General features: G+C 46.4%; 3 protein-coding genes, 2 long non-coding RNA genes and 1 other non-coding gene across 13 annotated transcripts; 3 read left to right on the top strand and 3 right to left on the bottom strand.

Moving 5' to 3' along the window:
• Positions 1-17,905: 17,905 nt before the first annotated feature.
• LOC128058118 (U6 spliceosomal RNA) lies at positions 17,906-18,008 on the top strand. Its single transcript, XR_008200403.1, has one exon. It is a non-coding gene; the product is annotated as a U6 spliceosomal RNA (small nuclear RNA).
• Positions 18,009-23,288: 5,280 nt separating this feature from the next.
• RIPPLY3 (ripply transcriptional repressor 3) lies at positions 23,289-30,686 on the bottom strand. Its single transcript, XM_052649721.1, has 4 exons — positions 30,583-30,686; positions 29,628-29,694; positions 25,443-25,510; positions 23,289-23,589 (listed from the first exon to the last, which is right to left on the bottom strand). The coding sequence occupies exons 1-4, from the start codon at positions 30,684-30,686 to the stop codon at positions 23,289-23,291; spliced, it is 540 nt and encodes a 179-aa protein (XP_052505681.1).
• A 36,942-nt stretch (positions 30,687-67,628) lies between these two features.
• Positions 67,629-260,450, top strand: HLCS (holocarboxylase synthetase). 3 transcript variants are annotated; one of them, XM_052648914.1, is made up of 11 exons: positions 67,629-67,823; positions 71,881-72,018; positions 87,648-87,810; positions 88,712-89,649; positions 99,138-99,320; positions 130,068-130,339; positions 249,586-249,653; positions 251,122-251,282; positions 252,864-252,978; positions 255,140-255,353; positions 257,133-260,450. In XM_052648914.1, the coding sequence occupies exons 1-11, from the start codon at positions 67,629-67,631 to the stop codon at positions 257,302-257,304; spliced, it is 2,619 nt and encodes an 872-aa protein (XP_052504874.1). In that variant the 3' UTR covers positions 257,305-260,450. The 3 variants fall into 3 exon arrangements, with proteins under 3 accessions (XP_052504874.1, XP_052504884.1, XP_052504890.1); XM_052648924.1 differs by lacking the exon at positions 67,629-67,823 and having other exon boundaries at positions 71,928-71,980; XM_052648930.1 differs by lacking the exons at positions 67,629-67,823; positions 71,881-72,018 and adding an exon at positions 88,122-88,229 and having other exon boundaries at positions 87,732-87,810.
• Positions 228,626-231,101, bottom strand: LOC128056272 (uncharacterized). The gene is made up of 2 exons (XR_008200162.1): positions 230,740-231,101; positions 228,626-229,122 (listed from the first exon to the last, which is right to left on the bottom strand). It is a non-coding gene; the product is annotated as an uncharacterized LOC128056272 (long non-coding RNA).
• On the bottom strand, positions 249,181-313,366 carry SIM2 (SIM bHLH transcription factor 2). Of its 3 annotated transcripts, none has more exons than XM_052648952.1 (11): positions 313,143-313,366; positions 304,706-304,788; positions 301,614-301,703; positions 294,297-294,405; positions 290,891-290,976; positions 287,401-287,600; positions 280,427-280,533; positions 269,259-269,406; positions 267,699-267,867; positions 266,728-267,136; positions 249,181-249,791 (listed from the first exon to the last, which is right to left on the bottom strand). In XM_052648952.1, exons 1-11 carry the CDS (start codon positions 313,315-313,317, stop codon positions 249,694-249,696), a joined length of 1,674 nt encoding a protein of 557 aa, XP_052504912.1. In that variant the 5' UTR covers positions 313,318-313,366; the 3' UTR covers positions 249,181-249,693. The 3 variants fall into 3 exon arrangements, with proteins under 3 accessions (XP_052504912.1, XP_052504921.1, XP_052504902.1); XM_052648961.1 differs by having other exon boundaries at positions 266,728-267,133; XM_052648942.1 differs by lacking the exon at positions 249,181-249,791 and adding an exon at positions 263,804-264,246.
• LOC128056255 (uncharacterized) lies at positions 313,166-337,582 on the top strand. Of its 4 annotated transcripts, none has more exons than XR_008200159.1 (5): positions 314,077-314,204; positions 321,510-321,609; positions 330,560-330,732; positions 334,045-334,172; positions 336,476-337,582. It is a non-coding gene; the product is annotated as an uncharacterized LOC128056255 (long non-coding RNA). The 4 variants fall into 4 exon arrangements; XR_008200160.1 differs by lacking the exon at positions 314,077-314,204 and adding an exon at positions 320,203-320,418; XR_008200161.1 differs by lacking the exons at positions 314,077-314,204; positions 321,510-321,609 and adding an exon at positions 313,166-313,180.
• The last annotated feature ends 128,115 nt before the right edge of the window (positions 337,583-465,697 follow it).

Raw genomic sequence — 465,697 nt, 5'->3', positions numbered from 1 at the left:
CTGTGGCATGGACAGACCTGCTTCTGGATAATCCTGAGGGTTGAATCGGGCGGGAGAGGGGAAGCCCCTGGGATTTGCGGGCCCTGCTCCACGGTGCTCCCTGCTGCTCCCCAGCTACCCCCAGACCTGCTTCCCTCCCTCTCGGGATGTCCTCTGGGCTAGACACACTGGGCCAAACACATACTTTGCTCTCTCTATTTTCCTCCAAGGGGACTTGTCTGATTCACCTTGGGTCCTCAGTTCCTAGCACAGAAGAGCGAAGTATAGAGCTGATAAATGTAAAAGAAAAAGTTCAGAGGTTCCTATCTGAAATCATCAGAAGTGTCCTCCGTAAAATTGTTTTGAAAGTGCAATGAAAGCTCCTTTTCTTCTTTCAAGGAGCCAAATCATTTGAGAACCTAAATATTTAGGATTATCAACACAGGGACTTCCCTGGTGGGCCAGTGATTAAGATTCCATACTTCTAATGAAGGAGATGCAGGTTTGAGTCCTAGTCAGGGAACTAGGATCCCACACGCTTCTCTGTGTGGCCCCCCAATTTTGTTTTCAGTTAGAATGATCAATCCAAAGATCTTGTAGCAACCTTAAATCACTAGAAAGCCACTGCTATTTGTTTTCTACTTTTGAATTTTGATGAGCCCTTAAAACATTTTTTTTGAAGCTACTGAAGTTTATGGACATAGTTCAGTAGCTGCTTCAGATCAAATTCCCAGTCATCACTGAATGTGAAGATTAAATTTAATGTGTATGAGAAATAGATGAAAGGGTGAAAGGCAATTAGAAATAATGGCCTCTGGCCATGAAGGCACAGATTAAAGAACTGTCAACCCACCTCAGAGATTCTATCAGTGATGAATCTGTCGGTTCACCTGACTACAGATCTAGTACAATTATGGGAAAACTAACAAAATGACCTGAGTGAACAGACAGACTGGGGCCATTTGCTTAAGTGAAACTTCCAGGCACCCAACTCCAGCCTTTACTTCTCCATCACCACTGAGTGGCAGTTGGCAGAGAGAGGTGACCTTTACTTAACCTTGAGAATAACTCTACCCCTCCCTGGCCAAAATGAGGAATGTGTAATATGTCAATGCCTATTGACAATCCATTTGCAGAAGTTATTGAGTGTTTGGTCTAAGTTGATGATATCTTTGCCTTTTTGAACTTTATTTTACAAAATAAATATTTTTCATACGTCATCTTAGAAGTCTGAGAGGGCCACACACCAGGCACAGATGATGACCAATTTAAAAGGAAACTTTTACGCTTTGTTTTGGTTTGAGGGTTTTTTGTTTTTTTTTTTTTTGCTCAAACATTCATCTGAATGAATATAGAGAAGTAACCAACTTTCGCCTGCCAGTTTCTTACTAGAAAGCAATCTACTTTCATTCCTCTAGGTATTTAGAAAATGTTTATTGTTCTCAACAGCCCAGTAGATAAGTGATTCCAAAACAAATCCTAAATCAAGCAGTGCTTAACTCCTTCCCTCCCTAACACCCCTGGGTAATGATTTGTTCAAAGATCTGAAGTAAACGAAATCAGATCAGATATCCAATCCCTCAAAGAAAATGGTTTCAGTGAAGTTAAATCCCAAACTTGCCCTCATCTTCACCTCTCCAACCCAACCTTATCAGGACTTTCTTGTCACCACTAAGATTAGTGGTAGTTAGTGCATTGGGCTAAATCAGATTTTTCGTGTTGGATTAATCGTGAAAATGCTATGAACAAATAACTTACATGATTGAAGGGTACTGAAGACCCCATTAACCACACATTCTATGAATCAACATACTACGTTAGAAATACCCTTGATTAAAAGTCTATAATATTTTGACTAAGGTTATTTCATTATTACAGAATTTTTAATCCACATAAGTAATAGATATGAATTGATATCTAAAGACTGATGACTTAAATATTTTCATTGTTATTTTTAATAAGTATCACTTATTTTTAAAAAATACATATTCATTGTAGAGAATTTTAAAACTATAGAAAACAGGGAAGTCCCTGGCGGTCCAGTGGTTAGAACTCTACGCTTTCACTGCCAAGGGCACAGGTTCAATCCCTAATTGAGGAACTATGATCTTACTAGCTGTGCTAGATGGCCAAAAAAAAAAAAAAAGAAAGAAAGAAAGAAAAAGATCCAAACTACAAAACTTCTAATATAAGTCTTATGGGAAAATAGTAATGACTTTGGATTTAGCAAAGATTTCTTAAATACAACCCAAAAATACAAACTAGAAAAAAAAAAAAAAACATATAAATTGGACTTCATTGAAATGAATAGTTTTTGAAGAAATTGTAGAAAACAACAAAAAAATTACATTACCCATAATCCATCACTCCAGAATAATTACTTTAAACAGTTTCTATAAGCTCTTCTAAGGTGGCTCAGAGGTTAAAGCATCTGCCCACAATGAGGGAGACCTGGGTTCAATCCCTGGGTCAGGAAGATCCCCTGGAGAAGGAAATGGCAACCCACTCCAGTATTCTTGCCTGGAGAATCCCATGGACAGAGGAGCCTGGTGGGCTACAGTCCACAGGGTCGAAAAGAGTCGGACACAACTGAGCAACTTAACTTTCAACTTTCTATTCAAGGATACATGTATTGTGGGTTTAACAAATAAGGATCATGGTGTAAAAATAATTTTGCTTCCTTTTTCAAATAGCACATGAGCATTTAACAACTGCACAATATTGTGTCATATGGATGCACCATAATTTATACTGTAAATTCTCTATTACTGACTTTTAGGATGATTCTAAGTTTTCATTTTTTGGTAAATATTATTATTATAGAAAATGTTGTTATTGTTCAGTCGCTGAGTTGTGTCCAACTCTTCACAATCCCATGGACTATAGCACCAGGCTTTCCTGTCCCTCACCATCTCCTGAAGCTTGCCCAAGTTCATGTCCATTGAATCAGTGATGCCATCCAACCATCGCATCCTCTGTTGCCCTCTTCTTTTATCTGTATATAAACATATTTGTCCTTATTTCTGATTCTGTCTCAAGGAGATACTTATAAAAGGGTAAGGGATATAAATTTTCTTAAAAGCTCCTATTCCCCATGTATTGCCAAATTGCTGGGGAGGAAGCTGAGATTTTACACTCTCGCCAGCAAAGCGAGCGGCTTCCCTGGTAGCTCAGTGGTAAAGAACTCTCTTGCCAATGCAGGAGACACAGGCTTGATCTCAGGTCTGGGAAGGTATCCAGTAACAACAACAGCTAATCACGACTGTTTACTTGTCAACATAATGTACTGGCAGCCTGTTCATTCATTTAATATGCATTTTAAGCTCTAAGTATTTTAAAAAGTGATAATGGGTCTTCCATGATCATTTTTAGAATAATGAAATAAATTCAAAGAAATTACAAAGTGTGGCTTGGATAGTTGACAGGAATTTACTGAGACTTATTTAATAAGCAAACTTCTATGAAGAGAATAGACTTGTGGTAGCCAGGGCGGGTTGGTAGGAGGTGAGGAAGGGATGGATAGGGTGTCTGGTATTAGCAGATATAAACTGTTGTCTCGGCTTCCCTGGTGTCTCAGTGGTGGAGAATCCACCTGCCAATGCGGGAGACATGGATTTGATCCCTGGGTCGGGAAGATCCCCTGGAGAAGGGAATGGCAACCCACCCAGTATTCTTGCCTGGAGAATCCCATGGACGGAGGAGCCTGGTGGGCTACAGCCATCAGGTTGCAGAGTTAGACAGGACTTAGTGACTCAACAACAATAAACTGCTATGTATATAATGGATAAACAACAAGGTCCTACTGTATAGCATAGGAAACTATATTCGGTAACCTGTGATAAATCATAATAGAAAAGAACATGAGAAAGAATATATATATGTATATATATAACTGGATCACTTTTCTGTACAGCAGAATTTAACACAACATCGTAAATCAACTATACTAAACAATAAAATAAGCTTTTTTAAAAAAGAGGAAAAGGTCAAGAAAAAAAGAATACATAAAGCAAACGTAGTCGGGGAAAAAAAACAGGAAGAAACCGTCTATGAAGAGCTTTGTGGCAGGCCCAGGGCAAAGAAATCACTTATTTGTAAGGCATGACTCAAATTTTCAAACTTATTTTGAAAATTCCCTTCAGGAAATTCCCTGGCAGACCCAAGACAAATAAGTCGCTTATTTGTAAGGCATGACTTGAATTTTCAAAGCTATTTTGAAAATTCCCTTCAGGAAATTCCCTGGAGTCCAGTGGTTAAGACTCCACACTTTCACTGCGTGGACCCGGGCTCCATGCCTGCTCTAAGGAGCTAAGATGATTCAGGGTCTAAGGAACCCTGGTCCACGCCTGGGAACTAGGGTGCCGCAGCCTCGATGACAATGGCCTGGCAAACTTCTCTGCTGACGCAGCAGAGTGCAGGGAGAAGAAATACCGCCACCCGATTCCAGATATATGCAAATTACTGAAGGCTTACAGACCATCCTGTTAAAAGGGTCTCAATTACAGCCTACATTTTATAAAAATGAATGCAGACATCACAATTCTGGAAATTGTGGTTAGGACTCAATGCTTGCACTGCAGGGGGCCTGGGTTCCATGCATGATTGGGAAATATTAAGATCCCACAAGACTCAGAGCCAAAAAAATATTCACAGTTCATAAAGTCATGCTAAAATCATTAAATTTTCCTTTTAGTGATTTACACGGAGAAGGCAATGGCACCCCACTCCAGTACTCTTGCCTGGAAAATCCCGTGGACAGAGGAGCCTGGAAGGCTGCAGTCCATGGGGTCGCTGAAGGTCGGACACGACTGCACGACTTCACTTTCACGCGTTCGAGAAGGAAATGGCAACCCACTCCAGTGTTCTAGCCAGGAGAATCCCAGGGACAGGGGAGCCTGGTGGGCTGCCGTCTATGGGGTCGTACAGAGTCGGACACGACTGAAGCGACTTAGCAGTAGCAGCAGTGATTTACAAGATACTTCAGAAGTTTATAGCATCTTCACATCATTGTTCAGGGCACCTATTATCACCCAGTTGTGGAAACACAAACATCAAGGGATAGAAAGGCACTCAGCCAACTTTTCTATCACCCAGTCTCTCCTCTGATGTTTCAGAAAAATTCTGAATTTGAATTAAGTCCTTTCTCCATTCTTCAGCTTGTTTTCTTAGTTGAAAAATAGAGTATCTTTGAGGAAAGCCTTCTTTAAATCAGATTTCACCTTGGCAGCATCTTGTCTCAATCAATAAGTGCCCAAGGCACAAGAAGGTTCTTTTAAAAGGGTTTGGGGAAGTTCCCTGGCAGTCCAGTGGTTAAGACTCCACTGCAGCGAGCAAGGATTAGATCCCTGGTCAGGGAACTAAGATCCTGCATGCCATGGCAAGGCCAAAAAAAACTGGGCTTTGGGGAATTCCAGGTGTTCTAGTGGTTAAGACTCAGCATGTTCACTGCCAAGGGCACAGGTTCAATTCCTAGTCAGGGAATTGATCCTGCAAACCTCACAGTGCAACCAAAAAAAAAAAATTTTTTTTTTTAAATAAAAGGGTTTGCATGCTCCAAGAAGCTGATCTGAAAACCCCTGTCTCCAGATTGGATTTCAGCTGAGATATTGGTGTCACAGCGACTTTCTGGGTCTGATGTGTGTTACCTGTGAGGGGCAGGTAGGAAGTGCAGATGCCTCGTGTGTTCACCCCAAGTCTGCACAGGAACAAGCCCTCCTGGAACCCTGTGAACACTGACCCCCAGGTGCAGTTGCTGACTGAACTCTTCACCTCCCAGCTGGCTTCCTCGGCCTCTCCCACTGCGTTCAACCCACTGCTCCAGAACAGCAGAGGGTGACTTTCCTCATAAGCCAGACATGTCACTCTTTTCCCTAAGACACTGTGGTGTCTTCTCGGGGCCTCTTGAGGGCACCCAAGTGATCAGGCCCCACCTCCCACCATCTCCCCTTGCTCCTTCTGCTCCAGCTCTGCTGACTTCCATCCTATGTCAGGCCTCCTGATTCTCTCACCCCAGGGCCTTTGCACAGGCTGTCCCCTTGCCTGGAAAGCTTCCTCTGCTCTTTGCCTGGTTGGTTCCTCCTCACCCTTCAGGTCCTATCAGATCCCACCTTCCTTAAACCAGGTTTCCTTGTTATTCTCCTTCATGCTCTTCATGGCAGGAATTGCAATTTATGGTTTAGAGAAATGCTTCTCAAATTTTCTCGAATGGGGGATGACTTTTTCTAAATTTCTAGCCCATTGCACATCTGTACATTGGAAGGACTGATGTTGAAGCTGAAACTCCAATACTTTATCCATCTGATTCGAAGAGCTGGCTCATTGGAAAAGACCCTGATGCTGGGAAAGATTGAAGGCGGGAGGAGAAGGGGACGACAGAGGATGAGATGGTTGGATGGCATCACCGACTCAATGGACATGAGTTTGGGAAAACTCCAGGAGTTGGTGATGGACAGGGAGGCCTGGCGTGCTGTGGTCCGTGGGGTCGCAGAGTCAGACACAACTGAACTGAGCGACTGAACTGAACTGAACTGAACTTGTAAAACATAAAAATGCTTACTAGAAAAACAAAATGGAAAAAAGATAAACAAGAGGCTGTTATTTTTTTTTAAAAAACTAAACAAATATAAAATTACTCAGTCAAAGAGCTAGAGAAGTTCCTAAAAACGTCTGTTGAGTTCAGTACTACCTTGTCTGAGACCAGTAACATGAACGTTCTGGCCTGGCCCTGTGTCCATAGACCCCACTAAGAGAATCACTGGTTTTCCCCCCTTGACTGTGAGCTCCCAGGCAGGCAAGGGCCTCATCTGTCTATTCACCACATGTCCCTAAGACGTAGAATGATACCTGGCACACAGTAGGTGTTCAGTCCATTTTTAGTAAATGATTTGAGTGGTTGAATAAGCAGTCACTAACAATAAAGGGGTGCACGCTAAGTCACATCAGTCGTGTCTGACTCTGGTCGACGCCGTGGACGGCAGCCCACCAGGCTCCTCTGTCCATGGGATTCTCCAGGCAAGAATACTGGACTGGGTTGCCATTTCCTTCTCCAGGGGATCTTCCTGACCCAGGGATCCAACCTGCATCTCTTACATCTCCTGCACTGGCAGGCTAGTTCTTTACCGCTAGCGCCACTTGGGAAGCCCCATAATAAAGCAGGGTCTGGAGCAAAGAGGGATCCCCTGGGTGGTGTTGAGAGAGGGTTGGTCACTGTTGGCCGAGGGGCTGAGTGCAGGTGGTGAAGTCTGCAAGCATCATGGGGGCCAACGGGGCCCGGGAGTGACTCAGCAGTGCTCTCACTCCCCAGGCGGGTGCAGGGCAGGCAGTGGCCTTTGCCCAGGCGACAGCCAAGCTTCTCTTGGCCCATCCTGCTCCCGCTGCTCGGCCTGCTGGCCCCTCTGATGGCTGACTAGACTCCTTTTGAGGACCCCAGGTGGAAACTCCACGCAAGGGCCATTGACCGGAGACTTCCACAGCAGGCCGGTGGCTAAGACGATGCCTTCCAATGCAAGGGATGTGGCTTCAATCTCTGGTCAGAGAACTAAGGTTCTACATGCTGTTGGGAGAGGCCCCACGTTTTCATAAAGGGGAGGGCATTGACCTGGGTGAGGGAGGGGGGTTACCTGCGGGGAGACTCAGAGAGCCTGGGGCTCTGGTTTAGGAGGGATAAGGCTGGCAGTCATTGGCCCTCTGTGAGTGAGTTGGTACCTAAGTGACATGTACCCTAGACCCAGGGGGCCCCAGGGGGTGCCTGGCAGGGACTCAAACCGGAAGCAGAGACAGAACCTGAAGGGCTGGGGGCAGGGGGGAGACTGGGGCGGCGGAGTCCAGTCTAGTCAGGCTTCCAGAGGTTGGCCCCTGCTGCTCAGGGGCAGGTGACTTCAAGAGAGACCAGGCCCAGATATAAACCCACAGCGCAGATAAAGCAACAGAACTCTCTAAGGACTGGGAGAACTGTTGTGGGCAAAACACACAGGACAGAGAGAAATGGGCAGAGAGGAGAGGGCTGGACCCAGGGGCCTCAGGACAGGAGGAGGAGGTGATGGCAAGGTCAGCCAGGAGGCACGCTTTCTCCCAGGGTGGCGGGAGGAGCCAGAGCAGGACCACCAGGCAGCTGTAGGATGCAAGTGCAGGGGGCAGGAGGGAGAAGGGGGCAAGCGGAGGCAGGAGGGTGCAGGCGCGGAAGGCACCGGGAGCTCTCCAAGGATGGATCTGGCCCTGGCTACCATTTGAGTGTCACTGAAGGGCAAAAAATTGATGCTTTTGAACTGTGGTGTTGGAGAAGACTCTTGAGAGTCCCTTGGACTGCAAGGAGATCCAACCAGTCCATCCTAAAGGAAATCAGTCCTGAATATTCATTGGAAGGACTGACGCTGAAGCTGAAACTCCAATATTTTGGCCACCTGATGCGAAGAACTGACTCATCGGAAAAGACCCTGATGCTGGGCAAGATTAAAGATGGGAGGAGAAGGGGATGACAAGATAAGATGGTTGGATGACATCACTGACTCAATGGACATAAGTTTGAGTAAACTTTGGGAGTTGTGCTGCAGTCCATGGGGTCACAAAGAGTCAGACACAACTGAGCGACTGAACTGAACTGAACCATTTGAGCAGAGCTGTCTGGTCCAACATCCCCTTATAGTGTGTGGAAACCTTGGGAAACATCCTCAAAACTCACTGCAGCAAACGGCCCCGGGAAAGGCAGAAGTTTAGAACATGGTAGAATTGGAGAGCATGGCCACAGTTTATCAGAACAAGAAGGGACCTCCCTGGCAGTCCAGGGGTTAAGGCTGCACTTTCACTGCATCAGCTGTGGGTTCCAGCCCTGATCAGGGATCCCGCATGCCTTGGGGCAACAAAAAAGAGGGAAAAAACTACAAGAAGTGTGACCGCATCCAGGAAGCCCATCTGAGCTTGGAGAACACAACCTCTAGAAAATGAGAAAGTAAAAAATTGTGGCAATTTTTAATAAATTTATTTATTATTTTTGGCTGCATTGGGTCTTCGTTGCTTTGCAAGGACTTTCTCTAGTTGCTACGAGTGAGAGCAACACTTCACTGCGGGGCACGGGTTTCTCACTTACTGCAGTGGTGTCTTTTGTTGCAGGGTACAGGCTCTAGGCACTGAGGCTTCAGTAGTTATGGAGTGTGGGCTATGTTGCCACACAGCGTGTGGGATCTTCCTGGACCAGGGATCGAACCTCTGACTCCTGAACTGGCAGGCGGATTCTCATCCACTGCACCACCAAAAAAAGAAAAGGCAAGCGGAAAGTCAAGCACATATGATAACTTCTCTTGACGATGAACTCTAGAGCTACAGCCGCTCTCTTGGGGACAAGAAAAAGGTCTGGTGGAAAATAAAAAATGTAGTCACCACTTGCCATCTGAATGCAAAGACAATGGACACTCTTCAGGAAGCCGCTCCTCTGTGTTCTAACAAAGTACCTCTCAGACTCAGAAAGATGAAACAACAACAGAAAGAATCCAAATAAAAAGAGAAGATGAAAGAAAACAAAACTGAGACATCTCTATCATCCAGTCCATTAGGGTGTAAAGAAAACCTCAAGGTGGGGGAATTCCGGTGAATCCCTCAACTTCCCGAGGGCAGGTGGGAAGCCAGAGGATCCCTTCCATTCATCGGAAGTTTTCTCCCAGCCCAGGTGGAACACCCAGTCCAAAGACCAGGAGGTGAACCTGATGTGGATGCTCCCTTGGACGTTCCGTTCCCTGCGGGCAGAACCTCTGGATTTCTAAGACTCACCTGGGTTGTGTAGCATCGTGTAGTGAATCAGGGTTCCCTAGCTTGACCTCAACTGTCAAGGTGGGCAGTCAGGGGCGGGCTATCACATGGGCCAGTTTATGAGCCCACAGCTACCCCAGAAGTGGCCATGGGAAAGAGCCTAGAACCCTCCTCAGAAACAGCCACGGAGCTCCAGAAAAATAGCCAAGTGCCCCCTAAGAACTGGAAGACTCAGCCCGCCTTCTTGTGGTAATAATTACTTTGGAGGGGACTTCCAAGGAAATGGCAACCCTCTCCAGTATTCTCTCCTGGAGAATCCCATGGACAGAGGAGCCTGGCTGGCTACAGTCCATGGGGTCGCAAGAGTCGGATCTGACTTAGCGACTAAACCACCACCACCACTTCCAATGTAGGGGGTGTAGGTTCAATCCCAGGTCAGGGAACTAAGATCCCACATGCCTCACAGTGCAGCCAAAATAATAATAATTGTTGATGATGTTCAGTCCCTTAGTCAGGTCCGACTCTTTGCAACCCCATGGACTGCAGCATGCCAGGCCTCCCTGTCCATCACCAACTCCCAGAGCTTGCTCAAACTCATGTCCATCGAGTCAGTGATGCCATCCAACCATCTCATCCTCTGTCGTCCCCTTCTCCTCCTGCCTTCATACTTTCCCAGCATCAGGGTCTTTTCAAATGAGTCAGCTCTTTGCTTTAGGTGGTGAAAGAGGAAAGTGGAAAAAGTTGGGTTAAAACTCAACATTCAAAAAACTAAGATCATGGCATCCAGTCCCATCACTTCATGGCAAATGGATGGGGAAAAAATTGAAAATAATAATAATTGCCCTGAACTTTTTTAAAACCTCTCAAAATAAATTGGTTTTCAGGCCACAGGAGGAAATTGAACAAACACTGCTTTCTTGCAGATCAAAGCTATAGCAAGATGGAAACTTCGTTCCTCCAGATCGCACCTGGGAGCTTGCAGGAATGCCAGGAAGTTCAGGGTGGCCTTGTTCCCCGAGGGTTGAAACCCACAGGAGACACATCCTGAGAAGTTATGTTTGTGCGAGATCACAGTCCAGTAACTTCGTGACTGATTCTCAATTGTCCCACCTATGAGACTGTTTGCTCAGGTCAAGTCTGAAGAAGAATGAATGTGTGTTTATATTTAGGAAATTTCTGCATTTAGGAGTGTTTACTCTGAAATCACTTCAAGTGGCTTTCTAGATTTTAACAAATCCAGTGATTTATACTCAGACTAACTATACACATACCCTGTGACCCAGTGACCATTCCCAAATATCGACTCTCAGAGATGTACACACTTGTGAGCGAAAGGCACATGCAAAAATGCTCACAGCTGCTTTGTTCATATTGGCCCCCAAACTGGAATCAATTCAGAAGTCCATCAACAATAGAAGGGATAAATAAGTAGTGATATGTTCCTGCAATAGAAGAGAACAGTCGGTGACTCACGTGGGGTAAAAGAAACTAGAGGCAAATGAGCATACACTGTATGATTCAATTTATATAAAGTTCAAAATTGGGCAAAAAGGGGGACTTCCCAGGTGATCCAGAAGTCAAGATTCCATGCTCCCAACGCAGAGGGCACAAGTTGATGCCTGGTTGGGGAACTAAGATCCCACATGCCGCACAGCCAAAACAAAAAGCTGGGTGGGCGTGCAAAACAAATCTATGGTATTTGAAATCCAAACAGTGATTATTTTTGAGGAAAAGAGTGAATGTGGTAGCTGGGAAGGATCACCAGAGGGGGCTTCTGGGGTGGTGAAAATCTTCTTTTTCTTAAATTGGCTAGAGTTTCGAAAGGTGTGTTGTTTTTTAAAATTCCTCACATGCTTATAATTTGCTCACTTTTCTGAATCTGTTGTATGTTGATAAGAAATGTACTTCCAAGGAAACATTTAAAAATATCTTTTAATGATCCACATGGTAGCAGTAACTATTGCTAGGGATCAGGAGCATCTTGTAGAAAACTATGTAAACTTCTGAATTTGCAGCTGTACTGTTCGAGGTACCTGGAGAGACCCCAAGTTATGACAATTGGGGACCATTATTCGTTCATATTGTTGATAACTGAAGTCTTACACTTCACTTAAATCTGGGTATTGGCCAGAGTATGTTGTTCAATAACATCATCTTGAGTTTAAATAATTTAAGAGACTCAGAAGTATCTAGCCTGATGATGACCTGGATCTCAGCAACTGGTCTTCCTGTCATATCTTACTTTGAAATTGAAGTCCTCATCCTGAAAGCACACCTGGGACTTCTTTACGTTTACGTGATGGATGGTTCAGAGGTCACTGCAAGTGTGCAAAAGACAGGAACCTTGATAAACCAAGGAGAGTCAAAAACTAAGAGTGCCCAAGAGGAAACCAAAGGGTTTCTTTAGAGCTTTTTTTCTTTACGTCACTTTTCAAAGTGAATTTTGTTATGCCAAAAAGAGATTGTATAATTCCTTTAGTGGTTCAGTGGGTAAAGAAGACACAAATATGGTTATAGTAGAAGAGCTTAAGCTTTTTAAAACAACTTTATTGGGGGTGTAATTTAAATACTATAGAGTCACTCGTTGACACTAAACGATTCAATGATTTTAGTAAATTGATAGAAATGTTCAACAATCACCATCATCCAACTTTAGAACATTTCTCTCACTGCTAAAAGCTTCCTTGTGCCCATTTACAGTTAATCCCTGTTCCTACTGTGAGCACGAAGCAACCAGTTCTGCTTTTTGTTATTATAAATTTGCATTTTCTTATATAAATGGAATCACACACTGTAATCTGTTGTATCTTGTTGCTTTCACTTAGCATGACGTTTTCAAGATCCATTCATGTTGTAGCCTGTGTTAAAACTTCATTGCATCCCTTCGATTGCTCGATAACGTCCCATTACATGGTTGTCTCATATTTTATTTATCCATGCACCAGTTGATATATCTATCAATTTGGACTGTTTCCAGTTTGGAGTTATGAAGAATAAACCTGCTATGAACATTCGTGTACAAGTCTTTGAGTGGACAAATGCTTTCATTTCTCCTGGATAGGGTCCAAGGAATGGAACGGTTAGACTGTATGTTAAAGTTCTGTTAAACTTTTCACTGAAGGGCTTTCCTTGTGGCTCAGCTGGTAAAGAATCTGCCTGCAATGTGGGAGACCTGGGTTCTATCTATCCCTGGGTTGGGAAGATTCCCTGGAGAAGGGAAAGGCTACCCACTGCAGTATTCTGGCCTGGAGAATTCTGTGGACTGTATAGTCCATGGGGTCTCAAAGAGTCAGACATGACTGAGTGACTTTCACTTTCACTTTTTAATGACATTGCCAAACTGTTTCCCAAATTGTTAGCTAATTTACATTCCCACCGGTGATGTATGAGGTTTCCAGTTTCTCCACATTACTGACAACACTTGTCGTTATCTTACAGAAATAGTAACCATTCTGTGGCCATCATCAAAAAGTCTACAAATAACACAAGCTGGGGAGGGTGGAGAAAAGGAAACTCTCCTACACTGTTGTGGAGAAGAGTATGGAAATTCCTTAAAAAATGAAAAACAGAGTTACCATGTGATCCAGCAATCCCACTCCTGGGCATATATCCAGAGAAAACTCTAATTTAAAACAATGCATTCCTCAGTGTTCACAGTGGCTATTTACTATAGCCAAGATGTGGAAGCAACCTAAGTGTCTCTCTACAGATAAATGAAGATGTGGTGCATATACGCAGTGGAATAATAGTCAAAGAAACGGATGACATTTTGCCATTTGCAGCAACATGGCTGGACCTAGAGGTGATCACACTAAGTGAAGTAAATCAGACAGAGAGAGACACATTTTATATGGTATCACATATATGTGGAATCTGAAAAATAATAGAAATGAATTTATTTAAAAAGCAGAAACAGATCCACAGACATAGAAAACAAACTTATGTTTATCAAAGTGGAAGGGGGGAAGGGATAAGTTAGGAGTGTGGGATTAACATATACACTCCTATATATAAAATAGATAACCAGCAAGGACTTACTGTACAGCACAAAGAGTTATATCCCTTACCTTGTAATAATGTATAATGGAAAACAATCTGAAAAGAATATAAATATAAAACTGAATCACTCTGCTGTACACCTGAAGCTAGCACAATATTGTAACTCAAATACAGTTCAATTTCTAAAAAAAAATGTGATAGGTTTTTATCACAATTTAATTTATTAGAATTTTATCACAATTTAATTCATTAGAATTAAAAACTCTAATGACAGTATCTCATTGTGGTTTTAATTTGCATTTCTGTAAGGAAAGGGGTCCGTCTAGTCAAGGCTATGGTTTTTCCTGTGGTCATATATGGATGTGAGAGTTGGACTGTGAAGATAGCTGAGCCCTGAAGAATTGATGCTTTTGAACTGTGGTGTTGGAGAAGACTCTTGAGAGTCCCGTGGATTGCAAGGAGATCCAACCAGTCCATCCTAAAGGAGACCAGTCCTGGGATTTCTTTGGAAGGACTGAAGCTAAAGCTGAAACTCCAGTGCTTTGGCCACCTCATGCGAAGAGTTGAATCATTGGAAAAGACTCTGATGCTGAGAGGGATTGGGGGCAGGAGGAGAAGGGGACGACAGAGGATGAGATGGTTGGATGGCATCACCAACTCGATGGATGTGAGTTTGAGTGAACTCCGGGAGTTGGTGATGGACAGGGAGGCCTGGCGTGCTGCGATTCATGGGGTTGCAGAGAGTCGAACACGACTGAGCAACTGAACTGAAACTGAAGGGATAATGACATGGAGCATCTTTTTTGAAATATCTAAAACTATAAAATAAAATTGGCTTGTAAGTGTTACCGTTTAGGGACATAATGAAATATTAAAATAATACTGTATTTTAGACTTGCCCAGCAACCTCAAAGGAAATTTTTATAAGCATCCATCATTTTCATGATCATCATAAAAAATCACCTATTCATGCATTGGTCTTTCACCAGTAATTCTACAAAAGTGAATCAGTGACTCATGCCCTTCAGGAAAGTAGAAAATTCTCCCTCTGATATTTCTTTTTTTAAAATATTTATTTATTTTTAATTGATTGATGATTGCTTTATAATATTGGTTTGATCTCTCATTCCCAGGAGCTCAGCTTGCCCCTCTGGAGGCCTGGGGTCTTCTGCTGTAGGGGCTGTTGCAGTATCTTGATGAGCTTCTGATGTATTTGTGGGGAGGCTGGTGATCTCCCCATCTTCCTCCTCTACCATCTTCTTCCACCTCCTCCCTGTGATATTTCTGTATAGCGCACTTCTTCTCATATTCAGAGGTATCATCTTCCTGCCACCAAAAAAAAAAAAAAAAGTGATTAAAATAAACTGCTAGAACAAATACCTCTGAGTTGAGTTGCTTGTTCAAGGGTCCAAAATAAAATGACGGAAGAATCTTAGTAGAGTCTGTATAATTCACACAGCAAGGTGTGTGCTACAGAAACAGATAAGAGTAGGGACCTATGGCCTGCGGTTTGTGTAATTAATTCCAAATCAGGGAAGCTGCCCAGAGACCAAGGCAGGGAGGTGGGGAAGGGGCCCGGCTCACTGCTGGAAAGAGAGTGTTTTTTGGGTTGTGGGTTCTGTTCTCAGATTTGACTCTTTCTATAGTTGGATTTTCTCTGTATGTAAAGGGATGAAATGAGTTCAAGAGCTTTGTTGAAAGCTTAATAAGTTTCTGAAAACTTTTCAGAATCTGCAGAAAAGAGTTCTTAAATTTTCTTCTCTTTCAATTTGTTGAAGGAATTGAAAGTCCCAGGTTTCCCCTCACATTTCCATTGCATGTCCCATTCTCTAACGAAATAAACTCCTAAATCACATTACAGAATTCCAACTCAGGAAAAACGAAGATCCCACTGATTATGGTCACTTGCTGGCCCCAACAGTGCCTCTGAGTTCCAGCCCATCTTTAAAAATCTCAAAGAAAAAAAAAGAAAAGCCTTGTTGTCATCTCATTCTTTTTCTTTAGAACTTCTTGGTCTCTGCCTCCCTTTCCCCAGTTCTTAAACTATTTTCTGGCTGGAGGAGACCAGACACACGCAGGGTGGACTCATAAATAAATAAGTGTTCTCTTGCTTTCATGTCTATACACACAGTGGAAATGGGACTTTCCTTTTACCAATTGCCATATACACGAATGGTCGAAAGTGTTATTCCTAATAGCTCCAAACTGGAAACTGAGCCAGGACTCATCAGCAGGAGAAGGGATGAGGAAATAGTGGTTTATTCACACAACGAGGGTCTTATTCAGCACTGAGAAGTAGCCATCTACAACTGCAACATTCTGAATGAAGTCAAAATGCAATGCTAACGTGAGAAGCCAGATAAGAAAGAGCCCATGTGTGAGTCCACTGATTGCAAGTTCAGAACCAGGCAAGTGGAATCCATAAGTGCTGGAGGTCGTGGGGACCAGGAGCGATTACAAGGGCTGTCCTGAGTTTCTGTTACTTTTTTATTGGGATGCTGTTTTCATGAGCATATTAACTTTCCAAAAATGTATCAAGTTTATGTTATTAGAAGTTCTTCAGTTCAGTACAGTTCAGTCACTCAGTCGTGTCTGACTCTTTGTTACCGCATGAATCGCAGCATGCCAGGCATCCCTGTCCATCACCAACTCCTGGAGTTCACCCAAATCCATGTCCATTGAGTTGGTGATACCATCCAGCCATCTCATCCTCTGTCATCCCCTTCTCCTCCTGCCCTCAATTTTTCCCAACATCAGGGTCTTTTCAAATCAGTCAGCTCTTCACATCAAGTGGCCAAAATATTGGAGTTTCAGCTTCAGCATCAGTCCTTCCAATGAACATCCAGGACTGATCTGTAGGATGGACTGGCTGGATCTCCTTGCAGTCCAAGGGATTCTCAAGAGTCTTCTCCAACACCACAGTTCAAAAGCATCAATTCTTTGGCACTCAGCTTTCTTTATAGTCCAACTCACATCCATACATGACCACTGGGAAAGCCATAGCCTTGACCAGACGGACCTTTGTTGACAAAGTAACGTCTCTGCTTTTTAATATGCTTTCTAGGTTCGTCATAACTTTCCTTCCAAGCAGGATTATTTTCAATAGGAAGTTTACACTGGGACTTCCCTGGTGATTTCAACTTCATGTTTCTACTGCAGCGGATTCGGGTTTGATCCCTGTTCTAGGAACTAAGATCCTGCATGCCCACTTGGCAAAAAAAAATAATAATTACATTAAAAAGTTAGCTTGATTTTTTTTTATCAAGGGAAGGGAAGGAATTCCCTGGCATCCCAGTTGTTAGGACACTGTGCTTTCATCAAGGTGGCTGGGGATATCGTTGGGGAACTAAGATCCCATGAGCCATGTAGCATAGCCAAAAAACAAAAAAGAGTGGGGTAAGGAAGAAGGGATGCTTTTACTTATTAATATAATACTTATAATAAAATTGCTATGAAATTTCCTCTAAAATATTGTGCTCATCAAATAGACCTCTGGAATGTAAAGAGAAATGAAATATTTTATATAATTTCAGAAAGCAGTTTTATGCCTCTATTTAAAATCTACCTAAAATAAAGTCTTCAATTTTTTTGTATGAAGCCCACTAGAATTTAATACCAAGTCCTGAAAAGTAAATCCCCTGGGCCTATGGGCTTTGCTAGTACATAGTTTAGTTCTTCGTAGCTTTCCGTGATAACAAATATTCGGTTCTCCCTGCATGAAGACAGTTCTACTGAAAATATGCACCGTGAGTCACGTGATGTGAGTCAGGTATTGAAAAGGGGAGGGGGCAGTTGGCATGGGGGGAGCTTGGCCAACTGCAGAAATTTGCAAAAAAGGTTTTGCTTATTTCCTTATTCAGAATGCTTTTTCCCTGAGCCAAGGTAGCTGGATTAAAGTCCAGTAGAGTATAACCAAGGTGAGGGGTTTGTACATGGATACATACAGACCAGGGGAGGATGCCAAGGGATCCGTGGGAAATAATGCAACAAAAAAATGTCCATCAACTGATGACCAGGTCAATAAAATGTGGTCTATCCATACAATGAAATATTATTCGGCCAAATAGTGACACACGCTACAACATGATGACTCTTATAAACGTTAAATGAAAGAAGCCAGCCACAAAAGGTCACATGTGTATGGTTCCATTTACATCAAATATTTAGAAAAAAAAAATCCAGAGAGCGCTTGCTTCAGTAGCATATATACTAAAACCAGAATGATACAGCAAAGATTAGCATGGCCCCTGGGCAAGGAGGACATGCAAATCTGTGAAGCATTCCACATTCTAAAGAGCATGTGGTGCACATGTGCAATGGAATATTACTCAGCCATGCAAAAGAATAAGATGCTGCTATTTGTAGTAGCAAGGATGGACCTGGAGATTGTCATGCTGAGTTAAGTAGGTCAGGCAGAAAAAGACAAACATGTGATGTCACTTATATGTGAATCTTTAAAAATGGTACAAATGAACGTATTTACAGGACAGAGTTAGAGTCACAGATGTAGAAAGCAAATCTGTGGTTGCCAGAGGGAGAGGAGAAAAAGGATGGATTGGGAGATTGGGATTGACATACACACACTGCTGCTGCTGCAAAATCACTCAGTCACTCTTTGCAACACTATGGACGGCAGCCCACCAGGCTCCTCTGTCCATGGGATTCTCCAAGCAAGAATACTAGAGTGGGTTGTCATACCTTCCTGCAAGGAATCTTCCTGACCTAGGAATCAAACCTGCATCTCTTATGTCTCCTGCACTGGCAGATGGGTTCTTTACCACTAGCAACACCTGGGAAGCCTTATATATGTGTGTGCGTGTATATATATATATACTGCTGCTGCTGCTGCTAAGTTGCTTCAGTCATGTCCGACTCTGCGCGACCCCATAGACGGCAGCCCACCAGGCTTCCCGGTCCCTGGGATTCTCCAGGAAAGAACACTGGAGAGGGTTGCCATTTCCTTCTCCAATGCAGGAAAGTGAAAAGTGAAAGTGAAGTCGCTCAGTCGTGTCCAACTCTTCTCGACCCCACGGACTGCAGTCCACCAGGCTCCTCCATCCATGGGATTTTCCAGGTAAGAGTACTGGAGCGGGGTGCCATCGCCTTCTCCGATATATACACACTACTATGTGTAAGACAGATGACTAGTAAGGACCTACTGTGCAGCACAGGGAACTCTGCTCAGTGCTCCATAATGACCTATGTGGGAAAAGAATCTAAGAGTGGATTTATGTACATGCGTGACTGACTCACTTTGCTCCACAGCAGAAACTAACACAACACTGTAAATCAATTAGACTCCAGTTAAAAAAAACAACCCAATAACAACAAAAAGAAATTGAGAGAGACAGAAAGTAGGTGTCAGGGACTGGAAGGGTTGGGGGAATGAGACTGACTGACAATGGAAACGGTATTCTTTTGGGAATAATGAAAATATTCTGGAATTAAAGGAGATGGTTGTGGAACTTTGTAAATATACTAAAAGCGAGATGTATACTTTAAAAGGGTAAATTTTAGAATATGTGAGTTATAACACACCCACAAAAACAATTTCTGCCCCAGAAACTGGATTGAAAATAGTACAGAAAATGCAAGTACAAGCAAACCACAAGATAATAGCAAGGCTGAAAAACACCTTCATCATAACCTCATCTTCTACATTATCAAGGTAGTAAGATCAGATGAAAAGATGGCAAAACAATGGAAATTTTCAAGAAAAATAATTGATTATGGTGTACGCCCAAACTAACATAGCATCTGCTGCTGCTGCTAAGTCGCTTCAGTCGTGTCCGACTCTGTGCGACCCCATAGACGGCAGCCCACCAGGCTCCCCCATCCCTGGGATTCTCCAGGCAAGAACACTGGAGTGGGTTGCCATTTCCTTCTCCAATGCAGGAAAGTGAGTGAAAAGTGAAAGTGAAGTCGCTCAGTCATGTCTGACTCCTAGCGACCCCATGGACTATAGCCTACCAGGCTCCTCCATCCATGGGATTTTCCAGGCAAGAGTACTGGAGTGGGCTGCCATTGCCTTCTATAGCATCAATTATACTCAATTAAAAAATAATTGAATTAACATTCTCAGTGGACCTCAAACAAAGTATATTTTATACCTTAGATATAATGACCATATGTTTAAGACTATGGGATTCTCAATCTAGTATTTTACAACATTTCATCAAACTTAATGATAAATGTTTTGTGATCTCTTGTTTAAGAGATCTTGGGCTTCCTTGATGGCTCAGATGGTAAAGAATCTGCCGGCAATGCGGGAGACCTGGGTTTGAGCCCTGGGTTGGGAAGATTCCCTGGAGGAGGGCATGACAACCCACTCCAGTACTCTTGCCTGGAGAATCCCCATGGACAGAGGAGCCTGGCGGGCTACCGTCCACGGGGTCGCAGAGAGTCGCACATGACAGAGCGACTAAGTACAGATTGTTTGACACAGAAGTGCAAAAAGAAACACACCACTGGGGTAATAATGTTTCTTCCTATTTAAAACTGGCTAACATAGTAAACAGAAAACAATACAGCACCAAAATGAAATGCATTCTTTTGTTAGCAGATGGGTTGGAAGACTCAATGAAAATGTGGTAGAAATTTGGAGAAACACATTACAACAAACTATTCAGTGTGGGAGGTTTGCAGTACAGCTGGGTGAAAGTTCAAAAATGTTTCTAGCATGTTTCAGCTTGTGGTATTTGCAAGATTCGTTCGGAGCTGCTTTTGTGAGCCATCAAAAGAGAGATGTGTCAGGGTAGTTGGCCTCAAGCATGAATTACTTATTCAAAATAAGAACACTTTATGGAAACCTGGCAAGTGTAACCATTGCTGGGGTGGGTACTTTGATTAGTAAGATTCCAGAGGAAAGGTAGAAAGATGGTCATTTACAAACTGCATCATTATTAGGCAAGCTATTGCAGGAAATAAACTGAAGGGGAAACGCAGATTTTAGAAAATACCATCAATTGGATTTTTTTTTTTTTTTGTAAATAAAGGGAAATTGAGATTGTCGGTAATAGGCCTGGAAATCCCATGGACACAGGAGCCTGGTGGGCCAGTCCATGGGGTCCCAAAGAGTCAGACACGACTGAGCATAGTGTGTATAGGTTAATTCCAAACTCCTAATTTATCTCCCCCTCCCCTCAGCTGCTTTTTCAATGCTAGGGATACACGATCAAAAGTGGGGAACTTGCTCAGGTTTGAGGCTTTGTGTAGCCAAACCACAGTCACCAGCAAGAACACAGGAGCCCCAAGGCCACCATCTCCTGAGTCACAAATGCCCTCATGCACTCACAGAACCTGTGACACTGTTACCGCCATGGCTACAGGGTCTTTATTTTCCACGTTTGCACTCGGCTGGCCGTGTGCTAAGTAATTTAAGGAAAGTTGACCATGCAGCACATTTAAAATTCTGGTGCCACGAGGGCTAGGTTCGGTTTCTTCAAGGTGAACAGGTGGCTGGGCCAGATTTTTTCCTCAGTAAAATGGATTTATTAGAAAAGCAAGACAAAGCTAAATGTGATGACTTAAGCTGCATCCCAAGCATCACAGGAAGGGAAAATAAGTGTAAGACTTCTAGTTAACTAGATAAAAAGGAAGTCATCTTAAATTCTTTCCAAAATAAGCTCCATGTGTGTCTGAGAGAGCATTGCTCAGTTGTGTCCAACTCCTTGTGACCTAATGGACTGTAGCCCGCCAGGGATTTTCCAGCAAGAGTTCCAGAATTGGTTGCCACTTACTCCTCGAGGGGATCTTCCCAAACCAGGAACCGAACCCGGGTCTCTCACACTGCGGGCAGAGTTCACTGTCTGAGCCACCAGGGAAGCGCAAATAATCCCCACAGGAATTGTTAAGATTGGAAAAAGGTTATTTAGACAGTAAGTTAAGGTTATTAGACAGTAAAATAAAAATATTAAAAAATATATTTTTGAAGAAAAATTTAAAGGAAAAAAATGTTTAAGTATTTCTTTCAAGAGAAAGAGCAATAAAAAAAAAACAGATGTTGGCTACCTTTGGAAAGAGAAAGAGGAAGATAGGAGAAGGTTGACTTTTACTTTACGACATACAATTTTCAGTACTGTTTGGATTGTTAGAATATTTGCATGTGTCTCCTACTGTTTAATATTAATGACTTGTTTGAGCATTGAGGTTATAGGCCATTTTACTTTCATTTTTATACTTCTTCTGCATTCCTAAAAAACAAATATAATTTGAAGAGTTAAACACAGAAAAATCCTGACAAATTTTTAAAAACTTTAAAGCAGGCACTGATTCAATGTAAAACATCAAAGAGAAGGTGATTATCAAATGATTTTGTCTTTCAAAATATTTATTTCAGGTAGAAACTAGGAAGACAATCACAAGTAAAATAGTTCTGTAAAAAACTCTGACAAATACACTCATCTGGTCATCAAAAAATAAAACCCTGAAAATAATATTACACTAAGTACTTCGATTGAAAACAGTGTTTTGTTATTTAAGTAAAAAGCCCAAAGCAGTCTCCAACGAAGAGCTAGTAAGCTCTTCTGTTCATACACACAGCCCTTAGACAAGAATCATAGACATTTTTATCCAGAATGGTCTTCCATCCCCAAATTCTGATCTTTTATTTTTGTTACTCTTATGGAAATTATTCAATGTGTTTACGTGCTTTTCATAACCTTCTTTCCGGAATGCCTAAACAACCACATCAACCTTGAACAATAAATCATTTTTATAAAAGTTGTTGTTGTTCAGTCGCTCGGTCATGTCTGACTCTTTGCATGACCCTGGACTGTAGCCCCCTAGGCTTCCCTGTCCTTTGCTATCTCCCAGAGTTTGCCCAAACTCACGTCCATTGAGTCAGTGATACCATCCAACCATCTCATCCTCTGTTGTCCCCTTCTCCTCCTGCCCTCAATCTTTTCCCAGCATCAGGGTCTTTCCTATTGAGTCAGTTCTTTGCATCAGGTGGCCAAAGTACTGGAGTTTCAGCTTCAGCATCAGTCCTTCCAGTGAATATTCAAGACTGATCTCCTTTAGGATGGACTGGTTGCATCTCCTTGCAGTCCAAGGGACTCCCAAAAGTCTTCTCCAGCACCAGAGTTCAAAAGCATCAGTTCTTCGGCTCTCAATTTTCTTCACAGTCTAATTCTCACATCTGTACATGACTACCAGAGAAACCATAGCTTTGACTGCTGGGACCTTTGTTTAAAACATGGATGTAGCCAAATGAGGGGGTCTCAGGTTAAGTGAGAGGCAAGGGTGGGGTACTAATCGATATGGAATGATCTGTCATTTAATCGGCACAGTGACACTGCTGGGTATGCTTTGAAGGCGGGCCCTACCGGGTAACAGCCTGCGTTAATGCAAACATCTGGGATCTAGAATCCTCTCTCGAAGCTACGAATGGGACACAAAGAATCACTCAGATGAGGATGAGTAAAAGCCAGGTCCTGGGGGCCGGTGGGGTGCTGCCCAAAGACAGCCGAGTCCTTGTACGCCCAGTGGACACGTGAAGAGTCCTGGAGAGGCTGTCCCGCAGGGCTGTCCCCGGGGCACGTGCGAGGCGGGCTGGTGCAGGAGAGACAGACTTACACGCTTGAGAGGCAAGCAGCAGCCTCGGGGGAGTCAGGGTCGGGGGGTGGACCCCTCCCATCGAGGCCCCCGGGCTGCCACACCGGGTTTGCCGACCGGTCTCTGGCCTTCCCCTCTGAGCCGTCTGCCACCTCCTCGCGCTGCAGGGCGGAGAGCTGGGTGTCTTCCTCCAGCTCCTCCTCTGACTCAGACTCGTCGTTGTAGAAGTGGATGGTGGCTTGCACGGGGAAACTGGCCAGCACCTTCTCCCCGGAGCTCTGCAGATACTCTTGACGCTTAGAAATGGGCAAGTAGAGTCTGAGATGAAAGAAACAAGTACACCGTTAGTCAGCCTGAAGACAGTCTTCAACGGCATCGAGAGGCGCCTTTTCTTTAGAAGCAGCTAATGCCCAATCTTCCTCTCTCATTTTGCCTTCAGTGTGCACGGTGGGTTTTTTTTATTATTATTATTATTCTGTGCACAGAACACAAAACTGAGCAGGTGGGGGCACCTTGTGATGAACCCCGTTCTAGGTCAGAAATGAGCTACCAAGAGCTCCCTGGGAGAGCCAGTGGTTAAGGCTGCGCTTCCACTGCAGGGGGGCGCTGATTGGATCCCTGGTAGGGGAACTAAGATCTCACATGCTGCAGGACCCTGAACAAACAAAAATCCCAAAACCTGCTCTTTTCAGGCTTCTCCAGTAGCTCGGACAGTAAAGAATATGCCTGCAATGTGAGAGGCCTGGGTTCGATCCCTGAGTTGGGAAGATCCCCTGGAGAAGGGAAGGGCAACCCACTCCAGTATTCCTCCCTGGGAAATCTCATGGAGAGAGAAGCCTGGCGGGCTAAAGTCCAGGGGGTCACAGAGAGTCAGACATGACTGAGCTTTTCTCCAGAATCCCCAGGCGAATCACCCCACATTAGTATTTTTAAAGCTTCCTCAGTGATTCTGGGGCTTCCCTGATAGTTCAGTTGGTAAAGAATCTGCCTGGCTCAGCTGGTAGAGAATCTGCCTGCAATGCGGGAGACCTGGGTTCCATCCTTGGGTTGGGAAGATGCCCCTGGAGAAGGGAGAGGCTATCCACTCCAGTATTCTGGCCTGGAGAATTCCATGGACTGTATAGTCCATGGGATCACAAAGAGTCGGACACGACTGAGCGACCTGCACGGCACTTGCAGTGGTTCTATGAGAATTGAAGACCATGGGTGGAACACTAGGAGAACGTCCTTTATCCCCAAATCACTCTTTGATCAGTCTGCGGGGCTCAGAATTTTATCTCCAGCAGATAGTATCTTTGGGTTTTATTAAAGCCTCTAGTCTTCCAGACTAACCAGGGTAACAATACTCTGCCGAGAGGTAATAGCACAGGGTAGGTTTATTTTGATGAAGGAAATGACAGCTGGAGAGAGAGGGGCTGAGAGAAATAGAGAGAGGCACACAGAGGAAAAGACACGCTGAGAACGAACCACTTGCCTAAAATGAAACGTAAAAGGATTAGAGCAGTGAGGGTCCTGATCACTGTCAGCAGAACCACTGAGATGGCAGAGGTTCCAACCACAGTACAGCATCCATCCAGCCCCTCATTTGCTCCACACCCACAGTCAGGAGGTCTATTTTGCACTAGGCAATATATTAACTTATATGCTGGGAGAAAATAGAAAGGAACCTAAATATCTAAGTGAATAAGCAGATATATACATATACAAGTCACATGCAATTAAATGCATGGCAAAATGTATAATGAGAGATATAAACAAAAAGTATCAACACAGGGGATTTTCCTAGCTAAGATCCCCAGCTCCCAAAGCAGGGGGACCCGGGTCGATCCCTGGGCAGGTGACTAAATCCCACAAGCTGCAACTAAAGATTCCACATGCTGCAACTAAGATCCAGCACAGCCGATAAATAAATAATTTTTTAAAGTATAGATATAAAAAAAAAAGAGGCCAATTTCAACTTGCACCTGAAACACTGAATAAATAAATGAATAAATTCCAGATATCCAACGGAATATTCTTGAAGTTCCTTAGGGTAATCATAACCAAATAATGTTGGTAAATACACTGAATTTTTTGCAATTTTTGAAAATGTATACACTTGAAGACACTAAAGTGTGCTGAAGCTTATAGTAAAAGGAATGATATATTTCTATGGTGAAGTTAGATATTACCTGACAGGATGCTGAAACCCAAAGGCCCCCTTCGATCCAAAGGTTTCTTGATCACCCCCAGGCTCAAGCTGCAAGGACAGACACATACAAACACAGACACAGTCAAGAATCCTTTGAAAGTAGCATCCCGAAGCCTTTAAAAATAAAATATAAGTAGCCTGCACTTGGGCCTTCCCAGGTGGTGCAGTGGTAAAGAACCTGCCTGCCAACTCATGAGATGCAAGAGATGAGGTTTTGATCTCTGGCTCAGGAAGATCCCCGGTGTAGGAAACGGCAACCCACTCCAGTATGATTGCCTGGGAAATCCCACCGAGCCTAGTGGGAACTCCCGTGGGAGCCTAGTCCACAGGGTTGCAGAGAGTCAGACACGACTGAGCACACACGTGTGCACAGCCTGCACTTGTTAGGATCAGTTCCAATTTTAGAGACAATTTAAACAATAGAATATCGATGAGCTCCCCTTCCTTTGACAGTTGTCACAATGTCCCAGCACTGTAAGGGGTCCCAAGACGGAAAGATGAGTTGGACACAGGCCCCCATTTCACACATTTTAAAATCTAATGGGGAAAGACACACATGGAGGTAAATAACCACACTATAAAAGCATCAAGCAGAAAGATGCTAACTATTCTAAGCAAGGAGGGGGATCAGGAAAGGATTCATGGGGAGCCTGGCAGAGACATCAACAGCACTTGGGTATTCAGTTCTGGGCCCATCCATGGTGGAGCAGAGCATCCGATTCCAAGGGCCAGGAAAATAGACAGCATAGGTAGGGAAAGGTAGAGCCCAGTGTGAAATGAATGAGAAACTGCACTAGCACAAGGGCTCAACAGGATGTTGAACCCAGATACCGAACACCTTGAAAACACATGACTGAGTCTAGGTTTCATTCTGCAGACAGAATTCAAGACCATTAATGATTTCTAAGTTAGGTGTTCAACAATGAGCTCTGTATTTTAAGGATCATGGTGGCTGCTGGAAGTAGCGAATAGCATAGATTGGTGAGGTAAGGGCTTGGAGGTTTCTGGCAAGAGGTGACAGAGATTTGAACTCAAGTAACACAAACCAGGGGGCTTTCCAGGTGGTATTAGTGGTAAAGAACCCACCTGTCAATGCATGAGACATAAGAGTTATGGGCTTGATCCCTGCGTGGGCAAGATCCCCTGGAGGAAGGCACGACAACCCACTCCAGTATTCTTGCCTGGAGAATCCCTCGAACAGAGGACCCTGGTGGACTCCAGTCCACAGGATCATACACAGTCAAGACACAAATGAAGCAACTTAGCATGCATGCAACACCAACCGGAAGGGAAGAGGAAGACAGGTTCCCAAGGACATGCATAGCATTTGAAAGGTAGGACACCGCTCGCTGCAGGCTCTGAACAGCCAAAGCAATCTTAAGAAAGGATGACAAGCTCGAGACATCACGTTTCTTGGTTTCAAACTATTAGTATATTACAAAGCTATAGTGAGCAAAGCAGTAGTTGATCAAAATCAAAAACAGTAATCAAAACAGTATCAAACAGCTATTGGCTTAAATACAGACACATAGATCAACGGGACAGATTAGAGAGCCCAGAAATAAATTCATGCATATATCATCAATTAATTCATAACAAGGGGCCCAAAAATATATAATGGGTAAAGGACAGTCTTTTCAATAAACGGTGTTGAGAAAACTGAATAACCACGTGCAAACTGGGCCCTTATCTTACACCACACAGAACACATAACTCAGACTGAGTTAAAAACTTAAACGTGGTTATTCCCTGGGTAGGTTAGGACTCCATGCTTTCGCGGCCACGGGCTCAGGTTAAATCCCTGGTCGAGTAACAAAGATCCCTTCAAACCACGCAGCTAAAACAAAACAAACAAAAACCAGGAAACAAAACAAAAATCTTAACAGGAAGACCCGAAATCATAAGCCTCCTTGACATTTTATCAGCCTTATTTTAATAACCTGCTATGTTGAGCTAAGGGAAATAATGAGGGTCTTTGGAACAAACCTGTTCCATATTGAAGTTCACTCTTTGAGCGGGAGCGGGGGGCGGGGGGGGGGTGGTGCGGGGCGGGGGGTGGTGCGGGGAGGGGTGGTTCCAGGAAGTCACGTCTGCGCTAAGCTCTTTTGTAATTATTGCTGTTGTTCAGTGGGTCAGTAATGTCCAAGCCGTGAAAGGGAAATCAAATCGGGGAGGGTGACCCCCGCTGCTCAGGGGTTTGAGACTTTCCCTTGACTTTAGATTGTATTCTAATTTTGGTCTGCTGACCTGCAGTTCAGGTCACTAGACAGTAGCCCCCTCCACCCCGACCCCTACCGTCCCGGGCCAATGACATTTCTCAAGAAATACAAACAGGGCTTCCAGTGGTTAAGAATACGCTTTGCAAGACAGGGGGCATCGTTCAGTCCCTGGTCCGGGAGTATCCCATATGCTGCAGAACAGCTAAGCCCTTATGCCAAAACTACCCTGCTCTAGAGCCTACGAACTGCATGCCACTAACCGAGCCCACGTGCCTACGACTGGGCTCTGCCACGAAAGGAGTCACCGCAGTGAGAAGGCCCGTGCACCACAGCAAAGAGCAGTCCCCGCTACCCTCAACTAGAGAAAGGCTGCGCAAAGCAACGAAGACCCAGAGCAGCCAATAAATAAATAAATAAAAAGGCAGTTTTAAAAAAAGAAACATTCAGCATAGCTCAGGAGCCGAACAATTCTTTGTCGGGAGGGGGCGCTGCTGAGCAGGAAGCCGGCCCTCGCCTCTCCTGGTTGCGCTCACCTGGCCGGGGCTCCGGGAACCCACAGCGGTACGGGGGTCGTTCGCCACTGACCTCTCTGTCCGGCCAATCGGACCCTGCAAAGAGCTGGCCAGTGGGGAGCCGGGCAGCTGAGCGCTACAGCTCGCGCGAACACCCACTCTCCACCCCACCCAACTCTCCCGCAAAAAAATCCATGGACACTTCTTCCATTGTGCCTTGCGGATGACCCATAGAAAGCTGTTATAGCTTAACATTTTTCTGCAAGTAATCATTTCTTCTCACCAATGGCCTTCTCATCATAATAGAAAACAGGACTACCTTACACTAGGAAAGTGTGCTGTATTTTTTATTTTTGCGAACAACTGGTAGACTACACATACTTTTCATTTAAAAGAAAACTGGATAATTTTTCTTCCAAGCACTTTTTAAAATCTTATGCTTATGAACTTAAGTTTGGATGCAAGAGAAGGAATTACTTCCCATTATCTAGTTACTGCAGGTAAGAATAATATAAGAAAAAATTATATTCCTCATTCATTTAATATAGATTTGATTTGCTGCACTCTTTAAATAGTAACTGAATTAAAACTCCCCTTATTCAGACTAATTTAATAAAGGAGTCTAAATATCAAAATGCCAGAGAAGTCTGAATCTGAGTTTCTCATCAGACTAGAAATAACTGTGCACTCTGCCATAAGTGTTACCTAATGGTCCTTCCTAGCCTGATTACCTCTGGCACTTTAAAAGTCATTAATTTATACTTAAAAATATAACAAAGGACAGGTGAATTCTATGAAGGCAAGTCATTACTCCGGTAAGTATAAAGCACTTCAGTTACTAATGCAGGAGACGAAAGAATAGTGGTGGCGATTAATCTTGCCCTCCAAAGCCCTCAGCTGGAGTGTGTTTGCTCAGAAAGCATGACTTAGCAGTGCTTGCAGACAGGGCCCAGAGTTTCAGAAAGAGTCAGATGGCAGGTGGAGACTTTTCACTGCACCTTCTGGGCCCTCCAGATAGAGCTCTGCCCATATTTGCACTATGGCACCAGCCTAGTGCTAATCTTTTGAGCCTATGCTCATCTTTTCTCTAATTTGAGGGGAACCAAGGCCTTCTCTCCCCCCACCTGCTGTGTTACCAGGGGGAAGAAAAAACGCAACGGGGAAGAAACCTTTTATGATGTCCTTGAAACAGTTCTACCATCGTGGCTTTGCTTTTCAAGAAACAGAAGCAAGCCAGAGCCAATCTGTGTCTGAGTCAGATCTCATCAACACCTGAGCGGCCAGGGGCCCACTCCCAGACCCAAGCCAATTCTGTGTTAGATGACCGAGGGAGGGACTGGCTGAGGAGGCCTTTCCTGGTCCCTTCATTGTAGAGATGGTGCCGCTTCCTGGCCGAACCGGTTGGTATCTACAAGGCCCACACACTAACCTTACCTCACTTCCAGTTCTGGTGGGCTCAGCTTCCTGAGGGGTCAAGGTCCAAGGTCTCCAGGGAGTTTGGCTGGAAGGACAGGGACCAAGAGTGAACCACAGCATTTTCTGCTTTTAAAGTTGGATCATAAGAGTTATCACTCTAATCATTTCTAACGTCTGCCTAAACATCACTGGACACACCAGAATGTTCTTTCAAGTTCTCAGTCTGTGTGTTAAGCCTGTGCTATTTGTGTGTGCGTGTGTGTGTGTGTGTCTGTGTTTCTCCCGCCACATTTCCAGTTCTCTGCCTTCACCGGGCTTTGAGAACTCCCAAATCTGAGACACATTAGTTGAGAAATTGCTCTCACAGCCTGGCTGGATTCTTCAGTTCATTCTCCCCACTGTAGCTGGCTACTTGGTCGCTCATTCATTTCAACCTCATTTCCCTGACTACTGAAAGATCAGGACTCCAGAGACCAGTCTGCAGAGTTTTACCAGGCAAAAAAAGCGGGACTGAGTTTCTCCTCTCTGACCGTCTGGCCACCCAGCCCCTTCCCCACCTCGATTTTAACTTGACTACCTTAAAAGGGGCTGGTAACCCCCACCCCCACCCCCCGCACCGCCGGGACAGTGAACGCTGAACCCCAAGCACGGGACAAACAAAGAACATCACCAAGGATGTGACGGTCAAGAGGTAAGAATAATTTGGGCCCCCGCGGGGCTCGCTCAGCGGCCAGCCCGGTGGGTTCCAGACCTAGAAACGGAAGCTTTGGTCCACTGCCGGCCACCTCTGGGGCCTCCCCACTTGGGAACGGAGCTCAGGAGCCGAGAAGATTCTGCGTCCCTGTCTCACGCCTAGGAACTTGCGGGGCGTCGCCGTCGGGCTCCAGGGTTCCGCCTGGTCACCCCGCGATCAGCGCGGCCGGAGCATCCTGCCCGCTTTGCCCGCACCCACGCGCCGCGGGGACGCCCTCACCTCTCGGGCCGGCGCGGCGCCGGTGGTCCCCGGGCACCGTCCCCGACGCAATGACAGACGCGTCCCCGCGCCTCCGGGGCTCCGGCCGCCGCCTCGGGTCTCATGGTGCCCTCGGAAGACGCGGCGCCCGCGGTCGGCCGCGCCTTTAACCGCTCCGGCGAGGGCGCTCCCCCACCCGCGCGCTCGGCGCCAGGTTTAAAAACGGGGGCGGGGCGGGGAGGGGACACGGAGACCCGGGAGAGGGTGGGGTGCGCACGGAGAAACTCCGGGAGGGGACGAGCGAAGGTCCTGGGAGGCTAGGGGACCAGGCCAAGGAGCGGACTCGGGACGCCCGGGGGGCAAGGGCGTGGGGGCGGGGGACAAAGGAAACCCCGGCAAGGTCGCCAGGGGCAGGGGCGAGGAAGCTGGGGAGGGGACGGCGGGAAGTGACCCGGGACACCAGAAGAGGGGGGCACGTGGTGGGCACCGGGGGCGGGGGGCTTCGCCCAGTGGTCTCCCCCTCCCGGTCCTGGAAACGCGGGATCCCTGGCTTCTCGCCCTTCTGGCGTCTCCGCGGCCCTCGGGTTTTGGTTCCTGCCCCAGTATCTTGGTCTCCAGATTGGTGGAAAAAAACCCCTAACGTCCGCGGCTGTTAAAGCGGCCGCGGGGTTCGTGGCTGGGTCTGGGGGAGCGGTTACGGAAGCCTGTGGACCCGCCCTGCCTTCGGGCCTGGACCGCGGGCGCCGGGGACGCACCGACTAGGATGCGGAAACTGGCGATGGGGCTGCAGCTTCGCTTCCAGGCGGCGGAAGGCGGCCGACAGACCCCTCGCACCCTTCTCGCCGATGGGGGCCTTGGGACGGGAGGTGGCTTTTTCTGGGAGTGGGTGCTATTTACCAGCGGAGCCACAAGGGAAGCCTAATGGAAATCCGTCCTCAATATTCATTGAAAGGAGACTGATGCTGAAGCTGAAACTCCAATACTTTGGCCACCGGATGCGAAGAGCTGACTCATTTGAAAAGACCCTGATGCTAGGAGAGATTGAAGGCTGAAGGAGAGGGAGACTACAGAGGATGAGATGTTGGATGGCATCATGGACTCAATGGACATGAGTTTGGGTAAACTCTGGGAGTGGTGATGGACAGGGAGGCCTGGCGTGCTGCAGTCCATGGGGTCGCAAAGAGTCGGACACGACTGAGCGACTGAACTGAACGGAACTGCGTGCGATTTTCCTCGGGATAGCCCCAGGCCCGGCACAGAAAGCGCCTCGAGGAGCCGGGAAGGTGCGCGAGCCCTGGAAACACCTGGCCGGGCTGCAGGGCTCCCGCGGGGCGTGGCTGTCGCGGTCCCCAGCGCTGGGGCAGGAGTGCTGTTTCAAGAGCAGGGCCCCGCGGAAGAACCTGAAGGCGGCCAGCCTGGACTCAGGCCCCTCGCTTACAGACGCCCCATCCCCGCCGCCTCTGAGAACGCCAGCCTCCATTCTGTGGCTTACAGTGAAAGTGAAAAAAGCGAAAGTTAGTCGCTTAAACCTGTCCGACTCTTTGCGATCCCATGGACTCTAGCCCACCAGACTCCTCTATCCATGGAATTCTCCAGGCAAGAATACTGGAGTGGGTTTCCTTTTCCTTCTCCAGGGGATGTTCCTGACCCAGGGATGGAACCCAGGTCTCCTTCATTGAAGTCAGATTCTTGACCATTTGAGCCACCAGGGAAGCCCCCTGACTTACAGTAATGGTGTTTTTTTTTTTTTTTTTAAATCAAAGAGCTTCAGAGATTAAAATGTTTCTGAAGCGGAGCAGGGTTGTATGGTCCTTGCCTCCTCACCATGTCCTCTGCCTGCGTTTTGCCTGTGGAAGACTTTAGTCAAAGAATAAGTTTAATCAAAGAAGTGAGAAAATGCTGAAACCAAGGAAAACAGAGACCAAATGATAATAATGTAGTCATTAAGCACAGTCAAGGACCTTTAGTTCTTTCTCAAGGACTATAGATAATATTCTGAGCCGTATCCTGTGAGCTGTCATATATATACTGAAACACCGGGTGGAGAAGTTAACTCCATGATGACCAGCCGGTACCCAGGAGACGAGTTGCCACGATTCTGATCACAAAGAAATGGGAACAAATGGACCCTGGAAGTGAAGAGTAACTGAACCTAAAACAAGATGATGACCAAACCACTGAAGACCAATTTGAAGATGACACACATACCTTTCAGTAACATTTGCAAATACCTTTCAGTAACATTTGCACATGTTCTTTTCTCAAGAGCAACCGGTTATGACAATAATGAAACCTAATTAAAGAAGGGGGCAGACAACCTACCAACACAGAAAGATTTCATAGAGGGAAGATACAAATGACAGAGTAGATGTGGCCACTGAGTACTGACATTACTACGAATTTTAAACTTTTTAAATGTTTTCTAAATTTTCCATCATGAGACTATATTACTTCTGTGTATGTGGTAAATAAAATATGTTGTTGTTTAGTCGTTAAGTCAGGTCCAACGCTTTGTGACCCCTTGGACTGCAGCTCACCAGGCTTCCCTGTCCTTCACTATCTCCCAGAGTTTGCTCAAATTTATGACCATTGAGTCAGTGATGCCATCCAACCACCTCATCCTCTGTTATCCCCTTCTCTAGCCTTCAATCTTTCCCAGCATCAGGGTCTTTTCTAATGAGTTGGATCTTTGAATCAGATGGTTAAGTTATTGGACCTTCAGCTTCAGGATCAGTCCTTCCAATGAATATTCAGGACTGACTTCCTTTAGGATTGACTGGTTTGATCTCCCTGTAGTCCAAGGAACTCTCAAGAGTCCTCTCCAACACCACAGTTCAAAAGCATCAATTCTTTGGTGCTCAGCCTTCTTTATGATCCAGCTCTCATATCCATACATGACTACTGGAAAAACCATAGCTTTGAATCTAAGCTAAACTATACGTAACATAAAATTTACCAGTTTAAGCATTTTCAAATATAATTCGGTGGCACTAGATAGACACACACTGCTGTGCAGCCATCACCAGCCTCCATCCCCAGAATGTTTTCACTGTTGTGAACAGAAACTCTGTACTCATAAAACACTAACTTCCCATTCCTCCTTCCTCCCAGCTGTGGTAACCACCATTCTTTCTCCATGGATGTGATTATTCCCAGCTTGTATAATGGGAACTGTTTGTCCTTTAGTGGAACACGTATTAATTTTATCAGTTATACATTTAATCTTCACCCCAACCCTGCAAACAGGCATGATTCCCATTTTACAGATTAAGAAACTAAAGTTGAGAGAGATTAGATAAGTTGAGAGAAATTAGATTAGACGGTGTAAAGTCACCGTCTGATAAGAGACTAGCCAAATGCCAAAAAAATTAATTTAAAGGGCAAAAGGCAGTACCTGCACACACTAGATACTCAGTTTTGTTTTGTTTTTTTAATTGGATTATAGTTGATTTACAATGTTGTGTTAGTTTCAAATGTACAGCAATGTGATTTAGTTATACATCTAATATACATTATTTTTCAGATTCTTTTCCCTCCCACATTATTACAAAATATTGACTATATTTCCCTGTGCTATACAGTAGGTCTTTGTTGCTTATCTACTGTATATATAGTAGTGTGTATCTGTTCATCTCAAACTCTGAATTTATCCTCACCCCTACTAAGTTTTGTCTCTTTTGTTTTGTTTTTCTTTCTGCCCAGCACCTGCAAGAGCACAGTGGCCAAGGCTGGAACAATTTGAACAACCAAATAAAGCAGTATTAGGTTATAAGCCAAAATATACAATAAATAACATCTGTTTGTATTGATATCAATAAATATTGAATGAATGAATACATGGGCACTAATAGGCAAGCATAATTTTATTTTATATATTTATTTATTTTGGGGTGTTCTGGCTGTTTGTTGCTGTGAGGCCTTTTCTCTAGCTGTGGTCTGTGGGGTTCTCATTTTGGGGGCTTCTCATTTCGGTAACTTCTCTCGTTGTGGAGCCAGGGCTCTAGGGGTGGGTGCAGAGGCTTTGGTAGTTGCAGTGCGTGGGCTCAGCAGTTGGGATTCCTGGGCTCCAGAGCTCAGGCTCGATAGTGGTGGTCACGGGCTTGGTTGCTCTGTGGCATGTGAGCTCTTGTTGGGCCAGAGATGAACCTATGTCCTCTGCACTGGCAAGCGGCTTCTTACCACTGAGCCACCAGGGAAGCCCTAGGCTCGTATTCTTTTCACAAGAGTTCCAAGAAGTTTATTTAGACTAGAGAAAGCCATAATTCGAAAAGATGCACGCACCCCAATGTTCATTGCAGGTGTATTTGTAATAGCCAAGACATGGAAGCAACCTGAATGTCCACTGACAGACACATGGATAAAAGAGAAGTGGTACACATACACAATGGACCATTACTCGGCTATCAAAAAGAACAAAAGAACGCCATTTGCAGCGGCGCGGATGGACCTAGAGATGATCATACTAAATGAAGTAAGCCAAAGATAGATATCATACGCTATCACTCATAATTGGAATCTAAAACAAATGATACAAATAAAGTTATATACAAAACAGAAATAGAACCACAGACACAGAAAACAAACGGATGGTTACCAAGGGAAAGGGGAGGGGAGAGAGAAATTAGGAGGCTGGGATTAACATAAACACATTACTGTATATAAAATAAATAACCAGCGAGGGCTTATTGTACAGCACAGGAAACTATAAAAAGTATATAAATGAAAAAGAATATATCTATGTAAAACTGAATCACTTTGCTGTGACTCTTTTGCGACCCCAAGGTCTCCTGTGTCCACTGGATTTTCCAGGCAAGAGTACTGGGGTGGTTGCCATTTCCTTCTCCAGGGGATCTTCCTGACCCAACCCAGGGATCAAAACTGAGTCTCCTGTGTCTCCTGCTTTGCACGTGGGTTCTTTCCTGCTTGAGCCACTGGGGAAACCCCTAAATCAACTACACTTCATTTTAAAAATTAAACAAAAAAAAACGTCTATGCAGATACTCAGCCCTCAATGAGATGGAGTGTATACAGACCATACAAACCATAGTTTGAAAATTATGCATGCTTTTGATGAAAATAATGTAACGAAAAGTAAATTGATTGGAAATACAGAAAAAAAGTTTTAATTTTTTTACTTTTTTCAGGTAAAGGAATTAAAATACTGGGAAAGAAATACAGTGCTGGTGAGATAATTGGGAATTTAAAGGGCTTTTGTGTTACTAAGTATATTATACTATCTCTTGAACTTTTATTGGATCCAAGAAAGATCTTTATGAGTGAGGAAGCATTTGATGAAAGATATAGAAATCTTAGACATAATTAGGCCCAAGGTTTGTAAACTGGGAAAATTTGTGTAAATTCAAGTATGCAAATTCCTGCCTGAGAGGTAGTGTGGGAACTAAATAAAATTGAGATTCTGTTTCTTTGTTCTGCTCTCTTCAATTAGAATTTCTTTTTCGAATGCTGACTTTCAGCTGTTCCTTGAAAACAAAGGGTAAAGATGTTAACCCTCAGGGTTTCCGGCTTGCCTAGGAGGAGGATACCAAAAGTCAAAACATCTAAGAGGGCAGAATATTTTTACATAAACAGTGTTGAAGACAAGTAGGGAAGTGACCATTTCCTTTCCTTCTGTTTAGGCAGAATCTATTTCCTGTTACCCACTCCACAGAGTGCTCTGTTCCTCTGAAATGCGATTTCGGAATTACAAGATGCTGTTAGTGCTGTTGATGAAGTTTTCTGAAAGATTTTTTGGGGACAAAAAATATACATATTTGTATCTTCAGGAACAATTTGTTTCATGGGAAACAAATGTGTGTGTATATATATATATATATATATATAACAATAATTAATTTTTATTTTTTGAAATCATGGCAAGACTAACTAAATTATACCCTTTTTTTTTTTTAAATTTTGGCTGCTCCCATGGGATCTTACTTCCCCAGCCAGGGATCGAACCAATACACCTGCACTGGGAGTGTGGAGTCTTAACAACTGAGCTGCCGGGGAAGTCCCTAAAAATTACCATCTTAACCATTTTTAAGTATACACTTCAGTGGTATTAAATACATTCACATTTTTATGCACCCATCACCATCATCCAACTCCAGAACTTCTTCATCATTCCAAACAAACTCTGCACCCATTAAATAATAACTCCATTTCTCCCTTTCTGTTCTAAGAGTTGACAATTCTATGTACTTCATGTGAGTGGGTCATGTATTTGTCCTTTAGTGACTGTCTTATTTCACTTAGCATAATACCCTGTTATAGTAGTCATTCAGTTGTGTCTGACTCTTTGCAACCCCATGGACTGTAGCCTGCCAGGTTCCTCTGTCCGTGGGATTCTCCAGGAATGAATACTGGAGTGGGTGGCCATTTCCCCCTCCAGGGGATCTTCCCAACCCAGGGATTGAACCCCGGTCTCCCACAATGCAGGCAGATTCTTTACCATCTGAGCCACGAGACAGCAAGGGCTTCCCTGATGGTCCAGTGGTTGAGATTTCACCTTCCAGTGCCAGGGATTAGTGGGTGGGGTGCCAGGGTGTGGGTTCCATCCCTAGTGAGGGAGCTAGGATCCCACAGTAACTCAAGGCCAGAAAACCAAAACAGAAAAGAGAAGCAAAGACTTCCCTGGTGGAGCAGTGAAGAATCTGTCTGCCAATGCAGGGGACACAGGTTCAATCCCCGGTCCAGGAAGATTCCACATGCCACGGAACAACTAAGCAGGGGCACCGCAAGTACTGTGCCCATGCGCCCCAACTACTGAAGTCGGAGCACCTGGGCCTGTACTCTACAATAAGAGAAGCCGCTGCAGTGAGAAGCCCATGCTCTGAAACAGAGTGGCTCCCATTCGCCCCAACTGGAGAAAGCCCTCAGAAAGCCATGACCCAGCGAAGTGGAAGTCTCTCAGTCATGTCCAACTCTTTGCGGCTCCATGGACTATCCATGGAATTCTCCAGTCCAGAATCCTGGAGTGGGTAGCCTTTCCCTTCTCCAGGGGGTCTTCCCAACCCAGGGATCAAACCCAGGTCTCCCCCATTGCAGGCAGATTCTTTATCAGCTGAGCCACCAGGGAAGCCCAAGAATACTGCAGTAAGTAGCCTATACCTTCACCAGCAGATCTTCCTGACCCAGGAATTGAACCGGGGTCTCCTGCATTGCAGGTGGATTCTTTACTAACAGCTATGAGGGAAGCCTAATGAAGACCCAGGGCAGCCAAAATAAATAAATAAACTTTACAAAAAAACAAACAAACAACAGAAGCAATATTGTAACACAGTCAACAACGATATCAAAAATGCTCCAACCAAAAAAAGAAAAAAATCTTAAAAAAATAACACAAGAGACCCCATATAGAGTCACTTCTGCTAAGCCGCGTGTTGCCAAACTAAGACAATTAGAGTCTGGCCTCCTCCAGAAATGAAATCTTTTAAACCAGTCAATCAGGAGTCACCTGCTCAGCGCTAGTGAGGTCACCTGCCTCACAGATCTGCCATCCCCTGAAGGAAGGGGACCTGCCACAAGCAGTCTGCTTGGTGCCCCATTAACTTCCTTGTTCCTGCTCCCTTCTGCCTGTAAAAGCCTTTCATTGTGTACAGCTCCTCTGAGCTCTTTTTTAATCTGCTAGGTTGGATGCTGATTCATAAATCCCTGAATAAAATCAAGAAGATCTTTCAAGTGTACTCAAATTTTGTTTCTTTAACAGTCTTCCAGGTTCATGCTACGTTGTAGCAAGTGTCAGAATATCCTTCCTTTTCAAAGCCATGTAATATTCCATTGAATATTAATCTTTTACCCATTCATCTGTCAGTGAACGCTTGGGTTGCTTCTGTCTTTCGGCTACTGTGAATGCTACTGCTATGAACAGCATTCACAAGTCCCCGCTTTTAATTATTTCAGGTATATACTCAGAAGTGAGATTGCTAGATGAAATATATTTGGTTTGAATTCTTATTTTAAGCCTGGAGTTTGCTTTCTTTTTTGAAATTTATTTTTATTGTTATTTTTTAATTTGTGGCTGAACCTTATGTGGGATCTTAGTCCCCTGCTGCTGCTGCTGCTGCTAAGTCGCTTCAGTCGTGTCCGACTCTGTGCGACCCCATAGATGGCAGGCCACCAGGGTTCAAACTCGTGCCCCTGTATTGGAAACTCAGAAACTTACCACTGGACCACAGGGAAATCCTTGAGTTTGCTTTTGAAAAACAAAAATTACCATGAAATTTGTGTTCAAGGTGGGAATGGGGGAAACATTTAGTAACCAAGCTTCCCTCCCTGACTGTGGACATCCGTGGCTCAAGCGCGTGATAACTGATGTCTGGACACTGGAACCATCCCCAGATACTCCCTGCATTAAATCCAGACCAGATCAATGGCCACAAGACACTGATTGGCCTCCCCCCACACCCTTTACCTCTCAGATCTCATCTACTGCTCAATCTGCCATCCCTCCCTCTAAAGCCCCTGGCCTCTGGACTATTCGTAAGACCAGGAACATCCCAGACACACTCACCTCCTGTGTGAACCTGCCTCTTATCTTCTTCAAGACTTTACTCAAGTGTCCCCTGAGGGTGATGCTTTCTCTGGACATGTGTTTAAATCATCTCTCTCTTTCTTTCTCACACACACACACTCTTCAGCATTGTCTATCCTCTTTCTTTACCTGCTTTATTTTTGTCCATAGTAAGTGCCACATTTAGTATACTATTATTAGCTTCTTTTTAAAAAATCCTATAGTGCTTTAAGATTTTCAAAAGTTTCACACACATGATTTCATGTAATCCCATAATAACCCTTTTATTCCCCCTCTGCACCATTTTTCCCCATCCTGTTCCCTTCCCCCCGCTGGTAACTACTATTTTTATACATACATATATATATATATATATGTATACATATTCACACACACACACACATATATATACGTGTGTGTGTGTGTGTGAATCTACTTCTTTTTTGTTTTATTCACTAGTTTGTTGTATTTTTTTTAAGATTCCACATATAACTGGTATCACACAGTATCTGTCCTCCATCTGACTTATTTCACTTAGCATCAGTCAGTTCAGTTCAGTCACTCAGTCGTGTCCAATTCTTAGCGACCCCATGAATTGCAGCACACCAGGCCTCCCTGTCCATCACCAACTCCTGGAGTTCACCCAAACTCATGTCCATCGAGTCAGTGATGCCATCCAGCCATCTCATCCTCTGTCGTCCCCTTCTCCTCCTGCCCCCAAGCCCTCCCAGCATCAGGGTCTTTTCCAAAGAGTCAACTCTTCGCATGAGGTGGCCAAAGTACTGGAGTTTCAGCCTCAGTATCAGTCCTTCCAGTGAACACCCAGGACTGGTCTCCTTTAGGATGGACTGGTTGGATCTCCTTGCAGTCCAAAGGGACTCACAAGAGTCTTCTCCATAATGCCCTCCAATTCCATTCACATTGTTGCAAATGGCAACTTTTCATTTTTCGCGGCTGAGTAATCTTCCACCCGTGGCTTCCCAGGCAGCTCAATGGTAAAAAATCTGCCTGCAGTGCAGAAGTCATAAGTTCGATCCTTGGGTCAGGTAGATCTCCTGGAGAAGGAAATGGCTCCTCATTCCAGTATTCTTGCTGGGAAAATCCCATGGACAGAGGAGCCTGGTGGACTACAGTCTGTGGGGTGGCAATGAGTCAGACACAACTTAGGGAGCATGCACACACACCACTTTATCCATTCATCTATTCATGGACACTTAGCTTGTTTCCATACCTTGGCAATTATAAATTATGCAGCTGTGAACACTGGGGTGTATGGATCCTCTAGAATACATATTATATTTTTACATTAATATACTATTTTTAAAATCTTTTATTTATTATCTGCCTCTCCCAGTAGGATGTCAGCTCCATGAAGGCCAGAATTCTGTCTATCTGTGTTCACTACTATATCCTGGTGTTTACAACAACAATATAGAAGGTGCTGGAGAGTGTGTGGCTTCTGCAGGAAATGAAGGAAAAACTTAGCAATGGTCTAATTTACTTATCTATGCTGACCTAACATTCAAAGCGAGAGAATACGGAAAGCAATGTTTTAGCCACATGTGGCAGGTGATAAAAAATAGGATCTCACTTCAGGCTGTCCCTAAAGAAAACAGGATGGTATTCCACTTAAAGAGGATCAAAAGTAGCACCAAAAGATATGTCCAAGTTCTTACCCCAGCATCTGTGAATGTGGCCTTACTTAGAACAGGGTCTTTGCAGACGTAATTAGATTTACAGTGAACACTAAATCCAGCAACGGGTTTCCTTGTAAGAGAAAGGCAGAGGGAGACCTGAAGCAGAGACACGGGGAGAAGATGTGGAGACAGAGGCAGATTCTGGAATAGCACATCGAGGCAAGGAATGCCCAGGACTGTGCAGCCACCCCAATCCAGGAGAGCCTCCAGGATGAACAGACCTGCAGATACCCTGATTTCAGCCGTCTCACCACCCGGGCTGTGAGAGGATAAACTTCTGTTATTTTAGGCCACGCAGTTGATGTTAATTTGTTATGGCAGCCCCAGGAAACGAATGCATCCTCGATGGAGCCTATTTTTTTGGAAGTTGGGGGCTCACCCCATGGCTTGCAGGATCTTAGTTCTCTGATCAAGTGCCCCCCGCAGAGGAAGCACTGAGTCCTAACCATTCAACCACCAGGGAAGTCCCAAATACGTCCTCCAGAGTTGTATCTAAGGTTCACTTATTTTTTTTAAAAAGACTTATTCATTCGTTTATTTATTTTGAGCTGCGCTGGGTCGTCGTTGCTGCTTGGGATGTTCTCTAGGTGCAGCGAGCTGGGGCTGCTCTTTCTAGTTGCGGTGCTCGGGCTCCTTTCTCACTTCAGTGGCTTCTCTGCTGGCAGAGCACGGGCTCTAGGCACACAGGCTTCAGCAGCTGAGGCTCCTGAGCTCTGTCTAGAGCGGAGGCTCGCTAGTTGCCGTGAAATTTAGTAAAAAAAAAAAATACAAGTTTAAATATTTTCCTCAAGGTCACCCAGAAAATCAGGAGTTAGACATGAACTCACAAGGGCTCTCTCTAGAGTTTAGCACATTAAAAAACCCAACCAAGTCAATAGATTTAATTAGCTTAATTACACGTTTCACTAAGTATGCTGTGCCTTGTCTGGAAGCTAGAAGGGTGGGACTCCATAGAATTGTACAAAATGGAGGGTTTTTATTAGAAGAAAGGTGGGACAAGGGAGCTATGAGCAAAAGAAAAGAAAGGATTATTTTCAGTTGAGGACGTTTTGGGGGGAAAACAGAAAGGCAAGTGTTTATTTTTTTTGGTGGCACTTCATGGCAACTTAGTTCCATGACCCAGGAGCGAACTGGTGTCCCGTGAGTCTTAACTTCTGTATCACCAGGGAAGTGTCTAGGCAACGGTTTTATCATGCCGATCCCAGCTTCTGCCTCAGGGGGAGCAAGGCGAGCCCGCAAGTCTGATGAACTCATTGGTGCTGACCAGAAAATTCCAAACTGGTTGGCTAGGATCACATTTCCGAGGAAAGTCAAAACTACAATTAGGCCAGGTATGAAAGCTGGGTTTGGTATCGTGGGCTTTTAGCACCAGCAACATCATTTTGGGTCCGTGGTTTTCTTTTTAAAGAGGCTTAGCAAGCATGCCACACGGAAGATAGGCACCGCTCTCCACCGCACCCCACCCCGTCACCTGTTGGATCTGATCTGAGAGTCCAGGGGCAGCCACAGTTTGTCCTGTATGAAGGGATAAATTGTGCTGGGTGCTGGTGGCAGCAAGACCCAGAGTTCATTCTGATTGTCCTCAAGTGACTCCATCCAGGCTCCCGGTCATGTTGAAATTCTGCTTCTACTCTAAGTTGAAATTCAGGCCTCCCTTGTTTCCTCTGACCCTCCGGGTTATTTGGTGCTGAAAGCTGAGAACACTGACCGGGGACTGAACCCGAGGTTACGGCAGGGAAAGTGCCGGATCCTGACCCCGGGCCATCAGCGAACTCCCCATAAAGGGTGAACGTTTCAATGGACGCAGACTTCAAAGGAGTTAAGACAGGAGCAAGGAGAGCATCAGGAGAAAAGAGAAGACAACCCTTGGAATCTATGGCCCCTGGAAATGCAGTGTTTTCCAAAACTTTAAAATAAAGATGAGTACATTTGCCCAGCTCACTGCCCATTCCCTGTGATGAAGAGTAGGAGGCATCTGTGAGATTGGGTGTCACCTTTTAAACTAAGAGTTTGCAACCTTCTCAGTGGTCTCCACTGGTCAGCTCACATAGGTGGGTCAGGCTCTTGGGTCAATTCCTCGGCACTCAGCCTTCTTTATGGTCCGACTCTCAAAAGCTGGGAGCACTATGAGCGGCAGCTCTATCATCATTGTCGTTCAGTCACTCTGTCGTGTCTGACTCTTTGAGACCCTATGGACCGCAGCAACATCCACTGGATCATCGAAAAAGGACGAGAGTTCCAGAAAAACATCTACTTTATTGACTATGCCAAAACCTTTGACTGTTGTGGATCACAACAAACTATGGAAAATTCTTAAGGACTTGGAAATACCCGAACACCTGATCTGTCTCCTGAGAAATCTGTATGCAGGTCAAGAAGCAACAGTTAAAACTGGACATGGAGCAACAGATTGGTTCCAAATTGGGAAAAGAGTACGTCAAGGTTGTATATTGTCACCCTGCTTATTTAACTTATGTGCAGAGAACATCATGTGAAATGCAGGACTGGAGGAAGCACAAGCTGGAATCAAGATTGCCAGAGGAAATATCAATAACCTCAGATATGCAGATGACACCATCCTTATGGCAGAAAGTGAAGAGGAACTAAAGAGGCTGTTGATGAAAGTGAAAGAGGAGAGTGAAAAAGTTGGCTTAAAGCTCAATATTCAGAAAACTAAGATCATGGCATCCAGTCCCATCACTTAATGGCAAATAGATGGGAAAACAGTGTAAACAGTGGCAGACTTTATTTTTTGGGGGCTCCAAAATCACTGCAGATGGTGACTGCAGCCATGAAATTAAAGATGCTTGTTCCTTGGAAGAAAAGCTATCATCAACCTAGACAGTATATTAAAAAGCGGCGATCTTACTTTGCCAACAAAGGTCCATCTAGTCAAGGCTATGGTCTTTCCAGTAGTCATGTATGGATGTGAGAGTTGGACCATAAAGAAAGCTGAGTGCAGAAGAACTGATGCTTTTGAACTGTGGTGTTGGAGAAGACTCTTGAGAGTCCCTGGGACTGCAAGTAGATCCAACCAGCCTATCCTAAAGGAAATCAGTCCTGAATATTCACTGGAAAGACTGATGCTGAAGCTGATACTTTGGCCACCTGATGTGAAGAACTGACTCTTTTGAAAAGCCCCTGATGCTGGGAAAGATTGAAGGCAGGAAGAGAAGGGGACGACAGAGGATGAGGTGGTCGGATGGCATCACCGATTCGATAGACTTGAGTTTAAGAAAGCTCCAGGAGTTGGTGATGGACAGGGAAGCCTGCCGTGCTGCAGTCCATGGGGTTGTGAAGAGTTGGACATGACTGAGTGATTGAACTGAACTGGACTGCAGCACGCCCAGTCCAGGGGAAGAGCCCCTGGAGAAAGAAATGGCATCTCACTCAAGTATTCTGGCCTGGAGAATCCCATGGACAGAGGTGTCTAGCAGGCTACAGTCCATGAGGTCACAAGAGTTGGACATGACTTAGACTAAACCACCACTACATACATCATTAGTTCCTACTTCAAATTAGGCAGGACCCTAATTTGTGCGACCCTATGTGTGGATCACAATAAACTGTGGAAAATTCTTAAAGAAATGGGAATACCAGACCACCTGACCTGCCTCTTGAGAAACCTATACGCAGGTCAGGGAGCAACAGTTAGAACTGGACATGGAACAACAGACTGGTTCCAAATAGGAAAAGGAGTGCGTCAAGGCTGCATATTGTCACCCTGCTTATTTTACTTCTATGCAGAGTAGATCATGAGAAACGCTGGGCTGGAAGAAGCACAGGCTGGCATCAAGATTGCCGGGAGAAATATCAATCACCTCAGATACGCAGATGACACCACCCTTATGGCAGAAAGTGAAGAGGAGCTAAAAAGCATCTTGACGAAGGTGAAAGAGGAGAGTGAAAAAGTTGGCTTAAAGCTCAACATTCAGAAAACGAAGATCATGGCATCTGGTCCCATCACTTCATGGGAAATAGATGGGGAAACAGTGGAAACAGTGTCAGACTTTATTTTTGGGGGGCTCCAAAATCACTGCAGATGTTGACTGCAGCCATGAAATTAAAAGACGCTTACTCCTTGGAAGAAAAGTTATGACCAACCTAGATAGTGTTAGGTAGGTAGAATAGGGAAAAGGAGTCCAAAATGGCGGTGGCTAAAAGACAAGGAAGGGAAAAGCCCTCGAAAATAGAACAAAAGAAGGTCCGAGGACCAGAGTGAAGACTTCAGGTAGAACAAACAGCACTCCCGGCTAAGCCCGATTTGCAGAGGGCAGGCCCAGGGGGAGGGAAACATATAAAAGGAGGCGCCAAAGCGCCTTCTCTCTCTCTCTCTCTCTCTCCCCCTCTCCCATGCCGTCTTCCACTCTCTTCCTTTCAAATCTTTGGGTTGGCATGCCCTCACGCTTCGAGGATGGATTCCCCTGCTATCTTCTAAATAAAATAGAGCTGTAACACTGATTTGCCTAAGAGCTATAACACGGTTTGTCCAAGACCCGAGAACTGTGACGTGCCAAGGGCTTTAATGTCCGTTGCTCCAAATCTTTGTTGTGACGAGACAAAGAATCGAGACACATACACTCGTGTGCCAATAGCATGTTGAAAAGCAGAGACATTACTTTGCCAAAAAAGGTCCGTCTAGTCAAGGCTATGGTTTTTCCTGTGGTCATGTATGGATGTGAGAGTTGGACTGTGAAGAAAGCTGAGCCCCAAAGAAGTGATGCTTTTGAACTGTGGTGTTCCAGAAGACTCTTGAGAGTCCCTTGGGCTGCAAGGAGATCCAACCAGTCCATTCTGAAGGAGATCAACCCTGGGATTTCTCTGGAAGGAATGATGCTAAGGCTGAAATTCCAGTACTTTGGCCACCTCATGCAAAGAGTTGACTCATTGGAAGACTCTGATGCTGGGAGGGATTGTGGGCAGGAGGAGAAGGGGACGACAGAGGATGAGATGGGCTGGATGGCATCACGGACTCGATGGATGTGAGTCTGAGTGAACTGCGGGAGATGGTGACGGACAGGGAGGCCTGGCGTGCTGCGATTCATGGGGTCGCAAAGAGTCCGACTCGACTGAGCGACTGAAATGAACTGAACCGATGAGGTCAAACTAGGATTATCATACTAGTAGAAGGGTGGTGACATTTCTTCCATCTAATGGCCTGGAGCCTATCTTGTGGTTTTGTTTATGGTTTTATAATTAAACAAGCCTACTTTCCAATAGATTTCTTAAGCGTCATTAACTTACAGTGAGTCCCCAGAGTTTCCTAGGCTTCTTTCTCTATCTTCAGGGAGGGAACCCAGGTCTCCTGCATTGTAAGTGGAATCTTTACCAACAGAGCTAGGAGGGAAGCCCAGTAGTTTGAACATTCTTTAAATGGTATAATCCCTACTTTATTCAGATCTCCTGTTTTCCCTGATGTCCTTTCTTCATCCAAGATTCCATTTAGATACCACATTACATTTAACCATTTCCTTAAGATCCTCTTGCCTGTGAAATTCCCCAATTCTTCCAATGGCTGACCTTGACAGAATTTGTCTAACGTTTTTCTCATGATTTATTTGGGTTAAGGATTTGAGGTATAATAACAATTAAAAAAAAAAATTGGCCTTTGTCTCTGATTCCTGTCACTGATCTCCTAAAATCCTTGGAATTTCCCTCTATGATAAGAGAGTCTCTGTTATTCATAATGAGCCCCTTTCAAGCCTATCAAAGTTTATGCTAATGAGGTGATAATTGGCGAACTTCTAAATGGCTTAGGATGGGGGCTGGGGGTCCAGAGGAGCTAACCAAAGAGGTTTGGCACTTTCTCCTGACCTGCTTCAAGAAACCTCTATAAAAATCCTTGGGAAGTGCTGCCGAGAGGGCAACCCTGAGAAGGCTTGGACCGACTGCCTCCTCCACCTCCTGCTTCTGAGCATCTCTCACCGGAAACAGTAAGTACAGCGCTTGGCTGCCTTCTGTGTTCTAGTAAATTATCAAACCGGGAGCTGGATGGTGGGAAACTGTGGGCCTTTTCGTCTGGCCGGAATGCCCCGTAGCCTGGGTACCCGGAATCGCGGCTGGTGTCTGATATGGGGGCCAGAAAATCGAAGAACCGGTTGTTGATGTTAGCAAAGACCCCACGTATCCATATTCGGTGTTAGTCCGGGGTGAGACCAGAGGAGGCAAGCGGAAGGCCTCTTATTTTTGCTCAACATCTTTCCAGGAGGGTTTATACGGCTGGATGGAGTAAGGGGGTGAGACAGGGTGGCTGAGGGAAAGAGAGTTAAAGAGCTAAAAGGCCCAGACGTCTCCTGGATGAGAAGCATCCGCGGGTTTTTTTTTTCGGTCTCTCCTGAATCTGGTCCGCTGTTGCGAAAAAGGGACTCATTGGAAAAGACCCTGATGCTGGGAAAGATTTAAGGCGGGAGGAGAAGGGGACGACAGAGGATGAGATGGTTGGACGGCATCACCGACTCGATAGACATGAGTTTGAGTAAACTCCGGGAGTTGGTGATGGACCGGGAAGCCTGGCGTGCTGCAGTCCAGGGAGTGGCAGCGAGTCGGACACGGCTGAGCTGAGCTGAGCGGCACTGAGCGCGGTCCAGCTCTCGCGCCGCGGGCGCCCCGGGACCCCGCGGAAGCCCGGGTGGTCCGCAAGCCCAGCCTGCACAGCGGCTGCCTGGCCACGAGGGGGCGCAGCGCGCGGCGGCGGGTCAGGCGGGCGACCCTCGGGCGGAGAAGCCGGCCGGCCTGCCCCCTTCAGAAGTATCCAGGGTGCCGCATCCGTCAGGGAGGGTGTCGGGTGGGATAGGCTGGTGGCCACCCCTCCGAGGGCCTCGTTCGTCTTTGGTCGGGGTCGCGGGGGCGCACTGGGATTGAGCCGGCTGAGCCGCGTCAGCCAGCGAGAGGGGTGGCGTCTCCGCCGAGGCCGGGCAGGGGCCCCGCGGCACTCGCGCGCCTCCCGCTGCGGAGCCCCGGCTGGCACGGCCCCCTCGCCAGTGCGCACGCGCGGCCCGAAGCGCCAGTGCGCCGGCCCCGCCCCCGTGCTCGCCGCGGGGGCTCCTGGCCCGGGCTCAGACGCGGGGATTAGGGGCAGCAACTGAACCGGCCCAGCCGCAGGCAGCAAGCGGGGACGAGTTTTTCTGGAAACTGCGTATGGGCAGAAGCTTTCTAATGACCCAGGATCCAGATGCAAGCGTAAAAAAGCCCAACACATCGCTACTGTTCAGTTCAGTTGCTAGGTCATGCGACCCCATGGACTGCAGCACACGAGGCTTCCCTGTCCATCACCAACTCCCGGAGTTTACTCAGACTCCTGTCCATTGAGTCGGTGATGCCATCCAGCCATCTGATCCTTTGTCGTCCCCTTTTCCTGCCTTCAGTCTTTCCCAGCATCAGGGTCTTTTCAAATAAGTCAGTTTTTCGCATCAGGTGGCCAAAATATTGGAGTTTCAGCTTCAGCCTCAGTCCTTCCAATGAATATTCAGGATTGATTTCTTTTAGGATGTACTGGTTGGATCTCCTTGCAGTACAAGGGACTCTCAAGAGTCTTCTCCAACACTACAGTTCAAAAGCATCAATTCTTTGGTGCTGAGCTTTCTTTATAGTCCAACTCTCACATCCATACACGACTACTTGAAAGACCATAGCTTTGACTAGACGGATCTTTGTTAATCCCTGGTTGAGGAGGGGACTGGAACTCATTGTCATTTCATGGAAACCGAAGAATTGGTGATGGACAGGGAGGCCTGGCGTGCTGCAGTCCATGGGGTCGCAAAGAGTCGGACATGACTGAGGGACTGAACTGACTGACTGCTCTGGTGTCGGGACTTACTGAATCTCTTAGGTTCTTTTGTCTCCTTGCGGAAAGATTTCAGCATGAGGCAAAGAGATGAACACAGTTTGTTAGCATAGGACGCTTGTGTGAGATACTGGTGGGCAGGCAAGGGCTCACAGCCCCAAGAACAAAAAGGGCTACATTTGTATAATCAAAGCAAAAGTTGTGGGGGAGGCTATGCATGGAGAGGGGGAAGGCTGTATGAACAATTTTTGTACCTTCTCAATTTTTCTGTGAACGTGAAACTGCTCCCAAAAAGCCTTTAAAAAATAAAGTTAATGTTGTTTGCAAAAAATAAAGTGGGGAGAAGACCGTCTTTTTCCTCACTTTTGGGTAGACATCAAGGCTTATATCATTAGTTATTTGACCCTAGATGGTCTAACTGGGTGATTGTCATATGGTGGTGACATACACTAAAATGGGAACTTTCCTAGTGACTCAAACAGCAAAGAATCTGCCTGCAATGCAGGAGATCCCGTTAGATCCCTCGGTGGGGAAGAGCCCCTGGAGAAGGTCATGGCAACTCACTCCAGTATTGTTGCCTGAAAAATTCCATGGACAGAGGAGACTGGCAGGCTTCAGTCCATGGGGTTGCAAAGCCAGACAGAACTGAGCAAGTGACACTTCCACTTTCACTTTATACTAAAATATGATGATTCATCTCAGGCTTCAGCATAATGTCCCCTTTCACCAAGTTTCTTTTGCCTTGCACCTTTATTCCTGTCTTGGCTACATGCATAAATGCTCTTCTTCAAGGACCATTAACTCCCTGACTTCATGTAACAAGATTTGGACTCCATAGGTATTATCTTGTGTTTTAACTATTAGGACTTCTGGCTTGAGTGGTGAACATGCCTGGTCTTCCTTCAAGGCAGTATAGACTGAACCTGTGTCCTCTGCATTACATGGCAATGCTTAAACACTGGACCACCAGGAAAGTCCTATTTATCACATTTTATATATACTAGTGTGTATAAGTGGAGGAGGAAATGGCAACCCACTCCAGTATTCTTGCCTGGAGAATCCCATGGACAGAGGAGCCTGGCAGGCTATAGTCCATGGGGTCGAGAGAGTCGGATATGACTTACCTACTAAAGAGAGAGAGAGAATGTGTTTATGTTAATTCCAAACTCCCAGTTTTTCCTCCTTCGCCTTCCCCTTTGGTAACCATAAGTTTGTGTTTTTTGTCTGTGTTGAACAAAACTCTTTGACTATATGCTTTCTGTGTGTAAACAAGCAAACAAAAGACAAAGAAAATTTGAACTTCACTTAGTTAGTAGTGGCCTTTCCGGCAATTCTGAAAGTATTTTCTGTGTATTTTGGGATTAAGCAAATTAGGCACTATCGTGGCATTGCTGGGGGCGAGGAGTCTCACCGTGGGAGAAAGTGGTACAAGTCTGGAGGAAGGAAGGCCAGGGAGAGCTCTGTGGACTGGACTCCAGTTCCCAGATCTGCCTGCTGAAAGAACTTTGGGACCAGGGCCGCCCCAATGGCCCTAAGCATTCCTAGTGTTCATATTTTGGTTCTAAACCCCATTCTCCAAAGTTCCTTGGAGAAGAAGCTCACTCAGTGAAAGTGAAAGTGTTAGTCAGTCCTCTGACTCTTTGTGATTCCATGGACTGTAACCTGTCAGTCTCCAGTATAAAAAAATACATATTACACAATCTCAAAGGATCACTCTACAAAGTATTTAATAATTACAAAGGGAAAAAAGGAAGCTTTATAGTGGGAAAACTTGTCGAATACCACCTTAACCATGTGATCAAAATCAGCACCAGAGAAGGACGTAAAAAGAAGTGCCAAGTATGCATAACTTGAATCGGATCGTGGGGTGTGTGTGTTAGCTGCTCAGTCATGTCCGACTCTTTGGGACCCCATGGTCTGCAGCCCGCCAGGCTGCTCTGTCCGTGGGATTCTCCAGGCAGGAATACTGAAGTGGGTTGCCATTTTCTTCTCCGGGGGATCTTTCTGACCCAAGAATTGAACCCGGGTCTCCTGCATTGCAGGCGGATGCTTTACCATCTGAGCTACTAGGGAGGAATCCTGGGGTAACATCAGACAAACTAAAATTGAAGGACAGACTACAAAATAATGGGCCTGATTCTTTTTTTAAGAGTAATCACTAGACTTTATTTGAACAACTGGGAAAATATTTCCTTAAACTGTTTATAAGTGGGAAGGGATGCATGGTATTGGAAGCACACGAAGGAAAGAGGCGGGGCAGGGGGCGGCAAGAAAGTTGGAAAGCAAAGAAGCAAAAAGGCCAGGAAAGAAATACCGCATTGAATTAACCACAGACCAGAGTACCTTTCATCTTACGTACCCTTAATACATTCATGAAACTTCCAGAGATATTTCCAATAGTTAAATGGGAAACTTCTACAAAGTTGTGTCTGACGCTTGGGACTCTATGGACTGTAGCCTCCAGGCTCCTCTATCCATGGGATTTTCCAGGCTAGAATACTGGAGTGGGTTGCCATTTCCTTCTCCATGGGCCTGACTTTTAAAAACATGTTTACGCTGTGGGACTTCCCGGTTGGTCCAATGGTTAAGACTCCATGCTCCCAGTGAGGGGGGTTGGGTTTGATCCTTGGTCAGGGAACTAGATCCCACATACTGCAATTAAGACCTGGCTTAGTCCAAAAAATAAAGAGTCTAAATCATGAAAGACAAAGATTAGGGAACTGTTCCAGAGTAAAGAGGAATAAAGAGACATGACAACTCCAGTGAAAAGGTGTAACTTTGAAGTGGGAAAAATATTGCATAAAGGATGTTATTGGAACAATTGGCAAAATGTGAATATGGGCTTGGTCATAGATGTTAGCATTGGATCCATGTTAATTTTCTGAACTTGATCATTGTAGGGTGGTTACCTAAGAGAGCCTTCTCGTTCTTAGGAAATAATCCCTAAAGTGTTTGTGGGTGAAGAGTCAAGATTTCTGCAACTTAATCTCAAATGGTTCAGGGAAGAAAAAAAAGTCTCTGCTTTGCTTTGTACCACTGAATTGGATATGCCACAGTTTACACTCTATGTTCCCTATTGTTGAACATTAAATTTTCCAATTTAAAAAATCATTCTTACAAACAATGATGCTATCAACATCTTTACGAATAGAAATTCTTTCTTTTGTCACCATTTTTAGTATAAATGCCCAGAATTAGGAATACCAAATCAAAGAGCACCAGTGTTTTTAAAGCCTTTAAGAAGAGAGTAGTAATTCAAGATGCTAAGAGTGGTTGATTTAAATAGAAGGTTGTAAGTAACCATGGGAGGTGAGAGCACAGAGCTACAAATAGCAGGAGATTTTGAAAGCAGCTGCTCATGCAAAGGACTCTCCCAGTACTGGAAAACTCCCTGCACTATGGCAGGGGGGTTGGTAACCTAAAACTGCTGCTGTAAGCATAGCGTGGGGAGTTTTCCAGCAGACTTTTTCGGTTAGCAACTTCCCTACCCTTGTCCTAGGACTCATGGGTCTAATCCAAACCACCATGACCTAAATCTAGCCTTTGGACAATAAGGGATTTGTGCCTCCGGAGGATTCTTCTGGCTAAGAACCACAATGTGATGCTTTGTGTTCAAGAACCTCATGACTCTCCAAGATAGCTGTGAACATTAGTGGAAATCTAAAATAAAAAAGAAAGAGTATTTGCCCTAAAAGATACTGAGTTGAAATAAAAACTGCTAGTAACGGGAGTGTAAATTGCTATAACTACTTTGGAAAATCACTTAGTGTTATGTTTTTAACACTCAACATTAACTTGATCCAGTAACTCCTATCCTAAGTAGGTGTGTTCCCAGAGAAATGCTTGAACATGGATTCCAGAGAGACAAGTAAGGGAATGTTCACAGCAGCATTACTTGTCAGAGGTCAGAGCAAATGAACTGGAAATAACCCAGTGTCCATCAACAGGATAATGGCTAAGCAATCTATGGTAGAACAGAATATTACATAGCAGTGAAAATGAATAAAGTCCAGCTATGCAAAATTATGGGGCTTCCCAGGTGGCTCAGAGGGTAAAGAATCTTTCTGCAATGCAGGAGACACAGGAGACAAGGGTTCGATCCCTGGGTTGGGAAGATCCCCTGGAGAGGGAAATGGCAACCTGCTCCTGTATTCTTGCCTGGAAAATCCCATGGACAGAGGAGCCTGGTGGGCTACAGTTCATAGGGTCACAGAGTCGGATATGGCTGAAACGGCTTAGTGCACACACACAGTTATATGTGTGAAGCTTAGGAACAATTAGTGACAAGGCTTAGAAGTTTACTTTTTGAATAATATTTTTGAAAGCTAAAAAACTTGAGCTTTTAGGGATGTATTTATTTGTATTAAGATCTTCTTTTATTAAACTTATGGATTTACTCATTTATTATTGGCTGCCCTGGGTCTTCCTTACTGTCTGTGGGCTTGCTCTAGTTTCGGCAAGCGTGGGCTACTCTGTGTTATGGTTTGAGCCTTCTCATTGCGGGGGCTCCTCTTGTTGCAGAGCTCGGCTCCAGGCCCATCAGCTTCGGTAGTTGTGGCTCACAAGCTCTACAGTGGGGGCTCAGAAGTTGTGGCGCACGGGTTTAGTTGCTCCATGGCACGTAGAATCTTCCCAGACTAGGGGTTGAACCTGTGTTTTCTGAAACGGCAGGCGAATTGTTAACCACTGGGCCACCAGGGAAGTCCTTATAGTAAGATTGTTAAAAACAAGGTAAATAAAAATATAAAATTGAGGGACTCCCCTGGTGGTCCAGTGGCTAAGACTCTCATCTGTCAGTGCTGGGGCCCTGGGTTTGATCCCTGGGTTGGGGATCCCACATGCCACAGCTAAGACCCTGTGCAGCCAAATAAATAAAGTTAAAAAAAAAAAATATATATATATATAAAATTGAGGATAGGCAGGGAGATAGGGTAGGTAAGAAGTATAGCATTGTTGGCAATAATCTTTTTCTTTTTTCTTTTAATGTGCAGTGTAATATTTTTAAGAGGGATAGCCAGGATGGAGTGTTTACCAAACTGTTTATCACTTCATTTTATTTGATTTTCAAGCTTCTCCAGGGGAGATGCTGCATTTCATGGGTGACATAAACTTGGAGGGTAGTTAATAGTTAGGATGGCAGGTCCTAGTTGGCTAAATCCAAGGGGTGCAGTCAATAGGATACAATTTAACAGGAGTAAACATGTTGACATTGGTTTCTCGTGGCAGCAGCAAAGGTATAGCTAGAATTAGGACCAGTGACTTTTTTTGTTTCTTTTGTCTTGGCCACGTGCATGACATGTGGGATCTTACTTCCCTGGATGGTGGATCAAACTTCCGCCTCCTGCGGTGGAAGCACAGACTCGTAACCACTGGACTGCCAGGGAAGTCTAGGATTAGTGGTTTTTTAAAAAAGAAACAGTCTAGGATTTTATATGAATGCAGTTTCAATAAGTTATTGAGCTCATTTGGCAATAATCTAGTTCTTAAATTGAGGGGTAGGTACATAATGTTCATTTTATTACTAATTTTGTACCTTACATATGTTACTGGAAATTCTTTTGAATGTGTTGCAATTGAAAACATCACTGGTGTCTACTGTTTTTGCATGTTAAATTTGAAAATAGCAATGTAGATAAAAATCAGGAAACCATACAATTTTATAATTGGAAGAGGCCTTCAAGATGATGGCTAATCTGAAAGGTAACCATTTAAAAATTAAAACTACTAGGGAATATTTATAGTTTGGGAAATTGGGGATGATTCTAAACATAAAAGCAATGGTAAACATCATGAAAAAAATTGAGGTTTTATTTAGTTAAAATGTAAAATTGATACATCAAAAATCATCTTAAAATTAAAAGGCAAATGTTAAACTGATTAAAAATATGCCATAAGCAGGGACTACCCTGGTGGCTCATTGGTAAAGTCGGCCTTGTAGTGCAGGGGACTTGGGTTCAATCCCTAGTTGGGGAACAAAGATTCCTCATGCAGCTGAGCCCAGAGCAGTGCAGCTCCTGAAGCCTGCATGCTCTGGAGCCTTCACCACAACTGGAGAGACTGTGCTGCAACTAAGAACCCATACAGCTAAATTAAAAAGAAAAAAAAAGCCACAACTATATACCAGCCTAGCGTTGATGCCCTTAGTATAACATTATGACAGCTTACGGAAAAACCCAAATGAACTTTTTGGGCAACCCAATATAAAGACCCCCATAAAATCAGTAGGAAATAGAGTAATACCAAAGTTGAAAAATGGCAGTGGATGTTAGCACGATGAAGGAAACTATCAACAAAAGGAGAAAATAGCCTACGGAATGGAGAAGATATTTGCAAACAATATGTCTGTAAGGAGTTAATATCTAAAATACAGAATTCAACATTAAAAAAAAAGTGTTTAAAAAATGGGCACAGGACTTTAGAAATAGACGTTTTTCCAAAGAGGATATACAGATGACCAATAGACTTATGCAAAAATGTTCTATATCACTAATCTTCAGGGAATTCTAAATCAAAACCACAATGAGGGGCTTCCCCGGTGGTCCAGTGGTAAGACTCTGCACACCCATTGCAGAGGGCACGGATTCAATTCCTGGCTGGGGAAGGAAGATGCTACATGCTGGGCAGTAAGGCAAAAAGAAAAAAACAACAACCCCTGAACAAATAATTCCCTGGTGGCTCAGATGGTAAACAGTCTGTCTACAATGCGGGAGACCCGTTTGATCCCTGGGTCGGGAAGATCCCCTGGAGAAGGAAATGGCAACCCACTCCAGCATTCTTGCCTGGAGAATCCCATGGACAGTGGAGCCCGGTGGGCTACATACCACAGGGTCGCAAAGAGTCGGACACACTGAATGATTTTACTTACTAAACAAACAAACAAACAGTGACCCATGATAATATATCACCTCACACCTGTCAGAAAGGCTATCATAAAAAAACAAGTATTAGTAAATATTAGTGAGGATGTGGAGAAAACTTTTGTACAGGAAGTGACTTCAGTGTGCACATTCGACAGTAGTCCCTGGGAGCTCCCTGGCAGTCCAGTGGTTAGAACTCAGCGCTTTCACTGCCTAGGCCCTGTTTCAATCACTGGTGGGGAACTAAGATCCCAAGCCCCTCGATTGGTGTGACAAAAAAACAGAGGAATGGCTAAACAGATCATGGATACTCAAACATGGACTATTTTGTAGCTGTCAAAATGTATTGGGTGTGATGGAGGTCTCAGTTTGAGGTTTTCTCTGACCTGGAGTTTGTTCCTTGGACCATCCCTAAGCACTTCCCTGGAGGTCAGAGACAACTGCTTTCCCCTTTGTGGGTATCTAATTGATCCCAGGTGTCAGTCCACTTCCCCCCATGCCCCCCAATAATGAATTCCCTATTTCCCCAAAGAGGAGGAAACCTCCAGTCCTTGTTTGAAAATGCTGTGTTGGAAGGGTTCAGATGGCAGAATTAAGATTCCTTCATCCCTAGGGTGGGCTTCCCAGGTGATGTAAAGAACCCACCTGCCAATGCAGGAACTGTAAGAGAGGAGGGTTCGATCCCTAGGTCTGGAAGATCCCCTGGAGAAGGAAATGGCAATCCACTCCAGTATTCTTGCCTGGAGAATCCCATGGAAGAGGAGCCTGGTGTCAGAAAGAGCTGGACACGACTGAAGAGACCTACCATGAAGGGACCATACCCTAGGGTAGCAATGGGAATCTCCTGTTACTCTTAGTAAAGGAAGACTTAGTTAATACATCCAGCTCTCCGTTGTAAAAGGAGGAGTAACACCAGGGAGGAAAAGGAATCCACTGAGTAAACAAGTTCAGCTCCCTACTGTCCACCTCCTTCAGCCAACATCCTATCGAGGGGATCCCTTTGCGGCTCCTCTCCTCTCTCATTTGGTAAAAGCTTCAGCCACCTTCACTGTGTCCCTAAGGCTTCCACACGTCTCCAGGGGAGGCAGACATCCTGGACCTGCAGCAAGGGCAAGGTGGGCGAGCAGAGTTGCAGGGCAGCTGGAAAGCAGCCTGTGCCACCCCCGGAGGTGACACAGTGACACTGAGAGTGAAAGTCGCTCAGTCGTGTCGGGCTCTGCAATTCCGTGGACTGTCCATGGAACTCTGCAGGTCGGAATTCTGGAGTGGGTAGCCTTGCCCTTCTCCAGGGGATCTTCCCAATCCAGGGATCGAATCCAGGTCTCCTGCATTGCAGGCGGATTCTTTACCAGCAGAGCCACCAGGGAAGCCCAGTGATACTGAAGGCCTGAGCTAATGTTTCAGGGTTTCAGGTAGGAGGATGCTGGGGCTGGCCAGGCATTGATCGATGCCTGCCGAAAGGGGGAGGGAGGAGGGCAGCGGGAACGGTGCTCCGGAGCAGCCAGAAGCCCCGGCCAATGTCAGCGGAGGCTGGAGCAGTGGGCAGGATTTGGGGTTGTGCCGGGCAGCGGGGCCCCCACCAAGGGGGATCTCCACCCAGCCTTTCCCACGGCCTGCTTCCCACTCCCCCGCAGCCACCTGCTCTGTCCTTGGGGGGACGCTTCTGCCCGCCCCCCACCCCCCTCCCAAATCAGGCGCACTGGCCGCGGGGTCCCGGGGCTTGGCCCACAGGTACCTGTTACTGGGGGCTCCCTCTTAACCAGGTAAAGGGCTGGGGCGCCCGGCGTGGGTTGGCAAGCAAGGGCTCGGATTTCCTACCTTTGACTTTGCTGTTTGATCCCCTCCTAGAGAGACTTATTTATAGAAACCAATGGTTCCATCGCGGCCTGCTCTTCGGCTTTTGCTGTTTTCAAGATGCCTGATGGGTGGCTGGTTGCAGGCCGCCTTCCAGCCTACAGTCTTGCTCCCCGCACGCTGAGTCCCAAGTTTTTCCCAAGTTCCAATTCAGCGGCAGCCGCAGCCCTTGGCTTCTCCGGGAGATGGCTCTTTTCTCCCTTCAGGGCCCTGTGGTTCCTGACATGCTTCTTGCTTTTCTACACTCTGAATTTCTCTTTTTTCCCCCCACCAGATTTACTGTTATTTTCTTATAGACTTTTAGCTCTGGGGAGAAGCAGGGTTTGCATAGAGGCCTTTTAAAAATCCAAGGTTGATTGCAAAGCAAGGGAGATTAACAAGAGGACACTGCAGCCTTGCCTCTGAGGAGCCTGGACAGTGGTACCTCTACGGGAACCAAATTCAGTGAAAACCGGGAAGCAAAGTCCTGGCTGGGGATGTGAGGGGCTGTATGACAGCTCCTGGCTTCCCCATCCACTCTTTCCATGGAACTTCCCTTTCAGACTCATGAAATTTTCAGTAGCAACGCTTTATAACAGGTATATGACTTTTACCCCCTCCCTTTTAAGGAGGGTTTGGCTTTCTCTAATCACTAAGTTGCAGTTCCCAGGGGAAAATGTTCAGGTTGGCTGAGAGAAAAGAGGAAAATTATGATGTGATTCATCGGCCTCTTTTTGTGGCACTTTCAGCCACAAGGTGAGGACCTGACTGTCCTGGGTGTTACTGCAGTGTCTGCCATTTCAGGCTGAAGTCTGCTTTGTTTTGGGGGAAGATCCATGAAACTTGCGACTGGTACAAGCATGACTCTTGAATTTTCATATAATTGCAGTGCTGCGTGATATGCATAACTGGATATGCATAACCAAGATATGTCTTGGTTTTAAGATCTTTATACATTCTATACACTTGGAGATTCTCTTTTTTAATAACATTTTTTGATGTGGACCATTTTAAAGTCTTTATTGAATTTGGTACAATATTGCTTTTGTTTTGATTTTTTTGGCCTTGAGGCATGTGGATCTCAGTTCCCTAGCCAGGGATTGAACCTGAACCCCCTGCCCTGGAAAGTGAAGTTTTAAGCACTAGCCTGCCTGGGAAGTGACTAATTTTTTAAAAATATTCTTTTCCATTATGGTTTATCATAGGATAATGAATATAGTTCTCTGCTATACAGTAAGACCGTGTTTATCCATTTCTGTAGGTATGTATACGTGAGTCTGCTTTTTAAGTCATCTTCACCTGTGTTTTGCTGGATGGCATGCATATTCCCAGAGCTCTCTGGCTTAGGGCCCTTTCAGCTTCTGACCCTTCAGTCCCTTGACTTTTCCAGTTGTCCCTTGATGCCCGTCTGCCTGTCCCTTGGTTCTTTCTTGCCCCTTTCTCATTGCTGATATGCCCTGGATGGGCCCTGGGCTGGGTGGGGAGATGTGCTGCCAATGATCTTTCTCATTTCATTAAAAAAAATTTTTTTTTTTTTTTGGCCTGGCTGTGTCGCTTGCAGGATCTTAGTTTCCTGATTGAACCCGAATTCTGGCAGTGAAAGCCCAGAGCCCTAACCATTGGACCACCAGGGAATTCCTTTTCTTATTTAAAGTGTAATGGTTTTAGTCCGTTTCCCCATTCATTCGTTTGACCCCAATAACTTGTCCTCTAAAAGTGAGATCTTTTTTCAGAAAATGGGACAGAATTGCTCAGAAGACAAACTCGGTGCTTGGAGGGAGCGAGGGGCAGCTCATCTCCTTGTAGTCTCTGATCCACCGAGGAGGTTTAGACTTTTGAGGCTGCTAAGGGCTTTCTGAAGGAGCATGGCATTGTCAATTCTGGAAACTTATGGTACTGACCAGCCCAGCTGCTGGTCCTGGTCCTGTCTCATGGGCAGGTGACTCTTCACAGATGGTGACTCCCTTCCCCAACCAGGAAAACTTTTATTATGCGCCTGGGATATAAAGGACCATTCTCCTCTGCTGGATGAAGACAAGTTTGCTTTCTATGGAGAAAATTTTGTGAGTACTTCGCTCTCTAGTGGCCAACTGGGTGAAAGAGGTAACAGTTTTACTTCACTTTACAAATAGAAGTTAGGAGCCAGTTTAGTGTCAGAAAACTTTGTGGACCATCTACTGTGCTGTCACAGGGCTAAACCCCAGGGATATGGAGGTAAATGAGGTCACTGCTAGTCAAATCCTTGCAAGTTGAATCATGGTGCAAATGTATTAGGATTTTTTTGAGAATTTTAGAGCTTGAAGGGGAAGTTAGAGATGATCTGGTTTGTCTCCCGTCTGCTTTTTTTATAACAGTTGAAAAACCAGGGTCCAGAGAGATGAAATGATGTCCTTAAGATGACATGGCTAGTTAGGGAAAGGGGGGAAAAATGCTAGTGAAATTCAGCAGACAGTCATCCTTTGATTTTTCATAACTTATTCTGAAATACTTCTGGACTTACCACAAAGTTGCAAAAATAGTACAGAGTTCATTTGCTCAGCTTCCTCCAGTGTTAATATCTTGTACAACCATGGATTTATCAAAACGCATACATTAACATTACCACAATACTATTAACTATAGACTTCAGATTTCACCAGTTTTTCCACCTCAGTTCTTTTGCTGTTTCAGATCCAGTTCACGATATCACATAGCACTTCTTTACTTACTTACCACACTGCATTTGGACTCTAGTTTTTAACTTTAGATTTTCATTACTGTTCCTTGAAACAGTAATGAACTAGTGAGATTCTGCTGCCATACAGACACTGTGTCACAAGCCCCCTTTGTCTATGGGAGTAGGCTTGGTGTGTTTCCAGAGCCGGCTGTTTGCCCTGGAGATCTTGATGCCATCCTGCGGCAGCTCTGTGGGTGTGCTTGAACTCTGGACAGCCCTAGCTTATCTCATCTGGGTGCAAATGGCTGTCCTCGGAGCTCAAAGTGGCACACCCTGCACTGTCTGCCACCATTCCCTCTTAAATTTATTTTTCAAATATTTATTTTTCTTTATTTGGCTGCGCTGGTCATTGCGGCATGCAGGATCTTCAGTCTTCATGGCGGCAGGCAGGTTCTTTGGTTGCGGCTCGTGAACTCTAAGTTGTAGCAGATCAGATCTGGTTTCTTGACCAGGGATTGAATCTGGGCCCCTTGCACTGAGAGCACAGAGTCTTAGCTACTTGACCACCAGGGGAGTCCTGAGCACCTTTTATTTGCCAAATGGCTTTTTTGAAGAGCTTATTCAAGTCTTTAGCACAACCCCCGCCCCCGACACGCCCCCCCTCCCCCCCCGCTCCCCCCCCCGCCCCCCCCCCCCCCGCCGCCTCTTTTTCCCCCTGACTTTTTCTTACTGATTTGGAATTTTGTTCTTTTGGCCACACCAGGCAGGATGCGGGATTCTAGTTCTCTCACCAGCAATTGAACCTGTGCCCCCTGCAGTGAAAGGGCGGAGTCTTAACCACTGGACCGCTAGGGAAGTCCCTGGAATTCTTTATTATAGGCTAGGTCCATGGGGTCTGGAAGAGTCGGACAAGACTGAGCGACTTCACTTTCATGCATTGGAGAAGGAAATGGCAACCCACTCCAGAATTCTTGCCTGGAGAATCCCAGGGACGGGGGAGCCTGGTGGGCTGCCGTCTCTGGGGTCGCACAGAGTCGGACACGACTGAAGCGACTTAGCAGCAGCAGCAGCAGCAGCAGGGAGTGAATCTTTACTGCGTATCTGTGTTCTGCAAATACCTTTTCCATTCTAGAACTTGTCTTTGTTATAGTGTCTTAATGTGCACGTGAGCTCCGTTGTGTTATAGTGTCTTAATGTGCACGTGAGCTCCGTTGTGTCCCCCTGGACTCTTTGTGACCCCATGGACTGTAGCCTGCCAGGCTCCTCTGTCCATGGGATTTCCCAGGCAAGAATCCTGGGATGGGTTGCCATTTCCTCCTCCAGGGTACCTTTCTGACCTAGAGACTGAACCCAAGTCTTTTGCTTGGCTTCCCTTGTGGCTCAGATGGTAAAGAATCCGCCTGCAATGAGGGAGACCTGGGTTCGACCCCTGGGTTGGGAAGATCCCCTGGAGAAAGGAAAGGCTACCCACTCCAGTATTCTGGCCTGGAGAATTCCACGGACTGTATAGTCCATGGGATCGCAAAGAGTTGGACAGGACTGAGCGACTTGCACTTTCACTCCTGCTTGGTATGAGCCACCTGGAAAGCCACAGTGTCTTAATAGACGTTTTTAATTTTGATGTATCAATCTTTTCTTCTTTAACTTCTGGTTCTGGTATCTTGATTGGCTAGTCCTTCCCTATCTGAGGTCACAAAGATATTCTTTATTCTGAAAACCTTATAGTTCTTCACTCTTGATTCTCGTATGCCCCATCTCCATCCATCCATCCATCTTCCTCCTAAAGTACATCCTCTAGTGAGACTCTGTATGTGGTCAGCTGAAGTCTGAGGTCACATTTCGGAAAACATCTTTTTTTTTTTGGTGCTCTACTTGAGTGATCGTTTGGGGAGGTCAACAGTTTTAGGCTGAGCTAGTTCCCTCAGTGTTTCGAATGTGTTATTCTATTGTTTTCTATCTCATTGCTCTGACTTTGGAAGCAACCTTGTCTTCTTTCCCATCCCCTTTGGAGAGTGTCTCTTTGCTCGATAATCTTTAGTGACACTGCTGAATTCTGGTTTCAATTTGTATTGATAGCTCAGTTGGTAAAGAATCCACCTGCAATGCAGGTAAGACTCTGGTTTGATTCCTGGTTTGGGAAGATCCCCTGGAGAAGGGATACCCACTCCAGGATTCTGGCCTGGAGAATTCCATGGACTGTGTAGTCCGTGAGGTCTCAAAGAGTCGGACACGCCTGAGCCACTTGCACAACTTTATCTTAAAACTGATTTTTTCTTTAAAAAATACAGTAACATTTTCTTGGCAATTTAATATATGTTTCATATTGTTCCAAGATTTATAGTGAATAAATTCACTTGATTCTCCTAGTTCATGTTATCTTGACCTATAATAGTCACGGTTTATTTTTACTTAGAAAGATCAGGTAGTTAGCTGTAATCTTGGTATTTCCTGTTGTTTAGTGTCTGACTTTGACTCTTTGCCACCCCATGGCCTGTAGGCCGCCAGGCTCCTCTGTCCATGGGATTTCTCAGGCAAGAATACTGGAGTGGGTTGCTATTTCCATCTCCAGAGAATCTTCCTAACCCAAGGATCAAACCCATGGCTCCTGCATTGCTGGTGGATTCTTTACCACTGTGCCACAGGTAGCTATTAATTCTATAATTAAGATATAATGACGCATTACATGTGTCATCATTATAGGTTTATGTGAAAACTTCCTTTAATTCTTGGGTCACAGTTCACATCTTGTCTTTACTGTCATCTATATTTTTAATTACAGACAACTCTGGTGTAGAGTCCTTTTGATAAATATAAAACTTTAGAAGCATTAATAACAGAAAAATAACCAAAGTTTACCAAAAACAAACAAACAAACAAACAAAACACTTCCCTGGTGGCTCAGACAGTAAAGCATCTGCGTACAATGCAGGAGACCCGGGTTCAATCCCTGGGTTGGCAAGATCTCCTGGAGAAGGAAATGGCAACCCACTCCAGTATTCTTGCCTGGAAAATCCCATGGACGGTGGAACCTGGTAGGCTACAGTCCATGGGGATGCAAAGAGTCAGGCACGACTGAGCAACTTCACTTTTACTTTTATGAAAATAAAATGTCATTAATATAATAAATTTCTCAGCTTCATTGTATAATAAATCATTTAGGGAAATTCAAAAGGCATCTAACATAAATTTTTCCTATTTGGAATAAACCTTTTCAAATACTGGGATTCAAATTAACAAACAGTTTTGTTTCTAAGTGCATGTCTGTTTCTGTTTTGTAAATAACTTTGTATCTTTTTTGTATAAATGATATCTTAGGATATTTGTCTTCCGCTTCCTTCACTTAGTATGATAATGTCTAGGTCCGCCTATGTTGTTGCAAAAGGCATTTAGTGGCTGAGTACCTTTCCGTTGTATACATGTACCATATCTTTATCCATTCATCTGTCATGGACATTCAGGTTGCTTCCAAGTCTTGGCTATTGTAAATAGTGCTTTGGTGAATACTGGGTTGCATGTATCTTTTTGAATTATATTCTCCTAGGAGTGGGACTGCTGGATCATACGGTACAAAATTAACTTTTGAGCAAGGGTAGTGGTGGTGGTTGGTTTGGGCCTGGGCATTTGCTAATCAGCAAGATTTAAATAACAACTTTGTCTAGAACAACCCAGATGCAGGGAACGACAGGGGTGACTTTAGCACTGCTTCTTGAACTCTGTGACTCACCTGGGGATTTTCTTCACGTGCAGATGCTGATTCAGTGGTTCTGGGGTGGGGCTCGGGATTCTGCATTTACAGCACGGCCCCTGTGATCCTGATACAGCCAAGGACCACATTTTGAGTGGTGAGGGGCTACACGACATGAATCACGTATACCCAGTACGATCCCTGATGTCTTAGTTTTGCATCCTTCCCCTTTGCTGTCTGGGGATGATGAGCTAAGCTCCTTTCTGAGCCTTTTCCATCATTTCACATGGGATCATAAATGGGGCTTACTGTGTGACTTCTCTTATTCCTCTTCTCTACCTGCCTTACTGAGTTCCTTCCTGGGTGTGAATGGTATCACTGCTCAATTCAATGGTTCAGAGGGACCTTACCCTCTTCTCAGTTCATCCTGTCCCCTATGGTCTCCATGCTTTGTAACCCAGAACTGGCTGATCCTGTTTTCCCACATTGCTTTAAAAAAATTTTTTTTTTCTTGGCTGCACTGGGTCTTTGTTGGGACATAAGGGCTCAGCTGGCCTGCAGCACGTGGGATCTTAGTTCCCCAACCAGGGATGGAACTCTTGTCCCTTGCATTGGAAGGTGGATTCTTAACCACCGGACCACCAGAGAAGTCCCTCTTAAGATGTTTTCTGAGACCCTGACATCCCGAAGCATCTAAGCACAAACCTCTGAAGCTCTCATCTGGCCAGATAGAGTTATGGTGTCTGTGGGAAGCAGAGGGCAGAGAGTTCTTGAGGAACTTGAAAAAACTCGGGCTACTTGTGACCTTCAGGTAGATGAGGTGACCTCTGCATTTCTAGCTGAGCCATAATTTAGCAAACTCCAAGAAGGCTATCTGACGAGCTCTTCTAATAAAGCATTAGGGTTAGTCACTTGGTTTAATGATACTAATTGTTAATGAATTAATTTTGTCTGCACTGGGTCTTTGTTGCTGTGCACAGGCTTTCTTCAGTTGCAGCAAGTGGGGGCTACTTGTTATTGCAACGTGAAGGCTTCTCATTGTGGTGGCTTCTCTCGCTGGGCACAGGCTCTAGGCACACAGGCTTCAGTAGATGGTGGCTCCCTATTGGGCTTAGTTGCCCTGGTGGTAGGTGGAATCTTATCAGACCAGGGGTCCAACCCAGGTCCCCTGCATTGGCAGGCGAATTCTTATCCACTGTACCACGAGGGAAATCCCTATACTGCTGTTTAAATTTATTTCTTTGACTTCGTTGGGTCTTAGTGGCGGCATGAGGGATCCAGTTCCCTGACCAGGGATTGAACCTGGGTCCCCTGCATTGGAAGTGCAGAGTCTTAGCCACTGATCACCAGTAGGCCCCTATGCTGCTATTTTAAAGCAGATGAATGTTCAGGTATGTTAAAAATCAGCCCCTGGATTAAGACAGACTTGGGAGTGGCCTCCCTGCAATCTGCCCTCCATTTACAGCAAAGGAGGGGGCAGGAAGTAATGCAGAGAAAACCACTGCTCTACTTGAGTTGAGGACACTGTTCTTCACATACTGCCTTTAAAAAAAGATGAGGTTCCAGGGGAGAAACCTGTCAGGTTCAGGGACCACCATGACTCTCTGAGGGAACGGAAACATTGAATCCTGCTTCCCTTTCTCTCTTGGTCATAGGATGCTCATAGTCAAGCTGGTGACCCACATATTCAAGAACAGGAGGCCACCCTAGAGTGCTCTTCTGTCTTCCACTTGTTTCCTGTCCTTATTTTAAAAGAGTCCAGAAATACATATTATTGCATTGTGTGAATTTATGTCTTTTATCTTAAAATTCCTTTTGCTTGAAAGCGTAGTTCAGTCTAGTCACTCAGCTGTCTCCCACTCTGTGATCCCATGGACTGCAGCACGGCAGGCTTCCCTGTCCATCACCAACTCCCAGAGCTTGCTTAAACTCATGTCCATCGAGTTGGTGATGCCATCCAACCATGTCATCCTCTGCTATCCCCTTCTCCTCCTGCCCTCAATCTTTCCCAGCATCAGGGTCTCCCAATGGGTCAGTTCTTCACATCAGAAGACCACAGTTCAAAAGTATCAATTCTTCGGCCCTCAGCTTTCTTTATAGTCCATCTCTCACATCCATACATGATGACTGGTCAAACCATAGCTTTGAGTAGATGAACCTTTGTTGGCAAGGTAATGATGTCTCCGCTTTTTAATGGGCTGTCTAATCTTGCCTGGAAAATCCCATGGGCGGAGAAGCCTGGTAGGGTGCAGTCCATGGGGTCTCGAAGAGTCAGACAGGCCAGGACTGAGTGACTTCACTTTCACTTTCATGGATTGGAGAAGGAAATGGCAACCCACTCCAGTGTTCTTGCCTGGAGAATCCCAGGGACGGGGGAGCCTGGTGGGTTGCCGTCTATGGGGTCGCACAGAGTCAGACACGACTGACGCGACTTAGCAGCAGCAGCAGCAGCAGGTTGATCATAGCTTTTCTTCCAGGGAGCAAGCGTCTTTTAATTTCACGGCTGCAGTCACCATCGGCAGTGATTTTGGAGCCCAAGAAAATAGTCTGTCACTGTTTCCATTATTTCCCTATCTATTTGCCATGAAGTGATGGGACTGGATGCCATGATCTTAGTTTTTGGAATGTGAGTTTTAAGTCAACTTTTTCACTCTCCTTTTTCATCAAAAGGCTCTTTAGTTCTGGTGTCATCTGCGTATATGAGGTTATTGATATTTCTTCCATCTTGATTTCAGCTAGTGCTTGTACTCCTTTCCCAATTTTGAACCAGTTTTTTGTTCCATGCCCAGTTCTAACTGTTGCTTCTTGACCTGCATACAGATTTCTCAGGAGGCAGGTAAGGTGGTCTGGTATTCCCATCTCTTGAAGAATTTTCCAGTTTGTTGTGATCCACACAAAGGCTTTGGCATAGTCAATAAAGCAGAAGTAGATGTTTTTCTGGCACTCTCTTGCTTTTTTGATGATCCAATGGATGTTGGCAATTTGATCTCTGGTTCCTCTGCCTTTTCTAAACCCAGCTTGAATATCTATCTGGAAGTTCTGGAAGTTCCTGTAGAAGCCTGTCTTGGAGAATTTTGAGCATTACTTTGCTAGTGTGTGAGTTGAAGGCGTCGTATAATCTAATAAAAAGTCTCGTCTTTTCCCACTTGGACTGGATGGCTGGTGTGTGTGTATCAACCCACTTTGGGCCCTGATAATGTTCAGTTGCTAAGTCATGTTGGACTCTTTCGCGACCCCGTGGATGCAGCACGCAAGGCTTTCCTGTTTTTGTATGGCGCTGGTTAATCAACCCCTTCCTCAATCTGCGTCCCACCCCTCAAGGATGGACGGCTGGACTCCGGCTTAACCTGGCCAGGCAGCCACTGGGCTTCCCCTCGGGTCCCCAGCCTACCGCGCCATCTGCCTTCTTCTTCCTTCTTCTTCCTCCTTTACGTTGCCCCCCAGCCTCCCCCCAGAGTGGCCTCCCCCGGTCCCCTCCCACTCACCTCTCCTGGCACTGCCTGTCTTCTCCCTCCATCACCGCCCTCCCCACAGGCCTCCCTGCCTCTGGTTCCAGCCGCCCTTCTCCCTCCATCAACAAGTACTCAAGTCACCCTCCCCAACTACCCCGCGGGCTCTTCCGGCGACGCGGCCTCTTCCGGTCGGCGGGAGAGCGGGGCCGGCGTGAGGGCGGGGCCGGCGTGAGGGCGTGGCCAGGCGGGCAGGCGTGGCCAGGCGGGCAGGCGTGGCCGACGAGAGGGCGGGGCCGGGTGCTGAGGGAAGAGGGCGGGGCCGGCGGGAGGGGTCGGGCGAGAGGGCGGGAGGTGGGGCCGCCTTGAGGGCGGGGCCGGGCGCTCCGGTGCTCGGGCGGGGCCGATGGGAGGGCGGGGTCGGGCTCTCTGGTGGGGCGGGGGCGCCGGGGCGGGCCGCTCGGTGGGGGCGGGCCGCTCGGTGGGGGCGGGCCGCTCGGTGGGGGCGGGGCGGGCCGGGAGGGCGGGGTCGTGAGGGCCGGCCGGTGGTGCGAGCGTCCGGGGCCCGCGCTCCGCCGCCGCCGGCCGGCCGGCCATGCTCATCACGCTGTGCTACCTGTACCTGTGGGCGCGCTGGGGGCGCGGGCCGGCCGCGCTCGTGCGCGCCACGGTGCAGCGGCTGCGCGCCTCGCGCTGCTCCTTCACCTTCTGCAGCGCGGCCGCACCGCCCCGGGGCTCCCGCGTGTGCCTGAGCCGCGGCGGCCGGGTCTTCTGTGTCGGCGAGAGCCAGGTGGGCGGGCGCGGGGTGCGCGGCCGGTGGTGGGGGGTCGGGGGCAGGCTCGGACGGGGGCACGCGGCCGCGGGGCTGGCAGGGAGCCGGGAGCGCCCTCCAGCCCGGACCCCGTCATCGGCCCTGGTGTGTGCGGCCAGCGGGCCCCCTCCGCTTCGCTTGGAGGCCGCTAGAGGCCGTGGGGTCCCGGAAGGACCAGCCTCGGGGCCTGCCCTGCACGCGATGCCCTCGGGAGCCCGGAGTATCGGGCCAGAGACCGATCAGATCACCTGTCCACGCAGTGCCCGCGCGAGGGTCCGGACGCCTGGGTCTTGGCGGTGCCTAAGCGGCGTGTACCCCTGTACCTGTGCAGAGTCGATTAGCCCCTGAGCAGCGCCCACCTCGAGTCCCTCCATCGTCTCTCGCCTGCCCTGGGCCGGAGATGGGGTGAACCCGACTCCAGAGACGCACAGCAAAATCCTCAGTTTTCTGTCGCCTGTTTCCGTGGTGACAAAAAGTGCCCTGCCCCCAGCTCCTGTCAGTTGCGTCATGTACCAATCCGGGCACCTGCTCTCTCATCTTTGCATCTTTTTGCTTTCGGTTTGCACGCAGTCCGGTCGCCTTGGCCGAATACTTGGCCTGATGTACAAGTTCAGCCGGCCCTGTCACCCACAGGATGACTTGGGGCGGCCGTTCCTTTAATCTCTGCAGAACAATAGTTCTTTCCACTCAGCTGTTGGAAGTGAGCTTGCGAGGGCAGTGCTGTGCAGATTGCCATGGACATCACCCACAATGCTGTCATTAACATTTAAAAGTGTTTAGCTTTTAGTGGTCTCTTGCTCTTTGCTTTTTCTTGTGAAAAGTTGAATCACTCTTGGCATTAAAATGAGTTTTTCTTTGTGTGTGTGAAAGCGTGCAGAAATTAAACTCTTATCCCAGGTTTGAATATTTTGTTGGGGTTATGCTTAGGTAGGCCATTGTACTTTGCTGCTACAAATCAAAAATACCCATTCTTGTTGATATACTATATAACAGAATATGAGTGATTTTCGTCAGTTCTGAGAGAGCGGTGTCTAATATCGCCTAGATGTTCATTCATTACATTCAGTAGATTCGTGAGGGAAGGACGGCTTAATTCTTTTAAGGAATCCTGATTGAGATAGATGATAATGAAAAATGCAAGGGTGGATTTTTCTATAATTTGTTGTTGTTAAGTTGCTAAGTCGTGTTTGACTCTTTGCCAGCCCTTAGACTGCAGGCTCCTCTTGTCCATGGGCTTCTCCAGGCAAGAATACTGGAGTGGGTTGCCATCTTCTTGACCCAGGTATCAAACCCGGGTCTCCTGCATTGCAGGCAGATACTTTACTGCTGAGCCACCTGGGAAACCCTTCTTTTATAGTAGTGATTTCCAAACTGGATTCATTTACTTAAAAATTTAGAAATTTTGAACATCCAAAAATAATGAGAAATGAGATGCAAATGTCTTTAGTTTTCTTGGGAGACAGTTTTACTTTTGCACATCTCCATGAGTTTATTGGGCTTCTGTTAACTTTGATAACTGTTAACTAAAGCTTTTCAGCCCTTGCTTACTGCTCTAGCTGGGTTTAGGGGTACCTGGGCTAAACCGATTTTGGGCTTTTGGGTTTTTGTAACTTGCTGTCCTTCTTAGAGCTTTGCCCAGAAATCACTATTTCACAGAGATGTCCCCTAGTCCACACTAGGTGTGACCAGTTAGCTCTGTATCCTCATAGACTTTCAGTCACCTTTCAAATATGAAATTCAAATTCAAATATGAAATGCCAGTTTTTATCTTTTTCTTCATTGTGAGGTTTTTTTTTTCATTAAAAAATTATTTATTTTGGCTGCGCTGGGTCTTAGCTGAAATACACGGGATCTTTGATCTTTTTGGTGGCATGTGGGATCCTTCCTTTTGGCATGTGGGATCTAGTTCCTATACCAGGGATGGAACCTGGGCCGCCTGCGCTGGGAATGGAGAGTCTTAGCCACTCGACTACAGGGCAAGTCCTCATTTTTTTTTCCATTTTTTAAAATTGAAGTATAGTTGATATACAGTGTTAATTTCTGCTGTACAGCAAAGTGATTCAGAATATATATTTTAAAAATTATTTTCCATTATGTCCAGTTTTTATCTTTTTCTCCCTAGAAATTGGGTCTGTTTGGCTTAGCAGCTTGACCTGTAATAGTTACTCAGTGTTTCACTGAATAAAGTAGTGGTTGCTGGGCTTCATTAAGCTCTGTTTGAAGCCTGCAATTGGGAACTTTGGTTATTTGTGATTAGCTACTGTTATTTTAAGACTGAAAATACCGTGGGGCTGATGATTTGGTTCAATGGATACCTTATTGTCAATCTCCCTGGGCCGAAGTAACTTTACAGAACTGAATCTTATGCCTTTGCGGTCTCCATATTTTATATACTTAAAATCAGATGCATAAGTACCATATGTGTATGTTTATGTAATTAAAGGTCCTGCAAGAATTAAGTATCACCAAAGATAGTTTATACAAACGGGAACTTTGAAGCTTTTTGTTTAATGTACATATTTTCTGTGGGTAACGTGGACAATCTTTTAAATTATTTTGCTCTTTTAAAAAATTTTACTTAGTTTTGGCTGCACTGAGTCTTCATTGCTGTTCGGGCTTTCTATAGTTGCAGGCGAGCGGGGGCTACTCCTCAGTTTCAGTGAGTAGGGGCTGCTCTCGGTGTGGCGGCTTCTCTTGCTGCACAGCACAGGCTCTAAGGTGTGTGGGCTTTGGTGGTTGAGGTTCCTCGGGCTTTGTTGCCTCCAGGCATGTGGGATCTTCCTGGACCAGGGTTCAAGCGCTTGTCCTCTGCATTGGCAGGTGGATTCCTAACCACTGGACCACCAGGCAAGTTCCTACAGCCTGGTTTTTGTTTTTAACTATCATCAAATAATTATGTTTACCCACAGGAGTTATTCTCTCTCATTTTCATTCACTGATTGGTTCAACAGATATTTATTAAGCTTCTGCTTTGTGCCAGGTTACTAGGCCCCATGAAAATAACTTTCTGATCTTCCCAGCAAGGGCAGGTTTGAACTGACAAGCAACCCTATGGAACTTGACCCAAATACCCTTTTTGGGGGTGGGTGATGATGAGAAGGCTCCCCACTTGCAACTTTAGCTTTCAGCTTTTTCTGCTCTGGATGTGCCTTGTCTTAAAGCCTTTTAAAATTAATGTACAGTCTTTCTAGAGAGATTTCAGGGGGCAAGCAGAAGTCAATGATCATAGCCAATCTGCTAACCGATCTTGACACTGTCACGGCTGGAGGAGATGGAAGAACAGCTCTTTGGGCAACTGTCAGTAACAAGCTTCTGCTGATGGGCATGTGCTTCTAAGCCACCTCACCTTTAAATGTACTTCCAAATAGTAATTTGGAAAACTCCTACATGTGCTCTGCAGTAAGAAATGGTGGGAATAAGCTTCAGAATTAATTGCTTGGATGAATGCTGGTCTCCTGCATTGCAGCCAGATTCTTTACCTACTGAGCTACCAGGGAAGCCCTAACAAGTAACGAAAGAAGTGAAAGCTGTCGTGGGTCATTGAAGGATGTTGTTCTTGGTGGTTTAGACGCTAAGTCGTGTCCAACTCTTTTGCGACCCCTTGGACTGTAGCCCGCCAGGCTTCTCTGTCCATGGGATTTTGCAGCTATTTATGTAGTCACAGCTCAACAACTGGGCTTCAGTTGGTAAAGAATCAACCTGCAATGCAGGAGACCTTGGTTCGATACCTGGGTCGGGAAGATCCCCTGGAGAAGGGAAAGGCTACCCACTCCAGTATTCTGGCCTGGAGAATCCCATGGACTGTGTAGTCCTTGGGGTCGCAAGGAGTCGGACACAACTGAGCAACTTTCAGTTTCAGCTCAACAGCAAAAAAATGTGAGTTAATGCAGTGTATAGGAGAGCATCGGATGGCGTTAATGTAGATGCCACCTGGAATTACAGAGGCGAGGACGTCCTAGACGTTAATATAAGGGACAGTTGTTTTTGAAGTCACATTGAATCCTCTATTGAATTGTGTTTCTTTCCCTCCATCCAGTCCATTGATGACTTAAACAAATGGGCCCTGTTCCTGGTTTCTCCTTTTATACTTGAAGCAGAGCACATCGCCTTTGTGACAGAGAGCATTTGGGTGCAAGGTGAGAATTTACAGAGACCAGCATCCTCTTCGGAAACTGTGAGTACCGTGTTTGTCATTTGTCAACCATTATCAAAACTGAATTTGTTATTTTACATGAGTGCTCTTTCTTGGCTTGCCTGGTTTGCTTTCTTTTTGGATATTTTGGGTTGAAAGTGAAAGTGTTAAGTCGCTCAGTCTGGTCTGACTCTTTGTGACCCCATGGGCTGTAGCCCACCGGGCTCCTCTGTCCCTGGAATTCTCCAGGCAAGAATACTGGAGTGGGTTGCCATTTCCTTCTCCAGGGGATCTTCCCAACCCAGGGATTGAACCCAGATCTCCATTGCAGGCAGATTCTTTACCAACTGAGCTATCAGGGAAGCCCTATTTTGGGTTAGATAAAAATATATTAGTAGGGACACTGGCAGTCCAGTGGTTTGGAGCCAGTGCTTTTACTGCTGGGGCCCAGGTTGGATCCCTGGTTAAGGAACTAAGATTCTGTGCAGCCAAATACATATATATCCAAATACATACATACATATATCTATATATCTATTTATATATCTGTGTTTTGGGACTTCCCTGGTGGTTCAGTGGTTAAGACTCCATGCTTCCACTGTAGGGGGCACTTAGGTCCCTAGTTGGGGAACTAAGATCGTACATGCTGCATGATACAGCAAAAAAAAAAAAAAAAAGCGCTGCCTGTGTTTAAGTTGTGTTTCCGCTCAGGTCTCTCCCTAGGTCATCTAGGCCAGCCACACAGCTTCTTGCTACCAAAATCAGTTCATTTCTATTACTGTGTACTCCTGGATGTCTCACCCTGAGTATTCTGAAGGCACTTCAAACTCAGTAACGTGCCCCAAACTGGTGTATTTCCCAAACTTTGTATTTCTTTCCTGGATGAAAAAAAAGAAAATCTCGGATGAGCACTCCAGCCTGCGGGTCCTGTCCCCTCCTCCTGCCTCCTTCCTGCCAGTCAATGACTAGTTCTGCTAAGTCCTTTCTGCTAAATCCACTGCCCGCGCGTCCCAGATTTTACTCCTTCCCTGCCCTTCCTCCTCATCGCATCCTCCTCTTCATTATCTTTTTGTTGAGTCTGAAAATGGCATCATCATGTCTTGGGTCTCCTTTGCGGGTTTTCCTTGGGACGGCCTGTCATCTTTCTGGACACACACCCTCTGGTGTAAGCTCTCGATGGGTGCCTTCTCCTGGGGGCTGTCACCTATCAGGCTCATGGACACCTAACCCTAACTCCTTCCCAGCCCCCCCACCCCTTATAGGCTGCTTCTGCTGGCATCTGGGGTGAGTTCTTTCTGCCCTCACTCACCCACTGTATGTTTCCTGCCTGTGGCGTGACCGATCCAGGAGGCATTTTGCTGAAGGCACCCGTGGCCACTGGACCTCCATCTTACAACACTATCTTGAAGACACTGTGTTGGGATGAATGAAAAGGAAGAGAGAAATAAGACTGGAAATAATTGACTAGAACTCAAGGTGGATGGAAATAAGAGTTAGCAGGTAGGAAAAAGTAAAGGAGAGCAGGAACCTCTCCTCTGTTTGGAGCTCAGGAGGGATTTAGAGTTTTGCAGGTGGTGGTCTGACAGTAACCTAGTGTGCTAGGACATGACATTTTTGTCCTGCCAGTTCCTAGTGTTTATTAAGCTCTATACATACTTAGGATAATAATCATACCATTTATTGAGCCCCTGCTTGGTGTTTTATTACCTCTAGTGCTTACAGTTTTATAAGATATTATGGTCATTTTTAAAGAGAAGAAAATCAAAGTTATATGATTAAAGGTTGAAGGTTTTTTTTTTTTTGACATCAGCCATTTTTAGCATCTTTATTGAATGTGTTGTAATATTGCTTCTGTTTCATGTTTTTGTCTCTTGGCCACAAGGGATATGGGATCTTAGTCCTTGACCAGGGATAGAACCTGGCCCCCCTGCATTGCAAGGCGAAGTCTTACCTGCTGGACCGCCAGGGAAATCCCTGAAGTTTCCTTATGTAGTCTAATGTTGTATATATTTAGTAAGATTTCAGCTTAAAATCTGTGCCAAAATTTCTAAAATATTGCAACTATTTAAAATGTCAAATATGCACAGATTCCTTTTTTAACACAAAAGTATGACCTGCTGTGCTCTTAATTTTCCTGGATCATTGTTGCCTAATGTGTATCTCTATACACATAGCATCTTAAGGAACACCGTTACTGTATTAGGTAAGGTACAGGCTGTTGTGAAAGTCGCTCAGTTGTGTCCGACTCTTTGCGACCCCAGGGACTGTAGCCCACCAGACTCCTCCGTCCGTGGGATTCTCCAGGCAGGAATACTGGAGTGGGTTGCCGTGCCCTCCCCGGGGGATCTTCCCGACCCAGGGATAGAACCTAGGTCTCCCACATTGCAGGTAGAGTCTTTACTGTCTGAGCTATCGGGGAAGCCCAAGGTCCAAGTTAAGCTGTTGTAACAAGTGATGCCCAGCCCGTAGCGCTTCAGACAAGGTAGAATTGAACTTGTCTCTGAGGGGAAAGGTCCTGCTCTGGAAGCCCCCCAGGGACCCAGCCCCTTTCTGCCCTGTTGCTAGGCTGCCTCCCCTCTGCCGTGATCTGGTTCTCTCTCTTGGTGGAGGCTGGGCTCCTGCTACCCCACCCCGACCCCCACCCCCTAACCTGATCTGCATTCCAGCTCTCAGAATAGGGAAAGACAGGGAAGGTGGGGACCAACGCGCTTCCTCTTTGAGGTTGTGATCCAGAAGCTTCACATCACATGTCTTTCAGCTGCAGGGAGGTGGAGAAATGCAGTCCGTAGCTGGGCAGCCATGGATTCCGTGAAGACCCGGAGTTCTGTTACTACAAGGGAGAAAGAAAGACTAGATGTTGGGAGATGATTAACATTTCTGCCCCAAGGGCGATTTAAGATCTCTCCTCATGGCTGTTACTTAATTCTTTTTCTTTTTTTAAATCACCTGTGCTGTGTTTAGTCGCTCAGTCGTTCTGACTCTTTGCAACCCCATGGACTGTACCCACCAGGCTCCTCAGTCCATAGGGATTCTCCAGGCAAGAGTACTGGAGTGGGTTGTCATGCCCTCCTCCTTAAATCACCTAAGAGCTTTTAAGATTTTCAAATAAATTATATACTTTTGGCTGTGCTTGAGCTTTTCTCTGGTCGTGGCGAGTGGGGGCTACTTTCTAGCTGTGGGGGGTGAGAGCTTCTCTTTGAGGTGGCTTCTCTTGTTGTGGAGCGTGGGTTCCAGGGTGCTTGGGTCGGTAGTTGTGGGGTGCATGGGCTTAGTTGCCCTGCAACATGTGGAATCTTAGCTCCCAGACCAAGAGTCAAGCTTGTGCCCTCTGGATTGGCAGGCAGATTCTTAACCACTGGACCACCAAGACTGGAAGGACTTTCAGGGAGGGGGCAACAGCTGAGGTTTCAAGGAAAAATGAGAATTAGGTGAAGGAGGAGGAAAGGGCTTCCTAGGCAGGTGCAGAAGCACACAGAGCGTTTGTACCTGGGGACAATTGGAGTCTAATTAAACAATTTTTTTAAAATTTGTTTTTGGCTGTACTGGCTCTTCATTGCAGTGCGTAGGCTTAGTTGCTTCATGGCACAAAGTGAAGTGAAAGTCGCTCAGTCATGTCTGACTCTTTGAGACCCCATGGACTATTTCCTGCCAGGCTCCTTTGTCCATGGAATTCTCCAGGCAAGAATACTGCTGTAGGTGGCCGTTCCCTTCGCCAGGGGATCTTCCCTTTGCCAGGGGATCTTCCCAACCCAGGAAGTGAACCCAGGTCTCCTTCATTGCAGGCCGATTCTTTACCATCTGGGCCACGTGGGTAGCCCAAGAATGCTGGAGTGGTTAGTCTGTCCTTTCTCCAGGGGATTGTCTTGACCCAAGGATCAAACCAGGGTCTTCTGCATTGCAGGTGGGTTCGTTATCAGCCGAGCCACCGGGGAAGCTCTCGTGGCACAAGGGATCTTATTAATAGTTTCCCGACAACAGATTGAGCCCAGGTCCCCTGCTTTGGAAGGCAGTCTTAAAGCCCTGAACCAGAAGGGAAGTCCCAATTGGAGTCTAATTAACATGAGTTGGCGAAGTGGTTCAGGGGAAGGCCAGAGGGGAAAGATGTGGCTGGAGTATTATTATTGTAGTTTAGTTACTAAGTCATGTCCAACTCGTTTTGTGACCCTGTGATGCATTAAATTACGTTGGTGCAGTGATAGCTTTCCAGAACATTACCAAACATTACCAACTTTACCAAATGGTCACATTACCCAATGGTCACTGGGTAATGTAATAATTACCCAGTGATCACAGAATAGAGAGGCTCTCAGACCAAGTTCAGTCAGTTCAGTTCAGTCACTCAGTCGTGTCCGACTCTTTATGACCCCATGAATTGCAGCATGCCAGGCCTCCCTGTCCATCACCAACTCCCGGAGTTCACTCAGACTCACGTCCACTGAGTCAGTGATGCCATCCAGCCATCTCATCCTCTGTCGTCCCCTTCTCCTCCTGCCCCCAATCCCTCCCAGCATCAGAGTCTTTTCCAATGAGTCAACTCTTCCCATGAGGTGGCCAAAGTACTGGAGTTTCAGCTTTAGCATCATTCCTTCCAAAGAAATCCCAGGGTTGATCTCCTTCAGAATGGACTGGTTGGATCTCCTTTTCAGTCCAAGGGACTCTCAAGAGTCTTCTGGAACACCACAGTTCAAAAGCATCAGTTCTTAGGCGCTCAGCCTTCTTCACAGTCCAGCTGTCACATCCATACATGACTACTGGAAAAACCATAGCTTTGACTAGGCGGACCTTTGTTGGCAAAGTAATGTCTCTGCTTTTCAATATGCTATCTAGGTTGGTCATAACTTTTCTTCCAAGGAGTAAGTGTCTTTTAATTTCATGGCTGCAATCACCATCTGCAGTGATTTTTGAGCCCCCCAAAATAAAGTCTGACCAAGTTAAGATGCTCAAATTGCACAGTCTATTAAATTAATTCAAAATATAAGCACGAAGCAGTTCTGGGTTCTGTTAACACTTGGAATGGGGCTCCTGAGGGGTGGAAGGACTGCACGCCTGAATCCTGAGCTAGGCAGGGTTCACACATCCTGCCTCTGTCTGCTACATCGGCTGCCCGCCGAGGATACGGTCACAGGGACTCCATGGGTGGAGGCTGCCTGTGGCCAGCACACGCTTGCTCTGTTGGGGAAATTCAGGACGTCAGGGTGTCTGGAAGAGCTTCGGCTTACCAGTGACCTGCAGAGAAGCTGTGTGTTTTACCTGTTTCTAGGCAGAATATGCATGGAACCCTAATGGGTGGCTGATTTAGGGATGACATAACTGTCAATTGGGGCTTCCCTGGTGGCTTAGATGGTAAAGAATATTGCTGCAATGCAGGAGACCCAGGTTTGATCCTTGGGTTGGGAAGATCCCCTGGAGGATGGCATGGCAACCCACTCCAGCATTCTTGCCTGGAGAATCCCATGGACAGAGGAGCCTGGCGGACTGCAGTCCATGGGGTCGTGAAGAGTCGGTCATGACTAAAGTGACTTAGCCACAACTGAGTGACTTTCACTTTCGCTTTTTAACTGGGAGGTGGCAGATCCGTGTCTTCCTATTATCTAGGATTTACTTGGTCCATCCTTGATTTTCTGCCTGGGAGCAATACTGTCTTCTGTTTCGTTCTTATTATCAGTGTTTAGCACACATACGTTCCTTTTGTCTTGCTTGTCTTTAGCACATCTTAAAAGTGACTGACAACATATCCATGAAATTCGTGCCATTTGTTTTTCTGGTTTTCTATGTACCAGAATTAAATGTTCTTTAATAGCATGGCAAATATATAGGGTACACGGATTATAAAGGTTTATATACACTAATTGGGAATTTGGACTTTATCCTGTGGACAGCGGGCTAAAACATTTCTTTTTCTTTTTTAAAGCAGAATGAGCAGGTTCGTATGTTAAAGATCATAATGCAGGCAGATTGGAGACCGGATCTGGGGGAGGCAAACCTGGAATGGATTGTACCCTGTGAGGGAAGAGAGATGAACCTTGCAGAGTATTGGTAGCAGGGAGGAGAGGTGTGGAGACAGAGAGAGTTAGGAGCTTTTTTAGGAGATGATGATGGACTTTTGGGTGGATGGGGGATCATTCCTGGAGATGGGGAATATGGCAGGAGGGGCTGGTAGAGGGGCCCCTATTTTAAAGAATGCAGTTTTGTACATTGTTGCAGTCAACTTCGCTGGAATGAACAGGTGACCTCAGAATTTCGTTGGCTTCTAACAGCAAATCTTTGTTTCTTGCTCCTGTCACACATGAGGCTGAGCAGGTCTCTGGTTGCTGTTTCAAGCTGGGTCCGCTCCACGCTTCTTTCTCGTGCAGGGACCAGGCAGAGAGAGCACGGCTGTCTCAGGACGTGCCATTTCCACACGGGGCGGAGGAGTGAGAGAGCTGGCTGAAACCCGTGCTGTAGATTTGGCTTAAGGTGGCTGCAGATTCCTTCCTCTTAATGGACAAGTGGAATTTTATATTCCTCCCTTGAATCTGGGCTCACCTTAGTGATTTGTTTGCCTCATGGGACATGGTGGAACAGACATTCTGGGGATGTCTGTTTAAAACTTCTGTTCTTTGTTGGCTTATCAACATGGGGGGTGGACAGGGATATAAAGTGAAAAACTGTGGTTGCTAATATAGTATCCTGTAGATGCTGGCCCTCACATGCTTATCAGGCTTCTAAATATCAATACATAATAGAAAACGGTTATGACAGGGACCTCCCTGGTGGTCCAGTGGTTAAGACTCAAACCTTCCACTGTAGGGGGTGTAGGTTTGATCCCTGATGAGGGGGCTGAGATCCTGCATGCTCTGTGGTGTGGCCAAAAAAAAAAAGTTATAGCAACAAGGGTATTTCTGTTATTTTCTGATTAGCTCTCAGTTATTCAGCGAATTAGAACACCTAGACCACCCTTTGCACTGAGTTTTCTGGTCGGTTATGGTTTTGCAGATCCATGTTAAGTCTCATCAGGGTCACTTTATCATTTCAACTGTAGCTTGTTGTGGGTGGACTCATCATATCCCTGATACTGTTGACTTGGTTTTCCAATCCCCTTCTTTTGAAAGCACCACACATCATAGTACCTTGCTAAATAGAGAGTGAAAACGACTTCTGTAGTCCTGCTGTATTCTTTTTGTTCCCAAACCCAAAAGGCACGGAGAGTGACTGAAAGTAGGAAATAACCTCTTCCCCTGGCTGCCCTGGTTTCAGATCTTCACATCTATGTGTGTCTAGCCCTCTTTCAATCCGTTCATTACTAGATGTTTAAAAAACCTAACATGTAATTCGGAGAAGGCACTGGCACCCCACTGCAGTACTCTTGCCTGGAAAATCCCATGGACGGAGGAGCCTGGTAGGCTGCGGTCCATGGGGTCGCTAAGAGTCGGACATGACTGAGTGACTTCACTTTCACTTTTCACTTTCATGCACTGGAGAAGGAAATAGCAACCCACTCCAGTATTCATGGGCTGCCGTCTATGGGGTCGCACAGAGTCGGACACGACTGAAGCGACTTGGCAGCAACGTGTAATTACACTGATTTGGGGGAAGAGAAACGAGAGCCAAAAAATGAGCAGTGTTGAAGCAGTGACATTGATGTTACCCAGGCTCACTAATGGTAACCAGTATTTATCCGGGTTCTCTTGTGAAACAGAATAGGGTGTGTGTGTGTGTGTGTGTGTGTGTGTGTGTGTGTGCATACATTATACACACACACACATATATAGGGATGGAGGGAGACAGAGAAGTAGTGGAGGAAAGGAGAGAAAGACAGACAGAAAGAGGTTTATTTTAAGGAACTGGCTTCCGTGATTGTGGAGTCTGTGCTTATGTATCGGCTCCATGGACTGTAGCCAGGCTCCTCTGTCCTTGGGATTTTTTTCCAGGCAAGAATACTGGAGTGGATTGCCATTTCCTTCCCCAGGGGATCTTCCCCACCCAGGGATCAAACCCACGTCTCCTGCATTACAGGTGAATTCTTTACCACTGAGCCCCTGGGGAAGCCCAACTGTGGACTCTGGGGAGTCCCAGGTCTGCAGGGCCGGCCAGCGGCTGGAAACTCCTAGAGAACAGATGTTGCACCTCGAGTCTGAAGGCAGTCTAGAGGCAGAATTCCCTCTTCCTCCGGGAACCGCAGTCTTTTTCTTGTAGGGCCTTCAGCTGATTAGACAAGGCTCACCTGTGTTACAGGAAGATGATATACTTTACTCGAAGTGAAATCATTTAAAATGTTGACCACGTCTGAAAAATATCTTCAGTCACCTCTGAAATGATGTTTGGCCAAATATCCAGAGACTGTGGGCCAGCCCAGTTGGCACATGAGATTAACTGTCACCTGACTAGTTGTTAAGATTCCCATCCTCGCATTAGCTGCAGAGCTTCGGCTCAGCACCCGCTGCAGGCAGCCTTGGGAAGGGCAGTTCACTGAAGAGGGTTTAACCCAGCGTCCTTGGCCACAGGATCCCGTTCCGTGTGCACGCTTGTGTTGAGGTGAGTGGAGCAGAGACATGACTTTGCCACCAAAGGTCCATCTATCAAAGCTATGGTTTTTCCAGTAGTCATGTATGGATGTGAGAGTTGGACTATAAAGCTGAGAGCCGAAGAACTGATGCTTTTCAACTGTGGTGTTGGAGAAGACTCTTGAGAGTCCCTTAGACTGCAAGGAGATCCAACCAGTCTATCCTAAAGGAGATCAATCCTGAATATTCATTGGAAGGACTGATGCTGAAGCTGAAACTCCAATCCTTTGGCCACCTGATGCGAAGAACTGACTCACTGGAAAAGACCCTGATGCTGGGAAAGACTTAAGGCGGGAGGAGAAGGGGACGACAGAGGATGATATGGTTGGATGGCATCACTGATTCAATGGACATGAGTTTGAGTAAACTCCGGGAGTTGGTGATGGATGGAGAAGCCTAGCGTGCTGCAGTCCATGGGGTCACAAAGAGTTGGACACAACTGAGCGACTGAACTGAACTGAGGAGAAGACACATCACTGCCATTGCTGTGATCATCGTAGCCGCAAGTTGCGAGCTTGGGTTTCAGAAGGGCTTTCTGCATGGGTGAGGAAATCCCTTTGTTTTGGGCTGACTGGGGCTTCCTTGGCTTTGATCTTTGGGAGTAAGCCTTTGGCTTGCCTTCCCTTTCTTTCTCTGCCTCTTTGTCTCCATCTCAAAGTGCCAAAGGGAAGCGGACTGTTTGCATTTAGTGACTGTGTGGCTTTGCTTTGATGGGGCCACGGTGCTGCTGGGGGAGTTTGCATGGTCTGTGGCTCACGGACCAGGTTCCTAGAAAAAGGAAACGCATTTAGGTGACGAAACAGCTGGCTGGGTTTAGAAACTTGATCAGGGATGAGTGTGTATATTGTTCTCTGGCCATTTCCTGTCCTTCCCCTTGCTTTGTTTACCTCCTGTGGCTTTCCTCCCGGGCGTGAGGATTTGATTGTTGGCTCCTTTTACACCAAGTGCCTACTTTGAGCTCCAGCTCCATGCTGGTGCTCTGGTAGCAGGCTGCTACATCAACATCTGAACAACTAAATCCTGGGCTGGGTCTCCAGTGGCTGAACATCTCCCATCATTCTCGGCCGACATAATGCTGAGAACAAAGATGCTTTTAGTCTCCTGCAGGGGGGTTGCATTGCTCCTTTTCCTGTTTCCCATTCACCCTCATCAGAAAAGTCAGCTCTCACCGAGGTGGTCGTTTATCTTCTCATTCTCCAGAGCTGACATCCTTCCTGCATTCTCAGAGCTGGAAATCAGCTAGATCTTTGTCTGGATTGTAGACTTCAACTCTTCATCCGGGATCAAAGGTATTGTATTTGAAATGCAGAATTCTACTGAGGCCTGCAGGGGTCAGACCCACCCTCCAGGCGAACCTGCGCAGAGGTGGCAGTCAGTCGAGTGTGTGTGCTCAGTTGCTCAGTAGTGTCTGAGTCTTTGCAACCCCACGGACTGTAGCCTGCCAGGCCCCTCTGTCCATGAGATTTCCCAGGGAAGAAAACTGGAGTGGATTACCATTTCCTTTTCCAGGGGATCTTCCCCACCCAGGGGTGGAACTGGCGACTGCTGCAGTTGTGAGGGAAGCCGACATGTAGAGCTAAAAGAGAATTCTGAGGTTCCTCTTTGTGCAGGTACTCTAGGCTGAGTAGTGGGTTTCAGCCTGTTGATCATAAAGATCTGTGTTTATTCTTTTTACCTCTAAGACAGTGTTTCTCAGCTTTTAGAATGATTCTTTGCCTTAGGAGCAAAGTTTAATCTGAATTCTCTTTTAAGGAGAGAAGTGAAATAGTAAGGAATAAAGATTTTGTGGAGTAGGATTAGACCCTAGAGGAGTCCAGACTTTTTTTTTTTTTTGAGATATAATTCACATAGCGCTGTCACGCGACTGTATGTTCCTCGGTTCTTTGTCCCGTCACCACAAAGATTTGGAGTGACAGACATTAAAGCCCCCCCGGCGTGTCACAGCTCTCAGGTCTTGGATAGACCGTGTTATAGCTCTCAGGTCTCCAATGGACCGTGTTATAGCTCTTAGACAAATCAGTGTTACAGCTCAGTGTTACAGCTCTATTTTACTTAGAAGATCGCAGGAAAATCCATCTTTCAGGCGTGAGGGCACGTCGATCTAAAGAGATGAGGAGAAGAGCGCCCCAGCGCGCGGGGGAGAGAGAGAGAGAGCAGGCTCCGGCTCCTCTATTTGTATGTTTCTCTCCCCCTGGACCTGTCCTATGGAAATTGGGCCAGCCAGGAGTGTTGTTTGTTTTACCTGAGGTCCTCACTCCGGTCCTCGGACCTTCTTTGGTTACATTTTTGCGGGCTTTTCCCTTCCTTGTCTGTGGCCACCGCCATTTTGGACTCCTTTTCCCTGTTCTACCTACCTAACAGCGTGAACTTCATACTTTTAAAGTGTTTGTTTACAGTCTAGTAGCTGTACAGTCATCACTAATTCCGGAACATTTTCATACCCCAAGAGAAATTACATACCCATCAGCATTCCTCTGTGACTCCCATCAGTCACTCCCCAGCATTCTGTCCCTGCCAACCACTAATCTACTTGTGAACTCTGTAGATCTTTCCATTTTGATTTTTTATATGAACAGAATCATTCAATATGTGACCTTATAGTAACTGGCTTCCTAGACTTAGCACAATATAGGTGGACACTTGGGGTGTTTCCACACTTTGAGTGTGATGAATGATACTGCTATGAACTTTTGTGGACAGATTTTGTGTGCAGACGTATGTTTTTAGTTCTCTTAAGTATATTCCTAGGAGTGGAATTTCTGGGTCGTTAGGAAGCTCTGTGTTTGGCTTTTCGAGGAGTTGATGGACTCTTTTCTAAGGGGGGCCTGCTGTTTCGCAGTTCTACCAGCAGGGTATTAGGGTTTGATTGCTCAATGTCCTCAATATTTGTTGCCGTCTATCTTTTCAATTGTAGTCATCCTGGTAGAGGATGAAGTACCTCATTGTGGTTTTAAAAAAAAAATAATTTTATTTATTTTTGTTTTTTGCCTGTGCTGGATCTTTTTCGCTGTGAGAGTTGCAGTGAGTGGGAGGGCTGGGTACTCACTGTGGCGTTTGGGTTTTCACTGCAGTGGCTTCTTTTGTTGCAGACCACACACTCGAGAGGTCAGGCTTGATAGTCGTGACAGGGGCTTAATTGCTCTGTGGCATGCAGTATCTTCCCGGGTCAGGGATTGAACCCGAGCCTCCTGAATTGGCAGAAAGATTCTTTACCACGGAGCCATCAGGCAGGCTCCTCATTGTGGTGTGGATTTATGTCTCCCTTATACGCAGAGTGCATCATGAGAAATGCTGGGCTGGAAGAAGCACGAGCTGAAATCAAGATTGCCGGGAGAAATATCAATGACCTCAGATATGCAGATGACACCACCCTTATGGCAGAAAGTGAAGAGGAACTAAAAAGCCTCTTGAATCGAAAGTGAAAGAGGAGAGTGAAAAAGTTGGCTTAAAGCTCAACATTCAGAAAACTAAGATCATGGCATCTGGTCCCATCACTTCATGGGAAATAGATGGGGAAACAGTATCAGAATTTATTTTTTTGGGCTCCAAAATCACTGCAGATGGTGACTGCAGCCATGAAATTAAAAGATGTTTACTCCTTGAAAGGAAAGTTATGACCAACCTAGATAGCATATTCAAAAGCAGAGACATTACTTTGCCAACAAAGGTCCGTCTAGTCAAGGCTATGGTTTTTCCAGTGGTCATGTATGGATGTGAGAGTTGGACTGTGAAGAAAGGCGAACGCCGAAGAATTGATGCTTTTGAACTGTGGTGTTGGAAAAGACTCTTGAGAGTCCCTTGGACTGCAAGGAGATCCAACCAGTCCATTCTGAAGGAGATCAGTCCTGGGTGTTCATTGGAAGGACTGATGCTGAGGCTGAAACTCCAATCCTTTGGCCACCTCATGGGAAGAGTTGACTCATTGGAAAAGACCCTGATGCTGGGAGGGCTTGGGGGCAGGAGGAGAAGGGGACGACAGAGGATGAGATGGCTGGATGGTATCACCGACTTGATGGACATGAGTTTGAGTGAACTCCGGGAGTTGGTGATGGACACGGAGGCCTGGCGTGCTGCAGTTCATGGGGTCGCAGAGTTGACATGACTGAGCAACTGAACTGAACTGAACGACAAATGATTTTGAGAATCTTTTCAAGTGCTGTTCCCACTTGTATATTTTCTTTGGAGAAATGCTTATTACGATTATTTGCCCATTTAAAAAATTAGATGTTTGTCTTTTTATTGTTGAGTTGTGGTAATTCTTTATATATTGTGGATACAGATCTCTTACCAATTGATTACATGATTTGCAAATATTTTCTCCCATTTTGTCAATGTCCTTTCACGAAGTGTTCTTTGAAGCATAAACATTTTGATGAAATCCAGTTTATATATATTTTTTCTTTTCTTGCTTGTACTTTTGGTGTCTTACCTGAGAAACCAGTGCCTGATTCAATATCATGATGATTTACATCTATGTTTTCTTTTAGGAATTTTGTAGTTTTAGCTCTTATTAAGGATTTGATTCCTTGTGGATTATTTTTTATACCTGGTGATACATGGTCTGGCATAGGGGTCCATCTTCATTCTTTGCATGTGGATGTCCAGTTCTACCAACACCATTTGTTCAAAAGACTATTCTTTCCCCTTGAGTTGTCTGGCAACCTTGTCCAAAATCAATTGTCTTCAAATATATACATCTATTTCTATGGTCTTGGTTCTATTCCATTGATCTATATGTCTATCTTGATGCCTGTTGGACCCTGACTTTTAAACCCTAAGTTTCCTGGTTGGGCAAGTATACTTAGGGCAGAAGTGACTTGTGGGAATTCCTTTTATCTCTGTAGGTTTAGGATTTATCCTGGCATTTGGCTCAGAAGTTCATTATCTCAGCAATTCTCTAGTGCTTTTAAGATAATTTTTAAAGTTATTTATCTATATAGCATTAAAAAAAAATGTTTTCAGGAAGAGGGGGCAGTATATTCCTGAGAAGATTTGGGGAAGTAGGGAAATTATTCATGGTATCTTAGAGAAGGACCGTTGTATTCAGTGGGTCTTCCCAGGTGGCTCAGTGTTATAGAATTCACCTGCCAATGCAGGAAACACAGGAGATGCAGGTTCGATCCCTGAATCAGGAGATCCCCTGGAAGAGGAAATGGCAGTGCACTCCAGTGTTCTTGCTTGGAGAATCGCATGGACCGAGGAGCCTGCTGGGCTACAGTCTGTAGGGTGGCAAAGAGTCAGACGTGATTAAGCAGGCACACACGAGAAATCAAATACTCAGTATTGCTTTTAAAGTCAAATTCATAACATCTAGTAATAGCAGCTGCCGTTTATTGAGCACTTTTTCTGTTCCCTGGTGGTTCAGATGGCAAAGAATCTGCCTGCAGTGCAGGAAGATCCCCCCTGGAGAAGGGGATGGCATCCCACTCTAGTATTCTTGCCTGGAGAATCCCATGGACAGAGGAGCCTGGCGGGCTACAGTCCATGGGGTCGCAAAGAGTCAGACACGACTGAGCGACTAACACACACATTTTCTGTCCCAAGCTTTCAACTGGGGGCATGACATTAACTTTTAATCTCATTAGCATAATGAACCTGTAACGCGATGGGTACCCCCATTATTCCTGTTTTATAAACGAATAAGCAGAGGCTTCAGAGGTTCTGAGACTTAACCTAAGGACAGACAGTGGCGATTAGCTGCGTTTAACCAGACCCAGACCTTGGACTCCTTAGCCAGGCTCCCGGCCCCAAGGGAACTCCCCTGCTGCCTGTTCCAGTTTCCAGTTCTATGAACGCTGGAAAGCCTTAAGGCCTGAGCTTCGTCTCCCTTTCCTGTCTCTCCTTTTCCCTGGCCCCCTTGTGGTGGAAGTGTGTACTGCGACAGGCGGGCGCTCTGGAGAGTAGGTCACAGCTGCTCTCACTTCCTGGGTACATACACTTCCGGCTCAGACAGAGAGCGGTGCCCAGGAGCATGAGTTTTCACATGTTCCCAGGGGACTTCTGTTGCCTTGGGTCTTGGACCTGACTTTAAGAAAATCTGTAGTATGATTTGTATGTATGTATCATGATGTGACTTCCCTGGTGGCTCAGGAGGTAAAGCGTCTGTCTACAACGCGGGAGACCTGGGTTCAATCCCCGGGTCGGGAAGATTCCCTGGAGAAGGAAGTGGCAACCCACTCCAGTACTCTTGCCTGGAAAATCCCATGGATGGAGGAGCTTGGTGCAGGCTACTGTCTATGGGGTCGCAAAGAGTTGGGCACGACTTCACTTCATCATGATGTGAACATGATCTGTTTACATCATGGATACTGTGGACTTACCGTGTTCTTCTATTTCCTATTACTGAAGAGAGGGTTTTCCCAGTGTCTGGGGAGTGACCCTTTCCCCTTTAGTCCCTTGAAAAGCAGCATATGACTTCAATTACTGTAACTATTATTGGCTGTGCTTGAAGGATGTGGAATCCTAGTTGCCCATCCAGGGATCAAGCCCACTCCGCATTGGAAGCACAGAGTCTTAACCACTGAACCACCAGGGAAGTCCAATACTTGAATTACTTTTTTTTTTTTTTTTTTTCTTAAATTTCGTTTACTTAGTTTTGCCTGCATTGGGCCTTTGTTGCTGTGTGGGCTTTTCTTGAGCTGTAGCAAGTGGGGGCTGCTCTTCAGCGGCAGGGCTGCGCTTCAGCGGCAGGGGCTGTGTTTCAGCTGCAGCGTGTGGGTTTCTCATTGCAGTGGCTTCTCTCATTGCAGAGCAGAGGCTCAAGGGCCCTTGGACTTCAGTAGTTGTGGTGCACGGGCTTAGTTGCTCCTCGGCATGTGGGATATTTTTGGACCAGGGATTGAAGCCGTTTGTCCTTCATTGGCAGGTGGTTTCCCTACCAGTGAGCCACCAGGGAAGCCCTCAATGATACTTTGAAATGAGAGCGTTGTGTCTAGTGCTTTGTAAGCCCTGTTGTCAGGGAGAGATGAGAATGTTCCAGTCAGGACAACTTTGATGTTTAAATGTAACATGCAGTAACTTTTTGGGTTTGACAGTGGTGGGAGCTGAGGGGAAAAGTAAAGTAACTGGTTATTTTAAGGAAGAAAAATCTCACCCTTTCTTCACCTTCCTTCGCCCACTCTATCTCAGATTGTGAAGTGGTCTGACTGCTGTTTGCCGTTAGCTTGCCGACCTGGGGATCCTTATCAATTAATCGCCAAAGCAAGTGTGGATGACTTCAGCAAGCTAGGGGTGGCATTCCTGGAAGATAGACTCCAGATGGCTAATGGACTGATACCTCAGAAGATCGTGTGTAAGTAACTTGGGGAAATGTTCATCATAGCAGGATGCCATCGTTAACAAGCTTAAGGATGATTGAGCACTCTTGTTTGGTATGACTTAAGGGTTCCCTGGTGGCTCAGAGGGTAAAGCGTCTGCCTGCAATGCAGAAGACCTGGGTTCGATCCCTGGGCCAGGAAGATCCCCTGGAGAAGGAAATGGCAATCTACTCCAGTACTCTTGCCTGGAAAATCCCACGGACAGAGAAGCCTAGTAGACTACAGTCCATGGGATCGCAAAGAGTCGGACACGACTGAGCGACTTCACTTTCTTTCTTTCTTTAAGGGCAACTCTGGTGGAATAGTCGCTAAGTCACGTCCGACTCTGCGGCCCATGGGCTGCAGCCCGCCAAGACTCTTCTGTCCATGGGATTCTCCAGGCAACAAAACTGTGGTGGGTTACCATTTCCTTCTCCAGGGGATCGTCCCGATCCAGGGATCGAACCCAAGTCTCCTGCATTGGCAGGTGGATTCCTTACTGCTGAGCCACCAGGGAGGCCCTGCACCTTGTTTCTGAGTATCAGTATCGCATAAAAGATTGACACCCATGCAGCTGAATCTCTAAGCGAGTGGACACAGTCACCTCTCTGAAACTCCACCTGTTCACCAATCAACACGAGGGTCTGAAGTTTTCTGATCTGTATGGGAAAGATGTGGAAATTCTGCAGTTTCACTGGGGACTGTCAGGGGTACCCTTCTAACTGGGGAGTGGGGGGTGGGGAGCGGTTATGTGGGTCCCACGGAGGCCGTGGAGTTGAAGGGTGATGTGAGTTACATGGAATGGAGGTCTTACAGTACAGAGAAGGCCCCGAGGTTTTGCGCTGAGATGTGAGACAAGGCAGAGGGTTGATGGGCTGTCTTTTCTCTTCCCTTTAGCTGTCCACTTGCAGGACTCTGCCCTAAAGGAACTTAAGGGTCAGGCCTCAGACCCCCCAGCCCAGCTCCTGCAGCCCGACCCCGAATCTTGTATTCAGAGGAACCCTCCTGAGCCCGACACTATGGAGGACCCCCAGTCTCCGGGTTCTGCATCCACTCGGGGGCCAGGTGGGGCCCCTAGGGGCGGTGAGCCAGCCGTGGACGGTGACAGAGGCGTGGGCTCTGTCGAGCACTGTCCCCTCCATCTGTCCAGCTGCCACGAGTGTTTGGAGCTTGAGAACAGCACCATTGAATCCGTCAGGTTTGCCTCTGCAGAGAACATTCCAGATCTCCCGTACGACTACAGCGGGGGTTTGGAGGGCCTCGCTGACGACCTCCCCCCCGAGAGGGACGGGAGGAGGGTCAACGTCACGGGCAAGGCCCCCAACGTCCTCCTGTATGTGGGCTCTGACTCCCGGGATGGCCAGCACAGGCTCCAGGAGGTCCGATCGGCGCTGGCTGACTGTGTGGACACGGACTGTTACACTCTGTACCACCTGCCTCCGGAAAGCGCTCGCAGGGACCCGTGGCCGGACAGCTGTCTGCTGCTGGTCATCGCCACCGGGGAGCCCGTCCCCGAGGACCTGTCCCGGAGGTTCACGGCCTATCTTTCTCAGGGAGGGAAGGTGCTGGCCCTGGCTTCGTCCTTCACGCTGCCTGGCTTCCGGGTGACCAGCAAGGCCCCACTGCAGGACACAGTCCAGAGCTTGGTTTTCTGCAAGGCGGATGGGAGCCTGGTGAGGCTCAGCGTCCTGAGCAGCGGCTACATTTACGAGGAGGGGCCTGGGGAGCCGCTCGGCCCCGGCAAGCTCCACGGCCACCTGGACAGTGAGGATGGGGACAGGCTGGTGGTGCAAGTGCCTTTCGGGACTCATGGAGGAGAAGCTGTTCTCTGCCAGGTACGGAGGTTGGCAGCTGGGTCTCTGGGTCTCTTGATGGGACATGCTCCTGAAGGTTCCTGAAGGGGTGACTAAAGGGTCTGTGTGCTGTGTGGGGAGGGTACTTCTGTCCTTGTCCAGGGAATTTTTGCCACTGGTGAGCTGCAGGTTGAGATGCGGGCTGTCTTGTATCCTGTTTCACCGAAAGGCTTGTGATGGAGGAGAGCGTGAAAGTGAAAGTCGTTCAGCCATGTCTGACTCTTTGTGACCCCGTGGACTGTACGGTCCATGATATTCTCCAGGCCAGAATCCTGGAGTGGGTAACCTTTCCCTTCTCCAGGGGATCTTCCCAATCCAGGGATCGAACGCAGGTCTCCTGCATAGTGGGCAGATTCTTTACCAGCTAAGGCTAATTAAAGACTGCTGGTTAACCAAGGGTTAGCCAAAGCTACTTGCTTGTTTTAAACTGTATACTGGTTATATTGTTCAGTCACTCAGTCGTGTCCGACTCTTTGCGACCCCCTGGACTGCAGCCACGCCAGGCTTCCCTGTTCTTCACCATCTCCTAGAGTTCGTTCACAGTCATGTCCGGTTGAGTTGGTGATGCCATCCAGCCATCTCATCCTCTGCTGCCTGCTTCTCCTCTGGTTGGTTATACTCTTTCTAAAATCCGTCAGTTCACTCTCTTGCCTCAAAACACTCTTTAGTTTATAAACTCAAACTGTTATTTAATGAAGGGAATTGAGCACCTTGGGGTGGTGATTTGATCTCTGGTTCCTCTGCCTTTTCTAAAACCAGCTTGAACATCAGGAAGTTCACAGTTCACGTGTTGCTGAAGCCTGGCTTGGAGAATGTTGAGCATTACTTTACTAGCATGTGAGATGAGTGCAATTGTGCGGTGGTTTGAGCATTCTTTGGTATTGCCTTTCTTTGGGATTGGAATGAAAACTGACCTTTTCCAGTCCTGTGGCCACTGCTGAGTTTTCCAGATTTGCTGGCATATTGAGTGCAGCACTTTCACAGCATCATCTTTCAGGATTTGAAACAGCTCCACTGGAATTCCATCACCTCCACTAGCTTTGTTCGTAGTGATGCTTTCTAAGGCCCACTTGACTTCACATTCCAAGATGTCTGGCTCTAGATTAGTGATCACATCATCATGATTATCTGGGTCGTGAAGATCTTTTTCGTATAGTTCTTCCATGTATTCTTGCCACCTCTTCTTAATATCTTCTGCTTCTGTTAGGTCCAGACCATTTCTGTCCTTTATCGAGCCCATCTTTGCATGAAATGTTCCCTTGGTATCTCTAATTTTCTTGAAGAGATCTCTAGTCTTTCCCATTCTGTTGTTTTCCTCTATTTCTTTGCATTGATCGCTGAAGAAGGCTTTCTTATCTCTTCTTGCTAGTCTTTGGAACTCTGCATTCAGATGCCTATATCTTTCCTTTTCTCCTTTGCTTTTCTCCTCTCTTCTTTTTGCAGCTATTTGTAAGGCCTCCCCAGACAGCCATTTTGCTTTTTTGCATTTCTTCTCCATGGGCATGGTGTTGATCCCTGTGTCCTGTACAATGTCACGAACCTCATTCCATAGTTCATCAGGCACTCTATCTATCAGATCTAGGCCCTTAAATCTATTTCTCACTTCCACTGTATAATCATAAGGGATTTGATTTAGGTCATACCTGAATGGTCTAGCGGTTTTCCCTACTTTCTTCAATTTAAGTCTGAATTTGGCAATAAGGAGTTCATGATCTGAGCCACAGTTAGCTCCTGGTCTTATTTTTGTTGACTGTGTAGAACTTCTCCATCTTTGGCTGCAAAGAATATAATCAATCTGATTTCGGTGTTGACCATCTGGTGATGTCCATGTGTAGAGTCTTCTCTTGTGTTGTTGGAAGAGGGTGTTTGCTATGACCAGTGCATTTTCTTGGCAAAACTCTATTAGTCCTTGCCCTGCTTCATTCCGCATTCCAAGGCCAAATTTGCCTTGTACTCCAGGTGTTTCTTGACTTCCTACTTTTGCATTCCAATCCCCTACAATGAAAAGGACATCTTTTTGGGTGTTAGTTCTAAAAGGTCTTGTAGGTCTTCATAGAACCATTCAACTTCAGCTTCTTCAGTGTTACTGGTTGGGGCATAGACTTGGATAACTGTGATATTGAATGGTTTGCCTTGGAGATGAACAAAGATCATTCTGTCGTTTTTGAAATTGCATCCAAGTACTGCATTTCGGACTCTTTTGTTGACCATGATGGCTACTCCATTTCTTCTGAGGGATTCCTGCCCGCAGTAGTAGATATAATGGTCATCTGAGTTAAATTCACCCATTCCAGTCCATTTTAGTTCGCTGATTCCTAGCATGTCGACGTTCACCCTTGCCATCTCTTGTTTGACCACTTCCAATTTGCGTTGATTCATGGACCTGACATTCCAGGTTCCTATGCAATATTGCTCTTTACAGCATCGGATCTTGCTTCTATCACCAGTCACATCCACAACTGGGTATTGTTTTTGCTTTGGCTCCATCCCTTCCTTCTTTCTGGAGTTATTTCTCCACTGATCTCCAATAGCATATTGGGCACCTAATGACCTGGGGAGTTCCTCTTGTGGTATCCTATCATTTTGCTTTTTCATACTGTTCATGGGGTTCTCAAGGCAAGAATACTGAAGTGGCTTGCCATTCCCTTCTCCAGTGGACCACATTCTGTCAGACCTCTCTACATGACCCGCCCGTCTTGGGTTGCCTTGCAGGCATGGCTTGGTTTCACTGAGTGAGACAAGGCTGTGGTCCTAGTGTGATTAGATTGACTAGTTTTCTGTGAGTATGGTATCAGTGTGTCTGCCCTCTGATGCCCTCTTACAACACCTACCATCTTACTACCAGACCACCTAATCTGCCTCTTGAGAAATCTGTATGCAGGTCAGGAAGCAACAGTTAGAACTGGACATGGAACAACAGAGTGGTTCCAAATAGGAAAAGGAGTACATCAAGGCTGTATATTGTCACCCTGCTTATTTAACTTCTATGCAGAGTACGTCATGAGAAACGCTGGACTGGAAGAAACACAAGCTGGAATCAAGATTGCTGGGAGAAATATCAATAACCTCAGATATGCAGATGACACCACCCTTATGGCAGAAAGTGAAGAGGAACTAAAAAGCCTCTTGATGAAAGTGAAAGAGGAAAGCGAAAAAGTTGGCTTAAAGCTCAACATTCAGAAAACGAAGATCATGGCATCGGGTCCCATCACTTCATGGGAAATAGATGGGGAAACAGTGGAAACAGTGTCAGATTTTATTTTTTGGGGGGCTCCAAAATCACTGCAGGTGGTGACTGCAGCCATGAAATTAAAAGACGCTTACTCCTTGGAACAAAAGTTATGACCAACCTAGATAGTATATTCAAAAGCAGGGACATTACTTTGCCGACTAAGGTCTGTCTAGTCAAGGCTATGGTTTTTCCAGTGGTCATGTATGGATGTGAGAGTTGGACTGTGAAGAAGGCTGAGCGCCAAAGAATTGATGCTTTTGAACTGTGGTGTTGGAGAAGACTCTTGAGAGTCCCTTGGACTGCAAGGAGACCCAACCAGTCCATTCTGAAGGAGATCAACCCTGGGATTTCTTTGGAAGGAATGATGCTAAAGCTGAAACTCCAGTACTTTGGCCACCTAGTGCGAAGAGTAGACTCATTGGAAAAGACTCTGATGCTGGGAGGGATTGGGGGCCGGAGGAGAAGGGGACGACCGAGGATGAGATGGCTGGATGGCATCACGGACTCGATGAATATGAGTCTGAGTGAACTCCGGGAGATGGTGATGGACAGGGAGGCCTGGCGTGCTGCGATTCATAGGGTCACAAAGAGTCGGACACGACTGAGCGACTGAACTGAACTGAACTGGGGTGGTGATTCCCGACAGCAGTGTCTGTCATGTTAATATGTTGTAGTTGATGTCAGGGATGTGCCTGGACACTCACCAACTGCTGGGATACTCCATTGAAAACACCTTCAAATCCTTAGTTCCTTTATGATTTGTCACTCTGAAAATCTAAGTGCTGAGCACAAGTTCAAATAAGTGAAATGATCTTGAAGTGATTTCTGGCAAATTATTACATAGGTGGTGGTGCTAGTGGTAAAGAACCCACCTGCCAATGCAGGAGACATGAGACCCGGGTTTGATCCCTGAGTAGGGGAGGTCCCCCTGGAGAAGGAAATGGCAACCTATTTCAGTATTCTTGCTTGGGAAATCCCACAGACAGAGGCGGCTGGTGGGCTACAGTTTGTGGGGTTGCAAAGAGTCGGACACGACCGAAGGGACTTAACACACGCACATACAAATACAAAAGTAAAAAGAAAACGGAAACAGAGGTAAAAGGAAAATGCTACTTCCCTTCCCATCCTTAGGGGGTGCTTTTGGCTCCAGAGCTGTCTTTTTCCCCCCATGTTCCCCTTTTAGCTTTTTGTTTGTTTAAACAAACAAAGGTAGCAGGATAGACTGCTTCAGAATTCCTGATCATTTACTATGGATCTATTAATACCTTTGGACGGAAGTTTTTGTTACAGTTTAGGTGAACTCTTATCCTTAAGGATTTGTGATCTAATGAGAAAACTAAGTAGATGTGGCTCTTTTGCCCAGCATGGTTCCCAGGATGAGTATAACAGATTTTAATCTGTTTTATTATACAGATCTTTTTTTGAGTTAGAGAATTGTTGCCTTCTATTTTGGTGTGGCTTCTTTTCATTTCATATGCTGTGTCTCTCTCCAGCCCTCCTACAAATTAAGTCTCTTGGGTTTTCTGATCAAACATTCTTCAAGGGGACAGATACTTGTTTCTTTACTATTCTAACGTTCACTCACTTGTTCTTAAGATAATACTTCTTGAATTGTATATAGATGTATATAATGTATATAATGAAGATTATAGATGCGTATAATGAAGAAATCTGACCATCAGGCCAGATAAGCATGTACAACCCAAGCTGATTTCATGTGGGCTGCAATCCCATGAATTCATTTTTGGAGGCCTAATAAATGCTTCTCTTTTTTTCTCTGCAAATATGGTAACTATAGTAACTGCGCATTCTCAGAAAATCCACTTAAAAACCTGACTTCCTAGAGCTGTATTTCAGCCTTGAGTAGTGAATTTTACCACCCCGGTGCCCAGACTTGTACTGGAAAATTGATTCGGCACTGTGGCGATCCATTGCTCTGAGTTACATAGCAAATCTGCCTGCTGCACCATTCAAACTGACCCCATCACTGTCATAAAATTTGATCCTGCGTGCATTGCCCTAGGAAAAAAAGGCAATATGATGCAGCTTCAAAAATGAGATTCAGGGATTAGAATGTCATTTTTGATTTTAAATGACTTCCACTCTCTGTGTGCCAGAGTCACTGTTTTCTCCTCAGGCCTGTGTCACTACCATACCGCCGAGATCAACCAATAAATACGAGCTCAGGCTGGTTAGTTTCCTCTTTCCCTGTTCAATTTCATAGTCTTCATCTTTGTAGTAAATGGAGCATTGATGTAACCCAGTAAGAGGAGGGCTTCAAGGGCAGACCACAGCTGCACAGTAGGTGGTGGTCTCACGGCCAGGGAACTAGTTAATGCCTTGGGCATTCATCGTCATACAGAAAAAGGAAATCTTGGTGTACCGCTCTACTGACCAGACATGCAGGAAAAATTTTAAGGCTCTGGATTAAGGCAGGCACTTGATTATCAAATGAACCAGGACGTTGGCATGAAGGTGTCCAAGTAGAGCTTGTGAAATGGATTTGCAGTATTCTGTGTCCTTATTGAGCTGAGCACACGGCAGAAGTGGTTGTACTTTCATAGCAGAGTTTCTCGACCATGGCATTGCTGACATTTTGGATGGGTTCCTTCTCTGTGGTGGGGTTGTTAGCAGCACCGCCTCCTTGATGCTGGTGGCGCCCCCTCTCCATGTTTGTGACCGGAGACATTGTTAATTTTGGCTCTTTGCTGTTGTTTAGTTGCTTAGTTGTGTCAGACTCTTTGCGACCCCATGGACTGCAGCACGCCAGGCTTCCGTGTCCTTTACTGTCTCTCAGAGTTTGCTCAAAGTCACGTCCATCGAGTTGATGATGCCATCCAACCATCCTATCCTCTGTTGTCCCCTTCTCCTCCCACCTTCAATCTTTCCCAGCATCAGGGTCTTTTCCAGTGAGTCAGCTCTTCGCATCAGGTGGCCAAAGTGTTGGACCTTCGGCTTCAGCATCAGTCTCCTTCCAGTGAAGATTCAGGGCTGATTTCTTTTAGGATGGACTGGTTGGATCTCCTTGCTGTCCAAGGGACTCTCAAGAGTCTTCTCCAACACCACAGTACGAAAGCATCAATTCTTTGGCGCTCAGCTTTCTTTATGGTTCAACTCTCATATCCATACATGACTATTGTAGAAACCATAGCTTTGACTAAAGCTTTGAGTCTGGTCTAAATGTCTTAATTTTAGACAAAGCCAAGTTACTGAAATGGGCCCATTGCTGTGGTAACATCATTACAGCCAGAGGGTAAGACATTGGTCGCAAACCGCAGAGGACCATGAGGGTGAGTGTGGCTAGCATTCGCCCCGAGGCCCTTTTACAGAGCGAGGTACAGAGGCAGACGTGGCCTCTCTCCTTGTCTCCACCGTGTGTGCGTGTTAGTCGCTAAGTCGTGTGTAACTCTTTGCGACCCCATGGACTGCAGCCCTCCAGGCTCCTCTGTCCATGGGGATTCTCCAGGCAAGACTACTGGAGTGAACTGCCATTCCCTCCTTCAGGGGAGTCTTCCCGACCCCAGGGATCAAACCCAGGTCTCCCACACTGTGGGCAGATTCTTTACCCTCTGAGCCACCAGGGGAGACCCGTCTCCATTGTAGAAACACCTCATCTTGAAACTGACACTAGCCCTCCACAAGCAATGTCCTTGCTTTCCTTCACCTCCTGGAATCCTGAGGCCTGCTCCTAGGGGGAGCTCTCCTCTTCCGTCTCCACATCTCCCACCTGTGACATTGACTTCAGTAACAGCCCCCCAGAGTACTTGCTTAGTGCAGGGGGCACATGTACCATTAACACTCGCCCCCCTGCCCTGGCCCCAGGTGAGGACAGAGCTTGCTCATTTGATATCTGCCGCTTGCAAGAGGTAATCTCCGGACAGTCACACGGTCACCTGGATGAAACGTGACCCATCGCCTTGCTGACCGTCCGTCCTGGCACTGGCCTTGTCCCCTGGAGAGCAGAGGCACACCCTTGGTTAACAACACAGAGGACATGCAGTGGGATTCAGATACCTTACAGGATGTCATCTTCTGCCTTCTCCCTCCTCCAGGATGGTTTAAGGCAGGGGTCCCCAGCCCCCAGGATCTAATGCCTGATGATCTGAGGTGGAGCTGATGGAATCAGAATAGAATAAATGCAGTGTGCTTGAATCATCCCGGACCTGCCCTGCTTCCCCCACACCCCGTGGAAAAATTGTCTTCCATGAAGATGATCCCTGGTGCCAAAAAAGGTTGGGGACCGCTGGTAGTGGGGACCAGGCTCTTGGGTGAAGCGGGCCGCCCTCAGCTGACCCGATGGAATGTGGGAACTGGACAGTTCTGTGAGCCTTTTTAGATTGGCTTGAACTTTCCACAAGTGCATTGTTTTGGTCAGGGTATTTGGGCAGTATTTTTGTTCTGGTTAAGGCTTGAGTGGGGATTGAGAGATTTTAAGTTGCCTGAAGGCTGGCACTAAGCTTTTTATCATGTTCTTATAACATCAGGCTGGGAGTTCTGCTGGTAACAGAAACCCACAGCTGTTCCTGGCAAAAGCAAATGAAAATAACATGCTCAGGTTGCTCTTCTGGTACTCAATATTCTGGTGTCGTCGAGGTGCTAATGCTCAGTTAAAATCAGATTTCAAGAGAGTTAGACGTTCTAGTACATTCCTTCATATCAGGACACAGACCACTGATATGAAAGTTCTAGTTCAAGGGAGCCAGAAATTCCAGTATGTTCCTTCACACCAAGACACAGACTACTAATGGGTGGAACTCCTCTAATTTTCACTTTACAACAAAGCCTGAACTAAATACACACATGAAGCCCCAAGTCTTTGAGAGTCCCTTGGACTGCAAGGAGATCCAACCAGTCCATCCTAAAGGAGATCAACCCTGGGTGTTCATTGGAATGACTGATGTTGAAGCTGAAACTCCAATCCTTTGGCCACCTGATGTGAAGAACTGACTCCTTGGAAAAGACCCTGATGCTGGGAAAGACTGAGGGCAGGAAGAGAAGGAGATGATAGGGGATGAGATGGTTGGATGGCATCACTGAGTCAATGGACATGAGTTTGGGTAAACTCTGGGTGTTGGTGATGGACAGGGAGGCCTGGCGTGCTGTGGTTCATGGGCTCTCAAAGAGTCGGACACGACTGAGCGACTGAACTGAACTGAACACACACATTCCCTCCCTCTTGAACCCCCCTCTCACCTCCCACCCCATCACCAACACTCTTCAAGAGGTGAATTAGGCCACTTGCCATCCCTGGCGCTTAGGCGGCAGGACCAGTAGGTAGGACGGGAGCTTCAAGCGTGACTCCCTGCGCCCTTCTAAGTTCAGCAGCAGCTATATTTGGGTTCTCAGCATATCCATTTTCCCAAATGCTCGGTCCTACAACCATGTTAAGTGACTTGTCCGAGGTCCTGTGACTGACTAGTGATCAAATTCGGGACCTGGAAAATTACTGTCCATGGTCATTTAGTGCAGATCTTTTTAGCCTTCACAGCCACAGTTTTTTTTTCCCCATCAGTAAGAATTTATTAGGTTAAATATCTCTAAGGCAAAGTTTCATAGTGCTTTTAAAAAAATTTACTTATTTTTAACCGAAGGATAATTGCCTTACAATATTGTGTTGGTTTCTGCCATATAGCAACATGAATCAGCCATGGGTGTACATACGTCCCCCCCTCTTGAACCTCCCTACCTCTCTCACCCCATTCCACCCCGCTAGGTTGTCACAGAGCCCCAGTTTGGGCTCCCTGAGTTATTACAGCAAATTCCCACCGGCTCTACATTTTACACATGGTGAAGTGAAGTGAAGTGGTAGTCGCACAGTCGTGTCCAACTCTTTGCGACCCCGTGGACTGTAGCCTGCCAGGCGCCTCCGTCCACGGGATTTCCCAGGCAAGAATACTGGAGGGGGTTGCCATTTCCTTCTCCAGGGGATCTTCCCGACCCAGGGATTGAACCCGGGTCTTGCGCATTGCAGGCAGATTCGTCACTATCTGAGCCACCAGGGAAGGCAGATGGTAGTGTATATTTCTCTCTCCGTTCGTCCACAGCCGTGATTTTAATGGGCTCCCTTGAATCTTTTCACCACTTGTTGTTCTTTTCCAAATGCCCAGGTTCCAGGTTTGTATGGTGTTGATAATGAGAAGAACGCATGTTCCAGTTTCCAGAAAAGCTAGCGGAGACCCTGCTTGTCCTTCTGCCCCCGGCGCCTCTGATGCACGAAGTGGTGTCTTTTCCCTCTCAGGTGCACTTGGAACTACCTCCCAGCTCTCCAGCGGTGCAGACGCAAGAGGATTTTAACCTGCTCAAATCAAGCAACGTTAGAAGATACGAAGTCCTTACGGAGGTCCTGACGACACTGGGCCTAAGCTGCGACAGAAAGCAAGCTCCTGCCGTAACGCCTCTTTACCTGCTGTCGGCCACGGAGGTGAGTGCGTGTGTGGTGGGGAGGGACCCCCTCAAATGCCCGTCTTCAGAACGGTGGCCCTTCCCCCAGCTGTTGTGTGGCTGGGGGTTTCAGTTTTGATTTCTTTTTTGAAATATTTATTCATTTATTTTTGGCTGTGCTGGGTCTTGAGTTGCAGCGAGCGGGGGTTACTCTTCAGTTGCCGGTGTGGGCTGCTCATCGCCGGAGCTTCTCTTGTTGCCGCGCAAGGGCCTAGTAGTTGCCCCATAGGCATGCGGGATCTTCCCAGACCAGGAATCAAACCCGTGTCCCCTGCACTGGCAGGCAGGTTCTTAGTCACCGGGCCACCAAGGACATCCTTGATTTCTGTTTTCATTTTCTATGTCTCTTTTGACTTTGGGTTTGGAAATCACGTTAAAATTGTCCAAGTATAACTGATTTGTTTTTGGTGTTTCTATAAAGAAGAGGGAGAACACTGGAGTTTAGAGGGTGTGAAGTCTCTTAAGTTATCGCCCTTTCCACTCGAGGGGGGAAAGGTCACTGTTTTATGTGTCAGGAGTGTATTTGGAAAGCACAGTGTATTCAGTTGGGATTAAAAGCCTTTGTTTTCATTTCGGCCTTTCTCAGGGAATCTTTGGATGGGAAAACCACAACTTGTTTCTCTTGTGCTGATGTCTGCCATCTTGTGGCAAAGGGGGGGTCTGGGTTTCAGTTTTCGTCTTTTAGTTTGGTCTAAAAGGAAAATGCCGTAGAGTTGGGAATGTATTCAGAATTTTTCTTGGCCTTTTGTCTTCGTTTGTGCCTGAGGTTGTTACCAGGTTGGGCCGGTTGCCAGGTTCTTCAGGTGTGTCTTTTCGATAATCTCTTGGCTTTGTGAAGCTGTTAATTTCTTATTACTTGCGGCATATTATTTTGTGGGTCTGTCTCTTCCTCAGTAGGTAAGCTTGTGAGTTTAGTGACGTAGCTGTGTAATTTCAGCAAATACCTGATAGTCTAGCTTACTCTAAACTTACCTGCTTTCCCTTGAAAAGAGCAAATTATATACCCTCTACACCAACATTTCTAAAGGAGGGAAAATTCTCCGTTTTCTCTTGGGTGTTTTTTTGTTCGTTTGTTGTCTTGTTTAAGCCACGGGTACAGCCTGTGGGGTCTTAGTTCCATGACCAAGGATTTGAACCCAGGCCCTTGGCAGTGGAAGCTCGGAGTCCTAACTGTTGGAAATTCCCTGAGGAATTCTCTTTGGGGTTGTCCTCTGTCCCTTGGCCAACTTACTTTTTGGCAGAGACTAGAGCTGTGAGTTTTCTGGGTGGGAATGCCACAGAAAATCTGACAGCGTTTAGGACTCGGATACCTTGTGGGATTATTTGAGGACTACATGAAATCATACCTATGAAAGTTTTGTGTAAATTGTATTATTTAAACTTTAGTGCAGTTATTATTGTTACTGTTATGTTATTATTGTTGTTGTTGGGAGATTGAATGAGTTAAGAGTGTGTAATGTGCCTAGTCAGTTCCTGGTGCCTAGGATAAATGGACTAAGTGATGTTTTTAATAAAAAAATAAATTAAAACTATAGCAATGGATGATTCTTTTTTTAAATTTAAGACACATTCATTGCATTTTCTTACTTTTTTTTCCTTTTATTTTTGGCTGTGCTGCACGGCATGGAGGATCTTAGTTCCCTGACCAAGGACCGAACCTGCACTTCCTTTAGTAGAAGTTTGGAGTCGTAACCACTGGATAGCCAGGGAATTCCGCCCCCCCTAAAAAATTAAAACTGTATCAATGTGTTTTTTTTCTTCCACTTAAAGAAACATTCACTGCATTTTCATTACACAGATTTTAGGTAGTCAGCTCTCTCCTTAATGGGAACTCTTGGGGATTAATGTTAGGATTTTTGTTTGCACTTTCATCTTAGACCTCAAAGCTCCACATCATTTATCTCTGTTTTATGTGTTAACGGAAGGCAAAGCATCAGCTCCATCTTGTGACTTTAAGTGTCAAAATAAAGCCGGTCCTCTGAGCTTCAACTCTTACAGATACAACTATAGAAAGCTATGACAAACCTAGACAGCGTATTAAAAAGCAGAGACATCACTCTGCTGACAAAGGTCCATATAGTCAAAGCTATGGTTTTTCCAGTAGTCATCCAGTATGGATGTGAGAGTTGGACCATAAATAAGGCTGAGTATCAAAAAATTGATGCTTTGGAATTGTGGTGTTGGAGAAGACTCTTGAGAGTCCCTTGGACTGCAAGGAGATCAAACCAGTCAATCTGAAGGGAAATCAACCCTGGATATTCATTAGAAGGAATGATGCTGATGCTGAAGTTGAAGCTTCAATGCTTTGGTCACCTGATGTGAAGAGCCAGCTCATTGGAAAAGACCCTGATGCTGGGAAGGATTGAGGGCAGGATGGGAAGGGGGCGACAGAGGATGAGATGGTTGGATGGCATCACCGATTCAACGGACATGAATTTGGGCAAACTCTGGGAGATTGTGAAGAACAGGGAAGCCTGGGGTGCTCCAGTCCAGGGGGTCGCAGTGAGTTGGACATGACCGAGCTTGAAAGAAAAGTTATGACCAACCTAGATAGCATATTGAAAAGCAGAGACATTACTTTGCCAACAAAGGTCCATCCAGTCAAGGCTATGGTTTTTCCAGTAGTCATGTATGGATGTGAGAGTTGGACTGTGAAGAAAGCTGAGCGCTGAAGAAATGATGCTTTTTGAGAAGACTCTTGAGAGTCCCTTGGACTGCAAGGAGATCCAACCAGTCCATTCTGAAGGAGATCAGCCCTGGGTGTTCTTTGGAAGGAATGATGCTAAAGCTGAAACTCCAGTACTTTGGCCACCTCGTGCGAAGAGTTGACTCATTGGAAAAGACTCTGATGCTGGAAGGGATTGGGGGCCGGAGGAGAAGGGGACGACAGAGGATGAGATGGCTGGATGGCATCACTGACTCAATGAACGTGAATCTGAGTGAACTCCGGGAGATGGTGATGAACAGGGAGGCCTGGCGTGCTGAGATTCATGGGGTCACAAAGAGTCGGACACGACTGAGCGACTGAACTGAACTGAACTGAGCGACAGAACAACAGGAAAGCCCCCACTTTGGAGGGAAGGGGCAGAGCCTTGGGGTGAGGGTTTCTCATCCTCTGGAATGTGGCTGTCACCCTTCTAGATCTCTCCCTCTCCTTTGCTGAGCATGGAGGGCTGAGGCTGGACTCGTGAGGGGTGCCTGCCTGCTCCAAGGTCAGGGAGGGAGACAGACCCAGGCTGGCCCTGGTAGTGCCCTCTGACCTTTCCTGTGAGTTCTGACTGTGCCAATCTTGGGACTTGAGTCTCTTGACTCTTGGATGTAGCAGTGGAAAGAGTCATCTGCTCTTGTCTTAATCCCCTCTGAGCCGAGGTTTGGAAGTCTAGCTTTTCCCGTGTCTTCTTTAGGATGGGCACAACCTTAGGTTTTGCATATTTGTCTGTGTATGAGCTGAAACTCCAATACTTTGGCCACCTGATGTGAAGAGCTGACTCATTTGAAAAGACCCTGATGCTGGGAGATTGAAGGCGGGAGGAGAAGGTACGGCAGAGGATGAGATGGTTGGATGGCATCACCAACTTGATGGACATGAGTCTGAGTAAACTCCGGGAGTTGGTGCTGGACAGGGAGGCCTGGCGTGCTGCAGTCCATGGAGTCACAAAGAGTCAGACACTACTGAGCGACTGAACTGAACTGAACTGTGTATATTACAATACGCAGAAGATGCTTCGTATTTTTGTTCTCCTGGTTCTTTTAACTGCCTGGGGGTGGGAGTTCCATTTTCTCCTATTGATTGGTAACCCCCACTGATGACAGGGAAGCCTTCCTTGTGGCAGTTCATGGGGTTCATAGAGAGTCGGACATGACTTAGCAGCTGAACAATGACAACAAGAACTCAACAAACCATGGGAATGCAAAGGTTGGACAATGTGAAAACAAATGTAAAAGTGAAAGTGTTAATTGCTCAGTTGTGTCCAACTCTTTGTGACCCCCATGGACTACTGTAGCCTTCCAGGCTCTTCTGTCCATGAAATTCTCCAGACAAGAGTACTGGAGTGGGTTGCCATTCCCTTTTCCACGGGATCTTCCTGACCCAGGGATCAAACCCGGGTCTCCTGTATTGCAGGCAGATTCTTTACCATCTGAGCCACCAGGGAAGCAGATATTTGATTTATATACACATACACAAACATTCTGCACGGACCCCATGCCAACCTTTACTATATATCTTTGGGAAAGAGTAGTTCTGAGAAATGTTCATTTCTCATTTTGAATCTTGCGCTTGGTCTGATGGGTCCTGGGTGTCTGTCCTGGGTACTACTTTCCCTTCCTGCGTTCTTCTCTCTGGATTCTGCTTTCCTTTGGGAGTGCGAGGAACTGGGTACATGAGTGATCACGTGACTGTCGTGTGACTCCTCATTTCTTCAGTTCAGTTCACTTCAGTTCAGTCGCTCAGTCGTGTCCGACTCTTTGCGACCCCATGAATCGCAGCACGCCAGGCCTCCCTGTCCATCACCAACTCCCAGAGTTCACTAAGACTCACATCCATCGAGTCAGTGATGCCATCCAGCCATCTCATCCTCTGTCGTCCCCTTCTCCTCCTGCCTCAGTCCCTTCCAGCATCAGGGTCTTTTCCAATGAGTCAACTCTTCACATGAGTTGGCCAAAGTACCGGAGTTTCAGCCTTATAGCATCATTCCTTCCAAAGAACACCCAGGGCTGATCTCCTTTAGAATGGACTGGTTGGATCTCCTTGCAGTCCAAGGGACTCTCAGGAGTATTCTCCAACACCACAGTTCAAAAGCATCAGTTCTTCGGCGCTCAGCTTTCTTCACAGTCCAACTCTCACATCCATACATGACCACTGGAAAAACCATAGCCTTGATTAGACGGACCTTTGTTGGCAAAGTAATATCTCTGCTTTTGAATATGCTATCTAGGTTGGTCATAACTTTCCTTCCAAGGAGTAAGCGTCTTTTTTAATTTCATGGCTGCAGCCACCATCTGCATTGATTTTGGAGCCTCCCCAAAATAAAGTCTGACACTGTTTCCACTGTTTCCCCATCTATTTCCCATGAAGTGATGGGACCAGATGCCATGATCTTCGTTTTCTGAATGTTGAGCTTTAAGCCAACTTTTTCACTCTCCTCTTTCACTTTCAATTCAAGAGGCTGTTTAGTTCCTCTTCACTTTCTGCCGTAAAGGTGGTATCATCTGCATATCTGAGGTTATTGATATTTCTCCCGGCAATCTTGATTGCAGCTTGTGGTTCTTTCAGCCCAGCGTTTCTCATGATGTACTCTGCACAGAAGTTAAATAAGCAGGGTGACAATATATAGCCTTGATGTACTCCTTTTCCTATTTGGAACCAGTCTGTTGTTCCATGTTCAGTTCTAACTGTTGCTTCCTGACCTGCATATAGGTTTCTCAAGAGGCAGGTCAGGTGGTCTGGTATTCTCATCTCTTTCAGAATTTTCCTCATTGCTTAGTGGTCATTAATTTCTCTTAGAAGCCCTTAAGTCAGCTGTAGAAGGAAACGCAGGAATTCAGGGTTTTAGCGTATGTTTTCCTGCAATACAAGTTCTCTGAAGGATTATTGTGCAAATGAATGTGAAGGTGGCTGTGATGGTCCTTCTGGGCGAGTCCCCCGGCTCCTCTTCTGATGCTGAACTGGAGTCATCTTGGAACACCTCGGTCATTGTGCTAGTGCTTCGTGGTAAAAGATACGGATGACAGACTGGGAACAGAATTGGACTGTACTCTCTATTTGGTTTTCCTTCTTAATAGATCTCATTGCTCGGCATGGAAATAAGTTACAAGGGGAGGATCCTGGTATCCATCATCTGTTACACATGACTCATCCTTAGGTTTTCTCACCTGCCTTTGGGATTAGATGCCCGAAGACCCTGCTTCCCTCTTCCTGTAAAATACTCTGTGCTGTTGGCAATCTGAGATCTCTGACCACACGGTGTCGCTGCTGAGCCAGGCTTCCTGGTGAGCAGGCCGAGATTTGATTTTTTTTTTTTTCCCCCCTCTCTCTCGACATCAGTTTTGCATAGTGTAATTTAGTCGTTTCGGTGGCACTTTTCTTTTGGGCCCATAGAAATTATTTCAGAGTCACAGTTAATAATATTCACCTTTCACTGAACATTTACTGTGTACTAGGTGGGACCGTAGGATGGCCTATGAAAGAACAAAATAAACACACTGGCTATCTAAATAGTTTTACTGCATACCAGCTGTGTTTATACAGTTTGGTGCCTGGACACTCACTCTTTGTAGCAAATAGCACAGAAGATTTATGAGGTACCTATGTGTTTCCATGTTGCACTGATATAAATGGAAAAAAATAACACATGACCCAAGTAGGAAAAAACACTCACCCAAGGTACAGCCGACCCTTGGCATTTGCTGGAAGTGTGTTTCTGAGACCTTCGTTGACACCCAGACACCATAGTAGCATGTGATTTCCGCTGTAAAATCTGGTCACGTATGACTTCATGGGTGTCACCATGCATGACACCACGCAGAGGAGAGGCACCGCAGAGGTGCAGACTCTGGGTGGCCCAGCTGAACTTATCTGCCCGAGGTCTTCCCATTTAAGCAGATTCACTGGGGGCAGGACTGAAATTCAGTTCTCTGCAGAATTGTGACGTGACATCTTGTATGAGCACCTGTATACCACATGCATATGTCCACAGGGAAAAAAAAGACTGGAAAGAATATATATAGGGGGTATCTTTCTGGGATTGGGACTTAATGGTGATTTTATTAAATGTTAAAAAAAATCTTTTTATTTTCCACATTCTGTTCAGTTCAGTTGCTCAGACATGTCCAACTCTTTGCGACCCCATGGACTACAGAATGCCAGGCCTCCCTGTCCATCACCAACTCCCAGGGTTTACCCAAACTCGTGTCCATTGAGTCGGTGATACCATCCAACCATCTCATCCTCTGTTGTCCCCTTCTCCTCCTGCCTTCAATCTTTCCCAGCATCAGCGTCTTTTCAAACGAGTCAGATCTTCGCATGAGGTGGCCAAAGTATTGGAGTTTCAGCTTCAACATCAGTTCTTCCAATGAACACTCAGGATTGATCTCTTTTAGTATGTATTGGTTGGATCTCCTTGGAGTCCAAGGGACTCTCAAGAGTCTTCTCCAATACCGCAGTTCAAAAGCATCAGTTCTTTGGTGTTCAGCTTTCTTTATAGTCCAACTCTCACATCCACACATGACCACTGGAGAAACCATAGCCTTGACGAGACGAACCTTTGTTGGCAAAGTAATATCTCTGCTTTTTAATATAATAAGCTGTCTAGGTTGGTCATCACTTTCCTTCCAAGGAGCAAGTGCCTTTTAATTTCATAGCTACAGTCACCATCTGCAGTGATTTTGGAGCCCCCCAAAATAAAATCTGACACTGTTTCCACTGTTCCCCAGCTATTTGCCATGAAGTGATGGGACTGGATGCCATGATCTTAGTTTTCTGAATGTTGAGCTTTAAGCCAACTTTTTCACTCTCCTGTTTCACTTTCATCAAGAGGCTGTTTAGTTCTTCACTTTGTGTCATAAGGCTGGTGTCATCTACATATCTGAGGTTATTGATATTTCTCCCAGCAATCTTGATTCCAGCTTGTGCTTCATCCAGCCCAGCATTTCTCATGATGTACTCTGCATAGAAGTTAAATAAGCACGGTGACAATATACAGCCTTGACATATTCCTTTCCCTGTTTGGAACCAGTCTGTTGTTCCATGTCCAGTTCTAACTGTTGCTTCCTGACCTGCATACAGTTTTCTCAAGAGGCAGGTCAGGTCGTCTGGGATTCTATTACAGACATGTATTATTTTTATAATGAGCAAAACCAGTTATTAAAGGTTTAAAAAAACCAAATCACTGTATGTCATTGGACTTTGAAGGCATCCCATAAGAGGTCAAAACTTGAATGTTAAAAGGCAAGGACTCGGGGCTTTCCTGGTGGTTCAGTGGTAAAGAATCAGCCTGCCAATGCAGGAGACTCAGTTCGGTTCCTGATCCAGGAAGATCCCACATGCTGCAGAGCAACTGAGCCCGGGCCCCACAGCTATGGAACCTGTGGTCTGGAGCCCAGGAGCCGCAAGTACGGAGCCCCTGGGCCACACCTGCTGAAGTCTGAGCTCTAGAGCCCGTGCTCCACCACAAGAGGTGGCACCACAATGAGAAGCCCTAGCAGCGCAAGTAGAGCGCGGCGCGCCTGACCGTCACAGCTCGAGAGAAGCCCCCACAGCGACAAAGACGCAGCACAGACAGAATTAAATAAAATGCAGTTATTAAAAGTGCTGTTACAATATCATTAATCAGTTCAGTTCAGCTCAGTCGCTCAGTCGTGTCTGACTCTCTGTGACCCCATGGACTGCAGCATGCCAGGCCTCCCTGTCCATCAGCAACTCCTGGAGTTCACCCAAACTCACGTCCATCAAGTCGTGGATGCCATCCAGCCATCTCATCCTCTGTCGTCCCCTTCTCCTCCCGCCTTCAATTTTCCCCAGCAGTAATGACTAATATTTTTAATAAGAAAGGGTGAGTACTCTTGTGTAGGAGTTGATCGTTTGTTTGATATATGACACTCACGTTAGTTATTCCGAAGGGATCTGACTTTGTTGGTAAATGCCTCTACTCTGGCTGCTGACTGTTGGTTTAACTTTAAGCCCCCAGCTCAGCACGTGTGCGTCTCTGGGCCTCAGCGGTCCTCTCGCTCAGTGACTGGAAGATGCTCCTGGTGGTCGTTCCTCATTCTGGCGCCGCCCCCCAACCCCTGCCTGGACGTAGCAGTTTCTTGACTGTCTTGAACCATTAGTCAAAGGAGACCACATGTGTGCGGACATCTATGTAGTGAATGCTTGCAAACAGATCACTTCCTCTCCGGAATTATGGCTACAGCCCAAGGGTCAAGCACCACTGGGGCGCCCCAGGGTCCGAGGCCACCACAGCCTCCCACCACTGGTGGTGACCAGGAGTTAGCCAGGATACACCTTTCCTGCACGGGGTCTGGGGGAGAGGGGCACTAGTGTGTTTGTGAGCAATGCAGACTTTACAGAAAAACCACAGTGCTTTCCCTGGCAGGACCTAAAGTCCAGTTGGTCCAGAAGTTCACCCTCTTGTTTCCATTTCTCTGGGCTCTGCTGCTGTTTTCAATCTCTGCCAAGGAAACAGCAGAAAGAAGGCATACTCCCCGACTGTGTGCCGTGGAGTCACAGGGGTTAGTGTCGAGAGGGGCAGCTGGTTGACTTGGACAGGATGGGACAGAACCACCCCCTGCCTGCCATGCCCCCCACTGCCTCCCTGGAGCAATTGAGGAGTCTTGGGACTGTGCACTGCTCTCCGCAGAGGGCAGGAGCCTGGGAGGACCTGACCTGCTCTCTCATCCTGGGACATCGCTGCTTAGGGCTGGGGAGCGTGGGGTTCTTTCTGAGACAAGCAAGCTGGGGTTACTTCTGGGCCTTCCTTACGGCTCAGAGCTAGTGTTGTGATGGCACCCGAGCGTGGGAAGCAGGCTGGGCCTCGGCAGGAATCCTGCCAGAGGGTGTGGGGCTCCTTCTCCTCGGGGGCTCAAGATGTAACCATAACCAGAAATGACAACTGGGTTTCTTATTAGAGAAACCAGGCAGAAACATCACTGTGATGTCGGTGTGTGCAGCTTGTGTGGAGTTGTAGGGAGGATCATGTGTGCTTAAAAACTAGTGTAACGTTCCATTTTGATTTTAACCCTAGATTATTTGTGGTTGACACATTTCCCCGTCCCCCCTCACCACAAACAGGGATTTTTTTAAAAAATTAATTTGTTATTTTGACTGTGATGGGTCTTCCTTGTAGCACTAGGGCATCTCTTTAAATGCAGAGATCAGGCTTAGTTGCCCACCCCCTCCCCAGCCCCCGCATGTGGAATTTTAGTTCCCTGACTGGGGTTCGAACCCACATCCCCTGCAGTGGAAGGCAGATTCTTAACCACTGGACCACCAGGGAAGTCCCAGGTATTGTTGATAAAGATAGTGTCAATACTTGTGAAATGTGGCAAAAAGCTGTATTGCCCTTCCACCTGGGGCATTCCGTTTTCGACTCTGGGTGCTTTATGAAGAAACCTGGACTAAATCAGGTCACGTGGTGTTACCCCCCTCCTCTCGCAGACCGCTTCATTCAGCAAACACCCGAGCGCTTCCGAGTCCTTGCTCTGCAAGTTCCTGAAAAACAAGAAGATGGTTTCTCATCTGGCTCGCGTGCTTTGTAGTTAACCACGGGGCTTTCCAGGTGTCCGGATCTCATCGGAGTCTCACGTGGCCCTGCCAGTGGGGGTAGGGCAGAGGGGGTTCTTGCCCCTCTGAGGAGCAAACTGGCTTGTGGAGCAGTGAAGGGTCTTGTAGTTTTTTTGAGTTAATGAGAATTCTCCAATTAAAAGAAAAAAAAACACAACTTTGGTTTTAGCGTAGTTGTTTGTCACGGAATCTTCCCTCCCTGCACCTTTAATCCTAGTTCTGAATCAAATGTACACACAGGAGAGGGAAACGTCTAGTGCTCCTCTATAATACAGCTTAAAAAATAATTTTGAGAGGTCCACATTCGAGAGGAGCTCGGAATTCCAGGTGCGCCCTGAATAGCTTTTGACATGTGGTTGACGCGGTGTTGCGGCGGCCGTTTTACAATATGGCAACAGCCAAAGAGCAGCTGGCAGATTAAAGCCAACCTTTAAAAGCTTTTATAGCTGGGATGGTTTTTAAGGGTCTTTCATAGACCCCTTTCTCTCCTTTCTTTCTTCCTTTGCCCTTCACCTCCAACTGGAAAAATTTTTTTGTTAGTTTTAACCGACTTCCTGTTATCAAACATAATACCTACGGCAAAGGCGACATGACGAGTCTGACATCGAAATGCAAAAGGAATAATACGTGGATGTTTTCCTGAGCTGCCTTCGTTTTTTTTGGCGGTGGGGAGAGGCTTTGCAGCTACTTGATGTGCTGTAGTTTTACATGAATCTTGTGTCCACAAGCCAGTTTCCAAGTGACTCCGGGGCGCATTCTTCTGCTCACAGTCAAGACAGAGACTTGATAACATGCTGGGGGAAATGCAGATGGGCCCAGTGTGGTTGCTCTCCACTTTGAGCTGGTGTGGTCTCCGCGTTTGCTCTGTGGTGTGGCTCTGGCTGCCTTACTGGGGGGGCAAGGGTGACAGGTTGGAGGGGGCACCTTCTCCGCAGTGTCCTAGTGGGGACGGGACCCTATTGAGAGAGGGAGAGAGGGGGTGGTTTTATTTCCTCAAGACTATTTATATCCAGCGCTCGTGCAGTCGGGCAGATTTGTGGATGGGAAACAGGCTCTCGTGGAAGAAAAAGTCCTCCTGGACCAAATGCTTTCTGCCTTCTGCAGCAGCTCCCTAATAGCTGCCATGTGTGAGCGGGTATGGGGGACGGCCTTCCCCTCCTGGGGAAGTCGATTGAAGCTGTCTCTCGGAAGGCTTGCAACGTTCTGCAAAGAACAGATTTCTGTCTCCTGAGTCTGGAAAAATAACGTCCCAGGGCATGAGTACCATCTCCCACACGGCTCCCGGGTTGGGGGGGCGGGCGGGGCACGATCAAAGGGCCCCCCTGGTGGTCAGACGGGGGTCTGGAGGCCAGGACTGAGGTGGGCACTGTGGTCGCAGCAGCGCCGTCGGAGCCTGGCTCTCCCGGCTGCTGAAGCTGCCAGGCGATGCAGGAATGCAGGACTCAGGGGCCCGAATCCCGTTTTTGATGAATGTTCTAGTTCAGTTTTCCGGGATGTGAATTATGGCTGGGGAATGGCATTTTGTTTTCCATTCACGCTGATAATCTGGGAATGTTGCTTGGAGGATTGTGCCTTCTGGAGAAAATGTTTCTAAGTGTTTCCGAAGTTTCAAGGCCGCCAGGCAGTTTGTGGACCCGGATGGCCCTTTGGAGCCTCTGTTTCCACTTTGTTCACGGGAAGGGCTGTGATAGCCCGGGTTCTGGGTGATGGTGTTCCCGGGGCGCGTCTCAGCGGGGGAGGCTGGGTCAGTCCTGGGTGCCTTTTCTCGGGCTTCTTCATCAAAGCCAGCCAGGTTGGCAACAGGAAAGTTTGGCCAAGGGTCAGTCTGTCTGTCCATCAGTCTCTTCCTCTTGGAGATGAGAAGAGAATGCCGTTCTCTTTCTTGATGGCGTTCCCGTTTCTGCCCCTCAGTGGTTGCCTATGAGTAAAATGCATCTTGTCCAGGCACCGCTGGGCTACCTACAGCCTTCCGGGTCCTGTATGTTCCTCAGACGTTCGGTTCCGCATGGTCTCTCTGCTTGCTTTGTGAGTATGTTTCTTAAAATGTTTTCAGGCTTTGTTTGGATAATGATATATTTAATGATATAAGCAATGGGAGAAATACCAGTGTGTAGATTATAATTTTGTTCTTAATTGTTGGAGATACTATCCCTTATAGAGAATTCTAGGGAACAGACCCCTCACACATGGCCGCTATGAACTTGGTTTTAAATGGCAGTAATTCTGAGCCTTTATACTACTTGTTTTACTTGATGTTTTTGAGGGGCATTTGAGTCTTTCAGTTTTAGCGTATGAATTGCTTTCACTAAAACTTTAAAAGAAAATGCTGCTGAATTAGGATCTTCCTTGGTGGAGAGGTCTTTTTTCCCACGTATTCCTGAGGATGAGTGAAGACTTAGGTTATAATACATAACATTTATGCTATGTTTATAATGCTGCTAAAAATGAGATGGGCTTTCCCACTGATACATGAAGCTTCACAACATTATTTTGGGCTGTCTCCTCTGTGTGTGTGTTGAAGTATGGAGAGAGAGGGGTGATTGGCAAAGAGAAGGACTGCGTTAGTCAGCTCCTGCACCTCCAAGATAAGTTCCCCAATAAGATCTCTTTCAAAGTGAAATGCCACCATCACCAGGATTGCCCAGTATGGAACTGGCAACACCTCGCTGGGCCATTAGTCAGTGTCACTAACCACGAGTCTTTTCTGAACCCTGAACTGTAAAAGCTGTTCGTTTAAACCGACTTGGCTTCCAGTAGCAAAACAAAAGTTTAAAAAATTAAAAATGAAATTTCTTTTAAGAATACTTGTAAAGGTTTGCTTTTCTTTGCTGTAGGAAAGTATTTGACAAATTGTTTTCTTGCCTGAGGAAAAATGAATCCCACATATAGCAGTTATTAGGGAGTAACTGAGTGATGGTCCCAGTCATCCCCCTTCCTGTTGTTAATCTCAGTAAATAAGGAAATACATCTTTTAAAAGAAAACATCAAATTGTGGTTTCATAAATTTAAAAATGATGGTTGATTTTTTCTGTGGGTGGGGGAGTGGGGAACGTCCAGGCTCTCTCTGCCTAGAATGGCCTAGATTATTACTCTAGATTTTGGGCTTCCATAGGCAACTTGAAATACGTGAGTTTTTCTGTGACTTTTCAGCCCATAAAATGCTGTAATGGTCAAAGTTCTGTACTTTTGAAGATTCTCCTCTCTGCATGTATTTTCCCTTCATGGTGGTGGAATTAGTTTTGTGTCTCAAGATTGGCCTAGTGAGTTTGTCACAGAAGATGGATGTTTTTTTTTTTTTAGATGACTTTTAACTCCTTATTACCAAACCCTCTCTCTGCTATCTGGGGAGGGTAGATGAAATGACTTTTCACATCCTTTCCAGGGCTCTATAGTATTTATGCTGGGCCCAGCAAAGCAACTGGATGAGAAAAATTAAAAAATTTTTTTTTAACTTTTAAAACAGTTCCTTTGAAAGCTTTCTTTGGTAAGAATTTGTGATTATTCACAAAGTTTGTTTAAAAAAAAGAATTTGTGATTATTACCATTTCATCTTTATACTGGAGCAGTTTGAAGTCATTGATGGATACTTTTCAGTTACTTTAAGCATAATGAAAGCGTATTTTGCTCTCTGCTTTATTTCCTCTCAGGCTCTTTCTCTAATTACTTTTCCTGTTAGTTTAAGAATTAACAGTGCAGTATATACAAGCCTCAGGTTTACAAACAAGTTGTGTTTTCAAAGTCTGTGTGCCAAACTGCCTGTTTTCAAACCAACGTGGCCCCTGTCATTTCTGTCGGTTGGGTTTTCTCCCAGTTCCTATTTGTCCTCCTAGTCCGTGGCACAGGTAAACCATGGATGCCGTCTTGTGGTATCGTTTCTGTCAGATTCCGGCTTGGTGGGTCATGAACGCAGTGGGGACGTACTCAACGTCTCGTTCTACTTCTCCGCTGTTTGACTCAGAATTTAACAGCTTTGTATCAGATACTGCTTGAAAACAGCCATGTTGGACACTTAATAACACTGTGGTGTATATATATCCTTTTTTGTTGCTGTTCAGTTGCTCAGTCCTTTCCTACTCTTTGAGACCCCATGGACTGCAGCACGCCAAGCTTCCCTGTTCTTCACCATCTTCACCATGTATGTCCTTCTCTATACATATCCTTATGGTGAATTAATGAATTTGCACTGGTAGGTTAATACTTCTCTTATATTTAAGAAAACATTTTTCCTTTTGTAACGACTGTTGAACCGTGCACACAAGTAAAATAAACATTTCATAGAAAATTTCAAATATACAAAAGTAAACAAAATAATGTAATGATGCCCGTAAGTATTCAGCCCTCTGTTTCACAGTTTTCCATTCTGGCCAATCTCATTTTATCCTACCCACTCCTCCTCCTGTATGTGTAGTTTTGACCCAGATCCCTGAGCAGATCTCTCATCTGTAAATATTTAGTGTGTATCTTTAAAAGATAAGAACTCTGTTTAAAAATATAAGCAGTGGAATTTCACTCCCACCTAAAATAATAAATTCCTTCACATAATTTCTTATACCAGTCAGTAATCCAATTACTAAACAGGCTTTTTAAAAGATGGGTTATATTATCTATGTGTTGTGTTTAAGCTGGAGAAGGCAATGGCACCCCACTCCAGTACTCTTGCCTGGCAAATCCCATGGACGGACGAGCCTGGTAGGCTGCAGTCCATGGGATCGTTAAGGGTCAGACACAACTGAGGGACTTCACTTTCACTTTTCACTTTCATGCATTGGAGAAGGAAATGGCAACCCACTCCAGCATTCTTGCCTGGAGAATCCCAGGGATGGGGGAGCCTGGTGGGCTGCCGTCTATGGGGTTGCACAGAGTCAGACACAACTGAAGTGACTTAGCAGCAGCAGCATTGTGTTTAAGCATGTTGGTCCTTTTATAAAACAAATGCAAGATGGAAACAACTAGATATAAGCTGTTGTAACTTTTTTGGGGAAGTCATCTGTAAAATTGATTTCTGTATGTTTTAAGTGCCATATTTGAGCTCCTGTTCTGAAGATAGCAAGTAACCATTTGTAATATCATGCAGAACAGCCCTGCACATTGAGATACGTGAGTGCCATCCTTTCAGAACTAAACATGAGTTTCTTGCTCCCTCTTTTCTGCGAAGTCCTGGGTTTCCTTTAGCACGGGCACTATTGATTTTTGCTTGTATGCTTTCGGTTCGGGTTGATGTTTAGCCTTTGACCCAGCCACTTTCTTACAATAAACAGTTTGTTGATGAGAGCAGCTGCCCAGCAGATTGTTTCCAGATTGTTCTCTCATGGCTGAGGATGCAGTGCGTGCACCTTACGAAGAAGTCGGCTTGAAGCTTGTGGCTTCTACTTCCTATGGCTGTCTGCCTTTGAAGCCAACTGTCAGCCTCTGAACATTTTTCTGTTTATATCCAGTGACGGGCTGTGAGTCTGTGGCACTGGAGATCAGACTTCACTTATTACTACCTTGATTATTATTCCCTGAATGAATGATAGCAGCATCTTCTAGAAATTTCTGCCATATGAGTGATTCCCGATAGATAGTACAGTAGGAATTCATTGGCATGTGTGGAAATTAAGAGCACTGGGTGTAGGGAAGAGTCCCACTGTGTAGGGAAGTAGACAGGGCATGTTTTATTTTGTGTAGGAGTCCACACGCCTTGGATATTTAAAGGTTTTCTACATAATTAAGGAATGAGGTAGCTTTCAAACCAAGGTAAGTATTATCTGCTTCATGTTATCTTGCCCTTTAAAAATAAATTTTCATATTCATCTTATTTTCAAAGGACAATATTCCTTTTTTCGTTGTTGTTGTTAATGCAAGTGACAGGTACCCTAGTGATGTGGATGCGTTTATGTGACTCAAAGGCACACCTTAGTTTGGATTTTTGCTGCTTCCCTAATCACTGCCCAGCTGTCACCTAGAATGGCCCGTCTGCTTGTAGCAACCTTCATTAAGGCAAGGTCAGAACTTTCGGCATTGGAGCCAATACTTTTTACTAAACTGGCCACCAGGGGCTGCTGTCAGAATGGTGCGGCTGAGCTCACCTCCCTAGAGGCAAGTTTACTTTTTTCTACAACCAGTAAATTTTGCTAAGCTACCAATCCTGGTTTCAAAACTCAGGTCTCACTACACAGCCTCCAGTCACCAAGCAGTGCTTACGGCTGTATCCCTTCCAGCCAGCTATTACGTAGAACCTGGACCCAATTCAAGACCTAAGATTAAGACTTGTGTGTTTTTCATTTGGTGCCAATAAGCTGTTATTAATACACTGATTCCACGTATACTGAAAGGCTTCATGAAATGCACTGGGGTTTGTGCTCAGGAAAGAACGTCCTTCGCTTGGACTGCTCAAGCTCCAGGCCTCTGGAGGCACAGCCTATGACAGTCAAAATCGGGTTTTTCAGGGAGGTGTTTTTGCCTGAAGTGACCTTAGCAAACTAGCCCTCGTGCAGACTGCGTGAAGGGTTGTGCTGATCCAACTAAGATGTGGGTGCTAGAAGGTATTCTTGATGGTTGTTTGATTTTTTTCTCTTTTTCAACAAAGGCTGCGTCTTTGATGATTCCAAGATTAACAGCAGAACAAAAATATCCAGTGAATGTTGGAACTGGCAGAGGGCTTAGAGAGCTTTTGGAGCAAATCCCTTTGTTTCTCCTCAACTTTTTGTTTAAAAAAATAAGTAAAGAAAGGGTGAAAAATAGTACACAAATCTCATGTAACTTTTACCTAGTAGATTCACCCACTGGTTAACGTTTTACCACAATTTATTAATAAAGAGAGTTTGTGTTTTTCAAAAGATGTGTGTCTTCAAGTAAAACACAAAGCATAGAACTTGTTACTTATGACAGTATGAGCTACCACATTTTTGTTTACAGAAGTTGGTAAGAGAGTGCCACTAATTTCCACTTGGACCTGGGCTTATTTTCTTTATTTGAAGTAAAACCAGTAGCCTACTGGTTTGTAATGGTTCTGTATAGCTGGTCATTGCCGTACTGGGCTATGGGCACATCCGATCCTCACAATGGGCCAGCAAGTAGAAAATTTTTAGAATATATCTTTAAAAAGTCCTAAATTATGGAACATAAAGCATCTTAGAGCCACATGCTTTGAGGACAACTAGTTGATCTTTTATGCTCAGCATAGGACTTCTCAACCCTGATCTAGGAAAATTCTAGTGATAACCATGTTATGTATACAGGATTTACAATTTTTCTTTCAGTTTTTCATCCGAATGTTGTGACTTGGAACCTTACATCTGACTGCTTACTTTTATATGAAGGTTAAAAAAATTTTGGGGGGGTAGTGCACAAATTGGAGAAGGCAATGGCAACTCACTCCAGTACTCTTGCCTAGAAAATCCCATGGATGGAGGAGCCTGGTAGGCTGCAGTCCATGGGGTCGCTAAGAGTTGGGCACGACTGAGCGACTTCACTTTCACTTTTCACTTTCATGCGTTGGAGAAGGAAATGGCAACCCACTCCAGTGTTCGTGCCCGGAGAATCCCAGAGACAGTGGAGCCTGGTGGGCTGCCGTCTATGGGGTCGCACAGAGTCGGACACGACTGAAGCAACTTAGCAGCAGCAGCAGCAGCAGTGCACAAATGCTGTTGTAGTCTATGAATATCTGTCTACCCTATTAAACTGTAATACAAGATCATTTGAAGGCAAGGACCATATGTTGTTAATCTTTGTATCCCTTTTCCAGTATTTTGCCTGTAGTAGGCATTTAATTAAGTGTGTTTTGTTTGAAAACTTAAAAAATGTTTTGGCGTTTCCCACTAAAGTATGGTGAAACACATCTTCCATTCCTGTGTCTGGGAGAGCCGACAAGCCTTCGGGGACAGGCCAACAGTAAACAGCCCACCAGGCTCAGACTGGCTGCCCGGTTCAATCTAGCTGTCACCCTTTATCCAGGTGTGATGGGGGCTTCATAAACATCACATTAAACAGTTTAAAAGAATCAGCTGTTGATATACCAGAGCAAGACTGACAAAATGGAGCTTCAGAAAAAAGTTGCAGTAGTTTTATCTGTTATTAAAGTGCTTTCCAGTTTAGAAACTATAACTAAGTACACACTGACTCATCAGCTAGCTGCTCTTTCCCATCAACTAGTCAAGCTTCCTAAAACGCAGATTTTATACCCTCTCCTTGGAATGCTTGCTTGCGGATCTGTCCTCTCCTTGTAGGGCAGAAGGGAATGCCTTCACTGCCCCTTTTTTCCCCTTCCAATGTAGTATCCTCTGGGACTCTGAATTTTCCAGTGTCATGTACAAAAACAGTTGACCAAATGAGGTTTTGCTAAAATAAGTGGACTGGAGTAGAAAACTCTCTCTGCCTTCTCTGAATCGTCCTCATACTGGCCACCTCTCTCTTTGCAGGCAACATGTATATTTTAATTTTGGAATCCTAGAGAGGATGTTCCAGTTTTAACTTGAGCATTTAGCATTTGGGACAAAGCACTCACCCTTGAATGTTAAAGGTGAAAGGGGAGCTGGGGTTTTTCTCGTTGTAAAACGAAAGCCTCCCAGCTAGTCCGGAGCAGAGCTGTGGACGGTTCTGTGCTGGTTATCTCCTGCTCCCACACACAGTGCTCCAGAGAGGTCAAAGCCAGGCAGCGAATGACAGGCAGGTAGTTTGGGATGAGTTGCTGGGGCGGAGGGGGAGCCTTCTGATGATTCAAAAGAGCCTAGCGCTCTAGACCCGCTGCTCGCCCCAACATGGCTGAGGTGGGGAACGGTCACATCCGTATGTGCGCCTGCGCGCGTGTACGTGCCTGCGCGTGTGTACGTGCCTGCATGCGTGTGCGCCAGTCAGAACGTGCCCCTCAGGGTGAGGCGCGACGGGCAGCCCCACTCGCGTTCCAGCTCGCGGCCTGGGCTCCCACCCGGACCTTTCTTGGCTTCCCAGCCAACACTCGTAGCTCCGTTAGGAGCCTGTTTGTGTTGGCCTCGGACAAATGGCGGGCATTTTACACCGGCAAGGCTTAATGAAGGCTCTGGAGATTTCTACGGATGTTGAACCCCAAACCCACGGGCCCCGTCAGTGGAAGTTAGCGCCTCTGGAGTAGAAGCGGTGGTTGAGCTCCGACCCAGAACGCCTCCCTTTTCTTTTAGTGCCGCCCACGGCTCGCTCGCTCTCTCTTTATTTTTTTGGTCTCCGCACTTGCAGAATAGATTTCACCTCTAAAATGAGCCCATTTGGCCCAGCGGAGGTGTGATGCCTATAAAACCAGCCTTGTTAGAAATGACTTATTCATTACCTCTGTTTTATGGGTCCACCCCAGCCTTTTGTGGTCTTCGCTAGTTGGCAGGTAACAAAAAAAGCAGTAAACCCGTGGCCTTTCAGAGCCTGAGCCTGAGAGAAACTTTTACATAATAAAGGGAATACAGGTTTTAACAGACATTTATTGAGTGCCTACTGTGTCCCAGGCCTTGGGGACCGGAAATGACCGTGACAAGTTCGACTCGGGAGCAGCCCCCCATGCCTGGGATTTGGATCTCAGATGCCCTTCGTCATAAATCCCTTGGTGCTGTGGAGTTACCATTCGAAGTTGGATCTGATGAAAGTGGTTGTGTCCACTCTCAGCACCTGTGTTGGCCACTGTCCAGTTTACATTGTCCACTTGTTCTCTGGGTGCCTTCCCAGGCCCTGGTTGTACTGGCAGTGGGTGAGAGAGGTGAGGGGTTCCTCTCCACCCTCTCTGCTCACAGCCCCTGTGGGTGCCCTCTCCTCTTGCTCCTCCTCTGTGCCTGTAGCTGGTCCACGTGTTCCCCAGCCCTGCTGCTTTGATTCTCTTAGCTCTGCCCACAGTTCCTTAAGTAGCCCTTCCCTTGAACTCTAGAATATGCCATCTCTTTCTGGCTGAAACCAGAGAGCAATGAACAGGTAATTCACTTAAATGATAAAAATTTTGTTTCTTTGTGAAAATGTCCTCATCTGGGCCTGAGTAGCCATGAAATTAAAAGACACTTACTCCTGGAAAGAAAAGCTATGACCAACCCAGACAGCATATTAAAAAGCAGAGACATTACTTTGTTGCAAAGGTCCGTCTAGTCAAAGCTATGGTTTTTCCAGTATATGCATGTGAGAGTTGGACCATAAAGCTGAGTGCTGAAGAATTGATGTTTTTGAATTGTGATGTCAAAGGTCCGTCTAGTCAAAGCTATGGTTTTTCCAGTAGTTCTGTATGGATGTGTGAATTGGGTAATAAAGAAAGCTGAGTGCCGAAAACTTTGATGCTTTTGAACTGTGCTGTTGGAGAACACTGTTGAGAGTCCCTTGGACTGCGAGGAGATCAAACCAGTCCGTCCTAAAGGAAATCAACCCTGAATATTCATTGGAAGGACTGATGCTGAAGCTGATGCTCCGATACTTTGGCCACCTGATGCAAAGAACTGACTCATTAGAAAAGACCCTGATGCTGGGAAAGATTGAAGGCAGGAGAGAAGGGGATGACAGAAGATGAGATGGTTGGATGGCATCACTGACTTGATGGACATGAGTTTGAGCAAGCTCCGAGGGAGTTGGTGATGGACAGGGAAGCCTGGCGTGTTGCAGTCCATGGGGTTGCAAAGAGTCGGACATGACTGAGCGACTGAACTGAACTGAAGGAGGCACAGTTGACCCAAACTTTTTCAGATTCAGGTTTCTGTTACCAAACATTCTAACTTTGCCCACCACCCAGTCTCCCTCCCATGCCACCTCAGCTCCAAGCCACATCTGTTTTATCACTGCTTCATAGTTGCATATTATATTGAGTTTATATCTTTCTTTGTGATGCCTTAGGTATTTTGATTACAGTAAACAGGCTTCTTCTATGTTGCTTCATTTTGGGTTAGCTCTTCTTACTGAGGATGGTGGGATAGAAATTAGAGCAATGAATTAGGAGCCAGATTTGGTTTTGTGGTTTCAAATTCCAGCTCTGTGACTTACTGACTGTGTGGTTTGGAAAATCTAAGGTTCCATTTCTTCTTCTGTAGATGGTGATAATAGTGCTGTGGCATTGCTAGTGAGGGTTGGGATCCTTGTCTAAAGCCCCAGTGCTCTGCATGGAGTGAGTGAGCACGTCTATACGGTGTATGTAGCCTAGTACCTGATGAAGACAACCTAAAATCATTCCACGAGGGACATTGCCAATCATTTGTCTGCCTAGGTGAATAGTTACTCGGGAAAAGACTTGTAAGAAGTCACTCTAGTGGCTTCCCTGGTGATTTGTGGGTAAGGCAAGGAGGAACCCTGGGAAAACCCTTGTCAGGGCTCCATCCATCTACCAACCCCGTAGTTACGGGGCTGCCTCTCCACTTCATCTTATGCAGTGCAAATCGGCAGGGGGCAGTGGCCTGGCTGCAGAGAAGACCGGAAGCTTCTGGGGAGAATACAGCTTGAGATCTTGATCCCCTTCTCTTTTAAAAATTTTTGGTAAACTTTAATGTCAAGTTTCATGGCAAATAGATGGGGAAACAGTGGAAACAGTGGCAGACTTTATTTTTTGGGGATCCAAAATCAGTGCAGATGGTGACTGCAGCCATGAAATTAAAAGACGCTTACTCCTTGGCAGGAAAGTTATGACCAACCTAGATAGCATATTAAAAAGCAGAGACATTACTTTGCCGACAAAGGTCCATATAGTCAAAAGCTATGCTTTCTCCAGTGGTCATGTATGGATGTAAGAGTAGGACCATAAAGATGGCTGAGCACCAAAGAATTGATGTTTTTGAACTGTGGTGTTGGAGAAGACTCCTGAGAGTCCCTTGGACTGCAAGGAGATCCAAGCAGTCCATTCTAAAGGAGATCAGTCCTGAGTGTTCATTGGAAGGAACAAAACTCTAATACTTTAGCCACATGATGCAAAGGGCTGACTCATTTGAAATGGCCCTGATGCTGGGAAAGACTGAAGGCGGGAGAAGAAGGGGATGACAGAGGATGAGATGGTTGGATGGCATCACCGACTCAATGGACATGAGTTTGGGTAAACTCTGGGAGTTGGTGAAGGAAAGGGAAGCCTGGTGTGCTGCAGCCCATGGGGTCGCAAATAGTTGGACACAACTGAGCGACTGAACTGAACTGAACTGAACTGAACGTCAAATTTGTTATTTTAACCATTTTCAGCTGTACTGTTCCATGGCATTAATTACACTCACGGTGCAACCACTCCACTATTTTGAAACTTTCTCATCACCCCAAACAGAAACTCTATACCCGTTAATCAGTAACTTCTCATTTTCTCTCCACTCAGCTCCTGGTAACCTCTATTCTACTTTCTGTTTCTATGAATTTACTTTTTCTAGATATTTCACAAAAGTGGAATCATACAATATTTGTACTTTTGTGTCTGGCCTCTTTCACTCAGCATAATATTTTCAAGGTTCATTTATGTCATAGTGTCTATCAGAACTTGATTTCTTTTTATGCTTGAATAATACATGTACATGCACTGGGGTATTTTTTATATACATATGTATGTGTGTGTATATATATGTGTGTATTATATATATATACACATACTGGAATATATATATGCACACGCACACTGGAGTATTTTATTTATACATGTACACATGTACACACTGAAGTATTTTTTATATATACACACACTGGAATATTTATATATGTTTTATGTATATATATACACACACACAGTGGAATATTTATATATATGTATTTTATGTATATATACATACACTGGCATATTTATATGTGTGTATGCATATGTGCAGTGGAGTATTTTATGTATATATGTACACATGCACACACTGGAGTATTTATATATATATATATATATACACTGAAATATATATATTCACACATGCAGTGGAGTATTTTATGTATATATGTACACACGCACACACTGGAGTATTTATATATATGTATGCATGTATGCCGTGGAGTGTTTTATGTATATATGTACATACACCACATTTTGTTTAACCATTCATCTGTCCATCTTTTGACTGATGTGGGTTGTTTCTACCTTTTGGCTATCGTGAACAGTGTTGCTCTGAACATTGGTGTTGCTGAGGTATGTGTTTGACGAAGCTTCTGCTTCCCACTCTTTTGAGTATATACTTGGAAATGGCTGGGTTATATGTTGATACTCTAACACTTTGAGGAACTGCCAAACTGGACCCCTTCTATTTTGAGAATCAGCATTGCCAGAAGCACTCTGATGAATTATTACTTGGGGACCTAACTGGAAAGAAGCATCATCAGGGGCCCCACAGGAAATCTTGCTGGCTTGGTTCCAGATTTTATGCCGGGGCTGAGGTGGATGGTCTCAGTCCCAGATGCTTAGGAGTAGAAGAGGCAGCGGCCAAGAGTCCAGCTGGAGGGTGTGTCCCCACATAATGAGGGTAGTGCTCCTGGGCCAGGAGCACGTGTGGGATAGTGTGTCCATTTCTTTCAGAGATGTTTCGTGTATCTGGGATCATTTTGGCCCTTGGGTGTCTGTGGGTGACAGTTGCTTGTGGGGACAGACTGCTTTCAGCAGCGAGTCACTGAAGCTCATTCTGGGGGTGACAGTGTTGGAATCAGTGACTGAGCATATTTGGGGGTGCAGGAAGGTGGGGGCCTTGGGCATCCAAGCAGGGGAGCAGTGCCATCCAAGGAGGAATCCGACTGCCATCAGACTGCAGTGGGTCGGTTGGAGTGGAGACAGCAGAAGGGTCTTCACGGGGGACCAGTCACCTAAGGAGGAACTCACTCATCTCAGACCCTGCCTGAGACTTGGTTCTGGTGGTCAGAATAAAAGTTTACCCTGAAGGCTGCCACATGAACAATCCTTGCTTTAAATGAGATCAGGACCAAAAACAGTCTTGCTTTTTCAAGAGTGTCATCTTTTTTTTTTTTGGCCATGCTTTGAGGCTTGTGGGATCTTAGTTCCCTGACCAGGGGTCGAATTCATGCCCCCTGCAGTGGAAGAACGGAGCCCTAAGCACTGGACCACCACGGAATTTCCAGGAGTGTCGTCTTTTGATTGTAAAAATCTTCTATGCTGTGTGCCTTCATTACTTGTGTGAAGACACTGAGTGAATGTGAAATTGTCTGGGAATATTTTGTTTCTAAAATACCAGTAGCAAGAATTTTTAAAAATAAATTCTTCTACTCCTGTGTACTCTGATGTTTGAGAATGGAAACATCCATTAAAAAAACCTGTACTCTGTGTCTTTGTAGATTCATTTTTTTCTGATTTACCCACTCATAAGGTTATAATGTTGCCTAGCAACTTACAATGTTATGGCTGAAGCGCAACTAATCTGATTATTTACAGTGGGACATATGTGTCTCCGAGATTGAAAACCTTTAAAGGTTAAGATCAATTATTTAGTGTTTCTTGGGAAAAGGAGCACAGAACGCAGAGGTGGTAATAAGTATTTTGAATCCAATGCTGAGTTAGAGGGATGGCTATGTTTCACCCATGGAGTCTTGCTAGGTGGATAAAATTTAGCAGCTAAGACAAGGGAGGGGGTGGAATGGCTCTAACATACCTGGACATAGTATACTGGACACCTCTGATCTTAGTTGTACCCCATGTATCAGATGTTACGATATGTTAACTAACTATGGAATAGTCACTTGTGTGTATTTTCACTAAATGTGAATTTAAGCATTTATTTCTTCAGAACTAGGGACAATGGTGTTCTTTTTGGACATTAATGGATACAGAGTCTTGTGGATTTTAGTTGCTGTTTAGTGTTGCCTAAGATTGTTGCTGGGTGTGGCTGATATTCAAGGAAATGTACTTATTTATGGGTAGGATTTGATATACGTACATGCTGGAGTAACTGTCATTAAAGACGAACATTTCCAGAATCCCACAGAATTCTCTTGTGCTGTTCCTCATTCAGTTCTCATCTACTCTCCCACCCCCATGCTCATACTTGGGCAATCACTGATCTGCTTTCTATCATTATCAATTAGATTGGTCCTTTCCAGTACTTCATGTAAGTTGAATCACACAATACATACTCTTTTGTCTTTTTAAATTTTAATTTTAATCAGACTTATGTTTTTGAGATTCATCCATTTTGTTGCCTTCTGAGTAGGTCATTTTTATTGCTGAGTAGTGTTCTAATGTATAGATCTGCCGTGACTTATTTATCTGTTTTCCTATTAGTGGACATTGGGTTGTTTGCATTTTCTTTTTTTTTTTTTACTATTATGAGTAAACTTTCTATGGCCATTCATATACAAGTCTTTGTGTTGATGTGTGTTTTCATTTCTTTTGGTTAATTTCCTAGGAATTGAATTTCTGGATCATATGGCATGTGTATGTTTGGTTTGATAAGAAACTGCCAAATTGCTTTTCAAAATTGTTGTACCATTTTATTTTCCCATTGGTAATGTATGCGTTTCAGTTACTTCACATCTTTGCCAACACTAGATACTGTCAGAACTAAGAAATTTAACCATTCTAATGGGTGTGTAGAGGTATCCTGTGGTTTTATTTTGTATTTCCCTGGTGCTAAACGATGCCGAGCACTTTTAATGTGCTCTTTGGCCATCTGATATTTTCTTTTTCAAATCTTTTTGCTGCTGTTCTAAGTTGAATTGTTTTCTTATAATTATGTTTAAGAGGGTTTTTTGGAGGGCTTTCCTGGTGTCTCAGTGGTAAAGAATCTACCTGCCAATGCAGGAGATGCAGGTTCGATCCCTGATCTGGGAAGATCCCACATGCTGAGGAACAGGTACGCCCATGTACCTCTACTACTACTCCTGTGCTCTAGAGCCTGGGAGCTGCAACTACTGAGCCCACATGCCCCCTAGCCCGTGCTCCACAACAAGAGAAGCCGCCACAATGAGAGGCTGAGCAGCGCAACTAGGGTAACCCCCACTCAACACAGCCAAAAATAAATAAAATCTTTTTTTTAAGTGTTTTTTGTTGTTGTTGTTGTTTTTGTTTTGCATTCTGGATACAAGTCCTTTGTCAGATATGTGTATTAAGAATAGTTACTCTCACTTTATTGTCTTTTCATTTTTCTTAACATTAATCCTTGAATGGCAGCAGTTCTTAGGGTTCTTAATTTTTATAAAGTCTAGTTCTTTTTTTCTTTGAGAGTTCACACTCCTTTCAGAGAAAAGATTTATTAATGCCTATCCTAAGATCAGAAAATTTTCCTCCTCTATTTTATTAGTTTTACAGCATTACATTTGGACCTGCTTACATATAGGTCTATGTTTCATTTCAAGTTAATTTTAGTATACCTGTAAGGGTTAAATTTTGGTGGTTTTCTTTCTTTTTTTTTTTTTTTTGCGTATGTCCCCTTGTTTTAGCACCATGTATTGAAAAGATGATTCTTTTTCAGGTGAATAAACTTGTTGAAAATCAATTGAACATACATGTGTGGCCCTATTTCTGGACTTTATTCTGTTTTTAGTAATGTATGTCTATCTGTAAGCCAATACAGTGGGCTTCCCTGGTGACTCGGTGGTAAAGAAGCCACCTATGATCCCTGGTCGGGAATTCTCCCTGGAGAAGGAAATGGCAACCCATTCCAGTGTTCTTGCCTGGCAAATCTCATGGATAGAAGAGCCTGACAGGCTATGGCCCATGGGGTCGCAAGAGTTGGACATGACCTAGTGACTAAACCACCACTACCACCACCAAGTCAATACCATACTGTTTTGATTACTATAGCTTTATAATGTCTTGAAGTCAGATAATGGAAATCTTTTAACTTTTTTCTTCCCCGAATTGTTTTGGTCATTCTAGGCCTATTCTATTTCTGTTTAAGTTTTAGAAATAGCTTATCAACATCTACAAAAGAAAGCTTGCTAGGACTTTGATGGGAATTGCATCAAATCTGTAGATCAAATTGGAGAAGAATTGATGTCTTAATAATATTGAGTGTTCTAATCCATGAACATAGTATATCTCTTCAGTTATTTAGGACTTATTTAAGTTTTCAGTGTTTTCATAGTTTGTGGTATACAGGTCTGGCACATATTTTAATTTCTACCTAAATGTTTCACATCTGTTGATGCCATTGAAAATGATGTTTAAATAAAATTTAGGCTTCAGATATTCATGGCTAGAAATAAACCCAGTTTTTATACTGACCTTATATTTTGCAACCTTGCTGGAAACTAAGTTACTAATTCTAGTAGTTTTTTTTGGGTGGATTCCTTGGGGTTTTCATATCATGTGTGACATGTCCCAATAGGAAACAAAGGCACATTCACCTTCCTTGAGAATAGCTAGTGTTTCCCTAGTGCTGTGGTGAATTCAAAGGGGCCAGCATTTATGTGACTATAAAACGTTGTTTTTGGTTCCACTTAAATTGTATTTAATTAGCCTGAAATCTTAGAGAAAAGTAAATACTAAATTCTTAAAGTTCGAATGTTATAAAAATAACATTAATTAGAAGGTTTTTATGAATTTCATTGGGGTGGAATTTGATAGCAGTTGTTTTATTTTCAACAGAACTGATTTAACAATTTCACATTTCTTTTTGATGCATATTATATCCATTTCAAGGCCATCTCTTATCATTGCCTTTTCTGGGTTTTCCCTCTTTGATGTACCTATTTATGTCTGTTACTTGTGGGACTTTATTTTGGTATGGAATTTAATGTGCATTTATACAATGAATGCTTATTAAGCATGCAATATCCACTTGGTACCAGGTGCCATGGATACAGTTGGGAGCAAGACAGAAACACACATTTGTTGTCTTTATGGAGCTTATGTTCTATTCTAGAAAAACAGTGGGACATTGAGTAAATAGTTGTACGAACTATGGAATTACAGTTTGAAAAGTGCTATAAAGTCATTAAGTTTATGAAGGATAGTCCTAACCTAGACAGGCTGTGGGTCAGAGAAGTCTTCCTGAAAGCGGTGACATTTTTGCACTCTCTGGTAGTTGTGTTTAAAGATTTAGGTAGATTTGGGGGGTAGAGGATTGTTAATACTACTTATGTCTACCCATTTGCCTTGATATATATGATCCAAACTTTTTTCTTCAATAGCATTTTTATACTCTCTTAGTGGTCATTGGTAGAGTTAAGCCAAGATTCATTCATTCATTCCTTTTCCTTATATGTGTTAGCAGCTACTTCTGAAGCTCTTAAGTCATCATTGTAACTTATGTCCTTTTATGGCATATACCAGGTGGAATTCCTTCAAACAGGTAGTAATTTTGATATTTCTTGGGACCAGAATTTTATCTCTTGTCCAGGGACAATAGGGGTGGAGGGGAGCCTAAATACTACCCTTGTGTACTTAGTTTTACTCGATGGCTACAAGTTGCATTTGACTATAGTGAGTATAAATATTTAGGGGAATTATAGATGGTATATAGTTATATTTTTTAAGAGGTTCTTCACCTCATTTTGTATCATTTTAGGTTCTCCTTTTTTTCTGAGTAACTTACTTTGCCCTGATTAAGTCCTGAAAGATTACATGAAAGAAGTATAAGATTAAAAATAAAAACCTCCTGTACCTTGCCTACTCCAGTTTTAATTTCTTTTGCATATTTGTACATCTCTATGTGTTTCTTTCAAAAACAGTTTATTAGATGAATGATGTGTAGATGGCCAATCGGATAATTTGCTCCAGAGGTGGTTCCCTGCTTTCTTCCTGTTCCGAAAGTTCTACCTGGTGCTGGCTGTTTCTTTTTGGTTTCATCTTGACTTTCATTGACTTTGAATAGAGAGGAATCACATTACCTACACCTGTTGAATAACTGTTTACCTCCCTGCTTGAGTTAATGAAAACCAAGTTAGTTAAGAAGTGTTTATTTTTCAGATTATTTTACATTTCTCTCTCTCTCTCTGTGCGTGATTTAACCTATCCACTGATGTGTCTTTAGCTTGTGCGGTGCCCTTATAACATCCAGCTGTTCAATGTGTTGAAGGAAATTCAGATTTGTTTTCACACACACACACTTGAAGATTCTTGTGCTATAAAATGTCTCACCCTCTGGATTTCTTCTGATCACTGCCTTCTGAAACCATTTAACTTGTTCCTCTAGCCTCTGTGTTTTCTGCAAAGGGGAACTGAGTTTTAAAGGTTCATCAAGTGAATTTAGTTAAATGAAATTTCATCATTGAAGCTGCTTCTCTTAGGCATGCAGAGCTTTGGGACAGACCCTGGATGCTAACAGAAGGCCTCGTCTCCTCTTTGGAAGTGCCTGGCATTTGTGTGAAGAGGGCCCAGGAGTTCAGATCAGTGCTTCCTGTAACAGATTTTAATATGTTTTGTGCCGGCCCCTTGGGATGCTGACTTCCCCACCTGAATCCCCTGATGCTCCACCCCAGGGGGAGGCCCCGGGTCTCCCAGGGTCCAAGAGGAAGTTGCAGCTTCTTGGGAGGTAGGATAGAGAGTTCTGTACTAGGTTAGGTTGTAAGTACTGGACTTCTGCCTTCCCCTCCACGGACTGCATTTGGGGTAAAGCGAAAGCATCTTGGGTACTCCATTCCTTTCCCTGTTGGTGACCTGTCAGTGGCTGGTGGTGGTCAGCTTGTCTACGAGACAAAGTGGAGGTCCTGCAGAGGCTGAGAGGGAATGCTCTAGTATCTTAGTACTTTGTCTCCTGTGACTTTTTACCTAGATAATGAGTTTCTTTGAGAGCTGGATGTATAAGGTTAAAAACTTTCTGTAAAATGTATAGAGGCCTAGAGGATCACTAATGAACTCTAGAACTGGAAAGGAGGGACTTTTGAGAATTTAGGATCTAGTGTAGGATAGAAATGTGCCTATTTCCCTGGATCTTGCTTTCTGAACCAGCTCGTATTTTTATAATATAGGTACACTTAGTGTTGTTGTTGGAGAAGGCAATGGCACCCCACTCCAGTACTCTTGCCTGGAAAATCCCATGGACGGAGGAGCCTGGTGGGCTGCAGTCCATGGGCTCACTAAGAGTCTGACACGACTGAGTGACTTCACTTTCACTTTCATGCATTGGAGAAGGAAATGGCAACCCACTCCAGTGTTCTTGCCTGGAGAATCCCAGGGACCGGGGAGCCTGGTGGGCTGCCGTCTATGGGGTCGTGCAGAGCCGGACACAACTGAAGCGACTTAGCAGCAGTGTTGTTGTTGTTTAGTTGCTAAGTCATGTCTGACTCTTTTGTGACCCCATGGACTGTAGCCCGCCAGGCTCCTCTCTCTATCCATGGAATTCTCCAGGCAAGACTACTGGAGTGGGTTGGCATTTCCTTCTCCAGGGCATCTTCCCCACCCCGGGATTGAACCCAAATCTTTTGCACTGGCAGGCGGATTCTTTCCCACTGAGCCACCAGGAAGCCCATACTTAGTGTACTCATTGTCTATTGTATGGTAGTTTTTATGTTCAGAATATGTTAACCTAGCTTTTATTGGTCATGAATTAGGAAGTACTTCTCTTACCAAAGTGGCATTTTAAGGGAAAGCTACCATCATCTAATGTAACGCCAAATTATGACCTTCCCACTTCTTTCTTTATGGCACAGGAAATCCGGGATCCTCTTATGCAGTGGCTGCGGAAACATGTGGATCCTGAAGGAGTAATAAGATCCAGCAAGCTCTCCCTGAAATTCATTTCATCCTACACATCTGAAATAGAAATCACCCCATCCGCCATACCCGTGGTGACTGACACGGAGTCCTTCTCATCAGAAAACTTTGACTTCGAGATCTACCGACAAAACCTGAAGACAAGGAAACTTGGAAAAGTCATTCTGTTTGCCGAAGTGACGCCCACCACAATGAGTCTTCTGGACGGGTAAGTCCTGGCCAGGCTGGTTTCTGTATTTGCTTGGAGGACCCCAGATATCTTGATGGTTCTCTCCAACCAGTGCTCAGGGAGAGGGAGGAAGATTTAGAGCAATAACTTAATGCTATGCTTAAAGCAATAGCTTATTCATAACTTAATCATGAAGATTAGAGCGATAACTCTTTAATATACCACTAGCAATACACCTGTCTGTAGATGGAGAAATTAAAGTTCTTGGGTCAGAGATCTGTGTTTTAAAGAATGAGGGACTTCTGTGCCTTGTGTCTGTCTTCCTTTAATCTGACCTTTCACAATGTCTTTGGGAAAAAGAATATTATGAAAAAAAGGTGTTTGACAGGTGGCGCTATTGTTCACGTTGCCATTTTACTCTGTTGTAACTAGCGTTGAGATGTTATAACCAGTTTAAGATGTTTGCAGAGTATTAGCATAGCAAATTTGAACCATGTAAGCTGTGTTCAGTTGAAATAAACAGGAGCTTTGTACGTACCTATTTTGGTATGTTGCTATCCAATGCATTTTTAAAGCACTCTGTAATCCCACTGGGATGTTGGAAATTCAGTTTTATTTCAAGTTTTCCTTCTTATTTCTTCTGTTTCATGGACTTTGATTAAAGGTTAAACAATGGGAAACAGATGAAAGGTTAATTTTAAACTCCAGTTAGTCTCTATTAATTAATACTTTTATGTTGAGATAGATAGTTTAAAAAGTAGGCTTATAGAGGGCATGAATCTTCCTTCAACATGGGACTAAAATTTGAGGAACGTTAAGACTGCAAAATCCCCCACCCCCTTCATGGTTTCTGGGCACTTTCACCTGTGGAACCGCATAATTAGGCAGATACATAATTCAGCATGTGGAACGTATGGAAATATTTTGGCTTTTCTTCTGAACAATAATTTCTGGAATTTGCTAGTATGTTGATATAAGGTGATGAGATAATTTTAGGATTTCGTGACTCCCATGCTCAGTCATGGAAACAGCAATTTTAGTGTATGTACAGGATGTAGAAACAGGGTTACTATAGGGGAATTAGCAGTGAGGAGACAAAGTGGAAAGGGGAATATGAGCAATGGCAATGAATAGGTCTTGTCTCCCGAGTTGTTTTGTGTTGGTTTTTTTTAATTTCAATGTTGCCATTGTCTCCTGCCTCCACTCCCCAATCCTTGGTGTTCCCATAGAGAAGAAAAAGCCTGTATTTGTACGGAGCAATTATTGCTTGCATGTACAAACTCTATGATAATCTTTTGCTACTCCAGTGCACACTATTATATCAAAAAGGTGACCCATTCTAATCATATCTGCCAATAAAAAATCAGACAGAATATTTAACAAAAAATTTTGGGGAGGCGAAATTCAGATGGAAAAACATTGGCACTTCCAGATCATTTTTGTGGACAACAGTGAAGAATATTTTGTATTGGGGCAATCTTGAAACATTGAGATTATGGTTGCTGGGTTTGGGCAGTGGGCAGTGAGTTACCAAGAGGGCTTGTGGGTACCTTGCTAGGGTAGGTGCCAAGAGGTAACCCAAGCTTTTATATTCTCTCTCATTTTACCTGGTGAGCAAAGGAGAGTGTAAATTGGGGCGTGTCCACATATGGGCTCTTTCAGAGGTTGCTCATGATGTTTTTGTTCATCTCCCAGGGCTAAACATGACCATATTTACCTCCAAGGATGACTAGGAAATAAACGCCATCTTTGTACTCGGCATCGATGAATCTACTGAAAATTAGGTTTCTGTTAACCAGGAGGAGAGGAGGGCAGATATTAGAGGGCAGTTAGAAGTCTTTCTAACTTCTGTTTGTACTTTCTGTTTGTCAGGCTGCTAAAAAATTAGCAGGAGGCCTTTAAGTAGTATATAATACATCATGATGGTCCCATTGCTTGCAAAAATTAAAATCATAGTTGGAAAGTTATTTTCAGGTAACTCTGGTTTTATTTCGCTGCTTATTCAGTGTCATTAGAGGTAACTTTCTTATGTTATTACGAATCCAGGAGGATTTGGACCTTTTTCTTTGGACAAATTGTTGGAGGCTGTGTGTGCTTCTTTGACCACAAGCCAAGCTTCAGCTACTGTGACACTGAGGTAGCACCGAAAGCTTTCATTTGATCTCCTGTCAGGGGAGCAGGCTGGTTTTGAAGCCGTGAACCACCACCACCGTCACCTCCTGCCCCAGTTAAAGCTTGGCCAGTGGCTCTGTAGAGGGGAAGGAGCTCTGAGGATGAGGAAGAGCAGAGGGAAATGAGGGAGTGGCTTGCTGATAACATCAAGGTGTTTGATGGCCCTGAGGACTCGCCCTCCAGTAATAAAGAGCAAAAACCACGTGAGCGAGTGCTGTTTCCCGGATAGTCTGACATGGCAAGCCACCCAACCAAGTCTGGTTGGAAGAGTTTAATTTCACCCTGAATCCCCCACCCCAGGCTTTTTTTTTTTTAACATGTATTTCTAACCACGAAATGCATTTTCTACCTGATGGTCAGGGTAACACAAGGTAAATTCTGATTTCGGTTCACTTAGACAATCTTTTTTTTCCCCCTGAGTTATTTCCTGATAGCTTTTCTTGTGACCAGTTAGCTCAGCTGGTTGGGAAGAGTCCCACCAGGGCTATGGGTTTAGTCTTGTGTCTGGACCAGGGAACCTTCACTGTGTTCTGTGCTAAGTCCTGTGGCTGCAGACCTGGGAAGCCATTTGAAGATGTGAGCTGCCGCTGGTGGTGGGGTCCCAGACAAGGGGGTGTGGATTGGCCAGTGCTCAGCCCTCCTCACTACTGGACAGGTGCCTCCAGGTGCTGACTCTGACCTGGTTTGGTCCAGAGCGCTGCACATTTAGTAGAATCTCGTGATAAGCATTGATTGACCGTCAGTGCTTAGGGAAGGCAGAAAGGGGAAAACTAGACCTCGGAGCGCAGGCTTAGGGTAACTGAGCCATTATGGTAATTGTGCGGTTGTCTTTTATTTGAGCCATAGTTCAATGATAAGAGATTGAAACAACTTAGGTGTGAAGCCACAGTGTGTGGTGAGCCAGATAAACTCATTCATACTGATTCTCTTTGCATACATCCTGGATGAACTGGCCACACATGGGCTGGTTTTGTTTTGTTTTAATTTGTAAAGAATAATTTAGATTTCTTTGTTAAGTAGGTTTATTTTCTTACCATTGTTGAAGTCCCTTGATTTTTCACGCTTAAGTTTGCCTTCATCCTATAGTGGAGTAAGCATTTATGGAGTGCTTGCTGTATGCCAGGCCCTGTGTAGGCACTGGGGAGAGAAAGCGGGGAGTGTACTGCCCTAACCTCACAGTGCCCTGGAGGAAGTGATTCCCAGGGCACACTCGGTTCATGCACACACGTCTGTACACCTCTTCTTGGTCTGAGCCTGGGAGTTTGGGCAGACAGAGAGAAGTGGTCACAGCACATAACATGGCGCTGGGTGAGGAGCAGACTGATCAGTGAAGTTTTTGGAGCAGTTTCGGTGTCACGCGTAAAGCTCACTGTCTAATAGAGAGAAACACTGGACCTAAAGATTTCATCACCAGCTAGCTCTGTGACCTTGGCATTCTCACCCTCTTGGGCCTTGCTCGCCTCAGGTGTATGATCTGGGCATCAGAAACACTTGAGCTCCTCTGAATGGAGTGATCCTGGAGTCAGAATCCTATACCCTGCCCACCTTCCTGGCTCTCAGTAACTTCCAAGGCGTTTAGAGGGCCGAAGTGGTTCTGTGAACTAGCTTCAGTGAGCGTCCTTTGAGGAAACCTTGTATGGGAAACGGTGGACTTTCTCCAAGCGGAGAGAAAGACAAGGAGAAACAATCCACTCAAGTCACTAAAACGTATTTAGGGGAAATCGCACAGGGGAGAAGAGCCAGCATCGTTTAAGAATGATGCTGTTATTTTGTGTCACAGTCTGGGGCCAGCCCCAGGTTCTCACCTCTCTGCATACGTGTCCCACAGCCCCTAACATCTTACGCCTTTTGCATATGTGTCCCGTCAGTCCCTAATACCTCCTTCCGCCTTTGGCACACGTGTCCCGTCAGCCCCTAATATCTCCTTCCACCCTTCGCATACGTGTCCAGTCAGCCCCAGCATCTCCTTGCGCCTTTCGCATACGTGTGCCGTCAACCCTTAACATCTCCTTCCGCCCTTCGCATACGTGTGCAGTCAGCCCCTAACATCTCTTTCCGGCTTTCTTCTCTTCTGACTCTGCTCCCCTAACTCGCTCTACTGCGCACCCTCCTCCCAAGTGGAGGCCTGAGAGGACAGAAACTGGGCTGGAACTAATTTAATGGCTGAGTGACCTCACAGTAGAGAAACAGCCGGATCCTAATAGGGGTCTTTGTCTACATTTCCACCCTGGCTGGTAGCATGCCAGTCAAGAGTCAAGCTAGAGACACAGGTGGAAGCGATTAGACCTGTCATAAAGTTTGAAAAATTGATTCTGGAGGCGAAGTGAATAGATTGAACTTGACAGTGTTGTCCTAAAGATTCTAAGGGAAAATTCTGTAGTTTAATTTGAAATCCCTTGATTATTCATTAGCGTTCCAGATGGCTTTTGTTGATGTTTTACATATTAATGCCTGTATTGTGTTATCGGTGTACTCTTAATGTGCACATAGGTAATGAGCAAGGGATAAATACGTTGGTAAGTGTCCCAAATTAATGGGATGTTAGCCTAATTGTGAAATAAAGGGTTTTTAAGAAGTTGATTGCTTTGAAATAAATTAGCGTGAGCTTTTTTATGGGCCAACTTTGTACTTTTAAAGTGAGACTTATTGGAGAATTTAAAGAGACCTTTATTTTAATGTTTACTTCTAAATTAAGGTTTATAGTATAACTCCAGCCTTTGACTCCGCTGGTCACGCCTGAAGAGTTACTCCAGCCAGTTCTCTATCAAATGCTTTTGTTTTCTTGGTCTCAACTCGACACCTGAATAAGTTAACCTTTCACACGCAAACCTTCTGAAATCAAATGTTAAAATGGTCTATTGTTTTCCAGAAATGTTTCCATATTAATTGTTAGTGTTTTGGGATGTTTAGTTTACATTTTTTAACTGATCTTATGTTTTTTCAGTAGGGCAAAATTATTATGATGCTTGCCATTCTGTGGTAATGCCAGCGTGTTCTATTTAGATAGCATTTTCATTAGAACTGGACCTTCTTTCTGCCTCTCCATGCTGAACAACGTTTAACAACCTGAAAGGTCCCCACATTTTACTGTATAGGAAAGAGAGACTGAACTTGACCATCAAGCCGATACCTTGTGGTGATGAAGCCCTTCAGGGACATGTCGGACAGTCTGCTGTGCTTGGAAGCTCTTCCCCTGGACCCTCCTCCAAACTCAAAGCACAGTCTTTTGCGTGTTCTCAGTGGTGGGTGGCAGTCTTAATCTTTGAGGGTATACCAGACTTTTTGGTAAACCTAGATCCTATGGTGAGCTTCCCTTGGTGGTTCAGATGGGTTAAGAGTCCACCTGCAATGTGGGAGACCAGGATTCGATCCCTGGGTTGGGAAGATTCCCCCGGAGCAGGGCGCAGCAACCCACTCCAGTGTTCTTGCCTGGAGAATCCCCATGGACAGAGGAGCCTGGCTGTTTGCAGTCCACGGGGTCACAAAGAGTTGGACTAAAGCGCAGCGCAGCGCAGCACAGACCCTATTTCCAGAAACTGCCTAGTTTCCTGTGCTCGCTCATTTCCCATGACTGAGGATCGAATATCTTGGTTGACCTAGGGGCTTAGAGCTTAATGTGGAATATTGCTGCCCTGGGTTGGAATTGCAGGTCCATCATTTGGCCGCATGAGTAACCTCAGGCAAATCAGTAACCTTTCAAGCTTCCATTTCCTTGTCTATGTGAAGTAGCTGGTAATAGTCTCAGCTCTTTAACTTCTCTTTTCTTTCCCAGTTCAATCCCTCAGCTAATTTCTCTTCAGCACCAGCTGTGTGCAGGACTCCGCACTAGGCTCTGGGACCCAGTGGGGAATAGGGTAGATGTGGGACTTTCCTTCCAGGAGCCCCTGTTCAGCTCCAGGATAGGGTGAGGATGTATGTAAAATGTCTGCTAAGCTCTTAGTGCATAGCTCATGTTGTTGAATTCTCGTTATTCCTTAGATTTTAGATATGATTCCTTTTTTGACCGATGCATTCTTCCGGTGGCGGTGCTGTGAGCATCAGTGAAGCAAATCATTGTCAGCTTGACTTGGGTTCTTGATGTGCGTTTCCTTGGGGTGGAGTTTTTATTGAAGATTTTGACAATTTTTTCTCATTGTACCAGAGGCACAATGGCTCCTCAGTGGTTATTGTTTTGCGAAAAATGTGTTGTTTGAGTTGAGCTTTTCTGGAAAGAGGAGAAAACATAGTTGTGGTTCCCTTACAACGTGTGTAGCCAGTTCACTCTCTCTTTTTTAAATCAAACTTTCTCTTTATTTAAATCTTAATCCTTAAAATTATTTGACTTAATTGACTCTTGTGACATATGAAAATGATAGTCAATTCAAAAAAGCCCAAAATTCAACAGCCTGAAGGTATTTATTAGTCCCATGGGTTTGCCTTGTGTATTATCTGTATCTTCCTCCAGGTCTTTTGCGTGGATTTGATACTGTTTCAGTCTCTTGATTTTCCTCAAACATCTCAGATATCTGTTACTCTGCAGAATTGCTTGATTTTATACTATATTTGATTTAGTATGAATGTCTCTTATTGGTTATATTCAAACCAGTAATAAAGGACCACAAAAGATGACGCAAGGTAAAGCAAGGTTTGGGGCTCGAAAAGGCAATAAATGTGACAAAAGTTTTCTTTTTTTAATCTCAGTCCAGATTTGTTTTTTTTTTTCCGCTTATAAACTATTTGCTTTGTATTGGGGTATAGCCGGCTAACAATATGTTGATGTATGGCAGAAACCAACACTATATTGTAAATTGATTATCCCCCAATTAAAAATAAAGAAACTAATTTTTTTTAAAGAAAGCAAACTCCAATGAAATATCACCTCACGCCAGTCAGAATGGCCCTCATCCAAAAATCCAGAAACAGTAAATGCTGTAGAGGGTGTGGAGACAAGGTTGGTGGGAATGTAAATTGGTACAGCCAGTATGGAGAACCATATGGAGGTCCGTTAAAAATCTCAGTCCAGTTTTACCTTAGGGAGAAAGCCAAGATTTCTGACTGAAATTTAGAAGGGAGTAGAGTCTTATGACACGTGGGATGTTTCCTGCTATCGTTGTAAAGTGCAGAGGAGTTATTTGTTAGCAACAGGGCCATTTAGATGATGTTAGGGCATCCAGAGTGAGCTTGTACCCTGGGCCAGGAAGGGATACGGATGGCAGAACAGGCAGTGGAGTTTCACTGGCTACTGGTCTGGGGCAAATTTCATGACTTCTCATTGTAAAAAAAATGGCTAAACTGTAGTGATGCCCATTCAGGAGAGCCAGTCATGTCTCACAGGGCAAAGGGAAGCATAAACAGCCTGTGGGACAGCTTCTGACATGGAACAGGTTGGCCAGCAAGTGCTGGTTTAAAACTCCTCTCTGCATGCCAACTAAGATGGGCGCTTTTCTCATATGGAGACAGCTGATGGCCACCTCTCTGGAAATAGCAAAAATGAAGATTGAGGATATGATCCGAGGTTCTAATGCAACAAGAAATGTATGACAAGAAAACAGCATTTTAAAGACTTGATTATATAGCAGTATGGCTAGACCTTGGGGACATTATGCCAAGTGAGGTCAGGCAGACAGAGGAAGACAAGTACTGTCTGATATCACTTGTATGTGGAATCTTAAAAAAAGCCAGACTCACAAACACAGTAAAGAAGTGGTTATCAGGAGCTGGAGGGTGGGGGTTTGTTTCTTAAGAATACAGATTTGCACTGAGTAGAGATCTTATATACAGTATAGTGGCTGTAGACAACAATATTGTATTATAATCATCAGACTTGCGAGAGACCAGAATCTAATTATTCCGGTCACTAAAAAGAAGTGATAATTAGGTCACATGATTGAACTGCTAATTATTGCTGCAGTGGCAAGGATATTACAGTATATAAATGTGGTGCATTAACATGTGTACCTTAATTTTACATCGTGTTATACCTCAAATATGTGATTAATTTAAAAACCTCTCTAAGCACAGAAAACCCACAAAATTCAGTTTATGAATTAACATTAACTCCTATGTGGAAAAGATTTTAAATATCATTAGAATTTAGTGTTCATGGTAATTGCAGTGTGACCACTTACCTGTATGTATGTGATGAGAAAATGAAGGCTGAGCTCCGGGTTAAAAAACTTATGTTGGTAAAAATCAGTGAATGTGTTGGATAATCAAGCAGATATTTTTCTTTTCCCCATTTTAGCATCCCTCTCCCCTTCTACTGTTTCTCCCCTGACTTGGCTCTGTGATTTACTTAGAAAAACTTCTGTTTTTCTTTCAAATAAAACACTTACCTGTTCTGGAGGTGAGGGTTGATTTGCTTTCATCTGGCCCTTTAAAGTCTTCTGCACACTTACCATTTGGCCAGACGCCCTTGGAGCTCTGAAATACTCTCGTTTCTGCATCTTTGTTTTGGACAGAAGCGTGTTCTGTTTCTGCATGAGGGGTATTCCATCACGTCGAGATCCCAAACACCACATTTTTTCTGCGTTGCACAAGGAGTCATTCATCATTTTCATTTTTTGTTTGGCTCTCCCACAAGAGTATTCAAATTAGCGAGAAGGAGAGTGATGAAGTCATTGCTTGGCAGGGAGGTATTTCCTTGAGATGTGAGAAGGGTAGAGAAGACAACAGAAGGGGAAGGAGTTACGGTAAGGTCTGCACTCACCTCTTTTTCTGGAGGTCACCTGGATGCCAGTGGGGTTTTCACCGTTAAAATTAGATCATGTGAGTACAGAGAATTTACTTCAGAATGTAAGAAACGGTGAACGGTGTTGAACGGTGTTCAACAACCCTGGAAACTTAGCCTGAAACTTTGTGCCGTTTTGACGTACTATCTGTGTGACTTTGGGTAAAGCACTCAACCTCTCTGGGCCTCTGTAAAAGGATAAGGTTGTACTAGATCTACAGCTTCATTTTCTTTCCTTTTCAAAGCCAAAACCGCCTTTAAATGAAATATCTTGCTGTGCAAATGGGACTGGGAAGTCTTCTTGGAGTCTAGGTCCCTCAGTGCATGAGTGTCAAGTGTGCACAGTTTCTCAGTCACGTCCGTGACCACATGCACCGTAGCCCAGCAGGCTCCTCTGTCCCTGGGATTTCCCAGGCAAGAAAACTGGGGTCGGTAGCCATTGCCTTCTCCAGGGGACCTTCTAAACCAAGGATGTCTCCTGTATTGGCAGGTGGATTCTGCCACCTGGGAAGCTCCCCGGGTGCCAAGACCACTGGCCAAAACCTTTACAATGATCACTCAGGCCCTGCTGACTGGGGAGTAACTCTCCTGTATCTTATATCTTAATGGCAGGCTGACTGGTTGGTCTATTTATACCCAGCCTCATTCCAAAAGGACTTAAGGCAATGGAGACTTAAGTTTTTCTCTTTTGAGGTAAGTTCTTTAAGCCTTCTGCAGGAGATTGGACTGTGTAATCAAAGTGGATTACGCCATGTTTCTTTGGTTGTTTAGATATCATGTCAAAACCTACGTGTATTTTTCATAACACTCAGCATCATTCAGTGTTTCCTGACTTCTCCAGACTAGTAATCGTGGTAACTGAGTAACTGTGGCTCCCTTCTGGAACCCAGAGAAACCTGGGCAGGTTTGGTGCCCTTGTTAAAATTAAGCAGCTTTTGTCCCTGGGGCTGATTATCCAGGTGGTTATTCAGATGTCTCCAATTAGTTGTTGTTCAGTCACTCAGCCGTGTCCAGCTCTTTGTGATCCCATGGACTTCAGCACCGTCGGCTTCCCTGTCCTTTACTGTCTCCTGGAGTTTGCTCAGAGTCATGTCCATTGAGTCAGTGATGCCATCCAACCATCTCACCCTCTGCTGCTCCCTTCTCCTCTTGCCCTCAGTCTTTCCCAGCATCAGGGTCTTTTCCAGTGAGTCTGCTCCAAAGTATTGGAGTTTCAGCTTTAGCATCAGTCCTTCCAATGAATATTCAAGGTTGATTTCCTTTAGGATTGACTGGTTTGATCTCCTTGCTGTCTGAGGGACTCTCAGCAGTCTTCTCCATTGCCACGATTCAAAAGCATCAATCCTTCAGTTCTCAGCCTTCTTTATGGTCCAACTCTCACATCCGTACATGACTACTGGAAAAACCATAGCTTTGACTATATGTACTTTTGTTGGCAAAGTGTTGAATGGTATTTGAGAGGAAAAATCTCTGCTGGAATTGCTTCCATTTCAAACACCCAGACTCTAAGAGGGAATAATACCATGGAGTAGAGAGCTGTGGTGGGTGTTCCTCCGTTCACAGAAGCCTTAGGAGTGGGCAGAGAGGCGCAGTGGCTGGGAGGCAGTGGTGGAAATGGCAGAGGAGGAGCTTGGCAGGTTTGCAGTTGTCCCAGGTGAGGTCTTGTCTAACATTTCAGATTTTGAGATTTCATTAAAGCTTGTTTGAATCACTAATATGGTGTAGAAACTGCCCTGAATAGGAGTGTGGGTCACGTTTGCTTGAACAATGGTGGGGAGTTTGAACTGGAGGATTTATGCAAGTTGTCGCTTCCTCCCTTCTTTCCTGGAGTTTCAAATTTGTAATCTTTAGTTTCCATCCTACTTCTGAAAAGATGCTGTGGCACCTTCTCTTTTAAAAATTTAAACCAAAGGAAATGTCACTTGATTTTTGACATGCTTTGTTACCTGCGGAGTTGTTATGAGAAAGTTGGTTGCTGCCAACCAGGGTTGTAAATCTAGAATGCGGAGCTAGTCTCACTGGAAATCGGTTTTGGTTTAGAAGGTCATTTAAAATGCTTCCTGTAGGTCTTGGTTTAGGTTTGGTTCCCTTCTGTTCCCTTGCCTTGCCTTCTTATCTCTTCTTTTTGGTGCTGTGTATAAGTGCTTCCCAAGTGTTCAGGGTCCTTAGAGGTCTTCTTGGAGAACTCCCTCTAGGTGGGTAGAGACAAATCATCCTTATAAGATTATAAGATGATAGGCAGTTTCACTTTTTTCTGGCACTTGGAAAACTGCCATGAAACAGACCAACACTTTTCAGCATGGAGTTTTCATAGTTGGGATAGGATGAAGATTTGACATCCCTGGTGGCTCAGCTGGTAAAGAATCCACCTGCAATGCGGGAGACCCGGGTTCCATCCCTGGGTTGGGAAGATCCCCTGGAGAAAGGAACAGCTACCCTCTCCAGTATTCTGGCCTGGAGAACTCCATGGGCTATTCCATGGGGTCACAAAGAGTCGGACATGACTGAGCAACTTTCACTTTCATGCCTGAAATCAGATCAAGAGTGTGTCACAGAACTCTTTGATCTGAGAGATGTCTGAATTCTCCAGGCCAGAGTACTGGAGTAGGTAGCCATTCCTTTCTCCAGGGATCTTTCCAACCCAGGGATCGAACTTCGGTCTCCTGCATTGGCAGGTGGATTCTCTACCAGCTGAGCCACAAGGGAATCCTCAGAATACTGGAGTGGGTAGCTTATCCCTTCTCCAGAGGATTTTCTCAAACCAGGAGTCAAACCAGAGTTTCCTGCAGTGCAGGCAGGTTCTTTACCAACTGCGCTATCAGGGAGGCCCCCGCTCCTCAGTGCCCGAACAACCTTTGCACTGTTTTGGGTGTGTCAGAGCACCTGATGGTGACCAGACTCCTCCCATTTGTTCAGTTAATGGATATGTGTTGGCTTCTTGTAACTCGGGGTGGTTCATCCCAGTCATCTTAGCATAGTGCTCTCTTCCGGGATGGGTCTTTTTAAACCCATCTCATTTCAAAAAGGAAATCTGGCCATGGACCCAATTTCTCCCAAATGAGAGTTAGTGAAAGTGAAAGTGAAGTTGCTCAGTTGTGTCCGACTCTTTGCGACCCCGTGGACTGTAGCCCACCAGGCTCCTCTGTCCATGGGATTCTCCAGGCAAGAATACTGGAGTGGGTTGCCATTTCCTTCTCCAGGGGATCTTCCCGACCCAGGGATCGAACCCAGATCTCCCGCATTGGAGGCAGATGCTTTAACCTCTGAGCCACCAGGGAAGCCCCTAAAAATGAGAGTTAAGATATTTGTTAATGAGGTAAGATAGTTTAAGATATTTAAAGATAGTTAGTATGGCCTTTTAAAATCCCCATGCTGTCTTTTCTCTAAGCATCTTCCTTAATAAATATTTCTTTATATCTCCATTGTTGTTGTTCAGTCATTCAGCTGTGTCTGACTCTTTGTGACCTTATGGACTGCAGGACACCAGGCTTCCCTGTCCTTCACTATCTCCCGGAGCTTGCTCAAGCTCATGTCCATTGAGTCGGTGATGCCATCCAACCATCTGTTGTCCCCTTCTCCTCCCACCTTCAATCTTTCCCAGCATCAGGGTCTTTTCAAATGAGGCAGTTCTCCACATCAGGTGGCCATAGTACTGGAGTTCAGCTTCAGCATCAGTCCCTCCAATAAATATTCATATCTGATTTCCTTTAGGATGGACTGGTTGGATCTCCTTGCTGTCCAAGGACTTAGCCATCTTTGGTGCTCAGCCTTGTTGGAGATCAAAGCTTTGGGTCTGAAGGACCAGAAACCTTGATAGAAAGCCAGTCATAGTGCATAAAATTACTCTATTTTATTTTTATCAAAATATTTTTCAACTATAAGAATTCTTGTTCATTATAGAGAACTTGGAAATTCAGTAATTTATAATGAGATGAAAATCATCTATAACCTCACCACTTATAAAAAAGATCACATTAACCTTTTGATGTATCCGCTTCATACATACTAGTCTTTTATCTTCCTACACACACTTGTAAAATTGTGGTTATATTGTATATGAAACAAACATTTCTTACTTAATCAAATGGTCTAAAAATATGTCTTTCATGGGGTACATATAGATTAATCATAATTTATTTGCATAGTCTCCTATGAATGCATTGTTGTTATTTCTCATGTTTTCCTGTTATAAATGATAAGCATACTTTTTGAGCCAACAGATTTATACAAAACTGTTAGTGACCCCATTGCAGTATTTTTTTCCTAGAGGATAATTGGAAAATTATAAAACAAAAGCAGACATAGATAGAAGTTGAACAGGATGAGGCAAGTAATATTTCTTATTATTCATAGTATTTTATCACTGTCATATAATCATTTTACATTATTTTATCTTTTGTCCACAGAGATGTTATGCTTTAGCAGTAATAATAGCTGACGTTAATACGGTATTTACTCCCTGGCAGGTAGTGTGGGTTTTTCCTATTCAGTCTTTACTGAGACCCTATGAAATATAGGTACTCTTATACTTTCCATTTTAAGAGATGAGGGCACTATTGATTCTCTTGTGGCTCAGCTGGTAAAGAATCCACCTGCAATGTGGGAGACTTGGGTTTGATCCCTGGGTTGGGAAGATTCCCTTGGAGAAGGGAAAGGCTACCCACTCTAGGATTCTGGCCTGGAGAATTCCATGGACTGTATAGTCCATGGGGTCGCAAAGAGTTGGACACAACTGAGCGACTTTCACTTGCCTAGAGAATTTAAATGGTTTGATCAGCGCCACATAAAGATTTAAGTGGAGGAAGCAGCACTTATAAGATTTGTCTCAAGCCTTAATTCTTAGCCCCTGGATACTGTATTAGACCTCTAACAGATGTTTTGCTGAAATCCTAATATACTGTGTCCCCCACACTTCTAATATGTACTTATATGCTAATTTTGTTACAGAAAGAAATCAGACTTGCTGTCATGTCTAATTTCTTAGTGGTTTTCTTAAAAAACAACTTGAATCAGCCATTATTATACATACATCTTCTACCTCCCTCGCTTCCTTCCTCTCTCCCCATCCAATCCCTCCAGCTCATCCCAGAGTATAGACGGGGCTCCCTGTATTACACCGCAACTTCCCACCAGCTGTCCCTCTTACATCTGATAATGTATGTATGTTGATGCTACGTTCTCTATTCGCCCCTATTGTAATCTTTAGGGTAACCACTAAAAGCATGACAAAGAGTTATCTCCAATAGGCCAATAGATAAAATATCCAAATAATCTAAAAGAAGGCAGCAAAAAAGAATACAAAAGATAAGAAAGGAATAGTAAAACAAAATAAAAAACTGGAAGGGAAAACAAATGAACAAAATGGTAATAAACCATCATTAAAGGATAATGAACTAAGTCAGAATGGACTTTTAAAGAACTAAGCAAGACCTGAGCATATATTGCAGAGAAGGCGATGGCACCCCACTCCAGTACTCTCGCCTGGAAAATCCCATAGATGGAGGAGCCTGGAAGGCTGCAGTCCATGGGGTCGCTGAGGGTCGGACACAACTGAGCGACTTCACTTTGACTTTTCACTTTCATGCATTGGAGAAGGAAATGGCAACCCACTCCAGTGTTCTTGCCTGGAGAATCCCAGGGACAGGGGAGCCTGGTGGGCTGCCATCTATGAGGTCACACAGAGTCGGACACAACTGAAATGACCTAGCAGTAGCAGAGCATATATTGTCTTCAAGAAATACTTTAATTATAGAGACAGATAGGTTGAAAGTAAAAGGATAAGAAAAGATATACCTTTCTTATAAAAGGATAAGAAAAGATAAGACTTTGTTAACATCCAATAAAGTAGACTTTGAGAAAAAGAATTAGGAAAGCCTAAAGAGGGATATTTCAGAATGAGAAAATGTCAATTCATTGACCAGATATAAAAATGTGTGTTCACCTAATAAGAGAGCTTCAAAACACATGTTGCAAAAATCAAAAGAATTAAAGAGAAAAATACACAAGTCCACAATCATAGTTGAAGAATTTTACACCACTCTTTTAATAGCTGATGAAACAGCTAAACAAAAATCATGAAAGACAGAGGATCTGAGTAGCACTATCCACCACTTGCACGTAATGGGTGTTTATAGATCGCTCCCCCCAGCTGACTGAAGGTTCTGTTTGGGTGCACTTGGTATATTCACAAGGGAGACAAAACAAGTCTCCATGAAAATGAAATGAAATCACATAGAGCATACTCTGTCTACAATGGAAGTAAATTAGAAGTTAGCGACAAAAATGTATCTAGGAAGATCAAAAGTATTTCAAAATTAAGTAACACATCTAAATAATCTATGGATCAAGAAAGAGATCCCAAGAAAAATTAGAAAATATTTTGAGATTAAGGAAGATCTCAATAAATAAAGATACCGTGATCATGTATCATAGACCTTCACACAAAAGCTAAACTTTTAAAGCTTGTAAAGGAAAATAAAAATCTTCATGACCTGAGAGTGGTCAAAGGTTTCAAAAACTGGTTAGAGGAAGCAATAATCATTAAAGAAAAAAAAAATGATAAACTAGACTTCCCCAAAATGAAAATATTCTGCTCATCAAAAGATACTAATAAAAGATGAATACTCAAGTCACACTGGGAGGTAATATTTTCAAAACGTATATGTTATAAAAGCTGATATCGCCAAAATTATAAAGAACTTCTACAGCTCAGTAACAAAATGACAAACAGCCCAATTAAAATATTGGAACAGTACTTCGCACAAATAAGAATGCCAGCAGCCAAATAAGCACATAAACATCTCTCAACATTTTCTGTCTTCAGAAAAATGCAAATTAAAACCATGAGATATGCATACCCACCAGAATAGCAAAAAACCTCAATAACTGTTGGCAAGGTTATGGAACAACTCACAGTTCCCAAACATCACATCATTGGTGGGAGTGTAGAATTCTACGACCACCTTGACAAAATGGCCTGGCTGTTTGTTTTTTAAGAGTAAACATACATTTTCCTTCTGACCCAGCAGTCTGACTGCTGGTTCTTTATCCAAGACAAATGAAAGTATGTGTCTGCGCAAAATCTTGTATGGCCTAATTCGTAGCAGTTTTATTTGTAAATAGTCAATATCTTGAAACAACCCAGAAGTCCATCAACAGAAGAATGGATAGGATACAGTGTCGCATATTCATACAATTGAATATTACTCGGCAATAAAAAAAACAGACTAAGAACAGACTACTGACCCATGCATCAACTTGTGCCAGTTTTGAAAATTTTATGCACAGTCAAGGAAGCCTTCACAAAATAGTACCTGCTGTATGCCTTCGTTTTACAAAGTTCTAGAACCGGCAAGTCTAATCTGTGGTGGGAGGAGCTCAGAAGATTGATTGTCTCTGGGGGATGGGGTGGACATCAGCTGGGAAAAACCCAGAGGAACCCCCTGACTAATGGTAATGTTTTTGTTTTTTGTCTTTTTAACAAAACAGGTAAAACAAGTGTATATATTTTCCAAACCCCAGCAGATCTAATAATAAAAATCATTCCACATAAATTTTATATAAAAACTAAAATATTGAGCTCTAGTGAAGTGCTGGCTTAATTATCAAGGAGGGAATATCTGTAGTTCATGCTGGAATGCATAAAGTAATAAGTGGGTGGATAGAATATTAATGGTAGACTCTCTCTGGTCCTAAAACTTCATACTTGCTGTAACATATCATATCAATATTTTTTAATTAATTTTTTATTGCCATGTAGTTGATTTACAAAGTTGTTAGTTTCTACTGTACAGCAAAGTGAATCAGCTGTACATTTACATATATCCACTCTCATCTAGATTCCATTCCCACATAGATCATTACAGAGCATCGAGTTATCTTTTATATATGGTAGTGTATGTATGTCAATCCCAATCTCCCAGTTTATCCCCCACTCCTTTCCCCCTTGTTACCATAAATTTGTTTTCTAAACCTGTGACTCAATTTCTGTTTCGTAAGTAGGTTCATTTGTACTGTTATTTTAGATTCTGCATATAAGTGATATCCTGTGATATTTGTCCTCCTCTGTCTGGCTTCATTCAGATGACAGTCTCCAGGACCATCCATGTTGCTGCAGATGGCATTGTTTAATTCTTTTTAGTGGCCTGAGGACTATTCCGTTGTGTATACGTACCACAACTTGACCCATCTCTCTGTTGATGGACTTTTAGGTTGCTTCCATGTCCTGGCTGTTGTCAATAGTGCTTCAGTGAACAAGGAGCTGCATGTAACCTTTAGAATTACGGTTTTCTCTGGCTGTATGCCCCGTGGGATTGCTGGATCCTATGGTAGCTCTAGTATTTTAAGGGATCTCCTTACTGTTCTCCATAGCGGCTGTACCACTTTACTTCCCACCAACGATGTAGGGGGATCCCCTTTTCCCTACACTGTCTCCAGCATTTATTGTTTGTAGGTTTTGTTTGATGATGGGCATCCTGACTGCTGTGAGGTGATAGCTCATTATAGTTTTGATTGCATTTCTCTAGCAATTTGTGATGTAGAGCATCTTTTTACGTGTATGTCTTCTTTGGAGAAATGTCTGTTTGGACTTTCTGCCCACTTGTTGGATTGAGTTGTTTGGGATTTTGATATTAAGCTGCATGAGCTGTTACCAGTATTTTTATAACAAGTAAATTACTGTGGAAGATTTTAAAAAATATCCATGATAGTATATTTTAAATGATTTTAAATGGATGAAAACTGGATCTGTGTAACCTCTCGGTATCCCTGGGTGTCTGTCAAAGCCACCTCATAAAAGGAAATATATGCGTTCATACATTTTTCGTCTTTCTTTTACTTGAATCCACACCATTTTCTCCCTTGAACAGAATGGCTTTGAGGTATATGAAAAGTATGCAGTTAAGACTCAAGTGTTACTTTTTGTGACTAGCTGAATTATTTACTCCTTTGGTATTGGGTATTCTCAGTACTAAAATTTAAAATAAAAATCACAGTCTGTATTCTCATTTTCTGAAATCCCAGTGGTCTAATTTCTTTCTATTTATGCCCCTAGTGATAATATTTAAAAAATCCAAATTTGTCTGCACATAAAGTTTTCATTTCTCACACCTCATATCATCCCGCCTGCTGTCTTGGCCTTAACAAGTGTGTGCGGAATAGGAGGCTCCCTGCTGGGCACCCCGAAAGTCTCAGGGTTGCAGTAAAGTCTTTGACCTCCTGTTAAAATGGGAAGATGTAATTAGCAGTGTTCTCATTATTTAAAATATTCTCATTACTGTATATTCTGATGTAATTTTACTCCATAATTGCTCAAAAGAACCTCTCCAAGGCTCTAGCCAGAGGTGGAAGGTAGGTGCCAATTTCTCTCCCTAAGATGCTATTTTCCAGACCCTTCTGCCTCGGTCCCTTAAAACTGTCAGAGTGAACCCACGAAGAGTTAGCTTTCTTTTCTTAGTGTTTGGATTTTCGTCTTCTGTATCTCCGGCTCATACTTTTACTGAAAAGTCTTCTTGTCATTCAGTCCTCAAGATGTTTTCCCTAATGTCATATTTTGTTCTGAGGCCCCTCTTTAAGCTAAAAAATAGGGGTACTTAATAATGATCTGGGTAGGTATTTTAAGAAATAAGAAGGAAAAGTTTGCTCATAGGATAATATCTTAAAAAAAAAAAAGAGCTACTGTCAGTAGCTACCAGCCACGAGAGAGTGACAGTTGCATTTGCTAACACTGTGTATGGTGCCCATTGGTAAGAACTTCTTGTATATTCTCTTCTACTGGTCTGCACGCCCCTCTGTGGTAATAAGGAGCCTCCTGTGCACGTGCACGCGTGCTGTGTCCCTCAGTTGTGTCCGACTCTTTGCGGCCTCATGGACTGTAGCCCACCAGGCTCCTCTGTCCGTGGGATTCTCCAGGCAGGAATACTGGAGTGGCTTCCCATGCCCTCCTCCAGGGGATCTTCCCACATCTCTTATGTTCCCTGCATTGGCAGGCGGGTTCTTCACCACTAGTGCTGCCTGGGAAGCCCGGTGTGCATCTAAGGAGCCTCACAGATCCAGGTGCTAGCTTCTTGAAGGGGCCATGGGGTTTGAATGCAGGCCCATGGTGGCCAGAGGCTGTGCCCCTTCCTGCAGCCCTGGGGAGAAAAACAAAAGCCGCCGGATCTTGCCAGTGACAGTTCTTCAGTATCAGTTTCTGGAGTCTCTTAAATGAAAAAACACACATGCTTCAGTGTGGAATTAATTTTAAAACCATGGTGAACAACTTTTTCTGTTCAGATTCTCTGCAATTTGAACCTGTCATGTATACGGTTCACAGGTTTTATTTTAAAGGTGGGTTCTCTACCGTTCTTACTCCTGCTCCACTTGTAAAAGATTCCAAAGCAGCAATCTAGGTTTTCCCCAGAAAACCCTTGTTCATAAAATGATCCTAGCTCCCTCCTTTTAAAAAAAAAAAAAAGTAAGAGTGTTGGATTTGATCCCCGAGGTACTGCTGAAGTTCTGAGAGCTGTGGTTTTAACTCAGCTGATATAAACACAAGATTAAGGATGTCAGCAAGTTTGAAGTGAAGTATTCACAAAATAAGGATTCAGTGTATCAGAGAGCAACTTTCTCATGGGGTGGATAATGTCGTAAGACTAAGTGTATCTGGTATAGATGAGAATTACTGAAGGTAGAATTTTTTCCCTCTGAGTTTTTTGAAACTTCTTAAATGTGTCTTGTGTTCTCATATTGCTTTTTGAAAAGCAAAGGACGTTTTGAAAACACAAAATGCAGTGAGCATGGGTAATCCTTAGGAAAGAAATAAGATTGGAAAGTGAAAATTTCTTTCTGGTACATCATGAGATGGCCGAAGGACACTCATGTAAAATATCTTTCCATTAATAAATTGACTCAGGTCATTGGAAAAAAAAAAAGTCATCGTTTTCCCCATAGAACATTCCAGCTGAGGCTTGAATTCTAGGTATAGAGCTCAGCTACAACCTATATAGTCTCTTGATTTTCCACGGGAAGAAACTGCAGCCCAGAGAGAGGGAGGGATGCTGCAAACCTCCCCACTCTCAGGAGGCAGAGGGGCGCACCCTTGGTTCTTCACCCCAGCTTCACAGTGCTCAAGACACTTGCATTAGCCTACCATTGGGCAGAATCATCTAATACAAAGACCATTTTATAATGAAGCACTGAAGATCTCGTATAATTTATGGAATACTACGTGTGTGTGGGTATCTGTGTGTACCCAGTCTTATCCAGCTTTTTTGTGGCCCCGTGGACTGTAGCCCTCCAGGCTCCTCTGTCCATGGGATTCTCCAGGCAAGAATCCTGGAGCGGGTTGCCGTTTCCCCCTCCAGGGGATCTGTCTGACCCATGGGTGGAAACTGTGTCTCTTGCATTGTGGGCAGCTTCCACTGGGGAAGCCCATGGAATATTACGCAGAGGTGAAAAAGGGAATGGTTGTCTGGATACAGATTGGTTCTCAGTGCCTCGGTTGTTTGCGCTCGTGATCATGTAGGTGACTGGGAGCTGTGGTTCGCTGCTCCTTCCCAGTATACAGAAGAGTGTTGTACTGCACGTTGCTGGCTCAGGAAAGGCTAAGAGTTCAGAATCTGAAGCATCGTTTCTGCTGAGTGCATATTGCTTTGGCACTATTGTAAAGTCAAAAAATTGTAAGTTGAGCCATCATTAGTCAGGGACCATCTGTAGATTGTTACCAGCTTCCAGTTATACAAGCAACACGTGAATATGTTTGCTTTTCATAAAACTAAAAATTACAACTAATATTAACAACCGCCCTAGTCTTGTTTGTCTCTTCTCCCCACCCTCCCATTCCTTATTCCGACTTCACTGTTGGGAGGTCTATTTGTCTTTCTTTAGGACTTTTAAATACAGTATTATTTAAAGATCATTAAAACCCTTACTGTGTCTTTAAAACCCTTACCATATCTTTTTATCTGCACTGGGGTAAAAGACTAAGTTGCTAGATACCTAGAGACCCAACAAGAATTTGGTTTTAGAAGAAAAGCCTTCAGCTCCTCCTTAGGCGGTAGTCCGGGATACCTAGTCCAGGACTTTGGGCTGCAGTCTTCCACGTGGCCACGCAGGGTCCCAGGCCAACAGGGGCTTGTCATCTTTCACGTGTAGCCTCTTAGGTCAGTCTGGTCACTGCCATTTCAGCCGGCAAGAAGGGCAACAGGGTGGAGAAAGAGGGCCAGAATTTTCTCCGAAGCACACGTGGCTGCAGTGGCCCACTCTCACCTCCCGCTGCCGGGAGCCTTGGTCCTAGCCAGCCTGCCTGAGAGGAGGAGGGCGAGGGGAGGCGGAGCACAGCCTGGAGGGGAGACCGGATCCGGGCGGGCTGTTCTCTGTTTGTGCTACCTCACCCTTGTGTGGTCCACCTCTGCACGTCGGAGCCTTCCTGTTACCGTATGTCCACATATATATCCATATGTATAGCGCGTTCCTTAAATGACTGTAGGCTCCTCCGCACCGAGAGCCTGCCCCTCTGTTTAGCAATTATCTTCTCAGTGGATAGCCAGCTGGTCTCCGCCTTTTGCTCCCCGAATCAGTATCACAGTGGCTGTGTGGCACGCTGCTCACTCTGACTTGTGCAGGGTCTGTCTCCTGTGGGAATTGGGTCATCACCCTTGTGTCTTTAGTTTGGATGGCCTTTGTTAAACTGCTTGCCAACCTAGTGGATATACCATTTCGTTTTCCCTTGGGCTTGGAGAGACCCGGTTTCCCTACAAAGGCTGGTGGGGCCATTTTTGCATCTTACTAGGGGATAGTAACCACTCCTACCCCCCAAAAAAGAAAACAGAAAAATGAAACACTCGGATGAAAGTTCTTTAGAGAAATGTTTATTATTGAGTAAATTCATTAGAGCAGAACACTTAAAAAAATAAATAACTACTCAAGTTCTTGGCTTTGTTTTATAGCCAGCATCTAATACTGGGTTACCCAATTTAGTAACAATTTAAAAATCTGTGGTTGAAGATGATGGTTAAAGATGAAACTGGATTATTTAAAGGAAATGAAAGTTACCTTTTGATTTAGAACCAGCTGCCTTAGAGCAAGATTGCTTTCGAGGAGTTTATGATCGAAGGAATGGGATCCCTGTATTTCCGCTATGGATTTGCTCAAATCATGAAAATAGTTATGTAGATTAGAGGGAGTCCACCTTTCACGGGCAGAAGGGGAGACCTAGTGCTATGCATTAACTTGCACTTAGTCTGATACAGGAATACATCTTGAACTTGCAGAAATCTATACCATTTTTGTCAACACACTTTTACACCAAGGTCATATGAAGTATAATATGGTTGAAATGGTTATTTCTTTAATTATAAGATGATGTTTATAATCATCAGCGTTTGTTAGTATATTTATTTCTGAGTGTATTTCCTTTTAAATCTTATATTTCGTTTTTGAAAAAAGACTAATTTCTCCAAGTCAAGGGTTATTGATTTAACTGTAAGCATTTCTGCCCCTTCCTCTACCATTCCCTTCCCCCAGCCATTATCCAGAAACTTCAATGTATTATTACTTTGCACTACTAACCAAACTAATTTTGTCCAGATTGAAAGGTTATAAAATTTCTACAATTCAGGCTCACAAAAGTAAGACAGCACATGTGAATTCAAGAAGCTGTTAGTTATGAAGCACTTTTCCTTTCTGAAAGGAAAGTAGTTTTAAGCTTCATTGAACGGATCTATGAAAAAGGTTGAGTATTATTTTACAATAATTTTAGACTTTCATGGCTGGAAATTAAATACAGCAGTTTTAGAGGTATATTTTACTTGAACTTTTACAAGCTTAGGCCATATTTTTATTAAAAAGTCGGACTCAGCACCTTATATGGAGTACAATACCAGATGTGAGATACAGGAGAGAATGCTAGGGCCACCTGCTTACTGTGTATTAAAAACCTGTGTGGCAGCTGATGCCATCTAAAGTGACAGGGAATAATTGTGAATTATTAGACTGTATCAGAAGAGTAAGGCTCAGTAGTGATGGAAGATTCCGGGATTTCCATCACATCTTACTGTGTGTTTGGAAAAAGCTTGGGTTGAAATGATATCCCTTTGCTTTGAAAACAACAGCAACAACAAAGAAACGAAACAAGTGCGAAAAGCAGCAGAGGCTCTGTGGGCGCTTCCACGGGGAAGCGGGAACTGGGAAGGGGCTAGTGAAAAGGCGCACTTAATTTGATGGACTCGGTGTGGCAGGCACGTGGCAGGGTTCTGATTTGCAGGTCTTTCCTCTGTTGAACATTTTTCTTCTTGTTCTTTCCCGTTTCCTAACATTTCCCATCTTCTTTTACCTTTGCTTCATTCCTGCTTCCCTATGGTTTTTTTTTTTTTTTCTTTCCTTTTTGTTTTTTCTAATTATTCATTTATTTTCTCATTGGCTGTGCTGGGTCTTCATTGCTGTGCAGGCTTTTCTCTAGTTGCAAAGAGCGGGGGTACTCTTGAGTTGCGGTGTGCGGACTTACCGCAGTGGCTTTCCTTGTCGCAGGGCACAGGCTCTAGGGCACCCCGTCTTCAGTAGTTGCAGCGCGTGGGCTCCATAGTTGCGGCTCCCGGGCTACAGAGCACAGCCTCTGTAGTCGTGGTGCACGGGCTTAGTTGCTCTGGGGCATGTGGGATCTGCCCAGATCAGGGATCGAGCCCGTGTCTCCAGCACTGGCAGGCAGATTCTTTCCCGCTGAGCCACTAAGGAAGCCCTCCCTATCCTTTCTCTTGCTTTTAATGGGAACAAAGCTTCCAGTTCAAGGTTTGAACAGAGTGGAAGACCCAGGAATCTGCAGGTGCAGGCATGCGCCTGGAGCAGTGGTCTTTAATCTGGGGGTTGCATTTTGGGGTGTATGTGGTGGACAGTTTAGTTTTTAGACCCTCAACTTTCATCGGGGCACTTCCCTGAAATTGTTCGCCTGAGCAAATGCCTATGGTTGGGGATCAGGCCTGTTTTATTCTCCCGGCCTTCCCTTCATAACTGCCCTTTTCATCCATTCAAAATCTGACGATGGATGAGCCTTGTCTGAGATGGAGCAACCTCTGGGGTGGCAAACAAAGGGATGGTGTGAAATATTGGTCTCAGAAAGCAAGCAACACGCTGGGTAGCCATTCCTGTTGTATGTCAGCTGGTTTCCAATTCTTTAGAGTAAACTGAAGGCAGGACTAACTAATCTGTCAGCTGAAAGATCATTAAAAATACCTTTCGGTGATAGATAAGGGTGTGATTTTTGACACATATGTTGGAAGGAATTTAAAGAATTGAGTGACACTGCTATAATAAAACTCCTTCTGTTGCCTTGTACTAATGTATGTGAATAAGGTTTCTTAGGGTTTACCCCTGAAAAATGGAAAGTAGGAGTAGAATTGATTTTGATCCCTGTCTCATTCTAAGAGTAAGTAATATTCATTCACAGATCCAATTAAAAAAAAGAAGACACATTCATCTCTGAATGAGTTGTTTTTTCAACGGATTTGAAATTTATATGTGTAATATTTCTATGAACATTTGAAGTAGTTGTATTTTGGTCAGTTATTTACTATCGATAATGGTACCTAGAAATCAATCCACAATAAAAACATTTTAGTTCTTAGAGCTTATGGTTGTGGAAAATAAAATAATTAAAATGTTTGTGTTTACATAGTTTTAAAATCTGTAAACATGTAAATCAGGGAGGTTAAGACTCTCAAACATAAAATGATTGTTAAGGTGAAATTTTGAGGGTAAAGTAAAATTTTGTTGAAGGAGAAAATGAATGAAAACTTCTGACTAAAAAGTTTATTTCTGTACTTTTAAAACTGATAATAATGGGTAACTCATTGCTATCGTACTTCAATTCCTTTGAATACATTTTAAAAAGAGCCATGTAATAGTTTTATTTAAAATGTCAGTGTCTACTCAATCAGAAATTCCATCTGTTGGAACTACCCAAATTTATATGTCAAGTTAAAAATATGCAAAGCTTTCATAGTTGGTTTTTTTTTTCCTCTCTCAGTTCATTTGACGGCATGCAAGCCCTAGGTTCAAAGATCACTGCTTTAGGGTGCAAAGAATTCCATGTGACATGGTTAGCATTTTTTTTTACCACATCATATTGGGTTCAGATGGGCTGCTGGGTCTTGAGCAGCAAAAAGTTCTCCTAGGAGAAATAATAAAAAGAGAATCGTGAGCAAGTCTCGGTGCTGTTTTATGGTAATTTTCAATTTTCATAACTTTGCTGGAGAAAAATATATCTGTATGGCGTTCAGGGATACTGTCACTTGAGTGAGCCTTTTAAGGGCCAATCTGCCCACGTTCCCTTTTCCTCAAAAACTCACAGGCTTTACATTCCCCAAATCTTGAAAGTCCCAACCCTTAGCACACCAGAGAGGATAGCCACTTGGCTCTTACCTTTTCCCCACTTGTGCCATGCCACGTCGGATATGGGAGAGCACACGTATCCATGCCACGCCGGAAACGGCAGAGCACGCGTATGCATGCCACGTCGGATACGGGAGAGCATGCAGTATCCATGCCACATCGGATATGGGAGAGCACGCATATCCATGCCATGCCGGATATGGGAGAGCACGCGTATCCATGCCACGTCAGATATGGGAGAGCACGCGTATCCATGCCACGGCGGATACGGCAGAGCACGTGTATCCATGCCACGCCGGATATGGCAGAGCATGCGTATCCATGCCACACTGGATACGGGAGAGTTAACGAGCCTTTGCATTGTACAGTTTTGGCTCATGGGATTTGGGGATTTTTGTGGCAATGAAGAAATGGCAAGTGTTGATATTAGTGGCGTGGCATAGCTTGGTGGAAAGAACAGTACAGAGACCCTGGGGCTCCATTTTAGCCATCCTTGAATTGCTTTCACTTTGGTAAGGCCCCAGACCTTTTCCCTTTTTCCTTCCCTGGTCTGTCAAACTTACAAGTACTTGATTAGCGCTTCTTTCATCCCCCTCTTGTCGGGAAGCTGAGTTACAGGCTCTGTAGGGCTTGGTAGTCAGTTGTGAGTGGGACAGTCACCCAGGCTTTGACTGTGAGGCAGGCAAGCTCACTGCAGGGAGCAAGAGGGTGAGAGATGCACCTGCCAAGCGTTTCTGAACCAGGGAGGCAAAACATGAAATTTGAAAGAGTACGTAAATTCTTAGAAGGTTTTGTGAGGGAAGACAGATCTGCTTGTAAAGCACATGCAAAGATGTCATTGACCACCAGGGAAATGGAAGTCACAGCCGCAGCAAGTTACCATGGCTATTCTGGAAAAGACAAACAGTAATAAGTGTTGTTGAAGATGTGGAGAAATTGGAACCTTCTTATACTGCTGTCAGGAATGTAAAATGGTTGCAACATCTTGGTAAAGTCTGGAGGTTCCTCAAAAGATTAAGCATAGAGTTCCCATATGACCCTGCAGTATATATATATATGAGCTTCCCTGGTGGCTCAGATGGTAAAGAATCTGCCTGCGATATGGGAGAGTTGGGTTCGATCCCTGGGTTCTGAAGATCCTCTGGGGGAGAGAATGGCAACCCACTCCAGTATTCTGGCCTGGAGAATCCCATGGACAGAGGAACCTGGTGGGCTTACAGTCCATGGGGTCAGAAAGAGTCGGACACGACTGAGCAACTAACGTTTTATCATTTGACCCAGCATTTCTACTTCTAGGTATCAACCCAAGATATATATATATGTCCACATAAGAACTTGTATGTGGATATTTGTAGCAGCATTATTCATAATAGCCAATGAGAAAGCAACCCTGCAGATGAATGGATAAACAAAATGTGGTCTGTCCATACAATGGACTTCCCTGGGGTCTCAGATGGTAAAGAATCCTCCTGCAGTGCAGGAGACCTGGATTCAATCCCTTTGTATGAAGATCCCCTGGAGGAGGGCAGAATAGTATTTAGCCATGGAAAGAAATGAGGTACTGATATGTAATATAGCATGGATGAACCTCGGAAACATCATGCTAAGTGAAAGAAGTCTGTCACAAAAAATTGCATATTGTATGATTCCATTTATGTGAAATGCCCAGAGTAGGCCAATCTATAGAGACAGAAAGTAAAATTAGTAGTTGCCAGGGGTTGGCAGTTTGGGGAAATAGGAATTGATTGATAATGGGTATAGGGTTATTTTGGGAGGAGCTGGTGGTGGTCATGGTTGTGGTTTAGTCGCTTAGTCGTGTCTGACTCTTTGCAACCCCATGGACCGTAGCCCTTCAGGTTTCTCTGTCCATGGGATTCTCCAGGCAAGAATACTGGAGTAAGTTGCCATGCCCTTCTCCAGGGAATCTTCCTGACCCGGGAATCGAACCCAGGTCTCCTGCATTGCAGGCAGATTCTTTGCCAACTGAGCTGCGAGGCAAACCCAATAAAAACGCTCAACTTTGAGAATATACTAAAACCCGCTAAATTGTATGTTATTTTCAAAATGCTTGAATGCGTTTCTTGGTTCCAGTTTTCCTTTCCGACAACCTTCTTCTAGGCCTGTGCACCAACTGTTTGGAAGTGTCCCCTTAGCCACCATCCTGAGACATTACTGTCTCTTCTGTTATGTCCCCTCTTCACAGATGCCATGAATGCTAAGTTGCTTCAGTGGTGTCCAACCCTTTACGACCGGATGGACTGTAGCCCTCCAGGGCAGGCAAATTCTCTACCACTAGTGCCACCTGGAAGCCCACACAGTGACAGCCTCCTGTTTGGCTTACTCCCTGGTTTTGCTTCCCTGGTGGCTCAGATGGTAAAGAATCTGCCTGCAGTGCAGGAGACAAGGGTTCAATTCCTGGGTCGGGAAGATCCCCTGGAGAAGGGAATGGCTACCCTCTCCAGTATTCTTGCCTGGAGAATTCCCCCTGTTCTGGGGTCACTCAGTCACATTTACTTTATCAGGTCTTTGAAGTCTCCTGAAACCTGGAGGATTACCCCAGCCTGCCTTCGCCATAGGCGGCACTGACATTTTGAGGAATCCTGGATTTGATTCGGACAGTTTGGGGCGGGAACACAGCACATGTGATGACATGTCCTCAGAACAGCTCACCAGGAGGCACAGGCCAGGCGTCCTGTACTTGCAAGATAGACTTCATCCCTTGGTGAGCGTGGTGTACACAGAGTGCCATTTTCCTTTTGTATCAAATAAGTAATGGATGGGGAGATGCTTTGAGGCTGGTATCAAACTTTCACCTAATTGTTTGCTTATGACTCTTGTACGCATCAGGTGGCAAAACAGCAAACTTGTAACTCATTCCTTTGACATTTATTTGTTGACATTCAATGTAGGAAATAACCTTCTCTCTCGTTCTTTATCCGTTTATTTATTTGTGTCATTACACACGTGTGGATTTCTGTTTGATTCAGTGGTTTATAATGTACTGCATGTCATTACTTACTTTGGTGCTCAGAGTGCCCCAGATTTGCCCAGTGGTACCCCATTCAGGGTAACTCTCCGACTCCTTTTGACAGACCACACTACATTTCTTGAACTGTTTGCTTTTTTTTCTGGCACAACAAGAATCAACTCCTGTTTAAAACCATGTTGTCTGTCTTTATGTTCCTGCCTATCCCAGGATGCTGTAGCTTCTGTATGAGCTCTGTTGCTTTACCCTTCATTTTGCCGTCATTCATTTCAGGAAATCATATTTATTTTTTAAAGGGCTGTATTATTATTTGCAGCTGAAGTGTGATGAATAAAATGGGTGAGCCCCATCAAGGTGACGTGCCTTTCCTAAAACCTGCTTCCCCACGATCATTCCTGTGGTCTTACCCTAAACTATTTCTCCCTGACCTTCTGGGGAAAGTGACTGGTGGGTGAGGAATCTATGAGGGAGGAGAGGTTTTTTGTTGTTGTTAAAATTTATTGATTTTTAATTGAAGGATAATTGCTTTACAATATTTTGTTGGTTTCTACCATACAGCAACATGAATCAGCCATAGGGGAAACCATTCACATGTGTCCCCTCCCTCTCGAGCCTCCCTCCCTCCTCCCACCCCATCCCACCCCTCTAGGTTGTCACAGAGCCCCAGTTGGAACTCCGTGAGTCACACAGCAAATCCCCCCTGGCTCTCTATGGTACATATGGCAATGAGTATGTTTCCATGCCACGCTCTCCACTCCTCCCACCCTCTCCTTCCCCCACTGTGTGCACGTGTCTGTTCTCTCTGCGTGTCTCATTTGCAGTCCTGCAAGTGGGTTCATCAGTACCCTCTTTCTAGAGTCCATACATATGCGTTACTGTGCGATATTTGGTTTTCTCTTTCTGACTTACTTCACTCTGTATAACAGGCTCTTGGTATATCCACCTCATTAGAGAGTGTTGCTAGTTTTATAACGGACTTTTTCTTGGGAAGGGGGTGAGCCTTCTGAATTTTATTTTTATTCTTTATGCTTCTCTGTCTTTTCCAAATTTTGTGCCATAGGTGTGCATTACTTGTGGGGTAAGAAAGAGTACTTGACCTTTTGAAACAATTGTTTGCTGAGATACTTACGGGTTATGCAAAAATAGAATTCCCATAAGATTCTCACCCAGATTCCCCTTATGTTAAGATCTGAAACAGTCATAGTACATTTATCAAAAGCAAGAAGTTAACTTTGGTGCAGTTATTGTACCTGGGGCTTCCAAGACCACCCCCAGAGTCACTGGTTCCCCAGGAGGACACACAGGACATGCAGACATACTCATGGCTGTGATTTATTGCAACAGAAGGACCCAAAACAAAATCAGCACAGGGAAGGGGCACGGGGGGAGCCTGGAGGAAGCCAGGCACAAACTTCCAGGAGTTTCTCCCCAGGAGTTCACACAGTGGGCATGTGCGCTCAGTTGTATCCGACTCTTTGTGACCCCAGGGACTGTAGCCTGACCGGCTCCTCGGTCCATGGGATTTCTCCAGGCAAGAATGCTGAAGTGGGTTGCCATTGTTTCCTCCACAGTTCACACAGGACACACTTACTTCCCCCAGCAATGAGCAGTGGCAACGGATCCAAAATCCTGTCTACCACTCACTAGATACCCGGAGTTTTTATTGGGGGCTGATCATGTAGACACCCTCTGCCTGAAAGGGGAAGTTACTCAGTCGTGTCCGACTCTTTGTGACCCCATGAAGTAGTCCATGGAATTCTCTAGGCCAGAATACTGGAGTGGGTAGCCTTTCCCTTCTCCAGGGGATCTTCCCAACCCAGGGATTGAACCCAGGTCTCCTGCATTGCAGGCAGACTCCTTACTAGCTGAACCAGGAGGGAAGCCCTATGCCAAAATTTTAGATTCCCAGAATGAATGGATTAAATAAAATGTGGTCTGTTTATACAATGGAATATTATTAAGGCATAAAAACGAATGAGGTGCTGATAGGTGATAAAGCATGGATGAACCATGAAAACATTATGCTACGTGGAAGAAGCCAGACACCAAAGACCATGTATCGTATGGTTTCTTTTATGTGAAATGCTCAGAACAGACGAATCCATAGAGATCCAGAGTAAATGAGTGGTTGCCAGGCGATAGGTTGCCGAATTGGGTCGTGCTTACTAACGGGTAAGTGGTTTCTTTTGGGGGTTGAAATGAAACATTTGGGGGATGAAAATGTTCTGGAATTAATGGTGATGTTTGTCTAACTCTGACTGTACTAAGACCACTGAATCTCACACTTTAAAAGGGTGAATGTGTGGCATTTCAATTATATCTCAATAAAGCTGTTATATCTAACAAAAAGATAGGTGGTACAGAAATTCAGAACTGTATGTCAGAAATGATTTACCAGGCATGTACTCTTTAAAAATACAATATAATAAGCAAACATCTCTCGATGAAAAGTTATTTCCACATCTGGAAGCAGCAGAGAGAGCAGCTTGACAGACCACGTAGAATAGGGGCTCTAACCAAACACAAAGAGTCAGACAGGGCTGAAGAGCAGCAGCAGCCACGCACAGGTAAATCAGCTGTGCAGAGCGCAGGGGTTTGGGGTTGGGGGCAGAAAGAGGGAGCTGTTGGGGTGTGCAGCCCAGAATTTTCCTCTCTGTGCCCTTATTTGAGCTGTAGAGACACAGCCTGTGTTACAAGGTAGGTTGCCTACACTCCTTAATGACATGGGACCACATTTCATTCCTCTTTGTCATATCCTGTCTCTGAGCCCTCAGCACAGAACCTGGTCAGCATTCCATAAATGTCTGTTGAAATAAAATGAAGTAATTTTTCTGTCAACATATCCACCATGGGGAGAGGTGAAAAATTGAGAAAATGAATAGAATGTGTTTAACTTATTTTCACACTCATTTTATTGAAGCTCTCTGTAAAAATAAACCCATGTGGACGGTAATTGATTGAGTGATAATTTCTAAGTAGCAGAGTGTTAAAGTAGGTAAGTGCTTCCTACTGCGGAGAAATTGCCTGGCTAGAATCTGAACCGCTGAGGTGTTTATTTTAACACTGGGAAACATTTATTACTCTAAATTTGTTTCCATTCATACACAGCATCTATCATGCCAGATGTGGCATGTCTAAACTAGACATGGTTTGAAAAATGCAATAATCCCCGTATCAGGTGAATTTCTAAGAGAAATAGTTTTTCCTTTTTATTTATTGCCTGTCCCTTCAGCTTCTTTTCCTTGTAAAATAAAGCTGAAGTTATGATTTGACTTAGTGTATTTGAGCTTGAAAAAGAGCTTATGATTAAAATTTGAATATCTCCAAGTGAAACTTGAACTTGGGTGTGTAGTTAACAATGAGACCTGAGCAGCTTTCCCCCAGCGCATGGGGCTGACTCACCCTCCCCACTTCATGAATTCAAACTTTGTCTTAGGTGGCCCACTGGGGGAGGAACTTAGCTTTCCAAGAGGGCATGGTTTTGGAGTTGGATGAGCCTGGCTTGAGTCCTGCTCCACCACTGACTGCCTGAGTGACTGTGGGGAAGTCACATGACTTCTCTGTGCTCAGTTTCCTCATCTAAAAAACCAGGAAGAATTATGCCTACTCAGAATAAGATGAAATCAAAAACTAAATTTGATCCCAGGTGCTCCATGGAAGTTTACCCCTCCCCCGACAATTAGTGAGCATCCCAGGTGGCGCAGTGGAAAAGAATCCACTTGCCAATGCAGGAGACGCAAGACGTAGGTTTGATCCCTGGGTCTCGAAGATCCCCTGGAGGAGTCAATGGCAACCCACTCCAGTATTCTTGCCTGGAAAATCCCATGGACATAGGAGGCTGCCGGGCTACAGTCCATGGGGTTGCAGGAGAGTCTGTAGGAGAGTCAGACACGACTTGAGCAACTGAGCACACACACACACGCTACAGATATTACATAGAAGGCACACGTGTGCGCAAATGACCGATGCTCACACATTCTTGTCCTGCTCATTCTGACCTGAAACCTGCCATACAGAGGCAATAAGAGTCGAGCCACCAGCCCCACGGGAAGTCCATTCCAGCGGACTTCAGCCTTCTCTGGGAATTCTCAGCCAGAGAAGGCGGCTGGCGAGCAGGGCTCCTGAGCAGGGTCGCTGGAGAAGTGGGTGTGTTATAGACCTTTGGCGCACACCTGGCCCCCTCACTGGAAGGCCAGCCGCACGCGGGCAGGGCCTGCCCTCTGTCTCCCCGTGGGCCTCTGCTCGGATGTACCCCCCCACCCCACCATGTGGTTTCCTGACACCGCCTCGCCCCAGGCACCCTCCTTGGCTCACGCTTCTTCCTGGTCTCCAGATTTTGTTTACTGTTCCCTCTAAAAACGCAAACTTAAGATCAGGGGCTTGTTGACTCTCACACCCGGCACGGCAGGGGCCCAGGAGATATTTGCTGAGCGAGTGCGTGCATCCACAGATGCATTTTGGGCTGTTTTGATTGTTTCCCTCCATCCTCGTGTGTTTTTATTCGAGGTGGATGTTTCCAACCTCACTTTTGCCGGTCCCCGTGGTTAGGGAAAGCGTCCCAACTTTATATTTCAAGGAAGGCTTCTTAGCCAGTAGCTATGTTTGGAATTTCTTGTCATTTGGAGATGTATCAAAAGTTCCGCATGGATTAAATAATTAAAAACATGAAAAAGGAGAAGACAGGATGTGGAGAGTTAGCCATGCTTTTGGTACGAATTCTTAAGTTTAAGGGTATTGAGTGAGACTTTTATAGAAAGTTTAATGAAAATGTGGAAAATACAGTAATACATTAAATATGTGTGTGTGCACGTGTGTTAGTCGCTTAGTTGTGTCTGACTCTTTGCGACCCTGTGGACTGTAGCCCACCAGGCTCCTCTGTCTGTGCTATTCTCCAGGCAAGAATACCGGAGTGGGTTGCCATTCCTTTCTCCAAATAAATAATAATTAAAAAAAAAACAACACCCAGGACCCCAAAGTAATTAACAGCCAGCTACCAACTTGGATTTTCAGGAAAAAATAAGACAAAACAGGGCCATTCTGATATACAATGGAATATCACCCGGTCATTATAAAGAATGAAATAATGCCATTTGTAGGAACATGGATGCATCGTACTAAGTGAATTAAGTCAGAAAGAGAAAGACAAATACCATATGATATCAGTTATAGATGGGATCTGACGTATGGCACACTTGAACAGAAACAGACTCGCAGATATAGGGGGCAGACCTGTGGTCCCCAAGGCGAGGAGAGGAGGGGAGGGAAGGACTGGGAGTTCGGGGCTAGCAGATGTGAACTGTTTTGTGTAGGATGGATGAACACCAAGGTCCTCCTGTACACAGGGAACTAAGTATCCTGTGATAAGCTATAATGGAAAAGAATATTTAAAAAGGAATGTCTGTATGTAACAGGACTTCCCTGTAGCTCAAACATTAAAGAATCTGCCTGCAATGCAGGAGACCAGGGTTCAGTCCCTGGGTTGGGAAGTTCCCCTGGAGAAGGGCATGGCAACCCACTCCAGTATTCTTGCCTGGAGAATCCCCTGGACAGAGGAGCCTGGCGTGCTACAGTCTGTGGGGTTGCAAAGAGTCGGACACGACTGAGCGACCAACAGACGCACATGTAACTGAGTCACTTTGCTGTACAGCAGAGATTGGCACAACACTGTAGAACAACTGTGCTTTAGTTAAAAAGAATTAAAAAGTGAAACAGGGCCACTCTGCTTTGACTCGGGGAACTTGTATGATGCGGCAGACACGTGGGCCCCCGAGAAGCCAGCGTAGGGCAGAAGGCAGAGAGCCCCAGGAGGTTCAGGGTGGGCAAGCAAAGCAGGATGGATGCTGGGGCCTTGGCACTACAGCTCACAGTTTCCCCCAGGCCCTGCCCAGCCTGGCTGATCTCACCCAGGACCTGGCTGGCCTCCCTCAAGTACACGCAGATAAAGGCACAGATAACGTGCATTATCACAGCGGTCTGAGGGACAGGGCTAGTGTGACGCGAGGGCATAGCAGGGAGACGGAGGTTCTCTATGTTTCTCCCACCCCACCTCTGCCCTCTCTCTTCACATCTCCACCTTTGGGATGGGGTGGGAGGGGAAGAATCGTTAAAGAAAGGGAAGGAGAAAATGTCCATAGGGTTATCGTCCATTGTCCTGTTCTGGAGGATCGCTGAAGCAACCGTGTAAAACTGGAATACCTCGTGTGCCTGGGTATGAGAGGGCAGTTTGGAACAAGAAGTAGGCCATCTTGGACAAGGTTTTCAGTGAATTCCTGTATCAGTGTGAAGACTTTTAAAAACCTTGTTTGGCCTGTTTTCAGTACAGGCTCCCTTGCTTTGCATGGCACCGTGATGATTGGAATGGGTGCACGTCAGAACAGTGACCTCACTTAGCCTGGTTGGTGGGGACACAATTCCTACATGGATGAGCTTCCGTTTGCTTGAGTACCATGCAAAGTAGAGGGACTTCCCTGGTGGCTCAGACAGTAAAGAATCTGCCTGCAATGTGGGAGACCCAGGTTCTATCCCTGGGTTGGGAAGATCCCCTGGAGGAGGGCATGGCAACCCACTCCAGGATTCTTGCCTGGAGAATCCCCATGGACAGAGGAACCTGGTGGGCTACAGTCCACGGGGTCACAAAGAGTCATACACGACTTTGCAATTACACACGCACACATGCAAAGTGCAAATGGCCTATATTAATAAGTGAATATATTTAAGGGAATCAAAGTATGATACCCTGTGGGAAAAGTGTATGGGTTGTATCTGTGTGTGTGCGTGTGTGTCTGTGTGTGTGGTTTCACGTCCTGGTAAATCTGAGTTCCTTTGCTCTGGTTTTCTGATTGCAAAATGCATTAGCCATTTCGTGCTCTGGCTCATACCCACCTCATAACTGGAGGTGAGGGAACATGATGCCTAGATGTGGTTTTCTCTTAACTAGGTGATTATTGGTGGCGCTATTTGGGCATTGCTGTATTTTTTTTTTCGTTTTATTTTTCTTTTTGTTGCTGTGGGGACTGTGTTATGTTGCCTGATGATATACTTCCTAGAGCGGGTTATGTTCTAATGCTTTTTCAGTGTGTTAATTGGGTCTGGAGGGTTTCAAAAAACTACTATGAGTATGGGAAATGTTATTTATGTCTCTCTGACCCATAGAAGCTGTAGTATTCACTTGTAATCTGAGACAGATTCTATTTTAGAAAGTCTCACCTACGATTATTGCCATTTGTCTGTCTTTTAAAACTGAAGCTGTCCCCAGTCTAAATCCCAGCAGTGCTTGGTCACCTCACAGGTCCGTGTGACGCTGTAGGAGTCCCACCAGGGTGTCCTGGCCTGCCTGGTCTTCCATGTCAGTGACCCAGAGAGTAGTGGTTTCCAACTCCTATCAGACCCATACTTCTCTCTCTTTTTTTCATAAAGCAGATTTTTTTTGGAGATACAATTTACAATTCAACACTGAAAGTATACAGTTAATTCAGTGGGTTTCAGGATATTTGCATGTGTGCAAACATCACTACAACCAAGTTTCCGTTTTTAACCCCCCACCCCAGAGAGAAAGAAACCCTGCACCCACTGACAGTCACTTCCCGTCCCACCCTGTCTCTGCCCCAATTCCAGCCCTCGGCAACCTCTCTTTACTTTTTGCCTCTTTCTGTGTGTTAGTCGCTCAGTCATGTCCGACTCTTTGCGACCTCAAGGATTGTAGCCCGCCGGGCTCCTCTGTCCATGAAATTTTTCCAGGTAAGAATACTGGAGTGGTTTGCATTTCCTTCTTCAGGGGATCTTCCTGGCCCAGGGATCGAACCCCCATGCCCTGCATCGTAGGCAGACTCTTTATCGTCTGAACCACCAGGGATTTGCCTAATCTGGATATTTCACAAAATCATAACATGTGACCTTCTTTCATTTAGCTTCTGTTTTTTTTTTTTTAATTATTTATTTTTAAATTGAAGGATAGTTGCTTTACAGAATTGTGTTGTCTTTGGCTTCTTTTGCTTAGCATAAGTGAAAGGTTCATTTATGTTGTACCATGTCCATACCTCAGTTTTTTTACAGATATTCTATAATGCCATGTTTAACCTCTTGAAGTTAAATTCATAGACCATATAACCAACCTACAGACATAGTTTTAAAAAGTCAGTGTAATGTTCTAAGCATAATAAAAAGAGAAGAAAAGAAGCAAATAGTTAAGGTAAAGTATTATGCATCTTAATATATATTCATATCTGACTGTTGAAGAAAACATACGAAGTAGTTAGACACTATGCAAATATGTTGACTGCTATTTAGACACATAAATATGTGTTGCATCAAATAATTCAGACACCATGAGTGGTATTGCCTTGGATGACAAGATTTTTCATGAGGGCAACAACCCTGTACTTTGGATTTTATCTTTCCTCCACTGATTTATATGGTGGTGACATCCTTGGAAAATTAAGACCATAATAAAACTGTATAGAAAGTACTTTTTGTTTTTATATAAAAATGCAATCATTTTCTAATGTCAGATAATTGTGAGCAGGTTTTGCATCTACCCTTGTGGCTCAACTGGTAAAGAATCCACCTGCAATGCAGGAGACCTGGGTTCGATCCCTGGGTTGGGAAGATCCCCTGGAGGAGGGAAAGGCTACCCACTCCAGTATTCTGGTCTGGAGAATTCCATGGACTGCATAGCCATGGAGTCGCAAAGAGTCGGACATGACTGAGCGACTTTTACTTTACATGCATGTGAGTAACCAGAGGGACATTAGACCCTTGTTTCAGTGGGTGCAAGAGTGGTAGCTCGCTGCAGGACAGTGTGAGGCCCTGGGCCCTCTGAGCACTAGATTCTAGTCATTGTGACCAGCAAAAATAAAGTCCTGAAATGTCCCCTGGGGGCCGTCCTGCACCCATGGAGGACCTCTTCTATAGGGGTCTACCTTGTGACACTGGCTTCATCCATGCGGTATCTCTTATTAAGCTTTCTTTCCCCTCGTTGAACTGTTCAAATTATTCGCCATGCTTTCACAGTCAGGAGGGAAGCTGGCACCTTCCTCTCGAGGGGTGGGAAGGGACGACTCTCTGTCTGATTCTCCCTGCCACCCACCCCGAGTCCCTTATGCCCTAGGGTGCCGCTGGAATTCCACTTCTGTTCCGAAATGTTGCTTGTCAGTGCAGTCCCAAGAGGCCACGCCTTCTGCAGCGCTCTGAGGATCCAGACAGTCTGCGTCTCCTTCTGATGCTCACCGCAGCTGTTGCTTTGACCAGGGCACCTTCCTAAGTGTCCCTCGCTAGGCCTGGTATGTGCCTGCCTCGGGTGGGGACCCAGGAAGCATCTGTCTCCACGGTAGAGAAGTGGGACGCTGTTACTGCAGCAGTGCTTAGCTTTCTCACTTGCGTACCCCTAAAATAATTTTGGAAATCTAGAAATCCTTAGCGGAGCGCTCAACAGCTTTCACCAAAAGTTTAAGTGATTGCAGAGAATATGATAAATGTTGATATTCAAAAGAGTAGCATCTCTTTCTAAAATTTCTCTAGTGAATTTATGTATAGGCCTACCTCACCCATTAACAAGTATTAATATATGAAACTCTCCTTTGATAGTCTTAATTTTATATTGTGGTTTTATCTCCTAGAGCTCATTTCCATTCCAGTTCCCTCAAAGAATTTATTTTTCTTTTTAAGAAAGAGACTGTTGGGCCTTGACTGTGCCTTATTTTATTTTTCTAAGTTATTAGTTGTTTTTGTCTGTGCTGGGTCTTTGTTGCTGCTCACTGGCTTTCTCCAGGTGCGGTGAGCAGAGGCTCCTGTCTAGTTGCCGTGCACAGGCTTCTCATTGTGGTGGCCTCTCTTGTTGTGAAGCACAGGCTTTAGGCCTGCAGATTTCAGCAGTTGTGGCTCGTGGGCTCAGCAGTTTGCCATGGTCTTAGTTGCCCTGAGTCACGTGGGATCTTCCCGGACAAGGAATCAAACCCATGACCCTTGCATTGAAAGGTGGATTCTTAGTCACTGGACCACCAGGGAAGCCTGCCCTCAAAGAATTTTATGCTCATCTAAAGCCAACATTACTTTGCCAACTAAGGTCCGTCTAGTCAAGGCTATGGTTTTTCCTGTGTTCATGTATGGATGTGAAAGTTGGACTGTGAAGAAGGCTGAGCGCCGAAGAATTGATGCTTTTGAACTGTGGTGTTGGAGAAGACTCTTGAGAGTCCCTTGGACTGCAAGGAGATCCAACCAGTCCATTCTAAAGGAGATCAGCCCTGGGATTTCTTTGGAAGGAATGATGCTAAAGCTGAAGCTCCAGTACTTTGGCCACCTCATGTGAAGAGTTGACTCATTGGAAAAGACTGTGATGCTGGGAGGGATTGGGGGCAGGAGGAGAAGGGGACGACCAAGGATGAGATGGCTGGATGGCATCATGGACTCGATGGACGTGAGTCTGAGTGAACTCTGGGAGTTGGTGATGGACAGGGAGGCCTGGTGTGCTGCGATTCATGGGGTCACAAAGAGTCGGGCACGACGGAGCGACTAAACTGAACTGAAAGCATTTTTATGCTTGAAAGTCTTATTGGTCACACTAGTCTCTTTCTCTGCAACAAAAACATGTAATTGTCTGTGAACATAAAGCTCTAAGAATAAATAAATTCTGGATTGAGTTCTCTTTGCAATTGTCAATGGTATACAATATATCAGAAACAAATACATTGTAAATTTTGACAAATGCTTATTAAGTATAACTAAATTTTTACTGGAAATCTATCCCTGAATGGAATGGATGGGATAATTTCATTCAGTTAGTTCATCTCTGGATGAACATGACTTACTGATAGAATAAGAGAGTTTAGCATTAAAATCTTTTTTTTTTCAAATGAGAAAATTTCTTGTACTTTTTTTATGTGAAAGTGGATGGGAATGGAAGGTTTTTTTTTTTTTTTTTTCTTATATAGCACTGTCACTCATTTTTTAAGAAATATTTTCAAGTTATATGCTGAAAATTACATTCCTCTCTCATCAGTAATTATTTTTGCTGACTTGTCAGTTAATAACTGAGGTCTTCCTTCAGTTTTGTTGAATACAAAGAACTGGAAACCACGTGATTTATGAAAAGATTTTTACTAGTCATTAGAATCATTCACTCTATTAACATCTGATCGTGCCTATGAGACTTCATTATGACTTATCAAATTGTTATTATTATACCTATTAATGGGTTTCTTAGATATACCTACTTTAATTTACTTGAGAATAGTTGAGAAAATTGAAATAGTTAATTTTCACACATCCTCATAATATTACACCCCTTGTAAACGAAATAATTTTCTTTTTTCCTATATTTTAAATGTACTTTCATAAGACACTTGAGGTGCAGATTTACCTCTTCCAATTTATGAGGTGTGTGTTAATTGCTCAGTCATGTCCGACTCCAGGAGTCATGTATGGATGTGAGAGTTGGACTATAAAGAAAGCTGAGTGCCGAAGAATTGATCCTTTTGAACTGTGGTGTTGGAGAAGACTCTTGAGAGTCCCTTGGACTGCAAGGAGGTCCAACCAGTCCACTCTAAAGGAGATCAGTCCTGAGTGTTCATTGGAAGGACTGATGTTGAAGCTGAAACTCTAATACTTTGGCCACCTGATATGGAGAGCTGACTCATTTGAAAAGACCCTGATGCAGGGAAAGACTTAAGGCGGGAGAACGGGATGACATAGGATGAGACGGTTGGATGGCATCACCGACTCAATGGACATGAGTTGGGTAAACTCTGGGAGTTGGTGATGGACAGGGAGGCCTTGCGTGCTGCAGTCCATGGGGTCACAAAGAGTCGGACAGGACTGAAGGACTAAACTGAACTGAAACAAATGAGAAATGCATTTTGTCCCATGAATGAAACAATGTACCCCCATCTTAAGTAGTTCGCTCGTATTTCTGTAGAAGTAAAGTGTTCTTGGATATCAGCTGGGTCATGGAAGAGGCAAGATTGATAAGTGAAGTTGTTTGCATTCCCTTTGCCAGTCTCTGGAATAAACCTGGCACAGGAACGGTGTAGCACGGATCAAAATGCATCATTTCTAAATGCTACAGTTTGCAAAATGTGTCTAAGATGGGGAACAATCTCTTGTGTATGGGATTTGGCTGAAAGCTCCCTTTTACTGACATCAGTTTGCATTACCCCTTCGCTATCCCTATGGTTGGTTTTTACATCCTGGCCTTTGCTACAGTTAGACCCAGGGAGGGTGAGAGGCAGCTCAGCTGGTAAAGAATCTGCCTGCAATGCTGGAGACCCTGGTTCAATTCCTGAGTCAGGAAGATCCCCTGAAGAAGGGATAGGCTACCCACTGCGGTGTTCATGGATTACTTCCTGGTGGCTCAGACGGCAAAGAATCCGCCTGCAACTCAGGAGAGCTGGGTTTGATCCCGGTTTGGGAAGATCCCCTGCAGAAGGAAATGTCAACCCACTCCAGTACCTTGCCTGGAGAATCCTGTGGACAGAGGAGCCGGACGAGCTACAGTCCACGGGGTTACAGAGAGTCGTACACAACTGAGTCACCAAGCACAGACAACACAGAGTGAGAGGTATTCCTTTTCTTGTCATGTGGAGGGAGACAGTAGTTTCAGTGGAAGTTTATATGCCCAGACTCCAAGTCCATTCTGAAACAGACTTGCTTTAGGAAAGAACGCAGATGGAAAGTTGAAGCTCTGGGGGATTTTCCTCTTAGAACTGTTCGTGCTTACATGCCCTCTTGGAAAGATGTTTGGCCCCAGTTAGAAGATTTTAGGACATTTTCAATCCTCATTAATCATGAGACTTTTGCAGCCATGGTGTGCGGTGTGTTCTAGAAACGCTTCAGAACATGTAAGACCGTTACGCTCGTTTGGAAGTTAGAGGATTTGTGCTCTTCCTGTCTCTTCCCCTCCCTTTCTTCTGCCCTTCTCTGTCCTAGAAGTTACTTAGACAATTGACAAGTGTGCTAAAATCGATCAGATCCTGAATTAAAATTGGAAGGGGCAAGAGGAGAAGCAGTGGTAGAGATACAACGGTCGGGGGAAAATACTGAAAGCATGGTGGGAATGAATAATGAGGCATAAAGGGCTTCCCTGGTGCTCGGTGGTAAAGAATCCACCAGCCATCGCAGGAGACTCAGGTTCAGTCCCCGATCAGGAAGATCCCACATGCCGTGGAGCAACTCAGCCCATGAGCCACAGCTACTGAGCCTGTGCTCTAGAGCCCCGGAGCCCCAACTATGGAGCCCCCTCACCCTAGAAGCCACTGTCGTGAGAAGTCTGCACGCTGCAACTAGAGAGTAGCCCCCACTCCCCACAACTAGAGAAAAAGCTCACGCAGCAACGAAGACCCAGCACAGCCAAAAAAAAAAAAAAAATCAATAAAACTATGTTTTAAAAGATGCACAAGATGAGGACTTAGATGTTCGTGCCTGAGGCTGGTCCCTTTGCAGAAGGCACTTGTTGTGTGCCAGGACTTGGTGAGGGTCCCTAGGCCACTGGGGATAACACAGAAGGAAACTTACTAGCTAGTGTTCCAGGCCCCCCATCCTCTGGTACTTGTGGGAGAGGTGACCTGGCACCGTGCTGGCAGGAAGTGAGTACATGTCCTAGGGAAGGACTCTGATTACCTCTTGCTCTGACTTCCTAAAGACAAGTGAGAGCCCTCTTGTTAGTGGGCAGCAGATGGCCTGGCCCTGAGCAATAGGATCAGGGTTATGGCTATTTATTGGAGAAGGCAGTGGCACCCCTCTCCAGTACTCTTGCCTGGAAAATCCCATGGGCAGAGGAGCCTGGTGGGCTTCAGTCCATGGGGTCGCTGAGGGTCGGACATGACTGAGCGACTTCACTTTCACTTTTTACTTTCATGCATTGGAGAAGGAAATGGCAACCCACTCCAGTGTTCTTGCCTGGAGAATCCCAGGGACGTGGGAGCCTGCTGGGCTGCCGTCTCTGGGGTCGCACAGAGTCGGACACGACTGAAGTGACTTAGCAGCAGCAGCATGGCTATTTATAGATGTTACCGTGAGCTCTCAGGAAGCAGAGGGGTGGCCCTTTCTGCTAGGACAGGAGACTTCTAGTTTCAGAGGGAGCTGGAGGAAGGGATGAACCTCCAGTCTCAGGTGGCTGGTAACCAGGATAGTCCAGAAGAGCTCATGGGTAGTTTTCTGATAACCCCACTTATGGCTTCTCTGGTGGCTTAGGCGGTAAAGAATCCTCCTGCCATGCTGGAGACCTAGGTTCTATCCCTGGGTTGGGAAGATCCCCTGGAGATGGGAATGGCTACTCAGCCTAGTATTCTTACCGTGGAGAATTCCATGGACAGACGAACCTGGCGGGCTGCAGTCCATGGAGTCCCAAAGAGTTGGATATGACTGAGGGAAACACACCATTTATTATGGTTAAAGTTTTTCCTTAAAATGACAAGCAGCAAATGGTAAAATCTGCTCTGTTAAACTAATTGCAGATTAAAAATGGAAGCACTTAAAGAAAAGAGAATTATTCTTCTGATCTTCATAAAAGAATGCTGTATGAGGGCGAATTGCACCCCCAGAAGCATTTTTACTCTATGAGTGTCATTGGTTGGCACTGTAGTGTATAACGTTAACTTTTTTAAAACTTAGAAAAAATTACCTATACCAAAAAATGCGGCATGTTTGGGTTTTTCCTGACTTTTACTTTTTAAAATGCATGTTTCTGAAATGTAGAAGGCTGTTCTCGCCTCTACTTTGCCTCATCATCTCTCCCATTAGATACCTATTTTAGGGAGTGGTGTTGACCATGAAGAGAAGTGAGAGGAACGAAATGAAGTGTAAAACCCTGTGAATGTCCTGGGAAAGAAAGAGCCCGCCTAAGGTTGCTCTTTAACAGGGTAAGCACACTTCAGGGCTAGGGACATTTGGCATCTTGGGTTTTAATTTTTACTTTGTATCAGAAACTGTGGAGTGTTTTAGATGTTAAGACTTGGGTAAACTTGAGCAGAGAAGAAACTTATCTGCTAAGGAGCAAGTTGGAGGGTAGAGCTCAGAGAGTCGAAATCAAATTCAGGTATGTCCCTGGTGGTCCAGTGGCTGAGGCTTTGGGCTCCCATTGCATGGAAGCTGGGTTCGAACCTTGGCCAGGGAACTAAATTCTACATGCTGAAGCTAAGAGTTTGCATGCTGCAATGAAGATAAAGATCTTGCTTGCCACATTAAGACCTGGTGTTAGCCAAGAAAAAAAAAATTTATTTTTTTAAGGAAAGAACGTGAAGGCAGACAGAACCAGTAGAGTCTGGGGAGAAAGCTCTGGGAATCTCTTGCTCTGCCCTCCCCACCCCCACCCCTAAGAGATTGTAGTTTCTTGGTCTGGGCAAGTCTCTGGCTTCCTCCCACCCAGACGTTCCCACAGGTTCCATCTCCTCCCACAGGAGGGAGGTGCAGGGGCTTGGCCAAAAAGCTGCCAAACTCATTCTTTTCTGTTGGACCCTGATGGGATTATGATACTGTTTAAGGACTAGAAAAATGAACCGAATTTTATAGATTTTTAAAAGTTTTTGAAATAAGTAAAATTTAGAGGTACATGCACTTGTGTTTATGTATGATCTCGTCATAAACAATGTACAAGTTAGCCTCTTGGTGCATAATTATTGATTAATTGATTGCAGACAGAAAGGCCTTTTCCAGGTATGCTACTGAGACCCTGTGCTTCTCCAAGTGGGTATGGTCCTCCTAAACTGGGCATGTAGCAAACTCCTTCAGGTCCAACATTTTCTGGGTCATTGTTAGAATAACACAGCTTAAATGGAATTTATTCACAGTGCTGTTATATCAATATATTCTTTATTATTTTAGGATTAGATTTCGGTGTATAACAAGAATGTTGTTATTGTCTTCAGAAGGGATTTTATTATTACCATTTGAGAATGGAGCTTTTATTCCTTCACCATCTCCATTTTCTCCTTCATTAACTAAGAGGCAAATTAGACTTGCATTTAGCTGATGTCTGCCAAATGTTATTTTTAGAAGCCTTCTCACCTCTTTCTCACTCCCTTGGGATTGCTTCTTTCTTTCCTTAGCTGTGTTTTGCCCTCTCAATCATGGCAATCAAAATCATTGCCCTCCCAATATTAGTTCAGTATGTAAAACCTCCTGTTTATTTGCTTTTGGCATAGGAAAGTCCTTGCTCGGTCCCCAAATCCAAGGAAAAATGTTAAAAGGAAAAGGATTCTGTATAGTAATAAATTTCTGTATGCGTAGCAACACTGTGAAATGGGTGGCCAATGGAGAAAAACATTTGGCACAATAGATACTAGTGAAAGTATTAATATTTTCAATAAACAAAAAGTTTTCCAGTTAAAAAGTGGATAAAGGGAGTGAATTCCCAATGGAAGCAGGTGGTCAGTCAAAATATGGGAAAACATCTGAATTTCATTATTAATAAATGTGGGGAAAGACATAATATCTTGCAGCCCAAATTGTAAAGATTAAAAAATTATTTGAGCAAAGGTGTGGGTGAAAAGGTATTCTCTTACTGTGGGCACAGAATTAATATAAACTTTCTGGTACATCTTGTGTAACACATGCCTTAAAGTGTACATATATTCTGATAATTCAGTTTGTAGGAATTTAAACCAAGAAGGCGCAGTGGGCACAGAGATTTAAATATATGTCTGCATGTTCATTTTTCCATTATGTATAATACAGAAAAACAGAGGAAGCCTCAGTGACTATAAATAATAGGTTAAATTTTATATGCATTTGATTAACTGTATAGTTTGTTAGAACTACATATAGAGCTGTTAAGAACAAGGAAACCCATAAGAACAGATCAGAAAAACAATACCCAGGGTATGACCCAATTTTTGTTTCAAAAAAGTAAAGAAATATGGTTTGTGCATAAATTGAAAGAAGGTGAGAAAAGTTTACCTGAATATATTAATATTAAAGACAGGTTTCTGTGGGGAATGGAATTATGGGAGGACCCTCTCCACTCCTTGTGATTTTTTTTTTTTTTTTTTTTTTGGATGTTAAAAAAATTCTTCTGTGAGTATGTATTGCTGCTGTCAACAGGAAGAAATCCAGCTGAAAGAATTAAGTGTTTTAGGCATATGGAATATTAAAGGATTTTCTTTATGCTTTATACCTTTCTAGCTCAGTAATACTACAATTATTTGGAGTTTCAACCTGAGGGTTATTTTAGTTTTACAATTTACCATATGAAGTATTTTAAATAAAAATTACTTCAGGGTTATTAAAAAATTGAAGTACTTTAGATATCAATTACTTAGCTTAACGTGCAACTTTAGTGAATTAAGACCAATTAGATAATAAATAAGATACTATTTATATCTACTATAATAAAGTATAAAACATAAATATATTTGTATTTACTATTTATGCTTACTGTAAATTTCTGTGCTGATGCTGTTAGCACTGAGATTCCTTTAAATGCTTCATAGAGATGGGTTTATACTAGATTTGTGCTTCTATGAATACCAGCTGTAATTTATTAATTGGTCACTTTTTGTATGATGTCTTGTGCTAAACACTTGATTTTTTTTATAAAAAGAAAATTTTGCCCTCGCAACTTTGATGTTGAAAAGATTTCTGGCATCTGGTGCTGTTTGTAGATTCTGAACCCCAGGTAGTATTTCTTAAGGTTTCTGCCTGACGTTTTCCACTGCTAAAACAATGATTATTTGTTGCAAAAGAGAAAACTGCAATCATTTTATATTGAGGGAGTGATGGTGTTCCCAGTGTCACTATTTGCAAAAGGGAAATTTTAAAATCAGTTTGAGCTGGAGAGCTGAAACAGTGAGCCAAATGAATTCGATTTTTGTGTTTTTGAAAAGGCTGCAGAAATTGCGAGAGCTGTTGTTAGAATGGCCTTTTGAAAATCCCCTTGCATGCTGGACAGAGGATGAGCGGGTGCCTCTGAATCTGGCATTGTTGGACCAATCGAGCAAAGACGGGTTTATTGACAGGAATGCTGCTGAAGAACCACAAGAGTTGAGCTGTTTGCTTTCAGATTTAGCAGCTGTTTAGACAAGCAGAACTCTTTATTCTTGCTCAGACCTGAGTGAGCTGAGCCTCAAGGTTGAAAAGTAAAAAGGGAACAGAAGAGAAAGTTCTTTCTCAAGTTAGATTTCTCTGTTATTGACTTCCCTTCAGAATTTTCTTTGTCCTTATTGGTATTTCTTCCCATCCTGTTCCCTAAAGGATTCTTCTTTAGAACTTAACTGCATACTTTCGTTATCCAGTGCAGTCTCTATTTTGTTTTTAACCTTGTCTGTTTTTTGTTTTTTCTTTTCTCTGAGATCTTCCCAGATCAGGGATTGAACCGACGTCTCCTGCATTGGCAGGCGGATGCTTTACCACTGAGCCATCAGGGAAGCCCCTCCACTCTCTTTTTTGTTTTCCCCAAAACAAAGCTACAACAGCATCAGAAACACAAAAACTGAATAGACCTTCCCCCGAATAAACTCTAGAGAATTGTCCTCCATCCCACTTCTTAGGAACATAGGCCCAGGCTCCTAGAAGTATTTTTGGAGTACAGGGCTCAGAAGGAGGGCAGAAACCCAACATTGGTTGAGCGCCTACTATGTGTCAACATTTAAAGCTCTGGCCTGTGTTCTGTCGATGTTGCTCTGATGCGTCTGTGCAGAGAGATGCACTCCACGTCTGCCTCCTTCTCCGCCATCTTGAATGGTACCCAATCCTGCCATTTAAAGCTTTAGGAGGTGGCAGTGTTGCCATTTCGTAGATGGGGAAACACACCTTGAGGTCCCTCAGCTAGAAAGTACAGGATTTGAAGCTGAATCTAGGTCTGCTTAAGCTTGTCTTTCTCCCTCTCTTTATAAACAGAATGGTATGGGCCACCAAAAATTCTTGTTCCAAGGCAAAAAGGAAGTCAGGTTTGTTTCTTCTTGCCGTCAGAGCGGGCCTTTCTGTCTCCCGGGCTCTTCGGACATGTCTGTCTACTTTGCTGTAGCTGTTGTTCAGTCTGTCAGTTGTGTGCAGCTCTTTGCGACCCCGTGGGCTGTACCTGCCTGGCTCCTCTGTCTATGGAATTTCCCAGGCAAAATAACTGGAGTGGGTTGCCATTTCCTTCTCCAGGGGATCTTCCTGACCCAGGGATCGAACCCTCAGCTGGCAGGCGGATTCTTCACCCCTGAGCCACCAGGGAAGCCCCTTATATCTACTGAGTGACCCTAAAAATCAAACTATTAAACTTTCAGCTTTAAGAAAAATTACCTCTTTAACATTTCGGATGGGAACCTTGCCTGTTCACTGACCTTTCACCTCCCCCTGGGTCTTACTGCGCCCCAGGCCAGCCTTTGAGGAGAGAAGACGTGTTGGTCTTTGGAACACTGCCTAGAATTGCCTGCAAAATCTTTTCCTCGTATTATTTACGACTGGTGTGATCTTTTCATACTGAGGGACAAGTTTAGGTTTTGCATACTTAGAGTAGGGAGAGAAAGATTTGCCAGTGTTTTACTAGTGGCCTGATTTTCATGATTTTTCTAATTAAGGGTGGTGGAGATGCCTGTGATAGAAATAGCAAATTGCTGCAGGTGGCAATGTCAGCGAAGCTAAGAGCCCTGTTAAATTGCATGTCATGGTACAGACTCTTCTGGACGGGACACTTGCCCTTGTTCCTTCTGGTTATTCGTCACCTCCCCAGGACCCCCTTTGCAGGGAGCTGAGCAGCAAGGGGTGAGGGTGGAGGGGAAGGAGAGGAGACCTAAAGAGTCCTCATGAAAGAAGAGTGTGCAGTTAATGCCTTGAACAGAAAGTTTGTAGCTGGTTTTTTTTTTTTGAAATCACAAAATGGAGAAAAGTTGTTATTAAACCCATTTCCTGTGTTTAAAAAGAAAAAAATTGTGGTTGAAGAAAATAGAAGCATAGAAAATCAAGTCCATGTAAGCTTGAAAAGAAACCTGCAGTGGTGGATTTGCACATCAGCCTTAATTGGCCCAATTGACCTTCTCTGCTGTATTTACAATTGCCTTCAAATTGTAAGCAGATGTTTGAAACCCCTCCTTTAATAGGCCTGCAACATCTGTTTCACCACCGCTGCCGCCGCCCACCAAAGCAGTCGTAATTAGGGAGCACCTTACGCATACATCTTTCCTTATGGACCCAATCGATCGGATTTCTCCCTGAGGTATTGAAGTCAACCCTCATTCTCGCTTTTATTTGAATACACTTTGTTTTATATTTTCTTACATACAAGAGCAGTATGCCAGCCCAGTTGGGAAAAAAAAAAACACACACACACACACATACAAAAAACCAAACCCAGGTAATTAGGCTCCATAATAAATTTTTAAAATTGTGTCTCTATAGTGACTGATAACAGGTGAAAACTGTGTGTGTGTGACGGTAAACCCGCGAAGATGTCTGAGCGCTTTTGTCCTTTCTTGCTGCCACTGTGTTTTCAATGGAGTGTTTCCTGTAAAGTCAGCAAAGAGAAATGTGGAGATGTTAAAAGCTGGGAGAAGCATTCTTTTATCCTGTTTTGTATTTTAACCAACAGCCTTCTTTTCTGGGAGCTGTTTTAGGTTTAGAGTGAAATTTAACGGAGGTGCAGAGTTCCCCCTAACACTGCCTCTCCTCCCCTCCCCTGTTCGAGTTCTCTCCTTATTAGCATCTCAGGGTGGTACATCTGTACTGACTGATACATTATCGTAATTATAAGTACATCACTTATATTAGGGCTCTCTCTTCGTGTTATCCATTCTGTGGGTTTGGACAAATCTGTAATGACATGTTTCCACCATTATAGTATCGTCCAGAGCAGTTTCACTACTCTAAAAATCCCCTCTATGGGAGGGAGCATTATGGATGGAAATATTCTTTTATGATGATATGTTTACTTTAAAAAGGAATTATTTCTGATGCATGGTGGTCCAAAGAAGTAGTCATTTTGATGTTTCACAATTGAATGTACAAAATTTCATAGAACAATCTTTTATGTGCTTCATATTTTAAAATAACATTTCATATATACTTTATAAATTTTACTTAGATTGATATGGCATGATGTATGCCTAATAATTAGAAATTTCTGTAAATTGCTAGCATTCACTTTAGTTGTATATAAATAATTCTTTTAAGGATCAAACTTAAGATTGTATCTTTTTTGTGGATAAAAAAGATGTTATTTTTTATTATCTATTTTATTTTTTATTTTTTCATAATATATATATTTTATTGAAGTATAGTGAAAGTTGCTCAGTCATGTCCAACTCTTTGCAACCCCATGGACTACACAGTCCATGGAATTTTCTAGGCCAGAAGACTGGAGTGGGTAGCCTTTCTCTTCTCCAGACTGGAGAGTGAACCCAGGTCTCCTGCACTGCAGGTGGATTCTTTACCAGCTGAGCCACCAGGAAAGCCCTTACTGAAGTATAGCTGACTTATAAAGTTTCAGTTGCACAGCAAGGTGATTCAGTTACACATGTATTATTTTTCAGATTATTGACCATTGTAGGTTATTATAAGATATTGACTATAGTTCCCTGTGCTGTATAGTAAATCTTTATTGCTTGTTGCACATCTATTTTTTTTTAAATTAGAATCTAGCATTCTGTTCATACTAAATCAAACAAGTGGAGTCAAAATGTTATGAATTTTTTTAGTTAGGCAAAAATTCCCAAGTTTTCTAGATATATATGATGCATACTATTTATGCGAAAGCTTGTGGACACTTATTTTAAATGAGTTGCATCAGGTAAGATGTGTTTAGTGGAAGGAGTTTGCTGTCCGCTCTTTTGTCCCAAGGTGTGTCTTTCATCTGAAGATTCCTTCCGTAGAGATGATAGCCAAAGTCTAGAAGAGGAGAATTATGCCAGGGAAAAGCACCCGGTTTCAAACAGGTGAAAAACGACAGAGTGATGCCAGGCTTAGAACTGCATGGGAGAGGCCTGCACCCGCTCCTGACATGTGGTTAGGCTGATATAGGTCTGTGGCATTCAGGGCCGGGGATTAGAGTGGTTGGACTGTCCTGGGTACACGCCCTTGAACAGGGTGCAGACTTCGTGTTTTTGTCAGCATTAGAGGTAGATGTTGTTAAAGAGCTTTAGCGAAATATAGGGCTTCTATGGAGAAGGCGATGGCACCCACTCCAGTGCTCTTGCCTGGAAAATCCCAGGGACGGAGGAGCCTGATGGGCTGCAGTCCATGGACCACTAAGAGTCGCACACGACTGAGTGACTTCACTTTCACTTTGCACTTTCATGCTTTGGAGAAGGAAATGGCAACCCACTCCAGTGTTCTTGCCTGGAGAATCCCAGGGACGGGGGAGCCTGGTGGGCTGCCGTCTATGGGGTCGCACAGAGTCGGATACGACTGAAGTGACTTAGCAGTAGCAGCAGCGTGGTGGCTCAGATGATAAAGAATCTACCTTGCAATGTGGAAGACCCAGCTTCGATCCCTGGGTCAGGAAGATCCCCTGGAGAAGGAAATGGCAACCCACTCCAGTATTTTTGCCTGGAGAATCCCATGGGCAGAGGAGCCTGGTGGGCTACAGTCCATGGGATAGCAAAGAGTCAGGCAAGACTGAGTATCTTAGTACCTTGTGAAGTATATTAGGTACACAGAAAAGGATGCATATCCTAAAGGGTAGCATTTGAATTTTTACAGATTAAACTAGTACATGCAACCAGATCAAGGAATAGCGCCATCTAGCCCCCCAGAGGCACCTGTCGTGGTCCCCTGGGGTCACTGTTCTCTGCTGACTTACAGCACCGTCATAGTTTTGCCTGGTTTTGTCCTGGTCCATCTGTCACTGCGTGGCTCAGTTTGTTGATCCTTATTGCTGTTAATGGGCTTCCCTGGTGGTTCAGTGGTAAAGAACCCGCCTGCCGATCCAGGAGATGCGAGTTCAATCCCTGGGTCAGGATGATCCCCTGGAGAAGGAAACGGCAACCCACTCCAGTATTCTTGTCTGGAGAATTCCGGGGGCAGGGAGCCTGGAGGGCTATATTCCATGGAGTTGCAAAAGAGTTGGAGACGACTAAACCACAAAAAATTGCTGTTAATACTCCATCTGGTGAATGCCCCACAAGTTGCTTATCTGTTCCACTGTTGACAAGCATTCAGGTTGTCTCTGGTTTGGGGTTTTTATGAATAGTGCTGTTACGAACAGTCTGGTTCTTTTGGCGAACATATGTAATCATTTCTGTTGGGTAAATACCTAAGAGTGGAACTGCTGTATGTAAGGTATGCATATGTCAACCTGAATGGTTTTCTACTCAGTCTGACAAACCGATTTCCAATCAGCCATGTATGAGAGTTCAGGATCAGCAGACTTTCGAGATTGGTACTCGCATTCTTACTTGATGACCTTGTGTTACCAGTGACAGCATTTCTGGGGTGCCATGCCTAACCTCAACTGCGGAACAGAGCCAAGCCAGCTAAGGGCACAGCTAACGTTTGTATTCACCCACCACGGACCAGGCCTTCTGCCTCGTGCTTTCATTATACCTTTTTACAGATGAAAAGACTGCAACTAAGGTGATGTAATTTGTCCACGGTCCTAAAGGCAGTAGTGTTGTGTCTACCAAAGACAGGGAAAGGACTAAGGGCAGGAGGAGAAGGGGGCGACTGAGGATGAGATGGTTGGATGGCATCACCGACTCAATGGACAGGAGTTTGAGCAAGCTGCAGGAGATGGTGAAGGGCAGGGAAGCCTGGTGTGCTGCAGTCCATGGGGTTGTAGAGAGTCAGACACGACTTAGCAACTGAACAACAACCGAAGACAGATCCCAAAGCAGAAGCCTGTGTTGTTAGCTGCGGTATTGTATAGCCCTTGCCTTTGTGTTTAAGCGCTGGTTAAATCCTCTTGCCTTCCAAAGAAATTGCATTATATAACTTGTAGAAAACATGGGGATGGAGGACATTAACTTGATCCTCCTACATAACGTCTTACTATTACTGTAAATAACTGTAATAATAAATCGTGTACTGATGGTTTGGGGCTATGAACTGTAGATCTTTACACACATTATAAATTGTTCCTAATATTTGTACAGTGGCTTATTTTTTTGTTTGCTGATGAAAGAATAACATCAGAAAGCCAACAGAATACTCTTTGTTGACACATTCTATCCATTAAAATTTAAGTATAAGCTAACTGAGTTTAAATATTTTTGGCAAATTGAGGGACACGTTTGATTTATAGTTTAATGTTTTTTCTGTTTATGAGCTATGTAAGATCCATCCAACCTTTTACAGAAATGGAGTCTTATTGAAGATGTAAGTTTGTTTATATGTTGAAGCTCTCTCCCACCCCACCCCCACCGCCCACGGAAAGCACTTCTAAAGTCATGCTAGCAAGTTATATGTGGACCATTTATAAGCTAAATAAAACTTGTCTTATTCAGTAGTCTTGGCATTCAGTGACATAAATGTTACCATTACAATTTATCATTCGAGTCAGTAGGCGTTTTGAGTCCTCTTTGTGTACATGTAGCTGGCTTGGAAAACACACTTATGACATTGTTATAGGCCAGTAACTGGGTATGAGGTGTCTTGCTGTCCAGTCACTAAGTCGTGTCCACCTCTTTGCGACTCTGAACTGCCGCACGCCAGGCTTCCCTGTCCTTCACCATCTCCCTATCACTGTGAGGTGTCTATTGTATCTTAACACAGTGTGAAAAATTCAAAACATGTGTGTAAAATATTAATAGTGAGCTGGACCATCTTCCCATGAACTTTCGAGTTAGGTCTTCTGTGTGACGTGTCTGCTAGTTTCCTTTGCCCACCCCTCGAACGTCGTCTTCAGAGATCTTCTCCCTTGTTAGGGAGGTCTTGTCCCCTTAGGTGTTACCTGGTCCTCTGCTGCTGTCTCTCTTCTCGTGGTTCTTTCTTCCGTGAGCTGTCTCCTCCACCCATCCCCCTTTTAAAAAGTTGAAGTAAAGTTGATTTATAATGTTAGTTTCAGGTTGGAGCGTACTGACTCAGCATTTGTGCAGATGGTACTCCATTAAAAATTATTCCGAGATAATGGCTGTGATTTCCCTGTGCTCTACATCTTCGTTGCTTTTCTGATTTATACACAGTAGTCTGTATATCTTAAACTCATACCCTTAATTTCCTTCTCCCCTTCCTCTCTCCCCTTTGGTAACTAACCACTAGTTTGTTTTCTCTATCTGTAAGTCTAATTTTTCTTTGAACTCCTTTTGAGAATTATACTCTAGAATAAAGCAGAAGTACGTTTTGTGTTTCTGTATAGGAAGGAAAGCAAATTCTCACAAAATAATGAGTCATCTCTAAATATGTTTGAGTAATGAATTATCACTGTACACCAGTCAGAATGGCCATCATCAAAAAAATCTCTATATAATAAATGTTGACTCTTACTCTGTTGGTGGGAATGTAAATTGATAAAGCTACTGTGGAGAATAGTATGGAGGTGCCTTAAAAAACTAAAAGTAGAATTAACATATGATCCTACTCCTGGGCGTATACTCAGAGAAAACCATAATTCCAAAAGACACATGTACCACAGTGTTCATTGCAGCACTGTTTACAGTAGCTTGGACTGGGGAGCAGCATAAAGGTGCCTCAACAGAGGAATAGATGGGAAGGTTGTGCTGCATGAATACAATGGAATATTACTCAGCCATAGAAAGGAACAAAATAATGCCATTTGCAGAGATGTAGATGGACCTAGAGGCTGTCATACAGAGTGAAGTAAGTCAGAAAGAGAGAAGCAAATATTATAAAGTAATGCATATATGTGGAATCTAGAAAAATGGTATAGATGATCTTATCTGCAAAGCAGAAATGAAGACACAGATGGAAAGAACAAATGTATGGAGACCAAGGGGCAAAGGGGAGGCGTGGAGTGAATTGGGAGACACACGATTGATACTATGTATAAAACATATAATAAATAAGAACCTACTGGGAACTCTGTTCAGCACTCTGTGGTGACCACGTTGTGAGGGAATCCAAAAAAGAGGGGACATGTGTAAACATAGAGTTGATTCACTTTGTTGTACAGCGGAAAGTAGCACAGCATTGGAAGGCAACTATGCTCCAGTGAAAAATTAATTAAAAAAAAGAGATGTGTGTGAGTGAGACCTTAGAGTCAGGCATCTTCCTAACCTGCTTTCTGAGATGTGATTCTAAAGAAGATGGTCAGCTCTTGCAGGTTTATTTCTGAAAGACCCATCCGCCTTTGACTGAAACAAGCCTTCTCCCTTTCAATCCATATTTACTAAAGCCATACTGAAAAACGGGTCTATTTTTCCCCCCCTTGAAGTGAACATGCTAATTCTGTCCATCGACCTCTTGTGTCTTTTCAACTATTCGTTTTTGTGCAGCTTTGAATATGTGAAGCAATGTCTATGTCCAGTCTCATTTAATTTAACTGTAGAGACCAAATGCTTCAGTTGGGAAGTTGGTCCCTGTTCCTGTTTCATATTCTTTGCTGCTTAGAAATAAGAAGAGTTTACCTATGTATCCAGACTATATTCGTTTCTTGTGGCTGCTGCAACTGTGACCACAAACTGGGTGGCTTCAACAACAGAAAGCTGCTCTCTCCCAGTCCTGGAGGCCAGAAGGCCCTCAGCAGTGTGTGTGCAGGGGCGCGCGTCCTCCGAGGTCCTAGGGGGCAGGATTTTGCATCTTCCAGCCTCCGGTAGTTCCTGGTGTTCTGTGGCTGGCAGACTCATCATTCCAGTCTCTGACTTCATTTTCACGTGACCTTCTCCTCTGTGTCTGTCTCCTCCTCTGGGTCTGTCTCCTTCTCCTCTGGCTCAAAAGGACATATGTCATTGGATCTAGAGCCCACCCTGGGAATCTCACCTCAAGATCCTTAATTACATCTCCCAAGACCCTTATTCACACAGTCTGGGTATCGGGACATGGACTTACATTTGGGGGGAGGGTGGGCCGTGATTAACCCACACCAGTGAAGGAAGAACAGCTTGCATTACTAAGAAGCTGAGAGCAGGAAGGGAGATGGAACATCCCTGGCCAGTGTCCTGGGAGGGTGCAGGCTGGCTTGCATCCTGTCGCTCATGCGGGGAGCACTCACACACGTCCTCCTCTGCAGCTTTGAAATGAAAACTGCAGCCTCGGTTATACTCATCAACTAAAAATGGGATGAAATGACCTAAAAATAGTCCTAAGTAATCTCTGGCTTTAAAATTGGCCCAGATTCCCATGTTACTTAGAAAGTGTGGAAAGAAAAACTTGGAAAACTATCAACTGCCTAAATGGTCATTACCTAAGGATTATTTCAGATTTTGGCTTTGTTTCAGGAAACATATTCATTTTGTTTTCAATTTATATTTTGTTGCTCTTCCCTTACCCCGACCCCACACCCCTCAGTGTGAGAACTTGGTTAGCTGAGCCTCATATCAGGGTTTCGACGAGGGCTGAGCCCATGAAGACAAAAGTGGCTTTCATTATTGAGCTTGACACAAGGTTTGTGATTGCAGCTGACTTGCACATTTCTTTAAAATTATACTTTTATGAAAAACCAACTCTTCCAACGTGTAAAAATTGCCCCTCATTTCTTCCCATGTGACTGCTGGGAATCTTATATGTTCTTCTATGAACTAACATTACTGGGAAAGAATTTTAAAAAAAACAAAAACAAGTATCATTCCATTTCTGCTGATAATTTTGGGTGTTTGAGGTTACGGAGTTGTGATACTGGCAGCCAGGAGGTAAATTAAACGTTAATACTCTCTTGATTAATAGATTTTTTTTTAAACTGGGATTTATAATTCACCCTTAGCCTCTTTTATTCTGTTTGGGCTATTCCTGACATGGACTTGGCCAAGATGCTGTCTTTTGCATTGTATTTTTAAATGTCTATAATTTATATTGGAGTTATTTTGAGTTGTGTACTAAAGGTTTCCATTTAAAAGGATCATAAGATTATAAAAATTTGTAAAACATAGTGCATAGTTTTTGTAATGCTTCACAGAACCTTTATAAATAACTTTTTGAACAATAAGCAGATCAAACTCCAGTGCTGAGAACATCAAGGTCTATTCAGTTTGTGTACATTTATCCCTATTCAGCAAACATTTTTGATATAGTTCCTGACTGGTACTTAAGAAAAAAGTGATGAGCACTTTCCTTAAACTTACTGCCTTTTTTTTTTTTAAGCACTAGGATTTTCACTGAGCTAGTAAGCAAGATAGTATTCCTATCTTAGCCTTAGGGTAAATGTATCTCGTGATCCTGTTTTGCAAGAGGAGCTGCAGATTAATTTGCCTGGATAATAGGCTTGCCTTGTGGAGGCTTGCTCTCTGAGTGTGGAGCAGGGCCTTGTTCCAGAAAAGTCTTGTGACAGTGGCTCAGAGGAGTGGTGGATTGACTTGGGGGTGTTTTGGAAACTGCGTCACTAAATCAAGCAAAGCATAGTCAGGATGAGAAGGCAGACGGTGGCGTGGGGGTTAGGCATTGGCAAGAGGTCGTGGGCATGTTTGCATGGCCTTATTGAGTAAGAAGGCAACTTAGCGGTGGGCATGGAGGGCTAGGGGATGAATATAAGACAGGTGACTCCTGCTTGGATTTTTTTTAACAAATTGGGAATCAGTTCTTTGTAACCATGACTGAAGTAGGGGAGGCCCACAGAAGCACCAGCTCTTACATGCCCGAGGAGATATTTTAATGTCTAAAAATGACCTGGTACTGATTACCGCTGGCAGAACATGACATCTGTATGGTAGCTAATTAGCCCCTTCAGCGGCCTGTCTGCCCAGGAACAGCTGACGCAGGGCGGGCAGGAACACTGGACTCCTGTGACAGCTGATCCCGCCGCTGGGTTGGGAGATGCCCATGTCCATAAACAACGTGGGAGCAGGGTGCCCTGGCGTGGCCCTGCTGGGGGAGTGAGGCTCTGGAGAAAGGAGCATCCCCTCCCCGCTCCCAGGGTCTTGCCCTGAGCAGGATAGCACCCTGTAGTCCAGTGAGGCCATCTGAACTGTGTTTTGGGTTTATGGGCTTGGGAGGGGCCGAGTTACAAACTGACTACTTCCAACTGTAATCTGGAGAAACTGCAAATTTACAGCTTTGACACATGCTCTGGATTTAATCTGACTGCTAATAAAATACGTTTGCGCCATCAGTTGTTTTTAATCAAAATTTTGACCCAAAAGGTGATAGCTCTGATTTCTGCTTTTGCTGTTGGATTTCTGTGGGATTCATATAGGAGTCTTCAGTGCTGGAAAGCTTCTTGGCTCCAGAAGACTCTTGACATAATATGAAATTAAAGTCTTTGTCACAATATTTAGGAAAGACAAAACCATAAGTTGCGTTACTGATATCTGAGTCAGACGCCTTGAAATCCCCTGGCTTTAAATCTTGGAAGCGGTTGGCTGCTCTGTTGGAAGTGGTTCCTCCCCAATCCTTGGGTTCCCCATGGGGTTTCATAAGGCCAGGACCCTGAGGATGGGTAAGACGAGGCTGAAGGCTTTCATCCGGGCATGAAAGATAGTGGTCTCTCTGAGAGGCTTTCCACTGGGCAAGTAGGTGCTCCACGGGTCCTTGATCCCAGGCAGTTGTGCTTGGATAATTACTCTTTTCCTTTAAGAAGGTACTCTTGTTTCTCAACCTGAAAATTGGGTGTTGAACCCAGAATATGAAGCCATAGAAGTATTTGCTGAAAGAGTCTCTTCATAAGTGGCCACAATCTGCTGGGCCACCCAAAGGCCCAGGGCATACTGGGTCGGGTTTGTGGTTAGTCTCGCTCGCGGTGTTCTCGCTGTAGGTCACACTTGCCCTCGTGTATTCTCACGCTCTTGTGACGGGTCATGCTCGCACTCGGCTGCTGTCACACCCAGTCACGTTTGCAGTGGGTCACTCTCTGGCTGTTGGTGTCTCCCACACTTGGGCACACCCATGCTCAGTTCAGTTCAGTTGCTCAGTCGTGTCCTGCTCCTTGCGACCCCATGGACTGCAGTTCGCCAGGCTTCCCTGTCCATCACCAACTCCCGGAGCTTGCTCAAACTCACGCGCTTACGACTAGAGAAGCAAATTCACTGCCACATTTGGAATCAGATAACTTGTCAATGTGAAGAAGCTGTGTGACTACCAAGTATACATGAAGCGCCAACATGTGTGTAATGATAAATAGCCAAATACCAGCAAATTCTCTCCATTCTGGACAGATATGTGAGGGACAATCTTTTCTTCTCAGAACTTAAGTCCACAGTTTGTGGGCTAATTTTGATCACTGGAAATATTAATCAAGATGCAATCATTTCAGTTATTTAAAGCTGTAGTAATTTGCTGTGGGAGTCTTTGGATGCTTTACCACTTTCTTTCTTATTTTGGAATCATTCCCTTTGTTTTTATGCTCCTTGCTTGGCTAATGTCCCATCCTCTTCTTTTTACTGTAGATGTTTCCATATTATGTTCTTCGTTTCAGTCAGCCAGTCAGTTCAGCCGCTCAGTCAGGACCCCAGGAATCCTTGTCTAGGCTGCAGGTGAGGTTGGGGGGCTGTAGCGTCACTTATTTTACTGGTTCATATTTAACCAGCTCTTCAAACATTAACCGAGTCACGTGTGCTCTGCACTAGGCTCTTCGTCAGGGTTCTCTGGTGTGACACTCTGCCTGCTGGGAGTCCAGTCGCGTAGACAGTAAGGTCAGTCCTCATGTCCTCTTCCTTCCTGCCTCTTTCTCCTCATCAGGTATTTCTTGCTCTTTCATTAGGTCGTAGCTGTGATCACATTAAAGCCAGAAGGCCACTTGCCAAACAGTAGACAGATCACAGATGAGCGGTGCCCATGCATGTATGGCAGCAGTGACCTGTCTGCCTGGGACTTCTTGCTTGAGCCCAAATGCCCACGTGTGTGCAAGAACACAGCTCTCAGCGAATTGAGAGGAGTCTTCCCCCTTCCGCTGTAGTGGTAGAAAGGTGGAAAATCGGAACTGTAAAAGCATGGTTGTGTCGTGTATCTCAGGCTGCTTGTCTTAACGTCTAATCGATTATCTTGACGCTATTAGGAGAGGTCAAGTCACTGGGAAGCATTCCTAGTGAGCGTTCTGAGAGCTGACGCTTCAGAGACCAGTTCCGCAACAGAATGTAAGCAGAGGTATTTTTCTAAAGTTTGAAATACATTCCCTTCCGTCTGCTAAGAAGCCTAAATCCAGAAAACTCAATACCTAAATATAGTATTTTTCAGTTTCCAATAGTTCTTTTGCTAAAAGAACTCCATCTCTGTATTCTTTCCTGCCATTAGATTGTCCTCAAAGATTGCTATTTCTTCAATTTTCCTTAAAGATATTCAGTAGCATTTGAAAAGCAGCTTTGAAAAATAATTTTAATAATACTTATTTATGTCCTTCCGGTGGTATTGCGTCCTTGTTGCCGCTCGTGGGCTTTCTCCAGCTGTGCTGAGCAGGGGCTACTTTCTAGCTGCGGTGCGCCGGCTTCTCATCAAGGTGGCTTCCCTTATCGTGGAGCTTGGGGTCTAGAGCTGTGGCACAGGTCAGCAGTTGTGGTGAACGGGCTTAACTGCCCCACCACCTGTGAGGTCTTCCCAGACCGGGGATCGAAGCCATGTCCCCTGCTTTGACAGGCGGATTCTCAGCCCCTGCACCATCAGTTCAGCTCAGTTTCGTTGCTCAGTCATGAATGACTACTAGACTCTGCTGCCTCCATTTCTCACCTTTCTCCGTTTAGAATACTTTGTCTGATCTTCACGGTGTAAACTTCTCTCGGGAGGCAGTAGAGCAGAATGGGATCCCAGTTGTATTGCTAACTGTATAAACTTGGACAAGCCCCCTCACTTGTTAAACGGCAGTAATGAGAAGGATTTCATTCTCGGTGTTGTGAAAGTTCACTAACAGTATGGCACAGCATACAGCTTGACACAGATGTCCTGGACATGCCACACCTTAGAACATTACTGGATTACTAAGAGCTGGAGATGAAGGAGGATGCACTGCAGGCATGATAGTCAGGATCTGATTCCAGGTCTTTGGAGCAGAAACGGATCCACATCAGTTCAGTCGCTCAGTCGTGTCCAACTCTTTGTGACCCCATGGACTGCAGCACGCCAGGCTTCCCTGAATCACCAACTCCTGGAGCTTTCTCAAACTCATGTCCATCAAGTCGGTGATGCCATCCAACCATCTCATCCTCTGTCAACCCCTTCTCCTCTCACCTTCAATCTTTCCTAACATCAGGGTACCATCAGGGAAGTCATAACTGTTCATTTAACTATTTGAGAATGTAAATTATAGTTAAGATAACTCTGGGTCTCTTAATAACAGGAAAGAAGATTCAAGAAAAACTATCAGCACTTCTAGTTGAGGATGGCAGTCTGCACACGTGTTCATCATATCTCCTTCTTGAGCCCCCACTGAAATAACTGTATGAGAGTAAAAGTTAAATGTCTATAACATTAAAGAAAATGAGTGATGGTTATCAGCAGATGAGCGTTAAACCATTTTCTAGAAGATGGAAAGCAGATGGAGGGATCATGGCTGGTGCAGCCTAGGGTACCCATGGAGCTCTGCCTCTGTGGAGGGAGTCCCCATCAGAGTCCTCATAAGCTCTGGACTTGGGATGTGTCTGTTGTGGAAGCATAGGCTTCAGTTATATGCCCGCTTGTCAGTATGCCCTCTCCTGTACCCCCAGTGCAGAAATGGCATGTAGTTTTGCCCAGAATAAAATATTAATTTTTATAAAGAAATTGAATGACTAGGTGATAACTGGCTTCCCAGGTGGCACCGTGGTAGGGAATCCACCTCCCAGTGCAGGAGGCACAAGAGATGAAGGTTTGATCTCTGGGTTGGGAAGATCCCCTGGAGAAGGAAATGGCAACCCACTCCAGTAATCTTTTGCCTGGAGAATCCCAAGGACAGAGGAGCCTGGAAGGTAGAGCCCATGAGGTCACAACGAGTCAGACAAAACTGAGCATGCACACACACAGGTGATAACTAGGGCAGTCAGTATGGTATTGGTACCTCAAAGAAGCATCTATCTATTTAAAGACATAAATATACTTTGATAAGGGCTTCCCAGGTGGCTCAGTGGTAAAGAATCTGCCTGCCAGTGCAGGAGCTGCAGGAGACACGGGTTTGATCCCTGCATCCATAAGATCTTCTGGAGGAAGAAATGGCAACCCACTCCAGTATTCTGGCCTGGAAAACCCTTGGACAGAGGAGCCTGACCGGCTACAGTCCATGGGGTGGCAGAGAGTCGCATGTGACTGAGCATGCACACATTTCTTTGACAAGAAACATGAAGTTTCTGGATCAGAGAAGAGACCTTGTGTTACGAAGCTTCGTAGTGCTCAAGGCCCATGGCTGATGCAGGAAGACGATGATGTTACCCTGTGAATTAATTCGCCAGGGCTTCCATTCTGAAGTATTCCTGGCTGTGTGTGTGCTAAATCACTTCAGTTGTGTCCGACTCTTTGTGACCCCATGGACTGTAGCCCACCAGGCTCCTCTGCGGGATTCTTCAGGCAAGAATGCTGGAGTGGATTGCCATGCCCTCCTCCAGGGGATCTTCCCGACTCAAGGACTGAGCCCATATCTTAATGTCTCCTGCATTGGCCGGCCAGTTCTTTACCACTAGAGCCACCTGGGAAGCCCCTTCCTGGCTGAGCGGCTTAAACTGCGGAAGTTTATTTTCTGACAGTTTCACAGGCCAGAAGTCCGAGATCAGGGTGTGGGCGGGCCTGGTTCCTTCTGAGAGCCAGGGGGGTGGTCTTCTGTCCTTGGCTTGCGGGTCCCATCTGCTTCTGTGTCTTCCCCTTGCCCTCCCTCTGTGTGTCCAGGTTTAATCTTATAAGGATGTCAGTCTTACTAGATAAAGGGCCTCATCACACCTGTAAAGACCTTGTCTCCAAGCTGCCTTCTAAGATACTGGCGGTTAGGATTTCAACATTAGGAATTTGGCAGGGAGGGGGCCACACTCTTAACAGTCTGCACGTGCAGCTGGGAGGTACCACAGGAGAGGAATTCCTGCATTGGGAGACTGGGGACTCCTGTAGGGCGGCTGGCACACCTGTCCCTCCTTCCCTGGGAGGGAGGGGAGATACTTTACTGGAATATAAGCAAACCCTCCCCTGCGGAAGGGGAGGGAAGGGGGCAGCAGGAGGAATGGGAAGGAAGCCACTAGGGTTTCACTAACCTGAAATGTAAACAAACGGTCCAGGGAGATAGACCTGCATCCCTCTGGAGCAATGTACTTACTACCACTACCTTCCAAGGCATATTTTCTTTTTACCTTTCTACTTTATTATTATTTTTTTTCCTGAGGTGTAGCTGCTGTGCACCAAGACATTTATTTTATCCAGTCATTCTTGAATCAAATCGGCCCGTTCTCTTCGCTGTGAATACCTGGATTGTGCAAAAATATGAAAATGTTCCTGGAGAATTGTGTGCGAACATGTGTCGATCTTTTTATTACCTCAAGTTTGAATATGAATGGAAAACCAAGGATTACCAAGAAATGTTATTAAAGCTTACAATGAAAAAGGCCAAGATAAACAGGAAAACTGACTACTGAGGAAAAATAGCTAATTCAAGGAAATGAATAGAATTTGAAAACATCTAATTAGGATGTGAATCTGCAGTCATTTCATCCTTGAAACAAGAATCAGATTCTATTAAAGAGTTACAGGGAATTCCCTGGTGGTTCAGTGGTTAGAATTTCGGTGCTTGTGCTGCTGGGCCCCGTGTTTGATTCCTGGTCAGGGAACTAAGATCCCCCAAAAGCCAGGGGGAATAAAAAGAGCTACAATATTGGAAATGTATCATGACTGCCAAAGTTTTGAAGTATTAATAAAGAGGCTAGATGAAGATATAGTCAGGAAAATGTTTTAGATAAAGACTGAAAATATGAAAGTATAGGGAATATGGGAGCAGATAGGAGACATGTAGAAGATAAGCCCTAAAGGTGTAACTGACCTGAGTAGCTGTATGCACCTTAAATTTCAGTTAATAAACACTAAATTAAAAAATCAGTTCCTAGGTGACACTAGTCTCATTTCAGTTGCTCAGTGGCCATATGTATATAACAGCTATCGGGCAGTGCAGATTTATAGGAAACTTCCGTCATCACAGAATGTTCTATTGCGATAGCCCTGGAGACCCATACGGGAGACCAGAGAAAAGGGGGCGAAGGAGGGGAGGGACTTTCCAGATAAATCACACGTGAGCACACGACTCTTGATGTTGAAAGACACCACGTACAGCCAGGCGGAGTGGAATTTAGTGGACCTAAAATACATACCCAAAATACATGCACGGTCAGGATACTGTGGCCGTTTAACGTGTGTATGTAGATACATCTAGCTATGAAATACCATTGTGAAATCCTTAGGGAACCACGGATAAAGGGAGTAGGATAAAAATTTTAAATGAGGGATAAATATAGATAACTATAAGTGAATGAGAATTAGTAGTGCTAGTTTTGAGGAAAGTTCTGAGGGAAGGTGATTTTTAAAAAAAAATATTTATTATTTGGCCACACCAAGTCTTAGCTGTGGAATGTGACATGTTTTTCAGCTGTAGCATGAGGGAATTCTCATCGCAACATGTGGGATCTAGTTCCTTGACCAGGGGTTGAACTGTGGCTCCCTGCATTGGGAGTGAAGAGTCTTAGCCACCTGACCACCAAGGAAGTCCGGGAAGATGATTTCAAGTCTACAGTCATTTCCACCCAAGTGATCAATTAAATTTAAAGACAGGTGAAGAGATTTGGGATACTACGCTGAGAGTCTCAGAAAGCCAGTGTGATGAATATCTTTTCTCAGGAAGTTACTTGAGGATACTTTTTTTTCTGCATTGGTCACATTTATTTTATACTCATCTTTTAAACATTTCAGTTGCATTTTCAGTTGCATTTATATATATAACTTGAACAGACACATAGTTTTATAGGTTATTTGCAAAAACTGAGCTTATGTCCATACCCTTTCTTAGAGATCAAAAAAAAAAAAAAAAAGGCACATAAGGAATGAACATGAGATGAAGAGCTGCCTCCAGTGCTTTGGAAAAAAAAAGAAAGGAAGCCAAGAAGGATGGAATCATGATATCCAGGAAATAGCAGGTCCCATTTATAAAATCAGCAAAGGAGTTCCTGAGAAGACAATGAAAAAGCAGGCCTAGGTTCACCCATTCCGAGTCCTGAAGAATGAGACAGAGCTCTCCAGGAGGAAAACCTCTGGAAGAGAAAGGAAGTGGCCAATGTATGTACTGTGATGAAGAGCTTAGTAAAACGTGGACATATGTATTAGTTTCTTACAGCTGTTGCAACAAACTGCCACATACTGGGGGGCTTACACCAATAGAAATTTATTCATTCACAGTTCCTGAGACTAGAAGTCTAAAATCAAAGTGCTGTCAAGACCATGTTCCTTCCAGAGGCTGCAGGGCAGAACACAGCACCCTTCAGCTTCATTAAGTGAAAGTTGGTATTCATCAGCTTTTAGAATGAGTCTATAGACAAGAGACTATAGACTCTAGACTACTGGTTTTTCCAGTGGTCATGTATGGATGTGAGAGCTGGACTATAGAGAAAGCTGATTGCCAAAGAATTCGTGCTTTTGAACTGTGGGGTTGGAGAAGACTCTTGAGAGTCCCTTGGACTGCAAGGAGATCCAACCAGTCCATCCTGAAGGAGATCAGCCCTGAATGTTCATTGGAAGGACTGATGTTGAAGCTGAAACTCCAATACGTTTGCTACTTGATGCAAAGAACTGACTCATTTGAAAAGACCCTGATGTTGGGAAAGATTGAAGGCAGGAGAAGAAGGGGACGACAGAGGATGAGATGGTTGGACGGCATCACCGACTCAATGGACATGAGTAAACTCTGGGAGTTGGTGATGGACAGGGAGGCCTTGCGTGCTGCAGTCCATGGGGTCACAGAGTCGGACACGACTGAGCAACTGAACTGAACTGATAGACAAGAGAAGACACAGCAGTTGCTGCTGAACTGAGTGGAGATGTCCTCAGGTCGGTTGATGTAATAGGTGGCAGAGGTGGAAGGAGAAGCTGAGGAGAAATGGAATGGAGAGTTGAACACCGACATGCTTCTTGAGCAAACTAACCAACAAGATCCACTTTCTGGAACATAAAACAGTCAGTGGGATTGTTGGTGTGTTGTTTGAAGTTTCACAGGCGTTCGTAGAACTGGCAACAGATGCATAGCTAAGAAATGGATGATGGGCAAGTTAGCTAAATCCTCCTAGCGGGAAGCCAGAGGACAACATATAAAGTTGCCAAACCATAAACCAGCCAGGGGCTGCTGGAACCAGTTAAATAAGGCACGCTGCATTTTTGAGAGCATTTTTTTAATACTAGTTTCGGAGCTTGGCTAGACCCAAGGGACTTTTTAATGACACATTTTCCGTGATTAGCAGCATGGTCCGATAATCGCACGTTTGTCTTCCACAAATGTTTCAAAATTTCTAAATAGGCCATATTGTCTTTTTCTGGAAACGAAGCTCCATAGTTAATAATTTTATTGCATTTTCTTTTTCAGTAGGTGAGATCAAAGGAGTGATCCTGAAAATTATGCTTATGGCAGACTTAAGTAAAAGGATTTATGCAATCAAATTTACAGATTGTTTTTTATTGATCACAACTTTTATGCTAGGGATCAATTTTAATCTACTTGACCCCATTAATTGCTTATCCACTTAAAAAATTTAACTCTAGTGGATGGAAGAAGCCCTACTAATGTGAATTGGTTTTGCTGATAGTAAAAATATAGTATTATGTTATATGTTGTAATTAGAAAGCAAGAAAAAAAATTGCTGAGTAGACCATTGTTGTTGTTGTTTAGTTGCTAACTTGTGTCTGACTCTTTGTGACTCAGGGGCTGCAGCACGCTAGGCTTCCCTGTCCTTCACTATTTCCCGGAGTTTGCTCAAACCCATGTCCATTGAGTCAGTGACGCTATCCAACCATCTCGTCCTCTGTCACCCCCTTCTCCTGCCTTCTGTCTTTCCCAGCATCAGGGTCTTTTCCAGTGAGACAGTTCTTTGCATCAAGTGGCCAAAGCATTGGAACTTCAGCTTCAGCATCAGTCCTTTCAGTGAGTATTCTGGGTTAATTTCCTTTAGAGTTGACTGGTTTGATCTCCTTGCAGTCCAAGTGACTCTCAAGAATCTTCTCCAACACCACAGTTCAAAATCATCAATTCTTTGGTGCTCAGCCTTCTTGATGGTCCAACTGTGAACACAGTTCCACCCATAACCACCCGCTTAGCAACAGTCAGCATTAGCCCAGACTTGGGATAAGTGGCTCCCTCCTCCCTTTCTGGGATGCTCTGCATTTCCTCTGTGCACGTCCATCTGCAACAAGCTGAACAGTCTCCACTCCGACGTCAGATGGGTTCCTGTTGGTGTTTGATAGCAAGGCTTCACAAGCCCCAGTGTCCTTTTAGATAGGGAACCTCTTAGATTGTCCTACCACCCACCAATTCAGGAGACATAAGAGATGCGGGTTCAATCCCTGGGTTGGGAAGATCCTCTCTATGGAGGAGAAAACGGCAACCCACTCCAGTATTGTTGCTTGGGAAATCCATGGACAGAGGAGCCTGGCGGGCTATACAGTACATGGGGTCACAAAGAGTCGGACATAATTGAGCATCTGAGCACAGGAGCCCCCTGCATGAGATAGCCGAGGTGGCATCAGACTTGGCCTTAACCGTACTACATGGCATCTGATAGCTTGGCAGGGAAACTTGGTGAGGAGGGCAGAGGGTCAGCAGTCTGTGGGCCATTTGCTGAGATGCCTCTGACGGCTCGTTAGTAGGCTTTCATGAAGAACTCACAGTTCTCCAGGTTAAACCATAAGAAGATTTCTCTCTCCACTGCAGGGAGCCTGCAGTTTTAGTTGCCCGTCAATGAATTTTTGACAACCAGACATTGTCCCTGTTGTTTATGTTGAGAAGTGATGGTATTTTATTATCTACTGTATTCATTGTCCTGAATCCTTCTTGTTGACTTTCCAGCAAGCATGGTGTCTGTGCTGTCTTTCATTTCTCTTGATGGCATAGTGTTAGATACACAGACAACAAATTGAGTTTTGTCCTCTTTGGACGAGAGGGAGAAATAGCTAAACAGCCCTGGTCTATGTAGTTCCAGTGCATTTATTTAGATGATGCAAAGACAGCCCCGCTGGGTATAATTTACGCTGACTCTGTCGATCCGGGAGTAGGAGATGTAGAAAGTCTTGCCGTGAAGCCCGTTTGTGGGTACTCGCTCAGCTGCTGTCTCCCTGCCCCACGCAGAAACAGAGACAGGCAGATGTAGGGAGAGAGCACCAGGACCTCCTGTGCATCTGAGGCTGGTAAATGGACCCTTGTCAGTCTTAACCATAGACCTAGTTCACAGCTACACATATTTTCAAGTCCACAGTACATGAAGTGATTTCCAACGTCCTCTTGAATCCTTGAAGGAAGCTAAATGAGTATTTCTAGTTGACATGGAAATGATCACGTACAGTGAAGCGGTACCCGTTATCAGTGAGCTGATTTTTCTTCACGACAAGGAGATGGTAGAGGGTGATGGTATGGACAGGTGCTGAGGGGAAAGAAGACAGTTTGTCAGCAGGCTGCAAGCAATTTCCTATTTACAGATGAATATTGCCTCCCAGACCATCCATCGATTCAGTAAATGTTTGCCTAGTTCTTACTCTCTGCCTGGCATCATTATCCGAATAAATAGGAAATGTAGTTTTGGTTGGCTTGGGCTTAACTTGATTACTGTTTCACCACTTCTAAAACACACATTTTAACCCTTCTGAAATTGGCATGTGTACTGCGATCAGTGGAGTCTTAGATCAGATTAAAAAGCTATTAGTCATGATTGTGTTTGGCAGTCCTTTTAAAAAAAAAAAAATGGCAGAGGAATCCTGGCTCATAGTTCAAGAAAACCTGTGTGGCTGTGTCTTGATCTATAGAACAAGTGATCTAGGAAGTGATATATTAACTTTACTTGGGTGTTTTCATGTCATTTAAACTTGTTCTGGATTAAGTGCTATTTTTATTGGTACTTTCAAAAAAGTTACTTAAAAAATATTATCGTGCTATGAGTAAACATAAACAACTAGATTTTCTTCCATTTTCTGGTTGTTTTCTAGGTATGGATAATTGCCCTAGTTAGCCATATTTTTGTAATACTGCAAGAGAAAATTCATAGTAATGTCTAGATATTGTATCTACATACAAGCCTTTATCTATATATCCCCAAACAAGTTGTTAATTTGATTGGAGAGGGCCTGTGTATAAGGACTGGTGCACTAAACTCAGCACAAAGAAAACCCCTGTGGTTGCCATATCTTAAAAAAACAATGTAAATGTAAAATTATTCCAAAATGAAAAATTTATTAAAAAAAAAAAAACCCTATCAGGTCAGATAGGCCTTATGTGGCCTGTGCTTCATCCATTAAATGAGGATTGAACAGTGAACTTGCCCTTTCTGAGCTTCAGGTGTCTTATCTGTAAAACAAGGATGCCACCTACCTGAAGGATTGTGAGGATTAGAGATAATTTTTGTAAAACAGGTGCTTATTTGAAGGTCTCCATAAATGGTACTATCAGTATCATAACCATGATTGTTATTATGTTCATATGCAATATACTTTGGAATGAGAAATGGTTTATTGTAGGATTGAATTACGAAGAAGTGATACATGCTTATGCAAAAATGAAAGGTCAGAGGGAGTGACTATTAATCTCAAATTTTTCAGTATAATATTTAATGTAAACAAAAGAATAAATGCAGCACTTACTGTGTAGGTGGGCTTCCCTAGTGGCTCAGCTGGTAAAGAATCTGCCGGCAACTCGAGAGACCTGGGTGTGATCCCTGGGTTGGGAAGATCCCCGGGAGAAGGGACCAGCTACCCACTCCAGTATTCTGGCCTGGAGAATTCCGTGGACTGTATAGTCCATGGGGTCGCAAAGAGTCAGACATGACTGAGGGACTTTCACTACTAGTACATAGATTCCAAAGCTCTGAAGCAAAGTGGACGTGATCATATCTCCATCTCTACTACTATGTAGATTCCAAAGCTCTGAAACAAAGTGGACGTGATCATACTTCTATCTCTGCTTTTCTTCCATCTGCTTAGGTGTCCCGGCCTCTGCTGAACCTTGTGTTCACATCAAGGAAGGATTTTTGCAAAACATGAACCAATTGTATTGCTATAAATGCCCTGAGCCTAATTGCCAAAGAATTAATGCTTTTGAACTGTGGTGTTGGAGAAGATTCTTGAGAGTCCCTTGGACTGCAAGGAGATCCAACCAGTCCATCCTAAAGGAAATCAGTCCTGAGTGTTCATTGGAAGGACTGATGTTGACGCTGAGACTCTAATACTTTGGCCACCTGATGTGAAGAGCTGACTCATTTGAGAAGACCCTGATGCTGGGAAAGATTGAAGGTGGGAGGATAAGGGGACAGCAGAGGATGAGATGGTTAGATAGCATCACTGAATCAATGGACGTGAGTTTGAGTAAACTCCAGGAATTGGTGATGGACAGGAAGGCCCGGCGTGCTGCTGTCCATGGGGTCGCAGAGTCGGACACGAATGAGCGACTGAACTGAACTGAACTGAGCCTAACTACAGAGTTCGACTCCATTCATTCAGTCTTGTAACAAATACTTTGCATGGAATCCCTCCCGTTTCTAGGTGTGCTTCCCTCCTGTTTTGTTTTTTGAAATGGTAATTGCTTTATAATGTCTCCTCTGAAGCTTCCCTGGTGGCTCTGTGGTAAAGAATCCGCCTGTCAATGCAGGAGACACGGTTTGATCTTTGGGTTGGGAAGATCCCCTGGAGGAGGAAACAGCAACCCACTCCAGTATTCTTGCCTGGAGAGTCCCACAGAGGGAGAAGCCCGGTGGGCCACACAGCCCTTGAGGTTGCAAGGAGTCAGATGCGACTGAGCCTGCACTCACGCACCCCTCCTCTGTGTTGTCTTTCAGAACCTCCTCACCTGCTGCTTCTGCTCAGGTGTTAGCATCTCACGCGTTTCATTCTCGGCATTTCTGGTGTTAGGCTTTGCTTTGTGATTTGTTTCAGTCATTCTAGAGGGTAGTGCAGCCTTTTCCTATATATGTTGACAGGGACTAAAAACCAGGTCATCCAGATGCAATTTCTTCTAGTCCTGTAGGGAAAGCTTTACTCAGTGCCTGTATAAATGCTCAGCCTGGACTATATCGTGATAAATGGCTTAATTATCTCTTAATTGAGTACAAGCAAAACACAATGGGAGAAAAAGAGAAGTGTTCAAACACTGCAGCTTCTTCAAGGCAAATTGAATAAGTGCTCTTTCATGTCTGATTTTTTAAAAGTGGGTTTAATGACACCGTTGTGTGGCTAATGCCATGGAAACACGCATCCTTCCTGAGTGTAGGCACATAATCACGGCATTTAAGCCAGCCCGTGGAAAAGGGCCTTCCCTTGCCGTTTCATGTGGTTCTCATGTGATTGCTCGGACAACCTAATGTAAAAATATTTTGGCTGCAGGTGTCACAAGTGACACACTGGTCCCCCTCTCCCTAGTGTGTTGGGACAAAAGCGGGTTCTTTGAGACCAGCACTTTTAATGAACCGTCTTATTGTAGACACTCAGAATCTAATAGTGTGCCTTTTGGTGAAGTTGTTGAGAATTTTAATGCATTTTAGTTCTCATTCATCACTGCCTGTGTGCTCCTAGCGGGAGGGTCTTTAGAAATAGGATTAGCTTCTAGAGGAATGCATTAGCCTTGCCCCAGAAGTAGATAGATTGCTCCAACCTTCAAATCCTTTCGGCCCCCCTCCCCCCCGCCCCATCCGACTTTTTTCCCTTTATTGACAGCTTCTCATTGAATGGCTGGAAGCATTAGTGTATTTAGGAGTTAGATGTTTTGTATGATCCTAGGCTGATCTCATATTCCCTTTCTGAAATTAATTCGACACTGCTTTACATGTTAATCCGCAAAGGATTGATTTGGAGAAGGTCAGAGCAGTGCAGCCTCAGAAAATGGAAGAAAAGCTCCACTTAGAACAGCTCATTTCAGTTCCCAGACCTAAGCCTAGCTGCCTTTTCATTGTGGCACTTAGACAGCTGGAGGCGGCTCGGACACCTCGCAGAATACATCAAACAGTGGGGTTTGATGTGGGCCGGAGGATCGTTGGACTAATTAAGTTTAGCTTGGTTAACCAATTGCAGTTTGCAAATTGAACAATTGCACTTTGAAAGCTTCTGACACAATAGAACACAGAATCTTCTTTTGAGGCATAAACATTCCCCATAATGGAGAAGTACTTTTTCAAAGAAGCTTATACCAAATCCACACAATTTGGACGTCTCCATGTAAAGTTCGTTTCGCTGGTAACAAAACTCCAATCTCCTTTATTCAGGGGATTGTATGCTGTCAAAGACAAGAAGCCCCAGGGAGGTGGGTGGGGACGGAGGTGGAGGGGGTTGAGGGAGAGAAAGACCCTGTGGGTGCAGAATAGGTGAGCATTTGAGAATGAAGAGATTTGAATTCTTCTTCTTTTTTAATCTTGAGCCACAGTCAGACAAAGTTGGAAAACTGATCACGACCACGGCACAAGCAATGGCTTCTAGAAGATGAAAATACCATAAACCCAAAAGATCAAATTAAAGCAAATGCAGGGTCATTGGGAGAAAAGATTCAGTTCTTATAGGGAAGGCCATAGAAACCACAGTGAAGTCAGACTCAGCAAAGATACAAACACCAAGTCCAGAGTAATTTCAAATGCTAGGAAAATAAGATGTTTATAATCTACCTTTATTTCCAAGGACTCCAAGTCCTTTTCATTTTGGAGATTATCCGGTATGTGCTGTGTCCTTGCATGTAATGCTTACTCTTTGATTTTAATCTAATCTTTATCTGTATCAAAAGCTAACTCTTCACTCTGGAAAGTTCCTACCACAGCCATGGCATAGAGCAGCCAAACAAGGTTGCCCTGAATGATTGCCAGGAAGGAGGAAAGCCAGCTATAATTTTCGCTAATGGAAGTCTTACTGAGATCTGAGCAGTGGCAACAGCTGACTTCTCTGATCCTTTGCTTGGGTAATCAGTGTAACCCTCTGACTTTTTGAGAAAGGTTACTAATCATGGAAAAGGAAACATTTTCTCTCACACCTATTTCTCTCACACCTGTGGGTATAAAGCAAAAAGCAGGGGCGTGGGGGGTGCTTAGATGATGGGCAGCTGTGGCCTTCTTGCGGTTGGCAACGTCCTTGTGATACGTGAGACTGCAGGCGTGTTCTGACCCTCCTCTGGGGTCAGCTCGGGTCCCGCTGCCTTGCTCGAATGCCAGGCCATCCCTCACACCAGTATAGTGTCTGGGGAAAGGAAGTTTGCTATCCTTACTTGTGGTTGTGGCTATTGATAAAGCAAGTTGAATCATGCCTCTCACCTTCTTCCTCAGGCATAATCTGTTACGTGCTTGTAACCCGGACATTGTCACCTCTGTTTCTGAAATTTGTCAGGTGGAGCATCGGCTAGTTCTGAAACATTGAACTCTAATATGGAAAAACGGATTCTCTTTTATTAAATAAATGTGTTTGTATGCATTCAGGATTTAGTGGATCGAGACTCTGTGTTTACCAATCAGAGCTGTGTATTCATATCTCCATGCGTGTGTGCTAAGTTGCTTTAGCTGTGCCTGACTCCGCGACCCCATGGACTGTAGCCTGACAGGCTTCTCTGTCGGTGGGATTCTCTAGGCCCTCATTCAAGGGATCTTCCTGACCTAGGGATCGAACCAGCCTCTCTTATGTCTCCTGCATTGGCAGGCAGATTCTTTTCCACTATTGCCATCTGGGAAGCTTTAATTGCTCCATTTCCAAAATAAATATTGGAGATAGATCATTATCTCTGTCTATCAACACATTCTGCTGGCCATATCAACTCACGTGTAAAACTGTACATCCTTGGGTCCAGCTAGAGCCTTGGCTTTATCTCTAGATAGGCTAAATGGGAGGAGGTAATGTAATCTAAGTGACTCGTCTGTGGTTTCGGGGTGGTATCGAACAATTCAAAACTTCATGCAAAGTAGCAAAACAACAGTGACTACCACAGTAGTAATGAAAACATATTAACATGGAGGTTATCAAATGCTTCCTAAATACTGTGCTGAGTACTGACACAGTTTCTTCAGTAATGCCTCACAGCAAGTCAATGACAGAGTCAGTGTTATTTGCTCCTTTTTACAGATGTGGAAACAGGCTACAAGTAGTTATGTGACCTGGGGTACCAGCCATGAGTGCTGGAGCCAGGGTTTCACACAGCAGGTGAATTCTGATAGTCCTGACCATCGCATATTTGAGCTCCCCGAGTTAAGGAAAAACAATTTGCCCAAAACTTAAAACCCTACACAAGTGTCCTGAATTGAACAGACAACTAATAGAGACATCCTATGCATGATCATCCATGGATTGAGTAGTTTCAATTTGGAACATGCTTTACTAATAACTTACCTTTCACTTATCTGAAATTCACATTTAACTAGACATTCTCTGTTCTTAGTATATGTCTTGCCACAGTGAGCATGGACATTCTGTATTTTCACTTGGAAAACCTGGCAACCCTAGTTGGAAGAAAATGAAAGTATAACCCTTTTGGAGAGAAAGTGTTAGCATACATCTAGGCTTCCCTGGTGGCTCAGATGGTAAAGAATCTGCCTGTAATGCAGGAAACCTGGGTTCGATCCCTGGGTTGGGAAGATTCCCTGGAGAAGGGAATGGCTTCCCACTCCAGTATTCTTGCCTGGAGAATTCCATGGACAGAGTAGCCTAGCGGGCTACAGCCATGGGGTCACAAAGAGTCAGACACAACTGAGCGACTACCCCTTTGCCTTTCAAACAATTGATTTTAGAGTAGAGGGGGAGCCTGGTAAGTCATCCATTCATGTTCCTACCTGTGCCTGAGCTGGTACTTCCGATGGGATGGAATTTGGGATTTTGAGTGAGCTATCAGTGGCATCTTTTTCCTGACCTAGGTTGTGGGTGTGAGGTGTGCTGGGGGGTGGGGCAGATGGGGAAGGGGGACATCAAAGAAAACTTTATTCTTTCTGGGCCTCCAAAGATTATCAAAATAAGCCATACTCTGGAGAAACTCAAGCCAACCTAGAATAGGGGGCACATTTTTCTACCAGGTGGCTTTAAGTGAGGGAGCTGGCAGAGCTGAACAGCAAAATCTGGAAGAGGAGACCCTCTCCATGTGAGTATTTTCATTTATTCAGGGTCTCAACTTGGGCTTATTATTAACTTTAATATATTATTATATTATTAAACCTGTTAAGTTTTCTTATTTGATGAGAAACATGAAGCTGTTGTTTATTCACCTCATTAGGTAAAGGTTTGCAGGTGTTTCTAAAACAGCTCATGACCTAATATTCGTATTGTTAGCCACTTCCAGATGATGGAGTTTGACTCAAATGCCCTAAAGCAATGATTCGCAGATTTAAGGTTTCAACATTTGCTGTGACTCTTTGCTTTTTATGCCACTTAATGTGTTGTGCATACATATTCTAAGGGAAATTATGAGCTGCCTCATTCATTACACATTTTTCCAACTTGTAATTGTGTTGGCATCAAATGTTGGCGATATTTGAAAGAAATTGGCATATTACTCGATCTCCCAATGCTTTTAACTAAAAATCGCGTTACAACCATTTTCTTTAAAATTTGCTTTTTTACATTATCCCTGTGTGGTAGAATACTTTCTACCACAAAGCAGTGATGGTAGAATGCTTTCAGGACTCATTCTAAAAGCCCAGTCTTTGAAGAATACATGTTCCTGCTAATGGCATACTGACCTGAAGATCATAAATAAGAATGTCTTTGGACCTCAGGCATGAGAGAGATTATTACAGGAAATTATGTTGTGGAAAAAATGGAAGTTAGAATATTAAAACATCAGTTGTTTGGCAGTGTGTTTGCGTTGCTTAGTATCATAAAGTAGGTTGTACCCTGGAATTCTGACTAAATTTATAATCCAGTAAAGAAATATTCTTAGCTGCAGCAAAATCACCCATCAAGTTTATGTATTTGCAAATATATTTGAGTTTTGCCTGAAAATGGAAATTCAAGACTCTTTGTGTATATGATTTGTTTTGATTTGTTTTCCTTTTTGAGAGAAAGAAAAGTCAGAAATGAACACTTGAATAATTCTCTTTATCTTTTTAAAATAATTTTTTTCCCATCTTTTCTGGTCTTTTGCTTGCTCTTTCGTATATAATTTCTCATTTTCAACTCACTTATTTGAAAAATAGTATTTGTTTGTTGAGAAAATAATTTTCTTAACAATTTAAGCAAGCAATTGAAGTTAAAATAATGAGAGTTACATGCATTTGGGAGCTTATGAACCCTCACATCAAAATTTTAAAACTTACTTTAAAATTTAAAGTGATAAGGTAACTTTGTAGATTTCAGTATTATGCAGTCTTACTATATAACTAATAATTGATAAAAGTCAAAGGATAAAATATAGCATGAATAAAACAAGGGATAATTAAGTGTAAAATGTTGTTGGCATACGTTATAAAAATTGTAAATAATACCATAGAAGGTAGATCGTTTCTTCCCTCTGTATGAAATACATTATGAGCAGAGTCTAAAAGGTTAGAGGGAGGAAACATCTAATAAATAGATTTTAGGTCCAGTTGATTGTATAAGACTGAGTTTTCACCTTGACCTGACTATACAGGCCCCTTGTCCTTTGTCGAGGGACATCTGTCCCTGTGTGCATGAGGCTAGCTTGTATGTCTTGCAGCTACCCACTTACTCTGCAGAGTGACCATAGTAGGGTGGAAGGACCTGTCCAATGCTCTTGGCACCCCAGCCATTTCTAGACCAGTGAAAAAAATCAGAGAAAGAAGGGACCTCCGCAAACTCTTCCTCAGCCCTCTGGTTTTACAGGTTAAGAAACCAAGACTCCAGGGTGTGTAGTCATCTCTTTCTAGCCATCTGGTGAGTGGCCAATCCACCACACTAGCTGCTGTGGCTTCCAAGTCCTGGTGCTCGGCCTTTTCTGCCCCTCAGCCCTTGAAGAGATGACAGGGAGAGATGGAGACATGAGTAGACTCCTTCTGGGTGAATGTAGGGGATGGTTGCCCTCTCTACCTTCTCTGCTTGGGTCCTTGGGGTTTGCTTACTCTTGGCATCCATGAATTCCATCCCATCAGAGGGAATTGTGTGTGTGTACGTGCTAAATCACTTTAGTCATGTCTGACTCTTTGTGACCCCCGCGGACTGCAACTCGCTGGACTCCTCTGTCCATGGGATTCTCCAGGCAAGAATACTAGAGTGGGGTGCCATGCCCTCCTCCAGGGAGTGTTCCTGACCCAGGGATCAAACTCCTGCAGTTCCTGAATTGCAGACAGACTCTTTATTGCTGAGCCACCAGGGAAGCCAGAGTTAGTTGTATGTGTCTTTAGCTCCCTGCTAGATTGGGAATTTGAATTTAATGACCATGTTTGGTTAACTCTGTCTTCCCTGCAGCGCCTAAGATAACATGTAGTCATTTCTATAAATGAATGAATGAATATCACTGGGTTTAGTTAAGGAGACTTTTGTCAGTTTTGCTCTTATGCTGGAAGACAAGGTACATTCATTTCCAAAGCCTTCTTTGACTGGGTGAGGAGAGTCCATGATTTGTTACCAAACTCTACGTAACAAATGCCACACTTAGTGACTATTGATGTGTATGTGTATACTCTGGTTTGAGGTAAATATACCTTTTCAGTTCCTAGGTAGCCTAAAATAAGAGACTGTGGCTAGGACAGATCCTCCTTTGGCTAGGTGGGGTTTGTAGCTCTCCTCCGGTGTGGGTGGGCTCTGACTGCTTGGGCCAATAGAATCTGGTACAAGAAACACAGTACTGATTTCTGGGCCCAGGCTTCAGAAGATTGGTGACTTCCACTTCTTATCTCTCAGAATACTTGCTCTTGAACCCAGTCATCATGCTGTGAGAAAGCCCACATCACTCTCTGGAGAGCCAAGTTCCTGGTTCAGCTTCAGCTGAATTCTCAGCAAGCACCAACCAGCCAGTTGTGTGCGTGCACCATCTTGCACGTTCCTCCTGTACGTCCACTGTGGCCTCCCCAGATGACACTACTGTTCACGTCTTCCCAGACCACAGATCTGTGAGCAAATTGATTGATGGGGTTGTTTAAGCCCTTATCTGTTGGGATGGTTTGTTGTCTAATATTAGATAATCAGAACTGAGACCTAGGTGAGCATCACAGTTACCTAAAGTACTGATGGGGACCAGGAACAGCATGGGTGATGGAGATTTATTATTATTATTATTACTTTTACTAAACTCTAGCTGTTTAACTAATATGTGGGCCTGGAACTGCACTGTATCCTGGGAGGGGCAGGAGGTTGTCAGTCAGCTGGATTTTCTTGTCGATCTGAGTGGTAACTCCCCTATCACAGTGCTGCTGCTTCTTTTTCCCCCCCTTTCCTCTTCCTCCTCTTAGTTTTGCTCTCCAGTTAACTTGGTTGTTCAGTTGCTCAGTCGTGTCTGACTCATTGCAACTGCAGCACACCAGGCTTCCCTATCTTTCAGTTAGTAAAGCTGTAAACGGTTGAAGTATCTATTTGACTTTTTAAAGATAATACGTTTTTAGGTTATTGGCTTTTAGAGATAACACATTTTGTATGTTACTGCTTACAAATAATTTTGGTCAGCGATACACACAGGCACAACAGTTTTACTACTGTGGTTCTTCTGTTATCTTCTGGATTTGACATTTAAAGCTACCCATCATCAGCCTGCCTTTCTGGAATGCTGTCAAAGAAGTAAGCTCTAGATCATTTTCCCTTAGCCGTGTTTGGTGTATAGTATAACAGGAGGAGCACTTATTTCAGTTAGAGGCAAAGTGGGAATGTGGACTGCCCAATAGTAGAACCATCACGCCTCCCCTGGGTGCGCCCCAGAAGCAGAGGCTCCACCTGTCCTCCTGCTGAAAGATGTCTGGGGTCAGCTGCTCTGATAGCGTTCCATATCTCCTAGCATCCCAATCACTCATAGGTTTTTATCTAATCTTCCCCATTTCCAACCTCATACAGAGCAGCATCTACTCTACTGCCAAATCACTTAACTGCTCACGGGTAGGGCATCCTGTGGACTCAGCTTTCTAGTAGAGTTCAGTTCAGTTCAGTCACTTAGTCGTGTCCCACTCTTTGCAACCCCATGGACTGTAGCACGCCAGGCTTCCCTGTCCATCATCAACTCCTGGAGTTTGCTCAAACTCATGGCCACTGAGTCAATGATGCCATCCAACCATCTCATCCTCTGTTGTCCCCTTCTCTTGCCCTCAGTCTTTCCCAGCATCAGGATCTTTTCCAATGAGTCGGCCCTTCAAATCAGGTAGCTAAAATATTGGAGCTTCAGCTTTAGCATCAATCCTTCCAATGAATATTCAGGGTTGATTTCCTTTAGGAACGACTGGCTTGATCTCCTTGCTGTCCAAGGGACTCTCGAGAGTCTTCTCCAGAACCACAGTTCAAAAGCATCAGTTCTTCTGCTCTCAGCCTTCATTGTGGTCTAACTCTCATATCTGTACATGACTACTAGAAAAACCATAGCTTTGATTCTATGGACGTTTGTTGGCAAAGTAATGTCTCTGGTTTTTAATATGCTGTCTAGATTTGTCATAGCTTTTCTTCCAAGGAGGAAGTGTCTTTTAATTTCATGGCTAATCATCCTGTTTATTCCACTACTTGTCGTGGCCTCTTTTCTTCTCTCTCTGATGACACTGTAGTTCCTTGAGGGCTGGAATTTATCCTCAGTGCTTAACCCAACATCTGACATATTACAGGCCAATTCGTGAATAAGTGAATTAATAGCATTGAAACCTCACTGTCATCCAGTGATCCTAGTCAGCCTTATTCTCAAATGTACCGTGTTTTATTTTCCCAGTGTGTTGGGTCAACACATTGTTGAGAATATTGAGGGACAAGAATTACCTACTGTTAATATTTTCTAAGTCACTTTCAGAGTGGACAGTACCGGTGGCTTGTCACCTAGATATCGTTACAAGAGTGACCGCAAAAATCACTTTCGTCTGAATTTAATCCCAAGTTTAAAGTCACACCATGTGAAAGAGTGAACTAGAATTTTTTCCTGCAGATTTTCATTATGAACAAATTTACATACACTGGAAGGTTGAAGAACATAGTACAATGTTACCGGTATATCCAACACCTAGTTTCTGTTTCGTCCTTTTTTCTCATTTATTGTGTTTCTTTTTCAAAAGATAGTTATTTATTTACTAAATCTTGGCCGTCCTGGGTCTTCACTGCTGCCCGAGTGGGCTTCTTTTTAACTGTGTAGAGCAGGGCTGCTCTTTATTGCTGTTCCCAGGCTTCTCTGGCTGCGGAGCTCGGGCCCTAGTGGGCGTGGGCTCAGGAGTTGCACCTCCCGGGTTCTGGAGCACAGGCTCAATAACTGTGGTACGCCAGTTTAGTTGCTGCACAGCATGTGGGATCTTCCTGGGCCAGAGACCAAACCCTTGTCTCCTGGATTTACAGGCAGATTCTTTACCACTGAGCCACTAGAGAAGCCCTCTTTATTTGTTGGTTTGCATAGAACATTTGAAAGTCCTTAAAACATCTTTACATGCCATCTCTAGACTTTGACACGCATCTCTTACCAATAAAGTTTTTCTCCTACATCAGCACAATGCCGTTATTTCTTATATAAACATTAATTCAATCATTGCCAATCAAAACAAACAGCACTCATCAAAGAAAGGTAACAAAATCCCGAATCTATACAATTTAACATTCATCGTGTCTAGGACATGAAGATAAAATACTCAACATCTGACAGACCAGGAAAGTAGAGCACTCTCTCAGAAGAAAGGAAAATCCACTGAGTCCAACCCCAGGATGAATAACTGAACTAAATGACGTAAAACAGTACGTGCTCACAGTGAAGGAACAGATAAGGTATCCCATTAGTGACACAGAAGTGACCCCAAAAAAAGAAATGGTAGAGCTGAAAATACAATCTCTGAAGTTCGAAATATACTGGGTGGACTTCACTGACAAAAGGACATGACAGAGGAGAGTGAAGATGGAACAGGAAACAATCTTAGAAGTAATGAAAGCGAAACTTTCTCAAAAGTCTATGCAGAATAGGAGTTTACATATACAAGGTGGTGAAGGAACATCAGGTAAATAGAAAAAGCCCATGCTGACTCTTTCCACCTCTTGAAAACCAAAGGTAAAGCACAAAGCTTGAAAGCAGCAAAAGGGAAGCAACACCGGGGAACCCCAGGCCGATCAGTGGCTGACTTCAAAAGACATGCAAGCCAGAAGAGCACCTTTCAAGCTCTGAAAGAAAGCTGTTTTATCCAGTAAAAGGATTCTTCCAGAATGAAGAGACTGGGATGATAGCATTCAGAGGTGGGAGGTACTGATTGTTGTACAAGAATGTACTTAATGCCACTGAATTATACCTTTAAAAATGGATTAAGTGGTAAATTCTTTGTCATATGTATTTTACCACAATACAAAATTTTTAAAGAAGAATGAAGGGAAAATAAGGACCTTTTCATGTAAAGAAAATGATGACAGTTTATCACCAACAGAGCTGTACTTCCCGATGTACAAAGGAACATGACACCAGGTAGAAACTCAGATCCTTCCAGAAAAATTAAAAGCATTGGATATCGTGAATATTGAGGTAAACACGAAATACTGGCTTTTTGTTTGTGCTTTTCCACCTCAATTTCTTTATTAACCATTTAACTATTTAAAGCAAAAATTATAAGTATGTTGTGGGGCTTATAACATTTGTAGATATGGTGCATATAACAACCATAAAAGTAGATATGGACCTATTATTACAAGTTTTCTATATTTTACAGAAAATGGTACAATATTGACTGTAAGTGGACTATGAAAAATTATAGCATATATTATCATCCTTGGGGAAGCCACTTCAAAAAGTAAAAGAATATAGCTGAAAAGTCAGTAGAAAAATTAAAAATGGATATTCAAATAATTTTTTTAAAGGCAGGAAATGAGAAACAGAGGACCGTAGTTCTGGCGGTTTTGACCCATTAAAGGAGTAAAGGAAATCGTTTTTAAAAATTAGAATAATATGATGGTAGCCATTTAAAACTGAATTTTTTGGGGAAAATAATTAATATAGGAAAAACACTCCCAATGTTGTATTAAATGGAAAAAGTGGTATATTCAGCCACTATAGTACAACAATTTTTAAAAGATATGATGTATTCACACTCTCATACAATATAGAAAAAAGGCTAAAAGGTATGTTCCAAAATGCCTTTTGGTGGTAGAATCACAAGTGACTTCATGTCTTAGTCTTACTTTCTTACATTTCCTATATTTTCTACAATGGGTTATCATAAAATCTGTTTGTTTGTTTTTTTAGTTACTGGTGGTACATAGTCATACAGGAACACTTAGTTTCTCTGTATTCTAATTTCATATAATACTTGACTAAGTTTGGGCTTCCCTGGTGCTCAGATAGTAAAGAATCCGCCTGCGATGTGGGAGACCTGGGTTTGATCCCTGGGTCAGGAAGATCCCCTGGAGAAGGAATGGCAGCCCACTCCAGTTTTCTGACCTGGAGAATTCCGTGGACAGAGCAGCCTGGCAGGCCCCAGTCCATGGGGTTGCAAAGAGTCAGACACAACTGAGCGACTTTCACTTCACTTACTAAGTTTAATTTTATTCTAGTAGTTTTTCACTGATTTTTAAAAGTATATGGTCGTGTGATATGCACATAATATAGTCATTCAGTTTCTTCTTGTCTGTCTACCTTAATGCAGTAGGTAATTAATTGCCCAGGACCTACTCAGCACTAATTACACGAATTGATGGGTTCCTAACAATGGGAAATTCTCCTGCTCGTCATCTCACTTTCTCATCTATAGAGGCCATTGTAAGGATGAATGGTGATGATGGATGTAAAGTCTTGACTCAGTACTTGGCCATAATGCACTCTCAGCAAAAGTTAGTGGTTGTTATTGTGAGGGTGTATCTCTTGTACAGACTCTTCTTCTGGAAGGGCACAGAGCTGAGCCCTCAGTGGGCACTGTAGTCCGTGGGTAGATCACACGAAAGGAAGAGCCTCTGACAGCACTCTGGACAGCCAGTTTTGGGAAGCTGTGTGTTTAAACAGCAACATCAGTCTGGTATGTGTATTCCATTTTCCTTAAATTTAAAACTCCACACCTTCACTGAAGATGTTCTTGCGGTGTGAAAATAAATGATGAATGTGAAGATGATAATGCTGATTAGTTCAATTCAGTTCAGTTGCTCAGTTGTGTCCGACTCTTTGTGACCCCATGAACTGCAGCACACCAGGCCTCCCTGTCCATCACCAACTCCTGGAGTCCACCCAAACCCATGTCCATTAAGTCGGTGATGCCATCCAGCCATCTCATCCTCTGTCATCCCCTTCTCCTCCTGCCCTCAATCTGTCCCAGCATCAGGGTCTTTTCCAAGGAGTCAGTTCTTTGCATCAGGTGGGCAAGGTATTGGAGTTTCAGCTTCAGCATCAGTCCTTCCAGTGAATATTCAGGACTGATTTCCTTTAGGATGGACTGGTTGGATTTCCTTGTAGTCCAAGGGACTCTCAAGAGTCTTCTCCAACACCACAGTTCAAAAGCATCAGTTCTTCAGTGCTCAGCTTTCTTTATAGTCCAACTCTCACATCCATACATGACTACTGGAAAAACCATAGCCTTGACTAGACGGACCTTTGTTGGCAAAGTAATGTCTTTGCTTTTTAATATGCTGTCTAGGTTGATCATAGCTTTTCTTCCGAATAGTAAGTGTCTTTTAATTTCATGGCTGCAGTCACCATCTGCAGTCATTTTGGAGCCCCCCAAAATAAAATCTGTCACTGTTTCCATTGTTTGCCCATCTATTTGCCATGAAATGATGGGACCAGATGCCATAATCTTAGTTTTCTGAATGTTGAGTTTTAAGCCAACATTTTCACTTTCCTCTTTGACTTTTATCAAGAGGTTCTTTAGTTCTTCTTCGCTTTCTGCCATAAGTGTGGTGTCATCTGCATATCTGAGGTTATTGATATTTCTCCTGCATGGCCTAATCATATAGTCTGGAGAGTGCTGCAATCCATGGGGTCAAAAAGAGTTGGACACAGCAGAGTGACTGAACTGTAGAGGCTTACTGTGAAGAGTGCATCTCTAGGTTTATCCAAGCAGTACGGAATCTCTTTGGTAAGCTGCCTTTGGGAGGATCCCAGTGATCTACCTTCGGGTCTTCATGCTCTTCTGTAAGCCCCACTACTTAAGTGTGGGCTGGACCTCATGGCTCGCATTTAACAAATAGAATATGACAAAGTAATGGAATGTCACTTCTGAGGTTAGGTTACGAAAAAGACCGTGACTTCTGTCCTGCTAGCTTTTTCTCACCCCCTCTGTCTTTTGGAGTTGTCACTAAGGGAGGAGCAAGCTGATGGGCAGTGACTAGTCCGATGGTGAGGCCCACATGGCAGAAAAAGATTGTTCACTTTCATGGGAAGCTGAGACCTCGGGGCGCCCACGGAAGTGAGCTTGGAAGGGAACCTTCCTCAGTCAAGCCTTGCGATGACCATTCCCTAGCTGACACCTGGGGCTATTGAGCTAAAAGTAGTCAACTGAGTCACTCCCAGACTCTTGACTCCCAGAAACTAGGAAACGATTGCTGTGTGTAGTCTTAAGCTGCTCGTGTGTGCTAGTCAGTTCAGTTGTGTCTGACTGGCTCTTTGCAACCCCATGAACTGTAGCCCACCAGGCCCCTCTGTCCATGGCAAGAATACTGAAGTGGGTTGCCATGCCTTTCTCCAGGGGATCTTCCCGACCCAGGGATCGAACCCGCAGCTCTTGTCTCCTGCATTGGCAGACCGGTTCTTTACCACTAGCGCCTCCTGAGAAGCCCATAAGCTGCTCAGTTTGGGGTTACTTTGCTATGCACCAGTAGGAAACCACGACACTCTCTCAAGCAATTGAGTACCTTTCCTGTCTCCTCCCACCTTACCCCACCTCCACCTTTAGTCCTTTGGGAGTTATTACAGTTTCTCCCCAACACCTTTTTAGTTTTTAAAAATGTTTTATCAGGGCATCAAATGCCTTTCCTGCCCATTTCTTCATCTTTCCCTTTGCTTCCAGCCCAGTCGCCACTTTTCGGATGTGTTTAGCAAAAGATGACTCTTGCCGTCATTTCATCCTTTTCTTTGGAGGCCTCCTCTGCGCCTTTTGGAAGTCGTAGAGAGACGCATCTTCCCTGTGGTCTGGAGCCATGGTCTGCAGCCTGCCTTTCTCATCCCTTCTCAAGGAGTATGTCACATGCAGGAGCCACCCGTGGAGTGGTTCTCCAGGGGCCAGTGCAGTGAGGCTGCGACCCTGCTCGCTGTCCAGTCTCCTGGCCCCATGCCCTCCCCATCATCACCTGCTACACGTTGACTTTCTGAAATAAAGTGGCGGCGTACGCTCAGACCAGAGTGTCCAAAACCGAGGTGCGAGACTCCTGGATTCTAGTCTCCCGCCCTGAGCTGCAGCTTTGCTGTGTGAGCCAGAATGTATCTCTCTATCTAGTTTCTGTGTCTGGAAGGCCCAGGTAGTAATAACCACTATCTTCCTCTTTTAACAGAACTTAGGGGCAAGCATTCCTCCACAAGTGCTAGAAAAATGAGTGTTCAATGTTTTAAACCTGAGTGAAATGATTCTACAATTTGCAAACTGTAACAAGCCACCATTGTCCCCAGACCTGTGAAGAGTCATGAAGAAAATAGCACCTCTCTCCTAGAGAAAGTATCTGCCAATTGAAAATTAGATTCTCCTGCACTGCCTCTTTATTCCTTTAGCTTATACTTAATAAAGTGGACATTCGAGGATGGACTTCCCAGTGCCCTCCCTGTGGCCGCAGGCCTATTCACACCATTCCTGACTGCATTAAGTGTCTCTAGTGCAGAGAATTAAGTCACGCTGAAAGTAGACTCTGGGTTTCTCCAAGAGGTCACGGAGAGCCCCTCTTCTCTTGGCAGTCAGCAGCATCCTGATTACATTTCATTTATCTGCTTGGCAGGACTTGGAGGACCAGCTGGGCCCCTGTCTGCACTCATCAAGAGTTAATTTCTGAGTGAGGTGCTGTGGTCATGAACAAGTGCAGAAGGTACCCCGGCGGTCCTGCCAGATGACAGGGGCCCTTAATTAGCAGCGACATTCAATCAGGCTGCTTAACCTGCCCCAGGGCCTAGGTGGTCATGTCCTCACCCGCCTCCCATAAACATAGAACCCGCAGTCGGGCCCAGATGTCTGCACGGCCTGAGATGAGACCAGACACAGGCCCGGGCCTGACACAGGTCCGGGGGATCCCCGGGTGTTGCTTTTATTGATGATGGAGTCGTGAAGGTTCATCAAGATTGGATTTTTTTTTTTCCCCTTTAAAATTTGGAAGCATCTTTTTGTCTTTCCCAACTTCATATTTCCCCAAGTGGCCATCACATTGACTTTCTTTGGTATTAAAAGCAGTCTCTTGTTGCCCCATTCGCGGCATGGCTGAGGACTGCCGATGGCCATTATACAGCAACATGTGGCCAAAGTTAGAATTTTTCACTGGCTTTGAGGTCTGTCTATGTCTATCCTCACTGCAAGTTGTTCCACTGCAAAATGGAGGTGATTGCAGCCCCACCTACCCGACCAAGCTATATTTCTAATATAGAAACAGTTTGCAAAGTGTCAAGTATTGTTCACATCTGAGGTGATATTATTGAACATCAGGATTGGGTTGCTTTTAGTTGACTCATTTGTTATGGCCAAGATGGTATTTATTTTAATGATCACATTTGTGCTTGTGATCTTAGTGCCCAGTTGCCCAGTCGTGTCTGACTCTTTGCAACCCCATGGACTATAGCCCACCAGGCTCCTCTGTCCCTGGTATTTTCCAAGCAAGAATACTGGAGTGGGCTGCCATTTCCTGTTCCTGGGGATCTTCCCAACCCGTGTCTCTAAAGTCTCTTGCATCAGCAGGCGGATTCTTTACCATTGTGCCACCTGCAAAGGCCAATGGGCCCCATACTAAAGCCTGGTGTGGTTGGTGGATATTTTATATTGGGCAAGCCAGTATTTTCCTAGAAATGCGATCTAATATTACAGCATTTAATAAGTAGAAAATATAAGTACTGTTTTTAAATTCTGGCCAGGAGACTCTAATGCACATTAAGGACCACAGCGGGTCAGTGCAGGAGGAGCTTAGCTCAGTGTGACTTCTCATTTAGTCATGAGACCTTCCAGGCCCCATTTCATTGGAGGAACTGACGGTGGGCTGTTTCATCATTTCTGTGGTTCAGGGCCAGTAATTTCAGAAGGAAGGTCCACTGTGAAGTCCTCAAGCTGTCTTGATTACTTCTGGGTGAGTGAGTCTTGCCTCTGATGGCTTATGACAAACCTAGCATCTTTACTGACTCCAATGAGTAAACTAGATTTACTTATCTCAAGTGGCTTGAAATTCTTTCTGGTGATCAGCAAAAGTGGAGGCAGCTCCCCACGCCCTTGTTGGCGATGCAGCATCACACTAAAGTGTTAGTAGCTCAGTTGCGTCTGACTCTTTGTGACCCCACGGACTGTAGCCTGCCAGGCTCCTGTGTCCGTGGAATTCTCCAGGTAAGAATACTGGAATAGGTTGTCATTCACTTCTTCAGGGGATCTTCCTGACCCAGGGGTTGAACCTGGGTCTCCTGTGGATTCTTTACTATCTGAGCCACCAGGGAAGCCCCAAAATGTCACATGTGGGTGAGTTGACAGTTACAGCACCTGCTGGGAGCATTGCACTGAGCTGGGGGACTGCCCAGGAAGAACTCGTGGGCCTTGTGGAGCCTCGCCATGGGAAGAGCTTGGTAGAGCGCATGCTCATTTAAGGCAGAAATGCTCAGCATTTTAAATGTTACCATACATTTTAAGCTTCCTTCTTCACTTACCTGGCAGATTGCAGCGTGCTGTGTCTTGGTGTAATGAAGCATCATGTTGGTATAGCAAAAAGGAAACTGCCCTCTTGACAGGAATTCGGTGTCAGCGGAAGCCCATGGTCCGGTGCGGGGCATCGCCTGGGAGTGGACGTGTGTGTTTGTGTGGGTGTGCAGCCTTCTTTCTGACGGGAAGTCAAGACCAAACTGCCCATTACATCGCTTAATTCCACCTGATGGTTTCCTGAAATGACTGTTGGAGAGCAAATCCTTCTCTGTTTGCAGGCTCTTTTATTTTTTAACTTGTGGTTTCTCCCCCCCCAACTTTTGCTTTGGAAACATGGAAATGATTTGTGCAGAATTATTTTGATGAAGAGTAAAGAACTGAAAGGGTGGAGTAAATCAGTCACCAGATCGTTACTGCAGCCAAAACCCACTGGAGCCAAAAGCTGTTGGCTCATCCGGAACTTTGCTCTGGGCCTGGTGGGCATAAACTGGAACCTTGGCAATAAACTTCTGGACACTAGGTCACCCCATGCCAGGGTCTCTGGAATCCAGATTTAGCACTACACATGCTTCCTTGTTCTGAAAGGAGAAAGCATGACATTAAATGCTAGGAAAATCTGTTCCATCCTCAACGTGGAAATATTGATGCTAGATACAGAATATGGAGAAGGAGGCTGTGGGCCGTTTATCTGCCTGGCTCCTGGCCAACCAGCATGCACCTCATTCTCTATGGTGGTGCTTTGAACTTTTACATCGAGAAGATCGTCTTGTCATTAGCGACTGGTGTGCAGGATAGCTACTCCTATGGCAAGTTCTGGGTACCTTGGCCTTTGAATTCCTAGCAGTGTGTCTAGGCCTGCTCACTGTAGCCATGACAACCAGTGTTAGGTGTGGGATTCACTTTTCGTTCAATGTCTAAGGGCTTCCCTTGTGCCTCAGCTGGTAAAGAATCCACCTGCAATGTGGGAGACCTGGGTTCGATCCCTGGGTTGGGTAGATTCCCCTGGATTGGGTAGATTCCCCTGGAGAAGGGAAAGTCTACCCGCTACAGTGTTCTGGCCTGGAGAATTCCGTGCACTGTATAGCCCGTAAAGTCGTAAAGAATCAGACACGACTGAGTGACCTTCACTGTTGCTTTCAGCTTCATAAGGTTAGGAACTTGAATCTGCACAAAGTTCTTTTCTCACATCATTCATTTTCAATTTAATCATACTTACCCATGCCTGTACTTATGTCTGCATCTCGAAAATGAGATTTAGAGGTCATATTTTGGGTTTATTGCCATATTCCTGTTTTATTTTCCAAACACTCCCTGAAATAACTAATATTCAGTTCAGTTCAGTCGCTCAGTGGTGTTTGACTCTTTACGAAGTCGTGAACTGCAGCACGCCAGGCCTCCCTGTCCATCACCAACTCCTGGAGTTCACTCAAACTCATGTCCATCGAGTCAGTGATGCCATCCAACTACCTCATCCTCTGTCGTCCCCTTCTCCTCCTGCCCTCAATCTGTCCCAGCATCAGGGTATTTTCCAATGAGTCAGCTCTTCGCATCAGGTGGCCAGAGTATTTGAGTTTCAGCTTCAACATCAGTCCTTCCAGTGAACACTCAGGACTGATCTCCTTTAGGATGGATTGGTTGGATCTCCTTGCCGTCCAAGGGACTCTCAAGAGTCTTCTCCAACACCACAGTTCAAAAGCATCAGTTCTTCAGTGCTCGGCTTTCTTTATAGTCCAATTCTCACATCCATACATGACTACTGGAAAAACCATAGCCTTGACTAGATGGATCTTTGTTGGCAAAGTAATGTATCTGCTTTTTAATATGCTGTCTAGGTTGATCATAGCTTTTCTTCCAAAGAGCAAGTATCTTTTAATTTCACGGCTGCAGTCACCATCTGCAGTGATTTTGGAGCCCCCCTTCCCCCCCAAAAAAATCTGTCACTGTTTCCATTGTTTGCCCATCTATTTGCCATGAAGTGATGGGACTGGATGCCATGATCTTAGTTTTCTGAATGTTGAGTTTTAAGCAGCCTTTTCCCTTTCCTCTTTCACTGTCATCAAGAGGCTCTTTAGTTCTTCTTCGCTTTTTACCATAAGCATGGTGGCATCTGCATATCTGAGGTTATGAATATTTCTCCTGGCAATCTTGGTTCCAGCTGGTGCTTCATCCAGCCCAGCGTTTCTCATGATGTGCTCTGCATAGAAGTTAAATAAGCAGGGTGACAGTATACAGCCTTGACGGACTCCTTCCTTTCTGGATTTGGAACCAGTCTGTTGTTCCAGGTCCAGTTCTAACTGTTGCTTCTTGACCTGCCCACAGATTTCTCAGGAGGCAGGTCAGGTAGTCTGGTATTCCATCTCTTGAAGAATGTTTCAGTTTGTTGTGATCCACACAGTCAAATGCTTTGGTGTAGTCAATAAAGCAGAAATAGATGTGTTTCTGGAACTCTCTTGCTTTTTCCATGATCCAGCGGATGTTGGCAATTTGATCTCTGGTTCCTCTGCCTTTTCTAAAACCAGCTTGAATGTCTGGAGGTTCACAGTTCACATTGCTGAAGCTTGGCTTGGAGAATTTTGAGCATTACTTTACTAGCGTGTGAGATGACTGCAGTTGTGTGGAAGTTTGAGCATTCTTTGGCATTGCCTTTCTTTGGGATTGGAATGAAAACTGACCTTTTCCAGTCCTGTGCCCACTGCTGAGTTTTCCAGATTTGGTGGCATATTGAGTGCAGCACTTTCACAGCAGCATCTTTAAGATTTGAAATCGTTCAACTGGAATTCCATCAGCTCCACTAGCTTTGTTCGTAGTGATGCTTCCTAAGGCCCACTTTACTTCACATTTCAGGATGTCTGGCTCTAGGTGAGTGATCACACCATCGTGATTATCTTGGTCGTAAAGATCTTTTTTGTACAGTTCTTCCGTGTATTCTTGCCACCTCTTCTTAATATCTTCTGCTTCTGTTCAGTCCATACCATTTCTGTCCTTTATTGTGCTCATCTTTGCATGAAATGTTCCCTTGGTATCTCTAAGTTTCTTAAAGAGGTCTCTAGTCTTTCCCATTCTATTGTTTTCCTCTATTTCTTTGCACTGATCACTGAGGAAGGCTTTCTTATCTTTCCTTGCTATTCTTTGGAACTCTGCATTCAATTGGGTATATCTTTCCTTCTGTCCTTTGCCTTTCACGTCTCTTCTTTTCTCAGCTATTTGTAAGGCCTCCTCAGAGAAGCATTTTGCCTTTTTGTGTTTCTTTTTCCTTGGAATGGTCTTGATCACTGACTCCTGTACAATGTCACAAACCTCCATCCACAGTTCTTCAGGCCCTCTGTCTATCAGATCTAATCCCTTGAATCTATTTCTCACTTCTACTGTATAGTCGTAACGGATTTGATTTAGGTCATACCTGAATGGTTTGGTGGTTTTCCCTACTTTCTTCAATTTAAGTCTGAATTTGGCAATAAGGAGTTCATGATCTGAGCCACAGTCAGCTCCTGGTCTTGGTTTTGCTGACTGTATAGAGGTTCTCCATCTTTGGCTGCAAAGAACATAATCAATCTGATTTCAGTATTGACCATCTGGTGGTGGCCATGTGTAGAGTCATCTCTTGTGTTGTTGGAAGAAGGTGTTTGCCATGACCAGTACGTTCTCTTGGCAAAACTCTGTTAGCCTTTGACCGGCTTCATTTTGTACTACAAAAAGCTACTTTTTTAATAAATCAAAACACAACATTCAAAAAACTAAGATCATTGCATCTGGTCTCATCACTTCATGGCAAATAGATGGGGAAACAATGGAAACACTGACAGGCTTTATTTTCTTGGGCTCCAAAATCACTGTAGATGACTGCAGCCATGAAAATTAAAAGATACTTGCTCCTTGGAAGAAAAGCTGTGACAGACCTGTCAGTTCAGTTCAGTTCAATTGCTCAGTCATGTTCAACTCTTTGTGACCCCATGGACTACAGCACACCAGGCTTCCCTGTCCATCACCAACTTCCAGAGCTTGCTCAAACTCATGTCCATCAGGTTGGTGATGCCATCCAAGTATCTCATCCTCTGTCGTCCCCTTCTTCTCCTGCCTTCAATCTTTCCCAGCATCCGGGTCTTTTCCAATGACTCAGGTCTTCGCATCACATGGCCAAAGTATTGGAGTTTCAGCTTCAGCACCAGCCTTTCCAATGAATATTCAGGACTTATTTCCTTTAGGATGGACTGATTGGATCTCCTTGCAGTCCAAGGGACTTTCAAGAGTCTTCTCCAACACCACAGTTCAAAGGCATCAATTCTTTGGCGCTCCGTTTTCTTTATGGTCCGGAAAAACGATAGCCTTTACTAGATGGACCTTTGTTGACAAAGTAATGTCTCTGCTTTTTAACATGCTGTCTAAGTTGGTGGTGAGAACCCCATGAACAGTAGTCTAGCCCCAGGCAACCACTAACACTAAATGACTTCTATAAGCCTCTGTTTCTTTATCTGTAAGATGGTAATAACAGCGGCCATCAGCTTTTTCTAGTCATGAGTAAATAAGGCATCATTCAAAAGTTGCAGGTAAACATGAGTGAAATCCAAGGCAAATGTCAATTGTATATGTAGAGAATATTTGTGGCAGAGGAAATATTCCATGACTCCTAACCGTGTTTCGTTTCCCTCCTGGGCACACACACCTCCTTTCAGCCGGGTTGGTGTTGTGTGGGTATCCAGGGTTCGGGATGGATGTGAATTGTGTATGTTCCAGGCCTGGCCCAGAGGAGTCTCCCACTCTCCCTTGGGATCTTGGAGGTCCTGTGGGAAGATGGTGGTGTCACAAGTTGGGAAGGGCTTGCCCTGAGTCACCACTTGGAGGACAGCCACCTGACTAGCCTTGGACTTGTGCATTGCACTTGGAATTGTTGGAGCTAACTTTAGCATACCCTGATGAATCACAATTTTTGGAAGAGAATATTATTTGTTACCATTAATGTATAATTTTACTTTTATGTATTTTGCATTATACCTATTATAAATATAACATACTGTTGTTGAAGGTCATTTATACCCTATATATGACATTACTGTAAAAAGTACAAGTGAAAATCAATGTACTTGCAATTTTTAATATAGGAAACAATTATTCACAATGAAGCAAGTCCATATGTTAAATTTTACTAAATTTTTGTGCATATCTTGACCAACAGGAGAAATTATAGACTCAGTGAGGGGTGAATTCCTGCTGGAAACATTAACAATAATAAAATAATATTAAGTGCCATTGATTAAGCACTTTTACCACATGGCAGGCGTATAGTGCTAAGAACTTTGCAGATGTGATAGGAATGTGCCTTGAAATGAGACTTTTCTTCTTGTCTTTCAAATTCCTTTCATTTTTAAGATTGAATTGGCTTTTTCTTTTTCTGCACTATCATACCCCCTCCCCATTGTTAGAATAGAATGTGACTCAGATGATTGCCCTGGGACCTAATTATGTACGAGAATCTGATTTCTGAGATGTCACAGGGCAGCAACTACTGAAATCAATTTCTCGTAGGTTGTTGCAGGTTGAAAAATGACGTGTCTCTGTTGTGAACTGGGTGTGTTTGGGCTGGCGTGCATCACATGAATGATTATTCAGGCTTTCATGGTTTAACAGTGACTTACCAGTCTGTTCTTTAATTCTCCTGTGTGAGTATGTCCAGCCAAATACCATTTTCTGTCAGCTTCATCCATCTGAATTAACTATCCATGTACTACAGCCACAGTAGAAATTTCCACCGAGGCTAATGCTCCCACTGATGATATGGCCACAGCAGCTACAAGTGCTTCACAAAGAACTGACTTCAAGGTTTGAATCCAGACTCTTTCCTTCAACATTGTTCTCTCCTTGCAAAAGTGGTGGACAGAATCCACACCCCAAAGTAAAGGAATTGTAGCCACCACTGAACTTACCATTCTACTGTAATTAGTTGCACAACCCTGTGATTTGGGCTAATTACTGTGTTGCCATCTTCTCACATTTGAGAACTGAGATTTTGAAACTGGAGTGACTTCCTGGGCTGAATCTGGGACTCTGATTCATAAAGTCCAGTTTTTTTGTCCTTAGAAAGCTGGCAGATCCAAACAAGAGTTGTATTGAACCCTGTGGGCACCACTAGGGATAGGAACCCAAATTCTTTCAGATCAGAGATGTTGGGGAGACTACTTTTTTAGCTCAAGCTGACCACAGGATGGTAAGGGGCATGAGCGGTGCGATGTGTACCCTGGTCCCCCACTTTAAATATCAACTCTAAACTGATGGCTTTCAACTTTACATCACCTGATGTTTGGATTCTCACAGTTCTGAAAACATTCTGGAAATATCTTATGAAGTTAAATATACACTCACCATATGACCCAGCAACATTACTCCTGGGGGTTCACCCCAGACAAGGGAAAACAGTCCACACAAAGACTTGTACATGGTTGTTCATAGCAGCTTCATTCATAATAGCTCCAAACAGGAAAGCCAAATATTTGTTAAGTTGTAATTGATAGACAAGTTGCTGGGATACTTCTCAGCAAGTAAAAGGTGCAGAATATTAGTACATGCAACAACATGCATGGAGCTCAGAAATACTGTGCTCAGTGAAAATCCATGGTTCTTAACCTGCTCAGAAGTTTTACATCCCTTTCTCCTAGACACATATATGCACACATAGGTGTGAGGCCTCAGAAATGGCAAGCACACTCCCTACCTCAGGTCCTCCCCTGCCTAGACCATTCCACTCCCAAATACCTTGCCTGCTCATGTTTCCTTCAGATCTCTGTTCACACATCACCTTACGAGAGAGGCCTTTCCTGTCCATCCTTTATAGAACAGAAGACGGCATCCTCTACTCTTTCTCTTACCTCCTTACCTAATATGTAATGTATTTATTTGTATGTTTGTTTAATATCTGCCTCCTTCCAGAATTATGCCTGTTCTGTTTACTGTTGTATTTCTTGTCCCCTGGAAACTAGTGTTATCTTTATACATTCTCAGTAAATAATTGCTAAGTAAAGAATATGAAGGAACACAAGTCAGAATGTTGGCAGACAGATAGGATGAGATTTTGTGTGACCTGTCAAGATATATGCCATTGAGCTGTGTTAGCAGCTTTCCCCTTGTTTGCCTTTTCATTCATTCATATGCTGGACAGGCTCTGACTCTGTTTAGGTTTGAGAAACTGATGACATGCACACCAGGAAGGAGTGCAGATGCCTTTAATACCTCATTTCATGTTAAAATGGGAAATCCTTTCATTTTTGCAACGGTATTAAGATCGAGCTTTTTACACAAACAATTCATTAAATGATGTGTAGCATACTGATCTGGGGCTTCCCAGGTGGCTCAGTTGTACAGAGTCCGCCTGCCAGTGCAGGAGATGATGGTTCGATCTCTGGGTCCGGATGATCCCCAGGAGAAGGAAATGGCAACTTATTCCAGTATTCTTGCCTGGAAAATTCCGTGAACAGAGGAGCCTGGCAGGCTACAGTTCACAGGGTTGCAGAATCAGACACGACTGAGCGACTGAGAAGCAGCGTGCTAACTTTTAGTATGCTTCCTTATCCCCTGCGCCATTTATAAAAATATACATATATAAGCCAAAACTAGGAGAAAACAGTTTTCATAATATTTACAAAACTTTGGTCTTTACAATGCTATTAAAAGAACTGTGGACATGGAAGCAACCCTGTTTTCTGACATTATCCCCCCATTCTGTTGCAGAAAATTTATTTTACACCAGATTAGAAGATTTTAGACGTAGCACAAAATACTGTCTTTGAGTGTCACAGCCTTAATTTACATAGGCTTAGTGTTAAGAGAGATTGTCATCAAATTGCTGTCATATCTTAATAGTAAAAAGAAACATGCTTTTCCCAGAAAACTTTGTAAATTCAGGAAATTGATCATCTGACTAATAGGTCATTTGGAGAACTGACCTAGACCTATTGACATTTATTACGTCTTTTCTGTATCTACTGAGAATGTCTCATGATTTTCCTCATTATGATGGATTACACTGATGCATTTTTTTCTGACATTAAACCATCCTTGCATTTCTAGGATGAACACTACGATTACAATGTATTATACATAAGATGCACCATTGAATTCGGTTGGCCAGCATCTCATTTAGAATTTTCACATCAATGTTTGTAAGTGAGGAGGGCCTCTTTTTTTTTTTTCCCTTGCTTACTTACTTAGAACTGAGATTATACTAGAATCATGAAGCAAATCAGGCAGTTTTCCCCCTTTTGCTAATTTGTGGAACATAATGGAATGTTTTCCCAGTTACTAATTGCAGCTGTTTTGAACCCCAGTTGTGCTCGGTTTACTTAAGCCACCAAAATATTTTTTAAAACTTTGTCCTTAATTAACCTTTTAAATTAAAAAGATACTTTTCTAGTCTCCCTGTTTTTCTTTTTTCCAGTGAGTGACCTAAATTAACTGTCGAGTTAATTTTTAATGAATATTTATCCACTCGTTCATTAGACATGCGTTTAGATTTATTAGGTATTTGCTCTGCACAGGGCATTATCCCAGGCACTGGGGGAGAGATGAATGGCAAGAACCATGCCCTCATTTGTTCCAGGGTTCGCTCACCAGTTATTACTACCCAAGGCAGCATGTCTCATTCTGTGAAAGAAAGGGCTTGAACCAGGTGGGACTTTCAGACGTTTGTGTCTCATGAAATAATAATTTTGTCTGTTTATTGAGCCATAAAGGAATCACGTCCCAAATTTCCTAGCTTCAGTTAGAAACATATACATAGTCATTCATCAGATGTATGTGAAGTATGTACTATATGCTTGGCAGTGTGTGTGGCACAGAAACTGTGAAGTCGATTTCAGCGCGTGTGCACTTATTTTTGTCCGACTCTTTGCAACGCCGTGGACTATAGCCTGCCAGGCTTCTCTGTCCATGGGATTTCATGCGCAAGAAATACTGGAGTGGGTTGTCATTTCCTCCTCCAAGGGAATCTTCCTGATCCAGGGATCCAGCTTGTGTCTCCTGCATCGGCAGGCAGATTCTTGACCACTGAGCCACCAGGGAAGCTGTCGATTTCAGTAATTTGTGTCAGAGATTGTTAGTACTTTGGCATCTGCATACTGTCATCATTTGCTCCCATTTCGAATATATTAAAATGTGTTTGAGGGCATGAGCTGCTCCGGAGGAGACTCCTGTGTCTCCACGTTCTTCCAGCCCTGCTGTGCTCACGAGCTCACAGATGCTTGTCACTGAGCACCATCCACATCTCTTAAGCATAACAGGAGATGCAGTTCTACCCTTTTTTCCGTGTTTGCACCCCAGGTGTGATGACGTCCCACTGTTACCACGCTCTGTGGTTTTCAAAAAGAAATCAGGGGTTTCTAAAGTCTTAGCCTGGTGCCTCCGGAAAAGGCGGTGGCACCCCACTCCAGTACTCTTGCCTGGAAAATACCATGGATGGAGGAGCCTGGTGGGCTGTAGTCCATGGGGTTGCTAAGAGTCGGACACGACTGAGCGACTTCACTTTCCCTTTTTACTTTCATGCATTGGAGAAGGAAATGGCAACCCACTCCAGTGTTCTTGCCTGGAGAATCCCAGGGACGGGGGAGCTTGGTGGGCTGCCGTCTATGGGGTTGCACAGAGTCGGACATGACTGAAGTGACTTAGCAGCAGCAGCCTGGTGCCTCAGCCAGAGAAGCAAAGTCAGACGTCTTCCTTTCCCTGGACTTACTCACCCCCCTGCTGACCTTCCGTGGTCTGGTCTCAGGGCTGTAAGTGCCATCTCCATGATAATGGTTCCCAAATGAGTGTGTGCATGCTAAGTCACGCTAAGTCGCTTCAGTCATGCCCGACTCTTTGAGACCCCAAAGACCGTAGCCCACCAGGCTATCCATGAGGTTCTCCAGGCAAGAACACTACAGTGGGAGGGAGGTGGGAGGGGGGTTCAGGATGGGGGACACATGTACATACATGGCTGATTCATGTCAGTGTATGAAGGCCTCAGAATTGCTGCTTCTTTTATTCAGTATAAAAATCCAGAATCCAGATCTACAAAGCCCTAACCCTGCTTTCTCCATGCCCCCCACATGCACCCACCAGCTCACATGCCTTCCCCCCTCCCCTGCAAAATGCACTTAGCACCTTGGTAACTTTGTTCTTCCTCTGACTATTCTGCGCCTTTGGCCTTCCTGTCCCCACTGCTTGGAGCTCTCCTCTTTCAGACACCTTCTCGGTGAACTCTCTCACTGCCCTTCTGCTCTCTGATCAAAGGTCTGATCAGCAGGGTCTTCCTTGACCTTTCAACACAAAAACAACACCCCATCCCTGTCCCTTTCTTTCCCCGTCACTCTTCTATTTTAACCACGTTGACAATCTGTGTATTTACCTGTTAATTTGCATACCACCCCCTCACTGCCGTGCCCCCCCCCCCCAACAGGAGTGCTTCGTCGGGAGCAAGGACAAAGCATTTTCACTGTAACAACCCATCTAGAGCCTGGATGAGGGTCTGCCACATAGTCTGCATTCGCTGAACTAGACGTATCCAGGCCAATGTGACCCAAGGAGCTTAAGGAGCTTGCCCCTTGGGAAAAGTCGTTCCAGGAAGTCCACAATGGGCGGCCCCATTTGCATCTCCAGCTGGTCTTTAGCCTAAGCTCAGACTCTAGGGTGAGCCGTAAAACACATTCTATTGAAAAGCAAGCTGCTTTTTACATAGCCATGTTATGGGCTTCAGCTATCTGTCCGCGTAGCTCCTAACTTAGCGGACTGTCATAGCAACCCTATGAATGAGGCAGCAGTTACCCCCATTTGATAGCTGACGAGCCTGAGGCTCAGAGAGGTTATGTAGTTGCCCAAGATTCTTGGCTGGAAATATCGGAGACAAGAGAAGCCGACCATTTGTTCTAATAGTATCTTTTCTCACTGCAGGCATATTTCTTTGGAGTCTGATTTATGTTCAACATTTTCGCAAATTTTCCATGATTTCTACTCCGTAATTCTGGTGTGCATTTGTTTCAATATAAAAATACTATCTTAACCTATCTCTTGGCTTACTCAGTATTTTTGCTTCTTGGAGTAACTCGAATGCACCCTAGTGAGGAGGTACCGTTATTCTGTGTTTTTGTGAATCCTCTGATGGACACGCGCGTCGGGGTGTTCTTAACAGATTGTGAGAAGCAGGGGCCCTACAGAAAGTAATTATTCTGTCGACTTAAAAAATAGTCATAACCTAGAGATGGAGAGTTATGTTTTATTTGGTGAGAATTTTTAGGTCTTCAAATCCAGGAAACAGCATCTCAAAGTGGCCTGAGAGAACTGTTCCGAGGAAGCAAAGGGGGGAGAAATCAGATTATACAGAAATCTGCAACAAGGGTCAGGTAGTCTGAACATCAAAAGATAATTGTTAGTTAAGGAAAACCAGATATCTCGAGTTAAGGAATTTAGGGCTTTTCTGTGCATGGGAAGATGCGTGCATCTGGGCTCACTGAGATCATTCCTTTCATACGCATCTCAGCTATCTGGGCCCAGCGTCCTGCAGTTTGATTTCTCACATCCTTAGTTCTGCTCACCGGAGGGACTGGTGGCAGCCTGATGGCTACTGGTTCACAGGTGGTGTTTTTCCCGGGCGCCCTCCAGGCTCAGAAATTCACATATCGAAGGCCGAAATCACTGATGACTGTGGCATCCTTGTTTATTCCTATGGCAGGAAATACTCCATTTCTCACTTCTAAGGTAATGTCCAGAAATGAATGAAATATTAGAAAAGTTTATTTTAAAAAATCTTCAAATTGAGGTTCAGTTGATGCTGAGTTGTATGAGCTGTTATATATAAACAGCTTGGCTAATACCCCTTTATCAGTCATTCCACTTGCAAATATTTTCCCGCATTTAGTAAGGCTGTCTTTTTGGCTTTGTCAGTAGTTTTCCTTTGCTGTGTTCAAAAAGCTTTTTATTAGGGCAAAGTGAAGTTAAAGTCATTCAGTCGTGTCTGACTCTTTGCAACCCCATGGACTATATAGTCCATGGAATTCTCCAGGCTAGAATACTAGAGTGGGTAGCCTCTCGCTTCTCCAGGGGATCTTCCCAACCCAGGGGTTGAACCCAGGTCTCCCACATTGTGGGCGGATTCTTTACCAGCTGATCCACAAGGAAGCCCGAGAACACTGGGGTGGGTAGCCTATCCCTTCTCCAGCGGATCTTCCCAACCCAGGAATCGAATCAGGGTCTCCTGCATTACAGGCAGATTCTTTAGCAACTGAGCTATCAGGGAAGCCCTGATATTAGGTCAGAAGGGTAATTTAAAGACTCAACCAGGAGGATCCCCTGGAGGAGGAAATGGCAACCCACTCCAGTATTCTTGCTGGAGAATCCCACAGACAGAGTAGCCTGGTGGGCTATGGTCCATGGGTCCCAAAGAGTTGGACACAGCATACATAAGTGACTTAGCATACGTAATGATCTCAAGAACTTTAACTTTTTATTTTTCTAAATAAAGTAAAAGTGTCTCCTTTTTGTAGAAATCATCTGAGCCTGTGAACAGATCATTTAATTAGAGATAAAGGCACATTAGGGATTCAAGTTTGTAAACATTTCTACGAAGATAGGAAAGTGCTTGCAAATCTCAATAACAGTGGGATGAAGAGGAATTACTACACATTTCCCTCCATATCCAGTACTGGTCAGCGGACCCAGGTTCTGGATAATCTTAGATCCAGTTACCACAAGGTCGTTTAGCAGGTGACTTCATAGGAAATTACCAGTATAGTGAGGATGTAGATAGCATTTTCCATCCAAGGCATTGTGAGAAGGCTTCTCTTCCCAGAGGCTTTCCGCCATCTTCCTTTTCCCTCCCTTGGCTGTAGTTCCAAGAAGCACCACGTGTCTTAATAGCGCCATGGTTCTGAGATAAGACGATAGCTGTAGGTTTCATTATTTGAGAGCACTTATTTGATGTGGGTACCAGGCTTCCCCAGGTGGCGCTAAGTGGTAAAGAACCCATCTGCCAATGCAGGAGACTTAAGAGACCTGGGTTTGGTCCCTGGGTCTAGAAGATCCCGTGGAGGAGGGCATGTTATCCCACTCCAGTATTCATGCCTGGAGAGTCCCATGGACAGAGGAGCCTGGCAGGCTTCGGTCCATAGGGTCACAAAGAATCAGACAGGACTGAAGCGACCTGGCACTCACATAACAGGCATGCCTCTTGCTAGCTCTGTGACTCTGAATGAGTAACTTCACCTTCTCCATCTGCAAGTGGGGTTGCATTAAGATCAATACTGTTCCCCAACGTGGAGCCCTGTCCTGAGGATTGAATGAGGATTGAATGAGATCACCAGCAGGGGCTCACCTGGGCTGATGGAATGAAACCAGTTGCAGACGAGGCTCCTCCTCTGCAGGAATCCCAGGAAAGTGTCACTGGTGCAGGTCTGTTGAAACCAGAGGAATGGCAGTGATTTTCTGTGGCTCCACCCAGCCCTTCTGCCCTATAACAACCCGCTGCTTGTCACCAGGTGGCAGCTGCTCCCAGAGCAAGCTTGTCTTCCTGCCGTGTGACCAAGAAAAAAAAAAAAAGGCTGCCAGCCCCCAGGGATTAGCGCTGGGCGCCGGTGGAGTGGCCGCCCGGTGATTTAACCAGGGTCCTTTTGCAGGTTTCACTCTTGGCACCTGGCTAATGGGATGGGGATTTAGGGACCCGACAGCGAGACTGCCTTTTCCTGCTCTGCGCAGCACAGTCCTGCGTGCCTTGGCCACAGGCAGCCTGGGTGTCAAGGCGCACGCTCCTCCCCTTCCAAGGCTGCGCCGTGCCTTCCTGGACACGGCTCTTACTTTGCCGCTTTTCCTCGGGGGGGGGGGGGGGGGTCACTGCAGAAACCTGCTCCATCCATTCCAAGTGGCCCTTTCTAAGTGATGTGAGAACACCCATTCTAACCTGGCCTTTTTTTTTTTTTTCAACCCTTTCCCCCTCTTTCCTTTTTTCTCTTCCCTTTGCAAAGATGTTTTTTTCTTCTGGGGGTGGCTCCCCACAAGGTTTCTGAAGCCACGGAAACTGAATCCTTGTGCTTCTCGCAGACAGGCCCCTGTGACGCAGCCGCACTCCACATGGCCCCGTAGCCCCTGCCCATGTGGCCCCGTAGCCCCGTAGTCCCCCCCACCTCCGTCACGTGCTCCGAGAGGGCCCACCTTCCAGGGTGCCCCGGTGGTGCTGCTCTGTGCCCCAGCCTGCCCGTTGGCGGTTTCCCCATCACTCTCTATTTCTCTCATACAGTGCAAACCCACCTACAATAGGTTACATTTAATGGGGTGAGAAAAATCCACACTGGAAGAGAAAAGTCACAGGTGAGGTCAGACTGCTTCCTCCTGGGAGGGCAAACGATAGTCTCCCTTCTGGCTCCCACACCGAAAATTCTCCTACAAAAGAGCTCTTTTTATGTTTGATGTATTGCTTTTAAAAAACAAATCCTTCATGTTTTTTTCATTTTTGGTTCATACCTCTTGGCCGACCCAGCAGGAATTTGGCAGCTGAAGGCAATGCTTCTCGCAAACTCTCAAAGCTGCCTCCCTGAGAGTCACCGGCTGCTGAGGGGGACTGGGTGCCTGGCCGGGAGGCAGGCTGGGGAGGGCTGGGTGTGCCATTCCAGTCTGCAAGAGTTAAAGGGCTTACAGTGTTGACACTGATAGTGTGGCGGGGGAGCTCCTTACACAGGTTTTGCTAGTTGCTGTATGTCTGAAATTTATTTATAATCGAGTGTTTTTTAAGAGTTACCCAAGGCACAGCACAGTATGTATGGATTTTGTTTTGGACGAGCCCATATCTTGGTATTTTTTCCCAGTGTGAAATCTCTTCTACTATGATTCATGTTCCAGAAGATCTCCAAGAAGTTATATTTAACCCACTGTAAATATAAGCAAGCTCAAACAAAGGCACACCTTAATTTATTACTTCATTTTATTCTATTTACAAAGCACACTGTCCAACACCTGAATTTGTTGCTTTAAAAAAAAAACCAGAAGCCACGCCAGTGCCACTTCAACAGTTCTGCTGACTCCATAATTGTTTTTAAATGGAGAGAACACCAGAATTACCATCTTGTGCTTCTGGAAACTCAAGCGTTCTGCAGGAGGCTGAGGAATTGACGGCTTGCCAGAAGGGTTATACAGCATCGCCTGACCCTCGTTCCAGTGCAGACAGCCCCCCTTGCTTGTCTGAGTCTTGACAGACCAGATTGGAACATTCCTGCTGCCTTCTGGATCTTTCTTTGTGGATGAGTAGAAACATAAGACTCAGAGAAAAGCAGCCAAACACGGACTATGTCATTACGATTATTTTTGTCTTTACTCTGAATATAGGAGCCAAGATGACATCATAGGGCCCTACTTCACAATTCATTGAGCTTCATTTTTCACCCACTAAATTAGCCACCAAAAAAACAAAGCAAAACAAAACACAGAACCCAAACAAAAACCCATGTTTTTCAGTGTTATCCAAGATGGGCAAAGATATAATAAAACAAGTATGGATACTCTTAAATCTTGTTTTAAATCTTGGTGGACTTGTAAATTGGAAAATCCTTTCGAAAAGCAATTTGGAAGTAGGCATCAGGAATCAAAGATCATATTCTTTGACCCAATAATCTACTTCTGCTGCTGCTGCTACTGCTAGAATCCTACTTCTAGTAATCTAGAAATAGTCAGATATATGTGAAAATCCATACTCTGGAAGATTTATAATCAGATATGAATAGTACACAATCAGTAATTTAATTTATAATTAAATAAATAGTACACAATCACTGGGAATGTTATCCATCAACAGAAAGACTAACAATATAGAGAAATGGCCAGAGCAGTTAAAATAAATTATAGTTAGAAGATTAAAACCTTTAAAACGTACATGCGTGAAAGGACTAGAAAATATGGGAAAGTAATAATAGTTGTTAGGGTAAATAATTAAAGCTTTCATTTCTGTTTTCCAAACTACCTATATAGTATGATTAGTTTCATAAATTAAAAATCTTGCATACCTCTAACCATTGTTAAGGGAAAATATTAATTTAACTGCCATGAATTTAGAATTTATGATTACTATCTGGACAGAGGTTAAATTGGAATTTCCTCTATTGATGGGCACAGACAAAATTATAGGCAAAATATTTAAATTACTTTCGTAGTTTAAGTCCAGTCATTTTTTTTAAGCATACTTTAGTTAACTGAATGCATTTGTAAGAAGTAGAACTGTATTAGAAGACTTTTTTCCCACCACACCAGACTACTGTTGTCTGACTCAACGGTTTCATTCTCTTTTTGACAATTACTGGAGGAGGTGGTGTGTAAGTGTTTAAGAAGAAAAAGCAGGTCATGTCAGGTGGCGAGCATGGCTGTAGGAAATGGACTGTTTTGTTGCCCTTTTCTAATAGGACAATCGATGCATTCATTTGCTAACTGGAGGGACTCTCTCATACCCACTAGAACTTTCTTTGTCAAAGAATATATTCCTCACACCACCCTGCAAAAACAACAAAATCCATTGCCAGCAAGAACTGCATACGGCTGCACCCCAGTTTATAGGAAAGGGGGTGACTGCAGTCAGAGCTCCCGCCCCTGCTCCAGAGTATCATGACTTCATCTTTACCAAAGACTTCATTCATCCTCGCTAAAAATCCTCTGAGTTTTTATAACTTCAGGATTCTTTTAATAACACACTCCTTTTCTATAATGCCCTCTGACTGTAACCCAGTCCATAAACCTCTCTCCCAGACCCCGCCCTGAAGGCCTCCTCAGCCCCCCATTACAGACGGGGTCTGCGGGGGGAACTTTCATCTTCCTCGTTGCCTTTTAATGCTTATCGTAAAAAGTGGTCTGAGAAGTTACAGGCAGCTTCATTACATGGAGGCACACCAGTAATCTCCATTTCATTAGGATGCTAAGTTCAGCCCCACCGCTCTTGGCTCACCGAGGGTCATTCGCTGGAGCAGCGTGAGCAGCAGGTCCAAGGTCCTGTTGATACCCACGATCCGCAGAAGAACCAACTCTGGTCCCGCATGCTCCGCTGCTTTGCTCTGCGTGTGTGCGTCCCAGCAGCACGTGGACCCAGGTCACGGTGTGGTGGGTCATCGTCCGAGGTACCCTGCAGATTGGCCGGCTGCATGTGTTCCTCGAGGTGCGTTGTGCAGGCCTTTAGGAGGGTTACGGAGGGGCATGTGCACAGTGCCGCCTCAGGAGGACCAAGTGCCATCCCTAGGAGATGCCCTGGTCTTATGGGGGTGGTCACCAAACGGCTCACTAGACGGAGTTGAGTGCATGCAACAGAATGGAAACAGAAAAACCTGTGACCCAACTCCAGGCAAGCCGAGCTATAACAGCCAAAGAAATATACACGGGGCCACTGGGATCCACCAGGAACCCTGACAACCCTCATAGTCAATGGACACCATTAACTAGATAACTCTTGAGAGTCCCTTGGACAGCAAGGAGATCCAACCAGTCCATCCTAAAGGAAATCAGTCCTGAATATTCATTGGAAGGACTGATGCTGAAGCTGAAACTCCAGTACTTTGGCCACCTGATGGGAAGGACTGACTCATTTGAAAAGACCCTGATGCTGGGACAGATTGAAGGCAGGAGGAGAAGGGGATGACAGAGGATGAGATGGTTGGATGGCATCACCGACTCGATAGACATGAATTTGAGTAAGCTCCGGGAGTTGGTGATGGACAGGGAAGCCTGGTGTGCTGCAATCCTTGGGGTCGCAAAGAGTCGGACACGACTGAATGACTGAACTGCACTAACTAGATAACAGCAGAAATGGTTTCTGGTCTTGTCTTCAGCACAGGCGGTCTTGGCCTTGATCGGCCTGGGGATGATGAGCACCAGCGTCAGGCAGCCCTGGATGACTTTATCAGGTGTTTCCAGGGTCTTTTCTCTTAATCTTCTTTACAATCAGGGATGTAAGAAGGAGACATCAGATGATTCCTCTTTTTCCAGAATGTCCTTATGAGAGAGCACCTTGGGTGGAGAATGCCTTTATTAATCCAGAGCACTCAAGTTGCCAGCCCTCCTTGAGGGCTCACTGTGGGGGGGTGGTCCATCTCTTATCCCAGTGGGTTAACTAAAGACTGCAGTGTGCTCGGTACTCTGCTCAGGGTGCCCATGCAGGGCGACCCGTTCCTTCCTCCCAGGGCCCTGTAAAGAGATAAAACCTAGTTTTATGCACAGGGACAGGGACTTGGCATAGAGAGGTGACCCCAGAGATGCACCCCCCCCCAAGCAAAAGCACCTCCGTTGGGTTTTCTGTGACCCCCACTGTGGTAGAGGATCCCTGCTCCAGAAGCCCCTCAGCCTGATCGAACCAAGTGCCCCCTGAACGGTGGTTGTGCTGGAGCTAGAATGGCCTGGCACTCTCTCAAAGGCAGACACTCCATTGCCAATTTTCCGCTAAGATGAAAATGGTATTGGCTGAAACTCCGATGCTTTGGCCACCTGATGCAAAGAACTGACTTGTTGGAGAAGACCCTGATGCTGGGAAAGACTGAGGACAGGAGGAGAAGGGGACGACAGAGGACGAGATGGTTGGATGGCATCACTGACTCAATAGACATGAGTGTGAGTAAAGTCCAGGAGTTGGTAATGGACAGGGAGGCGTGGCGTGCTGCAGTCCATGGGGTCGCAAAGAGTTGGATATGACTGAGTGACTGAACTCACTGACAATGGTGCCCCATCCCACCTGGTCCTGGGAGACACCCTTAGAAGAGCATCCCAAGTTACATCAGGGCTTGCAGCGGAAGTGACAGTGCCCTGGTGCTCACCAACCAAGGTCAGCTTAGTTTCCACACGTGTTCACATCTTTAAATGCAATTCATGTGCCTTGTCCTCTCTCCCCCGACTCTACCCTTTAGGAAGTGAGCCATCTCCCCCTTACCCTTGATGCCTCTTATTATCCCTAGGACTTAGATGGCCTGCATGGTCTTGTGTTGCTGACTGTCCTTGCTGCCGAGGTCTTTTTCTCCCTGGTTTGATTAAACATTCAGTGAGAATGCACCATTATGTAACGTTTCTTCGCATATATCTTCCATATATCTAACATGGCATTTTAATTAATAGGAATCCAGTAACCATCTTTATTATTAAAAACTCCACCCGGTTGGACGTACTCTGTTATTGTTTCAGATGGTTCAGGATGCCTTTAAAAAAAGTTTTTTTTAAAGGAAAAGGAAACAAAGAAAATGCATGGGAAAGATTTATGTATTTAGCTGGGGGAGGGGGAAATTAAACTCCTCATAATAGTTTTTAAATTAAATTTCATACTCGTCCAAATCCTTTCCTTCTCCACCCCTTCCTCTGATATTCCCTCACTCATTAAAGCATAGGATTTTGATGGTATTCGCAGGGAAGCTGATTTACTGGAATAAAGAAGTTCTTTAAGTTTTAAATTTTGGAACTCTCCCAGTGTGTCTGAACCCGGGTTTCAGATTTTACTGGCATTTTGTTGGCAGAGCAGTCTTTGGAGCCCGTCCTTATTTGAGCATGTTTCCTAACACCTTCGGCGGTATGGTACTATGTTTTTTAGATTTAAAAAAAAAAAAAAAGTTTAAATAGAAAAGCATATATAAACATATACAGAAGATTGATTCTGAAATAGCCAGCAAAATAAAAGGACAGTGAAACTCAAAAGTTATCAAATGAGAAGCACTTTATTTTTAAAGCAAGGAAATTCTTTTTTTCTTTTTTTAATATTTAGTTTTAGTTGCACTGGGTCTTACTTGCTGGATGTGGGCTTTCTCCGGCTACAATGAGCAGTAGCTCCTCTCGAGTTGCGGTGCGCAGCCTTCTCACTGCGGTGGTCTCTTGTTGTGGAGCATGGCTTCAGTAGCCGCTGCCCGTGGCCTCAGCAGCCGTGGCCCACGGGCTCAGTTGCCCCACGGCAGGCAGGATCCTCCCGAACCAGGGATTGAACTGCTGTCCTCTGCATTGCAAGGCAGCTTGCTAACCACGGGACCACCAGGGAAGCCCGAGAAAGCGCTTCCTTTTTAAGAGGTAGGGGATGAAGACAAGGATACCAGAAGAGGAGTGTTTTCGGGACAAACCCTAGGAAGGCTGACGTTTCATCTGCGTGCCTTCTCCTCTCCACGCACAAGTGTCCTGATGACTTAGGGCTGAGCATACTGAACCTCCACTGCCCTGGGCACATGGTGGGGACGGCAGTCACCAGGACCACAGACAGAGTCCACTGAGGCGATGGGAAAGCTTGTGGAGGTGAGGGGGGTGATGGGCTTTAAGCGTGGAGGGTCTCCAGAGATGCCACAAAGGGAATCCCTTGTCACCCCTGGGCCTGAAGGGGCAAGGGATGAAATAGTATCTCCCAGAACACCCTGGAGAATCTGTGCGAGCAGAGACTGAGTCCCAGCACTGGGAAAGAGGAAGTGAGATGCTCTGAGACCCAAAGCTAGTGTCCTACTCAGTGAGACAGGAACAAGGGCACTTCTGGTCAACAACCTGCACTTCTGTTTAACATCATCCTAGAAATGTTGGCCAATTCAGACGGACAAGAGTAGTCAATTAGAAGCATACAAACTGAGAAAGGGTTTCTCTGGTGGCTCAGTGGTAAAGAGTCTGCCTGCCAAAGCAGGAGCTGCTGGTTCAATCCCTAGGTCGGGAAGATCCCCTGGAGGAGGAGATGGCAAACCACTCTAGTATTCTTGCCTGGGAAATCCCATGGACAGAGGAGCCTGGCAGGCTACAGTCCAGGGGTCGTAAAAGAGCCCAATATGGCTTTATGAGAAAATAACAGCCACCAAAATGGAGAGAGAAGTAAAACTATCTCTCCTTGCACCTGATAGGATAGCATACCTGGGAAACCTTAGAGAATCAATGATAAAACTAAGAATTCAGTAAGGGAGCAGGCTATAAAACGTTCTAGCAAGGAGCCCAAGCAGAAACCAATCCCAAGGGTCAACAGAGTTGGCTAGAAAATGGGATTGGGGAGGCAGGGGGCTGGAAAATGATCATTTGAAGGAAAATCTGTTCTAGAATTGGACTCTGCACCAGGTTTGGTTCATGGGGGCTATATACCCAGCATATCATGGAGCAAAGCCCTGCATTAAAGAAAGAGGCCCCTCGTCCCATTGAGTGAAGCGTTAAGCTGGTGCTAAGCTTCCTGGTCGAGCAAGCTCTGGCATGCTGCTTGCTCTCTGCAGGGTGGGGTGCACAAGAGGCTCCAGAGAGAGGTCTGAGCATGAGAGGGAAGAAGGGTGACATCTAGGGCAGCAGGGTGGTGAAAGGATCAGTGGTTTGGGGGCCAGCTGGCAAGGGCAGAGATTTCTTCCTTGTAATTACCCTTGAAATGGCAACCATCTTGGGGTGGAAAAACCAGTGCCCAGGAAGGGCGTTTAAGTGGCAGGGTGGAGCCTCCCTTTCTAGAGGAAGAAATTCATTACCTTCACGTTGCTTTGTCTGCCCAGATGTTTCAGCAGCCACTTGGCTCTGCAGGCAAGGAAACTGCTTATTACAGTGTTTTATGTAAATGTAGTTAGGAAAGAATAGAATGTTTGAGACTGAACGTGTATAGAGCAGGCAAGAATACCTCTGCAGACATGCGCCGCAGACGTAATGGACTTTGGAGCAAGCGTGGTGGTGTTCGGTTTTTAAACATTTAGGACGACACTATTTCCATTCTTAAAAAAGGACCCCATTTTGATTTTACTCGGGTATAAATTTTCATAACTTTTCAGAAAAAGTATACCTATGAACAGATATAAGCCATTCCTTGCTCCTAGACAGGACAACTTAACACCCCAAAGATGTCAATTCTGTCCAAGGGCACAGGTTCAGTCCCTGGTCAGGGAACTAAAATCGGATTCCACATGGCCGAACAAAACGAAATAATCACTGACCAAATGGTGACTTTCTGTAAGGAAGCACGAGAAAGAAAAATATGCAATTATCTGTTCCTGTGTTCAGAAAGAATCGCAAGAACAATAAACCAGTAACTAAGACGAGTCGAATTGTTAATTGTAGAAAGAAGTTTGATGGGAAGACTTCAATAGAAGGAATAAGTGGGAGGAAAGTGACACTTCTCAGAGTTTACTTTTCTGTACAGTTTTAACTCTTGGAATCAAGTTAAAGAATAAAGAAACAAGAATGGCAGGGTGATTCTGTAATGGAACACAAAAGTACAGTTCAACCTCACCTTATTTCTGAAGACTTAACATAGCTGCACTCAAGTAAAAGAGAAAACGAACAAACCCTAAGAACTTTAAAGCACAGTAGCTGACTATATACCCTCAGGCTAAAGACAAGAAGAACTGGAGAACCCTAGTTAGTACGTTTGTTTTTCACAGTAGCACAGGTCAGCAATTCTGAAATCACTTTCTGTGTGTCAGAGTGTTGAGCAAATAAGTAAATATATTGGAGATAATGGGAGCCAGATTTCTCATTATTTGAGAAGGAAGTTACAGATACAGAAAGGGGGAGAAGAGGAACTTCCCTGGAGGCCCAGCGGTTAAGACTCCATGCTTTCAATGCAGGGGCTGCAGTTTCCATCCCTGGTTGGGGAACTAAGATCCTACCTGCTGCTCAGCATCGCAAAACGAAATGAAATAAAATAATAAAATAAAGGAGAGTAAAATGGGCCTAGTGCTGTTGGTTTGGAACTGGGAATTTTCAATTAATTCATGGTGTTGGTTTTTTTTTAATTCATGGGTTTTAAGATGGCTGGACTGATGCACTTTTTTGTTCTTTCCTAACACCCAGATTTGTTTTTTAAACACCATTCTCCTCTAAAAGGAACCAGAGCTCCTTGGAGAAAAGGCCAGGTCCAGGGCTGGTCCTGGGAAAGTTCAGGATGGGCGTGGAACCTCTTCTTCTTGCCAAAAAGTAAGGAAGTGCTGAAAGATGACAGGGCCTTGTCAGCAGGAGACAGACATCAGCTTGAAGAAGCTTCTACTTGCCAAATCTGGGATAATAGGGGCATCAAAATAAACAATGATAGGAAAAATCTACAGAATAAAGAAGACTCCACAAGTTCACTCTGCTAGAAAGAAAGGAAGAAAAGAAAAGCATGTGCGAGAAGAAGAAAAAGCTCTTCCTTATAGTAGCGTTGCAACAAGTACACCTGGAGGAAATGATGGAGTCAGAGAAACCACTCTTTAGCAGCATCAAATAAATAACTGATGTGAGTAAAATCATCATCTACGGATGCTAAGACTAGTAGATTAAATTTCATGGGAAATGGGATATTCATCTCCCCACATGTACTTAATTAACTACAGTGGGAAACTGGCACCTTGGCAGTGGAAAACCCCTAGCACACCCCACCTTACCCAAGTGGGCCAACCGTAATGCACCAGTACCAGGACCGGCAACACCAGGTGCTTCCTGACACGGGGCATTGAGAAGGTTGTTGATTAGTTGCTAAGATCCTGGTGCTGGAAGAGACTGAGGGCGAAAGGAGAAGGGGGCGACAGAGGACGAGATGGCATCATCGACCCAAGACGTGAATTTGAGCAAACTCCAGGAGATAGTGAGGGACAGGGGAGCCTGAAGTGCTGCAGTCCATGTGGTCGCAAAGAGTCGGACGTGCCTGAGTGACTGGACAACAACCACAATGATCGTAGATGTACCACGCTGATACAAGATGTTAATTACAGGGAAACCAGTTGGGGTGAGGTTGAGGGAGTATATGGAACCCTGTGCATTCTGCTCAGTCTTTCTTTCATTCTTTAGGGTCTCGTTGTTGTTTTGGTCACACTGCGTGGTGTGCAGGATCTTAGTTCCCCAACCAGGGATTCAACCAGTGTCCCCTGCAGTGGGAGCTCGGAGTCCTCACTGCTGGACCACCAGGGAAGTCCCTGATTTTTTTTTTTTTAAATAAACCTAAAGCCACTCAAAAAATAAAGTCTATTAATTAAAATAAATTCTAGATTGTGACATAAGCATTATATGAAATTCAGATTTCTGTGTCAGTATAATTTCTTTGAAATACAGCCAGGTGTATTTACATGTTGTGTATAGTTGCTTTTGTGCTTAGACAGAAGGATTGAATAGTTGCCATGGAAACCATACAGCTCACAAAAGACTATAATATTTACTCTCTAGTCTTTACAGAAAAAAGTTTGCTGATCCCCAGGTTCGATAACAGTGTTGTATCATTGTTAAGTTCTTGATTTTGATCATTGTATGTTGATGAATGTTAAATCATACCCTTACTTTTTCAGAAAGATACACCGAAGAATATAGGGATAAAGAGACATTATGGCTGCAACTTACTCTCACATAGTTCAGAAAAAAGAATTATGGACAGACTATGGAGTATCCTACGTGGTAAAAAAAAGTCAACATTTGGGAAGTCTTGGTGCTGGGTGAAGTTCAGTTCAGTTCAGTCACTCAGTCATATCTGACTCTCTGTGACCCCATGGACCGCAGCACGCCAGGCTTCCCTGTCCATCACCAACTCCCGGAGTTTACTCAAACTCATGTCCATTGAGTCGGTGATGCTGGGTGAAGGGCAGGTAGGAGTTCTTCATACCGTATCCTCACAAGTTTTCTGGAAGTCTGGTTTTATTTCAAAGTAAAAGGTTGAAAGCAAAATGAACAAAAGATCATGGGCCTTAGAACCAACCAGAACTTGAATCCCTGATTTGCTGGCTCTGGGGCCTCAGAGAAGTGGTTTTCCCTTTCCAAGACTGTGTCCTCATCTGACTTGCAAAGCGTAGATGAGATAATGCCTGTAGAGGGTGACTTGTAGTACAGAAAATCAGCACTGATTCCAGGTGGCCAAGCTGAAAGGTCTACAGTGCCTTTAGGAAGATGATTCCCAGAGGTCTGCTTCCTTATGGTCAGGATGAGTCAGTCCATCTTCTGAAATGGCAGCCACGTTTCCAAACAAAAGGCCCTCTGTTGGGGTAAGTGAGCCATGATGACGGCTCCAGTTGAAGATGATGGACTCTGATCAGCCTGAGAGGAGCGTTGCGGAGATGCTTGCTGTGATCTGGGGACTCCTAGTGGAGGGGTTAGGACATGGTCTGAGTTCCCACGTGTGGTGGCAGTTTTATGCTGAGGATCTAGGATCAGGACTGCCTTGGAAGCTTGGCCTGAGAGGTTGTTGTTGTTTAGTTACGAAGTCATGTTCAACTCTTTTTGTGACCCCATGGACTATAGCCTGTTAGGCTCCTCTGTCCATGGAATCTTCCAGGCAAGAATACTGGAGTGCATTGCCATTTCTTCCTCCAGGGGATCTCCAACCAGGGATCAAACCCGCATCTCCTGCATTGCAGGCAGATTCTTTACCACTGAGCCATCAGGGCTGCCCCCTGTGAATTCTATAACAGCATTGGTCTAAGGTTGCAGGTGAAATTGTTATTGTTGTTGCTGTTTAGTCACTAAATCATGTCTCTCTCTTTGACCCCATGGACTGTAGCCTGCCAGGCTCCTCTGTCCATGGAGGTGATGCTCAGACATCTGATATTTATGGCACAATATCAGGGGTAAGAAACAATGGTTTGAGTTTATCTTGAGTAATACAGACCAAAACAATAAATGTTTGATGGACTGGAAGGTGCCTCAGTCTGAAAGCTGAGTCCACAGGACGCCCTCCCCGTGAGCAGTTAAGTGATTTGGCAGTAGAGTAGATGCTGCTCTGTATGAGGTTGGAAATGGGGAAGATTAGATAAAAACCTATGAGTGATTGGGATGCTAGGAGATATGGAACGCTATCAGAGCAGCTGACCCCAGACATCCTTCAACAGGAGGACAGGTGGGGCCTCTGCTTCTGGGGCGCACCCAGGGGAGGCATGACGGTTCTACTCTTGGGCAGTCCACACTCCCACTTTGCCTCTAACTGAAATAAGTGCTCCTCCTGTTAGATCATACACCAAACACGCCTAAGGGAAAATGATCTAGAGCTTACTTCTTTGACAGCATTCCAGAAAGGCAGGCTGATGATGGGTAGCTTTAAATGTCAAATCCAGACGCTAACAGAAGAACCACAGTAGTAAAACTTGTGCCTGTGTGTATCGCTGACCAAAGTTATTTGTAAGCAGTAACATACAAAATGTGTTATCTCTAAAAGCAATAACCTAAAAACGTATCATCTTTAAAAAGTCAAATAGATACTTCAACCAACTGTTTATACCTTTCCTAAGTGAGTTTGGAGACCCTCAAACTGGAAATGAAGATTTTTTTGCAACCCAGCTGTAAGTGTTACTGTAAACGCTTTTTAGCCCAGCTTCAGATCAGGTTAGTATGTGTGTGTAAGAGAGATGGGAGAGGGGGCCAGAGGTTCGGGGAAGAGACATTACCTCTAGACTTTGTGAACGGTCCAAAACCAGACGTGTGCTACCCCTTCTTCTCCTCTCCTTCTCCTTGACCACCCTCCTTACCCCACGAGGAGGAAATGCGAGGCCTTCCTCTGTGCTGGAAGTAAGGAGTCCTGGGATCTACAACCAAGAGAAAGTGATGCTTTAAGCACCGATGCTGTGATGGAGCATCTTGTGTATCCCTTCACGCTTCGTTCTTAGGGAGCCTGAGACCACACCAGGTGTTCTGTGTCCTCGGTGACTGAGAGATGGAGAGAGGAGGAGCCCGTCACTCAATGTTAGTTCATGTCAACACTGGGGTTCAAATCCAGACCTGTCCCATTTCCTGAGTCACCTCTGCCGTGACATTTCTCAAGTTCCCCGGGAACCTTTCGTTTCCCGCCAGGAGCAGTAACCCCCTGGTCCCTGGAGAACACCGTGCTTTTCTGGGACTATTGGTCTCTGCTTGGCCCCCAAATGCCTAGCTCTCTATTCTGAAGTCGGTGGTCCAGGGTCCAGCATCTTTCACCCTAGACCATCTCCCTGTGCATGTCAGAGCCCTACCACCCTCCTTGCTCCAGTATATGCATTCTTGGGAGCAGAAAACACGATTCATTTTCTTTCCAAAAGCGATACTGTGCATTCTTGAATAGAAGGCAACTTTAAAAAAAATTGATTGTACTTTTAGAGTGAAACGTTTTTTAAAAATCCTTAAATTTTAGGTTTTGAACTTTGTTTAAAAAAACAGTGATGCTCAGATATAATGGTTGGTGTTCCCAATGTACTACATTTGAAACCGCCCCCCTTTTTTTTTCCTGATGATGAATGCACTCCAAGTATAGAAACAGTGGAAAATTCAGACAAAATATAATGAAACTAAAAACCACTTGGAATCTTAACTCCCAGAGATTGCACAGGAGAGCACAATGAAGAAACTAAAGCCATGATATAATTCTACATCCTCCTTCTGGATGTAGCCACTGTTAATAGGTGTCCTGTATTTGTCTAAGAATGCACATCGGAATACATAGCCTACGTAGGTGGGCTCATACCATGATGTTGTTTTTAAGCCTTTTTTTTTTTTTATTGCCAACAAAATAAAAATGTCCATAACTAAATGTCTACTTCATTTTAAGAGTTCAGGGACTTCCCTAGTGGTCCACTGGTGAAGACTCTGCTTTCACTGCACGGGGCCTGAGTTCCCTGGTTGGCGCAGCCAAAAATAAATAAGCAAGAATGAGCAGTCCTTCCAATCATTAGAAGATATTTTGTATAATAGATTGTGTGTGTGTCGTAGTTTTTAAGAGGAAAAGTATAGAAAAATATACATTTCTAAGAAGGACTTCTTTGGATGACTTTTCTGCTTTGTACTTTCCTGTGTTTTTCCAGTAACTACGCTCATAACTTAAAGTAACCACAGCTAATATTTTGGTATATTTCCTAATAATTTTTAAAAGTATATTTTAAAGCACCTGTGGAATCATGCTGCATATAGGAGTTTCCACACTCTCTAAATCTTCTAATGGTGTTCAGCGGGCATTTGTCGGTATCACTGATGGCTTTATAATATTTTTTCATGTTGGGGATACTATGATTTTTCTTTCCTCTATTGTGGACTGTTTGTACTGTTTATGATTTTTTTCACTGTGCAATGCTGTGATGAAATAGCTGTGTCCCTTAATTATTGTTTCCCTGTCTGAATATTCCTTAGAACTCAATCTTAGGGATATAGTCACTGGGTGAGAAGGTATAAAAATTTTAAGGCTCCCATTGCATATGAACAGACTGGTTTTAAGAATTTCTGCTCTTTAGTTACAAATTAAATAAGGTCTTGTTCATTGGTTATAATAAAATGGATGCTACAGGTGACTGTTATTATCTTATTTTTAAAGCAGGTCTTTTAGTCCTATTCTTTGACATATTTACAAATATTATGAATGTGTGCTAAGTCACTTCAGTTGTGTCTCACTCTTTGAGACCCAGTGGACAGTAGCCCTCCAGGCTCCTTTGTTCATGGGATTCTGTGGGTTCCCAACAAATATTATATCTAAACATAAAAACCATGCTTCTTTCCCCCAAATTTTTCAAAAATAATTTTCAAATTAAATGCAAGCAGTCATCAATGGATAAAGTTGTGGTGTGTGTATATATATATAATGGAATGTCACTCAGCCATAAAAAGGAATGAATTTGAGTCAGTTCTAGTGAGGTGGAATGAGAAAAACAAATGTTGTAACACATATATGGAATCTGGAAAAATGGTACTGATGAACCTATCTGCAGGGCAGGAATACAATGGGGAAAGGAGGGGGTGGGATGAACTGAGAAAATAGTATTAATACATTACCATATGTAAAACAGATAGCTAATGGGAAGTTGCGTGTAATGCAGGAAGCTCGACCTGGTGCCCGGTGACAACCTAGAGGGGTTGGGATGGGGTGGGAGGAGGGAGGGAGGTTCAAGAGGGAGGGGACAGGTGTGTACTGGTGGCTGATTCACCAGTTGTATGGCAGAAACCAGCACAAACTGTAAAGCAATTATCCTCCAATTAAAAATAAAATAATTTTTTAAAAAAACAGGTAAGCAGTCACCTTAAAGAAAGTTTAAAAAAATAAAATCATCCTAATATAGCCACAGTTATTCTTTTGTCGACTCTCCCTCCCTTGCTTTTCTGTGAATTTTACATAGTTGGGGTAAAAGTGTATGTAGGTTTCATATCCTGTTTTTTAAAATTGAAAATTCTATTGCAAGCATTTTTCTGTGTTGTTATGTAATCTTCATAATTATCATTTCCCTAGTGAACTCTTATGTTTTTTCCAAATTCTCACTTTTATAGCACTGTGGTGAGTGTGGACTATTTCTTTAGGTTTGAATCCTCAAAGTGGATTGCTTTGACTCTGAATATAAACTTCTGCTCACTCAAAACTTTCACTCGCTTATACTGGTCTGTCTGGTTAGTTTCAGTGTCTTTGGTGTTCTAGAAGCCACTGTCTTCTAGGTTAGTGGCTTTTCCCACAGCCACGTGGAAGTCAGGGTGTTCTGGTTGGCCAGAGCATGCAGTGGGAACTGCGATGTCCTTAGCAACAAGGTGTTCCTGGCCCTGTCCTGTTTGCCAGGTGAGCCTTGGGGCTCTGTGTATTTCAGCCCGAAGCTATTGTTTAGTTGCTAAGTCGTGTCTGACTCTCTAATGACCCGGTGGAGGATAACCCACCGGGCTCCTCTGCCCATGGGACCTCCTAGGCAAGCATACTGGAGTAGATTGACATTTCCTTCTCCCAGGGATCTTCCCACCCCGGGGATCAAACCTTCGTCTTCTGAATTGGCAGGCGGATTCTTTACCGCTGGGCTAGAAGGGAAGTGTACCAAACAGAGCCGTCTCTTCCTGTGTCCCGGGGGTACCCAGTGCCTGCCCCAGCTGCTGATCTCAGGAACCGTTTACTAAACAGCCTTTTCCAACAAAGAAAAAAACCACAGAGGTGGGGAGGTGTCATTATGTAACCAGCTCCCCGCTTCCCCCCCGACCTTTTCTATTTCCTTTTGTCAGAACGACATCAGCTCGGGTTAGAAACGCATTTAGGGTGTCTCCTTTCCACTAAAGCAACCTAGCAACTCTACCTTCGGAGATGCAAATTTTCCATTTTGCCAAAGTTCATAAATGCTTCTTTGTGGACCGTGAGCCGTGTGGTTCTGCCCCCAGAGCTATCTCAGATCGCACAAATAAACCTAGCCGTTTTCACCTGGCTCAAACTAAGCATTACCCATTCCCCCGCCCCTCCCCCCCATTCATTGTTTCCCTCCTCACAGAATTTCCTCTTGGCCTTCAGCGTCACAAGCTCAGTCTTCTCATCAATATGCCCTGTTCACTGCTGCCAAGCCTCCAGCAGTTTAGTGCGTACGTTCCCTTCATCATTTTTCTTTGTTCTGGAGGCTTCTGGAAGCCTGTGTTTGGTTTCTGAACCTTCCCACCTCCCCACGCCTAACTCCACCATCACCGTGGCTGGCTCTAGCCATGACTGTCTACCATTTACCTGTTGATTTACAGAACATCCGAGATGGAAAAGAGCCTTTGCAATCTACTCACACGTGCAAAATCACCACCCCCCCCCAATCCCCTTTGCATAGAAAACTTCATTAGGTCTCCCTACCCCCTCGCCCCAGAGCCCAGCAGCCTTCGGAGCCCAGGTAAAGGTGGCTGGGTCTCTGCTGAGCCAGAGAAGACAATCTTATCTCCCCGCGTGGACAAAGCTTCCTTCTTTGGATTTTCCACGCAAGAAAAGGACGCTTTATTCTTGGAGCCCAGCAGCGTATAAGCAGAGCCGATCTCAATGGGTTATTCATGGTGTCCAAGAGAAATACCTCTGGAGCTGTATTTCATGTGAGATGGAAGTGGGCTTGGCACCCAGACAAGGGGGCTGCCTGCTTGCTGGCATGTCCTGTGCCTGTCGGCCCGGCCCAGCCCTTGCCCCGGGTGGCTGGGCTCTTCTTAGCCAGCCAAGGGCTCCCCCTCACCATGCCTGGGCACCACGAGGCTCTGCCCACCAGGGTCACAGAAAGGCGCTCTGAGTGTTTTGGCCTTTAAGTGTTCTCCTCTCACTGTGTCTAATGCTCCACTCCATTCCCCGAGCCAGACAGTGGAGGAAGCGCTTTCTGAGCGTGGTCCCTCTTCTCAGCGCAGGGATGCTCTGGAACCCGCCCTCAGAACAGAGTACCACCTCGCTGTCACCTCTGCCCTTGTTACTCCCCTCACCCCCAGAAAGTATTTCAGAGACATCCTGGCGGCTGCACTGACAGGTCTGATTTTTTACTTTGTTCAGTAAGTCCTACTGAGAGCTAGGAGGCGTCCCAGGTGGCACTAGTGGAAAAGAACCCACCTGCCAGTGCAAGAGATGACAGGTTCGATCCCTGGGTTGGGAAGATCCCCTAGAGAAGGGCGTGGCAACCCACTCCAAGATTCTTGCCTGGAGAATCCCAGGGACAGAGGAGCCTGGCAGGCTACAGTCCATGGGGTTGGGCTACAGTCCCCTGGGATCGCAAAGAGGCAGACACGACTGAAGCAACTTAGCGCGCACCGAGAGCTATGCCTGCTCATTTCCTGGGAATGCAGAGGAAAACCTTCCCAGTGTGAGTTAAATACGTAGAATGGAGCTGGGAGGAAATTCTGAGTGAGGGTTTTCCGCGCCGCACCGCCCCCCCTCATCCCGTTTCCTTTTCTTGGGGGAAAAAAAAAGTTTATGTTGTCTCTTTTGCTGGAGATACAGTGCACATTTCTACCCTTCCCCCAAAGGGAAGTTTGTATCCTTTTAAATAAAAACCATTTTAAAAGCAGAACTCAAGCCTAAAAGGATCCAAGGTTCTCCTGAGTTCTCAGAAGGTGTAGATTTATTTACTATAGTTAAAACATAATTAGTTCTCGGGGGATAGTGTGTCTTTTAAACAGCTTTATTGCCACCATATTAGTTTTCTGAATAATCAGAAACTTCTGTTATGATTATGTTCCAGTGTGCAGACAGAAACGCGCCTAAGTAGAAACAAATGTCAGGAATTGCTAGTTGTCACTCGCGGAAGGGGACACCACCTCAGCGGGGGAAGGAGGAATTTGATAGGATATTCCGAAGAAATATAACCTAACAATATCTTGGGTAAACTGAATGATAGCTTGGGCAGGTACTCGTGCCCCACCCCCCAGTCCACCTTTTTTTCCTTATTAAATGGTGTTTCCTGCATCCCTTTTCCATCATTCTCACTCCAGAAGCTGGGAATGGGCTCAGTATCCCTTGAAACCCAGAAGACGGCCCTTCCTTACTAACACTTTCGCAAATGGAAGCAAACAGCGTCCCCCACCTTGAGCCGTAGGCTCCCATGTCCTGTCCCAGTTCTGGCTCACCAGTCTTTCCCATCGTTTGCAGGTTGATGTTTGAGATGCCGCAGGAAATGGGTTTAATAGCCATCGCAGTCCGCCAGACGCAGGGCAAAGGTCAGTCATCTTTTGTTACCGTTTCTGTTGTTTTTGTTTTCTAAAATCTGTGACTCTCTCGTGGCCAGAGAGCCAACTGATTGCATGTGCTTATCATCGAGATGACTCCAGTTAGAAGTTGTTTGTTTTCACATTGCCCTAAAATGGAGGAAGAGGAAGGGAAATTGATTAGGAGGCTGAACTTCAGTAGAATTCAAGTGTTCCTCAAACCAAGATGTTTATTAAATCACTTGACATCCACCTGTGATTGTTTTAACGTTCTTTTACCTACATCTTGTAAATTCCTCTTCCCGACACATTCTAGGCGTTACTGTTTGTGAATAATAACTATGGTAGAGAGACATTTGTTTTCCGGAAGGTTCTCTGGGAGGTGCCTTCCGCGTCTAGACTGAGTGTCACCTGTCTCTCATCTGCCAGCCCCCACCCTGGCTGGCACTGGCGTTTGCATGGAGTGGGCCCTCGATCAGTGGGCAGTGCCTGTTCACAGAGTGCCCACCAAGGAGCAGAGGGCTGTCCAGAGCTTCCACCCCCTACTGACCTTCAGAGGCAGGAGCCCACATCCTCCCAGAATCCACTTGGGTTCCAGCTGCAAGCAGATTATTCCTGCTCAGGGGTCATACGTGGGCCACTGTCCCCTGCCCCTCCCCACCCCCAGCAGGTATCAGGCAGACCCCCAACTTTTAACTCTCAGAGGCTCTTATGCCCTTCCCAGAAGAAGCAATGAAATGAGAAATCCACTGTTTCCACTTCTTTCTCCTGAGCATGTCTTTTGAACATAACTCAAACAAAGAAAAAAGAATTATTCAAGGCTGTGGTGCTCAATACAGTAGTTTAAAAAAAAAAAAAAAGAGCCAGGGAAGAAATTATGTTATACCTCTCTTTTGAGAGAGGTATACTCTCTTTTATTTCCTCAACTTCTTTTTTAAGAAAAATAACTCGAGTTCATATCAGGAATCATTTTTCAAATTCAGCTTCCTTTAAAAAATAAATAAATACCATCCAGTCCCCCCACTTAAAAGTGTACAGTTCTATGGTTTTGTAAAACCATCACAATTGGGATCAGTTCTGAAAAACATGGCTTCCAGGACCTCTCCTGGATCAGTGTAGGTTCGGTCCAGTTTCCCCACTGTCTCCATTTCTGCCTGCATTGCCATATGGTGAGAATTAAACCGAGAGTGAGGTTCAGACACTGTGTAAGACTTTGAATCCTCAAAGCATGGATGATATGAGGCAGAACATTATGCTAATAATCGGAAACTTGTTCAGCCACAGAGCAGATTTTAAACAGCTTCTCTGTTGTTGAGTTAACCCCAGAATCTCCAGGCATTTTCATCAGTCTGGGTTTGTTCCAGCGGCACACATCTTCCGTTTGCGTTTCTGAGCCCTCCACGTATTTTCTGGCATCATGTGCACCTCAGTCTGCTCACAGTTCAGGCTGGCCATTTTCCTGACGGGGCTTGTGTTCCAGGGCGGGGAAAGAATGCTTGGCTGAGCCCCTTGGGATGCGCCCTTTCCACCCTGCTGGTCTGCATCCCGCTGAGATCCCCGCTGGGACAGAGGATTCCGTTTGTCCAGCATCTGATGTCCCTGGCCGTCGTAGAGGCAGTAAGATCCATCCCCGGGTACCAGGTATGTGCAGTTCATCACTGATACATCCCTGCCATGCACGCACATCTCCGTTTAGGTATGTTTGTAGCATGTGTGTGTCTGAAAGGCTGCTGTGTGTGGAGCCTCAGCCTGCTTTTTGTAAAGCTGGCTGCAGAGAGCTCCTGGAGTTTTAAAAGTGCCGTCAGGTTGATAGCTGCTTCGGGCTTGCTGGAATGTGTTCGTTTCCCAGAATTTCCCTTCTGTGCTGCTGAGAGATGTGTCCAATGTCCGAGTAAAGGCAGGCCTTTCTTTTCCTTTTCTTTCTTTTTGATTGAAGCACATTGGACTGGATGAGTCTATTTATCCATGGTGTTTTCTGGTGAAAAGACTTTTTATAGGCCTAAACAAACCTCGGGCAGCCAGTCTGTGTGCCTCAACTTCACAGTCAAGGCAGGAGGTGGGGTTCCAGGTGGCCCAGTTCAAGGCAGTGTCTACTCTCGGGCCATTCCCTGGAGGGCACAGGCAGCCTTGCCCAGGCCACGCCCTCAGGATGGAGAGGCAGCAGGCCACTGGACCGCTCTGTTTCTGTTACCCAGGTTGACCGCTGGCGCTTCATGGAGACTAATAAACTCAGTATCCTCTAATCAGTCAGTTCAGTTCAGTCGCTCAATCGTGTCCAACTCTTTGTGACTCCATGGATCGCAGCGCACCAGGCCTCCCTGTCCATCACGAACTCCTGGAGTTTACCCAAACTCATGCCCACTGAGTCGGTGATGTCATCTAGGCATCTCATCCTCTGTCGTCCCCTTCTCCTCCTGCTCTCAATCTTTCCCAGCATCAGGATCTTTTCCAATGAGTCAACTCTTCACATCAGGTGGCCAAAGTATTGGAGCTTCAGCTTCAACATCAGTCCTTCCAATGAACACCCAGGACTGATCTCCTTTAGGATGGACTGGTTGGATCTCCTTGCAGTCCAAGGGACTCTCAAGAGTCTTCTCCAACACCACAGTTCAAAAGCATCATTTCTTCAGCGCTCAGCTTTCTTTATAGTCCAACTCTCACATCCATACATGATGTGATATGACTCAGTAAAATGAGTTGCTCCTGGGTATCTCCATAGCGTTCTACTCAAGACATTTCTGCCTGATTCTGGCTAGTTCAAGGCCATCCTTCACTCTGGAGCAAGAGCTCCTTAAGGAAAAAGAGCCCCCAAGAGTATTGTTCCCTGCCTTCAGCCCCACCCCACTGCCCCGCCCTCCTCCCTAGCACATGATGGTCCCCTTTCCTGTGGTTATTGATCTTGGGATAATCGATTTAATTCCCAAGCCGGGCGTCTTCAGTGTTTCTGATGGCGGTGCACAGTGAAGAGGGAGAGGAGACTGAGATTCCTGTGCTCTTTGTTTAGGTCTCCTTCCTCTGGCCCCGCGGGGCACTTTACTACTCCAGGTATTGCTCCAAAGAGGTGATCAGCTCTCTGAAAAAGAAGAGAGCCCGAGACTCCCTATTCTGTCCATTTCTAGAATATTCTGCTCATCTTTGTGTTTCCTTTTTTAAGTTGGGCGACCTCTCCTGGTCCCTTTGTGTCTTGAGACTGCTTGATTAATATGCAGATTTTCCTTTCAGGATATCAATTTGCGAGTGAAGTGGCCCAATGATATTTATTACAGTGACCTCATGAAGCTTGGTGGAGTTTTGGTGAACTCCACACTTATGGGAGAAACATTTTATATACTTATTGGTAAGTTTTTAAAGCCCTTCCCCCTAGAATTTTTAGATTAATAGAAATAAAATGGCTCACACATGGCTCCATTGAGGGGAGTGGATTATCATCTGGGATTTCTTTTTCTTTGAGCTTTGACTTAGAGAACACAATATGTATGCAGAACAGGCCAGGTGGGTAGAAAGCCTTTCAGAGAGTTTAGCGTTTGTACCTCTGGCAGTGGAAACCACCACATGGGTATCTCATCAAACAGGCTTTTTCTTGCACCTCTCTACACTCCCGCTTCTTGTTGAATTAGACATGATGACGATATCCACTTCGTTGCCTGGTAATAAGAAAAGTTAATTTCAAGGATGGGTGTCCTTGCGTTCTTAATCTGACCTTCCCAGGCCATGGAAAAGTTGCCTTCTTTTTGACCTTCAGAAGACCCTCCAGGCTGGTCAGGGTGAGGTAAAGATTCCCCGTTTCACCTCAGCACATCCTCATCAGGCAAGGAGATGGATTCAGAAGCAGTTCGAGAAGTTCCTAGGTGTCCCTGGTCATCCAAGCATCACCTTCTCCCTAATGCCCAGAGGAACTGGAGTGGGGTTCAGAAATCAGCAGTGGACAGAAAACGTGTGGTGGTGTGTGGGGAGTGCCAGCCAGAGAACACACGGCGTGTGTTTCCAGCGCTGCTGCCAACTGGCAGTGTTATTCGAGGGAGGTTATTTCCTCCCCTCCAAGCTCCGTCTCCCATGTGTAAATGAGTAACTGGGCTGGATACAGAGGTTCTGAATAGGGACAAAGGATGGCTTCAGGGAGCTGAGGAATTCTCTGTCAGTGAGGGGGGAACGAAACTTCCTTCTGAGAGAATTCATAGCTTTTATTGACGTCATAAGGCCATGGGAGGTAAGCAGGGGGCACAGAGGGCATCTTTGGGGAAAGATTCAAAAAGTCACCATCAGTGGCACCTGCTGGTCCTTAGAAAGACACAGCCTAAGTTGGCAGCGGTCCACGTGGCTCTTTCCCCAGGACCGTGCATTTTCCGAGTGCAGGGGAGCTTCTTCAGTGCTGCGTACGCTTAGCTGAGTGCCTTACACCGGCACAGGACCTTCCATTCTTGTGTATGTTGTTGATGAAAGCACAAACGAACAACTGCGAATTCTTCCCTGCTTTTGTAGTTGTTTGTTTTTTCCCAGGTGTCATTTACATTGGTTTGTATTTTAGTAGCCAGTATATTAAAAATAATAATAATAATTTGGGGCCAGCCAAGCTTTCCCTTCATACCGAAAACAGCTCAGCACATTTATCAAAAAGTACTGTTATTATGAGTGTTATTATTCTAAGACAAGTATTTGGGAACTTCTCTTCTCAGAGGCCCTGGAAAAATGGTCAGCTCGCTTGCCTAGTTCTTGCAGTATTTCACTTCTTATTGAAGCCCTCTTTGAGGTTGATTCAGGGCCCTGCTGAAAACTAAATCTCAGCTTTTCTGAAGAATCCCCTCACCCCGACCCAGCAGAGAACAGCGGTGTTAAGTAACGACAGAGATAAGCTGGTAACTCTCTCCTGAAGCCTTGGTTTAGGGGCCTGTGAAAGAGCCACTGAACGTGGGTTGGCCCTGTGCCAACAACGTAACTCTAGCACCAAAGACTTCCAAGGATAAAGCATTAAAGGATGTGTTTGGGCCTATGCCATGATCGAGGTTGGAAGTCTTTGAATCCAGAGTTTACTCCTTAAGACCTGAATAAACTTCTTTATTTTCAAGCATGTGTTCTGTTATTCAAGTAGAAAAAGAAACAAGAGATTTTATTTTACATCGGGTTCAGCGCCGAGCTCCAATTCTTGGCTAGACCACAGGAGGTATCATTTAAGAAGCAACTCTGTTCATCCCTTTCTGCTTAACTGAATCTAATGTGACTTGCTCCCCGCCCCCCCCGCCCCCCACCAACTAATGTGTAATATGTTTGGAATGGCTCTGGTTTGATGAGGATAGTAAGGGAAGGATGAAAAAGGAAGATGGACTCCGAGATATAAGTCCTTCTCTAACTGGCCAGAGACAAAAAAAAAACCCTCAAAATGCGGACAAGGAAGCAGCAAGTTGAGCGTAAAAGCTGTAACTTTTTCCAGGCGGTCGGGAGAGACGTGTGATGTCGTCAGTAGGTAGAGCTGCTCACCTTGTCCATCGTTTCTCTCCGTTCAGGCTGTGGATTTAATGTGACGAACAGCAACCCCACCATATGCATCAATGATCTCATCACAGAATACAATAAGGAACACGGGGCAGAGCTACAGCCCTTGAGAGCTGACTGTCTCATCGCCCGAACGGCGACTGTGCTGGAGAAGCTGATCGACACGTTTCAGGACCAGGGGCCCAACGGCGTTCTTCCGCTCTACTATAAATACTGGGTACACAGGTCAGTGCTGGCCTGTCTGCATCCTCTTAAAATCCCTTTACTAAACACAGGTCTGGGTGATCCTCTTTGACTGATGGATAAACCTGGGGGATACCACCTTGAGCGAGTGAGCATCACTGGGAATGGGGACAAACGGGCAATCCCGTGCCTCCAGGTGGGACTCACTGGGAGAGACACCACATCACTGAAGACTTTCCTGCCCCAGTGTGTGTTTAAACCAAATCTGATTGTGAGGCAACAGGCAAATCTTAAATTGTGGAACATTCTCTCGGTAACTATCATTTTCAAACGGAGACCTCCCAGCCTCAGCCTTAGCTGGGAACTTTGTTAGAAACACAAATTCTTTTTTTTTTTTTTTCTGTGTTCAAATTTTATTTTTCTCATTTGCTGACTTCTGTTTATTAAAAATTTTTTATTTGGAGGATAATTGCTTTGCAATGCTGTGCTGTTTCCTCCCATACAACATTCATGTTGTAGGCATACCTGTGTATCCCACAGGTATCCATACATCCCCTCCCGCTTGACCCTCCCGCCCACCCCCCACCCTCTAGGTTGTCACCGAGCACCACGTTGAGCCCCGTTAACTGCAGTTTCCCACTAGCTGTCTATTTTACATATGGTAATGTACATGTAGAAATGCAAATTCTTAACTCCTCCCCTGAGGCTGGGGCCCGGCACTCCTGTTTTAACAAGGGCTCCAGCAAGCTTTCAGGCACCTTAGTTTGGAAAAGTACTGATGTTGACCAATAGGGGCCTCTACCTTTTAGCAATGTCAAGGTTTTAGAAACAAAGAGAAGGGAGATTTTTGAGATTAAAAAGACTCACGAGGCATGTCAGCTGAATGCAATATGAGATTCACAATTAGATCCTGGAAGGGAGAGAGCACCCACAGAAGATATTAATGGGATGAATTAATATCAGGGGACTTTTGCACAGGGACAGATATTCAAGAATGTATCAAGATCACATTTCTTGAGAGTGATAATGATATTCTGGATTTAAGATTATTCTTATTCTTATACTTGCTGAAATATTTAAAGTGTCATGATGCCTACAACTTATTTTTAAATATCAGGAACTCCCTTCCACTCCCCATAAAACAGTGTGTGCGCACGAACACTGAGGAAAAACCGCAAATATGGAAAACGTTAGCAGTTAGTGTAAGTGAAGAGGGCATATGAGGTTCGTTGTACTATGTTCCCCCTTTTCTGTCGGTCTGAAATTCTTCAAAATAAAAATGGGGGAGGTGCAGCTTCTGTACGTTTAAAACTGTTAAGAAGGCTATAACTCAGGAGGTGCATTTGGAAAAATACTGAAAACAGATCGAATTAGCATGCGTTTAACTTATAATCAATGCACCCCAACTCGATAAAAGTCTTCTTTTCAGAACAGCTAGAAAGAGGCCAATCTTATCTCAGCCAAAAGCCTGGAGGGTTGCAGTGTTTCTTTAAAGTGCTAGAGGGTGAAGGAAGTGGCGCAAAAAAATCCTTCCGGATGAAAATCCTTCCGGATGTTCAGAATTAGGAGTGACAGTGTTTGCAAGAGAAGCAATTCCTAACTCCCTATTGGACTTGATTATATTCTGGTAGTCACCAAGACAGTTCAGGCGGGACCAGTGAAAGGCAGAGCTCGGGCCCAGATGCATTTTAACTGTACCAGCCCAGCCTCCTCTCTCCCACCAGCCCTGAATCCTTTCCCATAACGGAGGATTGCTTATCGTCTCAAGCCTCCGCTGCCTCTCACATGTCCCAGTGACCAAGGTCTGTTCTTCCTTTTCAGTGCTCAGCAAGTCCACCTGGGAAGCGCTGAGGGACCAAAGGTGTGGATAGTTGGCCTGGATGACTCTGGGTTCCTTCTGGTCCACCAGGAAAACGGCGATGTGGTCACGGTGCATCCTGACGGCAACTCCTTCGACATGCTGAGAAACCTCATTGTCCCCAAACAGCGGTAGTCCCCGCTGGGGACTGACAGACAGACTGAAGGGCAGAACTGAGGCGGGAGGCTTCCCCTTGGATTTCTGCCGCCTTTCCTAGCCCGTGGAGCGGAAAAACTATATCAGAGTTGTTGACAATTTTTTTTTTTCTCCCTCCAATTAACCTGTTCATTCTTAAATTTTGTTCGAGGTAGAGGGTCGATCGCTAGAAAGATTTAGTTCAGGTAAAGACCTGCCATAGATGTGAGATTTGTTCTCCCTTCTTGAAATTGGATGTGTGTTAATTGGCCAAAAAAAATAGTTTTAACATGGAAACAGCAATGGACTAATTCACATTTTCCCAGTAGTGGAGATCTTTGTGCGTACTCAGTCATGTCCGACTCTTTGCAACCCCATGGACTGTAGCTCACCAGGCTCCTCTGTCCGTGGGATTCTCCAGGCAAGGATACTGGAGTGGGTTGCCGTGCCCTCCTCCAGGGGATCTTCCTGGCCCAGGGATTGCCTCCCTTGCATCTCCTGCAGTGGCAGGTCGATTCTTTACCACTAGCCACCTGGGAAGCCCAGTGAAGATCTTTATCCCTAGACTATTAAAAACATTTTTTAAAAAAGCTTTCAGGCCCTGGTCATTGGTGAGTTAGGAGTATGGTAACACTGTTTACAAGAATCCAGGGAGGTGTTTTCCTATAGGAACATACACTGGTACTTAGTCATCATTTTTTGTTTGTTGTTTGTTCAGTGAAGAAAAGAGAAGGAAGATTTCTAAGCCTTATTCTCAGCCTGGTGGTTTGTGGTCCAATAGCAATGTCTACATGCTACAGAGGCACCCCTAGCTACTTTGGCTTTAATGACCTTGTAGAAGGAATCAGTTAATTACTTTGACATTAATTAATGAGCTTTCCTCAGTTTAAATTGACTGAATATTCTGCCGTGATGGGATCAAGTTCAAGATCCTTAAAGCATTGATTAGGTAATGGCTTGGATGTGAGGGTGGGTGATTTGGCTCCAACAGCTGGAGATGAAGTCTCCCTCTCATACCACACGCAAAGGAGGATTTGGAGCTTTAAGCTAGCTTCGGGCTTGCTTTGAAATATAGAGCATTCCTGCAGGACTATATAGACACACACAGTATAGATGTACATGGCATTTTATTGCTAAGTCACAGTTTTTTGCCCCCTTTTCACATTGCCAAAAAGAGTTATTGCTATTGCATGCTATCAGTTAAGAGCGTGTGTGTGTGTGTGTGTGTGTGTGTGTGAGTGAAGTCTTAAAAGATGTTCAAAATCTGATGCCCTATGAGTCTCCATGAAAGAACAAAAGAAAGGAAGCCTTTTGATATGCATTTGCTCTTTCCAGATGTATTCCATGCTTTTTCCATGTAAGTCCTATCTCCACTGAACTTGAGACTCATAACACATTACTTTTCAGCCTGAAGAGGCCACTTTTTGTCCGCTTTTCTCTCTTCCTGCCAATCCCAACTGGAGTTAGTGAAAAGAAAAGTTGATGAGGCTCTCAGCTTTGAACAGAACCCCCTTATTGTGGCCCAGCACTGTCTTTCTCCAGCTTTAACTGGCCAAGCTAACTCCAGAAAGCTGTGGTTTTCGGTATAAAAATCTGTCTACCTTTAGCCAGGCACAGGCAACCCCATAGAAGGAAAAAAATAACATGTTTAGTCAAGTACACTAACCCAATATGTATGTTTTGGAAATGTAACTTGAAAAGATTTCAGAAGTCATACTTTGCAAATAAGGCTTCAACTAGAATTATTTTTCTTAACAAAACAAAACAAAACACTCTCTCCTAAAATGCCCAAGTCTAAATAAAAGTTTGAAGTCCACAGCACCCCAAATTTACCAAATGGACTCACCCTGGAGAGGGCATCTGCAAAATATCATTAAGAATAAAGTTCTCAGGCTGATGTTGCAAGTTTGACTTCTCAAACTCTGTAATATGAGGCACACCATGTCTCAGAGCTGCCATCGTTAACTTTTTGCATTTCTTTGGGGGGTTATTTAATGAAAAACATGTTCTGATTTGTTTTAAGCTGAAGTCCTACTCTAGACAGTCTGCTTTAGGGAAAAAATAATGTTATCATTTAATTTCCTTTTGGTAAATTAAAACTAATGAAGTGTGGCCACGTCACAGCAGATGGAGATGCTCTGGGCGTATCACTTTGCGCCTGTGCTTTCGAGGCTCTTCTTATTTCTTACTTGTGCCCGACACCCAGTTGTCTTGAGGGAGGCAAAATAGACTTGGAACAGATGCTGCATTTTGCATAAACCTGACTTTGCCTCAGATGAACCAAAGACTTTTGAAATTCTGCTTCCTATAGAACAGCTGAATAAAGGCATTTTGCTTACAGCTGTTAGCATTAGGAAAACTTGCTACGCTGCACTTGTCAATTTGGGTGCAGTTTATGCACCCAGCGATCTAGGATCTCAAGGAGCTTTAAAGTCTTAACGAGAACTTCACGTTTTTCTCTTAATCTTTAAAACACAGCACCTACACTCAGGGTTGGCATGTGCTTTTGGGACATTTGAATTGTGCCCTAGTGTGGAGGCTGCACATTGTTACATGAAAGGCAGGAAGGACGGCAACCCCTCGCTGGTAGCAAATTTCAGAGGAACTCTAAAACAGGACCCAGCAATAGCTGGGCTTTCCGTGCTGCCGCCCCCGCCCCCCCCACCCCTGCAGCATTCCTTGGCACTGTCATCCTGGCAGCATGTACAGTGCTGGGGCACAGTCGGAAGGATCTGTCCCCCCCAGGGGCTCTCTGCTACAGCATAGTAGACTGCCCGATGTGGGAGCAAGTGGTCCACGGGGGGGTGGGTCCACAGGCCCAGGCCTGGGGTATCATGCACCTCCAACCCTACCCCAAACTCCCACCACCTACACACACGGGGAGGACTACGTGGGCACCCCTCACCCTCGAGTCTGGGAATCAGGAGAGAAGCCAGCCTCAGCCAGCCGTTTCAGAATCCATAAAGGAGATGTTTTAGGCTTACGTTCTGTAGGTCTGTTTGGTCTTAATGGGCAAAGAATGGAGAAATCGGTATTCCTAACTACTATGCATTATTTGAAATAAGCGTTAAACCTCTGCATTTTTAGTTTTTCAAAGACTCATCTCTGAAACATAATTACTTTAAACTGATGCCTATAAAAAGCAAGTCTACCAAAATAAATTTTGAGACCTTCTCCGTAGTTTGGGCTTATTTTTTATTTTTACCATGTTTCATTTGTCAAAATAAGCAGTTCCTTTCGGTTACAATATTTTTTTAATTCATATTTAAACATTTAAAAAAATAAATACTTTTACATCATAAGGAATAGGTATATGTAAATATTAAGAAGCTGGTTGCTTTCTTAAAAATGTAGTTGTGAAAAATGTGTTATGTATCATACAAAGGAGAAGTCATATTACTTCAAAGAATGAAAGTCAGAAAATCCCAAAAGTTCAAAAATATTTAACTAAAGTGAGAAATACATTTAATAACGTAAATTTTTTAAAGTTTTTAACAACACATTTAATGTAAGAACACGTTCTGTTCTTGTCCAGTTGTTCTTCCTCTTCTCTGAGAACTACTTGACTTTTGTCTCCAGTTCTTCCCCAAGATTTCACCCTTATTTACATACTTAAGTTTAGGAATAGCTTGAATAATGCATCTTTGATAACTCAAGGGCTGCAATTCACTAAAATTTCCACAGTAATTTTATGGAATTTATTTGAAATTTTTCTTTTATCTGTAGCAGCCCCCACAGTCTATCTAACCATCTTGAAAGTGTTAGTTGCTCACTTGTGTCCAACTCTTTGCGACCCCATTAACTGTAGCCGCCAGGCTCCTCTGCCCATGGAGTTCTGCAGGCAGGAAGACTGGAGTGGGTAGCCATTCCTTTCTCCAGGGAATCTTCCCAACCCAGGGATCAAACCCAGGTCCCCTGCATTATAGAAAGGTTCTTTACTGGCTGAGCCATCATAAACTACAGTAGACTTTATACAGGATTCATTGATGGAGTAAACCCCTCCCATCCTTAGGATCCAAGGGAGGAAGGCATGGCCATTGGACTTAATATGATCAAAGGGGTGGGGATGAGGGAGCAGAAAATACAGGCTCTTACAGATTTTCTCAGAGCAGCACTTCACACCCTGTTCACTTCTCTGCAAAGGTATGAATGGAATGGCTTTCTAGAAAGGGCTTCCAAGAACATAAAGGAATTCCTTTCCCTTGGAGGCCCAGTGGAAGGAGGGACAAACCAGTCTTGAACTGGGTTTATTTTTGAAATCCATTTAATCTGGCATTTTTTTGTCAACATGTTAGGAACCACTATTTTTCTTTTTTTGTGAAAGACATGCGTATTTATTAACACGCTTTCTCTTCCAGCGCCTCACAGAAGTTGAGAAACAATATCCCCAAGCTTAAATGTGCAGACTAAAAGATGGAGGTAACAATGTCAGGTTGCCGTAGTAACTGCCCTGCCAACTTTGCACAGAGCTGCTGTCCGCCTGGAAGCCAGCTTGCATGGGAATCTTCCTTTATGTTCTAGGTTATGAAAACTGCAATGTTTGTTTAGGCAAAGAAGTTTTTCCTAGTACACATTTTATTTTTCAAGTACACATACCCTCATCATTAAGCCTATTTATGTTAAGGTTTATAAATCTGTAACGATTTTCTTAGCTAACAGTAACATCTGGTCTTAAATTGCTCCAGAAGTCCTCACAGTTGTATTTATTTATACAGCCCCCAATGATTAATAACAAGATAGACACAAACGTATTTTCTGGTACTTTATTGAAAAATGTCAAGCGAATCTCCTGCTCATCCAACCTGCACCTTCCAGGAATCACAGGTTTAATTATGGGTCTCGACAGCATAAAAACATTACCCCAGGCTTATTTTCTGTGTGTCTACACTCAGAGCAAGCCGCTCATGAAGTATGGCTAAGCAGTGTCGAGGTGTGCGCACTGGATTCTTCTGACCTTGCCTCTTCACCGCAAAACACGTGTTCCTAAATTTGCAAACTGTACCATAAGGCAACTGAACCACCCCAGGGAAGCAGGCAGGTCTTCAGAGAGGCGCTGGCTGGACGGCAGGTCCTTTCACATTTCAATAACAGCACATGTAGGTGCTCTCGGATTCAAAGAACAGTGAGTTGGAGACACTGGTGAACAAACTTTCCACACTGAAAGGTGGACATAGTTTCCTAAAAGTAAACCATCTGAAAAAGCAGCAAAAAGAGGGAGTGTTTATAGTGAGGAGCAGATTGAAAAAGTGTGGTTCAATGCACTGATCCACTTCGGAGCCATGACAGGATTTTTAAACAGTGAAATCTTGAAGCAAAGTATAAAAATAAAAATTAATGGGAGTTTATCTTAAAAACACTGCTGGTGCTTTATAAAAGATTCCTGTTTACCTGTTACACACATGACATTCATATGGGGTTTTCTTACTCTGTAGAAAATGCTGAAGACGTGTATATCATTTTCGTTACATCCCTTTAGCATGTTTTTTCCCCGCGAGGCGCAGTCCATTGACAAGTTTCCATATTGCACATGCAATTTAACTAACTTTATTAGCACTACTTATATCAAACACGAGCCTAGGGAATTACAGGTCTGTGTGGGCCAGAGGGACTTTGCTTGTCATCAGATTTGACGGGTAGCCAATCCACTGGGCACGAAAATCATCCACCTGTCACTCTCATAAAATATCTGGCTATATATATATATTTTTGCATTTAATGCCTATTCAATATATTCTGAAGGTGCTATTCTCAAGAGTTCACGGGGTTGGGAGGGAATAAAAACTTTGTGAATGCACTTGAGAAGCACACCCACAGTCACCCCCTTGGTCTCGGCTTGTCGATGTTCTGTCACCCCCTTGGTCTCGGCTTGTCGATGTTTGTATTCAAGGGTTAAATGAAAACGTCTCATGAGACTCATGAATGACTTGAAAACTGCGGAGTTGTCGTCCATTCAGGGAACTTAAATCATCACATTCTGCCGTTGACTTAAGAACCTAAAAAGGGCAATGAACACAGGAGGCTTCCCAGGCTGGCCCATCTATCTGACCATCTTCGGGTGGGGTGACCTTCGCAAAGTGGAGTGTCAGGAGATATTACAACTGCTACCGCCCACCCCCCACACCCGCCAAAAGCGGGTCTGTTACTGAGCATCGGGGGCACACAGGCCTGATTTCAAGGCGAGGAAACCAAGTCCCCCCCAAGGACGGAGTAGTTGGGGCCACCCCTGGGCGGTCGCCTTTTCAGAAAACCCGGCTCTTGGAGAACAAAACGTCGGGCGGTCAGGGTGTCCCCGACGTCGCCGCTTCTGTCCTCTACACGGGCGTTTATGGCATCTACGGTTTAAAAAAAAAATCTAGGAGTCGGCGGCGGAGTTTAGTAAAATAGTCGTCTCTGTATAAATTAATTTAAACCGTGCATACACAGCTCGGCCCGTGGACTCGGTGAGGCGGGGAGCCCAGGAGGCCTGCCTATGGCTTCTCCGCGCGGGCGGCCGGGCGGGTCACCTGCCGTTGGTGATGATGACCGAGGCGCCCAGGTAGTGTGGCCGCGGCGCGCCGGGCGGCGGGGCGGCGGCGGGGCCGACGGGGCCGGGGGCCCGGGCTCGCAGCGCGCCGCCCGCCGCCTCGGGCGCGCCGGGGCCGCAGGCCAGGCCGGGGGCGCCGGGCGCCGCGCCCCCCAGCGGCCCGCGCCGCGCCAGCACGCGGTGGTAGTTGAGCAGCACCAGCGGCAGCTGCGCGGGCGCGCCCGGGGGCGCGGGGGCCGGCGGCGCGCAGCACTCGGGGGGCGCGCGGCCCAGCGCCAGCCGCGCCCCGTCGCGGGCGGCCTGCCGGGCGGCCTTGGCCGGGCCCGGCGCCGGCTCCTCGCGGTAGTGGCCGCAGCTCGGGAAGCTCGGCGGCGGCGGCTGCGCGGTGTCCTCGCCGAACCTGCGCGCGGCGGCGGGCGCTGCGGGGACAGGCGACACGTTAGACGCCCGCGCGGGGGAGGAGGGGGCCCGCTCCAAGCCACACTCCCCCGGGGGGCCTGGGGCCGCCTCCGCCCGGAGCCGCCCGCACCCCGCCAAGTCCAATCGCAAGATGGAAGTGGCCTGTTCTAGGAGCCGCAGGAAGCAGTGAAGAGAAACAGGTGGACTTAATGTTAGCAAGAGCCTTGATTTAATGCCGTAGAGCCGGAAGATTAGTTCAGTGTGTGAGCAGTGTAAAAAGCAGGTAAGGTCTTCGTTTCTGCCTTCCAAATGCGGGGCAGACGCTCGGAACCACCTCTCACCGCACTGGCCACCCGGGGCTGGTGGCCATCATGCTGGAGAGCGTTGGTCTACAGGCTTCCTTCCCCAGGCCTTACTCTTAGGTGGCCCCAGTCGGCCACTATCTGTTTTGTTTTGTTTTGTTTTGCTTTTTCCTCAGTGGGGAGTGGAGAAGGCAATGGCACCCCACTCCAGTGCTCTTGCCTGGAAAATCCCATGGACGGAGGAGCCTGGTGGGCTGCAGTCCATGGGATCGCTAACAGTCGGACAGGACTGAGCGGCTTCACTTTCACTTTTCACTTTCACACATTGGAGAAGGAAATGGCAACCCACTCCAGTGTTCTTGCCTGGAGAATCCCAGGGCTGGGGGAGCCTGGTGGGCTGCCATCTATGGGATCGCACGGAGTCGGACACAACTGAAGCGACTTAGCAGCAGCAGCAGCAGTGGGGAGGGCGGAGTGGTAATCCCCCTGCTCCTAATTAATGTTATAACCAGCATCACCAATTAGATGGTCTGGAATCAGTTAGCTCCCCTCCCCCCTTTTAAACCTTCAGACATCCTTTGTCTTCAATATCAAAAAGACTAGGAAATCGATTACCAATTGCCCCCAGTTAGCACCTTTGGTCCAGTTTTTACCAAGTATCTGGCAAATGAAGTGCTTATTAACCTCTTTCACTTCCAAAATAGCAATGAAAAAAAAAATCAAATGCTGTTTTTATCTCACTGGTCAACACCCCTACACAAAGAAAAGTAATTCTTTCAAGTCCCGTCTCCAGTGGGTAATAGTTGCAGCTGTTAGGACAATCCCCTTGCTTTTTCTTTCCCCGGGCTGTGCCAAGGAAATCCCTGCTGCGGTTCTTTGGGGGACCCGGTGCACTGATGGTTATTAGGAACGCAAATCCCAGGCCTGCACTGCTCTGGTTGCTGGCATACTGTTTTCTGAACTGGTTACTTTTGAAAAACACGTCCTGGTCATCTCCGAGAATGTCACATTGCTCCCGGATCTAGCCCTCTTCTTCTGTATCTCAAAGGCCTGTGAAGACTGTGGCGCAGCACAGAGCAAGAAGTTTGCTCAGCAGCCGCAGGAGCAGCAGAGCCCGACCTGCCTCCCAAGAGCGAAGGAGAGGAGGGGATGCCAGGCATGTCACTCTTCTGGGGGCTCGCAGCGTCCTCCCAGCCTTCAGTGGTCCCGCAGGGCTCCTGCACAAACCTGGTCTACTGTCTCAGCAGAGGTTAGGTCTGGGTGGCAGCTAACCCTTGACCCCCTCCTCCTACCCTCTGCCTGGGGTTGTCCCGGGGAGGAAGCAGGGGTCTGTCTGAGCCTGGGGGCAGCTGGTGAAACCTCCACAGAGGACCTCTGCTTGGCTGCTCACTGGATGGCCAATCCTGTCTGCCTACCAAGCCCTGTGGTAGGTATGATCCACGTGGTTCATGCTCCCATCTTACAGATGAAGAAACTGAGTCCTGGAGAACCTGTGCTATTCGCCTTAGGGTGGGGGCATTGGCATTTCTGTCCCCGAGCCCGTGATTTTCCACCACTGCTTCCCATGCTTTGAAAACTGGCATGAGAAGAAAACCAACAGTGTCTCGTGTTCACTTTGGGGTGGAGTAGAAAGGAATCGTAAAATAAATACAGTTGGGGGTCCCTGGGGTACATGCGCTGGGCTCAACTGCTCAGTCGTGTCGACCCTCTGCGGCCCCAGGGACCACAGCCCGCCAGGCTCCTCTGTCCATGAGATTTCCCCGGAGCGAGAATACCGGAGCGGGTTGCCATTTCCTTCTCCAGGGGAATCTTCCCAACCCAGGGATCGAAACTGCATCTCTTGTGTCTCCTGCATTGGCAGGCAGATTTTTTTTTTTTTTTTTTAACCACTAGCACCACCTGGGAAGCCATATAGGAAAATCACATTGCCTCCCTTTTAGGGAGCAAAGGGGGTCCTGGACTTTTATGGAGGGTGGCCCAACACCCCATCTCCACCATCCCTGGTGCCCACGAGGCACACAGGCGCAGTCGCAGCCTCGGGAAGCGCTCGCAGTGAGGGCGGGAAGGCACGGCCACTCCCGCTCAGAGGCAGAAGGAAAGGCGTGTTTGCCCAGAGCCTGGGCATCCTTTCTCCATCTGCCACCCACCGCCACCGCCATCCACCGTCCTGCCCGCGCCCCTCGTGTAAACAGGACCCACCTTCGTAGTTTGGCATCAGGCTGTGCCGAGCAGGGTTCACTGGCGGCTCGGAAAGGCTCTTAGCTGGAGACGGGCTGCCCGGCACTAGGGGGCTGGCATAGCGCCACTGGCACTCGCTGCCGGCTGGCAGGGCGCTCAGCAGGAAGCGCGCCACCTCGCACGGGGGTCCCTGGGGCTGCCCGAACTTGGCCGGCAGCACAGGCTTCTTGCTGCTGAAGACGTGAGAGTCCAGAGGGAAGGGTCCGTAGTGGTAGGAGAAGGGCAGGCCGTAGGACGGGGCGTACAGAAGGTCACCGCCTTCTGAATGGAGCTGCTGTTCTGGGGGAGCCGGGCCGTGGGCAGGGGGGCTGGCCCTCCAGCTTCCGAGCTGGCTGCACTCCAGTTTGTCCATTTGGAAGGAGCCGTACTGCTGCCGAACAAAGCAGACAGATGAAGGGCCTGCCGGGGATGGGCAGCCGGCGGCAAGCTGCCTGCTCACCCCGCGGTGCCTGCCCGTGTCCCGGGGCCACCGGCGCGGTCCCACCCGGGATGGGAGGCCAGCCGACAGCCCTCCGGGGACCCGCCCCCTCCCCTCCCCTGCCCTGCGTGGAAAGAGATCGCCTCACCCCCAAGTGACAACACAAGCCACTTGCACCTTCGGAGAGCTTGCAAAAGACTTTTTTTTAAAAAGAGAAGGGTTCCCATTCCAGACAAAAATGCTCTGGAAACACAGGGCCCCAGAGTCCTGAGCCCTGACTACACAGACTCTGATCAGCCTCCCCGAGGGAGTCTTCTGTCTCCAAGATCTGACTCACCCACCTGGCCGTCAGCTTGGCCTGTCTCCCCCAGGCTGAGTCTCTATCCTGGGGGCAGGATGGCCAGAGGGACTTTGCCTCCCTCAGAGAAACTCCCGGGTAGGGAGACCCCTGAATGCGGCTGGGGCCTCATGCTTCATTCAGGTGCCCCGAGCCCCAGTGGGTGGCGGCTGTTACCTGTGTGGGGTAAGGGTTTGCTCTCAGCTTCGTCTTCATCTTCGTGTTTTTGGGCTTAGCTAACTTCCTAGTTTCTTGTGAGGTAGGCAAGGTGGTCCTCCAGGAGTCCTGGGACTTGGACGTGGACACCTGGTCCAGGGACAGCTGCAGTTCCTTGTACTCGATGTCCCTGAGAAGCCAGACGGGACAGGTCATGTCCATGAGCCACGAGGAGGGACGCCCTCCCAGGCCTGTTCCTGGGGCGAGTTCATTTGAGAAGCTCCTCCGTGTCACTGTACTAAGCGGATGTGCTGGGCTTTGAGGGGTGGCCCCCTCCCCCTGTTGTAATAAGCCACCTGCAGCCTCGGGCTTGGAGACCCCAGGAGATGCTGAGCAAGCCCGCTGTTCCGCGGCAGGAAGACGGAGTGTGGAGTAGCTCTCTCCCACCTAACGGGGCCCCCGGGCACGTTTCCTGGGGACACCACGCACCCCAAGGCAGGATGTCAGGGCAACAAGGAAAAGGCAGAAACCGCTCGCGATCAACTGAGTGTCTGTGGCCCGGCTGCTTCCCTATTTAGCACCAGGGAGGCTAAATAGGGGTCCCTTGAGGGTCCCGGAGCCTGGTTTCCAGCCTTATCCACTTCCACACTTGGGACCCATTTCTGCCCTGAAGAGCCAGCCGGGCACTGGCACACTCATGGGAGGGGAAGTTGCCCCAAGGACCAGCCCCAGCCCGTGCAAGTTGGCTCAGGAAGAATCATTGCGGGACCAAAATGCTTTCTCCCCTACAGTTCTGCTAAAATCACTCTGCCTTGGAAAAACAAAAAAACCAAACACCCACCTCCCAACACTCCCCTCACCCAAATTCCAAGCAACCTGACAATCATTCTGTGAAGGAACAGAGAGCCCCAAACCTCACTGCGTTAGACAGAAAGGCAGGAGAGGAGCCCGTGCAGGGTGTGTCTGGGGGAACTGCAAGGACATGGAGCTCAAGGTCAGAGCTGGGTACAAAGTGATATAGCACCTAACAGCATGGTGGGCAGGGAGTAATATTTGGTTCCAGGTAGACTTGTGTCCGGTGGCTTCTAACGGTCTTAACTGCCACTGAACTTAACTTCTGAGGACTTAAAGGCAGTAAATATTCATTATCATTTACGACAGGCTGTATAGGCAGACATGGATAAAGTGGGAGGAGTGAGCAGGGTGGCCCCATTGTTAGTGGGCCCAGACAGTGCTATCTTTGTATTCTTGGTCTGGGACGTGCACCCCCCTTCTGTCGTGTTCAAGGTCGGGGGGCATCGCCTGCTCGCCCTCTGCTACCCACATCCCCGCACCCGGGGCCGCTGTGCCCGGGGCAGGAGCACGTTCCCACCACTGCCCTCCATGCTGACACAGAAATCGTTCAGAACCTCCCAGACAACCAGACTGTCCAACAGAACAGAACAGGAGACAAATGAGCAGTTCCAGAAAGAGACAGGGAGTGAGAGATGGAGCTTAGGAGACCGAACGGATGCGGGATGGGGTGGCAGGGCGGGGGCGGGGAGGAGAGAGCAAGGAGAGAAACAAATACGTCTGACTTACGTGAGGACATAATTGACACTCACGATGCAGTGCGGCCTGGACGAGCGGCTGTTGTGCACGACGGTGGCGTAGCTCTGCACCCACACCCAGCCGCCCAGCTTGGACAGCAGCCGGTAGTACTTGGTGGTGACCTGGCCCTTCACCAGCACTGCAAACACAAGGGGACAGGAGTCCCGAGGGATGGTTAGCCCGACCCACCCGTGCAGAGGCCGCCCCCGCGGACGACCTAGAGCTCCGGTTCTGGGCCTTTCTGGGGCGGAGGACACCTTTGAGAACTTGACAAAGGGTATGAGATTTCTCTGAAGGAGGATGCATGCGCGTGTGCGTGCACTCACACACGCACATGCACACACGCAGGGTTTTCGCTTCCAATTCTATGAGGCCCACAGAGCAGCCTCTCCCCTCCCGTGTGAAGAACTCTAATTTAACTGCTTTCACCAGGAGAACCATCAGTCCCCAGACAACACTGTCACCTAGCAGAGGGAGAAAACTGGTTTTGCTTTTTAGTTTCCAAAATGCCATAATTATGCTAAAATCCCTGGCACTCTTAATAGGGATAATGAATGGGGAGTGATGTAGTTATTTAAACACAGCAGTAAGTTAAGTGGGTTCAAGAAAGTTCTCCTCAGGGCCTTCAGGAGTGCAGGGAGCGGAGGGCTGTGGGGTCAGGGGGGAGGGGAATCAGTGAGGTTCCTGTGGCCAAGACTCAAGGTAGTCCTGCTTAGATTTCAGCAGAAAAGGGAGGGAGCGGTAACTCTCTGATAACAGGGAGGAGGATAAATTGTGGAGTACCAAGCAGCCATTAAAATGATGATTGAGGGAACTTCCCTGGTGGTTCAGTGGTTAACAATCTGCCTTCCAATGCAGTGGATTATGGGTTCAATCCGTGGTCGCGGGACTAAGACCCTACATGCCCTGGGGCAACTAAGCCCGTGTACCACAACAGGAGACCCAATGACGCAGCCAAATGATGATGGATAAGAATTTATCATGTGATGGGGAGTATGTATGACATAATGTTAAATAAAGAAAAGACAAGACTCAGAACTGCATACAGTATAATTCTAATTATGAAACAGCATGTGCACGCAGTCACAAACAGCTAACTGTATGATCTTGAACAAGTTACTAACTCCCTGAGTTACCCCAGTAGTAACAGGAGGACAGTCATAGTTTCTATCCCATTGGGTGCTGTGAAGGTTAGAGCATCTACGTGAAGATTTAGAACCACGGCAGACGTGCGTGAAAGGCTCCGTACATACCAGCTCACACTTATCAGACTGACACAATTACAGGCAGTTTTCATTTTCTCTTCCTGATTCTCTAAATTTCCAATAAGCAGGGGGTGTTAAGTTTTAAAAACAGATGGAAAATTTATTTTTCACGTAGGCAAACAGTCTGTGTGGGAGTGGGAAGTGAAAATACAAGGTCTATGAATACCCCCACTCCTTAGGGATGAAGCCAGGGACAAACGAGGAACCACCGTCCGGCCCAGAGGCCGAGGCCGAGCTCTGGAACAGCACAGAGACCAACTCTTTCCTTCCCGGGCTTAATGTCTGCACCTCAGTGGGCTCACTGGGCAGGAACAAGATCCCACGCTGAAGAGTATAGCCCAAGGTAGTAGGTAAGAAGAGAGTCTTTCCAGCGCTTCTTTCTGAGGATCGCTTTTTTATGTTTTTATTTTGGGGCTGTGCACAGGGAATCTTAGTTCCCGGACCAGGGACCGAACCTATGCCCCCTGCAGTGGAAGTGTGGAGTCTTAACCACTGGACTTCCAGGTAAGTCCAAAGGGTTGCTATTTGAAGAACAAAACACAAGGTTTCTAGTTCCAGCTCATTTTCGCATGCACTGCTTCATTTATCCCCCTACACCCATGGCAGGTGGGCATCACCAGGAAACGGGGGCTAACACACTTGAGGGCACAGCTGGGGCCCAAGCCAGGTGCTCTGACTCTCGTTTCTCCCGGCCTGCTGAGGCAGGATGGGGCAGCAGCCTTTCGAAGGTTCTGCAAAGCTACTTACAGGGGTGGGTGTGAGCCAATGCACAGGGGAAACTCAGTTAACAATTTGCTCATGGCCCCCCAAAGAGAGGCCACAAGGTCAAACTGAGGCCCTGTCTGTGGATTTCATGAGATGTCATTCTTTCTTTAACTGAAACGCTCGTTAATCTCTTTGGCTTTGAAATCTTTTCCTTGCAGTATTTATAAAGCCCCTGGGACTATGGTAGTATACTTTTCCTTTTTCTTATCTTATACTTTAGGCTTCCCCTTAATCCTTACAATGTTCCTAAAAATCTCCTCATAATCACCTTAAGCTAGATACAATGAATATTAGAATATTTATCCCAACTGTTTTAGATGAGGATTCAAATGGCAGAATTTGCAGCTGTTTTATTAGCTCTGACCCTTCCCGATTCTGCTAAGATTAAACTTAGGTACAGAGACCAAACAAACAGGTGTATGTTTAAAAAAAATTTTTTTTTTCTTCTCTGTGACTCATGCTGATAATCAGCATGTTGGTATAAGTTGAAATCCTAGATACTTAGTTACAACGTTCTTGGTTTGTTGGAGCTCCTCATCCAGTCTGTCCAACTGAATCAGCTGTCTGACAGGATCCCAGGTGTGGGCTATGACGCAAGGCCCTGCTAACTGTGGTGGTTCGTGGGGGTCGGGGGAGATGTCCCTGAAGCCTTCAGCTGCCCCTCCATCTGGACTGCAGGGTCTTCCACATCAGGGGACGCATGCCCAGATGAGAGCCAATGGTCTTGGTTTTCCGAGGCCACTTAGGAATAGAACTTTTGGTTCTACAAATGCACTATCCAGAAAGATAGATAGCCTTCCTGGTTCCTCCAGAATTCCTCCTGCTTCCAGAATTTTTCCTGGAGGCAGAGCCAGCTCAATGAGCTGGCCTCTGGAAGGAAAGTAAACTTTGGCCACAAGCCTAAGTTCCATTTCTGTTTTGAATTTTAAGAGCTAAAAGGATACCAATGACACCTGTCAGCTTCCCTGGTACCTCAGCTGGTGAAGAATCTGCCTGCAATGCAGGAGGCCCCAGTTCAATTCCTGGGTTGGGAAGATCTGCTGGAGAAGGGAACAGCTACCCACTCTGGTATTCTGGCCTGGAGACTTCCAAGTACAGAGGAGCCTGGTGGACTACAGTCCACGGGGTCGAGAAGAGTCAGACACGACTGAGTGGGACTTTCACTTCACCACCTGTCATGGGTTGAATAGCGTCCCCTTAAAAGATATATTCTACATTCTAAATGCAAGAACCTGTGAATGTGACTCATACCTAGGAAAAGGATCTTTGTAGATGTAATTAAGGATCTTAAGGATGTTATCATTCTGGATTAGGGAGGGCAGTAAATTTAATAACGTGTCCCTGTAGGAGACAGAAAGGAGAAGACACAGACCCACAGAGGGAGACAAAGGCAGAGAACGGAGTAGGAGGCCACAAGCCAGGGATGCCAGCAGCCACCAAAACCTGGAGGAGGCAGGAAGGCTCTGACCCCAGAAGCTCCAGAGGAAACCCGGCCCTGCTGACGCAGTGATGGTTCTGGCCTCCAGGACCGTGAGACAAGACGTTCTGTTATTTCATGCCGCTCGGTTTAGGGGTTTGGTTACGGCCACAATGCGATAGACTCGGTTTCAATCCCTGGGTGGGGAGATCCCTTGGGGAAAGGAATGGCAATCCACCCCGGTATTCTTGCCTGTGAAATCCCACGGACAGAGGAGCCTGGCGGGCCCCAGTCCATGGGGTCACAAAGAGTTGGACACGACTGAGTCACTACCACTTTCACTTTTTACGGCTGCCACAGAAGACTAAACCACCCCCGTGGGGAAGATGTAAGTGCGGTCCCCATGTTCCTCCGGACTCTCATCTCAGTCTCTGCTGCCAGTGGGGCCCCAGGGAGAGTGCAGTTGGCAAGACTGAAGACAAGCCATGCGGTCCTTAGGGGAGCGGGTCTTGGTGTGCCTGCATGCCCCGCCAACACCCCACTGCTCTACACCTGCTGCTGGAGGCAGTCTGGTTAGTAAGAAGATCTGGAAAGTCCAGGGGGCGGGGGGGTTGGGGGGGGTGGGGCAGGACAGAAGAACTTCCAGAAGGCCACACCGTGCAACATCTGCAGAGTGACACAGCACAGAGGACAGGTTCCGCAGACCCATCGGGTCACACCTGTAAACGCCCGAAACTGCTCCCGGGGAGCAGGGCGGCGTGTAGACAGCACTGTGCTTTCTAGATTACTTCCTGTTTCCTGGCTCATGGCTCCCAGTTAAGGCATGGGCTCCCCACACTTTCGTCAGCAAGGCAGAGCTGCTTCAACCTCCAGACTCTGCTTGGAGGGCAGCATATGGAAGGGATCTGGGTGTGAGTTAGGCTCCCTTGTCCCTTTCAGTCCAGAGGCCAGAGAAGCCAGCAGCAGAAGCCAATCTCCCTGGAACGTCAATCAAAAGTCCTCACTGGAAACTGGAGAACTCCTTTAAAGTGTATCTTTTTTAAAAAACCATTTCTGTGTATGTATTTTTTGGCTGCGCCGGACCTTTGTGGCAGTGTGGGCTCTTCTCCAGGTGTGGCACGTGGGGGCCACCCTCCGGCTGTGGCGTGCAGGCTTCTCCTGCATGGGCTCGAGGGCTTCCAAGCTCCAGAGGGCAGGTGCACAAGCTGTGGCACGAAGGCTTCACTGCTCCACAGCAATTAAGGGATCTTCCCAGATCAGGGATCGAACCTGTGGCTCCTGCACTGGCAGACGGGATTCTTTACCACTGAGACCAGGGAAGCCCTCAAGTGTATCTTCTATCTGAAGACCAGCTGACATTCCATGGACACGTGTCCACAGACATGCTATGTTGGTGGCGTAGAGTTGCCGTTACCACCAGAACACCCCTGGATGGGTCATGTGTTCTCCAGTTGACCATAAGCTCCACCATTCTCTTGCCCTGAGTCTGTTCATACATTCATGTTACATGCTTGGCCCCGTAAGCATTTGAGTCTATGACTCTTGTGTGTCCTTTAGAGTGTGTTCTCCATGGGTCTACACCAGTTGCCCTATTTCAGTTCAATCGCTCAGTCGTGTCCAACCCATTGCAACCCCATGGACTGCAGTATGCCAGGCTTCCCTGTCCATCACCAACCCCCCACAGCTTGCTCATAGTGATGCCATCCAACCATCTCATCCTCTGTCGTCCCCTTCTCCTCCTGCCTTCAATCTTCCCCAGCATCAGGGTCTTTTTCAATCAGTCAGTTCTTCGCACCAGGTGGCCAAAATATTGGAGTTTCAGCTTCAGCATCAGTCCTTCCAATGAATATTCAGGACTGATTTCCTTTGGTATTGACTAGTTGGATCGCCTTGCAGTCCAAGGGACTCTCAAGAGTCTTCTCCAACACCACAGTTCAAAAGCATCAATTCTTCGGTGCTCAGCTTTCTTTACAGTCCAATTCTCACATCCATACATGACTACTGGAAAAACCATAGCCTTGGCTAGATGGACCTTTGTTGGTAAAGTAATGTCTCTGCTTTTTAATATGCTGTCTAGGTTGGCCATAGCTTTTGTTCCAAAGAGCAAGCATATTTTAATTTCATGGCTTCAGTCACCATCTGCAATGATTTTGGATCCCCCCCAAAATAAAGTCTGTCACTGTTTCCATTGTTTGCCCATCTATTTGCCATGAAGTGATGTGACCAGATGCCATGATCTTAGTTTTCTGAATGTTGAGCTTTAAGCCAACTTTTTCAGTCTCCTCTTTCACCTCCATCAAGAGGCTCTTTAGTTCTTCGCTTTCTGCAGATGACACCACCATAAGGGTGGTGTCATCTGCAATCTGAAGTTATGATATTTCTCCTGGTAATTTTGATTCCAGCTTGTGCTTCATCCAGCCTAGCGTTTCTCATGATGTACTCTGAATATAAGTGAAATAAGCAGGGTGACAATATACAGCCTTGACGTACTCCTTTCCCGATTTGGAACCCGTCTGTTGTTCCTTGTCCAGTTCTAACTGTAGCTTCTTGACCTGCATACTGATGTCTCAGGAGGCAGGTCAGGTGGTCTGGTATTCCCATCTCTTGAAGAATTTTCCACAGTTTGTTGTGATCCACACAGTCAAAGGTTTTATAATTTTGTTATGACAGCTGTTGCTTGAAATATGTTCCACGTGTTCAGGCTTCGAAGCCTTTCTGGAACACTGAAATGTTTTGATAGTTGGAACACAGCCTGTGTTCTCTTTGGCATTGGGGCTTGGCCCACTCTGGACAGGGGCCTCCCTAAAGAGCTAGGTGAGATTCTCCACTACTTTGGATGAACAGCCACGCAAACATTAGGTTCTTCCTAAACACTGTGTCCACAAGAAATCTGCTCAGTGTCCCTTGACACACACCTTCGGGTTTACCAGTATTGATCCCTGCCCCACCTGTGCACCAGGCTGCCCCCTGCCCACCTCCACGACCTGCAGGTCAAGCCCCCCACATACAAGAAAGAGTCCCCAAATGCTTTATGAAGGCAGCAAGGGGGCAGGCTCCAGCTGGGGAGCCTGTCCCCAAGGCCGTGTAATGGGGCTGCAGGACTGCCCCTCAGCCACCAGGAGGCAGTGAGGGGAACAAGTTGGAAGGGCCCAAGATATTTCCCAGAGAAGCCCCTGGAACAGCGGTCTCCAACCTTTGGGCATCAGGGACCGGTTTTGGGGAAGACAGTTTTTCCACAAACTGGGGCAGAGTGGGGGGATGATTTCGTGATAATTCAAGTATATTACATTTATCATGCACTTTATTTCTATTATTATTACATCAGCTCCACCTCAGATCATCGGGCATTAGATCACAGAGGTTGGGGACCCCCTGCCCTAGAGGAACCCCTTACAGAATGTTCTGGGGGGAGCCCTGGCACAGCACAGTCCCGCTTGGAACGCTCAGCTGGGAATGCCCAGGACCCCACTGACCACAGGCCGAGGTGCTGTGAGGTGCTGGGGCCATCCCTGCCCCCTTGTCTCGTGGCCTCTGGGAGCCCGAGCTCCCCAGGACCACACTGGCCAGCCCTGCTACTCCTCACAAGGCTGTGTTTCTGGAAGGCGTTGATTCTGTCTTCAGGGGCTGTGCTTTCTTCAGACTCTGTGGACTCCTGCTCCCGGTTAAGATAATATTTTGAAGAATGTGTGAAAACCGTATGGCCGACCACGGTCCTCCAGAGCCTCCGTTCATGACGTCCAATCAGGCCTCTAGCAGAGCCCTGTGCCTGGCTCCTCGGTTTCAGATCGCGGTATGGAGGAGACAGCTTGGCCTGGGAGAACCAGACAGTGACCTCCCTTGGTCCTGGGTGTCCACAGCTGTTAATTTTCTTCCCAAGCTGAGTTACCTCATGAACCACAAAAGACAGAAGGTCAGTGCGTCTCACAGAAGTGGCTCCCCCAGGGGCCTTGGAGGCCTGAGGGGCCCAGCGAGAGGGTCACCGTGGCTGCGTTCAGCTGCGGCAGGTGGGGGAGAAGCAGCCAAGGCCGAGAGGCCGCCCAGGTCCCAGGCAGCCCCCAGGGCAGCTCTGGCTGTGGCTGGACCGAAGGACCCGAAGCTCCGTCCCCAGAGGCCATCATGGGGACTCGTGGGGACCCTGCAGGGTGGGAGGCTCGGCTGGGCCCCTGAGCCACCAGAGCGGCCGGAGACACGACCAAAACATCACCTGGTGAAGGGACACGTCCCACCTCCTCCATCTCCTCACCTGTCCTCCCCAAGCCAGGGTGTCCAGCGGGAACGGGACTGTGCCCACCCCCGGGCGAGGACACAGAGACACTGAAAAGAAGCCCTTTGCACGGGCTGAACTGTGTCCCCCCACTGACAAGTTCACATGCTGACGTCCCAACCCCAGCATCACACATGACTACGCCTGCAGACGGGGACTTTAAAGAGGTGATTGGTAACACGAAGTCACGTGGGTGAGCCTGACCCCGTGTGACCAGAGAGAGGAGAAAGCGACCCAGGCACAGGAGGAGGACACAGGGAGAAGACGGCCGGGCGTCCACATGCAAAGGAGAGAGGAGAGAACCCGGCCAGTGACCCTCGACCTTGTCCCCCCTACACTCCAGATCCCCCCTCCCCCCCCAGACCCCCCCGCCAGGCCCTTCTCAGGCTGAGCGCGTGCTGACAGAGAACAGAGAAGCAGGCAGACTCGACATCCCAAGGGTGCCTTGGCCGATGCCTGCTGGGGTGTAAGTACCTGCATCCCCTCTCCCCTCAGCACCCACCAGGGGTCCTACCCGGCTCCCAGGGTTCCCAGGGCATGGAAGGCCGTCAGCAGTGTCGGCTGACACGCTCCCTCTCTCAGGGGCTCCCTCCCTTCCGCAGGTCCTTCCCACTCACTATCCTGCTTTGGCTCCTTCCCACTCACTACCCTGCTTCGGCGACCGTCCAGATAACCTGCTGCCCTTGGACCTGACTCAGCTTCTGGAGTTTAAGGAAGGTAAGGTGATGCCAAGCCTCCCTGGGGGTAAAGAGGTGGGAACAGGAAGCCCAGGAAAGAGAGCGAGGCCTTGGGGACCACATGTTCAGCATCACCCAAGCTCCACGCTGCGAAGACCTGCCTCCAAACACCTGCCCCGGTTGAGGACCATTGTTGCTTTCCTCATCCAAAGCTCCAGCTCTGAGGGTCAGAGACTTTCAGGGTGGTGTCTTGGATGCTCCGAGGGGGCATCTGGAGGGGGGCGGGTCCCAAGGCTGGAGCCAAGGCTGAGACCCACCTCTGCCCAGTGTGTGGGTAGGGGCCTGGGCTGCCACTTTGCTGACACACTGATACGGGGCATGGGGAAGCTGGTGGAAGGGAGCCGGGTTGGATCTGAGGCTACACCTGTCCACCTGGGGCCTCCTGCCTCTGCAGAGGCTTGTCAATACCGCTGTTCTCCGTCTTCTTTGATTGACCAATTCTACAGCTCATTTGGCAAAGAAAGCTATTTTCCCTCTGGTATGTAAACCCTCCACCTTTTCTGCATGTCTCTGAGAAGCCGGGGTACACCTTTCCTCTCAGGGTCCCTTTGATAACTGCAAGGTCTGGAAATCCCCATTCGAAATGAAGGAAGGTGAAGTGATCATGTGAATCGCAGGAGACCTCACAAACACACCCTCTTCTGCTTCTGGGAAGTCACATGACCTGGGGAAGACCAGGGGATCCTGGTGGACACGCTGGAGACCCATTGAGTGGTCAGAACCACTGAAGACCACAGTGCCCAACAGGCCCGGGGGGCCAGTCCCACCCACAGGCCTCTCCACCTCCTGGCCCACCTGGCCCAGTGGCCCTCAGGTTCGATAGGTGAAAAGCATTCGGTCCACGCCAGGGAAACTGGGAACCTGGGAACCTACCACTGGCCACCACCATGGCCAGTTTCCAAAGCCCGAGTTGAATTTATTCTGCCTGAAAAATCCCCTGCTCCCCTCTGTTAGCTAGGCAGTGTAAGAGATATTAAAACATGGTATTTAAAACAAAGACTTCTAATTCCATTAGCTTCCTTTCTCTGCATTTCCAGGTCAGATTTCCCAAGCTGCTTCCACTCTTTGGGGAACAACTCTCCCTCCGTGTAATTCAAGGAGTTACTGTTAACTCCTGCGCTGCAGAGAGAGGCTCCCAAGCCCTCCTGTCTCAGAGGGATGGGGCTGGGAACCCCAGGGCTGGGGCTTCCCCTCGGATATCCTGACAGTGGGGGGGGGGGGTGTGTGGAGGTGTGAATGCTCCCATTTGGTCCCCTGCCCCCAGCCTGTCCTCCCTTCTAGATTGTTCCATAGTGCACACCGTTTTCCATGTCCTAGTCCGCTCTCCTTACTCCAGAGCACGTGCTCCCCCACTGCTCCCCTCTACCGCCTGCCTGGTCAGGCCCTCAAAAATCTCATTCTGTAATGGACACTTCCCACCCTGTTTGCACAGGGAAGCCATCTGGCTCCTGAATCAGTGACTCCGACCTAAAAACCCATCCCAACATTAGGCAGCCGCTTCCTACCAAGCCGGGCTTTAAGAAGGTCAGCGGTGTTTATATGAGAGCATGATTGGCCATTTGTACTAAAAGAAAGAAAAGGCTGCTCACAGTTCCGTGTCTCTGAGCAGGGAGAGTTCTTTCCACGTGACTTACAAGGAACAGGAAGAAGCGACGGGTCTGCCCAGCCAATGTCCGGGTCTCTGCCCTGAGTGACTCAGAACAAAAGAACAGCAACACCCTAGTAACTGCCAGGCTGACCAGATCCCAGTTGTCACCAAATGGCCAGGCAGCCCCTAGACCCACCGTCTGCCTCCAACCAACCCCAGCAACCTGTCCTCTGACGCCTCTCAGTCCTCCTCACACAGCAAGAAGCAGGACGTGCCATCGGGGCTGTGTCACAGCAGCTCTGGCCTCCCCAACTCTCTGCACCCCACGAACAAGCACCCCTGAACCGGCCATCAGCGTGGCAGGGCTAGACGCTGGGAGGATGAGGCATTCTGCTCCATCCCAGTTATCTGCTGCCTCAATTTGGATTCTAGAAAAGAAAGCGATACTTGTCTAGACATTTCAGTGACTAGCACCCCCACCCTTCCATTGTATGGTCCCCAAACTGCCTCCATTTGCAGATGGAGTACTGTTTACCTTCTGTTTCCATGTGGACTTCTCCCATCCTAGAAACCTGCGGTCTCCCTGAGCTTCCCAGCCATTGGTGACCAAATTCGCTGGATTCAGCACCCAGCTCTGCCCCCTCCTTGCTGTGTGACCATGGGCAAGGAGCTTAACCTCTCTGAACCTTGGTGTTCTCAGCAGTAAAAGGAGGATCACGCGCATAAGAACCTCCCTCACTGGCTTGGTAACGTATTTAATCCCTTAAACTAGAGCTGGATGGTAGTAAGTTCCCTGTAAGTGATCAGTTCTTCTGCTTTGGTTGTTACCCATAACTGGCATCCAGATGGCCATCCAGAACAATTGAGGTTCCACATCCATAATCTAGACTCCAGCAACCATCCCACACCTTCCAGGGTTTCCTTAGATGTTTGAGAACTGACAAGGGGCTGTGCTGAAATCCAGGGCCTCAGATCCGTGCCTACCGTATGGGGAGTCACTGCGGCAAACCAGGGCACCGTCCGGACTCTGTGGCGCCCCCTCCTGGCTGCCCGGGTGCCGTCCCCACTCTGTGGCGCCCCTCCCCGCTGCCAGGGCTCCCGGGCAGGGTGACGTGGTACTCACGGAGGTGGTGCGCGTAGCGGAGGTGGAAGACGTCACAGCCGTGCACGTGATGGTACAGGGTCTTCTCGATCAGGTCCTGCGGCTCGTACCCGGTCAGCTCCGTCACCCTACGGGAGGACGGCAGCTCCCGGTAAGTTATACAGCCCTGAGATTGCCTTTCATTTACACTAACGTCGGTTTTGCCAACCAATCAGATGAGAAACGGCTTGGTGGAGTAGTTTTTTACAAGAAGGAAGTCTATGAACCCCAGCCTGCTGCAGGCGCCACACCCTTCATGAGCAGGAATGTCCTTCTGAAACTATTAGTTAGAAGAAGGTTTGGGGGCTTCGCTGGTGGCTCAGTGGATAGGAATCTACCTACCAAGGTAGGAGACATGGGTTCAATCCCTGGTCCCATGTGGGAAGATCCCACATGTCTTGGAGCAACTAAGCCTGTGCGCCCCAACTGTTGAGCCTGCGCACTAGAGTCTGAGAGCCGCAACGACTGAAGCCTGCATGCCTGGAGCCCAAGCTCCACACCAAGAGAAGCCCACTCAGTGCGAAGCCTGCGCACTGCAATGAAGACCAGCTCCCATTCGCCACAACGAGACAAAAGCCCATGCAGCAGCAAAGACCCAGAGCAGACGAAAATAAAAATAAATAAAACTATAACAGGAGTTATTTTCTGAAATCTGTGGGATATTTAAGAGTTTCAATAATAGTCTTAAGCAAGCAACTGCAGGAGGTGCTAAAAAAAAAAAAAGATTTGAAATGACTTAAAACTGTATCAAAACTCAGCAGTGGCCACAGGACTGGAAAAGGTCAGTTTTCATTCCAACCCCAAAGAAAGGCAATGCCAAAGAATGCTCAAACTACCCCACAATTGCACTCATCTCACACGCTAGGAAAGTAATGCTCAAAATTCTCCAAGCCAGGCTTCAGCAATTCGTGAACCTTGAACTTCCAGATGTTCAAGCTGGTTTTAGAAAAGGCAGAGGAGCCAGAGATCAAACTGCCAACATCCGCAGGGTCATGGAAAAAGCAAGAGAGTTCCAGAAAAACATCTATTTCTGCTTTCTTGACTATGCCAAAGCCTTGTGTGGATCACAATAAACTGTGGAAAATTCTTCAAGAGATGGTAATACCAGACCACCTAACCTGCCTCTTGAGAAACCTATATGCGGGTCAGGAAGCAACAGTTAGAACTGGACTTGGAACAACAGACTGATTCCAAATAGGAAAAGGAGTACGTCAAGGCTGCATATTGTCACCCTGCTTATTTAGCTTCTATGCAGAGTACATCATGAGAAACGCTGGGCTGGAAGAAGCACAAGCTGGGATCAAGATTGCCGGAAGAAATATCAATAACCTCAGATATGCAGATGACACCACTCTTATGACAGAAAGTGAAGAGGAACTAAAACTCCTCTTGATGAAAGTGAAAGAGGAGAGTGACAAAGTTGGCTTAAAGCTCAACATTCAGAAAACTAAGATCATGGCATCCGGTCCCATCACTTCATGGCATAGATGGGGAAACAGTGGAAACAGTGGGAGACCTTATTTTGGGGGGCTCCAAAATCACTTCAGATGGTGACTGCAGCCATGAAATTAAAAGACACTTACTCCTTGGAAGGAAAGTTATAGCCAACCTAGACAGCATATTAAAAAGCAGTGACATTACTCTGCCAACAAAGGTCCATCTAGTCAAGGCTATGGTTTTTCCTGTAGTCATGTATGGATGTGAGAGTTGGACTATGAAGAAAGCTGAGTGCCAAAGAATTGATGCTTTTGAACTGTGGTGTTGGAGAAGACTCTTGAGAGTCCCTTGGACTGCAAGGAGATCCAACCAGTCCATTCTGAAGGAGATCAGCCCTGGGATTTCTTTGGAAGGAATGATGCTAAAGCTGAAACTCCAGTACTTTGGCCACCTCATGCGAAGAGTTGACTCACTGGAAAGACTCTGATGCTGGGAGGGATTGAGGGCAGGAGGAGAAGGGGATGACAGAGGATGAGATGGCTGGATGGCATTACCGACTCAATGGACATGAGTTTGAGTGAACTCCGGGAGTTGGTGATGGATAGGGAGCCCTGGCGTGCTGCAGTTCATGGGGTCGCAAAGAGTCAGACACGACTGAGCGACTGAACTGAACTGAACTGAAGACTATCCCTTTTCAAGGTGAAGCTTATCAGAGGACGTTTAACAGTGAACTTGTTGGGACTTCCCTCATAGTCCAGTGGCTAAAGACTCTGCACTCCCAATGCAGGGGGCCTGGGTTCCATCTGTGGTCAGGGAACTAGATCCCACATGCCACAACTAAGACGTGGTGCAGCCAAATGGATAAATACATTAATAAATAAATATATATGTATTTTTCTTTTGAAGAGTGAACTTGTTACTAATATCAGGAGAAGCTGCCAAGGTGACTAAGAGTCCACTCGCTGGGGCTTTTGGGAAGGAAAACCTTTTAAAAATTACTGTGAATCTTTTAAAAATCCTTGTAGTTAAAATATGCACAACATAAAATTTACCTTTTTAACCATATTAAAGGGTACAATTCACGATGACCACCACTACTTGGCACTTCCAGCACTTTTCATCACCCAGAACAGAAACTGTATCCATTAAACAATGATTCCCCACTTCCCCTCCCCAAGTCCCTGGCAATTTCTCTTCTACTTTCTATCTCTGTGAATTTGTCTACTCTAGAAATTTCATCTAAGAAGAGGGATATAATATTTGACCTTTTGCTTCTGGCTTCTCTTTCACTTAACATGCTTTCACGGTTCATTCCTGCCGTAGCATCTATCAGAATGTCATTCCTTTTTATGGTTGCATAACATTCTATTTTATGTAGACACTACATTTTGTTTATCCTTTCACCTAATGATGGACACTTGGGTTGATTTCACATCTCACATATTGCATGTGCAAACCTGTAACCCTCCCGTCCACACTGCACCCTGTTAACTGGCACAGCTGGTCTCAGGGGGATGATGCTATGATGGGGTGATTCCTATGGATGAAATATAGGGAATAATGGAGACACTGAAGCCTCTTTATCAATGGAGGACTGTCTTAGAGCCCCCAGAAATAGTAAAACAATATCCCAAACTGTTGTGACTGAAAGCAAGCCTTAAGCTCACTGTGGACGTGGAAACACTCTCCTGGTGCTTATACGCTCCTGCCTCGTTCTTATTTTCATCAAGCCTCAGGCATACCGATTCTGACTTCAGCTCTTTGAAGAAGAGTAGTTCCCAGCACCCACGATGGCAACATCACTAGCACACGGATCACTCCACCCACAGGTAAGAACTGCATGTGGCCGTGATACTGACTCCCAGGCCTTGGGCAACTGTGTTGGGAACCACGTCCCTAGAGGAGGTGGCCCCAACATCTTGGTGACATATATTCAAGAACAGATGAAAGAAGGGGATGAGAGGAGATTCCAAGGGCGGTGAGGCCACGGTGAGAAGTAAGTGGGGACTGAGGGTGGCATGGACTGGGGGCCCTGCTCGCCCAGATCTGAAACGCTAGCTGTAAGTTAAATGGGGAAATTTGACCTCACTTTCATTCCCTAACCCGCTCCTTTTCTGTTGAGCTCTGCATGGGCTTCGGGTCGTAAATCTCTGTGAGCCTCATATTTCCCTGGAATCATTCACTATTTGGTGTACACATTTCCATGGTGTTCCTCCAGGGCAGGAAGGAGATGGGGCTCGAGGTGGGTAGAAAGGGAATTTGCACAGGCCAGAGCCTCTCAGGGCCCGGGGGACCTGTCCGAGGGCCACCTAGAACCTCAGGCCCCACCGGAGTCTGCCTCTGTGTGGCAGGAAAATTGAGACGTCTGGCTCTCCCCCACCCAAGAAGAAAACCAAGCATCTCTACCGTGTGGGGATGAAAGAGGCTTCCCAGACCCATTAGACGTAAAGTTTCAGTACAACGGCCCCGAATGTGTAAATGAATCAGAAACACATGTATTAAGTTTCTCATCAAAGTACACACTGGCTTTAAAAATTAAAGGGAAGGGAAGGCTTTGGCAGCATGCCTTCTTGGTTTTTTCCAACCCTCTAGTGTCTGAAGACCTGTCAGAGGGATTTGCCAAACCCAAACATCGTCGGGTTCACCCACCCTTAGCAAAAGCACCAGCTACAGTTTCAAAGTGAAATACCACAAAACCCCTATGAACCGAATTTCAGGTTATGTCGAGTTCAGTTTTGTCTGGGATTATGCTGGGTGGGTGTGTAGGGGCCGGCTGGGCCCCCTCCACCAGGCCCACCACCCTGGCCCTTGTGACTTTGGAGCTGCTGGGCTTCAGGCCAACCTCTCTCTGTGGCTTCTGGGGTTTGGATGTAGGAACTGACGTCACTCCACCAGGCCATTCTGCTGCCCACCCAGCACTGGGCCAGCTCCTCTGTCCCCCGGCCCAGTGGCCTTTCAACTGCTACAACTGCCTGACGGCCAGAGTGTGAAGAATTTCCCAGCAAATTTCAGACCATCTTAAGGACCTCTTGGGTGGCTGGGGTTCAGAAGCACCTCAAGGCTTTGCTAGAAGCTTCCTTGTACTTGGCAAGAAGAGCTTCCTGGGCTCCTGCAGAGACAGGAAGTCTTCCTCAGCATGACCACCTTGCTTTCAACCCACTCAGGGGCCTGGACCTCACACCCCGAAGCAGAGGAAAACTCGCATCTGAGGTCCCTTCAGGAGGAAGCTGGCCTCTGAGCTAAGGTCGTACACCCTCTTCCATAAAGCCTTCCCTTTGTCTCTTCTGTGTCAGAGCTGTGTGGATAGAACAGCTCAAGAAGACCCGAACTCTCTCCTCTGGGGAAACACCCCTCTTTCCTCTTCTAGAGACTTCACTGAGCTTCAGAGGCTGAAGAAAAAGTGGGAGACAAAACAAAGGAGAAACCCGTCGTATTCTCCCAAATTTCTAAAATAATAAACACGGCCAGTGGATTTTCTTGCAGTCCACTTTTTTTTGGTCTCTTTGGCTATGTTTTGCAGCATGCGGAGATATTAGTTCTCTAACCAGGAATCGAATCCATGCCCCCTGCATTGGGAGCATGGAATCTTAATCACCGGACCGTCAGAGAAGGAAGTCCCTTTTAGAAGTGGTTCCTAAGTCTGGAGAGAGCTGCTCTGTCACTGTGGGCCGTGCTGTCTACCCCATGCCTGGCTCCTCCCCTGCAGGTGCTCCCATCTTTACTGCAGGAAAACATCCCTGGGCAGCGTCGGGGCCGGCATCCTTCCCCCAAGGAGTTATGTTTCCTCTTTGGCTTAGAGTTTCTGGGAGCATGATGACGACTTTGCAAGGCCATGCCTTGCCATGTCTCTACCTCCGAATGGTTCTGAGATGCATTTACAATGAACTAAACTAATTAATGTTTTCATCTCCCATCCTTAACCAAGTAAGTTTACTTTCATTCCATGAATGGGTAAAATTATCAAGTTTATGTTATGTATATTTTACTGTAGTGTTTTAAAAGTGGAAAAAAGACTTCCCTGGTGGTCCAATGGTTAAGAATCTGCCTGCCAATGCAGGGGACATGGGTTCGATCCCTGGTTTGGGAAGATCCCACATGTCTCAGGGCTACTAAGCCTGTGCACTACAACTACTGTAAATTTTAACAAATCTTTAAAAAAAAGAAGTGGGGAAAAAATCAATAAATCCTAGCTTCAAGACATACAGGAAAAATCTGCTATACATATGTGTATTTATATACACATACATATATGTGCACGCCTGTTTGCTAAGTCACTTCAGTTGGGTCTGACTCTGCAACCCTATGGACTGTCACCTGCCAGGCTCCTCTGTCCATGGGATTCTCCAGATAAGAATACTGGAGTGGGTTGCCATGCCCTCCTCCAGGGGATCTTCTTGACCCAGGGATCGAACCCACATCTCTTATGTCTCCTGCATTGGCAGGGGGGTTCTTCACCTCTATTACCATATGTGCGCATATATATATATATATTATATATATATATATATATTTTATATATATATATATACACACATACATACATACACAGACACACACTAGTGATATATATAAATTTTTCTCCAAGAAAGCTCAGCTACACACACCAAAAGTCAGGAGAGGGGTCTCTGACCACTTGTTCCTGTCTGTACAGCTGAGGTATCTAAAAGGCCAGGAAGAAAGATGACTTACCTTGCAGGTGTATCAGGTTTTTTCCTTTTACAAACACCTTCCATCTACCGTCTAGTTTCATCTTTCCTAACAGCCATGTGGGCAGCCGAGTGAATGAAGAAAACGCAAGCCCAGGGAGTGGCTCCCTCAGGCCTCCCCCTGCCAGCGGGCTCCCCCAGGCCAAGCAAAACAACAGGTCAGTGCCTCTCCCCCGTCTGCCTTCCCTCCTCTCTCTGAGAAGAGATTCTCAAATTGCAGGGCTCTGCCCAGTGGCAAACAGTCTGGGGGCTGCAGCGCCCCTCCCCATCCACTGAAGGCGGCCTCCCAGCCCAGGCCCGAAAGCTGCCTGTGGGGCTGAGCCCACAGCTCTCCCCCGGTGAAGGCCACCTCTCTGCCTGCTGCCCCGTCCTGTGGTGACCGTCAGAGCCTGGCTTCCCGCCAGCTGGAGCTGGAAGGCCTCCCGCAACACACACCACTCAGAATGGAAACTTTCTGTTTGTTTTAACATCCTACCAACTTGACGGAGATATGAGGCAGAATCCTGACATCATGGGCCTGCAAAAAAGGCTGTTGCCTACAATATGTACTTCCAGTTCAAACTCCAGTGAGATAATGAACATATAAACAAATAAAACAAGTACCTATAAGCTGGAGAAGCCAGTCACTCCTGAATATTAAGGTGGATACTAATTCTTTCAATTCTTGACTTCATTCCACTAAATCTCTTTCTAATTCGCATTCTTAGTACGGCTTACTGCTTGTTACATTTTGGTTTAATAGTGTAGCTTCCAGGGTCTGGTTTCCACCATCAGAATCTTCCGGAACTCTGCTACAGCAGGTGCCAGACTCACCTGGAATCCAAGAATATCAGCTTCAGGTCGAGGCTGGCCCTGAACATGAACATGTTGCTGTGCAGCTTGATCTCAGTGATGGCGCTGGGCGGCAGCGACTGGCCCACAGCCACCAGCCCCACGATCTGGTAGCACGAGTCGTACAGGGACATGTCCAGCATATACTGCCTGATCTTCAAGTAGCCGCTGCAATGGATGACCTGGGAAAGAGAGGCAGGGTCAGCCTCATACCCACTCTTCCTGACTCTGGGCCTGCTTGCTTTCTGGAACGAGCTGGAATATCCCCAAGCCCACCCTCTACTGAGCTCCGCGGCCAACATGCTGACAGATGCCCAATTCACTGCGTGGAAGGAATGAACTCTGCTTCTTTCTTAGGAGGTAATATCTCCTAAGAGATAATAATTAAATATAAGGGCTGTCTTATGCAATTGACTATGCTTAGGTAACTCCACAAGAGGGGACTCTAACGCACTGCAAAATGGATTTAGGCAAATTAACAGGTTTCCCTCATGGCTCAGATGGTAAAGAATCCACCTGCAATGCAGAAGACCCGGGTTTGATCCCTGGGTCAGGAAGATCTCCTGTAAAAGGAAATGGCAACTCACTCCAGTATTCTCACCTGGAGAAGTTCATGAACAGAGGAGCCTGGCAGATTACAGTCCATGGAGTTGCAGAGTCAGACATGACTGAGTGTCTAGCACTTTCATTTCAACTCAGGGCCAAGTTGCAATTAGATGGCACACAAAGACATTTTGGGAAGCTATGGTTTCTCCAGTAGTTATGTATGGATGTGAGAGCTGGACTATAAAGAAAGTTGAGCGCCGAAGAACTGATGCTTTTGAACTGTGGTATTGGAGAAGACTCTTGGGAGTCTCTTGGACTGCAAGGAGATCCAACTAGTCCATCCTAAAGGAAACCAGTCCTGAATATTATTGGAAGGATTGATGCTGAAGCTGAAGTTCCAATACTTTGACCACCTGATGAGAACTGACTCATTGGAAAAGGTCCTGATTCTGGGAAAGATTGAAGGTGGGAGGAGAAGGAGATGACAGACAATGAGATGGTTGGATGGCATCACTGACTTGATGGACATGAGTCTGAGCAAGCTCTGGGAGCTGGTGATGGAGAGGGAAGCCTGGTGTGCTGTAGTCCATGGGGTTGCAAAGAGTTGGACATGACTTAGTGATAACTGAACCTTTTGTTCCATAATGTTTACTTCAGTAATGATTCTTATGCTTATCACCCCCTGATGAGGATGAACTTGACAACTGTTAACTTGACAGTGATATCATTTGACAAACTGTATCACTCAAGTAAATGAAGAATTCTTTCAGGGTAAAAAGTCCTCATTTTAAATTTTACCTCATTTATTTTTTGGAAATATTTATTTATTTGGCTGTGTTGGGTCTTAGTTGTGGCATGTTGGTTTAGTTGCCCCACAGCATGTGAGATCTTAGTTTCCTGACCAGGAATCAAACCTGCATCCCCTGTACTGGAAGATGGATTCTTAACTACTGGACCATCAAGGAAGTCCCTATTTACTTTATTTATAATTTAAGATTTTATCTACTGGTAGTAAGCAAAAAAAGATGGTTGTTTCTTGGAAGAAAAGCTATGATAAACCTAGACAGCATATTAAAAACCAGAGACACCACTTTGCTGACAAAGGTCCATACAGTCAAAGCTATAGTTTTTCCAGTAGTCATGTAGGGATGTGAGAGTTGGATCATAAAGAAGGTTGCATGCCAAAGAATTGCTGCTTTAGAACTGTGGTGCTGGAGAAGACTCTTGAGAGTCCCTTGGACAGCAAAATCAAACCAGTCAGTCCTAAAGGAAATCAACACCAAATATTCATTGGAAGGACTGATACTGAAGCTGAAGTTCCAATACTTTGGGCACCTGATGCGAAGAGCCAACTCACTGGAAAAGACCCTGATGCTGGGAAAGATAGAGGGCAGGAGGAGAAGGGTGCGACAGAGGAAGACGGTCGGATGGCATCACCAACTCAATGGACGTGAGTTTAAGCAAACTCTGGGAGATAATGAAGGACAGGGAAGCCTGGCGTGCTGTAGTCCATGGGGTCACAGAGAGTCAGACATGACTGAGCGACTGCACAACAACAATAAGCAAAAATTCAGAGTGGCTATATATATATAGAAACCTTTCTATTAACAACCGTTCTAGCCAAGAAGAGTATACAAGAAAGTGTTTATAGAGTTGCAGATGTCAAACAGAAACATGCACAGCTTTAAACCTCAATATTGGAAGCATTTACATAAGTTACAGTCAGTAAAATCTTGAAAGGCTCAAGATCATCCTAACAGTACTGATGAGCAGCTAAAATATTCTCTTTTCAAAAACTTTCCTCCAGTATTCCCAAATGCACTCAATCTTTGGAGCTGGAACAAACCTTACCCATGAAACCTATTCTCCCATTTTACTGATGAGGAAATTGAGGACAAGGTGGGTGATGGGTTTTACTTAAGATGAGCCAGTCGGATGGGTAATAAGAGTCAGAAACAACTCAGGACCCAAGTCTCCAGAAGAATAGCTACTGTGTGTAGGGCAGTGCTGGAGGCTCCCATCTCTGAGGCTGGGGTTCTGGAATAGCAGATATGAAACTCACTTCCCAGATTATGAAATAAGCATGAGGTGAAGGTCAAAGGGAGGAGCTAGGAGTGAGGCTCAAAGGAGGGGGCTGAGGAGAGGCTGGGGAAAGGCAGACCCTGGGATGGAGAGGAGGGGAGAAGGGTATTCCAGAGAGAGAGGACAAAGGCACAAAACCATCCCCTCTCTTTTCACTTCACCCCTCCCTCCTTTTATACAAATTCTCCTGCAAAAAGGCTCCTTTCTGAAGGGACAGTTAGGGAGTTTGGGATGACATGTACACACTGCCATATTTAAAATGGATAATCAATAAGGTCCTACTGTACAACACAGAGAATTCTGCTCAATGTCATGTGGCAGCCTAGATGGGAGGGGAATCTAGGGGAGAAGGGATACATGTATATAAATGGCTGAGTCACTTTGCTGGTTCACCTGAAACTATCTTAATATTGTTAACTGACGACACCTCAATACAAAGTGAAAAGCCTGAAAAAAGAAAAAGGCTCCTGTCCACCTTTCGGTCCAGAGTGACGGGCTTAGGATCCTTTTCTCTGCGGCAGGACAAGTCTAGGTGTGGCTACTCTAGAGGGACTGCCCTGTGTGCAGAGTAGAACCTGCAGGTGCCAAAGTCAAATATCACCCTTAGCCCCATGTATTCCTGGTCTCAGACAACGCAATCCAGCCTGTCTGGGACATCCTTGTAAAACACCAGCTTTTGCTATGAGTGGTGTCCCTAGAAAGTTCTACATTGGGTGGTACAGAAAGAACGCTTGGGTCCCCCCACCTTCCCGTCTGCAGATATTCCTGAATGTGAGGCAAACACAGAGCACAGCGAAGACCCGCCACCGACCCCTCTCCACCTGTGAGCCCCAGGGCTGGGTACCTTGTATCCACTGCATGTCAAGCCAGCGTTTCTTTTCGCCAAGACACACTTCATTCGAAGAAAGAATGACCTCTCGATCTCATACTCTGAAAGCAGGCAGGAGGTTAGATTGGCAAACTGTCCCACAATGCTTTCCCTGACTTCATCTCCAGGCTCTCAGTAAACCCTCAGGGCCGGATCCTGCAGCTAGAGTCCTCGGCTCAGGGCTGCCCAGACCCCCAGCCAGAGCATTTTTGCTGGTGACCTGGCCCTGGGTGGTGGCTCAGAAGGTAAAGAATCCACCTGCAATGCGGGAGAACCAGGTTTGATCCCCGGGTTGGGAGGATCCCTTGGAGAAGGGATCCTGCCTGGAGAATTCCATGGACAGAAGAGCCTGCCAGGTTACACAGTCCATGGGGTCGCAAACATTCGGACATGACTGAGAGACTAACACTTTCACTTTCAGGCCTCCAGTGGGTTGAAGAGACTAGCCTGGCCCCGTGTGGCTTCCATGTGCTCCGGAAACATGGCCATACCAAGAACCTGGGAAACACCAGCCTGGGGCCAAGGTGAGAATCTCTGTGTAGGGACCCTGCCCAGCTCAACCTGCCCGTGGTCCCCTGTGGCAGCTATGTAGAGGCCTGGCACCTGGAGAATTGCCTTGGCCAGCCCCCCGGCAGGTGCTGTGCCTGCCTGGTAGCTTAGAAGCACCTGACTTCCCCCATCTAACTCAGGACTCAGAAGTGCAGGCCTTTCTCTGGCAGAGGGAGCCAGCCCCAGGGTGCCTCCCACCAGTGTGCCCATGGCCATGGGCACCAGGACTACCCAGCCACATGGGACTGGGCACAGGGCCCAGTGGACCCACGGGGCCTGATCAAAGCGTTCACCCTGAGTTACAGCACTGGGTGGATCCCGCTCCCCACCCACTCCTTCTCTCGCTGGCCAAGCCTTTCCTTCATTCCCTTCCAAGCTCTCACACACAAATCTCCACCTCACTATTGCAAATGCAGACATCCCCCAAGAAAACGGCCTTTCCATGTGGCTCAGTGGCAAAGAATCTATCTGCCAACACAGGAGACGTGGGTTTGATCCCTGCGTTGGGAAGATCTCCTGGAGAAGGAAATGGCTACCCACTCCAGGATTCTTGCCAGGGAAATCCCATGGATGGAGGAGTCTGGCGGGCTACAGTCCATGGGGTCGCAAACAGTCGGAGACGACTGAGGTGACTAAACAACCTGAGAAAACACCCTCCGCCTAACTGAGCGGACATCAGCTCTCTGGGCACGGACGGTACAGCGTCCTCGCCTCAGGTGAGAGCGAGATCATTCCACTCTAAATAAACAGCCATTTGGTGGTGGTTAATAAATTAATTTTTAAAGAAAGGTTACCACAAGGAATGGAATGCCTTGTGCCCCTCCCAGTCGCCTCAGAGGCCCCGACTCCCCCAGTGGGCGGGGCTTTCACGTTTACCCATAATTCCCCCGCCCAGGCTGGGGCCGGGGAGCTTCCCTTTAACATGGCGGCCAGTCTGTCACATTTCCACGCACAGGTATAAAAACCATCACCCCCAGGAATTACACAGTTTTGGAAAGAGCCCCACGTCTCACACAATTACCATAAAACAATGAGGCCAGTTCAGATGCAAAAAAATAACTCCGAAGATGAGAAATCGGGGAGAAAACTAACCGCTTGTGAACCTCAAAGCCTGAACACTCGGCTGGCTGTGGAAATGAGTCCCACACAGACCCCACCTCTCCCAGAACCATTCCTACTGTGTTGTTGGCTCACCTCAGATGTGAACCCCACGGGGAAACTGGATGTGTCTCGCCATAATCCCAACTCTCATTTGCTGTCTTTGTTCAAACACTTTTTAAAAGCATGGAAGGTAAAATGAAACCAGAGCTAATGGCAGAAAGCCCACTCCCCTGCAATCAACTCACTGTAATTTTTAAAACAACACATCCAGTATCTTGTAAAAGCCTGTAGTGAAAAAGAATCTGACAATATATATAAAACCATATCACTTTGCTGTCACCTGAAACTAACACAACACTGTGAGCCAGCTATACTTCAATTAAAACAAACACACAAACACAACATAACATTCTGAGGGATTCTCTTAAGATCCCAGCGGTCATTGTCCAACTTTAAACAACTGCACAGTGAAAGCACTAGATTCAGCAGCAACGTGCTCTTCTAGCTCTCATTTTGTTAGACATTACTTCTTTAGAGTCGTATTCCTGTTCATTTATGCAGCCAGACCATTTCCAAGGACTTAAGCACCAGAGGTCACAGCTACAATCAAGGCTCCATCTCATCTCAGAAACCAGCTTACCAGTGTCCATCCTTGGTAGACTCATGGTGACTATTTCTGGGGCTAAAACAGGAGGGCCACAGAGCTGGATCTGCACGCGGTTTTAAAACTGAGAGTGCTAGTCTGTGTTCTCTCCTCCTAGCCTTAGACGGATCCATCCCAGGAGGAAGCAATAAGAATGGAATCCATTTTTTCCCCACTGTGGCTGGCTACCTCATTCTCATCACATGTGACACTTCTTCTTTGGTATTTTATCTCACTGCGGAATTTTGGCTGAGTTGGAATTCCATAGCCCAAAGCAGACAAGTGACATATTGGTCAGCATACTGGCTGGTCTCATTGGACCATGGGAAAGAATTACAAGGCCAGGGCCCTTGGATTAAGTCTTTTTGTGTCTTCCTAGCATGTGTAGCAGTTGTAAATTAAGGAGTCTTTTGTGTGAAGACTGGTTCCACATTGTCCACGGAACAGCCATGCCACATCTATTCTAAGGTGCTTATCACAGTGGGCTATAAATGTGCTACTTTATTAACACATAAAATAACAAGATCCTGCAACAGAATCACAACTCCTGAAATTTCAAAGCAGTGGTGAGCATAACCAATATGTATAAATACCTGCAACAACTATAACATGAAGTGAAAATACCTGTGTTTCTGTTGTAGTCAGAGCCACAGGTACTAGTGATAGTAAGATAGCTTGCTGTCTACAGTCTACAAGCAAAGGAAATGCTAGATCTCAACTAAATAGGGAATAGATGTAATTATCTCATGCAATTTCATGGTCTCCCCGGGTTTTATCCTTGGACCCTGTGGTTAAGAAGCCCAGATCTAGACCTGGGTTGTTGGCATTCTAAACCAGGAGCACCTTAGGAGGCAAGGTTTGGACCACTTTTCTCTGTCTCCTGCTCTGCACCTCTCACAGTCTCCGGCACATGAAAGGAGATCAGCAGTACTGCTTTAAAGGACAGAGGCATAAAAGCAACCCCCTACTCGGTGGACGCTGCATGTTTGCTGGAGGGACCCTGGATGGGCAGCGTGGGAAACAAAGCCCTTAGGTCATGACAAAGAGCATCATCTGGCACTCATTCTGGTTTCTGTCTGAAGGAAATACCTTGGAGCAAGTGATGGTGAAGAGGCTGGTGGGCTGCCAGGACAGCTGTCATCTCATCATGGTCCGAAGGATGGATATACTCATAAATGCTGTTGCCCGTGAGCTCCACCTGCCATGGAAAGGAATGGGGGAAGGGTCAGGAATCTTCTCTAGGACTTTGGGGAGGTGGGGAGGGAGGAGGTGAAGTTGTATCACAGGTGTGCATCCTCCAGGGAGAAGCAGGACCTTGATCTCTGCTTACAACCCCCGCCCCCCCCAACAGAAACGTTTGCCCTTTTTCAATCAGCTCTCCCAACAGGGCCAGGATAGTCCTGAGCAGGAGGAAGTGGAATGAAGGATGGAAAAGGTGCGCCATGGATCAGGGGACCCTCCCAGCCTGGGCAGCATCCTTCACACGGGAGGTGCCTTAAATTAGACTGAAGGGGCTTCCCTGGTGATCCAGAGGTTAAGAAACTGTTTGCCAACACAGGGGACACAGGTTTGATCCCTGGTCTGGGAAGATCCCACATGCCTCAGAGCAACTAAGCCCACGACTACTGAGCGGGTGCTCTAGAGACTGTTCTCCACATCAAGAGAAGATACTGCAGCAAGAAGCCTGCACCCAGCAATGAGTCCCAGCACGGCCAGAAACAAAATAAATAAATAAGTCTTGAAAATAGAAAGAGAAAAATCAGACTGGAGCCAGGCCCATCCTTGACCTGCTGCCCTCGGGAATGGGTGGCCAGGAGACGTCCAGAGCAGACAGCTCCTGCTCTCAGGGGCTGAGAGGGGAAACTTGGGGGCTCCCTTTGATTAAGGACGACTCTCCCCAACAAGGTCCTTCCCCTGGGACCACTGCCAGGCCTCTTTTACATGGTCAGAAACGCGTCTGGTCCAGGGTCACTGTGTTAACCCCATAGCTCCCACTTGTGAGTGTGGCTGGCTGGCTGAGTGACCGCTGGGAGCAGGTGGACCACTCCAGTGAGCCACGTGACCTGAGGGCTGCTCCCCTGATATTCACACACCACCCACTTCCAGACACACCCCACAGAGGAGCCCACGCAGGCCTGGAGGCCATGTCCCTGCTGGACCAGACTCGGCTTTTTGCATTTAGGCATGGGCCTCCCTAGGAAAGTACCACAGTCACCGTCTCTCCACAGAGGTCCCTGGAGATGACTCACAGATCCTAACCTTGAGAACTTCTGGATTGTTCTCCCAAACACAAGTGTCACGATAGGGGATGACAGAGATCCTCAGGACCTGGGCCCGCTCTCCCATCGGAAGATGGGCCGTAGTGTAGAATGTTCCAAAAGCTACCACCAACAGTGCAGCCTTTCGAGCAGTTGTGGTGGATTCTCTTTCAGAGATCGACAGTGCAGGCCAGGTTAGCGAATCAACGCGCCTGGTATCGGTCAGGGCCCCTGGGGCGGTGGTGGTACTTCTACTACAGCCAGTGGGAGCCCCACAGCCCAGTGAGGGAAGACGTGGAGAGGTGAGGAACTGCCTTTGGGTGGCACAGAACCTTAGGTGGGTCTGAGAAACCTTCTCAGCCCTGCCCCCAGGGGAGAGGGTACCATCTGAGAGCAAAGGCAGGCTTGTCCCAACCACCCCTTCGTGGCTGTTCTTAATCAGAGCAGAGACCTTCTTAAAAAGGGGAGCCCCGACAGTGCCCCCTTGTGCAGCCCCAGCAAGTGGTTTAAAGGAGAGGTTCTCCGAGGAGCTACCGTTCCAAACCAGGGTCAAGGCCATCATCAGGCTAGGGGGCCACAGAGAGGTGAAGGGGTTCATCCCACTCTTCCCACCCACTTTCTCCAATGTGTTGAGATGTTTAAGAGTTGCCTGTTTATTCAGAACAAATTATGTTTCTGGTCCGATAAGTAATCTTGGGTTCCTGGCCCATTAAGTATTCTTGGTCCCTAAAAAAACGGTTTTCTCAGTTCTACTTTCTGTACTATTCATGGAATGTTTTCCCCAATATTATACAGACCAATAGAGAGAATCTGCTTACAGAAACCCTCCCTCTCTACCTCCCCAACCTGGCACTTTCCTGATGACCCAAATGGATATCTGCCTATGTAGAAAGTTACTCTGTCAGGGCCTTCTCTGGTGGTCCAGTGGCTAAGACTCCAAGCTCCCAGTGCAGGGGGCCTGGATTCGATTTCCTGATGGGGAGCTAGATCCCACATGCTTCAACTAAAGATCCTGCATGCCGCAACTAAGAGCCAGCACAGCCACAGATATTAAAAAAAAAGACAAGAACCTACTCTGTGCCAAGTTTTATTTTTTAAAAGTTAGTACATGATTTCATTAAAAATAAAAGTAAAAATGAAATATCCTTTTAAGTCAGTCCTGTTAATCTTTAAAAAAGTTTAAACAAACCAGCAACACTCAAGTCAGCTGTTTCCTGAGGGCAGCCCTAGAGATTCTGTCAGGTGGAGAATAATGGAGGCTAATCAATAAGAAAGCTATTTTTTTTCTTTAATGGACTCACAATTCCAGTGGCTTATTTTTAAAAATGAAAAAATAAATAGCATGTGTATGTGTTAGCCTATCATTTCTCCCTTAACCCGGGTTTTTAGAGAAAAATGACAATTCTGGTTTGCTTGGAGTTTGTTTTCAGAAAAAAGTAACTGATGTCTTTGTAGAGAAACATCTTCATACATTTGCAAAAAGACTTGCATCTGGGTTCATAGGGATTTGATTTGTGTTTTAATCTCTGAAGTAGCTTCATCTGTTCCCAAAGAGCCTGTTCTCATCACTTGCCTTTGGAGAATGAGAAGAGTGCAGTCCATGAATGAAAAAGCTTGGTTTTCTGTACACTCAGGTTCGTGATAAACCTCTAAGGCTGTCTAGGAAGTAAAACAGTCTTCAAATCACGGAAATGTTTTTAAAGAACAAATTTGGAAATGATAAAACAGTGCTGACCTTGACTCAAAATTATGGTTGACATGGTGTTTCCTGTATTGAGATATCTATTCGTGCTTTTGAATGTTGAAAGAAATGTGACTACCTCACCAGAAAAAAAAAAAAAATTATGGTTGTCTCTATAAAACTCCCAGCTCTCATACATCAACCTTATTAAAACAGACCCTCAATGTGATATTTTAGTATTTGTAAAACCCAGCTAACTACAAAATGAATTGCTTTCCTACTAAGAGCTTTTTTATGTTTTGCTGAATAGCTTTTCTTCCTGCCAAGAGAACTACATATGATAAATACAGCACTAAATGGATATATTCTGGGTCGGAGGGGAAACTCACCCAGTACTCTGGAAATACACATTGCTCTGCTTTGGGTGTTTTGCTGACTATGGTAAATTAAGCATTTTAAAATAAAATGGTTTGGGTTTCAGAGTTCAAGTTATGTCAACAAACATTAAACGCTGTTCTTTCTCTTTATTTCAAAAGTGAAAGGATTAAGTCTTATGGCTCCAAACAACACCATGGTTATTTTTACAGTTGTGCTTCCGGCCACACTCTCAAATATTACAGTTTCCTTTATGTAGCTCGTGAACGGCTATTTCATAAGTATCTATGTTATGTGAGAATGCATGTTAGTTACCTAGATGTTATATACCATATGCAACTTTGGTTAAGGAAATTTAAACCACAAGGATACTTTAAAATGTTTGAAGAAATACACAGCAGGTATGCAAGGCTTTTTTCCTGCTTCAAATGTAAGTTAATTAATAAAAAACCATGAAACTAAATCATTTAATAAACTTGGTGGATAAAGAGTGCTTCCTCAACTCTACCTCTTCCGAGCAAATGTAAGTTTGTCTTCACGAATTATTTTGGATTATGAGTGTGGCATATACCAAATAGAATTTACAAGTCGAAGCCTGACTTTTTCCCTCCAACGCTTGAATTATGGGCTGAGGAGATAATTTGAATTTTGGGGTTCTTTCTGCCATTTTTTTGGTACCAAAGTCTGATAGCAAGGATGGCCACACTTACTAATTCAAAAGCAAAAATAAATGAATAAACGCTGCCAAATGAAGTACACTTACTCCAATACGTGCTTTTAAAAAAGTTCAATAAAAGGCTTTGAACTGGGATGGGTTTATTAACACATAAAGAGTCATTTTTATACTCTCAGATAATTCAGAGTTATTTAGATAGTGTAGATTAAAAAAAACCCACTTTGCTATGAATTATCACACAATTATGGCAAACCTAGGAGTTTATGTTTCCTAGAAGCTGCTAACATAGACTTTAACCCCCAAATTAAGGTGAAAGAGTCATTACTTAAAGAGATATTATTTTTGAGAGTAACTGAAACTTCTGGGAACACAGAGGGCCTAGTGTAAATATAAGCTATTATCACCCTTATTCATCAGAAAACCTTTTTAAAAGGTTACTCTTGACTGGTGGGTAAAATTTTATCAACACTTTTATCTCTGGTGATTTAAAAAATCTTGAGGCCTATTTTAATTTAAATTTTCATGTTTGATATATTTGTCTGACTTGTTACCACTAATAAAAATAATCCAAAAGGTGCAAACATTTTTTTAAAGAGAAGTTGGGTGTTTGACATTCTTTTCAATACCTTATTTTACTATTTAAGAAGACATAAAAAAATACACTTTGTGATTCGGCCTAGATTTCCTTCTGCACAGTTAATCGTGAACAGGAGGTAGATTTGAGGGGAAAGTTTGTTGTTGCTTATTTAAACAGTTCACCATGAAACACTCCCCAGACGTCGCCGGGAAAGTGTTTTTGTAGCTGGAGGCTGACACTGGGATAGTCCCGCCAGGAGATCAGAAAAAAATCAGCCAGACTCAGAGATGGTCAGTTTGACTTACTTGAAAAGGACACTTCTCTGGGCAACGTACAGACAAAAGGCATCTCTACAGCTTTCTTGGAAAATGGTAGTGTGTAACTCCCTCCCCTTTCAAAATTATGATATACAAACTTTTACGTCTGCATTAGGACTGAGAGGAAATATAGTTTAGATTGTGATTCTGATTAGATATCCATTTGTGGTGTTTATCATGAACACGAGCTGTATATGTTACCTAGCCAGTATTTTGGTCATTTTTAATTATCATGTTCAAAAGCAATCATTTTTATTTCCCACATGAAAAGAGAAAAATGACAGAAGGATATAAGATGCCAGACAGAACAGCCTGATGGAAAGAATTGGAGTGCCCTGGTATGTACACAGAGCCTTATGATGTGTCAGGACATTTCCCATGACTAAGTATCCCTAATACGTGCCCACCAAAGGATGCTAATTGAAGCGCAGTTCTAGCTGTGATACTGCTTGGCTTCTGTGTAGCTCCCTATAGTTTATAAATCACACAAGATGAGCCTTTGGTATGATTTTCACCTTGATTCTAAAGAAGCAGCACAGTAGGCATTACTTTCTTATTTAAGTTATGGTTCAGAGAGATCAACTGCCAACCCTTATCACACAATGAAAACCATAAAACTAAATGCATTTCCTTTTTTGCTTTGGCTGCTAGGGAGCTCAGATCTGAATTTAATGTTCAGTTAAAGTGATTCCACCCACTTTAAAGTATATTTGGCCAGTCATTTTTAAAGTATGCGAAATGGGTGGGGGTGGGAGGGAGGTTCAAGGGGGAGGTGACATGTATACTTATGGCTGATTCACATTATACGAAAAAATCAGCACAACACGGTAAAGCAATTATTCTCCAATTAAAAGTAAATTTTAAAAAAGTATGCGAAACGTTTTGTCTTGTTTGTGACATTATTACAAGGCTAATCAAAAGTTATTATAAGTTACATTTAAAAAGTTAAGAAATCTGATCAAGGGCACTCAGCCACAGATCAAGTCAGGAGTAGAAAGTAGGCTGGGTCCAACTAAAGGGTCTTAAATAATTCTAACCATTCAGAGATTAATAAGGTGAAAATTCAGAGAATAACAACCCTGGAAAAGTTAAAAAGATAAAACTTCGTATTTCCGATAGTGTTTCCCATTCTGCTGCTGCTGCTGCTGCTGCGTCGCTTCAGTCGTTTCCCATTCTACCAGAACACTAATCCCATGAGTCACATAGGTGAAAGAGTCAAGCCTTATTAAATCTTATCTGGGAGGCCTGGCATCATAAAAGAAGAGAAGAGGAAGAGAACAGAAAATACTGGACAATTTTAATATGTGATTCATTTTAGAAGACTCTGCAGATGAAATACATAGGCACAGAAACCCCCTTGGACCTGGGTAAGAATGTACATCCACTGGGAAAGAAGGTTATAAACAAATGGAAAGTTTAAGAAACATCTTGGCAGAAGAGAAAAAAAGAATATACCAGATGCAGGTTTCCAAATTGGTAATTCTGTTTTTCAATGAGAAAACTCAAGCCACTTTAATTGGCATGTTTTACTTTGGCTTAACTACAGGAGAGTGGTGCAACACAGATTATTCATCTGCCTCCTGGGAGCCTATTTCCTGTATCTAATTAATTCTGGTGTGTCTTCAGTTGTAATGAAAAAAAGCACTCCGATCACTCACAATGTAAAGAAACATTTAGCCCCTACATGTATTAAACAGTGTGACTCTTAGAACCATGATCCAGGCTTGTTAAATCAGAAATGTGAATGGGCAACCATCAGTAGACTCCCCTGCCATCCAGACTGGCCACAGCCCAGACAGCAGCCAAAATCCTCCACCAAACCCTTGGCTTGACGGGATAGATAAAAACCGAGTGCCCCTCTCTCCTCTAGGGAATGACCTCCTTTTTAGAAGAGGGCTCCAGGAAAATCGGTAATATTCAAATGTTCTAAAGAAACCAGGACCTTGCTGTGCAAAAAAACAGTAGTAAACTGAGTTTTATGAGTTTCTATCACAAGCATATAAAATGCTTTACTGAAACGACCACTGAACTGGAAAAACTCAGGAAAAATTACCCTGAATTCCATGTGAACACTCATAAATCTACCCCCCTTTTCTCTCTCCCCAAAGCACATTCTGCATAAAATCCATGTTCTACATCAGCTTGCCTCTCTCTTTCATAGCAACTCACAATACCACATGTAGACCATCAAGCGTGCCCTGAAAAATCTCCCTTTGTGAAGTTCTTGTTAGTGGCAGAGAGCTTTACAGTATAAGCAGAGTCCAGGCTAACAGACAAAGCTGACTGTTGCAAAGATATTACTAGGCATTAGCCCCAAAGGAAAAAGAAAGTGGAAAAGTGAAATGTAACACGGAGAAGAAAAACCTAGCCTGTCGGCGGGAAAAAAAAAGAACGATTTTGCAATTTTGGATTAGGTTCATACACAAAAGCAGACTCTTGGACAGACTCATTTTCAAGGCTGTCAAGATCCGCCAACGCTTAATTTATTATTTTAATTGTACATAAAATTAGATGATACCCACCTGGGACAAGCCTAAATGTACAGAAGCTGTTTCCGAAATATACATGATTTTGCCATCAGACGCTACCACAAAAACAAATCCATCCAAAGTCTGTAAAAGAAAAAGCATCAGGGTAAGAGTTAAAGCTGGTCATCATACAGTCACTGGGATGGAGCAATGTATAAAATATTATAATCAATGTATATGGTTAAATGTAAAAACGGAGTCCTGGAGCCGTGAGACAGACGTTAGGTTTCGTTCCCCAGCCAGGCTCTCAAATACTTTTAAAGGACTTTAAAAACAGTCTTACATCTACATCAGAAAAATCATGCAAAACATTTGAGAATTCCTATCAAGCTCAGTTTAAACGTAGTAGCTTTATTGTTGGGGTTATTTTAGCACTTAGCACAAATCCGGAGTTGTATGGTACTTAGGGGAAAATCTACCACTGTATAGACCATTTTATGTCATAATTGGCAGCCGTTTAAACCACTAGAACATATGCTTTATTTGCCACAATTTTCTAGTTATCCCTAAGTACCATTTGAATAATAAATTCTGAACACTCCCACTCCTCAGAAAAGAAAAGAAAATACCCGGTTATTTTTAACAGACTATGTCTACAGAATTAATTATTTAGAATTTGTAAGAGATCAAACGACCTTTGCAAAATTCAGGGAGAAGAAGGATCAATTTCTGAACAATTAAAACCACCCAAAGGATATTCTGATTTTTGCCAAAGTTGGCTAGCCCTCAAAAAAATAAAGTAAAATTATAAGACGTAATTAAGTCAAATGAAAGGTAATGATTGCATTTATGTGTGGCAAGGATAAAGGGACTAAATTATTTTTGAAAAAGGAAACTGCATTTTATTTACCCATTCATATTTTAGATCCAGAACCAAAGAAAAGCAATAAAGTTGGTGAAAGACCCATAGAACCCACAACATCGCCCCCATAAAAAATATTCCAAATTAATTTCTGGCCACAAATTCTATTTTTACAGCATGTAATTGAAACCAGATTACCTTTGGTTTTTCTAAATCCGCCCCCTCTTTGGAGGGGGGGTGCCTAAAAAAGAATGTAGAAGTGAAACTTGAAAGATATCCTTACATTCTGCTGTCTCAAATACAATTTTGCTGCAAAAACGACTTTGCCAACTGAACTATCATAGCTTTCCTTGTGTTGAGGTTGAAATCAACACCTTGATCAGGAGCCCGATTTTCATGTTTCTAAATCAGGTACGAAATATTTTACCAACTAAACTCCTTTTCAAAGATATGAACTTGCAATTTCTAAAGTCATCACCATGTTGGCCCATTTTGCATGCTTAACTCCAAAATCATGAAAGAGATACATGAAATGAAATAATAGCGGCTGTATGTGGAAAAGAAAAAAAGTTGTATCATAATTAAATTCTGAACGTTGCCAGTAGTAGCTTAAAAAATAATACTCTTAATGGAAAATGTTGGTTCTGCCTTCAGAGCTGCAAATGACCTAATGCGTTTGCATGTATATTAACTGCAAAGCCGCCCATCCGCAGACACACTCCGGAATTAAATAAATGTACAGTGGAGAAACTTGGGGGCTTTGACTTTGCCGCCAGGTTTTCAGTGGCGCTCCTTGGCACTTAGTCGTCCCTGATATTAGTGTCACTTGTAATACGAAGGAGCATCAAGCACGCAAAATACCCCGCGCGGCGCCGGACGTGAGCTTGGGGGCAGCGCGCAGGGCGCGGGAAGGGCTCCAACGCGCCATTCCCGGGCGGGCTCGCGCACCGCTGGCTCTCTGTTGGAAAAGCCTCGGGTTTCAAACATATCCCGGAGCTTCATATCCTGGAGCTTCCCCAGCGCGTGCATTAAAAAAAAAAAAAGAAATCACACTAGGGCATCTGGGGGCAAAAGAGTTTTGAACAGATCTGCTTTTTCGAAGCGCGGACCCAAGTCCCCGAGTTTCGAAGCCAACTTTTTTTTTTTTTTTTTTTAAAGAAAACAGAAAATAGAAGGAGGAAATGCAAAATAGCTCTCGGTAGGCATTTTTCGGTGGCAGAGACAAATGACGGGAGGGGGGAATGAATCGGGTCGTTGATGAGGCTCTGTAAAGGGCATTTGAAAGACTCCGAGACACCAGGACTTGCTGTCCCCACCTAGCGCCAGCCCCGGACTTGGAAGTGGCCGGTCGTGCGCCCGGTTACTCCGCCGCGGCCCCAGACACCGCGGGGGGAAACCCGAGGTCAGGGCGGTTTAACAGCCGCCGGCTGAATGGCTGCGGGCTGGGGCGATAAGCGGCGGACCACAGACCAAGTCAGGGCTTCCTCGGTGAGCCAGGGGCGCCGCACCATGTCCTGAGCTGCCCCCACTTAAGAGCTGGACCACTCGGGTGGAACAAGGCTCCGCCCGGTGTGGTGTGACCTCAGGCCTGCGGCTTAACCTTTCTGTGCCTCGACTTCTTCCTCTGAAAAAAATGCAGTTAAAAATAGAACACACTTCTAAGCGAAGAGATGATATAGTAGATTTAGAATAGAATCTGGGCCCAGCAGTGAACCGGCCCTTCGCCATCAACTGCTGAGATTCAGTTATGGATGCTGTCTCCACTGCAACTTCAAACACACACCCAAGCATCAAGCACTTCATTGCTCCCTCTCTCTGGCTTGGACTGTCCTTGGGCCTTGCTTCTCTGGCTCCAGCGCCTGGCTCGGTGTCAGGCACAGAGCAAGTGCTCCGAAACAGTGTGCTGAGGAAAGTCAGGATGTAGAGGACTTCACCCTTCCCCTAGGTCTCAAGGGCTACAGAGTCCTGGGGACAGGAGTTGAAAGCAGGCTAGGTGTGGGGTTCGCGGGGGCCAACCTGAGGTTGCAGTGGCTGTGCAGAATCCAATGGGGCCCCGGCGTCCCCCTCCCCAGAAGAGGAGTTATGGGGAGTCTATTGGCCCAAAGTCTGATCGTTGTTGACCTCTTCAGCCTAGGGGTTGGTCAATGGGCCCTCCAGAGGTTCCGTGAGAAGGGGACTCCCCCCAAGACTGGCAAGGCAGTCGGAAGGGAGGCCCCATGGGGTGCAGGGCCTTGGGTGGCACAGCGCTTCTCCTCCCCCTCCCCTTGCGTGGCGACCCCACTACCTGCAGCAAGTGCGATCCCAGCTCCTTGGCGACACTGTCCAGGGGCCCCGGGCGGCTGGGCTGTCCCCACGCGTCTCCTAAACCTGGACGGGAACCAAAGCAAACCGGTAAACGGCAGCACCCAGCCAGTGACCTCCGCCCCCAGTCACCCCTTCCTTGGCCTTCGATCAAAAAGAAAAAAGGGCAGAGGAGAAATTCCCACAGAGGCCTCCAGGTCCAAGGCCGCCTGGCCCGTAGGCAGCTCCTCTGGGTCGCCCGCAGGCTCACTGCTCTGAAATTGCCGTTTTATTTAACATGCCACAAGGTAATCTAATCTGCTTTGAAATCGGCCATCCTCGTATCCAAAGAGGGATATGGATTCGACCAGTAACTATTACCCCCCAAAGGTACCCCCTCTCTCCCTCCCCTGCGAAGCTGGCACCTATGTATTTTCCCAAAGACAGAGCGGCCCACACTTAGAGCCCTGGCCGTCTCAGAGGTGGCTTTTCTGTTCTTTTTTTTTTTTTTAATCTTTTTCAATCTCCTGGAATCCTCCCAACTCCCTGACTTTTTAGCACCCCCCTCACAGGCCCCAGAAGCACTGACCTTCTTCCAATCCAGGAGCCCCAACCTGGAAAGGGGTTCCCTGAGGGCTTCCCCAAGGTGAACTCCTAACTCACCAGCAGCTGGGGGGCGGGGGATGGACCGAGGGCCAGGAGGGCGGTGTATATACTAGACAGTAACTGGGAGGTGTTTGTCACACAATCGGGGTCTCACAGCCCCTCCGCTTCTTAACTGTCCCCCAAAGCCTCCGGTGGCTCCCCACCACCTCCAGGAAGGCCACTGGTGTTGCAGAAAGTGCACCAGGGGAAAGGCAGCCCTGCTCAGCAGAATATCCCTCTCGAGTGCCCTTGGCTCAGCCGCTGCGATCCCGGGGGCTCCCAGGCTTTCTCTGCAGGAAGCAGGAAAGCCCAGTGAGATCGCAGCGCTAAGTGCCAGCTCAGAGGGACCCACAAGCCGCTCCCTGGAGCCTTTCCTGCCGGCGGCCTGGCCCGAAACCCTCCAGCGATCCCTGAGGCTGGTGCTGGTGCCGGTGCTACGTGGCGAAAGCCGGTCACCGCTGTCCTAGCACCTCGCTCCCTCCCACCCGGGCTACGACCCTACACAGTGAGCTGGGGTCTTGCCTCCGGGTCAGAGGGCGTCCCCTTCCTCCAGGGCAGATCGGCCCCCTGGCTGCAGCTCCCGGGAGTGTGGGGCCCAACTTGGGGCCAGAGCAAACCCGAGGACCACTCCCAGGACAGTCCCCCCCCCGCCCCCCCTCCGAGTGGCAGTGGCGAGCAGGCACCTGGGTCTCCCCACTGTCCCTGCGGGGCACCGGGAGCACTGCAGCTTCTGGAACTTTCAATCCCAGCGGGCAGAAAACGCGCCCCCCGCCCAGTGCCTGGGTGCCACACTTGGGAGGTTTATCCTGGTCTCCCTATAAGGAATTGGTTCATTTCCACATCTCCCAAATACCATCACCACTCCCACCCCACTCCCCAGACCCCACCTCAGAGTGGAATGGAGGTGTCTCTTTAACCTCAGGAAACCACTGTCCACCCGACCCCCAAGGGTGACCGCGCGGTGACCACAGTACAGGGCCATCAGTAGGGCCTTCCTCCCCAACACCCGAGAGCCTGCTGGAAACCAGAAATGGAAAGAACTAAAATTTGAAGTCCCCGGAGGCCTGAATGAAGAAAAAAGTGTAATGAGGGTCCAGGAATTCTGATGTCCGCCAGTCGGCAAACGCAGCTGCTAAACTGTCCTTTAGCCCACTCCTGGTCCCGTCCCCCAGTCTGGGCCAGGCCACCTCTGCCTGGCTCTCTGTGGACAGTGGGCATAGTCCGTGACCCTCACTCCTCAGAAGGCCTGGGTCTGAGAGACCTGGGGAAATCTGCATCTTTGGGAATGACACCCCACACCAGACTCCCTGGGTCTCCCCAAAGCCTTCCAGCCTCACACACCAAAGTGCACTGGCTACACAGGCCAACTTTCTGTGTAATTCAAATAGCTGGATACATCAGGAGAGCCTGTCCTCTTATTATAACGTTTCCTACGACTTCTCGATTTCTCCACACCTCTGCTTTGCAAAAGGAGATTTGGACCTGGCATGAGTGGGGTAGGCGGTGGGAGGCTCTCCTCGAACTTCCCTGCCCCCAGGCCACCTCACAGGGTGATGGGGCTGCCAGCTCTTCCATTAGAAACCGCTGTGCGCGAGGCCTTTTCCCTGGGCCCATAAAAATCTACTTTGGGCTGGATGCAGAGACTAAAGAAGGTAGGGTTTGTAACCAAAAAAAGAAATCATCTTGTTACCATAAAGCCATATATACTCCTGAAAAAGTGAGCTGCTGGATACATGGTCCTTATTTGGACCTGACAGAAAGCTTCGTTTGTTAGAAAAATGAGGGAAGAGTGTAAGAAAAGGCTGGGCTGAGCTCCTCCCCCCCAACCCCGCCCCGGGTTTATGTCGGCGGTCTGTCTTGCCTGACTCTGGGAAATCCCTGCAACCATACTAATGACTGGAGCAAATGGGGTTCCCAACCTGGCCTGTGGTTTCCAGCCAGGGTTTGGGGTCCTACATGTGTGCCCTACATGTGTTGGCAGCGGGGGGCACTGTCTGATGCTGGGAATCTAGATGGCTAGGCCATTTGGGGGAGAGATCAGCCACGAGATCACAGGAAAAGGGAGACAGGTATCCCCTTTCTCCCTCTGCCTCCAAAGGTCTGTGGGTGACCTTGTACCCGCACTCAGCGGGCTATTTGGTTTCAACCCTGCCAGGCCCAGCCCGCCAGTGTTAGTCATTAGTCGCTCAGCCTTGTGTGACTCTTTGTGGCCCCATGGACTGCAGCCCGCCAGGCTCCTCTGTCCATGGGATTTCCCAGGCAAGAGTACTAAAGTGGGTTGCCATTTCCTTCTCCAGGGGATCTTCCCCAACCAGGGATCGAACCCGGGTCTCCTGCATCTCAGGCAGATTTTTTTTTTTTTTTTTTTTACCATCTGAGCCACTTGGGAAGCCCACCACAGAAGCTACCTAAAAATGGTCTCTTCTCTCTGGGTGCTCAGGTAGTCAGTCAACATACAGTTTTTGAAAGAGCACAGGCTGTGCCTGGGTGCAGGTCACAGGCCATAAACATCAGATTACATAAATAAGTCGATTCCTTGCTGAGGCGGGAGACTGGAGGGGTTCCCTCGCTGAGGGATCGGGTCTCATCCTCTCAGATGAAGGGACACACATGTGGAGACCCAAAGGAGGCAGCTGGGTCTGCTCCTCTGGACCCAGGAGGAGAACCCACTGTATCCAGTGACGAATGGGTCCAGACTTGGATAAGAACTTCCTGACCGATGGTGATTCTCACAGTTCCCCCACCGCAACCTTGGGTACCGAAAATGGGGGTGATTCAGTTCTTTCCCAGCCTTGGAATGGTTCGTTGTCACGGGGCTCCCTGAAAATCCAGGCGCTAGAACTCTCTTCCAAACCAACAGCTGCACAGTGGAGGAGAGTGAGTATTGAGGGGAGCAGTTGGTAGAGATGTCCCAACGGAGCCTGGCTCTGGGTTGGGATAGGGGAAGGGGAAGTTCCAGCCTGTCCTACTTAGCCAAGAGTCAGCGTTGCACCTCGTTCAGACCACCGACAACTGGAAGAGACCAGCGACCTTGGACCTTGTCGTCTGACGCTTACACCTTGAAGGATGGGGTGGGTGAGGCCTCGTGGCCAGCGCATGCCCCGCAAGGCTTCTGGGTGCGCACCCTGGAGCACCCCCAGCCAGTCTAGAGCGCTGGTCAACCCCCCAGAGGTGAATCTGAGCGCCCCCAACTACCAGGGCCCTGCATCTCTGGGTTCCCATCACCACTGCCGGACTCTCCTGCTCTGTGAGCCTCCTCTCCCAGACCTGGTGCAGAGCCTGGCAGACTTCCAAGTAGGGATCGAGAGAGAGGGTTGTAAAAACCCACTTTCATCTAAAAAAATGTCTACTTAAAAAATAAAACACCCTACATTATTTCGGGCTGCGGTAGAGAAAGGCCTTGGATCTGTGACCCCAGGTCGGTTTAGGGCGTGTTTCTCCTCACCGAAGCCTCTAAATCAAAGTGTTTCCATCCCCATCAACTGTTTCTAGGATGGCCCCCACCCCAACCCTCCCCTTGGCACTCAGGTGTGTTGGGGCGGGGCGGGCAAGAAAGGTTCTGCCTCAACCCAAACCCAGACAAATCCAGCCACTGGAATAACACAGGCCTCCAACCCCACTTAACTGTGCGTGTGACAAGCTCGCTTCTCTGGAGTAAAAGGTTGTCACCTGTGCTGTGGTCCCTGCCTCTCTCGCGTGCCCACACCTGTCTGGGGTCTTGGCGGGGCTAGCAGTGGGAGGAGGGGCTCTGTTCTCTCCCCATAACCAGCCTGTTCCCAGCTCCGCTCCTCAACTGGGGACGTGAAGCCAGCCTCTTCTGCAAGAGCTTTCTGGACAAGTGTCCAGAAGGAGGCCACCCTCTGGGAACCCCAGCTCCCAGGAAGGGGGCCTAACCCTGGTGACTGGCCACCCCCCGAGCTTTCCCAGCTCTGACCCCAGCCTCCCCAGGCCCAGCACGGAACACCAGATGGCGGAATAATTTTGTGTTACAGCCTGGCGTGGTCACACGCCGTGATGGCCCACCCAAGGTGCTTCTGTGTTTCCAAAGCCGCCCCCCTTCCCCTGAAGGGAAGGGCACAGTGACAACAGGCCAGGTAGACCCTGTGCCCTGGGAGCACCCAGCCTTCCCACCCACGTTAACCCACTAAGCTTTCCATTCTGAGTCCCTGCCAAAGCCAGCTTAGCTCCCTTGCCCTCTTGCCTGCCCATCTACCTCACCACTTCTCAGCTTGCAGTTAAAGGGGAAGAACTGGTGGGGACCCCGAAAACCACTCCTCTTCCAACTCCAGGCGGTGGGTCTCAGAAGTCTGCCCAGTAGGTCCGACAGCATTCAAGCAGCACCTGGCTGGGGTCGGGGGAAGGCAGCGAGCTCATGGGAAGGACGCAGACTGGAGGAGGAACACCATCAATATCCACCTGCTCCAGCCTGCCTCCTCACACCCCATCCCAGGAAACTTGTTCAGCCATGGAGTTGCTGATGGGCCCATTTTACAGACAAGACGACCAAGGCCCAGCGGGGCCACCCGACAGCGCCAAGCTTGTGCCGGCTGTCTGGGCTGCCAGCACCGTCCAGCTTGCAACCTGGCCTCCCCCGGGGGTGTCCACCTGGCTCCAGTCGCCTCTCCCTGTCCCCATGCTGGGGCGTCTCTTTCTCTCCTTTCACCCGGCAGTCTCAGGATGAACAGAGCTGATGCCCGGCAGCCTCTCCAGCACTGGCCTCCCTGCCCTCGGCGGGCACCGCCTACCTGGTCCTCGCCAGGTGAAACGGGATCTGGGGAAAGGCCCGTCCCGCTCTAGCCTCAATTTCCTCAAATGCAAAGCGTTAGTCTGAGGATCCCCGTGGTTCCTTCAGCCTGTGCTATTCATGTGCTAACTCTCTTAGTCCTAATGTAGTCTCTAGGTTCCTCTTCACCCGGGATCCCGCCTGCTCCCAGGCCACCCAACAGCGAGGGTGTTTCCGTATCTTTCCATTTGCCCTGAGACCCGGAGCAGATCCTGGAGCTCCCACCTCGTCACAGGACTGGGGTGGTCCTGAAACCTCACTGAAGCCCGCCTCGAGACCCCTCCCGGTTCCACCAGCCTCTATCCCAACCCCGTACCACCTCCCGGCGGTCCCTCCCGAACAGGTTAAATCAATTTCGGGTGCTACTTCCGAACTCCCAGCCCTTCTGAGCTACCAGAGAGGGGAACCAGTCATTTTGCACAATTGAGGTCTTTCTAAACTCATCCTTTTCTCTGCCCTAGGCACCTCTCCAGTCCCAGACTCACTTGGGGTTGGGAGGGGGGTATTGTTGCCCCCAGAACAGCAGGGCCCAGGTCTCTGAGCCCAGGGAGGAGTCCCCCAGGCTGCTGCCCACCAGACAGGCCAGGACCCCCAGCATCATCCCTGCAGGAGCGCTGGGGCAGACCACCTTCTGCTCCCCGTTTTGGATGGACTGGGACACCCCCATAGATCCAGTACTATTTACCAAACTCTAGGACCAAACTGCAATCCCCGACCCCTCCTGGAGTTCCAATCTGGATGGTCCCCGCCCCCACCTCCAGGAGACGCACAGATCACTAGGAACAAAACACTGGGGCCTGTGCTCAGGGGCCAGACCGCAGCCCACCCAGACCTGCAGCCAGCTCTGTGCTCAGTCGTCTCAGTCCTGTCCAACTCTTCTGTGACCCCATAGACTGCAGCCCGCCAGGCTCCTCTGTCCATAGGATCTTCCCCTGGCAAGAATGCTGGAGTGGGTTGCCATGCCCTCCTCCAGGGGATCTTCCCAACCTGAGGGATCAAACCCCGGTCTCCCGCATTGGCAGGTGCATTCTTTATCTCGTTCAGCCTCAGGGCCAAGAAATTCTGGGCCCCAAGGCCTGGAGACTTGCTTCCCAGAGCTGAAACCTGCAGCCTCAGTTGAAGTACTTGCAGCAGCAGTCCACCCACCAGTTCCCAATTTGTAAGCTGCTTTCCTGGAAATTGCCAAACAACGAATGGCCTGCAAGTTAGCCTTTCTCCGGACCTCTAACTCAGTTCTGAGTTGCTTAAAAATCATTTAATCTTGGGACAGGAGAGGAGGCTTCCGTCCTGTCTGGACTCCGCACCTGCTTTGTAGCATGCGGATTACTGACCGGCTCACTGTGGCAAACCAGTTGCCATCCCTCCTCTCTGGGTTGGAAAGAGACTCGGCTTTTCAAAACCTAATTCTCCTCTAACTTTCACTGAAACTTCAGCAGGAGAGCAATCATCTCTACTTCGGTGGAAGATCGACAAGATGAGCGATCACTACCCACCGGCCACTGAAGCTCCCAAAGGGAGGAGTCGAGTTGAGTTGGGGGCCTCTGGGGGGCGGGTGGAGTTGGTGGGAAAGGAAAAGAACTTCCCTTCTAGGAGCTTGGGGTTCTGGCGGTCAGGTAACGGGCTCCTGATCCTGGGAGAAACACGCCAGTCGGCTGCCCGGTGCAGCTGGAAGGCACAGGGTGCCCGCCAGCCGGGACAGGCCACCGCTTCCAGTCCTCTGGGCTCTGCGTCCTGCGTGGTGCTGGGCTCCAAGCCACCCACTGCGGAGCCGGAGGACAGGCCCGCCGCACTCCACCCAGAAGGCGGTGTGAAAGGCAGCTTAAGACCCAGAGACGATGCCAAACAACAGGCTCAGGGGCACCCACCATACAAAGATCGGGTTTACCCACTTCAGGTCGATCACCTGGCCTGGAACCGCCTTAACGGAGGTGCTCTTTGCTGGAGGGACACCTGTCGGGACGCTGCTGCGATTCTTCCCTGTGCCCTGTGGCCGAAGGCGTCTCCCTAGTCCCGGCGGAGCTCTTGGGACACCGAGGCCTGCAGGTCTCCGTGGGGGTTGTGCCCCTCAGGCCCCAGAGCAGAGCGTCTCAGACAAGGGTCCTAATCCCTTCTGCCAGGCCGCAGCCCCTGTGGCTGGGCACAGAGACTCCGGAAAGGCATCGGTTCGGAGTTACAGGGACACCAAAAGGGCCGCTGCGGTGATCAGGCCTCTTCCAGACCAGAGGTGCCCACGATGCACCCACAGGCCCAGTCGGGCAGGGAGTGCCCTGCCCAGTGGGCCACCATGTCTGATCACGGAGAGCCTGCCAGGACCGGAGGGTCCTGGTGACCCCTGACCACCAGGGCACCTGCCCCTCCCGGGCTTGTAATTCCCATCTAGAAAAGAAGATTGCTCAGGCCCGCCTGCCACTTCCAAACGAACCACCTCCCTCTGTCTCTCCTGCCTCATCTGGGTTCACCTCCTTGAGCGGGGTCTCTCCCACCCTGACCTCTGGAATCCCAGCCTCGAGAAAGCTCAGCAGAGAACAGACAACCGGGGAGGCCTCATTCTGAGGCCCAGGCTCCCCAAGTGCTCTGCTGGGAGCTCGGCCTGCAGGGCCTCCCGGTATGTACTCCAGTCTCTCCCAGCTGCGACCGGCAAACACCCTTCAGTTCCTGCCGAGGTACACTGCCCTTTCTCCTTCATGCAAAGAGAAGTAAGAAGGAAAGAATAAAAGAGGAGTTAAAGAAACGAAGAAAAGAAAGAGGAAACGAAAGAAGATCAGGCTGGACTCGCACAGTCATGCAGCGATTCCTGGTTCGTCCCTCTCCAGTCTTGGGCCAGAGGATGGTCTGGTAGTCTGGGGACCAGGCCCCTGGCCCCTCAACTCCAGGAGGAGCCGAAGTTCCCCGCGGCGACCTCCGCCAGATGTTCCGGCAGCGGCCCGGGAGACTCAAGCCGCCCCTCTGGGAGAGCTCCGGCTCCGGTTTGGGCCTCCTAGCGCTCCCGGCCGCCCACCTGCGGGCCTCTCACCTTCGGGAAAGACGGCGCGCATCTTCAGGTAGCTCGTGGTGAGTCGGATGATGGACGCCTTGTCCAACTGCGAGGTGATGGCCGATGGTAGCGGGAGCAACTTGGCCAGCTCGTAAAACTCGCCATTTTCCTTCTCCCTCCTGGTCTTGGCCGCATTCTTGGACTTCTCCTTCATCGCGCCTCTGCTCCGGGCATATTAGACCCGGCGGTGCTCCAGGCCCGCGGAGCTGCGCTCCGGCTGCAGCGGCGGCGATGGGAAAGGGGGCGCGGGATACCTGGCGGTGGGGGTCGGGGGGTGTGGGGCGCCGGCCGCGCGAGCAGGTGCGCGGGGCCGACCCGGGGGACACCGGGGCGCCTCTCTGCAGCCGCGCGGGCCGGGAGGTCGGCGCAATCCGGCGGCGCCGCCCCGCGCTCCGCCCGCCGCCGCCGCCCCGGGGCGCAGCCTCCTCCGGGCCGAACTGTCCCGCGGCGAACCGGAGCCCTGGCTCCCCGCTCGCTTCGACCGCACTCTGCCTTCCTTCCCTCTCGTCTCTCCGGGCCGCGGGCTTTCCTTCCAGGGCTGGAGAGTGGCAGGCGAGGAGGCGGCGGTGCTGTGTTTTTTAGTCCTTGGCCGAGTGTTCGTACCCGCTGCCGCGAGGCCCCTCCGAACTGGAGGGCGGCACGGGCGGCGGCGGCCGAGGAGCCATGGGGCGGAGGGGGAGCGGAGGCGGCTGGGCCCGGCCCGGGAGCGCTCGCCTGCTCTCCCTGGCGGTGCCCTGTGCCCGCAGCTGCGGCGCCCGGAGCCCGCGATCTGCCGCCAGGCGCAGAAGTTCCGCGGTCCACGTGCGGCCGAGACGCGTTTGTTTATGGCGGACCCGCCTTCGGGCGGAGCGCTCGGGCGCCGCGGCCCGGGGAAGTGGGGAGGGGGGGCGGAAAGAGGGGGGGAGGAGGGACCGCGGCGGGGGCGGGGGCGGCCAACCTCGCCTCCAGACCCCGCCGCGGCCCCGGAGTCACAGGCGCACCTCCGCCTCCAGGGACTCTCCCGGGAGAGACCCGCGCACTCCGGGCCTCGAGGAAGTGGCGGTGAGTGCCCGGGGCGCGCGACGGGGACGGGCTCGGGCGAGCGGGTCGCGGGACCTGGACACCGGGGCGGGGGATGGGGGGCGCTGGAGGACGAAGGAGGGGGGAAGGGGTGCCGGGACCTTCTCGGCGGCTCCCGGGCAGCTACAGGGCGGCGCGGCCCGAGTGCCCCGCGGTGGAGGATGAATCCCCGAGCCCGCGCGGGGACCCCGCTTCTCCCCAGTTCGCAGGGAGAGCCGAAAGTGTGGCGGGGAGGCCAGAGGGGGAAGAAAAGCGCCCCCCTAGTGCCCCCCATCTCAGGAAACGGCGCGAATGAGGCTCGGAAGTGACCCTTCTTCCCTTTCTCTCCTCCAAACGCGAGAGCCAAAGATTAGCGCCTGCCCTGGAGGGGTCGGAGGCCGCGGAGATGCGCGGATCGCACGGAAAGAGGGGCCGGGGGGTGGGTGGGGAGCCGAACCTACCGCTGAGGCCTTGCCCTGGGAGGCGGAGAGAACGGGGTTCACCGGTACCCGCTCCCGAAGCCCGATCCAGGGCAGCAGGAATTTCAGGGAAGTGCATGCAGCTGGAGCGGGTGCTGCGGGGCGACAGGCACCGAGGGAGGCGCATCGGACGAGCGTTGCTGGGGCCGAGGTGATGCGGACAGAAGGCAGGCGGAGTAGGGAGGCGCCCTTGGAGACGCGGCCGGCCGCGGGACGTAGGACTCCAGGGCGCTTTCCCTCAGGGCCAGCTTGGACTTCCTCTCGTATCCCCTCCCATCCCAACCCCCTGCCTGCAACCCCGGGCGTCCTCCTAAGTACCCCCGTCGCGAAGGTCGCACACACCCCCATCCCTTCCAGAAGGCTGAACCATTCTGAACGCGGTGTGGACGCAGGCACTAGGAGGACTCTTCCTGGCGCGCGGGGTCAGAGGGCAGCCGCAGTGGACGCAGGGCAACGAAGCCTAGGGTTCCTCGGCCACGTGCTGAGGCTGTGGGCTTGGGGCTGTAAGGGGCCCCCGATCTAGAGGTCAGCTCGGGAGGGGAGACTCCGGAGCCGCGGGGCCAGGCTCTAGGATCTCCGTCCTTGGTGGCTTTTCTCCCCTGGCCCGGGAGGAGCCTGCTACTCAGCGCGCCCACTGCAGTACAGGGACCTGGAACTTGCCTCCCTTCCCGGCGTCTGGAGGGCAGGCCCTTCGGCCACCTCGTCGGCTGCAGGCGCCCCTGACCTTTTCCAGGGACCCCCTTTGAAGGTCAGAAGTTCGATGGCGTTGGAGGCGCCGTAGCTCCCTCGGTGGGCGGGACAGGGTGCGCAGACCCCGTCTTGGCCCCCGCCTGCCCCAGCGTCCCGCGGAACCCACAGCCGTGGTCTTACTCGAAACCATCCAGCCCAGGGAGCTTCGGAGTTGGTGGCCCCCTACCAAACAAATGCCCGGCGCACGAAGGAACTAGCCCTTTTCTTTGGGGTCTCGGATCCAGGAGCGCTTTCCTGTTTCCAGCCGTGCGCGCAGAGGGTCGGGCGGGCGCGCGAGCCGCGCGGGTAGGCAGTGCCGAAAGGCAAGGCACCACCCGGCCCGCTTCTGGGCCGGGAATCCCGCACCCGGTTGCGCGGACAGCGGTGGTCCTCCGCTTTCCGGGAGAAGGGGCTCCAGGAGGGGACGAACTGCCCGCTGGGCCCCGCCGCCCTCGCACAGGCCGCGCCCCGAGTGCGCTCAGGCACCTTCCTGGCTTCAGGGGGAATTTAAGGCTTCCCATCACCCCCACGATTTCCGATCCTCAATTATGGACCCGGGAGAATTCCTTCTGAGCTTGAAAGGGATTATCCGGATCGCAGAAACATGGCTAAGTGGAAGTGGGAGAAAGTCGACAAGTTAACAGGAACAGAAAGGTTCCTGAAACCAAAGTTCCCGGATTTTACAGGAAACGGTCCTGGAGATGTCGATACCCGGTCTGCACAGTGGGCGCTGGTGAGACAGGTTCGCATCGTGTCGTGTGAGATGTAGCATACCGGGGCGTTTGAAGATTCGCACATGGGGGATTGTGGGGTCCTGTCTGGGACCACAGTCTGCCCCAGCAAACGTCCAAGCGGGCATTGTATCACCCCCACCCACAATATATTCATTCAAAACGCGCACACACGCATCGCGCGGTGACGGGCCTGGACTCTCACACAGCAGCCCCGAAATAAAGTACTTGGGCGCAGACCTCGGGGTTTCCCCAGGGGGGAAGCCTAGAGCTGTCTGCGTGGGATGGGGAAGGAGGGACCCCTGAGCCTAGCTAAGGTGGTCCCAGGGCACTCCCCACCGAAGGGAAAATCCTGGGGCCCAGGAGACACTTGGGACGGCACCCACAGGATAGAAGGTCTCTGTAAACTGGGAAAAGCACTAACCCCGCGCTAACTGCAATGTCAGCCAGCGGCCGCCGGCGGGAACACCCAGTGCGTATTCCTTGCTCAACGGCTCCTGGGGGGCAGGGAGTCCCTTCTCATCTATGTTTTGAGAGCCGAGCGCGTCGCCCAGAGCACAGAGACGGGCTCGCATGGGCAACGAAAGACCCCACCGTCGCGGGCATCACCCAGAAACAGTCCTCCTGGCCCGGAAGGAGTGGGCAGAGTCTGGAATGCGTGGAGGCTGGGGGCCCGGAAGAGGGCAGGTGGGACACATCGAGTCCAAGAAACTTCTGCAGGGCTTGCCGGGGGCCTGCTTGTGCGGCGCCACCAGTCCCCACCCGTCCTGCTTCCAGAGCTTAGGCGCACTCCGAGGGGCACGAGCACGCCTCTGCACGCCGGCCGCCCCCCCGCCCCCCACAACACCTCTTAGAAATTTTCCATTAGGAAACTGATCTGGAAGAAATTGAGGCCTGGAGAGGAAGGGGGAGGGGCCCCGCCGACCCACATCTGCTTGGATTTTCCGCTTCAGATGCTCCGCAACTGTTTCTCCTCCAGGCCGCGCCCGGCCCCTACCTGCGGCCCATCCCCCGCGGAAACCGACTTTCGCGTGAGATCAAGGCGGAAACGCGCAGACGTTCCACCAGGGATGGGCTGCTGCGAGGGCAGAAGGGGATCAAAGACTTTGTCCTTAAGGAGGCGGGGAGGAGAGGACTCCTTGCAGGCCTCGCACTCGATTTGGAGGAGGGAGTTGAAATCTCTGAAGCGGTGTTTAGGGAGAACGCCAACCGCCCGACAAGCTTAGCCAGCAGAAAACGCTGGACGACCGAGGTGTGAACCTCTTCGGTTTATAAAGCCTTTGTCTACCCAGGCGATTAGCACGATGCTGTTACTCCAGAAAATCCAGCTCGGGTTCGTCCTCACATATATAACTATTTCATGGCTGCCAGGTGTTTTTGGTCTGAGCTATCCAAGAAACGCACTTCGATTTTTCACTCCTTTCCCTGTGGAAGACCAGTGGAGATGTCAGCAACTTTTCCTGGGCTCATTGCTCCTCCCAGAGAGGGTCGGACAACAATTACAATGTTACTCCCCGTCGTATAAAAGTAATTCCAGGTATCCAGAGCAATTTCATGATGTTATTCATTCTTCCAGAAGCCCAGTCAGTAACTCACGCTGCTCACTCATTCCCAAGCAGTGAAAAGAGAGAAGTTTCCTTTTGTTTTGTTTTGCTTTTAATACGTTATTTCACTGGTAGCTACCCCGTAGGAGAAAAGTGTTTGCTTTGGAGTTGGTCGGCTTCTTTCTGATTATCTGATTATGTCTCAGTAACTAGGACAGATCCGCCCTCCTGCACGGGGTCCTGGGGTCACTTGGTGCTGAGTGTTTGGTCCTCCGCAGGGTGTCTGTCCTAAGTGGCTCTCCAGGGTGGGAGGGGGGAGGGAAGGAGGCACCACCCAGCGAGGGGATTATTCCCATCTCCCAGTCGCCTATCCCCGCCTGCTCAAGGCTGATTCTGCCTCCTGGAAATCTGAAGAGCGCGGTCCTTCTTGGACTTGGTTCTTGGATTGCGTGCTAGAGGGGACCTCCTATTCAAGGAAAAGAGTAGCTGCTGCCTGCTTCTCTCCTTCCCTCCAGGCGAAGGCATTTAGAGATCAAAATCGGTGCCACTAGTAATTATAGTGATTAGCACAGTCCCTAGCGAGGGCCGCGGAGAGCCACTGAAGGCGCGGTCAGGCTTGGAGACACGGCCACACGCTTCTTCTGATTTTACCCGGGTTGGGGGTGGGATGGTGAGGGGGCAGCCCTTGCCTCTGCATTCCTTCCCTGTCTCCCAGACCTAGCCCCGATTTCTCCCTCGTCCCTGAGAAGGTGCCCGGCGCTTTGGCACCTCCGCGGTGCAGACAGACATCCCGTGTCCTGGGGAGAGCGCGAGGGCCCTGTGGGAGCGCACGGCGCTCAGCGACCCAAGAATCCCGGCCGAAGGAGAGGGGCGCTGAGTGTCCAGCCCTGGCCTCCCACCCTTCCACGGCCTAGCGGCACGAAGCCTCCGAAACAAACTCCCAGCGTGCTCTCACCCCGGCTTAACAGAAACGTCGCCTCAAAATCCTGGTTCGAGGAGAGGCGGCCTATCGACTCCCGGGCAAAACCTCGCTTTTCGCCTCCAGCGAGCCCGCGATCGCGTCTGGAAACCCTTATGCTGGTTTTACCAGTCCGGTGTAAGCTGAAATTCCTCAGTGGCTATACCAGTTACAGACCGCCTTGAAATCCGAAAACCAATTAGTTCATTAACGACAGCGCTGAAACCTCCTTTCAAAAACATCAACCAAAACTTTTCCTTAAAAAAAAAAAAAACCCGAATCTCCCCACCAGAGACCATTTTTGCACATCAAAGAAAGCACAGTTTTTTTCCCCTAGCACGTAGTAATAGTAATCGCCAACCTTTAAGGTAAGCCTGACTATAAGAATCTTAAAATACTTTGAGGACACAAAGTCGTTTTATTAATATTTAATTAACATAAGGGACTATTTGCACAGCGAAGCGAACATGGAGGGAAACCGCCCTGATCTAAACAAATCTGTAGGAAGAGGTACGCTCGTTCATTCGTGGTTTAGTAAAGTTACACAAGGCCAGCGGGTGGGCGGGCAGGCAGAACCCGCTCCCTCTAGCCTGGCCTGAGCGCGCGCGGCCGCCCCACCCGGGGCGTGATGGTCTTCCTGCTTTTTTATTTTTATTCTTTTTTCTTTCGTTTTAAGGGCTAGCATGGAAGGCGAGTTTCCTGAGAGGTGTGTGTGTCCGGGAACACACTCTTCCATCCCAGGAGAAGGTGGTGACGCCCAAAGCAGAGAGCTATCTCGCGTCTGAGGTTTCGGACGCTAAAGCCGGACTTCAGAAAGGCTGGGGGGTGGGCACCCGGTAGGGGACCGCGCCCTATCTCGCAGGGCACGCAGGCGGTGGCGGGGGCCCCCTGGCCGGCCTTCTCTTTCCTGGGAGGAAATCTGGTTTGGGAAGTTGCTGTTCCCCTCAGAGCCACAGGCCGAGCTTCAGGCATGCCTGTCGCCAGAGGTCATCTGAATTCCGCAGAAGGGACTCGGGATTCCTACTCTGGGTGCGGGCCCGGAAAGAGATCCTTGCGGCCGGACTTTGCGATGGGGTTCCCGCCCTTTGCGGGCTCAGAGCCTCGGGACCGCCCGCGTGGTTAGAAACCCGGGCGTGGGCAGGTTGGCAGAAGGGGGCGCAATGCGCACGGCCGCAGGAGAGGCTGAGTCAACGCGGAGGGGACAGGGCTCTGGAAACAGTGGCAGGCCCGCGCGCACGGGGAGGTGGTGTCAGTACACTTGGGCAGGGGGGGTGGGGGCGCAAAGCACGAGGAAGACCTGGAGCAAACGTGAGCGCGGCGCTCACCGCGGGGGCGCAGGCTACAACCGGGCAGGGCCCGCGTTTGCAAGAAGGGAAGCCTGTGCGGAGCTGGAGCGCCTGAGGCTGTGCGCGCTGGGAGGTGTGCGGGCCGCTCACAGGCGTTGCGTGAGGGATGCGGGCGTTGTCTCGCGCGTGCCCGCCTGTCATCCTCCCCGCACTCTGTCTGACCTTATCCCGAGGTCCTTTCGTCGTGGAAAGGAGGGACCTGGGGTCCGCGTGAGGTCTGGGGAGAGAGTGAGAGCCGGCGCGTGTTGATGGATGGAAGTCTCGTGGAAACGGAGAGGCCAGTACTTTTCATCTCGGCTTCGCCAAAGATCCCTGAGCCGTCCCCGTGTCGCGCGCTCGTCCGCAGCCAGGATCCGGAGTCGGGTTCTCAGGCTGGCGGTTCCGCCATCTGGGAGGGAGATCCGGCGTGGTACCCTGATGGAGGAGGGAGGTGCGACTCCCCTGCGCCGTCCCTCGCCCCTTCTTAACTGCCCCAAGACAGAATTCCTTTTAGTCGCCAGAACAAATACCCAGGAGGAGGAGCACGTTTTCGCATAAATGGGGACTTTTTCACGTAACACTTTTTCTCAGTTCAGGAGTATTTTCCCTGGCAAAAGTATCGGTTAGCTGATAAACTACAGGGTGAATTCAAACTGCGGTTTAGGACTTTTTTTGGCCCCAACTCCAGCGCTGTGTTCGTTTTATAGAGGGCAGAAACAAACAAAAAATCTTGGTTATAGCACCAATGTTCTTTTCGACCAAAGGGTGCAGACAAAGACATTATTTAATCTGACTACGGAATTCTCAGTTTTTATCTCCGAGAAGCTTTTGAACCAGGCGAGCCCTCGGGCACCCGGCGGCTTTTCAAGTTCAAGGGCACTTTGTTGTCGCTTTTCCCCCTGACAGCGGGGGCGTTAGGGTGTGAGTGTGCGCAGTGGCTGCGTGGAGTTGTGCAAATGCTACTCCACTCCAAAGATCGAAGCTAATTACACTTTTCTTCCAGTGGTGTGAGACTTAGTTTCAATCTTGCATTTCATTTTGGAGAGTTCCCACCGATTGCTAAGCCGTGAGCTGGCATGAGGGGGCGAGGAGAGTTTATTGCGAAATCTAACTTTTGAATAAATACAAGCAGGCGGGGGGAGAGAAACGCGCGGTGGTGAACGCAGTCGTTGGAGCGTGGTCTGGCGACCTGGCGAAACAACAGGCGCCAGGTTACACGTCTTTCGGGGGCTCTCAGCACGTTCTAGACCAAAAGTGATAGCCGAAAACACTTGTTGAACGCCTTAAATATCCGCAGTGAGCACTGCAAAGCTCCTATATGAATCTGCTTTACTTCCTGGAGAGTTGAGGACCAGGGAGGGAAAAAGCCCAGCGCCCTGACTCCCGGTGCACAAATAATTTTAGTGTTTATTGATGTCTACTTAAAGTAATTGACCAGAAAATACCTCCCTGTCTAAGCCACATAAAGAGTGCTCCATTGAAAGCTAATTGACCTATTTATGTTTCAGTTCAGTTTGATGTCTCCATCGTTCTTTTTTGCAGAAGCTGTCAACTCTGACGAAGGAAAGTGGAAGCCAGGGAAGCTGCACCTGCAGAAAGTGCTGGAATTCCCAGGCCAACCCCACCCCACTGTCCTTTACCTGTACTTGGATCTTTCTTACTTTGTCGTTTGAGATTCAGCAGTTACTTGGATTTTCCTAAGTAAAATCCAGAAAGGGAAATTTGTGCTCATTAACATGCACAAACATTTAAATTTCTGAGTGGCTTGGATTGAGTCAAGAGGAAAGGATTCTTCCTGCCATGGCCGCAGGAAGTTGTCAGTAAAAACTGACAACTTTCAGCAGAAGATAGAAAGGCAATAATTTAGACACACAGAGAAAATCCCTCACTAGAAAAAAAGAAAAAAATGCTCCAAGTAAAAGTTAGGAAATTTATTTTTGTACAAAAATCCTTTGAACCTTGTTTGACAGTAAATGTATTTTGTTAGTTATGTGGGTAGATCTGAATTTCTCCGAGACCCTTTGCACTTGTGAATCTGAGATTCATTCTCAGCAAAGATGAGTAATGGATCTTTGAGGAATCTACGCTTTAAAGTTGATGTTCCCTGTTGGTCGTGGAAGCAGCTTCACTTTCGATACTTTATGAGATTGGTTGTCAAGGGAACCTTGGGTAAAATTTCTCAGGAGTGTCTCTGAAAACATTATTCATAATTAAAAAGTGATGCATAGAAATCACCAGAAAAATTATGGCAAGTTATGTTCGAACATGTTTTTTGACCATGTGGAATAAATAAAATCATTAAGGTCTGGTTGGGTAAGACTGTCTCCCTGACTTCCTTTGACTGTGCCAGGAGGATCTGATAGAGCATCATGGATGTGAGAGCAACCTGTGGAGTATGAGCTGAAGGGGACCTCCATTTTCTCTAGATATTTCCTGTATTGAAATACAAATTATAATTCCATCCTTTTAAAGACTCCTACAAAGTGTAGTCCAAGAGGTGTGTAAAGTAGCACTAAAGGGGTATCCTTTTGTTTTTAGACTGGCGATTCGTTTCTTACATGATAGTATACATGTTTCCATGCCATTCTCCCAAATCATCCCACCCTCTCCCTCTCCCACAGAGTCCAAAAGTCCATTCTATACATCTGTGTCTCTTTTGCTGTCTCGCATACAGGGTTATCATTACCATCTTTCTAAATTCCATATATATGTGTTAGTATACTGTATTGGTGTTTTTCTTTCTGGCTTACTTCACTCTGTAAATAGGCTCCAGTTTCATCGACCTCATTAGAACTGATTCAAATGTATTCTTTTTAATGGCTGAGTAATACTCCATTGTGTATATGTACCACAGCTTTCTTATCCATTCATCTGCTGATGGCCATCTAGGTTGTTTCCATGTCCTGGCTATTATAAACAGTCCTGGCTGCGATGAACATTGGGGTACACGTGTCTCTTTCAATTCTGGTTTCCTCGGTGTGTATGCCCAGCAGTGGGATTGCTGGGTCATAAGGCAGATCTATTTGCAATTTTTTAAGGAATCTCCACACTGTTCTCCGTAGTGGCTGTACTAGTTTACATTCCCACCAACAGTGTAAGAGGGTTCCCTTTTCTCCATACCCTCTCCAGCATTTTTGCTTGTAGACTTTTGGATCACTGCCATTCTGACTGGTGTGAAATGGTACCTCATTGTGGTTTTGATTTGCATTTCTCTGATAATGAGTGATGTTGAGCATCTTTTCATGTGTTTGTTAGCCATCCGTATGTCTTCTTTGGAGAAATGTCTATTTAGTTCTTTGGCCCATTTTTTGATTGGGTCGTTTATTTTTCTGGAATTGAGCTGCATAAGTTGCTTGTATATTTTTGAGATTAGTTGTTTGTCAGTTGCTTCATTTGCTATTATTTTCTCCCATTCCGAAGGCTGTCTTTTCACCTTGCTTATAGTTTCCTTTGTTGTGCAGAAGCTTTTAATTTTAATTAGATTCCATTTGTTTATTTTTGCTTTCATTTCCAGTATTCTGGGAGGTGGATCATAAAGGATCCTGCTGTGATTTATGTCGGAGAGTGTTTTGCCTATGTTCTCCTCTAGGAGTTTTATAGTTTCTGGTCTTACGTTTAGATCTTTAATCCATTTTGAGTTTATTTTTGTGTAGGTGTTAGAAAGTGATCTAGTTTCATTCTTTTACAAGTGGTTGACCAGTAAAGGGGCATCTTTAATACCTGTAGGTTTTGGGCTTTTTAAAATTTTTTCTTTCTTTAAAGGGGAATAAACACGGTGAAAAATCCCATGTGATAGAGTCTGAAAGATTGAATGAACCCATTGGAACATAGACGCACAGTCAGATGATGTCCCACGGGTTGGTATCTTAGTGGTGAAATTCTCAAGACAGACTCTGTTGCTACCAAACTTGGCTCTGCAGGAAAAAGCAGTTCATTGAGGTCCAAAGGTTTGTAGGGCAGGGCTTGTCAAGGCTGTGTGGTAGCCTGTACTGCTAATGTAGCTTCTGAAGGCATCGGGTTTACAGTCTGACTTATCTTGGGCTCTAGTGGACTGTGACAGTATGTCAGCTGCTAATATTTATGTGGAGAATCAGCATTTACTAGGGCAGTGGACTTATGAAATAATCCAGACAGAAGCCCTTGCACTCACTAAAAACTGCTCCCACTGAACTACTCACTAAAAGAATAGGTGCCGTTTCTAAGCCCATTCGTGTTCACCCAGATGCACCATGGCATACTTTATTAGGTCATTTTTTACCTCTTTGCAGTCAGCTAAACCAGGAGCCTGTTGATGAGTCATCTGGCATGTGAAGGTGGCTACAACAGATAGTTTGGCTGAATATTCCAGGCACTGGCTATTCATAAGTAGTCTAGAGCTGGCCTCACTTAGAAGTAGCTTGTACATTACGTTTCAGAAAGAATGTCGTTCTTTGAATTGGGGAGGCCTCCCTCTCTCCTGCTTGCAAACAGGCTGTTACTCATTCAGGAGACATTCCTGGGGGGCCACAGTGTGCCAGGCACCCAGCCACGCATTCACTTGATAAGAGGCCCTGCCGTGGAGTCAGTCCATTCTGCCTACCTGTGAGAATCTGGCCTACTAATGTGTACCAAGGACCTTAGAAATGTTCACAGCTTTTAAGCTAGTATTTCTGTTTCTCGTCATTTGTCGTATGGAAATGATTTCTAATATGACAAAAAGCTTTTTTTTTAAGTTTTTCTTTAGATGAGTTCTTGCATATGGTTAAGAATCCAAGCTTTGGTGTCACGTCTAGTTTGGTTTCTCTCTAAGCCTTGGTTTTGTGATCTGTACGATGGGGATAATAGCTGCTTCTAAGAGGGTTATGATTTTTAACTAAAATCAGGAACCATATAATTCAAACCAGTCAACCCTAAAGGAAAAAGAAAGTGAACATGTAGTCATTCAGTCGTGTCCGGTTCTTTGCGACCCCCTGGACTGTAGCCTGCCAGGCTCTTCTGCCCATGGGATTCTCCAGGCAAGTATACTGGAGTGGGTTGCCATTTCCTTCTCTGGGGGATCTTCCCAACCCAGGGATTGAACCTAGGTCTCCTGCATTACAGGCAGATTCTTTTCCATCTGAGCCACCAGGGAAGCCCGTCTCAACCTTGAATTGAAAGGACTGGAGCTTCAGCTGAAGCTCCAATCCTTTGGCCACCTGATGGGAAAAGCCAACTCATTGGAAAAGACCCTGATGCTGGGAAAGATTGAAGGCAAAAGGAGAAGGGGGTAACAGGATGAGATGGTTAGTTAGCATCACCAACTCAATGGACATGAATTTGAGCAAACTCTGAGAGATAGTGGAGGGCAGAGGAGACCAGTGTGCTGCAGTCCTTGGAGTTACAAAGCACTGGACATGACTTAGCGACTGAACAACAGCAAAACCATATGATTCACCCATTTGAAGTGTACAGTTCAGTGGTTTTTAGTATATATCCTCATATATGTGCAATCCTCCTCACAAATAAGTTTTAGAACACTTTTATCACCTCCAAAAGAAACCCCACTAGCTATTAACTCCCAATCTTCCCACCCCTACCAGTAGCCCAAAGCAACCACTAACCTACTTTCTTTCTCTGCATTTCCCTATTCTCGACTCTCATGTGACTAGAATCCTACAGTATGTGGTCTTATGTGTCCAGCTTCTTCCAGTTAGCATGATGTTTTCACAGTTCATCGATGTTGTAGCATGTATCAGGACTCCATTCCTTTTTTATGGTCAAATAATATTCCACTGTATGGATATACCACATTTTCTTTTTAAAAAATATTTTAATTATTTGACTCTACCAGGTCTTTATTTTTGGCATTTGGAATCTTCAGTCATTGCTGCAGCATGTGGGGTCTGTAGTTGCGGCTTCCAGAATCTATTAGTTGCAGCATCCAAACTCTCAGTTGGAGCACATGGGATCTAGTTCCCTGACCAGGGATCAAACTCAGGCCCCCTGCATGGGAGCATGGAGTCTTAGCCACTGGACTGCCCGGAGAGTCCACATTTTCTTTATCTGCTTGTTGATGATCGTGTGTTTTGTTTCCACCTTTTGGCTTTGATGAATAATGTTCCTCCAACTTTTATTTTGTTCTTGTAAAAATTTTGAAAGTGAAAGTTGCTCAGTTGTGTCCGACTCTTTCTGACCCCGTGGACTATATAGTCCGTGGAATTCTCCAGGCCAGAATACTGGAGTGGGTAGCTTTCCCTTCTCCAGGGGATCTTCCCAACCCATGGACTGAACCCAGGCCTCCTGCATTGCAGGTGGATTCTTTACCAACTGAGCCACCAGGGAAGCCCAAGAATACTGGGGTGGGTAGCCTGTCCCTTCTCCAGCAGATCTTCTTGATCCAGGAATCGAACCGGGGTCTTCTCCATTGCAGGTGAATTCTTTACCAACTGAGCTGTGAGGGAAGCAATATTTTGTGAATTTTATAGCAAGGATAATCTGGCCTGGGTAACTAGTACATTTGAGTCTGGTGTTAAGGATAGGGCAAGATTATGGATTTCATCCTGGTATTGGTCAGTTAGCTCAGTACACATTCAAACTGTTCCAAGCCACATTTACAGGTTTCATCTGTACCCTTATGTCCAGCAGACTAGTTTATAATGAATGGGCTTGTTCACCAGAAAGATAAGACTCTAAGCTCATCTCTGCTCTTGCCTGGGAAATCCCATGGTCAGGCTACAGTGCATGGGACTGCCAAAAAATTGGACATGGCTGAGTGGCTAAACAACAACTAGTCAGAAAACAGCCCTGTGGTTGGTAGCACTGATTGTGGTGACTTCACAGAGGTCCTGAGATTTGACTTTTGGCATTTTCCCTTTAGAAATTGTATCTCCTGAATGTTGGGAATATTCTGGGTCTTGATCTGGGTGATGGTTACATGAGATTCATGTGAAAAATTCACCAAGCTGCATACTTAAACTTGTATATAATATTTAATTGTACAAAAATTACTCTCTAATTAAAGAAAATAAGTATAACCCGGCAGAAATAATAATCAGATCACCCTTTTAACTCGACCATCCCAACTACTTCTGCCTTTCTGGCTGTTTCTAAATGACCACAGAGACAGGCCACACAGCTGGTAAGGGACAGAGCTGGGGTTTAATCCAGCTCTTACTCACTCGGTGTGTAGTGTGACTTTCACTGGGAACTCTTCCAGTGCCTAGGATCTGCCTGAACCATGTGGCGAATGAGTCCTGGGGCTGGTCTAGGGGCTCAGGTCTCCTGGACCTGGGGTGCATGCTCTGTCCATCCTGTACCCCTCTTTACCCCTCGCTCCCAGCATTGTACTGGTCGTGTAGTAGATGGCCAGTACATATGTGTTGAGTCAGTGTTACCAGAGCAGAGCTCTTGCCAAAGGCCAAGCAGACTGCCCACTTGGCAGTTGCTGGAAAAACCAAGGCAGGAAACTCAATTCTTATTTTTTCCCCATGGCAACACCAGTGGCTGTTGGTCTGTCACAAGCGCACGGAAAGTTCCCACTGGAGATATCAGAGCTCTCTGGCAGGACCCGTAGGTGTTAATTTTAGCTTTCAATGACTGATGCCCTTGTATAATTTAATGGGTCAGGAGGAGCATGAGCGAAAGCCAGGCTTACTCACTCAGAGAGCTTTTCCTTTCCTGTCGAGTACTTGCTGAGTTATTCAGTTTGTAAAGGACTTGCCACTTATTCATTTATTTGGAGAGAGTTTCCGCTCTTTTGAGTCTAGCCTGATAACTATAAATGATTCCTTAAATCTATTAGCAATCTATCCTATCAATCAGATTTTCTTTCTGAGTTTATGCATTAAACATGAGTTCAACTCGCAGCGTCAAATGCTAAAAGGCTGTAGATATAATCATAAAATAAAATGCTCACATGTCCCTACATACCCTGAGTTGAAATATACATAGGTTGAATGTCAATTACTTGGAACGAGGAAGTGAATATCCACAGGGGTTTCTGTGTCTACCCCATTTTACTACTTGAGTCCTGGTAGGAAATGAGGACTTGCATATTGAGGAAAGAGGCTTGTGCTTCTGGAGAAATAATATCTCAGCTGCCAATTGCAGCTGCCCTGGGGTCACTGGGGATAGGACTGTCTAGCTGAGCACAGAATCATGCATTTGACTTTGAGCATCGTCTACTCCCACACTGTATGTAACCCATCTCCCCGGGCCTCAGGTGCATCAGCTGTTGGAGGAGCTTTCAGAGCTTTTGCCTGGTGGTGGTCCCTGCTGGTCCACAGAACAGCTTCAGTGGACTGTGTTCTTCACTTGTTCAGTGGGCTTTGTCGAATTCTTTGAATATTTTATTGATCCCTTCCTAATTAATTTTGGAAAGTCGGTAGAAAATGGTGAAAGAGGATCATAGACTTCATGAATGCAATGTAATAGAAATAGAAAGGAATTATTAGATGCTGTGAAAGTGTGGGTCTTTAAATTCAACCGAAAGAAATAAAACTGCCCAACTGTGGACCCAATCATGAAGGACAAGAATGATAATAGAGAACATGGATAAGGTGTTAAAATACAATAGTATAAATACATCTGAGGTAAGCAAACAGGTTAACAGGGGGAAAGCTCTCTCTGTGTAAAAGTATTTGACTATACTGTCTATAAAAGAAAGCAGGATAGAATTAGGATACGTCATGTTGTAAACCTCTGATGAAATTATGGATTTCATCAAAGGCCACCTCATCATCAATGGCCAATAGAAGGCATTGTCTTTGGTTTTCATTAGTTTTACTGATTCGCCTAGAAATACGTTTTTTTGTTGTTGTTATTCATCATGCTCGACTCTGTGCTTTGATGTCTCTTGTCATTTTAGAAAATTCTCAGTAGTCTGTCTTCAAATATCACTTCTCTTTATCCCCTCCATCATCTTGTCCCCACTCCAGTAATACCTATGTTAGATCTTTACAGTGAGCTCCACATGTTTCATATGCATGTTTTTGCATTGTTCATGCTTGCAATTTGGGCCAGTGTTCAGACTAAATCTGATTTCCCTTTCTCTCAGAGTATAGACCTGAGGTCTCAATTGAAAGCTTTTTATCAATCCTGAGCCTTAGAAAGCCTCAAGGCTCCTCCTCTCTGGCAGGCCTGGGGTTCTAATTTTTTGCATCTCTAGCAGCATGGCTTGCATTAGTTTCCTAGCATTGCTGTAATAAATACCGCAAACTTGGTGGCTTAAAAACAATAGAAATTTATTCCCCTGCAGTTCTGGAGATCAGGAATCGAGGTGTCATGAGGGCCATGCTCCCTCTGAAAGCTCTCAGGAAGGTTCCTTCCATGCCTCCTCCATCTTCTGGTGCCCCCAAGCCTCCCTGCATTGGTAGCTGGAGCACTCTGATCTCTGGCTCCATTCTCACAGGGTCTCTTGCCGTGTGTCTCTGTGTTCTCCTCTCTTCCTGTAAGGAGGCCAGTCATGAATCAGAATGGGCTTCTCTAGTGGCTCAGGAAGTAAAGAATCTGCCTGCAGTGCCGGAGACCCGGGTTCGATCCTTGGGTCAGGAAGATCCCCTGGAGAAGGGAATGGCTACCCACTCCAGTATTCTTGCCTGGGGAATCCCATGGACAGAGGAGCCTGGTGGTCTGTAGTCCATGGGATCACAAAGAGTCGGACACAACTGAGCTACTAACACTACACTGAATCAGGAAAATTTCATCTCAAGATAAACTAACTACTTACCTGTCCAGGTAAGGTTACTCACTGAAATTCTTGGAATTTGGGAGTACACTGCTTACTGCTCTGATTCTGCTGCTCACATATATCTCTTTTTTCCCCTGTTGATTTTTTTTCTACCTATCATGTTAGAGGCCACGTCATGTTAGAATGCTAGGGGAAAAAAAAAAAAAAAGCCGGTAACGTGATGTTAGAGGACAGTGTCAATGATAACATAAGAATGGAACATAGAACAAAACCAGAAAGCAGAGCAAACAAAGAAAAGGAAGAGATCTTGGCCAGATCAGAGAGTGGGTCTGACTGACAGTTCTGAGCTGTCTGGAAGGACATGCGGGCAGCTGGGCTTCCATGTGGGGTGGTTGAGAAGCTATTCAGTTTTTTCTCTGGGGGCCCGGCTGTGAGTATCTATAATCGTTTCGCGTGTGTGTGTATTAGTCGCTCAGCTGAGTTTGACTCTTTGTGACTCCATAGGCTGTAGCCCACCAAGCTCCTCTGTCCGTGGGATTCTCCGGGCAAGAACTGGAGTGGGTTGCCATTCCCTCCTCCGGGGGATCTTTCCAACCCAGGGATTGAACCCCAGGTCCCCCATACTGTGGGCAGGTTCTTTACCAGCTGAGCTACCAGGGAAGCCCAAGAATACTGGAGTGGGTAGCCTAACCCTTCTCCTGGGGATCTTCCCAACTCAGGAATCAACCCGGGGTGTCCTGCATTGCAGGTGGATCCTTTACCAGGTGAGCTACCAGGGAAGGCCCATAATTGTTTTAACTGGGGCCATTTAGTTTCTTTTTGGTCAAATCCTCCCATTTCTTGTCTGGGGAAATTGCACCTCATTCCAGTTTTCTGGGAACTTAAGTGGGAGAGACAGCTGTTCAACATATAAGATGTTCACTTAATTCTTCTATTTTCCATCCAGGTTTCTGCTCCCACCTTCTGCTCTGCCTGCTTTGCCTGAGCTTTGGAACTCCACAAATAGAAGATTTGGAGACAAAAGTATTTAGAAAAGAAGTGTACTCAAAAAAGATCTGTTAAGAATCTCCACGGGCTAAAAGAATTAGATCATCAAAAAATACATACATGTATCTAAAGGTAAAAAAAATTCTCAAAATTACCAAGGTTACTGAGATTACAGTTGGTCTGTGCATGGCAGAAAAATAGCAAATTTATCACGATTGTCATATCCACAAAGGTCCTGACAGATCTCCAAGCAGCAGCATTGCAGAAGTCTGGGAGAAAGTTGTTTTTGCCTGGGAGCCAGTAACTTACAGGAAAGGCTCAAGATTCCTTTTATTTGCCTGGCCCTGTTTTGTTTGTTTCTCTCGGGTACAGTGGGCTTTTTCCTTTCTGACTATGAGATGAGGTGTGTATGATTACCCAAAGTGAGATGCCATCTCACTTCTACAGTTCCACCTGGTGGTCGGGTTTCTGGTCCTGAGGCACATATTTAACCATGTGAGTTTGTTTCACTAATTTTTTAGACTCAGTATTTATCCATTTGATGTTTCATGTAGTTCAGTTGCTCAGTTGTGTCCGACTCTTTGCAACCCCATGGACTGCAGCGTGCCAGGCCTCCCTGTCCATCACTAACTCCCAGAGTTTACTCAAACTCATGTCCATTGAGTCAGTGATGCCGTCCAACCATCTCATCCTCTGTCATCCCCTCTCCTCCCACCTTCAATCTTTCCCAGCATCAGGGTCTTTTCCAGTGAGTCAGTTCTTCGCATCACGTGGCCAAAGTATTGGAGTTTCAGCTTCAGCATCAGTCCTTCCAATGAATATGCAGGACTGATCTTTAGGATTAACTGGTTGGATCTCCTTGCTGTCCAAGGGACTCTCAAGAGTCTTCTCCAACACCACAGTTCAAAAGCATCAATTCTTTGGCGCTCAGCTTTCTCTATAGTCCAACTCTCACATCCATACAGGACTAGTAGTAGAAAAACCGTAGCTTTGACTAGACGAACCTTTGTAAGCAATGTCTCTGCTTTTTAATATACTGTCTGGGTTGGTTTAATTTTATTTGATTAGTAGTTTTATCTACATAGGTACCAAAGAGGTGAATGATAATAATAATAATACACTCCTTGTATATGGTTAACAAAACTAGAGTCATATGATACTAAGACCCAAGAGTTAACTTTGCCTGTACATTTCCTACTCATACATGTCTAAGAGTTTATTATTATAAGTTCATCTACTGAGAATAGGAATGAAGAACCAGCCATTCATCTCTGCTTTGTTTTGCTTGCAGTTCCTGTATCTGTAGGGACATCTTTTTCAAGTTAGTCAATGCCTCATCTGCTTGTGATTCTGTGAAGTGACTGGGATCAGCTGGGTGGTTTTTCTGCTCTCTAGGACTGCAGTCCTTTTGGGGCTCAGCTGGGCTGGGACAACTGAGATGGCTCACTCAGCTGTGATAGGACCTTCTGGGCATGACTTTCTCTGGGGAAGTTCCTTGGGGTTGAGAAGGCATGAGAGGCTCTCATTTTGAGAACCAGGCTTGTGGCAGGGGACAGGAGGGAGGCAAAGCAAGAAGCCAGCTCCAAAGTGTTGGGTGGCAGGAACGTCTAGACAGCTGGGCTGGCTGGAATGCTGGAGAGCAGAGCCTTTCTTTCTTTCTTTCTCCATTAAGGCCCAGGGCCCCCTTCTCTTTCCTCTGGCTTCTTCATGGGCTCTTTTCAGCAGGTGGCTGTACTTCTATGAGGCAGCTCAAGGCTCCCAGAAGCATAAAAGCAAAATCTGCCAGGGTTTCTGAAGTCTCCTGCCATATTCTATTGGTTAAGACAGTCACAGGCCAACACACAGATTCAAGAAGAGGGGAGATAAATATCTCTTGGTATGGAGAATGCCAAACAACTTGGAGTCATCTTTATTCTTCCACACTAAACAAAATCTGTGTTAGTTGCCACGGACTGCAATAACAAATGACCAGAAACTTGGTGGCTTGAAAGAACAAAAATTTACTTTCTCATAGTTCTGAAGGACAGAATCCAAAATCAAGGTGTGGGCAGAGCTGCATTCCCTCCACAGGCTCTAGAGAGGGCTCTTTGCTTGCTCTGTCCAGCTTCAGATGGCTCCAGGCATCCCTTGGCTTGTGGCTGAATCATTCTAGGCTCTGCCTCTGTCTTCACACAGCCTTCCTGGCATCTGTATCACTGCTTGTGTGTGTGTGTGCGCGTGTGCATGTGCTCAGCTAGGTCTGACTCGTTGTGATCCCACAGACTGTAGCCCATCAGGCTCCTCTGTCCATGGGATTTTCCAGGCATGCATACTGGAGTGGGTTGCCATTTCCTCCCCCAGGGGATCTCCTCTACCCAGGGATCAAACTTGCATCCCCTGCATCTCCTGTATTTCAGATAGACTCTGTACCACTGAGCCACCTGGTACCCTTCCCTTGCCTCTCTTTCTCCTTTTTCCTTGTAAGGACACTTAGCAATTGAATTTAGCACCCATCTCAAGTTCAGGATATCATTCAAGATTCTTAACTTGACTGCATTTGCAGAGACCCTGTTTCCAAATAAGGTCACGTTCACAGGTATTGAGGTTGAGGGCTTGAATGAATCTTTGAGGGACACAGTTCAATCCATTCTGCAAACATGAGTCTTTTTAATTATCCTACTTGGAATATATTGTACTTTCTGGTGATGTGGCTACATGTTTTAAACAGTTCTGGAAAATGTAGTCATTATATTTTAAAATATTATATTTTCCTCCTGGGTTCCCAATCATGTATGTACTAGTCCAGGGGCACTTTTTTTTTTTCTGTAAAAGGCCACTGAGTAAATATTTTAGGCTTTGGAGGCCATATGATCTTTGTCTCCAATATATAGCTCCATTGTATTGTGTAAAAAGCCATAGGCAGCACACAATCAAATTTGTGTGGTGGTGCCATTAAAACTTTATTAAAAGCAGATGGCCCACTGGATTTGACACACGGGCCGTAGTGTGCCAAGCTCTGTGTGAGATCTTGTTCTTTTTCTATCTCTTTTATACTTTTTCATATCTTTATCCCTCTCTCTCTGCTGTATTCTAGAAAGGTCATTCAGATGTATTTTCCATTTCATGAATTCTCTCTTTAACACTGTGATCTACTGTTTAACACACCCACTGAGTTTAGTTTTTTATCCAACAGTTATGTTATTAATTTGAAAAGTTCTGTGTGTTTTTATCCGATTTTACCAACTGATATCTAATGTTTTTCTGTTGTTTATTCATAAATTATAACTGTATCCTTTCTTTAGATGTTTTATTTTTCACAATTCTGCATGCTGTTGCTACAATGGAAACATCTATGGTTCTTGGTGACCTACAGCTGTTGTTTCTTGTTTCTGTTAGCTTTTGTTCATAGTGACTTGCCTTCGCAAATATTTGTTGATTTTGTTTGTGCTGAATTTTAATTTGTAGGATTCCTGCAAACTAACCTGAGAAGCCTTCCTGCCAAAGAGGATCTACGCCTGCTTTTACCAAACAGATGGGGAAGTTCCCTCTTGTCCATACAGTTCACCTTGGAATTATTCAAAGCTTTTTTTGGGGTGAGAATCTCAGATTTGGGTCCCTCTCTGGGACTTCCCAGGTGATTCAGTGGTAACAAATCTGCCTGCCAATGCAGGAGATGCTGGTTTGATCTTTGGGTTGGGAAGATCCCCTGGAGAAGGAGATGGCAACCTCCTTCAGTATTCTTGTCTGGAAGATCCCATGGACAGAGGAGCCTGGCGGGCTACCGTTCATGGGGTCGCAAAGAGCGGGACCTGACCGAGTACACACACACACCCACACACACACATCCACACACACACATCCACACACACACACACACTCACACACACACACACAGCCTACCTCAGGACAGCTCCACCCAGTCCCTGTTGCCGTGGTTCAGGCCAGTTTCTACCACTCAGATTCCTGGTTACGCTAGCCCTGTCTCCCTCCTGGCCTTCCTGCCAGCTCCTGCCAGCTCCTGCCCATTCCTGTCCTCGCTCTTGGTGACTCCTGCCCAGCTTCTGGTCACGGAAAACTGGAGACCCCCAGTCCCTTCTCTTCTCCCCGGCCCCCTCTTAGATTCGGCATTCCTTTGTGTGTCCGTCTCTGTCTATTTTGTGAGTAGATCTCGTGAAGCAGGTCAGCCCCAAAGCACCTACTTGCTCAGGGTGTGGAGATTGCTCTTTTGTGGAACTTACCTTAACAAGGAATATACGCCTTGGTAACGTGTTGGGTGTCACCTTAGGTGGGAAAGCATGGACTTACACCCCAGGCTGCTCATAAATGGAAGCGCCTCGGTCCCTACCCCACAGGTGGCCCTGAGGGTGGAACAGCTCCCTGGACACAAGGTAGGCACTTCATACATTCAAGTGTGAAATTCGAGTCACAGGGACCTCCTCCAGGATTCAGCCTTGCATTTGATTCTTCACCTTCCCCTCAATCTTGGCTCCCTGTCCACCCAGTGGATAATCTTGCACGGCCACCATAACCCTTGCTCTGAGAAAATGCTAGGATAAATGTGTACGTGAACCCTGCTTAATAGTCCCCACTGGGGGACTCCCCTGGAGGTCCAGTGGCTAAGATTCTCAGCTCCCAATGCAGGGAGCCTAAGTTCAGTCCCTGGTCAGGGAACTAGATCCCACATGCTGCAACTAAGACCTAGTATAGCCAAATAAAAAAACCGTATGGCCCTTCTTAGCGATACCAGTGTGGCTTTTGGTTCTTTTAATTTGTTCAGGCCACGTGGCATGTGGGGTCTTAGTTTCCCAACCATGGATCAAACCTGCAGCCACTACGTTGGAAGGGCAGAATCTTAACCACTGGACCGTCAGGGAAGTTCCATGGCATCAGTTTTGACCAGGGGCAGTCCAAAGAAAAGTGAAAGTGAAAGTCACTCAGTTGTGTCCAATTCTTTGCGACTCCACGGACTCTGCAGTCCATGGAATTCTCCAGGCCGGAATACTGGAGTTACTGGGTAGTCTTTCCCTTCTCCAGGTGATGTTCCCAACCCAGGGATCGAACCCAGGTCTCCCGCATTGCAGGCAGATTCATTATCAGTTGAGCCACAAGGGAAGCCCAAAGGAAGGAAGCTCTAATTGTAGAATTTGGGACATTGACAGAGTTGTTTTGCAAGGTCAGAGGGGAGAGTTATTGGGGGACCTTTTTGGCTCCCCTGAAATCACATTAAGTATTCAGTGGCCACTTGCTTAATTGACAGTAGGGATGGCTGCATGTGGAGACAGGCCTGTCATTATTCCTGGCTCTATTAACATGAACAGCTGAAAGAATATGATGCAAAAATTCCCTTACATAGAACCCCCCACTGAAAAAACAACCAACTTACTATGTGCTCATATTTATTTAAATCTCTGAACAGAGCTGTTCTCTGCTGAGTTATAATGAGGAGTGAGTTTTCCGAGGGTGTGATTTATGAGCCTCTCACAGATGGGTTTTAAATGGGGGGACTGACAGTTCCACTCCAGCTATGGCAGGGCTGGGGTCTTTCAGGCCCAGAGGAGCTGAAATGAGCTGGTGGGAGGCAAGGGAGGGGTGGTGCGTGGGCGGATCCCATCGCCAAGGGCCAGGGGTGGGCAGCCAGCCCTGGCTCTTGCGCTTGTGAGCTCTTCTACCCGGCGATGCTGGATTATTCCATTTTGTTTCTCTCGAGGAAGAAATAACACATGTTGACATGAAGATTGAAAGTGGGGTCTCTCCTGTGCCCCAGATGGCCCCAGAAATGGAAACATTCACACTTCTTTTCTGCTCACGCTTCTTTTCCCTAGAACTGTTTGGTGATAAGGTTAGCATTTCATTGGATTTTTAAAATTTCTTTCTCTTTATTGTGTATTCCAACCAGAAGCAGGAGGATGCTGATTCCCTTTAGGATGGACTGGTTGGATCTCCTTGCAGTCCAAGGGACTCTCAAGAATCTTCTCCAACACCACAGTTCAAAAGCATCAATTCTTTGGGCGATTGGAAAATGCCACCCTCCTCAAGATATGTTGACATCTTAGTCCCTTGAACCTGTGAGTGAGACTTTGTTTGATAAAAGGACTTTGCGGGTGTAAGCTGAGCATCTTGAGAGGAGACCGTCATCCTGGATCATCCAGTTCAGTTCAGTTCAGTTGCTCAGTTGTGTCCGACTCTTTGCGACCCCATGGACTGCAGCATGCCAGGCCCCCGTGTCCATCACCAACTCCCAGAGTTTACCCAAACTCATGTCCATCAAGTCGGTGATGCCATCCAACCACCTCATCCTCTGTCGTCCCTTCTCCTCCCGCCTTCAATCTTTCCCAGCATCAGGGTCTTTTCCAAGGAGTCAGTTCTTCACATCAGGTGGCCAAAATATTGAGTTTTAGCTTTAACATCAGTCCTTCCAATGAATATTCAGGACTGATCTCCTTTAGGATTGACTGGTTTGATCTCCTTGCTGTCCAAGGGACTCTCAAGAGTCTTCTCCAACACCACAGTTCAAAAGCATCAATTCTGCGGCACTCAGCTTTCTTTACAGTCTAACTTACATCCATACATGACTACTAGAAAAACCATAGCCTTGACTAGACAGACCTTTGCTGGCAAAGTAATGTCTCTGCTTTTTAATATGCTGTCTAGGTTAGTCATAACTTTCCTTCCAAGGAGTAAGCGTCTTTTCATTTCATGGCTGCAGTCATCATCTGCAGTGATCATCCAGGTGGGCCCTAAATGCCATCACGAGGGTCCTTAAGGGACAGAGGCAGAGGAGGCAGGCAGATGCACAGAGGGAGCAACGATAGGAAGATGGGGGCAGAGACGGAAGGATGCGTCCACAAGCCAAGGAGGCCAAGGAGGGCCAGTCCACCCCAGAGGCTCGAAGAGGAGAGGAGAGCTTCTCCCCCGGGATCCTGGGAGGGAGCACAGCCCTGCCAGGGCCTTGACCTCTGACCTCTGTCCTCCAGAACTATGCGTGAATAAATTTTGCTTGTTTGAAGCCATTCAGTGTGTGGTCCTTTGTTACATCCTAGGAAATGGGTATAGATGACTTTGCCTCAAACACCCAGTTCCAGGAAACGGACGAGATCGGGATATAAACAAACACCTACCCAGCTTTTTCCAAGTTGTTTTCATTGTTGTTTAGTCACTAAGTCGTGTCCCACTCTTTTTGACCCCGTGGACTGTAGCCCGCCAGGCTCCTCTGTCCATGGGGATTTTCCAGGCAAGAGAACTGGAGTGGGTTGCCATTTCCTCCTCTGGGGATCTTCCCCAGCCAGGGATCAAACCCAGGTCAAACTGGGTAGGTGTAGTTTATATCCCAGGGTACAGCTCCTCACTGCTGTGCTGAGGGGTGCCGATTTGCTGGGGCAAGGCTTGTCCAGGTGCCCCAGAAAACACAGCCTGCAGCAAAACTTGTGTGTGAATACTCTTCTAGGGGGTGGGGATGGTAGTACAATCCCAGGGAAGCCAGAGTGAGGGAGAAGGGGAGTGAGGCCAAAGGGAGAGGAGGAAACAGGTGGGTCATTACCCCGCTGGCCACAGCTTGAGGTTGTGTTTAACCACTGCTCCTTGGAACGAGGGCTTCCCTGGTGGCTCAGATGGTAAAGAATCCGCCTGCCAATGCAGGCGACCCAGGTTCGATCCCTGGGTGGGGAAGATCTCCTGGAAAGGGAATGGTAACCCACTCCAGTTCTCTTGCCTGGAGAATCCCCATAGACAGAGGAGCCTGGCAGGCTACGGTCCATGGGGTCACAAAGGGTTGGACGTGACTTAGCAACTAAACAACAAGGAAACGACTTGGAACAAACAGGGTAGGTGGGGGTGGGGCAGTGGGAGGGGCCAGGAAGGGCAAGCCATTTATCTTCTGGTTCCTTCCACTGCCTCTGCATGCTTCTAGACTGCAGTTCTCAGCAATCGCTAGCAACTTCGTGGGATGGGTCAGGCCAGACCTGGGTGCCACAGCTGCTGCAGCTCCTCCCTGGGAAGGCACAGTGGAGGCTGTGCTAGGGTCTCATCCCTGGTGGGGGGCTGGCGGCACGGCTAAGAGGACTTGATGATGGTTGGAGTGGTGCGAGACCCCAGACAGGGCCGTTCCAGCTGGCACTGCGGTCCAGAGGCTGGCAGGGCTGGGCAGATCAGGGTCCACATAAACTGAGTCAGGCCTCACAGAGGTTCTGGGCTGGTAGCCAGTGTCAGAGTCCTCCTGCTTTATGGATTTCCAGATATGGGGGGGGGGGGGGGTGGCTGTTAAATATCCTGAATATTCATTGGAAGGACTGATGTTGAAGCTGAAACTCCAATACTTTGGCCACCCGATGGGGAGAACTGACTCATTTGAAAGGACCCTGATGCTGGGAAAGATTGAAGGCAGGAGGAGAAGGGGACAACAGAGGATGAGATGGTTGGATGGCATCACCGACTCAATGGACATGAGCTTGAGTAAACTCTGGGAGTTGGCAATGGACAGGGATGCCTGGCATGCTGCAGTCCATGGGGTCGCAGAGTCAGACATCACTGAGGGACTGAACTGAAAGGCTTATATGCACCCTGACAGGTCCCTGCTGCTGCAGCTCGGGTGCCAGAGATGCTACTTAGATGGCACTCACATCCCTCTCACGTCATTCTTGCTTCCACTCCTCGGCTTGTCACCCCTGAGTGCTCATCCTTTTCTGTTTTCCTCTTGTCCCTTTGTCTGCATGGATGGTCTCCCCCATCCTGTTTCATTGCGTATCCAACCCTGCTCTCCGGCGGGTTCACGATTTCTCTATTTCTGCATTTGATTAGACATCATAAAGAGAAATTCCCTTTGGGTTTACAGTGCACGAATGGAGAGTTGGGAAGGAGGAAAAGATTCTTTAACAGACAAAACAGGCACCGGGGGATGCTGCTCTCTTTGGACGTGACCAGCGGAAGAAAAGACTCATTAGAGAGAAGAGACCTTGGGCTGTTGTCAAATCAAATTTTGCTGGAAGAGGAATGGATCGAGGTCATGCGTGTGTGGAACCCACATGTGTAGTCAAGCAGTGGGGCCCCTCCTGGCGTCTCGCATTTGGTCCACAACCCAGACAGGGGAGAATGGCTTCTTTGTGTAGACAAAACACCGAAGCCTGTAGCCTGTGGGGGGGTGCGAAGAGGGAAAGTGGCCGTGCAGCAGCCCTGGATGGAGCCCTAGATGTCCCCTCTTGCAGCCCTACGGGGAATGGGTGAGGGGTGAATATTTCTGTGTCTGTTGGAGCAGGGTTGTTCAGTGCTAGGCACCGGGTCCCTGAGGGGAGGGGGCTGTATAGATATAGGTCACGGGATTGGGAACCAGACTGGATGGAATAGGGGTGGAATCATTGCTAGGGCATCACCAACACCAGGAAAAGGAGCAACCAGAGTGGGAAGACAGGGAGCAGAAGCCCCCAGGATCATCTAAGACTTAAGTGTGGCACTGTCCTGAGAACCAACCCTGAGTTATCTGAAGAGATTCTTCAAAGTGACTGTATTTTTTAAAAATTTATTTATTTTTGACTGCACTGGGTCTGCACTGCAGTGAATGGGCTTTCTCCAGTTGCGGCGAGCAGGGGCTACTCTCTCGTTGTGCTGTGCCGGCTTCTCACTGTGGGGGCTTCTCTTGTTGCAGAGACCAGGCTCTAGGGCACACGATCTCAGTAGTTGTGCTGCACAGGCTTAGATGCTCCACAGCATGTGAGATCTTCCTGGACCAGAAATCGAACCCATGTCCCCTGCCTTGGCAGGAGGATTCTTACCAACTGAATCACCAAGAAGATCCATGACTGTGTTTTAAACGGTGACTACCTCAGTGGTGTCTGAAACTTTTGCAACCCCATGGACTAGCCCACCAGGCTCCTCTGTCCATGGGATTCTCCAGACAAGAATACTAGAGTGGGTAGCCATTCACTTCTCCAGGGGATCTTCCCAACCCAGGGATTGAACCTGCTCCTGCATTGCAGGCAGATTCTTTACCGTCTGAGTCCCCATGGAAGCCCCAATCATCATTTGGGGAACCCATTTAATTCAGACTTTGATAATACCAAAATGTGACTTTCTCGTCTAGTGATCAAGCCATCAAGATGCCTCCCTCCCCAGCTCCCTGGCCCTCGCAGCTCTGGCTTAGAGGAGGGCAGCTGGCTCATTTCATAATAGAAAGAGCGCTAGGAGCTGATACATTGACTACTGGGGGCCTGAGACCCCCCAGGAGGCCCTGAGATTTCACGAATGATGTTTCTCCCAAGCACATTATTACCGCTGCCTTTCCAATGTCGCCGATGTGATGGACTTAAGTACACATTTATTTCAAGATCCTCTGGGAATCCAGAGTTTATTTTTTTGTCACGGTAATTCTTTTCCCAGGTGGCACAGTAGTAAAGAATCCGCTTGTCAATGCAGGAGATGCAGGTTCAATCCCTGGGTTGGGAAGATCCTCTGGAGTGGGAAATGGCAACCCACTCCAGTAGTTTTGCCTAGAAAATTCCATGGATGGAGAAGACTTGGAGACTACAGTCCAGGGGGTCACAAAGAGTCAAACACAATTGAGTGCGTGCACACATGCACACACACACACACAAATTCTCTTCGGGCACTATCAGCGTGACTTGTATCATATGAGAGTGTGACAGGTGTTGTCAGGGACTCGTCTTTGTCCCTCTGCGTGCTCTGTCTGACTTCCTTCCGCCTGAGGGCTCACCGGCCCCGCTAGCCTTCAGGCCAGAAGTGCCAGGACATTGCACCTGTCCCTGGTTGCCCTTAAGTTCTGACTCCATGGAGTAGGTGTATAAATACCCCAGCTCCCTCCCCACTTAGGTGGGATAATTCTGTGTGTGTTCTGCAAGTTTCCCCAAGTTTCCTTGAGGAGTTAAGCCCAATGACCAACCATGAGAGCTGCTTCCACAGTTCACCTTGTATCATTCCTGTCACTCCATTACTTGCTACCGGCGCTGAAATGATTCTAAGAGCCAATTATAGAGTGTCAGGGAGGTAGTTTCCTCACCACCAAGCAATCCTTTGCTACCCCAGCTGGGTGTCCTACACCTACTATCTGCCTGTGCTTTCTGCTCAGTCGTGTCTGACTCTGCGACCCCATGGACTGTAGCCCACCAGGCTCCTCTGTCCATGGGATTCTCCAGGCAAGAGTACTGGAGTGGGTTGCCATTTCCTCCTCCAACTATCTGCCTAGATAACATCAGATTTCACAGGCTAAGGGCTCAGTGCCACGAGACTGCTCCTATGCTACATCAGAGGCCAGTTGTAAGTGGTGGGACCCCAGGTTACCTACAACTGTTGTCTGATTTGGCCACAGATCAGAGGTACCCGTGACACCCCCTGCCTGTCTGATTAATCTTCTAGAGAGGCTCACAGAACTCAGGGAAACACTAACTTACATTTACCAGTGTGTTAAAGGACATGATGAAGGATACAGATGAAGAGCCAGATGAAGAGATACGCAGGCTTGAGGCAAGTGGGAAGGGGCAGAGTTTTCACATCATATGTTCATCAACCCAGAAGCTCTCCAAACCCTGTACTTTTGGAATTTGGGGATTTTTATGGAGGCTTCATCATATGGGTATGGTCCATCTTTAACTCCATTTATAGCCCTTCTCCCTTCTCAAGAAACTCGGGGGTCAGGGCTGAAAATCCCCAGCTTCTAACCACGATTTGTTCTTTCTATAACCAGCCCTCATCCAGAAGCCCACCCACTTAGAACAAAAGACACTCCCATCACCCAGGAAAATACAAGGGTTTCAGGAGCTCTGGGCCAGGAATGAAGGGGAGAGACCAATATACATATTTTCTACTATCTTACAACTGTTCTTTTACCTCTGAAATAATAAACCACATGCTTCCAGTCTCAGTCTCAGGATCTGCCTCCAGAAGAACCCAAACCAGACAGGAGATGTCTGAGCAATCTCCCCTCCATTTTTTATTGAGGTTTAAATTACATAAAGTACACCAATGTTAAGCAAACAACTTGACAACGATCTCTATTTGCATATCTCTCTGTAAACACCACTGAGATCAAGCTATAGAGCATATCTAACTCCCCAGCAGGCTCACTCACCACAAACCATCCTGAAAAGTAACTACTCTCCTCACTGTAGACCCGCTTTGCCTGTTCTTGAATTTCACATAGATGGAGTCTCACACTGTGTACTCTTTAGGGTATGACTTCTTTTGTTCAACATTATGCTTGTGAGATGTTTTTGCCTTTAGAAATAGTTTGCTAGTTTTTGTTATTCGGTTGCTAAGTCGGGTCTGACTCTTTATGACCCCATGGACTGCAGCATGCCAGGCTTCCCTGTCCTTCCCTATCTTCTGGAGTTTGCTCAAATTCATGTCCAATGAGTCAGTAATGATATCTAACCATCTCATCCCCTGCTGCCCTTTTCACCTTTTGCCTTCAATTTCCCCCAGCATTCTGTTGTATACATATCAGATCATTTAAAAATTCATTTCAACTCTTAGTGGGCATTTGGGTTCTTTGCTACCTTGGGCTATTGTGAATACAGCTGCTATGAACCTTTTTGTGCATGTTTCGTGCACCCAAGTACCTGCATCCTTGGGCGTATGTCCAAGAGCGGATCTGCTGGGACAGAGAGCTGGTGGGTTTAGTTTAGTAAATACTGCCACACATTTTCCAGCATGGTTGTAACATTTTACATCTCCCACTAGGAATATGAGAGTTCTAGTTGCTCCAATCTTTGGCAACACTCGATACTGTCAGTCCTTTACATTTTAGCCAGTCTGGTAATTCTGTGTAAAAAATTTGGCCGTGGACTTCCCTGGTGCCTCAGTGGTAAAGAGTGCCTGCAAATGCAGGAGACGTGGCTTCCATCCATGGTCCAGGAAGATCCTACACGCCTCAGGGCAACTGAGCTCATCCGCCACAACCACTGCGCCTGTGATCTCGAGCCTGGGAACCACAGCTGAAGCCCGAGTGCCCTAGCGCCTGTGCCCTGCAACAAGAGAAGCCTCCACAATGAGAAGCCTGTGCTTAGTTGCCTTGAACTACGTGGTGTCTTCCTAGGTCAGGGATTGAACCTATGTTCCCTGACTTGGCAGGTGTATTCTTAACAACTAGAACACTAGGGAAGCCCCACAATGGGTCTTTGAAGGCACATCGCCCGGGCTGGGTCTCAACACCACTCTCCACTGACACGCACATCAGCTCAGAAGACAGGGAGAGGTTGTTTTCAGCTGGTTCCTCCTCTTTTCTCGCCCTCCTCATGTTCTTTTCTCCTGCAAGCCCCTGCACAAAACTCCTCCGCTCTCAGAGGCTAGAAAGTTCTCTTGCATGCTAACACGTGGGGATCCAGGTGAAAGAGCGGTCAGCTCAGCAGGGTTTATTTTTTTTTGGCTGCAGCCCGTGACATGTGGGATCTTAGTTCCTGATCAGGGATGGAACACTGCGCCCTCTTCAGCAGAAGCTCAGAATGTTAATACCTGCATTTCCAGGGAAGTCCCAGCTCACCAGCTGTGAAAGGGGCAAACTATGAATGTCACCCTGCCAATTCAGAAGGCCATCCCCTCCAAGGCTACCCCACACCTTGCAATGCCATTAGATGGGGTGAGTGTGCTAGGCCTCCACTGAGTCTGGTGCTCTGAGTCTCTGGTTCAACCAGTCACTGAGGAAATTTCTAGTATCCTAAAGGGATGGGCAGAGAGCAGATGTTCCAAGACAAGGTGGGTAGCAGGCCATTCGAGTGCAGAACCACAAACATGCACCGGAGGAGCGGGCCTGCAGGCCCCACCACTCCGGCACAGTCTTTCAACCACTCCTCCGGATTCTAACGTGGCACGGCACCCTCACCTTCAGAAGTAACTGCCTGCCCCAAGTCCTGAGCCTTTCCACAGCTCTGCAGGGATCATTTTGTCTCTTACGACGACCTTCGCACCACCTCCCTCCAGCAGGTAGGGGCCATCTTTCTCCCTCTTGCTAAGTCAGGTACCATTTGTCCAGTCAATATTCACCTCACGAATTCTTCTCTTCTGATGCTTCTTCTCCTGACCTTTTTGTCCTTGGGAGACACTGAATTTTCTGCCTTTTCTGCCACTTTGGAGGAATGTCAGAAGGGTGTAGACAACCCAGATAATCACGATGGTGTGATCACTCACCTAGAGCCAGACATCCTGGAATATGAAGTCAAGTGGGCCTTAGAAAGCATCACTACGAACTAAGCTAGTGAAGGTGATGGAATTCCAGTGGAACTGTTTCAAATCCTGAAAGATGATGCTGTGAAAGTGCTGCACTCAATATGCCAGCAAATTTGGAAAACTCAGCAGTGGCCACAGGACTGGAAAAGGTCAGTTTTCATTCCAATCCCAAAGAAAGATAATGCCAAAGAATGCTCAAACTACTGCACAATTGCACTCATCTCACACGCTAGTAAAGTAATGCTCAAAATTCTCCAAGCCAGGCTTCAGAAATATGTGAACCGTGAACTTCCAGATGTTCAAGCTGGTTTTAGAAAAGGCAGAGGAACCAGAGATCAAATTGCCAACATCCGCTGGGTCATGGAAAAAGCAGGAGAGTTCCAGAAAAACATCTATTTCTGCTTTATTGACTATGCCAAAGCCTTTGACTGTGTGGATCACAATAAACTGTGGAAAATTCTTCAAGAGATGGAAATACCAGACCACCTGACCTGCTTCTTGAGAAACCTATATGCAGGTCAGGAAGCAACAGTTAAAACTGGACATGGAACAACAGACTGGTTCCAAATAGGGAAAGGAGTACATCAAGGCTGTATATTGTCACCCTGCTTATTTAACTTCTATGCAGAGTACATCATGAGAAATGCTGGGCTGGAAGAAGCACAGGCTGGCATCAAGATTGCTGGGAGAAATATCAATAACCTCAGATATGTAGATGATACCACCCTTTTGGCAGAAAGTGAAGAGGAACTAAAAAGCCTCTTGATGAAAATGAAAGAGGAGAGTGAAAAATTTGGCTTAAAGCTCAACATTCAGAAAATGAAGACCATGGCATCTGGTCCCATCACTTCATGGGAAATAGATGGGGAAACAGTGGAAACAGTGTCAGACTTTATTTTTTTGGGCTCCAAAATCACTGCAGATGGTGATTGCAGCCATGGAATTAAAAGACGCTTACTCCTTGGAACAAAAGTTATGACCAACCTAGATAGCATATTCAAAAGCAGAGACATTACTTTGCCGACTAAGGTCTGTCTAGTCAAGGCTATGGTTTTTCCTGTGGTCATGTATGGATGTGAGAGTTGGACTGTGCAGAAAGCTGAAAGCCGAAGAATTGATGCTTTTGAACTGTGGTGTTGGAGAAGACTCTTGAGAGTCCCTTGGACTGCAAGGAGATCCAACCAGTCCATTCTGAAGGAGATCAGCCCTGGGATTTCTTTGGAAGGAATGATGCTAAAGCTGAAACTCCAGTACTTTGGCCACCTCATGCGAAGAGCTGACTCATTGGAAAAGACTCTGATGCTGGGAGGGATTGGGGGCAGGAGGAGAAGGGGACGACCGAGGATGAGATGGCTGGATGGCATCACTGACTCGATGGACGTGAGTCTGAGTGAACTCCAGGAGTTGGTGATGGACAGGGGAGGCTTGGCGTGCTGCGATTCATGGGGTCGCAAAGAGTCGGACACGACTGAGTGACTGAATTGAACTGAACTGAACTGAGGAGGGTGTAGAGATAAACACGTCTGCACTCCAGCCCAGAGGTTCACCCATAAGCATGCCTACACGACCTCCATGTCTAGGGACACCCAGGCTGGCTCCCAGATGGAGGCCTTCCTCCTCAGGTGACTTAAGGGTCAGGAGTTGGTCAGAGAGCGAGCGGGGGTTCCTGGAGGCCTGTTCTTCTTGGAGGTCAACCAGCACACTAACGTGCACACTTATCTGGGTTACACCCTTGTTGTGTCACAGGGGAGCCCAAGGCCAGAAACGAAGCAGTCCTTGCCAGTCAGCAAAATGACAGGCCTGTGTATTTGTTGGGAAAGAAGAAAGCATGGGCGTGGCCAGGGCCCTCGAGGACTGGATGTGGTCAGAGTGACAGCTCCCTTGGGCGCGGCGACAGTCAGTAAGGACAGGGTGTGGTCAGAGTGACAGCTGCCTGGGCGTGGTCACAGCCAATGAGGACCGGGCGTGGTCAGAGTGACAGCTGCCTGGGCGTGGCCACAGCCTAGAAAGAGTAGATTGTGGTCAGGGAAACTCAGTTGGCGCCTTCTGAAGAACAGGGCTGCCGTCCAGCTTTGGTGTTATTTCCACTCTTCCAGAAATCGCTGCAATTAATTAAATTAAATTAATTAATGTAAATTAAATGAAATTTAGCAAACACAATGCAATATACTTTTCTTTTAAGGATATATCAAAATTGTAGTCTTGCCCTCTCTTTGAGTTCTAATGTTAGTGCTCCCCCCACTGTGTGTGTGTGTGTATTTAAGAAAGAGAAAGGCTATTTGGCTCTGGAAAAAGTGTAACTAGACTCTGACACTGAAGCCCAAACTCTCGTCTTCCAAAAGACTAGGAGGTGGCAGCTCTCTCCTGGGTCCTCCCTCTCTCGTTCTTCCAGCAAAGACCCCCACCCCCTGCCTCAGCTTGGCCCCTTCTTTGTCACCTGTGCTTCATAAGTTGCTCAGTCTTGTCCAACTCTTTGTAACCCTGTGGACTGTAGCCCACCAGGCTCCTCTCTGTACATGGGGATTCTCCAGGCAAGAAAACTGGAGTGGGTAGCCATGGCCTCCTCCAGGGGATCTGCGTGTCTCCTGCATTGGCAGGTGGGTTCTTTACCACTAGCACCACCTGGGAAGCCACCCCAGGTTATTTCAGTTTCTCTCTGGCCTCCTGTGTCTACACACGTGAGGTTTTGCCCCGAAAAACTCTTCTCTCCCTTCCCCCTTCCCTGGTGAACTCCAACTCCTCCGTGAGCTCAGGTGTTGCTTCCTCCCGGAGCACCCCCAGGCCTGCAGGCAGGGGGCCACTCGCTCCAACTGCCTCTCCTCTGCCTCCCGGCCCTGGGGCCCCACGTAACTGCTCTGACTCACCCCAAGGCCCTGGGTTGAGGCAGAGACCCCTCTGCACAAATCCCGGCAGGGTCCCTGGACTGTCATAAGCGCTGTGCGAATACTCAGGGAAGGAGCCAAAGAAAGAAGGGGTGGAATTCATCATGCTAATTCTGCATTTCCTCAGCTCCTGCCTTTCAAATCATATTCAATCTCTCATCTGTTTCTTTATTAAAAAGTGTTATCACGGAAATTTATTCGGGCCATTATCATTTCCTTTCCGTTGACTTGGTACGTTGGCCCCAAAATAACTCTTTGAGTGAGTGATGAGCAAAGCCATTAGGTAAAATTAATTGGAGTAATTAAAAGCAAATTGTTTTCCTGGGAAAACCAGGTTTTAAGAGCTGGGGCTGGGCAGCTCAGCTGGGGAGTGGCCCTGCTCTCGGCTTTGTGCCCTGGCTGCTGGTGGTTCTCACTGGTAGCCGCTATTAGTGGCGGTGACACATTAATTGAACCTCACTACTTCCAGGTGTGTGGCACACTCCGGGGTCACCAGTGCAGTGGGGGCAGGGGGTGGCTCATGTGTATTCAATTACAGCTGCAAGATGAAGGAACGCAACATGTCATATGCTAAAGTGTCGATTACCACCCCTTACGGGGCTGCCCGCAAACTAAACCAATCAGCCCCCTTCCCTGTGGAGTGTGTTCTGTTTGGGCTGGAAGCCCTATAAACCATGTGCAGCGTCGGGGAGAAACAGGGGGACCCAGAAAGCTGAGAGGGGAGAACCTAAAGGGTTGGAAAATTCATCTTGAAAATTCAGGTGTTGTTCCCATTTGTTTTGAGATTGCACTATGGGATGTTGGAGTATGTACGATCGGAAGCCACGGTTACATGAAGAAATCCGTTAAAGATAATGCATGGCTGGTTCACCAGGCTGTACAGCAGAAAATAACACAGCATTGTAAAGCAACTATAGTCCAATAAAAACGGAAAGAAAAAAGAAAAAGAATACAGCCATCCACGAGAGGCCCGGGGGGCTGATGAAATACGCACCACAACGTATAGTTGAGGGGCTTCTTGGGTGGTGTAGTGCCAAAGAATCTGCCTGCAATGCAGAAGATGCAGTTTCAATCCCTAAGTCAGGAAGATCCCCGGGAGTAGGACATGGCAACCCACTCCAGTATTTTGCCTGGAAAATTCCATGGACAAGAGGAGCCTGGCAGGCTACAGTGCATGGGGTCACAAAGAGCCAGACGCAACTGAGCAACCGAACACACACACATACTCATGTATAGCTGAGCTATTGCAGGAGGCGAATTTATGAAATTTACATTTTGACTGTCTTTTCTTTAGCATTTATGAAGATGTGTGCTTATGAACAAGTAATTAATTGCAATTAATATAATCTGATATATTAATCTAAAATTGTGCATTTCACCAAAACGTGAAATGCATTTATGGAAGGAGAATTTTTTAGAAGAATATTTTCCACCTTCTCTGACTGTTGTGAACTGTAACCAAGCCTTTTACCCTTGAGATTTATTCTGAAGAGCGTAAGGCCGTGACACCCTATGACTTCCCCATGAGACCCTCTTTGTGTGGAATTTTTCTTTCCTTCCTTCCTTTTTGAAAAGGAGGCATTTTTCTTACAAGCCAGGAATGGTTATTATAATTAGTATTTATTACACCGTCTTCCTTCCCCGAACTCAAAGTGATCAATCATGTTTACCCCTTCAGCACTGCCCTGTATGGAATAAGTATTATCCCCCTTTCTCACAGCAACAAGAAGAGGGTTAACAGTCTCATTGAAGGTCACCTGACAAATTATTCTGCATTAGAAACCACGATTGCTTAAGCCTCACCATCGCTTAGACAAACAAGCCATGTTTTTACTCTCAACCCTTTCATTTTGGGGTGCCGGTAGCCCTCTTCCCGATGTTGACCTTCGTGTCCATTCATCAGTCACCAAGTACTTGTTAAATACCCACTTTAAAACGTGTTAATTGTAGGAATAAGATTATTTGGTTGAGGGAATACAGATTAAATTTCAAACCTCAAAACCACACTGAACTCTTATTACTAAGAAAAGAGGTCATTGTTGGTACCGTTTAATTTAATGCCCATTTCTCTTCCTTTTCTGCATCTCTTTTTCTAGCCCTGACCTTCTCTTACAGAATTTTGACGTTGGCTGTCAAATACACAGAATTTTGACGTTGGCTGTCAATACATTGTTCAGTGTATTTGAAACATATTCAACCATTTTTTAATTACAAAACTGGTCATATGGTTCAACTCAATACAAAACTGCTACATAGGTTTGTGGCTTCTGTAGTTACAGTCAAACTGAACAATACCTGAAAAAGAATTTTGGAAAGGTGTGGTGCTATATCTAAGGTATGTGCTACTGTTTTTATTGTTAAAGGAATGGTCTACTGGCTTCTGGATTTAATTGCTAGTTTACTTATTGTGTTCAGATGCTCAGTTGTGTCCGTCTCTGTACCCCATGGAGCCCTCCAGGCTCCTCTGTCCATGGGATTTCCTAGGCAAGAATACTGGAATGGGTTGCCATTTCCTTTTCTAGGAGATCTTCCTGACCCAGGGATCAACCCCCCGTCTCCTGCATTACAGGCAGATTCTTTACCACTAGGGCTACTTGGGAAGCCCAAGTTTACTTATGAGAGGCCTCAATTGGCATCTTTTAAAAGGAGCCGTGCTCTTCCCTCTTTCTGTGGGATGGTGAATGGGGCCTGGCCAAGAAGGAGCACAGCTGAGCTTATGATCTTGTGAATTCTTCCAGGGACAAAATTAAGATGAAATCCCTGTTGTGGATCAGCCTACTTCAGAGAAAAAAGAGAGTGAGAGAGAGTAGGTGTGTCCAAAGGGCAGGCCGTCTGCCTGTCCACCCGACTCATCGACCTTGATCCGATTATATTTTCATCACAGCATGAAAGTAAAACTCTTTGCTTGTGACCACATCTGTATTAATTATTTAAAAATAGTACAAGGCATAGCCCAGGGAGCTCAGCTTGGTGCTCTGTGATGACCTAGATGGGTGGGGAGGGAGGCAGGGAGGCTTTAGAGGGAGGGGATATGTGTATGCAAATAGCTGATTCACTTCATTGTACAGCAGAAAGTAACATAGCATTGTAAAGCAATTATACTCCAATAAAAAAGTAAATAAAAATAACGCAAGGCTAAGAAGAGAAAATGTCAGCTGCTTTGCCCTTGGTTGGGTTTTTTGGCTGAGCTTGAGCAGCTAAAGAAGATTCAGCTTCAGACAAAGGGGCTGGGAACAGGGTTTCCTGGACCATCCCTCTGGTGCCATCCAGAGCCCAGCAAGGTGAACTGGCACGTGGGGCCCACAGCCTGATGCCCCTGCTTCTCAGAGGACATGGACTTCAAGGGGTAACTGGTGTGACTGCATGTCTTAGTCAGCTTGGGCTCCCAGGCTTCAACAGCAGAAATTTACTTCTCATAGTTCTGGAGGCCAAAAGCGCTGGGCAGCTGGGTTCCTGGTGAGAGCCCACTTCCCGGGGCTGGAGAAGGCTCCCTTCTTGCTGTGTCCTCAAGAGGCAGAAAGAGAGCGAAAGCGAGCTCTTCTGTGAATGCATCTGTTTGTTTGCTGCATCGGTTCTCAGCTGCATCATGAGAGATCTTTCATTTGCGGTGCAGATACTAGCGGTGGCTCTCTGGCTGAGCAGTTACGATGCAAGGGCTTAGTTGCTCCAAGCCATGTGGGATCTTAGCTTTCTGACCAGGGATCGAACCCACACCCCCTGCATTCCAAGGCAGATTCTTAACCACTGGACCACCAGGGAAGTCCCTGTGACTCTTCTTAAAAGGGCACTGATCCTATTCATGACGGCTCCACCCTCATGACCTAATTACCTCCTTGAAGTCCTCCTTCCCAATACCTCCACACTGGAGACTGAGCTTTCAGCAGATGAGTTTGGGGGCGGCAGGGGGACAAATACAGACATTCAGTCCATCGTACCATGTGAACCAGGTGGTTTAATGAAATCAACTGAGTGGACTCATGAACAGTCTCAACCTCTGTCTCCTTCACAGTCTCCATTTAGGAGCCCTTCCCCCTGCTCTTCTGCTTATGCCTTTTTAAAATAACCTGTCTTGGTCCAGTTTCCCTAAGAAATTGAGCCTAATCCAAGATTCAGTATTAATGCTTTTTTATGGAGCGGAGGTGCAGTCTCAGGGCAGTGAGTGAGGGAAGGGGGAGTGGAGGCGAGGAGGGTGGGAAGCAAGGTGTCGATGTGAAGACAGAGCCATGGTTAAGTCTCCTGCATACAAATAAGTTCTGTTCCAAGAGCACGTTTGTTTAAGTCCAACAAAGTTAGCCTAGGTACCCAACTAATACAGTCGTTAGCTATATAGTACTTCTCTCTACAAATAATACATAAAAACAGTTCAGTTCAGTTCAGTTCAGTCGCTCAGTCGTGTCTGACTCTTTGCGACCCCATGGACTGCAGCATGCCAGGCCTCCCTGTCTGTCGCCAACTCCCGGAGCTTACTCAAACTCATGTCCATCGAGCCGGTGATGCCAACCAACCATCTCATCCTCTGTTGCCCCCTTTTCCTCTCGCCTTCAATCTTTCCCAGCATCAGGGTCTTTTCCAATAAGTCAGCTCTTTGCATCAGGTGGCCAAAGTATTGGAATTTCAGCTGCAACATCAGTCCTTCCAATGAACATTCCACAAAAAAAATGAAGAAAACATTTAAATCTTACAGTACAGTACCTTGGAAAGTACACTGGTACAGTACAACAGCTGGCACACAGGGGCTGGCGTTGAGCGAAGGGGCAAGAAGAGTGACTGACTGGAGGAGGCGGGGGAGGCGAGAGATGGCAGAGCTGAAGGATGACCAGCTGACCAGCTGAGAGCTGAGAGCTGACCAGCTCTCAGAGACGGAGGGCGAGCTGCAATGTCACTCATGCCTGATGCTGATAGAATGCACATTCGCGTCTGTGAAAGTTCACAACTTGAAAGGCTCATATGTAGGGGACTTACTGTAGTGGGTCAGCCCACGTGCTTTTTAGCTCTGTGGGATGTCACTGTCTCTCAGTGCAGTCCCCTGGATGGAGAGAGAGAAGCCGCTCACCATCTCTCTGCCTCTCATCTTCTGCTTCCCCTCGGCCTATGTCTACCCCTTGGGAAGCTAACTCCCCTCTACACTCAGTTGCCACATGCAACTCCTTCCCTGTCAGAGAGGAGTCAGCCTCTTGGCCCTGCGGTGTGCATTTCATCTCTCTCTCTCCCTCTTTTTTTTTTTTTTTTTTTCCTGAGTCCATAAAGCTGAAGCTCCAATACTTTGGCCACCTGATGCAAAGAGCTGACTCTTTGGAAGAGATGTTGATGCTGGGAAAGATTGAGGGCAGGAAGAGAAGGGGGTGACAGAGGATGAGATGGTTGGATGGCATCACTGACTCAATGGACATGAGTTTGAGGCAGCTCTGAAAGATGGTGAAGGACAGGGAAGCCTGGCGTGCTGCAGTCCATGGGGCCGCAAAGAGTTGGACACGACTGATTGAGCAACACCAGCTTTATGAGTTAAGGCTTAGCTGCTGGAGCTCTCAAAGTGTTATTGAATCTGATTTTAAGTAACAGAAATAAAGGCATTTCTAGATTTGACTTCCTCCCTCAGTGATCTCTTCAACGTTTTATTGAGAACTGAGAACTTACTATGGCCTGGCTCCATACTGGGTGCTTTCTTTTCTTTTTTAAACGGGCCACCCTGCTTGTGGGATCTTAGTTCCGCAACCAGGGATCAAACCTGTGCTTGCTGCATCAGAAAAGCAGAATCTTAACCACTGGACCGCTAGGGAAGTCCCTCTGGGCGCTTTCTTAAGTTGTCTTATTCAGAACTCACCATGATCCTGTGGAATAAGTTTATAACCTCTGTTTCATACAGGTTAGGTAATGTGCCTACGGTCAGGGTCACGCAGCTTTTAGGCAGCAGAGTTGGGATTTTCCCCCCAGGTTTCTGACTTCAAGCCCGTTGCTGTTTTCCTGGCTGTACAGCTTAAGGAAGAGAGCACGGGTAGGGTGAATACCTGCTGGGCAGTCACGCCATTTGTGAGGGTGTGTTAAGACATCTGTTACTTAAGCCTCATGAAGAGTGAGCCTCCGTCTCACAGAGGTGATCCAAAGAACAGATGATTTTAAATCTAATCTGGTGCCTGCGTTTGACTTTTTAAAAAAGTATTGATAGATTACTGCTCTTCTTAGGTTTTGCTCAGTTGGGGTTAAGTGGGACTGTTGTGTTGGGATTTGGCAGCCCAGGTTTGCTTGATGGAGGTGAGTGTGGGTAGAGGGTAGTGTGGGGATAGGGAAGCTTCCTGAATCCATAGAGCTGGACAGGGGAAACCTGGAGGTGATCAGGCAGAATGAACTTGGAGCTGTCATCCTGAGGTCTGTTCTGAGACCTGGGAGGCCACCTGGGGATGGAGAGCAGGGGTGGGCAAAGAGGATTCCTGAGACCCCAATGGGACATCACAGGGAAAAAAGGCACCCGCAGCACCCAGGCAAAACCAAGACCCCAACTGGAGTTGAGTAGAGATGAGCAGGTGTTCAGGGGATTTAGACACACTTTGAAGACCTCCTTGCAAGACGGTGTCTGTTCCTAGATCCTGCTTCAAGAGTTAGGAGATGAATCTGAACAGGGATCAAAATGCACACAGCAGGAAGCCCTTCTGGGGGAAATGGAGAGACATCAGATTTGCAGAAGGGTCTTCAGTTCGCAGTGGTTTGTGAACCAGCCCAGCACAGGAGGTCAAAGCATTTGCACCATGCACTCCACCTCCCTCCTCCCTCGGTTTGTTTTTTCTAAAAACAGGTATTTCTGTCGGCCAGTCCTCATTAGAGCCAATGCATGTTTTGACCTAGCCAGGGGCGAAAGGGTTCTCATATCAACCAAGGAGTTGCATCCCAGTCCATCTGAGTGTGTTTGGAATGTCGTGTCTGAGTCATCAGAATCTCCCAGGGGCTTGGGGACAGAGCCGGGGACAGAATCGGGAGAGAAACTCATTAGGCCACTTTATCCCTTCCCCAGGGAATAACCTGCGTCCAGGGCCCTGGATTTTATGTGCGACTGGCTTCTTCTCTTTCTTGCTTCCCCAGAAGGTGCCGGGGGCACGTCTCCATCGCCCCAGCCTGGCTGGAGATCAAGCCTGGAGTTGGGAAACCCCTCCTCTCTTGGGGCCCCTCCCCCTTGACAAATAAAACCAGGGCATGGAGATCATTACCCGCACATTATTAGGCAAAATTGGATTAATTAACCTCGTCTGGCCCCTTGGCTCGGGAGACAGAAAAAAAAACCAAGGTCCTAGTTCAAATGCAGCCTTTTGCAAATGTCAGCCGTGACTCAGTGATAAATATTTATAAATATATATGCCGCATATCAACAGGGTGGCCAGTGTATTTTTACATGTAAGTACACAAAGACACTCTGTTGTTAACACGCATTCAAAGCCGCAGCCTTGAAAGGGCCATTATGGCTTGTACTATGAATGTTTATTAAGAATAATATGCAAAACGGAGCTCCACCTGAATGGGCCCATTGATGGGTATCAGAGCGGCCAGGGCTGGGACGGCGGGATCGTCAGAAATGATAATAATGTCCCTAATAGAACTTGCCCCAGCCCCAGAGAGCAGAGTGATGTGTCAGTGGTCCTGGCCACTTTGGGTTGTGGGTGTTTGTTCTGGAAACATTGACTTAAGGTTCAAGCAGGTCTTTAAACCATGGCACTCAGGCCCCAGGTCATGGAGCCACGTGAAGGATTTTTCCCTCTTGACTTGAGCTCCAAGTAGTCATTGGAGTTGTTTTTTTTTTTCCATTGGAGTTTTTGGTGTGCATTCCAAACAAATCCCTTCCTCCTCCCTATCCTCTGAGTAGGAAACATCGCCTGTGGATTTTTCCACACTGGTCCCTTCCCAGCCTCTCTCCTGCTTTCCTTAGCGGAGCCCCTTTCAGCTTAACTGCCCTCTGGGCATCCCAGGATCGCTTCCTTGTTTTAGGGGACTCCTCATTTATTCAACCAGTATTGACTGAGGGCTTACTATGTCCCTGGCCCAGACGAGAGGCTGGGGTTGCAGTGACGGATAAGATAGACACAGGGTCCCTATTCACTCTCCTGGGAGGAGACGTGCAAAATCAAGTGGACCAAGAGCAAGGATGACTTCAGAGAGGGATGTGGCATTTAAAATTGGGTGGGTTCTCATTAGGGAAGATTTAGATTGCTGATGAGGGGCGTGTTGGAGGATGGGAAATCCAGGAAGCATCTCCAGGAAGGACAGGTGGGTTGAGAGCTGACTGGCAGGAAGGATCCAGACTTCCACAGCCTTGTGAACACCTGAGACCCAAAGAACCTTTCCAGGCAGAAGGCAGAGGGAGGGTAGGAGTGTGATATGAAAATGGTGTGTTCAAAGATCAAAAAGGTAGAAAGAGAAGGGTGGGAGAGCCAGAGAGCAATGAGTTGGTGGTCGGAGCACCAGGGCATGCCCTCCCTGGACTTTGCTCTTGGGAAACAGGATGGCTTGTGGGCCGCTGGCCCCTCTCAGTCTAAAGTTGCCCTGACCTCCATCACTGAGAACACTTGGGAAAGCCAGGAGGAATTTGTCAGGTTGTTGATCCAAAATCATCCACATGTTGTGTTTTTTCTTTTTCCCTCTCAATTTTATTTATTTGGGGCTTCTCTGGTGGCTCAGATGGTAAAGAAATCGCCTGCAGTGCAGGAAACCCAGGTTCAATTCCAGGGTCAGGAAGATCTCCTAGAGAAGGGAATGGCTACTGACTCCAGTGTTCTTGCCTGGAAAATCCTGTGGACAGAGGAGCCTGGCACAGGTTGTTGATATAAAATCATTTTTAAAACTAAAAAATTTTTATTTATTTATTTATTTCACCGAATTGGGTCTTAATTGGCGCACAAAGAATCTTCCTTGCATCAGGCAGGATCTCTAGTTGCAGGGCACAGGCCAGTTTGCCCTGCAGCACGTGGGAGATTCATTCCTGAATCAGGGATTGAGCCTGTGCCCCCTGCATTGCCAGGTGGATTCTTAACCATTGGAACACCAGGGAAGTCCCTCCAAATCATCCTTGTAGCTTGGTTTACTTAGAAACATCTTGGGAAAAAACCATGGTGGATTTTGAGTATTTTCCCTTGCTCTGGGTTGGGGCTTGACTCGGCCTGCCATGAGATTTTTCATCACAGCACTTGAAGATCCCTCTTTATTTGATCCTCGTCCACCTGGAGGCCTCCAAGGTAACGTATTTCCCCTCAGACACTCCTTTGCTCCCTTATCACTCAGCATGGTTGAAAGATAAAATTTAAAGACTCAACTTTATTTATCATTCCAAGAAGAGTTGACATCAAGATCAATATATCTGGACAGAAGCTATTAACATTTTAATGAGTTACTCAGTAATATTCCGAAGATGTGTCAATGAGTCATGGCCCCTTTGATTAAGGATGTACCTCAGAAACTACTGTAAATATATATAAGAAAGGCTCAGAAGGAGGAACTGTCACCCATCCATCCTGAGGATTCATGAATAAAGAAGCTCACAAGGTGACTCTCCCTGGGCTACACCGTTTACTGTAAGAGCAATATCCTTTGCAAATGCCACTGGTCTCCACTGGATGACAAGCAAAGATGCCTACCTTTGTCAATCGTCAGGTGTATGTGTGTTGGCAGGGGGCCAGCGGGGGGCATGGTGTGCAATGGCGATGCTGAGGTTGAGGTAGAGAAGAAATGTCTGCACATCTTTCTTTTAGACCCAGCTCTAGGACATCAGATAGGGAGGGATAAATCTTTGGAGAGGAAAACTGATCTCAGTTTAGTTCAGTTGCTCAGTCCTGTCTGAGTCTTTGCCACCCCATGAACCGCAGCATACCAGGCCTCCCTGTCCATCACCACTCCCAGAGTTTACCCAAACTCATGTCCATTGAGTCGGTGATGCCATCCAACCTCATCCTCTGTCATCCCCTTCTCTTCCTGCCCTCAGTCTTCCCCAGCATCAGGGTCTTTTCAAATGAGTCAGTTCCTTGCATCAGGTAGCCAAAGTATTGGAGTTTCAGCTTCAGCATCAGTCCTTCCAATGAACACCCAGGACTGATCTCCTTTAGGATGGACTGGTTGGATCTCCTTGCAGTCCAAGGGACTCTGAAGAGTCTTCTCCAACACCACAGTTCAAAAGCATCAATTCTTCGGCGCTCAGCTTTCTTTACAGTCCAACTCTTACATCCATACATGACCACTGGAAAAACCATAGCCTTGACTAGACAGACTTTTGTTGGCAAATAATATCTCTGCTTTTTAATAACAGGAGACAGGGATCAAGACCATCCCCATGGAAAAGAAATGCAAAAAAGCAAAATGGCTGTCTGGGGAGGCCTTACAAATAGCTGTGAAAAGAAGAGAAGTGAAAAACAAAGGAGAAAAGGAAAGATATAAGCATCTGAATGCAGAGTTCCAAAGAATAGCAAGAAGAGATAAGAAAGCCTTCTTCAGCGATCAATGCAAAGAAGTAGAGGAAAAGAACAGAATGGGAAAGACTAGAGATCTCTTCAAGAAAATTAGAGATACCAAGGGAACATTTCATGCAAAGATGGGCTCAATAAAGGATGGTATGGACCTAACAGAAGCAGAAGATATCAAGAAGAGGTGGCAAGAATACACGGAAGAACTGGACAAAAAAGATCTTCATGACCCAGATAATCATGATGATGTGATCACTAATCTAGAGCCAGACATCTTGGAAAGTGAAGTCAAGTGGGCCTTAAAAAGCATCACTATGAACAACACTAGTGGAGGTGATGGAATTCCAGTGGAACTGTTTCAAATCCTGAAAGATGATGCTGTGAAAGTGCTGCACTCAATATGCCAGCAAATTTGGAAAACTCAGCAGTGGCCACAGGGCTGGAAAAGGTCAGTTTTCATTCCAATCCCAAAGAAAGGCAATGCCAAAGAATGCTTAAACTACTGCACAATTGCACTCATCTCACATGCTAGTAAAGTAATGCTCAAAATTCTCCAAGCCAGGCTTCAGCAATACATGAACCATGAACTCCCTGATGTTCAAGCTGGTTTTAGACAAGGCAGAGGAACCAGAGATCAAATTGCCAACATCCTCTGGATCATGGAAAAAGCAAGAGAGTTCCAGAAAAACATCTATTTCTGCTTTATTGACTATGCCAAAGCCTTTGACTGTGTGGATCACAAGAAACTGTGGAAAATTCTGAAAGAGATGGCAATACCAGACCACCTAACCTGCCCCTTGAGAAATCTGTATGCAGGTAGGAAGCAACAGTTAGAACTGGACATGGACCAACAGACTGGTTCCAAATAGGAAAAGGAGTACGTCAAGGCTGTATATTGTCACCCTGCTTATTTATCTTCTGTGCAGAGTACATCATGAGAAACGCTGGACTGGAAGAAACACAAGCTGGAATCAAGATTGCCAGGAGAAATATCAATAACCTCAGATATGCAGATGACACCACCCTTATGGCAGAAAGTGAAGAGGAACTAAAAAGCCTCTTGATGAAAATGAAAGAGGAGAGTGAAAAAGTTGGCTTAAAGCTCAACATTCAGAAAACGAAGATCATGGCACCCGGTCCCATTACTTCATGGGAAATAGATGGGGAAACGGTGGAAACAGTGTCAGACTTTATTTTTTTGGGCTCCAAAATCACTGCAGATGGTGACTGCAGCCATGAAATTAAAAGATGCTTACTCCTTGGAAGAAAAGTTATGACCAACCTAGATGGTATATTCAAAAGCAGAGACATTACTTTGCCGACTAAGGTCCGTCTAGTCAAGGCTATGGTTTTTCCTGTGGTCATGTATGGATGTGAGAGTTGGACTGTGAAGAAGGCTGAGCGCTGAAGAATTGATGCATTTGAAGTGTGGTGTTGGAGAAGACTCTTGAGAGTCCTTGGACTGCAAGGAGATCTAACCAGTCCATTCTGAAGGAGATCAACCCTGGGATTTCTTTGGAAGGAATGATGCTAAAGCTGAAGCTCCAGTACTTTGGCCACCTCATGAGAAGAGTTGACTCATTGGAAAAGACTCTGATGCTGGGAGGGATTGGGGGCAGGAGGAGAAGGGGACGACCGAGGATGAGATGGCTGGATGGCATCATTGACTCGATGGACGTAAGTCTGAGTGAGCTCAGGGAGTTGGTGATGGACAGGGAGGCCTGGCGTGCTGCGATTCATGGTGTCGCAAAGAGTCAGACACGACTGAGCAACTGAACTGAACTGAGGTTGGTTATAACTTTCCTTCCAAGGAGTAAGCGTCTTTTAATTTCATGGCTGCAATCACCATCCGCAGTGATCTTGGAGCCCAGAAAAATAAAGTCAGCCGCTGTTTCTACTATTTCCCCATCTTTTTGCCATGAAGTGAAGAGATTGGATGCCATGATCTTAGTTTTCTGAATGCTGACTTTTAAGCCAACTTTTCCCCTCTCCTATTTCACTTTCATCAAACTGATCTAGGAAAGAGGAAAGTTATTGGAAAAGAGAAGACTGAGCAGGTCTGAGGAGGGGGCAGGGATGGAGGGGCCAGCAGAAAGATGTGTGCACAGATGGTTTCAGTCCGGTGTGTTGAAAGCTTTGGTGTGCAGACTTTTTTGGGTATCCCCTCCCCTCCTTCATCCAATTCCCTAACTCATGGATGGGTGCTTTTGAGATCACTCTGGAGATTTAGAGCCTCAAGCTGATTGGGCTCTAGACGGCTGACTTTCTACTCCTGCTGGTGGAATCTGATTCTGACCCTGGTCTCTCTCTGGGACTGTGGTCTCCGGAAGGCAAACTCGGGTCTGTGTTTGTGACAAGAGGCAGAGGCAAGCTCACGTGTGGACTAGGGAAGAGGGCATACCCCGAGGCCCAACTTACCTTCCGGCGCAGACCCAGAATCCAGAGTTAGCCCTTGTGCTAGACTTGGACTTGGGGGAGGGTTGGGAGACTGGGAGAAAGGAGAGGGCATTACTGATATTCATCACCCTGTGAACATTCTAGTGATGAGCCATTTAACTCCTGAACCAGAGCATGGGTGTTTTGGGCTTCAGCAACTTTCCTCCAGGGCAGGAAAAAGAAGCTGGTAAATGGAGGTGAGGTAGGGATGCAAGTGAGTCAAGGAAAGCCTCCAAAATGTTAACATAGTTCTGTGCTAGAAAGAGGAGCTGGTGCTGTCTAGAGTGGCAATCTGTATTGTTGCTAATGACAGTGACTTTGGGCTATTCTTTTCTCTTAGTTGATGAGGGCCAACTCATAAGCCACAGTGGGTGAGATGGCTGGATGGCATTCCCAACTCAATGGACATGAAGTTGAGGAAACTCTGGGAGATAGTGAAGGCCAAGCCAGCCTGGTGTGCTGCAGTCCATGAGGTTGCAAGGAGTCAGACACGACTAAGCGACTGAATGAACAAACTCATAAGCCAAATGGAAAAGGAAAAGATGGGTGGCACCTGTAATGTTCTCCATATTATCTTTCAAATAGTTGCAGAATAATAGGGCTGGCAGGCAGCTTAAGCATAACTGTTCCCCTTTTCTGAGACGACAGCTCATTTCTCTGTTTTTCAGAATTTTGACAATTGTTTTGCTGAGTGTCTGCCTACACATCTGGTTTTGGCAACATGGTGGACAAAGCTGATATGGAACAGACCTGGATGCCAATGCCTATAAAAGCTGGATAAGTAAGTGAATTAAAGAGTCATAAGTGAAAGAAAGGGTTGGGAAGACCCCTCAAGGAGGGCATGGCAACACATTCCAGTATTCTTGCCTGGAGAATCCTATGGACAGAAGCGCCTGATAGGCTACAGTCCATGGACTGAGCGACTTTCACTTTTTCAGATGCTGTTCTCAGTGCTTTACAAGAATAACTCCATTAATCTCCACATCAGACTTATGAGATAGTTTATTATACCCATTTTGCAGATGGAGAAACTGAGGTTCGGAGGGTTTAAGTAAATTTCCCTTAAGCCACACACCTGTAAGTTATGGAATCTGGACTTGAACCTCAGTAGTTTGGCTTCAGAGCCTTGTGCCTTAATAATACATTGATAGAAGCAGGACCGTGAGAAAGAAAGATGGACACGTGGGTGGGTGGATGGATGGATGGATGAATAGTTAACCAGATAGATAGGAGTTCTGGTGTTACATGTGATTTCCTGACTCTCTGAGGCTAACCCTACTCTAGGATTCCCAATTTTTCGTACAATTAAATTTTACTTTTGTATAACTTAGCTTGAGTTGTGGCTGGCTTTATTTGCTTTTTCTTTTTATTTTTTTTTTGCATTGAACACACCTTTCCATTGCCTTTCTGATTGCAACCTACACTTTGCCTTTGGAAACCAGCCCTTATTCCCTGTGATTTCTGTTGGAGCTGCCAATCGAAGTGCCCCATCCTCTCCAGACCCCATGGGTAGAGCACGTGACCCAGACTTGGCCATTCAGAGTACCTGGTCCCCTGGCCACAGCAGCTGGTTCAGGGATGGGCCCCTGCCTGAAGCTGGGTCCATCAGTGTCTCTTGGGAGTTTTGTTTGGCAGAGAATGGGAGAGGTTGTCTCTGCTGGACTTGCTGTGCCAGGAGGCTGGGCAGCGGGGCTGTTGGGCAACACAAGGTCAGGGGCTGTTCTGTTTCCCACGGCTGACTTCTCCACTGGGATGTCCCATCTTGGTTTATTCCAATCTACCCAGTTTTGGGTACTGTTCCGGTAACTTGGGTCCCCTTAAATCAAGATGGGGCTTGAATAACTAGTTTCTTGTGTATCGACCTTCCTTCCTCTTGCACTGCTCCACCCGCAACAGGGGCCTAGACCTGTGCTTGGTCCCAAGGGCCCTGTGCTTAGCAGGGCCTGCCCTTGCTCTGAAGCTCTTCTAGTACCATCTTGAAATTCTCAACAAGTTTTGAACAAGCATCCCTGCATTCTTATTTTACACTGGACCCTGCAAATTATGTCACCTCTCTCCCTGTTCACATCTTTTCTGTTCGTGGATGGAAAGCAGTAGAGTAGTCTTCTCTGGATTTTTCTCTCCCTTTGGCCGACTCGCTTGATCCCATGGCAGAAGGGACAGAGGAGTAGGAAGGGAAGGAAGCAAGAACCCAGAAGGAGTCCCAAACTGGGGAAGTTGGCTTTGGGATAGTCGAGGGCGGACAGTCGGTGGTGGCCCCCCATCTAAAACGGGGGGATGAGCCACAAGATTCCTTGGAAACAAGGAAGGGTGGGAGCCTGAGGCAGCAGTGAGACAAAGCAGGGTCCGTTGGCAGGACCTGTGATGAGCTGCTCACCAAATGCCATCAGACCCCCAGCTGGAGTGAGAAATGACTCCAGCCTGGAGGAACAGCCTTGGTACTTGAGGCTCAACTACCTGGAATGGCAGAAACAAAGGACATGTTTGATAAACATAACTCTCAGCCAATAGTTTGTTGCTACAAAATTGCAATTAAGGGGTCATTGGCACTTCCAACTCTGAATGCAGAGTTCCAAAGAATAGCAAGAAGAGATAAGAAAGCCTTCCTCAGCAATCAATGCAAAGAAATAGAGGAAAACAACAGAATGGGAAAGACTAGAGATCTCTTCAAGAAAATTAGAGACACTAAGGGAACATTTCATGCAAAGATGGGCTCGATAAAGGACAGAAATGGTATGGACCTAACAGAAGCAGAAGATATTAAGAAGAGGTGGCAAGAATACACAGAAGAACTATACAAAAAAGATCTTCACGACCAAGATAATCACGATGGTGTGATCACTCACCTAGAGCCAGACATCCTGGAATGTGAAGTCAAGTGAACTGACGGAACTGTCATTTAGTCGCTACATTGTGTCTGACTCTTTTGCAATCCCCTGGACTGTAGCCCGGCCAGGCTCCTCAGTCCATGGGATTCTCCAGGCAAGAGAATACACTCCATACACTGGAGTGTATGGCCATTTCCCTCTCCAGGGGATCTTCCCGACCCAGGGATCGAACAGAAATAGTACGTGAGAGTAAATAAGAAAGTCAGAGGAGGTCTTATGCAGAAGGTGACATTCAAGTTCAAAGCATCATATAGCTAATTCCCTTTGTGAAGTCTTAGGAAGTAACACTTCCTGAAATGCATGATTTGAGCTCTTTCCAGCAAAGGTTCCTTTAAATAAGTGGTTCTCTGTTGCTCATGTCCCTCCCAGCCCCCCCAGCTCTCCAGGGACCTGTCTGGCCATGGCTGGAAATATTTTTGATTATCACCACTGAAGGAATTGCTACTGGCATCTAGTGGGTAGAGGCTGGGGGTGTGACTCAAGATTCAACAAGGCTCAGGACGGCCTGCCCACAACAGACGAATCTCGGCCAAAGTGTGACGAGCACCGTGGCTGAGATGACTGGTCTAGATAGGCAGACTGGCTTTTGCAGACACTGGGAAACCAAGGTGGATCCATCTGCCTTTCCCTGGGCTTCGGCTGAAGGGTGGACCACACAGCGTTCAGCTGAGCAGATGGCCACGCCTGGTGCCCCCAACACATTCTGCCGACGTGGGGGTAAGAAAGCGAAAGACGATGATTTTCACTAACTGGTGTAACCCACTGCCAAATCTCAAGGGAAGGAAAATGAAACACACCCCGAGAAACTCTGTTTATGGTGCAGGAAGGGTTTAGTGACTTCACCGCTCAGATTACCACTCGGATATCAGTTTCAGCATCATCAACCTCCAATTTCCTGTTTTGCTTATCTTAGAATTACTTTTTTTTTTATGTTTGCACAGCCCATATGGCTTTGGCTTCAAGTTGATTAGATATGGAACTGGTTCATAATGGATTAGAATGCAGGATTTGTTTGCTTTGTAATATTTTAAGAAAGAAATGAAAGAAGCCATAACGATGGAGAGAGATATTTTATATTTACAGTCTTATTCTTTTTTCATTACCGGAAAAGACATCTTATTTAGGAATGTGGATTCTGGTTCTCGGTCACTTTTTGATTTGTGTTTCACTTTAGGGTTTTCCTGAGCTACAAATCCCTGCAGATTTGTGAGACTTAAAGAGTTTCACTTGTCCATTTATTTTTCCTTTTAGCCTTTTTCTCCCCCCACCCCCCTTTTTTCTTCTTTCTTTACCTCTCCATTAAATGTTTTCCTATAAGCCGATCCGTGTGTCAGTTTTTCCTGCGTTGCCTGTATAGTTGGAAACATTCGAATCAGTTCTGTGAAACCAATGGGCCCGGCTGTTAAACACCGATCCACGGTGCATTGACACCCAGCATCTGGATGGCCTAGTTCAGCTCATATTTTGGTAAATATGTATTTTTTTGATCATTTCAAACTACCATGCAAAGCCACATCCTGCCATTTGTTAGATGCTCAGAGCAGTGCGACACATTGCACATGGCTCTGTAGGCTGCGGAGGAAGTCTGCAGGCTGGTTCCGTGGCCAGGAGACCATCGTCTCCACACACCCTCATGGCCCAGAAGATGAGCTGCTTTCAGGACCAGGACTGAGAGCTTGGATTCCTGGGGTTTTCTGAGTCCTAGAGTTAGAGGTCTTTCGCAGATTTCAACATAACCCATCTTTAGGATCTGGTTGTTGTTGTTGAATCACTCAGTTGTGTCCAACTCTTCGCGACCCCATGGACTGCAGCACGCCAGGCCTCTCTGTCCATCACTAACTCCCGGAGTTTACCCAAACTCATGTCAATTGAGTCGGTGATGACATCCAACCATCTCGTCCTCTGTCATCCCCTTCTCCTCCTGCCTTCGATCTTTCTCAGCATCAGGGTCTTTTCCAATGAGTCAGCTCTTTGCACCAAGTGGCCAAAGTATTGGAGCTTCAGCCTCAGCATCAATCCTCCCAGTGAATATTCAGGATTGAGTTCCTTCAGGATCTTACATCATTGTTAGAAACTGTATGCATAGTCACAGACTGAGAAGCTGGGATCAAGATCAAATATGTTTTTGTCCGATAGCCCTGGATCCCCACCTCCTGCAGGCTAACCAGACCAATGCTCGTGGGACTTCCAGTTGTTGTGGGTTGGGTCTGCCCAGATCAAGTCCTAACCCCTCATACCTGGGACTGTGACCTTATTTGGAAATAGGGTCTTTGCAGATATAATTAAGATGCAAGTTATAGGAAGAAGAGAATGGACAGACACATACAGCAGAAGCTGCCACGTAAAGGCACAGACACGTGGAGGGAAGATGGTCATGTGACAGTAGAGGCGGTGATGGGAGCTATGTTGCTGCAAGCCAGGGGATTCCGAGGATGGCCAGCAACCACCAGAAATGAGGAGAGACGCATGAGCCCCCAAGAAAAAGTCAGTCCTGCCCACAACTTAATTCTGGATTTCTGGCCCTTAAAACCATGAGAGAATAAATTTCTGCTGTTTTAAGTAACTCAGCTTGTTGTGCTTTGTTATGGAAGCTCTCAGTTCAGTTCAGTTCAGTTCAGTCGCTCAGTCATGCCCGACTCTATGGAAGCTCTAGGAAAGTGATATTCCCAATATAGCATATTAAAAAGCTGAGACATTACTTTGCCAACAAAGATCCATCTAGTCAAAACTATGGTTTTTCCAGTAGTCATGTATGGATGTGAGAGTTGGACTATAAAGAAAGCTGAGTGCTTTATAAAGAATTTCAAAGAATTGATGCTTTCGAACTGTGGTGTTGGAGAAGACTCTTGAGAGCCCCTTGGACTGCAAGGAGAGCCAGCCAGTCAATCCTAAAGGAAATCAGTCCTTAATATTTATATTAAGGACTGATGCTGAAGCTGAAACTCCAATAGTTTGGCCACCTGATGGGAAGAACTGACTCACTGGAAAAGACCCTGATGCTGGGAAAGATTGAAGGCAGGAGAAGAAGGGGATGACAGAGGATGAGATGGTTGGATGGCATCACCGACTCAATGGACTTGAGTTTGAGCAAGCTCTGGGAGTTGGTGATGGATAGGGAGGCCTGGCATGCTGCAGTCCATGGGGTCACAAAGAGTCGGACATGATTGAGCAATTGAACTGACTGAGGAGAGTAATACAGTAGTGCTAATTTATTATTATTATTATTACAGTAACTCATTTGGAGAAACAAAGGGATTCTTCAATTTCCGATTTCTAGGAGAAGCTGAGAGCTGAATATGTTTAGCCTGGAACAATTAAATTGAACTTGTGTTTTAAAAAATGAGTGGGAAAACTTATCGGTAGTGGTTAAATGGATATTATGAATTAATAACAAAGGGGTTGGGGGTTGAGTATAGATATTTGTGTTTTTAATCAGAACAAAGAACTAGGCAAGGCACAGATACGGCTCTCACTCTTGGTTCAGTCTCTGGTGTTAACTAGTTTAGTTGGAGAACTAGTCAAGCAGGACAAGACTTGCAGATCATTGAGTCCTTTGGTTGCACAGAGTTCAAAATATCCTTGATTTACCATGGCCGTTGAAACCAATGGATTAAAAAAAAACCTCATTTGCTGGAAGATTGTTTCGGAGCTGCATCCCTCCTCTTGCTTTCCGAGTTCAGAAATGTAATTCTACAGTGAAGTTGATAGTAAATTAGTTTGTTGATTGTCACTAACCTCTACTCAGTGCCCCCTGCAGCCTCCTCCGAGTGGAACATGTATCCAAGTATCTTACATGTTAATCACAGGAATGTGTTGGCTGCTGGAAATAGTTTTCTGGCTCCTAGGAATAGTTCTCTCTCTAGCCCTCAGTTTGTTGAGATCCCATTACACAGAAAAGGAAGAAAGAAATGAAAATACCATTTCAGCTTCAGGCATGAATCTAGGATGATGAGTCTTATTAAATTCCACATCAGTGCCTTAAGTCTCAAAACGCAGGAGCCACTTTGATGCCTGTGGCTGACCCTGTAGTGGTCTGTGCTGTGTGCGTGTTCAGTCACTGTCGTGTCTGACTCTTTTGCACCCCCTGGACTGTAGGAGCCACCAGGCTCCTCTGTCCATGGAATTTCCCAGGCAAGAATACTGGAGGGGGTTGCCGTTTCCTCCTCCAGGGAATCTTCCTGACCCAGGGATCGATCCCACGTCTCCTGCGTATGCATTGGCAGACGGATTCTTTACCACTGTGCCACAGTCGGGCAGTGCCATCGTGGTTCTCCAGGGGCCACTGTCCCGAACGGACTTCTTGTCCTGGAAAGGAAGACTGTGGCGCCTCCAGATGGGGGTGTGTAGACACCAGCAGACTGTACAGCTGCTTTGAGCTGCTTGGGTGCAATAGCTTCGGGGCTTCTCGTACCCCATCCACAAAATGCTGATGTTCAGCTGGGCGGGCAGCATGTATCTACTGGGCGCATGGGAAAGGAGACAACCTGGCACCAAGGGGGTATCTGTGGGAGCTGGCCCGGTGACACCGAAGCCCTTGCGGAGATATTTTAGGCTGGCTCATGCTGCGGGTGTGGGCTTGCTGTGGTTGTTGGATGGGCTAGTTGCTGGGGGTTGGGGGGGAGAACCCAGTAGAGGAAAAGAGGGAGCGGCCCATGTGGGGAGAGGGGGAGAGGTGACAGATATGACAGAAGAGAGAACACGTGCCTCCCAGTTCCCACCTAGCCCATCCAGGCAGCAGGTCAGAGGGATGAGGTGGGCAGGGAGGTGGGAGGGGGGTTCAGGACAGGGACACAGAGGCACCCAAGGCTGATTCATGTCAGTGTTCAGCAAAAACCACCACAATCAATTCAGTTCAGTTGGGTCCCTCAGTCATGTCCAACTCTTTGCAACCCCATGGACTGCAGGCCTCCCTGTCCATCGCCACCTCCTGGAGTTTACCCAAACTCATGTCCATTGAGTTGGTGATGCCATCCAGCCATCTCATCCTCTGTCATCCCCTTCTCCTCCTGCCTTCAATCTTTCCCAGCATCAGGGTCTTTTCCAATGAGTCGGTTCTTCACAACACGTGGCCAAAGTGTTGGAGTTTCAGCTTCAGCATCAGTCCTTCCAATGAGTATTCAGGACTGATTTCCTTTAGGATGGACTGGCTGGATCTCCTTGCAGTCCAAGGGACTCTTTACAATATTGTTAAGAAATTAGCTGTCAATTAAAATAAACTGATTAATTTAAAAATATCTCTAACAAACATTTACAACTATTTTTTTGGTGTTAAAAAAAAAAAAGAACAGAGAAAATAGCTACCTGCACTAACCAACTCTTCTGGTGTATAAATATGAAGGGCAACAGAGGAGTACCATACTTTAAAAGGAGAAATGGGCCAAGCAGGAGGACCTAGATGATTAAAAAAAAAAAAACAACTAACGAAAGAGAAAGAATAGATAAACTAGGCAACAGAGATGAACTCAAAATAAAATTTCTATCCAATCTTCCAATAGGTATATTAGAGGAATTTTTGAAGGTATCACCGTTGTGAAATGAGAACAGTTGCTCTGAAAAAGGAGGACTTAGAGAACAAGGAAGAGTTCTTGACATTGAAAACTATTATCATCGAAATAAAACCTGTAATAAAAGACTTGGAAGGAAGAACAAAGGCAGTCTTCCAGAATAAAAAGATGGAAATTAAGAAAGAAAATGTAGATGACATAGAGGATCAATTCAGTAAGTCCAGTATTTTTAAAAATTAATTAATTTTAATTGGAGGATAATTGCTTTACAATATTGTGGTGGTTCTTGCCATACATTGACATGAATCAGCCACACGTGCACATGTGTCCCCCCATCCTGAACCCCCCTCCCCCATCCTGAACCCCCCTCCCCCTCCCTCTAGGTCGTCCCAGTACACTGGCAGTGAGTGCCCTGCTTCATGCGTCAAGCTTGCACTGGTCATCTATTTCACATATGGTAATATACGTGCTTCAATGCTGTTCTCTCAAATCATCCCACCCTCCCCTTCTCCCACAGAGTCCAAAGGTCTATTCTTTACCTCTGTGTCTCTTTTGCTGCCTTGCATATAGGATCGTCATTACCATCTTTCTAAATTCCATATATATGTGTTAACATACTGTATTGGTGTTTCTCTTTCTGACTTACTTCACTCTGTACAATAGGATCCAGTTTCGTCTACTTCATTAGAAATGATTCAAATGCGTTCTTTTTTATCTTCCTGACCCAGGAATCGAGCTGGGGTCTCTTGCATTGCAGGAGAATTCTTTACCAGCTGAGCTATCAGGGAAGCCCCTATTCTTTTTCATAGCTGAGAAATATTCCATTGGGCATATGTACCACAACTTCCTTATCCATTCGTCTGCCAATCGACATCTAGGTTGCTTCCATGTCCTAGCTGTTTCTAACAGTGCTGCAATGAACGCTGGGGTCCATGTGTCTCTTTCAGTTCTGGTTTCCTTGGTTTGTACGCCCAGGCTGGGTCATATGGCAGTTCTATTTCCAGTTTTCTGAGGAATCTCCACACTATACTCCACAGTGGCTGTACCAGTTTGCAGTAAGTCCAGTATTTTATCAGATGACAGTTCCAAAAATGCAAAAGAAGAAAATTGAAAGGAAGAAATATTCAGAAAAAATGATAGAAGGAAATTATCAGAACTTAAGTCTTTCAGAGCTGAAGAGAAACACAGGCTCAGCTAAAGTGTTCGACAAATATTGGGCAAGTTGAAGAGGTCAAATTTCACCCTTAGACACATCCTTGTGAATTTTCCAAACACCAAACATAAAGAAGAGACCTTTAAAACTCACAAATGCAAGGAACGGCTATATACAAAGGTACAAGAATCACATTTGCATGGAATTTATCATTAGCAACACTGGATATTAGAGAACAGCAAGACAGTCCATGGCCAGATCACCCTGAATGTGCCTGATCTCATCCGATCTCGTAAGCTAAACAGGGTCAGGCCTGGTTAGCATTTGGGTGGGAGAAAACAGTAAGACGATGCCTTCAAGGGAAAGGATTTTGAATCACGGAAGGAAAGTGATCTCAGACATAGAACTTTGTATCTTGCAACCTGTCAATCAAACAAGAAGGCAAAATAACGACATTTCATACATGAAAAAAGACTCAAAAGTTTTACCTTCCATGGAGTCTATCTTGAAAAATTACTTCAGGGTATGCTCTAGTAAAACAATGGCAATCGTAACTAGCAGCTATTGAGAGCTTACGAAATGCCAGGCACCGTTGTAAGCTTGCACCAACGCAGTGGTGCCCAGCTGTGAGGTCTGGGGGGCAGGTGGAGAGGGTCCATCCTGACGTCTTGATCCTCCTCAGAGAAGTGCTGATGAAAAAGCTCACAACCTGTCTGTCCGAATGAAACCCCAGATTCTCCCAGAAAATGTTTCCACTTGCTTTTGGAAAATATTTTGCTCTTCTTACACTAGTTTAGTAGCAACTGCCAGCACCTGAAATCAGCCGCTAAAGCTCACCTGCAGTGTCCATCCACAGGTGGACATCCGTAGCTGCCGCAGACCTCAGACCCAGGGTGGTCTGAGTGGTCTGCCCCTTACCTTTGCTGACTGCTCAATGCATGCTCCAAGTCCTTTCTGCTGCTGCTGCTGCTAAGTCGCTTCAGTCGTGTCCGTCTCTGTGTGACCCCATAGACGGCAGCCCATGAGGCTCCCCCGTCCCTGGGATTCTCCAGGCAAGAACACTGGAGTGGGTTGCCATTGCCTTCTCCAATGCATGAAAGTGAAAAGGGAAAGTGAAGTCACTCAGTCGTGTCCGACTCTTAGCGACCCCATGGGCTGCAGCCTACCAGGCTCCTCCGTCCATGGGATTTTCCAGGCAAGAGTGCTGGAGTGGGGTGCCAAAGCCTTCTCCGCCAAGTCCTTTCTAGTAGCTCCGAAAAGGGGAACCTTGGACTCCTCCTGCTATCTCTTGGACATGTACCCGTGAAGGGCCAGGGGGATGGTTGCCATCAGAGATCTGAAGGGAAGGAGCCTTGCTGCCCCAGCCCACGCCCTCTGAAATCCACCCACAAGCTGCATCAAATGGAGTGCTGGTGGCTGTTCAGGGCGTACAATACGTGCCAAAAATTCAGGGGAAAAAATGCCAGGTACCCTTCTGAACACTTTTCCTGAACAAATTTCCTCCTCACAATTACCCTGAGTTGGCTTACTACTAACACATCATTATAATCCCACTTTATACACAAGGAAACTGAGGCATGGAAGTTATGAAACGAGTCCAGGTCTTACAGCTACTCCATAGTGCCGGAAATAGCGCTCTCTACGTCTGTGTCTCTATTTCTTCTTTCCAGGTAAGTTCATCTGCACCATTTTTCTAGATTCCACATATATGCGCTAATATACGCATAATTTTAAAATAAAATACCTGTAATGCATTCATATACTCCCTAATTCCTTAATCGCTGCTCGGTTTCACATTCCAAGGGCAAGCCTGGAGCACCCAGGCTTGAGAAGCAGTGAAGCCAAGTGCCCTCTTCTGCCTTTGAGGAGCCTTTTTTTGGCTTTTTTTGTGTTTCCTGCCCTGAGAACTGTCGTGTGCTCCAGCCGTCTGATTTTAACCATGACGGAGGTGGCTCCAGTGTTCTTTATTAGGCAGGAGATGGGGAAGTTGGAGAGCATCAGTGACTTGCCCCAGGCCTCTTTCCCAGGGAGTAGCCTGTGGGCCTTTATGTGTCCAAGGAGGGTTCCTCCCCTCCCCCAGGGCCGGCCTGGGTCAGGGAGCTCAGGTGGAATGTGAGGTGTGAGGTAGGGGGGCAGATGGACCCCCCTGAGGCTCAGAGGCCCGAGATGGGGTGGATGAGCCGAGGACCAGACGGAACTGCATTCTCCTTCCAGGGTGCTCTCCTGGCTGGCCCTGCGCCCCCAGCACCCAAAGGTATCACTAAGTGGTCATCCAGGCCCAGCAGCCTGGCTGGCTTCCCCCACTCCAGGATCCCACCTGGAACTTTCAGCGGAGGCTTTGGGTCCTGAAAGTGGGTCAGGAACCTAAGCCCTTCCCTGGCAGCTTTGGGACAAAAGCTTCTCCTCACAGCCCCATGGATCTGTCTTGGGACACGTTGTGCAATGTTGTGCTGTGTGTAGGTCCTGAGCAGAGTGGGTTGGGGAAGGAGCAAGTTCTCAGTCTTTTTCTTTTTTTTTAAGATTCTTGGGCAATTTTTAAAAAATTTATTTATTTTAATTGGAGGCTAATTACGTTACAATATTGTAGTGGTTTTTGCCATACATTGACATGAATCAGCCATGGGTGTACATGTGTTCCCCATCCTGAATCTTCGACAGTTTTTAACGTCTTTATGGAATTTGTTGCACTCTCGCTTCTGTTTTAAGCCGTGAGGCACATGGGATCGTCGCTCCCCCACCATGGATGGAAGCTGCACCTCTTGCACTGGAAGAAGGCCAAGTCTTAACCACTGGACCACCAGGGAGGTCCCCCAAGTTCTCATTCTTCCAGAACATTACATCCACACAGGTGGGGTTCAGGGACCCCAGGGGTGAAGAGTCATGGACAGCCTGAGATAACAATGGGGAGCTTCTCCCACAGGTGTTGGCTGGGACTAAGATCTCAGGTCCCTGGGTCTTCTGCCCTGCTGGTTAGCTTCTGGCCTTCTTGGGGAAAAAAAAATATTAAAACAGCAGGCACTGATGATTGGGGAGATTCCCACCAGAGCATCCTCTTTGCCTCATCGTGTCTGTGTCTCATGCAAAGCCTGGCATGCAGGATCCGGCTGATTGAACCAAGAGGGTTCCCCTCACTTGAGGAACCTGCTGGAGGAGGGGGCGCGTCTGGGAGTCGTGGATTCTCCGCGTGTCTGTCACCATGGAGGATCAGCCTTCACGTCCCGGGGAACGTCGGTCTGGCTGCTCGATCCCTTGGACAGCCAGCTCCAGAGGCAGAAGAGGCCATTTCTCTTGTCGGTTTCTTGTTCTCAGACTTACTAAGAGGCAGTCATTCCTACTTACTGCGCTCACTCTGTTGAGTCTGTGGGGTCATGAAATTTCTAATCCACAAATGACCCCTGCCGGCGCTTCTCCAAAATAGACGAGTGGACGGTGGAAGAGGGGAAAGAGGAGCCAGACACTGCAAAAATGCAGGCAACTCCTGCCAATTCCTTTTCCTTTTAAACGTCACAACTGGCTTCTCTTCGTCTTTTTTCTGGTTTTAGAATTACAGGGAAAGATGAACAATTATGTAGGTTGATCAGACTCGCTGAAGGATGAAACCCCAAATTTGTCTGTTTAGTGATGGAACAAAGACCCTCTTTATATTCCAGCTCAGGAAACAGTAGAAGGTGCGACTTGCAAGCACCTTGCTCTTATCAACAGCAGCAGCAGGCTGAACATTAGTCTTCTGGTTAATGCGTTTTCACAACTCAAACATCAACGCAGGTCACCTTTCCGTGTCACCTGCTTAACCACCCACTCCTTTCCACCTCTCCCAAGACCTCAGATGGGAGACCAAGTAAAATCTCTTCCTGATAGGGGCCGCCTATGCTCCAGGCTGGCCTTGTGTTGCCTGGGGGTTGACTGCTGACCAGTCCTGCAACCTGAGAGTCTTAGACAGTAGGAGTGCTTTCCAAACCCCTGTGAGCCTCGGAAGACTGTTGCCTGGGTAGAAGAGGCAGTCTGAGAGCTGGTGCTAAGTTGTTGAAGTGTCTGGGGCAGGTCAGTGGATTTGGGGACAGTGCAAAGACCATCAGGATTCTTGGTTTCCAAGAGCACGGCCCTTGGGCTGGCATGGTCCCCCAGCCCTGCTCCCTCTGAGCTCCGTGCACCTGCCCTTCCCTCCCCCATCCCCCCCAATCCCTCCCCTGGTCCCCACGTGTCCTAGCTGGGTCCTGACCTCAGGCGGAAAGCACTTGCCTTCCATTCAGGAGGCTGGCTTCTCAAATCGCAGCTTCTGCCAGTCCGCTTCTGGAAACGTGGGCTTTCCTCTTATTTTCAGAGACATGGTTCCTTTCTGTCATCTGGGCCGGGAGGCAAGGCTGAGGTCCTGCTCTCAAGACCTCTGCCCCCATGCTGGGGGGCTTCCCAGTCTATCCTTGGGAGATCTGGCCTTGCTCACCCTCACACACCCTCTCTCCACCTAGGTCTGACGTTTTCTTCCTGAACTGCGGGCCTGTGACCAGTTGTGGCCGTCTCCCAGCCCAGCTGCCTGCTTCTAGATCCTGGACCCTCCTCTCCTCCTGAGTCCCCGCCAGGACTCCCCAGGCCTGCACGGTGGTGGGCTGGGCTCTCTCTGCTCGTCTGGACCCCCTCCCTCCCTGGCCCTGCTCCCTGCTGGCCTTCTGTCTGGCCCTAACCCCCTGCCCTGCCGGGGATCCAGGGCTCAGTCATCCCAGCCCGCATTCTCTGGCCTGGTTTCCAGTGTGAAGACCCACAGCCAGAGCCTCCCACCACTGCTGGAGCCCAGGAAGAACCACCAGTCCATGCTTTGGGGAAAATGTTGTCCATTCTTTGCCTCTGTGAGATGCAGTTTCCCAAGAGAAGTGGGGTCCTCTTTTCCTTTGAAGAACAGCATAAAGTTGGGATATTTGTACATAATGCTCTGCACCCAAGAAGACCTGTGTTCTCATGGGCAACTGCTACTCCAGGGCTGGACGCAGGGTCCAGGGGAAACGTGCCCACTGGCTAGCCAGGCGTATGGGGATCACGATGAGGTTCCCAAGGTGCACTGGTCTTTTCACATCAGGGTGTAACACGCAGGCCAGCTGTATGTTTGCATACCGCAGGCCTTGTTGGTATATGGCAGGCCTTTCCTTAGTGTTGGCTGGACGGAGAAATGCCCAAGGGACCCCAGAAGAGAAGGGGAGGACAAAGGAAGAGGGGAAACAGGGCTATTCCACGCCTGCCTTCCCCAACCCGCCATGAACAGACTTGTAATTAGCCCGTACTGGAGCTGGGTAACTGCCCTTTAGGAATTAAGCACGTCCCTCGTTGAGGGTCCTGGGGGTAAATGTAGCCCTTTAGGACAGAGGGTTGGAAGGACATTTGGTAAATGTCCCTGCATAACTGGGTGACTTCAGTAACAGAAATGCCTTGGAGTTGGGGAGGATAAAAGTCTGAAATCAGGATGCCAGCAGGGTGGGTATCTTCTGAGGCCCCTCTCTTTGGCTGGTAGATGTTGGTCTTCTTCCTACATCCTCACGGGGTCTGCCCTCTCTGTGTGTCTGTGCCCTAGTTCCCCTTTTTATAGACATCAGTCATTTTGGACTAAGGGCCCCCATACTTCAGGATGATCTCATCTTAATTAATGACATCTGTGTAATTGCAATGACTCTGAGTCCAAGTACAATCATAGTCCGAGATCGGGGGGTTAGGACTTCAACATGTGAATTTCCGCTCATAGCAGGGGGCCTTGGGGTGGGGGTGCAGTCTTTGACAGTCCGGGTGATGAGGGTGGGAAATTGTCTGCTGGGGACAGTTCTCATCCTCACACGGAGCTTGTCACCTTCTTTCCATCTTGGCCACAGGGTGCAGTGTGCAGGAGCGTAGTTCTCCGACCAGGGATTGAACCTGTGCCCCCTGCAGTGGAAGCAAGGAGTCTTCACCAGTGGACCTGCATTTCTTCAAGAGAATCATGCTTCACTTGCAGGAGGATAAAATGTGCCCCAAGAGCCGAACTCTCCCACCCTGATTCCACGGCTCTGGGACTCTGGTCCACCTTGAGGCTGGTTGCTGGGACTGCTCCTGTAGGGGCGGCTGGGAGGGGTGGGCGGCGGTGTGGCCGTGGCTCCCGCCTGGTTCAGGTCGGAGAAAGTGGAGGTGGGAGACGGGATGTGGCCCAGACGACAGGTCAGAGCCTGCTCCAGGGCCACGCCAGCGTCCCGGGGAAGGAGAGAACGCCATTCCCCATGGAGGCCAGCTTGAGGCTGGGGCAGTGGTTGGAAGGGCTGGATTGAGGGAAGCTAGAGGGCGCTGGGCAGGGAGGCAAGGGGGAGGACAGGGCTGGGAGTATTTAAAGATGTGAAGGGTCCAGGTTGCTGGAAGCCCTCAGGGGCACGTGTGCTGGGCTCCCATTAAGTAGGGCTATGGCTGGCCCTGCCAAGGAGCCAGACGGTGTTACGGAGTCAGGCCAAGGCCATCAGGGGTCTTTGATGGGAGGCCTGCCTGTGACAGTGAGGCGTTCAGACTCCTAGTCTGTGTGAGGGACACACAGAGGACACGGGGCCATAAGGGATGAGCCAGGGGCGGGTGGGAGAGGGAGGGAAGGAGGTGGGGCAGGCCTGGGCCGGGCCTGGGAGTGGGGACATCAGAAGGAGTGTCAAGGCACCTGCCTGTAGGCCGTGGGGCACTCTGTGGGAGAACCAGGTTATATAGATGGGGATAGAGCGGCTTAGAGGGAAGGGGGCATTTGCCATCTCCAGAGGCCCCAGGAGGAGTCACGGAGCAGCCGAAGTAGGCAGGTCTCGTCTGGAAGCTAGGAGACACACTTGCAGATTCGGAGGTTGTTCCTGTGACAGAAGCTTTGCTGGGCAGAGGGAGCAGGGAAGACCCCCTGGTTAGTGGGAGGAGGACCCAAGGAGGAGAGGCGTGCTGGCAGAAGAACCTGAGCTCCCTGGGGCAGGGACCACCTGTCACTGCAGCCGCAGCTCTGGACCCAGCAGTGTGCCTGGCACAGAGTAGGCGCTTGCTAAGTGCCTGTTTAGTGCTGGAAGGAAAAGAGCTGGGATAGTCTCTGCAGCCAAGGTTGAGAAGTGTTTCAGGAAGGGAAGTGGTCTACCTCGGATCAGCAACTGTAGACCTTCTTGGATCATATCAGGTTCCTGGGGCGGCTGCACAGATGGCCACAACCACTGTGCCTTAATACAACAGAAATTTATCCTCTCATGGTTAAGGAGACCAGAAGTCTGAAATTCAGGTGTCAAGAAGCAACAGGACTTTTCACAAAACTTATTTATATATTTGGCAGCACCAGGTCTTAGTTGCAGTATCCGGACATTTCATGGAGATGCAGGGATTTCTAGTTGTGGCACAGGCTCAGTAGTTGTGACGCTCAGGTTCAGCTGCTCCACAGCATGTTGGGATCTTTGTTGCCTGACTGGGGATCGAACATGCATCCCCTGCATGGCAAGGCAGATTCTTAGCCACTGGACCGCCGAGGAAGTCCCCACGCTTCTCCTGAAGGCTTTCAGGAGGGGCCCTTCCTTGCCTCTTCCAGCTCTCTGTGGCGCCTGGTGCTCCTTGGCTTGCGGAGGCATCCCTTCAGCCTTCACCTCTGTCTATACATGGCTTCTGCCCCGTGGCTATCCTTGTGCTCTTTCCCTTTCTGACTCTTCCAGGGACACCTGTCATTGGATTTCAGGCTCACCACCATCCACGATGAGGATGATGTCATCTTGAGACCCTTACTTAAATAACGTCTGCGTGCACACATGCTCAGTCGCTTCAGGCGTGTCCGACTCTTTGCGACCCCATGGACTGTAGCCGGCCAGGCTCCTCTGTCCATGGGATTCTCCAGGCAAGAATACTAGAGTGGGATGCCATTCCCTTCTCCAGGGGATCTTCCCAACCCAGAGATAGAACCCAGGTCTCCTGCATTGCAGGCAGATTCTTTGCCGTCTGAACCACCAGGGAACAGAAAAAGTGCTCAATAAATGGCAGCTGCTATTACTAGATGTTAGGAATTTGACTTTAAAAGCAATACTGAATATTTGATTTGTCGTGTGTGCGTGCTTAGTCATGTCTCACTCTTTGCCACCTTATGGACCGTAGCCCACCAGGCTCCTCGGTCCATGCAATTCTCCAGGCAGGAATACTGGGGTGGGTTGCCATGCCCTTCTCTGGGAGATCTTCCTGACTCAAGGGTCGAACCCGAGTCTCCTGTGTCTCCAGCACTGCAGGCAGATTCTTTATTGCTGAGCCACCTGGGAAGCTCAGTTACATCTGCAAAATTTGTTATTCAAAGCTAAGGTCACATTCTTAGGTTCCAGGTGATTGTGAATTTTGGTAGGGCCACCAGTCAACCCAGTATGACCAGAGCCTGACATTTTTGACAGTGAAAGAAGACAAAATATGGATAAAGGTTAACAAGTTGTTTCAATCTTTGTTTAGAAGCAATGGAAGAAAGAGAGGAGAAGAAAAGGTCGGTGATGTTGGAAGGGCAGGGGTTGACTGCAAAACAGTCCGTGGAGGAAGTTTGGAGATAATAGGCAGGGCTGCCTTTTGTTCAGTTTAGTAAGAGCCAAGAGCTTCCCTGGTAGCTCAGATGGTGAAGAATCTGCCTGCCAGGCAGGAGACCCAGGTTCAATTCCTGGGTTGGGAAGATCCCTTGGAGAAGGAAATGGCTACTCACTCCAGTATTCCTGCCTGAAAAAAACATTCCATGAACAGAGGAACCTGGCAGGTCCATGGGGTTGCAAAGAGTCAGACACGACTGAGCAGGCACGTTGGACTGAAAACCCACCTGAATGACCTCGCCTTAACATAACCAGTTACATCTGCGATTACTCTGTTTCCAAATAACATCACATTCACAGGTTCCAATGGCTGAAATTTCAACTTATATTTTTGAGGAAATAACAATCTGTAAGAAACATATTCTACAGAGTTGGCGAAGTTCTTCAAGAGCCTTAGAAACATCAGTCCCAAGAATCCAAAGAACTTCATTGGGAGCACAGGGAATCTTGTGTCTGATTGTGTTGATACTTGGAGAATTCCCATGTGGCTTGAGTTCCAGCTATAGATAGAGGGGCCAGAGCACCATATTTCATCCAGGGTTGACTGTAGCCTATGTGAGTGGAGAGACATTCAGGCCATCTTGGGAGAACAGCACCAGCACACCCCCGTCCTTAGCCCCCCGCCCCCTTCCCACTGCCCAGGACCCCCTAATTAACCACCCCTCTAAATCACCACCCCCTCTAAACGCTGGTCGTGAGCCCAGATCTCAGCACCCAGGGACTGAGGCAGATTTTATCTTTTCCAGCTTCAACCAGCTCCTAGATCCTTGGCTTCTGATAGATCAGAAGTGAATGAACTGAAAAGCTTCTCACATAGGCAGCTGGTCCCAAATTACCAAATACCAGAAATTTCAGAAATACAGATGTCCAGACCAGCTGTTCAGAGGTAGAGATAAATGGTCAAACAGGTTAGTAGAAGAGATGATGCCATTCTAGCCTAACCCCCTAGGAGGACCTTCCATCCCTAGATGCCTGGAATCTTTCCAGGGCTGGATGGGAAAGCTGGGGTCACCCCACCTCCCCACAAGGTGTCCGGACCCTCAAGGCCACAGCTTGCAGGGAACCAGGCGCCCCCTGGTGGACATTGTTGACTACTCCCCTTAGGAAAGCAAGAGGTGCTTGCTGGCAATTCTAGGAAAGGTTGGCTCCACCAGGATGCAACAGGCTCAGAATAAAAGAGGACCTTAAGATCATCCAAGAGTCTCTGTTTTCAAAGATAAGGAAATGGAGGCCAAGAAGAAAAGGGACATTTCCATGGTCATAGAGCTAATTAAGGGCAGAGCAGCTTAGAACCCTTGGGTGTCTAACAGAACACCGAGGATCATTTAACACCATGAAGAATTGGGTCCTTGGAGCCTCCTCCTGTCTTTAACTGAAAATATCTTCAGTTGAGGGTGGGATAATTTTAGGCTTCTCCCCACATCCTTATGTGATTGACGATGGGTGAGATATTGGGTGTGTGCTAAGTCACTTTAGTTCAGTTCAGTTCAGTCGTTTAGTCGTGTCTGACTCTTTGTGACCCCATGAACTGCAGCATGCCAGGCCTCCCTGTCCATCACCAACTCCCAGAGTCCATCCTAACCCATGTCCATCGAGTCATTGATGCCATCCAACCATCTCATCCTCTGTCGTCCCCTTCTCCTCCTGCCCTCAATCTTTCCCAGGGTCAGGGTCTTTTCAAATGAATCAGCTCTTTTTATCAGGTGGCCAAAGTATTAGAGTTTCAGTCTCAAAATCAGTCCCTCCAGTGAACACCCAGGACTGATCTCCTTTAGGATGAACTGGTTGGATCTCCTTGCAGTCCAAGGGACTCTCAAGAGTCTTCTCCAACACCACAGTTCAAAAGCATCAATTCTTTGGCGCTCAGCCTTCTTTATAGTCCAACTCTCACATCTATACATCACCACTGGAAAAACCGTAAGTCACTTCAGTCGTGTCCAACTCTGCAACCCTATGGACTGTAGCCCACCAGGCTCCTCTGTCCATGGGATTCTCCAGGCAAGAATACTGGAGTGGGTTGCCATGCCCTCCTCCAGGGGAGCTTCCTGACCCGGGGATCAAACTCATATTTCTTATGTCTCCTCTATTGGCAGGTGGGTTCTTTACCATTAGCACCCCCTGGGAAACCCACTTACTAGGTGAAGTGAAATGAAGTGAAAGTCACTCAGTCGTGTCTGACTCTTTGTGACCCCATGGATTGTAGCCGGCCAGGCTCCTCTGTCCATGGGATTCTCCAGGCTAGAATCCTGGAGTGGGTTGCCCTTCCCTTCTCCAGGGGACCTTCCCTACCCAGGGATGGAACCCTGGTCTCCCACATTGCAGGCAGATTCTTTACCATCTGACCCACCTAGGAAGCCCCTGGTCATTAGGTGGTGTCACGGAAAACAGAGAAAACCACAAAGTTCTAATCACCTAAGAGACTTCTGCTTTAGTGTGCCAGTTGCCTTCTGGAAATATTTGTCATTTAGTCATTTTTTATAGTTTTCAATTGAAGGAAAGAGTCTTCAAATTCTACAGTGGTTTACAGTTTTCAAAAGTTTCACATACCTGATTTCATATAATCCTGTAATAACCCTTTTTTCTCCTTACCCTTGTGTTGGTCCTCACCGTTTCCCCCTTGCCACTGGTAATGACTAGCTTTTTTTCTGTATCTGTCAGTCTTTTCTTTGAGAAACTTTTATTTTCAGTCAGTGACGATGTAGAGTTTCTAACTAGGAATTTTCAAAAAATGAGTGTTTTCAGGAGGGATGAAGTAGGCATATTCTCTTATAGAAAATGTGTCTTGGAATTTCCCTGGGGGTCCATGGTTAAGACTCTGCTTCCACTGCAGAAAGCGCAGATTTGATCCCTGGTCAGGGAACTAGGATACCACATGCTGCACTGCATGGTCAATAAAAAACAAATGAATTAATTAAAAAAACAGAAATATTTCTTAGAGAAAGTACTGCAGCCTGTTCCATCATTTCCCAGAACTAGGTGGGGAAAATTGCCATTTTCAAGAGACTTGGTGGTGTTTGGCCTCCAGCCACAAAATCAGAGTTCCTATGTTCAGGTGACAGGGCTTCCTTCTCCCCGCATTTCTGTGATTTGCAAATGTCTTAGCAACTTTTATTAATGAGGACCACCCGTTTTGCTGTGATGGTGTCTCCAGACCTGAAACTTCAGGGGATTCTTACAGACATACAGGGAGGGCTAAGCTTATTTATGGAGCTAGTAATATCTAGTGCTATTTATTTATACTCCATCTCCTTTCAAAACACCTTGAAATCTGCTGTACACAAATCAAATAACATTATTTGGTTTTGGTTTATATATGGCAATGTTAATGCAACAACAACAAAAATCCCCAAGACCTTGCAAAGGAGAAGGAAGCAGATACAGTAAGCAGACCATTCTGCGGCTTATCCTTGACCACGGCGCTAAATGTCCTAGGAGCCACTGGGTTGCATAATATTCATTATTAGAAGGAGGGGAGCCTGCAATCTTCACAAAGGCCTTTCCCCTGTGGCATTATATTCTTTAAAAAAACTAAACCTGGGCCTTCTATTGGGCTCACTGGGTGACAAATAGAGCCCTGCCCTTGACAGTGATATCCGCCCCAATGCAGAAGCCGTTCTCATTCAGCTGCATCTTGTAATGACCTCCATAAAGTCTAAAGATGTAATTATAAACACAAACATGCTGAAGCAACTCATCCATGGTGTCCAGGTATCGGTGTCTCTTGCATGTGGGCCTCATAATGGGATGGGACGTCAGTCCACTTAGGGCTGGAGACTACCCTCAGGCAAGGCCTGATAGATGCCAGGGGTCCTGAGTGGCACAAGGATTCTGGGGGGCACAGCTTCAGAACCCGCCCGCACACACGTATGTTGATGCTTCGAAAGCTTCCTGATGGCTGGTCCCAGGGGACGATGGCGGGGACCCCTCCTCCCTGTATTCATCTTTGGGGCAAACTTCCTATTTTGGGACATAGGAACATAGCAAGTAGCCTGTCCTTACGCGCTTGACATGCTGAGTCCTCATTGCTTATAAGCACCAAAGAGAGATGTAATTGTGATCAAATTCACACTGAGCCCAGGGTGCTGATTTCTGCAGCCCTTGAGTTATTGAGACTGAGTGTGTGCTGGTCGCCACACAACCAGCCATTAATTCAGAGATGAGTTGTTGGAGCAAGGAATAACAACTTTACTCTGAAAGCCAGCAGCCTGAGAAGACAGCAAGCTCATGGCCCCCAAAGAACCATCTTGCCTGAGTTAAGACTTCAGGCTCCTTTTATACTAAAAGGGAGGCGTAAAGTCAAACACTTCCTGGTTCCCATCAGCCTCCGGAGGGGATATGTTAGTTTCTTACTTCCTGCAGGCAGGTGGGGCCTAGTCCGGAGATGTCCTGTGACCTAAACAAAGGTATCTTTTAAAATTAATTAATTTTTTAATTGAAGCTTCATGTTCATTACCTGGGAGGCAGTTTCCTAGAGATGAGTCGTTATGTGTAATTTAAGCTTATAGGCAACACCTCTTTAGTGATTAACTTGTAATAGAATTAACAAAAGATTTTTCCCCGTCACACTTGCTGTCATGGAAACAGAATAGACGTGCGGAGTGCGGCAGGGAGGCTGGCATCTTGGGTGTCCCCTTGGCAAGTTCAGGGTTCTCCTGACAAAGCTGAGACCTTGATAATCATCCATGAGACATTCCAGCATGTTGCGATTTCCAGCATATCGGTTAGATAGCTAATTGACTGGCTGCTTCCAGAGGAAGGGAGGAAAAGCAAGTGAGTTATGTTTTGTTGCTACCAATACTCCTTGAGGTCATGTCCCATGGAGTCCAGTTTCAGGAGGACAGGGTACCCAGGGATCCAAGGTGATACCTGCAGGACTGGGGGTCGTGGGGGAGATGTGACCTCAGATGAGTGGGCTCCCGGGGGCCCAGGACAACTGCATTTCACCACCCTGACTGTGTCCTTCAAGATGAGACCCTGGCAGAGAAGGCTGAGGGTGTGTGTACTCTCATTGAACATCATTTTCTCCTTCACAAAAACAAAGGCTCACTGTCCCCAAGGAGGCCGGAAGGTGGGCGGACCCCAGCGGTTAGCAGAGGCCTCCAGCTCACCCGGGTATGGATGTGGGGACAGAGACACGGTAGCCTTTAGGATCATGGAATGAAACTTGGGAGATTCCCCAAGCAGGCCCCGACAGAGATGGAGGGCTGACCAGACTCTCTTCTCCAAACGATTTTTCTTCCTTCTGTCAACTGCTGTAGAAGCAAGATTGTCTGGGATGCGAGGGGAGCCCTGGGGAGAAAAGAAACCCGTATATTATTTGTAGAAGTCTATACTTTGACAGGACAACAATTTGGCTGGTCTTTTCTTTTGACACCATGTCGAAAAGATTTAATTATTTTAAACACATTTTCAATACTATCTGAAAACAACCTGAAATTCTAGATTTGGTTCAGTCCACCAGTAAAAATGACAAACTACTTCATCCTGGAATGAATATTTTGCAAATCTGTGAATGTGATCTACTGGTGAGCTAAGTTGTACATATATTATATGCTAATGGTATATGAGTCAGCATTGCTGCAGGAAGAAACACCCCCACATAGCCACTGTTTGGTCCTGGGTAGGCCCCATCATAGCAGCGTGGTCCCAGTTGTGGAGACACAGAGAGATGAAGAAGACAGAGGCCCTCCAGCCCCGCATGGCTCTGATGCCACCTGTCCCCACTTCCTGGTGTATAGCAGCCCTAGGTTGTCTCTGCCCTGTCTGGAGTCCTGGACACATGAGGCTCCTTTAGGCTAACGTCTGTCTCCAGCAGCTGAAGGGCCTTAGAGACATTCATGCCAGGAGCAGCCTGGGACCAGCCGGTATTTGACACGGAGAAGAGAAGATTGGGAGGAAGATGGCGGTCCTGACGTATTTGAAGGGATGGTCATGGAACAGAGGAACCAGACTCACTTTCTCCTTCCCCAGGGGTTGGAACCTAAGGGAAGCTGTGTCTTGACTGCACATAACAAACAGCTCTGGGGACTCCCTTGGTGATCTAGTGGTTAAGAACCTCTTTGCCAATGCAGGGGACATGGGTTTGATCCCTGATCGGGGGACTAGGAAAAACCTATGCACAATAATGAAGACCCGGCACAGCCAAATAAGTAGTTGGATAGTTTGGTATCATCTGATCTATCCCAAGGAAGGTGCCTGTCCTGGGACCCATGCTGGGACCTAGAGGGACTTATCAGAGAGGACCCAGGTCCTGAGAGAGCAGGTTGGTGGCTTTCAGGCTTCTTCTGTTTCAACAGTTTGTGATCTTTGAGGCTACCCGCCTGAGAGCCTTGGAAAAAGGAGCCGAACCTCCCGGCCTGCATCCACGATGCTTAGTTGCTCAGTCGGGTCTGAGTCTTTGCAACCCCATGGACTGTACCCCCACCAGGCTCTTCTGTCCACGGGATTCTCCAGGCAAGAACACTGGAGTGGGCTGCTATTTCCTCTTTTGGAAAACTCTGAGGGCAGGGTTAAGAATGCTGGGGTGATTGCCAGAGACTGAGTGCTAGCCCTGGTTCTGCTGTTACCTGGCATGTGAACTTCCAAACCCAGGGATCAAACCCGGGTCTCCTGTGTTGCAAGCAGGTTTTTTGCTGGCTGAGCCACCAGGGAAGTCCCTCCTGGCCTCAATTACTATCTATTCGAGTGTGTCAGAAAATTATTTTAAAGGGTGACTGCAGTGTATTTCATAGTTTTATTTTGGAGCCATTTGAATAGGCTCTGAAGGCTTTGGGGAAATCTAAAACTGTGTGACATTGATTTTAATTTCACATATGTTATAGATCAAAAGATTCATCATGGAAAAAAAAATACTCTCATGATTTGAGATGATCTAATTCCCATGCCTTTTTCAGAATAGTTCCATGGCCTCAACTTGGAGACCATTTATGACCCTTTGAGATGTCTCGAGAATGACATGAGTCGTTATTATCACACCAAAGCACACGTTTTCATTTTGTTAAAACATATTTTTATTATTGAGAAGTGGTAGGTAACATTTGTTGTTTTTATCAGAGAAAAAAAGAGGAGACATTGTAGACAGGCAAACACATTTTCCAGGGACCTATGATTCATCCACCAAAGACTTCATGAAGATCAGTTTCATTACATTTATTACACTTTGGCTACAACTGAAAAAACAAAGTGGAAAAAATAATCAAAATTAATGATGGCCTCACAAAGCTATGTGAACCTTCTAAAAAGTGAGAGCTGCATCTATTTCTAAGCTTTGAAGAATTTATAGGAAGGTGATATTATTTTAACATATTCCTTTTAGCAACATAAAACTTCAAGTTCTTGATGGCTAATTAGAGTCCATTTGGTTAGCTGGTGTGGGGTTGCTGTGTGTCCCAAAGAGTGTTCCTGGTAGGGCCACTGCTACAAACTGCTCTTCAGCTGGTTCTGTGGGTTTTGTGGTTAAAAAAAAAAAATCAGAAAAAGTTAGAACCCACTTCCTCGACTGGCAGAGTCATCATTCTCAGTGGCTTATTAAAAGGCTCTGAGAGGTTTCACAGTAAAGATCCTTGTTGATATCCCTTGGAACACAAGGGATAAGTTTTGGGAAACTCTGAGGGTAGTATCAAGAACATCGGGTTGATCACCAGAGATTCGGTGCTAGCCCTGGTTCTGCTCTTACCTGGCACGTGGACTTGAGCAAACCACTTTCTTTTACTGTGCCTCAGTTTTCCCAGGTGTGTAACAGAACTGGGGATGTGGTGTCTGTGGTACTTAGGCTTGGTGTTCATAGTTAATCACTCCCCCTCTGCTGTTAAAGGTTTAGACCCCTGCCCCACTGACTTTGGGCTTATCCATAGGGCCCATTAGCCAATGGAACATGAATCCATGGACTTAAGTCACAGTGGGCACAAACTCTAGGAGCACTGTAGAAGCAGTGCCCTCTCTCTTTCTCTCTTCCTCTCCCTTGAGAGACAGAAGAAGCTGCTGCTTGAGCCTGTATCCTGGGATGAGAAGATGGGCAGAGCAGGGCCACAGCAGTGGGCCCAGTAATGTAGTGAGAAAGACATCTTTCCTGTCATAGCTGTGGAAAATTTGGGGCTGTTTGTTACTGCAGCAACACTGACCGATACACCAGCTCAAGTCTCCCTCCTGCTCTAACATTCCCACATTCTTAAGTGCCTCTAACCCCAGCTCTGAGTTGTCCCCCTGAGTCTCTCCATCCTCATCAGCCTTGGACACACAGAGATGCCCATGATACTCCTTCCCACAAAATCTCCAGGTAGCCCTTTGTCACCACCAATAGATAGAGGGTCAATGGTCTGTGGTGGGGGCTGCAACAGGAACCTGAGCTGGCTCACTCTAGGATGTCGATGGGTTTTGGGCATTTCTGAAGCTCGTTGGTGGTTGAGTCAGGAGGCTGGGGGTCTGGAGGCCTGAGAGTGTTCCCTTGGAAAGAACCCCTTCACAGTTAGTTCAGTTCAGTCATTCAGTCGTGTCCAACTCTTTGCGACCCCATGGACTGCAGCACTCCAGGCCTCCCTGTACGTCACCAATACCTGGAGTTTACTCAAACTCATGTCTGTTGAGTTGGTGATGCCATCCAACCATCTCATCCTCTGTCGTCCCCTTCTCCTCCTGCCTCCAATCTTTCTCAGCATCAGGGCTTTTCCAAGGAGTCAGTTCTTCATATCAGGTGGCCAAAGTATTGGAGTTTCAACTTCAGCATCAGTCCGTTCAATGAATACTCAGGACTGATCTCCCTTAGGATGGACTGGTTGGATCTCCTTGCAGTCCAAGAGACTCTCAAGAGTCTTTTCCAATACCACATCAATTCTTCGGCACTCGGCTTTCTTTATAGTCCAACTCTCACATCCATACATGACTACTGGAAAAACCATAGTCTTGATTAGATGGACCTTTGTTGGCAAAGTAATGTCTCTGCTTTTTGATATGCTGTCTAGGTTGGTCATAACTTTTTCTTCAGAGGAGTAAGCATCTTTTAATTTCATCCACAGTTAAGAGCTGGCAGATATTCCAGTCTGCCTGAGCGTAATAAAGCTGTCCTAGTGGGTGGGTTCTGGAATGTTCTAGGCCCGCCCAGCTCTGGTGTCTGTGGACAGAGACACAGGAGTCAAGGCAGTGCTGAGCTTGGCCTGCATGTGGCAGAGCTGGGAATGACTTTGCCTTTCCTCCCTCAGCCCAGAGGTGGGAGTTGGGCCCTCAGCGTGGGGAACTGGCCCGCGGACATCTCATAAGATGGGTGCGGGGAAAGTGAGCAGGAAAAACCAGATGGAGCCACAGGGAGGCCTAGAGGCCCACGTCCTGCTCCCTAGGTGAGAGTTTAGGGGGGATGCTTTGAGGAGGTTTGAGGGTCCTGTCTGGCAGGTCCTGACAAGCCAAGAATACAGGCTGCACGCTTACCATGATGGGGGTGTTTTAACCCTCAGAGAATGAGGCCCAGCGTCACCTGTGTGATGACACAGTCTTTTCAAAACTGCCCTGTAATCTGTCCTGAGGAAATGCTTAAGACAAATGAAGACATGTGAGCATCTTCAAAACCTGGGATCGTTTACGTATCACAGCATCGAAAACGACCTGTGGACTAGTTGAAGGAGGTGTCGAACCTGGGCCCATACATCAGTGGAGAAAACCGTGAGGCCAAATGCCCTGGTACTTGCCGTTCTGAATCCAGGGTGAAAGCCACCAGCCGCAAGAGATGTGACATCAGCAAGTGAAATGCAGCTGGTGTGAACTGAGAGATGCTGTGAGTGTAAAATACACACCAGTTTAAAGACTTAATAAGAAAAGAGCAATGTCAAATATCTCGTTAATAATTTTGTTAAATGCATCTTAAATATTGACATGATTACGAGTTGAAATGATACTGCTTCGGATACATCAGGTTTAAATAGAACAGATTTCTAAATATTTCTTCATCTGTTTCTTTTTATCTTTTTTATATAGCTACTGGATAATTTTAAATACATCTGGGGGTGTGAATGGGCTTCTCTTGTGGTTCAGCTGGTAAAGAATTCGCCTGCAATGTGGGAGACCTGGGTTCGATCCCTGGGAAGATCCCCTGCAGAAGGGAACGGCCACCCACTCCAGTATTCTGGCCGGAGAATTCAATGACACGTCTTGTCAGGTGGGGCTGACCTAGACCTCTCTCCCTCATTTGTTTCTCTCAATACACTTCTCATTTTTTTCTTGTTTGCTCCGCAGACACCCGTGCATGTGTGTGTTGGTCGTGGGGACAGTGGGCCTGCACGTGGACAGTGGCACAGAGGACAGCCAGGGTGGTGGTCCTCCTGCAAGTGGGAGAAACCTTCAGAAACTCAAGCTCTGACAGCCGCTTCTGCCTCAGACATTTTCCAGGTACACACGTAAATATTGGCTAAACAGACATGTGCTTAATAAATCTGACTCCCCGGCCCAAAGATGCATGATGAAGGTAAATCAAAAGAAGAAAGGAAACCAAGGAAACTGTCGATAATTTATAGGGGGAAAAAATGAATCACGAGCCTCCTTAAAAACAGCAATGTCCCTGAAGCAGTTAAAATGCCATTTGCTCCACTGTGGTGACTTTTCCAGGGGAGATTAGCTCATCTTATATTCATGTTTTCCTTCTAACTTTTACTCTCTAACCAAAACAAGCTCCTAAGAGCAGGACCTGAGGATTAGTTGGCTCCTGTTAGCTGGCTGGGGCTTCCCTAGTGGCTCAGCTGGTAAAGAATCTGCCTGCAATGCAGGAGACCTAGGTTTGATCTTCCTGGGTCAGGAAGACCCCCTGGAGGCGGGCATGGCAACCCACTCCAGTATTCTGGCCTGGAGAATCCCATGGACAGAGGAGCCTGGTGGACCACAGTCCATGGGGTCGCAAAGAGTCGGACACGACTGAAGTAATTAAGCAGCAGCTGGGGTGGGATATGAGAAACTTCTCACAGGTTGAATCCGAGGAAGGGCCTGGACTCAGGCAGCCTGGGTCTGAACCCTGGCTCTGTCACTTATTAGCAGCATATTGACCGTATTTTCTTATTTTCTGTATTCTTGATGCTCTGGCATTTGGGGACTTGAACCTGGAGAGACTGCGCCTCCCAGCGCTAGCTAATTCTTTTTTTTGTTGTTTAGTCGCTAAACCATGTCCAACTCTTATGTGACCCCATGGACTGTAGCCTGCCAGGCTCCTCTGTCCATGGGATTTCCCCGGGCAAGAATACTGGAGTGGATTGCCATGCCCTCCTCCAGGGAATCTTCCCAACCCATGGATCAAACTCGTGTCTCCTGCATTGGCAGGTGGATTCTTCACCACAGAGCCAACAGGGAAACCCAGCTAATTCTTACAGACAGTAAACAGCACCCCTGCAAGCCTGTCTTGACAGAGAAACCATCCAATCCAGAGTTCATATCTTAACCATCTCCTACATCTACCTGGCACAGACGCTGTCAATATTCTCATACTCTAAATTACCCTAGAGTCAGGAGCCAGACAACCAGGGACAGCCCTACGGCCTAGAGCCTGCTGTAATTATTCAAACTCACCCGTGCTAAACTGTTTGCTGTGCCCTGCCTTGCCTCTACACAAAACCCTAGTAAAGGCTGTGAACCAAGCTTCTCTTCCCCTGCCCGCTGCCCATGACTGATCCACTGCATCCCTGGGTCACCCTACACAGTGTTCCATGCTTCCTGCTTCTCAGAAGCTGTGAGCATAAACTCCTTCCTCTGTGATAGTCATTTCTGGGTCTTTGTGCTTTGTTGTTCAGTTGGCAGGTTGTGTTTGACTTTTTGGGACCCCGTGGACTGCAGCACGCCAGGCCTCCCTGTCCATCACCAACTCCCGGAGTTTACTCAAGACTTCCCTGGTGGCTCAGAGGTTAAAGTGTCTGCCTGGAATGCAGGAGACCAGGGTTCGATCCCTGGGTCGGGAAGATCCCCTGGAGAAGGAAATGGCCACTCACTCCGGTACTCTTGCCTGGAGAATCCCATGGAGGGAGGAGCCTGGTAGGCTACAGTCCATGGGGTCACAAAGAGTCGGACACGACTGAGCGACTTCACTTTCACTTTCATGTCCATCGAGTCGGTGATGCCATTCAACCATCTCACCCTCTGCAGCCCTCTTTTCCTTTTGCCTTTAATTCTTCCTGGGCTTCCCTTGTGGCTCAGCTGGCAAAGCATCTGCCTGCAATGCAGGAGACCTGGGTTCGATCCCTGGGTTGGGAGGATCCCCTGGAGAAGGGAAAGGTTACCCATTGCAGTGTTCTGGCCTGGAGAATTCCATGGACTGTATAGTCCATGGGTTTGCAAAGAGTCAGACATGACTGAACACCTTTTACTCAATCTTTCCCAGCTTCAGAGTCTTTTCCAATGAGTCAGCTCTTTGCATCAGGTGGCCAAAGTATTGGAGCTTCAGCTTCAGCATCAGTCCTTCCAATGAAAATTCAGTGTTAATTTCCTTTAGGATTGACTGGTTTGTTATCCTTGCAGTCCAAGGGACTGTCAAGAGTCTTCTCCAGCAGCACCACTCAAAAGCATCAGTTCTTCAATGCTCAACCTTCTTTATGGTCCACTGATTAAAACAAACAGATCTTCAGAACATCGTGGCTTCTCTGGGTCTTGCTTCCTCATCTGTAAAACATGGGTGATGGCATCCCCTCCGCAGAGCGATTTCTGTGTGTGAGAGTCCCTCAGCACCTGCCCTGCCCCACTGAGCTCAAGATACCAGGAGAGATGTCTAAAAAGAAGTTGGCCCTTGTGAGTCTTTCCCTCTTTCTGGTTTGTTCCTTGATGTACTCTTATGTCTTAAAAAAAAAAAAAAAAAAGAAAAGTTTTTGCCGTGCCCTGCAGCATGTGGGATCTTAGTTCACTGACCAGGGGTGAACTTGCATCCCTTGTTTTGGAAGTGCAGAGTCTTAACCCCTGGACTGCCAAGGAGGTCCCTGTTCTGTCTTTTATTAAACAAGCAAAAATAATAGTAAAAGCCCCTCAACATCAGATGATACAGGCTCCAGAGTCTGGGCTCCAGCAGCCTCAGGGCGGCCTGAATATGGTTGGATGTGGGCCTGGTTGGAACCACCTTCTAAGACCCCTGGCCACCCTCAGCACCAATGGGCCTGACACCCACCCAGGAGAGAGCTTCCTCTGCCCCCAACCGCCCTTCTCGCCTCTTCCTTAAGCCTGGCTTACCTGGTGTTATCTGTTCAAGAATAAGGCAGGAATAATGGAGGGCTGGCGGGCAGTGTGTCCCCTCAACCACCAGGCACTTAGAGGGGACCATGGAGTCCAGATGTTGCCCCGCCCACACCTGAGCCAAGGGGTCCGTCTCCACCTGATGCCACAGCATCTCTCCTCTCCTTCTTTCTCCAGAATCTGTCCATTGGTTCCAGAAATGACAGTAATGACCAGCAGAGTGGAACTGACTGCCATGGGGCCCCACCAAAGCCAGCCAGAGACTTCGCAGACTCTGCTCTGTGCTATGAATATGGGCAAGAGTTCCTTTATTAAACTGATGTAAAAGAATGACATCGGAATACTTTAATAAATCACAGAAACATGGTATTTTAAGTAACTCGTGGAAGGAAAAAATTAGAAACCCGTGCCCCTCAATGCTGAATGAGATAAAATGAAATAACAAGGGGAAGAACCCTGGGAGGGGTCAGCGCCCTTGAAGACCCTTCGTCCCACAGGCAGAGCACTGGCCTCAGGTGATTCAAATTTGGTGACTGTCCAGCCTCGCCTGTGCTAAACATTTCTTCTGCATGGTCTATACAATGACATCAGATTTCCTGGTGGCTCGGAAGGAATGAAAACACTATATATTAGCAGTATTAACCATAATTTACAAGGTACAAAGGAAATTTTTGGACAGATACTTAACTGTGTTCAATTACTGGAAATGTCTGTTTGTTGTAAAATAAGGTAATCATCTCAAATAACTCACTTTATAATGAAAAGGATTTCAAATCCCCCCCCCCCGCCCCGCCCATTTACAGCAGGACGTCTTTTGCCAAATAAGAAGTTGAATCAGCTTTTCATGATTATATATTTCAGCTAGCCGCCTTAAACTCCTTCTGGAACAAGGCAGGGTAAAATAAAGAATATATATTTAAAGTTAAATCTGGACTATATCACAGGGAGCCTGCTAGTTAGGGCCTGGGCGGTTCTTCAACCAAGAACCTAGAAACGGCTGTGTCTGCACAGCAGGCAGAGTGGTTTGCAATTTCTTTAAAAAAAAAAAGAAAAGAAAAAGCTGATTTAAGACCTCACCCAACCCATTTGCTTTCAGTCTTTCAAGAGCTTGGTTTCTACCTCTCTGATTTCCACTTAGATCAGATGACATCCAGAAAACCCCAAAGGGAATGCCAGAGGTATGTGGACATCAGAGCTTCTGAAGCCAGATTCATCAAACTCTTCCTTTCTCTTGTACACAAACCATCCTCCTCTTTTAGGACCACCCTCCCCCAGAGACACATTGTGACCCTCTCTGTAAGGTTCTCCCCAGGAAAGTAAGGAAAATCTCAACCCTGCCATTGCTTTAGGGGCACAATTCTGTTGGAGAGACGCCAAGGCTAACCTCACTACTAATAGTTCTGTGTCACTTGAATGATAGGGTTTAAGTATAACAGGGAGGGGTATCCTTGGCAGATGCGAGAGCTACAGACACTGGATTAGGCACAAGACAGAGGCAGGAGGAGATAATCTTTGTGATTTTCAGCCAAGGACTAAAGCTCAAAACCCTGTCTTTGATAGTTGCTGTTAAGTCACTAAGTTGTGTCCAACTCTTTATGGTGACCCCGTGGACTGCAACACGCCAGGGTCCTCTGTCTTCCACTATCTCCCGGAGTTGACTCAGATTCATGTCCATTGAGTCGCTGACGCTGTCCAACCATCTTGTCCATCTTTGACAATGGATTGTAAGCCATGATCAGTGGCAGAAAGGGGACAGATTAATTCTGATCAGTTTATGGCAATGTAAGTCAAAGCTATGGTTTTTCCAGTGGTCATGTATGGATGTGAGAGTTGGACTGTGAAGAAAGCTGAGTGCTGAAGAATTGATGCTTTTGAACTGTGGTGTTGGAGAAGACTCTTGAGAGTCCCTTGGACTGCAAGGAGATCCAACCAGTCCATCCTAAAGGAAATCAGTCCTGGGTGTTCTTTGGAAGGAATGATGCTAAAGCTGAAACTCCAGTACTTTGGCCAACTCATGCAGAGTTGACTCATTGGAAAAGACACTGATGCTGGGAGGGACTGGGGGCAGGAGAAGGGGACAACAGAGAATGAGATGGCTGGATGGCATCACCGACTCGATGGACGTAAGTTTGAGTGAACTCCGGGAGTTGGTGATGGACAGGGAGGCCTGGCGTGCTGTAATTCATCGGGTGGCAAAGAGTCGGACACGACTGAGCGACTGAACTGAACTGAACTGAACAAAACAACGGTAGTAAGGGCATGGAGCTGTGCACAGACAGACTCTGATGAATCTTCATCTGCTTCACCCATGCTTTCCTGCCAAAGAGATCTAACCTATGCCAATCCAACAAAAACACATTTGAGCACACGCTGGGCACCTCTTAAACTGACAAAAGAGACAAGAAAGTTGGAACATTAAGGTTTAAAGTAAATGTTGATCTGTGGGGCCATTAATAATAATAATAAAAAAGAATTCACTGCATTTGGCATGGATTTGCCCCACTGTCTTCTTCTGAGTTGAAAACACCAATAAAAAAAATAGTGTAGCTCTGAATGTGAAAACAATATTGCCTCCGTCTTAAAGATTTCTCCTGTCAGGAAACCCCAGGGAGTTGTCAAAAATAAATAAAATCTAAGCTAAAGAGAAGGTTATTGAGAAGGTGGGAAATGGTAAGGACTTTATATGTGGCAGCCAGGAATGCCGGGTTGACAGATGTAGCTAATTCTGAAAGAATGACTTCCTATCCGAACAACAAGTAAAAGGTGTTTAAAGAGAGAGAGGTTATATTTTACTTCAGCAAGTACAGCTTTTGGTGAGTGTTACATAAATATTGAGTAAAAGCTCTGTGTCATTTCTTTCACTTTGACAGATAGAATATCAGGTCATTAGGGTTTTTCCTCCTTGGCTGGAGTATTACAGAGATCAGATTTACCAAGTCTCCCCTGCTATATTCAGGGGAAATAGGAATTTAGATTTTATATTATTTTATTTCAAAAAGTGCATGTGTGGGGGGGTGCTTGTTTGTTTGGCTTGTTCTGAAGCATTTTAAAGGATGACCCTCGGTGTGGTGGTGTTCACTGTATACAGAGTTAGATCCATTTTGGGGTCAGAGCTCACAGGGTGAGTCATTTTCCTGGGGGCTTAGTCCTGAAGAAGCAGTTGACAGGAGTGTTTCTGTAGCTTCCTACAGGGTAGTTGATGAGTGAAAGTTGCTCAGTTGTGTCTGACTCTTTGTAACCCCATGGACTGTAGCCCACCAGGCTCCTCTGTCCATGGCGGATCTCCCAGGTAAGAATACTGGAGTGGGTAGCCATTCCCTTCTCCAGGGGATCTTCCTGACCCAGGGATTGAACCCAGGTCTCCTGCATTGCAGGTGGATTCTTTACCATCTGAGCTACCAGGGAAGCCCACAGGGCAGTTTGCCAGCCAGAAATGGTTAATGAAAGACTCAGCAGAGAGTCCCATGCTGGACAGTGGGAGGGATGACCAACACAGGAGACTAATTATGTTCATAAGTCACTTGGTCAAATCCTGTTAATTCCTTATCCTTTTGCTTCCTCAGATGAGTCGCTCGGTCGTGTCCAACTCTTTGTGATCCCATGGACTGCTGCACTCCAGGCCTCCCTGTCCATCACCAACTCCAGGAGTTTATTCAAACTCATGTCCATTGAGTCAGTAATGCCATCCAACCATCTCATCCTCTGTCATCCCCTTCTCCACCTGCCCTCAATCTTTCCCGGCATCAGGGTCTTTTCCAATGAGTCAGTTCTTCCCATCAGGTGGCCAAAGTATTGGAATTTCAGCTTCAGCATCAGTCTTTCCAATGAATATTCATGGCTGATTTCCTTTAGAATGGACTGGTTGGATCTCCTTGCAGTCCAAGGAACTCTCAAGGGTCTTCTCCAACACCACAGTTCAAAAGCATCAATTCTTTGATGCTCAGCTTTCTTCACAGTCCAACTTTCACATCCACACATGACCACTGGAAAAATCATAGCTTTGACTAGATGGACCTTTGTAGGCAAAGTAATGTCTCTGCTTTTTAATATGCTGTCTAGGTTGGTCATAAAACCCATACTTTTTCAATAAATGAATCAATGAATGAAAGAGTAGTCCGTCAGACTTCACTCAGTTGGTAAGATATGGTTAATTGGGAAATTTCAAAGTTTTTCAGGAGCAGTCAGGCAGATGTTTGGGTCTTTGCTTTCTTCCTGGCCAATAGAGCACCAGCTCTATCTGAGTGGTGGGCAAGCCCAGGTGAAGGGGTAAACCATGACGGGGTCCTGGGCCTCTTTCCAGGCACTGGCCTAGTGGTGAGAGTGTGATCCAAGACACAAGGGCAGTGTGCTGGGACTCCTGGAGGAGATGTTCCCCTATGAATGAGGGCCAATGTGTCCCAGTCTGCCAGAGAAACCTCCATTCAGGCCTGGGCAATGAGGGATGTCGACCAACTTTTTTTTTTAAATTATTTTATTTATTTTTGGTTGCACTTGGTCTTCACTGTGACATGTGGGATTTGTCTAGTTGTGGCAAGTGGGGGCTACTCTCCAATTTCAGAGTAGCCCCCACTTGCCACAACTAGACAAATTTCAGAGCTTGGGCGTCTCATTGCAGTGGCTTCTCTTGTTGTGGAACACAGCCTCTAGGCCATGCAGGCTTCAGCAGTTGCAGCTTGCCAGCTCCAGAGCACAGGCTCCACAGTCGTGGCGCCCAGGTTTAGTTGCTCTGTGGCTTCTGGAATCTTCCCCCTACAGGGCTCTATTAACCTGTGTCTCCTGCATGCACAGGTGGATTCTTAACTGCTCTACCACCTGGGAAGCCCTTGACCACCTTTTCTTTCCTGTTTGAGATGTTGTGTTTACAGCTGCAGCAACATCTTAGGACCACAAGATGATGTGTTTAAGGATGAAAATCTAAATTATTGAGAACAAAGAAGGCTGAGCACCAAAGAATTGATGCTTTTGAAATGTGGTGTTGGAGAAGACTCTTGAGAGTCCCTTGGACAGCAAGGAGATCCAACCAGTCCATCCTAAAGGAAATCAATCTTGAATATTAATTGGATGGATGCTGAAGCTGAAGCTCCAATACTTTGGCCACCTGATGCGAAGACCTGACTCATTGGAAAAGACCTTGATGCTGGGAAACATTGAGGTCAGGAGGAGAAGCGGATGACAGAGGATGAGATGGTTGGATGGCATTGCTGACTCAATGGATATGAGTTTGAGCAAACTCTGGGAGACAGTGAAGGACAGGGAAGCCTGGCATGCTGCAGCCCATGGGGTCGCAAAGAGTCAGACACAACTGAGCGACTGCACAACAATAAGCAAAAGTCCAGCAACAGCAACAGAGCAGGAAAAGAATCCTCAGTGACATGCTTGAGCCACACAAGAACAACCCTGCTATTTTCTGCTTCTCGCTTGTGACAAGATAGAATCGAGGGTCTTTATTGCTCAAGTCCCTCTTAGATAGGGCCACTGTAACTTTCAGCTCAAGGCAGTCCTAACAGATATAGTCAGTAAAGGACAGGAGAAAGTGTCAGCAAAAATAAGACCTTCGGAATCTTAGTGACACAGAAGGCAGGAAGGATCTCTGAGCTCACCGAGCTCTATAAGCACATTGGCCAACAGTGGGAGACCTTGGATCCGGGTCTCAGGCTGGAAACTGCTCGGGCCTCTCGCTGTCATGGGTGCTGCACTACACACCATCTGTTCAAATATTGTCAGACAGAGAAATCCTGTGTTGAAAAACTCCAGCACAATTACACTACACGTTTTACTTGCTGCAACAGGCAGAGCCGTTCTTTGAGAATTTCCACTAAACAAATAAGCCTTCACATTTCGTTTGGTAAGCCATGTGTGCTGTGCGCCTGAAAAGCTGAATCACGTGCATTATTTTGTCCTGTTGATGTGCGCATTTTTCACGGCCCAATAGAGGTGTGTGTGGTTTGGCTCCGTTCAGAACATTCCCCGCCCTTCCCTGTAAGCTTCGAAACAAAAGTGCTCTCTTTACACGTCTCTCATCGACCTTTCATCCGGAGCCTTCCTGTGAGCTGGATTGAAGGAGTGCTCTGAATTTCAAAAGGAGGCTCCCTGGAACGCACACGGACGGCCTGCATCCCGATTCACTTGCCTTTATGGTGTCTGTGACTTTGGGCTTCTGTCCAAGTTAGAAGTTTCCTCCTGCTCTCTGTTCCTCCAGGGTGACGTTGGCAGCTCCCTGGACAAGGAAGACCAGGAGAAGATGTCATCCCAGAGTTCAAATCAAACAGATGGGGCGTCTAGAAGACGCACGTTGTGATCTGTGCCTACGTGTATTACAGAACTCTCGCAGGGCGCCCAGCCTCTGCACAATGGACATTTATGGCTGAGTCCTTCTTAAAGGGGGGCTGTCCTGCGCACTGTGGCGTGTACAGCAGCACCGCGACCTCCACCCACTAAATGCCAGGAGCATGTCTCCTCCCCTCCCCCTGGGTGGTAATAACCGTGAATGTTTCCAAACATTGCCCCCTGGGGGCAGAGATCACCCTGGCCCGGTTGAGAACCACAGATTTAGGGGGGCGTAGATGTCATAAACACACAAGTTATAAGGTTCCTCGAGCCAAGCTCATCAACTCCCACACTGAGGCTGGGAACCCACATGGGCCAGGATGTCCAATCAGCTCAGTTTGGAGGGACAATAGGGAAGAGGTGAGGAGAGGAGAGGTCAGTTTGCGTGTCCTCTGTCGGGTTCCATGAAAAAGGTCTCCATGAAGTCCCAACCCATTCTATTTGAGTTTGATTTTCAAGATGTTCTTCTCAGTCAGCCATCCATGGGATTCTTGGCACAGAGGAATCAGACTCGGTCAGGGTGAGGCTCCATTTCGCTGCTGAAGCCTCTTGCTAGGCTAGCTTTGGGAGCCCCAGACAGCTCAGAGGTGTCTCAATGGGTTTAGAGGGAGGAGCGTGGAAGGCCTGGGCCTGCTCTGTAAAGGAAGTGCCTCAGTGGGGTAAGTGTCCTGGGAGCGCACCTGTCGCCTGGTTATTTCATCAGCCACCAGATGTCGAGCATGTGCTCTGCACACCATGCTGGGATCTCGAAGGCCCGGGCTTCCCAGGCTGGCTGAGGCCAGGAGAAACAGAAAAGGGGGCATTCCAGTGCAGCACTATGGGATGGAGGGGGTACCTGGGAGGTCCAGAGGGGCCGGGCAAGCACCCACCCCCAGAGGGGGGCAACACAGAGCTGGAGATAGTGTGTGTGGGTGTCAGGGCAGAGGAGGCAAGGCAGGGTGGGGACATGCTAGCCAAGCAAAGGGGCCGAGGGGGCAATTCACTGTCCTGCCGGGAAATAGTGGACTGAGCTGGAACAGGGCCGTTGTCCACTGGGGGGACTGGCGGGAGATGAAGCAGAGAGCTAAAGGGCCGCGCGTGAAGGAGCCTTGAGTGCCAGGCCAGGAGGGGTAAGTTCTCATACGCCAGGGTCAGGGCGGGAAGGATAAGGTGTGCAAACACCAGTGAGCGAGCAAGTGAGTGGGGTCTGGGCCAGGCGGCGGGGTCTCCTGGGGTCCAGGCCCTGCTCCGCTTGTACCAGCAGCTCGCCCGCTCACTAGCCTCCTGTTCCCCAGCAGGCCTTGGCCCCTGGTTGTGTTCCTTCCGTTTTAACGGTGGTAAACAAAACCCTCTTCCACAAAGGCCCAGTGTGTGCAAAGGGAGGACTGCTGGTTCTCAGCGTCACACCCCATTTATCCCATGAGAGATGTGGGGCAGCGGGCAATTATCGGGAGAAGGTGATCCATGGAGGCCAGCGATGGGGAATAATTAGGTCAAAAGCCCCTCTGTTCCCTAAGCACCGGTTGGCCGTGGTTGTTTTCTGCCAGAGTCATCTGGAGACGAGCCTGGGCTCCGCGGGCCCCTGGGTGTGCGGGTGTGGAGTGGCCCAGGAGCCCGACCCCCTCAGCCCCTCGCTCCTCCTGGGAGGCCACGGCCGGGCCTGGGAAGGCAGGCGTTCCGGGGAGGGGCGTGGAGGGTTGGCTAAGGTGGGACCGGAAGAGGCGGGGCCTGGGACGGCTGGGGAGCTGGCGGATCCGGTAAGCCCGCGGGCCACGCGAGCGGGAGAGGCCGGGTGCTAGGACGTGATGGGCGGGCGGGGGCGGGGTGCGGCGGCCTCTTTCCCCGGGGGTCTTCCCTCCGAGGGCCCTGCTGGTGTTAGTTCTCTTACTGAGAGCCTGCCCATTGCCTGGGGTTTCCCCAGTGACCCAGTGGTAAACAATGCGCCTGCCAAGACAGGAGACACGGGTTCGATCCCTGGGTCGGGAAGATCCTCTCAAAGAAGGAAGTGGCAACCCACTCCAGGATTCTTACCTGGGAAATCCCATGCACAGGGGAGCCTGGCAGGGAGTGGCGAAGAGTCGGACAGGAGTGAGCGAATAAACAGCAGCAGCAGCTGATCTACTAAGGGACTTCCGGGCATCCCCTGGCATCTCTTCACAAGTCCGCAAGACTGGAGATTTGTCTGCATTTTGTGATGGATGGAATCCAGGCCTGGAGACTCCCAAGTTCCTTGCCTCTGTCCTCACGGCTCCGAGATCTCCTTGATGGCCACACAGCCCTGCTGAAACTATTGGCCGTTCTTAGAAGAACTCATTTAGCAATAAATCAGGACATTTAAATGTTTTTGAAATTGCTGGATACTTTGACTGGAAGTGGGGTAAGGCCCAGGCAGCGTCTTAAAACCAGAGCTAGGACACAGCTCACCTCCAGGGGGCGCTGCTCTTCAGCCCCACGCCCAGCAAGGCTTGGACCAGCAGTCCCCTGCCCAGGGCAAAGGAGGTGGCCGAGGATCCCAACTGGACTGCAGAGGCAATGAACGATTTCATTCTTATACTATTGTAAAATTAGCTTTTTTGGGGGGGCGGTGGTGGTAGGGGATTCTGGATACTAGAGTTGCGTGGTTCAGAAACCAAAAGAATATGGGAAGGTATGAAGTGAAAAATTGCCTCCTTCCCCGCCCGCTCTCTGGCCCCTCCTTTCTTTCTTGTCTTTTCAGAGTTCCTTTGGAAATCATCATTTCCAGACTTTTCTTATTTGCCTGCTAGGCTGTACATCACCTACTCAGGAAATCCAGGATGTTCAGTACATGTCAAATACGTTCTTCAACTCAGGGGAAAAAAAATCTCTCTCTAAGCCACTTGAAGGGGTTTTAAAGTCCCGTTCCAAAGACTCTTTGCTCTGAGGGAAAAACACTGGCTTCAAACCTTTGTTCTTCGGATTAAATTAAAGCAAGACCCGAACTCTCCTTTGGAAACATAATCTATCATATAGGAAGAGAGCCTGTGTTTCTTCGGCTTCGAAACACTGCTGTTTTGTCTAACAGTCAGAAAATACATTCACAAAGCCCCAGGGATCCTCTGTATTTGGAACGGCTTCTATCATAACAAGATCTCCAGATGGCCCAGTTCTGACCCAGGGATAGGTCCTTTGGCCACTCGTGTTAGCCACTGGAGCTGGTCTGCTCAGGCTACTGAAGAGGGAACCAGAAAGCCTGTGGGCCCAGGAGGTTGTTCTTTTCTATAAAACAAAGGGAACTGAATCTCCTCTCCCTGCATCTTGACAGGCTTGGCATTCACTCAGCAAGAGGTAATAATACAACTCTTTCAAAATGGGGCCAGTTCCTGAGTGTTCATAAAACACACGGAGAGGAGTGCACTCGCTAAGGGAGGTTCTGGATTTTTAACAAGCAGCAGGGTGAGCTCCAAAGAACTTGAAGGGAAAGAGGAACAAGTCTTGTCAGTCTTGTCGAGACTTGGAGGCTGCTCTGACCGGCAGAGCAGTATGAGGACTACCTGCTTTCCTTGGGGTGCAGAGGTGAAGAACAGCCCAAGCAACTCAGCTGGGAAAATGGAAAGGGAGCCCGTGCTGTTCTTCAGGGATTCCAACAGAAAAGCTTCTGCCCTTTTACATTCCTTAACCTCAAAGGCCAGCAGCTGGTAAAGTATGACCTCCAGGTTAAATCTGGCCCCTTGCATGTTTTTATCAATAAAGTTTTATTGGAACATAGTCACACCCAGTCACAGTTGTGACAGAGACCCCGCTTATAGCCTACGAAGCCCCAAATAGTCACCGTCTGGCTCTTTAGAGAAAGTTTGCTCCCCGTTGTAGGCAGTGAAGAGGGTGCATTGCCTGAAAAGGAAAGACATGAGGCGTTTTCATGGGCTGTGAGGTGACCTGAGGACCATGGGTAAAAAGAAACATGGCGTCCTTATTTCGCGGGAAAATAGAGAAGGAAGAAGCCCAGAGCAGAGAGCCTGATAGACTCCCTCACTGGACTGTTTAGAGGATGCCCCGGCTCTGAGAGGCCAGCCTGTGGCTGTGGACCTGCCTGGAGAAGCAGGATGGAGCTGAGAGTTACCAGAGGGGCCACAGGGCTGCCTCGGGGGGCACCTGGCTCCAGAGGCCCCTCAGAGCTGCTGTGTCTCCAGGGCAGATGGTAGAGACGTGCTGCCCTTTAACCCTAGCCACCCAGGAGTCCTCAGAAGACGCCCCAGGCACAGTCAGCCAAAGACTGTTTCCCAACATGCTCCTCCTTGTCCATCCAGGAGCCTCAGTTGACCAAGGGGACAGTTCCCACCCATGGCTGACTGGGGGTCTCTAAGGGCTTTACCCTCTGCCTGGGTAAGGAGGAGGCAACCCCTTAGGCAAAGAGAGGGTTGCAGGGGAGCCCAGCTCTCCTTGGGAGGGGTACATGCTGCTGATCTGGTGACCCTCCAGAGCCGGGGCCCTGTACTGGTCTCACACCCCGTCTCATGCTTCTCCCGTCTGGGTAGTTGCAGACCCTCTTTTATTCCTCTGTGCTCTAAAAAATTAAGAGTATATTTAATTGCATCTATACATAACATTACTATGCACCATGGACTAGTGTTTTATCAAAAAGTAACTAAGTTAATCCTCCTACCCATCAGGTAGGTTCAGACACTCAGAAGCAGGAATGTTGTGTAGGGCCAGGGACAACTTTTTGCTGAGGGTTGTTATTCTGTGCCTGACGGGTCCCTGGCTCCTGTCCCTTAGATGTTTGGCGGGTTGGGGTGGGGGGGCCCTTTCCTCTGTCGCCTCCTGCACTCTGGTGTGTGTGTGCTAAGTTGCTCTGGTCGTGTCTGACTCTTTGCGACCCCATGGACTGTAGCCAGCCAGGCTCCTCTGTCCATGGGGATTCTCCAGGAAAAGAATACTAGAGTGGGTGGCCATGCCCTCCTCCAGAGGATCTTCCCGACCCAGGGACTGAACCCGAGTTCGAGTCTCATGTCTCTTGCGTTGGCAGGCTGGCTCTTTACCACTCTGGCACCACCTGGGAAGCAGTCAAGTGGTGGCTGCCTGATGGTGCCAATGAAAAATGCCTCCTTCGTTCTCCAAAACAGCCTCTAGGGGGCAGGACTGTCCCTTCTGGGGTCTCATATCTGTCCGCCAGTGTGTGTGTGTGCCCGGTGCTGTGCCAGGTTGGGGAGGGAGAGAGAGGGTTGGGAGGGCATGAGTCAGACTTGGTGTCCTACTCCAGGAAGCACGTTCTCTCTTTGAATTAAGGGTGCCAGATTTAGCAAATAAAAATGTTGCACGGGATATACTTATGCTGAAAGTTAATTGTTATTTGAAATTCAAGTTGAACTGGATGTCCTGTTTTTTTATCTGGCAACCCTACCGATATTAGGGAAACATGATGGATGGCGCCTGTGTGGGGACAGAGGGGACCCCGGAGGAGGGGTCCACAGGGAAGGAGACGTGGAGACCCTTTCGGGCATTGGTGGAGCCTCTGACATTGGCACCATTAGCCATATGCAGTAGCTTCTCAAATCTGATTACACTGATCTGTGGGTGGACATCACTATCGCCAGCTGGCTGGTGAGGCCACAGAGGTCCTGAGAGGTCGTGTGACTTCCTCCAAACACACATCCCATAGGGACAGGAGAGGGGTCTGTTCTTTTTACTTTTTTCTTTTCTTTTTTTTAAAAATTACTTTATTTACTTTAATTGGAGGCTAATTACTTTACAATATTGTAGTGGTTTTTGACATACATTGACATGAATCAGCCATGGGTGTACATGTGTCCCCCATTCTGAACCCACCTCCCTCCCCATCCCATCCCTCTGGGTCATCCCAGTGCACCAGCCCTGAGTACCCTATCTCATGCATCGAACCTAGACTGGTGATCTATGTGAAACAGATCACATATGGTAATATACATGTTTCAATGCTATTCTCTAAAATCATCCCACCCTCACCTTCTCCCATAGAGTCCAAAAGTCTGTTCTTTATGTCTGTATCTCTTTTGCTGTCTCACATCATTACCGTCTTTATAAATTCCATATATATGCATTAATATACTGTATTGGTGTTTTTCTTTCTGACTTACTTCACTTTGTATAATAAGCTCCAGTTTCATCCACCTCATTAGAACTGATTCAAATGCATTCTTTTTAATAGATGAGTAATATTCCATTGTGTGTATGTACACAACTTTCTTACACACTTGTCTGCTGATGGACGTCTAGGTTGCTTCCATGTCCTGGCTATTGTAAGCAGTGCTACGATGAACACTGGGGTACACATGTCTCTTTCAATTCTGGTTTCCCCAGTGTGCATGCCCAGCAGTGGGATTGCTGGGTCATATAGCAGTTCTATTTCCAGTTTTTTAAGGAATCTCCACTCTGTTTTCCATAGTGGCTGTACTAGTTTTCATTCCCACCAACAGTGTAAGAGGGTTCCCTTTTTGCTGCATGCATGAGAGGGGTCTCTAATGTGACTCTTCCACAGCCGTCTGCAGGAGCCCCCTCCCGCTTCCCCCCCTTGCCCCTGCCCAGGGTGGGGTGAGGTGTGTCAGGAGGGTGGGTGTGGAAGTGTCCTGGTGAGAAACCTGTCACTGGAGGTGGCGTCCACAGGGAGATCCAGTGTTGGGGAGTCGGGCTTAGAATCGGGCTTCAAGCCGGCGAGCCACAGCTCCTGAGCCTGTGGGCTACATTTACTGAAGCCCCAGAGCCCTGTAGGACATACCTTGCCACGAGAAAAGCCACCTCAATGAGAAGCCCACTCATCACAACTAGAGATGCAACTAAAGAAAGCCCACACACGAGCAAGGAAGGCTCAGTGCTGCCAAAAATAAAAAGTTTTTGAAAAAAAAAAAAAAAGAATTGGGCTTTAATCAGTGTGGCTTAAAAGGGAGCTAAGATCTGCATGGCTTTGGAGACCAGAGCTGCTAAGGGTGTAGGAAGAAAATGGCTTTTCAAGGAGTCTGGCCCACCTGGAAGAGAAAGTGACAAAAGGTGTGCACTTGTTCTAAGGAAAAACGCAGGAGCCTCGAGCCCAGCCCAGCATCCACTGCCCTGACCACTCGTCTCCCCAGCCTTGTCACCCACCCCCACCAACCACCACCACCCTTACCAACCCCTTCCTCTGCAGGAACAGAACGAGGCAAGAATGTCCTCTCAGGATGGACCAGGGAAGATGCTGGAATTGGCAGATCTCATTCTTAGCAGCTTAATTGGACCCACTGCCACTGAAACTCAGGTTTCGTCTCTTTGGAGGAGTTCGCAGTGCGACATTCTCTCAACCAGCGGCAGGAGAAGGAGAAACTGGCCTGGGACCTGTTGCCGGTAACCATGTCCTGTCCCGTGGGGACCCCACAAGAATTCAGAGGAGGTTATCATCAACTCCCCAGAAAGAGTCAGGAAAAGCCCTGAAAGTTTGAAGGAGCTGCAGGCCCAGTTAAAGCCTCTCACTCTTCTCTTTAGGATATTTGGGGGAGAAAAATCAGACTGCACTGGTGAACAGCCTGGATGCAGAAAGAAACAGAGCAGATTTCGTTTCTTTTTTTTAAAAAAATACTGTCAACTTCCCCCTGATCATAAAAACATTTTAAAAGTATCAATATATGCTGGCATTACAACATTCTGCTTGCCGAAGAGAATTCAGAAAAAAATGCAGAAGAGTAAATCACCATGAATAAAAATCACCCATAATCTTGCTAGCCAGAGTAAATTTCATTTTTTCAGTAAAAAGAATAACTTAAACTAACCACTAACTAAACGTTACAAGCTCAGCCAGCCCTCTGTGGGTGAGTAGATGAGAATCATTTGCTATTAACAAATGGTTTGTATAAAGATAGATACAGAGCTGGTTTTAAAATATGCTTGAAGTCACTGATGTCTCCTTTTAGTCTCTTTACCTATGAATTGCTTTGTTAAGCTCCCTTTTTTTATAGATCAGTTCAATTCAGTCGCTTGGTTGTGTCCAACTCTTTGCGACCCCATGGACTGCAGCACGCCAGGCTTCCCTGTCCATCACCAGCTCCCAGAGCTTGCTCAAACACATGTCCATCGAGTCAGTGATGCTATCCAACATCTCATCTTCTGCCGTCTATAGGTAGTCTAAAGGTAAACTTTAGTTCTGCTCTTGTTAAATAATTAAGAAGTGAGATTTTTCTGCATGACTCCTAATATAAGGCTCAATACTTCAAAAACCTGCACTACTCAAATATCGTACTACTCAGCCATAAAAAGGAATGAAATAATGCCATTTGCAGCAATATGGATGGACCTAGAGATTATCATACTAAGCAAAGTCAGACAAAGACAAATATGACATTAATTACAAAGTGACACTGCTACTGCTGCTGCTAAGTCACTTCAGTCGTGTCCGACTCTGTGTGACCCCATAGATGGCAGCCCACCAGGTTCCCCGGCCCTGGGATTCTCCAAGCAAGAATACTGGAGTGGGCTGCCATTGCCTTCTCCAATGTATGAAAGTGAAAAGTGAAAGTGAAGTCGCTCAGTCGTGTCCGACTCTTGGCAACCGGATGGACTGCAGCCTACCAGGCTCCTCTGTCCATGGGATTTTCTAGGCAAGAGTACTGGAGTGGGGTGCCATCGCCTTCTCCAACAAAGTGACACAGATGAACTTATTTACAAAACAGGAACAGAGTCACTCTGCTGGGAAAGGAGCATGTCGAGGCTGCATATTGTCACCCTGCTTACTTACCTTATATGCAGAGGAGATCATGCGAAATGCCAGGCTGGGTGAAGCACAAGCTGGAATCCAGATTGCCGGGAGAAATGTCAACAACCACAGATATGCAGATGACACCACCCTTATGGCATAAAGCAAAGAGGGAATGAAGAGCCTTTGATGAAAGTGAAAGAGGAGAGTGAAAAAGCTGGCTTAAAGCTCAACATTCAGAAAACTAAGATCATGGCATCCAGTCCCATCACTTCATGACAAATAGATGGGGAAACAATGGAAACAGTGACAGACTTTATTTTTGGGGGCTCCAAAATCACTACAGACGGTGACTGGAGCCATGAAATTAAAAGATACTTGCTCCTTGGAAGAAAAGCTATGACTAACTTAGACAGCATTTTAAAAAGCAGAGACATTACTTTGCTGACAAAGTAATAGTCAAGGCTATGTATGGTTTTTCCAGTAGTCATGTATGGATGTGAGAGTCGTACCATCAAGAAAGCTGAGCACCAAGAATTGATGCTTTTGAACTGTGGTGTTGGAGAAGACTCTTGAGAGTCCCTTGGATTGCAAGGAGATCAAACCAGTCCATCCTAAAGGAAATCAGTCCTGAATATTCATTGGAGGGACTGATGCTGAGGCTGAAGCTCCAATACTTTGGCCACCTGATGCAAAGAGCTGACTCATTTGCAAATACCCTGATGTTGGGAAAGATTGAAGGCAGGAGGAGAAGGGGATGACAGAGGATGAGATGGTTGGATGGCATCACTAACTCAATGGACATGAGTTTGAGCAAGCTCTAGGTGTTGGTGATGGACAGGGAAACCTGAAATGCTGCAGTCCATGGGGTTGCAAAGAGTTGGACGCGACTGAGCGACTGAACTGAACTGAACAGAGTCACAGACATAGAAAACAAACTTATGGTTACCAGACTGGAAAGGATGGGAGAAATAAATCAGGAGTTTGGGATTAACATGTATATACTACTGTATATAAAGCAAATAACCAACAAGGACCACCCCTACCCCCGTATAGCACAGGGAACTATATTCAATAATGTATACACACACACGCGCACACACATATGCATGCACACGCTCAGTCACTTCAGTTGTGTCCGACTCTTTGTGACCCCGTGAACAGTAGCCACCAGGCTCCTCTCTCCATGGAATTTCCCAGGCAAGAATACTGAAGTTGGTTGCCATTTCCTCCTCCAGGGGATCTTCCCAACCTAAGGACTGAAACTGCAAATCCTGCATTGCAGGCAGGTTCTTTACCACTTGAGCCACCAGGGAAGCTCACATGTGTATGTACACACACGTTGTTGTTGCTCAGTCGCTCAGTCACGTCTGACCCTTTGCGACCCCATGGACTTCAGCACGCCAGGCTTCCCGGTCCTTCACTGTCCCCTGGAGTGTGTGCAAAGTCCATTGATTCGATGATGACATCCAACCACCTCATCCTTTGTCGCCCCTTCTCCTTGCACATAACCATCGTGGGAAGGCCTGGGGGAAGAAATGACACCTTACTCCTTTCATGGCCATTCTCCACCTTGGTGAAGCATCACCCAGGACATTTAAACCTCTGAACCTCAGTCTCCTTTCTATAGAGATGCATCAGAATGTCTCAGTGGGGGATGCCCATTGGAACCACCCTGGTGAGCTTTTAAAAATCTGTGTGGTCCCCACCAGCGTCTTGGGCATTTATAGGGTGGGGGTGGGGTCTTGGTATTTCCAAAAAGGTCCCTAGATAGTGGTGTGCTGAACGTCTCATTTCAACTAGGGTTGATTTTTGTGAGTTGATCATTAGACAGTCACTATTAAAAATTAAAAAGTATATGCTTACAATTAAATAAATGATACTTAAAACACAGGTCATAAATCCTCACAACATATCACTTCCTAACCATTTTAGTACTTTTTCCAGTTCCCTGTGCTGAGATGTGGTTTGTGTTTGTTGCGTCAACAGGGATCGGCAGCAACTCCAAATCCCCCTTCCATGAGTCACACTGGGAGCTGGAAATCTGCTACTGTGGGGTATTTACACCACAGAAATTGGCAGATGTTATAGATCAGGGTCCTTTCCCCGAGAGGTCCAGTTGCTAAATACTCCCTGGCACCACACTGTCCCCAGTATGATGTAGAACTAACTTAGAAGCCTTTAGTAATCAGGGTTTTTACAGTGATCACCGGCTCATGTTTAACACGTCATGACCTGAAGGTTAGGTTTCTCGCTCTCACTTGCTGAGATGGGAGTGCCTAACCCGGGAGACCGGCTCTGAATCTGCAGTGTCTCTCTTTCTCTGCCCTTTCTTTTAAAGGAGAGATGTTTGCTCTGTTCCTGCCGGGCGCTGAAGAAGCAGGTGTGTTTGTGCAGGTCTTTAGGGCATCTTTAAAGCAAATAGGTTTGATAAAATCTTTTTTTCCTCTTTCCTTCATTCTCCTGTTACTCCTATTGATCCAGGTCTCTCCACGGGCACAGAGTATGCTGGCTGTGTTTGTACATTTCTGCAGAGAGATAATTGTGGAAGCCTGGTGTATAGAAACCGACCCTGTGACGGTGAACTGGAGCCCAGGGGGTGGCCAGCTACTTCCTCTCCTTTGAGAGTTTCTGGCATTTGGCAGATTTTCACTTAAACTCCTTTCCCCAGCGTGGCCTGGTTCCTTTGTTGCCTTATTTGGAGTGCATACCAGCTATTGTGGAGTGATAATACAGAAGGAGAAATCAATTCCCTCCTGGGCCCTTTATGGAGCCTTCGAGCTTGCTGGGGTTGGGCCCTGTGCTTTTCAGACTTAGGTATATCTTTTGGCACGTTAAAGACTGATGTGAGTGGACTGTGTGTGAAGTGCTAAGTTGACTGATGTTAAAAGTGGGCTTCCTTGGTGTCTCAGACAGTAAAGAACCTGCCTACCAATGCAGGACACCCAGGTTCGATCCCTGGGTCAGGAAGATCCCCTGGAGAAGGGAATGGCAACCCACTCTACTATTCTTGCCTGGAGAATCCCATGGACTGAGGAGCCTGGCAGGCTACAGTCCATGGGGTCACACAGAGTTGGATACGACTTAGTGACTAACACATACACACACAAAAGTGAGCAGTGTGTGTCTCTGTCTGAGGTTTTCCCCCCGAACAGCATGTTCCTTTCTGCCCACATTCTGAACCAGTTGAGAGATGAGATGAAGGGTAAGGGACCCAAAGACCACTTCCATAACTGACCAGCTGTGAGCAAGTAAGTTCTCTAACACCGAAGTCCAACTTTAGAGGGGTGTGTGGTGGATCTGGGCAGTCCCTACCCCACCCCACGGAGATATATGAGTGTGTGCTAAGTCGCTGTGGTTCTGTCCAGCTCTTTGTGATCCCGTGGACTGTAGCCCACCAGTCCCCTCTGTCCCTGGGATCCTCCAGGCAGGAATACTAGAGTGGGTTGCCATGCCCTCCTCCAGGGGATCTTCCTGACCCAGGGATCGGACCCACGTCTCCAGCAGCTCCTGCACTAGGCAGGCAGGTTCTTTCCCACTGAGCCACCTGGGGTGTGCTGGAGAGGTACAGCACACTCCAAAGAGGGGATCTCTCCCTGCCCAGGCCCATTCCAAGCACACCATCCAGGAAGGAAAGTGAGGGATGGGCAGAGAGCCAGAAGTTACGCCAGTGCACCCTTTCACCTGGAAGAAGTCCTGAGGGGCTTCCCATAGTCACCCTCTACCGGCCTGGCCAGTAGCCACTGCTGACACAGGTCCTTGCCTGCAGTCACTCTGGAAAACTCCTTTATGTGAAAGCTGAGCCCTGTCTGTGCTGGCCCAGATTTACAGAATGGAAAGGGGAGACCCCTGGTCACTTCAGAGTGCTCTGGGGAGGACTCTCAGATATGTAATAAAAGTGGGCTATACCTGCTAAGTTAGATGTTTTGGCTTCTTTTATTGGATTGAGTAGTATCCTCGTAAAACTTGTCTCAAAAGGAGCTTCAGGTTGTGGCCTGCTTTGGAAATAGGGTCTTTGCAGATGTGATCAAGTGAAGGCAAGAACATCCTGGATTAAGGTGGGCCCTGCCTCCAAGATGCCCAGTGTGTCCTTGCTGCTGCTGCTGCTGCTGCTGCTGCTGCTAAGTCGCTTCAGTTGTGTCCCACTCTGTGCGACCCCATAGATGGCAGCCCACCAGGCTCCCCCGTCCCTGGGATTCTCCAGGCAAGAACACTGGAGTGGGTTGCCATTTCCTTCTCCAATGCATGAAAGTGAAAAGTGAAAGGGAAGTCGCTCAGTTGTGTCCGACTGTTCGCGACCCCACGGACTGCAGCCTACCAGGCTCTGCCATCCATGGGATTTTCCAGGCAAGAGTACTGGAGTGGGGTGCCATCGCCTTCTCCGAGTGTGTCCTTGTAAGAAGACAGAAACGCAGACATGGAGACACAGGCCCAGGCAGAGCGCCATGAGATGAGGGAACAGAGACTGGGGTTACACAGCCACAGCCAAACAAAACACCGGGGATTGTCCACACACAGCTGAGCCAGAGGGGGCCAGCAAGGAGTCTCTCCTGAAGGCTTTAGAGCAGCAAGAGCAGCATGTGGGCCCCTCAGAGCAGAAGGAGGTAGCATTTCTTTGGTGGAGGGAAGCTGAAGGAATGGCAAGAATCAGGTGTCACTGGACCCACCCAGGATGATGGCCAGGGGTGGGATGCCCTGTGGCTTAACTTCTAGTGAGACTCTACCATCTCCTAGAGGCTTGCAGCCCCCATCCCCCAGCTTGTCCATCACATCCACAATGGGAGTGATTTGTCTGTGGAAACACCTGGATTCCACCTGGGCTGCTGTGGAGAGTGGCCAGACAAGCCCCCAAAGGCTGTTCAGGACCCTTGACGCTGCTCTCCCTGCATCTTACATGTAACAGAAGGGTTTTCCTTCCATTCTCCTTCCAGCCCAGCATCTCTGACTCTCTTCCCCGGGCTTAGGCTTGGCCGGAGGGGGAACCTGGCTGAGACTCTTAACTCAGCTCCAACCGTGGGCGGGCCAGGAAGGGGCTGTAACGGGCCTGCACTGTGTGGACCAAGCTGGTCTGGGAATTCCTGAACAGTCATTAAAGGATGCCCTCGTAACTTTCCAGCTGCTACCAAGGAGCTGACAGCTCATTCAAGGCCTTGGCAAGGCGCTGTGCTATCACTTTTGACTTCACGGGGGCGTAGGACAGGGGACCAGAGCTGCAGGTCCTGCTGTGTCTTTGTTGTTGTTCAGTCGGTAAGTCATATCCAACTCTTTGCAGCCCAGTGGACCGCGGCACACCAGGCTTCCCTGTCCATCACTATCTCCCAGAGTTTGCTCAAATCCATGTCCGCTGTGTGGGTGATGCTATCTAACCATCTCGTCTTCTGCCACCCTCTTCTCCTTTTGCCTTCAGCTCTTTCCCATCATCAGGGTCATTCCTAATGAATCAGCTCTTCAAGTTAGGTGGCCAAAGTATTGGAGTTTCAGCCTCAGCATCAGTTGTTGCCAAGTTTAATTTTCAAGATCATGGAAGTTACTTCAGAGAAGCTTCCATTGCTGGACTCCAAGACCCTTTCCTTACAGCTGCTTTGCTGTGTAGGTGCTGTGTTGCGTGTGGGCTCTGCTTAGTCACTTCAGTCGTGTCCAACTCTTTACGACCCCATGAACTGTAGCTCACCAGACTCTTCTCTCCTTGGAATCTTCCAGGCAAGTATACTGGAGTGGGTCGCCATTTCCTTCTCCAGGGGATCTTCCCCACCCGAGGATCAAACCGAAATCTCCTGCCTTGGCCGGCAGATTCTTTACCGCTGAGCCACCTGGGAAGCAACGTGTGTCAAATTCCTGGTCTGAGGCCAAGTGGATCGTGTTGGTCAACAACGGATGGAGACTCAGTGGTCCACGCTGGCGGGCTGCTGACTGCCTCTTGGAACCCGTCCTTGAGTGGAGGAGAGGCAGGAATTAGCAGACTGAATTTGACCTTGGACATTCAAATGCTTAGCCCTCAGCGCTGGCCTGATTTTCATCTCAGCTTTATCCTCTCTCCTCTGGGGAATCAACGCCTGCCTTTGGAGTCTGTTTTCCATCCCCCAAAAGACCTCCTCTGACCACTGAGAGAGAGGCCATTTATTAGGTTTCTCCCCTCAAAAATGTCTGATTCTATTGCTGAAAAATTACCCTGGCCATTCTCAAGCGGAGTACATTTCTTCGGAACGTCCTTGCCTCCTTTGGTTAAAGCGGGGGAACATTGCATTTTTCTAGCTAATCCTGTTGTGAAATTTTTTTCTCCATTCAATGTATCCATTCAGATAACACCTCTCAGCCTTCGCATTTCTCACTCCTAATCTTTTATTTATCTTCTCTGAGATTTATAACTTACATATGCATCTGTCTCTCTCTGTAAATTTATTGCATTGCCTCGCTCTCCTCCCCACCCCGCCTCCGCATCCCCCGCCGGCCTGTTAGGAATCCCTGGTAGGCATCCAGCACACTGTGGTGCCCTTTCCCTTTCTCTGCCCAGTGCATTCCACTTTCCTGGTTGAAATGTCACTTTCTATATGAGGTTGCTTCCCGCCCCCCCCCCCCCCCCCCCCCGCCTTTGGCTGCACCACGTGGCTTGTGAAGATCTTAATTCCCTAACCAGGGATCGAACCTTCACCCTCATTGGTGAAAGTGCAGAGTCCTAACCACTGGACCACCAGGGAATTCCCCAAACGTTACTGTCTAAAACATCTTCACCCTGCTCAAAAATGATCATTTTTTAAAAATTCACAACTTCTGGTATGTTTTGAAAACAAGGCAGATTCTAACCTTCATGAGATAAAAACCACCTGCTTTTCCTTCATCTCTGTGTGCTCAGGTGCTCAGCCGTGTCCGACTCTTTGTGGCCCCATGGACTGTAACACGCCAGACTCCCCTGTCCGTAGGGATTTTCCAGGCAAGAATACTGGAGTGGGTTGCCATTTCCTCCTCCAAGGGATCTTCCCGATCCAGGGATCGAAACCACTGAGCTGCCTGGGAAGCTCTCCTTCATCTCTAACCAAGGGCATTTACTTGAAAGAACAAATATACAAACTATGAATGGCCTTTGCTAGAGTGTTCTTTTTTAAAGTACTAGGCAAATCAGCAGCTCCACCGTCATTTCTCTCATTGAATTTGCAATGTGTGTTTGTTCTTGTGTATAGGACTCTTCCGTTTTGCTAGAGGAAATAAGAAAAATGAAAAAGGAGGATGGATGAAACCATTCGTGGATGAAAGTAGTTTGTGAGACCCATCGTGTGGGCTAAGTCACTTCATTTCGTGTCTGACTGTGCAACCCTATGGACTGTAGTCCACTGGGCTCCTCTGTCCATGGAGTTTTCCAGGCAAGGACACTGGAGTGGGTTGCCATGCCATTCTCCAGGGGATCTTCCCAACCCAGGGATCGAACCCTCATCTCTTCTGTCTCCTGCATTGGCAAGTGGGTTCTTTACCACTAGCGCTACCTGGGAAGCTGTGAGACCCATTAGTCATAGACAAAGTAGAGCTTGTGTACTGAATGGAGTTGGAAGGGATGGAGGAAAACATCCACGAGGATGTTTCAGGATTCACGAGGTCTTAACTCAGCCACCCACTGGCGTCACTCTCTCTGCATCTGCATGTGCTCAGCCGCTCAAAATGCAGGTAAATCCCCCAGCTGCTTAACAGGCTCCTGGATGAGCTTCAGCTACTGGCTCAGTGGACTCGCTCCTTTGATTCTTCAGAGAACAAGGTCACTTGCCGTCTGCTCAGCCTCCTGGTTTGACTGTAGGCTGGTCCCGGTAACCGCACCATCAGGAGAAGGGCTGGCGTGGCAGATGGAGGGGTCGAGTGAACACCAAGCGGCCCAGGATTCAGGCGTGTGGTCCTCCCACCCCACCAGCACCTGACCCAGAGGGAATCAACCACCCCCAGACCTCTCCCCTTGCTTCTTGCTGCGTGTTCTGAGTTGATCTAATGAGCCGCGTGTTTGAAGCCTCTTGACTCGGTCTGTGTGTCTCTCTGGCCCTCGACAGCCTGCCTGGCAGGGCTCTTGGAGATCCCCGCTGCATCAGTGACGGGATCCTTCCTCAGACTTTGCGCTGATGTTCCCCAGCTGTTCTATGGAGGCTGGTCCAGAGTGTATCAGCCAGGGTTCTCCAGAGAACCCAACGAGCAGGATGTGTATTCATCTATCGCGATGGTTAATTGTATGTGTCACCTTGACTGGACTAACGGATGCCCAGAAGAGCTGCTGAAACATTTTTCTGGGTGTGTCTGTGAGGGGGTTTCTGAAAGAGGTTGGCAGTTTTGAATTGATAGATTGAGTAAAGCTGATTGCCGTCACCAGAGCAGGCAGGCCTCACCCGATCCACTAAGGGTCCAAACAGAACAAAAAGGCAGAAGAAGAGCAAATTTGCGCTCCTGGCCTTCAACGCCAGCACTCCTGGTTCTTAGGCTTTTGGTTTTGGACTGGAATTACACCCCTGGCTTTTCTGAGCCTCTAGCCTGCAGATGGCAGGTCATGGGACTTGACTTAGCCTTCATAATCTCATGAGCAAATTCCTCTAATAAATCTTCTATATGTTTATATACAGGAATATATTGGACATAGAGCATGCTTGGTTCCAGGCCAACAAAATGAAGCAAATATTGCAATAAAGCGTCACATGAACTGTTTGTTTTCCCAGGGTATAAAAAAGATATGTTTATACTATTCTGTAATCTATGAAGTGTGCAATAGCATTATGTCAAAAAACAATGTACATACCTAATTGAGAAATACTTTATGGCTTAAAAAAAAAAACCCAAATCACTAGCTATCATCCAAGTCTTCAGCAAATCATAATACTTTTGCTGATGGAAGGCCTTGCCAGGATGTTGATAGCTTCTGACTGATCACGGTGGTTGTTGCTGAAGGTTGGGCGGGTGTGGCATTTTCTTAAAATAAGACAACCATGAAGTTTGTTGCATTGATTGACTCTTCCTTTTAAGAATTCTTTCTTTGGAGCAAGTCATGCTGCTTGATAGCATTTTATAAACAGTAGAACTTCTTTCAAAACTGGAATCCATCCTCTCAAACACTGAAGCTTCTTTATCAACTAGAGTGAGTGAAGTCGCTCAGTCGTGCCTGACTATTTGCGACCCCATGGACAGTAGCCTGCACCAAGCTCCTCCGTCCATGGGATTTTCCAGCAAGAGTACTGGGGTGGGTTGTCATTTCCTTCTCCAGGGAATCTTCCCGACCCAGGGATCAAACTCAGGTCTCCCACATTGTAGACAGACACTTACCATCTGAGCCACCGGGGAGGTCCAATCAGGTAATATTCTAAGTTATTTGTTGTCATTTTAACAATCTTCACAGCATCTTCATCAGCAGCAGATTCCATCTCAGTAAACTACTTTTTTTGTTCATCCAGAAGAAGTAACTCTTCATTTGTTAAAGCTTTATTATCAGACTGCAGCAATTCACATCTTTAGACTCCATTTCTTTTTTTAAAATTTATTTTTAATTGAAGGATAATTGCTGTACAGTGTTGGTTTGATTTCTGCCATACATCAACATGAATTGGCCATGGGTGTACATGGATCCTTCCCTCTGGAACCTCCCTCCCACCTCACTCCCTTTCCCAGCCCTCTAGGTTATTGCAGAGCCCCGGTGTGAGTTCCCTGAGTCACACAGCAAGCTCCCACTGACTATTTTACATTCGGTAGTGTATGTATGTTCATGCCACTCTCTCCATTCGTCTCACCCTCTCCTTCCTCACCCCCCCTCCCCCTCCCCTGGACTCCGTTTCTAATTCTAGTTCTCTTGTTATTTCCACCACATCTGCAGTTACTTTCTTAGCTGAAGTCTTAATCCCCTCAAAGTCACCCATGAGGGTTGGAATCACTTCTTCCATGCTCCTGTCAATGTTGATATTTTGACCTCTTCCTATGAATCGCAAATGTTCCTAATGGCACCTAGAATGGTGAATCCCTTCCAGAGGTTTCCATTTACTTGGCCCAGATCCATCTGAGGAATCACTTATTTATGGCAGTTGTTGCCTTATAAAGTGTGCTTCTTGAATCATAAGACTCGAAAGTCAAAATGGCTCTTCGATTCACGGGCTGCAGAATGGATTCTGTGTTGCTGGGTTAGCAGGCAGGGGAACAACATTAACCTCACTGTGCGTCCCCATCAGAGCTCCTGGGCGACCAGGTGCATTGTCAACGAGCAGTAATATATTTTTTCTGAGCAGTAGGTCTCAGCAGTGGGCTTAAAGCTTTCAGTAAGCTGTGTTGTAAACAGACATGCTGTCATCCAGGCTTTGTTGTTCCATTTAGACATCATGGGGAGAGTAGATTGAGCATAATTCTTCAGGACCTTAGGATCTGGGGAATGGTAAATCAGTATTGGCTTCAACTTAAAGCCACTAGCTGTATCAGCTCCCAACAAGAGAGTTAGACTGTTCTTTGAAGCTTTGAAGCCAGGCATTGCCTTCTCTCTAGCTATGGAAGTCCTAGGTAGCATCTTCTTCCAATATAAGGTTCTTTCATCTTCACTGAAAATCTCTTGCTTAGTGTAGCCATCTTCATTAATAATCTTAGCTAGATCTTTCTGGATAATTGGCTGCAATTTTTAAATACATTGGCATTTGCTGCTTTATGTTGTACTTTTAAGTTATGGAAAAACAGTTTCTTTCCTTAGATTTCATGAGCCAATCTCTGCTGGTTTCAAACTTTCCTTCTTGAACTTCTTCACCTCTCTCAGCCCTCACAAAACTGGACAGAGTTAGGGTCTTGTTCTGGATGAGGCTTTGGCTTAAAGCGAAGAGTTTGAGTAAACTCCGGGAGTTGGTGATGGACAGGGGGGCCTGGAGCGCTGAAGTCCATGGGGTCGCAAAGAGTCAGACACGACTGAGCAACTGAAATGAACTGAACTGAACTGAATGCTATGGCTGGGGGCTCCCCAGGTGGCTCAGTGGTAAAGAATCCACCTGCCAGTGCAGGAGATGCAAGAGATGTGGGTTAGATCGCTGGGTCAGGAAGATCCCCTGGAGAAGGGCATGGCAACCCACTCCAGAATTCTTGCCTGGAGAATCCCCTGGACAGAGGAGCCTGGCGGGCTACAGTCCGTGGGCTTGCAAAGAGTCAGGCGTGACTGGGTGACTGAGCACGCACACAAAGCTATGGCTGGTTCGATCTATCCAGAGCACTGAAACTTTCTCTGGATCAACAATAAGGCTGAGGTGCTTTCTTATCATCTGTGTGTTCACTGGAGCAGTGCTTTCAATTTCCTTCAAGAACTTTTTCTTTGCCGTCACAGCTTGGCTATTGGGTGCAAGAGGTCTAACTTTTGGCCCATGTCACCTTTGGACACGTCTTCCTGACTGAGCTTAATCATCTCTAATTTTTAAATTTTTTAATATTTATTTATTTATTTATATCACTGCAACCAGTCTTTTTCAAGGCAGGCATGACTTGGTAGTTGTCAGGAGCATGTGGGATCTTAGTTCCCCAGCCAGGGATTGAACCTGCATAGCCCCCATTGCAAGGCAGGTTCTTAACCACTGGACCACCAGGGAAATAGCCTCTAATTTTTTATTTAAATTAAGAGACACGTGACTCTTCCTTTCTCTTGAACATTTTAGAGGCTATTGTAGGGTTATTAATTAGCCTATTTTCAATATTGTCTTGTCTCTGGGACTAGGGAGACCTGAGGGGAGAGAGAAGGATGGGGAAAAGCCAACTGGTGGAGCATTCATCAGACTATTTTTTTGGGCTCCAAAATCACTGCAGATGGTGACTGCAGCCATGAAATTAAAAGACGCTTACTCCTTGGAAGAAAAGTTATGACCAATCTAGATAGTATATTCAAAAGCAGAGACATTACTTTGCTGACTAAGGTCCGTCTAGTCAAGGTTATGGTTTTTCCTGTGGTCATGTATGGATGTGAGAGTTGGACTGTGAAGAAGGCTGAGCACCAAAGAATTGATGCTTTTGAACTGTGGTGTTGGAGAAGACTCTTGAGAGTCCCTTGGACTGCAAGGAGATCCAACCAGTCCATTCTGAAGGAGATCAACCCGGGATTTCTTTGGAAGGACTGATGCTAAAGCTGAAACTCCAGTACTTTGACCACCTCATGCAAAGAGTCGACTCATTGGAAAAGACTCTGATGCTGGGAGGGACTGGGGGCAGGAGGAGAAGGGGATGACCGAGGATGAGATGGCTGGATGGCATCATGGACTCAATGGATGTGAGTCTGAGTGAACTCCGGGAGTTGGTGATGGACAGGGAGGCCTGGCGTGCTGCGATTCATGGGGTCGCAAAGAGTCGGACACAACCGAGTAACTGAACTGAACTGAACTGAACTGGAGCATTCAAATACACACATACACACACCCACACACACCATTATCAATTAAGCTTTTTATCTTATAGGGGCACAGTTTGTGGTGCCCCCGAACAATGACAATAATAACATCGGAGATCACTGATCACCACAACACATATAATAATATAAACAAGTTTGAAATATTGTGAGAAGCACCGAAAGGTAACCCAGAGACAGGAAGTGAGCCAGTGCTGTTGGAAAAATGGCACCAAGAGAATTGCTTTCTGTGTAAGACTGCCACAAACCTTCAGTTTGTAAAAACAAACAATTCCCCCCACCAATACACACAGTATCTTTGATGGGCAATAAAGCAAAGCACAATAAAAGGGCCTGCCTGTGTGTCTCATTGTTCTGTTTCTCTGGAGAACACTGACTAAGAAATAGATAGATAGACAGACAGATATTTTAAGGAATTGGCTCACGTGCTTATATGCTTAGTCGCTCAGTTGTGTCTGACTCTTTGCGACCCCATGGACTGTAGCCCACCAGGTTCTTCTCTCCATGGGATTCTCCAGGCAAGAATACTGGAGTGGGTTGCCATGTCCTCCTCCAGGGGATCTGCCCAACCTAGGGGTTGAACCCAGGTCTCCCACATTGCAGGAGGGTTCTTTACCATCTGAGCCACTGGAGGCTGGCAAGGCCAAAAGTCTTCAGGGTGAGCTGGCAGGCTGGAGACTCAGGAAGCGCACATGTTACAGCTGAAGTCTGTGAGTCACCTGCTGGCAGAATGCCTTCTTGCTTGAGGGAGGTCAGCCTTTTTGTATTTCTTTTTAAAATTCATTTATTTGACTGTGCCAGGTCTTAGTCACAGCATGTGAGATCTAGTTCCCAGACCAGGGACAAGAAATCCTGCATTGAGAGTCTGGAGCCTTAGCCACTGGACCACCAAGGAGGTCCCAAGGTCAGCCTTTTATATCTACCGGGCCTTCAACAGATTGGACAAGGCCAATTATGGAGGCTCATCAGCGTTTCTCTCAAAGTCTATCAATTTAGATGTAAATCTCATCCAATCCCACCCTCACAGAAACATCCAGAATAATGTTTGACGAAATATCTGAGCCCCATGATCCCGCTAAATCAACCATTATAGGGGGATTTCCCTGGTGGCCCAGTGGATAAGAATCCACCTGCCAATGCAGGAGCCACAGGTTCAATCCCTGGTGCAGGAAGATCCCACTTGCCTCGGGAGCAACCAAATCTCATGCGCCACAGCTATTGAGTCCCAACATTGCACCTACCCAGGACATGTGCTTCAACTACTGAAACCGCATGCCTTGAGCCTGTGCTCCATAGAAGTCACTGCGATGAGACGGCTACGCCCCTCCACAAAGAGCAGCCCCCTGCTCGCCACCAAGAGAAAGCCCACGAAAATCAGTGAAGACCCTGCATAGCCAAAAATGGATGTATAAAAGGAAAAGAAGATAATACTTTAAAAAAGACAAACCATCGTAGGAGGAATGCTTGCAAATATGCTGCACTAGCCAGTAAAAGGGTCTGCAGTCAAATGAGTTTAGAGAGGCTGGATTAAGCAAAATGATAGCAGGTTTATTTTATGGCAAGATTTCTTGGAATCTTTCATGGGCAGGATAAAATAGGCACAAACTCTGCTCCTGGAAACACTTTTTTTTTTTTTTTTTTAACAGAACTTTCCTTGATACAGGTGTTCCTCAGAGCACACTCTAGGAAATGTAGGTCTAAGGCTCTCAGGAAACCAGGCGAGAATGTTAGGCGGGCTTCCTCACGCTGCGGTCCCAGCAGTGTTCCTAGTTGGAATGCACTTCTTCCCGCTAGGATAGCACATGCACCCGGAAGGAATGGACCTCAGCACTCCTGACGGCTGGGTCATCACAACTTGTGTCGTATACAAGAAGCCGTGTCTCTCCCTACGGTCTCTCACGGGGGGGCAGGGAAGACTGCAACGTGCGCTATTTGGGACTCCTCATGGCTCAGATGGTAAAGAATCTGCCTGCAGTTCAGGAGACCCGGGTTCAATCCCTGGGTCAGGAAGATCCCTTGGAGAAGGGGATAGCTACCCACTCCAGTGTTCTTGCCTGGAGAATCCCATGGACAGAGGAGCCTGGCGGGCTACAGTCCATGGGGTTGCTAAAAGTTGAACACGACTGAAGCGATTAACACACACAGACACAAAGAGAGATGTGGGTGCAAACACACACACGTGCATGTGCACACACACACAGATACTAAAAAGGGTTTCCCAGGTGGCACTAGTGGTAAAGAACTCACCTACTAATGCAGGAGACATAAGACCTGGGTTCGATCCCTGGGTCGGGAAGATCCCCTGGAGGAGGGCATGGCAACCCACTCCAGTATTCTTGCCTGGAGAATCCCACGAAAAGAGGAGCCTGGCAAGCTACAGCCAGTAGGGTCACAAAGAGTAAGACATGACTGAAGCGACTTAGCATGCATGAGTAAATGAGTAAAACACTACTCATTCTTTATCTGCAATTCAAGTTTAACTGAGTGTCCTGTGTTTTCCCTGGCCATCTTGTTCCTTGCTGACACTCAGCTCTACCAAACCCACTCACCTCAGGGCCTTTGCACATGCTGTCCCCTAAGGCTGAACAGCTCCTCCCCCAATAACCACCCCCTCCCCCAAACTGGTTTAGGTCTTTATCCAAAGACCACTTTCTCTGCAAATCCTTCCATCTCTCGCCATTCTAAGTGGGTAACCATATCAGATTTTCTTTTCTGTTTCCTGTGTTATTTTTCTCCTCGGTACTTATCACGGTAAAGCCACCCTGTAGTTTGAGGGTTCATCTTGTAATTGTTTATCTCCCCAACTAGAGCAGGGATTCCTTTTCTGCTTGGTTCCCTGCTGTATCCCTGGGGCCTAGAAATGTGCCTGGCACCCACCGAAGTTCCATCAGAACCTGCAGCCCAAACCAATTGACAGGGTTGAGCAGAGGGTCCATATTGATACTTTTGCATGGCAGAGACCAAAGTGGTTTGTTACCAAAGCTCCTATGACCTCTGTGGTCTCCTTCCACGTTATCTAAGTATCACTGACTTTCATTGTCTGCTCACGGTAGGCAAGTCTGCATTGCAAGCAGATTCTTTATGGAGACACAGGTTAAATCCCTTGGTCAAGAAGACCCCCTAGAGAAGGGAATAGCAATCCACTCCAGTATTCTGGCCTGGAGAATTCCATGGACAGAAGCTACAGTCTGAGCGACTAACACATTCAAAACACTGTCTATCAGTGGACCTTGGGTTGCTCTCACCTCTTGCCTTTGTAAAGGATGCCCTGAATATCAGCATTCAAGTGTCCATTTGAGTCCCTGCTTTCAACTCTTGGGGGTAGTGTATACTTAGAAGTGGAATTGCTGAATCACAAGATGTCTCTGATTTTTATTAGGAATCACTATACTGTTTTCCACAGTGGCCACATCATTTGACATTTCCTCCTACGATGCACAAGCATTCTGATTTTTCCACATCCTCACCAACACTTCTTTTCTGTTCTCTGGATAATATTTTCTGTTCCTAATGGATGAGAAGCGTGCTGTTATTGTTAATGCTTTATGGCTTCTTCTACTTCCTTTCCGTTTCTGCTTTCCCATAATTTTAGTCTGTGTTTGAACCCTTGAGGACTCTGGTCCAAGTTTTACAACGTGACTCACACTCCCATCTGGCCCATTTCCTGTAAGAGAGAGAGAACCTGATTGGCTGAACATATCTTATTATGCCAAGTCATATGTCATAGATTGCTGGCCAATAAATAGGTTGCCAGTCCCTGGGTCAATGGACCATCAGCTAAGACCAGGAAGAGGAGGGTCACTGTTGCCTGTGTGCATGGCTCTCTACGGAGGACCTCACCAGGTTATCTTCTCTTAGGAGGGGCCCTGGGCGCAAGTCACAATCGGCATGTCCAGTCTACAGGGAGAAAGATGCTGGGAGTTAAGGTAGATGCTGAAAGTGTTTAGCTGTTCAGTTCAGTTCAGTTCAGTCGCTCAGTCGTGTCCGACTCTTTGCGACCCCATGAATCGCAGCACGCTAGGCCTCCCTGTCCATCACCATCTCCCGGAGCTCACTTAGACTCACGTTCATCGAGTCCGTGATGCCATCCAGCCATCTCATCCTCTGTCGTCCCCTTCTCCTCCTGCTCCCAATCCTTCCCAGCATCAGAGTTTAGTTGTTCAGTCGTGTCCAACTCTTAGGGACACCATGGACTGTAGCCCACCAAGGTCCTCTGTCTATGGGATTCTCCAGGCAAGAATACTGGAGTGGGTTGCCATTTCCTTCTCCAGGGATCTTCCCAACCCAGTGATCGAACCCGGGTCTCCCGCATTGCAGGCATATTCTTTACTGTCTGAGCCCCCAGTGTTTACTGAGATGTTGAGAAATGCCTTTCTGGTATATATCACCTGAGATGTGAAATGGAGAAAACTGTTCCTTGATATATGTCATCTCTGGTCTAGAAAATTCTCTCTTTCCCTTTACACTCCAGATCTTTAGTAAATACACCCGGGTCATTCTCACCTTCATCGGTTCTCAACCATGGTGCTGCATTTTAATGGAAAATTCTTGAGAATAAAAATCCCTTTAACTTCCAAAGAAATGGAACCATTCTAGTGGAAAGACTGGTCCAGAAGTTGACAGCCATCCTGTCTAGTGGCTGCTCCTTCATGTAATAAGGCTGAGAAGACAAAGTATTCAAATCATCATTCTCTTCAGTCTTAGACCACTGGCCAGTGCTGAAGATGGATTTGTAACTTGTTTTAGTTGTAAGATTCTGGTGGTTTTTTCTTTTTTTTTTTGCATATCATGAGAAAGATTATGGAAACCCTTTCTGTGATGAGAGCTAGCCACGGGGTAGTTCTGTTTTTCCTGAGTTTATGTATATGAACTTGTGTAATAGTGTAGACTTTCACTTTGTGTAAGTGTTCAGTTCAGTTCAGTTGCTCAGTCATGTTCAACTCTTTGCGACCCCATGGACTACAGCACGCCAGGCTTCCCTGTCCATCACCAACTCCTGGAGCTTGCTCAAACTCACGTCCATTGAGTCGGTGATGCCATCCAACCATCATCCTCTGTTGTCCCCTTTCAGTGTTGGGAAGCTGAAAACAAAGTGGTTTTCAACCACTATGGGCTGAATTGTGGTGCCCCCCTCCCCACACTGTCTTGTCGGACTCATGTGTTGAATCTCCAACTCCCAGGACCTTAGTATATGACTGTATTTGGGGACAGAGTCTTTGGGCTAAAATGAGGTCAGTAGGGGCTTCCCTGGTGGCTGAGTGGTAAAGAGCCACAGGAGATGTGGGTTTGATCCCTACATCAGGAGGATCCCCTGGAGTAAGGCATGGCAACTCACGCCAGTATTTTTACCTGGAGAATCCCATGGACCGAGGAGCTTAGCATGCTGCACAGTTCATAGGGTAACAAAGAGCTGGACATAACTGAAGCGACTTAGCATGCACGCATGCAGTCACTAGGTTGGGCCCTAATCCAATATGACCGGTGTCCTTATAAGAAGAGAAAATTTGGTTAAGAGGAAATATGGATCCAGACATATACAAACTAAAGATATAAGGAGAAGATGACCATCAAGAAGCTAAGGAAAGAGGCTTCGGATGGAACCAACACGGCCAGAACGTTGATCTTGGACGACCAGGACTGTCAGAAAATAAATTTCTGTTGTTAAACCACCCAGGCAATGCACTTTGTTATGGCAACCCTTGCAGACTAGTGTGCCTACTCCAAACCATCATTTAGATTTTGTTTATATTTGCTTTTTTTTTCTTTTCGGCTCTATGCTTAATTTCATTTTATGACTCCTTGTGTTTATGACACTTGCATTTTCTTCTTTTACCTCACTTTACCTTATGCTGCTTGATTGTGTTTTAGTATCCATTCAGTCTTTCTGGATTCAGGTACAGTAGGAATACATTTTAAAAATTATTAAAATGATATCTACTGGTCATCCACGGTGTTTAGGATTCTGTCCAGGGTACCGGGGAGATCCCATGGCAGACCAGGCTGCATCTAGCAGTGTGTGTGTTGTTAATAAGGTCTTAATAAATACTGGCTATTATTGCCAGGTATGGGATTCCCCAATAACTCAGTTGGTAAAGAATCCACCTGCAATGCAAGAGACCCCAGTTTGATTCCTGGGTCGGAAAGATCCGCTGGAGAAGGGATCGGCTACCCACTCCAGTATTCTTGGTCTTCCCTGGTGGTTCAGCTGGTAAAGAATCCGCCTGCAATGTGGGAGACCTGGGTTCAATCCCTGGGTTGGGAAGATCCCCCGGGGAAGGGAAAGGCTACCCACTCCAGTGTTCTGGCCTGGAGAGTTCCATGGACTGTATAGTCCATGGGGTCGCAAAGAGTCGGACATGATTGAGCAGTTTTCACTTTCATTTTCATTACCAGGTACACGTTGCTGAACCAGTTAGATTTTGCTGTGTAACAAACCACTCCCAAATGTAGTGGCTTAAGATAGCAAATACTTGCTACAGCTCATGATTCTGTGGGTTGAAGAGCACATTTCTTCTGGTCTGAGTCACCCAGCTGGGGCTGAATGGTCTGGGATGGCCTTTCTTCTGTGGCTGGTATGTATGTCAGGTGGAAGGCAGGGGAGGCTGGGGTCTCTCCCCATATGATCTCTCATTCCCCAGGAGGCTGGCCTGCCCTGTTACATGGTGGCTAGTGGATTCCCAGCAGCAGCAGCAAACCCCAGTACACCCACCCTTCAGACCTCTGTGGGAGATTTTTCTCCCATCCCATTGGTCAAAGCAAGGCACCTGCCAAAGCCCAGACCGAAGGATGGAGAAATCAACTCTGACTTCAGATGGAAAGATCTACTGTGTCACAGGGCACAGACACTGTAGTTATAAGGAATATATTTGGTCTTTGTCCCAGACTTTGCACAGAGTTCCTTATACCCTGGGAACTCCTGAGTCATAGAAGTCTGCTTTGTCATCCCTGAGAAACCCCTGTTGAGCTTGTGCTAGTGATGACTTGGTGTGGGACCACAGGATGGGCTAGTGACCAGAAAGACCTAGTGATTAGAGGTGGATTAGAGGGTTGAAACTTGTCTACCCACAACCTCTGGGAAGCTGGGCTGTCTGCCTGACTTTGGTCATTGGGATGAAGTCCTTATGGAAAAATGGAAGTGAACCTGCTTTGAAAAGTTGGTTGTTGTTGTTCAGCCTTGAAGTTGTGTCCAACTCTTTGCGACACCATGGACTGCAGCTCCCCAAGCTTCCCTGTCCTTCACTATCTCCTGGAGTTCACTCAAACTTATGTCCTTTGAGTCGGTGATGCCATCCAACCATCTCATTCTCTCCTCTTCCCTTCTCCTTTTGCCTACAATCTTTCCCAACATCAGAGTCTTTTCCAATGAGTCAGCTGTTAGCATCAGGTGGCCAAAGTATTGGAGCTTCAGCTTCAGCATCAGTCCTTCCAATGAGTATTCAGGGTTGATTTCCTTTAGAATGGGCTGGTTGGATCTCCACACACAGAGGGAAGAAGTTCCTTTCCCTTTATCTTTCCCAGACAACAAAACAGCTTTAATCCTGATCATGAAGTTTCTTTCTTTCTCTCTCCCTCCATTCCCTTCTTTCTTTCTTAATGGTTTTCTTGTCCTTTCTTGGCTTTACCTTTCCTTAGAAAATCATTTCCCATGTGCATTTTTCCTCCCCTTCTGGATGGACTTCACCCACAGGCCACCTCTTCCCTCCTCTCTGGGACTCAGTTCTGACTTTCTGCAGTATTTTTCTTCCATGGCCCCCCTCACCCACTCGTTTTTCCTCTAGACCTCTTCCTGTTTCCTAACACCACTATTAGCCTGCACTTTCTTCTGAATTTAAGCAACAAGAGGCACCAGCCTTGACTGGCAACAATGAAGCCTAAGAAAACAGGTCATCTGAGCTGGGAGAGACGTCAGTGAAACCGTCTTAGCGCTTGATTGGCCTTTTGTTGAGAGAAGAGTGACTCTAAATTTAAGCTGAGCCGGAGAGACACTGGCCCCTTTTTAGAGTGGACAGAGTTGGAATGGCAAGTACCCAAAGGGCAGCTTTGAGAGCTGAAACTGTGTGCGCCACAGGCCTGTGTGCGCCACAGCCTGGGTGCCTGGGAGGTCTGAGAGACGTCCTTCCAGGAGCGAGCCGACACCAGCTGAGAGGTCAGCATCTCCAGGAAGGACGAGCAAAGTGCAGGCAGACATGAGGCCAGGAGGCTCTGGTGGGTGGTGGGCTCAGGCTGCAGGAAGCCACTGAGGATGCCTGGGGATCCAGCCAAGTGGAAGTGCGGAGCTGGGGCACCTGGGAAAGAGGCCAACTAAGATGCTCAAGAGGCGCCTGGAGTATCCTTCAGATGTAGACCTCGCCCAGGCTGGGGCACACCAATGCGGTAAGTTGCACTCTAGCTTGTCAATTACATCACTGCCTAGTTTTATCTTGAGGTTGGAGTTTCTGCCACGGAAGGTGAGAATAATCAGAGCAGGCAGTTGAGCTGGGAGCAGGGTTGGCAAGGAGGTTTATAAAGGAAAGATAGTAACTTAATCACACTTGTCAAATCTCTTGCTATGTAAGGCAACACATTCACAGCTTCCTGGAATTAGGATTCGGGCATCTTTGGAGGGGCACTACTCCAGCCACCACATTTGACAGTCTTTTTTTTTTTTTTTGATTTTGTTATGATTCCCAGAGTCTGTAAGCATCACGGTTGCCAGGATTTTGTGTCATTTGCTACTGTGTAGGCAGCACCTAGAACAGTGCCCCATACACGGGCATTTTGTATATATTTATCAAATGGATGAATAAATGAGTGTCCCTCTGTGTACTGGGGAAAAAAGGAAAGATGGAAGGAAGACAAGGAAAGAAAATTTTGTGTGAGTAGACTAGATGATTGCTGAGTTATTCATCAACTTGTTTTATTCAGTGGTTCTAGTTGCCTGGAATCTAAACAGATATATAGAGAGACAGATAGATATAGATAGATAAACACACATATGGCGCCAGTGGTATAGAAGACATCTGCCAATGCAGGAGACATAAGAGACATGGGTTCAATCCCTGGGTCGGGAAGATCACCTGCAGGATGAAATGGCAACCCACTCCAGTATTCTTGAATGGAGAATCCCCACGGAGAGAGGAGCCTGGTGGGCTACAGTCCACGGGGTCACAAAGAGTCAGACACGATAGAAGCAACTTAGCATGGACTCTAAGGATGTCAGCAAAACATATTTTTGTTTTTAACCTTCCTCTGGTGAGAAGGGATGGTTTGTCTGCCTTTTAATCACTGAGCACATGGGATAGGAATTTGGGGATACACAGACTTTGTGTTCATGTTGATTAATAACAAGATCAGTTTCCAAAGGAAAGAAACTCCAGCGCATTTCTGGACTGCCCAGGCATCTCCAGGAGGGCAACTGCAGAAGAGTCATTGCATCTCCGTTACAGAATCCCGGAGAGAATTGTTCTCAGGGTCGACGAGCTCATTTCACCAGAAAGGTGGTGACGCTTTTTATGTTCTGAAAGCAAGATGGCTCCTTCTAGGGAGTAAGTGAAACCAGGTATAAATCCAGAGGCACTTCATCAACAGCTGCAGGGTTATACAACTCAAGACCATTAACATCTAGGAAATCATGAGAGCCGTGTTTAGGAATGTCCGTCTATGCCAATAAATCTTGTTTGTGCTTCCTGTGAACAAGGTACCCGCTCCCGAGACTGTCTCCGTTATCAAGCACCGTGCACAGCGGCATCGCCTGCTTCTGCTTCATTTGTTCCCTTTCGCTAAAGCGTTAGGTTGTGTGAGATGGTGGCTAAGAACATGGACTCTGGGGACAAATCACCGGAGTCAGACTCCAGCTCGGTTACTTATTAGATGTAAGTTATGTAACATTTCTGTGCTTCATGGGAGAGGATTCATGACAGTCCTACCTCAGGGCAGTATGTGGAGATTATTAATATGTCATGCCAGGCATCTGTGTCCTATGTAGCATGTGCGCATGCTTTTTTTGACCCCATGGCTTGGAGACTGCCAGGCTTGTCTGTCCATGGGATTCTCCAGGCAAGAACACTGGAGTGGGTTGCCATTCCCTCCTCCAGGGGATCTTCCCAACCCAGGAACCAAACTTGCATCTCCTGCATCTTCTGCACTGGCAGGCAGGTTCTTTACCACTGAGCCACCTGGGAAGCCCCATTTGCCTGGCTTCACTCATGGATGAGTTACTCTTGGCTGATGACCAGAGTTTGATGTCACTGAGCATCAGGGTCAGTGAAAGCTTATCAACCCACAAGAGGAGTCAGGGGTAAACCCAAGGGGGCCCCTGCACTTGCCTGATAAGCAGCATTAGTAATCTTGATTCCGTTGCAAAAGCAGAAACTTCAATTTTATAGTAAGAGAATTTGATATAGAAATTCCATAAGAAGATAATATGATGACATGCTCTACCCATCTTTATTCTTAGGGAGAGACAAGGATGTCTGTTTTTCAGTTTTTTGTTTTTTTGTTTTTTTTTTTTGCTAAATATGACTATATTTCTTAAAACTGTCATCACCAGTAAATAAAGATGAGGGCATGGGGAGAGGGATAGAAGGGAAGGAAGAAAGCACTGGGAACTGGCTTAAAGACTTTCATTTCCTGTGTCTTCAGGAAATTTAACAGGAATGTAAAAAATTGAATTGAATCCTTGTCATCTAAGTTAAGTGGAAAAATGAATGTCTTTGTGTTAGAAATGATTGCACCACAAACAGTATAAAGTATTCTAATGTGTTTGCATTACTTGAAACAACTTTGTGTGATAAGAATTCTAAAAATTCAAATAGGGCTATAATTTAAGAAATCATACCACATGATCCTTACCATCATATGAGTGGTCTTTGCAATAACAAGTAGAGAAAAATAGAATAGATATAGTAAAAGAGTAGCTCACTACTTAAATAATTTCTGCCCTAATGATTTTTCATTTTTGTTCCAAAATTTTTTATTTGGATATAATTCACGTAAATTAAATGTACAGATACTAGGTATTTGGTTCAACAAGCTTTGAGAATGAGTAGACTTTAGTAATCACCACTCAAAACAAGGTGTAGAACTTTTTATTTTCCAATCATACCAGCAATTTCCCTCAAGCTGTCTCCAGCTGATCTCCTCTCCTCCTCCTCATTTTAGGACTTTTAAACAGATTATATAAAGAGATTAATTTTGTCTTTATTTAGATTTCCTATGAACAGAATCAATGTGTATGTACTCTTTTGGGTTTGACTTCTTTTGCTCGACATACTGTATTTGAGAATCATCCACGTTGTTGGGTATATCAATAGTCCATTCTACTTTATTGCCCAATAGTATTTCATGGTATAATTATGGCACATTCAGTTGTAGCAATATTTACTAAAATACTTGTTTCCTTCATAGAATTACTTTGGCATCTTTGGGGACAACTGACTGTCTAAGTGTCAGTCCATTGACTGACTCTCAGTCTCGTTCAACCGATTTGTGTGTTTATCTTCATGCTGATACCCTACTGCCTTGACGACTGTAGCTCTATCATGTACCTTTAAATCACATAGTGTAAGTCTCCCAAGTTTGTATCTCTTTTTCAAAGTCATTTTGGATATTCGAGATCCTTTTGGAATCAGCTCATTTATGTCTTAAAAAAAAAAAAAGCTTCCTGGAATTTTTTGTAGTGATTGTGTTGAACAAATACATAATTTTAGGGGAAACAGACATCTTAACAGTATTGAGTCTTCCAGTCAATTAACATGAGTATATTCCATTTATTTGGGTCTCTTTCTTTGTTCTTAGGAATGCTTTACAGTGTTTACACATGGGTCTTAAACGCCTTTCAGTAGTTTTATTTCTAGGTAGTTGAAGTTTGGAAGGCCATTATAAATGGAGTTGATTTTTTAAAAATCTCATTTTCAAGTGTAGGCATATAGAAACATAACTGATATTTCTTGTATTGACTTTGTATTTTATGACCATGCTCAGTTCATGTAATTCTAGCAATTATTTTAGATCCTTGGGGGTGTCCTTAATATAAAATAAATAGGACTTATTAGAGAGTAAATAAATTAAGAAATTTAGGTGTTATTATTTTGACCATCGAGTAATCTCTTTTCTTCTAAAGGTTGTATTGCTCTGGTAGTTTTGCTGGGGATAGTGTGTACAGAGGAAAGTTCATAAAACAAAGCTTTCATATCAGGTGCAGAATTTCAAAACAATGTGGTCAAGCTTCTAAATAACACCCAGACGTAGGTGGGCCCCAAGACACTGTAACTATCATTCACATCTTTATCTATATATCTTTCGAATTGCAGTGACTTCAGCATTAATACCTAGTGCTGTCATTCATTTCTCCGATTTTCACAGTGTATTACTTATAGACCCCTAGGGGTCACTGTTTTTAAATACCCTCCGTTGTCGTTTGGTAAGACACATCCTTAGTTTTGGCATGGAGCAGGAAGGAGCAAGATTGGAAATGAAAACTGCTGTCCTTTAGGCAACGTTGACTGTATACCAAGAGCTGAGCTAAGCAGTTGGCATACATTACTTCCTTCATTCCTCTCAAAGGCCCTGTGAAATCTGAATCATCTCCTTAGACCTATTTTACAGATGAGGTAGTTGAGGCTAGATGAGTTCCGTTGTTTGCTAAGTCACACAGTTAAAAGTAGCAGAATCAAGTCTGAATTAAAGTTCTTGACTTCAGAGCCCACAGTTTTGACCAATTTCTTCCCAAACACCTGTTTAAAAGCAGCCCTAATTCCTACACTCACTGCGGATAGAAAAAAGGAATTCAGCTAGGCTTCAAAATTCTTAGGCTGATATGAAATGATACCAGTTCTTACTTATTGCCATGTAAGGGCTGAGGGATGGCAATTAATCTCCTATGTCAGCTAAGTGAGGTGCTAGGAAGACCAAGAATCTCCTCTTTTTTATTTTTAATTTTTAAACTTTTTTTCATTTTCAAAATATTTTATTGAAGTATAGTTGATTAACAACGTAGTGTTGATTTTTGCTGTACAGCAAAGAGATTCAGTTATATAGATATATATTCTTTGTCACAATATCTCCTCTCCCATCCCTGGTCACCATGGGGAGCTATGGCTGGAGAGAAAGCACAAATCCAGGGACTTCTCTGGCTATCCAGTGGTTAGGACTCTGAGCTTCCACCGTGGGGGTTGCAGGTTCGATCCCTGGTCAGGGTTATAAGATCCCACATGCCCTGTGGCTTGGCCAGAAAAATTGTTTTTAATGCTCAGGAAGCAGAAGCTCAGCCTCTGCAGAGGGCAGGTGGCCCACGGTGCCATATACATGGGCCATATCAACCTGAGGTAGAAGGCTGCATGTTGCACCCCTGGGGAGCTCCCTGCTCTTTGGGGAGCACATCCAGTTCACAAGCACACAACCTACACAAGCCCCCGCACAGATGCAGATGACTCCAGGGCTGGAATTACATAGTGACCCCCAAACAAAACAAAACAAGCCCAACCACGGGCAGTAAAACCCTGTGATAACAATCCCAGAGTGCATCGTCTCCTGACTGCACAGGGCTCCCCTGGACTCAGCCGATTACAGAATCATAAAGAGACGCTTGTAAAACAAAGCCTGTTGTGCTTCAGTGCAGTCTCAACTTGGCAATCCCCCTGCTGTATCTGATTTCACTGAGGGAGGAGGGAGCCCTTGAGAAACGGGCTTGAGACGATTCAGTCAGGCTCCATCCACCCTCTGCACATTCTTCCCAGGTCAATTCAATGTGATGTTGTTAAGATAATTTAAATGTCTATACGATAATCTTCACCTTTCATACCTTAGGCATGTAAAGGTGGGCAGAGTAGTTTATGACTCCTGGGGACAGTCCAAGAAAATGTCACTCACTGGTACCAGCACTATCCTGGAATTTCCAGTCTGGAGAAGGGAATTTGGCAGGGTCCTTCCACATCAATCAGGGCACCTAGACGTAATGATACGTCCTTCAGCTCCAAAGGCATTCCAGTCCAAGAATCTCCATCTTTTCAGTCTGCGGTTGGGTTTGAAGTTCACTCCTTCACCACTGGAATCCTTCCAACCTGGCGGCCTGCTCTGAATCCTGGGGTCCATAGTCTTCAAAGTGGAGTGAGAATAATACAGTTTGTCTTTTACTTTGAAGGCTCTTGGGATGTTTTATGCCACTATGAACACCACTGACTATATCATGGGCAAAGAACAGAACAGAAAAATTAATGTTGTTAAGAATGGGAAAGATTGAAGGCCAAAGGGGAAGGGGGCAGCAGAGGATGAGATGCTTAGATAGCACCACCGACTCAATGAACATGAGTTTGAACAAACCACGGGAGATAGTGAAGGACAGAGGAGCCTGGTGTGCGGCAGTCCATGGGGTCACAGAGTCGGACACAACTTCATGACTGAACAACAACATTGAATAAGCTCTCCGTGATAAGAAGTACAGGAAGAGTTTTTTTTTTTTTTTTTTAGGAAGAGATTTTAAAAGCACTTTAATTACACTACTTGGCATAGTATTAACCACAGGACATAAATACTTTCTTTACTATCCTGTAGTAAGGGCGTTACAGGGGGTGTACTATGCATTTCTGTTTCTGGATGGCTTTTTTTCCAACTTGAATTGTTTCTGAACTAGCATCATTTTCACAAAACCCTGGAGAATATGCAACTTTCCACACAGAGCCATTAGAATACGTGGTGAAAACTAGGTGCTTTCTCTAGAAGCTTTCATCTTAAAATGTTTTGTCTTCCAACATCCCCCCTTTCTACTTTATATTGTTAAACATTTCAAACGTACAGAAAAAAAAAGAGAATGTAGGATAATGAATGACCATATACTCACCATCCAGATTTAACAGTTGTTAATAGTGTGCCATATATGTGGCAATTTGTTGTGTTTTTGTTGCAATTCAAAATAAATGACAGACACTACCAAGACAGCATAGTAATAACACTATATTACAATGTGAGTTAGTAAGCATCTAAAGAATAAGAATATATTTCTGCATAGCCTGTATTGTCGGAGAAGGCAATGGCAACCCACTCTGGTACTCTTGCCTGGAAAATCCCATGGACAGAGGAGCTTGGTGGGCTGCAGTCCATGGGGTCGCTAAGAGTTGGACACGACTGAGCGACTTCACTTTCACTTTTCACTTTCATGCATTGGAGAAGGAGATGGCAACCCACTCCAGTGTTCTTGCCTGGAGAGTCCCAGGAACGGGGGAGCCTGATAGGCTGCCGTCTATGGGGTCGCACAGAGTCGGACACGACTGAAGCGACTTAGCAGCAGCAGCAGTCTGTATTGTATTTATGTCTTCCCTGGCCATCCGTTAGCCCCTGTTGCTTCCTGGTACACTGGCAATGAGATCTTAAGAACTGGTTAATTTCATGTTAAACATTTTTTTGCCAAGAAACCTTCTCTGTTGGAGCTGTGTTCTTTCTACTGTGTCACGTCAGTGCCAGCTCATCCCACTCTTAGGGACGTGAAGATCATGTTTGGGTTAAGAGGGTGCCTACGGATCTCTGTCTCCACTATAAAGTTATCTGTTCACTCTTAAGACGAGTAAGTCATCTCAGATCATCAGAGGACTTCTCAACCACTCTTTCCTGAATCCTTCTAGCATCCATCAAGGATCCTTGACTGAACAATTACTTCATTCAAGGTTACAAAATGGTGATTTTCTAATTTGATCACTTATTTGGTATTAGCTAGCATCCTTTCATAATGAAAGGTTTTCCTCAAAATCAAGTCTAGCTTATAACCCTGATGTACTTTTCCTCTTGTAATCAATTTTTAGAGTAAGTCAGCTTAATATCTGGAACCTCCCAGGTAGTGCAAAGGTAAAGAATCTGCCTGCCAATGTAGGAGACACAAGAGATGTGGGCTTAATCCCTGGGTCAGGAAGATCCCCTGGAGAAGGAAATGGCAACCCACTCCAGTATTCTTGCCTGGAGAATTCCATGGACACAGGAGCCTGGGGGCCTACAATCTATGGGGTCACAAGGAGTCAGACATGACTGAGCAACTGAGTAGACACTTAAAATAAGTCACTGGCCTTATATTGTAAATGCCATGTTATTTGTAGATTATAGATATAAATGGATTTAGAATATTGATATAATTCCAGCCTTATTGATATCAGATAGCAAATCACTGGTAAATTCAAAACCATTTTATTCAGCAATAAAAAAGTGTCAAATTGATTACTCGATTAAGTCGATCACTTTCTTAGATACAAATGGCACTCAGTCCCATCACATGGTTTGTCCAGTAGCATCACAGTGTCACAGTCAGTGTCCATAAAGGAGTAATAGGGAGGATGTGTCTGTGAGAGGAAGAAAGGGGATGTAGAGAGATGGATTCATCCCCCGTTGTCTCATGTATCGGGATTTTGAAGCTCTGCGTTATCATCACTCAAAAGCATCTAGGTGGCCACTGTGTTCAAATTCCCCCCACCCATGCCGGGGACCCTAGAGGAGTCCAGATATTAGACTGCCCATTGAAGGAGTCATATGGCAAGTGGCAAGGGACTTTATTGCTCAGCCTCACAGCCCTGTTCCATGGAAGACCCTTCATCACCTCACAGCCCTGTTCCATGGAAGACCCTTCATTACCTCACAGCCCTGTTCCATGGGAGACCCTTCACTTACCTCACAGCCCTGTCCCATGGAAGACCCTTCATTACCTCACAGCCCTGTTCCATGGAAGACCCTTCATTACCTCACAGCTCTGTTCCATGGAAGACCCTTCACCTACCTCACAGCCCTGTTCCATGGAAAACCCTTCACCTACCTCACAGCCCTGTTCCATGGAAAACCCTTCATTACCTCACAGCTCTGTTCCGTGGAAGACCCTTCATTACCTCACAGCCCTGTTCCATGGAAGATCCTTCATTACCTCACAGCACTGTTCCATGGGAAACCCTTCACCTACCTCACAGCCCTGTTCCATGGAAGACCCTTCATCACCTCACAGCCCTGTTCCATGGAAGACCCTTCACCTACCTCACAGCCCTGTTCCATGGAAGACCCTTCATTACCTCACAGCCCTGTTCCATGGAAGACCCTTCATTACCTCACAGCCCTGTTCCATGGAAGACCCTTAATCTACCTCACAGCTCTGTTCCATGGAAGACCCTTCATTACCTCACAGCCCTGTTCCATGGAAGACCCTTCATTACCTCACAGCCCTGTTCCATGGAAGACCCTTCATTACCTCACAGCTCTGTTCCATGGAAGACCCTTCACCTACCTCACAGCCCTGTTCCATGGAAGACCCTTCATCACCTCACAGCCCTGTTCCATGGAAAACCCTTCACCCACCTCACAGCCCTGTTCCATGGAAAACCCTTCATTACCTCACAGCTCTGTTCCATGGAAGACCCTTCATTACCTCACAGCCCTGTTCCATGGAAGATCCTTCATTACCTCACAGCACTGTTCCATGGGAAACCCTTCACCTACCTCACAGCCCTGTTCCATGGAAGACCCTTCATCACCTCACAGCCCTGTTCCATGGAAGACCCTTCATTACCTCACAGCCCTGTTCCATGGAAGACCCTTAATCTACCTCACAGCTCTGTTCCATGGAAGACCCTTCATTACCTCACAGCCCTGTTCCATGGAAGACCCTTCATTACCTCACAGCCCTGTTCCATGGAAGACCCTTCATTACCTCACAGCCCTGTTCCATGGAAGACCCTTCATCACCTCACAGCCCTGTTCCATGGAAGACCCTTCACCTACCTCACAGCCCTGTTCCATGGAAGACCCTTCATTACCTCACAGCTCTGTTCCATGGAAGACCCTTCATTACCTCACAGCCCTGTTCCATGGAAGACCTTTCATTACCTCGCAGCCTTGCCACCACCACCCCGTGCTCTATCCAGTGCAGGCTGCCTGCACTTCCTTGAAGAGGACGAACTCCATCTCGGGTCCAAGTGGGCTCATCTCTAGACCTGGCCAACTCTCACTGGCTCCTCGGTATTCGGCTGCACGGCCCTTTAGTCCTGGAAGCCTTCCCCCAAAGCGTCTCACTTTACTGTAAGTACAGGTTTTCTCGTCTGTCTCCGCTGCTAGACTGGGAGCTCATGTGCAAAGTGGGAAGTCTTTTCTTTCCAAACCTTTCCTGCCTGGTGTGGAACCCCCACGTAGTAGATGCTAAGTGAATGTCCTCCAAGTAAAACGAAATGAATAAAATAAATTAAAAAAATGATTGACTTAGGCTTATCCTAGGAAGCACACAGATTTCCCTCCATCCCTCTTCCGCAAATGAAATGGCTGAGTTGATTTTGCTCAAACCACCCTAAGTATGAGACACCTGGGATTGGGATGAATGGAGTCTGGACAATTTCTGGTTCAGAGGAAGAAAATAATTACTGTATTAAGAATAGCCAAGGAGGGACTTCCCTGACAGTCCAGTAGTTAAGAGTCCGGGCTTCCAGGAGGGGGTGCTGGTTCAATCCTTGATCAGGGAGCTAAGATCATGCCTCATGGCATGGCCAAGGAAAAAAGAAACAGCCAAGGAACATGTGGGACTAGAGAAGGGAGACCCAGAGGGGACTGGATGGACACTGTTCTCAGTTTACAAAAATGCTTTCTGCAAGAGCATTGTCAGAAAGAGCTAAGTTATTAAACTCAGCCAAATAAACAAGACCCTGTCATCCCCATCCCCCCAAATGAAAGTGGTCGCGGGATCGTGCTATGATTAAGGAATGCCCATGAGTTAAACACTTCGGAATACACGAATAGGCATAAATCAGCTGCGAATGCAGCATTCTTCGACATCCATTAATCTGCGGTTGGCTCCTCCTGAAACCCTGGGCTCCTCTGGGCTTCTCTCTTAATTGAAGTGGTGTGCCTTGGAGAATTATTGTCTTCTTACGCAACTTTCCCTTCCAAGGGTGGATTGCAAAACAAATACAGGAAAAAGGAACTGGATTCAATTTCTAGGCAAAGGCTTTTTCTGCGTGCGTCCGTATGACGCACACACCCTCAGCAGTTCCAACTTGAGGCACGGCAGGCCTCTTGGACCAGCCTCCTAATTGTTGGTGAGTACGAAATGGCAGGCTGTCCCTCTGGGCTGACTTTGAGGTTTTATGCCGTTGATGAAATCCAGGGCTGCAGATCAATTCACAATGGGATGAAGATGTGCTCTGGAAAATGTAGGTCCAGCATCCTTAATGTCCGCCTTTCCTTTCATCCCAGCCTTCCCACTCCCGGGAGCCTAAGAATTTGTAGTCAGCCCAGTGGCTGCAAGCACCTCCTTCTCCCCGCTGGCAGACAGATGTCTTCCGGCCTCCACGCCCATCAGCCGGAGCACCCTGATTTATAACCCTGAACCCAGAGAACAGGGCCGGCAGAGGCCAGACCATCACCTGGCCTTTGGAATGAATCAGGAGCGGGAACACAGAGCCTGTAGGGAAGGGGCCACCTCATTCAAGCTGGGGCTGTGTGGTTGGGTGAATAAGGAAGTGCTCTTGTGATGCAGAGAAGGGCTGCATGGAGCTGTCACCCACTGTAATGGTCAAAGCTTATATGGGCTGCTGAGACTGTGTGGTCCCAGGAGCTCAACTGGGAGGGCAGAGTCACTGCGAGTGTCCGGTTTCAATGCAATGGGGGGAGAGAGGATAAAACTTCTGTAAAAGACTGCAAAGGAGAAACTGTTTGGTTATGCTGTGATTTGTGTTTATAACATTGAGTGATAAGTCCCAAGTCAAAGACTTCTAAAGTTCTCAATTCTTTAAAGTCATATTGATTTCTTTGACAAAGAGCAAGCACTTTATTTTTTCAATTTTTTAAAATTGGAGTATAATTGCTTTACAACGTTGTGTTCATTTCTGCTGTACCAGGAAGTGAATTAGCTGTATGTACACATGTAAGCCCTCCCTCCTGAGCCTCCCTCCCACTCCACTCCGTTCCCATCCCTCTAGGTCATCACAGAGCACCCAGCTGAGCTCATTGTGCTACGCAGCAGCTTCCTGCTTGCTATTTTACACAGGATAGCACAAATATATGTATATATGTCAATGCTATTCTCTTGAGCTTCCCTGGTGGCTCAGTGGTAAAAAATGCACCTGTAATGCAGGAGAACGGGTTTGATCCCTGGGTTGGGAAGATCCCCTGGAGGAGGGCATGGCAACCCACTCCAGTATTCTTGCCTGGAGAATCCCGTGGACAGAAAGAACCTGGCGGGCTACAGTCCACGGGGTCACAGAGAGTCGGACATGACTGGAGTGGCTGAGCACTCACGTGATACTCTCTCAGTTTGTCCCATCCTCTCTTTCGCTCAGCCCATGTTCACAAGTCCTTTCTCTATGGGGCAAACACTTCTAAAGCACCTAGGGTGAGTCTAAGATCTTGACAAATATTAACTCGCATCCCCTTTCTAACAATCTGCAGTTGGTATCATTATTCCCTTTCTCGTATTCCTGACTGAAAGTCAACGGTCATATCATGAAGCACATGTGATATCTCCTATGTGTGCATTAAACTTCCTCCAACAAACTGGTTTTAAGTATCTCATACCAAATTACTAACTAGTACACCTGGTCCGGTCAGCGATAGAAATGAGACTGACTGGTACATTCAGGCATGATGGCTATAAAATGAGACATACTAATTTGATGGAAACTCTCCTAATAATTTCCCTGAGACCTATGGTTTCAGGTTTCAGTGGTTTTCAAATAACCGTATAAAGTCAGGCTAGACTGAAGAATAACTGTAAAAAGGTAAGAAGAATTCTAGAAAGCACACTCCAGAGTTCAAACTGGGCTTGCCCACGGTAACTGGGGTTTTTAATCAACTCGTGTCAGCTTGCAACTCAGCTCTTTGGGTTTCCAGAATTCTCTTCGGTCCTGAGCAGCTGCAGCCTGGGGGGCGAGGGCCTTTAGTTCCAGAATCAGCTGTAAAATGAGGCACAACTGCTTTGAAAGGCTCCACAGTGCTCTTTATAGGAAGAGTCAAACTACTGTTAAATTGTGCTGTGCTTTCTGAAAACCCAGGGCCCCTGCACTTCAGCAACCCTCTGGGGGTGCTCCAGACACTCCTTGGGGTACGCTGGAGCCTGCCCAAACCAGACTGTGAACATCTCTTCCCACCTCTGTATTTTAAGTTGGTAGCTTGACGTCAGCCCTGGTGAAAACATTTACACCGTGGAAATTGGCAAATGCGACAAGCAGGCCTGCTGGCTGCCCCTAGAACCAGCTGACCAGCAAGTGTACCACCAGGGCAGGAAGTCTGAAACCTACATCTTTCCAACGAACCAGGGTTACCTATATATATATATATATATATATTTTTTTTTTTTTTAAGAGAAGGAGGCATTGGAAAAAATGGAAACCATGATACTCTAAGGAGATGGCAGGGTGGCTTCTGAAGAACCGGCAGCCCTGGTGTTCCGGATGACCACCTTCCAAAAGAATCAGGGAGAGTCTGACGACCCCATGCCTGTCTTCACAAGAGATGGGCAGAGAGACCAAACGCCGCCAGCCAGTTCTCTCATATCCATACTTATCTGCTTTTATGCATGCGCTGGGCATCGCCAGCTGCTGTTCTAAACCTCTGTTCCCACTTGACTTGCCACAGTTCCGAGAACAACAAAATTAGTTCTTTTGTAATTTTTGTTAACTAGAGGAAAATATCATGGCAACTGTGTTCATTTGCTATTGCTACTGTAGCAATTTACCAGAAAGTGGCTTAAAATGAGACCAATTTATTATGTTTCTGGAGGTCAGAGATGAGTCTGGTTGGGCTAAAATCCAGGTATCAGCAGGCCAGTTCTCCTTTCCGAAGGCTGTAAGGGAGAATCCATTTCCTTGCCTTTTCTGGCCTCTGGCTTTCTTTCTGCCTGCATTCTTGGCTCATGGTCCCTTCTTTCATCATCAAAGCGGGCAATGGCTAGTAGAGTCTCTGACACGTCACATCCTTCTGATACTGACCCTCTGCCCCTGTCTACTACATTTGAGGACTCTTGTGATTACATTGTGTCCACCCAGATAATCCACACTAATTTGGTTATAAGTTCAGCTTGTTAGCAGCCTTAACTGACCTTTGCCATGTGACATAACATATTCACAGATCCTGGAAACTAGGACAAGGACATGTTGGGTGGGAAATAATTTTGCCTGTCATAGCAACACATGCCACCCAAGTCTTCAGTGAAACAGTGACTGGAAGTGACTTAGAATTACATCTTTGGGGGGAAGGACCTAAACCAAAGTCACTCCACCCCAGCCTGTCTCCTCAGTGACAGCCAAGGAAATTCAGGGTGAAACTACATCAGTCCTAGAGACTGGGGATGGATTTTTCTGGAAGCCCTGTAGTCTTAGGAACAAAAATCAGAGGTGCTACTATTCTCCTTCCCCAAATAATTACTCTGTCCAAACTCCTTTAAACCATGTCTCTAGTTTCTAGCTGTGCTTGGCGGGGGTACAACTGAAGGTCTCTGACTCCTCCACCCTTGCTCATGTGTTAAAGCCCCACACAGAGCAAGTACTGCTAACCTAGAGAATCAAGCATCCTTCTTGACATATAGCATGAACTGCATCATGAACAATTCATATATGAATGTAGGAATTAACTGTGCTGACCTCAGGGGACTTGAACATGGACCTGGACTCTCACGGAGGCAGTTTCCAGCCTGCATAGTCTTCAGCATTTCCAACCAAGGATCCCAAAGAACAGGGTGGAGCTGGCTGGGGAGGAGGGAGGCCAAACTTAAGAAACACAACTTTCAGTTCATCAAGCATGATTTCTCACTGGGAAGAGGGACATGTCCTTGGAGTTTAGGGAATCCTAGCCAAGCTAGTGTCTGTCTCTGGATAAAACAACTCAAGTGGTATATTAGCACCTGGGAGGGGGTGTGGATTTGAGGGTGATTAGTGTCACTGCTGGGCTTCCCAAGTGGCATTAGAGGTAAAGAGGCTAAGAGATGCAGGTTCGATCCCTGGGTTGGGAAGATCCCCGGGAAGGTCAGAAGAGGGCATGACACCCCACTCCAGTATTCTTGCCTGGAGAATCCGATGGACAGAGGAGCTTGGCGGGCTACAGTTCATGGGATTGCAGAGTCAGGCACGACTGAAGTCACTGAAGTCACAGTATCACTGCTGTAAAAGAGGTCCCCAGGGAGACTCGGCCCAACAAATTGCTGATCTTCTTTGGGCTCACAGAGCCCCACCAACAGGGCGTGTATGTCACCCAGGTCTCCTCCCTCCCCAACATGAGGCCTTCTCCCCAAGCCCCCAAGCCACCCTGTGAGCCAACATTTTTTAAATAATCATTTCCTACATAAAATCAACAAGGGGAAAAATTCCTCTTCAGGCACACATCTAGATGATTCCATTTCTCTTGGACAGAGAATGATCAGTGACGGCCCCATGGCCCCTGAGCCTACAGAGATTGTAAACCTCTGATTAATGGGGTAAGACAGATTGTTGATATTCATGGAATTCAATATTCTAACCTCAGACTCATGTTTACAGCACATTGACTAGCAACTTTGAAAAAAGCCCTGCTTTTTTTTTTTCCCTGTTTGGTTATTAGGAGAGAGTTCTAGAGCAAGGAAACTGGGCCGAGATGTCTGGTTGGGTAGCCTAAACCAGACCATACATTTCAGGTCGTGATTTAGAGTTTAAAATCCACATAGACATAGAAAACAAACTATGGTTACCAAAGGGGCAGGGAAAAAATTAGGAATCTGGGATTAACAGATGCACATTACTACATATAAGCAGAAAAATAACAAGGTCCTGCTGTGTAGCACAGGGAACTATATATATTCAATATTCAATATCTCAAAATAACCTATAATGGAAAAGAACATGAAAAAATAAGTGTAAAGAGAATCACTTTGCTGTACACCTGTAACGTTATAAATGGCTATACTTCATTTAAAAATAAATTTAAAATAAATACAAAAAATTAAAATGCAAATAATGCCTAAAGACACACAATATTTTTCCTATTGTAAACCCTTCAAACGTGCCCTGCGATTAACTTTTCAAATCAGTGTGGCCCTTTTTACTGGCTCTAACAAGCAACAGAGAATGTAACCCATGTATCCCAGGCTGCAATCGTTTATTTTTTTTTTTTCTTTACTTCTTTTATTTAAAAAAAAAAAAAAGTGATTAAAATACAGAGCTCCTCATGAAATCCAGCTCCCCTGAAGAATGATAACATTTCATTCCGCATTTGTACAGCCCTCAAGTTCATGGCTAGATGGAGGTGACCACTTTGATTCCCATCATCTTGTTATGGCTTCCAGATCACGCAGTGTTATTATTTGTCCCATTTTGCAGAGGAGCTAAATGAAGAACAGAATGAATACCTTACCCCAAATTACCCGTGAAGCCAGGGTTATTAGCATTCCCAGGCCAGTGGGCTCACCACAAAACTACACTGCTTGACAGATAGACAGGGTAGGGAGGACAAGCCAAGTGTCCATCCTACATGATTCCTGTTTACTTACCAGGTGGAAAGAAGCCAGGTGTAATTTGTTCATGCGAGAAGAAGGGGCAGTCCATTTTTTGAATATTTTGAGATAAGAGAGAAAGCATTTCCTTAGAGGTCACTGAAAATTACTTTTGTAAAAGCAAACCTGATGAATAAATTTAAAACACAAGGTGATGCATGGGTTGGAAGCTCTCCACTATGGAGAACTGGTGAGGTTTCTCATAGGGAGGAAAATGGGTCCTTCTCCACAGGAATGCTCCCAGAAGGAGTTTTGTTATATGTTTAGACCAGAGAGTGGGAATACACTTAGAACTGAGCTGAAGGATGCATGTGTGCTTGCTACATCACTTCATTCGTGTCCGACTCTCTGTGGCCCCATGAACTGTAGCCTGCCAGGCTCCTCTGTCCACGTGATTCTCCATGCAAGAATACTGGAGTGGGTTGCCATTTCCTCTTCCAGGGGATCTTCCCGACCCTGGGATCGAACTGTGTCTTCTGCATTGCAGGAATATTCTTTACCACTGACCCACCTGGGACGGGGCAGCCGGTGAGGATGAAATCAGACAAGTCAAATTACATTTTTGGACATGGTTTAAATTAGTGCCAATCAGAGTGGGCCTTTGGACTGGGGTGGATTCTCAAAACTGTTGACTGCCAGCATAGGATGATAAAAGCGTTGAAACGGAGGGTAGATGTTCAGAAGTTTCTGGTAGCCACTTGAGAGGATAATTTCATGTTTACAGAAGTCAATCACAAAAAAAAATTTGGCTTGTACTTTGTATGTCGTCTTAAATTTTATTTTCCAGTCATCTGTCTCTATTAGATGTTATGAAAGGATCTGCAACTTGTTAGAAGTTAAAAACAAACCATAAAAGGGTCCCCTTACCACAGACAGTTAGAGAAGCACTGAATGATGGATGGGACTAGGTTCGAAATCAGACGAACAGTCTTTTTTCCCTTCGATCCAGTGAATAGAGACACATAGAGGATCATCGGATTCATTCCAGAAAAAGAATAAAGAAGCGCCGTGGCAAAGTTTCCTGCTCATCTGAACTGTGACGAGAATGAATATCTTCCTATTTTTACCCCCATTGCATCTCTCGGGGCTTCCTTTTGGCCCCAGGACACATGGCGCCTTCACGGAACACAGCTGCAGAGTGGCTCAGAGCACTCCCTACCCCCAGGGTTCGTCAATCCCCCAAGGGGTACATCCTAAGAGGTAACGAGTGTGAGGCTCTGAGACAGACAGGCTGCCAAGTTTGGCTTTGATGACATGAGAGCCAGTCCAGTTGGAGGAGAGTGTCCGAGTACAATCTGGTGTCCTAGCAAAGTACAGTTTCACAGATCAAACCAAGTTCTGGGTTCAGAAAGCTTACGTCCCAGGGTACCATGATCACGGTCTTGGACTTATCAGTGGGGATCACCTTAAAGACAAATGTCTGAAGATAGAGCACTTACAGAGAACTCCACCTTTTATCAGAGCTATCTGCTCCAGAGCAATACTCTTGAATGTCAAGAATGCTCCACTTTCAGATAGATCTACCCACTGTAAAATTCCCTTAAAGTGTGACCCCCCCAAACACTTACAAGTGGTACCGTTGCTGTGGTTTAGTCGTATTTGACTCTTTGCGACCCCATGAACTGTAGCCCACCAGGTGTCTCTCTCTGTGGGATTTCCCAGGCAAGAATACTGGAGTGGGTTGCCATTTCCTTCTCCAGGGGATCCTCCTGACCCAGAGATCGAACCCATGTCTCCTGCATTGGCAGGTGGATTCTTTACCACTAAGCCACCAGGGAGTGAGTGAGTGAAGTCGCTCAGTCGTGTCCGACTCTTTGCGACCCCATGGACTGTAGCCCACCAGGCTCCTCCCCAGTGGGATTCTCCAAGCAAGAGTACTGGAGTGGGTTGCCATTTCCTTCTCCAGGGGATCTTCCCGACTCAGGGATCGAACCCGGTCTCCTACATTCCAGGCAGACGCTTTAACCTCTGAGCCACCAGGGAGGCCCATACAAATAGTACATGGGGGATAATTAACTTAATTATCCCAGAGGTGAGGGAAAGATTGCACATAAAAGCACAGAAGAAGAGCCTCTTCAACTGAAAATCAACTGGAAACAAAGATGATGTTTGGCAAAAATCTGTGTAAGCCAAAGGGCCTACATTTACTGAGCCTTTTTTTCAGGAGGATGCTGGGTAAAGAGGATTCTTAGTAACTGGTATCTCTCATCACATGATGTGGTTTTAAGTGCTTTTCTTTGGTCATTTACATGCTAAGTCACTTCAATCAGGTCCAACTCTTTGCTACCCCATGGACTGTAGCCCACCAGGCTCCTCTGTCCATGGGATTCTCCAGGCAAGAATACTGGAGTGGGTTGCCATGCCCTCCTCCAGGGGATCTTCCCGACCCAGGGATCAAACCTGTGTCTCTTATGTCTCCTGCATTGGCAGGCGGTTTCTTTACCACTAATGCCACCTGGGGATTGGTCATTTGGCTTCATGCAAACAGCCACCTTCTGAGTCCAGCATCTCTCCACATGGAAGGAAGAGCCCACAGAGACTTAAGTTGGAATTTGCCAAACATCTCACAACCGGAAAGGACAGAGCGAGACTTCCAACCCAGACAGCTGGACTCAAAAGCTGATCACCCTGTCGTCTGATGACCATGAGACCTCAAGCAAAGGGATCGGGTGGAGCAGACTGCAGGGCCCACGGTTTCCCCAGGACCACAAGCACCCTCGCTGCTTCTCTTTGGCTGTGTAGACCTCGCCTCTGATGACCTGGGAGGTGAGTCTGACTCAAAGGGAAGATTTTCCTACGTGGAATGTAGGCTGTTTTAATTAGAATATCCTGGAGAACATACCTTGACATTTGAGGACTCCAGAGAAGCAATCACTGAGCCCCTTTGCTCTGAGAGCTGCAAAGTAGAGGATGAGAGGGTTCCCCGAGGTAAGCCGCCCACACCTGCCAGCTGATAAACCAGGCAGCCGCACAGCATCAGGAGGTGAAGTAATGAGATTATTCTCCATTGATCGGGCAGCTCAAAGCCCTGCAACGTGTCCCTGGAGGAGCTTGGCGAGGTGAGGCTGACGTTTGCAGAATAATTTCTCTGGGGGATGAATCTAGAGATGAGGGACAGGACATGATCAAAGAGAAATTTCTTTGAATTCCTTGTCCTAGGGCAGGGCCGCCAACCTCAGATCTGCTGTGCAAAGTGACCTGTGAGTGACGCACACCTGGGGTGACATACACCCCAACCTGCAGAAAAGCAAGGGAAACCTGGCTGTGTGTGTCCGCACTGGCAGCTTCAGAAGCTTCTGTTAAAGCTGAAAATGCCAGGAGGGCCCTTGAGGTCTTTGGAGATTGTCACACACACCCGCCTTCGCTCGGGGACTAAGAGGAACCGCCTGGAGCCCGTGGAATGGTAATGAGCTGGCTTTGAAGGCGGCTGGAAAAGTTTCTCACAAACTGCACATATATCTATCACCCAAGCCAGCCCCAGCGGGCTCCCGCCCTGCTCTGGTTTTACAAAACATTGGAAACGTTTGAACGCTGGAGAAAACTTACGACCTTGGAACACGTTGCCTGTTTTCTTACAACTTAATGAGACTAAATCGTTGATAAGTTCTGTTTGGAAGCCCAGGAGTGCAACCCCCCCACCCCCATCCCAGGCTGGGCTGGGGGAGCCCCGAGCCCACTCCCCTTGACAGAATCCTGTGAGCGGTGCTCCAGAGGATCATGGGCCCCACCCCCATCCTCTGGCTTGAATTCTCCAGTGATTTCTGGCAAAGCCACGGTGGTTTGAGCCTGTTGTGTCTTGGCAATTTATTTGAACCCCCTCCTAATATATTCCAAACGCTAGGAAAGCAGCCTTCTCCATTAGGCGGAGTTGGGGTGGGTGTTCTAGAAAAGCGATCCCGTTAGAATTGCAGAGTCGGGCAAAGCTGGAGAGGTTCCTTCATTCACTTGACCAATGTCCGCTGATGGTTCGTGGCCTGCCAGGCCCCTGGCTGGCTCGGGGAACCCCACGGGAGGTAAGAGAGGCTGACGTTTGCTCTCAAGGCACCCACAGTGAGCTGCGATGCCCACCAAACACGGAAACAATCCTATACACATTGAGGAGCTTGGGGAAAGCATTTGTGTCTGTGACGTGGGGGAGGTTCCCAATCAGAGGAGGTTATGGGGGCCGGGAGGTGGTGAAGGACAGGGAGGCCTGGTGTGTTGCAGTCCATGGGGCCCCAAAGAGTAGGCATGACTGAGCGACGGAACAGCAACAATGTTGGGGGAGGCAGGCCCCTCAGTCCTGTGAAGGCCGGGGCAGAATATAATCAGGATTTATTAAGTGCTTCCTCGATGCAAAGAGATCCTGTGAGGGAAAGCAGCTCCGCTGCCCTCAAGGAACTTAATAGATAGTTGGGGCAGCCACACATCCTCTGCCTGTCCTGCTGGAAACACCGCAATTCGGCAAGTGAAAGCCGGGAAGACTGGCTCTCACCTCAGGGCTCAGCTGTGTGACTTCAGGCAAGTTTCTTGACCTCTCTGTGCTTCACTTGCCCCATGTGTGGAATAGTAAGAATGTCGAAATCTGTCTCCTGTGAATGTTGTGAGAAATACGTGAGTGGAACACTCAGAACCGGGCAGGTCCAGGTCACACCAGGCACTTACTCTACACAGCCGTTTCTCCTAATGTTATTACGGTGACCCTTTAGCCACACCCCTCTTTGCCCCGGTGTTAGTCCCTCAGTCAGGTCCGACTCGGCTGCAGCCCTCCAGGCTCCTCTGTCCATGGGAATCTCCAGGCAAGAACACTGGAGTGGGTAGCCATGCCCTCCTCTAGGGGAATCTTCCCAACCGCGGGATCGAACCCAGGTCTTTGGCACTGCACGCAAAGTCTTTACCGTCTGAGCCACCAGGGGAGCCCAAGGCACCTCTGACCCTGCATTGCCGTTCTACCTGGCCATGTTGGCTTTGGGAGGCAGGGTGTGTGTGGCGGGAGTGCAGGGACCAGGCCTGCCCCGGAAGCAATCAGTCTTCGCCAAAGGGAGGCTGGTTTTTACTGAAGGAGGAGGAGGGACAGGTGGTTTCAGATTTGGAGCCAGGAGGGCTTTGGCAGGAAAGGTGTGTCTGGCCACGTTTCCTCACTTCTTTCAGACACAATAGCCTTAATAGGACGGGGGTAAGAATACATTCCTCCAAGTGCTATTGGCTGTAGCCGGGTCCTGCAGGGGTTGGCCAGTGAGACCAGCGTGTCCCCCTGCCCCATGGTGGGGGGAGGTTGACTGACCACAAGGGAAGGGGTGTCATCACTCACAGCTGTCCCAAGCCTGGCTTCCCCTAAGGCATCACCAGGATTCTGGGGAAGGTGGTACAGGAATGAGGAGAAGAGGCTCTGGGATGCTGGGCTAGGCTCTCGGGGTTCCCCCAGTGTTAGCCCTGGAGGTGCTTCCAAGCAGAAAAGTGCTGGAAGATGCCCCCTGCAAGTGCCCAAGAGCAGGGGCTAAGCTACAGACCCGCAGGGCATCTGTCCCACTGGAGGGGACCCTGCCTCGCAGGAGCTGCCAGCCTGCATCATGTTGGAACACAGCCCCTTGGCATTTTCACCCTCAGCTTCCTGTCACCCCTGAGCGTCTTCAGGAAAGCAGGAGGCTGGGGAAGGAAGATGTGAGACCACAGCGGGTGCTGCCAGTCCCCCACAGGTCAGCTGGAAGGGGGCCTCTCCGCCGCACGAACTTGAGACGATGCAACGCCTCTCTCTCAACACAGCAGAGCACGTGCCCATCCGGCCGACACGGGAAGAGCTCCCGCTGGTCCATGGGCCCTGGCCCAGGCTTGGCGTGTCTTGTGTCAACCGGCCCCAGGGCAGCGAGACAACCGAGTGATTCTGCTTAGAGATGAGACCAGACAGGCGGGCTTCTGCTCCCCAAAGCCCAGGAGGTAAAAAGGACAGGCCTCGGGAACAGCATCAGTCCCAGAACCAGTCAGAAGCCCCCACAGCAGGAGGCGGTCCAGCTCCGAGTGGAGAGGGGGAGCAAGAAGGCTGCCTTCCAGGGCAAAGACCACGGCTTCAGGGTGCTGCTCCCAGGATGGTGGGCACCCCGGGACAGGCACTCCAGGAGACGCAGGGAGCCTTTCTGGGCCAGAAAGGAACTTTGTTTCTGTCTCTTTCTGTGATTCGAATTTACTCTCTAAGTCAATAAAGACTAGTTCGGCCAAAAGTAGGACTGATTTTTTTTTGGCTTCGGCGTGAGTCTTCATTCAATTCGATCATGGCCATTTCTAGAAGCACAAAGCAAGGGCCGCTGGGCCATTGATTTCCAGCAGATATCGTTTGTGACCCTTTTAGGAGGCTGGGTTCTGCAGCAGGTCAACTGGGTGTGGCCACAGATGCGACCCAGAGCCCCAGGTGCCCACATACCGGGTCGACATACCGTCAGCTCCCTTTTCCCCGTGGGACCTCTCTCAATGATGATAGTGATTCAGAAAGTCCATCTGAGGCTGCTAGCATACCTGCATCTTTACACTTGCCAGTTCAGTTCAGTTAGTCATTCGTGTCCGACTTTTGTGACCCCATGGACTGCAGCACGCCAGGCCTCCCTGTCCACCACCAGCTCCTGGAGTTTACTCAAACTCATGTCCATCGAGTCAGTGATGCCATCCAGCCATCTCACCCTCTGTCCTCCACTTCTCCTCCTGCCTTCAATCTTTCCCAGCATAGGATCTTTTCAAATGAGACCCTTGCCAAAGTCATTCCAATTTTTATTATTATTAAGGTAACACTGGATGCTTTGGTGCTCAGAAAGGCAGCTACAAGTCTCTGTATCTTTTTTATGACTTGGAGTGATTTTCCTTCTGAGCGTGTTTCAGAGGTACCTTCTCGTTTTCCCGCATTTTGGCTCATGCCAGCAGGCCGCTTCCCAGAATCCCTCATGACTCAGTGCCAACTCCCAGGAACGTAATCATTTGCAAATGTTTCAGGGTGGATGACTGGTGCATGCGGTAACTTTATCACTTCTCCCATTTTTCACTGTGAGCAAACTGTAGAAATCTCACACGAGACCACCTCCTTCCCTTCTCCCCCAGCTCCTCGCCGCCCCCCCACCCCCAACAGTCCTCTAACAATGCTGAAGGTAGCAGCCAAGAAGGATGGCTTGTCTGAGGCCAGGAAGGCGGGATTAGGCTCAACGCTCATCTAGGTCAACAGCGGAGAAGGCAACGGCACCCCACTCCAGTACTCTTGCCTGGAAAATCCCATGGATGGAGGAGCCTGGTGGGCTGCAGTCCGCGGGGTCAAGAAGTCGGACACGACTGAGCAACTTCACTTTCATTTTTCACTTTCATGCATCGGAGAAGGAAATGGCAACCCACTCCAGTGTTCTTGCCTGGAGAATCCCAGGGACGAGGGAGCCTGGGGGGCTGCCGTCTGTGGGGTCGCACAGAGTCGGACACGACTGAAGCGACTTAGCAGCAGCAGGTCAAAAGCACAGGCCTGGTGGTTGACGGGAGCCGCTGTCGGTTTCAGCGATCTCCAACAGCACGGGGGAGTCTGCTCTTTTCATGAGGCTGCATGTCTCCCTGGTGTGTGGTCCCACCTGGCCCATCCTGGGTCTCCAGGAGAGCCACTTATGACAAAATTGGCTCAGGGGTACCCCCCACCCCGCAACCTAGGTTGTGTCGCAGACCCAGATCAGAAGAGTAGCTTTCTTGACGGCTCTGACCATCTCCTCCCTGTAACGCATAGCTATAGTCCAAGAGCTTATTTGTGGTGTCCCATCCCGTGCCAGGCACCCTGCTCAGAGCCCGGAGCCAGCCTGTGGGCCACAGAGGGAAATCAGATGAGAAAAGTGGACCCTTAGAAGGAGCGCTAAGGGTAAAGGTGGGCAGGGTCAGAGTTCCGTGGGTCAGTTCTCATGAGGATGAGCCTCAGGGGACAAAGCCTGTCTGAGGGTAAACAGCGTGTCTGCCTGGACGTCTCCCTGAGGTCCACATCCTCCTCCTGGCAGGAAAGTCCAGGGGGGCGGGGGGTGGGGGGTCTGGCCAGGCCATCAGCTCTCTGTGTCAGTTTCCAGGGGCCGCTGCAAACAAGTACGACAGAACAGGTGGTTTAAATCGCGCAAAGTTACTGTCTGACGGATCTGGAAGCTGGAGATCTGAGATCACAGTGTCAGCAGGGTTGGTTGCTTCTGGAGGCTGTGATGGGGAATCCAGCCTCTCCGGGAGCTCCTGGGGGCTGCCGTGACCCTCGGCTTTGGCCTGCCAATGCATTGCTCCCATCTCTGCCCCCATCTTCCCGTGGCCTTTCTTCCCTCTGTGTGCCTGTGTCTCCCTGCATCTCCATACAGCCCTCTCCTAAGGACATCAGTCCCATGGGATTAGAGGCCCATCCGAATCTGGTATGACTTCGTCGTAACGAAGTGTATCTGCAAAGATACTAATTTTCAAAGAAGGTCACATTCTGGGGCTCTGAGTGGACGTGAACACTGGGGGCTGGAGCTGGGAGGCCAGAGGTGGTATACTAAGCTGAGAACATGCAGATGATGACCTGCTGACTGAGGACACCCAAGCCACCCGCCCAGCATCCGCAGCATCTGAGCTCAGCCCTGGGAAGGTGAAGATACCGGGTCATTTAGAGTCAAGGTGCAGTTGCAGTGCATTCACACAGAGGAAGTAAAGTTACAAGACTTGTCACTTACAGACCCCAGCAAAGGAGGAGCGCAGTGAGCCACAGGAAGGGCCATCGTCCCTCCCAGGTCACGGTGGGCGGGGGACGGACTGCAGGCACCGATGACCTCTCAGGAGCTTGGGGTGGAGGTCGTCCAGTTTTCTCAGGCTGAGTCCTGAGCGGTTACATTATTTGCTTATTTTTGTTGTTGTTCAGTGGCAAAGTTGTGTCTAACTCTTTGCAACCCCATGGACTGCAGCACGCCAGGCCTCTCTGTCTATCATCAACTCCCGAAGTTTAACCAAACTCATGTGCATTGAGTCGGTGATGCCATCCAACCGTCTCATCCTCGTCGTCCCCTTCTCTTCCTGCCTTCAATCTTTCCCAGCATCAGGGTCTTTTCCAATGAGTCAGTTCTTTGCATCAAGTGGCCAAAGAGCTGGAGCTTGGAGCTTTAGCTTTAGCATAAGTCCTTCCAATGAATATTCAGGGATGATTTCCTTTAGGATGGACTGGTTGGATCTCCTTGCTGTCCAAGGGACTCTTGAGAGTCTTCTCCAGCACTGCAATTCAAAAAGTATAAATTCTTTAGCACTCAGTCTTCTGTGTGGTCCAACTCTCACATCCATACAAGACTACTGGAAAAACCATAGCGTTGGCTACATGGACCTTTGTTGGCAAAGTGATGTCTTTGCTTTTTAATATGTTGTCTAGGTTCATCATAGGTTTCCTTCCAAGAAGCAAGCATCCTATAATTTTATGGTTACAGTCACTGTCCAGAGTGATTGTGGAGCCCAAGGAAAGAAAATTTGTCACTGCTTCTACTTTTTCCCCTTCTATTTGCCATGAAGTGATGGGACCACATGGCATGATCTTAATTTTTTAATGTTCATTATTTATTTTTTGTCAATTATGCATTTTTATTGAAGTATAATTGCTTTACAATGCTGTGCTAGTCTCTGCTGCACAAGTAAGTGAATAAGCTATAAGTACACATATATCCTCTCTCTTTTGAGCCTCTCTCCCACCTCCCCTCTTCCATCCCACCCCATAAGTCATCACAGAGCATCAGGCTGAGCTCTGTGCTCTATACAGCAGCTTCCCTAAGTGGTTATTTTAAAAGGTGTCCTGGGAAAAGCAATGTGAGAGGGAATGCGGGGTGAGACTCCTAACCTCAGGTCCTGATCTAAATGTCCAGTCTCGGGGTGAGCTGGCATGCTGTGAAACGTGCAGGGAGCAACTCAGAGAAGCTGTTTTCTCATCACAGGGGTCCCTGCCCAGCCCTCCATGGTCTCCATAGGGAGTGATGCTGGGGGTACACCCATCTCACTTAGCACATGAGCCACTGATGGCATAAGGAAGACGCAGAGAGAGAGCAGACAGGTCACTAGGAACAGAGAGGGCCAGCGGTGAGGACCAAGGCTGGTAGGATGGAGTCAGGAAGGACCAGGGAAGTGATGGCCCATGGTCCGGGGCCCTAGGTGGGGACGAGATGGGGAAATGCAGCCAGCTGTGTGTAAAGGTGGAAATGGATGAGGAATGGGCACCAAATGCCAAGAACCCAACTCCTCAGATACCATGTGAGAAACGCCAGCCAAGAGAAAGTCTGGCCACCCACCTAGATCTCTCTTGACAGGATGACTCTTAGCAAACCACTCACTTTCAGTTCAGTTCAGTCGCTCAGTCGTGTCTCTTTGCGACCTCATGAATTGCAGCACGCCAAGCCTCCCTGTCCATCACCAACTCCTGGAGTTCACCCAAACTCATGTCCATCGAGTCGGTGATGCCATCCAGCCATCTCATCCTCTGTCGTCCCCTTCTCCTCCTGTGCCCAAGCCCTCCCAGCATCAGAGTCTTTCCCAATGAGTCAACTCTTCGCATGAGGTGGCCAAAGTATTGGAGTTTCAGCTTTAGCATCAGTCCTTCCAAAGAACACCCAGGACTGATCTTTAGAATGGACTGGTTGGAGCTCCTTGCCATCCAAGGGACTCTCAAGAGTCTTCTCCAACACCACAGTTCAAAAGCATCAGTTCTTTGACTCTCAGCTTTCTTCACTGTCCAACTTTCACATCCACACATGACCACTGGAAAAATCATAGCCTTGACTAGATGGATCTTTGTTGGCAAAGTATTGTTTCTGCTTTTGAATATGCTATCTAGCTTGGTCATAACTTTTCTTCCAAGGAGTAAGCGTCTTTTAATTTCATGGCTGCAGTCACCATCTACATTGATTTTGGAGCCCCGAAAGATAAAGCCTCTCACTGTTTCCACTGTTTCCCCATCTATTTCCCATGAAGTGATGGGACCAGATGCCATGATCTTAGTTTTCTGAATGCTGAGCTTTAAGCCAACTTTTTCACTCTCCTCTTTCACTTTCATCAATAGGCTTTTTAGTTCCTCTTCACTTTCTGCCGTGAGGGTGGTGTCATCTGCATATCTGAGGTTATTGATATTTCTCCCGGCAATCTTGATTCCAGCTTGTGCTTCTTCCAGCCCAGCGTTTCTCATGATGTAGCCTGCATAGAAGTTAAATAAACAGGGTGACAATATACAGCTTTGACGTACTCCTTTTCCTATTTGGAACCAGTCTGTTGTTCCATGTCCACTTCTAACTGTTGCTTCCCGACCTGCATATAGGTTTCTCAAGAGGCAGGTCAGGTGGCCTGGTATTCCCATCTCTTTCAGAATTTTCCACAGTTTATTGTGATCCACGCAGTCAAAGGCTTTGGCATAGTCAATCAAGCAGAAATAGATATTTTTCTGGAACTCTTTCGTTTTTTCAGTGATCCAGCGGATGTTGGCAATTTGATCTGTGGTTCCTCTGCCTTTTCTGAAACCAGCTTGAACATCTGGAAGTTCACGGTTCACGTATTGCTGAAGCCTGGCTTGGATAATTTTGAGCATTACTTTACTAGCGTGTGAGATGAGTGCAACTGTGTGGTAGTTTGAGCATTCTTTGGCATTGCCTTTCTTTGGGATTGGAATGAAAACTGACATTTTCCAGTCCTGTGGCCATGGCTGAGTTTTCCAAATTTGCTGGCATATTGAGTGCAGCACTTTCACAGCATCTTCTTTCAGGATTTGAAATAGCTCTACTGGAATTCCATCACCTCCACTAGCTTTGTTCATAGTGATGCTTTCGAAGGCCCACTTGACTTCACATTCCAGGATGTCTGGCTCTAGGTGAGTGATCACACCATCATGATTATCTGGGTCATGAAGCTCTTTTTTGTACAGTTCTTCTGTGTATTCTTGCCACCTCTTCTTAATATCTTCTGCTTCTGTTAGGTCCATGCCATTTCTGTCCTTTATCGAGCCCATCTTTGCATGAAATGTTCCCTTGGTATCTCCACTCTAGGGCACCTCAAATTTTCCTTCAGCTTGTAATTGCTAAAAGTTCGTCCTGAAGTGATTTGACATAGACTGGCTAGAAAATGAAGTTTACGGAGTATCTACACCAGTGAAGAGGTTATTCAACATTTTAGGTCTCAGTTCAGTTCAGTTCAGTTCAGTCGCTCAGTCGTGTCCGACTCTTTGCAACCCCATGAATCGCAGCACACCAGGCCTCTCTGTCCATCACCAACTCCCAGAGTTCACTCAAACTCATGTCCATCGAGTCGGTAATGCCATCCAGACATCTCATCCTCTGTCGTCCCCTTTTTCTCCTGCCCCCAATCCCTCCCAGCATCAGAGTCTTTTCCAATGAGTCAACTCTTCGCACGAGGTGGCCAAAGTACTGGAGTTTCAGCTTCAGCACCAGTCCTTCCAATGAATATTCAGAACTGATTTCCTTTAGGACTGACTTATTTGATCTCCTTGCAGTCCAAGGGACTCTCAAGGGTCTTCTCCAACACCACAGTTCAAAAGCATCAATTCTTTGGCACTCAGCTTTCTTCAGAGTCCAACTCTCACATCCATACACGACCACTGGAAAAACCATAGCCTTGACTAGACGGATCTTTGTTGGCAAAGTAATGTCTCTGCTTTTCAATATGCTATCTAGGTTCTCAGTAACAGGTATTAAACTGTTGTTGTTGCCATGACGATGGCCAAGCCCCCCAGCTGTCTTGGTATCACTTGTAAAAACACTCAATATATTCTCCAAAGAAAGGCACTTTTAAGTCGCTAAAATTTTAATATGAGTTGGGACCGCCTAGTGCTTTGGGGGCGTCTAGGGAGGCAATTTTTTTAAGTGAATGAGAATACAGGATCGTCGTTATTAAGGTAGACTTCATTTATTCTCTTGGTCATTCCATAGACAATGCGTTCACATCTGCCCAGCAATGTTTTGGATGCTGGAGACAGCCACAAACAGTGCAGGTTAGGGTCTCATAGTACAGTTCTGGAGGGAGGGAGTTGTGAGAAAATTAGTGACTTGGGCTTTGTCGGGGGGGCATCAGTGTGCAGCGGAACAATTAGACATGGCAGGGAGGGACTGTGTGTGCGGTGAGGCTGTGGGAAGCTGGCCAACAGAGGGGTCCCCGAGGTGACACTTGAGTGATGACCTGAAGGAGGAGAGGAAGTTCTCTGATTCGAGTTCATCCTTGGCTTCTGCATCCTTATCTGGCACAGGTGACCTCCTCCAACTGCCACAGGAGCCTAGAGTCCACACTTAAAAGCAGCTGCGCGGTTGACCAGAATCTCTGAAGACAGTCTCTCTGACCTCTGTCCAGCCTGCATCTGGTACAACCCCCAGACGCGATTCCTGTCTGCCTGCCCTTCTCCTCTGGGAATAGCCCAGAGGATCTCTGTTGGAAGCGGGTGATGGCAGAATGTCCTCCAGGGCCTCTGCGGGGGTCTCCTAGGGAGGCCTGCACACCTGTCAGGGGGTCTCTGCGTGCCCCGGGCTGTTCGTCTTACCCCGGAAACCCACACGTTACTTCTCATCAATTCACTTTTCAACACCAAATACATCTTTCTCACTTTACAGCATTTTCTTACACGTCTACCACTCCTGGCCTCAACAAGAATTCTTGGTAGCTGAGAGCGTGTGCATGCGTGTGTGTGTGTGTGTGTGTGTTTAATGAACACCTGAAGGAATAGAATAGTCTTGCTTCAAGTAAACCCTCTTTCTTTCAGTCTTCCCTTCTTCTGCTGATAGAAATGGTGGCAGGATGGACAAGTTTCTTTCTAAAAAGTCACCAAAAATTGACCCTCTAAGCATGATGACATGTGATCATGTGAGAAGCCCATCCTGTAGACATTTACAGAGTGCCTGGATCACCAAGATGTTGTGCATGATTTGAGGACTGAAAGGAAGGAGGAAAAAAAAAAAACCCACAGTCTGATTCTCAAGGGCTCACAACCTATCTGGGCACCAGACATAAAGGTCACCATCACTAAGCAACTAGTTGCTAAGCAACTAGAATATGCCCAGGGCAGCATGGGAACACAGAGAAGTGGTATTCAACACAATCTGGGGTCACCATAGGCAGGAAGGGCAGAACCACTTTGCCCTTCTCCAAGGGTCAGCTAGAAAGGGGGTCCTTCATTTCCCCTGGGTCATCCTGAAGAATCTCTTAGCTATTCCTGCCCTGGGCTCCCCTATCTATGCACCAACCTGAGAGGGTCACTAACTCACCCCTTGAGCATCACGAGGCCCCACTCCATCAGCACCAGGTGGGAAAGAAGACAAACAGAAAACACTGGCTTGTGATCAGGGCAACAATCCAGGTGTGCTCTCTGGCAGAGACTGGGCCTGGCCTCGCCCAGGCCCCCACCCCTAGTGAAGTCACAGGAGGCTCCAGGACACAAGAGTCCCCCTCTCCCACAGCTTGGAGGCACCTCCATCCTTCCTAGCTTACCTGCTCTTCCAGGAGTGGCTTGACAAGTTCTTGGTGGTCACGCCCCTGGGGCAACGCCATTTCTGTTACTCACTGGGTCACTTGGTGAACAGGTACTTGAGCCCCAAGCATGTGCCAGGTGCTGAGCTGGGATCCAGACCCAGACTCTGCCTCCACGGAGCTTAGAGACGAGCCAGGAGACAGACATCTACCACATAATTGCACAAACCGTCTGAAGACGCATCTCTCCAAGTGCTGAGAGAGAGAGACTGGACATCCTATAAGAAGGGGATCTGACCTGCTAGAGGAGTCAAGGAGGGCTTCCTGGAGGAGGTGAACATGAGTAGATATTCACTGGGGTGGGGACAGGAACTGTGTGTCTGGGAGAAGGAACAGCATGTGCAAAGGCCTCTCAGTGGAATGGAGCTTGCCCAATATGAGGGACCCATACAGGCCTTGGGAACTGGAGCTGAGAAGGAAGGAGCCTGGAGGAAGAGGAGGATGGAGAGGTGGGAGGGCCTGCAATCCACCCCCCCGAGCACAGCTGCTTGCTGAAACTGCTGGAGAGCTGCTCTCTTTGAAAGAAGCAAGTAGCTCACCTCACTCCCATCACCACTTACAGCTCATCACAGGCATGTCCTCTGGAAGATTTGGCCAAGGGAGGGGGACTCCCCAGAGGCACGTGGCCATGAGCCAAGAGAGGCGGAGACTCATCTTCGGGGCCCGAGGTTGCTCTCTGCCCACACTGCTGCCAGGCAAGGCTGCAGGGCACTGCCACCCCTCCCTGCCTGCCAGAGACCTGTTCCCTGCGTTGAGGGCTCATTAGTGTCAGAGGCTTGGCATGGGGACCGTCTCGTTTAACTTCACTCCCCTGCAATTGATCCGTCATGCGGGGCCCAGACGGCCGCCCCTTCCACGTGTTTCTGATTCACTTAATGGCCTGGGCCTCTGCCGAGCCGTCCTCGGGGTCTGACAGGCTCACGGTTTCCTGGAAAGCCCTTTCAGAAGGTTCCTTCCGGTCTCCTTACACAACTATTTTAACAGGTTTTTTTTTTTTTTTTAAATAAGAATTTTGTGTTTCCTGATCCTTGAAAAACCATCAGGTAGTCCACATTATGCAAATATAACTACTTCAAATAAGACACACATACAGTATAAAACAGAAAACCACGAACAGGTACACAGGAAAAAGCAAGCCTTAGAGAGAGCAAACAGAGTCACCGAAGGGGAAAGGCGGAAGGGAGAGATAAATTGGGAATTTGGAATTAGCACATACACACTGTTATATATAAAAGGGATTAAAAAGCAAACAAGGACCTATGGAATAGCACATGGAACTATATTCAATATCTTGTAATAACCTACAGTTGGAGAAGGAAATGGCAACCCACTCCAGTATTCTTGGCTGGGAAATCCCATGGACAGAGGATCCTGGCGGGCTACAGTCCATGGGGTCACGAAGAGTCTGACACAACTGAGCAGCTAAACCACCACCAAACCAATAACCTATAATGGAAAAGAATCTTGTATATATAAGTGAGTTACTTTGCTCTATATCTGAAACACAAATCAGCTCTACTTCAATGTCTTAAAAAGCTGAAAAGGTTGGGTGGGGCCGAGTGGTGGGACCCAGGGGTTTCACTGCCGCTTTGCTGTTGTTCAGGCACTAAGTCATGCCTGACTCTCCGCAACCCCACAGACCGCAGCACGCCAGGCTTCCCGGTCCTTCACCACCTCCCGGAGCTTGCTCAAGCTCATGTCCATTGAGTCGGTGATGCCATCCAACCATCTCATCCTCTGTTGCCCGCTTCTCTTTCTGCCTTTCCCAGCATCAGGTCTTTTCCAATGAGTCGGCTCTTCACATCAGGTGGCCAAAGAATTGAAGCTTCAGCTTTAGCATCAGTCCTTCCAATGCATGTTCAGGATTGATTTCCTTTAGGATGGACTGGTTTGATCTCCTTGCTGTCCAAGAAACTCTCAAGCATCTTCTCCAGCACCACAGCTCAAAAGCATCGCTTCTCTGGCACTCAGCCTTCTTTCAGGTCCAACTCTCACATCCGTACATGACTACGGGAAAAACCATAGATTTGACCCTACACACCTTTGTTGGTAAAGTGATGTCTCTGCTTTTTAATAGACTGTCTAGGTTTGTCATAGGTTTTCTTCTATGGAGCAAGTGCCTTTAATTTTGTGGCAACAGTCACCATCTGCAGTGATTTTGGAGCCCAAGAAAATGAAATATGACACTGTTCCCACTTTTTCCCCGTCTATTTGTACGAAGTGATGGGACTGTATGCCATGATTTCATTTTTTGGATGTTGAGTTTTAAGTCAGGTTTTTCACTCTCTTTTCACCTTCATCAAGAGGCGCATTAGTTCCTCTTCACTTTCTACCACTAAAGTGAAGTTCCACTTCACTTTCTGTCATCTGCATATCTGAGGTTATTGATATTTCTCCCGGCAATCTTGATTCCAGCTTGTGTTTCCTCCAGCCCAGCGTTTCTCATGATGTACTCTGCATATAAGTTAAATAAGCAGGGTGACAATATACAGCCTTGACGTACTCCTTTTCCTATTTGGAACCAGTCTGTTGTTCCATGTCCAGTTCTAACTGTTGCTTCCAGACCTGCATATAGGTTTCTCAAGAGGCAGGTCAGGTGGTCTGATAGTCCCATCTTTTTAAGACTTTTCCACAGTTTGTTGTGATCCACACAGTCAAAGGCTTTAGTGTAGTCAATGAAGAAGAAGTAGATTTTTTAAAAATTCCTTTGATTTTTCTATAATCCAATGGATGTTGGCAATTGGATCTCTGATTCCTCTGCCTTTTCTAAATTCAGCTTGAACATCTGGAAGTTCTTGGTTCAGGTACTGCTGAAGCCTAGCTTGAAGGATTTTGAGCATAATCTTGCTAGCATGTGAAATGAGTGCAATTGTATGGTCATTTGAGCATTCTTTGGCATTGCCTTTCTTCCGGACTGGAATGAAAACTGACCTTTTCCAGTCCTGTGGCCACTGCTGAGTTTTCCACATTTGCTGGCGTATTGAGCACAGCACTTTCATAGCATCATTTTTTGGGATCTGAGATGGCTCAGCTGGAATTCCATCAGCTCCTCCAGCTCTGTTTGTAGTGATGCTTCCTGAGACCCGCTGGGCTTCACATCCAGGATGTCTGGCTCCGGGATGTCTGGCTCCGGGATGTCTGGCTCCGGGTGGGTGGCCGCACCATTAGGTCATTATGAGCTTTTTGTGCAGCTGTGTGTTTTTGCCACCTCTTCTTAATCTCTTCTGCTTCTGTTGGGTCCTTACTGGTTCTGTCTTTTATTGAGCCCATCTTTTTGCATGAAATGCTCCCTTGGTATCTCCACTTTTCCTGAAGAGATCTCTAGTCTTTCCCATTCTATTGTTTTCCTCTATTTCTTTGCATTGTTCACTTAAGAAGGCTTTCTTATCTCTCCTTGCTATTCTCTGGTACTCTGCATTCAGATGGGTCTATCTTTCCTTTTCTCCTTTGCCTTTTGCTTTGTCTTCTTTTCTCAGCTGTTTGTAAGGCCTTCTCAGACAACCACTTTGCCTTCTTGCATCTCTTTTTCTTGGGGATGGTTTTGGTCACCACCTCCTGTACATGGCCACTGCTATGGCCTGGGCTCAGTTCCTGAGCTCCCAAAAACTGTGGCATGACACCCCCCCCCCCCCCCAAAAAAAAGCTTACAGTTCTATTAATGAAATTAAAAAAAAGAAGACAAAGCAAATCTTTATCCGGCCCCATTCTCCATCCACCCAGTTCCCCAACTCCCCAGACACAACTGCTGTGAACAAGTTTCTCACTGGTGTTCTAACATATGTACCGTGAATTTGCCATAAGCCACCAAACCCTATGGTACTCATCAACAGAACAGTTTTCAACTTGAAAATGCAGTTTTCAACTTCACTCAAGCTCAACTTCCTAGGAATATTCTAGCTTGAAAAATACTTTTCATTTAGGGTTAATTTTCTCACCCTCGGTACTGTTGACAGTCAGGGCCGGATCACTCTGCCTTGGGTGTCATCCTGTTCATCCCCAACTCTACATGTTGATGTCGCTAGCCCAGTTGTGACAATGACCTCCACCCAGTTGTGACAATCAAAAATGTCCCCAGATATTTCTAAATGTTCTCGAAGAAGGACGGGCTGGGGGATGGAGGGGCAAAAATCCCCTCCATAGAAGAATCACTGAAGTACTATGATGATTTGGAATGTACTCTCCACCTAGGATTTGAGGGACTTACAAGAGATTCCAAATCCCAATAAGAGTAAAATCAGATATTAAAGACTGACTCTAAATTGAAAATTAGTGAAGCCTGGTGATGGATATATGAGCGTTCATTACAGTACACTCGCTGTTCCTATGTGCTTGAAACTTTTCATAATAAAAATGGTTAAGTGCATATTTTAAGGAAAGAAGGGAGACAAAGACAGAAATTAGAAAATGAACATAAAGTACAATGTCCTAAGTAAGAGCTCGTCCACTTGAATCTGGAAGTCGTGCAGTCAACCCCAAGACGTGACATGATCAGTTAGAAACTCCAGAGTCGAGGGATTAAAAAACAAATAAACCAGTTGTTCAGAAGAAGCACAACTCTTGCTAACAACCAAACCAGCAACAATTGTTAGGGGACAATGGTGCTGACTCAAAGACTCAGCATACACGCAGCTTTTCTAGACCACAGCTGGAAACACTCCATTAGACTGTAGGATGGGACCTAAGAATTTGTTTCCTTACTGCTTTAGAAGTGGGCCAATGAGATGAGACTCATGTGGGATTTAGTAAAAGTAATTCTGAAAGGAATGAAAACAGTGTATACAGGTCTCTAAAGACTGGAATTAAGCCAAAAGCAAACTTCAAGAGGAACTAAAAGTTGGATGGCCTCAGAAATACTATTTTTCTCCAAACTTTTAGTAAGTTCCAAGGTAATAACTCCTGACTTTCCTGGAAGGCAGCTGGTCAGGGGATCATTTAGGTACCCATTGGCCCCCCATCTTACAGCTGGAGGCAGGGTTTAAGGGCTTGGTGAAACCGATCATCCTCAGTGAAGTGGGACATGTCAGAGAGTTTGAGGTGCCCCCCGCTCACCTCTCCTCCTCTCAGCCTCCCAATAGCCATCAGACATCTCCTGGGGATGGTCCAGCAAAAACATGCTTGGTCTTTCAAACTCTGAAACTTCACGTTATTATCATGCTAACCTTCTCATTGCAGTGATAGCAACATCACAGTGAAGTACCAACAGAACCTCCGACTTTTGTAAACGCAACTTCCCCTTGAGATATGGTCAAATACAGAATAGAGATAGATGCAAATGCATTTAAAAAATAAAAACGCTTTGTGCTATTTTTTTCCAATTTCAGGTGTAAATGCTGTCATGTGATATCTGCCTTTGTCTGACTGACTTCACTCACTATGACAATCGCCACATCCAGGCATGTGGCTACAAATGGTATTATTTCATTCTTTTCATGGCTGAGGAATATTCCATTGTATACACGTACCGTGTCTTCTTTATCCATTCCTCCATCAATGAATATCTCAATTGCTTCCATGTCCTGGTTATTGTCAATAGCACTGCAATGAACATTGGGATGCATTTATCTTTTTGAATTATGATTTTCTCCAGACACTCCAGGAGTGGGGCTGCAGGATCATATAGTAGCTCTGTTTACAAAAGAGAAACAGAGTCGCGGATGCAGCAAACGTACTTATGGACACCACGCAGGGAAACTTGGAGACTGGGAATTGATCTATACACACTGCTATATATAAGATAGATAACCGACAAGGACCTACTACATAGCACAAGGAACTCTTGGCAATGCTCTCTAATGACCTATGTGGGAAAAGACTCTAAAACAGTGAAGACATATGAGCATGTATGACGGAGTCACTTTGCTGTACAGCAGAAACGAACACAATATTTTAAATCAACTGAACTGATCTGATACTCCAGGGAAAATTTTTTTTTAATACTTCAGTCTACTTTTTCTGAATATTTCAGAGAGAAAATAATGAAGCTTGAATGATCCAAAACCCTTGAAGACTTGGGCAACCTTAAGATAACCGAAGGCTCAAAGTGAAAGTCAAGTCACTGGGTTGCTCAGTCGTGTCCGACTCTTTGTAACCACATGGACTGTAGCCTACCAGGCTCCTTCATCCATGGGATTTTCCAGGCAAGAGTACTGGAGTGGGTTGCCATTTCCTTCTCCAGGGGATCTTTCCAGTCCAAGGATTGAACCCAGGTCTCCCGCATTGCAGGCAGACACTTTACCATCTGAGCCACAAATGCTAGTCAAAGAGCCCATCTATTTAGGGAACTTGCAGTCCTTTGCATTTTGCTGAGTTATTGAAGGTGATATATTTGATGGTTGTCTTTGATCTTCTGTGAGGTAAGGGTCATTCTCTGGTCCAAACACACTGCATTTACTCCTGATGTGATAGTTAAAGTGTCAGTGCCTCAGTCGTGTCCAACTCTTTGCGAGTCCATGGACTTTCACCATGGGCTGCAGTCGAGGTTCCTCTGACCACAGAATTCTCCAGGCAAGAATACTGGAGTGGGTTGCCATTTCCTTCTCCAAGGTATCTTCCTGACCCAGGGATTGAACCCGGGTCTCCTGCATTTGCAGACAGATTCTTTACTGTCTGAACCACCAGGGAAGCCCCTTACTCCTGATGCCAAGGAACAAATCCTAATTTCTGATGAGGAATCATCGGTAACAAGCAGCCCCCAAAAGACTTGGGGACCCAAAGATTGAAGGCTCTTTACCTAATCCAAGAATGGTTCACTGAATCTAGCTGTTACCTTGAATCTATCCATTCAACCCTAAGACTCCAAACCTCTTTAAAATATGGCATTTGAATCTCCACTTGTTAGAAATCAATTACCAAGCCTTCAAAACCTGAAGCAACTCCCATCGCTGGAGTTTTCATGGAGAAAGTGCCAAAGGTGCTGAAGAAGGAGAGTGTGTCATGGCCAGGCCTGCCTCCTTCCTTTCTCCCTCTGCATGGGTTTCAGAAATACCTCAAACCCCTAGGGCCCCCTGAATGGGTTTGAGGTTGCAGAGTCATTTACTTCTCAATTATGAAAAGCCACGCAAGCTTTTTCGCTTGATATCCGCAAACACCGTGTCTCTGGCCCGGTATTTATAATCCCTCCAGCAAGCAAAATGCAATTGGCACCCGCCCCAGTAGCCAGGATTAATAGCGGAGAGCATTGTGGTTTTGTTATTAAGTTACTCTTGGCAATTAGTAAATTTATTGTCCTAATTGTTTTCACATGGCTGCTCCACCGCACATGTCTTACTTCGAGGATGTCCTTACAGTCTTACCCCCATCATCATATTTCAATGTGATCACTGCCCATCTCCGCAAGCTGTCCAATCCCATCAAAAGCTGATTTGCAGTCGGGTCAGAGGGAAGGAGGAGCAAGAGTTCATTCCAAAGTCCACGGCATATTTGGATAAAACCCGGAGAAATTTTGTTTTGGCTTATTGGACGTCTGCGACTGCACTCCCGGGTGGAGGGGCTGGGGAGGGGATGACCATCTGTGGTTGATGCTTGGGCCTTGGTACTCAGTCGGTCAGTTCTGTGGGACTCTGTGACCCCATGGACTGTAGCCCACCAGGGTCCTCTTTCCGTGATATTTCCCAGGCAAGAATACTGGAGTGGGTCGCCATGCCCTCCTCCAGGGGATCTTCCCCACCCGGGGATTGAACCCGGGTCTT

The sequence above is a fragment of the Budorcas taxicolor genome, chromosome 1 (assembly GCF_023091745.1).
Source record: "Budorcas taxicolor isolate Tak-1 chromosome 1, Takin1.1, whole genome shotgun sequence".
Taxonomy (NCBI): domain Eukaryota; kingdom Metazoa; phylum Chordata; class Mammalia; order Artiodactyla; family Bovidae; genus Budorcas; species Budorcas taxicolor.
This window is presented reverse-complemented; position numbering and strand designations above follow the sequence as displayed.

What these genes read in the sequence shown, in the direction of transcription:
- SIM2 (XM_052648942.1), bottom strand. Translation starts at nt 313,317, where the DNA reads ATGAAGGAGAAGTCCAAGAATGCGGCCAAGACCAGGAGGGAGAAGGAA. An exon ending in CTGATATTCTTGGATTCCAG is followed by an intron (nt 280,534 to 287,400) that starts GTGAGTCTGGCA and finishes GTCCTCCCGTAG; the next exon opens with GGTGACGGAGCTGACCGGGT. An exon ending in AGTGTCAATTATGTCCTCAC is followed by an intron (nt 267,868 to 269,258) that starts GTAAGTCAGACG and finishes CTGGCTTCTCAG; the next exon opens with GGACATCGAGTACAAGGAAC.
- HLCS (XM_052648914.1), top strand. Translation starts at nt 67,629, where the DNA reads ATGCTCATCACGCTGTGCTACCTGTACCTGTGGGCGCGCTGGGGGCGC. An exon ending in TCTGTGTCGGCGAGAGCCAG is followed by an intron (nt 67,824 to 71,880) that starts GTGGGCGGGCGC and finishes CCCTCCATCCAG; the next exon opens with TCCATTGATGACTTAAACAA. An exon ending in TATAAATACTGGGTACACAG is followed by an intron (nt 255,354 to 257,132) that starts GTCAGTGCTGGC and finishes CTTCCTTTTCAG; the next exon opens with TGCTCAGCAAGTCCACCTGG.
- RIPPLY3 (XM_052649721.1), bottom strand. Translation starts at nt 30,686, where the DNA reads ATGAGACCCGAGGCGGCGGCCGGAGCCCCGGAGGCGCGGGGACGCGTC. An exon ending in CCACCAGAACTGGAAGTGAG is followed by an intron (nt 25,511 to 29,627) that starts GTAAGGTTAGTG and finishes CTGTCCTTGCAG; the next exon opens with CTTGAGCCTGGGGGTGATCA. An exon ending in GGGTTTCAGCATCCTGTCAG is followed by an intron (nt 23,590 to 25,442) that starts GTAATATCTAAC and finishes CTTTCATCTCAG; the next exon opens with ACTCTACTTGCCCATTTCTA.